Raw genomic sequence first — 576716 nt, 5'->3', positions numbered from 1 at the left:
ACTCGGCCGATGGCGGTAACACAGTGCCCCCAACCTGGATCCGGCGGTTCCCTACTGGGGCATCATGCATCACAAGGAGGCCACAGAGGAGGAGGAGGAGGGGGTGAGGCAGATTCTGGGGCTGCTGGACGCTCCCTTGAAGACTCAGACTTTTCTGGTGGGCAGACGTGTGACGCCGGCTGACATCACCATTGTCAGCAGCCTGTTGGGTCTTTATTCGCAGATTCTGGAGCCTTCTTTCTGCCAGGCCTTCCTTAATACCAACTGCTGGTTCCTCACCCACATGAACCAGCCCCAGTTCTAGATTGTCTTGGGGGAGGTGCAACTCTGTGAGGAAATGGTCCAGTTGGATCCTAAATGGTTTGCAGAGAGCTAGTCTAAAAAGGACACCCCATGGAAAGAGAAAGGTTCTCAAGAAGACAGGCAGAGGCCCCAGGTAAAGCAGAAAGAGGGGAAGAAGGTGGCTGCCCTGCTCTCAAGGAGGATCTGGGTGAACGTGAGCAGGTGCTGGCTGCTGAACTGAAGGCCAAGGACCCGTCTGCTCACCTGCCCAACAGTACCTTCTTGTTGGATGGATTTAAGCGCGAGTACTCCCATGAGGACACGCTGTCTGTGGTATTGCTGTATTGGGGAGCACTTTGATCAGGGTGGGATTCCCTGGTGCTCAGATGGTAAAGCGTCTGCCCGCAATTTGGGAGACCCAGGTTCGATCCCTGGGTCGGGAAGATCCCCTGGAGGAGGAAATGGCAACCCACTCCAGCACTCTTGCCTAGGAAATTCCATGGATGGAGGAGCCTGGTGGGCTACTGTTCGTGGGGTCGCAGAGAGTCAGACACAACTGAGTGACTTCACTTCACTTGATAAGGGGGCTGGTCCCTGTGGTACCCCAAATACCACCTCCCAGACCTCCCTGAGCTGCAGCCTTGTCACTGAACTGTTCCAAGCCATTGGACAAACTGAAGAAGAATGCCTTTGCCAGTGTCTTTCTCTATGGAACCAACCACAGCAGCCCCATTTCTGGAATCTGGGTCTTCCAGGGCTGGAGCTTGCCTTTCTGTGGAGCCCAGATTGGCCTGTGGACCACCAGTATGGTGGAAACTGGATCCCAGCAGTGAGGAGACTCAGATGGTGGTTTGAGAATACTTTTCCTGGGATGGAGCCTTCCAGCATGTGGGCAAAGCCTTCAGTCAAGGCAAGGCCTTCAAGTGAACATCTCTTGCCATTGCCTAGCTGCTGTACCTGCCCTTCAAGGAGAATGGGGTTCATTAAAGGAAACTGAACAATGGAAAAAAATAAAAGCTGTGTCCTGAATCTGATTAATCTTGTGTACACTTGAGTGCTTGGGGACTTGCAATATAGATGGAGTGATTCATTCTACAAGGCCGTCCCCAGCTTTCTGGAGTGTCTCTTTCATGCTGAGCGGGGATGGTGGTCTGACCTCCGCACATTTTCGTGACATCCCCGAGAGGCTATGTGGTTATGACACACTCCTCTGAGAGTCCACTGGGGTTGTTCATCTTAACCAGAATCCTGGGGGGAAAACGGTTTTTGCCTTGGGCACTTTTCCTCATGAAATGTATATCTTCATATATATTTAGTCCAGAGCAAAAATTGTTACCTTCTCTACCTGTGATCACAGCTATTAAATAAATAACTAAAGGGAATCTATCTTCAGAGGAGAAAAATTGGGGAGTTCTTTTCCACCAGTGTGACCTCAATAAAAGATTTCATCTTTGTAGACCCATCTTTACTTACCTGCTGCAGCTTTGTAAAGCGAAACGGTCATTGCTGCTTCTAGGATGGAAAATGTCCATTTTATTAAAATTCAGGTTAAAAAATGCCCAGATCTGCAAACACTGGTTTTAGTGGTTGGTGTTTTGAAACACTCCTTGTTCATCAGCGCAATATAGTGTTGGTGAGGGACAGACAGAGAGCTAAGTGTTGTGACAAGGTCAAGGTGAAAAGAATGGATGTGAGCCTGTCCCCTAGGCCCTGCAACCTGCGAGGAAGATGAAGCAGATACTCAACAGAGCAGTGGGCTGAATGCTCAGAGGAGAAAAGAGAAGCATTACTCTCAGCTTGGGGTCAGGGTGGAATGGCATGGTCTTCCCTTAGCAAGGCTGGATGAGGGGTCAAGGCCACATCAGACCCAGCACCCACCCAATGTTCCTCAGTTCTCTAGGAACTAATGCAATCCACTGTTGGTGCAAGAGAATTACAACTTGGAACCTGACTTTGTGAAGATACAATGTCAAACAGTCTTGATAAGTAGTGGGCACAACCCACAGCTCCATGCATCCAGGAGAAAAGACCTAGAAGGGGTCACCCTGCCAGCCTCACTGACTGACCACTGGAGCCTTCCAGGTGGCTAGCTAGAGTGCCTATGTAAAGTACTTTCACCCTTCTCCCGACACTGTGAAAAACATTTTGCATGTATCCTCTCATGAATATGATGGTTAGATAACATCACTAACTTAATGGACACGAATTTGAGCAAACTATGGGAGACAGTGGAAGACAGAGGAGCCTGGGATGCTGCAGTCCATGGGGTCACAAAGAGTTGGACATGACTTAGCAACTGAACAACAAAGCATCCCCTCATATGATCCTTAATCCTAGGAGGTGAGTTCTATAAGTAGTCCCAAAAAAAGAATGTGAAAACCATACTTAGGAGTAACTTGTCCAGTTCTACAAAGATAAGAAATAACTGAGCTGGGTACCAAAGCTGTGCTCACCCTGTAAGCTAAGACCACCTTTCATAACTGCCCACTGCAAAGGCATTCTGGACACTCTTGAAACTCCCTTCCAACAAAGCCTGTATGCTGGGCAGGTGTATCTTGGGGCCTGGGGGTACAGCAGAGAGGTGGAAGGGCACAGTCTTCTACTGTCCCTAAATGCTGCCAGCATCCAGGTCTGAGAACCTGGCCATGTTCAGCAGAAGGTGTCAGCTTCTGCCCCAGCACTCCGCCTACTTTCTCACATTTTCTCCTATTTTCCTTGCCCACCAGCCAGCGCTCCTTCTTTGAGGGACAAATGAGCTTCGGAGCTGGAGTTCCATTGCATCTCAGACTGGCCCCAGTTTCCAGGGCTCTTTCAACCTCTCTCCTTGGCAATGAATTTCTAGGACACTCAAATATTTACTCCTCAGGTTGGCTCAACTATTTTATAAAGGTGATTTGTTAAATGAATAGCCAAATTAGATCCAGTTGTTTTTTTTGTTTTTTTTGTTTTTTTTTACTGCGGCTGGGCACATCTGGCCCTGCTTTCAAAGCAGGCGCGCACCAGGCCGCTGTCAGCCTCTCCTGGTCTAAAACCCAAGTAAGAGTCAGTCACTGCTACACCTTTGAACATAATGATGCTGCTGCTGCTGCTAAGTCACTTCAGTCGTGTCCGACTCTGTGCGACCCCATAGACGGCAGCCCACCAGGCTCCCCCGTCCCTGGGATTCTCCAGGCAAGAACACTGGAGTGGGTTGCCATTTCCTTCTCCAATGCAGGAAAGTGAAAAGTGAGAGTGAAGTTGCTCGGTCAGGTCCGACTCTTCGAGACCCCATGGACGGCAGCCTACCAGGCTCCTCCATCCATGGGATTTTCCAGGCAAGAGTAAGGAGTGGGGTGCCATTGCCTTCTCCATAGATCCAGTTTTGATATCTTTGTAAAGGATCCAAATATGTTCACAAATATACTTTCCTCAATCCTGTGCTCCAATTCTAAATCTGCTCCATGCGTCGAACCACATTGTACTACTGTGCATGCACACTTGAGCATGCACACACACACACACACACACACACACACACACCCTGCTTCTGTGCATGCTCGGGTGAGTTCCTCTCCTTTCCTCACCTCTTCTGCAGCATCCTCAGTCCCCCTGTAACTTCTCCAAAAGCTCTGGTGTGCTGACAGTGAGTTTCATTGGGTCTCACCAGCAGATCTCAGCCCTGGAATCAGCCAGGGCTGGGTGAATGAACTGATCTGGGTGAGACCCAGACTCTGGCACTGCTGAAGGCTCCCCAGGAGGTGAGATGGACAACCAGCCTCAGGAGCCTTGGCTGGCCTTCTCACGTCTCCGTCTCCTCACTCCTGCCTGCAGGGACAACTTCACTATCATCGATTTCTCCTGTCTCACGCCTGACCTGTTGAACCTGTTAGGAAACCCCAATGTAGGATCACGGATTCTCTGAATCCAGACGATCTCCCAGCTCCAGGGCTTCCTCCAGCTGGGGCCCTGCCCACCTTCCCCAAGGTCCCACATCAGTCATCTGCTAGAGGAAGATCCACCGTCACCTCCCTGTGAGGAAGTGGTCACTCCAGGGGGACCCAAGTTCTCCCTTTCCACCTGAAGATTTCTCTAGTCTCCCCCCACCCCTCATGCAATGTATCCCTCACCCAGAGGCGCATCCCCCTTCCAGGCACACACCCACCAGACAAGCACCAGCCTCTCCTGCTCCTCCTCCATCTTCAGGCATCCTAGTCCGTCTATGGCCATTCTCTCCTCTGCCTTGGTCTACAAGCACTGCTTTTTCCTATGCTAATAAAAATCCTAAAAAAGAAAAAAGTGGGGAGGGGTCAGGGGCTGGAGGGGGCATCTGAAGACCGAACCAGAGAGGTGGCCATGTGGGAGGGACTCAGATCAGCATCACTGGCCTTGAGGATGGAGGCAGGGGCCATACACTAAGGTTCCGGAAACTGGAAACGGAGAAGAAATGGATTTTCCCCTGGGGCTTCCAGAAAGTAGGACAGCCCTGCCCACACCTTGAGTTTTGCCCATTGAGAGCCATTTTGGACTCTGACCTCCAAAACTGTGAAGATAATAAAACTGCATTGTTTTAAATTAATATATATATATGTGTGTGTGTGTGTGTGTGTGTGTATATATATATATATATATATATATATATATATATATATATATATACACATGTATCTCCCCTTTTGCTGACCTTTCCTCCATCAAGCTATCATTTAGCTATCATTTCATCTCTTCCCTGCATATCCAGCCTCACCTTGAGTTGACCCTTTCTGCCCAGCTGTTTGCCGGAGGGCTTCTCCTATCTCCCCCAGGCACCTAGAGTGGAACCCAGCTGCAATCACACTCATCACCTTCTCCCCCAACCCAGAGGCTTTGTTCTATCTTGAATAGCTTGATTTATCTGAACAGGGGCTCAATACTGCCTAACTTTACCCAAGAGCAAACCCTGTAACTTCACGCTCCCAATTATAAGGTGGGAAAACAGCAGACCTAATTCTGTCTGCTGAATAAACCCTCACGATTACTCTATTAATTCTTAATTTCACCTATCATTATGCTTTCAGTAAGTCAATGAATAAAACCAAAATAACTGCTTATATCCATAAGTAATCAAAATGTATTTAGTGCTTTAGCAGTTTGTTTTTCTAATTTTCCTTTAATTAGCTGAGAAAGAATTAAAGTCAATTCCTCATCCCACAGATAAAAAATTACTCGGCTTTTGCCCTTACACATATCCAACTTTTAATGTACACAGGATACACAAATTCATAATTGTTCTATAATGTAATATGTATCCAATATTAAACACATTTCTATGACATTTATCTTATCTCCCTGATCACAGATAATATAATTATAATTATGCCCTTTCAAAATATTATCGTCTGATCCACACTTAATCAGCATTCTTAGCTTGAAATCTTGGCTATTGCATGCAGGGATTGCAGAATGTTTCTGTCCTCTGATAATCTAGATGATGGGCATATTGAGCAAGTATGGGTCTGTTGCTGTTCACCCTTGTAGTCCAATACTCAAAGAAAGGGCTTGAAAAATAGTCATTGAATGATGGATAAACACATAGGATGTTTGGGAATGTAAAAATAGTCATTGAATGATGGATGAACACATAAGATGTTTGGGAATGTCTTATGTATGTTCACATTGGTATCCATGAGAATGTGGCCGGCAGAGAGTGGGGCAATTGAGAGGGGTGGGGACAGGGCCACATTAGAAATGAGCTGGAAATCAGCCCTAATTCTGTCTGCCGACATATCCACCTTAACCATCACTGACTCAATGGACGTGAGTCTGAGCAAACTCCAGGAGACGGTGATGGACAGGGAGGCCTGGTGTGCCACTGTCCACGGGGCCGCAAAGAGTCAGACACGACTGAGCTACAGATCCTAATGGAGGAAGCTGAAGTCTCAGATGGCTGTGTATCAGCAGAGCCAAGTCCTTCCTTTAGAGCTCTAGAATGTCACAGATACTAGGCGTTAGTTTCAATACAAAATATGCTTTGGAGGAACAATGTGATTTCTCCGGCGGGCTTATGGTGAGACTTTCCCATCCTCTTTTGGAACCGCGTGTGATGACATTTGTTGGAGAAGGATTGGATACACCACTCATGGCTGGTAACAGTCAGGGAAGCTTAGAGGAAGGTTGTAACAGCAGGAGAATATTTAAGACAGCTTCAGTGTTTCTCTTTCAGCCTTAAGGAATAGATAGCAATGTGTTCTTGGGCAGAAGAGACTGTGCTCTGCTATGGTCCCGGATAAACCTGTGAACAGCTATATGGCACCCGGGTACTGACCGAGTTGTTCTTTCTTCTGGGAACTAGGGTTGTCTGCTACCGATGATACAGCCTGCCTGGGGCCCAGGCAGAGTGGAAACGACATTCCTTGTATCTGAACGTTCTGCTCCTATTTGGTGGGAGGTGGGAATGCTCCTGAGCCTGTATCCCCCAATTCAGGAACTCGCGGATCTATCTGTTCGATTTCGATGGGGAGAGAGAAGAATGCATCTGAAGTTCTTTTGGTTGCTGTGTGCAGAAATCACACGCTACGCCTCACAAACTCACCGATTTCATAGAGCCGTCATCAAACGAGTGAGTTACGGCTTTCTTCATTCCACCATTCATCCAATGAGTCAGGCTCTGACAGGGGGTTGATTTGTTGTTCAATATTTGGGGGGATTATTTTGGTATAGCCGCAACGTGTTTACTCAAATACTGTGTGTTAAATGAGATGTTTTCATTTGTTTTGATAGGTACTTATAAAGGCAATGTACCGCATTTCACACTTACACACAGCCCTTCCGAGTTCACAACGCGGCACCCAGATTCCCACAAAACCTCCCCTGTGTGTTTGGGACGCGCCAGCCTCGTTTCACCCAGAGGAGAGCAAGGTTTGTGCAGTGCTGTCAAGCCCCAGAGCCCAGAGCCGAGCCTAAGGGGTCTTCCCCAGTCACTGGGACCAGAGATGGTGGGTGGCAGCAAAGAGCTCAGAGGAGGAAATTTATTCTTCTTGCTTGTTTTATGGTTCTTAGGGTGTTACCATAACAGCATGAATTTTTCCCTGAACTCGGCAGAGCATATGGGAAACCTATACTTAGCTTATCATTTCAAACCCTTCCTCCCCCACACCCTCCTTCCCCGCCAGGAGGCCTCAATATGGTACCAATTCTGTAGGTAAAATAAAAAATGTTTAATTGAGTGAAGTGGTCGCTCTTCCAGACTCATGGGCGAGCAGTGATGTGTCCTGAGTTTTGACTGAAGTTATAATTGAGCACTAACCTGCAAAGACAAAATTGTTCTCACAGGGGTTGTTGTATTCCACATGGAAGGGGAAACACAGCCACCGCATCAGACTCAAATGAGGAGCCACCAGAACAGATATGACCGTGGCCAGAAGTGGCCACAAAATATGCAATACAAAGAGAGAGCACAGCGCAATCCTTAAAATTGGTCATAAATGTCAAAACAGACCACGTGAGAATGCGCTTCTCTGCTGAAAAACAGTGTTTATGAGTTGATCTCATAAAGGATCATCACATTGCTCTTTTAAACCAACGAGTCTAGGGTCTGTAGATCAGATTTTTGCAAGTATCAATTAGGATTTCAATAGTTATGCACGTGCCTTCAACACACACAGTAAGTAACTGAAGCTTCCTGGTCTGGGTCTCGAATGGATACAAGGCACCATCACTCCAAACATGATTGAATTCTAAGCCATCAGCTGTTCTTTTAGTGTCTAAGTCATTTCTAGGATGGCACAAGTCCAAGTCTAATTCATTAAAACAGAAGAAATCTATAAACACCTGCATGTCATTGATTAGTAAGTTGGGGTTTCTTTAACTGGTTGTTTATTCCTCTGTTGAAAACAACACACTAAAGAACCAACAATGGCACGTCATTGACATTTTGCCAAGTTATTAGACTTATTTTTGTAAAGTGGGTTATTTTATTTGGGATGTCCCTAAAACATTGGGAGCCCCTAAAACCTACCCCTCTGTTTAAGTGCTGTATTCTTCTGATCTTGATTCCTTGGACTGAGAATTGTGAGGGCCTTGGACAGTGTTACTTTTTACATAGAAATCAACTAAGTAAAAAAGACTGGTTTCAAGGGCAACTTATCTAATTTGTAATTTCTGGAGATGGTAAATATACTCTGCACTCCCAAAGAGGAGAGGCTGATCTTCCCCCATTCCCATGTCTCTGCTTCACGGAATTGCTGATTTGGCTCTATATACTTTTTTGGTAATTTTTAAATTTCATCACCAGTACATTGAATGTGGGGGGGGGTCACATGTAGTTATTTTTAATTGGATGTAATTGCTTTACAGTGTTGCTTTAGTTTCTGCTGTACAACAGAACATCCCTCAAGGGGAGGGATGTGACCCGGTATGGACAGAAACGCAGTCTTTCAGCGTCAGAAGACAACTTTGAGGACATCCGTTTTCAACGCTCTCCTGAAGCATAGAAGATACTATAGGTGGTTGACTGCTGCAGCGTTCAATAATATACTGGGTTACATATTTTAAAAAGTTCTTTCTTTTTCTATTCCATTCTAAACCTTCTATTTAAATTGGGGAGAAAGCCTTGGGTTTGGTGATAGCGTGTCTAAATCTCTAATACTAACATTCCTTTTCAAAAATCCGTGGACAGCCCTCAGACAAGAAGTCTTGAGGAAGCAGTCTTGAGGTGTTTGGGTGGAATTTAATCACTCTGGGTTAGTCTTTTCCCCCCCATTGCATTTACTTTTAGTCACTTTTTATTGATGACAAGTGATACTGATTTTCTAGGAGATAGAAGGGAAGAGTCAGGTGTGCCCATCAGGATGCTCCAAACATGGTAACTATTCCAGGGGGGCCAGCATGAAGGCCGTAGGTTTTGGAAGAAGCAGCACCCAGGACAGGCCTCCCTGGTAGCTCAGCTGGTAAAGAATCCACCTGCAATTCAGGAGACCCCAGTTCGACTCCTGGGTCAGGAAGATCCTCTGGAGAAGGGATAGGCTGCCCACTCCAGTATTCTTGGGCTTCCCTTGTGGCTCAGATGATAAAGAATCTGCCTGCAAGGCAGGAGACCTGGGTTCGATCCCTGTGTTGGGAAGATCCCCTGGAGGAAGGCATGGTAACCCATTCCAGTATTCTTGCCTGGAGAATCCCCGTGGACAGAGGAGCCTGGCGGGCTACAGTCCATGGGGTCTCAAAGAATTGGACACGACTGAGTGACTAAGCACATAGCCCAGCACCCAGGACACTTGAGGGGCTGTTTACAGGGACTATCTGCCAGAGTTGGTCCACGTGACATTCTTTGTACCAAAAAGTGAGTCAGACCCGAGTCTGCACCAAAGCAAAATTATTGAGAGTACGTGGTTACTTGGGCTGAGGGGGCAGGGCACTGCCCCAGGGAAATGGCAAGAGAGGCGCTAAGAACGCTTTCCCCTGGCTACACCCCAGGCAGTACATCCTGTCTCTCAGCCACCCTCACACCAGCAGCGTGAAAACAACATACACACCGCTCACATAAAACTCAAAACCACTAAATGTTTGCACGTGCTGGAAAGGCAAACAGACATTGCAGTACCCAAGGAAACAAAATGGAAAAAAATAATGTATCAGAATAAATAAAATTATTATCAGACAGAATTAAACATCTCCTTGATAAATAAGAGCCAAACAGAGACCCTAAAAATTAAAATGTTGTTTGGTTATAGGACAATCTTGGTACAATGGCTAAATAGCAGAATGGGTTGTGGAAGAGACAATTTGCAACCTAGAAGACAAAGTTTAGAGGCTATTCCAGAATCCAGGGCAAATAGACAAATAGAAAATATAAAGGAATATAGGAAAGTCAAGGGAGACAGGTCCAGATCTTTCAATATCCATCTAAGAAGCATTCTAGAAGAAAAGGCGGGGGCGGGGGGCGGGGGATGAAAGAGAGAAAATAATTGAAGAAAATTTTCTGTAACTAAAAAAAAAACCCCTCAAAATTATAAAATTAAAAATAAAAACCCAAGTGTTCTCAAATTGAAATATCCCACTGAATTTACAAGTATACATATCATGTAAATGTTAGACTTGATTAGCCATTTAGCAAGGTAAGTATAAACTATATATAGTTTTGTAGCCAGCAAAAGAGGCTACACACATAACACACACACACACACACACACACACACACAGAGGTAAAGCTGGTAAAATTTGAATAAGGTCAGTGGGTTGTACCAGCATAAATCACCTGGTTGTGATATTTGTGGTAGGTAGCATTCTAAGGGGATCTTGTTGACCCTCATTCTTGTGTAATCTCATGAGTGTGGCAGAACCTGTGAATATAAAGCAATGTCATTCCCATACTTAAGTTATATAGAAATGGGGATTTTCCACATGTAATTAAGGCCCCAAGTCCATTGATCTTAAGTCATGAAATTTGCATTTTTGCCGCAATAAATTATAGAGAGCACAAGCCTTCATCAAACACAGAACCTGCCCCACCAAGATCTTGGGCTTCCCAACCTCCAGAATTGTGAGAAATCAATGCTTATTTTTAATAAGCAAACAAACAAAAAAGATATGGAGATTAGATCTAGTTATGTGATCCCTTAAAAGGGCACAGGACGCTTCCTGGTGAGAGAGGTTACAAAATGTGAAAGGGATATGAACTTCTTCCCTGGTTTTGGAGAGGAGGAGACCATGAAGCAAGGAAAGCAGTAATTTCTAGGAGCTAATAATGTGAAAACCATGATGTAGCTACACAGTGGTATCTGAAAAAAACAACCTTACCTGCATTGACAAGAAAACAAGAAAGGCTGCAAAGAATTGAGCTATGCTTTCACCTTGAGAAGCTAGGGGAAAAATCAAAATAAGCTCAGGAACAAAATTAGTAAACATGAAAGCACAAATTATCAAGATCAAAAGCAAACAGCAGCAACAAACACGTAGATCTGGTGAAGAGAGCAAAGATGTGTGAGCAACATTCAGCATGTCAAAGACATTACGCAACTTTAAAGCACGAAAGAGAATATATTAAAGCACCACAAAATTTTAAATCCATGTGAAACAGATGACTTCCTCAAAAAACAAAAATGTCCAGAACTAGAGGAAAAAAGAAATAGAAGCACCATACAGACCGATCTCCTTAAAATAAACTGAAGAGATGTTCGAAGATGCACACCTGTAAACTACAACAGGTCCAAGAGATTGCATGGCAAATTCTACAGACATCTGCAATTTATATAAGCAGTGTCAGCACAATAAAAATAGATTTTAGGATCCTAAATAAAATATTGGCATATCAAATCCTGGATTTATCAAAAGAATAATACATCATAACCAGCTTGAGTTGGTCCTCAGAATGCTAAAATGGCTCCATGTCAGAAAATCCATGAATGTACGTTATTATATTAACAGATTAATACAGAAAATTTACATGATCATCTCAATAAATACCAAAGTTTCATTTGCTATAATGTCACCTCATACACAATAAGAACTGCAACAAAACTGTTCAAATCATTCAATAATCTCAAACAAAAGGAGTCCCGAGCAAGGCATCGTTTCGCTCTGTCTCTGTCTCAACACACACTCTTAACAAAAACCAGTGGTTCCAGAAGCCATTACACAAGAGATTCTTACATTTTACTACATTAATATACATGCAAGGCTAAAATATGGTATACACCACACTAGTACAAGATGTTAATAGCAGAGGAAAGTCTCAGAAGTGGGAATATGGGGGAGAGAGGGTATATGCTTTCCTTTGATCTTTGTAAAACTGTTCTGAGAAATGAAGTCTATTAACATAAAAATATATGTGTCTAAGTTTATACATCAACAAAGAGAAACAAAACACAACCAGCTACAGAAAACATTGGCAACGTGTTTTCTATCTGTCCGTCTCATAATCTGTTAGTGAAGTGGTGAGCTGAAGCACGGCCTCTTTGAGAAGCTTTGAATTAAAATTTAAAATCCACATACTCTTCAATTGAACAAGTTTATTTCAATTAGTTTAACATATAGAAATATCACAACTGAATGCAAATGTTTATCTATTAACGTGTTTGTTTCTAATTGTTCATAGTAGGAAAAGACTGAAAACTACCTAAATGATTATCAGAAGATTAAGGGACTATGACATATCCATGTAACGAAATACCAAGCAGCCATGTTTCCAAAAGGGAAGTAGATTTGTAAGTACCAAGAGAGAATGCCGTATTCATAAGTGTGGTTGGTGGTGGTGTGGCAGAAAGCAGCAGTGGCAAGTGGAACCCTTGGTGTTTACTAAGCGTAGATGTGTTTGAGAAACAGAGAGGCAAAAATCCATGCCGTAGTTTACCAAGAGAAGGCTATTAAAAGAAAGTCAACAGGCAGATGAATGGATAAAGATGTGGTACTACTCAGCCATAAAAAGAATAAAATAATGCCATTTGAAGCAACATGGATGGACATAGAGACTACCATACTCAGTGAAGGCAGTCAAACAGACAAGTACTATATGACATCACTAAGAAGCGGAATCTAAAAAAAAGGTGACAAATGAACTTATTTACAAAAAGAAACATACAGATGCAGAAAAAAATTATGGTTATCAAACAAGAAAGTGGGGAAGGGATACATTAGGAGTTTAGGATTAAAGGCTGCAAACTACTGTATATAAAAAGAGAAACAACAAGGTCCTACTCTACGGCACAGGGAACTATATTCAATATCCTGTATAATAATCAACTATAATGGAAAGAATGTGAAAAAGAATACATATATATACATATTATATCTGAATCACTTTGCTATACATCAGAAACTTACACAACACTGTAATAAACTATACTTCAATTTTGAAAAAGTAATAACTTTTTAAAAAGGCCACAGAGCTGGCGCTGGGAGAGAAAATGGAGACTGGGAGTCAGGAATGTGAAAGAAACCACTTTTTACCATTTATTTTTATTTTATTTGAATTTTTTCCCATGTATATATACTTAAAGATATATATCTTAGGGGGGGAAATCCAGGAAAGTAAGAATGCAAAAGAATATTCTTACCTAGGTAAAAGCTGCCTATCTCAAACCCACAACAATAGTCAGATGTCAGAGTGACCCATTAGAATCAGACCCGATAAATTCAGACATTAAGAAAGCATATGCACTATCTGTGCTAATGTTCAAATTGTACCTGATGCAAAAAGATGGGCGGGGGCCATAAATTCTAGAAATTATATAAATTATCACATTCACAAGTGATATAATCATCCACATAGAAAATCCAAAAGAATCAACTGAAAATTAATAAAACTTTATTTTTATTTTATTAGAATATTTTTTATTTATTCTAAGAAGTTTATCCAGGTAGTTAAATATAAGATTCACATATAGAAATCAATAACCTTTTTTATGCATCAGATAAAACTAACCAAAAAGTTTAACTTAAACACACACACACATAAATTCAAAATATAGCCACATTTCAAAATGCACAGGACTAAGCATAGAAAAGAAACATACTGTACTTTTGTGACAAAAAGTATACAACTTTATTAAAGAATATAAAATAATATTTGAACAAATGGGGAGATATACCATTGTATAAGATGTCAATTCTTCCATAAATTAATATCTCAATTAAGGGAAATTCCTATCAAATTGCCAGTGGATTTACTTGAAAGCTTATTCTAAAATTAATCTATAGAAAAAAATAGTTAAATAGAAACCAGATAATTTTGATAAAGAATGAGGGTGACACTATACCATTCAAAGGGCAAAATAGAAATGACCCCTGAGTGGGAAAAGATGGTCGTCTTCACTAATAGAGAAATGCAAAATAAGATAACAAGATAGTTTTTGTCCTTAGATGTCTTTGAATATCTAAAAGATAATTTGGGGGGGAGAGAAACAAAAACTCACAGATACTGTTGGTGGAAGTTTACTTGGTCTAGTCTTTTTTTAAAGGTGATTTGGAAGATTAAAACCTTGTGCAAGGAATTCCCTGGTGGCCCAGAGGTTAAGACTCCATCTTCCAGTGGAGGGGGTGGGGGTTCAATCCCCGGTCAGGGAACTAAGATCCCACCTGCTGCACAGTGCAACCAAAATGTTAAAAAAACAAACAAAAGCCATGCATACGGTCCAATCCAGCAGTAACAAGGTAACTTTCAGACCTGACTCCAGAGCACATGTAAACACCCGCCCAAAGAGCCTGACCAAGCATGTCATGTAGCACCAAGTCTTTCCAGCCCCAAACTAGAAACAATTCAAGTGCTCATTAGGAAGACAGTTTTTGGTTTTTTTTTTTAACATAGCACAGCCATCTTAGGGGATACAGTGCAGTAGTTTAAAAAGCAAACCAACCTATTCCTATTGACATTGCAAGAACTTCAAGATCACTTATGTACTGCAAGAACGCGTGTTCTATGTGACAGTTTATGTTCAAAATCTGTACATAGTTGTGCACATACTTGTGATTGTAAATGCAAAGAACAAAAACAAATGGTGAGCTTTTTACTGGGGACAGGGATTAGAGATGCAGTAAAATCAGCGGGGACTCCAGCTTCCTCTATTTTGCTTGAAATTTCAAGATGAAAATGTAAGCCTATATTAATCACGTAGTTTTAAAACTCTCCCTGAAGTTAATATGGCAATTTTTAAATATGAGCACATTTTCCTTTCAAACATATTCATTTAAAATGTGTATATCATCACATATCTTTATTTTAAAAGGGCCTGAATATTTTTCAACCTTATTAAAACCATAAGAATATTTTCAAGGTGGGGGAGTGGTAAGGTTATCTGTTGCCATTCTGGTTTCTCTATATAAGGACTTTAATCTCTATGTTATCACTGCAAGAAAACATCATCTCAGCATTAATGCACATGCAGTCTACATTCTCTAAATAATTCTAAACAAATCTGATATCAAACATCAGTGCTGCATCAGAAAACACATACTTGTAGAATGTCCAACGACATACCAATATTGCAAAACATCAGGATCTCCTGGAAGGGTTATGGCTCCAGTGGAGAACTGGTCTTTTTGTTAATCAGGAACCTTACTTTTGGATTCTTTTTCCAAAACTCTGTATAGCTTTGCTGGGGCATAAATTTAAAAGTGTTCCATATTTCATGATGATGTCTTGGAAAGCGTCTGAAAATTGGGACCACCACAGCTTCCTTATAGACATATGATATTTGGTTATTTGAAAAGCCATCAAGACAAGATGGAACATAGTCACATGCCCAAAGATTGAAATTTCTTGAAACGTGTTGCCTTTTTTCTGGGGAGATCTTCTTACGTCCCAAGCCCTAGAGAAGGATCACAAGCGGATTAGGAGGAAGATATTCAAGGCCACACAGTTTGGAGGTCTTTAATAAAACCACCTCCACAACATCCTGTGTTTAAATGACCACTCTTATAGAAGGCATCCTTTATCAACTTGTGGAAGGCTGTAAATTGACACAACCTTCTGATTCTCATAGCCTTCCACTCCCACCAAAGGGGCTGGGCTTCTAGAGACATGGACGGCTGAACCACAGAGACCCCAGCCTGGACAGCCAGGGAGCCCGCGTAGGTTCTCTGCACCCAGGTGGCTATATCCACCCCCAGCTGCATCCCCAGCATTCAGTGGGAGGGCTCTTACTCCAAGAGATCCGAGGATTCTCTCCCATCCGAGAGGATTCCCAGCGAAGGAAGCAGCGCCTGGTTCTCCACCCACAGGCTTCCTCCTCAAATCTTACTAATGTGGCCATTAGAAAATTTACAAATTACATATGCAGCTCGCATATCTATTTCCATTGCACAGTGCTGTGTTAACAACCACTAACCAGAAGCCATCAGACTTTTTATCAGTGATGGGGAAACACCATCTCCAGGAACAAGATAACTGTAGTTAGTAGGGGCTCCTTCTTTATATCATGAAAACTCCCCATCCTTTCCTTGGATGCCTCCTTATGGGTCCTGGCTCCACCATCCAGAGACACACATAGGCAATCCCTCCTTCTCATGACAGATCTTCACAAAAAAAAGTTCACAAATTAGACGGTTTATGGGAAAGCACTTGGATAAGCATGAAATTCACAAAAACCTAGGCAAAAGAGAGGATGGTGTGGATTTTGAAAGCCATGTGGGAATTTGAGAATTTACGCTTCCTCCCCCCGCCCCCGCCCCCGGCCCGGTGAACTGTTATGAGGCTTTAATTTTATTCCAATTTTGAGGCCAGTTGTCAATCTTCACCAGCTCTCAGAAAACCAAGAGCCCTGATGTCGCTGTTCATTTTTTTAGCAATGTGGAGAGAAATACTCACCGAGTCAAGGTAGAACCCAGAGTCCTGAAAGCTGTGACGATTGTCGTGATCAGAGAAGGGGAAGTTGTTCTTTACTGCTTGCTGGAAAAGAGCCAGGCGAGAGAGAAAAAGGCACACATCAGAACCACAGCAGGCTTCCAGAACCTGCCTACAGGGGCCTGGAAGGGAGACGGAGGAGGCAAGTTGACCTCTAAGTGAGAACTAAACCCATCCACAGCGATGGAGCAAACAGCGCGGGGGCGAGGGCTTATGTGTGCTCATCAGCTCAAGGCGTTGAAACTCTACTTCATTGCCAGCTTTCTTAAAATTACAACAAATTCTCTTTAAAATACCTTGTTAAGAGACAAAGTCAATAAAATACCTTATCGACTTTCAATACCTATTGAAAGTCAGTAGGCATGGAATTGAAGGCTGGAAAGGAATTTTGAAGCCATGGTCTTCATCTGGCCAGTAAGGGTCCTAGTAGACCAGAGCTCTCTGGTCCAGGGTGGCTAAGTGTGAAGTCAACCCCGCTTCTACCTCCGGCCACTTGCGTCCCCTTAAGCTGCTCATGAACTGGCCAGGGAGGTAGAAATGCGTGTTAAGCGCTCTGTCCATAGAGGAGTAACTGTATCGTCTGGACCCGGAGGTAGTTCCTTCTAGAGAGTATTTGAGGAGCCATAGTGAGCAATTATGAAGTGAGGATGATGCCAGAATGTAGGGATCCAGGGAGAGCTAGTGAGCAGTTCCCTCTGAGCAGTACCACCCCCTTGGAGAACCAGGCCAGCGCCCTGGACTCACCTTCTCCCGCACTTTGTAGATCGGCGGAAGTTTCTCCTCCACTTGTCGAGATAAACGTGGACTGTGGGACTCTTTCAACATCATACTTGTGATGGATTCTGGCGTCTTTTGTGTTAGTCCAATGTGAGGGAACTGGAAAAACAGCACACGCCTTGATTAAAACCAGACACATCTGAATCTCAAAGCCAAGTATCAGGGCTTCCTCTGTAAAAGGATTAAAATGCAATTTGGGTGCTTCTGGCATGCAATGGAAATGGCATAATTTTCGTAATTTTCAAGTATCCTTTCCAAGACAAAAAATATTGTCATGGCCCAAGGCCACCACTGCCGGTTGTTTCAAGTTACAGGGGCCACCCTGCTGCTCCGAGCCTGGAAATGGTTCCATGGCCTGGGGAGGGGGGTGCGGTCCCACGAGAGGGAGCCAATGAGCTCCAAGGAGACAGAGTGTGTTATTTGAGACCTTCCTGGTGGTCAGGGAGTGCCCCATACTCAGGGCCAAGCATTCGGCCCATGTTCCCAGGGTTGAGCCAACCTCCTGCAGGTAGGAGGCAGACCTTCGGGCACGGGAAGGTGAGAAGGGTCGCGTGAGTCTCTACAGAAAATGTAGAATGGTAGAGGCTGGGAAGGTTATTTGGATGCCAGGGGTGAGCTGGGAGTGGGCTTTAGTATCTCTCTGTGAACAGGAGAGAAGGAAACAGGACTGATTCGGGGGGAGGTGGTCCCAAAGAAGGTCCAGACCAACCCCATAGGGAGCTCTAGACAGAGTGGCTTCTCAGAGTCGGCCTGATGGAGTGAGAGGACTCTGGTCCATCAGTCACTGGGTAGAAGGGAAAGGTGGAGGACCCAGGAAGCAACTGACCTTGAGGAAGAAGCTCTTTTCAGCCAAGGAGTATCTAGGGTTGGACCCCGCCCCCCCAACCAAGCCACACTCTCAGCAGCTAGGCCAGGAGTCCATTCCCAAAGAGGGATGTGGGTTCTGCTTGATGGCCACTGTAGCTCACCCCAATTTTACATAAACAGCTCCTCTACAAAGTGGCCTTTGAAGTGGTGATCTATAGGAGAGAAATATGAATGGAAACTAAGATACAAATAAAAGGCAAGACCCCAACTCTCAGTGAAAATTCTCGCAAAAGGAGGTAACATAATGTGAGAGTGGGTCATAGACAATAGATTCAACGTCCCTGGGTCCAATCCCAGCTCTTTCTCCTAGAAGGTCAGCCTTCCGCAAGAGACTTAATTTTTCCAGGTCCCAGTTTCTTTATCTGTAAAATGGGAATAATAGTAACCTATTTGATAGAGTGCATGCGTGCTAAGTTGCTTCGGTCATGTCCAACTCTTCCCGACCCCATGGACTGTAACCCATCAGGCTCCCCGTCCATGGGATTCTCCAGGCAAGAATACTGGAGTGGGTTGTCATGCCCTCCTCCAGGGGATCCTCTCGACCTAGTGATTGAACCTGCGTCTCCTGTGGCTCCTGCATTGCAGGTGGATTGCTCACCATTGAGCTACTGGGGAAGCTCCACCTGATTGAGAAGATGTGATTAAAAGAGAAAAACGCATGCACCCAGAGAGTATCCCCTAGCTGTTGACAGGTTCTCTTCTTGCTCACAGCTGTCCCCTCCCTTATCCCCAAACCCACTGACACACCAAAGGCCAGTCTTTCCTTGTCTTCAGGATTACAATGACATTGGTTAACACTGTTGTTTTCTCCCATTCCTTCTCAAGTCATGATGTAACTGCACATATAACTATGGCCTTTGTTTAATCTCTGCACAAGAGTGCATTTAGTATGCTACTCTTTATGTCAAAAGGTGGAGAGATTATGTCATCTGTATGGAACACTCAGTGGGGCATTGTTGGCAGAGAAAATGAGAAGCAATGGTTTGTACAACACATAGCAATGTGGAAAAGAAGGAACAGAATGAGATCTGTAACCCAACACCATTTACATAAATAATCCATGCACACAATACAACACTACATAATTTACAAGAATACATCTCAGTAACAGAGCTCCCATTAAACACGTGTGAGTGGCTGCCCATGGGGTGAGCAGAGCAGGAACAGGTATTAAGAGCAAGGAAGTGACCACATGAACCAACCAACATTGTACGGACTGGCCCTGCTATGGATGAATGACAGGGTCACTTTGGAGGAGGGCACCAGGGAAAAGGAAGGTTTCCTTGCCATCGTTTAAACATTTCTTAACTAAGTGCATCTATTACATTGTCTCATTTTCCACAAAAAAAAAACAATCGTCTTTGTTTTTGATTAGCATTGTAATACTTACTCATGGTTTTAAAAGTTCAGACAATAAAGAAAAACTTAAGGAAGGAATTGGGCTGTATCAGGCTTCCCAGGTGGTAAAGGACCCACCTGCCTATGCAGGAGATGTAGGAGGCATGGGTTCCTTCCCGGGGCTGGGAAGATCCCCTGGAGGAGGCCATGGCAACCCACTCCAGTATTCTTGCCTGCAGAATCCCATGGACAGAGGAGCCTGGTGGGCTATAGTCCGTGGGGCCGCAAAGAGTCGGACACGACTAAAGCAATTTAGCACGCGCACAGGATTGTATTATGTGATTTCAAAAAATTACAAATACCTTAAAAAATTTAACAGTTAACTTTTGGGAATTCCCTGGCAGCCAGTGGTTAAAAAAAACAAAAACAAACCCAGTAACTTTTGGTTACCCTCTCCTCCCGCTTCTTGTCATCCCAGATAAAAATGATAACAATAGCGCTCATATATTCCTTCACAAACACCTGTACCTACAAAGGGGACTTACACTGCTATACAAAAGCTGGACCATATAACGCACACTATTTTGTACCTCGCTTTTCTTTCTTTCCGTTTTTTATGGGAGTATAATTGTTTTACAGTGTTGTTAGTTCCTGTTGTACAACAAAGTGGATCAGCTCTAAGTATACACATATCCCCTCCCTTTCGAGCTTCCCTCCCACTTCCGCATCCCACCCCTCCAGGTCATCACAGGGCACCAAGCTGAGCACCCTGTGATCTACAGCATAACTTGCTTTTCTTGCTTAACATTGTTGTTCTTGTAGTTCAGTTGTTCAGTCGTGTCCAACTCTCTGTGACCTCATGGACTGCAGCACACCAGGCTTTCCTTCCTTCACTATCTCCTGGAGTTTGCTCAAATTCATCACTTAACAATATACCCTAGAAATTTTTCAAAGTCAGCCTATACATTTCTAATTCATTCTATAGTGTGTGTGTATATATATATATATATATATATATATGTTTTTAAGCAATTTTTAAGTAAGTATAAATAATACAAAGGGCCTCCAGACTCAGAGCCTTTCTCTTTTCTCTTCCTCCAATCTGCTTTTCCAGGTTATGGAGAATCAGGCCATGGGTAGGGAGTTTTTCTACATCTGGAAGCATTCCTCTCACCAGCTGAATGATGACTGACTTGAGTTCATTTGTATTCTGCAAGACTGTGGACTAAATCACTGTAAAAAAAAAACGGCTCTAGCATTTTAATTTCACTCTTTTAAAATATATATTTAATGGCTATAACATGATAGCTATGAAATAAACCCTTCTGTTAGCTATTGTAACCGTGAAATATAGCTTTTTAACTAGTTGGCGGTGAAATTTTTGCTGCATTCAATCACTCAATGACTGAAATATTAAACAGGAAGGCGAAAGTGTGTGCAGAGTGCCTTTTCTACTCGGCAACAGCCAGATCACCACCAGCAAGGTCAACTGTGAAATGACTGTCACCTCCAATGTGGCAATTACTGTCTCCAAAATGGGCTGCTACTGACACAAAACCAACAATTTCCTTAATTTTCCCAACTTGTCTACAAGTTACTTAGGGAAACTTCATGTCAACACTGTTCTTTTTATTCTCTTAGGTGCCAGCAGCAGAAAGGAGACCCACATCGTAGGCTCTGGTTAGACTTTGGGGAGATAAAGTCTTCCTTCCTAAACTGGTTCCTGGTACATTCCTAGGATCCCCACTAGGAGACGCCATACTCTGTCTTGATTTCTCCCTTATTATAGAACACTAACTTTGAAGAAGCAACATGGCTGGTTTAAAAAATACTTCCCGAGGACTTCTTTGGTGGCCCAGTAGTTAAGACTTCACACTTTCAGTGCTTCCGCTGCAGGGGATGTGGGTTCAATCCCTGGTCAGGGAACTAAGATTGCACTAAGATCGAGGCTTGGTCAAAAAAAAAAAACCCTCCTCCAACTCCCTTGCAGTGAAATTGGACATGTAACCCTTGAAATGAAAGCCTAAGTCTGTGGGTGGGACTCCTGGGAAAGCGATTGTTTTCCCCAGGAAAAGGGGCAGATGCAACTGACAGGCGCCTTCTGTCTTTTTGCAATTCGACTTTCTCCTCATTTACCTGCCTGAGCTGACACCGCACTGAGGGTGATACGAGAGGCTGAGAAGAACCTGCGCTTCACAGACATTCCCGGGCATCTGTGCCAGCCCTGAACTGCCTCCTTCTGCGCTGGTTGTGGATTCCAAGCAGGACCCTGGGGGCCTCCAGGCCGTTCTGTGTCCCCCCATTTCTTTGATGACAGGAAATAGGTTTCCTTCAGCCTCCAAGACTTCCCTGAGTTCTAAAGGGCAGATTCAAGCAGTTGTTAATTAGGGAAGGGAGGGGATATGAGACCAGGGAGAAACAGTCAGTCAGAAGGAACAACAATGTGGCCTTGGGCAAGCTCCTGGTTCCCCACTAAGGGATACACGCCACAGTAGCTTTGAGCTCTTCTGCAGATACTGAAGGTCCTCAGGAGGGAGAAGTCAGCTGTTAACCATGGTATGCAGCTCACAGGGGCACCGTCTTAACGATGGTATGCAGCCCACAGGAGCATCATCTTAACGATGGTATGCAGCCCACAGGGGCGTCGACCCCAGACCAGTTGGACCTGAAGGTTGATGATGCTGACTCACACTTACCTCACCGCCAACCCATCAGAAGAATGTCCACAAGCTGATCACGCCCTGTTTGAACCATTACTATAAACCTTCTCACCATCCTCTCCAAGCTGGGACATATATTTCCAAGGCAGGAGTCCACTGTGTCCCCCTTTGCCTGGCAAAGTTATAAAGTTATCCTTTTTCACTTCACCCAAAACCCTGTTTCTGAGATTCGATTCCGCAGCGGTGCACGGAGCAGCCGAGTTTTCGGCATCACTGTTACTCGGGGAACAAACACCCTTCTCTGGTTAAGGCTCTGTAGTCAGCTTTTTATAATAATATTCAGTCAAACATAATCCTGATACTGTAGATGATAAAAAGAGGCCAAGCTCGTTAGCCTGAGAAGCTTGTTTCTTCCTGACCAGTTAGTGCATGTAGTTCACGCTATTCCTCACTCTCTTTAGCTTCCAGGAAACTCAGAGTCAAATTTGTTTGATTCCAAATATCTATTGTTTAAGCCATATGGCCTGCATATCTATGTTACGCATTTTATGTATTTTCTATTTTCTATGTTTCTATGTTATATATTTTCCCAGTCTCAGTCTCCTAAAGTATATTTAAACTGGTTCTGAGGTTTTTTTTTATATATACTTTATACTTTATTTTTAATATTTTCCACTCATTACTTTAAACCTTTGTGGAATGGAGCAGGGTATACAACAGGAAAGAATATCAGTATAAATATATATCCATCCCACCTTGTGGGTACCAAAACCCAGGGATGCTCAAGTTGTTTAGGTTGCCTTTGTATCCATGGGTTTATGTGTGTCCATATATACACATATATATGTGTATATATGATATCACATATATACATATATATTATGTATATAATAGTTAGCAACAGTGTTTCCATGCATTATACTAAGCACCTTTGTACCGATTGTCTCATTAATCCTCACCATGGCCTCTAACCTTGGTATATTATGCTTCCATTTAACAGATAAAGAGACTGAGATTAGCCTTCAGGCCCCAATTTTCCAACATATTTTCCATTTTTTTTTTCCTTTTAAACAAATCTTTAAAAAAATTTTCTGTGTATTACTGCCCTAAAAGAGGTTAGTACCACTGTTTTCTGTGATACAACCAGCGGGGAAAAAAGACAAAGATACCAGGTCCATGGAATTTATATTCTAGGAGGGAGAGAAAAGTCACACATATAATAAATTGTATAGTATGTCAGAAGATGAGTGTGTGCCTGGTAAGTCACTGAAGTCATGAACAGCTCTGTGAGACCCTGTGGACCATAGCCCGCCAGGCTCCTCTGTCCATGGGATTTTCCAGGCACGAATACAGGAGTGGGTTGCCATGCCCTCCTGCAGGGGATCGTCCCGACCCAGGGATCAAACCTGTGTCTCTTATGGCTCCTGTATTGGCAGGTGAGTTCTTTACCGCTAAAGCCACTTGGGAAGCCCATGTCAGAAGATAGATGTTATGAAAAAAAGAAAAAGCAGAGAACACAGCAATTACTACCTCGCGGACATTCACAAGATACCAGTCTGCTGAGTGGTTTATGCACAGACTAATTTCATCTGATCCTCCAAGAATCGGATATGAGATTCCCATTTCACAGGCGAAGGAACTGACACGGGATGAAGGGATCTGTCAGAAGTCACACTATGCTAAGTAGCAGCAGTAAGATCTGAGCTCAGTTCTGTGCCTGACCACACCTGTGGTCTGAGAGAGGTGAGAGAGGGTATCACCCTTCTTACCCATCTTCCGTCCTTGTCTAAGGGTGGGTTGAAGCGTCTCCCTTTGACCATTTTGTGCAGGAAACTGAAGGGGGCTGAGACAGGCACTCTTATCCCTCCATGGCCTCATGAGCTCTACACCTGGGAAGCCACTCCCCCTTGTTCCTGGCCTCTAACTCGCAGGCTCTACCTGGAAGGGAAGTCCGGGAGTGGTCCCTGTTGTCATAGCATCAGAGCCCACCCGTCACAATGGGGCAGGAGCGCGGGTCCTCCAGCCGCCCGAGGGCTCCTGCTGCTTTGCAGTGTGTGAGCCCCTGGGTCCCGGGTGAGGAACCCCACACACAGGCGGGCTCCAGACAGTCCTGAGACAATGGCCCACTCCACACCCTCCAAATCCTCCAACAGACGACTTCTGTGTTGAATGTCTTCACGGTCACCATCTGCCCCAGCCTCTTGGTTTTCAGAGATGTGAGCTGACTCCACCTTGTCTACAGCCCTGGCACGACCCAGGACATGGCATGACCCAGGCCAGGACCCAGGTCTCCCCACGGGCTCCTTTCACGACTGCTTCCCTGCCCAGCTGGGGCTCACTCACTGCGTGTTCACCATGCTGCACGCAGCTGAGACCGTGAGGAAGAGGCAATCATGAGTAATTATTCAGTGCCAGGGGTCGTGCTGAGCACTTTTCACGTGTTTTACAAACCATTGGTGTCTACAAATGAGGAAACAGCACCTTGTACCCAGTGAAGGGGGCACCAGGCCACAGGACAGCTCCAGGGCTCGCGAGCCTTTCCCGGGGCCAACTGGTCTCCCCCAGGCTGTGGAGGCAGCTCCTGAGAACTGGTCTTCCTCCAGGGCCCGGACATGCAAGTGCGGCCTCACTTCTCAATGAGGTGATTTCTGCTTCCCTTCCTCCCTCCCTTCCTTCCTTTCTCTCTTTCTCTTTCTTTCTCATTCTCTCTTCCTTCTTTCTCCATCTCTTTCTTCTTTTTTTTCATTTCTTCCTCTCCCTTCCACTCTCCTTTTTTTAACACCCTGTCTTGACCATTCTATCGGCTACTCCATGTAAAAGTAAGAGTACGCGTCTACAGGAGACTCTGCCCAGCTCTCTTGGTAGGAAATTGTGTCCTCATCCCTCTCTTCTCCTAATCATGGCCAGGGTGACCTCACAAGAGCTGCATGTCAGGGACACGGGACCTCTGCCCTGGCCAGCACTGAGGGCCCAGGGCGGTGGGCTCCTGGGTGAGATGCCTGTGGGGGAACACGGACCGAGACGGAGCAGGTGTTAGCAACCCTTCCACTCACAGAAGAGGGACAGCGAGTCTCAGAGAGGTGAGGGACTCCATCACAGTCACACCGCTGGTCCGTAGAAAAGTCCGCAAGAGAACTCAGATGTGTCAAGGCCAAAGTCAACGACAGCATCAAACAAGATTCGTTTCACTGCACTTCCCTGACCCCGTTTGAATTAATGGGCACTGAATTTACTAGGATTGTTTATCATTCCACTTTTTTCGTCTGCGTGAAAGTGGGTCTGACTACACACTGGCCTGTCAGCCATGATCCCTCCCCATGGCGAGCCTGGCAGGCCGGGGGTCAATGACTGCTGTTGCCTGCTCCTCCACTGGTCCTCCTCCCCACTGGACGCCCTGCCACAGAGCCCAGCACAGATAGGGATGAGGGCCGGACGCGGCTTCCCCCACATCCCAAGACTGAGAGCAAAGCAATGAGGGAGGAGGGAGCCAGAGACAAAAATCTAAAGCCAGCGCCATTTCCAATGCAGTGTTCCACGGGCATTCACTTCGTCTCCACCAACAGAGCAGAAAATCCTCTAGATCTGAAGTCTCATCTCTGAATATATTCTCGTCTCCTCTGTAATTTAGTCTTCTGCTCTATTAAGCAAGGTATATGATCACTGGTTAAGGTGTTCGCCAGTTTCCCCCTTTTGAATGATGGTTTAAAATTCTCAAAAATGTGTCCAAGAAAAATCAAAAGTGAATACAGAAAACCCGGCCAGGAAAAATGAAATACAGTTTTTCTTCAGCTAGGATTTCCGAGCAGCAGATTTGGGTGGGGTGGTTCGTTGTTGAGGTTGTTCTTTTCAGAGTTTTGAATTACTGGGCTGAACTTGGAGGCTACCATGCTGGAAGCAAGTCCTGTAAACACACAGGGCTCTCAGATCCCTGGGGCTGAGAACACCAGAGGGTTGGGCCCCGTCCTGCCTTGGGTCTGCTCAGAATGCAGTGATGCAGAACAAGCTGTCAAGGCGGACGTGGAGGCAATGACGAGCACGTGGCTGTGTTCACTCGCTCAGCAAGCACAGACTGCATACCCACTATGTGCCAGCTCTGCGTTCCAGCAGCACCAAGACGATCACCAACACCAGTTTTTTATCAGTGGCAAATCACGGACGGTTTTTTAAAATGTCAGGAATATATATTAGCATCCACTATTTTTAGGCCAATTGTACGTCAGAAGTGGGGCCTCCCTAGCAGCTCAGAGGTAAAGAATCAGCCTGCCAATTCAGGAGATGCGGGTTTGATCCCTGGGTTGGGAAGATCCCCTGGAGGAGAAAATGGCAACCCACTCCAGTGTTCTTGCCTGGAGAATCTCCTGGACGGAGGAGTCTGGCAGCCTACAGTCCACGGGGGTCACAAAAGAGTCGGACGCGACTGAGTCACTGAACAACAAATTGTGGATATGCCAATACATCAGATGACCAGGACCCCAAATTATTGATTAACCAAAAATTATTTTCCGCGAGCCATCTGCCACATTTATGCCTAATTGTTCCATCCAATGTATTTTTTAACACAGCAGCTGTTTGCATACTTTGACTTTTAGATCTTTACATCCAAAGTGTTAAAGACCTTACGAAAGACAGCTGTCTGTCTCTTCCATGTGCTTCCAGTGTGGTGTGCCATTCCTTGATTTAATTTAATTAAGGACTTGCCGTCTTTTGCAGGAGAGAAAGAGGTGGAACCACCAGTATGTTCTCACACACGCCTCTGCCACGTGCCCACACGCGCTGCCCCCAGAAACCCTCAGACCTGCACGCACAGGCACACTGCAGTTCATCATGCTGCCGAAGGGAAGATTTGGCCTCCTCGTTCGTATCCACACATCCCGGACAATTTAACTAGCAGGTGGGGGGAAATCTGAGGCATCTTCACATTCATAAAATGTTGAGCTCTGAGAAATTCTCCAGCATCTGAATTATAAAACACATTTTCATTTCACTCTGCAAGGTAAACTATCTGGATTCTTTCTGCAAATAGCAACCGAATTGAGGTGACTCCATTGCATTTTTCTATTAGTTCACGATTCACACAGAACTAATGGAAATTACAATGAATGCACAACCTATTTGCACACCACCTTGAAAAGTACCCAGGCACTGGTAACATGAAGCACTTTTTTCCCCTTGTTTTACCCTATCTTGCAAACTATCTGGAAAATTAACTGCATCTCTCTCCCTTCCACTCAACAATTTCTGGATCAAGACAAGTAAGACGAATTGAAAGACAAGAAGGAGAACTTGACCACCTTGGAAGTTTGTTCAGTTGAGAGGTAGAAATAGCAACATTTATAAAAACCCTTGACTCCACCAATACGCACGAGTCAGCGAGGATGTGAGACATTGCCCAGGTAACGACAATTTTTGATAACCTTGCTGAAACATGAACTGCGATAAACTTTTCAAATCGTGTCTAGAGAAGCTTTTGCTTGATTGATAACTTGGAGAATTGGTCACTCAAAAAATTTCTGCAACCTAGCAAATTGTACTGGACACAGTGAAGGTCACGGAAAAACTGTCACCATCCTCACGAACCTGACTCTCTGCTGGGGAGACAGACATTACACACAGAAAACTGGCTATAATTGGGAGAGGTTCCGGGGTGCTCAAGACCATATGACAGAGGGACCTGCATGAATCTGAACGGTGACTAGGCAGGTAATGAAGAAATGAAGCGAAGAATGACTTCCGTGAACCAAAGGGAGAAGGAAGCACGTGCCAGGTGAACGGAGAGCCTGGTAGAGACCCTGATAGTGGGCAGAGCTTGACTCTCTCAGGAACCAGAAAGGAGGCCAGAGGATTGTGCAGGTTGGAGATGATGTTGGAAAAATCAGGAAGCAGGACACTCAGGGCCTCCAGGCTGTCTGAGAGCTGGTGGACAGGCACTTTGCCCTCTGTGACCTTGATCAGCTGGCCAATGTCAGCAGCAGGCAGAAACGCAAGGAACAGGTGACAGCAACATACCAGTTGAGAGCTTTAGCTTTTTTAGAAAAAGCACCTTAGAAATAAGACTCACCATTAAGATTCAGTAGGTGTGCCAAGTTTATGCTGTCTCCAAATTCTGAAAAAGACAGACAGAAATACTTAGTGTGATTCCCGTTTCTCCCAGGTGGGGTTGGTTACTCCTATTTTCTCTGTGTTCAGTGTTTGTTGAGGTTTATGTGAAGATGTGATGCTATTATTTTCAACCCCTGGAAAGTCAGCTGCTTTTGTCCTCTCGCAGCGTGAATGGGACAGTCCTCTGAAGACACAGAATAAAAGACAGCAGTAATTACAAGTGTGGTTCAACACAGAGAGCCCTGGAATGGAAAATGCCAGCCTCCACCATCTTAAAGCCAAACAGCCAAATAAATATATATTTTTCAACTGAAGAGAAAATGAACAGTGACTTGGAAGGTGATGGAAAGTTCACCTCTATCCCACACCGGGAGAGGAGAGGGGAGACAGGTCCCCCAAGGTAAGAAGAGACCTGTAGACCTTTTCAAATCTCCTCTCTCCTCTTATTGTATACCATTAAACATAATGGAGATTTCATCAACTTGGAAGCAAATTGCAAACTAATAAAAGAGCCTTGTTACAAAGATAATAAGAAGGCAAATCATAAATGACAGACGTGGGCTGAGTCCTGGTGTTAGGCACCAGCTCAACGGGAATCCAAGGTTCATCAATTCAGTTAATCGTGTGGATGACCACCAATTTGTCCTTTCTTTCTCTGCTCTTTCTTCACATTCCAGAGTATTTCTGTTTACAGGGAGTCCCTTGAAATGGCAAGTAGGAAACCTACACAGCATCAGGTCTTGCAATATTGCCTTCTACACATCGTCTCTTTTCCATCCCTACTTCCTTCAAAGTTGGCTGTGAGGTAAGGAACCTCCCCACCCCCGCCAAGGCCTCACTGCTCCAGATGTGGTCCTTGGACCAGCAGCCACTTCAAAGTTAATTAGAAATGCAGCGTCTCTGGGCTTCCCTGGTGGTGCAATGGGTAAGAATCCGCCTGCAAGGCAGAGGACACGGGTTTCATCCCTGGACTGGGAAGCTTCCACATGCCACAGAGCAACTAAGCCCATGCATGGCAAGTAGTAAGCCCGAGTTCTAGAGCCCACATGCCCTAACAACTGAAGCCCGCGCGCCCCTAGAACTCCTGCTCCGCAGCAAGAGAAACCACCACGATGAGAAATCCGCACACCGCAGCCAAGAGTAGTCCCCTGCTTGCTGCAGCTAGAGAAAAGTCCATGCAGCAATGAAGAGCCAGTACAGCCAAAAAATTTAAAAATTAAAAAAGAAAAAGAAAGAAATACAGAGTCTCAGGCACCTGCCCAGACCTACCAAATCAGAATCTGCATCTTTAATAAGACTTTGGGTGATCTGTGTTCACATAAAGTTTCAGAAGCACCACTCTAGAACATCACAAGGCCCTTGTCAAGGTTTGAGACTTTCTCAGTTCCTCTGTGAAAGGACAGTGGATTCAGGGCACCCATGACCCTTTTGACCTTGTACCTACAGATAAGCACTTCAGCCTAATCCTTGGACAAGGATCACTGCACTTTTAGACTTTTAAAGATTTGGAAACTGAAGTAGGAGGTTAAAAGGGTCTCTATCCGAGCTCAGCTTGGTGCTCTGTGATGACCTAGAGGGGTGAGATGGGAGCAGGGAGGCCAAGGGAGGCTCGAGAGAGGGGGGATACATGTATACTTAGCGCTGATTCACGTTGTTGTAGAGCAGAGATTAACACAATTGTAAAGCAATTATCCTCCAAATTAAAAAATTTAAAAGTCTGTGCAAAATAGTATACACAGCTTGGGGTTTGTAAAGTATTTTTAATAAACTTTTTTATGGGATATTCCTTCATTGCAAATGAAATGTGAAATGTCACCAAAAAAAATAAAGATAAGTAAGCCAAGGAAATAAAAAGGGATTATATCTTATTTATCCAGGAGGTTTTCTCTCAGGTGCTTACAACCTTTCTAGTGGTACCACTCCACCCTCAGTGTTCCTTCTGATCGGAAGCAGGGAAGTGGGAGGTTCCGCCCACCCAGGACCCCGAGACACATGCTGTTTCTTTGCACAGTTACATAAACAGGCTGCAGTGTAGTCGTCTTTATGTTTCATTTCAATTCCTGCCCCATTGATTCAATGGTGGCTCAGGAAAAGGAGAGTAAACCAGATTCACGGTTCTGCCTTGCCACGGTCCAGTCGTTGCAACGGTGGGAGAATGACCACATCAGGGCTGTGCGCCTAATTAAACACTTAGTCAATAACCCGCTCCCTCTGGACCCAGCCATTTGCTTTCTCCATTGTGGGAACGAGATAACTGGGCAGTGAATGTGGGTGATTCATGCAGGAAGAGCTCATTTTAGGTGAGGGCAGATTGATTGGAATTAGTTATTTCAGCATCGGTGCTGGTGTTTTTCCTCGGGTGATTCCAATATTCCTTCACAAAGGTGAGGCAAGGACCACGTCCAGCTCGCCAGGGGCACACGAGCGTGGACCGTCTGGAACCAGCATCCTAACGCGCAGGTGTGTACCTGTCCGGGGTGGGCTCAGAGATTCGGGGACAGACCGTCATTGCTATGCACGCAGCTCACGGCTGCAGGAGCCCTCTAATTGTTTTGCAGTGAGATGAGAACTCGGTTTTATCTGAAGTCTCAGGACAGCTTATTGACTGCACTGTCTGGCTCTACAGCACATAATAGCATTGTTAGGGGAAATGTCAGCGAAGGCACTGAAGGGTGGAAAAACATGAAATCAAATTTCTCACATGACAATGGCTTGGATAGTTGTTGGGCTTTTGCTCCCACCGAATGGGACCGAAGATTCTTTTCAGGCTGATTCGATCAGACACCACACAGTGTTTGTCCAGCGAACCCACCCTGCGGTTAACACATTTTAACAAGTCATCTCTTCCTCCTCCTCCCAGAAAGAGGACTGGAACGGGCAGACACGTTACCAGTCTCTGCTCAGAGAAATCATTTTCATAACATCCCAAGCCTCCTAAGACATCATGTTGTATTCTTCCATCAGCCATCTGCTAGGGGAGACGCATCCATACGACATCTTCCTCCGCTGGCATAATTAAAAGAGATTCTGTGCGTTCGAACGCTGTGTTACATTTACATTCAAAGTTATTTTGCTCTCTCTTTGCCCTTGCCCTCAAGGAATTGTGGGAATTCAACTTAATAGGCTTTTAATGGTTCTGTGATAACTGTGATTATAAACTGTGAATTGGATCGTGGGAGCATCGAAGTTCAGCTGCATTGCATGCAAAGACATCACCGTTGCTTTTGATCCTTGGTTGATATTTGGTTTCCAGTGTTCAGACACCACCATCTTTAAAAAAAATAACGAAATAAAAGGCACCTCATTTGCTTCACAATTGCTTTGATAAGAATTTTAAAGCCTTTAAGCACACATTTTCCTTTTGATATATTAGAAGTATTTAGAAACACATCCTGTTGCTAAAAATTCAATTTCAAAGTCTACAATTGTATTTCCTGCTTCCTTTTAGAGGGAAGATGATGGGTTTATTTAAAACACATGCAACATGTTGGACACGTGCACACACACACACACACACACACACGCACTCACACGTACTCACACTCTGCCTTCGACCTTTCACTGCCAAATATTTAGAAATAAATTTTTACTGCGTTCTCTGAACATCTAATTACTGCTTTGAGGCGAGTTAATGAAAATATACTTTTCTTTGAAATATGTTGGCTCTACTAAATGAGCCTCTCCTTGTGAGTCCACAGATGAATCGATGGTGAGCCTCCTTGAAAAAAAGAGGCTTTCTGATCATTGTTGCCAGATGTCTCAAGCAAGCCTGCCAAGCTGGGGCCAGAAACACAGCCTTAAAATAGTAGGCACGGAATTGCACCATCAGCCAGTTAGGGCCCTTAGAGCAAATTAGCTCTCTTTTCCCATTGGCCAGAGCAGCTGCAACTTGTGCAGGGACAGCCTAGGGCCAGTCCAGCCAGCATCTCCTACTCTGGCCAGTTGTTGCTGGCATCCAAAAAGGCCACCAGGAACAGTCAGCCCCCAGTTTTAAAAAAAACTGCCTTGCTGAAACACCTCGGCTCAGTTCCCAGGAAGATCCCCAATGGCCATCTCTGGAGAGCAGGGCGTTGTCTAAGGCAGAATAATTCCAGCGGGTGGAATAGTTCTCAATGTCATAACCCTCCCAGAGTTGTCCTCTGGAGAGGAGGTCTCACTCTCAGTAAGGGAGCCCTTAGCTACAGGGCCTCCTCGAGGAGAAATCAATGAGATTGGTTCAGCGGGAAATCCGCCAGAACGAAAGCTGAGTGCTTGGGCAACAGACAGCACAGCACTGCGCTCTCCACTTGGAGGTTGCCTTCACCATCGGTTTTAAAAGAAAGTCACAGGAAGCATCGAACCCTTAAAGACCATTTCATCTGGAAGGAACAAAGGACCACTGGAGCAGAAAGTCTCATCTACAAAGGTCAGCTCTTGGCAACACATGCCCCGCTGGGCAGCCAGGAGCATTTTAGACACTGCCAGCACTGGCATCAGGACCAAGAATTAAGAAATTACTATTGGCAGCAAAGAGTAATTTGGTTGCAATAGCTCCCCAAAAGCTTTAAAAATATCCATATTTATGTTCTAATAATTTTACTCCTGAGAATTTACCCCAAGAAAATACCCACACATTTGCACAAAGATGTGTCCCTAAGTATGTTCATTGCAGGATTTGCTAGAGAAAAAAAAATTGAAACATAAAGTTGAACCCAATGCAGTCATGAAGGACATAGAAGAATGATGCAGAAAAACATTTACACTGCACTGTACAGTCAAAAGGAAAGGTAAACACTCTATAGGATGGTCTTCTATTGTAAAAATATATATACATATTCATGGAAAGTGGAAGGTTACACCAAAATGTTAGGATTAATTGAATTTCCTATTTTCTTCACTGGGCTTTTCCAAATTTCTGTGGTGGTGGTTTTAGTCGCCAAGTTGTGTCCAACTCTTGCGACCCCATAGACTGTAGCCCTCCAGGCTCCTCTGTTCATGGAATTTTCCAGGAGAGAATAGTGGAGTGGGTTGCCATTTCCTTCTTTAGGGGATCTTCCCAATCCAGGGGTTGAACCCACGTCTCCTGCGTTGACAGGTGAATTCTTCACCGACTGAGCTACCATAATGAGCATGTATTGCTGTTGTGGTCAGAAACAAAATCGAAAAAATTATTTATTTATTATTTATTTGAACAAAATTGGCTCTGCTGGATCTTCATTGCTGCAAGGGCTTTTCTCTAGTAGCCACGAGTGCGGGCTACTCTCTAGATGCGGTGTGCAGGCTTCTCACTGCAGTGGTTTCTCTTGTTGTGGAGCACAGGCTCTAGGGCTCGCAGGCTTCCACAGTTGTGACTCCTGGGCTCCAGAGCACAGGCCCAGTAATTGTGGCGCATGGGCTTAGTTGCTCCACAACATACGGGATCTTCCCGGATCAGAGATTGAACCCGCGTCCCCTGCATTGACAGGCAGATTCTTTACCACTGAGCCACCAGGGAAGCCCAAGAATTTTGAAAAAGAAGGTATAGCAAGACAAGTAATGCGTAAATCAATGTCTTCCAAGAGTTCAAGACCCAGACAAGGAGAAGGGCATGTAAATGAAGCTGTAAAACATATGGAATCAGCGATGTCTGCTGAGCGTGGAGAGTGCTAGATGGACTATGTTCAAATCATGAATTTACATGTGTTCCAAGAAAGTGTTTTATAGGCTATCCTCCACATTGCACTAGATGCTGATGGTACCGCAGTCAGTTATCAGTGGTTCACCTACTCTAGAGGGCCCATGGCCTGAACGAGGAATATTTCCATATTGCCAAAGAAGCATTGCATTCCACCCTGGTGGCTGGCAAAGTCCCCTGCCCCCGTTAGCTCCCATGGAATCCACTTTAATAAGCTTTGTGTTATGGAACATAAAACTATAAAGCTTAAAATCTGCATGACATCTGGGCTTAACCCAGACTTTTAAGAGTCAGATCTTGAAATAAAACAATGAGGAATAATGAAGTTCCAAGTTCCAGCCGTAGCCCTGCTGAGATCTTTAAGCAGGAAGGCTAGGATATGCTAAAATGTCTTCAACATCTTCTGAATGCAATCCGAAACTTTCAATGCTTCCAACTTCAGGAATCAGACCTTAAAAATGTAGATCAGGTCAATGTGGGGTAGACCGTCTCTCCACTATTGAAAAGTTTTTGCCATGACTTTTTTGATAGCCAGAGTTAATTTTTATAGTAAATAGACTACCTGACAGACTTCCTCCTGACAGGGGCTTCAAGGCAGGCCCCAAGGGCACTGGCCAAGTGATTAAGATCAAGTCTCAGTTCTCAGGACCAGAGTTGATAAATTCCATAATTAATTTATTCCCTTATTAATCACCTTATCAATATCATTAACATAAAGCTACATATTTTTCTGTTAAAAAAATAGGCATTTTCATCCTGTACCTTTGTTGACCATGTTTTCTGGATTTTAGTGCGGTTGGACTCCTTGGTCTGGAAAAATTGCCAACCTCTATTCTAACTCAATCCAGTTGTAGTCAAGCAGAGTTTTTAAAAAAATTTAAGTGCATCTAGAAGTGCACCACTTCCATCGCAGTCCAGGGGTTAAGACTTCGCTTCCAGTGTAGGGGGTGCTGGTTTGATCCCTGGTCAGGAAGCTAACGTTTCCACATATGTGGCCAAAAAAACAAATATAAAGTAGAAGGAATGTTGTAAGAAATTCAATAAAGACACTTTTTAAAAAAATAGTCCACATTTTAAAATATCTTTTAAAAGAAGTGTATCTAGAATTACTGGTTGTCTGGTCTCTAAGTCAAACTTTAAAGCAAAAGCCACGTGAATGCTAACACCTCAATATTTCCCTGTATTTCTCAATATTCTCAATATTTCTCTGCAGGACAAAAATCCCAACACTTAGAAATATAGTGTTGTTCAGTCACTAGATCATGTCTGACTCTGCGACTCCATGGACTGTAGCCCACCAGGCTTCTCTGTCCTTGGAATTTCCCAGGAATACTGGAGCGGGTGGCCATTTCCTTCTCCAGGGGATCTTCCTGACCCAGGGATCGAACCCACGTCTCCTGCACTAGCAGGTGAATTCTTTATCACTGAGTCCCCAGGGGAGCCTGCCTGCCATGTAGTTAGGTGTAAACAAATGTTAGCTCTTTTGTGACTACATCTTACTGGTCCCCCAAAGTGCGTGAATTTTGTCAAGAGGCCCCTGGGACCTCAGTGGTGATGAGGGCAGAAGGAGGAGGGGCCTAGGAAGTCAGAGGGGGCAGGACCAGAGCTAAGGACCTGCTCTGAGGTTCTGGAAGTCTGTCCAGAGAGTAGGGGCTCTGAATGTGAAGGAGACTGTGGCGGAGGCAGGTGTTCTCCGGGCCAACCTGAAAAGCCCACCCGGAAGACATCCTAATTCCCAGGCTCCTCTGGGACTCCCCCAGGCCCTGACCGTGGCTTCTGCCTCCGTCTCTTCCTTGGCTCAGACATCAGATCGGCGGCTGTGTTGGCATCTGTTCTTCTCGTGACTTGGAGGTGGTGGGTCTGTGAGGGGGCTGAGAAGTACTGCGCAGGAGGCACCCCAAGCACCCCACCCGGAGCCTGGAAGCCTCAAAGGCAAGTACGGACTCTACAGCTTTGCTAATGGAAAGCCTTGCTTCGGTCTGAATTGAGGTCTTCCAAGAAAAATCACCCAGTGATGACAGGCTCTTCAATACGGGATCCAGCCACAGGCCAGAGATCAAGCTTCACTGAACCAGAGTGAGGGGAAAAAATGACAGTCAAACATTTTCTTTTTCCGCACACAGACTGTAATCAGCTCTCCACAAGGTCATCCTGGAACTCCAAGGACGGTCCAGACCCCTCCTGGCTCTCCCCAGTAATGGACAGAGGCAATGGTGCAGATAATCCAGCCAAATGGTGGGTAATCCGAAAGCCATTTCCATTTGGCCTCGGGAGAACTTTCCACGCTCAGGCTGAGTGTGGGTGTACGCGAGGTTCTCTGCCAGACCTGGGGTGCACGTGGGGTCTGGGCGCGTCCTAGGATGAGGCTGCACTCAGGGACAGCATTTCCCAGCAGCAGCAGCGTGGCCGGGGTCCCTGCAGAGTACGGGAGGCAATGCAGGCCCTTCAGTAGGGGTTCTGCACCTGCCCCTCTGCCCCTGGTCCATTCTCCATTCTCGTCTGACCCGTCCAGAAGACTGACCCTGCCAACGGTATCACCTGAGCTCTTTTGCCCTCTGGCTTCCTGGCAGGTTTGAGCACAAGGACTCGGGAGAAGAGAAAGAAGAGAAAACCCGGGATGTCTCTTCCCTGCTTCCTTCTTGCTCGGGCACAATTTCTCGGGCAGCCTCTACTCCCCTCTACCTCCGCCCTGGTTCTGGTTTTCACCATGCTCCAGGACACCACTCCATCCCATGGACCTTCAGTCGCCCGTGGTGGTGATGAAGCCTTGTCCTCCCACGTGGGCTCGCAGCCTGCCCACACCTCCATGAGCGGTGCCATCATAAAGCATTGCTGCTAAATTGTCTGGAGCAAGCTCTGCTTCCCATTGAAGCCTGGCAGATAGAGGGTGGAACAGGATGGGGCTGAATTTGGAGCTGGAGCTGGGGTCCTGGGGGGCTGTTTAAATGGAGAGGCAGCTCAATACCCACTCAGAGCATAGCTCCTCATTAGATCTGATGGAAGCCCACTGCTCCTTTCTGAGTAGAAGCCCCTTGGCTCTGCCTAGCCTGCCTCCAGACCAGTGGCATCAGGTACAACCCACCCGGACAATCCTGTGTTGGAGGCCAACCCATGTCTTCCTTGTGGTCACCTAGGACAACCAACTTCCCTTGGAAATGAAGTAATCACATTTAAAAGAGGCAACTTACCCAACATCCTTGAATTTTCCTTCTCCTGAGACCCCTTGTCTAATCTTGTCCTCTTAAAACTGAGATCAGGAGTGTATCAAGGACCTTTGGTTGATCAGCCGTTCCTTGACCATGACCATGACCCTATTTTCTAAAATCACGACCCATGTTCTTTCTCCTTAGTCTGCTTGACTTTCTGGCTTTCCTGGTTGGTTGAAGTCACAGCTGCTCCAACTCTGCCTCTCTGACAATCCATTCGCTTGTTCTTCTGTTAATGGACAATTCATTTGTTCCTGATAGTTCTAATATCTAGTTATTTTGCAGAGTTTCCAGTCCCTGTGAAAGGACCACCATCCATTCATTTCCACACACTGGAGACTTGTTCCATTCTCTTCTCTGCTCCCCAGATCCAAGCCATCCCTTAGTCCTGGCATATCTCTCTAATCCATCCACTTCTCTCAGTGTGTGCTTCCAACACCCTAATGTAACTGACACTATTTCTCAGCTGAGTGACTTCCTCCTTCCAGGAATCCCAGCATATACCCTGCCCTTCCCACCAAGCCATCGTGCATCCTGTGGGCTTTGAAAACCTGAATCAGACCATGCCAACTCTTAAAATCCCTCAGAGGCCTTCATTGTGCTAACAACAAAGACAGTCTTTACTGAGTCCAAAGCCTCCTATGGCCCCTGCCCTTGCCTCTGGCAGCATCTCTCACCCTCTTTCCCTCCCTTTCTGCATTCCATCCACAAACCTTACTCTCTGTTCTCACTGGCTTTTGTGCAACTGCTCTTCCCCCCATCCACCTTGCCCCATCTTCTCCCTGACTCCAATTCATTTTCAGATCTTAAACATCACATTCTCTAGATCAAGTCAGTTCACCCAGGAAAGTGGAGAAACCTGAACCTTCCTTCAAAGCTCCTATTACAGCTGGTAATGGGTCATGGGTTAACATGTCTCCTCTAGACCATCAGCTCCGTAAACCCAGGAATTATCTCTGGTTTTGCTCTGACCCCCATGTACAGGTGCGTGGCAGGTACTCAATAGTCTTAAACAGTAGGGTTTTTTTTTTTCTATTAAAATTATGCTACAGAGAAATTTCTGGGTCAACGTGGCCAATTGACCACATGCTTCTATTTCCTCTCCTTCTGGAATCCCACCAATAAAGGAACTTTTCAAAGGTGCAGGCCCATAAGAACGAAGAGAACTAAAGAAGAGACAATAAGAAAGAAAAGTTCAGCATATTTTTTGGAACATACAAAACAGATGGGGAAGCAGTAGCCGATGCAACAGGTAGCAGTGGCTATATCGCAGGTGCCAGTAGGAGGTCGACTAGGTGACACGTACAGAACTGGGGACCCCAAGACTCAGAGACACAAATACTCGGGAAAGTGGGGGCAGGGCAAAACAGGGGCTGGAAGCAGAATTGGTTGAAAATCTGTAGATGGAAGGATTAGCCCCTTGCCCCTTTCCCACCCTATTTAGCCAAGCAACTACGCCCGTCTTCACTCTGACATCACCAGCAGGCAAGCAGAGGCTCATCCTTGACATGAGACATGAAGGTGTGGAAGCACAAGACTGAAAATGCAGTTCAGTGGGAGGGGGATAATTCACAGTTAATCCGGAGAGATTAGGGATGCGGGGATCCTGCACAGGGATGCAGTTTCTGGCAGTTGCAAGTTGGCCAGAGCTCACTGAATGGTCTCAAGACATGGGCGGGGCCCCAACAAAGTCTATTACAATGGACACATGTGATGTGCCTGGGTCAGCAAAAGAAGCAAGGCAGCTATAAAGGATGACTTGAGACCATTGGGGAATTCAAATGCAGGCTCTATATTGGATTTTATTTTATCAGGGTTGAATATCTTGCTGTGGTAGTAGTGATTTAGTCACTAAGTCATGTCCTACTCTTGCAATCCCATGGGCCATAGCTCACCAGGCTCCTCTGTCTATGGGACTTCCCAGGTAACAATACTGGTGTGGTTGCCATTTCCTTCTCCAGAAGATCTTCCCAACCCAGGGACTGAAACCAGGTCTCTTGCATTACAGGCAGTCTTCCTGCATTGGAGACAGATTCTTTACCAACTGAGTCACCAGGGAACTCTATGCAAATATAGATGAATGTCCTTGTTCTGAGAAGAGCTATGCTGAAGTATTTAGGATGGCAGCATTGTGATACCTATACCTTTCAGATATTCAACAAAGAAATTATACTCATACAGATATATATGTGAATATACACACAGAAAGATAGATACAAATATAGATGGATGGATGGACTGACTGACCAGGAGAAAGAAAGATAAATTCAGAGGAAATTGATGTGGCAAATTGTAAACAATAATGAGGTTAGATGTGGAGTATTCAGGTGTTTTGTTCTGTTCTTCAGGGTTTTTTTTTTTTTTTTTACAGTGGGCTTGAAATTTTTCAAGATGAAACAAGAATCCAAGTAGCACAATCATTTCTCAGCAGCGGCAGTGAAGCAAAAACCAATAACAAGGGTGCCCTATATGATACTGGGCGATTTTTCAATCCAGCTTTCTATTCCCAGCCAAACTGTCTACCCAAATAGGGAAGGGAAAGCAAATACATTTTTAAATTTATTTATTTTAATTGGAGGCTAATTACTTTACAATATTGTAGTGGTTTTTGCCATACATTGACATGAATCAGCCATGGATTTACATGTGTTCCCCATCCTGAACCCCCCTCCCACCTCCCTCCCATCCCATCCCTCTGGGTCATCCCAGTGCACCAGCCCTGAGCACCCTGTCTCATGCATCCAACCTGGACTGGTGATCTGTTTCACACATGATAATATACATGTTTCAATGCTATTCTCTCATATCATCCCACCTTCGCCTTCTCCCACAGAGTCCAAAAGACTGTTCTATACACCTGTGTCTCTTTTGCTGTGTCACATATAGGGTTATCATTACCATCTTTCTAAATTCCATATACATGTGTTAGTATACTATATTGGTGTTTTTCTTTCTGACTTACTTCACTCTGTATAATAGGCTCCAGGTTCATCCACTTCATTAGAACTGATTCAAATATGTTCTTTTTAATGGCTGAGTAATATTCCACTGTGTATATGTAACCACAGCTTTCTTATCCATTCGTCTGCTGTTATTTTTAACACATGCAAGAACTCAACAGTGTTATAGCCCATGTGCCTTTTCTCGGGAAACCACTGAAAAATGTACTTCGGACAACACAGATGGGATGAGGGAAGCAGCAGAAGAAAGACAGACAGACACAGGATGCCGTGGTGCAAAGGAAAGCCCACTCTAGACAGGAGGATACTAGGCTTCAGCAGAAAGGAGAAAACCAAAACAAAAAGAACTCCTGTGTCTGCCCCAGTGGAGCTTGTTATTGGTAAATGTGTAGCAGAGCGTTAAAGATAATGTAGTGATGACAGTACATAGAAAACTGAGCAAATGTAAAGCTGATGTCACTGTTAACTCCAGAAAAAATAAAAGTGAGTATTCCAGAAAGTAAACCAGGGACTACAGCACGTCTGGTTCAGCAGCTGACAACATGTGTAAAGTTACAATAGAGAAAACACCGGTGTTTTATTTAACCGAAACTGTGTGGGGTAGGGATAGGGAGTATGTAGAAAGAGAGGGAGTGGGTTATAATTAAGTCCCCACCTGTCTGATTTAACATATCTGGAAATTAAAAGATAATGTAAAAAACTGATAAATCAAGAAATAGCTGCCCCGAAGAATTGAAAGCAGAGGCTCTGATGGGTATTTGGATACCCATGTTCATGGCATATTTGCAGCTGCCCACAGGTAGAAAACAACCCAATGTCCACAAGCAGATAAACGGATAAACAAAATGTGGCATAGACACACAGTGGAATATCATTCAGCCTTAAATAGGAAGAAAGTTCTGACACATGCTGTAACATGGTGTGTTTTGAAGAGTTTATGCTCAGTGACATAAGCTGACTACAAAAAGACAAATATGCTTCTACTTACATGAGATACCTAGAACAGGCAAATTCACAGAGACAGAAAAGAGAGATGACAAGGGGCTGGGGGCGGGAGAGTGGAGAGCTATTGCTTAATGAGCACAGAGCTTCCCTCTGTGCTTTTTCCTTCTGTTTGAGAAGGTAAAAAATTCTGGAGCTGGATGGTCCCACAACACCGAGGATGTGCGTAATGCCACTGAATTGCACACGTAAAAATAGGCAAAATGGACAAAAAGAAACACCTGTGTAAGGATAATATCGGGGGACTTCCTTGGTGGTCCAGTGGTTCATGCTGGTTCATGCTCCCAATGCCAGGGACCCAGGTTTGATCCCTGGTCAGGGAACTAGATCCCACACACCCAAATTAAGAGTTCACGTGCTGGAACTAAAGATCCCACATGCCACAGTTAAGACTTGGCGCAGCCAAATAAATAAGTCTATTTTTTTTAAAGAATCCTATTTGAAGTTCTGTCGGCAACCAGCAGGAGAAATAGCTGCTCGCCACTAGGAAGTGATACGAGGGGATGGGAGGGATGTGGCAAGAGACAGTTCCCTTGCATTACAGTTCTCTCTGCACTGTTTTACTGTAAAAAGTCTAGTGTTAACATTCCTGCAGTGCTGACTGTGCTCCAGGCCTGCTTCACATACTTTCTGTATATGCTCATTTAATCCTTGCATCACTATGAGCTGGGAGTCTGTTCCACATTTTAGAGAAAAGAAAACAGATCCAGGGAGGCGGGGAGGGGGCATCCAGCCCAGGCAGGCTGGCTCCAGAATCACTGCTCTTAATCATTTGACTTTGCTGCCTTTCGTGCATGCGTATTACCGTGACATGAGTGAAAAACTAATTTAAAAATATGCTTATATACATATCTTACGTGTGAGAGTATCAGATTCCTGGGAGTGAAACACCCCCAGTTTCTATGAAAGATGAAACAAGGCATTCAGTTCATCGTGTGAGCATAAAACTACTCAAATAACACTGACATTATGCTCATTTCATTACAGAACTGAAGCACAGAAGCAAACAACTTGTCTTTGTGTTATAATTTTTACCAGCTTTCCCTGGTTTTTGCAGCTCCCCCCCAATTTTCTCTCTCAGCTCCCCTGTCCCAGTATGGCCATAACAGTACCTGTGGAATAAAACACAAGAAAAATGAACACTGAAACAGTACATCAAGCTTCCTTTAGAAATAGAGGAAAATAAGTTTACAGTTAGAAAACATGTTGAACTATTACTTTTACAGTGAAAACAGTTACATCACAATTTTAAATTACATTTCCATTTGAAATGGAGTCGATTTGCACCACCTACTGGAATACACAGCTCTCTATAGTCAGAGGTTTCAAAACAATGAACCGCTTTTAAAATTTTAGCGTTAACGTGTCTAGTTATCTTCAAGAGACCAGCCCCTTTGACATGCTGGAAATGCCAAATGCTAATTTGCTTTGGGGACCAGTTTCTAAAACAAACTTTCTTTAAAAGCCAAATTTAATCATCTAGCTAAATTAAAAAATTGTACAACTGCTTATAAAAATAAAATGATTAAGCCAAATACATCAACCAAAGAGATAAAAATGTAAATTAGAAGCAAAGCTGAAATCAATACACATTATCAGTTGCTAACTCACCATTTAAAAAGAAAATTCAAGCAGACAAATGGAAAATGGCAGGAAACATAAGCAAAAAGGATAATAAACAGAACATAACACAACATTAATTAAAAAAGAATTCACCCAATGAAAATTTGAACTGTTTATATCCAAAGTAATAATCATTGTCGTGGCTTAATTACAGCTGAACATCAACATACAAAGTATTTGTATTTAGGGTTTTGGTTTTTTTTTTGACATTTTAAAGGAAACATCAACAAAAATTTTTCATTTTTCATGACAAACTACTCCAAGCAGTAAATTTCTGAATATATAGTGGCAACATTTATTATTGTGTAATTGACAGAGATTCGGGAAAAAATTACATCTACAATATCTACTATTCCAGATGAGATTGCTTTAGAATAGAAGCCTAAATATATTACGTTTTAATTTCTTGAAACCTATTATCGCATTTCACTTATTTTATGGGTATTTTGTCTGAAAATTGATTTTATTTTTATATGTCAACTAAATTAGATGTCAACTAAATTAACTGGAGCATAAAATATGCCAGCAAGATATATTTACAAATACACATGGCAAAATGGTGTGCAAGTAACAAGAATCTGATTTAAAGTCACCAGCACAGAAAGACTCCGTGCGACAATGACCAAGTCATCCATAATCCTCTTTGTGTTGCAGGTGATTTGTGCACAACAAGCCTGTTGACAGTAACAAATGTCACGAGCAGGGTGGCCCGAAGGTTTCTCTTTCTCATTACAGTTCACTGCTGGGCTGATTTCTTCCTTAAGGTTCTCATATGCGTTGGAAAGCTTGGGTTGCTTAATTCCTACCAGATGAGCAGTGTGTCCCCAGATATCACATCCATGGACCCTGACCCTAAGGTTTAGGTTGGCTCACCACCTCCATGGAGAGATGACTCCCACACCGAAGTCTGCAGCCCTGATCCCTTTTAACAGCCAGAGCGGTGTACCCTGCATCCTGCTGAGGGCCCTCCTGAATGTCCCAAGCCTATACGTCCCAGAGACAACTCACGACCTCCTCTCCAGCCTTGTCTTTTCTGTTATTCCAGCTCACCCCTCCCATTTATCCAACAGGTAACCCTGATACCTATTTCCTACTTGCCGCTGATTCAATCCCCTCAAAGTCCTGGCCATTTACTTTCTAAATCTCCCTGGAGCCTGTCTGCCTTTCTCCATCTCCATCACCACCCCACTGGTCCAAAGGACCACCATTTCCAGCCTGGACCAGTTCAAGATGGCGTATCTTCCTTTACCCTCACCAAAGCTCTTCACTGAGGATACTGGGAAATTTCTTAACAAGGTCAGAGCGCCCTCCCCTGGCCAGTGCTCGCCTGCCTCCCCAGCCCCATCACTCATCTGGAGCCCCTGGGGCTCCTGTCCCAGTCTCACCACCACCTTTCTGGGCCTCTCTCCACTGATACCTTTGCCTGGCCTCTTCCCACTGCCTGGAATTCTCTTCTCTCCCCTTGTTGCCAAGTTACCTTCTCTCTGACTTTCCCAACTGGGTCAATTCATAGTTGTGAATTCACATTTAGGGGGGAACATATTTGAAAGTTTCTGCATGCCCCCACCAAACTGTCTTCGCTCACCTCTGTGTTCCCAGCACTCCACCTGTACATAAAACCGTGGAATGATTCACTCAACACCAGGCCAGAGGAGTGCCCGCTCTGGCTTCCCTCTGGCAGGGAGACAGGTCCATCTGGAGCTCCAGGGAGCCTGCCCTAAGGGCTTCAAGCCTGCTTCAGGGCCCACACAGGCTGCTTCCCAGACCTGGCTCCCAGAAGACCTGTAGCTTTCACCCCTGTGCCCAAGGGGTGGCCAGAGGGCCTCTGTGCAAGGGTCAGATGACAGCACATTTTAATAGATTCCAAGGGGTGGCTGCTCCAGAAAAACATCTACTTCTACTTCATTGACCACGCTAAAGCCTTTGACTATGTCAGGATCACAACAAACTGTGGAAAATTCTTAAAGAGATTGGAATACCAGACCAGCTGACCTGTCTCCTGAGAAACCTGTGTGCAGGTTAAGAAGCAACACTTAGAACCAGACATGGAACAACAGACTGGTTCAAAATTGGGAAAGGAATATGTCAAGCCTGTATATTGTCGCCCTGTTTATTTAACTTCCCTGCAGAGTACATCATGAGAAATGTCGGACTGAATGAAGCACAAGCTGGAATCAAGATTGCTGGGAGAAATATCAATAACCTCAGGAATGCAGATGACACCACCTTTATGGCAGAAAGTGAAGAGGAACTAAAAAGCCTCTTGATGAAGATGAAAGAGGAGAGTGAAAAGGCTGGCTTAAAATTCAACATTCAAAAAACTAAGATCCTGGCATCCAGTCCCACCACCTTGAGGCAAATAGATGGGGAAACAATGGAAACAGCAAGAGACTATTTTCTTGGGCTCTAAAATCACTGCAAATGAAATCACTGCAGCCATGAAATTAACAGATGTTTGCTTGCTCCTTGGAAGAAAAGCTATGGCAAACCTAGACAGCATATTAAAAAGCAGAGACATTACTTTGCCAACAAAGGTCCATACAGTCAAAGCTATGGCTTTTTCAGTAGTCATGTATGTATGTAAGAGTTGGACCATAAAGACAGCTGAGCACCGAAGAACTGATGCTTTTGAACCGTGGTGTTGGAGAAGACTCTTAAGAGTCCCTGGACTGCAAGGAGATCAAACCAATCAATCCTAAAGAAATCAGTCCTGAATATTCATTGGAAGGCCTGATGCTGAAGCTGAAGCTTCAATACTCTGGCTACATGCCAAGAGCTGACATTAGAAAAGACCCTGATGTTGGGAAAGATTGAAGACAGGAGGAGAAGGGGACGACAGAGGATGAGACGGTTGGATGGCATCACCAACTCTATGGACATGAGTTTGAGCAAGCTCCAGGAGATGGTGGAGGACAGGAAAGCCTGGCGTGCTGCTGTCCATGGGGTCGCAAAGAGTCAGACACGACTGAGTGAACAATAAAAGGTGGATCAGTCAAGGAAGGAAGACAGAATGGATTTCATTTAATAGTTTGTTGGCTTAATACATACCTTAGATGGACTTACCAGGTGGCCCTAGCGGTAAAGAATCACTTGCTAATGTAAGAGATGTAAGAGAGATGCAGGTTCAATCTCTGGGTTAGGAAGGCCCCCTGGAGGAGGGCACAGCAACCCACTCCTGTTATATGCCTGGAGACTCTATGGATGGAGGAGACTGGTGGGCTACAGTCCATAGGGTCACACAGAGTCGGACATGACTGGAGTGACTTAGCACACATATACCTTAGATATTTAGCCATATGCTATATAGACCTCCATTTACAGCCTTCCCCCAGCCCTGCAAACAAAAGAAACAAAAAACAAAAATCAAAAAGCAAGCCTAGGGCTGGTTTCAAGCGTATCTGAGAATAAACCTTCCTCTCATTTAATATCAAGACGATCTCCTTTCTTATCTGCAGTCAGAGTTCAGAGGTGAACTGACTCTGAAAGTCAACAGAGACAGAAATACTAACCCCAACCCTGAGAGCACAATGAATGGGGGCGGGGGGTGAATGAGTCACGTCATTCAGGATCGAAAACATGTTCCAAAATCATATTACACCAAAATATTAAAAACCATGTTCTTTGGATAGTGGGACAATACATTTTCTTGCCTTTGTGTACTTTGCTATTGTTTGAATTTTGCAACATAAATGGTCCTATGTTTGTAATGAGAATTTTATTCTTTTGAAAAATCAAGTTTCTATTCTGTTTCATTTACAAAACATGAACATTTTTCCAAAGCTCACCATCTCCTTTGCAATCCCTCCCATGGAAGCAATGCTTGGAATTTTCTGTCCATGTATTTATTTCACTGGCAGAGACCAAAAAAAAAAACAACCATATTTTCTCAGAACTCAGCAGAAAAATACTGCAGTTATACTTACAATTTATGTAGTGGGGAATCACTATCAGCCTCATTTATAAGTTTAAAAAATGCATTGCCTGGGTAGTGGAAGCAGGCTCCGCTTTATTTCATGCAGCTCCCGGAGTTTTCTCATACCACTTCTGCTGCCTAAACTTCATGAAGCCCACCTTGATTTCTTTCCATTTCCTAGGTGGCCTGGAGTTTGCTTTTCCTAGCCACGCTCTAAAAATCCAGTTTTGGAACTTCTCTGGTGGTCCAGTGGTTAAGACTCTGCGCTTTCAACACTGGGGGAGTAGGTTCAATTCCTGCTCAGGGAACTAAGATTTCTCATGCTGTGTAGTGTGACCAAAATAAAATAATTTCAAAAAATAAATAAAAATCCAGTATTGGTTTCCCTTATTTAGAAGTGAGTATTGTCTAGTTCCCAGGTAGCTCAGTGGTAAAGAATCCACCTGCCAATGCAGGAGATGTAGGTTAGATCCCTGGGTAGAGAAGATCCCCCGAGAAGGAAATGGCAACCCACTCTGGTATTCTTGCCTGGGAAATCCCACAGACAGAGGGGCCTGGTGGGCTACAGCCCATGGGGTTGCAAAAGAGACGAAAATGACTTAGTCACTAAACAAAAACAGTTATTAACCTAGGAAGAACCAGCTGCTCTCCTCCCCCCCCCCCCAACCCTTTGTTCCTGAATCCCTCCCACCAAGCCCCTTGCCTCTTGGGTTCCACCCAGGCGGAGGACACTCTTATATCCACGTAGCCTTCAGCGATTCCCACCTCCACGTTTTGACAAGTGTTATTCCTTCACTGTCCCACCCCGCAACCCAACCCTCCAAGTCCCTCCTCAACACCTCAGGCTGCGCGGCCCTTCCTGACCTCCCGGAACCCTCACCCATTCCAGCTCAGGGTGTTCATCGCAACCTAGAACGTCCCCCACACCTGGTCTTTTCCCTTCCTCCGTGGTCACACTATCGGTCACACTGTAGATCACCTCCTAAACTGAGTTCTTGCTATAGCCCTTGTTCTCTCCCCAGAACTAGATCAAAGGCCCTTCAGGTAAGGAAACCCATCCTGCTGAGATCCTTAACCCACTGTGGAGTGTAGGACTACACACGTGTCTGTTGGGTGGAACTGAATTAAGCCTACATCTTTTGGTCAATCTCAACATTTCTCCCAGAACAGCTTACGACTCCCTGGAGTCATAGCCAACACAGCAGACTGACTTAAGACAGTGGTTGACAGAAGAAAATGACCAGAAAAATGCAACAGGGAGCATTAAATTAAAAATGATTAAGGATGAGCTAATTTCAGCAATCATCTGAGGAAGAGGAGGGTCCCTGCAAGGAGACAGAATGGTGTTGATACCTTTTCAAGAAGGACAATGGTGATGGGCGCATGGAGGTTTGCTTTGCTGTTCTCTCTGCTTGTGACTCAGCTGGTGAAGCATCCGCCAGGAATGTGGAAGACCTGGGTTTGATCCCTGGGTTGGGAAGATCCCCTGGAGAAGGGAAAGGCTACCCACTCCAGTATCCTAGCCTGGAGAATTCCATGGACTATATAGTCCATGGGTCACAAAGAGTCGGACACGACTGAGTGACTTTCACTTTCACTTTCTGCTTAGGAATGGGCTTTCCAGGTGGCGCTAGTGGTAAACAGGCCATCTGCCAACGCAGGAAACATAAGAGACACAGGTTTGATCCCTGGGTCAGGGAGATCCCCTCGAGAACAAAATGGCAACACACTTCAGTATCTTTCCCTAGGGGATTCCATGGACAGAGGAGCCTATTGGGCTATAGTTCACAGGGTTGCAAAGTCAGACGCGACTGAAGTGACTTAGCACGCCGCATGCGCTGCTTAGGTATGGATTTGAAATGTTTGTGATGAAAATATATGAAGAAGGTGGCAAAGGAGGAGGAGAGGCAGCAGCTGATTTGCAGACTCAGAGGGGACCTGGGCGGAGGTATAAGAGAAGGGTCTGGGATATGGGTGTCTCTCTGTTTCAGAACCATCCCTCCTGGTGGTAGCATTCCTGCCTTCCAAGCACCTTTCCCCCTGTATCTAAACATGGCCCCCACTACTCATTTACATCCCCCCTGCCCCCATACACAGACCTTTGACTCAAGTAACACTAACCCAGGCTCAGTCCCTTGGCTAATGCTCCCTGTTCTAGAACATTCCCAGGTAGGCATGGGAGCCCCTCAGAGCCAGGCTCTACTTCAACTGCTACAGTTGGCAAACCCTCAGGCATGTGTGTGATGTCACACACTGAGATCTTCTGGGGCAGAAAGTTCTTGATGTTTCATGTGTGTGTTAGTCGCTCAGTCGTATCTGACTCTACAATCCCATGGACTGTAGCCCACCAGGCTCCTCTGTCCATGGGATTCTCTAGGTCAGAACACTGGCGTGGGTTGCCATTTCCTCCTCCAGGGGATCTTCCCGATCCAGGGATCTAACGTGGGTCTCCCGCATTGCAGGCAGATTCTTCACCATCTGAGCCACCAGGGAAGCCCTTGATTTTTCTTAAATCACAGCAAACAGAGCCCCTAAAGAAAGGACCTGCCATGGGTCACAAGGGCCATCTTGGTAGTGGAAATTCTCCACTCCAGAAGCCAGTAGAGAACTGACCGCCCTCTGGCCAGAATGGCTCCAGTCTAAATGACCCCTCAGAAGGTCTTCCCTATGGCTGTGATTCTCCTGTGAGTCACTGCAGATAAGATACATTCATTGCAGCCAATATGCACAAAGCACTGTGTTGATCTCATACTTAGGTCTTTCCAAAATAATTCACGACATCCACAGCAATTATGTCCAACCATAATTGGGGAAAAAACAGCCTGAGACCCTCCAACAGGAGAGCTCACTCTTATGCAGTCCCTCTGCTACTTCCAGACCATTAGAGATATTTGTAATGTAGATGAGGCCAGTTCCTTTGCACAAAGTTGACAGACAAGAGGAAGATTCCAGAGAGAAATGCCACAGCAGCAAATGAATATAAATGATACTTTTCCACTCTGGGCTTACAAAATGCCTTTTGTACCCGAATCTCAGAGCGCTCCAGGAAGCAAGGCTTGACGGGCACTCCCACTCAAGGTAACTGTGAATGGTCAAAGCTTCTCAAGTCATTTGTGATAAGAAAGAACAAGAGTCCAGACACTTTTAAAATGCAATATTCTCGCCTTCTGGGTAGTAAACAAAAGTGGGCAGATGGATAATGACATCTGTGGATTCTGGCTTCATTTCCCAGAGAGAAAATGTAAACAAATATGTAAGAAGTTGTCACATGTAGAGAACACCCATGGTCCATCCAGTAGCTACCATTCTGCCCGACATTCTCCTGCAATGGATTCCATTCCTGGGTACAGCCTTGTGGCTGTATTACACTGAGAAGGTAAAATAGATTTCTTCAATATGCCCACAGGCAGACCAATAGAGAAATGTTTAGTAAAAACAACCAGTCAGTGGGTTTGACCCCAGACACTTCTGCACTAAGTAATACCTTCCTTTTGTTCTCTCCACTGGACGCTTGCTTGGAAATGCATAGTGGCTAAATGATTCAGTAGGGTCTGCAAAGGCCAAGCCCTTAACTGGAAAGGCGGGGGCCTGTCTGAGGGATTGACTTGAAGATTCATTTAAGAATTCCCTTCTTACCCTCTATTTAAGGTGCTTCCCAGGTGGCGCTAGTGGCAAAGAACCTGCCTGCCAATGCAGGAGACATATGAGACGCAGGTTTGATTCCCTGAATCAGGAAGATCGCCTGGCGGAGGGCATGGCAACCCACTCCAGTATTCTTGCCTGGAGAATCCCATGGACAGAGGAGCCTGGCAGGCTGCAGTCCACAGGCTCGCAGAGTCGGACACAACTGAAGCGACTTAGCACGCACAAGATGCGCACACAGCATGGATCACCAGCAGTGCTCCGGCCACCACCGAGGGGCCTGGAGAGCAGTTGTTAGTAACTTTGGACCTGTTCCTAGGATTCATTTCAGGTAATATCATCTTCAGAGGATAAAACTCACCAAGACCCTGAGGACATTTCTGCTGGGAAAGTAATACCTTGCAGAGACAACCTGGCCCTCTGATCACTTGCACTGGATTCTGGAAGTCAAGCCTAACAGCTCAGGAATGAATCTGAGTGCATTGAGTATCTGGAAAAGGAACTCCTCCAAATGCAGTTGAAATGATTTCCAAATAGTTTCAAGAACGTTATTAGTCTACAGAACAACCATTAAATAATTATCAAGAATAATGACATAAGGTATCCTGTAGTTGTAACCAAGAGCTAGCCTTGCTATTACACTGATCAGTTGCACAAGGTTTGCATTATCTTATACTCTAAAAATTTTCTACTCTGGTCAAATTAAAGTGTAAAGGAAAATACAGATCACTGCTTGATTGATAACTGTTTCTTGAACTAAAGAGAAGCTAGTATGCAACTTTTGGTTCTAAAAGCAGTGGTCTATAAGCTTTTTTAACTGTAGATTTCTCTCTCTCTCTCACCTTTTTTTTTTTTTTGCCATGCCAGGCAGTATGTGAGATCTTATTTCCCTGACCAGGGGTTGAACCTGCGCCCCCTGTAGTGCAAGTGTGGAGTCCTAAGCACTAGACCGTCAGGGAAGGCTCTAAATTTTCTTATCATACACTATATTAGTTGAAAAAAATTCTGAACATGTAGCCCCCATATAGGCATATAAATTTATTTGTAAATAATATACTAGCAGTAATATATTAGCATAAAACAAAAGTAGAAAATGTTTAAAGTCTAAAAAAAATTTTTAATTTTATTTAGTGACTACAAACTATTTAATAGTTCTGTTCTCCCTAACAATTTTTTAAAGAGAGTGAAGTGGTCAGATAGGTTTATTTTTGTGACTCTTGGCTGAAAACTTTGTGACATAACAATTTGAAGTGTCCTAAAGTTCAGTTTATTTTGAAACTTGGCTTTAATGGCTGTCATCGCTTAAAATATCTCAGGAGGTAAACTAACTAGGAAGAATCACATGGCTTACCAAGTCAAACTGCTCATTTCAGTTGTATCCACAAGTTATGCAAAGGTTTTAACTGAAATCTGGCTAAATTTCCAGCTTCTCTGAAGTCTATCAATCTTCCTTTTAAAAACCAATTATATAATGTCAAGGAATAATTCAGATATACTTAGCTAGTTGTTTCACGTGCACTTCATTTACTTGTGCATAAAAAGAAAGGTCAATTGACTGTTGTCATGGAACACAATTAAAAACAGGATGTATAAAAGAGAGGAGAGAGGGAAAACCCTGCTGGCAGCTGGGAATAGTGAATCTTACAGGCACATTTTGGGGTAAACAGATCAGTTGGAGACTGACAAGGAGATCAGTCTGCGTGTTGTGAGTAGGCCGACAAGCAGTATCAAAGAAAACAATTAAAATGTGGATCCAAAAACTCTCCATCTGGGAGATTTTTTAAAAGATGTGAGAAATTTCAGTTTGTAAGTTTTGTGCAGGTATTAGTTTTTTTAAAAATATGCGATACATGCCATTTTCAGCAACAAAATCACAAACATTGGAAAGATTTGCAAACCTCTCTTTTCAAAAATGCTCTCTCCATGAGATTCAGTTCTTTTGAAAACCAATGACTTTCTCACTCATTGTTAAAACATCACTGTTATCTTGAAGGAACAGGTTGTCTGTTTATTTTTGTGAAGCTCTCCTATAGCACCCTCATGACAGCTACCAGTCATCACGGAAAAGATGAGGAAATGTGAAATAGTTTTTGCCAAAAAAAGCACAAATTCGATTTTTAAGTGTTTTGCCACAATAAATCCTGTGATGTCTGTGTGGTACGTGAGATTTTCAAGGTCACCCCTCACCTTATCACAAAACTCTGAAAAGCCTCTCCTAAAGGCCTCGTTTTGTCACCAAATTTTACCATGTGGATGGCATCAAGTGGCCCGCCCAAGCCACCGTATGCCATGGTAGACTGCACAATGGTCCACAGACACACAATGGCCCTCTTTAGTGGACCATTAGTCTTTACCACCACCCAGATGCTAAGCTTGCCAAAATGTATCATTTTGGCCAAAAAAAGTGAGTGGCGGTGATGTTTGTGACTTCTGAGCAGGTGCTTTAGGAGCTAGTTGATGGTTCACCAATCTCTCTGCCACTCTACCACTCCCACTGGCAGGGTTCCAGGTCCAGGTTGTTTCATCAGCCTGGGTCCTGGAGCAAAAACTACCTGGACTAGAGAAAGTATGTCCCAAATGTCACATAGGATGCCTCTACCAAATATTTGGGCATTCTCACCCCAATTTTTTTTCACTGTTTATCTGAAATTTGTTTTATCTGGCATCCTGGGTTGCAAGTCACTGATGTTTGGATATTGTTTTGGCTGCAGACCCAATTTTACTGGACTGATACAGCAGCTGACCACAGCCCCAGGAAGGCCAACTGTGTCAATTTGTATATTAAATATATTAATAGTAAGGCTTTGTTGTTGTTATCCAGTTACTAAGTCGTGTTTGACTCTTTTGTGACCCCATGGACCGTAGCCTGCCAGGCTCCTCTGTCCATGGGATTTCCCAGGCAAGAATACTGGACTGGGTTGCCATTTCCTTCTTCAGGAGATCTTCCCCACCCAGGGATCAAACTTTCATCTCCTGCATTGGCAAGTGGATTCTTTACCACTGAGCCACCAGGGAAGCCCAAAATAGCAAGGCTTGTGAGTGAGTGATAGCCGCTCAGTCGTGTCTGACTCTTTGCGACCCCATGTACTGTAGCCTGCCAGGCTCCTCTGTTCTTGGAATTAGGTTTGTCCTTACTTTTCAGATTAAAAAAAAACATTGCAGAAGCCATAGTTTTTCCTGCACCCCAGGAAATTATCTTATGAGATCACTGTTCTAAGGTGTGGTCTGCAGGACAAGACAGTCAGACGCCAGTAACTCACTAAAAACACACTGCCTCAGCACTGCCCCAGTGATACCATCTTAGAATCTGGAGACGGTAGAGGATCTGCTCACTTAAATTCCTCAGGTGATTCTAAAGCAAATTAATGTTCCACTGGCTGGTGCTTGCAATTTAACTTTTTAAAGGCTAACAGTACTAACTAGTACTCAGAGACCTGGGTACTAGTCCTGCTTTTGCTATTTACACTAGCTTTGTATGATGTTCAATGGGTCAATTCTATTCTCCTTTCTGGATGGCATTGCTCTCATCTAAAGAGGAGCGAGACTGACTCAGACATCTCAAATCTCTCTTCCAGTTCAAAGTCCAGGAAGTGGAAGTCCGAAAATCAGGGCCTTCCAAGGTCCAGCAGGCAATGGACACCGTGAGAGTGGGGAGGTGTAAGCACTAGGTCATGGCGGGACCTTTGCCAAACAGAAGGGCCCAAGCCCATCTCAGCGCTCCCTGGAAGTCTCCTGTGTAGGCGTGGCTGTTCAGGAATTCCTAGGGCCCTAGGCATACCTGCCTTACATGTAACTGTAAAAACCTGGTGAAAGAGTTCTAATTTTGCTTTGGTAAATACTGTGTCCTACAAGTAACTAAATGAGTTTATGATTGATTGACATATCTCCGAAATCATCATATGGGCCGGGAGGATTTTTGTAAGCAGAGAAAATCTAATGTACCAATTATTCTAGAATGGAACAAACTGTGTGAATACTAACTTTAGTAATTAAGGACATTGACACTGCAATATATTGGAGACACACATTCATTAACATTTTTAGCTTTTTTTCTGCGAGATTATATATATCTTGGAGCCAACAAGGTTTTTATGTCTGAAACATTTCAATAAGCATTTTAAAAGCCTGTTGGCACCAGTCGTTTGATCTGCATTAGCTTAAGGGCTAAAACACTTTCATGGGCTGATGCTACTCTGGTAGTGGTAAAACAGAGATGATCAGACAGGACATTATTGAGGAGCTCAGTCAGCAAGGGAGGCAGATACAAATAAGTAACTTCTATAGGCTTCCCTGGTGGTTCAGAGGTCTAGAATCTGTCTGCCAACGCAGGGTTTGATCCCTGGGTTGGGAAGATCCCCTGGAGGAGAAAATGGCAACCCACTCCAGCATTCTTGCCTGGAGAATTCCATGGACAGAGGAGCCTGGTGGGCTACAGTCCATGGGGTCGCAAAGAGTTGGACACAACTTAGTGACTAAAGAAACGACAAAAATAACAATTTTTGGATAAAGCTGCACACAAGCTTCAGGAACAAACCCCATGAGGTAAGGGGAGGGAGCCAGGTGTCAGGAGAGACTTATTAGGGATGACTCATGCGACAGGTGAGTCTTTAGGAATAAATTAGCCAGGAGAGGAAGGGAAAGGTATTCCAGGCAAAGGAAAATCACCAGCAGACACAGATTCATGGGACAAGTGGCTGAAGCAGCAAGGTCTCTTAAGTGGTGATGGTATCAGGCACTGGTGAGAGCGCTGACTGGGTACAAGGTCCAGGACGCAGCTCCTGCGGGGCAGAGCGGGCCTCAGAGGATGAAGCGTACTTGGAGGAGCTGGCCGCTGGGGGCGGGGAAGGAGGGGAAGGCAGACACTGGGAAAATGAACATACATGTCTCAAAATGTCAAGTTCTGGAAGTAGTGGTCCAGGTTTTCCCACATTATATTTCAATCACACGCATTAAAAATGATAGTAACTTAAACCCAAAGCACATAAACGTTTTTGAAGAGGGAAAAGAAAATAATAAGCACTTAGAACCAGCAGAATGTATAAACTTTATGTAACCTGACACACTCAGTTTCTCCTGCCATCAGGGATCCTCCTCCTTTAGTACCTAAACCTCTCTAGTCCTGCCCTGTTAAGAGACCCCAGAAACCTGGTTCCCTCCTCAGGTTTCCCTCCACAAACAGTTCCTGGGCGTCCTCCGTTCCCCCAGCCCGAAGCCGGCTCTCACGGTCCCCTCTGCTGCTGGCTCTCTCTGTGCTGAGTTCCTGGCTCTCTCTGTTTGATTCTTTGCCTTTTCACAGGCTGTTTCCAGCACATTTTCTCCCTAGGCATCATCAACAAGGGTTCAGGCACTTAGCTCTCAAGTACTTAGTCGCTCAGTCGTGTCCGACTCTTTGAGACCCCATGGACTGAAGTCTGCCAAGCTCCTCTGTCCATGGGGATTCTCCAGCAAGAATACTGGAGTGGGTAGCCTTTCCCTTCTCAAGAGTAGTTCTCAAGAGGCATGCAATATATGTGAGTCTTAAAGAAAGAATTACAGTTACCTCAGGAAATCCCTTCTTACAAACACAGAACTATATAATAAAATAACAGAACTTAAGAATCATTAGAAGATAAATATGTATGTATAAAAGTTTAATGATGTTTTACTATAAAATAATGCATAATAGGAAAGAAAAATAGGAAAATGAAGCTTTAAAGAATATTAAATCATTTCATTTTACTCCTCAGAGATACATTTAAATTGACACTGACACAGAAATAGATGTTTGTAAAATCAAGATCTCATCACAGGTGTGCTTTAAGTCTTTTTCTCACTTAACATCATGCACAATTTTATAGTACAGGCATCTTTAACAGAGCCTGTGGAGTTTACATGTTCTTGAAAAATAAGTGAATTATTGCACAAGTTAATGGTATTATGTACCAAAAGTAGACTTAACCATTTTCCTAATGTTAAACATTTGTATTCAACTTACTACAATGTAAAATAACAATGCATTACCTGCAAAATCACAAAGCAGTGACTGCAAAATCCAAACAGAAAATTGTAAATATCAAAACCAATACTCGTTGATTTAAGGGTCTACAAAATGTACTATAAAATTCAGTTATATTTAATTCATAAAAATGTTTTGTTATAATTGAAAACAATTTGTAAATTGTTTGCTAACAGACACAAGGACTTCTAAATCTGCAGATGATTAGTGCCTTCTTAGCACCTGATGTAAATTACAAATTGAGACAAATAATTGCAAAGGCAAAACTAATTTTTTAAAGCCACTTCCAACATTTTACTGCAAAATACAACAGACATTTTTAAGGAAGACTGTAGCTCCATTTAACTACATTTGATAGGATAGACATTGAGTGTTCCCGCATAGCTGAGTTGGTAAAGAATCTGCCCACAATGCAGGAGACCTGGGTTCAATTCCTGGGTTGGGAAGATCCCCTAGAGGAGGAAACAGCAACCCACTCCAGTGTCCTCGTCTGGAGAATCCCATGGCCACAGGAGACTGGCAGACTACAGTCCATGGGGTCGCAGAGTCAGACACAACTAAAACGACTAAACCATCACCATATTGAGTGTTGGCTCAGAAGCTAAGAGGGCCCGCACCTTCAAACTTGGTTTTGCTGTTTCTCCACCTCTTTGCGGCTCAAGGCACTGGCATTATCTCTGGGGGTCTGGTAGAGATTCAGAATCTCAGGCTCCTTCCAGACCAACTGAATCAGGATCTGCATGCCAACTAAATCCCCAGGTGTTTCCTGGGCCTTTTCAGACTGGAGAAGGCCCTGAACCACAGCAATACCCTTTGCTAGGTCCCTAGATCCTAAAAGAAATCAGTCCTGAATATTTATTGGAAGGACTGACGCTGGAACTCCAACACTTTGGCCACCTGATGAGAAGACCTGACTCATTGGAAAAGATCCTGATGCCGGGAAAGATTGAAGGTGGGAGAAGGGGACGACAGAGGATGAGATGGTTGGATGGCATCACCGACTCGATGGACATGAGTTTGAGTATGCTCTGGGAGTTGGTGATGGACAGGGAGGCCTGGCGTGCTGCAGTCTTCGGGGTGGCAAAGAGTCGGACAGGACTGAGGGACTGAACTGAACTGAGATCCCTGGGGCGCGATAAATAAGGGGGCTCTCCGAAAATGCTCCACTAAGTCACTAAGCAGCAAACTGCACCTTTGGCAGGGGGTGGGATGTGGGGGGTAGGGGGTAGGGGCGGGGGGTGCCACCTCCTCTGAAACCCATCCCCTCCCCTCAGCAAAGGCTGAGGGCCTCCTCTACGCCCTTCTCCCCGCACGCGGGCCCACGAGGCCCATGCACGCATTGTGATGAGCGGACAGGACGCCGAATCCAGGAGGGCCTGACTCTGTGGACGGCCCCTCACCTGGGCACGTCTTTCCCTTCCTGGGCCTGCGAGCCCGCCGGGAAGCCGAGGGGTGGGGCGCCCTGGAAGCTGGGGAGGGAACAGGGCTACCGCTTCGCTGCTTTACGTAACAGGAGCCGCGGGTTACACCTACGGCAGCTTTTCCCCGCCCAAACGCAGAGAGGGACCGGGGAGACCCTGGACTCTATCCCGAGCCCAAGTCCTAAGGACTGTTTGCCAACAAAGAGGACCGGCGTGCAAGGGGTGGAGCCTGGGAGTCAGATTACCGCGAGACGTAGTTTCCGAGAGCCTCTGACAGACGCAGGCGCACTACAGTTCCCGCCCCCATCTCTACCGCCTTCGCGAAGGTGGCCGCCACCGGGGAAGGCGGGGCCGGGCCTCTGGCACAAAGCTCGCGAGATTTGAACGCGTCCGCGCTCGTTCTTCCTGTCAGAGGCCGGAAGTGCGGGGCCTCGCTAGCGCTCGCTCAGCTGTCTCCGGCGGCGCCCCTGGGCCCCGGGCATCCGTCTCGGCTCCTCGGGTCGAGCTTCGCCTGGCCTCCCCTGGAACGAGGTGATGGCGGACTCTAAGGAGGCCGGGGCCGAGGCTCCGCCGGCCGGGGCCGCTGCTCGGGAAGGGCTCAGCCTCCTGTCCCAAGGGGAATCTGAGGAACCTACAGCACAGGTGAGTCCTCCGTGGGGGCGGGACCAGCAGGGCTCCCGCGGGGGGGCGGCGGATCGCCTCGGCCCGGGAGGGATGTCATGGTGCCCGGCGGCTGGTGGAGCCTTCTTCACGGCTCCCCGACGGGTCCCCTGAGGAAAGAAAGTCCGTCTGCCTGTGGACAGGTTCTCAGGTATTTACCATGCAAGTCATCCCGACGGGCCCCCTGAGGAAAGAAAGTCCGTGTGCCTGTGGACAGGTACTCAGGTATTTACCATGCAAGTCATCCCAACGAGCCCCCTGAGGAAACAAAATCCGTGTGCCTGTGGACACACATATTTACCATGCAAGTCGTGCGTGTCAAAAGTGACCCTGGCTTCCCAGTCCATGGTACCCCACAGGTGAGTTTGACACGATACCTTCTCTCGGGGAGCGCTGGTAGGAATCAGTTCAGTGTAGTCGCTCAGTCTTGTCTGACTCTTTGCGACCCCATGGACTGCAGCAGGCCAGGCCTCCCTGTCTAGCACCAACTCCCGAGTTTGCTCAAACACATGTCCATGGAGTTGGTGATGTCATCCAACCATCTCATCCTCAGTTGTCCCCTTCTCCTCCCACCTTCATTCTTTCCCAGCATCAGGGTCTTTTCCAATGAGTCAGTTCTTCTCATCAGGTGGCCAGAGTATTGGAGTTTCAGCTTCAGCATCAGTCCTTTCAATGAATATTCAGAACTGATTTCCAGCCCCAAGGGACTCTTGAGAGTTTCCAACACCACAGGTGGCTCCAAAACTGACCCAGCCTTGCAGAGCTGGAGGGGAACAGAGAGCGTGCTCATTGAGATGGGACTAAGCTAATATTTGAAGGGTGCAAACTGTTTGCCTTGCTGAAAAGGGTCTGTGTGCGAGAAGGTTGGAAGAGTTAACTCAGACCCCGAGCCTTCTTGGGGGTGTGCGGGTGAAATCTGTGCGGATCCCCCAGTGACTTGCCTTGCTGTGAAGTTAGACATTCAGGGTATTTGTGTAATAGACTGACCGATCAACTACTAAACACTTAAAAATGAAGAACGCCCGGATATTACCACAAGCCACTTCCTAAGTGATGCATGCTATTGAAATTAAAATACATGTTTAATATTGAACAGAGGTTTTATTACATTTTGCGTTTAGTTACTGTGGTACTGTTTACTCCCTGGTTTCTGCTTCTGCCCTGATGAATGTTTTAAAAGACAGTTTGATTGGCTTGTTTCCTGGCTAATAACCATAACCATGATACTCCTTGACTTATCTTTTTTCTTTGAAATTATGTGAAAAGGAGCTATGTAAATTGTACAAATTTATGCTCCCATTTATCAACTGCTGCTAGTAACATGTAGCATATTCTTGGAAGCCTGATGTGATAGGGTTTTTTTTATTATTATTATTAAGATGGGATTTTAATTTTTTTATTCCTAGTAATGTACATTAAAGTTTCATTTAACATGTTAATCAGGGATCAGCTTTATTTCTCGGAGGCAATGAAGTGAAAAGCCGAGCTGTGGTGAAATACTCTTCTGCCCCTCCTCGGACAGCATTTGCACGCCTCGAAGAGAAAACAGACTTGAAACTCCCACCTGCCAACTGGTTACGAGAGAGTGCCAAGCTAGGACCGGCAGGAACTACCATTCTTGGCAATAGTAGGAAAAGCAAGCCATTTTCCAGGTAAATATTAATTAATGGCATTTTGACCTGTTCCTCAACCTTCCACCTTAAAACTCTTAAGACTTGCTTTTCAGTATAATTTGTAATGCTCATCAACATGCCAAGACTTTGCTTTAGAAAAAGATTATATTTGACTTTCATTGTGCTTTTTCACAATAATAGGATTCTGTTAAAATATGAAGATATCAATTACATATGCTTCTTTCAACTCTGCATCATGTTATTAACAAAGATGAATTTTGACGACTAAAATTCAATTAGCTATTTTCATTTTAGCCAATTTTCATACCTTTTGATTATGTGAATATCGAGTCTCGGGGGGAAAATCCTTAAAACTGCCTAACCTGTCCTGTGGAATTTTTCATTCAATGGTGGTGGATTGTCTGGTCTGAAACAACAGTGATGTAAAAACACAGCATGTTTAGATATATATCCTTGACTTTGACACTTGCTGGAAATTCTGCTGGTGGTGTTTAAGGTTGAGAGAGAGGCCTGGGTCTTACAGAGAAGAATGTACTGATGTCCATATTCTTGTTGACCTTTTAATGTGGGGGGGTTCCCTTTTTCCCTCTCAGTGATTGAACCTAAAGTATTTCCACATAACATACAGCAGGAGCAATAAATGGATAATGCCTTACGTGCCAGTGATTTGGAAATTACCCTAATGCCTCAGGAGGTAGAAGTTATGTTTGCAAAATGTTGCTTGTATGTAGCATTATTTATACTAGTAGAAAAAAATTGCAAATAGTTCACATGTCTTCTTTTAGAAAAATGGCTTAATAAAGCAGAATTAAATGTTATAAAGTGATTTTGGCTGATGATTATATTGACAGTGTACAGACACTGCTGAGTACTTTATGTGCTTATCTCGTTTCATTCTGTCAACCTTTTGAGTTGGGTGCTGTTAACTTTCCTGCAGAAGAGTGAGGCTTGGAAAGGTTAAGAGCTTGCCTAGCCCACGTGGTAAGTCATCAGCACACTTTGAAGTGAGGCAGTCCTAAATAAGTGCTCTGACTCTGCCACCTCCTCAATGAAAAACGGTGACAGCAGCTGCTTTCCATACTTGCAGATTATAGATGTGCCTCACGTGGTACCTGGCACAAGTTTGGTGGTGCTCAGTGAGCTATTTCTTCTCCTTCTGGTTGAATTGGTGTTGTGTGCATTTTTTTTCTCATACATTTTTTAAAACGGTACAAGTGTATATCACTGGGAACATGATCCCAGAGACTAAAATCCTTACGAATGTTTCTGTTGTTTTTCTTGTCTCCCCATCTAAAAAGAATAACCCAAACTGTTTTCTGTTACATATTTTTTTAGATTGTATGACTACAAAAATACAAATGATTGTAATTGTTTTTATTCTAAATATTTTCTATTATTGCTGCTATTATTATTGTATTTCTGTTTTGTATCAAATTTAAGATGCCATTGATTTTAAGTTGTCCTTATTTTTATTTGTTTTAGCAAAATTTTTACAAGTATGGTTGTCTTATAATGTGTTGGTTTCTGGAGTACAGCAGTGACTCAGTTATATGTATATATACATATATATATTCTTTTTCATATTCTTTTCCATTATGGTTTATCACAGAGTATTGAATATAGTCCCTTGTGCTATACAGTAGGACCTTGTTGTTTATCCATCCTGTATATAATAGTTTGTGTTTGTTAATCCTAAACTTCAATCTGTCCCTCTGCAACTGCACTCCCCCATGGCAACCACAAGTCTTGTTTTCTGTATCTGTTAAGTGACCCCATTATTTTATGTACCACTAAGAAGGAAAAACTAGCCAACTGTAATGGTGATAGGCATACTGTTTTCAGAGATGTTAGAGTGTGGAAAATGTGTATCTAAGAAGTGCTGAAATATAGTATTCTATTGTAACAACACCTGCCCCACCATGAACTTGATTTTTGTGACCTTTGTTTTCTCCGTTAGTTTTGGGATGGCATACGACTTTATTGATTCAGTGGGAAACGATGTGGATGTTGTCTCTGACTCTGAAGTAAGTGTCCTCTTTGCGACTATAATTGGGATGTTCGTGCTGGGGATTTATAGCCTGCTGTATTCTGCAGTCTGGAAAAATTATTGATGAAATAAGCTACAACATTCTGATTATTGAGCACCTTTTTTATTAAAGTAACACTGTTCACTGCATCATTCCTCAAAGAGGAGGGGGCAACTCACAAAATACTGGCAGTGGTATTGATGGCTGTGTTTTAATGATGGCAGTTTTGAGGAAGCAGTTACAGTGTTGGGTTATGTAATGTTGCTGGTTGAGAATTAATTACGATACTTGTAGTAAAATCTATTGATGCTTAGTTGGCCTGTTTTTTCTGAGAAGCTAAAAGCTTGGGTCAGTGCAGCAGTGTGACCTGTATATATTTTATGAAATTCCATCATGTAAAAGTAAATCCTTGTTATTTACATTAACACAGGGAGACTGGTAAAGTGTAGGTGATTCTGGTTTGAAGCTCTGTCTTCCACGTGTTTGTAGGTAGCTCCTTAAGGTACAGTTTGTATGAACGTAAGGAAATAAGGTTTATTATGCTTTATAACTGAGTGGAGTTAAATTTGAAAGATTCCAGATCATACCGCAAAAGTGTTTCTAAACTGTTTTTCCTTTTGTATTTTTTAAGAACATAAAAAAGCTTCTGAAGATTCCCTACAGCAAATCACATGTGAGCATGGCCGTGCACCGCATAGGAAGGACTCTCTTGTTAGATGAGCTAGATATCCAGGAACTCTTTATGAGATCATCTCAGGTAATTCTTGAGAAATAACAAGAAAAGCACTGTTTTAACAACTTATGGGCACTAGAAATGTGATTTTGTTTCAAAGAAAGGACAAAGTGAAAACGTGGTTGAGTGCTTCAACCAAGAAATGAAAAGTTTAACTGAAGATTAAAAAGCTTTAATAAAGAAAAAGGTAGAAAAGAGAACAGTAGAGAAACTTATTTTATTGATACTAGTAGCCAGAATTCTTATAAGGAAAAGGGTGAAGTGAAGAAAGTTATGAAAAATATGAAGTTTAAGGGACTGGTTAAATTTTTGAAAAATCCTTTCATGTCTGTATTAAAGAGATTGTCATGAAACATGGCTGCCAGGAAATGTGAAAAATATTTTAAAAATTATTCCTCTGAATATATAGTTATATTAGAATTAATTGGTTCTCTTTAAGCAGAGCTTCTCAAACTGTGTGTGGTAAATGACTATTCTCCTCCACCAGTTTTTTGTGGTGGTGGTTTAGTCGCTAAGTCGTGTCTGACTCTTGTGACCCCATGGACTGTAACCTGCCAGGTCCTCTGTCCCTGGGATTTCCCAGGCAAGAATACTGGAGTGGGTTGCCATTTCCTTCTCCAGGGGATCTTCCCAACCCAGGAATCGAACCTGGGTCTCCTGCATTGCAGGTGGATTCTTTACTAACTAAACTACAAGGGAAGTCACCATTATTTTGTAAAATATAATAATGCTGCAGCTTCTGAAAGCTGACTCTACATTTCTGTATTTACCTTGTTGTTATAAACAGTCCTTGATTGCAAATAGCTCATGGTCTTGCCACTCACTCCCATAGGCTACTCTTAAAGAATATTCTTGCAATGCTTTGATAAAGGAAAGAATTTACAGTGATTTAAACTGACATTTATAGTAAATGTTTTTCTATTTGTAAAGATCACAGTTCAGTTCAGTCTGGACTGTGTTAGCCACTGGGCAAGGTCCTGAGAATCACAGTCCTGCTTCCTTGCAGCTTATAAACACACAGATAATTTTAATGCTTTCTGCATAGTGGGACTTATCCCAGGCACTAATTATCAATTTCTTATGTTACCAGACTGGTGATTGGACATGGTTAAAAGAGTTTTATCAAAGACTTATTGATCAGAAGTGGCAGAGGAAGAAAAAAAGCAAAGAACACTGGTATCAGAAGGCTATTCTTTCAAAGTTTTTGTATTACAGGTACTTAGCTATTTGTTTATTTTTATCTGAAGAGAAAAAAATGAAATTCTGATATAAAAATTTGAAGCCAGTAAAAGTAATTTAAGTTTGGCTATTGTTATTGTTGACATTTGTCCTATATTCCTTTTTTAAATGAGATTTATGCTTGGTTATAGTATCTAGTTTTTTAAAACTGGTGGGCTGTTACATAAAGTTAACTTAAGTAACAATGTGGGGTTTTTTTGCTTCTGATTTGGCCAGTATCAATGGCGATGGAGCTGCTCAGCCTGTCCCATCTGCCACAGAACAGCAGGAGTCGTCCAGTTCTGATCAGACCAATGATTCAGATGGAGCTTCGTGGCCCGCCCCCTTTGAAATGCCTTCTTCAGTCTCTGAAGACCCCAGTGCTTCCAGTCAGGTTAGACACTGTTTAGATGCTAATTCAGCAAAATCATTTAAGGAGACAAAGCCAATTATCCTAGCAATAAAAAATAGAGACAAATAGGAATAAAAAATATTCTAGTAATTTATGTCTTCACAGGTACAAAAAGTCCTTGTTTTAGTTTTTCAGTATGGAATTTACAAGGGTTATTATGAATGGCTAGATCAGATTTTTTTTCAAGAAATAATTCAAAGATATTTTTTAAAGTTTTATCACATTTAAAATAGCTTATTAATATGTTTATCAATACTGATTTATCTCCTTGTAGTCATAAGGAGATATGGTGTATTTAAACTGTGAAAATATTAAGTGCCTTTCAGATATTGAGACTCACAGGCGTGTTTGTAATTGAAATACTCGCCTTCTACCTTAACTTTCCGTCGGATTTGTTAGGCCTGAAATAGCTCTGCACATTTTCTCAGTGGCGTTGCTAAGACTTAACCTACATTAGTGTTACAAAGCTTTCAGACAGGAAGAGAGGATGGTCTGTGACCCCTTTTACCTCTTACATCCTTGGTTTCTTCTTACCGTTCATTTGTTTTTGTCCTTATTGTGTCTGTCAAGTGACTCCATAGATGTAAGTTGTGCATGTTGGTTTTTAGGAAAATCGACAAGCTTGAGGTAACTTGGTAAATTGCATTTCTCCTCTGACTGTGTGCTCTCACACACTGAACACACTGAACATTCATTATTAGATTGTTTCTATCCTCGCGAATTATAAGGTCATAGGAGACAAAACACCTTTAACCTGATTTTAGTTTAGTAGGTTTTCAGATAGATATGCCTCATTGAACTGTGTAGTGAACTTAATTTTTTTCCAGAGTTGGGAAAACTGTAAGGAAGAGTAAGGGAGTAATTAGCATGCAAGTCCACGTAGTGATAACCCAGGAGGTGGGGAAGTTATTAACATTGAAATGAGAAGGGACATGGGTGCTGGGTGCTGGCAGGGTCCTATGTCATGACTTGGGTGGTGGTTACATGGATAATTTGTTTTCTAATTAGTAATTATACTGTATTCTGTATAGTTTATGTACTTTTCTGTATTTGATTATATGGTTAGACAGCTTCACCGACTCAATGGACATGAATTTGAGCAAACTCTGGGAGACAGTGGAGGACTGAGGAGTCTGGTGAGCTATAGTCCGTGGGCTTGCAAAGAATTAGACATGACTTAGCGACTGGCCAACAGTAACAATATGTGATTATACTTTACTGAAGGAGTTTTTAAAAAATTATTTAGTATTCCTTGACTTCAAAACGCACACATTATAAAAAGACCACATAATGAAAATTCTAGTCTCCTGCTGCCCTTCTCCCCTGTATCAGCCTTATCATTCTGTCCTTTAAAGGTTACTTTGAAAAACTTTGGAGGCTTTTGAGAATCTATAGACTTGCCTGTGGAAGAAGTGACCTGGAATCTATTTAATGCTTCTTATGCCACATACTTTATGCCATGTATGGTGTGTGTATTTTTCATCCTTTTAGCTGCATATGTATTATGTTGATGGTATCGTTTTACATATAAGTAAATAAAGCTCATAAAAAGTAGATGTTTGTCTGTGGTCACACAGCTGGTGAAGTTTAAACCCTGGTCCTTCTGATGAGAGGCCTGTTCTCACAGCAGTACTCCACTGTGTCTGTATATTCCACACACTTAGAAGGGCCTTATGAGCAGTCAGGTTGTCTGGGCAATGGCATATCCCTAAGCAGAGTACCCTGCTTACGGATAATCTTTTACAGAATACTTTCTGTGACATATGTAAATCTCTAAACTTCACTTCATGAATTCTTGCTCCCAAGGCTAAATTGGCAAGTTTGAGGCCCGTGTTAAGCAAAAAAGAGTTTAAATAGTTCTCTGGTCTGGCCTTGGAGCCAAACTTTTATTAAGAACATTATAACCTAGAAACCTATAAATCCCACTAAAGCAATACCTGGCAAATATAATTTTGGGAATTGATCCATAGGTCGATAACTTGTCTGTATCAATAAACAATACAGTAGATGTTTGAAGTTCTTTAAGGACCTTTGCAAAGAAGACATGCAAAAGCACTGGAGATCTCCCACTACTTACTTCATACCTACTTTCTTTGAAAACTGGTGCTAAGCTTATTAGCACACAAATAGGAATAAGCAACACACCTAGGTGCTCACGTGTACACACACATATGCTTTCTCGTCTTGATTTAATGTTTCTTAATGGTTTTTAATGGCAGCTACCCTAATGGTTGGAAAATCAGTGGACTGCATTTACTATGTCAAAGGCTCCTCTTTCTATGTGTTTTCCAAAATATATTCCACAGTTAAGAATAATTAAAAGAATAATAAAAATAATCTGTAATAAGAATAAAAAGTGTTACAAGATAAATAAATTTGGGAGTAATGGATTATATAGAGATCATGTAGGTTTTTCCAGTGTAGGATCTCTCGGGAACATTTTATGGTAATAAACATTGTTACTCTCCAAAAGCAAATCCTTGTAAACAGTGTTTTTCAGATCTGACTCTGGGAATTTTTCACCAAGTACCCCAAAGACTAGACTTCTGTGAAAAACACATTAGAATGTGTGAAACTGAGGACTGCTCCGATGACCAGTGTCACAAAAATATGGCTGAGGTTTCTTAGGAAATTTTTAATCCAGTAGGGATGGAATAGGCTTTGAAAGAGTAGTGCTGTTGCAGTTCACCCCAAAAAAGGAGAGAAGAAGCTTGGAAAGCTTAAAATATATCTTTAGTCTTGATTTGAGTAAGATCTGAATGTGTTTAGCTTATTATAGTGACTGATAATTAGGAACTGAAGTATGCACCCCGTGAGAAGTAATGATTCGTATCAGCTGTAATTTACAAGAGCAGGTTTGAGCGGTATGCCTTGATGTGTAGGTGATACTCTTTAACAGTAGGCCATTTGTAAGAAGTTATGACAGCAGAATCACTCCTGTCCTTGCACTTTTCACAGGGAAGTGAGCCTCTTGAACCCTCATACATAGTGGGGCATGTGGCCTCAGCGCCTAAAGAACAAAACCTGACTCCTTTATTCAATGACGGGGAGAACAGTCAGGTATGCTCTCCGTGGGGTCCAAGTCGAGACACCACATCCCCAGTCTACTTTGTCATCTAAGAGCTAGTCTTAAATTGGAATTCATAGGGAAAAAAATATCCACTTGATCCTAAAAATCTCTTTCTAAACATCTCTCTGATCTTCTAGCTCTGTGGCTTCATTTATCTTTTCTCCTTTGTCTTTTCCTTCTTCTAGTCTTTTGTGGATCATGGGGGGAGATTATAGATCCCCTGTTTATTATATAATCTCTCTATTTTATTTCAAATCAAAGGGTCTTAAAAATGATTTTGTTCGGAATATTTTATGGACGTTTGAAGACATCCACATGTTAGTTGGCTCCAACATGCCTATCTTTGGAGGTGGCCGATATCCAGCAGTCAGCTTACGTCTCAGGTAACTAGACTTATATTCCTTTAGAATCGTGTTCCAGTTTGCTTTCACCTGCTTATTTTGGCATCCTGTCCTTTTTCTAGTTTTTTTTTTTTCACTTCCCTCCTTCCTCCACCAGTTGAAATGGCCGCAGTACAGAGGAGTGTTTCAGCAAGTGCGAAAACCCTATGGCTGGCTTTTCATTCTAGTCCTCAGTAGTGGAGTCAGAGACCTGCTGTACTGAATGAGTCTTAGGTCTGAATCTACAACTTGTGAGAATATAGTATAGTTTATATAACCAGTTGAAAAGGTGGTTTGCCAGCCTCCTGTTAACTACGTGTAAGCATTTTTTAATGTTCCAGCTGTGTGTGTTCACATCATCTATTCTGTGTGAATTCTGACTTGAACACTGTGATGTATGCTGGTCAGTCTTCACCTCAGGTTGTGTGAGGAGCGTGCAGTAGGCTACCGGCCATCTTTGTCATAGTTCCTCCTTTTGCTTCTGAAAGCTCTTATGGACACCCATTAAGAGTCCACGCAAAGCTTATGGGAAGATGTTAAGTACAACATACCCCATGAGCTGCGTATGCATGTCTCATCAGAAGAGAAGCATAAATGGTACTCTCCAACTAGGAAGAACAGATTAAAATATTCTAATGAGGGAAGTAAGTCTCAGATGATTTGTAATGGAACATCTTCATTAATCAATAACACCAGAAATGTGTTTTTAGGGATAACAACAAGCCAATTAATGTGCTAACTGGAATTGACTATTGGTTGGACAACTTGATATGCAACGTGCCAGAGCTTGTCATGTGTTTTCATGTAAATGGAATTGTACAGGTAAGCCTGATACAACGTGACTTTTGAAATAATCTCTCAACTACAGATTGGGGCAGAAAGTACCTCACTAAAGTTTTTAACACCCTTGAGTAAGGTGTATTTTGGCAAGGAAGATAACTATGACTAAACTGAAATTAGAGTGCTATTACATTTGAGCTGGTGCTGTCAGAATTCTAGATGTTACAGGAGTTTAATTTATAGGTAATTTGTGAGCAGGTCATAAATATACTAAAATCTACATTTGTAGCTGGAGAATATAATTTTAAGGCAAGTACCTATAGTAATTACTTCAAAGTGTCTGAACAGTGAAGGTGTTTATTCAGTATTGTATACTGTTATTCAGTAAACAGATATGAATACTTAATGCAGAATGTTGAGGAAAGGCCCCAGCAGTAACTGCATAAAGTAGATAGCTTGTATAGCAAATCATTATAGAGCGTTTTCTATTTATGAGGGACTTTGTCCCCATCAGAAATGTTGGAATTTGGAAAGCAATAAGATTGGTCACTACTCAGAATGATGTAATCTAATGGGAAATAAGAGGAAAAGAGGGAACGGCGGGTGAAGGGTTAGAAGTGTACGCATGAGAGTCTGGATGATCAGAGAAGGGTGTGATCGCTTCTGTTTGCATCTGGTCTGTTTTCCGATTGAATTGCAGTTTCTAGTCTTAGAGTACTTCAGAAAATATGCTCAGAGGCATTTAGGGAAGTGTGAGCAGAAGACAAGCTAGAAAAAAAATGAGGAGCACTTATTGTGATGGTAATAGCCGTGCGGCCTTTACTCTCTCCTGCTTCCTCCACGAACACACACCCCCCACCCCCACCCCCGGCGCTCCATTTCTGTAAAGAAGTAGTCCAGAGCGCCAAGGGAAAGTAGCGTGCTCTGGAGATGCTGCCCAGGTGTCTCTGGTGTCTGGGGAAAGAAAAAGTCAAAAATAACGTATTTTGAGAAAGCTTACTGGGTGAAGTCTGTAAAGAAGTAGTCCAGAGCGCCAAGGGAAAGTAGCGTGCTCTGGAGATGCTGCCCAGGTGTCTCTGGTGTCTGGGGAAAGAAAAAGTCAAAAATAACGTATTTTGAGAAAGCTTACTGGGTGAAGTCTGTAAAGAAGTAGTCCAGAGCGCCAAGGGAAAGTAGCGTGCTCTGGAGATGCTGCCCAGGTGTCTCTGGTGTCTGGGGAAAGAAAAAGTCAAAAATAACGTATTTTGAGAAAGCTTACTGGGTGAAGTCTACCTTGATTTATCTATCACCTTCCCAGTTGAAAACCGTGAGGGTAGAATGGAAGAAAGTGTACAGTGCAACTTATTCTGTTGGGACAGAAATGAGATGTGCCTAAGTCTGTGGTTCAAAGTTTGGTGATGACGCTCCCTTAAGAATTATTCCTGTGGTAAACCACCACATTGCTGGCAAGGAGGGGTCAGATTCCTTCAGAGTATCAGAGCAGAAGAAAGACCGAAAACCAATGCCTTAAACTCTCATGCTGCGTAGGTCTCTAACTGCACGATTTATATATTTGGTCTCTTTAATAAGAGAAGTGTTGCTGTGCAGCTTTTCTCAAACTGTCTTTTCTCTGTTTTATAGAAGTATGAAATGATAAAGACAGAAGAAATTCCCAATTTGGAAAACTCTAATTTTTCTACTAAAGTCATAAAAGACATTGCACAAAATATTTTATCATTTTTGAAATCTAATTGTACCAAGGAAGGACATACCTATTGGCTGTTTAAAGGTAAGCTAATGTTTGACTGAATAATCATTGATTTGAGTGGCAACTGTAAAATGAGGTTTATTTGGTTTTTTGTTTTGTTTTCTTCCCAGCCAGTGGCAGTGATATAGTGAAGCTCTATGATCTCACTACTCTTTGTGAAGAAACTGAAGACAAATACCAAAATCCATTCACAATGCCAGTGGCTATTCTTTTATATAAGTGAGTGCTTTGAGAAGTTAAGATGAAGAAGCAGCCTTATTTAAAGTTTTAAGTGTATGGCCTCACTATCTATGCCAAGGTTTTAAATACCTTTTAGATTTTCATAGTTTAAAAAATGTGTATGTATATACATCTGTATACTGTTGTAAGATAAATAGGGAAAGGGAAAAGAGCAGGGGTGTAAAACGCAATGTTTTGTTGTTTCTTATGGCCCTTATTCTGCTGGAAGGAAAGAAGAGCATGCCTAGACTTGAGTCTTGAGAAAATGATGAATGGGCAGTAAAGCTGATATAAACTCCTTTTAGGGTTGCTTGCAACATGATGATGAAGAAGAATCAAAATAAGAAACACTACGGGACCGTTCGAACCCTGCTTCTGAATTGTGTTAAATTGCTGGACAAAAGCAGACATCCTCAAGTAAGATTAATACACGCCCTCTAAAAGAATTCTGGCATTCTGATAGAGAATGGTTGCCCAGACATTAAAGCCACCTAATGCATAGTCCGTAACTGCCCGATCTGGTTTGCTAACCAGTTACCACACGTTGTGCCTAATCTGAACTGAGATGTGCTTTAAATGGAAAACACACACTGAATTTGAAGAGTCTGTGTGTGCACATGTGTACACGTTACATATTGAAATATTTTGTTTATCGAATCAAATATATTAAAATTGATTTTGCCAGATTTTGTTCTATAAATTTAGAACTTGGATAATTTTAACAAAGTAGTGCCATTTTTCCTTTGTATTTTCATTGTTAGAAGGTGGAAAACCATTTTATAGTCTGTCTTGAAAGACCCATTTACATGAATGTCAGTATAAATAAGGTCCACATTCTGTACCTCAGTATATAAAAGCATCTCTTGAGAAACCTCAGTCTTGCCCCCCGTGGTTTTACATCACCCTTATTACAAACCTCAGTGGTCTGAATTTGATAATTGTATGTCTCAGTGTAAGGCTAGTTGTTGTATCCTGTTTAAGTCAGAAAAGATACATAGCATTATGATTTTTTTAAAGATTGGAGTTAATTTTAATTGTCACCTTATTCAGTTTGGAGAAAAAGATTTTCCTGGAGACCAAACCAAGAGAAACTGCTTTCAAAGAAAAGTGGCAGAACACTTTTTGGCTTAAATATCTAATTGCAGATTAAGGTGGTGATTAGTAAGTTAGAAAATAGTGTTAAGGCCTGTTGCATGTCTGTGATAAAGAATTACTTCATAGAGTAGAATAATGCTGATATGTAAATGCTAATTTTAAGGGTAACCAGAAATTTCTGGACTTTTTGCTCATTAAGCTCATGGAGGTTTTTCCCCCAGAACTGTAATTTACTATTCTAGTTTCTTGGTTGATATGGAGTGATAGCTTGCTAATATTTTAGTTGTGACACTTTACATGTGAAAACTTGTCTCCAGTGAAATACAGTTGTAATTTTTTCTTAAGAGAGAAGGTTGGGAATGGATAGTTTCAGGAAATAAACATATCAGTCCATGAGGATTTTACAGAGTACAGAGCATTGGTACTTAGGAATGTTTCTTGTGTGTATGCCTGTCTGTAGATCTCCTCAGATTTGTTAGTACAGTAGTAAAGTTCATTTCGTTTTAGAATGCTCAGTTTTGGTGAGTTACTAATATATTCTTTTCTATTTGTAAGATTATTGCTTCAGCCAATTACATGCTTTCAGAACTTTTTCAATTGGATGAACCTAAAAAAGAAGAAAGTTCAGAATCTCCATTAAATGAGAATTCTGATGAAAGTTACAGTGAAGAGGAGGAGGAGATGCCAGACAGTGATGAAAACGGATCCTACAGCACCGGTTCTGACCCATCAGATGATAACAAAGCAGTAGCGATAATTAAGTCTGTTGGAGAGTTGTCGGTTCCAGAAAAATACAAATCCATTCATCAAATCAGAGTAAGCATGTTGACATTTGTATTAAAATTTCATCAATGGAAAAACAACCATTAATTGAGTACAGTTAGCCTCTCAAAAGATGGCATTACTTCAACTAATCCTTCATGATATAGGGTCTGATTAGCTCTATGAAATCTGAAAATCAGTTTTATAATTGTCCCAGGATCACTGACCCACATGCAAACTGACGGTGGGCAGATGTGTAAACGACACATTAGCATGTTAATTTTCACGTGGGAGATTTTTCTTTCCAGTGACCAGTGTGCGGCCCTCTCTCCTCACCAGGGTACCCCTTCCCAGTTGCTGTGTTGCTGGGAGACAGTACGTGTTGCTTGGTGAACGTAGACTCAGAGCGGATGGGCGGCTTGTTGATCCACGTGTGGAGAGACCTGCACTTGTCCCTGTGTTATAGGGCGGTGCCTTTCAGTGACTGTGGCCATGTCAGCTGGATTGGACATGTCCCTGACTGGTCACGGCCCAGTCCTGCCCTTTAGGTTTCTGTTGGTGTTGATTGCATTGACTGTCATACCATCCATCTTTTTCTAGACAGTGTTTCATTTTTCTGAATTATTACTACTTTCCAGTCCTATTTATAGATAATCTCTTACTTTAAGCTCTGATGTTAACTTTCAGATGGAAATTTATGTCCAGGGTTTTAGAGGATCTCTCTGTCATTCCGAAACATTGCCTGTCCTTCTGACCTCCTCTTCTTCTCTCCTCTCGTTTACCTCAGCCCCACTCCCTTTTTCTCTGTCTCTCACATTCAGAGTCATGCCCACCCGAGGGCCTGTGCATCGCTGTCGCTTGTGCTCAGAGCTTACCCTTTCCCCAGACCTTTCTGTGACTGGCCTTTTCTAAGTTGATTGAAATGTCCCCTCCTCTAGGAGACCTTCCCTGACTGCTTTAGATGAACCATGCTGTTTTTTTCTCCTTCACGGGGCTGGTAGTCTGTACCGGAAACCCTCGGGTGTCTGTGTCCCATGCCTGAAATGTAGGCTCCCCGGAGGTATGGGCTGTCCCGTGTCTCCATGGCAACAACCCATAATGTGCACGTGTGCCCAGTTGCTCAGTCATGTCTCACTCTTTGCAACCCCATGGACTGCGACCCCTTTGCAACCCCATGGACTGCGACCCCTCTGTCCCTGGGATTTTTCAGGCAAGAATATTGGAGTGGGTTGCCATTTCCTCCTCCAGAGGATCTGCATCTCCTGCATTGGCAGGCGGAGTCACCACCATTGCACCACCTAGGAAGCCCACAACACATAATTGGTGTTCAGTAAATATTTGACTAAATGACCACAGGAAAAAGTCATTAACTGTCCACCTGAATTTTAGTGCACTTGGCAGCTTGAGCAATTCCCAGTACAGTAAAAAAATGTTGCTTACTGTAAACAAAATCATTGGTTGTAAAAGGTACCTTAGTTGGGAAAGTGCTTCGTCAACAGAATGCAGTTAAATTTGGTGAGTGGTGTGTTTACAGATTTTTTTTTTTTAGCAGAGCACTTTCTATCAATATTGAAAGCACTCAGAAATAGCATTCATATAAACATGTCTTTTGTGTTAGCTCTGCTGTATCTCAGTACTTTCTCAAGTACAGACAGTGTGGCTCCAGAGCCCTGGACTCAGCACTCGCTCACTGTGAGCTTGAACACAGCACCTAACATCTGTGTTTACTTCTCTGAATAATGAGAGCGGTAATTCCAGCCTGTAAGATTCACCAAGTAGAATGCCTCGCAGAACTGCTTACACATCATATCACTTAGTAGGCAGAGGTTATTAACTGGCTCTGCTCCTAATTAAGTGTATACATTATACATGAGAACCGTGGGCAATACTGGTTAACTTATTGCTAAACTGATGATATTGTGAACTGTGTGTTAGCAAGTACTAGGGCTCGTTGGGAGTGAGCTGACCCATCAGGTTAGGCATAGATTTATTTAAAACATTTCTTGCTTGCTTTTTTTGTTGTAATAGAATTATTTTTTTAAATTTTAAGTACTTAAAGCGACATATACTGGAAGATCTTTTTAAACAAGATTTTTGTTGATGCTTATATCCATTTACTCTGCAAGTAAAACAAGATTAATGTGTAATTGAAACAATACACTAACCTTGAAACAGATACCTCACTAAGGTGAATACACAGAAAATTTCAAGAATTATTGATTTGCAGAATTTTAGTAATTCCTGAGAGATGGAATTTGTTGTATTGGCAGCATGTTAGTAATTTTTAATGTTTGTTTCTGAAGCCCAGTTGTGCGTTTCCGGTTTGTCATGACACAGAAGAGCGCTGTAGACTTGTGCTGAGCTATGTTCTGGAGGTAAGTCTCCATTTAGACTTCACTGTTTCAGTAAAGCTTGTGCTTGGTGTGCACGTGGCACTTATGTATTGGTGTCTAAATGTCCATCTTTCTTTTAAATAAATCTTTATTGGGAGTGTAGTTGCTGTACAACGTGCTAGTTTCTGCTGCACAGCAAAGCGAATCAGCCAAACATTGTTCTGAGTGACGTTCTCCTGTGATTTCTTTCCCCCTTAAAGCATGAATTGAAAATTAGTTTTTCCTAACTTTCAGGCCAAATGGAGTTTTTAAAGTCTGTTTTCAAAATATAAATTCTCCTAAGTGTATCTGGTTGTCCAGATACTGCGTTATATTTCATTTCCAGTTGATGTTCAGTGACATGTATAGTAAACATTTCTCCTTTTTTTAAAGGGTTTAAAGTCTGTGGACAGCAGCATCAAAAAAGAAAGTGACCTCCCTGCCGCTGACCCCAACACCCCAATCCCATTAAAATATGAGGATGAATCCACAAGAGGGGGTCCTGAGGGCCTAGAGAAGCAGATGGCCTTGTTTTTGGACAAAAGTAAGTTGAATTGAAGTGCAAATAAGGCCATTTCAATGGAATAATGTACTGGGCCTTTATCAGCAGCAGACTTGGGTCAATTAAGGCCTTCACTGAAAGAAATTCAGATAAAGGGTACATATGAATGGAAAGTAGGGGAAGATACTCTTTCATTCAGAGTGTAAAATAAAGCAGGGTGATTTTGATTCTTGGTAGATATTTCTAACAAGAGCGTAAGGAACCTGCCGCCTCCTGTCACCCACTATGAGGAACTAATGCCCTCAGCCCTTAGGCTTCTCCTGAGAAGGCCCTGCTTCAGTAGGAGCAGTCAAGGGCTTAAACACAAGGACTTGGGAGCCAAACCACACAGCTTCAGGTCTCAGCTTCACTGCAGCAGGTTGTTTGACTTTGAGCCTTGTTTTCTCTCCCAAAGTAGAGACAAAAGCGGTGCCTCCTTTAGAGGGGTGCTGTACGGATTGGGTGCGTTAGTGCGGGCAGTGTGCTCAGAGCGGTGCATGTGATGACCAGCGCTGCCGGAGCAGGGGCGGCCTGTCCCTCACAGCGCTTGAATAAGCTGCACGTGTACTTACAAAGCATGGATCTGCTCAAGGATGTCACTTCACGGGGAACATGTGGGCTTCACAGTAAACCTGCTGAGTTTCTCATTTTAATCTTAAATTGTATTTCAAAGCCCGTATGTTTAAAACAGTACCAAGAGCTTTCTGAAGCATTTTCTCTTCATGAGCATAATTGGGGCGTGGCAGGACTCACTTCCCCAGCATTAGTGTTTTGCCTCCTGTGTGCCGGCCTGAGCTTGTACACACCAGCATTGAGACCCCTGTCTCTCTGCTTTTTTCACGGTGTTGTCTTTTCTGAAATGCCTTTTCTGTCTGTTCCTTCCTCCCCCTCTCAACTGTTGAATATCCTGCTCTTGTTCAAGGCTTCTGTGTTCACCACCTCTGTCTGAGTCACAGTTCCTTGGTTCCCTCACCACTTTGTCCTGTAAGCACTTCTTGAAGCCTGCCTTATTCATCCTCAGCTGTGCTTAATGGTTTTATATACACACACAAACACGCTTGTGAGCAAAATTTCATCTTCAACTTTGGTTCTCTGACAATGCCTCACACATCGAAAATGCATACAGTAGCAGAGGAAAAAGAAATACAGGCACAAATAAAACCATGAAAGAGACTTAAATAATTTTCATTTGTAGTTTGAAAGACTCAAACAGAGCTGATCAAAAAACGAGAAATCTTGAACCTGGGAGATGCTGAGCATGACATAATAAGTGGTGAGGAACCATTTTAATGTTTAGAACAGGAGTTCTACTGTGATTAAAGCTGCACTTTAGGAGGGTGAACTTTGGGGCAGGTTGACCCATAGTCTAGAGAAGGGAAGTAGATGTCAGTCATGAACCTAGTGATGTCAGTGACCCCCAAAGAGAGTGACAGAGTTGACAGCTGCATGGAAGCAGGGCTTTGGCGATCTCAAGAGTATTGAAACACTGCTGTTCTATTAATACTTTAAGTAGTATAGTATTTACCAGTTTTGTTGTAGCTGTTAATTGTACTGAAGCCTGGTTATATCAAGAAACAATTTTTTTTGTACAGTGAGACTTATATTCAAATGTGTGTCTTTTCCCCCTCATTTCGTAGTGGGGTCCCTTCAGAAGGGTAATTATTCCAGTCAATCTGGAATGATCCCTGGTTCTTGGCAACATAAAATGAAGCTCCAGCTGATTCTCAAGTCATCAAAGGCCTACTACGTCTTGTCTGATGCTGCCATGAGTCTTCAGAAATACGGAAGGGCATTACGATACATTAAATTAGCTTTGCAGAGCCACGGTAAGTCACTGCAGATGAATATGTTTAATAGCATTGGGAGGAGAGATCAGAGAAGACATCTGAATCACAGTGAAATTTTACTCAGTGACATTTTAATGTAAACATTTTTTTCTAACCTTACGTGTTTCTTAATATTTTCCACTCTGGTGTAACAGCCCTTCATTCTGAAACACATGAAAGACCTTAAGTTTCACTGTGCTCCTTCCTTTTTAATGCGCTGCGTTTTTTCTCCTTCCTGCTCTTCCCACATAGATACTTACTGCTGCCTCTGCACCAATATGCTTTCTGAAGTGCTGCTGTTTCTTTCTCAATATTTGACGCTCTGCGGTGATATCCAGCTAATGCTGGCCCAGAATGCAAACAACAGGGCGGCACACCTTGAAGAGTTTAATTACCAAACGAAAGAGGACCAGGAGATTCTGCACAGCCTCCACAGGGAGTCCAGTTGTCAGGGTATGTGGGGGAGGGGACTTGTACTCTGGTTCTGAGAAGTGCCAGAAATGTCAGTGTTTCATCATTTCTTAATGTTAACATGGAACTCAATCCTGTGTATTTGTGTATAAAATGGTTTGAAGTATTTTGTAATTACTCATTATACAACCGGAACTAACTAAAAATAATCTCTGGAGACGATCATATTGACCATTTACACTTGTCTTTCTGTAATAACCCATTCGTCAACTGACCAACCCATGATTTTCTTTTGAAAAGGAATTAGCTGTGGGTAAAAATGAATGTGTTACCTTCTGAATGGTTTCTGGGGGCTGAGATATAAAGGTCATTATATTTTAAATGTGGTTCACAGCTGTCTGTTTTTGGAGTTGTCAGATTTTAAACCTGGGTGATGGGAGAATTTAGCCCACAGCAGCAGTATTCCTTCTCTTAGCTCTATCCAGTAGATATAAGCACCTGTGATTAGGGCAGTAAATGAGACGTAAGGTGCTTTTGTAACGTATCATGCAATCGTTTATTATGCTCTTGAGCTTATATCACTTGATACCCACATCCCAAAAAGTTCCGGACTGTTAACATCTAGAGAGTACACAGAGGGAGGAAATGTATTATTTCCTTGGGGGTTTCTGGCCCTCTTTTTTCCCTTCCTCCCTGTCTGAATTTCTCAGATGACCGTTTTATTTTAAACGGTGAGAAAGTCTGTAGTTTGTTTTTGCAGCTCCCATCATGTTAGTTTCACTTAAGGTACCTCTTTGTAAGAGTGATGTGCTCCCTCAAAGTTAGCAGCAGGGTACTGCCCTTTTTTCCCTTGAGATTTTGGGCCCAGCCCCTGAGTTTACTCCAGTCTCCACTAGATGGCAGGTTTAAGTCTTTAGAGCTTATCAGTTAGCTTCTTCTGTGGCTTAAACTTACTACTAATATAATGGGGCTTCCCTCATAGCTAAATTGGTAAAGAATCTGCTTGCAATGCAGGAGGCCCAGGTTTGATCCCTGGGGCGGGAAGATCCTCTGGAGAAGGAAATGTACACAACTAGCCTCTGGTAGCAGTCAGAAATTTATTTCAAGAACAGTTTTCAGTAATTAAAAAGAAAAATTTGTTTACTTTGTATCAGTGGACAACTTTAGGGCTGTACCAGTAAGCAGTGCATCCGGTAAAATGTGGATGTTGGGAATTGTTTGATATTTTTAGGCAGGAAAATACTTCTTTTAATCTGATGTTAATGTTTCAAGAAAATACAGTTGTTTAGATAAATTCAGAGACCTTTACTTCTGAAATTTAAAATTTTAGTGATATTAATTGAATTTTAATATGTTTATACTATATGGCATCTATTTGTTCTTTTGTCTTAAAAGTATTAGATTACTTAGATACTAAGGAAGAAGGGTTCATATGACTCGTGGTAATGTTTCCTCTTTTGCTTTCAAGGATTTGCATGGGCCACTGATTTGTCTACAGACTTAGAAAGTCAACTTTCAGTTAGCTGTAAATGTTATGAGGCTGCTAATGAAATCTTGCAGTTTAGTGACTTAAAAAGTCAAAATCCAGAACACTATGTACAAGTATTGAAGAGAATGGGAAACATTAGAAATGAAATCGGTGTCTTTTACATGAATCAGGCTGCTGCATTACAGAGTGAGAGACTAGGTGAGTATCTTTTTGGAGTCCTCTCTTTATCACCTATCCTGTTAGTAAATCATGCTGATTTTTACATAGTTAAAGTGAAGAACTGTGGCATTTGGTTTAATGTCATAAAGGGATGCACTGTTTATCTCTTATTATTAAATCCTCAAGAAATAAAAGTAGGAAGAGACATTATTTTCCCTTGGGAGTTATCATTTCAGTGTCCTCTGTCCTCCACGTGATCATTCCAGAAGTGAGTTGGACTGTCAGCCATGTGGTAGGCTTTGTGCTTGATATAAAATCGGCTAAGACATAGTGCTCCGAGTTGGGAAGCCAGATAGGAATACAAGTCTCTGAAAAATGCTGTAAGTTCCAATGCAGTACAGTAGAGGAGTGAGGAGAGGAGACGTTTCTTCGAGTTGTGTGTTTTTGGAAGGCTTGTGGGAAGAAGGTTTAGTTTGGGCAGATTGCACGTGCCATGTAGGGCGTCAGCAGGCAGATGTGGGAAAGGTGGGATGTCCTGACCGGAGTAGGCAGGAGGAAAGAGCCAGAGATGCGGTGTCAGTGGGTGTTGGGAGTAGCAACGAGTGGTCTTCGGTGATTCAGGCAGAGGGCGTTGGATTCCTCTGGACCCATGTGGAGTGTGAGAGGCCAGTGGACATGTGAGTGGATGGTCTGATTTAGTAGTCAGAAATGTGTGGGTTAGCAAGAGCTCTTTGGGTTAGCTAGGCTTAGGCTGGAAACCATTCACATTGGGGTGGTAGTTGAACCCATGAGAATGGGTGAAATTGTAGAGGCTGTGCACACAGCAAGGGAAACAAAAGGGGCTGAGGAACTGGGGACGGTGCCTAAGCAAGTTACTGTGTGCCTGTGCCCTGAGAGCTGCGCTTGGCACCAGGGCACAAGGGTCCCCGCTGCTGGGAGAGCCTGAGCTGTTCTGTTAGTTATTTATACATACATAGCATATTTTTTTACATTGCGATTTAAGGTACCTCTGGAGGAGGAAGTCAGTAAAGGCATATGAAAAGTGGTAATCAGCAAGGAGAATTAGAGAAGACACAGATTGTGCCTCCTAAAATGCATGGGGCCATGTCTCTAGAATCTTTATAAAAGGGTGCTTTGCTCAGGTGTTCTTACTTGCTTGCTTTAATACCAGCTTATTAATAGAGAAGAGGGTTCAGAGTGTTGTTTTAGCCTGCTTGGCTGCCATAATAAAATAGATAGACTAACCTACTGCATAGCATAGGGATGTGGTAGGGACCCCTGCTCAGTGTTATGTGGCAGCCTGGATGGGAGGGGAGTTTGAGGGAGAATGGATACATGTGCATGTATGACTGAGTCCCTTTGCTGTCAACCTAACAGTATCACAGCATTGTTAATCAGCTGTACTCCAATACAAAATAAAAAGTTAAAAAAAAACAACAACATACAACAGACCAGGTTGTTTCAACAACAGAAGTTTATGTCTCACAGTCTGGAGCTAAAAGTCCGAAGCTGGATTTCTCTGAGACTTCTCCCCTTGGCTTGCAGGGGGCCCCCTTCTTGCTCTCTTCTCACCTGGCCTTCTCTCTGTGCACATTGCTGGCATCTGTCTCTTTTATGAGGACAGTCATTTTTGGATCAGAGTCCCACCTTATGGATCTCCCTGGTGGCTCAGTGCTAAAGAACCTGCCTGCCAATGCAGGAGACACGAGTTCAATCCCTGGGTTGGGAAGATTCCCTGGAGTATGAAATGGCAACCCACTCTAGTATTCTTGCCTGAGAAATCCCATGGACAGAGCAGCCTGGTGGTCTATAGTCCATGGCGTCACAAAAGAGGACACAACTTAGCAACTGAACAACAGCAACAGATGACCTTAAATGAATTGCATTTGTGCTTAGGAACTCAACATAAGTTTCAGTGGTGGGGAACACAGATGTGATGAGAATATAACCGGTGTGAGAGAATATAACAGGTGTGATGAGAACAGTGCGCTGCAGTTGATCCAGGCGGCTGGTGCTACCCTGGACATCCTGTCACTGCCACACTCCTCTCATCGAGACACGCTGGTGGGCTTACAGTGATACCTGCTTACGCAATTGTTTTCTTTCTTTTTTGGTGAAGTGAGCAAAACTGTGTCCACTGCAGAGCAACAGTTGTGGAAAAAAAGCTTTTCTTGTTTTGAAAAGGGAATTCACAACTTTGAGTCAATCGACGATGCCACAAATGCGGCCCTTTTATTGTGCAACACGGGACGACTCATGCGGATTTGTGCACAGGCGCACTGTGGCGCAGGTGATGAATTTAAACGTGAATTTTCACCGGAAGAAGGCTTGTATTACAATAAGGTAACACACTTGCTTACACATTGGCTTCATCTGTTTACACTTGATTGTCATTTACACTTTGCTGTAGCTCCTCTAAAAGGTTATAAAACTAAAATAATTAACTGTGGTGATAGCACAGGATGAGACATCAGCAACAGGCCTAAGAATACTAAGAATTCAGTAGTGCAGAGACAACAGGTTGAATTGATAGGGAAAACACGATCGTTCAGTTAATTGCATTTGGTGTAACCAGATTAAAGCCACCCCAGTCTACGTGGCGCAGTGGTAAAGAATCTGCCTGCCAGTGAGGAGACACAGGACATATGGGTCCGATCCCTGGGTTGGGAAGATCCCCTGGAGAAGGAAAAGGCAACCCACTCCAGTATTCTTGCCTGGAGAATCCCGTGGACAGAGGAGCCTGGCAGGCTATAGTCCATGGGGTCACAAAGAGTCGGACACAACTTAGCAACTGAACAACAGCCACCACCAGAGTAAATGTCAGATGGATGAAAGATCGACGTGGAGAAGTGAAACTGTAGAAATCTCGAAGGAAAATACAGGTAGATGTTTATCTGATGAGATGGGACTGTCCCTTCATAACACAATGAGCAAAAATCGCAAAGTAAAAGATGGATATTCAGATGCATAAAAATTGTTTTTTAAATGCATGATAGAAAACATAGTTGCAAAGTAGTCTAAATCTAGGGAAAATAAAGCACACATGACAGACCAGAGGTTAATAAACCCTTATTATATAAAGAACAACTAAGAATCATTGAAAATAAACTGCCCAAGTAGAAGAAAGAACAAATAATGTGGAATAAAAAAACTGGTTAATATTTAAGAACAATTTCAAATTTTAAAGTTTTATGAAATTTTAAACTGAGTGTCCTTTATCAAATTGTAAAATTTTTTGGCAAATGGTGATAATCTAGTATTGGAGGAGGTATAAGAACTCAAGAACACCCATTTAGTCAAGAACTTTGAATCTGTTTAAATTATATTTAGTGAGTAATGTTCATTGCATATTGAGCTTTAAAACAAAGTGATCTTATTTTTCTTAAGTTTACATATTCATAGAAAAAGTGGATAAATACACACCAGAAATGTAGAAATTATTGGTGGGTGATGGAATTCAGTGAGATTTTATTTGGGTAAATACAATGACCATGCATTTCAGCATTGTGGTCACAGAGGTGGGAAGGATTGCTTCTTTATACAGTCAAACCCAACAAATTGTTCTATCTACAGACTTGTCAAAAAATATTTTATCTAGTTTGCTAATTATACAAGCTATAATTTTCATTTAGAAAGGAGAAAAAAAAACGAAGGAAGATATGCATCCTCATGGTTCACACAAGTCGTAAAACAGCTTGGCTGATGATAAACTCGAGAGGAAAGGTGGGCGGCATGCAGTCCACTTGAAATCACCTCCTTCATTGAAAAGTGTCATTGATTTACTTTTTTCCCTTTCATCATGACACTGCCCTATGTGAAGTTGCTGTTGGGGTGACTGAGGCATGTTTTAGTTTAAGGCGTGTACTTAAGCTGAGTCACAGCGGCCCTCTTTGCTCCCTCACAGGCTGTTGATTACTATCTGAAAGCTCTAAGGTCCTTGGGAACACGGGACATACACCCAGCTGTCTGGGACTCGGTAAATTGGGAGCTGTCCACTACTTATTTTACGATGGCAACTCTACAGCAAGATTATGCTCCATTATCTAGAAAAGCTCAAGAGCAGGTAATAATATTTGCTGGATCATGAAGAAGTATTAATCTTATATATTCCTTTGTTTAACAGATACACAGCATCTGTTACTGCTTGTCAAGGAAAAGCCTGTATTTGTTTTTAAAAATTCTTATGTAAGATTATGAGATGGTCATTTTTTCCCTTTCCCTTAAAAAAAATACATAGATTGAGAAAGAAGTCAGTGAGGCGATGATGAAGTCGCTGAAATACTGCGACGTGGAATCTGTGTCCGCCCGACAGCCCCTCTGTCAGTACCGAGCTGCAACCATCCATCACAGGCTGGCGTCCATGTACCACAGCTGCCTGAGGAACCAGGTATTGCCATTCCGATTCCAGTCCACTTAGAAGTGCTGCTTTTCTTACATTCTGTATAGATGTTAAACGCCATCTGTTCTTGTAGCCATTTCAGAAAAGCTTGGAGGGTAGGTATTTCCCCTCTCCCCATGTTGTGTATTTTTTTCCATTACAATTGATAAGGCCTTAGTTTGCAAAATTTGATATTTGCCTGAGTGTATTATTTAATCTTTTTTTTTTTAATGTAGTTACTCTTTATAGAAATGGTTCTGTGCCAGTTTTGAAGTATCCATCACCCAGTTTTAAAAAATTTTACTGTGAAATAGAGCATGCATATCAGAGGACACAGAAGATACATGTGAAGCACTTGTACAGTTTAAGGAATAACAGAGGAAAGCCCTGTGTACCTCACCTCGAGGTTAAGGAGTGGAAGAGTCCTTCGGGTGCATTCTGTGTGCCCCTTCCCCCTGTTGAGCCTCTCTCAGTACCCACCCAGATTAACTACTGTCCCGGGTTTTCTATTATGTCTGTACTTTTTCTGTGTTTTATCACTTAAGCAGTATGTTTACAATTTATCTGGTTTTGAACTTGATAGAACAAACCATACTGTATATATTCTTCTGTGACTTACTGCTGTTTAGTTAACATCACATTTTGGAGATTCTTCCAGGTGGATGTGTAACTGTTCATTTACTTAGCTCAGTAGGATTCATTAAATGAATATATCAGTTTATTTATCCATCCTATGATAGCGGAACTTTGGGGTAGTTCTCGTTTGAGGCTAATTAGAAACAATACTATGAACAGTCTTGTACATGAATCCTGGTGCTCAAACCCATGTATTTCTGGGAATAATCTGAGGCCTGAGGTTGAGGTGGCTTCCTTCAGAGAGCGTGACTTCTGCCAGGAGTCTTGTGCCTATATAGTTTCTCAGGGATGTTTTTTTAATGGTTTTGTTGTTTTCCCTTCCTTAGCACTAAGACAGCTTACCTTGCAGTCCCTTGGGGGTGGATTTGCTTCTGGGTTACCTTTATCCTGAGAATATTGTCCTTTGAGGCCCAGCTTAACCTGGAGAGGGTTTTTCTCTATACTCTGAGCTGGCCCTAGACTCTTTCACTTGCCACAGGAGGCCCCCAACCTAAACTTAAATTTGTCCAGATGGCCTAATATCCTCACGGCAGATGCCAGCATGAGAGGGTTCCAGGGAAGCTCCCTGGCGCTGGGACAGCTGGACACGTGCACGCAGAAGGATGGAGCTGGGCTTCCTCCCTCACATAACACACAAAAACCAAAGAAAGACCCAGATGTAAGAGCTACAGCTCTGGGACTTAACAAAACGCTGAAAAGCAGTTAGTGATCCAGAGATTTGGTGAAGTGGTTACTGTGAAGCCCAAGCCTTAGGATTTATTTTATTTTTGGTTCTAGGTTGGTGATGAGCAGCTTAGGAAGCAGCACCGGGTGCTGGCAGACCTTCATTACAGCAAAGCTGGAAAGCTTTTTCAGCTTCTGAAAGACGCTCCGTGTGAACTCCTTAGAGTACAGTTAGAAAGAGTAGCCTTTGCAGAATTTCAGATGACCAGTAAGTCTTCTTTATTTCTCAGATTTGTATGCATTGGCTTAGTGTTGGATTGTCTTAGAGTGAGGCAGACCTGTGGATCGCTCTTGGATGTAAGTAATGCTATCTTCTTTTGAATTTGCCCATAGTTAATGTCTTTGGATAGGGACGTTTTTTTTTGAAATGCTTTTTAAAACATAAATGTGTTAGATTATGTTTAATGACTAGAAATACTGGAATACAGCCAGGATGTCTTATTTGAAAAAAAAAATTGTGACAAGTTACTTTAGACAAAGATTTTGACCATCATGAACAAGGTAGGAGTGGAGAAGCAGTGGTGGAGGTGTGGTGGCCTCACTGAGTCCCTCTGCATGGTAACCTCGGAGCCTGAATGAGGGGTAAAGTGAGATGTTTTGTTCTGTCATTTTCCCCAGCTTGGAATGGGCTAGGTCTCCACCACTGAGTGTTTTTTTCTAAACTCACTCCTCTACCTTGTTCAGCCGTTCCCTTTCTGCAGAAGCATCTTGTGAGAAGTATCTTTTGTGTGGTAAAGAAACAAACATTTATTTGAAATACAGCAATTCTATTGGTTTCATTTCATTTATTTTCTTCTATAAAACTAAAATGAATTTAATACATAACGTACATGCACCTGTTTATATGGTATCTCTGGAAGGATGGACACGAAACTGATGGCACTGTCCCTTCTGGGGAGACTGGCGGGGTGGCTTTCCACGTATGCCCACGTGAATGTTACACATTTTGAGAATGTTTTACCTATTCAAAACAGTTTTTAGGAATACTTTTTACTAGGGGGACTTCCCGGGCAGTCCAATGGTTAAGACTTCGCCTTCCAATGCCAGTGCAGAGTGCAGGTTCAATCCTTGGTCAGGGAGCTAAGATTTCACTTGCCTTACAGCTAAAGAAAGCAAAACGTAAAACAGAAGCCATATTGTAACAAATTCAATAAAGACTTTAAAAATGGTCCACATTAAAAAGATCTTAAAAAAGGAAGAAATACCTTTTACTAAAAGCATCTTTTAAAATTTTGGGCAGTATATGCATAGCTGAACAGCAAGTAGTTCTGGGGGTCGTCTGGGGAGGTCTTCTTTTGTAGTTTGTGTCTTTGAATTTCCCACGTTTGAATTCCTTAGAATGAGTAGGATTCATTTTTATTTTTTTTTAAAAGTAGATACTGGGAACAAATTTGCTGTGATGATAAGTATAGTTAATTCCTTTTTAAAAAAATGTTTACTACTCTTGAGTATGAAACCAGATAGATAAGAAAACAATGATTGTTTATTGCTTTCACTAGTTCTACTATTTTTCTCTAGGGATAATTACTAAGCAGAAGTTGGATTTAGATTTCTTGGGATTTTCATGAGCTACCTTCACAGTGTTTGGAAAATCAGAATTTTCATTAATACATTGGATGGGTTTCTCTATTTATATTTAAAGGAATGATCATTTTGTGTTTGCCACTCTAGGTCAGAATAGCAATGTTGGAAAATTAAAAACACTATCTGGGGCACTTGATATAATGGTGAGAACTAAGCATGCATTCCAGCTTATCAGAAAGGAGCTTGCGGAGGAATTTGATCAGGTAAATGGAAAAAAAGATTTATCAGTTTTCTGTGTGTCTTAAAGTAAATGCTACATTGTGAGTGTGTACAGTGGGCATATACATGCACATGTGTGTATAGTGTATATGTATACAAACACATAAATATATATGCTTTGCATGGGGCTTCCCTGGTGGCTCAGATGGGAAAGAATCTGCCTGCAATGCAGGAGACCTGGGTTTGATCCCTGGGTCGGGAGATCCCTTGGGAAAGGGCATGGCGACCCACTCCAGTATTCTTGCCTGGAGAATCCCCATGGGCAGAGGAGCCTGGCAGGATACAGTCCATGGGGTTGCAAAGAGTTGGACACAACTGAGCGACTAACACTTGCATAAAACCACATTAACTGATTTATTTTTTTTTGGTGGAATTATTAAACACTTCTTTAATTTGCAAGTGTATCTTTTATATTTTAAAATTGTTTCTTTAAATAACCACATAGACCTTGGTTAATTAATAAGGCCCTGGGAATAAAGAGAAAAAAAATTCTGTACCTTTTTTTATAATTTCCACTAAACTGCCTGTAGCTGAATGGTGAGTGGGCTTAAGCAGGCTCTCTAGAAAGGCTTTTTCGGTTTGCCCAGCATCCGTGCATTCATGCTACCTTCTCTGTGGCTGAAAGCTTCCATAGGATGACGCCTCCATCCTACAACCTTCCAGGTTCTGGTTCTCAAACCACACGGGATCGGTTTCCATCTGCTCCTTGAGCATGTGGTGTTGGAAAGTCAGGAGGGTTTTGTTCAGGTTTAGTTTCTTCTACATACGTGCCGTTTAGGTTTGAGGCAGTTGTTTCACGTGATTTAGTCTTATTAGAAGGTTCCCGCGGGAGGGAGGCAGAGGAGGCCGAGACAAGGCGGCCAACAGGGCTGTCCTTGGACAAAGTCCTCTCAGGTTTGTCTTTGTTTTTGGTTAACACGTTTGCTGGATTACTCAACTGTGGCCGCCACCACTTCAGTATGAAGCAGTAACTGTGGGGTGGCTGAGCTGAAATCACTTTTTGTTGGTTTTAGCCTAAGAGTGAAGAGACCCCTCCAGCTGCTGATTCTTCTCCTAGTCTTAATCGAGAAGAAGTGACAAAACTGCTCAGTATATTTGAATCGCGCTTGTCGTTCCTTCTCCTTCAGTCCATCAAGCTGCTGTCTTCAACTAAAAAGAAAACGAGGTAAAGTAAATGACGTGGGAGCTCCTCCCCCCACGCCTTACCCAGATACGTGGGTACTAGCCCAGCCTTTCCTCAGTAGAACGCGGATTCCATGAGGGCTGGGAACCCAGGTCTGTTTTGCTCATGACCAGGAGCAGTTCCTGGTACATGGTAGACACCCGAATATTTATGAAAGGAATAATCATTGGCTTTAATTGATGTTTTGAAATAAGTGTTTAAGAACAGGCCCATGAGCAGTCGATTTGGGAAAGTAGGTATGAGGTTGGCATTAACAGGATCCCTGCTTCCATGAAAAGTGACGATAGGGCCGTCAATGTTTAGTTCTTGGGTTTCTTTTACAGCTCCTGGTGGGCGTCACTCTTTCCTCATCTCTTGCTCTCTTTTTTTTTTTAACCCAGTAGTAACCTTGATGAAGACGTAGTCCTCAAAACCAACAAGCAGGTTTACTCCCAGCTCCTGAGAGCCACTGCGAACAAAAACGCCTCTCTCTTGGAAAGAGTCGACCTCCTCATCCATTTGCTGGACCAGCTGGCTCGCGGCGGAGGCAGCAGCGCCGTTGTCCAGTGACTCCCGCCTGGGGCCGCATCCGCAGAGATGCTGTCCGTGCCTTCTGCACTCGGTACTAGCGTTTCCATTCGGTGCTCCGTGTCATTAAATATGAGGGAAATACCCACTTAAAACAGGCACAGCGGTGGAGACACAGAGTTCTCATTTCCCACGACAAACAACCATGGCAGAGTTCTTTGGCTGCTTCTTCAGAGGCACCAGCATCACAGTCAGAGTTCCCGCGTTCGTTTCTTTAAGAAGTACGTGGTACCTCAGTATTAATAGACTTGCTGTGAGGCAGTTAACACTTAACTATTTTTGAAGTATGTTAAGCTACGTGGGTTTAAGAGATAATTATCTTGGATAAATGTTGCTTTGGTCAAGGGAACTTTTATCCAAATGATTTCAGTGGTTCAGGTGGGTTAAAGAAACTTCCGGTGCATCCACAGTGTTTCCTTCTCAGTCACACAGAAAAAGCCTCCCCTTTTTAAGCTTCAGTACAGGATTTTTAGAAGACCAGCCATTGTGCAAGTCTGTCTTTAGTGCATGTTCTGAACAGATCTGCTTTACTTTGACTTTGTATGACAGTTGATCAAGGATAGGTACCTCCCCCTCTCCCCCCACCCCCCCCTTTTTTTTTCACTTTAAACTTGAAACTGTGAATAAGGTTAAGAAAACTATTTTGAATAAATAAATTATTTATTTAAAATGTCTCTGTAGTTTTCCATTTCACATTCTTCACACCGAGTTTTGACTTGAACTGGTTTACTTAATACATTTTACAAAGTGACGATTAAAACATTAATAATAAGTAAAATTTCTGCCACCCCCTGAATTCTCACTAGAATATTATACTCATTATTTGCTGCTATGTGGCTCTTGTCCAGTTGCTTAAAACACACTCTTTTTTTTCCAGTGCCTGGAGCATGCAAGGCTTTCCTTGTCATAGTTAACTGATCTCAGCTTCGAGAAAGATAATGTGATACATAAGTCAGGCATATACTCCTTCCTGTGGGGTTGACGGTCTGGATTTATGTGTGTGATGCCCCTGTAGACAAGCGCTTGCCCGGCCGCCATGTCTCTGCTGGCCTGGCCCGAGGGCGGGAGGAGGTGCTGTTGCCAACTTCCCCGCCGCCCTGCGCAGCATCTGTGTGTGAGTCTCACCATGCTGCCCCTCTGCTCGCCAGCCACACCCCTCTGAGGAATCCGAACTGGGCTAGAAAACTGTCTGGAATAAGCTTGTGTTTAGGGCTTCCCCGATAGCTCAGTTGGTAGAGAATCCACCTGCAGTGCAGCAGACCCCAGTTTGGTTCCTGGGCTGGGAAGATCCCCTAGAGAAGGGAAAGGCTACCCACTCCAGTATTCTGGCCTGGAGAATCCCATGGACTGTATAGGCCATGGGGTTGCAAAGTCAGAAACGACTGAGTGACTTTCAAGCTGAATTTTGTAGACTGCTTTTTCATACACTGAGATTTCCAGGTGTTTTCACTGGTGAGTTGACATCTGTCGTAACTTGGTAGAACTATCACTTGCTGTTTTCCCACTTCCTTGTAATTATTTATTACAATTTATTTATTTTTGGCCGTGCTGGGTCTGTGTTGCTGCACGGCATTTTCTCTAGTTTCTGTACTCAGGCTTCTCACTGCAGTGGCTTCTCTTGTTCCAGAGCGCGGGCTCTAGGGCTCCTGGGCTGTAGAGCACAGGCTCAATAGCTCTAGGGGCTTAGGTGCCCTGTGGCATGTGGAGTCTTCCCGGCAGGGATTGAACCCATGTCTCTTGCATGGGCAGGCAGATTCTTAGCCCCTGGGTTACCAGGGAAGCTCCCTTTGTAGTTATTTAGTTTGCTTTGTCCTTAGGACAGATTTACACATCAGTTTTTCAAAAATGAATTATTGAAGCATTGCAAATTCGGCCTAAATTGTAAAGCAGTTGTACAGAATCTACAATGTTTCATAGCAGGACAGCTGTCACTTTGTCTCCCCTGGTGATAAGCACACATGGAATAAGACTCTTGATTAAACCTGGACACATACATTGATTATACCTAATTTGGGGGCTAATGAGTTCCCAGGTGGCATAGTGGTAAAGAATATACCTGCAGTGCAGGAGACTTAGGTTCAATCCTTGGGTCAAGAAGATCCCCTGGAGAAGAGAATGGCTACCCACTCCAGTATTCTTGGCTGGGAAATCCTATGGACAGAAAAGCCTGTAATGCTTTTCCCATTCAGTTTTAAGGAGCCATATTTGTTTCAGTTATTAAAAATCTGGTTTGTTTTCTTTGTAAAATAAATCAGACTTATTCTCCTAGAAATCCCGTCTCTCCATTTGCCTGTTTTTCTCCTTACGAGTTCAGGTCGGAGGAGCTGACGTCACAAACGTCAAGCCACTGCTCTGAAACAGAAATATGCCATTTGAAGGGAATCAGGAATCTGTTTGTCCTCAACTCTTCAGTTAAGTGTTGCTTTCAAGGAAGAAGACTGAGTGGTGAGTCTTGTAGGAGTAGTCCGCTGAATCTAGATTAATAGCACGGTTTTGTGTCTCTGTTCCTGGGGAAAACCTCAGTAATCTTCACTGGATGAGGATCAAGGACATGATTCCTATTCACATCAATGCAAACACCTGGAAAGAAAGTTAAGGCTGGCTTTTCTGGAAATCATTGGTGTTTAGGTTAATTTATAGCAGTGAGGTAAGCACTGCTGCACCTGTGGCTGCACCAGATTTGGGGGCTTGAAGTTCTTCACAATTTTCCATATGATGGGATCATCTGCCATGGCCGTAGACATATGTGCTCAGTCACCAAGTCATGTCCGACTCGGTGACCCCATGGACTGTAGCCCGCCAGGCTCCTCTGTCCTAGGGATTTCCCAGGCCAGAATACTGGAGTGGGTTGCCATTTCTTTCTGCAGGGAATGTTCTGACCCAGGGATCAAACCCGTGCCTCTAATGTCTCCTTCATGGCACGCAGATTCTTTACCACTGCACCACCTGGGAAGCTGGCCGTATATATAGATCCGTGGTAATTGAGGACAGCTTCTAACTAAGAACGTGGTCATCTGACAAATTCCAGTCAAGGACAACAGAAAACACCAGACTGTAAAGTCTTTTATTATGAAGAACCCTTTGAAGAAGTCAATGAACTGATTTCTTCGGTCATAAAAGGCAACATCCAGGGATTTGGGATGTGAGGGAATCCTTCTGAAATCAATCTGGAGTAGCTTCTCCCTCGTTCATCTTCTGAGTGGACCTGATCCTTACCACTGTCATATCTCCAGTGTTGGTTTTCTGAGAGCCAAACAAGTTTTAATGTGGTTTATTACTGTTAAGTCACAGGAAACAACAGAGACAACTTCAATACGGCTCAGCCAACCATGATGCTCTGCCATGATTCCAAGAGAAAGCAGGCCTTGCAGCACCTGGCTGAGGGAAGCCTCTTGAGTGGTCCCTCAGGTCTTGACTCTCCTCTGGATTTGGCCCCAGGAATCAACTCTATTGTGTGTCCTCGGCGCAGTTAGGGTATGACTGGTTCCAAGCCCATGACGGCTTATCAAAAGCAAAAACAACAAAAAGCATGCAGTCTTTTTCACATAAATATCTTATTTTTCTTCTCCTTCCTTTGTAGTCTAAAGATTTTTCTTCTATATGTTAGGAGCCCATGGGTTGTCATGAATCATTTTCCTATCCTGATCAATATAACCTCTCTTTTTTTTTTTTTTCTGATAGTCCGGGGTCTTCTTTATTTTTTTTTTTTTTTTTATTTATTTTTTTTTCCAGTGGGTTTTGTCATACATTGATATGAATCAGCCATGGATTTACATGTATTCCCAATCCCGATCCCCCCTCCCACCTCCCTCTCCACCCGATTCCTCTGGGTCTTCCCAGTGCACCAGGCCGGAGCACTTGTCTCATGCATCCCACCTGGGCTGGTGATCTGTTTCACCATAGATAGTATACATGCTGTTCTTTTGAAATATCCCACCCTCACCTTCTCCCACAGAGTTCAAAAGTCTGTTCTGTATTTCTGTGTCTTTTTCTGTTTTGCATATAGGGTTATCGTTATCACCTTTCTAAATTCCATATATATGTGTTAGTATGCTGTAATGTTATCTTTCTGGCTTACTTCACTCTGTATAATGGGCTCCAGCTTCATCCATCTCATTAGGACTGGTTCAAATGAATTCTTTTTAATGGCTGAGTAATATTCCATGGTGTATATGTACCACAGCTTCCTTATCCATTCATCTGCTGATGGGCATCTAGGTTGCTTCCATGTCCTGGCTATTATAAACAGTGCTGCGATGAACATTGGGGTGCACGTGTCTCTTTCAGATCTGGTTTCCTCAGTGTGTATGCCCAGAAGTGGGATTGCTGGGTCATATGGCAGTTCTATTTCCAGTTTTTTAAGAAATCTCCACACTGTTTTCCATAGCGGCTGTACTAGTTTGCATTCCCACCAACAGTGTAAGAGGGTTCCCTTTTCTCCACACCCTCTCCAGCATTTATTGCTTGTAGACTTTTGGATAGCAGCCATCCTGACTGGCGTGTAATGGTACCTCATTGTGGTTTGATTTGCATTTCTCTAATAATGAGTGATGTTGAGCATCTTTTCATGTGTTTGTTAGCCATCTGTATGTCTTCTTTGGAGAAATGTCTGTTTAGTTCTTTGGCCCATTTTTTGATTGGGTCATTTATTTTTCTGGAATTGAGCTGCAGGAGTTGCTTGTATATTTTTGAGATTAATCCTTTGTCTGTTTCTTCATTTGCTATTATTTTCTCCCAATCTGAGGGCTGTCTTTTCACCTTGCTTATAGTTTCCTTTGTAGTGCAAAAGCTTTTAAGTTTCATTAGGTCCCATTTGTTTAGTTTTGCTTTTATTTCCAATATTCTGGGAGGTGGGTCATAGAGGATCTTGCTGTGATTTATGTCGGAGAGTGTTTTGCCTATGTTCTCCTCTAGGAGTTTTATAGTTTCTGGTCTTACATTTAGATCTTTAATCCATTTTGAGTTTATTTTTGTGTATGGTGTTAGAAAGTGTTGGAATTCCACCCAAGTGACAGTCCTATGAATTAATATTTTGTAATTTTGCTTCATTTCATTTCAAGATCCAAATGCTAATTTCATGCTCGGAAACAGCACAGGATTGTTTTAAGCTGTGCTTATTAGTTCCTCATCCTGAATATTTGGTATAATGTCAGCATCAATAGAATAAATCCAATTGAGTTTGGGGGCTTTCCTAGTGGCTCAGACGATAAAGAATCTGCCTGCAATGTGGGAGACCTGAGTTCAATTCTTGGATCGGGAAGATCCCCTGGAGAAGGGAATGGCTACCCACTCCAGCTTTCTTGCCTGGAGAATCCCTTGGACAGAGGAACCTAGCAAGCTACAATCCACGGGGTCACAAAGAGTCAGACACAACTGAGAGACTAACACTTTTGAGTTCACAACTCACAAAACATCAAAAGCAGTTACATCCCTCCGCGACGAAATATGCAATATATTTGGAACAGTTTACCACTGAGAAGAGTGTGACACGTGTCTGGCTAAAGGTGTAATTCGCTCCAACTGGGATGACTTTTGAATTTAGAGTATTCACAACAAGTTAAATTTAAGATGTTTCCAAAGCGCCAAGAGTGAAACACAGCTGTGCTACAGAAATCCCCCGTGACGGCCTAATTCTATCTCTGAGGTTCTTTGAGTGCTGCCAATATAAATTCTGGACTTACTAAGGTGCCCAAAGATTTGCTCCCAACTTCGAAAGATCCAAACCATAAAAGTCCACCCTGAGACCATTTCTCTATGTCACTGAACTAATGTAATTCTTCCTTTGTGTGTTGTGAAGGAAAAGGAAGACCAGATTTATACATGTGGCTCTTTGGGCCAACAGCTGCATGCAAGTTCTTCCGGTTTCGGCTCCTGCCTCTAAACTCTTTTGAGCACTTTAAAGCAACGTCGTTCTGGGACTACCCTGGTGGTCCAGGGGTTAAGAATCCACCTTGCAATGCAGGGCTCGAGGGCTCGAGGTTTGGATTCCAGGTCAGGGAACTAAGATCCCATGCCCTGGGGAGAGATTAAGCTCACACACGGCAACTAGAGAGTCTGTGCGCCACAGTGAGAGGCCCCTGGAGCCGCAGCTGAGACCTGATGTAGCAGATAGATAAATATTAAAATAGATATTAAATATTAATATAAATGTTAAGACAATATTATATAATGATATATTATTAAATATAAATAACTAATAATTAAATTTAATATATAATATATAACTATATTTTATATAACATGATACATTATATAATTATATAATATAAATTTATATAATTTATAAATTTGAAATTTATATAGTATATATAAATTTATATATAAATGTATTTAATTTAAACATAAATTTATGTATATAATATATTATGTATAAACATTAGTATTAATATAGTAAATATTAAAAAATATATAGAGAGGCTTCCCTGGTGGTGCAGTGGTAAAGAATCCATCTGCCAATGCAGGAGACATGAGTTTGATCCCTGATCTGAGAAGATCCCACGGGCCAAGGAGCAGCTAAGCCCGTGGGCCACAACTACTGAGCCTGTGCTCTCGAGTCCAGGAGCCTCAGCTGCTGAGCCCCAGCGCCCTAGAGCTGGTGCTCCAGGACGAGAGAAGCCGCTGCAGTGAGAAGCCTGCAGACCGCAGCTAGAGAGTAGGCCCTGCTTGCTGCAGCGAGAGAAAAGTCCACACGGCAACAAACCCCCAGCACACCCGATAAGTAAATAAAGTTACTTAAAAATAAAGCCATGTGGGTCTATTACTAGGCTTCAGACCAAGAATGGGCCCACGACTTATTTCTGGGTGTCCAGGGGGGTAAAAGCGGCGACCACAAAATCGTGGTGGCGATTAGACTTTGGGCCCTCGGTGTGCGCACGTAGCCTGCCTCTGCCCTGAGCACTGGGGCTTAGGAAGGCTCCCGCGGCCTTCTCTCCGTCACTGCGGTCCCCCACCTCCCTCCCTCCTGCCGCCCCGCAAAACAACCCTGCTCCTCCCTGCTTGGCAGCTGCAGCAGATCCTGCTCCATGAAGCCCACCGCCCCCCGACCCTGGAGTTCCACGTGCCCCAGCTGACCTGTATCTCCAACCCGCCTCACCCGGGGTGAGGGCCTTGGCGTCCCTACCCAGGGCTCAGCTTCTGGCAGCCAACCCTGAGGCCTTCCTTCGGATTCCTGAGTCCGCAACCTCAGCCTCCTCCCCACCTCCCTCACAGACCAACTGAAGAAAAAGAAAAGCGTCTGACCCGGCCTGGTGCACTGGGAAGACCCAGAGGAATCGGGTGGAGAGGGAGGTGGGAGCGGGGATCGGGATGGGGAATACGTGTAAATCCATGGCTGATTCATATCAATGTATGACAAAACCCACTGAAATGTTGTGAAGTGATTGGCCTCCAACTAATTAAAAAAAATAAATAAATAAACCAGATAACTGTGCTCCCCTAAAAAAAAAAAAACTTAGCAATAACTATTGTTGCCGCTCGGCTGCTAAGTCGTCTCCGACCCTTTGCAACTCCATGGACTGCAGCATGCCAGGCTTCCCTGTCCTTCACCATCTCCCAGAGCTTGCTCAGACTCATGTCCATTGAGTCGGTGATGCCATCCAACCATCTCATCCTCTGTTGCCCCTCCTCCTCTCGCCCTCAATCTTTCCCAGCATCAGAGACTTCTATGAGTCGGCTCTTTGCATCATGTGGCCAAAGTATGGGAGCTTCAGCATCAGTCCTTCCAATGAATATCAGGGTTTATTTCCTTTAGGATTGACTAGTTTGATTTCCTTGACGTCCAAGGGACTCTCAAGAGTCTTCCCCAGTACCATAATTCAAACCCTTTATCATCATCACATTTACCCAGATGGCATTCATATTTTCAACTGTGGCCTCGTTCTTTATTAAATTTGAAATTAGCTTTTGTCTGGAAGCTAAAAACTTGCAGTAAAACAAAAAGTACGAAGATGAAAGGTGGAATGAGGCTACATAAAGTGTCATGCGTGCAGGCATCTCGTAGTCACATACTTCCCACGTGACTATGACAAGTAACGTTCACACAGAGACAGGCGCCCAGGGAGACGGCCTTGGAGCTGTGCCCGGGAGGCCCACCCCACTCCCTTCCTGTCCCTTGGGCTTCTGCGAGATGCCTCCTGTAGCTAAAGGAACCCTCTCTTCTAGCGGAACTGGCTTGGCAGGCTCTCCCTGCCTTGCGATCAGAGAAATGCGATCAGGACCAGAACCAAACTCTAGTGTCTTCTCACCGCACAGCACGTTGTTAATGTCAGTACACAGTTCTTAACTATACTGTCTGTTGTATGCTCTCTGTACAACATACATAACCATACATAAAACTCTGACATGTATGTCAACTATGTTTTATTTATATACAGCCATTTATAAAACTATGTATATAGTTACATATGTCAAGTATCTATGTCAGTTACATTTATCAACTGATTTAACTAGATCAATATATGTCAGTGAACACAGATCTGAGTTGTCCACCATGTGGCCAGAACTCTTTGGGTCTGAGGACACTGTTGACCTCCGTACATGGTAGGTTTTCTTCCAGCTTTTTATTGAAATCTCAAACTATGTCTTGATTAGAAGAGAAACCCTAAACATTTTCTCTAGGGGAAACAAGAACGTGCAAAGCTTCTGGACTTGGAACAAAATGATGAAAATTGTTATCCAGACAGTCTTTCCTGGGAGGCGAAAATAAACCTAAACCCGGGACAGAACTCAGAACTCTGTGACCAGAAGCTGGTGTTCTGAGGGCTGATGTCACACAGCCCGATGGGTCTCAAAGCCCCAGAACATACCTGTCCCTCCCTTGAGCTCTGGCACAAGACGGTGCGTCTGGAAGTCAGGTATTCCTCATGGTGACAGTAAGCTCCCTCCAAGAATCACAGAAGTGGGTGTGGGGGGATTCATTACTGAAGCATCTTGTTCCCGACGATTCATTTTGCTTTTATTTGGCTTCACACAGCTCAGGACGCCTGGACTCAGGGAGGCGTCGCTACCATTCGAATCATTGGCTTTTCTCCGGGAGTCACTTCTCTTCTCTCCAGGGATTACCAAGCCTTTGAAGGGACCCACTTCTTAAGGCTCAGAGCGTTTGATTAAATTGCTCATTCCAGGTAAACTGGATTTTGAGGAACTCAGTTGTATTTCGGAGGAAAGAGAGCCAAGCGAGGCGTGTAGTCGACAATAAAGACAGAACAAGGGATGGGGGATCCTGGTTCCTGGAGAGGCCGGCTCCTCTGTGCAGGACACTCTCCACCTCTGAGCCTGCAGAAGGTCTGGAGGGGAGTTTCTAGAATCTCCTTAAATACTGAGGTGGCATGACCCATTTGTCAGTGGGGAAAATTGACATTTCCCCCCCTAAAATTCATTTACAAAATGGGTTCACGTATTCTCAGCAGTGTACACATAACATTTGGGGGGAGGGGGAGACATTCCCTTAGTTATTCCCACAGGGGATTTGTAAGCCTGATTCTGAAAGTTCAATGAATTTCAAGGGCTTCCTAGGTAAAGAACCCGCCTGCCAATGCAGGAGACTTAAGAGACTCAGGTTCAATCCCTTGGTTGAAAAGATCCCCCAGAGAAGGGAATGGCAACCCACTCCAGTATTCACGCCTGGAGAATCCCATGGAGAGAGGAGCCTACAGTCCATAGGGTCAGAGAGGGCTGGACACGACTGAAGCGACTTAGGATGCATGCAGGGTTTGGGAGCAAAGCCGTGGGCCAAGGACAGCCTGTTTGTCATGTGGAGCTACACGTTACTGCCCATGAGAGAGAGATTCTTCCCACGGGGGTCCTTCCTTCTGTCTAGAGTAAACCTTCCACCCACCCTGGACCGGCTTAGGGAGATCCAACCACGTTTTGCACGCAGAAGGCTCTGTGGCTTGGGATAACTCTCCCTCCACTGAAGGAAGCCCATGGAGGTTGCTAAGTGGCTGGGGGTGGGGGGCATTCACGCGCTTCCCGGCACTTTCCTGCCCAGGTGTGCGCTTGGCCACAAGATGATACTTGAGAGGCTTGACTTCAAGATTATGATCACTGTTGCGGGGGGCCTCCTGATGGCCGCCAGCCTGCTGATGTGCTTTATCATCTGTCTTAGCTACAAAGTGGCAAAGTCAGTGAAGGAAGAGAAGAAGGTAAGAACGGCTAATACCTCCCCCCCACCCCCAACCCTCAGATGGGATCCTGCAGCTCGTGCTTGAGAGGGGTCATCCCCGGCCCTGTGGCCGCGCCCTGGGTGAGGTCCGGAACGGCAGGAGGGTTTGAGAGGACCAAGGTGGGGAGGGTAGAATCTGGCTTTCTACCCCTTCCCGTCTGGGGCTGTGAGCTCACAAGTGGAATGTTCTCAGCCGCTGGGTCTGCGCTGCTTTGCTGTCACTTGGCCCCATCAGGTTAACGCTCAGCGGGTTGATTCCACACTGGCTGGCTGCCCTCCATCCTGTCTGTCCAGGCCCTGCAGACTAGGGGCTGTCAGGGTGGCTGTGATGAGTTCTCTGCCTCTGCTTACTGGGAGGATGGGCTGAGTTGATCTCCTCCTGCCTGAGTCGGTGAGCCCTGGGGGCGTCTGTGGCCCTGGGGATGGTGAGATGGGCCTACAGGACTCTGGGGGTGTTGAGCTCTGTGGAGATCCCGGCTGATCTGACCATGGGGTGCAAGTCTTTGCAAAACGGTTTTCACTTTATCTGGAGTCAAGGAGCGCTTTTGCAGCAGGTAAAAGGAACGTCTCCAGTGTGGGGAGGTCACCCCTGTGAGGACGGGGGGACCCCAGAGCCCAGGCTGGGTGTCTGCGTGGCGGTCCCCGTGCATCGTGCCTGCGTCTCCTGCCTGGAGCCCATGTAGACACTGTCGGGTCAGACCCGTTAGACCTGTGCCACGCCGCTTCTCATTGGTAAAATGCCGGAGGAGGACAGGGTGGGGTAAGGATTCGGGAGAGGAACAGAGAGGTACGGTGGAGGGCTGGTGTCACAGGTCGCCACTGCCTAGCTGAGGACCTCTGATGATTGCAAGAAATGGATTTTTTTAAGTAATCGAATGTTTCTTATAAAATCTCTGAAGGAAAATGTAACAAGCAATGACGCTGACACAAAAGACAAGAAACCCGGTTTGGAAGCAGGTCAACCTGAGGTTCCGCGAATTCCAGCGTCAAAGCCCCGGTGACAGAGTCTCGGAGAGAGATGCCCTGGGGACCCTCAGTCCAGAGAGGTGTAACCCCGGCATCTCCCGGCCACAGTCCTGCCTCGGGAAGTACAGTCAGCCCGGCTGCCTCCTGGCTTGGTCCCTTCAGTGTCTGCACTTCCTCTGGGTCGGAGCCGCCTCTCACCCCGGGGTCCCAGCACACAGCCCAGACTCCTTAGGTGTCAGGGGTAATAACCCCCTGTCACCTTTGCGCCAGATAAACCTCTCAGACACAGCAGTAAATCATGAATAGCATTAATTTTGCTTACTGGTAACAGTATGTTACGCCTTAGAATGTTTAGTAAAATAATTTCCTGCTAGTTTATTTTCTGAAAACCCATATATATCACAATGTCTTTATTTTACCACCCACTCACATTGAACATAATTGCATCAGCATTTAATGTAATAGCTGGCACGGGGCTATTATTTTAACTCATTAAGTGAGTTATTATATGTAACGAATGAGTTAAAGCCCCTAAAATGTGGAATGGTGCCTGAGAACACATCCCGAAATTAGGAGCTCGGCTAAGAGGTCCAAAGGAAATATCTTCAACTCACTGCTGACCACCGGGGCCGGGGGCCCAGCCCTAGTTCAGCACATAGATTCCTGCCCAATGCTGTATTCTCTTCTCAAAGGTCTTCCTTCACCAACACTCTGGGAGTTGGCTGGGGTGGGCACACGAGAGCCCATGTCCGGGGGGATCACAATACAGCAAACCCTCCACAGCGCCCGTGTTCAACGCCTCTCCCCTGCTCTCTCCTCTCCCACCCCATGTTCTGTCCTTTCTGACCTTTAAGGACATGGGGAGCTTAGAGGCGGGAACTCTATCAGGGTTGTGTGGGACGCAGTCCTCATGCCCGTTCCTGGCTGCCACTTTGGGCCTGGGAGGAGCCCCACACATCCCCAACCTCAATGCTGACCCTTCCTAGATGAGACCTGTGCCTGGCGAGCTCCTGTCCTGAGGCTGCCATTCCCCTCTCCCAGCCACCAGACCACAGATGATGACCCAGCATAACTCTGGGCCTGGGTGCGGTCACTCTCAAGAGGAGCGGTCACCCCCTGGGCAAGGGGCAGTGGGACCGTGTGTGGCCTCTCTGGGTTTCACTGTCCTGAGTTGAAAGTTATTGGGTTTCTACTCCTGCCGCCCCCAATATCTGTGGAATCCGGGTCCTTCCCCCTCATTTACAAATTCACGTTTGCCTACTCCGCCCTCACCTTCTAAACTGTGAACAGGAGACCCACTCCAGCCCAGCAGCCAACACACGGGTTCCCCGCTCACAGCCCCGGCCGGGAACCCGCACCCTCGCTGCCTGGCTCCCATGTGTCTGATGGATCAGGTCGGCTGCAACCCTTCCTAACCCTGAACCCATCTCCATCTTTAACCCAACCTGTCCTGCCTCACCTTAAACCCTGGTCACCTCCTCTCCAAAAGGTCACATCAGGCTGTCATGTGGACAGAAGGCATTTAGCGAATCCTTGTCTTCTGCCCCCACCCCCACTCTCACCCTCCCCAGACCCTCCCCGCTCCGCGGCCCTTCTTTGGCAGAACCCCCACCCCCCGACCCAGAACTTTCTCGCCTTTGTCTCCCCGTCTGCCTTCAGATGCCTGTCTCCTCTCCTCCTCCATCGCTCAGCGCCCGTCTCAGACTCCCCCAGCTTCTAGGTCTGCCAGGGACCGCACCCCGACCAGGTGTGATGGTTTTCAGACGTGCTTGCAGGTGGGACTCACCTGGAGGGCTCTAAACCGCCTGTGACTTGGCCCTTCCCCTAGGAAACAATTAAGTAGAAGTGGGCAGGGGGCAGGGAGCAGCTCCCTTTTCAGAAGCACCATGCGTGGTTCTGACGTGCAGCCACGGTTCTGGATTCAGGGTCTGATCTATTTCACTTTGACATTATAGAGAAAAACGTGTGTATGAGGCAGTGTCCTCTAAATTATTATACTCAGTCCTCAGGGACAAGTGTACAGTCTGTGCGACCAATGCCAGGATCAGTCTTAGGACACGCCCTTCACCCTGCGAGTCCCCCTGGTCTGTGTCAGGGGCACACGGGCACGCCCCCGACCCCAGTGGTTAAGCCAGCCCTCCTGGGGCGCTCTGGTCCCCACGAGGCCCCCATTACATTCTGACGGGTCTGCTGCTCATCCTGGGCTTCCCTCATAGCTCAGTTGGTAAATCATCCGCCTGCAATGCAGGAGACCCAGGCTCGATTCCCAACTGGGACCTAGAGCTCAGACCAGCAAAGCAGCAGTGGGGAAGCCTTTCCCCATTCACTGCCTGCAGGGTTCACTGCCTTCAGCTGAAAAAGCCCTGGATTTCTGCCTGCCACCCCAACCTAGGGCGGCAAGGCTGCTGGTCCCCACAGGGGTGCACGGGGGCAGGGAGCATCTCTAGGCCACTGCCTAAGACCATTCCTGCTGCTCTGACCCAAAAAGCAGGTTTTCAAGCATAAATTGCTTCTTGGGACTTCCCTGGTGGTCCAGTGGTTAAGAACCCATTTTCCAATGCAAGGGATGTGGGCTTGATCCCTGGTGGCAAACTAAAACCCCACATGCTGCAGAGCAATGAAGACCTAGCACGGCCAAAATAACGAAAAAACAAGTATTTTTTTAAAAATTTAAAGAAAGAATAAAGGCTTCTCAATTTGTTGCCTGACTCAGGTCAGTTTCTAGAACCCTGAAGTGACTGTTGGTAACAGTTTTGTCTAATTCTTCCCTGGTTTCTATGGAAAGGCAGCGACCACCACCCTCCACTCCCGCCCCACCTCACTGTCCTGCACAAATTCACTTACAAGTGAGGTGTTTACGGGGTTCCGCCCAGGTCACAACAGACTCCCTTCTGCCTCCTCCACTGTTCGCACCTCTGGTCTCAGAGAGACTCCGAGGGCCACGGCAGTGGCTTCCACCCTCGAGAACATACAAAGAGAAGAGAAAATTAAGACGGGAAGGAAAACTCTGTTCACTGCAATTATTCAGGTACTAAAGCAGACGCCTGTGGTTCAGCAATATTAAAAGGAGTTTTAGGTATAATTTTCAAAATTCCGCTTATAACCCTAAGGGCTTATGCTTGCAACCCTGCCTTAGCTAAAAGTACAGAATTGTTAAGAGACTTCTATAGCAACTGGGCCTTGCTCTGTCCCTCAAGCATGTGATCAGAGGACCGGCTGACCCAGTCCAGGTTCTGTTGAGCCCTCACGACCATCTTTTGTGGCACGGAGGCTGGGGCCTGGGACGCGGGACTCTTTCCTGCAGTGCCTGCACCTGGACAAACGTGTCCTTGGGCAACAAAATACAAAGAAACTCTAAGGCACTAAAAACTCCATGCATGCGCAGCTGGGGCAAATTATGGACGAGATGCAAAAAACCCCCAACTGCCATTTCTGAAGAGCCAGGAACAGAAAACAAGGTGTCAGGAGCAAGAACAGGGTACCGAGCGTGCCCCCTGCCCTGGACACCCCCAAAGGGGTGGGCAGGTCACCTAAGCCACCCCTGCAGCCTGACCCCTGGACGCACCCCTACCCTCATATAAACAACAGCCTGTCCCCACCTCGGGGAGCGAGCAAGTGAAACTGTTGGTTTTTTTTGCTCCCTCCTGTAGCCCCCGGAGCCCCAATAAAGCCTTGCCTGAACGTCTTGACTAGCCCTTGGTGGTCGTGGTTGAGTCGCTAAGTCGTGTCTGACCCTTGCGACCCCATGGACTGTAGCCTGCCAGGCTCCTCTGTCCATGGGGCTCTCCAGGCAAGGATACTGGAGTGGGTTGCCATTCCTACTCCAGGGGATCTTCCCAACGCAGTGATGGAACCCACGTCTCCTGCATCTCCTGCATGGGTACGGGGATTCTTTACCACTAGCGCCACCTGGGTACAAGATGAATAAAACTCCTTCATACACAGCAAACTTTATTCTTCATGCCAGGTTTGTCAGTTCTCAGCACGAAGGCTTATCTGCTTCTTCCCCAAACACAGCCAAGTGACAAGAACACACGGTCCGCCCGAGTGGCCAGCGAGCTTTATTTGGCTTCCTTCCCGCCGCCGGAGGAGCCGTGTGCGCCAGGCGAGGGTCCGCGCTGGCCTCCCTGGGGGGGTCGCCAGGTGCCTGCAGGCCTGATGCTGACCCCATGGCCTGTCTGGTCCCGGGTGCTGGGCAGGGCCGGGGGTGTTCTCCTCAGGCAGGAGGCAGAAGCAGGAGGGCGGCGGCCTCCCGGGAGGCCCTGCCAATGCCTGGCTCTGCCTGGAGGCAGAGCCCAGCCTGGGCAGGGCGCTGGGGCCTTGCACTCAGCTTGCGTGGGGCTGGAGCGCCGTCCTGATGCCAGCAGCCAGGGCTTGTGGCGTGGGGCTCTCGGCGGTGCAGCTCACGGGCAGGCCCTGCGCAGCCAGGGCGTGGGCCGTGGTGGGGCCGATGGCCGCGAACTGCAGGGAGAAGACAGAGGGGTCTCAGCGGAGCCACAGGCCTCGCGGGGGGACGTGGGGGGCGGTGGGTGCAGGGCCCGTCGGACACCCTGTTAGGATGATGTCTGGAATCATTCGGGACCGCCGTGGTGGGAGCACAGAACGAAGCCCGGGAAGGGGCTCTCCGTGCGGCAGGGGCGGCAGCCGGGACCCCCATGGAGGCAGAGCAGTCCAGACCGGGGCCTGGAGCCAGGGGGTCAGGTGCAAGTGGCAGCTCCACAGGACAGGGGCCTCAGGGTGACCCACCCTCTCTGGGTCTCCGCCCCCCTCCATGAAGCAGAAAGGTTAACAGCTTTGCTCGTCTGGCTGCTCCAATGATTAGATGAGCAACACGTGTAACCACCTGGCCCGTGCCTGGCACAGAGCCACGCCGCGTGACCGTCGGTGGTCACAGGACCATCGTTATCCTAGGTGAGAAGCTTCAGTGGCCTGGGCCACGTTTTTGCTGTGACTCTGGCCCCTGCCAGCTGTCATTACAAGTCACTTAGCCTTTTCGATCCTCAGTTTTCTCATCTGTGAAAGGGGCTCAATCACCCTGCCTCTCAGTGCTAGCTCGGGGCGGGGGGCGGGGTGAAATGGGAAGATTGACAACTTCAGGCAGAGAGAAGGTGCTCCTCCCACCCCCCTCTGCGTTCACACGGACAGGGACCTGCCCGGGAGTCGTCTGTGACAGTGAGCCCCCTGATGATGGCAGCCCCTGCCCGGCACCCCCATCCGCCCCTCCCCAGGCAGGCTGGCAGGAGAGAGGACGAGACACCTCCTTCACACAGTCTGAGGACGCGGTGGCCTGACGCTCCTCTCCAGGGGCGTGTGGGGGGCGAGGAAGGAGGCTGCTCGCACAGAAGCTGGGGCTCCTGGAGCCCCCACACTCCCACCCCTCCCACAAAGCAGCTACCCCTTAAGAGACCTCCCTAAGGCAAAAGAATGAAGTTGGACCCCTACCTCACACCATGCACAAACATTAACTCAAATCAAAACGGATCAGAGACCTCAATGTCAGAGCTAAAACTACAACAGAAAACACAGCAGTGAATCTTCATGACCGTGGACGAGGCAACGCAGACACATGATGAAAACCACAAGCAGCAAAATAAAACACTGGTTAAAAAAAACTTCTGTGCCTCAAAGAACACCATCAACACAGTAGAAAGACAACTCATGGAATGGGAAGAAGTTTGTGCAAATCATGTATCTAATAAGGGACTTGCCTCCCAAAAAAAAAAAAGAACTCTTACAATTCAACACCAAAAGGACAAATAACCTAGTTAAAAAGTGGCGAAGGTGTGAACAGATGCTTCCCTTAAGAAGATACCAAAATGGGATGACCCAGGGAACTCAAACTGGTGCTCTGTGATAACCTAGAGGGGTGGGAAGGGGCGGGAGGGGGGAGAGAGATCCAAGAGGGAAGGGACATACGTGTTGGTGGAGACTGCTTCCTTTGTGGCTCAGCTGGGAGAGAATCCGCCTGCAATGTGGGAGACCTGGGTTCAGTCCCTGGGTTGGGAAGGTCCCCTGGAGAGGGGAAAGGCTACCCACTCCAGTATTCTGGCCTGGAGAATTCCACGGACTGTATGATCCATGGGGTCGCAAAGAGTCGGACATGCCTGAGTGACTTTCACTTTCACTAAGGTTAATTCACATTGATGTATGACAGAAATCAAACCAATATTGTAAAGCAAAGATAAATAAATTAAAAAATAATAAATAATAATATTTATTTCTAAAATAAAAAAATAAATAATAATAAAATAAAATAAATTTTAAAAAATAAATTTAAAAAAAATTTTTTTAAAAGGAGGTATCAAAACGGCCATCATGCCCATGAAAAGATGCTCAGTGTCTTTAGTCATTAGGGAAATCCAAACCAATACCACTAAGAAACTACTTCATACCCACTAGAACGGCTGTAATCATAAAGACAAAAAAAATAACAAGGGTTGGCAAGGATATGGAGAAATTAGAATCCTCATACATTGCTGGTGGGACTGCAAAATGGTACAGCCACTCTGGAACACAGTTCGGCAACTGTTCAGAATGTTAAATATAACATCACCATATGAGCTAGCAACTCTCCTCATAGGTACACTCAAGAGAAATGAAGACATGTGTTCACACACGTGTACTTAGGCGTTCAGCTGTTACTCATGATGGCTCAAAAAAGACACAATCCAAATGCCCATCAGCTGATGAACGGATAAATGAAAGGTGGTATATTCACAGAATGGACTGTCGTCTGGTAACACAGAGGAATGAAGAACCGATATATGGCGACACGGGTGAGCCCTGAAACGATCAGGCCAAGTGAAATGAGCCAGTCACCGCAGACTGTACATGGTGTGACTCTGTTTGTACGAGAAGGCCAGAGCACGGGGCGATCCGCCGACAGGGAGAAGACCAGTGGTGGCTGGGGGGCTGCGGAGTGACTCTCACGGGCACGTGGTTCCTTTCATGGTATGAAAGTGCTCCCCAACGAGAGGGTGATGGTGGCACAGCCCCATGAATTTACCAAAACCCACTGAATTGCACACTTTAAAAGGTACATATTTAAGTCATAAAAAGTGAATTTCATGGTGTGTGAATTATATCTCAATAAAGCTGTTTTTTTCTCTAAACGAACATTAAAAAAAGAAAGAAAGAAACACCGTGAAGTTGGGAACCAGCCAATAGCAGGCATAATTTCAGCAGAAGCAATCTGGTCACAAGATGACATTTCCACATGAGCCTTTTTTTCCCCCTGAAATGGCTGGTCACAGGAGCAGGGGAGAGTCTAGAGAGCCCTGCTGTGAGACTCATCACCAGGGGCCTGGCTGGACCCACAGAGTCCACGGAGCTGGACCCACACGGCCCGCGGGGATGGACCCAGGCTGTGGACGGGGCCCCTGGAGCAGGGCAGCCCACTCTCCACCGGGCCCCCAACAGCCCAGCGCTAAGGCCAGTGTTCCGGCTCTGGGCACCTCCCTGGGGGTGGGGTGGGAGTGGGGAACCAGTCTATAAGGCAGAGACAGTCCCGACCCCCAGGAGTGCTGGGGCCTGTGCTGGGGGCTCCCAGTCACACCGGTACCCCTTCCCCAGTCCCCTTCGGGCCCTTTAAGAGCATCCCCGTTACAGTGCTGGGATTACTTGCCAACTCCTAGAGTACAAATGGAAATCCTTTGAGTTAAAAACCATGAAAAGAAGAAAGGATTTTAGAATAGATAATTTCAAGACAAACGGGAAACAAGGGGAAGCATGCTAATAACCGAGCCAGGCCTTGAGCTAAGGGCTTGACTTGAGTTCTTTCAATGAACCTATCAGCGAAGACCATACACGTGTCTGCGAAGACCACAAAGGGATAATTATCCTCATGTTACACAGGCTCAGAGAGGTTAAGTAACTTGTCCAAGAGCACCAGCCAGGAGGTGGCACTGTGAGCTGTGAGCAGGGGCCTGGGAGTCCTAAAGCCCGCACGCACAGCACGAGGCCTTCCTGGATCAGGGATGGAACTCCAGCCCCCTGCAGAGGAAGCGCAGTCCTGAGCGCTGGCCGCAGGGACGTCCAGCCCTGCCTTTTCTCCAGAGCTGCCTTCAGGGACTCTGCGAGGTCAGGGGTGCTTTGACTTCGCATGGGAATTCTAGGATAATTAGTCAAAGTTAAAACAAACAAACAGACAAAAGAACCTGAAAGAAAAAGATCAAAAGCCCACTGAATAGCTCACCTTAATTTGGCCAATGCTGTCACCAGATAACTCTTGAATATGCTTGAGACTGTGTGTCAGGCCAGAGGGACTGAAAAACGTGATGCTGGCGGGAACACCCTGGAGAGGGAGAACAGGGTGAGTCCCTTGCCGGGGGCCGAGGAGAAAGATGGTGCCCAGACGGTGATCATCACCACCAAGCCCAGGGCGCACATGGGCATTCACAGCAGGAGGGTCCCAACTGAGAGATGCTGCCCAGCCAGTCACCGTCACCCCCCAGAGCCCAGGGTGCACGCCGGGGCATTCACAGCAGGAGGGTCCCCACTGAGAGATGCTCCGCAGCCGGTCACCATCACCCCCGGGGCCCAGGTGCATGTCGGGGCAGCCCAGGGGCATTCACAGCAGGAGGGTCCCCACTGAGAGATGCTCTGCAGCTGGTCACCGTCACCCCCGGAGCCCAGGTGCACGCCGGGGCATTCACAGCAGGAGGGCCCCCACTGGTTTGGGTCCTGGGCTCCATCTCCCTGTCGAGAACAGTTTAGAGAGGGGGTGGGGAGGGGCTGGGCGCTGCTCCCTGGATGCTCTGCCGCCCTCGGGTCTGCGCCTGCCCGGCCAGAGGCAACAAGCACTGGGGAGCCAGCACGCAGGTGAGTGGACAGTGGCTTCAGCTCGTGTGGCCGAAGCACACTGACCAAGTCAGATCAGAGCAGCGAGCCTGCTCCCTGGGCCTCTCTGTGCCTTCTGGAAATGGAGCAGGCAGCGGACGGGCCCCTGGGCCTCTCTGCTCTGTTGGTGCTAACAGGGCCTCCCAGGCTGGCAAGGGATTCAGAAGCCTGTCCTGGGAGAGGAAGGGGAGGCGTCTTATTGGGTGCGGATGTGGAACGCTCCCATCAACCCCACAAGAGCCGAGCACTCTTCTGCCTGAAGCCTCCAAAGGTTCCCGTGGCCTCCCCAGGTCGACCCAGACCACGGCCCGCCCTGTCAGCCGCCTGGTGTGGCCCTCAGCCTCTCCAGCCCAGCCCTGCAGCTCCACCACCGCCCCACCCCACAGCGAGGAACAGCGTCAAGGCCACTGCTGACCCCGGGCTTTCTCAGTCTCAAATGTTACACAGAGGGCTTTGTGTAAATTATCTCCTTTAACGCTTGATAAACCTCACCAGATGGATCTGTTCCTACTTCCCAGACACAGAGATGGAACCAAAAGATGGGACACCACCCCCACCGCAAGGCACAAGCTGCGATGGACAGTAGAACCAGCATCGGGAGGCCGGCGCCCCTCACCCCTGCCTGTGCCACCCGGGGGCTCCCAGCCTGAGCTCCCAGGAAGCGGCACGCACCTGCTGGGTATAGTAGCTGCTGAGGTTCCCCTGGATCCCTGGGTGCGGGATAGTCTGGTAGACGGTTACACTCTCCAAGGGGATCCCTGGACACAATGGAGACCAGGAGACAGACTTTACCGCGCCAGGAACGGACCACAGGGCACCGTTAGCTGAGGCCCCCCAGGGCCACATGGCCCTCCCGGAACAAGCAGCCGGGCACCCAGCGGCGTGCGCTGGGCCGGCCCTCCGCACTGCGCCTGACGCTGCTGCGGAGTGGTCACACGGTGCAGGAGGCGGAGGTGACAGGGGAGGACGGGGTCCCGAAGCCTCAGACCCACCCGGGACCACGATTCCCTTTGTCCCCACGTCTGAGTGGACCATCCACAGGCCTGGCCCTGACCACTCCGCCGTGGCTGCTGTCTGCGTGGACTCCCATCCTGTGGGCCGGGGCTGGAGGCAGACTGTGAGGGGGGCTGTAAGCCTGGGGTGTCAGCAGCCACGAGGCTTCGGGGGCCTCGACAGCTTGGTCCCTGGCACCCTGGCCTGGGGCCCAGGGTTGGAGAGGGAGCAGGTCTAGGTCAGCTGAGCTGGAGGCCGCCACGTGCTTGATGAGATCGGAGGGCTAGACTGCACTGATCTGGCTGAGGGGCAGCCAAAGCCCCCCGAAGACTGGCTTCCCTGCGTGCCCACCGGGAGTCCTGGCCACTCCACCACCACTGTGGTCCCAGTGAGGACTCCGGGCTCCCGCGGAGCTGAGTGGGTGGGTCTGAAGCAGGAAGGTGCCTGCACCCCGAACCTAACCTGAGGGGCACGCGCCTCCTGGCCCAGCCTTGCTCTCCCTCGAGGGCTGTGGGATGACGAACTGTCACCACGTGGGCGGGCCCCTGGGACCCTGGAAAGGCCTGGGCAGGCGTGGCCCCGAGGGCCAGCGCATTCGGTCACCTTTATCCGTGAGCATTTTCGGCAGGATCTCTCTTTTGAGGGTTCCGCAGGGAAACAGAAGAGGCAGCGTGGAGGACTCCCCTGTGAATAAACAGGCGGGCGTTGAGGACGTGCCGGAGGTAACGAGTCAGCAGTGCGGGAGGCCGACCCCAGGCCCCGCCCTGGGTCAGGTCGGTTCCAGGCCCGAGTGGAGGAAGCTCTTGGGGTCATGGTTGGGGGGGGACAGCATGTGGAACACTAACACCCACGCATGCTTGGGGCTGCGGTCCCCCCAGCCTCCGAAGCCCCTCCCACCCTGGTGGCCCCAGGCAGCAGTGGGCGTGCAGAGCTGGGTCAGAGGTCAGGCCTGGTTTTGGCCCCAGAGTAACAGTCTCTGCCTCCAGAGGGGACCGGCTGGGAGAGAGGTGGCTGGAACCTGCGCTCCAGGGACAGGCAGGAAATGGGAGCCGAGCGTGGACGGTGGAGGTGCAGCCGCCCCAACAGAGACCAGCTGCGGGGGCACTTCTGTCATGGTGGGGATGGCGGCCGCCAGGCCAGGTGCCCGAGGGTCTGAGAGATGCTGCAGGGGGCCCAGCCTGCTGAGAACGGCCCTGCCTCCTGCTCCCGTGTACCTCTCCTCTCTGGGAGAATCAGCTGGAGGCCTCTCTTTGCAGAATCGTGGAGACACCATGGGAGACACCCGCTCCCAACAGAACTGATGGGCCATTAGGTGTCAGAATCCTTCCCAAGAGTGGAAGCTTGACGGGAAACAGCCTCCGGGGGGAAGGATGCCTACAGCCCATCTCATCACCATGGAAACTGACAGCATCTCCCACCAGGGCACTGCTCGACCACACCACTCTTCCTCTTTGTGGTAAGATCGTTTATGGAAAATGAATGAATGAATGAATGAATGAAAAAAATTCCTTTCTGGGATGAGCTCAGCTAAACAGGCCAGTGTGAAAGCTGGTTGAGTGTTCCGCAGAGGTGAGCGGTGAGGTCCCCCTGGGATGACAGGGAGAGACCAGGGCCGGGCAGGAGTCTGACCCCACACGGGACGCTGAACCTCGGGGCTCAGGTGCTCTGCGCTCCTTTAACAGGAAGGGGGCCCGGCCTGCTGGGCTGAAAGTCCTGAGAGCGCGCTACGTGGCCGGGGCGGGGGCCTCAGTCTCTGCAGGCGATGCGGGTGGCAAGAGGGAGCGGGTCAATGTCATTTCGCTGGAGGAGACACGTGTGTCTGTAAAACTCTAAGGGCCTCCAGGTCTGCAGTCACTGCGCCCTCTCAGGCCTGCTAGCGGTGGGCACTTAGCGGTGGATAATCAGGACAATGAGGCTGGTTGGGGGGCGGGGAGGGGGGGCGGGGCACGAAGGAGAGCCCAGGAAGTGGGCAGGTCCGCAGGAACAAGTTGTTGGTCAGCTCAGCTCCAAGTCCAGGGGGACAGTTCAAATAACCTGAGTAATCCATCAACTATAATCCAGGGAGATTAAAAATCAATAAATAACCCACACAATGCCTGCCTCTGATACCCTCCCCTCCTCTTTCTCTCAGAAAACGCTGTTAAGAGTTATCTTCTACCTCTGACCACTTCACTCGTCCTTTCTTTTCCACCAGCAGAGACACCCTGGGAGGGAAGACCTGTCCATCAGAACAAGAAACTACCAGATTCACTGAGGTGATGGCTTTAAGTGCTTGTAACAGTGCCCGTCACAGAGTAATGAAGTGTTTAAGTCAAACAAATAAGCAGTAACTACAAACTGGCCTTTCTACTCCAAGCACTGGGAGTGCATTCTTGCTTTTTAAGATCAAGCTTCAGAGTTGGCTTGCAAGAAACTCATCAACATCCAGGTGAAACCAGGGGCAAGTCCTTATCGGTCAGGATGGATTCTTACTTGGATGTTATTCTAGTTGGGAACTGAAGCTTCATCAGGACCCACAGGCGAACCCTGGTCGAGCTGTGCGGAGTCCGTCCTCCCGCTTGTCCCCTCGGAGCTCTGGGACCCTGGATGGTCATGAGCTCCCGGAGCTTCGACAAGGCTGCCAAACAGCGCGCCGGGCGACCCTGGGGCAGCCAGGCTGTCCCTGCAGGGCCCTGAGCCGAGAGGGGTGGCTGAGCTGTGGCCTGTGCTCCGTGTGATGGGGGAAACACATTTTGATTTTTGGTTTTTCATTTCGATTAATTTAAATTTAAATAGGCCCATGTGGCTCCCACAGTGGACCACAGTGGATGGTGGTGGAGACCAAATGAGATGACGCAGGAGAGGCACCAGGGCCACGCTGACCGCCCAGCAATGCCCAGCCCTCGATACCAAGTGACAGTGACCCAGGAAAGAGGAAATGAGATTATTCGTAAAAGAAAAGTGGGAAAAGGAGAGTGAATGGGAACCTGCAAAGTCCACTGTCCGCTGCCTGAGTGCCAGGAGGCCTGGCCCACGGGGAAGGGGAGGACCCAGGACTCTTGGACCCAGGACTCTTGCAGGAGCGGCTCCCAGGGGTCAACAGAAACACACGAGCCCACGCCCCTTTACCAACGGCAGTGGCTCCTGATAGGAGGGCCCCCTAAGACTTCAGAAAGATCGAAACAGGCCAGTGCCGCCTTGAGGACAAACGTTCCAACACACCACGCCCCACACAAAATGGCCCAGAAGCTGTAAAAGCTCCCAGTCAAGGTGTTGCCCTCCCTGCCCACCCTGGTGCCAACACCAGGGACAGAGAAGACAACACTCTCTCCTGGACAAACTCACAGCAACACCTTGGGCGTCAGCACCCAACCGGCCCTGTCTCCGAAGGGAAGTTCTAGAAAGGGTCTGTGCACCGCGGCCCCGGGCACGTGGTCTATGGCCACTCTCACGTTTCGATGGACAGAGGACGGGCCCGCAGAGCTGCCTGCATCCGGTCCTCAAGAGACAGTCCCACAGCCCCTGATCTCGAGGGGCGCGGCCCCGATCCCCTCAGGGACAGAAGGCAAGCTGGTTCTCTGTCCTCTTCCACATGGGTGTCTGATGCCATGCATCCGTCAGGGAGGGGTCAACGTGACAAGGACACGTCTGTGTGCAGCGGGAGCAGGCACGGGGCAGGGATCGGGATACACAACTTGAGCAGGGCTCCCCTATAGACCCACTGAGCCTCTCTGTTCTCTCTCTTCCAGAGTTCTGCTCCAAAAAGCTTGGCTCGTGTCAGAAGCTGAGAATGTCATAATTAGTGCAAAGCCTAATCCCTACTGAAATACAAACCTCCCTGGAACCCGTGCTGTTTTATGTCTCAGCCCATGTGCTGCCCAATGATGAGCTTATGAGGGGGTGGGGGTGCTCTTCATGGAGGAGCGGGCCTTGGGGTTGGAGGGAATTCAGAGCAGGAAGCGGCTCCTACAAGGAAGGGCAGGCGGGGGAGCTGGCGGACAGACAGACAGACGGTGCCCAGTAGCTCCTGCTGCCTCCACCCGCCCCTTACAATCCCCAGAAAGTCCTGTTCCTGGTTTTGTCTCCAGCCCTTTCATTCGGTGTCAGGTTAGAGTTGTCTCCAGTCCTTGGGTGGAGGGGGTGGAGGGGAGTGGGCTGAACCTCAGACAAGCAGAGATGGAAGCAGATACTAGGCAGCTGATACAAGACAGAAGCAGATACAAGGCGCCGTGAACCCAGAGGGGTGCACGCACTCAAATCAGCCGTGTCACTACCAAGAAGGCACCAAGGAGACGGCCCTTCCCCGAGGTGCTGGCTGGGAGACCCCCAACAGCAATACCGGGCTTCACCGGGGCCCTATTCTACTTACTGGAACAAATGTATTCTGCCAGCTTTTCTGCGTTTCCACAGGCCTCTCCTTCTGTATGCAGGCCAATTCTATTCACTGGAAAACAACAACAACATCATTTATTACTTTACATGGTTATTAAAGTCCTTCTGTTCCAGGGTGGTATCTTAAAGGTGCAGAAACGAAGGCAGGTACTTTACAATGACACGAGTGTCCCCCCTTGGAAGCTAGTGTGGGAGGTGGGAGGAGGCACTGTGTGCCCGAGAGGGAGCTGGGTCCCAGCCCGTGGCCTCCCCCACCCCCGCGGCCCCCAGACCTGTGGCTCTGGGTGATGTGGGGCCAAGTTAGCAACTTACTCTCAAAAGGTTCAGGAAAAATTAAGTTCTTTGCCTTGTATTTATACCTTTCCTGTAAGTTTCCTTCAAAATAAAGATGTGTATGTAAAAGAAGAAACTACATAATCATCACACAGATCTATTATAACTTAAATTGAACTCTTCCCCTGTTAGTGGACACTTGGGGTTTTTCATTTTTTTACATTGTAAGTAACACTATGATATAGTTGTGTATCCCAACCACCACCACCACCCCAAAGACTCTTTGAGAGTCCCTTAGACAGCAAGGAGATCCAACCAGTCCATCCTAAAGAAAATCAGTCCTGAATATTCATTGGAAGGACTGATACTGAAGCTGAAATTCCAATACTTTGGCCACCTGATGCGAAGAACTGACTCATTGAAAAGACCCTGATGCTGGGAAAGATTGAAGGCGGGAGGAGAAGGGGACGACGGAAGATGAGATGGTTGGATGGCATCACCGACTTGATGAACAAGAGTTTGAGCAAGCTCTGGGAGTTGGTGATGGACAGGGAGGCCTGGTGTTCTGCAGTCCATGGGGTCGCAAAGAGTTGGACATGACTAAGCAACTGAACTGATAAAAACATTTCTCCTATTTGGGATTACTACCTTTGGATAGACTATCAGAGAAGGGATTAGTGGGCCAAAGGGTACAAATAATTTAGCAAAGCCTTTGAATACAGGCTGACCAAGTATTTCTCAAAAGATGGGAACCAATTTTCAACACCATTTAGCCATATCTGAATATATTTATTTCACCACACCCTTATTGGCATCATTATGTGGTTGACTGACTAACTGTTATAAACTGAGTAAGGAAAAGAATCTGTTTTAAGCTGAACCATATGGTTCCATGAACTAAGTCAGGTCAGTGGGGAAGGACATCTCCCGTTTCCCTCTCTCCTCTGCTCTCCACCACTCACACCTCTGCATGCTGGTTGCCCCGGCTGTGGGTTTTCCACACCCAGAAGTTCTCCGGCTCTCAGTTGAGTGTCTGACAATGTTAACTCACATCCCAAGGATCTGGGGCTCAGTCCCCTAGATCACACCACCCCTTCAGACCTAGGTTGTCGCTTATGCTTCTGACACGACCAGCTCTGAGTCAGAGGGTCTCCCGGCCCACTCCTTGAGTTGGATCATTTGCTAGAACAGCTCACAGAACTCAGGGAAAAGGTGTAATTTACTGTTGCTGGCTTCTTACAGAGGATATTTCAAAGGGCGTCAATGAACAGCCAGATGGAGGAGTTGTATCAGGCAGGGATGGTTCAGGGGGCCTGGGCCTCCCAGCTCCTCCGTGAGACTGCCCTTTGGATTTTTATGGTGGCTTCATTACGCGGGCACAACTGACTAACCAATGGTCACTGGTGATTAATTCAACCTCTGGGCAGCCCCCCATTCTTCTCCCTGGAGGTGGGGGGCAGGGAGGTCAGGATCTGAAAGTTCCCCCTGGAATCATGGGATTGGTTCCCATGGCAACTAGCCCCCACTTTAAGGGCTTCCCAAAAGTCACCGCAGTGAAGTCAACTCAGATGGAGTTGAAAGAGGTCTGTTAGTAATAACAAAAGACACCTTTTTTTTTTTTCTTATCACTTAGGAAATTCCAAGGGTTTTAGGAGGCCTGGGCCAGGAATAGGGATAAAGATCAAATATACGTTTTTTATTATAATCACAATATCACAGTCATTCTTTGGTGTTTTATTTGGGCCTTACCTAGAGAAGCAGTAGCATTTCCCACCACATACACCGACTTAGCGTTCCATTTTCCTTTCAGAGACTTTTTCCAGACTGTAAGACATGAAATTCGATGTGAGTTGCAAACACCACGGTGGCCGTTTGGACTGCTGCCTGCGGCTGTTTGTTCATCCTAAAAAACTCGTGAGCAAGGCAAACTATTAATGACCAGATATAAAGAACAGCATCTCAAACTAAAACCCATTTTTATATTCTAGTCATAGTCTACAGGCAAGTTTTTACAAATCACTTTAGCCAGACGTTTCAGTATGCCTTGCTTGAAATATTAAGTCATTTCCTCAGCTGGCACTGGAAGCATTTTTAAGGAATACTAGTAAACAAACATAATGAAGAATTAATTTGTTTGGTGATATTAAAATGTAAAAATCTATCCTTTTTCCTTTGGCCATGCCATGAGACTTGTGGGATCTTGGCTCCCAGACCAGGGATTGAACCCACGGCCACGGGAGTAAGAGCACTGAGTCCTGACCACTGGACCACTAAGGAATTCCCCCCAAGATTAGACTTTTAGAGAAAAAAGTTACTGCTTATGAGAAAGAGGCAATTTAAATCTCTAATAAAGCAACTGCTGTTTACTCGCTAAGCTCTGTCCTACTCTTTGTGACCCCATGGACTGCAGCACGCCAGGCTCCTCTGTCCTTCACTATCTCTTGGAATTTGCTCAAATTCATGTCCACTGAGTTGGGGATGCTATCTAACCACCCCATCTTCTGCCGTCCAACACAACTGATTTTTTTCTGGGCCATAAACCAAAGCAGTCAAAAAACTATTATCTCAGATAGGAAGGCTCATTTATCCATTAGGTCAAAGTAGAGATAATACATTTCAGGTTTACAAACAAACACAATTTTATAGAGGACATTATAATTTTGTGACAAAAGTAAACATTTTAAAATATGGGTTAAAGAAATACTGAAAAAAAGAAAAGTATCATAAGGCCACTTGGCATTCAACACGCTTTTAGGAGATAAGGAAACACTAGCTTTTCCTTCCTAAGATATGACCCCTGCCTGGGCATTTGGGAGGCAGCACGGTCCCGTTTCCTGGGCACTCGGCACCTTGAAGTGCTTGCTCCCATCAGAAGGCTCCCAAGTGATGCTATTCTGGGTGGGACACTAAGAAATAGCCTAGAAGAGGGAATCTTGTCTTCTGCTCCCTCCAAAGGTAACACAGACACAAAGGAAGTCGGTACCTAAATACTTTTTGAACTAAAAGTCACCGCGCTGTTTCAAACCCAGGTCCAGCTCTTTCTAGACTGAGCATCACTGACGGGATAAACCAGAGTGACATCCAGAGGGATTCACAGCAGACCCCGCCCTCACCTTCGGCTTTAGTGTCTTTCTGCAAACACCGCTCCACGGCTTCCACCGCTCTGGGGCTGGTGAAAATGAGTCCCCCGTAACCTTCGGGATGAGACAGCTGCACACCAAACAACGGCAGAGGCATTTCATATGATGGCCAAGTTCAACGCTGCCCAGGATTCCACATCTTCACAAAAGTGGTAGGCAGACAAAATCCATCCATCCATCCACCCATCCATCCATCCACCCATCCATCCATCCTTCCATCCATCCTTCCATCCACTCAAGACATGAGAGCTCCCTAAGTGCCTGGATCTACTCCAGGTCTTTAAGGACACACAGGTAAATTCATAGCATTTCCCTCAAGCACCTCACAGTCTTGGGGAGGGACGGGTCAGTGTGACGCGGGGTGGCAGGCACAAGGGAGAGGGGATGTGACTCAGCCTGGGCATGGCTGGGGTGTAGGCAGGACCGCAGACTTGACCTGCGTCCGTAATAAACTGGAATATTCAAGGAGAGATATCCATGCTGAAGCCCTGGTTTTTGAGGATAAAAATGGGGACAAAATCTATTGACCATGGATTCTGAGCCACACAGTGGCTCTTACACACATTCCTGCACCAAACATGTGACGGTACCCTGTGATGGGTGGAAAGACTCGAACTGCTCGGATTAAGACAAAGAGGCTTGGCGAGGATGAGGAAGCAGCCCAGGTGAGGGGCGGAACTGTGATCTGAGCACGTGTCTCCACAGTGCCCAAACCCGACCACTCGTACTCACCGCAACACCAGACCTCCAGACGGAGCTCAGACACCCCTCAGCAAACAGACTAGCTGGGGGTGACGGAGAAGCCCCTGCTTCGAGCATTTTCCTGACCATCGGGGTTCTAGCAATGAGCTCAGATGATGAGCTCTGCTTCCGTTAAAGCTGCTTATGGTAGAGGTGCCAATGGGGGTCCCTTACATAGTCCTTACAACACACAGTCAGGGCAGATGACAACTGTTGAACGAATAATTCAACATTCAGCTCAAACGGAAGGGAGAAAGCAGAGAGGTGCTCCGTGAGTGACGGGCAGACTCCAATATGCAGAGTATGGGGGTGGGGGTGGGGGGCCTGGAGTTCACAGTGGCCCGGGAGCCCAGTGGGCAGGGGTGGGCACACCCATCCTGTGAAGCCCCCGGCTCTCGGCCCACGAGTCCAGAATCCAGCCCCTGGGGAGGTCTTCTGGTGGCACGTGCAGTGATGGAGGCGGCTGGGCACCTCCATCTTTAGCTGGAACTGTTCCGATGGGGCTTCCCTGGGGCCGTCCCTGCCAGTAATCTATCCCCCCAACCCGGGGGCAGCAGCCCCAACCCTCCCTCTTATCTGCTGGGGGACCCGGCCAAGGTGCCCGGCCTGGGGAGAAACAACAGCTGTTGGGCTCTTTGCTGAGGTCGGGGGGCGCGGCCTGCAGGAGAGGAGGAAGGGGAAGGGTCTGCGGGCTGAGAGCAGGCAGGCGGGGCCTCGCCATGGGCCCGCCTCTGGGTCAGGTGGCTTTCTGGAGGGGCTGCTAGAAGCTCGGGCTGAGGATGCAGGTGAGTTTACGCCGCCAGTGAGACGAGTGCTCATCACTGGGTCCTTCCCACTGGGGTTGGCAAGGATGCGGCAGAAACCAAAGGTGTCTCATTGGAAAACGACAGTGCTCAGAGGCTGACGAACCTTACCTTCTCTGACAGACTGGGGAGAGACAGAAATTCAAACGATAAAACAGGGATCAAAGTGGCTTCGAGCCCATATAATCCCAGCTCCTGCAAATGAAAGGATACAGCTTTGAGCTGGCAGGGTTTTTTGGGGGGAAATAAGGAAAAGGGGGCCTATTTCACAACTTATACTGTGCCCACTCCTCAACTGTTAGCAGATTGCCCCACCCTTGATTGACTTCAACACGAGGCAGGGCCAGGCGTTCTGGGACCGGGTGTGCCAAGCACTTACCCTGACGTAGGGGTCCTGGCCACAGTCGTCCTCCTTGGGGTCTTTCAGCAGAAGAACCTTCATCATGGCCTGGCAGTCCTTACAGGGTGCTGTGAGAGGGTTGGGAGAGGGGATGTTAACTCGATCTCCAAGGCTCTTCCTCAGCAGGGCCAGCAGCCGGGCGGGCGGGCGTGGGGCGCAGGTAATCAGCGGCAGCTTGGCTGGCCTCTCCCTCCCCTACAATGACTTGGCGTTTATGGGCTTGTTCTTCTGAAGACCCTGTCACCGATAAGGCCCGTGGACAGCAGGCTGGCACTTGATATCACTTGAAAAGGCGGATTAAAGCCACTAGGGAGAGGTAGTATCCTAGCTGAATACTGGAAACTCACAGAAGAGAAGTGATGCAAATTCTGGGTTGAATCAGTAACAAATAAGAGAAATGAGTATGTTTTAAGGAAACGAATAATTACTTTCATTTCTAGATAAATCTACTCAGTTGGTTATAAGCTCTTTAGGGAATGATTATATTGACTCTTCTCGTATGTTTTACAATGTGGTCAAGTATCGAGAGATAATCTTTCAAAAATTTTTAAGAAATATGGAAAGGTTTGTTGATATATATCAAAAGACATACATATTCATACCCTTTCTTCCTATAATTTCACTTTTAGAATAAATTCTAAGGTGATACTCATAAATGTGTGCAAAGATTAACATCCTGGCATTCTTTTTTTTAACAGACATGTAACATCGGGCAAGTTTAAGGTGTACAGTGTGATTTAATACATTTATATGTTGCAATACAATTACTGCTGTAACATTAGCTAACACCTCTATCACTTCATAAAATTATCATGTCTCTTCTGTGGTAAAAACAATTAAGATCTAGTCTCTTGGCAGCTTTGAAGTTGATAATACAGCATTGTTGATTATAATCACCACATTATTCATTAGATCCTCAAGACTTAGCTGCAAGTTTGTATCTTGGTATGCTTTATAATTGCAAATAATTAGAAACAATGTAAATGTCCAACAAGGAGAGAATGGCTAAGTAAATCATGGTACAAGTCTACAAAAAAATCACTACAATATCCATAAACAACTTAATTACATGGCTTACTTAATCACAAAATAATGTTAAGTTTAAAAAGGCAGGATAAAGAATTGCATAATGTGTGATCTTACACATTTTATATATACATATATATGAAAGAATATTTTTGCTGCTAGGTTAGGGTGATTATTTTCTTCTCTCTTTCTGTATCATCCAATTTTATTTTTACAATAGACATTAAGTTCCGCTTGTATCAAAGGAGGAAAAAGCACATTATAACCATCCCAAAGGTCTCAAAACAAATGCCGCCAAAGACCTGCAGAACAAACTCTGCTGGAGACGCAGATTACATCCCATAAGTAGCATTAAACTACCAGTTACTTAATTAATATACAGTGGTTGATAATAGTCAAAGAGTATATTGTTTGGAGCAGAAATGTGTTAACTCTGGGAGCCATTACTAATAAATAATCACTGAACGTATTTCTGGAAACTTATAACATCTATGGGACATCTTAGGAAACTTTGGCTCCAAATGAATTGCTTTGTATCTAAGCAACCAATACTGGGTGAACTAACAATAATTATGAAGCCAAGTTCAATTACTGCTGCTTTCCAGCAGTTAGCTGGAGAACCAGGGGACTTGGGCAAACAGCAGCGTCGTGCCTATCATTTCCTGAAGTTACTCACCTTGCGTCCCCCACAGAAATCAGAAATCCCCGTTCCGGGGATGCTCACTCTTAGGTGTCAACTTGGCCGGGCTCGCTTTCCCCATTTATTCAGAAATGCTAACCTCCGTGTTGCTGGGCAGGCACTCTGGAGAGCTGATCCACTCACCATTCGTTGGCTTTTAGTAAAAGAGATGATCCTAGGTCATCAGGGAAGGCCTGTTTCAGGCAATGGAAGCCCTAAAGAGCAGAACTGAGGTTTCCTGAGGAAGAAGGAATTCCACTGTGGCCACAGCTGCAGGTAGTGCCCGAGCCCGGCCTGCCCTTCCCGTCGGCTCGCACCGTGGATTCCAGCCTTTCCTCGCCGGCCGCCACAGCTGCGCAAGGCGATTCCTTGCACCAAGTCTCCTGATTACAACCCCTACTGTTCTGTTGAACCCCGGCTGACATACCTCCCAATCTGGGGGTTCCGAGATGTATGTCACTAAGTGGCAGGAGAAGTGACTGACAGAGGATGAGATGGTCGGATGGCATCGCCGACGCGATGGATACGAGTTTGAGCAAACTCCAGGGGACAGTGAAGCACAGGGAACCTGCTGTGGGGCAGTTCGCGGAGTCGCACACGACTCAGTGACTGAACAACAGAAAGCGGCCTGGGGCTTCCCCAGGGTAGGACAGGCGTGACTCAAGTGCAAGGGCCAGGGAGACTGGTTCATTGAGAAGTGGGGATCCACTGGATTCCCAAGTATCCATTCCTCCCTGCTCCCTCTCAGAAAGGAGCCCTTCATAATGTCGGGCACATGGATGCCCGGGACAAATATGTGCAGATCCATGTGGTCAGGTGAGGTGGTTCTGGTCCAGAGGACGTAAGTGGAAGTGACGCATACACTTCCGGTCCCGCCTGGGCAGGAAGTGCCGTTCATGCCCTCCCCTTCCTGCCTCCCTGCCGGGTGGAGGATGGATGGGGTTGGCCAGTAAGAGCAGCAGGGTCCTGTCCTGGGGGTGATGCAAGGAGCAGGACCCCATTGCATGGCAGAGCCACCAGTCAGCCAGAGTTGTTTACATCAAAGGAAAGAAACGTTCTATCCTGTTTCACCCAATGTTATCGGTTCTGTGTTAAAGCAGTGGGGCCCACATCCTCACCCATGCAGAGCCCAGAATGCTTCCTAGAGGACCCAGTGTTCCTGGGGGATCATGTTCAGACTGGAGGCTGCACAGGTTCAAGCCTGAGGGGTGAGGAGAGGCCTGGGGCGGCTGGAGTGTGCCGGGGAGAGTGGGGAGGTGGCCTTGTCTGGCCCTGTTAGGGAGTCTAGACTTAGTAGCAATGGAGATGTCTTGTTGATGGATGTACTGTTCTGCTTGTGCTTTCTCCTCCCTTTCTCTCCGGGGCAACATTAAGAGGGAAGTGCAGGGTCACCGAACAAGCAGAGGACTAAGGGCCAAGGGAGTCGGGTCCTGGTCCCAGCTTGACTGACCACGACGTGATCTTGTTTTCTCCCCTGTTTAACGGGAATACCCTCTGCCCTCCCAAGGCACGGAGTGGCTCACAGGAGATAATGAGTGACAGCTACCCCCTTGTTGTTATGTAGTCATTAAATCACGCTTGACTCTTCTATGACCCCATGGACTGTAGCCCGCCAGGCTCCTCTGTCCATGGCATTCCCCAAGCAAGAATACTGGAGGGGGCTGTCATTTCCTTCTTCAGGGGATCTTCCCAATCCAGGAATCGAACCTGAGTCTCCTGCATTAGCACGTGGATTCTGTATCACTGGGCCACCTGGGAAGCCTTAGTTGTATAATAAAAACATGTGAGAGCAAACCAAATCTACTCACTGCAAATAAGGAGAATATTTCTTCTGGGTTCTACTCTGTGGTTCTCTTGGGTAATAAAACTGATGCCTTCTGGATAATGACTGCTTAGAAATTCCATGAGATGGGCTGCAGGACTTGAAAAATAAAGATCACATACTGCCCCTGGCCCTTCTCTGCCACCACGCTAAGCATCTCTAAGGCAGAACTGAGAGCAGCCACCGCTGAAGCTTCCTGGCCATACCAGAGCCCGTATCACCAAGTTCACTGAGAAATGGATCAATGGACACGTGCACTCAGACAGTCATGCCAACACACTGATACTTTTCTTAGTAACTGAAGGTTTAAAGCTGAGACTGTGCAGACAATTGATTCTCCTTCGCATCTACCCCCTCACAACTGACAGGTACCAGTCACTGAACTACTGGGCAAATCCAGCCCAGGGCAGAATGACAGGGCTCAGAGAAAGGTCCACAGACCCCTTCTCAACAAGGGAGGGGGTGGGACGTCCCTGCTGGGCCAGTGGTAAAGAATCAATGCGAAGCCCGTGCACCGCAACTAGAGGAAGCCTGTGTGCAGCAATGAAGATCCGGAGCAGTCATCAAGAAATAAAGTTTAAAACAAAATTTTTTTTTCAGTTGACACCTGTTACCTGCATTGTAGCAACAGGAGGAAGCCTGGAACAGGAAGGGGTGAAAGGGGTATTCTCAGGCTTTTATGCAAGGAGGTTTGTACGCGTGTCACTTCGGACTTTGGCAAGAGGCCTGGTGGTGTGGAAGAATCTTGTGCCAGAGGGGCTGAAGCTTGGGTTCTGGTCTACACTGTTCTCTTGGTCTCTGTTCTTGAATCTGTGAAATAGGTTTGGTCCTCTGAACCAGTGGTTTTCCTGGGGCACTTTCTTCCCCATAGTAGATGCTCAGCAAACATCTGTTCGCATTGTGGGAAAACAAATGCTTTAGATTTACTCAGCAATTTTTGGAGCATGGGGAATGGCCACTTTTCCTTAAAGAGACAGGGAACTGACTTGATTAAGGCCTCTTCGCTGGTAAGACAGCGACGTCTCAAATCCATACTTTTAAACCTTGTCCTGCTGCTTTGAGGAGCAGCGATAAAAGCAGCTGCCCTTTCATCTGGCACTTACATGTGTAATTTATGGGGCTAAGCATTTTACAAGCAAGACCTAAATCCTCATTTAAACCAGCAAGGTAGGGAGTATTATTCTTTTTTTTACAGAAGAGGAAACTAAAGCTCTGAAGGTTTGAGTAATGTGCTCAGGCTGCACAACACAGTAGTTGGCAGAGGTAATAAGAAAATGTAACCCAGGTCTGGTCTGAGCATAGGCCTGATCTCCCAAGCATATGCTGCCACCTCTCTGCTCCTTTACGATAAACTCCAGACTCCGTTATACAGAGTGGAACATTAATAAGTCAGAAAGAGAAAAACATCAAATATTAACGCATGTATGTGGAATCTAGAAAAATGGTACAGATGAACCTATTTCCAAGGCGGGAAGAGAGACACAGATGTAGAAAACAGACATGTGGACACAAGGGGGAAGGGAGGGTGGGATGAACTGGGAGATTGGGTTTCACACACACACATTACCACGTGTAAAACACGGAGCTAGTGGGAAGCTGCTGCACACCCCGGGGAGCTCAGCTCGGGGCTCTGCGATGACCCACAGGGGTGGGGTGGTGTGGGGGGCAGGGGGTGCGAGGGAGGGAGGGGACACATGTATGCACATAGCTGACTCATGCTGTTGTAGAGCAGAAACTAACACAATATTGTAAAGCAGTCATATTCCAGTAAGAAAAAAAAAAGATAAATTCTGAGTTGAGCTAAACGTGAGCCAGTGGGTTGGCAACCTAGTCCCTGACTGTGTGAAGTTCCCCGGGGTCAGTACTGGACTTTCTTGAAGGACAAAAACCATGGGTAGTCCATTTATTTACATTCCCTGCTCTAACTCACAATCTGACCATGAGTTCAACACTGGTGACTCAACACCAAGGCACAAAGAAAGGCTTTTCCCCTCTTCTCTTACTGAAGCACCACATGCTTATTGAGGAAAATTTGCAAACTACAAAACAGTATGTTCCTCAAAACATTAAAAATAGAATTCCTATGATCAAACTGTGGTGGAGAAGACGCGAGAGTTCTTGGATTACAAGATTAAACCAGTAAATCCTAAACGAAATCAACCCTGAATATTCATTGGAAGGACTGATGCTGAAGCTGAAGCTCTATTACTTTGGCCACCTGATTCGAAGAGCCAACTCATTGAAAAAGACCCTGTTGCCCGGAAAGATTGAGGAGGGCAAGGGGAGAAGGGGGCAAGAGACTCAGAGACAGCTCATTCCTTTTTTGCAACCACACTTCCCACCTACTCTGCTCATTTTACAGAGTGAAAAAGAAAAGCTATAGGCCTTGCTCTCAAAAAGCTGATGTCTTCTCTAGTGACTTTTTCCCCCCAAATAACATTAACAGGCTGCAAACTGGCAGTCTGTGGGATAAATCTGACTGGTAGATGACTTTTATTTGGCACAAGTTTTACAAATCATGTTTTTTGGTAAAAGTCCAGCACTCTTAAGTTTTCTTACAAAGTGAGACTAAGAACCCTGGGTGACTTTTTCACTTGGCCACAACTTCCAGAGCTGCTGGGTACATGCTCCCTAGTTTACCACAGTCCTCTCCACCGTGTTTTCTCAAAATAGGCTCAGGTCTGTCCTTTAGATATCCCCACAGGCCCCGAAAGTGTTAATTGCTCAGTCATGTCCGGCTTTTTTAGACCCAGTGGATTATGGCCTGCTAGGCTCCTCTGTCCATGGGATTTTTCAGGCAAGAATACTGGAGTGGATTGCTATTTCCTACCTCAGGGGATCTTGCTGACCCCAGGGATCAAATCCAGGTCTCCTGCATTGCAGGGAGATTCTTTACTGTCTGAGCCCCCAGGAAAGCCCTAAGTGAAAGTGTCATTCCCTCAGTCGTGTCTGACTCTTTGAGACCCCATGTGCCAGGATCTTCTGTCCACAGAATTCTCCAGGCAAGAATAACCTAATTCCTTTCCTTCTCCAGAGGGACCTTCCCTACCCAGGGATCCAACCTGAGTCTCCTGCATTGCAAGCCTAGCTTGCTGTAGTCCATGGGGGTCCCCGAGTTGGACACAATTTAACGACTGAACCAACAACAACTTGACCTAAAGCAGATGAGGTTGATGCGTGATTTTAAAGAAACTTTCAGATCGAGAAATACGCTTAAGAACAGTGGGCTAAGGGTAGGTATCAGGATCGCACTCACTGATTACCGACAAGGCTGTGCTGGGCGACGCACGCCGGGTTGGGGCATCTGCTCTGGTCCCGCCAACCTTCCTTCCCTTCGGGGACCGCGCACCCAGCCCACCCGGGGCCAGCAGCGGCCTCAGGGGTTCCGCTGCCAAATCGACACGCACGGGCAGTGCCGCAGGCGGGTGCCCGTGAGTCCGCGGAACTCTTCTGTCTTCGCCGGTACCGTGCACAGGCGACACCTACCTGGCCGGGCTGGCGGGGCGCCACTCCGGGGCGGACTCTCACGGTTTCCGCCAGCAGGCCGCCGGGCGGCTGCGCGCAGCGCAGAGCCGAGCCGGGAGGACGGCCCCCTCACCACGTGGCCGGCGTTGCCACGACGACAGCTCAAACCCCGCCCCCCAGTTACTGGGCACCTGCGCCGGGGGTGGGGGATCCAGGAGCCACCCGAAGCTCGCGCATGCGCACTGACACCCAGGCCCAGCGACCTAGTGAGATAGGTCAAACCACTGCGCAAAGCGGGAGGGGGGGGTGAGGAGAACCTCGGAAAGACGAGTTGCTCCATGGAAGGAGGAAGAAAAGGCCAAGAGAGGACTCCCCCAATTGGACTTGACTGTCGAACTTCACGGTGGTGGGGCTGACGCCGACTCCGCACCGAGGGTCTTCGTGCCCTCCAATCCCCCACCCCGCCCTCGGCTGGATTGGGTGGATCCGGAAGGGCGGGCGCGCGGGGGTTGCGCAGGCGCAGAGGTGCCGGCAACATGGCGTGCCGGCCGAAGCGGCGTGCTTTGAGCCCCGTGCCCGCGGCTCTGGACGATGAGGAAAAGGAGGATGAAGTGGAGGAGGTGGACGAAGACGACAGTGACGAAGAAGAGGATGAAGAGGACGAGGTCATCAATGAGGTGAGGCGCCCGTGCGACCCCGGTTTACCTTCTGACTGGGGGAAAAAACAAACTTTTTGACAACCAAAGCCGTGTGAATGGGTGAACTGCCTGAAGTGGCGGCTTCCCGCTACCTGAGGGTCTTGAAACAGAACCTGGAGGTGAGGAAAGGCCCTCACACAGGCACCATGTCGTCTTTGACGCACCGCAGCCACAAAGGTGTTTTTTAAAAGGCCTACCCAGGCTGGGGCGGCGGGGGGCCCTGGGCTCTCCTATCGCCTCACCACCCTCCTCGGTGACTGTTTAGTTCTCAGGCTGAAGCCACAAATCCTCCTGGGTCGTCAAGGCCCCAAGTCCAGCCACTGCCCTCCCCGCGACTTCCGCGCCGGGGGTCGCGGTGCCCGCCTCCCTCACGGCGGCCCCGCGGCGTTTCTCCGATGCCCGCCTCCTCCTCAGCTCTTCGTGCCGCCTGTATTATTCCTGAAGTGATTTCCCTCCGTTGTTCAGGTCTCAGCGAAGTCGACGTTATCTTCCCTTCAGACCAAGTCCTGGTGACACGTTCTCATAGAACTGGGTTCTACCATAGAGCCTGGCTCTAGGGATACTTAATGTTTGTTATTTGTTAAAAAGCAGAGACGTTACTTTGCCAGCAAAGCTCAGTTGGTAAAGAATCTGCCTGCAGTGCAGGCGACCTGAGTTCAATCCCTGGGTCGGGAAAGATCCCCTGGAGAAGGAAATGGCAACCCACTCCAGTATTCTTGTCTGGGGAATTCCGTGGACAGAGGAGCCTGGTGGGCTGCAGTCCATGGGATGGCAAAGAGTCAGGCACGACTGAACTACTAACACTTTCTTTCAGAGACGTTACTTTGCCAACAAAGCTCCTTCTGGTCAAAGCTATGATTTTTCCAGTAGTCATGTGTGAATGTGAGAGTTGGACCATAAAGAAAGCTGAGCGCGGAAGAATTGATGCTTTTGAACTGTGGTGGTGGAGAAGACTTCAGAGTCCCTTGGACTGCAAGGAGATCCAACCAGTTCATCCTAAAGGAAATCAGCCCTGAATATTCATTGGAAGGACTGATGCTGAAGCTGAAGCTCCTGTAAGTTGGCCACCTCATGTGAAGAACTGACTCATTGGAAAAGACCCTGATGCTGGAAAAGATTGAAGGCAGGAGGAGAAGGGGATGACAGAGGATGAGATGGTTGGATGGCATCACGGACTCAATGGACATGAGTTTGAGTGAGCTCTGGGAGTTGGTGATGGACAGGGAAGTCTGGCATGCTGCAGTCATGGGGTCACAAAGAGACACAACTGAACTGAATGTTTGTTGAATGAGTAATTAAGACTGAATGATCCTTAAGACCCTAGAATGCCTAATAGGTACCCCAAACGTAACACAAAGCCAAAGTGGTAATTTATGCTGCTAGTCTTTGCCATGTCTGTAAATGTTTTCCAAAAACTGGGGTCCCTTCTTGGTGGGTGTGGAGCCTATAGACACAACCAAGTCCAAGATCCGAAGAAGGAAGAATTTATTCTTGCAGCAAATAAGGAGAACACTGAGGATCTTGCCCAAAGCTGTGTCTCTCCAAACAGCAAAACTGGGGTGGTTTTAAGTTGTCGTTCCGTCACTAAGTCATGTCCAACTCTCTGCGACCCCATGGACTGCAGCATGATTCAGTGATGCTACCCAACCATCTTGTCATTGGTTTATTTTTCTCCCTCAATTCTTGTCTCATTGCCAACAAAAATTTGGAATGATGGACTAAAGGGTTTAAAACAACAGACAAGTTACAGCTTAGTTACAGCTCAAGCAGACAGATCTTTTGTTAAATAGATACTCCCAAGACACAGGAGCAGGCCTACCGCAATGGAGTTACGGTAATGATCCCTTTTAGTTTCCCTCTTTTTTTACTTCCCGTCACCTCCTCTTGGTTGTGCAGTGTGCAAAATAGGGCTTGTACCCACCACCAATCAAGAAATGGGATGCAAATGAGCATACTCTCAAGACCAATTGACAGTTGCTTCACAACAGGCTCTGTTGTGCATCTCTTCCCATAATTCAGTCTGTTATAATCAGATATATATGTGTGTAGAATATATATGAACCCTTAATAGGCTCCTAGCTGCCTAAAGTTAGTTGAGGAAGCCCCTGTGGTTGGTTTGTGCCTAGGGTACATGTGCAGGAGTTGGAAAAGTCCCTGTGGTTATTTTGTAGCATATCTGTGAGCTCCTCTAGGCACGTCTAGGATGGGGTTTAGAGATCAGCGTGCATCCTTTTTGGCTTGGCCACCCTTCACTGCTCATGCCTAACTTCCTTCCTAACAATTTCATCCTCATCCTTCCTATCTAACAATTTCAGTCTCCCGCTTCTCCTCTTGCCCTCTGTCTTTCCCAGCATCAGGGTCTTTTCCCGTGAGTTGGCTCTTCACATCAGGTGGCCAAAGTATTGGAGCTTTAATTTTATCATCAGTTATTCAGTGAATATTCAGAGTTGATTTCCTTTAGGATTGACTGGTTTGATCTGCCTACAGTCCAGGGGACTCTCAAGAGTCTTCTCCAATACAGCAATTCAAAAGCATCAATTCTTTGGTGCTCAGCCTTCTTTATGGTTCAACTCTCACATCCATACATAACTGTTGGAAAAACTATAGATAGCTTTGACTGTACAGACCTTTGTCAGCATGTGATGTCTCTGCTTTTTAATATGCTATCTAGGTTTGTCATAGGTTTCCTTCTAAGGAGCAAGCATCTTTCAGTTTCTTGGCTGCAGTCACTGCAGTGATTTGGGGGCCCAAGAAAATAAAAATCTGTCACTGTTTCCATTTTTTCCCCCTCTATTTGCCATGAAGTGATTGGACTGGATGTCATGATCTTAGTTGGTTTTTTTTTTTTAATGTTTAAGTCAGCTTTCTCACTCTCCTCTTTTCATCCTCATCAAGAGGGTCTTAGTTTCTTTTCCCTTTCTGCCATTAGAGTGATATCATCTGCATATCTGAGGTTATTGATGTTTCTTCTGACGGTCTTGATTCTAGCTTGTGAGTCATTCAACCTGGCATTTCTCATGCTGTACTCTTCATAGAAGTTTAACAAGTAAGGTGACAGTATACAGCCTTGACAAACGCTTTTCCAAATTTTGAACCAGCCTGTTGTTCCATGTCTGGTTCTAACTGTTGCTTCTTGACCAGCATACAGGTTTCTCAGAAGACAGGTAAGGTGGTCTAGTATTTCCATCTCTTTAAAAATTTTCTACAATTTGTTGTGTTCCGTACAAAGGCTTTAGCATAGTCAATGAAGCAGAAGTAGATATTTTTTGAGAATTCCCTTGCTTTTTCTATGTCATTGAATGTTGGCAATTTGATCTCTGGTTCCTCTTCTTTTTCTAAACCCAGCCTGTACATCTGGAATTTCTCAGTTCACATACTGCTGAAGCCTCGCTTAAAGGATTTTGAGCATAGTCTTGCTAGCATGTGAAATGAGAGCAATTGTATGATAGTTTGGGCATTCTTTGACATTGCCCTTCTTTGGGATTGGAATGAACACTGACCTTTTCCAGTCCTGTGGCCACAGCTGAGTTTTCCAAATTTGCTGGCATGCTGAGTGCAGCACTCAACAGCATCATCTTTCAGGATTTGAAATAGCTCATCTGGAATTCCATCACCTCCACTAGCTTTGTTCATAGTGATGCTTCCTAAGGCCCACTTGACTTTACACTTTAGGATGTCTATCTGGCTCTAGGTGAGTGAGCACACCATTGTGGTTATCTGGGCCATGAAGGCCTTTTTTGTATAGTTCTGTGTATTCTTGCTACCTCGTCTTAGTCTCTTCTGCTTCTGTTAGGGCCTTACCTTTTCTGTCCTTTTTTGTGCCTGTCCTTGCATGAGACGTTCCCTTGATATCTCCGGTTTTCTTGACAAGATCTCTAGTCTTTCCCATTCTATTGTTTTCATCTGTTTCTTTGTATTTTTAACTTAAGAAGGCTTTCTTATTTGTCCTTACTGTTCTCTGGAACTCTGCATTCAGTTGAGTATATTTCCTTTTCTCCATTTCCTTTCACTTTTCTCAGCTATCTGTAAAGCCTCCTCAGACAAGCACTTTGCCTACTTGAATTTCTTTTTCTTTGGATTGGTTTTGGTCACTGCTTCCTGTACAGTGTTCTGAACCTCCATCCATAGTTCTTCAGGCATTCTGTCTACCAGATCTAATCCCTTGAGTCTATTTGTCACCTCTACTGTATAATCATAAGGGATTTGATTTAAGTCATACCTGAATGGCCTAGTGCTTTTCCCTACTTTGTTCAGTTTAAGCCTGAATTTTGCAATAAAGAACCCGTCATCTGAACCACAGTCAGTTCCAGGTCTTGTTTTTGCTGACTGTATAGAGCGTCTCTATCTTCAGCTGCAAATAATATAATCAGTCTGATTTCGATATTCACCATCTGATGATGTCCATGTATAGAGTCGTCTCTTGGGTTGTTGGAAGAGGGTGTTTGCTATGACCAATGTATTCTCTTGACAGAACTCTGTTAGCCTTTGCTTTACTTCATTTTGTACTCCAAGGCCAAACCTGCTAGTTATTCCTGCTAGTAGGATATCTCTTGATTTCCTACTTTGGCATTCTAGTCCCCTAAAGAACATTGTTTTTTTTTTTTTTTTTAAGTTAAGGGCACATGTATATTCACGAATGGTCTTAAGCAGAGGAGAATTAACCATAAAATTGAGGCAAAGGTTGATCGAGTCCCAGCTTTAGTTAATTAAAGTCGGAAGGGTCACCATCTTTATTCCATCCTCCAACTTGTGGGGACCTTAGTTCCAACAGATCTCATATTATTATGTATATCCTTTGGGGAGGAACTGGGACTCTTATCACTGCATTGTTGTTTAATTACCTTTTCTCTGTTCCTCTGTATCCTTCAAATAATTAATTACTGAGACCTGTTTGAGGGCAAGCACTGTGGCCAAGCTTAGAATCCAAAATGGCTGAGGCCAGAATGGCTTCTCTTATGTCAAGAAAGCCATTCCTGGTTCTTTCTCACCTGGCACCCCCTAACTTACCTGCTTTCATAAATGGTCCCTAAATTCACAAGCTGCTCAAGTTCAAAACCTGAAAGTTAAATTCAGTTCCTCCCTTTTCCTCAAAATCTTGTTGGCTTTACCATCAGTATACAGACATTTCTCATCAGTGATTCTGTGCTGGTCACAGGCCACTCTTCCACTGTCTCTTGCCTGGACTTCTGTAGTACATCTTAACTGGCTTGCCTTTCCCCATTCTTGTTAACTTTCAATCTCTCCTCCACCCACACCAGAGAGATCTTTTAAAAATATAGGTCTGGGGACTTTCCTGGCTGTCTCGGTTAAGACTCCACCCTTCCACTGCATTGGACCTGGGTTTGATCCCTGGTTGCAGAACTAAGATCTCCATGCTGCGTGGTATGGCCAGGGGAAAAAAAAAATGTAGCTCTGTTCTCCCTTCCTGGCTCTGACTGCTCCGCTGGGTTCCCGTTTCATTTGTAAGAAAATCCGAAGTTCTGATGGTTCTTGGCCTGACACACAGCTGGTATGGCAGGGTCAGAATAAGGAAGAGAGTGATGGGGAGATGAACATGAGTGGGGGACGTGTGGGTGCAGGATGGGGACTGTGGTTATGGGGGGCATATAGTAACTTGTTACAGATTGGAGAAGTTTTGCAGAAACTAACACCTGTGGCTGGCAGTTTACATAAGTGAATATTGAAACGTCTTCAGTCAATAATTAATGTTCAGGTAACAAAAGATGTATTAATATGTCTCTGGCCAATAATGTGATAAAGCTCCATGGAACAGAGCTTTCTCCTACAAAACAGCTCTTTACTTCGGCCCCTTCCTTGAATGAGGTATCACCATTTTTTATTTAGAACTTTTAACTGGCTGTAGCTAACTTTGGGTTGTAGAAATCAATATTTCTTGCATTAACATGGATAATCGGACTACCAGTGATTGAAAATTTGTATAGTAACCATCACTGATGATAGTGTAAGAAACTAGGCACTTACATGTAGTGTTGGTGGGATGATAAATTGATGCAACCTTTTGGGGGGGTGGGGTGGGCAGTTTGACAAAATCAAAGCTTAAAATATGTAAATCTCTGATTCAGTGATACTGCTTGTAAGAATTTACCCTCCAGCAATAATAGTAATACTAGTAATGCATGATTTAGGATCCTCAAAGACTGATCTTATTTAGCGCTTAAAAGTCTTTAACGTCTTGTTTTTGGAGTGAAGTAATCTTTTCATTTATTTATGGAGTATTTCAGTGGCGTTGCTTCTTAGAGTCTGTTGTTTCACAGCAAGGGATCTGTTTGCCTAGCCGCGCAGACCTTTTGGCTACTTGTACTCAGCACATTTCCTCCTGCTTCAGGGCCTTAGTATGAGCTGCTCCCTGTGCCTGGAACTCTTTTTATAGTCCTTAGTTCCCAGCTCAAGTGTCACTTCTCTAAGGGAAGCCTTTCCTGAATTTCTGACTCCAATTACTTAAGCTCTTATAGCCCCATTCACCTGTTTTGTAGCCTACAAAGATGTGATCTTCTGTTTATTTCCATGACCATTTCCTTAGTGAAGTTGCTCAGTCGTGTCTGACTCTGCGGCCCCATGGACTGTAGCCTACCAGGTTCCTCCGTCCATGGGGTTTTCCAGGCAAGGGTACTGGAGTGGGCTGCCATTTCCTTCTCCAGGGGATCTTCCTGACTCAGGGATCAAACCCGGGTCTCCCGCCCTGCAGACAGACGCTTTACTGTCTGAGCCAGCAAGGAACCCCATCTAACACAGACTTAATGTCGGCGTTCCCACCTAAACTGTAAGCTCCACGAGGGTGTGACCCTTCATGTCCGCTTTTCATCTTGAGTGCTTGTCACAGTGCTTGGTGCAGAGTGGAACTCAGTAAATATTTGCCCAGAGAATGAAGCCTGGCCTTGTATCCCTGTGCTGAATCAAGCTCCAGGCAATGCCAGGGACTTCTGGAGTGTTTTTTCTTTGCTCACTGCAGTCAGGTAAGAGTTTCTCCTTTGCTTTACTCAAAACAGACTTCCTCTGCATTAAAACCAGGTCACTGAGCACTCTGTTATTCTCAGGCTTTGGTTTCAGATGCGATGTGTGAAGGTGCTTTGTCGTCTGTGCAGATGGCAGTCTTGGCAATGTTTGCTTTTTATTTTGGAGCCTAGGCAGTTATAGTTTTTTTCGTAACATTTTCTTCTTTTCTTCCTTTTGCTGGTGTGTTCTGTAGATGGCGACAGAGCCAGAAAGAATGGGGGAGGGGGGAAGGTGGGTGGAGGGAAAAGAAAAATGGGCAAATGGAAAATAATGCCTGAATTGTCTTAGTGAGTTATGTATGACGACTTATTTTGTGTGTCATTTACAGGAAGTGAATATTGAATTTGAAGCTTATTCTATTTCAGATAACCATTATGATGGAATTAAGAAGTTACTACAGCAGGTATGGTCTTTTATTCCTTGCACATGAGTCTGCTCTTCTAAGAAGTTCTAGGCCATTCAGTATAAGTTCTGTCAGAATTCAGTTTTACTCTTTTAGAATTCCCATTCCTGCCTGCCTTCCTTGCCTGGAGGGAAGAATGCTTTTTTCCTTTTCCAGGGCTTACTCCCCTACTTGAGCCTCTGCTCCCAGACCCCTTCCTTTGATGAACATATTTAAGTATTCTGTGTTCTAAAATGCCCTCCCTGTCATCTTTTAATTACTTGTGCTGTTATTCAGTTTTTCTCTAATTGATTTCTCAACTTTATGGGGTTGGAGGAATTCTCACATAAGCCCCTGTTTCACTGCTCTGCTGTCTGGTGTCACGAGCAGCAGAGGGCTCGGTTCTCTACCCGTTAAATCTTCTAGGGTCTGTGGCCTGATATTCTCCCTCCCCTCTCTTCTCCCTATCGCTGACCCTCCCCAGCACCTTCTGTGTTACCACCGACTGCCTCTTCTCAAATCTCTGTGCCTTGACTTCTTTGATTCTCTTCGGCTTTTTCTTTCCTTTTGGGTTGCTTTTCTGGGTCATCTTCCTGGTCAAATCATTTGAAATTTCACTACTTTTATTTGCATATGGAAATGAGAAGTTTTATTAGAAACCATTCTTCGATTTTAATTTAAAATAATTTATTTTTTTTCTCTCTCAGCTTTTCCTAAAAGCCCCTGTGAACACTGCAGAACTCACAGATCTCTTAATTCAGCAGAACCATATCGGGAGTGTGATTAAGGTGAGCAGCACAGTGGTGTTTATTCTGATTAAATTAGCTCTGCGTCCTGAGCTCCTTCTGATCTACAGCACACAGGCCAGGAAGCTCAGACTGGAAACTCATTACTGGCTAGCAGGCCGTCTCGGCAATCCAGGGTTTTTAAATGCAGTGATCCAGGCAGTGGCAGTGGGTGGTAGGGAGAGAAGTAGGCTGGGTCAGAAGAGATTGGGGAGGTGAAATGCGACCGGGCTTAGTGAGTGACCGAGTCTGAGAGAGGGGAAAGGAGTTGGAGAGGGTTCGCAGGGTCTGTCTGGAGAACCACAGTCCAAGCGTGGAGGAGGATCAGGTCAGGAGGGGAGCATGCCTGGGTTTGTGCATCTTGCGTTTGGTTTGCGTGTGATACATGCAGGTGAGCAGTGGCGTAGCAGCTGGAGACGGGGGTGGTTAAACGGTCACTGAAGCCACGAGAGGGGCTGAGGTTGCCCAGGGAGGGCGGGGACGGACTCTGCCGTACCAGTGGTGGTTGGGTGAGCGAGCTGAGTGGCAGAGCCTGCACGGAGGCTCGGCAGTGACCGGGAAAGGGGGAGAGGCTTTGAGTGGCATCCTGCAAAGCAGGGGGTGGCATTTGGAGGAGGAGGGCTGGCCGGGACGAGTCCTGCCTCTGCGCGCATCCTCTGCGGGCTCTGTCACCTCTGCGGCCTGACAGACTGCCCCACAGCTCCATGTCTGAGGAAGAACCGTTCTCTGCTGGGTTCGTGGAGCTGCACTTGGAACCGAGCTCTGTGAGGGCGGCTCCTGTTTGCTTCAGTCACAGTAGCTGGAGAGGCTCCAGTGGGGCTGGAGCGTTTTCTTGCAAGGTGGCCCCTCCCTTGACTCCACTGGGAGCCCAGAGGGCACTGTGGGCCTCTATCCAAGAGAGCCAGGCAGAAGTGCAGAGCATCATGGAACTGAGTCATCTCCAGCATCTGCTTGAGGAGCAGATGTGAAGGCCTGTGCAAGTTCAAGGGGAGCACGCACAGACCCCCTCAGTGGGAGGAGTGTGTAGGTCGGCGTCAGAAGAGAACGTGGGATCCGAGAAGTGATTGGGACCACCTGAGGAAGGCAGTCTGCCCGGTGGCCTTCGCATGCACCCACGTGGCTCTCTGTCGACGTGGATGGTGCTGGTGTTCCTTCAGAGTGGTGGGTGCACAGGGTGAGGTGTGTACAACCGGGTCTGGTACCGGCACGGGCTGTGTATGTGCAGCCGTCGGCATGAAGCCTTTTTTATATCCCCCACACCTGTCATCTGGCTTATTATGAAAAAGCAAAAGAGTTCCACCGCAGTCTAAGGTTCCACTCTAGCAACATCAGTCTCGGCCATCTCACTTTGTTTTCAAAGCCAAAAGTCTTTTTTTTTTTTTCCCCTTTTTCCTTTTTTTTTAATTCCCCGATTCATTCAAAAGCCAAAATTCTTGAAAAATATCCTACATTCGATTTCCACCTCCTCTCCTGAACACCAAACACCTCAATCTGGCTTTTATTTTTACCCCCGACTCTCTTGATGTCCTGAAACCGATGGGGTCACTAGTATCTTTGCGCAGCAGACACTTTTCAGACCTGCGGCCACCATTCAGAATCTCTGGCACGCAGTGTCAGGAGAACGAAAGGAGTGACACCCCAGACACTTCATCTCATGGGCTCAGTGGGGAGAAGCAGGCCGCCTGCTCTGTCAGTAGGTAGACGTGAGCTCTCACTGATGAGTGTCTGAGACCTGAGGGACACCAGTGAGAAGTGGTCACTTTTATTTTTGAAAAAGCTTATTCTCTGGTGGGGGGATTCATCCTTTAATTGGATAATTACACAAGTAAATCTACAGTATAATCATAGCTTCCTTGGCTTCCACGGAGACACCTGAGGTGTGCCAGGGACCAGATTTCTCCTTCCGAGGACAGGGACTGCCAGAACTTTCTGCACCCTGTGGAAGTGGGGGGATTTGGACTGTTTTAGAGAAGGCATTTTCGAGGGTCGTGGAGGGAAGGGGCGGGCTATGCAGACCACACATTTGCTCAGCTGGAGACTCAGGGCCCAAGAGGCTCGGGAGAGGTAAGGGGTGGGCTGGGAGGAGGCCGGACTCGGGTCAGGCAGGGCGGCTCTTGTGGGGGAGGCAGGTGGTGGTGGACGAGGCTGTGATGTGACCAGCAGACCCCGTGCTGCCGCCTGGATGCCCGATGGCCTGTCGAGGAGGGCTGAGCATGTTCCATGGTGCTTGTTGCTTTTCGAGGAAGCATTTGGGGGCTTCGCCCTGAGGGAGCCTTTTTCACACTCCCTGCTGTTGGCCTGTCGGTACCACACAGGCTTTGTCGCAGTGGCTGGGGGTCCACCGTCTGCTGTTGCTCTCGGGGGGCCCGGGCATGTCGGCACAGCGTGTTTCCCTCTGCTTCCTTCCCCTCTCCTCCAAGAGCAGACATGCCCTTGGTCCTCTGTCCGGGACTGTGGGTCTCTCCTGAACCGCCTTCTCATTTTCTCCTTTGCACCATCTTGTTTTGTTGAGCCCAAGGCTTCCCTCATCTTGGCACATCATTCATTTTGGTGACCTCGGCCGTGGCGGCCTTGCCTGAGCCACCCTACCTTGCCCGTGTTCAGTAGAAGTGTTTTGTTGTGGAGCCTGGTCGCCCCCTTGCCTGAGGTCCCCTCAGTGGCATGGTGAGCTCAGATCCAGGAGCCATGCCCCCTCACCCTCCCCAGGTGCCAGGCCCCCTGCAGGTCTGTCTGCTCTGACTTGGCCCCCACAGGCCCTTCCACTCTGCTTTCTGTTCCTGCCGAGGCCCCGGCCGCTGGAGGCGCCCTGGCACTGCCGACTGCTCCTGTGCCTGGCTGAGTGGCGGTGCTGGGACCCCTTCCTGCAGAACAAGTTCGGGGACACTCGGGGCAAGCCTGGGTCCCTGCTGTCCTTCGCGGGAAGAGCGGCAGTCTCATTTCACTTCATCCATTCAGCACATCTTTCCCAAGGACTTAGTCTGTGCCAGACTCTGCCAGGGACTGGGGAAGCCGCGGGAGGAGTTTACAGCTTGGATGAGTGGATAGGCAGTAGGTGAAGGAATGTGTGGTCGATGCGCTGAGTAGAGCCAAACCGGAAGGTCAAACACGAAAGGGGAGGGAGGCTCAGGAGTCACGTGCTTCACTCGTGGCGCTGCTTTCCCAGTTCCTCGTTTCCCCTCCCGCCCTCCTCTTCTCTCCTGCCCGTGCGCTGAGGCGTTGTTCCTCTTCACCTGTGGTCATGACTGGCCGGGGCTCTGAAAGCATGGGTTTTAGGTGGGACAGTGTTGTGGACCCACAAACAAGGGCGGCCTCCAGCATCACTTAGGAAACAGACTAAAATGTTTCCTTAATGAGAGCTTATCTGTTCTGGACTTATAACACTTGGAGCAAAATGTCTTAAGAGTCAAGAAAGACATTGAGAGCAGAAAGAAATCACCCACCATGTAAAAAGAGGACAGAATCGGGGAGATAAAGTGATGAGAACAAGGCCACACAGTTTTAGTCCATGAGGCTTTGCCAAGGCTATGACAGTAAAACAGAGTTTTCCTTTGAAATGTGAAAAGATAAATGCAGCCTAGATTCCAAGACTTTGTACTGCACTTCTTCTCAACCAAACATAAAATGAGTATTTTTTTCTTTTTGAAACAGCAAACGGATGTTTCAGAAGACAGCGATGACGATGTGGATGAAGACGAGATTTTTGGTTTCATAAGTCTCTTAAATTTAACTGAAAGAAAGGTTGGTTTCATTGGGTGGCCATTGGAGTGGTTATTCCTTAGGCCAGGACCTAAAAAGTTAATTCTATTTAATATTTGATGAAAGTGTGTTTTATATCAGACCAAGATATTAAATATAAGGATATGTGCTCTTGTAAAATCTTGCTGTAATCCTTTTTTCAATATGAAGGTATTTTTGTTTCTCTTTGAATAATCTGTACCCAGTTAAAGTCATTTACTGCCTGTGGTGTAGGGAATTGTCATCTGGGTTTTGAAAAGTGAGTTTTCTGATGTTGGTGTGGACACAAGAGCTGTTTTTGCTGTCTCTGCAGCTGTTTTCTTTGATTCTGAGTCTTCATTGCTTCCTGAAATTGAGGACACTCAACATTTATTTGTATTTTCATTCATTTTTATTGATTCATTGATGGGTTCTAGTTGAAAAAATAAAACCCAGGAAGTTTACCCTCCTTAGAATAAGACGCAGGCTACACTTTAAGTGAACTTTTCAGATACTTTCATCTTATGAGATGGACTAGAGTTTCTATCCCAGTATGTCTGGAGTTAGTATAACCTCCGATCACTGAGTATGGGCTCGTAAATAACCAGGTATATATAGTTACTTTTGAAAAATAGTAAGTAGTCAACACTGAAGACTTGTAAAGTGAAAGTCGCTCAGTCGTGTCCAACTGTTTGGGACCCAATGGACTTATACAGTCCATGGAATTCTCCAGGCCAGAATACTGGAGTGGGTAGCCTTTCCCTTCTCCAGGGAATCTTCCCAACCCAGGGATCGAACCCAGGTCTCCTGCATTGTGGGTAGACTCTTTACCAGCTGAGCCACATGGGAAACCCATGAATACTGGAGTGGGTAGCCTATCCCTTCTCCAGCAGATCTTCCCGACCCAGGAATTGAACTGGGGTGTCTCTTGCATTGTAGGCGGATTCTTTACCAACTGAGCTATCAGAGAAACCCAAAGACTTGTAAGGTTTTTTTTAAAGGTTTTGGCAGGAAACCACACTATATGATACTAAAAAGTGATAGCTCTCACTTTCATGTTTTCTCCTGTGGGTGATGGCCTGTGATAGAGTGAGCCTTCTCTTTGCTTTCTAGGGTACCCCATGCGCTGAGCAAATTAAGGAGTTGATTCTGCGCCTCTGTGAGAAGAATTGTGAGAAGAGCACGGCTGAGCAGCTGGACAGGCTCTTCAGTGACGCCGCCAGGCCTGTGGGCTTTCTGCTGAGCGAGAGGTTCATTAACGTCCCTCCACAGATCGCGCTGCCCATGCACCAGCAGCTCCAGTAAGAGACGGGACACGCCTTTCAGCAGGAGGCTTTTCCCCACGTAGATTCAGACGTGTGACTCCAGTGGGATATGCTGGTTTAAGCACGTGTGGGGAGAGTGCCTGAGAGATGTATGTGTTACTAATAATAGGCTTTGTAATAGTTTTAATTCCTTAAGACTGTTGTGACAATAGTCTTGATAATCTCAAAGATTTAAATGGTATAAAAATAAGAGTTTCATATACACTTTAACGCCCATTTGACGGAAGTTTTTCACCCGCTTCAGAGATAGGATTTCTGTTACACGAATGAAATGTAAATAATTACAACAACAAAACAGTAAAATTCGTAAATTCCATTGGGACATTCTGTGATGAATGCAACCATGGCCCTGATACTGCCTCTTGGGCTCCTCAGGGTTTGTTACTGTTTTGCTTTAATTCAGGAGCTTTAAGTTTACAAGAATAATTTAAATGTAGGGAGAGATAGGAATTGATATTGTCTGTGCTTTGACATAGAGGAGGATGAAATTACAGGCAGAGAGAGTATTATTTCTCAGAGGTCAGGGTACATCTTTGTGATGTCTCTGGAAATAGTTGATGCGAATGTAACTATAGTTTGAAACCTTTTGGTTTCCCATTTTCCTTTATACAGTTGCTTTTTAGTTTTGCTCTTTCTCCCTCGCTGCCACCCCTTAGCTGCTACTCATACTGTACTTGCGGTGCCTGCCTGTTTGTCTTTTTGTCTGATCAGCTAGAGCTTTTACGTTTGTCTGATTTCATAGGAGGAGGATCAGCTTTCTCCTGATGCTGTGAAAGAAAGCTGATGTGGGTTGTTTAAGTTTCTTTGCATTTTTGTTTAGCCTGATATACAGGGTTATGTATGGTTTAAAGGAAGGAAAGAGTTAAGATTTCTTTGCTGTCTCATTGACATGGTAGTTCAGGGAATCTGTCTGGCCCTTTCTGCAGGCCAGAAATGTCTCAGATGCCAGTGAATAGAGATCCTAGAGGTCACCTGCTCTGATGTCGTCTGTCATGGCTGTGTGCCCTTGTGTGTTTCAGTTAAATGTTTTAGAAAATCCAGATTCTTAGGTATTTTTAACAGCAGTGATGTTGTGTGAACTTGAGACTTATCTGTTAAGTTGCTGTGTATCTACAACTCAGAGCGTTAACCTGTGGGTCACCATACCATCATCATAAAAGGCGCTGCCAGTCGCCTGAACACGCACCTGGCTGCTCTAGAAGCGTGCAGATCTGACGTCGGCCTCTTAAGCCTGTGTCACCGCAGCGCTCCGTGGAGGTCTCGGTGGCCTGCTCTGTGCACTGGTTCGTCCGTGGACCTTGTCTGACCCAGGCCAACCTTGTGTCTGTGTGTTTGTACCTTGAAGGAAAGAACTAGCAGAGGCACACAAAACTAACAAGCCATGTGGGAAGTGTCACTTCTACCTTCTGATTAGCAAGACGTTTGTGGAAGCAGGAAAAAGCGGTTCCAAAAAGAGACAGAGCAGCCAAAACAAAGAGGAGTTAATGTTTGCAAATGCGGAAGAAGAATTCTTCTACGAGGTAAGACTGTCCTGTTCCAGCTGTTTGTTTACATGTAAATAAGGACTGCTCTCACTTTATGCTAAAGTTTAAGTGTGGCCATTCTGTGTTTAAACCTCCCTATCTACAGCACCTTGGAGCTAATAACAGTGGGGAGGAGGTGATTATCAAGCCGATCACGCTGACAGTTGGCTGGGCATTTACAGTGTGCTTATTACTATGAGGTCTTTGTTCTCTCACCGCTCTGGGAGGTGGGCGTTAGCCTGGGTGCACAGGTGGGGCTGTTGAGTCTGAGGGGACGTGGAGCCACTGTCTGCTGGGTCTGGAAGGTGGGATGGGCCCCGCGCCCTTGCTGCTGGCTTGCATGCCGCCCCATGCCCTACGACCTAGAGGCCATCCCCCTGGAGGGACTCTCCCTGTAAGCTTGTGCCCGTGACGGACAGCCAGATGCCAGAGTGTATACTTCGTCATGCTGCCTGCCTCTCAAAAATGTTCAGTCTCTGAGGAGGACACATTTTCCTGGATTGGATGATAAGCACTTATTTTAAAAGGCGCCCACTGAAGATAAAAGCACTATAGATTCAGCTCTGTCCTTGTTTTTCAGGAAGTAAATAAGTGAAAATTGTTTAAAATGTGAGCCTCAGCACTTGAGGTAAACCATGTCAGGGACGAATGTGCGGGTGTTTTACGATGGGTTGGTCACGCAGACTTACTGTCCTCACACAAAGCTTTATGCCAGAGAAGCAGCTGGGACAGTGCTAAGACTAGCCTCACGGTTCTTCTCGCTAACTGTCAGATGTTATGAGTCTTAATTTCACTTGTGTATCCCAAGATTATTTTGAGAATCAAATGGGCTTGTCAGTATGAGTGACTTCAGAATTACAAAGGTGAAAGAAGGTCAAAGTGTGAGTCGCTGAGTTGTGTCCGACTCTATGTGACCCCATGGTGTAGCCCTCCAGGCCCCTCTGTCCATGGGGTTTCCCAGGCAAGAATACTGGAGTGGGTTGCCATTCCCTTCTCCAGAGGGTCTTCCCAGCCCAGGGCTCGAACCTGAGTCTCCTACATTGCAGGCAGATTCTTTACCTTCTGAGCCACCGGGGAAGCCAGGGTATTAATATAACTCAGCTGTTTGTTCACCTCTTAGAAGTAGGACGCTTCCACCCACAGTCTTCATGCAGGTTAGAAATCTCCTTGGGGAGTGCTTTGTAATGTCTGCCTGACTGTCCTCTGTGAGCTTCCTTTAGCTGTCAGCCTTATTATATTTGCCAAACACACTATTGTATTTCTTGTTATTGAATACATGAGTGTTGCCTTCAGCTTGCGTGAATTTTAAATTTATGGTTCTTTGGTTTAGAAGGCAATCCTGAAGTTCAGCTACTCGGTGCAGGAGGAGAGCGACACGTGTCTGGGAGGCCGATGGTCCTTTGATGATGTGCCAATGAAGCCCCTGCGAACTGTGATGTTAATTCCAGGCGACAAGATGAATGAAATCATGGAAAAACTGAAAGAACATCTGTCTGTCTAACCCATCTCCCACGGACCGTGGTGGGCTTGCTTCTGCAGAATTACCAGAAGACTTGGTGGAGGCTTACTGAAAAACTCATGACTTTATTCAGATGAAGGTCCTCTACAAATGTAGGGTTCTGTCACCCGTGTCTGCGACACATTTACAAAATATCTTTGCTTTTTTAAAATATTGGTCAAATTAAGAACGGTTGATTAAAAACTTTTCCAGTAAGAAGAAAAACATGGGGTAGTAATTTAAAGAACTCAATAAAAACTTCTGTTTTTAGTTTCTAACTGTCATACAGCGTGCTCTTCCCCTCAGGACTCCGTGGGCTGTGGCACCGCGTCCGTGCTGCCCGGGGGGCCGGCCGCCGCACCGCCCTGGGGACAGTTATTGCACATCAGGCTTTGGGTGGACGCTCTGCAGCGTCACTGCACAGTGCATCTCTGTTCAGTAGCTTCAGGGCACTTGTCACACATTTTCTGCTCCTTTTTCGTTGCTGAAATAGGGGATAGGTGATCCATGACTTGCTGTAGAATATCCTTGCTTTCACTAGGAGGCAGATTACTGAAATAGTATTGTGGTGCCAGTTGCATAAATCTGTTTAAAACAAAAAATTATTAGTGGTGAGAGATCAGCAAACATGCCTGGGCCCTTCCCAGGCCTGGAGAATCTGCCTCCAGAATTTTGATTAGCCTGAACTTCTCAGTGGCTCAGTCTGCCTCTGTAGAATGAGTACTCTGTGGTTCTCATAGGACCAGTCCAGCTGCACTTCTAAAAGAAGCTGGGCTCTGTCACTGTAACCACCGGGGAGACTGGTATTTCCCCCAAGGCCTTCACAGTTCTACAACAGGTCAGATCAGGTGCTTGGGAGAACTCGGTGTGTGAGACAGGGAGTGTTTTTGCTTCTCTTACTAACACCACACTGTATCCAGCTGCTGAAGCTGGACACACCTGTAGTTGCTCCTGGCTCCTGCCTGGAAAGACCAGCTGCCCGAGCAGGAGTGGCGTCTTCCCAGTGGGTCTGCACCTGCAGCGGCTGAGACAGTCCATCCTCACCGCTCTCCCTATGGCCCGTTCACTTCGCAGCCAGCGACCTTCCCAACGGAAGACGTTCCTCTGGCTTAAAACCCTCCGACTGCTTTGTACTGCACTTAGGGTCAACTCCCAACTCTCTGGTCCGTAAGCCCTCCACCGCTCCTGCCTGCCTGCTTTCAGCCTCGCCTCCGTCCTCCCCTTCCCCGCTTGCTGCAGTCTCAGCGGCTCACCTGTCCTGAGAGGCGGCCAGGTCACTGCTCCGCACGGTCCGCGCCTGCAGCTCTGCCTCTCCACCGTGCCACACTCTGCCCTGTTTCTAGGCTGTGTTCTCTGCTGTCACCCGAGGCACGGACCTTTCTCAGTCATCTACAGAGACCTGCCTTTAGGAGCTCTGCCCCACACAAACTTAGATTAGCAGTGGTATGAGCTGCTTATACTGAAAACGTAAGGAAACCCAAGTCTGTCACGTGTTCTTCAGGTAGGAATTTAAAAGAAAGCCCTTCTGCTCCACCACACTCACAGTTGAGGAGCGATCTCGGAGGCGATCCTGATGTAGTTGCTGTGAGCGATGCTGAATTTGTGGAAGAGGACCCACTCGGGCATCTTCCTGGAGACAGAGTAACAGGACAGCGGGTGCAGCTGCGCGACTTGCTTGTGCGTCAGCATCAGGTAGTTGCCCGACCCGTCCACGTCCCGAGCGATCTGAGCGGCGGTGTTGCAGAGGAAGAAAGGTGTGTGATGTGGAGATGGAGGCGCAAAAGCACGCTGTTTTAAAAATTCCAAACTACTTGACAGAGAATAGTTTAAACTACAGATTCACTACATGTTTTCCATTTTCAGATACAGAAAGATGTATACATGTTTTGCTCAAAACTTAAGAGCCAGCGATAAGATGTTGTTGACTAATCTCATCAGTTTCAGGGCAGCACGCCAAAACAGCATGGCTACAAAAGTGAATGTTCTGGTCAAGAAAGAAAGCTGTTCCCTTCACGTCGTGGACTACACACAGACGTCCAGTGCTTCACACTCGACGTTTTGGCTGATTTAATTCCTCACCACAACCCTGTGATGGCCGTTTACATACAGACGAGGAGACCCATGCTCACATGCCACAGTGCTGCTCTCACTATGTGAAGAATGGACGTGTTTCTGTAACAGGCTTTACTAACAGTCAGAGCAGATGCCTTAGGCAACTTTTGCTCCAGGAAAGAAACCAACGGGATGCTGTCTCTACTTGCTGGGTGTCACATCACCAATTCAGTGGGAACAGCCAGGTGCCGTGAGGAACTGCAGCCGACATTCACCCAGGGTGCTGTAACAGCTCCCTCTGTGATGAGGGAGAGCTGTCCTTTAGGGCAAAGTGAACGTTCTAGCTTAGCTCTTCACTCCCTTGAGGGAACGTGTATTTAAATACTAAGCATTCCATAACATATAAGGGTTTTCACATCAATAAAATAATCACCCTAAGTGAGAGACTTCTGACAGGATGTCCTGAATATGTGAGATTTATATAAAGACCACACTGCAGGTGGCCTTATCCATTCTTACCTGCATAAAATAACCAGACAGAAGAGCTTTCTTTATGTTCAGAGTGTTCTCCTCTGAGCCAAAGGCAGGTTCTGTGTAGGGAAGCTCAATCCGCTTGATGATTTCTAAAAGTTCAGCTCGGATAACCTCTGCCGTCCTGAGTGCTGAGCAGTTGAGGAAGTAATCGTGACACCACTTTTCAACACAGTCTAGGAAGGAACCAACAAAAGGCTGCTTAGACGTGACCTGTCACAGCTGAGAGCCCAGGCTGCACATGCTCTTATCTCTGCGTCCTCTGTCTCCTCTCCTAAAAAGGTCGCCCTGTGAAACAGTAGGACCCGCAGCGGCTGCAGGGATTCCAAGATCCCACCAGCTGTGAAAAGCGCAGGCTCCCAGCATTGACCCTTCATCTGGATCACGAGGGGCAGGGAAGACTGTCTCAAGATCAACATTTTGTCCAGCGCGTGTACAGCCAGGATGTACGTGGCCACAACATTTAATCAGGCTAGGAGGGAAGAGCTTACAGTACACATCTCTCTGCTCCATGAAAATATCTCACACGTCTTAATTGTAAGAAAAAGATCACTACTAGGCTGACTTGGGAATTAATGTTCCAGTTAAGCTTGCCTACCCGATTTGCAAGTTTTATTAATACATTGAAAGTCAGTCCCCTGCAGCAGTGTGAAGTTCCTCTTTCTCTCCATCTGTGACGATGGAAGCTGGACCCAGAGTCTTGCCTTGACCTGGGAGCGCATGTGGCCCCTGGCACGGGGACTGCAGACCTTCATTGATGCTGTTCTGTCCACTCCACTCAGGCCTGTCTGGAGCCGCGAAAGCAAGCACTTGGTCACGTGATGACCAAGGCATCCGGCTTGCTCTCCAAAGATGCTGCCAAATTCCTTGTGTACCTCGCTGACAACTTTTTCTTCTTAGCGTTCTGCCATTCTGACTGCTGTCATATTTTTCGCTTCACTTTAAATACTTTTTCACACCCTCTACTGGAGCAGAGGAGGCAAGAGAAGCATCGTGGAGAACAAAGGTGAGCCTGATAATTCCCCTTGTAGCCAGTCCTCTCTGGCCGCCTCCGCATCACTGCTCTGCCCTCTTGGCCTCTGAGACCCCTTCCTGTCTTTAAGTCTGGAACAGGAGCTTCCCGTGGAGGAGTCTGCTGTTCCCTTACCCCTGTAAGTGGGAATATACCCACTGTGGTTCAGACACACCCCGACCTCTGCTGCAGCTTTTCCACGGGCCACTCTACTCCCCTGAACACCCCTTCTCTCTCCTCCCCTCCTCAGCCAAGCTCCAGTCTCCCTCGGCTCACCTGCCTCTTCGTTACTACTACCTGGAGCTGGGGGGGCGGTGTGTGTGTGTGTGTGTTTTGAATGATCCACTCTCCATCAGCAGTGAACCTGCCGTGTCATAAGCACAAGGCGCTGCTCTGACTGCTGGGCACCTGGAGACGGCAGTTCTCTCCTTCCTCCCTGGACCCGAGAGGGCAGGGCCGTGCTGGGCAAGTCTAGGTCTCCCGCCCAGCAGGCTCGCCCTGGAGGCTGCGGGCTGAGTGCCGGGGTGCGTGGACGCAGGGCCCCGTCTGTGGGAGGAGGGTGTCTCTACAGTTAAACCTGTGGGTGCATAAGGCGGGGCCTGGAGCGCCGTGCCGCTCAAGTGACCCAGGGGCTCGGGGGAGAGAGAGTGTCTGCTGAATCACAACTCAGCTTTGTTCTGGGAAGGAAAGGAGGACTAGGAGGTGATTTCTGAGAACGCTGAGCCTTCACTTACGCTCGCTGGTGGCGTTCAGAGTCGTGTCCTGGTAGGCCTTGTAGATGTTGATGAGGGTGAAGTGATCTCCGTCAGGATGTAAGAACATCTTCCAGCAAGATAGGGCGGCCTCCTCCGCTCCGCGGGGCAGGTGCGAAAAGCAATTAGGAGCTTTAAGACACGAAAAGTCAGACGGTTGGCGATAATGAGCCATTCCCTTCAGCACAACAGGCGGAGGGGGGCCCACGGCTGTGTGCAGCCCTGTCCCTGTCTTCTGGGAACGTGTCATCCTTGTTTACTTAGAAATCAGAGCAGCTCAGGGTGAGCTGTCGCCACGCGTGTCTCTGTTAGCTTTACTCAGGGCTGCTCGGCACAGCGGATACCCTGCCTGTGTTACAGCGGGAGCTGGGGGACCTGGGGACTCAGAGGCCCAGGGACTGGACCAGAACCCGGGTTCTGATGCAGCAGAGCCTCTGGTTTGTTCTGCCAGTAAAGGAATCTATCCAAACCTATAAACCAAGGTGAATGAGGTGGGAGGAGACAGAAAACACGCACATGAGGTTGGCGGGGGTGAGAATACTCCCAGTGAGGTGTGTTTCTTGATCGGTGCCCATTACTTCAGCAAAGCAAACTTGCTATGCTCCCACCTGATTTAAGAAATTCACTGGGTTTTGATTCAGGTGTTTTTCATATTAAGATAATTCTTATACTCTTCTACCTTTTCAATCTACTTGAATTGAAGATATTTCATTCCCGTGTCAATAGATCTCATTTAAATCTATACCTGCTGCAGGACAAAAGAACTGTCCTGAAGGAATACCTGTCACCATGGCAGCGATGGTTAGCATTTCATCGACACAGTCAAATTCACAGGATGCTAAGATGGACTTGGAGAGTTGTGGATCAAGAGGGAACTCTGACATGATGATTCCGAATTCAGAAAGATTTCCATCATTGTCCAATGCTGCCAGGTAATCTAAGTCTTCCAAAGCCTGCATCAGACTCTCTGGTGCTGGTGAAGATAAAATGAACAATTAGAAAGTCTCATACCACCAAGATGGGGTAACAGGTACTGGATTTTCCCTCCCACACAGAACCACCAAATGATAAGAAAAATATGTGAAACAACAGTCTGCAAGACAGAACACTGGGCAACGAATGACAGGGACTCCTGAGACGGGTCATCTCTCAAGAAGCTTTACTGCCCTGAGTTTCCAGGCTGTGGTGCTAGGAGGGTACCCGGGGGAGCTGCCAGGCTGCCTGAATCATGGAGATGGTGCTGAGGGTCCCTGGAGACTCGGGTGGTCAGAGCTTGCAGGTCAGACTTCCTGAGAGGACAGAGCTCTGCAGGAGGACTCAGATGGACGAGGGCCCCTGGGAGAAACCACTCCAGACCAGGAGGGACACAGGATTCATGCTGGGTGCACACACGTGGTCCAGGACAGGCCCATTCCCACCAGCCAGGCTGCCAAGCCTCACGGTTCATGGGGCTCTGGGGAGGAGATAATAACTATGCTCCCCCCGCCCCACCCTACCCCATAAGCGCAGTTCCAGTGCCACCCACGTAATCCTGAAATCAACCCCTGAAAGGATCATCCTGCAGCCCAGGGCAGGCTCGAGAATACTTATAGGATATATGAAATGTCCAATATCCAACGCAGTGAGATGGACAATGTCTGGCATCCAATAAAAACCATGTGGTAGGAAAATATAATCCCACAATAAAGAGAAAAATGCGCCAATCGAAGCTGACCCAGAACTCACATTGATGACAGCAACAGGAGACAAGGAAGCTGAAAGAGCTATTTGCCATTTGTGCCTTTAGGGACCCCGAGGCAAGGGTGAGGCCTTGAGAAGTCACAGTCCCCAGGAAGTAAACAGGTGGGCTCCTAGAAAAAGTATTTAGTCCAAAGTGCCATCAGCATTTTTGGAATCAAATGTATCACCTGACCTGCCCAAGAAGGTGCACGAGGCAGCAGCAGAAATAGCATCTCGGATTAAACAGGGCAAGAGGGGCTGGGAGTGCAGACTGAATGACTGACAGCTGTTTAGAAACCAATTTCCATAAGTCAGCAAAGCTGCTTCGTGCTAAGTTACAGGATCTCTGGCAACCGTCCCTGGGAGGGTCTGGCTGCACAGCCAGCCTCTGTCCCCAGGGGGCACTGCTCCTCATTTTTACACCCTGGAGTTGAGTCCACTGCACACACGGTGACGGGTGGAAATAACGTCATGACTCTGCTCCTGGTCCTAACAGCAGAAGGAGACAGGAAGTTCTTGGGGGTTTTATTATGCTAGAAAGAACAAGTTAATGAATGCAGATGATACAGGTGAAGGAGCACTCATAAAAATAACTGCATAAGGTTTGCTAATGTTACATTCTATGTTTTAAGCCAGCTCCCCAGTACGGCCCATAAAATTGTAGGTAAAAGCAAAAGAGTTTAGATGAGGGTTCTTTATGGCAGTGCTGTTTAAGTGTAATCCATGGTAAATAATGCTAACAAATGGAATATAAATGTTTTAGTGCCAGGCCTCTTCTTTACAACACTGCAAAATCACACTGCTTTATTCCACAAGCAATTTCAATATGAACAAAACATCATTTTCATTAAGCTCTACTGCCCACGGCCGCTGTACCCCCTGCGGGACAGCTCACTGCAAGGTCACACGCCTGCCCCACCGCCATCACTCAGAGTCACCCGGAGGGCTACTCACACCCTCTTTCCTGCACCCTTTTCCCACGGAAGCCCAAATGCCAGGCTGCAACATGGAATCTGCGTTTTCCTGCCACAGCACCTGCAGAAAGGCTGCTCACAGGCCGTTCGTCGGGAGTAAGGGTGGAGCCCATAGCCGGATGGAGGGCTCAGCGCTGAGCTGAAGCAGGAGTGCAGGTCTGATGGGTCCAGGGCTCTGTGGTGTCATTTCCAGAACCAACCGCCTCACGTGGCATCTTTCCGATAGCCTTGAAAAGTCTGCCAAGATTTTCGATGTCGAATAGAGGGGTGTTCCCCTCCGTCACGGGGACCTCCATTCAGGTGCTCAGCGGGGGAGAGAAGAGCGCAGAGATGGAGGTGGGACGCTGCCTGCCTGTGCCATTCAGCCTCTGCCCTCGGGGGTCCCTGAGGCATGGCTCGGGGTCACAGGACACCCCACGTCCTTATCCCGACACACTTGGGCTGATGCTAGTCTGCGTGGAATCACTGGCGCCCCCTGCAGCCAGAAGAACTGTAAAGTGTGGACACCACAGCATCAGAAATCCTGTCACAGAGCAAGAGCGTATCGGAGCGCCACTGCCCCGGGGGGGACAGCCGGCTCACCCCGTCCAGGCCCTGTGCCTTGTAGGCCTGTGAATTACACGCACATGTATGCAGAGGGACGTGGAGAGAGAGAGACAGCTGGACAGGGCAGAGGGCCTGGCGGGATTTAGGACTGGGTCATGGGCATCGTGTGCACCCAAGTAGGGCGCCCACGGAGCGGAGAAACGAAGAATCGTGATGGTGGCTGGCTGGGTGGTGTAGACTCTCGGAAGTCCTGCGAATTTCAGGCAACAGGAGTAAGAGTTTGACTCTGGAGAGGAAGGGAGGGCCCGTTTCACTTAACTTCACAAGGACAGGCTCGTAAATCCTGGCATGTGCCGACCCCCTACTGCTACGCAGTACACAGAGCACCTCTGCATAAATGATCTCATTTGCACCTCTTAATAACTCCATGACACAAGAAGGCAGACCCTCCGTCCTCATGTTACAGATGGGGAAACGGTAAGCCACTTGCCAAAGCCACAGGGCTAACCAGCCTCTTTCCCCGGCTGTGGAAGCAGCCTCTGGACCAGCCTTTCTGCTGGCAGCTGTTCGAACCCGTCAGCCGTCAGCGTAGCTGCCTCCAGTCTTGCCTTTTGGCTCCAAAGCCCAGCTCAGCTCCCCCCAGGGAACCCGGTGCGGCCTCCCAAGGCCTGTGGATCAGTACTTGTTTCTCACACCATTAGAACTGCCTCGGGAGGCTCTCCTGCAGCTTGGGGCCGATGAGCCTCCTGTGTCAGAGTTCAGGTGGACACCACGTGGGTGGTGACAGCCGAGCGTTTACTCCCCGCACATCATCGTTCTCGGGGGCCACAGAGGAACGCAGGGACTTGCCTCTGCGAAGGGACTGCTCTGACAATGCTGGTGTTCGGATGAAGACACCGAGGCGCCCAGTGGGCGATACGCTCGCCGAATGTCACGCAGCTGGTAACGAGGGCCAGGGCGCTGGGTGCCTGAAATCCAGGCCGCCTCTGGCCCGGTGTGCCGAGGACGGCCCTGTTTCCATCTCTCCCCCAGCTCGATGAAGGCTGGTGTTCCCGTTCAGCCTCCACCAGCCGGGCCCAAATAACAGATCCCACGGTCTCTGGACCCACAAAGATCTGGAACAGGTTTCAAGGGCTGAAGTGCTTCCCTTCTGTGCCTTCTAAGAGCCTTCTAAGCTCTCCCTCAGATTTTCTTTTCATTCCGAAAGATGACCTCCTCTCTGGCTCCCGAGTGGTTTTGGCACATGTGTGTCTCTTCTCCAACCTCCTCCTCCGCCGTCTAAGAACAGCGGTCGGCTCTGTGTGACCTTGGGCAGATGACGTGTGACCTCTGTGAATTCAAAAACCAAGGTGGGGCCTCCTGCCAGTGCAGGGGTCGAGTACTGGCTGTCTGGGGGCAACCGAGCAGCAGACGCTCCCCGCCAGGGATGGAAGGATCCACGCCAGGCTCCCTCCCGGGGCCCATTTCCCCTCCGATCGCCTCTTCACCTGGACTGTGACATCTTCAGCCCCTTTGTAAACTCCAGAGCAGAATCTCTCGTTTCCCGCGATGAAGGAACCAGCACTTCCAGGGCACACTCACCAACCGGGCTCCTCATGTGGAAGATAAAACTGCAGAGCGTCTTAACTCCCTGATTCACGGGCCGAGAAGTCCCTGCCTCATCCCCACAAGTCACAGGTCTGGACGCTTCTTTGGGGCCCTGACCCAATCCTGCCCTTTCCTCCTTCCCCCATCTCTGAGACGGCCCTGTCTTGTCCCAAATGCCACGTCTGGCAAGTCTGCATTTGGGTCCACTCTTCACAGATCATTCCAACGCCAGTCATCTGGCCGCCCACAAAACGAGGTCTGAGGCCAGATACCAAGGTGATGTTAGGCACGGCCCTGGGCTCGGCGAGGTTGACCTGCCCATGCTGACGGCGCTTCCCTGCCCTCCCAGTGGGAAGATGCCTAGAACCACCCCACGTGGTCGGCTGGCCCTGGACTCCCTGACCCGGATCAACAGGGACTGCGTCCTCCACTCACCATGGAGGTCAGCCCTCAGCACTAGGGAAGAAAATGAGGGATTTTTTTTTAAGCGAGCCTTGCCAAGGGACCCTGGAAGAGGGCATGACAACCCACTCCAGCGTTCGTGCCCGGAGAATCCCCACAGACCGAGGAGCCTGGCAGGCTGTAGTCCATGGAGGTCGCGAAGAGTTGGACACAACTGAGCGACTAAGCACGCACGCACGCACAGGCCAAGGGAGCCGGATGAATAGCCGAGTGACGCCAAATCCGCTCCACACGGCCCGCGAGTCCTGCGGAGGGCGGCCGCTCTGCCTCATCTGCGTATTTCACTTACGAGCGGCGTTCAATGCAGCAGCTGCAACCATCATCTTTTTTTTCTTTTCTCTTTCAAAACGATGAGTCAGAGTTAATCCACAGTTGTATTTTCCCAAAGCACAGCAGAAAACAGTTATGTGCGTACTGCCAGGAGACAGGAATGAATTGTTTCCCTCGCCCTTTTGTTCCCTACTCTCTCGGCTCTAAGCCCCACGCGCGGAGTGAGCAGCAGAGGGTGACCACCGAGAAACCCAGCAGTTCCTCTGTGCTCTGGCTGAGCTGTGCCGTCTGCTTTTTAAAACCTTGGACGTCACAAGGCCTGCTCTCCTTCTCTCGTCATGCTGGCCCGCCGATAACTACCAGCATGAAAACAAGATACCCGGGCAATCAACACGAAAGAAAAGCAAGTGAAGTCGCTCAGTTGTGTCCAGTTCTTTGCGACCCCATGGACGGTAGCCCACCAGTCTCCTCAGTCCATGGAATTTTCCAGGCAGGACTACTGGAGTGGGTTGCCATTTCCTCCTCCAGGGGACCTTCCCGATCCAGGGATCGAACCCGGGTCTGCCCTGCATTGCAGGCAGACGCTTTACCGTCTGAGCCACCAGGGAAGCCTAACAAGAGTTTTCAAAAATAAAACCTGCTTCTTCAGGGGGTGGTGTCTGGAGTGATGACTGGCTGGCTGGCGACATGCTCTGGGGTCTCCGGAGGAAGACCGGAGAGATGGATGTGAGTGACCCACCCCTGCCTTCCAGACTCCCTTTCCCTCAGGGACCAGAGCAAGAGCCAAGGGCAGAGGGGCTTCACCATTTGCGAGGTAAGGGCTCACAGCTAAAGGAATCCTGGTTTCCCAGCCTTTCTGGACCTGATCACCCACCCCCCAGGGCCCCAGCCCATCCTGTCCAACCACTGCTGTAGAAGAAAAACACATTCACAGTTTGCTAACATACATTTTACAACCTTCGTCACTTCCTGTGACTGCTTCTTTCCTCCGAGCTGCCATCTCAAGGTATGTTTATCACTAATGTATCTGTCACTTCGGCTAATAAGGAAGGGCCCGGGCCTAACAACCTCCTCTCAGATGGAGAGGCTCTGTGCCAAGCCAAGCTGGCTGATACCTTCAGAGTCAAGCCTTGGGCTTGGGACAGCATGGCTGCTATCCCGGTGATGGGCCGATTTTCCCAAGAACCTGAATGCCAGGACCTTCTTTACATGCGTTCAATGCAGGCCTCCCTCTCCTGCATGCCTGAGCTTCTGCTGGAGAACAGCGACCCTTTTCCTGCAAGAAGAGATGGCTCCCAGAGAGGAGATGGCTACAGAGGAGGAAGGAGGTCTGTCCTGGATGAGACGAGGAGTTCACCCGGTCCCTCTCCTCCTGGAGATCCCACTGCTCCTCTAGGGAGGAGTCTGTTGAAAACCTTAGGTTCCAAGGGTGCCCAAAATAACTGGTCTTCCAAGTCTTTATTGGCAGAGTTTCAATATTAAACCCCCTACGGTTCTAGGGAAGGTCTCAGCGCCACTGGCCTGGCCACCGTTTCCCTGTGCCCCTGTGTCCGATGGCAGACGACATTCCAGTGTCAGGATGGGTTTTTCCTAGAGGGTGCTTTTTTTTTTTTTAAACAAAATTTTTTAATGACTTCAGAGAAGTCCCATTCAGAGAAGCCTCTAGTAGAGACAATGCTTCAGGACAAAACAAAGCCCCGGGATGCTTGCTCTGCCAGGGGCCACCTGCTCTTAGGACCGGGGGTGGGCAGGAGCTAAGCGGGCAGGGCTGCAGCCGGGCACCCTGCCGGCCCATGCCCGCACCTACCGGGTCTGTTCATGAAGTCGCAGTGGCCCAGGCCCGCGATGTCCACTCTCTTCATGAAGAGCACCGTGCTCGTGAGGTTGGCTTCCTGCATCTCCGCTGGCTTCAGCGGCCGCATGTCTCTGGAGGCATATTCTTCGGAGTACAGACAGAAGAGTTTTCCTGGAAGAGACCGGGGCAAAGCGGGGTTGATGCATCTGGGGGGCCAGCAGACGGGAACCGCCGTGCGTGGCTCCGGGGCCTGCGGGGCTACCTGAGGGAGAAGCGCCGAGGATCTGCTTGCGGGTCTCGGCCTGGCTCTGGCTGATGGGCTGCGTGACCAGCGAGTCTGCTCTGATCCTGGGGTTGTACACCTTTGAACGGAAGGACAGCGGCTTGAGCATCGGCTCACTCAAGACCCCACGGGCTCGCTCGCCCTGTAGTGACTGCTGTTTGCAGCACCTGACTTCATAAAATGTTCTGCTACCAACTCATTCCTTTTGTACGATATTTGTTATTGTTTCACTTGCCCTGAGATGAAAACTTCAAGAGCTTTGATAAAAGGATTTAAGGGCTGTCTGCTTTCACTGTGGCTTCTATAAACACGAGGGCTCTGCACTGTCTGGAACACGGATGCCGCTTCTCAAAGCGCCATGCTGCCCGATGGGGACAGATACTCACGTGCCCGTGGACAAATCAAGATCCTCTGACAGTGCCCCATCTCCTCAAGCTGCTATTCAAACGGACTGTGACCCCCAGGGTCTCACCTCTATAATGCACGCTGGACCTTCCCGGTCCGATCGGCTAACACAGAGCTACAGATGTCACTGACAGTGATCCTTCTCAGGTGTAGGTGTAAGTTTAAAGGTGAGTGATAAACCTGGGTTCTCTGAACGGTGGATTAATTCAGTAAGGTCAAGCCAAACTGCTTCCGAGGGAACCTTCCTAATGGCTGGAATGGCCCCGTCACAGTGATCAAGGGTACTTAGGAGACCCACAGTCTCCTGGGGGGATGGAAGCAACACAGCACCTAGTAACAGCAAATGGATCAGTACTCAGGGTAGGTTCTTCTCAGTTTACATGCTAGGACTTCCAAAACCCCACTGTCTTTGACAGCTTGAGCCATCCTATTTCCATTTTTCCTAATTTTTAAGGACAGTGATTAAAAGTACACATATATTTTTTAATCTAGGATGGAATTTTACCATGTCAACAATAAAGCCAAAATTTGCTAAAGTAAGAGTCAGTGTACTTGAAACTAATCTCTAGTAAATTACCTGGGAGAAGATGCTAATTACTTTGATAGAGAGACCACCAAAAACACCTAAGACATGTATGGAAGAAAAGATTAGTTTAGGAGTCAAGTAATTTGCTTTACTAGTTGTGTTTCCTTAAAACTTTCTCTGTTAGCACCTCAATCAGTTTAATTTTCCAGACTGCCAACCTGATGAAAGGCAGTTACCTATGCTCAAGACTTTGGTTACTGCACGCAACAGTGCTTCTCTGCACACATGGCCAAATACAGAGAAGGCCCAGATCGCAAAACGACAGGAACCCAAGACAACGAGCAGTCTGATAACTGTCTGCCCAATTTAGTTTAGGCAATTTACCTACTCAGTAATAATTACCTTTCTTCTCTCCACACCCACATCAATAACAAACTTGACTGTGTTGCTACAGATCAAAGATTCTCCGGAGCTAGCCGTTAACACCACTCGTCTCTGGTAAACTGGGCATCTTTTTTCTGTTTCGTCGTTTGGCTTGAACAGTGCACACTTCTCTTTTGGATACAAAGGAACGACTACCAGCTCTCCAAGATCTGGGTTTAAGTTAGGTCCTTCTTGACAGACAATCTCATAGGCTTTTTCAATATCCTAAAGTAAAAGAAGAACATCATCCATGAGAATAAAGTACACTACAAACAACTTTGTCCACATTACATAAAACTATAGGCAAAACAAGGACCTACTGAATAGCACAGGGAACTCTGCTCAATGTTATGTGGCAGCCTGGACGGGAGGGGAGTTCAGGGGAGAATGGACACATGGGTTTGTATGGCTAAGTCCCTTTTCTGTCCACCTGAAACTATTGCAATTTTGTTAATCAGCTATACTCCAAAACAAAACAAAAGTTTAAAAAATAAAAAAACATTTTAAAAAATTTGGCAAAAGATGCATAAGGTATTCACGGAAAGAAATACTTGTTGTCTACAGATATTGTTAAACACGAAAAGAAGATATAACTGTGTAAGGACATTTCTTTGGGGAAGTTAAATATAATTTATAAATGACTTCATTGCTTTTAGTCCAGAATGGCTTTCCTCTTATGAAATGTACTGTCTTTGCCTTCACGCATTTCTCTAGCTTGAGGCAACTTCTCACATCTGTTAGCAATGACAGGGAAACAAAAGTTGTTTTCAGATCAGTGAGAAAGCACCACTGTGCTCGGATGGTGGCAGAGCTAAGAATGAAAAGCAATCTCTAGGTTTCCAATAGAAGCACATATACACATACGCTCATTCCATAGTCAGGACTTTAATCTGGGTCATTCTGAAAATTATTACCCACTAGCACTTAGCATTTTAAACACAGCAGAAATGCAATGAAGCAGGCAGGAAATAAGCACTGTTATTTATATATGTGCAAGATTCAGGAATTTAGAAATACTCTTTAAAAATGTTTCATTATCAAATACATTGAAAAAGAGTAAATTATGTGCCCTAAAACTATAAACAAGTATATTCATGCAAAATGCTCAAAAAGCAAGACATTTTACATAGTACTTTTCTATTAAATTTTTCTCAAATCACAACCAGATTTCTACAACCTCATGTAAGACAGATGTCACAATGTAATTCTTACACCTTTTAAATTTGCTTCCAAAATTTGTTGCTTTTTATTTTCAGGGTCTAACTACCAGATGGAGGTAGTCACTCAGTTCAGTCGCTCAGTCGTATCCGACTCTCTTGACCCCATGGACTGCAGCACGCCAGGCCTTCCTGTCCATCACCAACTCCTGGAGTTTACTCAGACTCATGTCCATTGAGTCGGTGATGCCTTCCAACCATCTCATCCTCTCTGTCCCCTTCTCCTCCTGCCTTCAATCTTTCCCAGCATCAGGGTCTTTTCAAATGAGTCAGTTCTACGCATCAGGTGGCCAAAGAATTGGAGTTTCAGTTTTAACAGGAAGCCCCATTTCATTTTATTAGATTAGATTTCATTAAGAGTCTAAGTAAAATGATGCCTTCTGTGACTGTTATAAAGATTTGAGGCCCCTGCCCAGCGCTCTAGCTCATCTTTCCTTCCCTCCACACCACCTGTCGGATGGGACTGAACTAACTCAAGGGCTTCGCAGGCGGACAGATCTGCCTGGGAAGAAGCAAGACCTGAGGTGGCCTATTGCCCCAGAGACCCCAGGGAGGCGGGCAGAGGCTGTGGCCCACACTGCCATCACCTGGGCACCTCCTCCTGCTCACACTTCCCTTTCCTGTGCAGCTGGGCTACTTGGGGCAGGTTTTTTTTTAACCAAAGAGCAGGACTACTGACTGTAAAGAATGAAAGTCTGCCAGCTGGAATAATCAGAATCAAAGCTCTTTATTCCATTTTTTTTTAAATCATTCTAATCATGTCACATTTTCAGCAAGGCAAGCTTAGAGATTTGCAGAGAGGAGAGTAAGTCCTTGATCTGTGTCTCCCTGCACGTGGCTGCTGCCAAGGCCTCACAGGGACCTGGGTACGTTCCTCCTGGTGGGGAGGTGGCAACCTTGGCACACACAGCTACCCGAGCTGGAAGTGGAGGCTTGATTCTAGCAGCCCACTCACAAGTGTCCAATCAAAATAAACCTTCAAACTGCACTGCAGTAGTCCTCTCACTCTCTGAGAATTGAGGCCTGTCATTTTTCATTTGCTTCCAGCTGCTAAAACTTTAGTTATAACAGGAATCTAATGTTGAATTTTGTTCCAAATGGAGAGGAAAAAGAATTTTTAAAAATCTTCAAAAAGAAAAAAAGCAGAGCAAAATAGAAACATTATTGTATCTACTTTGGATTCTTCAAGCTCAGATGACAGAAAGTTTGGAGGTCATATCTTCAGAATTTTTAAAAAGTGCCTAAGATATTCATTTGGTATGTCAAACTATTTACTCATTTCTTTCTGGTTCAAGGTGTTCAGAGCATTTACATCCGCAGGGCTTTCCCATGATACGTGCCACAACTATGGAAGATGCAGCCCCCTGCGCTGAAGGAAGACATCCAGCCCCAGGTGACAGGGCCGTGACCAGATGAAATATTTCCCAGGAAAACCTTCCACCTAAGCGCACCTTCCTGTGACCGCTTCAAGTTGCACGACCATCTGGCTAGACGGTCTCATTTGTCTTTGTTTGCCAGTTAATCTACTTCACTTTTTCTTCAGGTTAAAAGATAGTGAAGTGGTTAGGAACAACACCCTGTAAACACGCAGGCCTCCATGTCTCAACTGAGCCCGAGACGCAGGGAGCGCGGCTCGTGGTGTTGACTCACAACACGCGGGGCTGAGCCAGTGGTCAGGGGAGACGGCAGGCCCCTGACGTTCACCGAGCCAAAAGGTCTGAGGGCGCTTCTGCACCTTAACACGGATTTCTTAAGAGAAAAAACAACAAGTAGCACACTTCTGTTAGACGGCTTGGGTTTGCTTTCATATGACATTTGGTTTGCTGGGGCAGATTCTAAACTTGTATATTGAAATCAAGGAAGATTCAAACAGCAAGGGGCAAGATGGTCAATAGCTGTTAACATGGATTTCAGGGCAAGACAAAATTTTCCAAAAGACAAATTCTGAGACCATAGCAGCGTATCTTATGCCAGTTAATCCTGACATAAGGAGTGAAAAAGAAAAGTCCATCAGGATACTGAGCTGTTTCAGCTTGTTAGGGGATAGATGGAGAAAAGAAAACCAGGTAAAAGCTGTGGAATCTGGGGCTGGGCTGTGAGGAAGAACGCTGGTCCCAGAGAAGGCACGCTCTAGCTGCAGGATGGCTGCCCTGCCCGCCCACCGGGAGCCTGCTGGGAGCCTCTGGACGAGAAGGAGCCCCCCCCCAGAGACCCCAGTGCTAGACTCGGCCACATCAGCAGCCGCTGCCAGGACGAACGAGTCTTCATGCTCAGAGGCTTAGAACTGCAAACTCCGCCCCGAGCTTTCCCTGCACTATCACGCGCATGACTTTAAGACTCTGCAGGACTGATGGTTTCCCAACAGGAGATGTCTTTCTGTTCTGACTTCCAGGAAGATTCTATACCCTTCTAAGCCCTGTGGATTTTACAGCTTCTGCTACTATCCTAGGTAAAAACGCATCTTCTCAAGTCTGACAATTCAAAAGTCACTATGCCATCTCTTACAGCTTCTATTAAAGAATCAAATACTACCCCCAACTCTGTTATGAGCTTTATTTTTCAAAAATCCATTTGAGAATTTTTGGTGACTCTGAAGATGTCTACTCACTCTATCAGTCTTAATTATACTGCCCCCGCCCCCAGCATTGAGATGTATGCCTTCTCTTCACCTGGCAACTCTAACTTCCAAATGCCTTTAGACTCTTTAATTCTGCCCTTCCTCCTTCCTGAGGCTTCACCCAGCTACACCGAAAACCTGTTTTCAGAAATCCTTTCCCTGTCTCCTTAATCATTTTATTTCTTCCCTCAGGACTTTCTTGAATATCTTGAATCACGCAGGATTAGGGAATGATAATAGAATACATCACTAGCAGGCAGATTTACTACTCAAGAAACTGTATAATCTATACATGAAAAACATAAATATGCTGTGGTTTATCATATACTTGAGATTCTGAATTACTTTCTTTACAGAAACAGATAAAATTTATATTGTGAGAAAACTGTCTAAAGGTCTCAAAGCTAAAGGCTTAGTCATCCTTCATGCTGTGACTATAAGCAGAATAAGCCCTCTTGAAGGTGTTTCAGAAAGCGTGTGCATACTTAAGGCTCTGACGGAGAGACGAGGTGCTGGTCTTTGCCCAGCTGGTGGCTCAGCCAGCAGCAAGCAGCTTCCTTTCGGTTTCTGTTTAATCACTGGAAACGCTACGTATTTGGGTCATGGTCTAAAAGGTAGGGCTTTTACTCTTGGAGTGAAATGACGGGTAAGGAGGAAAAGGCCAGGCAGTCAGTCTCGAAGAAGAAAGTCTAACTCTTAAGATTCTGGAGGTTTTTGGATTTGGCCCTCAGAGCAGTGGGAGAGAGAGAAGCAGGGTCAGGGTAACTGCGTGAGACCAATGCCACCCCAAATGGACCCTGACTGTCTGAAAGCAGTAACAGACGCTCAGGTGTACATTGCCAGTTGTTCTTTTGGAAAGACAGCTTCAAGTGAAGAGTTTTCTCATTCATCTTTTTAGAAAAGTGTAGGGAGACAGCCCTCTGGGTGTGCCATAAACTCTAGTGTTCTACCTAATTCTCCACTGACTGCGTAGGAGCACTCCCTGATTCTCTGCCAAGCACTTAGGATATGCTCTGCATCTCCAGCCCTGTTCCTACTGTGAGGGGGGTGCCCGCACCAGTGTGTTCCCTCTGCTGAGAGCGTTCACTGCGAGCCTCTGGGGCAGCCCAGGATCCCGCCTGCCCCGGGGGAAGGAAGTCAGCTCTGGAGATCACCCCCAAGCTCCTCGGACTCCCCCCTCCCCCTCCCCATTCCGTATTTCAGAACAACTCCAGCTTTTAGAATCATTCCCCACTCACCTTTCAAGCACAGGCTTTATTTACTCTTTATTGAAGCTTCTTCCGAAGTATAGAGAAATGAGGTGTGATGGAACCAAACATTTAAACAGCTAATTAGCAAACTGAAAACTGTATGTTATTCAAAGCTTCCCAGCAAGGTTCAAAGGCTCCCAATAAGTAACCTTATTGCTCTGGTAGGTTAGAGTATTACTTACTTACTTGTTCACAGGCCAGAAAGACTACGATGTCACCCTTCTCACCTGAGTGGTGAATTTCAAAGATAAGGCGTAAAATAGACTCAAAAGACTCCTTCTGAGCCCCACTAAGGTACACAACCTCCACGGGATGCTTGTTTTTCACTTGGATGAGAGGCACGTTTCCATAATAAGAACTGAGTTTGTTGATCAGGTGAGGTGAGGAGTTAATTATGAGCTTCAGTTCTGGTCTTGCTAGTAACACATCTTTAAGAAGTCCAAGTAACACGTCAGTTGCAATGCTTCTTTCGTGAATATCATCTAAGATGATGACCCCATAGCTACCCAAAAAAGGATTGGACATCATTTCTCTTTGCAACATATCATCAGTACAATACCTACAAAGAGGAAACATTAAAGTTAGAATGCTCTCATGAAAAAGATCAAACAAGAAACTCCTGACATAAGCCACAAAAATGCCTTTCCTGTATCCTTTTGTCTAAATCAGGAGCTTAAAATCTTTATCGGGGCCAAGATTCCTTTAAGCTGATAAAATCTACAGACCTTCAAAACAGAAAAATACATATAAACAAAAATTTTAAGTGCAGTTTGCATATGTTCACCGACCCTCTAAAGACCATCACTGAACCTTAGGTTAGAGACCTCTGCCTTAAATGTTTATTACAGATATTAACAAGAGCTACACTGAACATTTGCCCTGAGTTTTTTAAACAAAAAAGTAATCTAGCAAAATACTCCTGTTGGGTACGAGTCTTCCCCTCTTTCACCAATGGAAGAAGGTCGAGCGGGAGCACAGACTCTTCAGCGGAGCACACACACGTACAAGGATGACCTTCCTGGCTTAGGTTCCTGGCCCAGTGGGTCCAGCAGAAGGACGCTGTTGGTGGCATTTTTTGGGAGATGACGTCACCAAGGTGTGAGCATCGACATGTTTGAAATGTCACCCAAATAGTACCCACACAAAAGCACCTAAAAAGGAATCACCTATTTGAGGGCAGCATGCAAACTGTGGAGTATTCCTGGAGGAGGAAGGGGGTCAGTAGTGATTTTAATGGAATTTTCCAGTAGTTCTTTTTTTTAAAAATAATCACAAATACCTGTTAATCATCCAGAACCATACAAACATCATCTTTCTGACAGTGTTCACATATCTACCTATATTATTCCTTGAGGAAACCAATCCATAAGCTTTATACCAATTTAAGGTATGATTTTATTTGGCCCTGTGGATGGCAGGTCTGAATGGCTATTCTGAGAAGGGCCTGCCTGCAAGGGTGCCACTGGGCAGGCATTTGGGAACTTAGACTTGGACGCGTTCTCACGTTCCCAGAACTGAGGCTTACTGTCTGTAATATGGTCCAACCTGCTTTCCTTCTGGGAGTCTGGAATTTTAGAAACAGCAGGAGGCAGAGGGTGCCTATGTGACCAGCCCCCAGCACAGACCCCTGGCACAGAGTCTCTGATGAGTTACCCTGACAGACAGGACCGCGTTTCACACCCATCGTCACAACTCACAGCTGGAGGGACAAAGCGTGTGCTGGGTGAGTCCTCGGGGAGAGGCTCCGGGACGCCTGCCTGGTTCCTGTGGGCTGCGCCCTGACACCATCTCCCTCTGCTGACCCTGGAAAAATGTCCAGGCCTCACCTAAAACTACAAGACCGAGCAAGCTAGACCTGGCCTTTCGGATGGCTGCAAGGAGATCCAATCAGCCCATCCTAAAGGAGATCAGTCCTGGGTGCTCATTGGAAGGACTGACGCTGAAGCTGAAACTCCAATATTTTGGCCACCTGATGAGAAGAGCTGACTCATTTGAAAAGACCCTGATGCTGGGAAAGATTGAAGGCAGAAAGAGAAGGGGACGACAGAGGATGAGGTGGTTGGATGGCATCACTGACTCAATGGACATGAATTTGAGTAAACTCCGGGAGGTGGTGATGGACAGGGAGGCCTGGTGTGCTGCGGTCCATGGGGCCGCAAAGAGTCGGACACGACTGAGCGACTGAGCTGAGCTGAACTGAAGGGAATACTAAGGATCAATCCTAAAACTTACCACACAAACCTCCAGCTTTCTACATAAGTCAGAGGCCTACTTCTTACCTTATATTAATAAGATCATGTGTACAATGCCTAAGAAAACGCTGTCCCTGATGACCATGTAAAAAGATGGATACACCTTGGAAATATGATTTATACCTTAAATTCTTAAGATTAAATTTCTGAAAGCTAAGAACATAATATAGGAGAGTATAATTAATATATTTTTTAAATTATATTTATTGAATTTGACCTTAAAAATTTGAGAAATTTTTAAAAAAAAAATCTGTGTTCTAGAGGGTTCTTATTTGAAATTTATGTATCACTTCCACAAGATATTGTGATATCTATTAATAGTTCAAAGACTATTTTAGGCATATGATATTCAAGTATCCACTGGTTAGAAAAAAGCCAGAAAAAAGCTTAAAGAAGAACTACATTGTTCTATATAGAATCCAGAAAAATAGCAGTGGCATAAAGATTATATTTACTAAGTGCCCAACAGATTAGATGCTAAGGAGGTACAAAGAAAATGGAAAAGACAATATCAAATACAGAATACTGCCCTCCATAGTCAACAGTCACCCTTAGAGCCTCTTATTTAAATAGCTTTTCAATCTGAACTTACCAATAGCTATGGCGAGTACGCATCTTCCAGGCAGTGAGCGTGGCTGGAGTTGACCTCTTCACCCACCCAGATCGCTAACACGTGCGCTGTGCTCCCACACACCAGGCACGCACGGCAGCTCCCCGAGTCCTCACAACCACCCCGAGCACCTGTGTCAGCCACTGCGGCTCAGAGATGAGGGCGCGTGAGCAGGCAGGTGGGGGGCTGGCGCGAGGCCACAGGTGGGTGGGTGGCAAAGACTCATTTCACAGCCACACCACCTGCCCTTCGGAGCACAAAGCGCCAGGAAGAAAAGAAAGGACGACTTCCTTCTATCAACACAGGGCTTTTCACTAGCTCTGGCCCCTTTGCCTGCAACTCAAACTCTGTGAGCAACAAATCAGAGTATCTGCTGACTCTGCACTGGCTGAGGAATGTCAGGTGGAAAGTGCACCGTCCCAGCAACAAGCGTTCCCGGGGAAGTAAACAGAAAAGACGAGAGGAGGACCAGGCAGCCGGGCAGATGCGGAAGCCACCAGAACCGGCAGCGGCCACTAGATCCCCTCTGCCTTCTAAGATGCGCCTGCGGTTCAGCTCCTCCACACCTTCTGAAGGCCATTTTCTATGTTAAGAAAGGAAAGCTACATGCAGAGAGAGCTAAAGAAAATAGTCAACAGAAACTGTACTCCTGCCTCTGGCTGTAAGGACTGATGCCTGTAGAACTACAGTGTTTCCCCGTGATGCATGAAAGCCAAGTCCCTACCCAGAGCAGATGTGTGAAAGGTGAGGCGTGCCTCTGACCTGCGCTGACGACACTACTGGCTTACTCCATAAGTGTTTCTCTCCATGACTTTCTAAAAAAAAAATATATATATATATATACACACACACACACACATATATATATGTACACTTGATCTATATTAATAAGATAAAAACACCAAAAGATTTCATATTAAAAGTGACTACATCCAAGAGTCCTTTTCATAAGGTTTGCAAAGTTGAGATGGCAATAAAGATAAAAATACATCTATTAAATGTAAACTAGCTAGTCAGAGCTGTCCTTTAATTAAAAGCATAACCACTTGAAAGGCCACTTTAAAATATAAAGGATGAAAAATGAATCTGCTGAGTGTGGGATCCTTCACCCTTTCAGGGGTGCATGTTCTGCCCAACTCCTCAACTCGTCTGTGAGGTCCCCAAAGCAGGGAGGTTTGTCCGTTTACCATTTGCATAATAAACAGTTTATAAACACACACTAACACAATGACTTGGGGACATCACGGCGCTAATAAAAGCAGGTTACATATCTTCGAGAAGTGCAAGCCCAGTGCTCTTGATGGCAAGATTCCCTATGGTTTAACACCGGCCTGAAGACTGATGTCTTCTACTCTTGAAGGTAAACGTTTGTGGGAAAGCAGCTTCGTGCAAACTGAGTGAGATCTGCAGGCATTCTGGGTGTGAGAAGCACTCTGCCGGGGTCTGCAGCAGCCGGCGGGGACCAGCGCTGGTCTTCCCTTCCATCATTGAGAGTGCTGCATGCCCTCCACGGGACCAGCGCGTCAGACGCTGGGGGTGCCAGTGAGCAGAGACCAGCCCTGCCCACGCTCCTCTGCCGGGCTGTGCAATGCCAGGGATGCCACAGCAGCCTTGCGAGGCCAGCAGGGAGTGTTCCCAGGGGGGTGTGCCCTGGCGCGCTGCTGTGCCCCCAACAGGGTGAGAGATGGGCAGACACACTGCTGCCGAGAACCTCGTCTCAGCCCCGGGGGTCGGGGCGGGCACCGCCCAGGCAGCTGAGGCCCTGGGGACGCCTCATCCTTCCATGAGGGCTGTGATGGGAACCTGCCTGAGAAACTGGCCCAGAGCAGGGGTTTTTTCCACTTTTCTTTTTCCTTCTGCTAAACTCTTGGAACTCGCTGTGTAAAGGAAACCTCACAGTGAAGCTAAAATCAGATAAAAGGACTTTTTCTCCCCCTCACAACTTGTGGGAGCTACTGACAAGGGTCCCTGGAATCCGGAAGCACCGAAAAGTAGAGTTTCAAAAACTCTGCCACCATGAAGGCTGATATGACATTTTACAGAGTCCAGCAGAGAGTTTTCTAATTTACACTAAGGGAGGGTCGAGGAAGTCTATGTGGAGCGGGTGACCTCTGCACAGGGCCGTCATGACGAGGAAATTAGCCGGCCTGGAGGAGCACAGACATCCCGAGCGGACAGAAGAACATATCAAGGCCCATGGACTCAGAGAACCGCGTGCCACCGTGGCTGGCACACAGACAGCTCTCATAGACCCACCAGAGCTGGAGCTCCAGAAGGTCTCTGGGGCCAGCCTAACAAGTCAGAACTTTTCCCTGAGGACTGTGGGGAGATGCGGAAAACGTGTACAGACAGGGGATCTCTGATGGTGTCAGGCTGGTGACAGAGATGAGTTACTGTTACACAAGCTACAGGTGCTTAAAGCAGAGAACGCAAAGAACACGCTCTCCTGGGGCTGCAGAGGACGAGCCGGGAGCCGTGTGGGGCACAGCACGAGAAAGCCCCCCAGACCAACCTCAGGATGGTTTCACTGGTGCAGCAGTTCTCAAAAGGAATCACGTAGCCGACTTCATGACCGATGTTAACATCCATCTCGTCTGCCACGCGGAGGGCGAGCTGGACGGCCGTGGGCTTGTGGACCTGCGTGCACACCACGCCCCCGTGCTGGTAGTGGACGGAAAGGCAGTACTCGGCGCACCACTGCGGAACCTGCGCGGGACGGGCGGGACAGGGTCAGCCCCACGAGCCAGCGACAAAACCCGAGGGTTCGTCTCACACGTGACTGTTCCTCCCACCCGTGCATCACCAGCGGGCCGCACGACGTGAAACTGAGCAACCCATGTTTATGCATCGAGTTATTACTAGAAAATAAAGTTAGGAATAAACAGCAGTTGGCACGGACTGTGAAAGTTAGACCCTCAGATGAAAAAAGGAAGATTAAAAAATAAAAGGCAAAGTAAAAAAAATGTTTTTTAACCTCAGCTGTTATGAAAAGACTAATATATTTAAGATTATTATTTTCCTTCTGGTTAAAAGAAAGCACCATCAAAGATACGGCTTTTGGTACCGACTCTTATGCTTTAAGCAATGTAAATATTAAATATCATTTAGATTAAAAATAGTGGTGCAAAATTACAACATTTACATTTAAATCTAAATGATCATAACAAAATAACCAGATAAGCCTACTTTAACTTTCCCTGGCAATAAAAGCTAAAATACACTGGCATTTATCAACTAAATATAATGAAAAATGAGCTCAGTGAGATAACCAACCAATCTTTTCAGATTTAGAAAGAGTCAATTACAAGATGGCCAAGTTATTTCTTTTCAAATCCTTGTACTGAAAATGTACAATAGTTTAATTAATTCTATCAAGTTTATCTGGGTAAGAATTATTATAGTAGAAAGTACTAATTCATTTGTATTCTGCAATCTTTTTAAAACTTTTCTTCTATGTATTACAAATTTAGAACAGTATACACATATATGAATCTACATCTCACACACATATATGTGTATGCAGCAATCTTAGGGCACTGTCAGTAAGTTTTACTTTGTTACATATATTTTTAAAATAAATCATTCTGAGTGCTTTTTAATAGATTCAAGGTATTTAAGAGTTTTGACATTTTTAATTATCTTCAGATTTGCTATTTACTAGACCCACTGTGAGATTCCTAGATTTTACTACTCATTATAACTTGAAAAATAAACATGACTTACCAGAAATCAAGTAACTGCAAAATGAACACCTGCTGTAACTTGCAGATTCCTGATGACTGGAAGTGTAAATGCAGTTCCTCTATTTGAAGACAGGTGTCAGCCTTGTCAACAGGCTGAAAACTAATCAGCAATCATTTACTCAAGGCCGGCTTTGTCTGACTCTTTGTGACTGTATAGTCCGTGGAATTCTCCAGGCCAGAATACTGCAGTGGGTAGCCTATCCCTTCTCCAGGGGATCTTCCCGACCCAGGAATTGAACTGGGGTCTCCTGCATTGCAGGCAGATTCTTTATCAACTGAGCTACGAGGGAAGCCCTTGTTCCACGAAAGACGAGACATTTAACACACGACCCTCAGCAGAGCTGGAACTGAGGCACAGCACAAGGAAGGACAAGGCGCTCAAGTGGACCGAAGTCAGGAGTTCTAGACCTGACCGGCCACTAGCTTCTGATTTGTAAATCATGATTTCGCCAAGCTTCCACTCCCTTTCCTGTAGAACGGGGTGAATGGATGAGAGCCACCCCTCAAAGTCTGAGCTCCTGTGCCGTTTTCTCCACAGGGCTGGCGCTGATTTCCATTTACTCCTAGACACAAATTCTGCAAGGTCAGACTATGACAGGATGCTTCCAATGTCACAAACATCATACAGGCCTGGCAGTGCAACAAACATAAAGCATCCGATGGTCCTCCCTGTCCTTTAGGCCTCCCCCACAGTAGAGCAAATTTTTTCACCTATGAGGCAGAGTACCATTCAGAAATGGGACAGCTCTTCTAAGCATCAGTGAAAATAACCAGTGGGAAGACTGGACACACGCGTGTTGGGCTTACTGTAGGGCTTACTCTGCTGACACAGCCAAGCTGAGAGTTGGAGGTTACAGCTGACTGCAGAGCGCCTCTCCGGGCAGCTCTGACCGCAGACCACGTACCGCCCGTTTCGGCCACGGTCACACACGGATGGCAGCAGGGATGCGAACACAAACTGAAAGGCTTGTCTCTCAACAAAGAGCAGAGACACCTGAAATCGTCTCTCCTAATTATTACAACTTCCGAGCTTCGGCAGGCCTTCCGAATCACTCTAGGCAAGCAAAGGTGCCCTGTGAAGTGTGGGGACATGGCAGGCTCCAAGTCTCGGCTGAAAGAAATGACGGCTCGCCAAGTGCCGGATATGTGAACATTTCATAACCTCAAGGGTTTCAGGCACTAGGATTTCAGCTTCACTGGGCACTCTTGCATTCTTGGCACTCATAACAAACAGCACACCACGACGTGCCCTGATTCTGACTCTCCCCCGGGAGTGACGGCTTCTTTACCCCAACAGTCCCTTCCTCTCCTCACGGGTAACGTGTGCGCCTGTTCGTGTTGCTCTCCAGTTTCTCTTTGGAAGACATCCCTCCCCTCCCCTCTGGCATCTAGAACATACTTTGGTTCTTATCGAAAGTTGCGCAACTTTACAACCATCTTGGTAAACAAGGTAGGAAACTGTTTTATAACTGGAAAAAAAAAAAAAAGCTCAACCTACTTACAAATTTACCTGGAAGTTTTGGCAATAGACAACACTCACGTTTAGGTATGTGGTCTAGAATTTTTCCCTCCTAGAAACCAGGACTTCAGATATTTCCATTCTGAGCTCACCTAACGATTTCTGCACATTCTCTCGATCCAGTTATTTCATTTTCATCTTAGGGTGTGGCATGCGGGATCTTTGTCTCCCAACCAGGGATTAAACCCATGCCCCCTGCAGTGGAGGCGTGGAGTCTTCACTGGATGGCCAGGGAAGCCCCCTCAACCTCGCTTTAAAGGCCATTTTCTAGACTATGTGATGGGCCTATGTGTTAAAGTCCGCCTCGACCGGGCTCCGGGTGCACAATCAGGGTTGGAGTGGAACCGGCTCTTGGCTCGTATCTCCTCCCTGCAAGCAAGTCACTGGGACCCCGGCCAGTCTGCTGCTACAAGAGCAGGTAAGAGGAGTCCTCCGAGGACCCAGGGTCTAATCTAGATCAAGGCTTCACCGTCTCGGCTTCGTAACTGGAGTTCTACAAGTTGCACCAATTCGGAAAATGATGAAACCAAGACTCTCCATCCCCCACCCCAGGCGACAGGCACGGGGCTGAGCTGCTGGGCTCCGGGAAGCTGGGGCCGGGGTTCTAGCTGGGCCGATCTGGATCCGAACCAGAAGGACAGCCGCCTGTCACGCTGGTGTGGAGCCTCCTGCCCCTCCACCCACGAGGAGAGACTGGGCCCCTCCTCTGGTGGACACTTGAGTAAAGGACAAGAGACAAAAGGGATCTAGGAGACCCAGCACTGCTACAGTTAAACACATTCTAGTCCCAAGGCCCCAAGCCCTCCTTTAGAACCTCTGGTCTGCCCCAGGAAGCCAGTTCCTCTTCTGGGTCACCCAGGGTACAGCTGTGCTGAGGTCCCAGTCACTCCCTCTCATTTAAGCACCAGAGTCAGGGAGCCCAACGTTGAAAGGAACCGCGATATCGTTGCTCAGCCGCTAAGTCGTCTCCCGACTCTCTGTGACCCTGTGGACTGTAGCCCGCCAGATGCCTCTGTCCATGGGATTCTCCAGGCAAGAATACTGCAGTGGGTTGCCATTTCCTCCTCCAGGGGGATACTCCCAACCCAGGGATCAAACCCGTGTCTCCTGCATTGCAGGTACCACTGAGCCACCTGGGAAGCCTGAAAGGAATTTTAAGGACCAGCAATTCACCCTAAGGCATGAATCGCTACAACATTCCTGCAAGCTGCCTAAGCTGCCCACAGGAACCAGGAGGTCAGAGCTCACTCCTGAGAGAGGGTCCCCTTCTAGAATAAATGTCACACATCCCTGCATACCACAATCTGTATACACCTTGAGTGAACACAAGTAGACTCTGCCAGCAGAAAACAGGGGTAAGTTAGAGGTGTTAAAAGGTGAAGGTGTTAAAAGTGAACACGTTCTATAGCATCCAGCTTCTTAATTTAGGCTAAATCTCAGGTATGTCTTGCTTATTCAGCTCACTAACCCATCCATGTCATGGGAAATTTCAGGACAAGTAAAATAAGACAGCTCCAAAAATATTTCATTCTCTTTCAGGCTTTTTCATAAACTTGCTCCAAAAAAAGGTAATAAGAAAAGCTCTCTAAACACATGAAAAGCTGTCCTCTTTTCCAGAGGTCAGTCACTAAATAGCCTTCCATCCCACCTGCACCAAAGAGAGATGGAATTTTTAAGATCCAGCAGAACACCCGTGGTCCTCTTTGAAAGGCTTGAGGCTAAAGTCACACTTCTCTTTGAAAGATTTAAAATGCTGAGGATAAAGAAAATAGTCTTGGAAGCTCTTTTAAAAAAAATAACCAAGTTGTTTCCATAATTAAGGAGACAACCAATGCTTTCATTATTTAAATTGGTTTAGAAGAGGCCCCCAGTCTCATCTGAATACTACTTTGATTTCTCCCACTCTGAAGACACATACTGCCTTCACACTTAACAGAAACAAGCACGATTTATTAAAATGATCAAGAAGTTAAAGATGACAAGAGAAACCACTGCTAGGTATTAACGTATTACAGGGTAACAATTTTTGCCCTTTAAAAGCACACATTCTAAAAGAAAACTCAAGTATAGATAAAATTTTCTTTTAAACGACTGTGTAGGTAGCAGTTCTGAAACTAAATTTTGAGAATTCTAAGACTGACCAAGCAACTGTAAGCAATGAGAGGTCAGTTTCCCACAGAGAAGGAAGTTACAGACATGGAAACGGGGAAGGCGCGGACGAGTGCTGACGGCTGAACTGGAATCAGAAGCATCAGCGGAACCCATGGTTTTTAAGAAGAGAGAGACAGAAATACAGATAAAACAGAAGTATGGATAGGGAAAGAAATACAGAGAAGTGAAGAGAAAGAGAGAAACTGAAAGAGCTAGAGAGACAGAGAAGGAGAAACAGCTTTGGAGCTAGAAAGACAGAGGGGTGTGCACAGACACACGACAAATGTTAATTTCCTCTCTGCTCACTGAGAGGGCCCGAGAGCAATGATAAGCCAGCAGCATCCGACTTCTGACACATCTTGGGCTTCCCTTCTGGCTCAGCTGGTAAAGAATCTGTCTGCAATGCGGGAGACCTGGGTTCGATCCCTGGATTGGGAAGATCCCCTGGAGAAGGGAAAGGCTACCCACTGCAGTATTCTGGCCTGGAGAATTCCCTGGACTGTAGCCCATGGGGTGGCAAAAAGTCAGACTCGACCAAGCAACTTTCACTTCACTTCACTCAGTTTTTAAACATGATTCTCCACTAAAAGGAACCACCAGAGCTCTTTGGGGAAAATGGCTTTTTCTAAGACTGGAACAAGGAGCATACTAGATGAGCCTGTAACACCTTCCTGGGCCGGAAAGCAGAGGCGTGCTCAGAGAATGATGTCAGAAGGACACAGAAGTCATTCCGAAGGGACGCAGGCCACATTAGGAACAGATTGAGCAACAAAATAAATGGGCTTGGTAATGAACTATCACCCACAGGGTAAGAACTCAAGAGCCCACACTGACATAAATAAATGAATAAATAAATAATGAAGGCGAAAAAGCTCAGTTTTACAGAAGAATTCCAAACACTGAATGTAGAAGGAGTCTCAGAATTAGGAAAATCACCATTTGGTTACTACCATGTAATAACGTCAAAGGTGAGAATTATGCCAGGACCCTGAGATCGGCAGGCGGATGCGTGAAGAGGGGCAGCCCGTACACGGTCTCCAAGCATCTCCCCAGATATTTTAAACGATTGGGGGAAGATCGTACCTTTACAAAAGACATCAGGACAGTCGCCACCTCGTCAAGTTCCCAGATTTAACACCACCAGTCACGGGAAAACCCTGCTGTCCCCTGCGGCGAGGTCCTGGGGAGACACACAGCACTCCTGTGCCCTTCCCGCCTCCAGTGCAGACCTGGAGTCTAACGCAAAGGAAGCACCAGACGGATCCAAACTGAGGGAGGTTGTGCAAAACACCTACCACCCTGTCCTTCGCAAAAATGCTGTGGTTGCGAAGGACAGGGAAGGGCTGAGAAGCTGCTTCAGATCAAAGGTGATTAAGGAGAAAGGACAAGGAAAGGCAGTGTAACTGTGGGCTGGAGTCTGAACTAGAATTTTTTTTTTTTTTAAATTACAAAGGTCCCTAGTGGAAAAACTTATGAAATTTGAATATTACAAGTTAGATTTCAGTAATTTTATTGTGGCTAGCCCTGTTTTCAGTAGGTACTGCTGAAGTATTTGCAAGTAAAGGAGATCATATTGTCAACTTACTCTTAAAAGGCTCAGAATAAAAATGTGTGTGTGTGTGGAGAGCGAGAACGATAAAGAAAATCTGGTAAAATGTTAACTTTGGTGGAATCTCAGTCAACTGTATGTGGAAAAATCTTTGTACTACTGTGCAACTTTGCATAAGTCTAAAATTTTTGCAAAATTAAAACTCCAAATCATTTTTTAACTTGCCACTTGTCCACAGAAACCAGGAAAATTACACTCCTTCAGTGTTAATCATTAGCTTCTTAGGACAGACTGAAATCATTCATCGTAGCAACAACTCATCATAACAAAGGGAAAATCATAATACACCCTTGATATTGGCGGTTACAAACTAAATTAAAGGGGGGAAAAAAACACCTGTGATTCATTTCACCTCACTTCAAGTTCCATTTAGAACAAGGCAGGCTCAGAGGCAGTAAAACCTGGAAACAGCAAAGTGTAAAGAGTTCTCAGAATGCCAAGACAGTCACGTGACATTCATTAGACAAATGATCACATCCCTCTGGGCCAGGGTTTCATCATCTGAAAAATGCAGGGGTTCTATCAGATTATTTCTGCAGTCTACTCTGTTCATCATGAAAATCTGTAAATTCATTTCATAATAAAAATACTTATCGCTTGCTTTACAAAATATAGATCTCACTCAAACCTCGAGTTCAAATATAACAACAACAAACTGGTCAATAAGTCATCACTAACTTTCTACGCTAATTGTTTCATCCTTTTTCCTTCCTCCAGGCAAGAATACTGGAGCAGGTTGCCATTCCCTCCTCCAGGAGATCTTCCCGACCCAGGGATCGAATCTCTGTCTCCTGCATTGGCAGGCGGATTCTTTACCACACTGAGCCACCAGGGAAGCCCTCCGATATTTCTCAGAGCTTGGAAAATAAAGACTTCCTTGTGTTTTTAACTTTCCATAGCTTGACCAACGTCACCAACAAGCACATCCATGCATTCTGAGTATCAGACTGCTAGACATGTAAACATGGCAGCTTATTCCAAAACTCACCGTGGGCCAGTAACATCTTTTAAAATACAATATGCACAACAGAATGCTTTTTTTTTTTAACAACAAAATAAGCTGAATAGATTTTTCTACTAACGAAAGTTCAGTGGTACAATAAATACGATTAATATCCACTACGTATTAACTTTTATTCAGCTGGCTTTCATAAAGGAAATCAGCTTAAGTAACTTATCTGATGAACCTGAATTGCTAAGGTTCCTTTCTGCTTTGTTTTTCAGTTTAGACAGTATCATCCTTACAACAGAACACTGCTGTGACGCTGTAATCATCTGTACAACATCCAAAGCCAACGGTGTTTCTGCAGGGGCTACTCACCTGAGAGCTCTTGCCGCACTTCGCGTCTCCCGAAACGATCACAATTTGACTCTGAAGCAGCTTCTCCATAAAGGAGTATTTTTCCTTCCATATTGGAAGGTCTTCTCTTTCTTTCAGAAGTTTATAGTAACGTGATGAATACGGCAAGCCATCGAAAGGGTTAAGTTCCAAGTCCTCACAGGCCAGAACTCCCTCCTCATCCCCATCACTGGAATCCAGGGACTCGGGGAAATAGCGTTTTTCGGACGAAGAGTTGGGACATTCCAGGGCTGCTGCTTCCATCTTGTCCAAGGGAGCTTAAGCCGCCGGCATCCTCCTGCAACAACCCACTGCAAGCAGAGCCGCCTCTGTACACCAACTCAGACGTCCCAGCCTGCGGGACTGCAGGTCAAGGCTCTCGCCCGCTGAACTCCTGTGGGCTGCATCCGCTCTCTGCTGCGCTGGCTCGCTCCAGCACTCTTCTGCGCGTTCACTGATGGTCGATAAACCTAGATGCAAACTAAACCAGAAGCAAAGTCAGGTACGCAGACACACGAGATGCTCAAAAGAAAAAGCAACAGGCATCCCAAAACAAAAGCCTGATTTTTTCCTGTTAATGGGTTACTGTCTGGCATTTCTGCTGTCTGTTTAAAAGGCCAGGAATAACGCAGGCTCGCTCTTCAGGTCTGGCTGGTTGCATTTCTCTCTGGCCGGTTTGGAGCACGAGCCCACCCGGGACCTGGTTCTCTCTGCTGACCCCTGTCCCAGGTCCCCGCACGTTGATTGACAGCAGAATTGGGAGCAACAGGCGGACACTGTGAGTGTGAGGCTCCATCACGTGGTCACTAATCCCACCACAAAGGAGACGCCAGACCCTCTAAAAGGGAAACTGTTGAGGGCCTGGCGCGTGTTCCCCCACATTGGCTTCAGAAGGTCTACTATTTATTTATTTAGTTTAAAAGAGTATTAAATTTTCTTTTTCATTTTACATTTGCCTGTGCTAATTTACAAAGCCAAGTGAGTGAATTTATTATTTTTTCCCATCTGAGGCTATGCTAGCTTTGCTTAATGAGGTCTTTTATTTGTTTAACTACACCAGAAATTTCAAGCATATTTCTTGAGATTCCTGGGTCTTAAGCCCAACATGTTAGATTTAAGAGGCAACAAATTACAACACTTAATTTAAATGAAGAAGAGAAAAACTGCCTAAGAAAGTGTAAAATTTACACTAGGAATAGTCTGGATGTGTCAGGGAAGGGATCCTTTCTTTTCCAATCACCAGTGGTTTTTAAAAAATTCAATCAGTATTGCTGGAAGTAAGCACCTTTTCACATTAACCAAGGGAAAACTAAAAGCAAAGAAAAACTCAAGTTAAAAAAACGCAGAATAAAATACATTTCATGATATCTTGTCACTCAGATCACTCTTTATGGCAGCTCATTTATCAGAACTATTGCTCGAGATTGCCAGAGTTAGTAGTCTCAAACGGCTAGCTTCTAACCATAAGTAATAAAAAGAAAACAAAACAAAACACTTCTCCACTGGTCAAGTCAGGCTCCAAGGAAACAGTCCATCACTTAGGAAACACTCCTGAGTGCCTTTCCAGGGCTTAAACTAACAAAGGAGGCACTGGTCACACACATAAGGATACTCTGGGGGTAGGACGAGGGCTGGGATAGAACTTTTTAAAAGTCACAGGTCACAAGAGGGAGAAACTGATCGCTAGGGAGGGGAAAGAATGTTCTAGCTCTATAAGGGTAAGAAAGTGAAGTCCCTCAGTCGTGTCCGACTCTGTGACCCCGTGGCCTGTAGCCTAAGAGGCTCCTCTGTCCATGGAATTTTCCAGGCAAGAATACTGGAGTGGGTTGCCATTTCCTTCTCCAGGAGATCTTCCTGACCCAGAGATCGAAAACCCTGGTCTCTCACATTGCAGGGAGACACTTTACCATCTGAGCCGCCAGGGAAGCCCAGTATGAGGGTAGAGTTCTTCAAAATTCATTCTGAAAGCCACTGTTTCAAAATTATAATGGAACTGTCAAGGTGTGATAATACAGGTGTAACACGCATTAACTCCACAATTCTGCGTGGAGACCAGACCCACAGAAGAGCTCCAAAAGCACAGGAGCCTGAGATCACAGGACAGGCTGACTGCGAAGGCGCCCGAGGACCACAAAGTCTACCGCTTAAGAGAAGGTAACGCTTAGGTTTAGGTTCAATTTTCGCATTGTTCTGATTAGAATCCCTTCCAAGGGATCTCATCATACATGTAAATTAAATTACTGTTACTATGACTGATGATTGCCTTAGGTACTATTTCTGAATTGTTTTATCTTAAAAAAAAAAAAAAAGAGCAGCAGCGCTATTACTATTACCAAATATGTGTCCTTGAAATGTTTCTCTTGCAGTACTCCCTAAAAGTGTAATCACCTTGTAATTAAAGTAAAATCTTACTTAGACAGTACTGACCATGTTGAATCCTCGGGGAGCAGTCACGTTTTCTGAATGGGCATCTGTCTAAGGCTGACCTAGCCTCTTTTTACACAAACCATGAGTAGAGATACACATCACCCACTTATCTGTTCTGCTGATTCAGAGATGACCCATGGAGCAGTGGACTCTACTTCCTCTCCCTGTGAATCTGAGCTGGCCCCGTGACTTGCTGTGACCGCCAAGAATGCAGTGAAGTGATGCTGGACTACTTCCGAGGCATTCAACTGCTTGAAAACACTCTCCCTTGGAGCCAGCTGTCATTCTGTGAGGTGGAGAAGCCACTAGGAAGAGACCGAAGCTTGGCGTCTGCTGACAGACGGCACAGCCTGCCACCCACGTGGGCGAGCGGTGGAAGGCGCCCCACCCCGGCACGGCCTCTGGATGACCACGGGCCCGGCCGACAGGGCGTCCGGGCGAGGAGCAGCTGCGGGAACCCAGTCACCTGGAGAACCACGGGACGGGCCACCAAGTTCCAGCAGCAGAAAACCAGGCTTCTGCCGGCTAGACAGAGCATACTCGGGATTTAACTTTTTCTTCATGACTCAAGGTCCGTTGGAGAAGACTCAAGAGTCCCTTGGACTGCAAGGAGATGCAACCAGTACATCCTAAAGGAAATCAGTCCTGGGTGTTCACTGGAAGGACTGATGTTGAAGCTGAAACTCCAATACTTTGGCCACATGATGAGAAGAGCCAACTCATTGGAAAAGACCCTGAGGCTGGGAAAGATTGAAGGTGGGAGGAGAAGGGGACGACAGAGGATGAGATGGTTGGATGGCATCACCGACTCGATGGACATGAGTTTGAGCCACCTCAGGAGTTGGTGATGGACAGCGAGGCCTGGCGTGCTGTGGTCCAAGGGGTTGCAGAGTCGGACACGACTGAGCGACTGAACTGAACTAAACAAGGGCACCAATACACTGGTTCCTGTAATAGAATGAGGTTTCTAGGTTTCCCTGCAGTGACGCGGGTCAGAGGCCAGACTGCGGCCACAGAGTCCTCCTTCCCCGGGGATGTGGCCCCCATGTCACACCGTCACTCTCCCCGGTGAGGCCCCCGCCTGCTTCTCTAACCTGCTCTCCTACGCGGCGCTTAGAACCAGTCAGCCTTGTTGGACAGAAACGCCTGTGAAGGCTGAGTCCACACAGGGCTCTACGCTGAACCCGGCGGGTCTGAAGGGTAAAGCTGTGAAGCCCGTGACACCTATTTGCAGTTCTCTTGGGGCCTGTTTTTCTTTCTTTTGGTCTATCTTTATTTATTTGGGCTTCCCTGGTGGCTCAGTTGGTTGGTAAAGAATCCGCCTGCAATGCAGGAGACCCCGGTTGTATCCCTGGGTCAGGAAGATCCCCTGGAGAAGGGAAAGGCGTTATAACCACTCCAGTATTCTGGCCTGGAGAATTCCATGGACTGTACAGTCCATGAGGCCACAAAGTGTCAAACACGACTGAGCAACTTTCACTTTATTTAATTGGAGGATAATGGGCTTCTGCCGCACAACGCCACGAGTCAGCTGTAAGCATGTGTATGTCCCTTCCCTCTCGAGCGCCCCACCCCCTCAGCCCACGCCCCAGGTCATCACAGAGCGCCACGCTGGGCTCCCTGAGCTAGACAGCGGCCTCCCACTGGCTATTTTACACAGGTCGTGTGTAAGTGTCAAGGCCACTCTTCTGATCTGTCCCACTCCGTGTGTGTCCACAGACCCTTTTACTGTCCTATGGACGGAGTTCCCGATTTGGAAGGGCGAGTGGCTGAGTTCTGAGCCCACCAACTCGCACGACAGACACACACACCTCCCCTCTCTGATTCAGCAACTGGCGGGAGCCGTGTCAATCACTTCCTCCTGGTCACTGTTTAATCACTCAGTTCTGTCCGACTCTTCGCGGCCCCATGGGCTGCAGCCTGCCACGCTCCTCTACTCATGGGATTTCCCGAGCAAGAATACTGGAGTGGGTTGCCATTTCCTTCTCCGTGGGATCTTCCTGACCCAGGGATTGAACCTGAGTCTCCAGCATTGGCAGGTGGAGTCTTTACTATTGAGCCCCAGTTTCTCCCAGATATAATTAAATACACACAAGAAATTCATGTCCTGGCCTTTGGCAAATTTAATAGTACCAAAACCTAAATAAGGGAAAACAAGTAATACAGGCTACACGTCACTCAAAATAAAATTTAATAAAATCTATCCTGTTGTCAATATAAACTACATTCTATGACGAGAATTTTAAATCTGAAAGCAAACTGGCATTTACTCATTTTTCAAAGCTATCCCACATGAGGCTGTAGATCACATAATTTGCCTGCCCTCTGAAGTGAAACTATTACAACTCTTAAATGAGCATTTATGAAAATAATACACTATCCAGCATAAAACGAAACCACCTCACCAAGAAAAGAATCAGAAGTTAACACGTGGCTAACGAGCTACACGTAGGCCATTTATATTTTGGTTCTGGGCCAGTAATGCTAGAAACATAAATGGAGTCCATAGACAAGGAAGGAAAAGCTTTCAAGGGACGAAGTCAAATAAGCTGGTGAGATTTGTCCTGAGTGACTGTTTCACTGTCTGATGCTCCCCTTCTGCATTTCCCCCATAGAACATCAGTGGGCTCCTCACGCCTACCAGACCCTCACCTGTACAACCGCGGCAACTGCCCAGGCCTGGCGCCCCCCAACACTCAGTCTCTGGACCTCTTCTCTCTGTAAAAGGGCCGGGGAGGTCTCATCCTGTTTCGCGGCTTTAATGCCACCGCATGTGGAGGTCTCCCTGTTTATACATCCCATCAAGCCTCTCCCCCTGAACTCCAGTATCGTGTATTCAACTACCTACGAGTCATCTCCAACGTGGATACTTGGCAGGCATTTCAAACTTTACGAACCTGAAGCTGAGAGCTGACATCTGCCCCAAAGTCATACACCCGGTCCTCTCATCTTCTTCCTTTTAACTGCTCAGACCCCCAAATCTGAACTTATTCTTCATTTTTCTTTATCTCTGATCCATCAGTGGGTGTGCTAGAGAGAACAGCAGCATCCAAAGATGTGCGTGTCCAAATGCCTGGGATCTTCATTATGTACTTTGCTTGACAAGAGGACTGCAGATGTGATTGAGTTGAGGATCTTGGCTGAGGGAGATCGTACTGGTGGGTCTGAGCTAATCGCAGGGTCTGAAAATCAGAGACCCCTTCTCAGGTTTAGTCAGAGGGGATACGACCATAGAAGAAGGGTTGGGGAGATGCGATGCTGTTGGCTCTGAGGGAGGGCGAGCTTGTGAGCCACGATGTGGTGACCTCTAAAAGCTGGGAAACCAAGGAAAGGAATTCTCTCCTAGAGTGTCTAGAAAGCAGCACAGCCCTGCCTGATTTTAAAGTAGTTGGTGAACATTTAAAAACAAGTATTTTAATTTTTATTTCTTCATTTGGCTGCGCTGGGTCTTAGTCGCAGCACGTGGGATCTCTAGTTGAGACTTGCAGCATAAACTCTTAGTTGGGGCCTGTGGGATCTAGTTCCCTGGCCAGGGGTCCAGCCTGAGCCCCCTGCATCGAGAGTGCAGAGTCTGAGCCACTGGACCGCCAGGGAAGTCCCAAACCACGACGAACTAACTTCTAACCGAAGCAAATTAGGATAATAAATAAATCACCACTAAATTTGCGGTAATGTGTTACAGGAGCAATAGTTAACTTATACATCTGGTCATGCCCGTTCTACCTTCAAAACATATCAAAACCCCCGTAACTTCCACCGTGAACAGCTGGTCTGAGCCACTGTCCTCTCACCTGGATTACTGCAACAGCCTGGTGACTTGTCTTGGTTCCACCTTTAGTCCTTGCAGTAGTCAAAGTGATCCTGGCAAAGTCTACTTAGGGCTCCTCAGCTCAAAGAATTTCTCATGATTTAGAAATTTCACCTTGCTCCAGGGAAAAACCGCAATCCTTAACAGGACCTGCAAGGCCTGTGGGATCTAGAGGCATCACCTCCCTGCCCCAGTTTCCCCGGCTCCCTCTCTCTCACACTTCTCTGCTCACGCGGCCCCCTCACTGTTCCCCAAACACACGGCACACGCCTGCCTCGCGGACTTCATACCCGCTCTGCTCTCCGCCTGAAACGCTCCTTTCCTCAGATACCGAAATGGCCAGCTTCCTTATTTTCCTAAAGACCTACATCAAATGTCAACTCTGCCAGTGGGGGCTTCCCTGCCACGGGTCTGCCGTGTCTGAACTTTCACCCACGCCCCTGTGCCCCAAACCCACTCCCCTAGCTCCTTAACCTGCACTGTTTTCCTCTTTACATTTGTTTACTGTTGGAGCCCTCCACCGGAATACAAGCACCTCAAGGCGGGGAGGTGTCTATTTTTCTCCCGGCCTTCACGGCAGAGTTGGCACATGGAAAGCATTCAATAAATATTTGCTGAATGAATGAGCAAATGATGTTGCTAGCCCCTCAGGGTACTGCTGTTCAACTATCCAGGTTGCCCTCTATTCAGTCAGTGACCAAGTCCTTCAAAACTTTGCCGTGTTCTGTTCCGTCCATCGCGTCTTTCATCTGATGCCGGTGAACACCTGCCTTTCTCCCCAGGCTCTCCACTGCAATTTCTCGTGTACAGATCTGCACTTTCATTATATTACTCTACTTAAAGTTCCAGTTAGCTTGCTACTGCTGCATCAATAGAGCGGAAACACTTCCATCGGGAACTCACTATGTTTCTGGATTTCAGTGACTTTTTTGCCCCCGAATATGACCCAGGGTCACCTGGTATTTTTAAAGGGTATGGCCTGAGAGTCTGGTGAATTAGCATATCCATCAACTGAAATATCTGTGAGCTCTTAAGTTTTCCCATGCACCATACACCTAAATAACAAACCAGCTCCTTTTTTCCACATTTCTTAAAGCTGCTTTTTTCTTGATGACTTGAGAAGAGTAATTGTGTAGAAAATCACAGTTATACTGAGATTCACACAACAGCATGCCTCAATCTTGCTCCAGCGGACCCCCGATCTTTCGGGTCACTTGTAAATAACCAGTGTGAAATGACAACATCCCTAAGGATCAGGGAGCTACTGAACCATCTGTACTACAAACTATCTTTCCTTTCAGTCTCAAGACTCGAACCATTACTGAGCTATATCCTCTCTGGCAATTTCCATAGTCTGAACCCGGATACAGGGGGTACTCGATTAGCAATTAGAGGTTGAATCACCTTCTGTCCTTTGGGGATTTCATGATTTTTAAGAGTAACATCTGATTGTGTTTTATTACAGGTGTTATTCTCAATCTAATAGGTTTTCTCTAATCTCAAGTCTTCTCATCTTCAATGCCTGTATTTTCATGTCTTCCATTTTCTTATTCAACCAGTATTTGGGTGTCTACTAAGTATCTGGCCTGTGAACACACAAGTGACACGTGAACAGACAGGGACTCTTAATCTTGTAGTCAAGTAAGTAAGACTTCCTGGTGGCTCAGACGATAAAGAATCTGCTTGCAATGTGGGAGAGCCGGGTTCAATCTCTGGGTTGGGAAGATCCCCTGGAGAAGGGAATGGGTACCCCCTCCAGTATTCTTGCCTGGAGAATCCCATGGACAGAGGAGCCCGGTGGGCCACAGTCCACTGGGTTGGAAAAAGTCAGACACGTCTAAGTGACTAACACTTTCACTTTCGTTCAAGTAAGTAAAAGAAGGAAGAATAACAGGTATGTAATAGAAAAAAGAAAAGATCCGGGGACAGGTAAGTTCATAGATGATACAAGGGCCAAATCAGAAAAGACTGGATAAGCTATGGGAAGGAGACTGTTTTATTTTAAATGCCATGGGTCTAACTCAGTCATTTCTTGATTAAAATTTCTATTTTTTAAACATTTTGCTTTTCTTTACAATTGTGCTAAATCTGTTACTCAATTTTCTAAATATTATCTATGTTTTTTTAATATCTACCTTCAATTTTCTTAATTACTACTGCATGACAGGTTCTAGGAGAGCTGGTGCCCACTGAATGTAATGGCAGAATGGAATGGATAGTGCAGTTATGAGCTAGCTTACCAAATAGGGCAGGAAGAGAAACCAGTGAACCACATTCAATGAAACATTATCAGAAATATTAAAAACTAAGCACCACTGCTTGACTATTTAAAATTATTTTCACAAAGGTCTGTGAAAATAGGTCTTTTCTATGATCTAATTCACAGCCTATCCTTTTTCATCTCCACTGCTTAGGAAAAGTGTTCTGGGGAAAACACACATATACAAACACCTTGCCTTTTAAAAAATTATTCTTTTAATGTGACTTCCAAATTTGTTTTGACACTATTTATGTGACCAATGCGTTTTTCTTGATGAATTTGTGCTAATTTTTATTGAAAGTTTTAAAATAATTTAATCACTATTTAAAGTCTCTTCATAGTCTGCAGAAAAGGAAATTTACTTATTATTCACATGTTTGCAAACAGGATTAAATGCAGACTCAGTAATTTCTTAAAGATCCCAGAGGACGTCCGTGGTGGTTCAGTGGTTAAGAGTACACCTTGCAATGCACAGGACATGGGTTCGATTCCTGGTCCAGGAAGATCCCGCATGTCGCAGAGCAACTGAGTCCAAGTACCACAATCACTGGGCCTGTGCTCTGGGGCCCTTGAGCCACTAGTGAAGCCCAAGCGACCAGACCCCAAGTTCTGCAGCAAGAGGAGCCGCCACAGTGAGAAGCCTGTGCCCACAGCAAAGAGCAGACCCTGCTCGCGCATCCCGAGCAAAGGCTCCCCGCACAGCTACAAAGACCCAGCACGGCCAAACATAAACAAGCAAATCTTTCTCATAGATGTGAATCTGAGCAAACTCCAGGGGACAGTGAAGGACAGGGAGGCTTGGCGTGCTGCAGTCCACGGGGTCGCAAAGAGTCGGACATGACTTAGCGGCTGAACACCAAACAAGGGGAGCAGCTTAGTAAAAGCAAGCACGTGTCCATGTGGAAACTCTGAACAATGCTGGAACACTAACGCAAACTCAGCACATGTACTCAACACATTCACTCAGGTTTTCACGTGGTGTCCTCTAGCTCTAGGTTTACGATAGATTTCCTAAGGTCAAGATCCACTTCTGAGTCATCTCTGCAGAGTCTACACAGTAACATAGGCCTTTGCAAAAATTATGTGACCAATACATATTAGCTGAAATAATAAACAATATACTTGTGAACCATGATGATAAGGTTTAGAACAAAGGAAGGTTAATGAGGCATTACAAGTGAATAATGACTGTCCTCAGGATAGAGGGCTGTTATTTCTTTGGAGAACAGGATCATTAGTTCCATATTCCACACCAACTCTATTCAAAGTGCTCATTTGTGACAAGGTAAGGCGCCTGCACCGCAGTGTAAATTAACCAGCTGCTTCCTTCCCTGAAGAAGTCTTGCTATTACCCTGAACTAAACAGTATGATTAGGGCCACAATCTATTTACACTCTGGCACCAGCTCCTAATCTCACTGCAAACCAGTAAGAGTCTGTGGACTGACACTGGTCTGCACACCGCACTTTGAAAACAATGGTTCCATCCAACCACTGAAGCTGGACTAGTACTAAAGATAACAATAACGATAATGAGGATGATTCTACCAATTAGCCTTTACGGAGTGCTTACTGGGCGCCAGATGCTATAAGTACTTAAGCACTTTATATGGATTATTTCATTTAAACTCTTAAGGACCCCATGAGGGTTTACTTTATTATTTCCATTTTTTTAATGAGGAAATTTAAGCCTTTAGAAGCTTAGTTAATTCACTCAGCTTCGAGCCGCTCCGCTGGGGTAGAGCAGGTGCTGAAGTCCAGCAGTCTGCCCTCAGCTTCGCCCCACGTATCTGTCCCAGGTACGGGTCCAGTGTGTGCTCAACCACGTCGCACCACACTGCTCCCGGACTGCGGGAAGATCGACAGCAGGCTCCCGCGGCAACACTCTGGGGTAGAGGACCACTCGATATTACAGGAGGTATCAGGCAGGGTGGCCGGGAAAACATACCATATGACGACCGTTCTTTCATGGAAAGGAAAACATAGTTGTAATCACCCATATTGAGAGTTACAGTCAAACACCCAATATGGAAACTTTACTTTCCATTTACTTTTCCATTCTATTTTAATCAAAAACAATGGACTTAACATAACTGGGCTTTTAAGAAGATTACTCCTTTGCTTTCCTTTGTTTTAACTGGCTCAGTGCTCCCAAAAAGCACATCCTATTGTTTACTGTCATCCTGCTTATTTAACTTCTATGCAGAGTACATCATGAGAAATGCTGGGCTGGAGGAAGCACAAGTTGGAATCAAGATTGCCGGGAGAAACATCAATAACCTCAGATATGTAGATGACATCAGCATTACGGCAGAAAGTGAAGAAGAATTCAAGAGCCTCTTGATGAAAGTGAAAGAGGAGAGTGAAAAAGCTGTCTTAAAACTCAACACTGAAAAAACAAAGAGCGTGGCATCAGGTCCAATCACTTTATGGCAAACAGACGGGGAAACAATGGAAACAGTGACAGACTTTTATTTTCTTGGGCTCCAATGTGGATGGTGACCGCAGCCATGAAATCAAAAGACTCCTTCAAGAAAAGCTATGACAAACCTAGACAGCATATTAAAAAGCAGAGAGATTACTTTGCTGACAAAGGTCTGTCTAGTCAAAGCTACGGTTTTTCCAGTAGTCATGTATGGATGTGAGAGCTGAACAATAAAAAAGGCTGAGCACCAAAGAACTGATGCTTTTGAGCTGTGGTGCTGGAGAAGACTCTTGCGAGTCCCTTGGACTGCAGGGAGAGCAAACCCATAAACCCTAAAGGAACTCAACCCTGAGTATTCACTGGGAGGACTGAAGCTGCAGCTCCAATACTTCGGCCACCTGATGCGAAGCGCTGACTCATCAGGAAAGACCCTGATGCTGGGAAAGACTGAAGGCAGGAGAAGGGGACGAGAGAGGATGAGATGGTTGGACGGCATCATCAACTCAATAGATATGAATCTGAGCAAGCTCTGGGAGTTGGTGATGGACAGGGAAGCCTGGCGTGCTGCAGTCCATGGGGCTGCAAAAAGTTGGACATGACTGAGCGACTGAATAACCTTGGTTTCTAGCAGAAGAGCTTGGCGGGTTGAGAAGAGTCAGACACAACTAAGCATTATCACAATAATAACAATAGTATACCAAACACAGCTTGAATAATCAATCCTGCACAATTTCTTTCAAGAATCCTACATTCTCCTGGTAATTTGCACATACAGAAAGACTTTCCAAGCTCAATCAATGTTTGTGCATCATAATAACATATTACTCCCTACATGTAAGTCTATAAGTCAAGGGTTTTGTTAGAATTTCAAATAGCTGGGCCACTCAGTGCTTTTCAACACTATTTTGATGACTATTTTTACCAGATAATATTCTAAAAACTAACAGTTGAGTAAAAGCAAAGTTAATAATGTACGCTAAAACATTAATTTGACTTATTTGTGCAGTCTAGTTAGATATCTGAACAAATGCGTGAGCCAATCAAAGCTGAAAACTAAAAATAGGCTATTGCCAGTCTCCCTAAGGAATTCACCATATTTATTTTACCTACAACATACACAAAATGAACTTTTATACAACTTCTTTATCAAAGATAGTATTGCCTGGGGCATTATCATACCTCCTGAAGTTACATTTTACTTGAATTGTTGCTCTAAATGGAGACTGTGAAACACAAAAAATATGAGGAGCGTTTTGCACAAAGTGTGTGTATGTGTGTGTGTGTGTGTTCAGTCAGTCGTGTCCGACTCTTTGTGACCCCATGGACTGCAGCCTGCCAGGCTCCTCTGTCCGTGGAATTCTCCAGGCAAGAATACTGGAGGGGGCTGCCATTTCCTCCTTCACGCTAACAAAGTAATGGGTAGCCATTCTGCACCAACTTTATTAAAATAAGAATCAGTTGATAAACTATGTTGTGCACTCTAAGGCAGGTGGAGGAAAATAGAATCATTTCAGGGAGTGCCAACACACGAGCCTGGAAGAGCAGGGGTTCTATTCTGTTAATCTCTCCAGATTTTCTGGTTCCTCCTCTCTAGTCTCTGTACCCCAGAGTTTTATCCCCAACCCTCTTCTCACTGCACATAACCTCCCCGGAGAACCTCACTCACATTTTAACTTCAATCACTGAGTGCTTCACCCAAGTTTCTATCTTCATCTCAGACTTCTTTCTACAGTTCCAGACCCACACGTCCAAGTACTACTTACGGGACATCCCAACTTAGATAACAGGCAATTTCAGGGTTAATGTTCAAAACTGAATTTGTCATCTACCCCACTTCTCACACTTCTGAGAAAGAAAAGGGCTTCTTTCCTCCTTTCACGTTCCAGATCAGGCAACTGACAGAACAGTGCCCGTCAGCAGGACGTCATCCCTGGCTTCTCCCCCACCTCCACCTCCGGCATCTCCAAGGCTGCTGATTTCACCTCCCTCAGGGGCCCCTCCTCCTGATTCCCGACACCATCACCACCAGAGCCTTAGTTATCTTATCATTTCTCCACAGAATTACTGCAAAGTCTCCAGTTTTGCTTTTCTGCCTCCATCTGTGGCTCTCCGTCAACACATCATTCGCAGGCTGCCAGCCATCTCTGTCAAATGCAAAACTGGTCACATCACTGACTCAAGTGCTTTTTATAATCTTCAGGATAAAAGCCTCACTCCTGGATTCTTTCTGACTTAGTCTGTATTTGCCTCTCCAGCCTTCTAGCATGTTCTCTCTGCTCCTGCCACAGTGGACTTGTGCCCAGAGCTGGTCCCCTATCCCCTGTACCTCTACCTGGGAGGTCCCCCTGCCCTCACAGACAACCCATCGAGTCATTTCCTAGTCCCTCCTGGAGAAGAAAGCCAGGTCCCAGGAAGTACCTAATACATTACAGGTGCTCACCGAATATTTGCTGCATGTATGCCGGAGTTAATGACAACTCTTTACATTTAATAAATTATTTGGAATATACAAGGAATTTTCATTTATATCTATAATCATATTTGACAACCACTGCAGGTTTTATCATCCCGAGTTATCAATGAGGAAATAATGGCCCCTGACTTTCCCAAGATGGAAGAGCAGGAATTAATGCAATCATCCCTAACTAAAGGCTTGTCCTCTATTATTATCCTACTTAATTATCAGGTACACCCTGAAAACCCACTATGAGCTAAAAGGAATACAGAAGCAGCCTAGGTCATGGACTCAGCTCTAAAATGTTTCATCTCATCAGAGGCACAACACCCATACACAAAAAAACTGAGAGAAAATTCTACAAGATAGTATAGTATATATATAAAATAGATTACCAACAGGACCTACCGTATACACAGAGAACTATATTCAATATCTTATAATATTGGAAAGAATCTTGAAGGTAAAAGAATCTGAGAAGGAACATATATATATGTATATATAATGTATATGGCTAAATTACTGCACTATACACCTGAAACTAACATAAAACTAACACGATATTGTAAATTAACTATACCTCAATAAAAAAAAAATTCTAAGATGAAAAAAGAAAGTATAGTGTAGTATAGGGCTAAGTGCCAAAGTGCGTAGTGACCCCAGGAGGAACAGAATGCACTCAGTGGGAACCCACCTATCCTGGGGGCTTCCTGGGGCTCAGAGGGGAAAACATCCCTCTGCCGATGCAGGAGATGCAGAAGCAGCGCGTTTGACCCCTGGGTAGGGAAGATCCCTGGAGAAAGGAATGGCAAGCCACTCCAGTACTCTCACCTGGAAAATCCCACAGACAGAGGAGCCTGGCGGGCTCCAGTCCAGGGGTTCGCGGAGTCGGACACGACCGAGTCACTGAGCATGGACACATGCACCCCTGTGCTGGAGAGGCTTTCCAAACAGGAGATGGGGGTGCGCAGCATGGCTCTGCAGCCCAATTACACTAGGAATGATTAAACGGGCTAAGACAGGGGCATTTCTTAAGTCCAACATGGTCATGCGGACCATGACAGGTCTGGAGGACAGAAAGGAAACAGCAAAAATGGAAATATAATTGTTTTCTGCCTTTGACCAAATTCCTTCTGAGTTTCAGAAAGTAACAAGAGTAAGAATTCTCTCACTATGGAAAAACAGAAATCCAAAAACAAAAATGAAAACTTCCTCTGACTTAGGAGAGTAAGCTTATGAAACAGAAGTACATTAATCTGCTTTACTTTCTTTCTTTCCTTTTGAAATCATCCTACTTGCATTAAACCATGTTAACTTCCTAAAGGAATTACTTTTACTTTAAATTCTGATGTGGACAAGAGATTTAAATAAGAAAAAGAAAGGCCACCTCTGTCTCTTAATTGCTACCTTGTTATTTCCTGGGACAATGCTTTGGCTTGCTACATGTAGTTGAGCATCAGCAAAGTAAACAATAATGTAATTATTCCCTTCAGTGAAGAGCTGGGAAACTTTTCTGAACATGACAGTGAAAACAAATAGAAAAAGTAGTACAAAATCCGCAAAGGGACAACCAGTACCTTTACCATTCATTTCAACCCCCAGCCACTATCGACTGACCTCAGGCCATTCCCTCCAGTAATAAAGCACATCCCTTCATCTGGAGCAATTTCTTTAAAGCTCTTCTCAATCATTCAACAGGCATTTAACAAGTACATTGTTACTGGAGAAAAAGAAACTGAATACCAACCCTTGCCTTAGACATTTTTGTACCTACCCCTTCCTCATTTTCACCCCCCTCTTCAGTCATTTGTTCCATAGGTACATGATCCCCTAAAACAAATGCTGTTTTTCAGTTGCTCAAGTCACCTCTTACCTAAAATATGTCAATGCAAGATTGCCTCAATATCAAGCTCATAGCTATCGATAAAATCATTCATCTATACTACAAAGTATTTACCAAATCATATCTCCATTTTATAAAGCAATTATCCTCTGGTGAAAAAAGAAACAAATCTGCATACAATTGTTAAATTCTCGAATCCTTGTTACATGAAGATCTACAATTTTGGTTCTTTCTTCTTTTTAAGTACAAGTGCCTAATCCTTTGCTATATAAGAAAATTTAACCCTACCTCCTCTTTTCTTTCCGTTAGTAAAAGCCAAGCTTTAATCATTATCTTGTCACTTTGACTATGACATTATTAATGAACATCATTATGTATGTTTCTCCAGTGAAAAGACCAATTCATAACTTTGCTAATGATGTGAAAACTATAATTTGAAAAGACTGTACTACAGAAGAACTGTTGATCTTAGAATCTTTCTATCTAAAAATCCACCATGAAGTGTTTACTTTCCAACTTGAATTTATTACTTTAATATTGTAGCTGTTGAATTACAGGTTCTGTATTTATCACACTGCTTGTCAATAAAACTTGTGGCTTTGACAACGAATCTGAAAAAGTCCCCATACAGTCTGAGAGGAGATAGCCCAATTTGGTGGAATATAATGAATGTCCCTTTCCATCACTGAATATCTGCTTCTTAGGTTCAATTAACCTCTGAATGATTCTCTTTATGCGAGGAAAGTAATTCTCCTAATGTCCTTGTCATCTACAGGGTGGAAAAGAATTCTTTGCCATCTACTAGTGGCAAAGAATGAGCAGTCACTACCGTGACCCCAAAACACTCTCTTCTTTTCATTCCCCTCAAGTTCTGTCTAGGGCAGCAGGAAGAAGTGATAGAGGGGCCAAAATATTCAGACCGGAGCACTGCATCGATCACAACGTTTCCTCCTACTGGCACGTGCATTCCCCTTGTTTTCCTTCTCCCCTCTCCTCAGGGTTGTTCTTCTTGACCTATACAGCACTCTCCCAGTGGTCTGAATTTTTACAGCCTACCAGATAAAATGCCCGGTGATCCCTAACACTTCCTGAAAGCACTACCTGCATCGATGTTTTCAAAACCATTCTTAGGAGAAAAAAATACTATGGTGTGGGATCTTGCTACAAAAAAAGAGTATGGTGTGTTTCACTGACCTACCAAGTTTTGGTACAGAACGTGTGGGCCTGGTGCCTGCAACTTGGAGCGAAAACCAGGAGGAGCCCTGAAACAAATACACACACACACACACACACACACACCACTAAAAACCGGAAAGATCCGACTGGGGCCCAGGGCCTGAAAGGTGACACTTGGATGACAGTGCAATGTGCGCAGCGGAGGCGCCTTCTCCCCGCTTTTCGGGACCCGGGCGACGCGCTCGGCCCACTGCCGACCGCTTGCTCCCATCTGCTAAGAAGCGCTGCCCGCCAAAGGGACACGAGTGGCCGAGGTCCGGCCCCAGGCCGACCGGGCGCACCCCACACCACCCGTGGCCGCCCCCCAGCCTCGAGGCCTCGGGGCCCGCAGGGAGGGCGGGTCCGCTCCGCGCGCCCAGACGCGGCTCCGCGAGGCTGGAGGGCGGCCAGAGGTGGGGGGCGTCTCCTCCCGGGCGGTTCACCAGTCGGGGCGGGGTGCTCCGGGGCCACCCGGCGGGCCCGCCACAGGTGCGCCGGGCCGCCCCCACCCCAGCCTCCCGCCGCCGCGGCCCGGCCTTTACCTGCGGTCCGCGGACGGAGGCCCGGGCGCGGCCGCCCTTCCCCGCCGAGCTCGCCGGGCGCACGGACCGACGAACGGACGCCTCGGGTCGGCGACGGAGGGCTCACGGGGCCCCACCCGAAGGCCCCGCCGGGGACGCGAGGGCCGCCGCGGGGAGGGCGCGACCGCCTAACCAGGCCACCCTGGGGCAGCGCGTCTTCCGTCCGCGGGCCCCCTCCGCCCGCCGCGCTCGCTGCCCCGCTGGAGACGCGGGGGCCCTCGCGCTCGCTCGCGTTTCCTAGCGTCTTTTGGTCCCTCCCACTCGCCGTCCTTCCTGCTCCTCCTCCTCCCCACCCCGCTCTCCGGGTTGTCAGGGCAACCGAAGCGACGCCGGCCCCCGGGAGGAGAGGCGTTAGAAGGGGCCTGCAGCACCGGGGGCTCGGCCCGTAGGGGCCCGGGAGCAGCTTCCTCTATGGAGCTCCAGAGTAAGGGGGCCGGGGTCGGGGCCGGGGCGGGCCTTCCCTGGAACGGGTGTGGGCGCCCTGCGCGCAGCTCCACAGGCTTTTTTTTTTTTTTTTTTTTAACGCTTTTGACCTGGATATACAGCCTCCCTCTCGCGCTTTCTTCTCCGGGAGAGTCGAGAAAGGGGCTAAATCCCGCGGAGTGTGATTGTCGGGAGCCCGAGGGCTGCGTGAGCTCGGGAATGTGGGCTGGAGGAGGCAGCGCCCCCAGGGTGTTGCTTCCTGAAATGACCTCCCAAGCAAATCCGTTTCTTGTTAGTATTGCTGTCTTTATTATTGGAGCTTCCCTGTTGGCTCCGATGGTAAAGAATCCTCCTGCAATGCGGGAGACACAGGTTCGATCCCTGGGTCGGGAAGATCTCTTGAAGGAGGGCATGGCAACCCACTCCAGTATTCTTGCCTGGAGAATCCCATGACAGAGGAGCCTGGCGGGAATACAGTCCACAGGGTCGCAGAGTCAGACACGACTGAAGCGACTTGGCATAACACGGTCGTCACTGCTTTGTTTGGTACTTTGATTCATTGACCATAAGTAGCCATTCTGCTTCTAAAATGTCAGCAATTGAACCTGCAAGGAGGCCAGCTCTTGTACTTATTAGAAGATATGGCATCCTCTTCCCAGTAGTCGGAGATTTGAAAGAGAGAAAAATTTTGAACTTTGTGCAAGAGTGTTTAATTCGTTGCTAGAGGTTCTCCGAGGTAGGCTTGGACACGCAAAAAGGAAAAAAAGTTACGATTTCTTTTACTGTTTCCCACTTTGTTTGACAAAAGGTGAGCCGTCTGGAATGATCAGATCTAACACCAGCTTTAACTTACTGTGTTTCTGATTGTTGTTCAGTGTGCTGTGCTTAGTCGTTCAGTGGTGTCCGACTCTTTCTACCCCATGGACTGTAGCCCACCAGGCTCCTCTGTCCATGGGATTCTCTAGGCAAGAATACTGGAGTGGGTTGCCATGCCCTCCTCCAGGGTATCTTTCCAACCCAGGGATTAACCCAGGTCTCCCACATCGCAGGCGGACTCTTTACCATCTGAGCCCCAGGGAAGCCCATTGATTGTTGTTTTTATATTATTAGTAAGGCTACTACTACTGTTCAAACCTCTCTAGGGACACAGAGCTCCATCCTTCTTTCCCAAGCTGCTTTATTGCTCCTTTTGTTCTTAAAATAAGAACAGTGTTTCGTAGGGAAACTAGAAAGACCTGCAACTGTTATAGGAGGATGCAGTGTGACTCTGAAAACCAAGTTGTCTTTTCTTGCACAATTTCAGAAATGAAAGTGCTCAGACCATGTCCATTCTCTGGGGTATATGCTGATGTTGTTACAGGTCGTTAGTTTCCAAGGAGGTTTCTAAAGAGTTTCTCCCTTCTTTTAACTCTCTTGCTGAGCTGAAAGCTTGTAAGTTGAGAATTATAGTTTGAGTGGACTTTATACACTATTCTATCACTCACACTTGTAACTCTCTGGATTCTGTGTGTTATCTAACCTGTTGAAAGAAATTTAACTTACAACAATGTTAGAATTTTTGTATCATTTCAAACTAATGCCAGGGTGTGCATGTTCTCTCTTTAGAGAAGAAGTAAAGTGAAGTGAAATATCTGTCTTAAAAATACCAACTTTATTTCTTCAAATTTATGTTACTGTTTAACTGTGTAAACCAAAAATTTCAAGTATGGTATTGAATTTGGTATTTCCAATTTCAATACCAATACCAATTTCAAATTCCAATACCAATTTCTATGGTATTTCCACGGTATTCTCTATGTTCTAAGTACTCTCCTCGGGTGGAGGATTGAACAGTGAATAAAACCGTGTTCGCTTTGGTTATTCCTGGGAAACTGAGCAGACACTTGCCCAAGAACTTCTGAAAACCTCCCTGGGGTCTGAGATTAGGAGAAAGCAAATGGACAGAAGGCTTCCGGCAGAATAACCCAACAAAGAATGAGGGAAAGGGGTTCCAGCCAGGTCCCTGAGACCAGAGAGAGCAGTGTGCGTTTAAGGTTCAGAGTTCGAAGATCAGCAGAGCTGTAACTGAGAAGACTGAGGGGTGGAGCAGAGGAGGAAGAAAAGAGACAAGGCTGGAAGAGTGAGTAGGAACCAGATCCTGGAGACTTTGTAAAACTGTGAGAAATTTATTACCTCTTTGAATGACACATCTCGTTTATATCTGATCACAGATATGTCTGATCACACTGGGTCTTAATGTGGAAAATATTTGCTAAATAATCTTTTATGCCTGGGACACAACTGTAAACTTATTCTTTTTTACATACTCTCAAATGCTGTCACTAGTTTAATTTTAGATAATTCAAACAATGACCATTTACCTTAGAGAATTCTTTAGCAGCCTAATAAACATCATTTTGGGTGAATATTAATTTATTTGCTGTTAATAAATATTTTAAAGGACAAGATTAGATGGTCTTTAAGGTCCTTTTTAACTTCAAGAAATGTACCCTACCAGATTCCACCTGAGACTCAAGTTACTATTTTATCCTCTCAAAGATATTGGAAAATACTATGGCTGTGATATTAACAAATATGACAATTATACTGTCATCAGTGTTATATTAACAATATGTTGTTATGCCAATATTATCTGGCATATTTTAAGCCTGGTGTGTTCATGATACCATTTGTTATTGGGGGGTTTCAAGTAGCATTTTACTGGTGTAGTTGGATATAGCACCAGTAAATTGATTTAAAAGGAGGCACCTTCTTCATTGCCTTTAAGGATTAAATATGTATCTAAGGACAACACCAAAGAACTGCTAGAAAAAAACCCCAAGTCAGTCTTACCCATTCTGTTTCCACACACTTAGGTTTCTATTACTTTTAGGAGTGACCTTTATTAACTGAGTCATTAAAATCCCATAAACATAAGCACTTCAAATCCCACAGCTGGATCACACTCTGGCAATAAGCAGAGGGTGACTGGCTACCACTGTTTTGCAGAATGATAGTAAGCCAATGATCCAAGAAATGACTCCTGGGGGAAAGGGGCAAATTAAATCAGCTTACAACCCTGGGCTGTTTGGAATGGTTTTGGCTCTTGGCTTACATATTTACATCTTTAATTATTTTCTTCCTAAACTAACAACGCGGTTGGAAAGATAACCCATGTATGAAATAACATGAAAAATGCACATCAAATTCCTATTTTTAAAAAATTATTTGTTTTTGGCTATGCTGGGTCTTCACTGCTATGCACAGTCTTTTGCCAGTTGCAGCTAGTGTGGGCTACTCTCCAGCTGCAGTCCAAGTGCTTCTCACTGTGGTGGGTTCTCTTGTTGCGGAGCACAGGCTCTAGGCGTGCCGGCTGGGTAGTTGTGGTGCATGGGCTTAGCTACCCCGCGGCATGTGGCATCTTCCCCAGCCAGGGCCTGAACCTGTGCCCCCTGCCTTGGAAGGTGGATTCTTATCCACTGTGCCACCAGTGAAAGTCGTTCAGTCGTGCCCGACTCTTTGCAACCCCATGGACTATACAGTCCATGAAAGTCTCCAGGCCAGAATACTGGAGTGGGTAGCCTTTCCCTTCTCCAGGGGATCTTTTCCCACCCAGGGATGGAACCCAGGTTTCCCACCTGGCAGGTGGATTCTTTACCAGCTGAGCCATAAGGGAAGCCTGAGAATACTGGAGTGGGTAGCCTATCCCTTCTCCAGTGGATTTTCCTGACCCAGGAATCAAGCTGGAGTCTCCTGCATTGCAGTCAGATTCTTTGCCAACTGAACTCGCCACCAGGGAAGTTCTAAATTCCTTTTTTTCTATTTTTTTTTTTTAAGAGAAGATTTAAGTTAAACAGTACTATCTCTTCCCTGATATTTTATAAGTGGCAATGCCAAGGAGTAGCTTTGCAGGTCTTTAAACTTTCCTCTCATGATCTTCCCTAGCCCACCAATCACCCTAAACAAGTACATAATCTGAATTTTAAAATGTGTATATTTATCAAGTGCAACATCAAGATACACCCTTAGCTCCCACTTACAACCTTATTGCCACCTGCCCTCTAAACTCGCCTTAAATTAAAAATGCTGGGCCTATTTCAGGCCAGGCAGCAGTTTCTTGATAGATACCTCCCTTTTCAAAGAAATCCTAAATGGGATTCTAGGTTACTCCAGTGACTAAGAGACTGAGACATAGCCTTAAAGGGTTGAAGACTTGTTTCTCCAAACCTGTTTTCCCACTGGTCTGCCCCATCTATGGGTAGGATTTCACCATCTTCCCAGCTCCTCCAGCTGGAAATCCGAGTGTCACCCTGAGCTCCTCTCTTTTACTCAGCACCCCTCCCACTCACCCCACCCACCAGCGTGCCTGTTTATTCCACCTCACACACACCCTCACTCTGTGTCTTTCTCCCTGCGGTCATCACCCATACTCCAAGCCACCATCTTGCCTAGCCCGTGATGGGAGTCTCTGCTGATTTCTGCGTTTCCTCTCCCCACCTGTGCTCACCTGGGGACCAGAGTAAGCTTTTCAAAATGCACAGGTCATGTCACTCCCCTGCCAAAAGCACCCCACCCCCCCCGCAAGAGTTCTTATCCAGCTGCCTCTGCAGCCCACCTCGTATAGGATCTGGGGTACATGATGCTTCAGCCAACGGTCTTTTCGTCCCTTCAATGTACCAAGCTCCCTCGGGACTGCGGGTCTTGGCACAGGCTCTTCCCGGGGCTGGGGGGGAGGTTCTCCCTCCTGCTCGGGGTCCCACCCAGTGTCTTCTGGTCTCAGCTGAAATGCCACTCCTTTGTGCTTCGTGTTCAGTCGTGTCCAACTCTTTGCGACTCCATGGACGGTAACCCGCCAGGCTCCTCTGTCCATGGGATTTCCCAGGCAAGAATATTGGAGTGGGTGGCCATTCCCCTCTCCAGGGGATCTTCCCGACCCAGGGATCGACCCCCTGACTCCTGGGTCTCCTGCATTGTAGGCAAATTCTTCACCGCGGAGCAGTCAGCGATGCCCCATGTCACTCCTTGTTGAGTGCATTTCTCTGATTCTCCAAAGAGGGTCAGGCCCCCTCCCTGTGTTACTCCTGTCTCTGCAGTGATCACAATCTATGGTTCTCTTGTTAATTTTCACAATCTGTGTTCTCCACCGGGCTGTAGGGTGGCTAAAGAGGGCCCAGTCTACCGTTCTGCTTCCAACACTTAACATGGAATAGGCCCCAAACAAGCATTTATTGAATGGATGGCACTGCTGTGAACACCTGGGTGCCTTATTTAATTTTATTTCCTTAAGAGTGTTGCGATGTGCTTCAAAAGAAAGCCATTTTAGTTTGTAACAGAAAGGGCTGTGCACCAGTGAGATTTGACTTGCCCCTTATGTTGTATGCTTTGGGTAAAGTTCATTTAAATCAGGAGCTTGTAAATGTCAGGTGAATTACAAGTATGGCATTTCTTTTTCTTCACTATTTTAAAAGGGGGTCTTTTAAGTATCTCATTCTATCCAGTAAAATTAAGGAAATAAGAATGGAATCTTATCTGGGGGTACTGAAAGACTGCCAGCTCATAGACTCAACAAAATCTTTGCACCGCCATGGAGTACTTATTCATTAATTATCTGAGAGACTGCTGAGTATTTAAGAGCAATAAATTAGTGAAACCCAGGAGTGATTTTTAAAAGTCTGTGTAACAATTTTTTGTCAAGTAGTCTTAGTCTCTTACAGAGTGAAGCAAGTCAGAAAGAAAAACACCAATACAGTATATTAATGCATATACATGGAATTTAGAAAGATGGTAACGATGACCCTATATGCGAGACAGCCAAAGAGACACAGATGTAAAGAACAGTATTTTCGACTCTGGGAAAAGTTGAGGGTGGATGAAATGAGAGAATAGCATTGAAACATGTATATTACTATGTGTGAAATAGATCACCAGTCCAGGTTCGATGCATGAGACAGGGTGCTCAGGGCTGGTGCACTGGGATGACCCTGAGGGATGAGATGGGGAGGAAGGTGGGAGGGGGGCTCAGGATGGGGGACACATGTACACCCGTGGCTGATTCATGTCAATGTATGGCAAAAACCACTACAGTATTGTAAAGTAACTAGCCTCCAATTAAAATAAAAGATTAATTTTTTTAAAGAAGAATATTCTATCAGATTGCAATTCAAAAGTTACCATTAAGAAATAAAGGCTTATTTGAATCAAGTTTAAAACTTAAAAAAATTCAAAGCAGCAGGCTTTAAATAGCTATAAAATCCCCGTCAAAATACTGACGCTCACTGCCACCCTGACCTCAGGATGCTCCGCCCGCCGCAGGGAGGAGCAGAACGACTGGGTGGGTGCAGCTGTGTCTCAGCAGAAGCTCAGCGCTATCCTCCAGCCAAGTCTTACCCGATAACTTGGATTCCACCTCCTCTTGCTGGGGAGAGAAAGCCTGTTACCACCTGCTTGGTCTGGGGAATCTGCCCAAACAGGCCCAGGAACTGAACTAAGCCGACCAGTCTACTGGAGGGGCTTGTGCCTGAGCATCACCCAAGAGTGGCCTGGATGAGTCATCAAGTACAGAAGGTGGTGCCAACTCATTCACAATAAACAATTCACACCAGTGTTCTGGGCATTCCCCTGCTCACCGGGCTGGGGCAAAACTGGAGATGCTTATCCTGGGACCCTGCCCGAGTCTGGGGACATTTGTGTCCTGAGCAGCAGAAAGAAAGGAGGAGGCATCCCTTGTTTTTAAATTCCTTTAGTTGAAACACCAATACGTTGGCCTCCTGATGCGAAGAACTGACTCATTTGAAAAGACCCTGATGCTGGGAAAGATTGAAGGCAGGAGGAGAAGGGGATGACAGAGGATGAGATGGTTGGATGGCATCACCGACGCAATGGACATGAGTTTGGGTAGACTCTGGGAGTTGGTGATGGACAGGGAGGCCTGGCAGGCTGCGGTCCATGGGGTCGCAAAGAGTCGGACACGACTGAGCGACTGAACTGAACTGAGCTGAGCTGTAACCCGCCCCCTTCCAGGCTGTCAGGGACCCCTTCCTGGCCTCACCTTCCTGGGACAGTTGTCTCATTCTCACTCTCCTGCCTCCTTGTTTCTGCCCACTTACTGCCCATCCGTGTATCTGTCCTTAGAAACATCTCGCCAACGTTACCATCTCTTAAAAAAACGTTGCCTCTCTGTTTACCCTCCTCCAACCAAAATCAGAGTTGATTTCTCCCTCATAGATACTGTCTGCATTTTATTGCTACTTTTATTATTCTAATGTGTTGTGATTGATACATATTTATTTGTTCAGCTCTCCCATTAGAAGTTACCTTGAAATGGGGACTTCCCTGGTGGCCCAGGGTTTAAGAATCTGCCTTCCAATGCAAGAGATGTGGGTTTAATCCTTGGTCAAAAAACTAAGATCCCAGATGCCTTGAAGCAACTAAACCCTCACACTGCAGCTAGAGAAGTGCCCTCAATGCAGACCTGGCACAGACAAAAAAAAGAAAGTTAACTTGAAATGGATTAAGGGCTTAAATGTCAGACCTGAAATTCTAAAGCTCTTACCAGAAAACACAGGGAAAGAGCTCCTCAGTATAGATCTTGGCAATGGTTTTTTGGATATGACACTAAAAACACAAGCAACAAAAGCAAAAAAATCAACACGTGGGAGAACATCAAATGAATAATCTTCTATACAGCAGAAGAAACAATCATCAAAACGGAAAGGCAGCCTATAGAATGGGAGAGAATATTTGCAAACCATCTCTCGGTAAGGGACTGATCGTCTCAAACGTATTAGGAACTCATACAGCTCAACAGCAGGAAAACAATCCATTTTAAAACTGGACAGGAGACCCGAATAGACATTTTTCCAAAGAAGATATATGCCAGTGGTCAACAGATACGTGAAAAAGTGTTCAGCATCACTGATCATCAGGAAATGTGTATTGAAACCACAATGAGCTGCCACCTTACACCTGTCAGAATGGCTGTTATCAAAAAGATAGAAGTGCTTATTCATGGTCAGCAACTTCCTCAAGGAGGGGTTTCTGGGCTAATTTCTCGTGTCCCCTTTTCACTGGAATCTTGGCCCATTAAGCCTTGGTCGTTTTGGCAGTCTTCAACTCCAGTGTTTTTGTGTGACTGTTGCAAGTTTTACTTTCTATTTGTCTTGCCCCAGCTATGAATCAACCACGGGGACTGTAGGGGGAATGTAGGGCCAGTTTCAATGTTCTTTTCTTCTCTTGGGGAACTTGGTCCCTAATCTTATCTACGTTCTTGGACCTTATTGCCTTCATATAGCTGTTTTTAAATATACTATCCAGTTTTTGTTCTTTGTGGAAGTATTACTGCAATACCTGCTAGAAGATTAAATTGATAATTAAAACTTAACAGAAGATCCTCAAAGACATTTAATTCAAAAGACTTAACCAGGGCTTTCAATAAATTTTTCATAGCCTTCTATTTCTTTTAAGATCTGAAAGCATATGTAAAATTTAATTTATTATATCCAGCAGTATTTCCTGCCTTTTAATCATTCAATACGTAGTTCGCAATTTATACATAATATCCGTGTCTTCTAGTTTGTGATCAAATTGTGTAAATCCTAGTTAATAAAGATAACTTTAAACATCAGTAGATTATATTTTTGGGCTAAGTTCTTGAAGATTAAAAGAAACTTTTATGACTATTTTATGTCCATTGCAGAGGAAACACTTTTGATGGTTAAAAACTATATATACCAAAAAAAAATTATATATACCAAAAATAAGGTGAGGCCAAAGATAACTAATGGAATAGTTTCTCCAGGGGAAAGCAGTGTCTGCTGTCTATTAACATCTTATCTGTTAATTTGGTTGAAAATGTGCTCAGGTAATTCCTGGAGTTGGTTAAGGGTGTTACTTAGGCCTTCTTGGATCTACTTAGATGGTGGTGATCTTGGGTTGGCTGGCTTCCTCTCTATTCTGTGCATATTTTGGGATAAGGACACCTGTGGCACCCCACTATATATTATTAGTTTCAAGTGCCCAAGGAGAGACAGAAATTTCTTTCTTAATTTGAATTATAAGGGCAGGATCCTTGTTAGACCAGCTGTATCGAATGCCTACTCCATCGCGAAGGATGGAGGGGAGGGATGTCGGTGACAACTCATAAGCCAGGGAAGCTGTAAGGATCTGGGTGCATGTCACGGCATCATCAGCCAAGGTGACTGTGCAAAACCATCGTGGTTCTATACTGTGTTCAGTGGGTCTTTGACTTGTTGCTGCTCTTCATTAGGAGGGAGGCCTGATCCTCACTGATCATCTCCTCCAAAACTGTTACCGTGGAAGCAGTGACTGACTCTTGACTGAGTTACTTCTAAGATCCATTCAAAGAAGCGGGGACCATTTTTTTTTTAAATGACTCAACTGTTTCACCTTGCTTAAGGTGGACAAACATGAGTGGTGCTGTAAACCAAAGCAGCATTGCAGCCAAGTCTCTCTGACCAGTATAAAATTACCTCTTATTCATAGCGTTTCAAACATTAAGGTATTCAATATCCAAACCAAATTTCTCAGCAAGTCTCCTTTCTTCCCATTTCTCAGAGTGAAAATCCTCATGACGTTGCTGTTTAGAAAGTTCTCTGCCCTCATACCAGCTTTCTTGTCTTCCAAAGTGAGAGAGTCAAACTTAACTTTAAGGAATCTTTTATGCAGACTAACATGATGAACTTAGGCCCGGTGAAATCTAAGACACGGAGTAGCCACAGTATTCTCACTTCTTGGTGTATAAAGTGAAAATAACTCGTATTCCAGTTTGCCATTTAATCCTAAGGCTGGAGCTGGTCTGGGAGTCAGAGCTGTGCCGTCACAGGCTGTGGCTGTGAGCAGGCATCCCTGACGAAGCGTCCTGAAAGCCGGCTTTGTCTGTTTCACCGTTGAAAACCAAGGATGACAGAAGCGTTAGTCACTCATCGTGCCCGACTCTCTGAGGCCCCCGTGGACTGCAGCCCACCAGGCTCCTCTGTCCATGGGGTTTTCCAGGCAAAGATGCCGGAGTGGGTTGCCATTTCCTTCTGCGGGGGATCTTCCTGACCCAGGGATCAAATCCGGGTCTGCTGCACTGCAGGCGGATTCTTTCCTAACTGAGCTGTGAGGGAAGAGCCCTAAATAATGACACAGTTCAGGACCAAACTCCCTGATTCGAATGAGCTCTGGACCTTGAGTGCTTGAAACATGCCAACCACACAGAAGGTCGTGTATCGCCTGTCCTGATGGGGTATGTCATTAGGTCAGTGTCCTGCCTTCCGTGGTTCGGTACTTGCAGTGGCCGTGTGTCTTGGGTCTGGTAACACCATGAATTACATGGTAGACTTTTCAGATCTGTAAAGGAATAACAATTGCTGTTCAAGCCTGGCATTATCCCCTTTGTGCTATATCTGCATGAATATGGAGCCTGTCCTTTTTTTTTAAACTTTATTTTGTACTGGAGTATAGCCAATTAACAATGCTGTGATAGTTTCAGGTGAACACCAAAGGGACTCAGCCATACAGACACATGTATCCACTCTCCCCCAGACTCCCCTCCCATCCAGGCTGCCACATAACATTGAGCAGAGCTCCCTGTGCTATATACAGTTGGTCAACATGCAGCTTGTCTTAATTTATGCTTCCTGTTATTACAAATGTGTATTTCATATCACACACATACATATGTACTTCTTACTTTGGAAATTTTCAGTCATAGTGTAGTTCAAAGTCTTAGAATGAACACTTTTATTCCTTTCATGGAGATATGATTGTTTACATTTTGCCACACTGGACCTCTCTTGCCATCTCTCTCTCTTCCCCTCCCCTCTGTCACTTCTTGGACACACACACACACACACACACACACATCCTTTTGCTGAACCATCTGAAAGTGTTTACACATAGCATGGCACTTCAGTCCTGAATACAGCAATAGGACATTCTCCTACATAGTCACAGTACAATGAATAACAGCCTCCAAACTCAGCCGTAATGTGGTAATAATACCGCATGTGGACTCCCTATTCATAGTTTCTCAATTGCCTTCATAATATCCTTTATGGCTGTCTTTATTTCTTTCCAAGTGACCAGGATCTGATCCAGGATTGTACAGTGTTTAATTGTCAGAGTCTTTTAGTCTTCTTTAATCTAGAACAGTCTCTCATATTTTTTTTTTTTTCTTTCATGACACTGACAGTTTTGAAGTGGCCAGCTGTCTTTACGGAATGTCCCAGGCTAGATTTGTCTGATTGTTGCCTGAAGATGTGTTCAGTGAGGTATTTTCACAAGGGATGTAACCTTACACTGAGCCTGTGGATTCCAGCTCTGTATCCTATAATGATACAAAGTTGCGGCCGCAGTGGAAAAGGAAGAGATTAATTTTCTGGAAGGCAAGGGAAATCCCAGTTGAAGAATCTCTGTTGAGAGGAGAAAAACTAGTTTCTCCGGGCTGTCAAGTCTGGCTACAAGAGCCTGTCAATTCATAGTGCTAAAGGCACTCCTTGGTTCTTGCCCTCTGTAGGTGTGGGGCGGCGGGGCGGCAGGCAGCCTGGAAAGGAAAGGCATGCCCTTCTTTTCTAAGAAATCTGCTCTGAGCAGAGGAGAGAACCTGACATGCGTGAAGTAATTTTCCAGTGGAATAAGACAGTGTGTCTCAGCTTAGGGCCAGGGCGCAGCTTTGGGCATGGCCAAGAATGAGTGAATCAGTGGCTTGTAATTGGGCCTGCTCTCCGTATCTTTATTTTTACTGCTTCCCAGTATCCACTTACGACTCTAATTAGACCTGTGTCTTTGCAGCCTTCCACACGCAATACCCCTGGAGAAGGGAAAGGCTACCCACTCTGGTATTCTGGCCTGGAGAATTCCTTGGACTGTATAGTCCTTGGGGGGTCGCAGAAAGTTGGACACGACTCAGTGACTTTCACAAACACGCACCGCAGTGCTTTTATTCCTTCACCCTGTGCCCTGCCCTCCTCTGCCATCTACTGTCTGCGCTGGTGGCCGGCCCCTGAGATGTCCCCAGGCCCCCTCCTGCCCCTAGCGTCCTCCGCCTGGTCCCCTGCCCCGTTGAGCCAGTTGACCTGTATGGCTGGTGGCATGGGGCACAGTGTTGAGGTCCCTCCCTCGATTAGGTTGTAGATGACCAGAAAGTCTGCCTCGGGCCGATGTTCAGCCTTTTTCTTTCTTTCAGCCTCTTTCTTTCTCTCTTTTCCCAACCACCTGGCAGTTGCCAAGACATGAACACACTCAAGTGTCCCTCTGACTGAGAACCAGCGAGGACTGGCTCCTGCCAACAACTCAGGGAGCTCGCTCGTAGCCAGATTCTCCAGGCACAGCTGAGCCTCGAGATGCAGCCGACCTTGGCTGGCAACTTGACGGCCACCTCAAAGGGAGGCTCTGAGCCCTGTTTGCCCAGCCAAGCCATCCCCAGACTCCTGACCCTCCAAAACCGCAAGATAATAGGTTCTTGCTGTTTTAAGCCACGAAGTTTGGGGGTAATTTGTTATGCAACCTTTGGATATCAGACACCATCTTGTGCCAGACACCCTGGCCTTCCTGATTCCAGGCAGCACTGATCTCGTCCAGCCAGAACTCCTTTTACACTTTGCCCTCCTTTTCACTCTTTCTAGAATTTCTCATTTTACTTTTGAGATAAGTACTATAGTCTGTTGCTATTGTTTAATCGCTAAGTTGTGTCCAGCTCTTTGCAACCCCAGGGACTGTAGCCCTCCAGGCTTCTCTGTCCATGGGATTCCCAGACAAAATTACTGGAGTGGGTTGCCATTTCCTTCTCCAGGAGGTCTTCCTGACCCAGGGATCGAACCCGTGTCTCCTGCACTGGCAGGTGGCTTCTTTACCACTGAGCTACCAGGAAAGCCCCAATAAGACAGTGACAAGTTTCAAAAATCCAAAGTTACCGAAGAGTACACAGTGAAAGGCCATCTCTTCCTCTGACACTGTCCGCCAGGTCCCACCCTGCAGGCAACCACCTTGTTAGTTTTTGATGTATCATTCCAGAGATAGTTTAAACATTGTGTATATATGTCAATACAGGTAAATTATATAAGCTACATTCTTTTTCTCTATTCTATACCTTTTTTTTTTTTTTGTCACCTGTTTTGGAGAGCTTTCTGTTTATTCCATCATGAGGTTTTTCATTTTTTTAAACAACTGTGCAGTATTCTACAGAATGAATTTATCTAATTTATTTAACCAGTCCACTGCCACTGATCATTCAGTTTGATTCCAGTCTTTGCTACCAGGATAGGGTGAGCAAAAGATGTCTATTTCCTAATCCCCCAAACCTGTGACTGTGTTACCTCCTATGGCAAAAGGGGGTTTGCTGCTGTATTGAGGTAAGGATGGCGAAATGGGGAGAGTGGTTGTATTACTCAGGTGGGCCCAAAGGAATCAACCACAAGCGTCTTCATAAGAGGGAAGGAGGCGAGTCAAACGCTGGAAGCGGGTGTGAGGGTGGAAGGGGAGGCTGGAGCGATGCGAGGTCAGGCACTGTGGAATGTGGGAAACCTCTAGAAGCTGGAGAAGCCTTGGGAATGGACTCTCCCCCAGAGCCTCCAAAAGAAGAGGCCTTCAGTTTCTGTTTTCGCTGGATAAGACTCATCCTGGACTTCCATGTCCAGAGCTGTAAAAGAATACATGTGTCTTGTTTTAAGCTACTTTGTGGCTTAAAGCTCAAGGCTCAAATTGGTTACAGCAGCATAGGAAACTTGTCCAGCTATTCTTACAACCACCGTGGACAAAGTTGCATTAAATAACACGTCCTGTGCCTGACATTCTGCGTTTGTGCTCGTATATTTGTAGAATAAATGTCTAGGTATGGGATTGCCTAGAGTCAAAGGCAGTGAGAGTTTGGTAATTGCTAACATCCTCCACGGGGCTTACACTAATTTCCTTTCCAACAGCAATGTATATCTCTCTCTTTCCACAACCTCCCCAGCATCTGCATTTTCAGACTTCTGGATTTTTACCATTCTGTGACTGATAAATCCTAATTTCCTAGTGTGACTGAAAGGGGGGTCTGGCTGCTTACCTCTCAAAAGCCAATAAAGAGGCCAAGTTTATCGGTGGAAAGTTTGCTTTATTTTGGATGCCGGGAATGGGGGTGGGGGGGCGGGGCAGACACCTGTCCGAGGGCTGACTGCCCCCCCCACCCCGACAGTCAGGGGCAAGAGCTTTTATAGACAGAGGGAGGGGCTCCATGCAGACACAGCACAGTCAGCTCTGTCATCTTGAAATTGGTCATCAGTGGTCTGAGCAGCTCCGTCTTGTTTTAGGTACAGTTACTCTTCAGTTCCAGAGTCTGTTTCCATTTCTTGAGGCCAGTTCTTGGAATCGTGGCCGCCTATGGCATGGCTAGAGTCAGGTCATAGTTAACCTCTCCACGTGGTGGGGTTTCAGTATCTATAAGACAGCTCCCGGGATAGGGCTCAGAATATCATCTACAGTCTTTGAGGAAGAACTAAAGGTCCTTGACTTTGCTTCATGACTCCATTATTTGGTCTCCTTTGACTGTTCTCCGTTGTTTCTGCATGTCCTCACTTCTCTGATTAAACTTATTCTTTGGATAAAGTTTTGCCACAGAGCAAAGTCAGGCGGAGGACACGGGGGAAGGACCATAGGGTCCCGCTTCGTTTCCCTAGAACAACCTGATCATTGACTTGTCCTCATCTGCACCGCATGGTTGGGGTGTGACCTTCAGGGTCAGGATTCGGTGTTTATTTCTGCCTTATCTTCCACCGTTTGCCTTTGTGCTCCTCCCACTACCTGACGTAAAATGGGTTCTCCCCGGAGAAATGAGACAAGGAAACATCCAGAGGCAGCGATAAGAAATGTCCATTTTATCCATCTCTGTATCCCTCAAGTTCCGTTGAGGGATAATGTCTATTTTGGACTTAAATATCCTAATCGCAGTCGCTGACGAGTGAAGAGTTAAGAAACAGTTGCCTGGCAACGTGGGGTCATTCTCACTGTTGGGTGGATGTGGGCAGGATCAGCAAACACAGCTAGCGTACAGCCCCACCTCCGACCCCAGACCTTCCTTTGGAGGTCAACACAGTCCAGGCTCCTCGCCAGTCCTCGGATATTGTTTGCTCACGAAATAAAACCTGCTTGCGGTGCCCAGTTCAAGGATCAGCAGCTGCATCAGGAGCTGTAACTCAAGTTGCAGTTTTCCTGCGAAGGAGACAAATGGAAACTTGCGCCACCTTCCAACTCTCTCCTTACCTTGGGGTCGAGCTACACCCCCGTTCCTCACGTTTTCTTCTTCTTTTGTACGGCTGACATCTTTTTAAAAATATTTCTTTTCCGAGTTTCCAGCATCCTTATTTACTTTTTTTCAGCTCTTGAAACTTCAGGGAAAGGAAATGCTATCACCCTCTTAAAAACACTGGAGAGTGAAGTTTGTTGCTTTTGTTTATACTTTAGACTGGTTGGTTTGACATTTTAAAACATTTAAAAGTTTTGAGAAATCTCCTGGTTAATAACTTGAACTCAGCTGATTAAAAAAAAAAAATCTGTTTAAGGTGTAGCTTAAGTTTAGCTTCAGTGTGAACCAATGTGAGACTATGGGTTTAGGATTTTCAAAACTTCCAAGGAACAGCAAAACTTAATGAAACAAACGTAATAAATCATGGATGTACAGAGGAGCCCAATTACCAATTTTTCTCCCTGCTGTTTCTTGAAGAGGAAAAAGGATACAAAACAATGAAGCCTTTTAAGAGAAACATGTACCTTCTTCCTCTTTGTATTCTGAATCGTTAATGACAAAAATGCCCAACAAATGATTTTAAAGGTAGAACAGTGATTCTCTGTTTTCTTTCTGCTTATGTGTGCACGTCTTTGTTGGCGCTCACTCTGCATGGCACCTAAACTTGAGTCCTTTAGTGTCTACCAGAAGGAAGGCATGCTAGTAAACAGACTCGGTCCAGAGGCCTGGCTTTCCAGGTGCTTCCAGTTGTAACTTGATTACAGATAACTTGGCGTGAGTCTGGCCAGTTTGCCACACCTGTGTCTACTGAGGCTTTCCGTATGAGTCATCGCCATCCCTGCTTCCAAGTGCTTCTACATCTGAGTTTATTTTGTTGTTTAGTCGCTCAGTCATGTCCGACTCTTTTCTGACCCCATGGACTGCAGCCTGCCAGGCTCCTTTGTCCATGAGTTAATCTTAGATAAAAAAAACTGTGGTCCTGCCAGCAGCTCAGTGAGACAAGGTAGCGTGGATGGGCACGGGGGTCCGTGCAGCCTGCGTTCCTGTTGGCTAGCTCCGGGATGTTTCTCACTTCCCGTGGCTCAAGGAGATAGTGAGCCTGACCTTGCAAGGTTCCCGTGGAGGTTAAGTGAGACAGTGTGTGAACCATGTCCACCACCGTGGGGCCTGGCTTGTTAATGACCATGTAGGTCACACGGTAACACTTGACATAAACTGAAACAAGACCTGGAAGAAGATGAGTGACATCAACCTGGACTGATCGGCCAAATGAAAGGCTGTCCAAGAAGAACCACTGAGAGAGGGAGTGTGTTTTCTATCACTTAAGTAACCATTAGAGTGGTCACTTATGAACTCACTAGTGTCCCATGACAGTGTGGGACACTTCTGTTTTTCCCTGAGGAAAGCAACTTCCTATGGACAGTTCCCCACCCCCAAAAGGCTCTGTAACAGTCTTCATTTTTTGAGATGTCACATTCTAAATTTGGCATTACTTTCTCCTCATTTTCTAACCCCCCTTGTGCATCACATTTGATATTTTAGAAAAAATCTGAGTAGTCTCTTTATTGGGTAAGTTCCACTAGACTTGCAGCTAGACTGCAAGCCCCGTGAGGGCAGGACCCAGCCCTGCCCGCACACGTGTGTCGTCTGCAGGTTCACGGGGAAGACAGCGGGTGGGCACTCAGTATTGATCGAGTAAGAACGTGGAAGAAAACGTAGGCAGCATTGAAACCCAAAGGCAGAGAAACCTTATAGAGAGATGGGGGAAGAAAGGCTGCCGGAAGGCATGTATCCTAACCATTTTCAACCATATTTCCTCCCCTAAGGAGAAAAACTAAGTTCTCCCTAACAAGAGAAATTAAATACTAAGGGACAGGATATGTGTCATGTATGGCTGAGTTTTGACAGACCACAAGCATGGTAATATCCAAGACTGTCCTCCTCCCTGATAACGTATTGTTGTACGTTAAAGGGCTTCCCTGATAGCTCAGTTGGTAAAGAATCTGCCTGCAATGCAGGAGACCCCAGTTCGATTCCTGGGTCGGGAAGATCCTCTGGAGAAGGGATAGGCTATCCACTCCAGTATTCTTGGGCTTCCCTGGTGGCTCAGCTGGTAAAGAATCTGCCTGCAATGTGGGAGACCTGGGTTTGATCCCTGGTTTGGGAAGATCCCCTGGAGAAGGGAGAGGCTACCCACTCCAGTATTCTGGCCTGGAGAATTCCATGGACTGTATAGTCCATGGGGTTGCAAAGAGTCAGACACGACTGAGCGACTTTCACTTTCCTTCTCCCTCCTCCTGGCCAAGAGCACATTTGGGAGGACAAGTGGAAAGTGCATGACCAGAGGCCTGGGTCTCCAAGCTCACGTCCACCTCCTGAGCAGTTGATTCACTGCAGAAGGCAGGGAGGTGGCTATGTGATGAGAAGTGTGGTCTCTGAGCTCCTGGGTCAGGCTGGGCATGGAGGTGTAGGTAGCAGGAGAGTTTCTGGCAATGAACTTGCCCCCACACAGGGGGAAGTTTGATGAGAGGGAGCCGGGAAGGCAGGGAGCAGGTGGAAAACCCCTGGAATGGAATGACTGAGGATGGCAGCGCCAGTTGCCCCAGGCTGGAAGATCAGTGAGTGATGAGTGTTAACCCACTGTGACTTAAACTTCAATGTGTCCTTGAAAGGGGTCCGGTTAAAATTCAATGCTTCCGATAAGGGGCCCAACTTTCTGTTTTTCTAACAAAACCATCCCAGGTGATGCCTTCTACAAGCCATATTTGACTAGTATGAAATTAGCACACCTGTGGATGCTACTCATATTTAAGAGTAATTTTGTAATCAAATGTAAAATTATGACTCTCATATATAGCAAATACATATTAAACATTTACTAATGAAATAACCAGTAAGACGTTACCACCAGTTCCAAGGCGGATCCAAAGGACAGACACATGTGTAGATCACGAATACTGAAATAAACTTAAATGAGGCCAAAGTGGCTTTGCCCTGTGGAGGGAGGGCTGTTCTTCCATGGGAGAAGTCATCTGCATATCCAGGGACCAGAATAATTTGCATAGCCATCTGTTCTTTTCAATTTAGTGTGTAAAATAGGTGAAGGGCAATGCAACACTAAATTGGAAATCACACCTGATCACACCTGAAAAGGTTTGATCTGAAGAGTGTGTAGTTTTCCCATTGAAGCACAGATTTCCCGCCCCCCCCCCAACCCCCGTAATTTGTATTTGAGTGGCATTTTCAAAATTTGGACTGCTCTATGTACTAACTTGACAGCTTGTATTGAACTGTTTGTGATTAGCAATTTCTTTTTTTTCCTCATAATTTAATTATTTTGCTCCTCTGGGTAATGTGAAAAAATAGAGAGAGCCTTTAAATAGGATTTCCATCAAGAGGCAGTAGGAGCTATCAGCTTTCCCCGAAGGTAGGTTTATGAAGGAGATACTGTTTAAAGAGGACCTTTGTGAGACAGGGACGAACTGTTCTGATTGCTCAATCTGGATTTTTGGTATATAAAAAGAAAATCTGTGGTTAAAACACTTGCCATTTGCATTATTCATAAGAGCTAAAAGATGGAAGCAACCTAAGTGTCTATTGATAGATGAGCAGATAAAATGCCACTTAATTTTTTAAAGGCAAGGAATTCTGACATATGCTACAACATTTTGTATTTTTAAAAATATTTTTATAGAACAGTTGATCTACAATGTTGTGTTAATCTCTGCCGTACAGTGAAGTGACCCAGTTATACGTATACATGCATTCTTTTTATGTTGTTTCCGATTATGGTTTATCACAGGATGTTGATATCCCCTGTACTATGCAGCAGGACCTTGCTGTTCATCCAGACGCACATTACAACTTGGCAACAATATAAGTGAAGTAGTGAAGTGAAGTCGTTCAGTCGTGTCTGAATCTTTGCGACCCCGTGGACTGTAGCCTACAGGCTCCTCCATCTGTGGGGTTCTCCAGGCAAGAGTACTGGAGTGGGTTGCCATTAGTCCCCAAAGGACAAGTACTGTAGGATTCCAGTGTCTAATGACAAAAGATAAGCCCGCTTGGCAGTGGGTCCATCCTGTATTTAAGAGAAAGCAACCCATGCACTGGATGGGGAGCCCCCATCCCCAGGGTGTCTGGGCAAGAGCGAGGTTTGCGGGGTTGGAAGCAGTAACAGGGAGACACGCCGTGGTTGGCTAGGGGTACATATCGGACCTTATTTAGAAACATCAAGGAGTGAAGAAATCAGGTGCAGAGTCCAGAGCTGGATTGGCTGGCTGGATACACTGTTTCTGGGGAAGCAGAGCATTTATAGGAACAGGGAAGTTTGTTTTGCTGGTGTGGAACCCTGGCAGGAGTGGCTGCGTGCGGGGCCTAGAGATTTCGTGTCCGCACCTCTCACCTGGAGCGGTCAGGTTCACGGAGACAAGTCAGAGAAGCCGTGCGCGGCTCAGGCAGGGTGACAGACGGGTGCAGGGTTTAGTTTGCGATGACCAAGTTCTGGAGATGGGCAGTGCCCATGGTGTACCACAGTGCGAATGTCCTTAGTGCTACTAAGCTGTCCACAGAGAAATGGGTTAAGTGGTAAACTTTGTCACATGTGGTGTTTTCTTGTTTTTCTACCAGAATAAAAAGGTTTTGAAACACTTGGCATTTAAACACCTACTATGTGACCTAACAGTCGCACTCCTGGGCATGTACCCAGAGAAAACCATAATTCAAAGTGACACCTGCAGCCTGATGTTCATTGCATCTATTATAGCCAGGGCATGAACACGACATAATTATCCAGCAGCAGAGGGGCGGATAAGGATGTGGTACATGTAGCCAGTGGAATATTAATCATGGAGAGGAATGAAATCGCATCATCTGTAGACCTGGATGGACTTAGAGACTGTCATACAGAGTGGAGTAAGTCAGAGTAAGTCAGAAAGAGAAAAGCAAATGTCATATAGTGACACATAAACGTGGAATCTAGAAAAATGGTACAGTTCAGTGCAGTCGCTCAGTCATGTCTGACTCTTTGCAACCCCATGGACTGCAGCATGCTGGGCTTCCCTGTCCTTCACCAACTCCCGGAGCTTGCTCAAATTTATGTCTATCGAGTCGGTGATGCCATCCAACCATCTCATCCTCTGTCATCCCCTTCTTCTCCCTCCTTCTATCTTTCCCAGCATCAGGGTCTTTTCCAATGAGTCAGCTCTTCACATCAGGTGGCCAAAGTATTGGTGCTTCAGCTTCAGCATCAGTCCTTCCAATGAATATTCAGGACTGATTTCCTTTAGGATTGACTGATTTGATCTCCTTGCAGTCCAAGGGACTCTCAAGAGTCTTCTCCAGCAGCACAGTTCAAAAGCATCAATTCTTCAGCACTCAGATTTCTTTATGGTCCAACTCTCACATGACTACTGGAAAAACTGTAGCTTTGACTAGACGGACCTTTGTTGGCAAAGTACAGATGAACAGAAAAATGGTACCGATGAACCTATTTGCAAAACAAATAGACACAGATGTAGAGAACAAACGTGGGTACCCAGGCGGGAACTGGGGGAGTGGGATGAATTGGGAGACTGGGACTGACATGTACACACTGTTGACACTTTGTATAAAACAGATAATGAATATGAACCTACTGTATGGCTCAGAGAACCCTACTCAGTGCTCTGTGGTAACCTAAGTGGGAAGGAAATCCAAAAAAGAGGGGATGTATGTATACTTAGAGCTGATTCACTTTACTGTACAGCAGAAACTAACAGCAATGTAACTATACTCCAGTAAAAGTTAATTAAAAATAAATACCTACTAAATGCTGAGGGCTTCATACACATTTCCACTGCTTCTAAAAACTACCTTGCATAGTAAGTATCATTTCCATGTCGAAGATGATTAAACTGAACCTCAGAGAGACTACCTACACATTCCAGGTCTCATAATTAGCATGACTTAGGCCTCGATGATGTTAAATCATGCACTCTTCTGCTGTACCATGCTCATCTCCATATAGCTGGAGAAATTTCAGTGGGTAATCCCCAGAATAACTAATAGCATTGAAAAACGTTATCAGTAAAGAAACAAAAGTAAGTTGTTTGAATTGTTGTAGTTCAGTCGCTAAGTCGTCTCTGACTCTTCGTGACCCCATGAACTATGTAGCCTGCTAGGCTTCTCTGTCCATGGGATTTCCTAGATGACAATACTGGAGTAGGCTACCATTTCCTTTTCCAGGGGATCTTCCTGACCCAGGGATCAAACTCACGTCTCCTTCACTAGCAGTTGGATTCTTTGCCACTGCACCACCAGGGAAGCCCATATTGTTTGAATAGAGACCAGCCAAAGACGGCTGGGGCTGCTTTAAGTCTACGTAGCATTGAAAAGTAAATCAGTAGGCAAGGGAAGGAATTTTCAGGTTTCAAGAAGAAATAGAAGTCATGAGAGTCACAAAAATTTAAATCCTAGTTTGCTGATGAGAATACGGAGTTAGCTACAGTTTGTAACATAATATTTAGTAAGGAGCTAACGTCTTTGTTGTTCAGTCGCTCAGTTGTGTCTGACTCTCTGTGACCCCGTGGACTGCAGCACGCCAGGCTTCCCTGTCCTTCACCAACACCCGGAGCTTGCTCAGACGCATATCCATTGAGTCAGTGATGCCATCTAACCATCTCATTCTCTGTCGACCCCTTCTCCCACCTTCTATCTTTCCCAGCATCAGGGTCTTTTCAAATGAGTCAGCTCTTCCCATCAGGTGGCCAAAGTACTGGAGCTTCAGCTTCAGCATCAGTCCTTCCAATGAATATTCAGGGTTGATTTCCTGTAGGGTTGACTGGTTTGATCTCCTTGCAGCCCAAGCACCACAGTTCGAAAGCTAACTTCTTGACGGAGGGAGTTGCTTAGTATCAAGTAGAAACAAATGCTCAAAAACCCTGGAAGTAAGACTGCTCCTTTGTTTTTCCAGTGACCTGGGAGACCTTGAGGAATGAGGGGAGGAATCAGGCCTTGTCTTGCAATTCACATGAAAGAGTTAAAATGAGCCAGCCCCTCAAGCTGTGGACTTGTGAACCATGACATCTAGAGAGGTCAATTCCCTGTGAGATACAAGGGATTTGAAGCTGGTCAAAGGTGTGCAGACTCAGCTGACTCTCTCTGGCCTTAGCTGTTGGAGGTTCTGTTTTTCTGGCTGGGGTTCTGCTAGGCCCTTTCTTCCTCGTCCTGTGACCCTGGGTCCACCTTCTGCCCATTGCCTCTGAAGGCTCCTTAGTCTGCATGGGTGATGAAATGCTCGGAGGTTGGCCATAAACCTCCAAGTGAGCTCTCTCACTGAATTTGATTATATTCCAATCTTTTCTTTCTGACCTGACTTTGTAACCAACACCAAAGCTGTGTGATTTTGCTTTAGTAATTTTATGATTTCTCTTGGGGCCTGTCATTCTTGATTCCTCACTTCACCACTCAGTAAGTGTGTGACTGTTTTTTTCTGCCTATACTGCTTCGGGGATTTTTGTAAGTATTGTGACTTTTCACAATGAGAAGAATATAGACTTTGCTGATTCGAGCTTTCCTGATGGCTCTGTGGGTAAAGAATCTGCCTGCAATACAGGAAGCACAGGACATGCAAGTTGGATCCCTGGGTAGGGAAGATCCCCTGGAGGAGGAAAATGGCAACCCACTCCAACACTCCTGCTAGAAAAACCCAATGGACAGAATAGCCTGGTGGGCTGTGATCCAAAGGGCTGCAAAGAGTCAGACACGCCTGAGCGACTAAGCACAGGCAATCAGGATTCATTCCTTTCAGTTCAGATGACGCTGAGATCATGCCAAATAACGGAGGGCAGGAGCATGGGCTTAGGAGATAACTACTGCCCCTTGCCCTGTCTGTGACTGGGCTTTTAAACACTTTATCATATTTGACCTCATTTGTTTTTCTCATTGCTTAAGCGTATTGCCAAACATAAAGTGGAATTTCAGACTAAAGTGGAGAAACATGATACAGAATACAGAATAAATCAGCAATCATTTGGCCTATACTTTTTTTTTTTCCTGGATTTAAGATGAAGACCAAACCTTAATATCTGGTTTGAGTCTTTAAGTACTGTGATGGTTCATTTAGCTCAGTTTTAGATGTCACAGTATTTCCTTACAGCCATCTTTATAAGGTGTCCAAATGAATTGACCCTGTTGATCACAATTCATTGATTTATTAAGCAGAAAACTTAAGGAACTCTTTTCTTTTTTTCTGAAAACTTTCTTTAAAAATTTTTTCTAATAAAAAGATTTTCTGTCTCTCGGAGTAGTCCTAGTAATAAGTGCAAACACTGGAATGATCGTTGTTTTGGCAGAAGGCCATGGAAACGTTGCTGTTGCTCTATGTGGTTTATGGGAGGGGCTGACAAACATCATTAGAGCAATGATCATAAATAGAGACTGTGTCAGAGTTTGGGCTCAGCCGCTGATGGTTGCTGTTGACCCAGAGCAAGCACTGGGAAACTTGCACGCCAGTGGCGGGGCACAGAATTTATAGCAATGGTTTTGCAGCTTGCTTGCCAGAACTCAAATCTATCAGTAGACCAATACTTTATGTTAGGTGAGGCTTCTTGGTTAGGGTCCCTGTTTTGAAAAAGAGGCTTAGTATGGGTTTATATATGTTTATAAAACAAATTTGGGGGAATATTTACACCTACTATTCTTTTGTGGAGACACATGCTGACTTTGCTGGCCACCTAATTATTTCCTTCATTAATCTGAAAACATTTGTGTCTACCTTTACTTCCTCTCCCTTGAACTTGGCTACTCTTGCCTTTGGCACTTACATAGAAATTTTAATGAGACTTAGTATTTCCAATGGGACTAAATCAATAGGTCATTCTGGTGAGAACTTTACAGTACTGAATCTTCCAATCCATGAATTTATCGCACCATTTATTGTGTCTTTCCATTCTAAAAAAATGTGATTCTTTTCTTTGAAAGGCAATACATCTTGTAGATTTATTGTTAAGTTCCTTGCATTTTTGGTGCTTTGTAAATAATTAAAATTTAATTCCAAATTGTTAGGTGTCTGTATAGCTAACTTGCTGTATTTACCTATAAATTTTTTGGATTTTTTTTTTGGATTATCAATGTACATAATTACATTATGTATAAATGGATTTTTTTCCTTCATCAGCAGTTCTTTTGCTTTTTATTTTCATTATCACATTGGCTAGGACCCACAGTAAAGTGTTGGCCAGCAGTGCTGACACTGGTCATCTTTGTCTTCCCAGTTTCAGAGAATACTTTGTGCTTCATATCAAGAATGATATCTATTGTTGTGATAGATCCCCTTTATCAGAATAAGGGAGTTCCTTTTTATTCCTAACTTGCTTACTATTTTTTAAAATCATGGAATGGGTTTTGAATTTTAACAAGTACTTTTTATGCATCTGAGATGATCGTATTCCTTTTTCTTTAATTGCCGGATGTGTTGATTATCTTAATTGTTTTTCCATGTTAAAATCAATCAAGCATTCTAGTATAAACAAATTTGGATTACACTTCTTACATTATCCTCTTTATATATTGTTGGCTTTAGTTTACAAAGACATCTTTAAACTTTGTTTTCAAATGTACATACACTACGTGTTATCTTTTCTGATGTGTAGTTCTATGAAGTTGCTCTGTGTGAACATAAGTTTTCATTTCACGTGGGTAAGTCCCTAGGAGGAGGATTTCTGGATCACATTATTGGTACATGTTTGACTCTGTAAGGTACTGCCAAATCATTTCCGGAAGTGGCCGTACCATTTCAGTTTCTTTAATGATACAGGGGGTTTCACGCAACTTATTCTTGAGTTTGGTAGTGTAGGGGAGGTACCACTTCATCTGACCCCTCTTCAGTTTTCAGCTCTTTAGCAGGTAGGCTAGCAAAAGAAAAACAGTGTATTCACTTGCACAGAGTACATCACACAGGAGAAGCTTCAGTGAGAAGTAACTCCTAAGTGGTGGCTTTGAGTTCTGGCTTCTATAGCATCTTCAACAAAGAGCAGCACCTTTGTAGAGAAATAACAGGGAAAAGGAATGCAGCTTTCATCTTTTAAGGGCGGCAAACTATAATAAGGTAAATACATGAAAGAAAAACTTAAGAGTCAGGTTTGTCCTCGTGTTGTCTGTGGGCTGATGAGTCTCTAGTAAGAAAAGCAACAACAAAAAAACCCAAATAAGTTATTCTGTCTTTAGGCAGAAATGGAAGAGGATGCTGTGTATACTGCTGCTCAGTTCCCTTCAGCTCAAAAATAGTTTTTATGTCAGAAGGTGACATCAAAAATTTAATAATTTTTAAATCAGACATTCTGATTTCCTTCGGTATTTTGCATATGTAATCTGATCTGTAAAGTGTATGTGCATAATGTTGTATGTGCTTTCTTGTTTTAGATTTTTTTAGTATCCCTTACTAACTTTCTTATGTCTGTGGGGTCTGTAATGATCGTCTCTTTTTCATTTCTGGTGTTGATTATTTGTCCCTTTTTTCTTGCTGTCTGACTAGAAGTTTATCGTTTTTTAAAAAATATCCACCCCCTCCCCAAAGTTCAAGCTTTGGCTTTCATTGATTTTTCTGTTTTAAATTTTCTTGGTTTAGTCTCTTTAACCTTCCTACTGCTTGGTTTAAATTTATTCTGCCTTTCTTCATCTATTTTCTTAATGTAGATGCTCAGATAATTGACCTAATATTTTTCTTTTCTGATGTAATAATTTAGTGCTATAAATTTTCCTCTAAGGAGGAATTTAGACAAGTTGTTTATTCAGTTAAATATTTCTTAATTTTCCTTGAGACTTCCTCTTTGACCCATGGATCATTTAAAGTATACTATTTAATTTCCACATATTTTAAGGTGTTCTAGTAATGAGAACATACTTTATTTGATTTCTATTCTCTAACTTTGTAGGAATTTGTTTTATGACCCAGAATATAGCCTATTGTACCCGGCCATACTGACCATTCTTTAAGTTCTGAACTTCTTTTCTTGATCTGCCTATTATTTACCTTTCAGAATCCTCAGGTCATTGGTTATATTTTGTCCAGCATTTTTCTTTGAATCAGTGGGAATGGCAGGCTATCACACCCATCCTACATGGAGGGTAGACCACAAATTGTCAGTACATTAACATTTTTTTTGATTCACACTGAACAACATTGGCCTATAAATCTCTTTTCTTGCACTTGCCTTGGGTTTTGATTTAAAGGTTATTTTTATTTTAATCTCATAAAACAAATTGCAGAGTGTTTCTTTTTCTATTCTTGGAAAGAGTTTGTGTTAGATTTTTTTTTTTAGCTTCTGTGTTTTGTAGGAAATTTTGGTGAAACCACCTGAGCCTGTAAATTTCTTTAAAGGAAGATTTTTTTGACTACTGAATTAACATATTTAATACGATAAGACTGCTCATTCTACTTTGAGTCCATTTGATGTTGCTTTTTACTGGATATTTATTTTTCATATGTACTTTAAAATCTGGCTTAAAGTTATTCATAGGGAAGGAGGTTCAAGAGGGAGGGGTCATATATACACCTGTGGCTAATTCATGTTGATATATGACAGAAATCAAACCAATATTGTAAAGCAATTATCCTTCAATTAAAATTAAATAAATTTTTTAACAAGTTATTCATAATTGCAACTTACCTTTCAAAGTCTTCAGATCTATAGTTCAGGCCTTTTTAAAAGCTGTATATTGTTTATTTTTCTACTGCTTTTTTCCTGAATAACTCTCACTAAAGATTTGTCCATTTTATTATGCGTTTTAAAGAGTTGAGTTTTAGTTTGGTTGATTCTACTGTGTGGGTGTGTGTGGGGGTGGGAAGTTGTGTTTGCATTTTATTTATTTCTATTATGTCTTCCCTGTTTGAGTTTCTTGTTCTGTTTCTAATTTATTGACCAATGTGTAGTTTATAGATTTTTTTGCAAAGTTCATTTTCTAATGCTCATGTTTAAATGTATAAGTTTCTGTTTAAGAATGGATTCAACTGTATCCTGTAGTTTTTGAAATTCATAAAAGATAATTTTTCTTATAATTTTATCTTTGATCTATGGGTTATTTAGAAGTGTGTGCCTCGGTGTCTAAAAGTTGGATTTTCTAGTAAGCCTTTTGTTTCCCATTGTTAACTTATATTATTGTCAAGAGATTTTGATCTGTATTATTCCACTAATTTGAAGTTTATTTGCTTTACCACACAAGTATATGGTTAATGTTTTGAAATTGTTTCACATTTGCTCAAAAGGAAGTATATTTCCAGAACTGTTAGAGCTGTGTTCTAATACGTATGTTCACTGAGTGTATTTTTTTCATAATCTGTGAAAATCTTTGACATCCTAATTTTTATGTTTTTTTTCTGTTTGCTGAGAGATACATTAAATATCTCTCATGATTATGGCTCTGCCTCTCTTTATGTTCTGTCAGCTAATACGTGAGGCTCTATTTGGACACATAGGGTTTAAGTGTATGTGTGTGTGTCTGTGGTGTTTTGCTGTTGTTTTTTCCACCATGTCGCTTGTGAGATCTTAGTTCCCTGAATTGGATCGATCAAAGCTGCACCTCTGACAGAAGCACAGAGCAAAAACGACTGCTAGAGAATTCCCAAAATACATATATCTTGGTAATTTGAATGTTTATCATTTATATCATTTATATACATATGTGCTAAGCCTTATGACTGGTATAGCTACAGTAACTTTGGTTAAACTGTGCTGTGTGTATGGGTATTGCATGTGTATTTATTTATTTTTCTTTACTTTCAACCATTTTGTATCTCTGTATTTTAGATATAGTTTTGTAAATAGCATGACATTGGATTTAGCCGTTTAACAATTTTTAACTAGGTCATTTAGTCAATTTGCATATATTATGTACCCTGATATGGATTCTATACTTATGGTTGAGTATTTGATATATATATATATATATATATGTATATTTATATGTTTGTATCATCTTATTTTATACCATCTGTTGGTCCTACTTTTCTGTTCTCTCACCCTCACTTTTTTGCCTTTTGTTGGATTACTGTGAAACTTTTAGTCATTTGGGAGTTTTTGTATTTTTTTCAGTGGTTGTCATATTCATCTAAACATGTATATGTAAGTTGAAAGTGTCTAAGGTTGATTTATCCTTCTGAATGATACAAGAGCTTTAGAGTACTTTAATTGCCTTAACTCTTCTTGAGTTACACAATTATATTTACATTTATTTTCAACTTAGCATTGAAATAATTGTAGAATTACTTGTGATTGTAAGAAGTGGAGGTCCCGGATAACCCTCACTCAGTTTCTCTCAATGATGGCTGGTTGTTCAGTTGCTAAGTTGTGTCCGACTCTTTGAGACCCCATGGACTGCAGTATGCTAGGCTTCCCTGTCCTTCACTGTCTCCCAGATCTTGTTCAAACTTATGTCCATTGAGTCAGTGATGCCATTCCAACCATCTCACGCTCTGCCTTCCCCTTCTTCTCCTGCCTTCAGTCTTTCCAAGCATCAGGGTCTTTCCCAATAAGTGGGCTCTTCACATCAGGTGGTCAAAGTATTGGAGCTTCAGTATCAGTCCTTCCAATGACTATTCTGGATTGATATCCTTTAAGTTTGACTGGTTTGATCTTCTTGCTGTCCAGGGGACTCTTAAGAGCCTTCTGCAGCACCACAGTTCAAAAGCATCAGTTCTTCAGCACCCAGCCTTCTTTATAGTCTTACTTTCACACCCATACATGACTACTAGAAAAAAACCCATAGTTTTGACTATATGGACCTTTGTCAGCAATGTGAGGTATCACAACCAGGAAGTTGATGTTAATGCAGTCTTCTGATCTTACACAGATTTAAGCAGCTTCACATGTACTCATCTGTGGGTATTTAGTTCTATGTATGTTTATGACGTCAGTGACCACTACTGTTGCCCACACACAGAACAGTCCAGCAGAAGGGTCCCTTGGACTGTTTTTTTTTTTTTAGCCACAGACACTGCTCTCCCCCCTTCACCCCTGGAAACCTCTATTCTCTTCATCTATGTAATTTTGTCAAGGAAACAATTTTATAGATGTATAAGGCATCTATGGATAAGTACACACAGGTATAAGAAATATACAGGTAAGATTATACATGTACAACCCAATGGATTTTTACATAGTTAGCATATAAGACTTGGAATATTACCAACACGCCCATAAGCTTCTCTCTTGGATTTCCTTCCAGTGGCTACTCTTACCTTCTCCCCAAAGAGATCTCCGTCTCTGACTTTTTACACTAGTTTTGTCAACTCTTCATTTTGTAAATAGAAACTTATTTTTCCTGTGTCTGGCTTCTTTTCCTCAATGTTGGTCTTCTGAGATACATCTGTGGTGATGCCCCTGAGTAGTAAGTTCATGTTAATTGTTGTATGTGTTTCATAGTCATGGACGGATGAGAGAGTTGAACTGTAAAAATGGTTGAGCACCAAAGAATTGATGCTTTTGAACAGTGGTGCTGGAGAAGACTCTTGAGAGTCAGTTAGACAGCAGGGATATCAAACCAGTCAAATCTAATGGAAATCAACCCTGAATATTCATTCATTGGAAGAATTGAAGCTGAAGCCCCAATCCTTTGGCCACCTGATGGGAAGAGCTGACTCACTGGAAAAGACCGTGATGCTGGGAAAGACTGAGGGCAAGGGGAGAAGGGGGAAACAGAGAATGAGATGGTTGGATGGCATCACTGACTCAATGGACATGAGTCTGAGCAAACTCTGAGAGATAGTGAAGGACAGGGAAGCTGGGCGTGCTGTGGCTCATCGGGTCGCAAAGAGTCGGACGCAACTTAGCAACTGAACAGCAGCAACATTCCCCAAGGTCTTCATCTCTCCTGCTGGCGGTTGTTTTCAGTTGGGTCTGTTACAGGAAAGGTGCATCTTCTGGTGCACATGTATATATGTCTGCTGGATATGAATCAAGAGAGGCAGTGGTGTTTTATAAAGTATATGTGTGTTCAGCTTTAGGAGATAACTGCTAAACACTCACACTGGCCATGGCAATTTATACTCTCTGCCTGTGTTTGAATGTTCCTGTTTTTCTTTTCCCCCCATTCTTCACAATTCTTACTATTGTGTCAGCTTTAAAATTTTTTAGATTTTGATTTAGTCATTCTGAGGGGTGTGTAGTATCTCACTGTGTTTGTAATTTGATTTTCCCTGATGCCTAAATAGACTGAGCATCTTTTCATGTGTGTTAGTTTTGGCCACTTGAATATTCTCTTTGGGGGAGAGGCTGCTTGAGTCTCTTGCCTAACTTTCTATTGAGTTGCTTGTCACTTTTATTATTGATTTGTAGGAATTCTTAAGTGTATTCTAGATCAAAGTACCCTGGTTATATTTTCTCCCACTTAGTAGCTTGCTTTTCCATTCTCTTCATGATTTCTTTTGATGAGTAGAAATAATTTTCATATAATCATCAATATTTTCCTTTATGGATAATGCTTTTGATGTTTTTCATAGAATTATTTTTTGTCTAATCACAGTTCTTGACAGTATTCTGTTATCTTTTAGAAGCCTTTTCACATTTTTATTTGTCATCTGTCTGGAACTGATTTTTATTTATGGTGTATATTTTTAAAAAATATGGCTGTGCTGTATCATCATTTATTAAAATGACCATTTTTTTCTTCACCATTCTTCAGTATACATTTTATTATAAATTAAGCACTGTATATATATATATATATGTATATGTGTGTATATATATATGGACTCTTTTCAGGTCTCTAACCTCATTCATTGGTTAAGTTTGTTTTGTTCTGGGAATGAGAAGCCTAATAAAACAGTCTCTCTCTTAAAGTGCTTACAACTGAATGTAGGAATTAGTTAAGTAAACTGCTAATTTCAGTGTGATGGGTTGTAGAAGGAAAAAGTATTAAAATTGTGCTTACATCTAAGTTTAGGATTAAACTGTTAAGATTCACTTTAGTACAGAAACTATAATGCAGTAGTAAGAAGATTCTCATAACTGAAAGAAATTTTGCATTTCATTTCCTAGATTTTCTTTATAGTTCACCATGTACAAATATATCCCTAAACATACATTGTTTAGTTTTGCCTGTTTGGCTTTAATATCAAATGGCATCAAACCACATGTATTCTGTACTGTTGTGCTTTAGGTTCAGTAAGCTTTTTAAGACTAATTACATTTTAGTGATGGAATTTTTCAGGCAGTGGGGAAACCTTTGTGCCAACTGCCTCCATTAAATCAGTAGTTCCTAAAATATGGTACGAAGTGTGACTTTAGGCATTAACATTTTAGCGTGTTGTTCATTTTATATTTATTTTTATAGCTGCTTTCTGAAGTTGATTTAAAAAGATGCCAGGTTTTTCATTTGCTTACGGCATAAAATTTCAAGTTAACTTAAGAACACTGAAGTCGACAGTTTTGCAGATGGTAGACGCTTGGTGCATCTATGGAACACGGCCGACATTTGAGGTAGCATGTCTTGTTATCCAAGACATACTTGGATAACACTGCCTCATTTAGCCAAGTAGTGCCTTTTTCTGGCCCACGGAATGGGCGGGCAGGCGGGGGCTTTTGTCATCACTTCCTTTTGACTGAAGCCACTACCTGGCAAGGTGAAGTTGCTCCTTAGGAAAGTTACCATAGGCTGAGACAGCAACAGTGCCTGAGGCAGGATTGTGAAAAAGGTGGAAGGGAGCTTAGGTCTGCCATTCTTCTTCCATGGCTCCCTGTTAAGGATGTACATGATTGAATGTCAACAAATCTGTAGTTTCTTTGGTTATAAGATTAAATACCCACTTGTTGTCTGGTCTTCTTCCCTGGCACTTGGGGAGGTAAAGGGTGGTATAAGTGTACTTGCATTTTGAATTGAGGAATGGGTGTGCAAAAACCGAGCTCTGTCTTGAGCAGGCGGAGCCTCAGTTTCAGAAAGAGTGATGCTTGGAGGGTGGATGTCAGAGGATGGCAGAAGCTAAAGGCAAGACACAGAGCCGGAGCAGGAGGATGGGGATAGAAGGGGAGAGGGTGCGTGGGGAAAACCTCCATCCAAAGTGAATGCATGAGGCCACAGTGCCTTTCACTGCTAACCTAGAGCGGATTTTATAATGCGCTCAAGGTGCTTGGCGATCTGCCTGCAGAAAGGAAGTGAGAAGCAGCGAGGCCTGTGACTGTGGACGTGGGAGAGAGGTTCAGTTAGTTTGGGAGGGATTGTCAGAGCTCAGTGTCGGACAGTGGAAGCATGATGACCTATTCATGACAGCAAAGAGCCAGTTGGAGGTGAGTTGAGGTGGGCAGAAAGGTAGGTTCAATTGGCCTAGGAAATCTGAGGTTACCGGGGCCAGTGCAGGAGGCTAAAGTGGTCACCACAAAGCTGAGCAAAAGTGCCAGGGGTGGGATCTTAGCCGGCTGGAGGCAGTCAGTTAGAGCTATGGGAGTGGCATGAGGAGACAGACAGACTGACGGCGCAGAGCCCAGGGGAGAGAGCAAAAGGCCACAGCCGGTGGTGGTGTCCAGCACAGAGCCTCCTTGCCCTGTTCTTACTCACTATGTTGTGTCCCATTCTCTGCGACTCCATGGGCTGTAGCCCGCCAGGCTATTTGAAATGTTTGTTAAATACCTGTGTAGGTATTGGAGGTCGGAAATTTAAGAGATGTAGTAAGAATTCAACTTTTGGAGGTAGAGTTTGTGGCAAGCTTAACCTTGGAATGGGGTCTTATACGTGGTGGTGAAATAAAAGAAAAAAAGAAAGAAATGACCTGCGAGTTCTTGTAGTAGTCAGCTCACCTGAAATAGAGCCTAGAGCTTGGCTTCCAGCCTCCCACTCAGAGCCCAGTATGGCTCTTATTTGACATGTGCTTTTAAATCAACATGACTCTCTTTGATCCTTTTCCACAGTAAGTTGGAACTCAGGCAGTTGGCAACCTGGTCTGGAGGGAGGAGACAGGAAGCAGGATCAGATTGTGCTTGATGACTGGACACTCCTAAGGATGCGGGGCTCTCCTAGAGCTGGGGCAGGTTACATGCTAAACAGGTGAACAGCGGGCCGGGTCAGGCGTGCAGGTCAGCCAGGCGGGCAGGCAGCCTCTGACAGTGCCGGGTGAGGCCTGGGAGGAACCTGGTCCCGAGGGAATCTAGCTTAGGCAGTAGGTGGCGATGTCGGCAAGCCGATGAAAGCTATATTAACACATGAGAAAATATCATTTGATCATTTTAATAAAAGCAGAAAAATCATTTGAAAGTCAACCCTCAAATATGGCTGAAAATGCTTAGCAAATAAGGAATTGGGAGTAGGAATGTTCTTAACCCGATAAATGATTTGCACAGATTTTTTTTTTTTTTTTTATATTGTGTTCCCTTTAAAATCAGGATCAAACAAATATAATGTTTGAGCATTGCTGGACAAAGAGAACAAAGGCTAAAGACTGGAAAGGATGAAACCACCAAATAGTTCTTTTATTTTTTGCCGATGTTATGAGTATCTACCAAAATGGTAGAGTTTATATCATATACAATAAAAATGAAAGGCAAATGATTATCCCAGAGTCTCACAAGGTGACCAGCAGATCAACAGACAAACATCAATTGGTACATTTCTATGATATTAGTTAAAAATTGTTAGCACATTTTAAAATATCATTATGCCAAATTAAAAGAACCTAGGAATACCCATTTTGCTAGATGTGAGTCCTGTAATGAAGAAATTTATACACCTTCACTGAAAAATAGTAAAAGAGACTCAATAATAAATTTCACAGGTAGGGAGACTGGGAATTGAAAAGTTATTTCTAATCAAAATTATGCTGGGACAGCTATCATTATGAGGGAAACCTATGAAATTGGATCACTATCTCCCTTTATATATAAAATCAGTACCAAATGAATCAAGAATTAAATATGAAAGGTAAAATTTAAAATGTTTGGAAGGATATATAGGAAAATGCATTTCTAATTTTGGGATGGGCGGTAACCGTTTTCACAGAAAGACCATAGAGCAAGGAAACAAATCAGTCCTGCAGAAATTCTGTGTCTGCAGCCAGTCTGACAAGGTAGAGAGCATATGGCAGTTCTCTGTACTGCTCAATTTTGCAGTGAACCTAAAACAGCTCTTTTAAAAAGCATATTAAAGTAATGTCAAGGAGATACCATTTAAAAGTGATCTGAAAATTTGACAGCATGCTGTATTCCTGGGGGTATGGAAGTAGGTATAGAATTGTGCTGGGGTGTGTGTGGGGGGGTGGGTGTGGGTGCTTCCCAGGTGGCGCTCGTGGTAAAGAGCTCACCTGCCAGTGCAGGAGATGCAAATTCGATCCCTGTGGTCGGGAAGGTCCCCTGGAGGAAGGCATGGCGACCCACTCCAGTACTCTTGCCTAGGAAATCCCAAGCACAGAGGAGCATGGTGGGCTACAGCTCCCGGGGTCACAAAGAGTTGGACACGACTGAAGTGACTTAGCATGCACACACAGAGAGGGAAGTCACATTAATCCAGTTTAAACATGTACCTTCTCTGATTTTATCCTCTAGACACTTTCCTACATGGATGAAAAGGTAAGTAGACACATTGTTTGTAGTAGGAAAAGATTGGAAACATTCTCAAAGCCCTATAAAAGGGGATAGGTTAAATATGTGCATTCATATAATGGCATACTTCCTAGGTATCAAAAGAAAAAGGATAATTCAGTCTTTTTTTTTTTTTTTAATGTTTTAGAAGAGTTTCAGCTTTGCATCTTTTTATTGGTAATTCCATGTACATTTTTAGGATTTTACTGACAAATTTGCTGAAACTTCTATCAGGTTTTGCTTTTTTGTTTGTTTCCTGTGTGACCATTTCACATTTCCTTGGGCCAGGGTTATCACACATATCAGTAAATTGAGAATACTTGTTCTTAAACAGTTTTTAAATTGTAAAGATTGAGGGCAGGAGGAGAAGGGGGCAGCAGAGGATGAGATGGTCAGATAGCATCACTGACTCAATGGACATGAGTTTGAGCAAACTGGGAGACAGTGAAGGTCAGGGAAGCCTGGTGTGCTGCAGTTCATGGGGTCACAAAGAGGTCAGACATGACCTAACTTCATAATAGTGGCAATTATGAGTTATATTTTATCACTAATTTGCCTTTTTAAGGAAAATTCAGGAAAAATTTTCACTATTTTCCCCATTATTTTGTCTGATTTACTTATCTCTTAGCTGGATTATCAAAACAAACAAAACAAAAAATTCCAGGGGCCTGTTCATTGTGCTTGAAATTTTATCCCTTCCCTTTAATTACTGCTTTTATTGAGAACTGAAAAATTTTCTCTGACAACTTACTTCTAGATGTCAGAATGATTTTTACCTTATTGTTCATTTTTAATCACCTTCATTTCACACTTCAACAGTTTTCTGCATTTTCTTCTGTGCTTAACAGATAAATTGAAACCCTTCATATGTCTGAATATGAAATTTAAGATATTTTTACTGCCCTCATCTAAAATAGTGTCTCAAAATTGTAGTTAAAATGACAGTCAACCTTTGTTAGTTTTTAAAATATTAAAAAAATTTTGTATATAAGATACACACCTTTTACAAGTGTACAATCCAGTGGGTTTTTTAGTATATTCACAAAGATGTGTAACTATCACTACAATCTAAATTCATTTCATGACCCCCAGAGGAGATCCCAAACCCATTAGCACTCATTCCCCTTTCCCCTGTCCTCCCTGCTCCCTGCACCCATTCATTCACTTTTTGTCTGTGGATTTACCTAGTCTGAACTCTTCATATAAACAGAATTCCATGATATGTGGCCCTTTGTGCCACTATCATTAACTATTTTTTTCCTTTTTTATCACTGACTTTTGAATAAACATTTTTGTGCCTAGTTTACATTCAAATTTTCCTTCTCACTCACAGAAAAATGTTTTAGAGTAGTTAAAATGTCATTGTACTTTACAGTATTGTTGTGCTACAAGATTTCATTAATTTAGAATGGACAAGCGATCTAACTACCCTTTTCAGTTCAGTTCAGTTCAGTTGCTCAGTCGTGTCCAACTCTTTGCGACCCCATGGACTGCAGCACGCCAGGCCTCCCTGTCCATCACCAACTCCCAGAGTTTACTCAAACTCATGTCCATTGAATTGGTGGTGCCAACCAACCATCTCTGTCGTCCCCTTCTCCTCCCACCTTCAATCTTTCCCAGCATCAGGGTCTTTTCAAATGACTCAGCTCTTCGCATGAGGTGGCCAAAGTACTGGAGTTTCAGCTTCAGCATCAGTCCTTCCAGTGAACACCCAGGACTGATCTCCTTTAGGATGGACTGGTTGGATCTCCTTGCTGTCCAAGGGACTCTCAAGAGTCTTCTCCAACACCACAGTTCAAAAGCATCAATTCTTCGGTGCTCCGCTTTCTTCACAGTCCAACTCTCACATCCATACATGACCACTGGAAAAACCATAGCCTTGACTAGACGGACTTTTGTTGGCAAAGTAATATCTCTGCTTTCTAATATGCTATTTAGGTTGGTCATAACTTTTCTTTCAAGGAGCAAGCGTCTTTTAATTTCATGGCTGTAGTCACCATCTACAGTGATTTTGGAGTCCCCAAAATAAAGTCAGTCACTGTTTCCACTGTTTCCCATCTATTTGCCATGAAGTGATGGGACCGAATGCCATGATCTTAGTTTTCTGAATGTTGAGCTTTAAGTCAACTTTTTCAAACTACCCTTTAGACTCTTTAAAGGAAAAATCCAGTTTGGCATGGATGTTAAAATACTCCATCTAATATATGAGAAATACCCAAGAAAAGAGCATAACTGTTAAAAGACCCTGAAGTAGTCATTGCTTCCGATATTGGGAGGCAGATTTCCTGATGTGATTTGAGGATGAGCAGCACCTGAAATATATTTTAAAGATCTAGATTTTCAGAGTGCTTGACGCTAGCCCCTCTCCTAGTGGTCATATTGTCGTTGATGAGTCGCAGGTGTGGAACGTGGGTTCCAGTAGTCCAGGACTGCATTCATCCTGTCGAAAAGCTAAAGCTGCGTTTGAATGACTCTTGTATGTGCCTTAATTTCAGATGAGTTTCACCAAACACTTAAGAACGGGCTTTTTGCACAGCAAATTGGTCTCCTGTCTTCAAGCAGCACATGTAGTGACATACCCAAAGCAGTTCACTATTGTAGATTCTGAAGCAATTGAGTATAATTTGATGTCTGGTTTGTTTATTTGATTTCTCACTTCATTTAGTTCAAGTTTTCCCCTATTCTGATGAATTCTTTATGAGCTGTTTTGGATAAATAAGTCACATCAGTCCTTTCATTTTGACAGTTTGCCAAGCACGCATGTAAAACTTGATCAAACCCAGCGGTTAGTCTGATTCTCTGAAATTTCTGCTGTTTGAAAGCATCACTTTTCACTGTGCTATCTGATGGGTAAACCTTCTTGATTTAACCGTTTAATACCTTCAACTACTCTTTGTAGTACTTCACAATAATGCTGAATGTTCCTTCTTGTCTGTTCTTCAAAGTGATGGTAAAGCACACTTTAATTCAATTTATGTGTAGTCCAAGTAGAACAGTTACCTCATGATCTGTGACCTCTGATTTCTGAGAGTTCTCATTACATTTAATTCCATCTGAAAGCATATCTATGTAAGTAGTGTATATCTTGTAAAAATACTCAACAGTATCAACAAAACCCCTGGTATATACATTCATCAGAAAACCCAGTATATACATTCATCAGTTGAGAAATAGACCAAAGAAAATCTGGTAACAAGCTGTTCATCTGTGTGTTTGTTTTACAGTATCTGTTGAAGAAGCGTTTTAATAAATTCTTTATATGTTGCATTTGATTCTCTGTAAATTGGGATCGCGACTTTGGAGGAAAAAATTTGCATTCACAAGTGTGTGACAGTCCAGGATGAAAGTTCAGGGTACTCATGGAAGTCAATAAATTAATTAAAATGAGGCTGTGCAGACAGCAAAAATAGTTTTCTGTTTGGAAATTCTGTTTCATATTTAGGAATCCTCCGTTTCTCATAATGTTATCACTTCTGTTGTCATTTTCGTGACCAGTACTTTCTTGGCTATGATGATTCTTTTCAAAATAATTCTGCATACCATTTTAGCCTTTAGGTTTTAAAATTTTACTATTGTATTGGTGAGTTTTTAACTTTTCAAAGGTTCTGCCAATCTTCATTCTCCACCCCCGCCAATTTCCTCCTTTAAATTCTGCTAGAATCCTTACTTTCCATTGCATTTGAATTTGGGAATGATCTGTAATTGTAGAAAACAGTGGAAAATTTATCTGAAATTAAGGCAGACAAGAGAGTAATTCAAATGCACTTAAAATTTGCCACTGTGTTCAACTGAACCTCATAATTGTATAATCAAATTATTCTTATACTATAAATATTGAATTATTGGTGGGATATGTGTCGGAGTTTTTCACTGGAACATTTGTTTCTTCAGGCTACTCTGCTGTATTGGTGGCGATTTCGCATGCTGTTTTATCTGGAACTGTCAGACTTTGTAAGGGCGAGATGCATCAGATAAGTTAAGGTGTGCATAAAGAATGCATAAATCATGCTGCCCTGTCTTTAGTTACACTTGCTCTTTGCCATAATGCTTCGTGTCCTACAAACCAAGACTTATGACAAACTTTATTTCCTGTGATTTGCTGCAAAAAGGAAAGTGTGGTGTGTTTATGATGGCATATGCTGCTCATTGTGTGTGTTTCTGACAGGTGAAAAATTGTGTTTTAACTGTATATTAATGAGATCCAAATCCTCTGCTTGAGACTTTAAATATTTGTTTGAAAGAATTTTCTAGAGACTGGCGCTAGTAGACTTCAGTCTCCTCTACTGTTCAAATGGCAGTAGGACCTTTCACCTCAAACCTGTTTGATGGGGTGTGAGCCCAGGGCATGGTGGGAATATCCCTGGAAGTGATTGCCACAGAGGGTGGGGGGCGGATAGGACCTCAGTTATAACAGGAGTGACTGCAGACTGCACAGCTGTACTTTGTCAAATGGAACCAAATGCATCTCCAGCTCCACGTCCCGTTAGTCCAGCAGCCCCCAGCCTTTTAGGCACCAGGGATGGGTTTCGTGGAAGAAAATTTTTCCACAGACTGGGGAGCGGGAGGTGGTTTCGGGATGATTCAATCGCGTTACATTTATTGTGTAGTTTTTTCCTATTATTATTATATTAGCCCTACCTCAGATCATCTGGCAGGAGGTACTGGAGGTTGGGGACCCCTGCCTTAGTGCTATCTCAAGAGTCCCAGTTCCTGCTATACACCAGACTTGGGGAGGTGGCCGGAGGGGATGTTGGGGTGGGGAGGGGGCACTCTGCTAACAACCTGGAGTTCAAACATAGCACGATTTACAAGAAAATGTTTTACCGCGTGAACACACTGCCAGGATTCCTCATTGAGTCTTGCAAGGGCCTTGTGCAGATGAGAAATCCCCCTCCCAAAGATTCAGGCTTCATTAGCTTTATACTGAATCCCTCTGTGGGTCTGATTATTTCATAGCTTAGGGACCCCCTTGGCCCACCAAAATCCTTAGTAAATATGGGTTCAGCTGGGCAGGATTCATCCACCGGACCCACACCGCGTCCGGATGCCTGCGTGCTCCCCTCTGTGCCAGAAGCGCTTTCTGTCACGTGGCCTCTGCTTCCGGCAGGATTTGGCCCCCATCCACTTAAATGTCTGTGGACAGAGGGCGGTAGCCCAGTCGTGGGACCTGGGATCAGAGCAGCTTCTCTGTCTGTAACAGGAGGAGCCCCTCTCTTAACTCGGTCTGGTGCGGAACCAGGAACTGCGCTTGGAGAACCCTTCGGCCCGTGGCCAGGCCAGGGCTCCCTGTTCCGGGAAGGCTGCTGGGCCGGGCCTCTCTGGCTGAGGTGGAGTCTCTGGGGGCTGCCTCGTGATCTTGAAGCTTCTCTCTACACCCCTGAGGTAGAGAGGAGCTGCCCCAGGGCGACCTCTGAGTGGGATGAGGGGTGTCTTCAGACACCTCCTGCCCCCTCTCCAACTGCCTTCTCCTCCATTCCTTCAGTTCTGGTTCTATGTCTTGTGTCTTGGAATCTTTAAAGGTGAATTTATCTGCAGGATGACTTCCATTGTAGGGGGGTGGGAAATGACTGCAACAACCTGGGTTCTGGGCTCTAGAGAATGGGAAGCCTGTGAAAGTTCTCTGAGATCCAGGTCCCAGGGAGCCAGCAGGGCCAGCGTGCCTCTTGGCTGCTAACTTGCCTTTTTTCTGTTTCATGGGGAGCCACGGCCCCAGACCCAGCAGAGCTTGGCGGTGTCTGGAGCTGGATAGACCAGGGAAGGCTCTGCGTCCCAGCCTGAAATGTGGGTAAGGGGTCAGCCTTGCTCCAGGTGCCTGAGATAAGACAGTGGCTTCAAAGCAGTCAGCATAGCATCTGGCCCAGTGTGAATGCTCATATAAATGCTAATATTACCACAGCAGTTTTGTTTCTATGGTGAAAAGCATAAAATTATCCTAATAGAATAAAAAAAAAATTTTAATGAAATGGATATAAATTTGATATTCCAGAAGAATTTTAATAATTAATGGATTCTTTTTTTACCCCCTGTTCTGGGCAAAATGGATTTTTACTTTAAAAAGACATGGAGAGGAACAATAATTAATAGTGCCGTTATATAACTCAGAATGAACTATAGTTTAAAAAGAACAATTGCCTAAAATGATAGCTTTGCCGAAGTGACTGGAATTTTTTTGTCAGTTCCTTTGCTTGCTGAAGAATTTCTGTGAAACACTTGTAATACTCGTATTTGATACACTTATCTTATTTTTAATGACATTTTAATAAAAACCCAGTTACATGCTTCATATCAAGTGATTATTTAGCTCCCAAACAAAATCAAGTTTGTTCTAAGTAAGAAAAAATACACTTTCTACAGAAGTGGAATGTCAAGGAGGCAAAGGCGGAGCAGGGGAAGTATATCATACTCAAGGAAAATTCAAAGAATTTTAGGTTTTGGAAGTTTTCTATTTGAATGAACTATGATCGCTCATCCCAGATATGGCAGGATGCCATCTAAAGCCACATTCTTATTTATTCACATTTTAAGACAAAGGATTATTTTATAGTTTTAAAGTCATTATTGAATTTGTTACAACACTGCTTCTGTTTTTTTGTTTTGTTTTGTTTTTTGGCCCTGAGGCATATGGGATCTTAGCTTCTGACCAGGGATTAAACCCACACCCCCCCTGCATTGGAAGGCGAAGTCTTTACCACTAGACCATCAGGGAAGTCCCATGTATTCATCTTAAACTTAGAATCAGGAGGAAAATGGAGATTGCTATAAATATTGAATCACTTGGCTGTGTAGCAGTTTGGCTACAAAGTATTTATTCTTACCAAGAACCCAAACATTTCACAGAGAATGCATAATGGCTCTTAAAGCTTAAGCCAGTACTTAGTTTAAAATTGAAATATAGTTGATTTACAGTGTTATGTTAGTTTCTGCTGTCCAGCAGAGTGATTCAGTTATATAATATGTATGCTTTTTTAAAATAATTTTCATTATGGTTTATCACAAGACATTGAATATAGTTCCCTGTGCTATACAGTAGGGCCTTGTTGTTTATCCAGTCTGTTTATCATGGTTTGCATCTGCTAATCCCAAACTCCCAATCCATCCCGCCCCACCCACACTCTGCCTTGGCAACCACAAGTCCCTTCTGTAGTTACACCAGTACTCATACCGTGGAAAGGAACAACAGCCAAGATGGGGATTGAATACATCTGAAGGGGGATTCAAAGTGATATTTATTGAGGATTCCACTGTAAGAACAGCAAAAAAAAAAAAAAAAAGAAAATCATAGGCTTTCTTGAAGATCGTAGAGAAAATATGATTTATTGCAGATATCCCTTGCTTCCATGCTCTAATATCAAGCCTCCATATATAATGCAAGTTATACTAGCATAAAAAATGGAAGGGAGCAGTCAGATTTATTGTTATGTATGAGCATGAATAATTTTTGTTTTTATTGCTTTCCCACTTCAGATCAAGTTGGAATTTTTCACTTTTGACCAAAGGCTCTTCTTGGGTTTGCAGAGAATATAGCAGAGGTACATGAAATGTAATATATTTATTGTGTATGTTTGTGATGGGATGTAACATAATTGAAGTAGTAATGCAAAAGTTTTGGTTAGGAATTTTAAATAAATTTAAAGTCAGAGTTTAGTAATTAACTTCTAAGTGTTAAGTAATTGTGTGATAATCTGTGGGTATATTCATTTAGGGATTTCAGTGACCAAGAAGGGACTCACTCAGGCCCTTTAAGAAAGTCTCTGACAAACCAAAGGGAAGATAATTTTAGTAAACAAATCAGAAGGAGAAATGTGAACTCATTATGAACTTGTAAGGGTGGGTCCTGGGTGGTGTAGAACCTGTCATGATCTTTCTCTAAATAGTGCTATACAATTTTACATTATGCATAAGAATCTTACAATAGCCTGTTTCTGTCCTCCACATCCTTTGTGTTACTATAGTTTTCTTCTATATATCCCATTAACCTCCCAGTGCATTTCTATAATTTTTACTTTTGGAAGATGATGTATTTTATACTTCCCCATACATTTGCTGTTTTTCGTGTCCATTATTCCTTTGTGTAAATGCAGATTTTCATCTTGTATGATTTCTCTTCTGCCTGAGGAATTTTCTTTAACATTTTTTATAATTCAGCATTGCTGGTGATGAATTCTCTTGGCTTTTTTTCCTTAAATCTAAAAAAAGCCTTTATTTTGATTTTATTGCTTAAAGAGATCGTCCCTGGGTAAAGAAATCCAGCACTCAGAACTTGAAAGACATCTCTGCACTGTGATAGATTGCCTGGTGGTTCAGATGGTAAAAGTGTCTGCCTGCAATGCAGGAGACTGCAGTTTGATCCCTGGGTCGGGAAGATCCCCTGGAGAAGGAAATGGCAACCCACTCCAGTATTCTTGCCTGGAAAATCCCATGGATGGAGGAGCCTGGCGGGCTACAGTCCTTGGGGTCGCAAAGAGTTGGACACGACTGAGCGACTTCAATGCACTGTGATAGGCTTGCATGTCTCTGAGGAGAGGTCTGCTGTCAGTCTTATCTTTGTTCTTCTGTGATTAATTTTTTTCAGCCTATGGCTGCTTTTAAGATTATTTGCTGAATTTCAACAATTAGATTAAAACCAATGCTATCAATATTTGGCATGGTTTTCTTGAGTTTATTCTGCTTGAGGTTCTTGAAGTTCTAGGTCTGTGGGTTTATACTTCCCATCAAATTTGGGAAATTTTGGCTTTTTTGTTTGTTTGTTTTTGCTTAAAACAACATGAGTTTATTGTCTTACACTTATTGAGGCTCAGTTCCCCCTGAAGCCTGTAGGGGAGGAGTCTTCCTTGTCTCTTCCAGTTTCTGGTGTTCTCCTGGCAGTCCTTGATGCTCCTTGATTTGGAGATACATCACTTTGATCTCTGCCTCTGTTGGACAGAGGACAGACATAGCATTGTCCTTGTGTCTGTCTAGGTCTCTTTTCTTCTTATTAGGACATGAGTCATGTTAGACTTTCGTCCCCCTCTACTTCATTAAGACCTCATCCTAACTAATTACATATGCAGCTATCCTATGTGCAAAGATCGCATTTCCAGGTGCTGGGGACTAAGGACTTCTACATACATTTTTCGAGTGTGAATTCAACTCATAACAGGGAGAGAATTGAAGATGTAAGTGAAAGAGTCCTGAGTTTAGTTTTCTGTAAGAAAAATAGAAAATGTAAAACCCATAAGCAAAATTAAGTGGCATATGATGGTCAGTTTTTAGCCCTTTACATTGTATTTCCAGCTTACTTTCTGAAATCTAGGAAATGTTTCCATATATTCTTTCTTTTCACCAGCTGCTATGGTAATGATATTCTTCCTCTGTATACATATTTCTATTGCATTTCTCTGGATTTAATAATAATAAGCATTACCAATAAAGAGATAAGAGTGATAAGGGGTTTCCTACACAAAATTTTTATGGTTATTTCACTTGGGAAAAGGAGAAATAAAAGATTAGAGGAATATGTTTTGTTTCAGAACATTATGTTTAATACGTCAGTTTAAATCAATGTGCGGCTACTGAACAGCATGATATGGCCATGAAGATACGCAAGCAAGATTAAACATTTGAACCAATAATGACCCTCAGATCTCTGAGTAGTTCTCAGATGTATTGCTATTATTCCTTTAAGTTTCTGTCTCCTTTTTCTCCTCCTTTGAAGTACAGTCACATGTATGTTGACTTGCTTGATGTTCTTTTGAGTCAGTGACTGTGTTCTCATCTCTTCTCTCACTGTGGTTCAGTTTACCAGTTCTGTATTGTGTCTTCTAGTTTATCGGTGTGTTTTCTGCCATGTATAATCTGCTTTTGATTCCATTCAGTTTTTCACTTCAGATTGTATCTTTCATTTCAAGAAGTTTCAGTTTGGTATTTTTATGTCTTCTGGCCTTTTTGTTTATCTTCTTAAACACACAGAGCGTAGTTCCGTTAGGTAATGTACTTGTTTATAAGTTCTGTCACCTGTTATTTCTAGGCTCATTCCTATTGATTGTTTTCATTACGGGTCATATTTTCTGCCTTTTGCATATTGGTGATGTTGTTCCTAAAATAAAGTTTATTTTTTTTTATCATAGTTTAGAGTTATAAAACAATTATAAAAATGAAATAGTACGTAGTTCTCACATAATCCACAGTCAGTTTCCTCTATGGGCATCTTACATGAATATGGCACCTTTGTTACAAGTAATGAACCAATGTTGATAAATCATTATTGACTAATTCAGATTTCTTTAGTTTTTACCAAATACTCTTCTTCTGTTCCATGATCCCATCCAGAATACCACATTGCATTTCGTCTTCTTGTCTCCTTAAGTTCCTCTTGGCTGTGACAGTCTCTCAGACTGCCTTTGTTTTTGGTGACCTTGGCAGTCTTGAGGAGTGCTGGTCAGGTGTTTTGTAGAACATCTTTCAGTTGGGATTTACCTGCAGTTTTTCTCCTGATTAGATTGCATTTATGGCTTTTGGGGGCAGAAAACCAGAGGTGAAAATGCCATTTTCATTACACTGAACTAAGGATACACACTGTCAGCATGACTTAACACTATTCATGCATACATTTTCATCTCCTGGCTGACATCCTGCTTGTCAGGCTTCTTGGTAAAGTTACCCTCCTTTTCCCCCCTCCTTTGCCTACTGAACTCTCTGTGTAGCCCACACTGACAGAGAAACGAGTTATGTTCTATTTCCTCGAGTGCAGAGTGTCTCTATCAATTACTTGGATTCTTCCGCACAGGAGATTTGCCTCTTCTCCCACATTTGTTTTGTTCACTCCTTTATTTATATTAGTGTGAAGTCAAGGATATATATTTTATACTTAGAGTTATAGTCCAATGCTCAATTTATTTTGCTACTCAAATGTGGCAGCTTTGGCCATTGGGAGTTTTTTTTTTTTTTCTGGTTGGCTCTTACTTTCTTTTGGTGTACCCACTGTGGTGGACTTTCTTTTTTTTTTTTTTTTTTTAGCATTAACTTACTTTCTGGCACACTAAGATACTTCAGGCTTATTCATCTTCCATGTTTCCTGCCCCATTTCTAGAATCAGCCCTTTCTCCAAGGAGTTCTTCTTTCTTTAACTGAAGCATTAGGAACCAAGATCTCTGTGCTAGGTGAGCTTATTGCTATTGGCATATCTGCTTTTAGACTTTCTCCTCTGACAGAACAAGGAAATATGAGCATATATGCGTGCACGCATGCTGAGTTGCCTCAGTAGTGTCCGACTTTCTGCGACCCTATGGACCGCAGCCTGCCAGGCTCCTCAGTCCATGGGATTCTCCAGGCAAGGTTACTGGAGTGCCCTCATCATGGGGCTCTTCCTGACTCAGGGGTTGAATCCATGTCTCTTGCATCTCCTGCATTGGCAGGTGAGTTCTTTACCACTAGCACCACCTGGGAAGCATACATACACCTAATAAATATTTGTGTGTGTAAGTGAAGTGAGATATGCAGTCACACTGTCTCAAACTGTAGTTCACTAGCATGTGGATCATTCTAACCTCCTCTCCTTGCTCATCTGTAAACACCCACTCCAGCAGAGAAATCTGACTCCCACTATCTGCCATCCATTTAGCTAATTGTCTAACCTTTGTATGCATGCACATTGATATCAGAATGCTTAACCTGTACCCTGTGGGAAATGATGCTATCAACTAGTGTATAGTGCTTGGGTACAGTTTCTTTAGCCCTTAGTTTTAGAGATTCTGCTTATTTCCAAAGTGACTTAGGGCAGAAAGAGCCCTTTCCCTTGCCTCAATAAGGCAAACTCTTCCGGAGTTTGCTCAAAGTCATGTCCATCGAGTCAGTGATGCCATCCAGCCATCGCATCCTCTGTCGCCCCCTTCTCCCCCTGCCCTCAATCTTTCCCAGCACCAGGGTCTTTCCCGTTGAGTCGGTCTTCGAAAGCCTCTGTGGTTTTTGACCAATGCGGTGTCATGTGTCCACGTTCACAGTATCAGGATCGTTTCACTGCCCTGAAAAATGCCTTTACATCTCACCTCTTCATCCCGCCTTCCCTCTCTTGAGACCTCAGGCAGCTCTCTTTCTCCTGTCTCCACAGTTTTGCCTTTTTGAGAACATTACAAGTAGAATCATACAGATGTATCTCTTTCATACTGGTTTCTTTCATTTAGCAATATGCATTTAAGAGTCTAACATTTTTTTTCATAGCTTGATAGCTCATTTCTTTTCATTGCTGAATATCATTCTGTGGTAGGGAGGTACCGCAGTTTCTTTATCCATCAAAGGACCTATTGTTTCTGCTTTTTTTGGTGGTTATGAATAAAGCTGTTGTAAACATTATCAAGCAAGCTTTTTGGGTAAACTTAAGTTTTCAAGTCAACTGGGTAACTGGGTGCATGATTGCTGAGTCATATGTTTAGCTTTGTGGAACATAAGACTGTTTAAATTTGTGGGAAAAAAAAACAAAAAAACAAAAAAACCCTGCCAAACTGTCTTCCAAACTGGCCATACCATTTTGCATTTTTACCAGCAGTGAATGAGTTCCTACCGCGCTGCATCTTTGCTAGCATTTGGTATTGTCAGGCTTTTGGATTTCAGCCATTCCAACATACCGTGTAAGTGGTGTCACGTTGTTTTAATTCTCAGTTTCCTAATGATGTATGATCTTGAGCATCTTTTCACATGTTATTTACCATCTGTGTGTCTTCTTTGGTGAGGTATCTGTTCAGCTCTTTTGCCAATTTCTTAATTGTGTTGTTTTCTTATTGTTGAGTTTTAAGAATTCTTTTTATAATTTGGATACAAGTTCTTTATCCAGCTTATGTTTTTACAAATATTTGCAAAATGGTTTCATGTTTTGTTGGTAAATATGTTTGTTTCATTCTTGCTCCTGAAGGGAATTTTTTTACTGAGTATGCAGTTCTAGACTGATGGCAACCTTTCCTTTCCCCTCCGAAGATACTTCTGTATTGTTTTATGGCTTCCCTTGTTGTCATCTTGTCATCGAGAATTCTGCTGTGACCCTAATGTTCCTTTGTAAGGGGATGTGTATTTTTTCTCTGGTTGCTTTTGGGGTCTCATCATTGTCTTTGTCCTCTTGTTCCATTTTTGTGTCTAGGTATGTTTTCCCTCCTGATCCTATTAGGAAAGTATTTTCCTTCCTAAAGTTGTGATTTCATATTTTTAATTAGTTATGTCACATTTTCAGTGATTATCCTTTAAATGTTGCCTCTCCTCTATTTTCTTCACTCTTCCTTTGAATAAATATGTTAGATCTTCTCATTCTGTTTTCTTAGTCTCTGTGTTATACGTCCATTCTTTGCTTTATTCTGGGAAAGCTGGGTAAATTCTGCAGATATATAATTATCTTTTCATTTTTTGCTTACTTTACCATTCAACCCACCTACTTAGTTTTATGTTTCAGCAATTATATTTTGACTTCTAGAATTTCCAGTTGCTTTTCTTCTCAGATATTTTTGGTCATTTCTAACAATTTTTTTGTTGTTGTTACATGCTCAACTTTGGAAAGAATTGGTTAATTTCTTTAAAACTTCCGTACCTGGCTCTTGGATATTCTGAATCTGACAATTTCAATCTCTTCTGTTCTCGGAGGGTGTTTTAAGTGTGGGTTTTGTTGTGATTTAGGGGTAGTGAGTCTGAGAGAGCAGGAGATGACTACAGCAGTGGAGAAGGTGACTTGTTACAGTTCCTGAGGGGCAGGGAAACGCCATGTGGGGGTTGCCCAGGGAGGTGCCCGGAGATGCCAGGATACAGCATGAGCAAGCTTTGCTGCTGCGGTTTTTGTGCAAAAAGCTTACAGGGCAGAGTAAGCAGGCAGCAGGCTTCAGGTTGGCTAGTTTGAATAATTTCCACAGGCTCTGGGGTGGAGGGCCTGTCCCTGTTTGGTTGGTACCATCCTGGGGTGATGAGGGCTGCAGATGCTGGCCTGGAGTTTGCCATCAGAAGAGGTGGGGAGTGTGTGGACTCTGGCCTGGTAATTTTTTTTCATGTGAAAGGCACACTGGAGGGCAAATTTACCATCTCCAGGAATCGGCTAGCCCTGGGAGGGACCGTCTCCCCAGGGTCAGTAAGGCCCCAGATGTCTAAACAGCAGAGGAAAAAGACATGTTTTCTACCGGAAGACATGTCTCTGACTCTGTGACTTGTCTTCCTTGTGTTTGGCGGTCTTTGATCTTAAGTTATGGCTGAACTGGGGACTCTTTCCTTCAGAGAGCATTTGCTTCTGCCCCGGGGGTAGCTGAGGGGCTCGTGGGAATGGTGACCGCTTTGGAGCCCCTGGAGACGCTCAGAGCAGCGGCTCTGACTCAGCTGCTGTCCTCCAAGTTCAACGTCCCGGTAGCATCATTGCTGTGTTGCCCTGGCCCCGTGATAACTTTATGCCCTGCTGTTTACAGGTCAGGCCTGGTCTGAATCTCCACCCCTCTGACTCCTGGCTTCTCTGGTCCTGGTTCTCTGCTTCTGTAGGTTCCTTTGTTCCTGTTTTCTGGGAGTTGCTACACAAGCAGACCTTGAAGGTATTGTGGGTTCAGTTCCAAACTGCCGTGATAAGGCGAATCTCACAAAAAAGTGTGTTACTCAAATGTTTTGGTTTCCCTGTGCATATAAAAGTTATGTTTAGACTGTACCATTGTCTATTAAGTATGCAGTAGCCTTATGTCTGAAAAAACAACATGCATCCCTTAAGTAAAAAATACTTTAGTGCTAAAAATGCTGTCATCTGAGCCTTCAGTGAATTGTAACATCAAAGATCACAGGTCACCGTAACAAATATAATAGTAATAATAAACATGTTTGGAATACAAGAAAATGACCAAAACATGACACAGACACATGAATGAACAAATGCCACTGAAAGAGCAGCACCGTGAGACTTGCACAACGCGGGCTTGCCGCAAACCTTCACAATTTTTTTAAAGCAAAATCTATGAAACATCATATGAACTGTAGACCTCCAGGCTCCTCTGTCCATGGGATTCTCCAGGCAAGAATACTGGAGTGGGCTACCATGCCTTCCTCTCGGGGATCTTTCCAGCCCAGGGATCAAACCCGCATCTCTTGCATCTCCTGCATTGGTAGGCAGTTTCTTCACCACTAACGCCACCTGGGGAGCCCAGAAATTATAATAAAGCCAAGTGCAGTAGAAAGCTGAAGCAGGTATGCCTGTCCTGCCCTCAGGACCCTGAGGCACCGATTTCTCTTCCCTCTGGTTCCTGATTGATCTAAACCCTGCTTATATTTTAAAACTTTCCATAAAGTGGGGAGGCAGTGAAGAAGCAGGCTGTCTCTAGGTCATTCTACCTTTGATGAGACCAATGGTGTCTCAAAGGACGCGTCCCATCCCAGGTCTAATTGTGGTGTGGAGGGACTTTTAGAAGACAGTCTTTGATGTCTGAATCTGATCCCATTCCATGACTGATCTCACTACCTCCCTGGCCCTAACTGAGCACCCTGACCTTTCCACCTGAGTTACCGCAGTGGCCTCCTGGCTGATCTCCTTGCTCCCTTCCTTACCCGCTTCGGTCTGTTTCCAATATGGTAGCTGGAGGGATCCTGTTAAAACCTAAATCAGATCACTCTTGTACCCACAACCTTTGAATTGCTTTCTGTCTCACGTAGAAGAAAGTGAAGTCACTCAGTCGTGTCTGACTGTTTGTGACCCCATGGACTGTAGCCTACCAGGATTCTCCGTCCATGGGATTTTCCAGGCAAGAATACTGGAGTGGGTTGCCATTTCCTTCTCCAGGGTATCTTCCCAACCTGGGGATCAAACCCGGGTCTTCCTCATTGTAGGCAGACTCTTCACTGTCTGAGCCACCAGGGAAGTTAAACATTTTTACCGAGACCCAAAGGCCCCAGATAATACCCTCCCCTGCCTCTTCTCTCGACTTCTCTCACTCACCCCCTCCTGCGGATGCTCATGGTCCTGTGCTGTCCTGGCCTCCGTGCAGTGCAGGGGCCATGCTGGGCTTGTTCTTGCCGCAAAGCCTTTGAACTGGCCGTGCTGGCTGCCTGGGGTGCCCTCCTCCAGACTTCGGCATGACTTGTGCGCTGTTCTATCAGCTGTTTACTCACAAGTGTCACATCCTCAGAGGAACCTTCCTCTGCCACCCCGGTGTAAAACTGCAACCGACCCCATGCTCCCTCGTCCCATTCTGCTTTGTTATATTTTTTTTCTTAGCACTTAGTGTCATCTTACGTACTATGTATTTTCTCTTGTAAAAAATCAACTTTATTGAGATATGATTCACATATGATATTAAGAAAATGTAACCCTGTTTAAGTATGCAGTCAAATGACTTTTGCCAAATGGATGCATTGGTGTAACCAACACTGAGGTCGAGAGAGGGCATGTCTATCACCAAAAACTCCCCGTAGGTAACTGTGCCACTTTCAGTTACAGCTTGAGGATCTGATGACTGTCAGTGTCAATGCCTGCCTTTTCTAGAACGTCATGTAAATGGGGTCAGTCTGTATGAACTCGGTTGTCTGGCTTCTTTTATTCAGCATCACGTTTTTGAGCTCCATCTAGGTTATAGTGGGGCTTCCATGGTGGCTCAGATGGTAAAGCGTCTGCCTGCAATGCAGGAGACCCAGGTTCAATCCCTGGGTCGGGAAGATCCCCTGGGGAAGGAAATGGCAACCCACTCCAGTACTCTCGCCTGAAAAATTCCATGGACAGAGGAGCCTGGTGGGCTACAGTCCATGGGGTTGCAAAGAGTCGGACACGACTGAGTGACTTCACATACTAGGTTACAGTACATATCAACAGTAGTAACTAGTCACTGGTTATTAAGAATTAGCTAATCCATCTTTTTTTATCGCTGAGTGGTATCTCCTTGTATGGATATTCTATAGTTTGTTCATTTACATGCTGATTGGCATTTGGGATTTTCAGGTTTTATTGATTATGAATAAAGCTACTCTGAATATTCATGTGTGGCCATATGTTTCATTCACTGTGGGTAAATACCTAGGGGTGGAATTGCTTGCTCATTGCACAAGTCTATATTTAACTTTTTGAGAAGCTGCCAAACAGTTATTAAAAGGGATGGCACTGTTTTGGGTTTCCCCCAGGACTGTGTGGATTATAGTTGTTCTGCATCCTTTTGACACTGGATGTCCTTGGTCTCTTTCATTTCAGGTGTTCTCCGTATTTTCTTCTCATTTTAATTTCCATTTCTGATGACTAGTAATATTGAATATCTTTTCATATTCTTTCTAGCCATTTGTAAATCTTCTTTTGTGAACTATTATTTCACGTTTTCTCCTTGTTTTTAAATTGTGTCTTCCTATGATTGAGTTGTAATATATTAGCATGTCAATAATTATAGTCTGGACACACATCTTTTTAGATATATGTATTGCTAATATTTTCTCCCACTGCATGTATTACCTTTTAACTTTACTAGTGTTATTTTACGAAGAGCAGAACTTTTCATTTTATTGAAACTCCCCTTATCAAATTGCTGTCTTTGGTGGTTAATGTATTTTGTGTCCTGTGTAGGAAATTTTTTGTGTAATCTATGGTTGGAAAGATTTTCTCCTAACACTCAGTGTACTTTGTGTATCTTTTCCCTCCACCCATTAAAACACAAACTCCTTGAGGTAGAGATTTTTTAAAAAATTTGTTTATCATTCAATCCCCAGTATTACATCAGTTCATCATTCATAATAGGCTCTCTGTAAATATTTGTTGTTGTTGATCAGTCTCTCAGTCACATCCGACTCTGTGACCCCCAGCATGCTAAGCCTCCCTGTCCATCACCATCTCCCGGAGCTGGCTCAAACTCATGTCCATTGAGTCGCTGATGCCATCCAACCATCTCATCCTCTGTCGTTCCCCTTCTCCCCCTGCCCTCAATCTTTCCCAGACTCAGGGTCTTTTCTAATGAGTCAGCTCTTCACATCAGGTAGCCAAAGTATTGGAGCTTCAGCTTCAGCATCAGTCCTTCCAATGAATATTCAGGACTGATCTCCTTTAGGATGGACTGGTTTGATCTCCTTGCAGTCCAAGGGACTCTCAAGATTTTCTCCAACACCACAGTTCAAAATAATCAATTCTTCAGTGTTCAGCTTTCTTTATGGTCCAGCTCTCACATCCCTACGTGCCTACTGGAGAAACCATAGCTTTGACTAGACAGACTTTTGTCGGCAAAGTAATGTCTCTGCTTGTTAGTATGCTGTCTAGGTTTGTCATAGCTTTTCTTCCAAGGGGCAAGCATCCTTTAATTTCATGGCTGCAGTCACCATCTGCTGTGATTTTTGAGCTCAAGAAAATAAAGTCTGTCACTGCTTCCATTGTTTCCCCATCTATTTGCCATGAAGTGATGGGACCAGATGCCATGATCTTTGATTTTGAATGTTGAGTTTTAAGCTGGCTTTTTTACTCTCCTCTTTCACCTCCATCAAGAAACTCTTTAGTTCATCTTCACTTTCTGCTATAAGGCTGCTGTCATCTCAACATCTGAAGTTACTGATATTTCTCCCGGCAATCATGATTCCAGCTTGTGCTTCATCCAGTCCAGTGTTTCTCATGATGTGCTCTGCATATAAGTTAAATGAGCAGGGTGACAATATACAGCCTTGACATATTCCTTTCCCAGTTTGGACCCATCTGTTTTTCCATGTCCGGTTCTAACTGTTGCTTCTTGACCTGAATACAGATTTTGCAGGAGGCAGGTAAGGTTGTCTGGTATTCCCATCGCTTGAAGAATTTTCCATAGTCTGCTTGATCCACACAGTCAAAGGCTTTAGTGTAGTCAATGAAGTAGAAGTAGATGTTTTTCTGGAATTTTCTTGCTTTTTCTACAATCCAGTGGATATTGGTAATTTGATCTCTGGTTCCTCTGCCTTTTCTATATCCATCTTGAACATCTGGAAGTCCATGGTTCATATACTTTTGAAGCCTATAATGGAGAATTTTGAGCATTATTTTGCTAGCATGTGAAATGAGTGCAATTGTGCAATTGTAGTTTGAACATTCTGTGGCATTGCCCTTCTTTGGGATTGGAACAAAAGCTGACCTTCTCCAGTCCTGTGGCCACTGCTGAGTTTTCCAAATTTGCTGGCATATTGAGTGCAGCACTTTCAAAGAACCATCTTTTAGGATTTGAACTCGCTCAGTTGGAATTCCATCACCTCCACTAGCTTTGTTTGTAGTGATGCTTCCTAAGGCCCACTTGACTTCAAACTCCAGGATGTCTGGCTCTAGGTGAGTGATCACACTATTGTGGTTATCTGGGTCATGACAATCTTTTTTGTATAGTTCTTCTGTGTATTCTTGCCACCTCTTCTTAATATCTTCTGCTTCTGTTAGGTCCGTACCGTTTCTGTCCTTTATTGTGCCCATCTTTGCATGAAATGTTCCCTTGGTATCTCTAATTTTCTTGGAGAGATCTCTAGTCTTTCCCATTCTATTGTTTTCCTCTGTTTCTTTGCATTGATCACTTAGGAAGTCTTCTTACCTCTCCTTGCTATTCTTTGGTACTCTGCCTTCAAATGGGTGTACCTTTCCTTTTCTCCTTTGCCTTTTGCTTCTCTTCTTTTCTCAGCTATTTGTAAGGCCTCCTCTAGCAACCATTTTTCCTTTTTGCATTTCTTTTTCTTTGGGATGGTTTTGATCACTGCTTCTCCTATACAGTGCCACAAACCTCCATCCATAGTTCTTTAGGCACTCTGTCTATCAGATCTAATCCCTTAAATCTACTTGTCACTTCTCCTGTATAATCTTAAGGGATTTTATTTAGGTCATACCTGAATGGCCTAGTGGTTTTCCCTACTTTCTTCAGTTTAAGTCTGAATTTGGCAATAAGGAGTTCATATGATCTGAGCCATAGTCAGCCCCCAGTCTTGTCTTTGCTGACTGTATAGAGCCTCTTCATCTTCGGCTGCAAAGAATATAATTAATCTGATTTCAGTATTGACCATCTGGTGATGTCCGTGTGTAGAGTCTTCTCTGTGTTGTTGGAAGAGGAGATTTGCTGTGACTAGTGTGTTCTCTTGGCAAAACTCTGTTAGTCTTTGCCCTGCTTCATTCTGTACTCCAAGGCCAAATTTGCCTGTTACTCCAGGTGTTTCTTGACTTCCTACTTTTGCATTCCAGTCCCCTATAATGAAAAGGACATCTTTTTTTATTTTTGGTGTTAGTTCTAGAAGGTCTTGTAGGCCTTCATAGAACTGTTCAACTTCAGCTTCTTTGGCATTAGTAGTTTGGGCATAGATCTGGATTACTGTGATATTGAATGGTTTGCCTTGGGAACAAACAGATCATTCTGTTGTTTTTGAGATTGCATTCAAGTACTGCATTTTGGACTCTTTTGTTGACTATGATGGCTACTCCGTTTCTTGTAAGGGATTCTTGCCCACAGTAGTAGATATAATGATCATCTGAATTAAATTTGCCCATTCCGGTCCATTTTAGTTCATTGATTCCTAAAATGTTGAAGTTCACTCTTGTCATCTCCTGTTTGACCACTTCCAATTTACCTTGATTCATGGACCTAACATTCCAGGTTCCTATGCAATAGTGTTCTTTACAGCATTGAATTTTACTGGATGAATGAATGTTTTTAGACTTTTCTTACACATGTGTATATAAACAACACATTGGATTGTTTTGCATATTTTATAAGGAATATAGTGAATATGAGCTGAAGTAAGAAGCACAGTGGTTCCAGGTATAAATAGAAGATATTTATTTTTATATATAATATTCTATCATATAAATGAAGCTCAGTCTATTTATTTGCTCTCTTGTTGAGATGGCTATTTCCAAATTTCATTAATATGTTATTAATAATGTGATAGTGATTTTACCTGTGTGTGGATATGTTTCATATGACACCTGCTTTGAGGGGTTGATAATCTTGCTTGCCTGATGTGAGAAAATCAGTCTCCCCCATAGTGTTAGTACATTGAAATAGGCTCCTTTTAAAGGCAATTTTGAAATATGTACCAAAATTAAACATATATACATCTAAAGACTCAACAGTTTTACTTCCAGCAATTTGTCTTATAAAAATACTTGCATCACTATATAAAGTTAAATGCACAGTTTTTTAAATTGAAGTATCATCTGTGATAAATGATTGAATACAAAGAGAAGTTTGTCTTTAAAAATTGCATTAGTTACATGTTTTAAGATGCAAGAATCTCAATCTGTTAAATGAAAAAGGCAAACTTCAAAACAGTACCTGGAGTATAATCCATCTTTGTAAAATTTTGCATGTTTGTTAAAGAAATCTTTGAGTTTTCATCAAGTTATTGCTGGTGATCATCTCTGGGGAGGAAATTATGAGAGAATTTTATTTCCTGTTTCAGTATTTTTGTGTTGCTTGATCTTTATTTTTTAAGGAAAAATGACTAGGTATTTTATATTATTAATAGAAAACATAATGCTATCACTATTTTGGGGGAAAATGTACTTCATTGAGAGAATTATTTTTCAAAGTTTCCAATGAATGGGCTTCCCTGGTGGCTCAGACAATAAAGAATCTGCCTGCAGTGTGGGAGACCTGGGTTCGGAAGATCCCCTGGAGGAGGGCATGGCAACCCACTCCAGTGTTCTTGCCTGGAGAATCCCAGGGACAGGGGAGCCTGGTGGGCTGCGGTTTATGGGGTCACACAGAGTCGGACACGACTGAAGTGACTTAGCAGCAGCAGCATGCTTTTTAGAGCTCATCCTATGAGACGGTGTTTATCACCTTCATTGTTGAAGTTAATACTTGAATGTCTTCCGTGGCCTAATTTTCATTTGTTGAGTTATCTTGTAATTTTGATTTTGAAACGGATATACCTTTATATGTTGGGTTGGCCAAAAATTTCACTCAGGTTTTTCTATAAGATGTTACTTACAAAAGTTTATGGTTTAAAGATAATTTCAAGTAGAAATCTCCTAAACATTTTTAGGAAGTTTAGGAAAGGAGATGAAGGGTAGGGGCCAGTAGGTAGGTGTGAGAAGAGGGGGAGGAGATTGAGGGAGGAAGTTGGAAAAGGTTGAAGAGTGAAGCAATACCTGATGGGAAGATTAAAAAGATTTATTTGTGTTCAAGCTGAGATCAAAGCGGTGTATTTGTAACTGGAGCAGAGAGGGGAAGTAAATCTATTTTCATACTGTTTCTTAGACATTGGAGGAGAGACTTTTTGGAAGGAGAACTATAACATACTAACTGCCTTTGAATTTTATTCGCTGAACAGATTTACTTACTATTTACAGTGAAGGACCTGACAATGAATCTTGGCCGTTAAGACATGGTTAGAGGCAAGAAACAAATGCATATGAAAGCAATCCTATAGCAGAAGCAGGGGATTTCTGATTCAGGACATTATTCTGATAAATGCCAAGAACAGTGACCATTATTTATAATTAGTACTTGATTTATGACCCTGTTTCTTTCTATACTGGCTGCAAAAGTACAATTTATTTTTCTGCGTGCACCCTGGTAACCTATTTAGAATAAGTCAATCTCTGGTAAAAAAAAATTTTGTTTTTATAAGTTAAGTTCATCCAACATTTCTGTTTATCCTTGTTATTGCAAACCATTGCTGTTGGAGAACCAGTGACATAGTTATAAGTTATAAAAGAGCCTCATTTGGAAGCGCACAGTATGTGGCAAATATTATGTATTGATGTATAATGAAAATTGCAGTGATTTCATTAATAAATTACAGCTCCTAAAGATTCCTATTTATCAGCTGTGTTGATAACGAGGGTTGAATTTTTCCCTGAAGGCCTTAATATCAGTTGGACCACTCTGTTCCTTTTAAAATTATCTCATTCATTTTTTGGTTTGCATTGGCATTCCAAGAAGGTTGTACTGCGTGTTTCTGTCAACAGAGGTGGAATGATAAGCCCTTTTTCTTACTGTAATCTCCTTCATGGCCCTATCTGGCTGCATCATTGAGGCATGAGCTCAAGTCTCTTGGCACCTTGGTCCTTTTCCTTTAGAACGAGGATCACAATTGCAGGAATTGCTTTGGGGTCTCTTTGTCATACGTTTGAATCTGCTGCAGGACCAGACTCTGAGAACTGGATCCACCTGTCTTGTGCCCCCATACTCTTAATACTGAGCAGGGTGACGACCTTACGGTAACATTCAACAGAAGATACAAGCAGAGAACAGAGAGTGGTTAGAAAGAGGGAGATTGGCAGGAAAGGGAACAGAGAAAGTGGCAGTTGAGGGAGATCTAAGACCATAGCTCCTGATGTTATCACTGTTCAAACTGCACCATGTGCTACAAAGCCATAGGATTGCAAAGATTTTCACGTCAATATTCTTTATTCCATTTTATTTGTGTGAATAAGGGGCTCATGACGGTATGGTTGATTTATGTTAGGAGCTGGATTGAGTTAGTTTTTATAGGGCTGCATGGAAGGCAACTGACAAACATTGGAGTCAAGAGCCAGGTGTTCCATCCTACGGGATGACCCACGTGAACTAGAAGATGGGTAACGTAATGACTTGACCTCACTAAACTGAAGCACTGGAGGCTTCTCGTTCCTTATGGGAAGTTTCTATCTATTTTTCACACTTACTGGTAAATAATGTACAGTCGAAGTATGGCTAAGCGTTGACAGCTGTAGCATAAAATATGGTAAATTGTATATTGTGAGTTAAGACATTATCTTTAATGGTTTAATTATTCTCAGCGTATTAAGGATCAATACGAAATCCCTTGAATATTTGGATAATGTCATATTAGCTTGAATCAGATGTTAATTGAGTAGAGTTGGGGCCGGAAAGTGAAGGGAACCTTAGTTTATCGCCTCAAGAAGCTTAGTCTGTAATTGGATTGAAGCTGTCATTGGAATGTAGAAAATATCAAAGACGTATAACTCCCAAGGATTTCTGAATTTGAAACTGGACCACTGTTATATAACATTTTAAGGTAATTTTGAAGTGTAGGTTACCTGGATACCCAGTTACTTGGGAGATGAATAAGACAATAAGGATGGAAATATTGAGACAAGGATATATACAGACACAAAACATTTTTGGCCAACCCAATGCAACCCACGCATGGTACATCCATGCAGCAGCACCTTGTTCTGTTATTCTTTTATTAAATAATTCAGACATAACATGTCTGAAATAATCAGATGCCACCACTCAGCTTAAGAAACAGTGTTACCAACAAAATTATTTTTCTGCCATTCCATTACTTTTATCTCCCTCCTCCTTTTGATATAGTTTTGCCTTCTCAAGCTTTATGTAAACTATATCATTCTGTACATATCATTTTACAGTTTGCTTTTGTGATTCAACCCCTCCCCACTCTGATTTATTAAGGTAGATATGCTTGTTGTAGTGGTAAAGAATCTGCCAGCCAGTGCAGGAGATGTGGGTTGGATCCCTGGGTCAAGAAGATCCCCTGGAGAAAGAAATGGCAACCCACTCCGGTATTCTTGCCTGGAGAATCTCGTGGACAGAGGAGCCTGGCAGGCTACAGACCATGGGTCACAAAAAGTCAGGCATGACTGAATGACTGAACACACACGCATGCATTTAATTGTAACTTTAGTCTTAACTGCTGTACAGTATTCCAATTCATGATTGTTCATAATTCGTCCAACCCTCTTATGCCAGCCATTTAGGTGGTTTCCAATTTTTCCCAACTGCAAAGTTGCTGTGGACACTTGCACATCAGGGACTGTGGCTGGGAGTGAAGTTCCCATTTCCTGGACTTGACTTCACTTTGCCAAGTTGTTCTCCAAATAGAGGTCTCAGCTGTGCTTCCACTGGCAGTTTAGGAGTGTTGCCCTCATTTCTCTTTTCTGCCACTGGCAGATTTCAGTTTTTGTGAGTTTGATTGTGCAGTCTGTTTGAATTGCCAAGTTCTGATCATTGAGGTGGTGTGTGTTGCATTGGCCTTCCGCTTGGGCTGAGTGGCTTGGTCAGATCCGTTCGTGGTGGTCTTTTCTTAAGAACGTGTATAATCTGCAAAAATAAACAACTCAAATAAAAAAATGGATAGAGGACCTAAATAGAAGATGTACAGATGGCCAAGAGATACATGAAAAGATGTTCCACACAGTTCATTGTTAGAAATGCAAGTCAAAATTACAATGAGATATCATCTCACACCAGTCAGAATGCCCATCATCAAAAAGTCTAGAAGTAATAATTGCTGGAGAGGGTGTGGAGAAAGGGGAACACTTCTCCTCTATTGGTGGAAGTGTAAATTAGTGCAGCCACTGTGGAAAACAGTGTGAACGTTCCCTAAACTAATAATAGCTACCATATGATCCAGCAATCCCACTCCTATGCATCTATCTGGAGAAAATGAATTTGAAAAGATACATGACCACCTATGTTCGTAAAAGCATAATTTACAATAGCTAAGACATAGAAGCAACCTATATATCCACTAACAGATGAATGGATAAAGAAGATGTGGTATATGTACACAATGGAATATTACTCAGTCATCAAAAGAATGAAATAACGCCATTTGCAGCAACATGGATGGACCTAGAAATTGTCATACTAAGTGAAGTAAGCCAGAATGAGAAAGACAAATACTGTATATTATTTAAATGTTGAATCTAAAATATGACACAGATGAGCTTATTTATGAAATAGAAACACATATAGAAAACAAGTTTTGGTTACCAAAGGGGATGGTAGGGGTTGTGGCGGAGCTACATTAGTAGTTTGAGATCAGCAGATACAAACTAGTATATATAAAGTAGATGAACATTAAGGTCCTACTGGATAGCACTTGTTCAATTGCCAAGTTGTGTCCAACTCTTTTAGACCCCATGGACTGCAGTGTGCCAGACTCCTCTGTCCTCCACTATCTCCTGGGGTTTGCTCAGATTCATGTCCATTGAGTCAGTGATGCTATCTAACCATCCCATCCTCTGCCGACCCCTTCTCCTCTCGCCTTCAATCTTTCCCTGCGTCAACACAGGCAACGATTATTCGATACCTTGTAATAAACTATAATGGAAAAGAATGTGAAAAAGAGAATTATACATATGTAAAACGGAATCGCTTTGTACACCAGAAACTAACACAGCATTGTAAATCAACTGTATTTCATTTAAAGAATATAAGCTAAGCAGACGCACTATGAATACTGTCCCATCCGCACTGTCCCATCCCAACGTCCTGCTGGCCCCTTAGGGCCGCCCCCCAACCCCCGCCCTGACGGTACTGGTGCCCTTGGGACACAGGGCCAGTGTCCCACCAATGTGCTGAGTGGACAGATGTAAACTTATTCCTTGGAAATGAATGTGATGTGGAATATCTGCTTGACACCAAAATGGTCAATAAATTGAACCAGAGAGTAATTGCTCTGTCTCATGCTATGAAACACCCACATTGACTTATTCTTGGTTCATTTTTATCAGACTTGTTTCTATTATAGACAAGCTCAGGGAGGTAGAATTAAGACTGGTAGTTTTATCTTAGCTGAATTTTGTTTTCATAAAGATAAGTGAAAGTGTGCTATTCCATTTTTCTTGTTCAATGCTATTACAACATTAAAATATACCTAAAAAATCAGTCGTAATTCTACCACTGTAATTGCCTTTCATTTTTCTAAGTTCTTTTTCAGTTCTTCTGTTCTTGTGAATCTGTAAATTTTGTCATTATAATCAGAGTCTGTGCAGATTTGTATTCCTCCCCCAGCATATCAAACACACATTAGTATTTATTTTTCCATGTGTCTTTTTAGTGGCTAGGTACTCTTGCATTTAAATGATGTACTACAGTATATGTAACAAATTCTATACTCTTGGACATTTATATTCAGTTTTTGTTATCAGTGATGCTAAAGTGATTCTCTTGGTTTTTATGTAATTTATGCATCTATGTAGTTAAACATAGGCAGGTAGTAGATTGCATACAGAGGGTCTGAGGGCCTGGTTCTGGAGTCACATTTCCTGGATTCAAATTTTTGTTCTGTTGCATACTGTATGCCCTCCCTGGAAAGTTATATGACCATTGAGTGTCTATGGTGTATCTCTAAAATGGGGAAATTCAAGTAGTTCCTAAGGTTGCTTTGAAGATTAAATGATAAAATATAGGCAAGTTGCTTAGAACAGTCTGATACAAAGTGAAAGCTCATTAAAATTTAGCGATTCAACAGCAATATTCACAATAGCCAAGGCATGAAAGCAACCTAAATGTCCATCACCAGAGAAATGGATAAGGAAGATGTGTTCCATACACACAATGGAATGTTACTCAGCCAGGAAAAAGAATGAAATAATGCCATTTGTAGCAACATGGATGGACCTAGAGATGATCATACTAAGTAAGTCAGAAAGAGAATGACTGATACTGTATGATATCACTTATATGTGTAATCTAAAAAAAAGGATACAAATGAGCTTATTTATAAAACAGACTTACAGTTACCAAATGGGAAAGGAAGGAGGATAAATTAGAATATTTTGTTGCTGTCGTTCAGTCGCTCAGTTGTATCTGACTCTCTGTGACCCCATGGACTGCAGCACGCCAGTCTTCCCTGTCCTTCACCATCTCCCGGAGTTTGCTCAAACTCATGTCCATTGAGTCGGTGATGCCACCCAACCATCTTGTCCTCTATCATCCCCTTCTCCTCTTGACTTCAATCTTTCCTGGCATCAGGGTCTTTTCTAATGAGTTGGCTCTTTGCATCAGGTGGCCAAAGTACTGAAGCATCAGCTTCAGCATCCGTCCTTCCAATGAATATTCAGGGTTGGTTTCCTTTGCAATTGACTGGTTTGATTTCCTTACTGTCCAAGGGACTCTCAAGAGTCTTTTCCAGCACCACAGTTGGAAAGCATCAGTTCTTCAGCACTCAGCCTTCTTTACATGACTCTCATATCTGTACATGACTACTGGAAAAACCATAGCTTTGACTATACAGACCTTTGTTAGCAAAGTAATGTCTCTGCTTTTTAATATGCTGTTTACATTTCTCATAACTTTTCTTCCAAGGAGCAAGCATCTTTAAATTTCATAACTACAGTCACTGTGTGAAGTGATTTTGGAGCCCCCAAAATAGTCTGTTGCTGTTTCCATTGTTTCCCCATCTATTTGCCACAAAGTGATGAGACCAGATGCCATTACCTTAGTTTTTTGAATGTTGAGTTTTAAGTCAGCTTTTCACTCTCCTCTTTACCTTCATCAGGCTCTTTAGTTCTTCTTCACTTTCTGCCATTAGGGTGGTGTCATCTGCATATCTGAGGTTATTGATATTTCTCCCGGCAATCTTGATTCCAGCTTGTGATTCATCCAGGCTGACATTTCTCATGATGTACTCTGCATATAAGTTAAATAAGCAGGGTGACAATATACAGGCTTGACATACTCCTTTCCCAATTTGGAACCAGTCCATTGTTCCCTGTCCTGTTCTAACTGTTGCTTCTTGACCTGCATACAGGTTTTGCAGGAGGCAGGTAGATATTCCCATTTCTTGAAGAATTATCCAGAGTTTGTTGTGATCCACACAGTCAAAGGCTTTAGCATAGTCAATGAAACAGAAGTAGATGTTTTTCTGAAATTCTCTTGCTTTTTCTATGATCCAATGGATGCTGGCAGTTTGATCTCTGGTTCCTCTGCCTTTTCTAAATCCAGCTTGTACATCTGGAAGTTCTCGATTCACATGTTGTGGAAGCCTAGCTTGAAAGATTTTGAGCATTACCTTGCTAGCATATGAAATGAGTGCAATTGTGCGGTAGTTTGAACATTCTTTGGCATTGCCTTTCTTTGGGACTGTAGTGAAAACTGATATTTATTTCTTCTTTATTTAATTTGGAAATAACTGATACACACTACTATATATAAAAATAGATAAACAACAAGGTCCTACTGTATAGTTTGGGGAACTATATTCAGGATTTTATAATCTATAATGGAAAAGAATCTGGAGAAGATACGTAGATAAACGTGTATATATATGTATATGTGCATGCATGCTCAATTGCTTCAGTCATGTCTGATTCTTTTTGACCCTATGGACCCTAGCCTGCCTAGCTTCTCTGTTCACGGGAATCTCTAGGCAAGAATACTGAGGTGGGTTGTCATTCCCTCCTCCAGGGGATATTCCTGATCTAGGGATCGAACCCGCATCTCTTATGTCTCCTGCATCGGCAGGTGGATTCATTATCACATGTGCCACCTGGGATGTATTATAATAACTCCATCACTTGGCTGCGTACCTGAAACCAATGCAGCATTGTAAATTAAGTATACTTCAATAAAAAAAAATTTAGTTATTAAATAGTCCAGATCTTAGGGGGAGGGATGGAGGTATTGATAGGTGGAAACCTAGATGAAATAAGATTGGCCATAATCATGCTGATAATTGATGAGGCTAGGTGTCAGGTACAAGGGGTTCACTATACTATTCTTTCAATTCTTATATGTGTTTGAAATATTTTAATAATAGAAAGTGGAAGTACACATAATAAAAACATTTTCACTTTTAAATTTATTTATTTTTTTGCTTTTAATTATTTTCTTTGGACATGTTTCTAGGAGTGGGGTCACCCTAGATATCACCAGGTGGGATATTTTTATAATCATTGTTTTGAATATGGCCAAATTGCTTTAGTAAAAGATTGTATGGTGCTATCCACAAGTAAGCCAATTTTATCACAATCTTAGCATAAGATATGATCATTAAGTGTTTGTCACCCAATTTTATCAATAAAATTGCCTCTCACAGTTATTCCCCCCACCCCCTTTTAAAGTTAAGCAGACACTGCAAGCATATTGTTCTTAATTTTATTTGTTTCTGGCTGCACTGGGTCTTCGTTGCTGTGTGCGGGCTTCCTCCAGTTGGTGAGCAGGGGCTACCGTAGTTGTGCCCAGGCTTCTCATTGCAGGGCCTTCTCTTCCTCTGGAGCACGGGCTCCAGGGTGCGCGGGCCTCATTAATCGCGGTGTGGGCTCAATAGCTGTGGCACGTGGGCCTACTTGCCTCACAGCATGTGGGATCTTCCTGGACCAGGGATCAAACCTGTGTCTCCTATATTGGAAGGTGGATTCTTTACGACTGAGCCCCCAGGGAAGCCCAAGCATCCTCTTAATTGTGGTTACTGCTGGTTATCATTTGCAAAAAAATTATCTGCCTCTGTCCTTGGTCTTTTTATCTGTGAGGATTTGATAAGATTCATTGTATGAAAGCCATATAGTGGTTTGGTGTTAAACTCACTGAAACTATCATATTTCACTTAAAAAATTATTTATTTACTTTAATTGGAGGCTAATTACTTTACAATATTGTGGTGGTTTTTGCCACACATTGACATAAATCAGCCATGGGCATGCATGTGTCCCCCATCCTGAACCCCCCTCCCGCCTCCCTCCCCATTGAACGGAGGAACTGTCATCACTGTTTGGTACCGTGATATTTGACTGAAAAATCCCTTCTTTCATATGTATTCACGGCAGACATGCTTTTTGACACTTTCACAATCCGAGGTGTAGGAATGATTATGACCTCTGTGTCTTACTGATTTGGAGTATGTTCCTGATTTATGCTTGCTGTAAACGCATGGTCAAGCCGTGATGAATCGCTCCGAGGTGGCAGCTACCATTGTTCTTTAATAGCAACCCCTCCACCTGCTGTCACCTTCACTGTGGGCCACCGGCCCCCCGAGGCCAGGCTGCAGATGTCCCTTGCCAATGAAACTTGACCTCAGTAAATTTGCAGGTGTCTCCAGAAGGACAGAGAAACTGCCACCCTGTTTTTACGGCATTCCATATTTGTGATGAATGGACTCAGATTGGCTTTCTCTCTTTTTCAGTCCCTGCTTTTCATGATACTGACCACAACTGCTAATTCTAGTACAGGTCATGATTGCAAATTCTCTCCATAAAGTTTTAAAATATGGTCAGCTGCTTATCATTAAGATACTGAGCAATGTTTTTATTCACTCATCTTTTGAGACTCCTCCTGTGGGGGCTGGCACGTTTCTGTTATATTATTACAGCCCGTGTATGTAAACTTTTTAGGATGTCAAGGCCTAATATTATAGAGTGGTTTATTTAAACTTTATATTTGTCTGTATTTAAATATATGATTTGTAAATGATAGTTTTTTAAAATGGATTTCTGGTGTATACTAGAGAGCAACATTTTATTCCATCTTCATAACCATAGGGACAGAACAGTGACAGTGTATGAAACCCTCTGTATTTCAATTTCATGTTATTTATTACTTGACAAATGGCAAGAGGGGCATAAAATTGTTTTATTTGTCAGATTTGCATAAGAAGTTTCTTACAAAAAGCTTTTATAGTACACAACATACATAAATTCTTACATAATCATCCTTTTGAGATTAGCCTTATAGTTTTTTTTTTTTTTGCTGTTTTTCCTTTATCATTTGTTTGGGAAAATTTTTTTGGGTATATATCTCTATTTTTATACTGTTAAAGTATGAATGAAAAAATGAAGTTGCTCAGTCGTGTCCAACTCTTTGCAACCCCATGGACTGTAGCCTATCAGGGTCCTCCTATTCATGGGATTTTCCAGGCAAGAATACTGGAGTGGGTTGCCATTTCCTTCTCCAACTGTTAACGTATAATTGACATCTAATGTTATGTTTCAGGTGTACGACCTAATGATCTGACATTTGTGTACATAGCAAAATGATCACCAGGTTAAGTCTAGTTAACATGAATCGTTATATAGAGTTATAAGCATTCCCCTTCCCCCCTTTTTTCGTGTGATTTTTAAGATCTACTCTTGAAAGTGAAAGTGTTAGTTGCTCAGTCATGTCTGACAGTGGCCAGGCTCCTCTGTCCGTGGGATTCTCTAGGCAAGAACACTGGAGTGGGTTGCTATTTCCTCCTCCAGGGGATCTTCCCGACCCAGGGGTCCAACCCCGGTCTGCTGTGTCTCCTGCATTGGCGGGCGGGGTCTTGACCACCAGCGCCACTTCTACTCCTCAGTCCAGTTCAGCTCAGTCGCTCAGTCGTGTCCGACTCTTTGCGACCCCGTGGACCGCAGCACACCAGGCCTCCCTGTCCATCACCAGCTCCCGGAGTTTACTCACACTCATGTCCATTGAGTTGGTGATGCCATCCAACCATCTCATCCTCTGTCGTTCCCCTCTCCTCCCACCCTCAATCTTTCCCAGCATCAGGGTCTTTTCCACCGAGTCAGCTCTTTGCATCAGGTGGCCGAAGTATTGGAGCTTCAGCTTCAGTATCAGTCCTTCCAATGAACACCCAGGACTGATCTCCTTTAGGATGGACTTGTTGGCTCTCCAGCTTTCAAATATGCAATATTAACTACAGTCACCATGCTATATGCTACATCCCCGTGGCTTAATTGTTTTGTGGATGGAAGTTGGTAACTTCTGACCCCCTTGGTCCGTTTTTCATCCCTCCCACCCCACCTGGCCTCTTGCACCCACCAGTTTGTTTTCTGGCGGAAAACTTTTAAGGTAAGAAAAATTTGCCATGATGGAAAGAAATTACCAGTTGTTTTAAAGGAAAGATGCAAAATTGAAAGTTTTTTTTTCTTTCCCTTTTTGTTAGTAATCTTTAGAAAAGCTAAACTTTAAGCCCAAGTTTGTGACATAAGATTATGAGATAGGCTAAATTTGGATACTGGTTTTCAGACTTAAATAAACAAAAGCACCTTTAAAAATATCTGATACTTATAATGAGGAAAAATAGAGTTCTAAAACTCCTGTATAAAAAGCATCTAAATTGTGTCTATGCCTATGTGTTTGTATGTGTGTTGTATATGTATTTTATAAAATTATGAAAACAATTCCCAAAATAGTGTTTCTACTTAGATAAATATAAATGCAAATGTGGACACAAACATCTTGTCTAAATAAATAAATAGCTAAAAGGTGGGCTTTTGAGTTTTCCAAAATGTTGACTGTAGTCAGTTTGGGAAAGATATATTATGACTTACGACAGCTGGTAGGTTCATCTCAGGGTACGGCAAGTCAGGGCTGTTGACCTAGATGCACTGACCTCCCCTTGCAATTCCAGCTTCATTGTGAATCCTGAGGATGACAAAATTTAAGAATAAAGGAATTTGTTCATGTACTGGGAGTAAACTCAATTTAGCATACTTTCCCAACAGGGTGCCTATTCCTTGTTGGTACAAAAAAACCTTCTCAGATGTTTATAAGTTGGCTCACTGATTATTTTACCCACCTCTGAGAGCCTTTCCTTTGCGTCCCATGCTGAACATAAAGAGGCACCTGGCTGGTTTCCTACCCGCTTCACAGGGTCGAGGTGACCATCACCAAACCTCTCTGCCTGTGGTCCTCATAGACCATCTAACCCTCCTCTTTATGGACCAAGTCCCTGCCAGCGAGCAGCCTTCCTGACCCGGGGCTGCAGGGGGCCCGTCTCCCTCCCTTCACAGTGTCACACCCCCGGCCTCACTCATTCAAACAATGACCTGGCTCATCATCTCCCTTTCCCTTGTTATTTCCTCTTGCTCATTTAAAAGTGTCCTTGGAGTTCAAATGAGCTCCCAATTTAACCCTGATGTAAAATGAGTGGTTGGAACGTTTTGAGAGAACAGCATCGAAACATGTGTATTATCAAGGGTGAAACAGATCACCAGCCCAGGCTGGATGCATGAGACAAGTGCTCAGGGCTGGTGCACTGGGAAGACCCAGAGGGATCGGGTGGAGAGGGAGGTGGGATGGGGAATACGTGTAAATCCACGGCTTATTCATGTCAGTGTATGGCAAAAACCACTACAATATTGTAAAGTAATTAGCCTCCAACTAATAAAAATAAATGGAAAAAAAAATGAGTGACTGGAGGAAACTTGGAGATCTAACCAACAGTACAATTTTTTTTACCCCAGGGTCTGCATATCATATCTCTGTTCCTAAAGTTAAAAAGTGCAAGTCACTCAGTCGTGTCTGACTCTTTGTGACCCCATAGACTATATAGTCCATGGAATTCTCCAGGCCAGAATACTGGAGTGGGTAGCCTTTCCCTTCTCCAGGGGATCTTCCTAGCGATTGAACCCAGGTCTCCCACATTGCAGGCAGATTCTTTACCAGCTGAGTCACAAGGGAGGCCCAAAAATACTGGAGTGGGTAGCCCATCCCTTCTCCAGGGGATCTTCCCGACCCGGGAATCAAACTGGGGTCTCCTGCATTACAGGCGGATTCTTTACCCACTGAGCTATCAGGGAAGCCCCTCTGTTCCTAAGGGACAATTTAATACAAATTTGAAAAGCCAGGTAGCCTGTGTTTTCATCGTGACTCTGCCAGTTAGCACTTCATGACCTTGGGCAAGTTACCCTCTCTGCGTCTGAGATTTTTTTTTCATTGTTGTTTAGTCTCTCAGTCGTGTCCCTGACCAGGGATCAAACCTGAGTCTCCAGCATTGGTAGGCAGATTCTTTACCACTGAGCCACCTGGGAAGCCCATCTGGGTCCTGTCTGGCATTAATCGTTTTCTGCCAAAAGCAGCTCTTGGGTGGCTGGAGACTTGGATCTTGTTAAGTTGTGCTTCCAAGTAAAGAAGATGGAGAACATCACTACGGGCTAGTGCACTAACCTTTGGGGTTCTGGGCGAGTCAAGTCTTGTCTTGGGATCGGTCAAGTGGGCTGCTATAGTGGTCATGCCTTCACTCAGTCTTCATTCATGAGTGCTGAACCTGGGAGAGGTTGTGGAGTTGAGAAACTTGAATCACTTCTTTAAAAAGTAACACTAAACCAACCTTCTATACACCTTGCCTTTTCCAGGGTACCAGGGCTGGAGGGGGTGATGATGAGCAGGGAGGGTTCTGACCCCGTCTTGTCCCTGCAGCTGGCAGTGGGCACATTGCTGGGTCGGGAGGCAGTGTAGCATCCATGGTCATGCCAAGTTGACGGATGGGGGCTCTGGTTATTTGCCCGTGTCAGTGATAAAGAACAAGGCATGAGAAACACATGCAAAACTGGGCATGTTATCTTTTTGTTTCTCATATAAATCTCTGAACCATTTGATTTGTCCCTTTTGAAACTGGGCATTCATTTAGATTTTCTTACCTTCTTTTTTTTAAATTAAAAAAATTTTTTTAAAAGTTTGTCTGCACTCATTCTTTGTTGCAGCGTGCAGGCTTCTCTAGTTGTTCTGTGAGGGCTGAGTTGATCCACGACGTGTGGGATCTTAGTTCCCTGACCCGGGGTAGAACCTGCACCCCCTGCTTGGGAACGTGGATTCTTAACCACAGGACCACCGGAGAAGTCCTGAGAATTTCTTACCTTTCTTGATTTCCAATGGGATCATTAATTTTTTTTTTGTCTTTTTAAAAAAATTGAAATTAGTTGATTTGCAATATTGTGCTCATTTCAGGTGTAAAGCACCGTGATTGTTACACACACACACACACACACATACATATTCTGCAGACAGTCTTCCCTTAGCAGTTACTACAGAATGTGGAGCTGAGTTTCCTGTGGTATGCAGTAGGTCCTTCTTGGTTATCTATTTTATATATATAGCATGTATATGTTAATCCCACTTTTTTAAGCTGGATGTCTCTGGAACTGAAACTTTACTCAGCTTCTACTTATCGTGAGGGTAATTCCTAACAGTCTGCCCATCCTGGTCTCTGAAAGGTTTAAGGAGGCTCTGAATAGTTTTAGGAGGCTCTGACAAAGAACAGACTTGTTCAGCAACAGGGTCCCAATGGAAGTCACCATGCTGTTCCCCAGTCAGAGTTGCAGAAACGGAATGAAATGACTCATGTTGAAAGGCCTGTGTCCGACATGTGGTATGTGATCATTAGCTCCTCTCCCCATGTGCGTTAATTAGTATTTAAAACACTGAAATACGTTTTGCTAAGAAAACCAACAGCTCCACAAAAGTAACATATTTCATTTACTTTTATAGTAATTTCTTAAAAATAGATATTTCAGATACACCAAAATTATTGAAAATCATAATATGCCCCAATGTGCCACCTAGGCTTCAAAGGTTAACATTTTGCCACATGTGCCTTAAATTCTTAATGACACGAAACCCTCCCAACTCGGTGGTGAGTCACCCTCCCTGCCCCAGCATCCCTCATCCTTTCCCTGACTCTTTTTAAGAGCACTCTCTCCTGGGGGAGTACATTCTTCAGCGTTTTCTAACTTTTACTGTATCTCTATATTTGTAAACTATGTTTATAGTTACATGGTTTATATATAGTGTGTTGTGTGTTTTAAAAAGATACACTCACACAGTGCAGTGTGTTTTTTACACACACATTTGAGATTTGAGTTGCATGCAAAACTACTTCCTTTTAGCTGCTGTGTGCTTCCCCTGTAGCTCAGTGAGTAGAGTCTGCCCGCGATACAGGAGACCCGGGTTCGATCCCTGGGTCGGGAAGATCCCCCGGAGAAGGAAATGGCAACCCACTCCAGTATTCTTGCCTGGAGAATCCCATGGACAGAGGAGCCTGGCAGGCTACAGCCCATGGGGTCACGAGAGTTGGACACGACTTAGGATACCATTGGTCTGAAATATCCCATAGTTTATTTAGATACTTCATATGTATTATTTGTCACCAAGCACTGTTTTCATCTCTGATTCAGAGCAGGTATTCAAGCCCAGCTTTCTCTAATTCCATCAAGCAATGCATTCAATAAATACTAGGAAGATAAAATTTTAAAGAATGAGCTTGCAGACTGCCTGCTATATCTCTGGGATCTAAATGTAAAAGAAATTGGCTGTCCATCCTCCTGGCAAAGCAGGATCAGGGCAGCCTTGTCTTGCTGGGAGAAGGGGGTTGGTACGGGGCTACACTGCAGGAGGCCCCAGGACCCCAGGGGTGGTGGGTTAGCTACCTGAGATATTGGCTGAAGGGGGAAGCAAAAGATCCTCTCTTTATGGATAATAAATATTGGGGAATCAATGACATTAAAAAAATTAAAGTGTAGTTAATTTATAATGTGGCCTCAGTTGCAAGTGTACAGCAAGGTGATTCAGTTATATATTTGTTGTTCAGCCGTTCAGTCGTGTCCAAGTCTTTGAGACCCCGTGGACTGCAGCACGCCAGGCTTCCCTGTCCTTCACCATCTCCTAGAGTTTGCCCAAACTCATGTCCATTGAGTCTGTGATGCCATCCCACCATCTCATCCTCTGTTGCCCGCTTCTCCTCCTGCCTTCAATCTTTCCCAGCATCACGGTCTTTTCCAATGAGTCGGCTCTTCACATCAGGTGGCCAAATTAGTGGAGCTTCAGCTTCAGCATCAGTCCTTCCAATGAATATTCAGGGTTGATTTCCTTTGGGATTGACTGGGTTGCTCTCTTTGCTGTCCAAGGGACTCTCAAGAGTCTTCTCTAACACCACAGTTTGAAAACATCAATTCTTTGGCGCTCAGCACTGTTTATTGTCTAACCCTCACATCTGTACATGACTACTGGAAAAATCATAGCTTGGCCATACAGACCTTTTTAATACGCTGTCTAGGTTTGTCATAGCTTTTCTTCCAAGGGGCAAGTGTCTTTTAGTTTCATGGTGCAGTCACCATCTACAGTGATTTTGGAGCCCAAGAAAATAAAAGTCTGTCACTATTTCCACTGTTTCCCCATCTATTTGCTATGAAGTGGTGGAACCTGATGCCTTGATCTTAGTTTTTTGAATGTTGAGTTTTAGGCCAGGTTTTTCACTCTCTTTCACTTTCATCAGGAGGCTGTTTAATTCCTCTTTGCTTTCTGCCATAAGGCTGGTGTCATTTGCACATCTGAGGTCATTGATATTTCTTCTGGCAATCTTGATTCCAGCTTGTGCTTCTTCCAGCCCAGCGTTTCTCATGATGTACTCTGCATGTAAGTTAAATAAGCAGGGTGACAGTATACAGGCTTGATGTACTCCTTTTCTGATTTGGAACCAGTCTGTTGTTCCATGTCCAGTTCTAACTGTTGTTTCTTGATCTGCATACAGGTTCCGCAGGAGGCAGGTAAGGTTGTCTGGTATTCCCACCTCTTGAAGAATTTTCCACAGTTTGTTGTGATCTACACAGTCAAAGGCTTTAGCACAGTCAGTGAAGCAGTAGTAGATATTTTTCTGGAATTCTTTTTTTCTATGATCCAATGGATGTTGGCAATTTGATCTCTGGTTCCTCTGCCTTTTCTAAATCCAGCTTGTATATCTGAAAGTTCTCAGTTCACATGCTGTTGAAGCCTAGCTTGAAGGATTTTGAGCATTACTTTGTTAGCACGTGGGATGAGTGTAATTGTGCAGTAGTTTTACATTCTTTTGCGTTGCCCTTCTTTGGGATTGGAATGAAAGCTGAGCCTTTCCAGTCCTGTTTTTTCCAGTCACTGCTGAGTTTTCCAAATCTGCTGGCGTGTTGAGTGCAGCACTTTCACAGCATCATCTTTCAGGATTGAAATAGCTCAGCTGGAATCCCATCACCTCCACTAGCTTTGTTCATAGTGATGGCTTCCTAAGGCCCTCTTGACTTCACACTCCACGATGTTTGGCTCTAGGTGAGTGATCACACGATCATGGTTATCTGGGTCATGAAGCTCTTTTTTGTATAATTCTTCTGTGTATTCTTCTTAATATCTTCTGCTTCTGTTAGATCCATACCATTTCTGTCCTTTTTCCTGCCCATCTTTGCATGAAATGTTCCCTTGGTAGCTCTAATTTTCTTGAAGAGATCTCTAGTCTTTTCCATTCTATTCTTTTTTCTGTTTCTTTGCATTGTTCACTTAAGAAGGGACTCCTCTATAGCCCAGATGGTAAAGAATCTGCCTGCAGTGCAGGAGACCTGGGTTCAGTCCCTGGGTTGGGAAGATCCCTTGGAGAAGGAAATGGCAACCCACTCCAGTATTCTTGCCTGGAGAATCCCACGGACAGAGGAGCCTGGCGGGCTGCAGTCCATGGGGCCACAAAGAATTGGACATGACTACGTGACTAACACACACACTTAAGAAGGCTTTCTTACCTCCCCTTGCTCTTCTTTGGAACTCTGCATTCAGATGGATATAGCTTTCCTTTTCTCCTTTGCCTTTTGCTTCTCTTCTTTTCTCAGCTATTTGCAAGGCCTCCTCAGACAACCATTTTTCCTTTTTGCATTTCTTTTTCTTGGGGATGGTTTTGATAACCAGCTCCTATACAATGTTGTGAACCACCATCCACATTTCTTCAGGCACTGTGTCTATCAGATCTAATCCCTTAAATCTATTTGTCACTTCCATTGTATAATCCTAAGAGTGTGTATATAGTAGTGTGTATATGTTAATTCCCAAAGTCCCAATTCATCTCTTCTCTCCCTTGCTATCACGTTGGGTAACTATAGGTTTGCTTTCTGTTTCTGTGGGTCTATTTCTGTATTGTAAACAAGTTTACTTGTATCATATATTAGATTCCACTTAGAAGTGATATCACATGATATTTGTCTTTGTCTGGTTTGCTTTGCTTAATATGATAATGTCTAGGTCCCTCCACTTTGCTGTAAATGGCACTGTTTCATTCTTTTTTATGACTTGGTAATATTCCATTGTGCATATGTACCATGTCTTCTTTATCCATTCCTCGTTGATGGGCACTTAGATTCCTTCCATGTCTTGGCTATTGTAAATAATGAGGCTGTGAACATTGAGGTACATGTATCTTTTCGAGTTAGAGTTTTCTCTATTGTTAGCATCTCACATGCTAACAAATAACAGTAGTATTTTTTGAGGCCTGAAAGACTCTGAGGGACAGGGAAAGGTTTTAAAGGAAGTGTGAGTCAAGGGCCCAGCGCTAAGGACCTAAAAATCCAGCAGGGGAGACGAAACTAACATGAAACAGAGCAACTGGGTGTGGAACAGCTTGCCGTGTGCTGTGCCCCTTTGTCATCTTTTACAGAAATGAAATATCCTCTTTTTTTCTGCATCTTGACTTCTGCTTCAACAGTACCTTCTGGAAATACTTTCAAGGCATCTAGTGCAGAACAAATTTATTTTAAAAGGCCATGTAATAGTCCATGTTATGGACATACCATCATTTACTTGACTATTCTTTTATTAATGGATCATCTCCTTTTTTGCTGTAATTGGCTAAACGCTGTAGCAGTTAATGTCCTCATACCATGTATATGTCCCTATGTGCTCAGATTTCTGCAGGAGGGTCTACCAAGACTGGCATGGTTGCAGACAAGGGGGTATGTATTTCTAATTTTAGTAGATGCTGCCTTATTGCTTTCTAAAAAGGCTGGAATTTATACTCCACACCCCGCCCCCCACCAACCAATGTATAAGTGTCCCTTCCCCACATGGTCACTTCTAATGGTTATAAAACTCCTTTTAAGTGTCTGACATCGTTATCCATTTCTGTGGCTACTAGGCAATATAAATGTCTTTTTGGAAATTGTTGGTTATTTTTACTGTTTCATCTACTGCTCATCTTTTGCCTGGTTGTTATTATTACCCTTTGGGTTTTTCCCTTGGTTAGTTTGCGAGAGCGGTTTATATAGAATCGATATCAACCCTTTGTCATCTTGTGTTACGAATATCTGGACCGGTGATTTCATTTGTCTACTGACTTTGCTTACCAGCCAATTCACTGAAGGATGATAGCGGCAAACTGTGTTTCATCAGCTCAGAGAAACCCTAATTTGTTCCATAAGTTAACCAACCTTTCGGAACGGTCCATGGATGAAGTGTGCGGTCGATGGGTAAGATGCAGTCTCCTCGTTGATGAACGTGGTAGCTCATTCATCAGCTGATTTTCTATCACTTAACACTTTTCCAAGGTTCTTCAAACCACAGGGAGATGTACCTGTTTATATGCCTGATGTAGAGGAAAACACAGCTGATCTTTGAGCCACACTCAGCCAGTCTCTCTTGTCCTTATGGGAAAAGAGCCCTGAAATACTGTATCGTTTTTTCTTTTCTAGAAATCACATCATCCTCAAAGCCTCATCCGCCTGTTGTGGGCAAAGTGACTCATCACAGCATTGAATTATACTGGGATCTGGAGAAGAAAGCAAAGCGGCAGGGGCCCCAGGACCAATGGTTCAGGTTTTCTATCGAAGAAGAGGACCCCAAACTGCACACTTATGGTATCATTTATACGTAGGTGCAATGTTGAATTGCTTAATATTTTGCTTTGGTTTCTCGATTAGCTGGATTGGTTTCTGTTGTCTCCAAGAAGACTCGTTTTTTGAAATTAAAAGGATGAGAGAGCATCATTTGCATTCATTCTTTCTGTGAAGGATGAATTTTGGAAAAGAAGGGTGAGCAGTCACTTTGAAATTAAACCGCCTAGACCTCTGAGAGCTCTGTAGGCTTCTGAAATATTCTAATGGAGTATATTTCAAATCCAAAATGAGACAGAATCAGAGGAGAGTTGGATGAAATTGCATGAGGTTCCCATCAGGCTGCCCTGAGCACAGGTGTGACAACTCCCTGACACTTCTGTTGCATCACTGGTCCCTCACTGGCTCTTCCAACCCACCTGCTACCTCCCTCTCGCCTCCATCAGGGCCTGGCTTTTCGCCTTCCCCTTGAATGTGTTCCCTTCTGTTTTTATTTATTTCTTTTATTTTTTTTGTGGCTGCATTGGATCTTCACGGCTTTGCACCGGCTCTCACTCGTTGTGGCGAGTGGGGGGCTACTCGTCTTTGCAGTACGCTGGCTTCTCATTGAGATGACTTTTCTAGTCGCAGAGCACAGGCTCTAGGCATGCAGGCTCAGTAGTTGTGGAGCATGGGTTCAGTACTTGCAGCACACAGGCTTGGTTGCTCAGGAGCATGTGGGATCTTCTGGGACCAGGGATTGAACCCATGTCCCTTGCTTTGGCAGGCGAACTCTTATCCACTCCGCCACCGGCGAAATGCTCCTTCTGTTTTTAACACAGCTGGTTCCTCCACACCACGCATGTGTCATGTCAAATACTGGCCCCTCCTCAAAAGGTTCCCCGAGGTAGCCGTCCTTCCAGCCCGCTCTCCTCTCTGCGGTGACCTGGTTTCATTTTCTCATGACGTCTGGCTCTGCTGGAGTCACTTTGCTGTTGGTCTCTTCATTTCCTGTCTCCCCCCACCCCAGCATCTGAACTCCACGAGAGGCAGGTAAGATTCCTGCTTTGCTTCAGACTCTCTCCCCGTGTCGGCACATAGGAGGCGCTCACAATACCTGTATCAAGAAGTCATTTTTCACCCCCTCCCTTAGCTTTTACTTCAATCCTTATTTCTTCCTTTGCCAGCTCTACTGCTTGTAAAATGACTTTGTGTTTCAGGAAGAAGACTGAAAATGAGGAACCAGTATGGTTTTATATGAAACTTTTAATTTTGACATAATCGCAGCTTCACATCTGGCTGTGAGGAATCCTACGGAGCGATCCTGCGAACCTCTTACACTTTCCCCAGTGGGGGCGTCAGGGGGAACCATAGGGCGGAGTCACAGCCAGGATCCTGGCGATGATGCAGTTGCGATGCAGAACAGTTGCAGCGCTTGGCTGGACTTTGCTCAAGGTGGCATTGTGGTGCGGGAGCATACCCAAACCGCGGTATCCTTGCGGTTTGATGATTGACTCTTTGTGCCTAGAAAAAAAAAAAATATATATATATATATATACACACACACACTCACACTTACCTGAGAAAAACAAACCCACCCCAAAGCATGAATGATGATGTAACAAGTATCCCCATATAGAGAGAAAAGGTCCACTTTCTTTCCTCCTGTCTCTCCTGGTGCCATGAGCCGAGCTTGGAGACGTCAGGCGGGACCCTCCTAGGGGCTCCTTTACTTCCCGCCTCCATATCTCCTTTGCTGGGTGATCGGTCATGTCCACTGGCCTCCAGCCTGGGTTTCTCAGAGACCTGAGTGCGTCTGGCCTGGAAGCTCGCCTGGCGTTGCAGGACCTGTCCCGAGGCCTTCAGACCCCCAGCCCCGAGCCACGGCTGTGACGCTCAGGCTGTCTCAGAGGATTAGCACAAGCCTTGACGCTAGGTGGCAGGGTGAGACCGTGCTAATCTGGACCTCTTTCCTCGGGTCCGTCCCTTTGCCCCCAGGTGTATCGTTAAAACTAGGACGTGCCTTCCTTTAAAAAAGCGGTGATCTAGACTCCCTGACCCCGGGCGTGTGGACTTCAGAACTTCGTTTCGGCACGTCAGTGTCTGTCCTTCTGCCCCGCCAGCCAGTCCAGGGTCGGGGCTGTGGTCTTTGACGCGGGCGCTCCTTCTCGCAGCCCGTGACCGGGCTTCTGAGTTCTCCCTCTGCACGTCCATAAAGTGCTTTCTCTCGCTCGACTCCGGCTCGTCCCTTGCTAGGTTGCACGGAGGATGTTTTCTGAGCTGTCACTGCTGAGTGCCCAGGTCCTCCCGCTGGCCGCAGTCGCTGGTATAATTGTCCACATCCCTCTATTCTTTCCTTCAGCCTTGCTAGGTTCATTCTGTTCTTTAACCTTTCTTCCGTCATGTTGTCTGCAATGGCGTTTCCATTGCTTGCTTTCTTCTTGTCTCTTATTTCTTTTTTTTTTTTTTTGTCTCTTATTTCTGAGCACAAACCTTCCAGTGAAATCTGCTTCACTTCCTTGGACGATGCCTTTTCTTGCACGTGTGTTCAGCTGTTTTCCCTGTTCAGACCAATCTCCCCCAGCTCCATCCTTCCCTCCATCCAAGTCAGGTTCTGTCTTGACTGAGACATTCCCCTTGCTCTCCTATTATCTACCCCTCTAAATTCCTCCAAGAGTCATTTCCCCATCATGCATTTCATTCATTCATTCAGTCAGCACCTGCTATGCACCAGGCATTGTTCTGGTTGCTGGGGATACGACACTGGACAAACAGACCCTAATTCCTCCCTTGTGATGAGGAATAGGAATGATAAGGAAGGGACAGAAGTGAAAACACAAGTGTGTGTCGGATGGTGGTGAGTACCAAGGAGGAAAAGCCGGGGGCTTGGCGTGGAGGTGAAGAAGGCTTCACTGAGCGTGACATCTGTGTGAAGGAGCAAGGGAGGGGGATCTGTGAGTGTCTGGAAGAACGTCCAGGGCAGAAGACACAGCTGGTGAAAATGCCTGGAGTTCCAGAAATGCTGAGCAGTGGAGTGAATGAGAGGGGTGTCAGGGGCTGGGCCAGAGGGGAGACCCCCGGAGTCCCGGGGGCTGCCCCTCTGCCAGGGGAGAAGCCGCCGGGCCCCGTTAAACCGTGGAGGGGCGTGGTGGTCTCGCTCCGGGAGGGTCACTCTGGCTGCTGAGGGAGGAGCCGAGGCCGCCACAGGAGGGAGGACTAACTGGGGATCGTCTGTAATAATTTCAGTGGGAGATGATGCTGGTGAATTCAGGGTTTTTAAAGACTGTTTTGAAAACTTTTGCTGGTGGACCAGGCACGGAATGTGAGAGAAAGAGGCTAGCAGGGGGCATCCGTGGACAACTCGAGGTTGGGGGCACCGCTGGGATGACATACAAATCCGTGGGCTTTTGGAGACCTGGCGTCCTAGAAAGTGTGGCGAGCTGGACACAGGCCCCTGGCCCTGCCTCCCGGCACCTTCTGAGCCGGCAGCACGGCCTGCCTGCCTTTCCCAGGGCTCCTTTTGCGGCTCCAAGTGCTCTGATCCCCACCCTTGCCTCCAGAGGCCTGCAGGTTTCCGTCGCAGCCTCTAGCCAGCTTTCTGTCGTCCAAGCGTTCAGCCTCCACTTCCCGCAAACGATTCCCCACTGAGACGGACCGCGGGGCGCGACGAGAACACCCTTCCGGCACCGCCCGTCTCCCCAAGGCTGCCTCCTCAAGTCCCTTCCTTCCTCACACCCTCTTCTTCCTCACGTCCCCTCCCTGCCCAGGGCATTTTGCCCGCAGTGGGGCCACAGCAGCCACGGACAGCCTCGTCCGCCTGCTCGAGACCCCTCCCCGCCCGCCCCAGGCAGCTCGCGTGTGCGCTCGGACTGCCGAGCTTGGCTTCCAGTTGTGAGACTTTGCCATCTGAGGACAGATATCATGGGTCAAGGTGATCGTCTGTCCACAGTACAGTAAGTCCCTTACGTACGAGTGAGGTCCGTTCCCAGGGCGAGTTGGTAAGTCCACTTTGTGAGTCCAGCAAAGGAAGCCTCGGTTCTCAACCAACACAGCCGGCTCTGGAGGACTGTAGCAGGCTTGTCACGCTTTTCCTGTGAATGATACATAACTAAGCAAACAAAAGCACACAGGAGCACGGCCTCCTGTAGAGAGAGGGTGCACACACGTGACAATGTACGCCAGACACGGGAACTAACAACCGGCGTGATTGGACACGTGAACACACGCTCACGTCTCTGCAAGTCCACAGCTTGGAGGTTCTCGTGTGGGGGCTTAATGTACACAGTCACGGGCCAGCTGCGCGGCCGCCCTGCGGGAGGGAGACTGGGCTGGAGGGCACCTGGGGGCAGGAGCGGACGCCTGGTTTGTCCCTTGTGCCCAGGAGTTCAGCCCAAGGTGAGCGACGGCCGGCCATCCAGGTGAGCTCCGTACTGGGGGAGTCAGTGCTCAGAAATCCTTCCACCCGCCCTTCTAGTAGCTCGAGAGGACGCTGCCTCCATGACCTGCCGTCTTCACCGCGGTCTCCCTCCCGCCTAGGGGCTACGCGACCCAGCATGTGGTGGAAGGCCTGGAGCCGCGGACCCCGTACCGATTCCGGCTCAAGGTCACCAGCCCCTCCGGAGAGTGTGCCTACAGCCCGGCGGTCTCCGTGTCAACGACCCGTGAGTATCAGAGCTCGGAGCTCCTTTGTCTGACGGTGGCCGGCCAGCGTGAAGGGGAAGACGCCCTGCTTTCTGCTCGGCCTGACCGGACGCAGAAACCGCTCTGGTTTTGAACGCCGCTATACCATTGTTCGCGGGCCGGGCCTGGCCATCCCACAAGGGAAGTCGCGTTATGCTCGAACAAACGTGAGACCTGTTTTTGTGCCGGCGCTGCCCTGGGAGGGCACATTCAGGAAGAAAGGGATGGAGTCACCTTTCTTAGGAAACAGGCTGGGGGGCATGTGGGCCGCCCCAAGGGTTCCCAGGCCGAGAAGCAGGCTGCCCACCTGGGTGACCTCAGGGGAGAGGTCCGCTTGGCATTTTGTCCCTTTGAGACAACGTCAGTGTATCGTCATGATTGGACGCATAAACCTGGTTCCTGGGGATGCTGTGGGTGAGGACACACGGAGGGGGGGCGGGACACACGTGGGTGGGGACACATGTGGGCGGGGACGCACGTGGACAGGGACATATGGTGGGGGGGACACGTGGGTGGGGACACACGGTGGGCGGGGACACACGTGGATGGGGACACACGTGGGTGGGGACACACGGGGGGGGGGGGGGGGAGGGGCGAGAGGCTGCGTCTTCGCCCAGGGCGGATTTAGGAGTGCAAGTATTTTCTGTGATCATACTTTCTCTTTTGAAGGTTTATGTATTTTGGGCCGTGCTGGGTCCTCGTGGGTGTGCGTGGGCTTTCTCAGGCTGCACTGTGTAGGGGTGACTCTTTATCACCGTGGCGGGCTTCTCCGTGCGGTGGCCTCCCTTGCCGCAGAGCACAGGTTCCAGAGCGCCCAGGCCTCTGTAGATGTGGCTCCCGGGTTCTAGAGCACAGGCTCAGTAGTTGTGCAGCACGGGCCTCGCTGCCCTGAGGCCTGTGGGATCTTCCCAGACCCGCGATTGAACCTGTGCCCCCCGGCTGGGCTTCCCTGGTGGCTCAGCTGGTAAAGAATCCTCCTGCAATGTGGGGGACCTGGGTTCGATCCCTGGGTTGGGAAGATCCCCTGAAGAAGGGAAATGCCACCCACTCCAGTGTTCTGGCCTGAGAATTCCATGGACTGTATAGTTCATGGGGTCGCAAAGAGTCGGCCACGACTGAGCGACTTTCACTTTCCCCTACACTGGCAGGCTGACTCTTCACTACAGGGCCGCCAGGGAAGCCCCGTGATTGGTATTTTAAAGCATTTTGAAGGTGTGTGTGTGTAATGCAGTGACCTCTTTGAACTAGAATTCTGTGAAGATTAAAATGGTCAAAAGTGTTCCTCCCAGCCCACTCATTAAAACCTTTTCTCGGTTGCATAAAGGGAATCCATCTCTTGTGAGTTAAATATTATTTTCAAGTTTCACTCAGTGTAGCATTTGGCTTGAATACGGGTGTATAAGTTTTCAGTGAGTTTCAGTTGTGTCTGTAAGGCCTTTACTCGTGGAAGTTTTCGTGTGCAGGAAAGATCATTCAGATTTTGAGTTGGTTTATTAACAACTTCCATTACATGGGGGCCATTAGGGGGTTAGGTTTCGGTTTAGCAAGCTGAGAATTTAGTTAAAGCTAAGAGTGGCGACATCGTGTACACTCCCTAAATGGTGCTCAGCTGATCGTGAAGAAATATAGTTTCAGAGAAGGTTTTTGACATGAAATGGTCAATTCTGAAGATTCTGGTCAGAAAAGACGGCTTGGCCCTAAAGCTGGAGAGGATGAACGCCCTTGCTTTTCTATGGAAACTGTTGAGTTCCTGGAGTGTTTTAGGGGAAAGAAAAGGCAGACCCTGTGTTAGTTCTTCGTGCACTGGGGGAAGGCACAGAGAAGGGAGGAGAGCAGAGAGGAGAAGCATGGGCAAAGGGAGCCCATCGCGTGAAGCGGGGCTCCGGAGGCCAGGTTTGGGGCAGGCGGCTCCCCCAGGCCAGTGTTCAGCTCCCGGCCACCCTCCGCTGGCTCCACCCCTGCGTTCTGGGGTTCCCTCCTCTCCACTCCTGGGCCTGTCAAGTCCACTCTGGGGGCAGAGCCCTGCTCCGGGCGGGTCCTCGTGGGGCTGCCCCTGGCCTGCCGGGCGCTCGGGTCCTTCCCCCAGCACAGAGCCGTGTCTCAGGGTCTCCCCACCTCTCACAACACTCCATCGCCTCATTTTACAAAGCCATTCATCTTCCCTGGCTCCCACCTCCTGTGTGCTGAAGGCCGAGGGTGATGGGTTAGTCATGTCTAATTATAGAAGATCCTTAAGACACGCATGGGCGGATAGTGAACAAAATGCCCCGAGACAGAACCAGGAGGAGGAGGAGATGCTCTGATTGGTTTGACTTGCTTTCCTGTGTCTCAGGAGATGGGTCTGGTTCCTGCTGGCTGGGGAGACGCCCCTGAACCTGCCAGATGAGCAGAACTGGGCGCAGAGAGGCCGCTGGTGGCCACTGGCATCTTTGGTATCCCACCGAAGTCAGGGCAGGGGCTCCTGGGCCTTGTGGCCGGAGGTTACGGGGAGTCACTGTCTGGAGTTCTTCTAGGAAGACAGAGACCCCCCGTCCAGGCACCGTCTGGAGTTCTTCTAGGAAGGCAGAGGACCCCCGCACCCGCCATAGCTCTTGGTCTATCAGCTGACAATGGTGGTGCCTGCAAGCCAGGTGTGCCTTCTCCTTGCCGAGTGGACTTTGGAGAGGCAGCCGTAGATAACTGGTCCGCTGGTCACAGCCTTTGTCACTGCAGTCCACGGCTTCTGTGGGTCAAGAGACAAGGCCTCCTGCAGGGACGAGGGTGGGCTGGAGACGAGGCTCCCGGTGAAGACGCCCCGGGAGCCGGGCTCCAGGTCACAATGCACGCGCCTGCACCCAGGACACGCGCCGGGCCTCAGGGCCCCCTCCTGGGTGGGAAGGATCGGGCACCTCTTCCTTCTGGCTGGCAGCTGCTCGCTTAGGCTGTTACTGTAATATACAAAGCAGACTCTCTTAAGGAGGCAGATCATGCTAAACAAAGAATTAAAAATGTGCACGTTATATAAAACAAGTGAAAATGCTTCTGTGGGTTGATAATTTGCATTCGGTTTGAAAGTGTTTTAATGAATCACAAAAGCATGTACTTTGTTTGAATAAAGGATGCTCAGCCTTTTTTTTTTTTCTTCCTTCCCTTTCCCAGGTAAAGTACACGGACTCTTGCTTAAATGAGGCATGCAATTTTAATCAGTTGGGCCCTTAAAAAGAAAGAAAAACAGCTGCTGCTTGTTAATTGGCAAATATTTTCCCCAATGAACTCATCATTTATTCACTGTTTTTAATAGAGACTTAAATTCCACCAGGAAAGGTGTTATCATGCTGCTTCAATATCTGCCGGGACATCTGCAGCTAAATGACCCTCCTAGAGAACGTGAGCTGAGGCTTCCCAAATGCTTCTCTGTCCCCTCCTCCTCCTGGCCAGGTGTCCTCTCCCGAGGTCCCGCCTGACCAGTGCCACCAGTCTAACACACCTGGATGCCCACGGGTGCCTTCACCACCGGCGGCATCAGTTCAGTATTTGGAATTGCGACACCCGGGGTCAACATCAGAGAAACAGACCCACAGATGCAAAGCCTGCCTTTGTCATATTCCATTGCACATACTGATTGCAGTCCCTTGGACCAGGCCCACGGTGTCTTGAAGGGCTTGGGGGCGGTGAACTGAAACATTCTGCTCACCCTGGAATTTCCTCTCTGTTCTTCCTGACTCCTGCCTAGAGTGGGAGTGGGAGGAGCTGCTGTGCCCTACAAATAGGAATGTTTGAATTTCTTTTCTGTTTCTCTGCCAATTCCTGTGACCAGTGAGACCTTTCAAGCCTTGGTGGTCCCTGTCGGGGCTGGTGGTCACACTTGGTACCTCTCTGCCTTCCCGGCAGGGCTCTGAGAGGGTCAGTGAGTTAATGCTGAGACAGAACTTCCATCCCTGATGACAGTTACTGCTTCCTTCTGCTGGAGCTCAGAGACCAGGGCGTGGTGAGCAACTGTGTTGTTTTCCTTCTCTTCCATGAGGTGTCCTGTTGTTCTCAGAATGAGTGCAGAGGGCGCTGATGACCCCTTCCAGAAGCTGGGACAGGCAGTGTGTTGTGTTAGCGGCTGAGTCCTGTCTGACTCTTTGTGACCCCGTGGGCTGCAGCCCACCAGGCTCCTCCGTCCATGGGATTCTCCAGGCAGGAATACTGGAGTGGGTTGCCGTTTTCTTCTCCAGGGGATCTTCCCGACCCAGGGATCAAACCTGCGTCTCCCACATTGCAGGCAGATTCTTTACCATTTGAGCCTCCGGGGTACATTTATTTAAATTACATCCTCATATCGTGATACCCTGGTCTCTGCTATGCATGGTCGTCAAGTGTCTAAGTGTGAAATGAACTTCCTTCATTTTCTGATATTTGCCTGCCGCAGAGCTCCTTGGCTGGGACGGGGAGTGCCCGCACCAGGAGAGGTGTGCTGGGGCAGAGAAGAGGGATGACGTGGACTGGAGGTGGTCAGGGGGTACTGTGCTGGGAGCTGTGTGTGCTTTTTGGACTTTCCTTCAAATCCCAAGAAGTCAACCTGTTTCTGAAGGCTACTAGGCTTTAGGCCTTCTGTTCCTCTTCACACTTGTTCATAGGTGTGTATTTAAGATGTCTGCTTGCACCCAGCATTTAGTAAGAGTGGAAGCCTAGAGTGGACTGGTCAGCTACGTCAGCATCTATTAAAGCCCCACACTCCTTCCTTGAATGACTCCCTCAGCCTTTCTTGTCCTGGTTTGTGGTCTGAAGGAGAATCTAAAAGCTTTGTGTAAAGTCCTAGACTCAGTTAATAGGATCGAGTTAGGATACCATACTTTAAAATTCAGTAGAAATAGGATGAGCTTCCTATGTTCTTTTAGACAATTCTGGAGAAGGCAATGGCAACCCGCTCCAGCACTCTTGCCTGGAGAATTCCATGGACCGAGGAGCCTGGCGGGCTACAGTCCATGGGGTTGCAAAGAGTTGGGCACAACGGAGTGACTAACGCACTTCCTATGTTCCTCTAAACGATTCCATGCAAATCATGTATTTTTGTGTTTTTAATGGCAATTGAAGTTTGCGATTCACAGGGGTGGGGTTGTTCTGGTGCAATAACAGACTTACCCACCACACCATCCTTCTCCTTTCCAGGAAGGGAGAGGGAAAGGGAACTTTGGGTTTCGTTTGCTCACTAAAGGATAGACCATTTTAAATCCATCCAACTCTAGTGTTCAACTCAGCCTCTGCACTGTCGGCGTCTGGGGCTGGATAATTCACGCTGTGGGGCTACCCTGGTCTGCAGAGTGTTTAGAGGCATCCCTGACCTCCAGCCCCTAGATGCCAGTAGTACCAACCCTTAAGTTGTGACAACCAGAAATATCACCAGACTTCACCACAAAGTCTGGTGCAAACCTCTGTGCCCTCCCACTGCCCCTCATGAAACCAAGGGTCTTGAGATGACCTCTCTCCAAAGGCCAGGGCCAGCTGTGGGCTTTGCCCTCCGATGGCTTATCATGCTGCTTTTATTTAAGGCTCTGGGTCTAAAGCTATGTGTGGGATGATGAAAAGGATGTATAACGTAGCTGAGACACCTTGAGGAGATTGGCAAGCTCAAGCAGACAACATGGCTGTTTCAAGAACAGTTTTCACTTAGCTTAAATTTATTTTACCGGAACAGAAGCAAGGGTTTCAGCTGAAGGTCACTCTGATAGCGATCCATTCATTCCTCTGCCCCACTGTTTCCCAGCCTGTACTCTGTCCAGGAGAGTCGTCCAGGGAAATCAGCAGGAAAGCGGCTCCAGTGCTGGGAGCTGGCACCCCAGACCGTTTCTCCACCGGCACAGGTGACCAGGGACTTCTGCAGGCTGAGCGTAAGAGGGAGGGTAAGGTGTGGGGTGAGCCCCAGGAGGCAGCGTGAGGTGCAACGCGAGAAGAGGGTTGCTGGGGATATTTTCTTTCAGAGTTGAGAATATAACAGCTGAAAGAGCTGAGAATATAACAGCCCCACAGCGTGAAAGACAGGAGAGGAGCCTCTGTGTGTCTCTTTCTCTCTGGTGCCCCCTAGACTGAAGACCGGGCATGGACGTTACTTAATTCAGTTCAGTTGCTCAGTCGTCTCTGACTCTTTGCCACCCCATGGACTGCAGCACGCCAGGCCTCCCTGTCCATCACCAGCTCCCCGAGCTTGCTCAAATTCACGTCCATCGAGTCGGTGATGCTATCCAATCATCTCATCCTCTGTCATCCCCTTCTCTTTCCGCCTTCAATCTTTCCCAGCATCAGGGTCTTTTCAAATGAATCAGCTCTTTGCATCAGGTGGCCAAAGTATTGGAGTTTCAGCTTCAGCATCAGTCCTTCCAATGAATATTCAGGACTGATTTCCTTTAGGATTGATTGGTTTGATCTCCTTGCTGTCCAAGGGACTCTCAAGAGTCTTCTCCAACACCACAGTTCAAAAGCATCAATTCTTCGGCACTCAGCTTTCTTTATGGTCCAACTCTCCCATCCATACCCGACTAAGTTCCTTAGACGTTTGTTAGATGAACGAGCCCTTTGAGATGACTGAAGCCAGGGATCATCAGCTCGATGCCTGTGGGGGCAGGCAGGATGCTACCTGTGTGTGGGAGGTTGGACATCAGGCAGAGGAGAAAGGTAGGCTGCTCGGGACCAGGGCACCTGTCACTCCGTCACTGTTACCTGCATGTGTGTGTGTGCTCGGTCGTATCTGACTCTTTGCGATCCCGTGGACTGTAGCCCGCCAGCCTCCTCTGCCCATGGAATTCTCCCGGCAAGAATACTGGAGTGGGTTGCCATTCCCTTCTCCTGGGGACCTTCCCAACCAGGGACTGAACCCACGTCTCCTGTATTGCACGTGGATTTTTTTTTTCTTACCACTAAAGACATTTAAATAACATGCAGGTGCTGGTCTAGTGCTTTGTATTATTTCATTTAAACTGAATCATGGACAAAGGCAGAAAGTCATGGAAGCTGAAACACGTGAAGCCGTGAAATAAACGTCCTGCTGGACGTTCTGCACTCTCACACGGCTCCTTTTTGAACTTCGGCCCCATTCTCTTCCACGAGGAGTCACTGCACAAAGGGCCTCTCTTCTCCCTACTGTTGCTCCTCTACTGTTTCTCGGAATCCTTCCCTGGCTCTCCCCCACTTGGCAGGCTTGCCCCCACTGTGGGGCTTTCTCACCGTGTTGGTCCACCTCTCTGGGTACGAGCCCTTCTGCCCCCACAGGGCCGAAGTGGATGTTATGTTCCCAGGGAAGGACTGACGTGGTGGGCTCCCAGTGTTAAAACCATCTGTCTTTTCTTGTTTGTTGTTCACATGGCTTAGTGACTCCCTGGCAAACAAAACCAGCCCATCGTGATGATGGTGGAGCTTTCCCTTGCTCGTAGGAGACGTTTATGAAGTCTTAAGAAATCTGAAAGGTTTATTTTTCGAATATCAAAATAACATCCACACAGCAGTACTTTTATAACTTGAAAACGTCCCAAGCCTTTAGGACAGTCTAAATGTTCTTCTCTTAATATGTGAAAACAAGGTCTTTTTTCAGTAGAGGAGGAGTGGAGTGTGTCATGTAAGAGACACTCAGCGAAGTTGCCAAGTGCCTCCTTAGAGGTGAACATGAACTTCCACTCGAGGCCGCAGGAGGAATAGAGCTGGAATGAATCTCCTTTCATTATGTTTTGGATGACTGCTTTCCATCTACTTTCTTCAGGAGAACCCATAAGTAGCGAACACTTGCACAGAGCTGTCAACGTGAACGATGAAGATCTGTTGGTGCACATACTGCAAGGAGGGTGAGAACTTTGCCTTTTAAATACTTAGGTCTGTTTAAATTCACAGCAGTGCTTAGAAGCTGGCTCCAAAATTGGTCTCAGGTGACTGGTGTGAGTTCCGCCTGGTTCATAAGGACGGGTGTAGAAAGCCCCGCATAAATGCCATTATTTAATGAACATTGAAGACAGAAATGCCAAGTCTGGGTGCCTCATTTTCTTCCCAGAAATAACTTATGATTCTTGCTTATATGCCATAGCATTTGGGCAAATTTCACCCCTAACTGCCCATGTCTAATTCCTGATGAAATTAAGGAATCACTCAATCAGCTGTCTCTAATTCAAGTGACTGATAAAACCCTAGAGGGGAAATGGTGACCGTGAATGCCACAGATGGGCTACCCACAGCTGCTTCCCAAATGAAAAGGGGGCGATGTTACCCAGACCCTTTTTGAATTGATAGTTTTGAGTGTCTTAGAAGATGGGGCTTCCCTTGTGGCTCAGCTGGTAAAGAATGCCTGCAATGTGGGAGGCCTGGGTTTGATCCCTGTTGGGAAGATCACCTGGAGAAGGGAGCTGCTACCCACTCCAGTATTCTGGCCTGGAGAACTCCATGGACTGTACAGTCCCTGGGGTCGCAAAGAGTCGGACACGACCGAGCAACTTTCACTTAGAAGACAGGTCATCTCTGAATTGAGGCTCTGTAAACTGGAGAAGAGAAGGTTCCTGCAAAAAGCCACAGCTTCCAAAGCTGCTATTTAAGAGCTTGGCTTTTTTCTCTGAGCAGCAGAGCTTCATGCCCAGTAGGTGAGACAGAATCAAGGGAGAACTGTGGCTCTCCCTCATTCCAGGCTCGTGTGGCGGGAGGAGCTGAGAGCCCGCAGTGCAGACACTGTGTCCTCTCCGTAGTTTAGGGGGGCCTGCTTTTGGTGGAGGATTTTATCGAATTGCATAATGGTTCTGCATTGGAGAAAATGCCTATTTCAAGTGAAATTACAGCAATTTCCTCCTCTTTCCTTGTGAATTTGGATCCTTTAACGTATTAGGCAGGGCAGTCTAAGACAACAACAACTTAATGGCCCAGGAGGAGTTGGAATTTTCAGGAAAATGAACCATTCTAACCACCTGTGCTCTGCAAGAGAGGACAGCTGTGAATCCACGGAAGTGACGCAGGCGCGTTTATCTCTCTTTCTCTGTGTTTTCCCCAAGCAACGTGAAGGTTGATGTTCCCAATAAATTTGGCTTTACTGCCCTGATGGTCGCTGCCCAGAGAGGATATACCAGGTATGGTCCTTCCCTGCTCACCCCTTAGCGAAGGGCTGAGCCCCTTGTTTGGGAGGGGAAAGGCCATGGGGGTTCTCTTTCCGAAACTGTGCCACATGGGGGCTGAACACCAACTCAGTGGCTCTTATCATAACATCAAACAACATGCAGGGGAGGGTATAATGTATAATCTCATGGTAAAGAAGAGAGGTGGCCATTTCAATGATATTTTGCAAGGTATTTTATATGGCCTGGGGAAACTGGTTATTGGAATATTAATTTCTTCATAAAGAAAAGGGGAGGGCTATTCATTCTGGAAAACAAACTTCTCTGATAGGTTGCTCAGATAAAGTTTCCGCGGACACAGTCCATTTTGTCTACTCCACACAGAGATAAGCATAAATACTAATATTTTTTCCATCATATTTATATTTTAACTACTAAAATGCCATTTTGAAAGAAATAGAAAATGGATTTCCATTAAATGCTACCATTTGAAAACATTTCAAATGGCTGTTAAAGTGACGACGAGTTGGTTTGATATTCTGGTTTGTTTCGTGTGGTAAAATTTTTTGTTTTCAATGAATAATTCACATAAAGGGCAAAAACTTTTTTTTTTTTGGTGTGTAGAGGCGGTTTCCCGGCTTAATAATACCTGGTCTTTAAAGCCAGCTGCCTCTGAAGACGGATGAGAGTGTGTTGCCATGATAGATCTTAAATAGAGAGTTGTTCGTTTTTCCTGGGTTATCATGGGTTCTTACTCATTACAGCTGCTTATCCAGCGGTACTGAAATTTGTTTTGTTTAGGCTTGTGAAAATCCTCATTTCTCATGGCACAGATGTGAATTTGCAAAATGGAAGTGGCAAGGACAGGTAGGTGTGGAACCTGCCCTAAGTGGTCCCCATGTTTGTGTTATTGGGCTTACTCCCAGAGGGTTTTTCACTGAACCCCAATATTTTCTTGTTTCTTTTGACAGTACTGAGATGTGATAGGTTCCCAAAGGAAGGATGGTGACTCAAAAGCTGGCTTGTTCATTTGTTACTTATTGTTACATTCAACAGGGTAATTCCAGGGGTATCTATTACAATGGGTCTTCCCTCCTTCGCTCAGAGCCCAGCACGCTCTCCACGCTCAGTAAGTGTTGGATGTTGAAATGGTTATCTCCAGCTGTGTGCTGGGCATTTGGCTGTGAGTGCCTGTGACACTTCGCATCTCCCTAAGGCTTCTCACTGCATTTCGCCGGACTCTGTTAACTGCAAGTCTTAGGTGCTTCCAGAGAAACGAACAATCATGACAGTACAACTGGAGAACCTCCCTGAGGTGGAAGGACCGAGTGCATCACAGGAGAAGTTTATGAAAAGAACATGATACTCACAAACTTGTTCCTATAGTGATGAGAGAATTTTTTAGAAAGACTTAAAATTAATCATCCAGCTAGTCCCTGGAGAAGGAAATGGCAACCCACTCCAGTACTCTTGGCTGGAAAATCTCATGGATGGAGGATCTTGGTAGGCTACAGTCCATGGGGTCGCAAAGAGTCGGACACGACTGAGTGATATAACTAACTGAACTCTAGTGATTGTTTAGTTAATTAATTCAAATCAACCAATAGTTACTGAATGACTACCACATGCCAGGCTCCACCTCGCTTGGCACTTGGGTAGAACAGTGAACAAGATGCAAAGCCTTTGCTCGAGGAGCTTGCAGTCATGTGATAGATGCAGAGTAAGGGATCTGCACCGCAGACTGGCTGGTGACGAGCAGCCAGGAGACCCTGATCATGCCTGGTTGGCTATGAAGAGAACATCAACTTCCAAGTCAGAAAGCCTGCCTCCTGCACTCTCTGGACATAGTACAGCAACAGAATTTAGTAACACTGAAACAATCACTTATACGTGTAAACAGTAGTGTTTCAAGTAACTCTTAGGTCATTTTGGAACTAAACCACAATGGTGTGTGGTCACCCACCTAGAGTCAGACATCCTGGAGTGTGAAGAAGAATAATAGTGCCATAAAAAGGAAAAAGAAAAAGCTGAGAGGTACCCCCCAAAATGAATTTTTTAAAAATAGAAATTGATTAAAAGTAAAAATTGTTGAGAAATAAAATGGACCAATTTCTTATAAATCTCAGAAGAAAAAATTAGAAATCTGAAATGACTCATAACAGAATAGAGAAAATTTAAACATGAAAAGAAAGTGGTACATTTGTGTTTAAAATAGATTTGATCAAATCATTGAAATGGGTACTTATTTTTTTTTTAGAGAAAATTTAAACCATTAAAATCAACCCAATAAGCAGAACATCTGAAATAACCCATATCCATACAATAAACTGGAAAATATATTAAAAAGATTACCTCCAAAATAGGTTCTGTGGTTTGTCTGTTCTACTAATGAGCTTGTTCAGATTTTCTAGGTACTGATAGTAACCTTGAACTTTTCTAGAGCGGAGAGAAGTTGGAAAGCTACAGAGGATAGCCTTATTGCTAAAATCTGGTAGAAAGAAAGCAATTTGCATGTCTTTATGTGAAGACATTTATGTGTCTTTTCCATTCCAACTAAGGGGATCATGTAGGAAGGTAAAGGTGTCTTGATTAGGAAACTTCTTAATATAATACTTCTCATAAGTAGGCTAAAGGTAAAAACCTGTGTGTGTGTGTGTGTAGACTGATCCTCTCTTTTTGTACTTAAATTTTTTTTCTTTTTTGTAGCAATGACTTTTTGAGGAGATGGGATCAACTATCTTAGAGGATGCCCTATGTTTGTGATCTGCTCAAGTGTCTCCTCGGTGTGAAGGAGGCATTTAACTTGTTTGTTATTCCTAATAAAGTTAAAATTAGGTTGAACAGATTGATTTGATTCAGGGTAACAGCTTTAGCAAGAGCGTCTAGGGGCCAATGTTGTGACCTCAGTTTTCAGGGCTGTGATGCAGGTTGTCCCACAGGTGGATATTCTAGTTCAGATCCTTTGGTTAGGGTATAACAGCCAAATCCTTCTTTTGTAAAGATAATAGTTTCCCATCACAATTAGAAAATAATCTATGTCCTAGGAATTCAGTACCATGTGAATATCCTATTCTCCATTAACCTTTCATACAAAAGTTTTAGCATCCACCATGATCCTTCCCCGAATCAATTGTTTAATTGGGACTTGCCAAAAAGTGATTTTCTGATTCCATGATTCCTCCTGTATTTATTCGCTGGTAGTCTTCTTTTAACAAGAGCTTTCCCCCACCAACTGAGGATGGACTCATTTTATTCTATAAACAAGACACAAATGTTTATTTAAGCACAATAAAATGTTTATTTTCTTTCAAGTACCAATATTTAGAGTAAGGATTCCATTTAATGGTTATCTCTAATAGTGTCTAGTGAGATTTTTTTCTTTTCCTCTTTTAAATATCATCATGGACTGGTAGGTGTTTTTAAATCTGACATTTTACGCAATTACAGTGATTATTCATTTTTTGGAGGTTTAATTCACATGCCATAAAATTAATTTTGCCAAAATGTACAATTCAGCCTTTAAAAATATATTAACAAAGTTGTGCAACCACCATTACTCTATAATTCCAGAGGATTTTCATCAATCCAGAAGGAAGCTCTGAATTAATTAGCAGTCACACTCCATTTCCTCTCCCTCCAGCCCTGAAAACCACTAATCTGTCTCTATGGATTTGTCTATTCTGGACATTTAATATAAATGAACTAATACACCACATGACCTTTTGTGTCTGGCTGCTTCTATTTAGCATAATGTTTTAAGGTGCATCTACGTTGTAGCCTATTTCAGTACTTAATTTCCTTTTTATGGCTGAATTATATACTATTGAATGGATATACCACAGTCAATTTATTAGTTGATAGACACATACATGTTATGTGAATAATTTTCTTGACTTTTCCACCAAATTAGGATTTCTCTCTTAGGTTTAAACCAGGGAGGATAAATATGGACCTGAGTGTGGTGACTGCACTCAATAGCCAAATTTTCTTCTGCCTTGTATTGCAGTCTGATGCTCGCATGCTATGCGGGACACCTGGATGTTGTGAAGTATCTCCGAAGACACGGTGCTTCCTGGGACACCAGGGACCTGGGAGGCTGCACAGCTCTGCACTGGGCTGCAGACGGAGGCCACTGCGACGTGATCGAGTGGATGATAGGCGACGGCTGTGAGGTATGGGGCCCTCCTCGTCAGCGGCACATGTGGAGTTAGGAACCTAGATGCTGTCCCACAGGGTTCAGGGGAAGCAGGACCTTATGTGGGCGCCTTTGATTGGTTGAACCTAGCAATGCTGGAGGAAGTTCTCTGACTTATGAGCTAGAAGGTTCCCGAAGCCTTGGGACCAAAAAAGATCATTATAGGATTTTTATGATAGGCTTCAGGTCGTCATGGAGGTTCAACTTGTATGGGGGGAAAAGGAAACCGTGCTGAATGAATGCAAAGCTGGACCTGATGTTGCTTCTGCTTTGTTTATTCTTTTGTTCATTTCCTCATTTATCTCTTTCTTTCCATCTGCCAACAGAGCTTGATTGTGTCTTGACCACATACCAGATACTGTCCCAGGGGCTGGACACGCCGAGATGTTCAGAACTCTTAGAGTCACAGTGCAGCTTATTGCTTTTAGAATTAGATTATTTTTTATTCTTTTCTTTAAAGATGAATCATTACAAAAAATTTCCAAAGAGCAAACGCTATATCAAAAAGAGAGTGTTCCAGCTCTTGTGTCTTTGCTTCAAAGCAGGTGTTGCTTCTGGTTTCAAGTCATCAGAAAGTACAAATCCTACTTGTCAAATAGAATTAGAGTTGTTTGGACGTCTATAGATATTTGAAGTTGGGCAAATAGAATTAGGTCAATTATGGTAACTGCTGATAACTTTGAAAACTTCAGTTCAAGACGTCAAAGAAGTTAAATAAAAATTGTAAGGCATGGAAATTAGGAAAGATGGACAACATGCTGTCCTAATGGTGAGTGCCAGGTGGTGCAGGGTTTTGAGAAGTTAAACTGATGACCTGGAAAATAAACTTGGAAGCAGGAGAGTTATGTCTCCTGGAAGATGTCTGTAGATTTGCTCAGTTTGTCTCTCAAGTGTGACCGAGGGCAAGCAAGACTTAAGCTGTGGGATCTCACTGGTTATAGAGTGCTGAGGAGAGGGCTCCTTGAAGGAAAAATACCTCAATCATTAAGATAAATCCCTTTTATTACATTTCTTGTTTTCTTTGTTATAGAAATACGCACAAAAGGTCAAAAGGATTAGCCTGTGTGCCTTGGTGGTTAGGGCCGGCCCATACTTGCTGTGGGTGGGAGTGACAGTCACCTTCCTCTTCTTTGGTTTATGATGAGTTCTGCTCATGTTTCGGACCCAGTAAGAGTCTGTGGTTGAAAATGATGGTTGACCTTTGCTGAAAGAAGGGCAGGTCTCTGCTGTCGACATTTAAATACTGGGATTTTGGAAGTGTAGGGCTTCGGTTATGGACACACTCATTTGGGGTGAGTACCATCTTTTTCTGTAGAACTGCAGCTCCATAAATGTGTCCACTGAAGGTTTCTGTGTGACCGGCAAGTGGCAGGTAGATGATCTCAGCACGATGGTGGGATGGGCCTGGGAGCAAATCCATCATCACCCTCTGCTTGAATCGAATGATCTGTACTGAGTGTGACTTATTTCCATGGGGAGCCATTTCTACATTTAATGAGCCATGTGACCTCAGGAAGGCCATTTGACTTTTCTGAGGTTTGGTTTAAACACGTGTAAACCAGGAATAAAAATAGCAACCCCTGTTTCACCTTCAGGACCCAAAGAGAAAATGTGCAGCAGAGTGCACTGAAAATGTATACAGCACCCTATAATTTCAGGCAATTATTTCATTACTATTTAACTGTAACCAAGCTTGCTGCTCAGAAAGGTTATTTGTTATTTGCAGGAGGAAGAGCTGCAAATCTTAACAGTGTTGCAGAGGGTAATCTCAAACATACAAATCACCTGCAAGGTCTTAAAGCTCTTCTGGCAGTTCCTTGTTTGTTATTCTGGTCTGATGTTTTACTAAAGCTATAGGTTTCTTTGAGTAATTCTTCTGTAACAGAATTATAGGTGTGTGTGTGTGTGTGTGTGTGTGTGCGCGCACGCGCGTGTGCACGCATGCATCCAGGCATCCATCTGTGTGCACATGTGTATGTTTACTTCAGTACCATGCCTCATGGATTAATGAGGTCTTCATGGAATTGGAGGGGACATTTACATTCTCTTATTTTAAAATGTCTTTTAAAGCACAAAGTTGCGAGATGTTGGTGTAGGGTAGGTTATTGGGAAATGGCCCATCTTGTTAGCAGGCAAGCTCTTGTTTTGGAAGGCATTAGGTTGGCTAATTTTTCAGGCTGGACTTCATGTCAGAGATCTGGTTGCTTTGTATTTACTTGTGATTCTTCTGCTTAAAATTAATACCTATCGGTAAATATCAGGGTGGGTGTTTATATTCCTGTCTTGTTCCAGAAGGGACTTAAAGTTGCTTACAAAGATACTTAAAATAAGAAGCAGAAACTATAAAAACAGGAGAGGAAAGTTAGGCAGGAGAAAATAAGGCAGCTCACGTAGGGCCAAGGAGAAGGGGATTATGTTCATTTTTCTGTTTCATCTTCTTTCCATTTGAACACAGTGTAGATGAAGATGCCGATGGGTGGGGAGAGGCATCTTGGGGCCTCTCTGCACTCTTTAAAGCGGTCCAAACACAGATGGTCGCTGTGTAAATGTGAACAAAGTCAGCACAGTCCAGCTGATCATCACTAGGTCCCTAAAGACTGCTATCTAAGTCGGGGGAATTTGGGCAAGTAGACATTTATAAGCGTCCCACGAGGGACGTGCAGGACAGGAAAGCGGGCTGAGAGCCACTCGCCCTGGGGCTCCTCAGGTGGACGTCGTGGACGCTGGCTCCAGGTGGACCCCACTCATGAGAGTCTCTGCAGTCTCGGGGAACCGGGAGGTTGCCTCTCTGCTGATCGACGCAGGTGCAGACGTGAATGTGAAGGACAAAGACGGGAAGACCCCTCTCATGGTACGACTTATTCCACGCAGCAGCCTGGCTTGACGTGTGGGATTAAGGTCACAGCTGCCCCATAAGAGCCCTTCTTTTGAGCTCAGCTGCATAAAAGCACCAGGTTTGGGTGGCATATGTATTCCCCACTGGCCTGTGAATTAAGACATGGTGATGTCGTCATGGCATTTTTTTTTGGGGGGGTGGTGCGGAGCCCAGTCTAGTATCTTTGTAGTCTTTTTACAACTATTTCTTGAAGCATTGCCAACCCCAGTCTCTGGGGCCATTTTGGGATCGGAACAAAGCAGTGCTGTTCTCTGTCCGGGGTTGGCCTCGGATGTGTCGTCATACATGGAGGGAAGCAGATTTCCTCTCCCTTTCCCTTGCATTTGCCGGCGCTGTGCAGTGGGGTCCACATGCCCATCCTGCAAAGCCCCGGTGGCCCCTGTCGGCTCTGCCTCTGAGGGTGTTGCTGGTGGATGTGCCGGACCTGCCTGTACTGAGATCCCCTTCCTGCTCACACCCCACTGTTGACCTGTTTTCTAGGTGGCTGTGCTGAATAACCACGAAGAATTAGTCCAGTTACTTCTTGACAGAGGGGCAGATGCAAGTGTGAAAAATGAGGTATGTGACTCCATCTCCATCTCAAGATTTTCCCTGGAAGGGAGGAGGGAACAGAGGCCCAAAAGAATTTTTTTTTTTTCTGGTTTTGTCTTTCAGTTTGGCAAAGGCGTCCTCGAGATGGCCAGAGTTTTCGACAGACAGGTTGGGATGTTGTTGCTGCCCGTTGAGGCTAACTTTGTAGCATTTAAAAAAAAAATTAAAAAACCCCAATCCTTGGATTACATGCACCTGTTTTTGTTTATCTAGAATGTCCTCTCCCTGTTAGAAGAAAGGAAAAGAAAGCAAATGCCAAAGAAGTCATCTATTCGCTGACCAGGGCACCTCTTACTTCCCTCTCAAAGCCGAGTGAAACAAAGCAAAGCGGGACTTGAACTGGAGAGAAGGAATTCTGCGTCTCTGAGGGCTATACATTTGATTACTTATTTAATTGAAGATTCACAGTGACTTTTGTAACATACAACTGTTCCCACTTTGAAATACACCTTTTTACCTAAACATGCGTGGCGGTGGTGTTTTCACTGGGCGTCTGCAGGATGAGGATGTTCTCCTGAACTTGAAGTTACACGTGAAACAAAATATTTAGGTCCTGGAGATGGAGATGCACAACCGCACACCGGTCTCCCTCTTCCCGCCCCCGCCCTCCAAGCTGTCTGTCCTCCGAGCCACCCCGGGAGCCGGTGGAAATTCCCACCCCTGTGTGTTTTCAGTTCTGTCCTTCCCTCCCCACCTAAGGCCTTGCAGCCGTGTTGCCAGGTGGTGCTCCCTCCTGGAGGGACGCTCCTCCAGAAAGCCCAGGAGGCCACGAGCAGAGTTTTCTGCTCAGCTGTTGGCCTCACATCAAAGCACGAGATACATATTTCAAGACTCCGCTTCTGCTGTTAGAGGAGGCTTTTTCAAACAGCCTGGTCTGAGGACGTGTTTGCATAGACTCAGGCCCTGACAATGAAAGACCTGGCCTGCCGGCCTGCTGACAGCTTTGCCAAAGAGGAGTTTTATTTCATTGAGTCCTCAGAGCAGAAGGGGTTTTGATGGTGATCGCTCAGATCCGAGACAACAGGAATGGACAGGTCTGCTGCTTGGGGGCTCAGACACAAACGTGTTGGTGCTTGAACTCAGCGGATACACTTAAAACCAGCAAAGAAGGGAGCTAGCTGACCACATGCCTTTTGTGTCTCCAGAAAGACCAGCTGGTTAACTTGGCCCCGAGAGAAGATGGGCTACAGAGGTCTGCCCAGGACAGGAATCTTCTCTGCAGGGAAAGACCAACTCACAGGTAATAAAAGTGCCGAAACTTTGGGGGAAGGGCATGGGGCAAAAACACACAATCAATTTTATTGATGTTGGCAGTTCTCCGCTTTGTTCCATACTATTCATAGAATGGGCTTCCCTGGTGGCTCAGTGGTAAAGAATCTGCCCGCAGTGTAGGAGAGGCAGGTCCAATCCCTGGGTTGGGAAGATCCCCTGGAGGAGGGCATGGCAACGCACTCCAGTGTTCTTGTCTGAAGAATCCCATGAACCATGGGTCTCATGCAGTCCTCCTCTTAGCTGTTTCACTAGTGTTCTACCTTTCGTATAAATGCTTATTCCTCTAGATTTGCTAGATTTTAAAAAATCCCTCTATAAATCAGAGCATTATCACAGCTCTCCAAGGCTCCTTTCCCCCCGTCGTAATCAGTGTTGACATTCACCTCACCTTCATTTCTCCATCTGTCGTAGATGATAGTCACGAGCTCTGGAAAGAGGGAATGGCCCTTCTTGTGGGCCTCAAGCTTGGCCACGTAATGGGGCTGACTTTGGTCAATGCAATGTGCGTGGAAATAACTCCTGCCCATCCAAGCGGGAGCTTTAAGGACCCCCAGGTCCCTCTTCCTTCTGTCACAAGACCAGCCGTGACTCTGATAGAGGCTGCTTCACAGCCCAGGGTCCCGACACCAGAGCCTAAGCTCACCCAGAACGGACATGACGTGAGTGAGAAATAGTCCTTTCAAGTTGCGAGTCACTGAAATTGAAGAGTGGCTTGTCATTGCAGTGTAACCTAGCCAAAAACGAGTGCTTGGAAGGTCCTAACATAGATCTGTGAATCACATTTTCCACTGAAGTACCTCTCAAGTCCTGTGGTTTCCGGTTTTACTTGATTCACACTTTCTCTTCCTTCCTTCCTTTCTTTCTCTTGCCTTTCCTTTAAATTCAGACTTTTTAAAACTCAGGAATGGGTGTTGAATTTTATCAGTTTTTTTTTTTTTTTTAAGCATCTCTGCTAATCATATTCCCCAACATGCTATCAGTTCGCTGTCTTGGATTACTAGATTTTAAAATGCTGACCCATCCTCATATTCCCGAGATGCTCTCGTTGGGTTACCGTGGGCTTCTGGGTTCCGTGTGCTCATGCGCTGCGTGTGTTTGCTTTTTAATCTTCTTCCTTAGTAAGACTGGATGGTGCTTTATCTTCTGTTCTTAATTTTCCCGAGGAAGAACCCATGCTGTTATTAGTTTTATTTTTCCCAACTAATGTATACTTTTCATTTCTGAACTGTATTCCCTCTGGACTGAATATCCCAGGAAAGGCCATGAGCGGTAGATCATCAAAAGCATTGCAGGTGGGTGCCTACAATTCAAGGAGTCTGAGACACACGGCTGTAGGGTGCGCCGCACAACTGGTCTCATTTGCTGCTTGTTACATAATCTGCTGTTCACCTTTGACTCAAGAATCACCGCATTTCTAGGACATAGTTCTTCTACCTTCTACCATTATAATCTTCAGAATTTGAACCATTCAGATCTGAGTTTTACTTCATGCATTAATAAACAAAATTATGTAATTTTTCCAGAGGCATTTTGAAAGGTGCATGCATATTCTGTATGTTTGAAGTATCCTATTTGACATAAATAGATATGTGTATATATATATATTAATTGATCTACACTATTAGCTATGTCTGAGGCCTTCTATGTATGCACTTTCTGTTACTTGCTTTGACATGGGTGGGAGGTGGGAAGAATAAGGACCCTTGTTATCATCCTGGAAATTTGTTTTCTTTGTATTTAATGAAGTTCTTTATGAAATCGGAGGCTATTTTAACAAATTGTAATGGATTCCCATTGCACTTAGATTTTTACTCTTCTGTGTAAATATTTCTAGTCCTGCTTGCTTTCTTTCTTAATTTATCTCTTCTATAAGGTGAGTTTTAAAACTTTTTTTGGTAATATCACATTGTTCAGAAAAACTATTAGGTCTCCCCCCACCTCTAGTATGGGCTTCCCTGGTAGTTCAGCTGGTAACTGGACTACCCTGGAGAAGGGATAGGCTACCCACTCCCCCTATTCTTGGGCTTCCCTGGTAGCTCAGATGGTAAAGAATCCGCCTGCAATCCAGGAGGCCTGGGTTCGATCCCTGGGTCGGGAAGATCCCCTGGAGATCGGGCATGGCAACCCACTCCAGTATTCTGGCCTGGAGAATCCCCATGGACAGAGGAGCCTGGTGGGCCACAGTCCATGGGGTCGCAGAGAGTCAGACACGACTGAGTGACTACGCACAGCACAGCACACCTCTAGTGACACACACATCTTCCCCCCTCATCCCACCCCCGACAGGTGCGTGGGGATTGCAGCATCCTCTCCTGACCCTCCCGCTCACCACCCTTCCTAAGGTTCTTGCTGTTCAGTTGCTAAGTTGAGTCTGACTCGCTTTTGATCCCAGACTGTAATCCACCAGGCTCCTCTGTGTGTGGGATTTCCCAGCAAGAATACTGGTCGGGTTGCCATATCCTTCTCCAAGGGGTCTTCCCAGCCCTGGGGTTGACCCGGGTCCCCTGCACTGACAGGCGGACTCTATTGCTGAGCCACCAAGGACGCCCCTGTTAGATTCTTACGCATCTCATGCATCTATAAATGAATAAGAATACAGATACATTTTCCGGCTTGAGAGTCCCCCGCCCCTACTTTGGTAAAAATCTCAGTAATGAATGGGACACCTCTTTATATTGACCTGTATACCATTTATTGGATATAATATTCGTAACAATGACTTTTTTTTTTCCTATGGAAATAGCAAGTTGTGTTACCTGTAGACCCCCCGATATGAGAAACGTGTACAAAGGTAACAGACTGTAACATAAAAAGGTAAGTGAAAAAAAAAATTAGCAAACCAAAGCATGATACATGGACGAAGCACTATAAAATGAACGCACTGGTTTAGTAGCTGTAACTTTGTACTGTGCTGAATGGCCTGTAGCCAGGTTTTAGAGAGTCTACTTCCGTGCCACACACATTCAAACAGTGCACTTTCCTTTGAGCTTCCCCACTTGACCTGACGGAGCAGCGAGCTCTGATGTGGCTCGCCCTCCATGGACTCTTAAGGGATTTTCTCTTTCTAGTTTGATGTGTTTTTTTTTTTTTTTTCTCTATCACTGTCCTTCCCACTTAAGTACTTGCTTATAGGCCATAAACATAGGTATCACTCCACTTCTTTGCAAAACTAAAATGATCACATGAGATTTTTTCTTTTTGTCTGCATTTAAAATGTGCTAAATTGAGGACTAACAAAACTATCTCATGGAAGGAGTATCACAGGTAATGACTTCTGAAGAGGATGTGGAAAAATCAGGGTTGGTTACAGAGTACTGAACCTGGAAGAGCCGAATGGTACTGAAAATTCGTGTATTAAATCTTCCGGCTATCACTATCGATTGTTGGCTTTTATGACAATTTTATATGCAGGGTTTCTTCCCCTGCTGTCTCATATGGATCAGGCTCTTATTGGCTGGGCTCTAAGCTGCCACTGGTGTCCCAAAAGAAAAGAGGGGGTTTCCTTTATGGAATGCAGAGAAATGGTCCATTCCTGTGCAGGTCAATGGCTTCTGGAAGCATCGCTGCACAGAAACGGTTCTCAGCCTTCTCTTTAGCTCGTTGTTACTCATATGAGTGTCAAAGGTTTCAAACAGGTTTAAAAGAGATGGAGAGTGAGTCGAGAGACTTTCGGTCATCACAGGCAAACTGAGTTCCTCTGGGCAACTCGCCCTTTTAATTAGAGTAAGTCTTTAGGCTGGAGGTGCCTGGGGGGTGGGGGATGCTTTTGGATTCCCCACTGGGGGGGCGGAGCGGGGAGTGGGCAGGGTTGCTCCCAGCTGTGGCCCTGGAGAAGGCTGCGCTCTGGGTGGACTTGGGGGACAACCAGCAAACTGCAGAGATGTGTGGGAGACTGGGTTAGGGCAGGGGGAGGAGCTGGGTCTGGTGGTAGGGAGAGGTGCTAGACGAGGCTGCCTGCGTCCAGATGTATCCATGGCCCTCTCTCTCGAGTCCTGGGGAGATGAGATGGCACGTCTCAGGCTCCTGTCAGCCAGCTGTCATGGGGACGGAGCCACAGCCCGAGTCCCCCTTGGGGGCGAGCACTGGCGTTGCGAGACTTCTGGGTGTGACCTTTATCGGGTTGACTTGTGTTTGCTTGGGGTCTTAACAGTGAAGAAGGATCTCCAGGCTGAGTCTGCCCACCAGGGGAGCCCTCCAGGGCAAGAGTCTTACAAGAAAGAAGCCTCCCGCCGAGAGCCTGGCAGGGGGGTCAGGCTGTCGCCCAGGTATGGCGCCCTCCCGGTTGTTGGGGTCTCAGTGGCTCAGAGTGCTTGTAAACAGCAGGTGAGAGATGGCGGGAAGATGCTCGAGTATTGAAGTTGGCCCAGTACCAGGCCCTGTTTAGCACCATGGGAGATTAGGGTCTCCTAGGAGCAGTCTGCCACAGAGCAGGGTCTGAGCTGTTTTTCTTTGGGAGGAGATATGGATACGTTGTATTGATTTGTCAGGGAACAATGGCCTCTGGTTTCAGCCTGAGAATTCCTAATAAAGTTAAGAAGGCATAAAAATGTCCCCTTTGAGACTAGTTGGGAGTACTTATCCTCGTGTAGTTTAATCTGTGGCTCTGTGGTCTCTGTGATGTCATCCCACATGTGTACGCTGGAACGATCACGCGGGGAAGGGCAGTCTCTGGATGCACAGTCTGACAATGGAAAATGTTATGCACTGTTTCTCTCGGTTGCTACACATCTGAGTCCATGTGTCAGGAAAAGCACACTGTTACACAAAATTTCAGGGAATCAACTTTTCAGTAGAATGCCTGGAAGGCTAGCCATATACTTCCCAGTCAAGTGGGGTCATATGACCTGCAACTGTAGTAAGATGGAAGGAGAGTGACTACCCTTAGGGGCCGACTCTGCGTCAAGGCGTGCGGACTCTCAGCCAAAGCCATCTAAACCCATATCAACTCTATTATTCATGCCCATACAATCTTAAAAAAATATTAAAAATAGACAGTCACTGAAATATAAGTATTCATTTTCGTTTCTATCATCTAGGAGGATATAAAAAGGGGGAGAAATACCTCTTCCCCTCCCCCAAGCAAACTGGCTCTTGGTTCCTAAGTTACATTAAAATGAAAGTTATTGCTGAATATGCTTCATTTGACAAATACTGCATTTGGAAGTATCATTCCTTGAATAACATTACCTTGAATAACATTGTACTGTAAGGGGATATTAGGTTTAAATATGTTCTTTTCCAGAAATGAATTGCACGGCTCTATAAAGCACCTAGTATGTAGAGAGAAGAATGTGTCATCAGCCTGGACAAGTGGCCACTGATGATGACATGTAAGATCACAGCATTAATCTCTTTTAATATCAAACTATTCCCGGTTCTCTGAAATAGAAACACAGGAATTCTAGTTAAGGACAGATGAGAAAAGTTCACACCCTCTTCCCTACACTGGCAGAAGGGGCTACAATGCCAGATCCAGGGATTTGGGTGTCTATAAAAATAATACCCACTTAATGCACCATAGAAATGCTGTAAACTTTCCCATAGAATATGTTTTTGGCCTTAATACAATTACCAAATATAATGCTAGTTACAGTAATTCTGTAAATACTCATCAGCAGTAATATTTTCTAACATGGCTTTATAGTTTTAAGAAACTAATAATTGCATAATGAACAAATTGCATGCTCTAAGAGCTGGAATGCATTAGAGTCGCGTTCCCTTTGTGTGTGTGTGTGACATGGGTTTATTGAGTTTATCCACAATCCTGAATGCTATGTTGCCTAGATACGGTGGGAACTCGGAGAGAGTTAAATGCACTCTTGTTTTCCTGAAGGCAAACCAAGATTCTTGGTACATTTTGTCTTTCTGCTTCAAGGCATAGAAAAACCATGGAAATGACCCCAGATGAAGTCTCTCTCATAAAGCAGAGTGGATCATGGAACCGTTGTCAATTGCCTTCTAATGTGAAAACTAGCCGCATAGGACCCCACTAGAAGACAGGCATAATGGCATTTGACCTTGCCTGAGTAATTTTGTAATTTTCATGCCATTAGGTACAGGCATCTTTGAGATCTGCTTGTGAAAATGGTTCCCCAGCCTGACATCCGAAGAGTGAAAGGTTGATGAGTCCGCTGCTCAAGACTGCATTTCATGAATATTGAGCGTGAACGTGAGGACTTTGACGCTCAACAGGTAAGTTGTAAAAGCTTAAGAAACAGATCCAGACTTTATGCTAAAAAACATCTCTGAAAGATTCCTGCTGCCAAGGTGGGAAAACAAGATGCCCCAAAGAGAACGTACTAGTAACTTAGGGTTCTTTGTCCAACTTATCCTAACAAAGACAGTAGCCCGTAACCTGTCCCAGTGAACGCAACTTTCCATTTGGCTGCAGTTTTTGCAAGCACAGGGATTCTGCCTAATTTTTAATAAGCTGAACCTTGCAATAAAAGGAGATTTTTATCTCCAGAATTGATTCACTAGATCTGGTTACGGGTTCACATCTGAAAAGAGTTATGCTCCCATGGAAAGCCTCATCTGTCTGTCAGAACACAGTATCATTGTGTTACAGTCAAGAACACAAGGTGGTAATTTGTTCAGCTCCAAACAGCACAGGGAGACGGAGGTTTGCAGGGCTCGGGCAGTAGCTGTCTTGTAGAAACACCACCTTTCCCAATTTAAATAAGGCACTGATGCCAGCACTCTGCAAAGGGCAGCCAGGAAAAGAAGTTCTTGGTGTTTCTATAAAGCAAACTTCTCGGCCTGCTCTCCAAATGTGCTCATGGCTGGTGAGCTCAAGGTCAAATGTCTGCCTGGCCTCGGGTTCCAAGTCTGTCTCCTACAGTGGCCACACCTTAAAATTCCTCTCCAGGATCCAGGTTCTCTCCTGAGCTCCCTGGCCAGAAGCCAGGTCCTTCCCTGCTATCCCTGGAGCTTCCAGGGGTAACCCTGGTGGGCCAGCCCCTCAGCTGTGACAGTGTCCAGGAGATCTCTGGAGGCCCAGGACAGCCTGGACCTGAAGCCAGGCTGTGGCCTCAGAGCATGCCTTCTACCTGGGGTCTCTTGTTTTGTGTCTGGTACCAGAACCACAGCCATGGGTAAGCTGGGCAACTGCCCTCCTCATGAAGCCTCCATCAGAAATAACATCCTATCCAGAATCCCCAAAAGCACGATATTTCAAGTTCACTAAACTATGAAAAGCACAACAAGCCTTCCTTCCATGGAAAACTCAGTGATGGGTTTTTTTTTTTTTTTTTTTAAAAAGCCCACTACAGCGCACTGCACTGTAGCAGGCATTCTGCATAAATTAATAATTTACAAGTACCTGAGCGAGTAAAGTATACAGAGCACCACAGCACAGCACAGCACCAACGGCAGTAGCTCAAAGTTCTTTCAAATCATGGTGTTTGAAAAATTAAAAAATTCTAAAAGTTGGTACAAGGAAAAAAAAAACCCCAACTGGAGTTGAGAGATAGTGCAAACTTGTGTCTTCACTGTTGAACAAAGGTGTCGGCTTGCTTCTCACTTAGCGTAGGTGATGGGGGCGGGTCTGGGCACCGGATGGGGCTGTTTCGGAGCAGGTCTGTAGGAAGAGAGAGCGGACAACAAAACGGCGGTCAGAGGCCCTGCCAGCGATTTCTGCCAACCCCCGATGCCCGGGTTGGAGATACCGTTTCCCGTGCTGTGATGGGCTTCCAGGGTCAGATCTCGCCTCTGCCCCCGCCCCCACCCCACCACAGGTGCTGGAGACCCACGCCTCTTGCCAGCAGCAGGGGTGGCAGGTTCAGAAAGGGCCTGGCTGAGGGCTGTAGCGTCTTCAGCCGTTTATGACCCTTTTCAAAGCTGCCCCTCCTGTCCATCCACAAGGTGATTCGAGAAGAATGCCATGAAACAGAAGTGCAAGCCACAAAGGTGGATCTCACATGCAGCTTTAAATTTTCTAGCAGTTGTATGAAAAAAAAATAGATTAAACTAATTTTAGTCATAGTTCACTTCACCCACCATGTCCAGAGTAGCAGTGTTTCAGTAAGTCAACATAGAGAATGACTGAGACAGCTGACATGTTGGGGGTACTGACTGCAAAACCCAGGGCCCATCTGCACTGCCCGCGTATCCTGTCTTCCACCAGCCACAGCGCGCCCAGCAGCGGCCGTACTGAGGCGGCTCCGGACGATGGGGAGAGAAGCTGGGCACGTGGGATCCCTCGGAGACGAACAGACAGGTGGAGACAGAACCAGCTCACACTGGAGTCATCAACTGGCAGAGGTAAGACAGGCCGCTGCTTGAGATCATTTAAGAGGGGGCCTTCCCCAGAGGATCTAAATACATATTTCTCCAAAGAAGTCGCTCAGTCGTGTCCGACTCTTTGCGACCCCATGGACTGTAGCCCACCAGGCTCCTCCGTCCATGGGATTTTCCAGGCAAGAGTACTGGAGTGGGTTGCCATTTCCTTCTCCAGGGGATTTTCCCAACCCAGGGATTGGACCCAGGTCTCCTGCATTGCAGGCAGATGCTTTACCTTCTGAGCCTCCAGGGAAGCTCACAGAAGACACACAGATGGCCAGAAAGCACATGAAAGATGCTCGACATCACTAATTATCAGAGAAACGCAAATCAAAAGGGTCATGAGGTACCCCACCTCACCCCTGTCAGGATGGCTGTCATCAAAAAGTCTAAACCATCTAGAAGCGGGGGAGGTGGGATGGGGTGGGACATGAGAGAGAGGTTTAAGAGGAATGGGACATATGTATACCCATCAGGGCTGATTCATGCTGAGGTATGGCAGAAACCAACACAGCATTGTAAAGCAATTATCCTCCAGTTAAAAATCCGTAAGTCTGTAAACAATAAATGCTGGAGAAGGTGTGCAGAAAAGGGAATGCTCCTACACTGTGAGTGGGAATGTGAACCAGGGCAGCCCCTGTACAGTACAGTATGACGGTCCCTCAGAAAACGGAAGGTAGGATTTACCACGTGACCCAGAAATCCCACATCTGGAGATAAGATACACACACCGCAGTGTTTACTGCGGCGCTATTTACAATAGCCAAGAAGCAACCTAAATGTCCATCAACATAGGAGCAGATAAAGATGTGGTACATATATACAGTGGAACAGTACCCAAACATAAAGTAAGACAGACAAATATCACTCAAATGTGGAATCTAATTTAAAAAATGATATAAATGAACTTATTTACAAAACAGAAGCACACTCACAGATTTTGGAAACGAACTTAGGGTTTTACTCAAGGGATGTGTGTGTGCAGGGGATAAATTAGGAGCCTGGTATTAACACATCACTACATATAAAACAAGACAACCAGCAAGGACCAACTGTACATAGCACAGGGAACCTGCCTGAATATTCTGTAATAGGCTATATGGGGAAAGAATCTGAAAAATAACGAATATATATACGTATAACTGAATCACCATGCTGTGTACCTGAAACTTAACACCACATTGTACGTCAAGTAGACTCTAATGAGAGAAGCCTGCATGCAGGTCAGGAAGCAACAGTTAGAACCGGACATGGACCAACAGACTGGTTCCAAATAGGAAAAGGAGTACGTCAAGCCTGTATATTGTCACCCTGCTTATTTAACTTATATGCAGAGTACATCATGAGAAATGCTGGGCTGGAAGAAGCACAAGCTGGAATCAAGATTGCCGGGAGAAATATCAATAACCTCAGATATGCAGATGACACCACCCTTATGGCAGAAAGTGAAGAAGAACTGAAGAGCCTCTTGATGAAAGTGAAGGAGGAGAGTGAAAAAGTTGGCTTAAAGCTCAACATTCAGAAAACTAAGATCATGGCATCTGGTCCCATCACTTTATGGCAAATAGATGGGGAAACAGTGGCTGACTTTATTTTTCTGGGCTCCAAAATCACTGCAGATGGTGATTGCAGCCATGAAATTAAAAGATGCTTACTCCTTGGAAGGAAAGTTATGACCAACCTAGACAGCATATTAAAAAGCAGAGACATTACTTTGCCAACAAAGGTCCATCTAGTCAAGGCTATGGTTTTTCCAGTAGTCATGTATGGATGTGAGAGCTGGACTATAAATAAGGCTGAGCGCTGAAGAATTGATGCTTTTGAGCTGTGGTGTTGGAGAAGACTCTTGAGAATCCCTTGGACTACAAGGAGATCCAACCAGTCCATCCTAAAGGAGATCAGTCCTGGGTGTTCATTGGAAGGACTGATGTTGAAGCTGAAACTCCAATACTTTGGCCACCTGATGCGAAGAACTGACTCATTTGAAAAGACCCTGATGCTGGGAAAGATTGAGGGCAGGAGGAGAAGGGGATGACAGAGGATGGTTGGATGGCATCACCGACTCAATGGACATGCGTTTGGGTGGACTCTGGGAGTTGGTGATGGACAGGGAGGCCTTGCGTGCTACAGTTCATGGGGTCGCAAGGAGTCAGACATGACTGAGCAACTGAACTGAACGAATACTCTAATAATTTTTTTTTTTTAAATCACTGCCTCAGAAGAGAAAAAAAAAAGAAAAGGCCTTTCTATGTGGTATATATAATTTATATATAATGGAGTATTTCTCAGCTATTAAAAAAAAGAATGAAATAGTCTTTGCAGCCACATGGATGGACCCAGAGACTATCATGTTAAATGAAGGAAGTAAGACAGAGAAAGGTGAATATCATAGGATATCCATCCCTTCTGTGTGGCATCTAAGATATGATACAAATGAACTTATCTACGGAACAGAGACAGCGACACAGAGAACAGACTTGTGGCTTCCAAAGGGGAGGGAGGTGGGGAAGGGACAGATCGGGAGTTTGGGATTAGCAGATGCCAACTACCCTGTACAGACTGGATAAACAACGAGGTCCTACCGTACAGCACAGGGAACTGCATTCAGCATCCTGTGATAAACACTAATGGAAAAGAGTAAGAAAAAGAATGTACACGTATAACTGAATCACTTTGCGGTGCAGCAGAAACGAACACACCATCGAAAATCAACTAAACTTCAGTAAGATAAAAGAGGGCCTTCCCCACCTTCCTGCCCCTGTTTTTTTTCCCTTTGAAAACTAGAAAAGTAACTTCAAGATCAGTGTACAAACCGCAGTGAAGTAATTAGGATGCTCTGCAGTGTTCCTGTATTTCTACAGCTGGGAATCAAACCACTGTCCCGACCCCCTGACCAGCTTTATCTCTGAGATTTATTACACAGATCTTTCACGGGCCAAACATTTTTCCCCGAGAGCTGGAATGAACTCACAGACGCGTGCCTTCCCCTCGGAGATGCTGAATTACTGAACCCAGGGCCCGGCCAGCACCCTACCTTGCTCACAAAGCGGGCTGCCAAGGGGGCGTGTGTTTTGGCTGAGGGTTTAACCCATCTGTGAGCTGGTAAATGTTTAACTACCCGCCATGGCGGGGGAAGTCAGAGGCCCCGGATCTGTGGTGCTTGTCGATTTCCACGGTATAAACACTCACGCGCCCAAGAGGACGTGGCTGAGCATGGAAGAGCTGTGGAGTGGTCACCATGGCGTGGTATTCCCATCACCCAGAAATGACAGATGTAGGTAACCTCAAGAGAGTGGATGGCAGTAAAATGTAGTTAAAAAAAAAAAAGGAAATCTGGGGCTCTGAGCATTTATTTCTTTTGTTTTTAATATAACTGGCATCATTTCCAGTTTACGTAATTTTAAAGAAGGGCCAGGCTTAACACCTAGCTGGCTAAATTCTTGGAAATTTAATAGTTCTTACAAACCAACGGGAGCTGGCTCCAGCACACCTTTGGGTTAACCCTCCCTGATCAAGTCAGAATTCGGGCCTAGTCCCCTGGGGGAGGGCAGAGTGGATGACCCACAGCGGCCGCTCAGTCTGCAAAGGCGATTCCTTTAGCCGGTTGAGTGGGAAGCTCCCTGTTACCCTTGCCCAGCAGTTTCTTCAGCCTAACTTCTTCCATTCCCCTTCTTTTATCCCTGGGCCTCCAACCTCACCTCATTTCTCGGGATCCCCGGGACCGAGGAGAAGCCATCACAGCCCCAGTCATATTGTTGGAGGCAGGTGTCCTGCTGTCCCAATATTGCACCGTGGCGGCTGGCTGTGCCCTGGCCCAGATCATCAGCCACTGCTCTGAGGGATCTGTTCTACTTGATCTTGAGCTGATCCCACCGGTAGGCCGGGATCACTGCTAAGAGAGACCAATTCTATAGCTCCCGGCTGCTTCCTTTCAAGATCTGCCCTTGCGTCTGTCTTACCCTGCCCCCAGGGGTGGGGAGTGCGGGACCACAGCCGGTACCACACTCCTGTGTCCTCCGGTGGCTTGAGAAGCATGGCCCGTGCAGCTGGCCCACATGCTTTCGGGGAGGAAGAGAGGGAAGAGGGTGCATCACCAACCTGATGGGCGCCAGGCGGAGCGTGGACTCCTGCCGTCCTGGGGACCTGGCGGAGGCACCGGCCAGGCGAGCTGTCTTGCTCAAAGGGTCTGCAGGCAGCGGCTTCTGAGGGGGGCTTGGCTTATGCGTTCCCTGCAATAAACCACAAGGTAAGGCATGATCACCATCTCCGTGCACTTGGACGAGACACTGGCTTCAGAAGCCACTGGAGTCCCCTGGAGAGTGGGCTAGGGAGAGGAGGGTGGTTATGTTGCTATGCAGCACGAGCTTCACTTCCTATAAACTTTCTGAGTACAGTCCCCTCACTGTAGAGATGTGGTGGTGTGTGTGCGTGTGTGCATGAGCGTGTTGTGTTAAAGATTTAACCACAGCATCATAGCTCAGTCGGTAAAGAATCTGCCTGCAATGCAGGAGACCCGGGTTTGATTCCTGGGTTGGGAAGATCCCCTGGAGAAGGAAATGGCAGCCCACTCCAGTATTCTTGCCTGAAAAATCCCATGGACAGAGGAGCCTGGCGGGCTACAGTCCATTGGGGTCACAAGAGTCGGACATGACTTAGCGAATAAACCACCAAACCACCATCATTTAGTTACAGACACTCAAAGACGAGTCTTCAGATGCCATGTTGCTGACTGGCCTTGGATGTAGAGTTGCTGGCATCTCTGGCTCACTGTTACCCAGACGATGTCTACTTTCCCCTGTGCTTTTCAGGTTTCTTTTCACGTTATAAAGGCCCAACATGAGAAGCGGGTGGAAATCTTTTCAAGGAATGCACTTGTTTCTTCAAATTTGCTGGAACCCTCTAATAGAACTGGTTCAGCTGCGGGTGACCCAGACAGGGAGGGGGCCACCCTCTCCCACCAACATGGGCTCAGTCAAGCTGCTCCCCATGAAATGCACTACTGTTCCTCTACTGAAATACTTGCTAAGGATTCATTCAAAGAGTCACCAACACACCTGGAAAATGACACCCAGGAGGAAAATCCACGTCCAGCAGAGGCCAGTGAGGGAGCTGGCACTACAGGGTGGGCAAAGCACGAAGTTGGAGTTTCTGCTCTGGGTTTTATGCAAAGACCAGCACTCTGGGACTCGTGCACGTCTCTAGACTTCTCTGAACCTCAATTTCTCTGGGTGTAAAGTGGGAAAGAACAAAGACCCATCTCATAGCGTTGTTAGGAGGACTACATCATGCATGGGAAACGCCCAGAACATGGATAACAATGATTAAGAGGCAGCCGTACTCTTGGGGTTCCTTCCTTGGTTACTGTGAGACGGGGGTTCACTGGAGCCACGCTGGGAAGCCGGTGAGCATTGACTACGCTGTTTGGAGCCCAGGGTGAACCTAGGCATCAAGACACCACCTGCTCTGGGCCTTGGAGCCTAGAAACACTTGTGTGTGCACAGAATGTGTGCAGGTAAGGGCGCCAGGAACTCAAGGAAGACAGGACATCCTAATAACAGGTGGCCTCACCCCCTGGGATCACACTCAGTATTCCATACATCCAGGACGACCCAAGATGATTTAAGAACATTTGAGTTGACTTTCTCATGGTACTCACCCCACTGATTACATCTCCATGGCAGTCAGAGCTCAGTTAAAAGAATGTGACAGTATAGTACCCCCCCCCCCCCACATTTAATGTTATCCCCTTGTGGGTCAGCTGGTAAAGAATCCGCCTGCAAGGCAGGAGACCTGGGTTCGATCCCTGGGTTGGGAAGATCCCCTGGAGAAGGGCATGGCAACCCACTCCAGTATTCTGGCCTTGAGAATTCCATGGACTGTATAGTCCATGGGGTGGCAAAGAGCTGGACACGACTGAGCAGCTTTCACTTTCACTTTGTAAAGCAGAGGAAGCCATAATACCACAGATGTTTGTCAACCACAGCTGCATGGAAAATACGCCAAGTTGAGACAAGGGGCAAATGGGGAGAGGAGAGAGCCACTGAACTAGGGACAGACTTACAAGGGACATCTGCACACGAGTGCTCATTTAAGGAAACACTAACAGCCCGCAGGATGTAAGAGAGAACACACCTTTCACTAGGGACACAGACCCACAATGAACACAGGCACCGAGGCCAGGCTGTCTGCCTACCCGACCAGGCTCCGCGCTGATGCACTCCGAGAGAACACTCAAGTTACGCAACTTCTCCACGTTGTCGAGAGAAGGTGATACACGGGTTAAGTGAGAGATGGTCTACTAACCTCTCAGCACGGAGCCTGGCACACAGCGACCAATAAGCTACTATTATCGAAGGAGTGAACGGAACCACCTAGAAGCACCCTAATCGTACTGGGATTGCCACACACACACAACTATACAGGAAATAAATAACCGATAAACTACTGTACAGCACAGGGAATCCAGTGCTCCGTGGTGACCTAAATGGAAAGGAAACTGAAAACAGACTGGATACATGTATATGTGCAGCTGATTCCCTTTGCTGAACAGAAGAAACGAACAACATTGTAAAGCAACTATACTCCAATAAAAAAAGATTAATAAAAGCGCCATAATCCTCCCAACAGACCCACGCTGGGTGATAAACCGTGGCACTAAATCAAGATCCATTTCCTGTAAGATGGCAGAAAACTATGAGCAAGATATTAGTGTGCGCTGCAAAAAAGGAATGCATGCCCCCGTAAACTTGAAAGACTTTGAAGATTAAATAATTCATGACTAAATGATGACTAGTTTTGCCACTAAGGATGAATAAGTATCTAGTCTTGCTAGTAAAGATAATGTCAGGTTTTTACTGCAAGGCTGGAGAGAATGTGAGATGTATGTTAAAACATATCACAATATATTTGGATTTATCACTGAAAGCTTAGGAGGTAATTAGGTGGGCCATTCATTCTGGTTTGCCTGGGACATTCTCAATTTATGGTAGCGTTGAATTTATTAATCACAGTCTCTCTAATGTGTCCCGGTTTAGAGGACAAATTATACAGTCACCGTAGTGATAAAAGCCCAAAGAGTTGAGATGTTGACTGAAAGTTCTGATTCAAACCTGGGCTCAGCAGAGACACCAATCTGGACAGGACAGGTGTCTACGGAAACATGAAACAGGTAGCTGCCTAGGTAAGATGCCAGCTTCCCACCAGGCCCAACCGGGACAAAGTGGCTTCATAGAACAGTAGAGTTAGTCAAAGATGAAGGGTCCCCCCTTTTCAGGGATCAGACCTGGAGCCCCAAAATCATCTGGGCAGAAGCCCCTGCAGCACATGCTCTGACCTTGGAGAGAGGGGCGGAGCTTCCGCACTCCCTTTGAGGTATCATTTTTCAAGCTGCCTTTGCAAAACCTGGACCTGGGCTTTCCCGAAGAAGTTCAATCCAGCCTGGCCACAAAGAGTCTTCAGGATGGAGCAGAGGAATGATTCCAGGCCTCAATGAACATAAACTCCACACTCAACAAACATTTCTTCAGACTGACTTTCATTTTTAAAAAGGAAACGAGTTCAGATGCTCTTCAACTTTCTAGGTACCGGAGAAAAATCAAGGTCTGTTACTAAATAGGGTGGTCTTGGGCTTCCCTGGTGGCTCAGTGGTAAAGAGTCTGCCTGCCAAGGCAGGAGACTTGGGTTTGATCCCTGGTCTGGGAAGATCCCACATGCCACGGAGCAGCTGGGCCCATGCACCAAAAACTACTGTCTGCTCTACAGCCCGGAAGCCACAACCACTGAGCCCTAGTGCGCAACTACTGAATTCCACTCACTCTACAGCCCGTGCTTCACGGGAGAGGTCACGACGATGAGAAGCCCACGCCCCACAACTGGAGAGGAGTCCCCCTCACTCACTGCAACTAGAGAAAAGCCCACGCACAACAAAGACCCAAAGCAACCACAAATAAATAAATAATGTTATAAAAAATATGGAGTGTTCTCGTTTCTCCATTTTCCACTCATGTTTTAGCAATAGTCACATATTCCAAATATTTTTTAGAGGGATGAGAATAAATTTTTGGACCCAAATATAGTAGCCCTTTGGCTTGATCGTTGTAGAGAATTCTCAACTGTTATCTCCGTCTGCATGATCAGCAAGAGGAAGTACATCCTGCTTCTCCAGAGGGAATCCCCCCGGGGGACCGGATGTTATCACAGGAAAATGCCAGGGATGCCAGAGAGGTCCCAGTGAGCTTGTGCAGGGCTGAGCTGGGGGTAGGGCAGCATAGATCCTGCTCACCATCTGGCCCATCCCTGGCCCTGCAGGAACCAAAGCTTCGTGATAACAACAGGGATAACTGGTTCCCAGGGAAATGCCTCGACTTCTTTTTCCTCTTTATTCAGAAGCGGCAGGCGTCCTTGTAAGAACATGTTTGCATTTAGCTGGAAGAGGTCCTTACTTCTTTCCTTCTAAAACCACCTGAAGACAGTAAAGAAAATGCAGAAGGAGGAGCAAAACTCCACTTCTGGGAAAGCTGAATATATGAGAAAAGGATGCAAAGTGTGCTGCAGGCCTGGCTGAGAAGAGCCCATGAAAGGGACAACCTGGAAGAACACCCACCCCGCCTGCCAAGGACGAGACAGGGGAGCGAGCCGTTGACACGCGGGTCAGGGCTGAAGGCAGAGCAGACGTGCTCAGCCACCTGCGCACGCCTGGAGCGGCGAGGGGAGCTGGCAGGGTCTCTGCTGACAGCAGAGGAGGCCCAACCACCACCGTCCCTCAAAGCCCGCGGTCCCCGCGGTGCCCCAGGAGGCGGGCAGTTTAAGAGCTGGTCCTGAGCTCTGACCTGGCCCTTCCCCCAACTGACCTGCAACTGGTTCTTCCTCCCAGGAGACCTCCCTTCCTTTAAAGAGGAATCCAGACACACTAATCAAAACTATTGAAAGAAGGAAGGAAAGAACCACAATAAACAAAGGGCCAACCAAGAACCCGCTGGCAAAATGTGTATGTATGTAAGGAAGCAAAGAGGAGGAGCTGGCAAAAGTCAAGAGAAACAGGGAAGGAAAAACTGAAGCAACAATGAAAACCAAGCGCCTGCATGCACTGAACACAGGGCTACGGGGGCCCAGCCGAGGGGAAGCAGGAAAAGGTCAAGGGTAAAGTACAACACCAGCAAAGGTGATGGTGCCACTTAGGGATCTGAGCAAATAGTGCAGAGAGAAAAGATACTCAGCATTAATGCGCAAAACCTTTCCTGAGAGAGTCAAGTCCTGGAAAGTGTACACTGTTTCCCTGGGGAAGTGCATGAGAGCCATCACAGTGGCAGACTTTATTCTGCTGGGCTCCAAAATCACTGCAGATGGTGACTGCAGCCATGAAATTAAAAGAAAAATTCCTTGGGAGAAAAGCTATGACAAACCTAGACAGCACATTAAAAAGCAGAGACATCACTTTGCTGACAAAGGTCCATATAGTCAAAGCTATGGTTTTTCTAGCAGTCATCCATGGATGTGAGAATTGGACCATCAAGAAGGCTGAGCACTGAAGAATTGATGCTTTCGAACTGTAGTGCTGGAGAAGACTCTTGAGAGACCCTTGGACAGCAAGGAGATCAAATCAGTCCATCCTAGAGGAGATCAACCCTGAATATTCATTGGAAGGACTGGTGCTGAAGCTGAAGCTCCAATACTTTGGCCATCTGATGTGAAAAGCTGACTCGTTGCAAAAGACTGATGCTGGGAAAGCTTGAGGGCAGGAGGAGAAGAGGGTGACAGAAGATGAGATGGTTGGATGGCATCACTGACTCAGTGGACATGAGTTTGAACAAACTCCAGGAGACAGTGAAGGACAAGGAAGCCTGGAATGCTGCAGTCCATAGGGTAACAAAGAGTCAGGCATGACTGAGCAACTGAACAGCAACATCAGAAATAATATACAACTGTTTAAAGCTGCTGGACTTTCAAGGATACAGAATCATGTTACTTACAAGGAAAAAAAAGATAAGCCAGCTTCTGATTTCTTCAGAGCAGATAGAGGAAGCATGCATAGAAGAGTTTCAAGGAAGGAAAAGTGTGATCCATTAATTTTATGCCTAAAACATCATTGAAAAAGTAAAGCCTGTCTTTTGCATGTCTTTGAACATGCAAAAATTCAGAGAAAATGTGTCCCAAGAGTTCTTCTAGAAGAAATTCTGAAAGTCCAACAGAATGGACTCCAGCCAGACAGGAAAAGGATGGCTCAGTGGCAAAAAGATGGAGTACTAAATCACTTCAATGTAGACCACAGGCTAACAAAATTGTGGGAATTATGGCTACAGAACAGAAAGTAGGTGTTACAAGCTGTAATACAGACAGTTCTGTAAGTTAGACATTACAGAACTAACCGAAGTTAGAAGGTGGATCATCCATTTCTAGATGCATCATGGGCTGGGTTATTTTGACCTACCTTCTCTCTAAAATTGCTGGGTAGAATGTATTTAAATTTTTTTCTTAAAAGTATCAAGAGCTACAAGATAGTAAGATGTTATCAGGCCAGCATCTAAGAGAAAGCAGAAGCCCAGGGGGGGTAACTAGTATACTGAAGCTATAGGCATTTGCCCAACTAGGGAAACCTGGGTTTTGGTTCTGATACCCCTTTAGGGTGAGGGATGCAGGGGTTAAAGATTGGCACCAGTCCCAGTTCTCTTTCTGACCTCTCCTTGATCAAGCTGGGCTCTGCAGAAGACTATACCTCAGGATAAGAATCTTCCAGAAATCAACACTTATCATTGTCCATTCCCAGCAGACTGGCAGGATAGTTCCCTTATCCCTAGCGAGACTGCAGGGAGAGTGCCCTTGGTGCTGGGCAGACCGACCTGTAACCACAAATTGCCCTTTGGAACCAGAAGCTGACGTCACATCACCCATCACCTGGGTGGCTCAGTAAGCCCTGAGTCAGGTCACTGGGCCTCAAGCTGGTGCTGCCCTGGCCACCTGACAGACGCAAATGCACCCTCTCCGGGGGGAACAGCCTTCGTCCTAGACCTGCAGGAGCTCCCAGGGAACTTTGCAGTGAAGTAAGCTCACAGGAAATGACCAGGAAGCAGGGAGTCATGAGAGAGAGAGAGAGAGGGAGGAGGGATAAAACCTCAGCAGTAACACACACAAAGATTTTGGATTTGGAAATTATTGGAGCAAACATTCTTATTATAAAAAATAAAAGACAAGCCTCGTATCTGAGTAAGAACCAAAGAGAACATCCAGAAACAAAAAGCAAAACACAGATGAGTACATATTTTGTTATGCTTTAGTTTGATACCATTTATATAAACTGAAAAACAAAATACTAGTCATATATATCATTCATGGATACCTACTTTCGTAAAAATATATGAAGATACTGGAGGAGGGCGTGGCAACCCACTCCAGTAGTCTTGCCTGGGGAATCCCATGGACAGAAGAGCCTGGTGGGCTGCAGTCCATGGGGTCCCAAAGAGTCAGACATGACTGAAGTGACTTAGCATGCACGCGCGTGTGCGCGCGCGCGCACACACACACACACACACACACACACACAGAAAATCAACACCAAACTTAGGACAGAGCTTGTATCTGGAGTGGGCTGAAGCAGTCTATACTATTTAACTTTTCCTTTTCTAAAAGAAATATATGCATATATCTGAAAGTTAAATAGCTGTATACCTAGAGAAACAGGTGACAATGGTTATTTCTATGCAGTATAAATATGGGTGAATTTTGGATCATTTTTACATTTATATATTTTTAAATACAGGTATTCCCCAATTTTCAAAAGTTTGCTTGACCCTCGCTTTTATGAAAGACCTACATTAGTACCTGTTTTCACCAACCGACAGAAATCTGAAGAGGATCTTTGCTTTCACACACAAAAAGGCAAAAAGCCAGCTTTCAGCATTTTGGGGGGCAATAGCCATTGAGCAGAGGGAGTGGCACCACCAAGCCCCTGCCCCAGGAACTACTCAGCATGCCCGCCAGAGCTCTGAGCCCTGTCGGTGAGCATCTGTGCTTTATCTCGATGTGCACCCCTTAACAAGATGTGTCCTAAGGTAATCGCTTCTTTACTTTATGCCATTTTGGCTTATGAAAGGTTTCATAGAAACGCTCTGCTTTAGACAGTAGGGAAATCTATTTAAAATATTAATAACAACAGAATAAATTTCAATATTTGGGCCAAAGGAGAAAACAAAAGAGAAAACAGACTATTTTAAAATTATAAACATAGAAAACACAAAGATGAGAACAGGCACAGATAAAGCAGTATTTGGGAAACTTCTAGATTTATATGCTATGTAATCAAATATGAATATAAATGAAATAATGATCTAAGAGTTTAGAGAAAAATTAAGCTAAGTACAAAAGAAAAATGGAAGTGATAAAGATAAGAGCAGAATAAAAAGTAAAAAGTTACTATCATTTAGCAAAGACATTACAGACATCCTAATAAAGTTATATGTTTTCATTTAATTATCACAAAGTCCAATGAGAGAGATATTATCTCAAATTTGTAGAGGGGAGATGAAAGTAATGTTTCTGTGATCTAATGGCAGTAAAAGGAAAATTATATGTAAAATCTAGGGCTGGTTCTCTGGGGGTGGTGGAGTGGAGGAGAATGTGAGAGTTGGACCATAAAGAAGGATGAGCGCCAAAGAATTGATGCTTTCAACTTGTTCTGTTGGAGAAGACTCTTGAGAGTCCCCCGGACAGCAGGGAGATCAAAGCAGTTAATCCTAAAGGAAATCAACCCTGAACGTTCCTTGGAAGAACTGATGCTGAAGCTCCAATACTTTGGCTACCTGATGTGAAGAACTGACTCATTGGAAGAAGACCCTGATGCTGGGAAAGACTGAGGCAGGAGGAGAAGGAGGTGACAGAGGATGAGATGGTTGGATGGCATCACCGACTCGATGGACATGAGTTTGAGCAAACTCTGGGAGGTAGTGAAGGACAGGAAAGCCTGGTTTGCTGCAGTCCATGGGGTTGCAAAGAGTCGGACATGATTTAGAGACTGAACAACAACGAAGAATGGAGGAGGAACCAGATAAATCTAGTCTAGAAAAGATAAGCCAATAAAGGACAAATAAATACACAACCACAGTGAACAGTGCTAAGGATTAGTCAGGAGGTTATCTAGAAAAAGTTGGATTACTACTTCATTTCATACACTAAATAGCAGATGGATCAAATACTTAAATGTGAAAAAAAGATCATGAAGCTATTTGAAATGGAAAAACACGTTTGTAATCTTTGGGTAGACAAATCCTTTTAACAACAAAAAGCGACAAAAGAGGTGACAAACCAGTTTACGAAAAAGGGAAAAAACAAATGGATTTTAAACCTGTGAAAAGATCCCCCATCTCATATATAAGAAGAAAAACATGTAGATTTTTTTTTTCAACCTATCATATTGGCAAAGATAAGAAAAACCTCTGCATACACTGCATTGATGAAGACTTGGGGAACAGAAATAGGGATGTGTCCTTTAGAGGCATTTCTGCCTCATTTATCAAGTTTCTAAATGCATATGGCCTTTGATCAGCAATTGTGCTCCCAGAAATTTGTCTCGCACCCATTGTCATGCATGGGCTCAAGCTGCCTGGGCAAGAATATGCCTGTTTGAAGTGTCAAATGATGAAACCACCCATGTGGCCATCAGTATAGGACAGGTTAAAGAATTTACAGTGCGGTCCTGCCAGGAAATACTACACAGTCAGTGGAAAGGATGAGGTCGACCTGGAATAACCAAAGTGGAAAGCAGTACCAGATGTGCTGCCATTTGATCTCAAAATTAGGATCCAAGGTTTGAAATAAGAGTGATAGCAAAGTGATGGTGCTTCCAATGTATGAAATAGCAATAGCAAGGGGATGGCTGCTGAAGATGGGGGATGGGTAGACAGGTTTCACTGCACCTTTATAATGTCATTTGAAAATTTCCAACTTTTTCATAACCTCTCACTCTGCAGAGACACAGGTGGAAGAGAGTTTTCACTGTATTCTAAATGACACTTTACAAAAACCTAGCGTCAATGACTGCTTTTGGGAAGTGAGTCTGGTGATAGAGGTGGGAGGGAGATTCCTTCCCAAATAACCCTTTACACTGTTGGAAGTTTTACTTATAGGCATCCATTGCCATTACAATATAAAGGTAAAGTGTCAGGCATCCATTTTTTTCATGTACAATTTGGGTGTTTACAGTAATAGAAGTGAGTGGAAAACAAACACTCCTTTGAATACTGTAATCACTTGAATGGCTTCCCTCTGAAGTTATTTCTCTCCAGGGAGATAAAGGTACTTCCGCATCGGATGAGTTTGTCATGTGAATATTAGTGCATGATGTGCTGTCCTCAGTCGCTCAGTCGTGTCTGACTCTTTGCAGCCCCAGGGACTGTAGCCCGCCAGGCTCCTCTGTCCATGGGATTCTCCAGGCAAGAATACTGGACTGGGTTGCCATTTCCTCCTCCAGGGGATCTTTCCACTCCAAGGCTCAAACCCGTGTCTCTTGCATCTCCTGCACTGATCAGCAGATTCTTTTCCACTAGTGCCACCTGGGAAGCCTCAGTATATGATACGAAACTCCAAATATTTTAGCTGAAATTTCTGGAAGTACTGGGTAGGCAAAAGTGAGCAGGAGTCCCAAACCTTGGTAGCTACAATTTAAGAGTCTTATGCCCTACCGACTGAATTAGCTGGGCAGTAGCTACAGTTCAGATTTACAGGATGAAGTGACTAAGATCTTCACTCACCTATAGCTCACTGGTCGTGTGGGCCCCGAGGGAGGATGCGATCCCTTGACAAGGCTGACTATTTACTACTGAGAATTCACATCAATTCAGTGTACTTCCTACATGTCTACTGTGTTCAAGGGGCTGGGCTTAGGTGTGCCTGGAAAGGACTAACAGTCTCATGCCTTCTCAAATGGAGCAGACCAGGTGTCCAGGTAACTCTGGACCGAGGCGGCAGGTGAGTGAGGAGACCCCGGTAGGACTGCAGGAAGGCTTGGGAGGAGGGGGTCTTGGGGGACATCTGGGTAAAAGGATGAAATCTGAGAAGCACAGAGAAGACACGGAGGACGCTCCCCAGTTTTAGGTTTGCCTTCAGTAATACAGGTTTTTTTTTCTTTTTGTACTGGTTTTGTCATACTATTGACTTGAACCCACCATGGGTATACATGTGTCCCCATCCTGAACCCCGCCCCCCACCTCCTTCCCCATCCCATCCCTCTGGGTCATCCCAGTGCACCAGCCCCGAGAACCCTGTATCATGTAATACAGGTTTTTATAACGATCAGTTTTCTCGTATTTCACCTCCCTTCCTTGGGAGTATATCCTGACGAATAGATCTCCTTTTCTCAGTATGTACTGGCATTTCTGATAAGCAAGGGTCTAGATCATCAGGCTTGCAAACGCTGTGAGTGCTGGTTTAAGTATCAGATGCCCACACAGATCAGAAGGGTGCAAGTCCTCATTCAAATTCATTCAGATGCAAATTCGTTCTGTGGCAGACAACTCTGCAAGTTTGGGCTCAATCTCAGAGGGACTGGCCAGGACCTGATGGCTCTGAAATCATGGTCTAAATTTGCTTTGCTCCTATTTGTATCCTTACCAAGCATTTATGAGCAAATAGTTATTGCTTATAAGTAACAGCCCGTGTTAATTGTTCATCACTCTTTGTGTGGGTTGGGGGAGGGAGGGCTCTTTGAAATAGCTCTCCCCACTTCCCTCTGACACTACTTACATCAAGTCTGATTGCTCTACCATCTTAGAAGAGATGTACAATATTGGCCAGCCTTGTTTTACAAAGTATACTGAGCTGTATGTTCTACAGACACAGATAAGGTGTGGAGGAGGAGAAATGTCATGTCAGAGACACTGAACCGAAAATCTCACCTCTACAAGTAACGCATGGAGGATTTTTCACATGGACTCTAGAAAGACGGTACTGATGAACCTATTTGCAGGGCCGGAATGGAGGGCAGACATAGAGAACAGACTTATGGAAACAGGCGGTGGTGGGGAGGAAGGAGAGGGTGAGACAAATGGAGTAGCATGGAGTACCATATGCAAAGTAGACGGCCAGTCGGAATTCGCTACATGACTTCAAGAGCTCAAACTGGGGCTCTGTGACCACCTAGAGGGGTGGGAGGGAGGTTCAAGAGAGAGGGGACATATGTACACCTCTGGCTGATTCACATTGATGTTTGGCAGAAATGAAACCAATACTGTAAAGCAATTATCCTTCAATTAAAAATACATTAAAAAAAAACACGCCAGGAGTATCTGGAATGCAACACAACCACTGCTATGTTTCTGAACAAGGGCTGGTTCTAAGAAAGACCGATGAAGACAAATGTCTGGAGCATGATACTATTATAAGCAAAAGTGGAGAGAAATGCAAGTCTCTCTTGTTACTGTATGAGGCTTTGCAAGATGTGAGAGGGCTCCCCTGTTCTACCCCATCACCTTCATCTGTGGCAAAAATGGGGAAAATGAATTAAAGGTCGCCGAGGCAGCCAGTGATCTAAGACTTGCTCGCCATCACTGTCTTCCTGCAGTTTCTTTCTTCTGCCCCCTCTGTATCCACCTGTTTGTGCAGCCGTTTTAAGACTGCAGCCCTGATCTCCACCTCTGGGGGTCTTGCTATTTGGCCTTACGTTGCCTTGATTCCTCCTCCGCGAAATGGGGCTATTGGTGGTATCTGCCTCCGAGGCTCCTCCACGTGGTTAGAAATGCCTGCAAAGCACTCAGCCCGGGAGCACTAGCCACATAACTGGCTCAACACATGCTGTTTTATAACAACTCAAAACACAACTGAGACGCTCCTTATCCTGAAACACTTAGGATAATAACTCAAACAGGCATACACACACATACAATGATAGACCATTCGGTTCTAAGAATAAAAATAGGAATTAATCCTGCCTTTGCTGGAATTTCTGCAGCACAGAGACATGCCAGAAACTGGGTTGGTAGATATTCTCATAAGCCCATCTGCTGTCTCAAGAAAGGACTTGAATTCAGCAAAAATCAATCTAAGAGATAGGTTCAGTTGCTTTTCTTCTTTTTTTCCTATTGTTCTAGTAAAGAAGCTAATCTAACTGGAAACACAACTTTAGCCAGTCAGGTCAGTAGCATTACTCACTGATAAGATTCTACAGAGGAAACCCACTTCCTAACTTTTCCCAGGAAATGAAGGGCTTAAAAAAATAAAGCAATCCCAGTAGGGTCACACATCAGCCATCAGCATGTACAGTTCAAATGCCGTTTTATGGAGCAAACCTTAAAAAAATTACAGCTAAGTGCTAAGTGATGCTTTCATGAGGTTTTTACTCGTTTGAAGGATGGCCCATCTATGGATTGAAGGTGCCACTTATACTCCCATTAGAATCATGGCACATTGCAATCTGACAGCAGAAAATTGCATTTCGATCTACTTCTCAGCACAGACTTCTCTAGATATAATTCTGTGAGCGGAGAAATCTATTTCTTAGATGTGACATTGAACAGGCTCTTTATTTAAACTCTAGACGAGTGAATTAAGCCTATTAGTCATAATAAAGTGCATAAAGGATCTCAGTTTGCTACAGCCTAGAAATCTAATGAAACTCCAGAGTTTGCCCCCCAGCCTGTCCCTCGTCTCAGCGGGGAACACATTTAGGCGCCCTGGGGGTTAGCAGGTAAGACAATCACCCAAGTGTCCTCACAGGTCCTCATCTCTCGAACCACACCTGTTTTTTAAATTCATCTTCAGTGACTTGAGACCCTCTCCTGGGTGATGGTATGACACTCCACCCACGCCCAGGTGCTGTCTGTGTCCGGGCGCTGTGCCCACTGCCTCCCACCCTGGGCTCCCCCAGGCTGGATCCTCTCCCGGGAGCTCAGGACTGAGCCTGCGGGGAGTGTCCTCTCCCCTGAACACGTGCCCCTGGTGTAACCACAGCCTCTCCTTCATCTGCCGACCACCCTGAGGCCCACACCCGGCTGCAGTGGTCCGCGCCCCGCGCTGAGGTTCCAGAGTGGCAGGGAGTCGGCAGGCAGAAAAGGAAAACATAAAACTCCGGGTCAGATGTTACTTCTCCTGGAGTCTCTGGCTCACCTGGGGCCTCTCGGGGCCCTTCCCTCGTGGAAGTCAAGTCAGTTGACTTTACAGATGATGTCTGGGGTCAGGGCAAGGAATCCTTTCACGCTACAAAGCACAGCTCATGAGCTCATGGACGCAGTCTCTCCCCCTGCCTGGCTGGGAGTCAGAGCTCAAGCCTGCCACCCGAAGACACACTTCCAGAATTCTGCTCAAGACATATGCTCCTCTTTAATATATATTACTTTAACACGATCGTACAGTAAAGGATTTTTCTGGGGTGCAAGGTTGTATGTTTTGAACACTTTTGTAATCCAGGGTAAAAAACCACCTAAAATATCTTAAGATTAACCACAAATAGGAGGAAACAGAACAGGCTCCATTTGAAAGCAGGACTCCGTCTTGGGCCAGACTGTGGACTTTGAGCTCTATGCCCAGTATCTATGGAAACACCATGCCAACTGGAAAACCAGGCCCCCTGGAGGAAAGAGCCCCAGGGCTCGTACCTAGACTCTCCGTGCCTAAAAGAATACCCTAATTATCTGTGTAACCAGATAGAATCATAAATTCTATTATGGAGTATGACCACAGGCCTGTGGCTAATTGTCCACTGTTAACTACCTAGGCTTAAGGCATATGAATCATGGGTTAACTTTGACTGCATCTTTCTTTTCCTTTGTTCAGACTCGTTTCAGGGAATTTGGGGAGGTGGGTTTGGGCACGTACATTTAGGGTATATAAGGTTTTCACAAAAACTGGTCGGGGTCCTTGGCTAAGAGGAGACTCTGCCTTGGGCCTGCCGGTGTTATAAACTGCACTCCACTATCTGCACTGTCCTTCTGAGTGAGTTTGTTCCCGGAACGCGGGGCTACAACATCATCAGAAAGCCGCCCCAAGCCCTCTGGGATCCTTTGGTAGCCACTCCTGGAACTTGCCCTGTTTTTCTTTCCTCCTTTTTCTCTTCCAGAATCTGAGATGAACTCGATGCAGTGCTGTCCCTGGGGCCTCTGAAGTGGCCTGTGAGCTGGCAGGGGCGCTGGTTTGTCTGATCTCCTCACTGACGAGGCTGTTCCTGGTGACTTGTGAACATAACATGCCAGGCAGAGCAGGGCCAGGACTGTGCCAGGCAGAACAACGCTATTCTATCAGGCTCCCTGCCCGCGCACAGTTATACGTGACCACACACCCCTGTGTGTGACTTCTTATTTTTTTTTCCATCATTTTTAGAGCCTTTTTGCAAGCCCACACTTTGCCTTTCATGCTCAGGCTGCGTTTCGGGAGAACTTGGCAGCAGTCAGCTAAAAGCCAGATGAATATACTGAATGCTTTTCCTCTCAAAGAGCTGACAGGATGAAAAGGAAATGAAAGTCCGCTTCCTCGATCAAGGCCGAGGAGTTAGTTTGAGAAGCTTGAGCTGCAAGGCTCATTTCCCTGAGAAGGAAATGGTAGCCCAGAAAGGCCCATCTGTGGACAAGAGAGTTGATTCAACTGTCCTTGAGTTTTAAAGATCACACAGAACACTTGATGGCAAGATGGAGCATTTTCTGTGAAGAATGAACTCACCCTTCAGACGTGAGGTCAACCACTATTGTGGTGTTTACGAAAGCGTTTTCCTTCTGCGAAGTGTGGGTGGTAAGCCTGGATGGATGAGGCAGGGTTAGCCACTGAGCGTGTGTCTGTCGCGTCCTGGGGGACAGGGCATGGGTAACGCTAGAGTACCAAGGGTCAGTGGATTCGATCTGTGCCGCCAAACAAGAACCACCTCCAAGAGGCACCGCACCTGCATGGGATTAATGCCGGTCCCCTCGGTGTGATGAGAAAGCGCGAGCCTAATCCAGATCATATGTCTCGGAAAAGCTCCAGACAGACCCCAGCCTGGAGAAATGTGGATTTTTTCAGCTACTAATGTTTAAAGGGTAACATTTCCTTAGTTTCATAAAACAGAATGAAGGCCTTTTTTGAGGCCTGCTTTAAAGGAAATCTTGACGGCATCATCACTTCTGTAGGCACTCACTGCTGGTAGGAAAAAAAGACACCAGCAAGTAAAAATATCTTTTCTTGTTAGTGAGAGTCCCAGTGTCACATGGTACACAGGTGAGCTACTTAAAGGGAGGCAGGGAAAGCCTCAGGACAAGAGAATCCTTGGAGAAGAGGCTGATGGGTTCTGTGAATTTCTGAAATTTGCGTATGAAGTATTGCGTCTGGGTGCATTTTCGAGGGTTCATAGACTTGATCAGATTCTCGAAAAAAAATCCATATGCCCAGAGAAGTTTAGAAAGTACCCATCCCTTCCACTAATGTAAATCTAAGACAGGTTAAAAAAATGAATGTAAAGTACCATCAACGGGCAACAAAATGAACAAGAAGTTACAGGTGGATCTCGATTGATTGAAATGCGAGAGAACTTTGTAAGCACAAAAGGAATAGGAGGATTCATCAAGGATTAATAAATACTCAAAACTGGAATTTTTATACCAAAAAAAAAAAACCCAGCATAAATAAAACCGAAAGGCAAACTAGGGAGATGTTTACAGTAAATTACTGGAAATAGGTAAGTATTCTCAGCCTATTAAGAAAATGAACTCGAACAAATAAGGAAGAAAAATTCTCAAATAGAGAAAAACAGGCAAAGCATGGGAACAGACAACTCACAGAACAAATATAGTTAATAGCAGCTGTGTGCTGGAGCCGGCCACTACCAGCGCATACCGGCTGATTCTCTGCTCCTGATTCAGAGACATCACCTCAATAACCTGAAATTGATCATGGTGGAGTTTTTACAGCAGAGAAATCACCTACAAATCAAGGCTTTTTTTTTTTTTCCTTTGGACAGTCAATTTACCAGCACACTTTGTTAATAGATATACAAAAAGCAGTTCAAATGTACCGGCAGTCAAAGAAATGCAGAGAGAAATGAGGTCTGGATGAGATGAAATAAGCACATTTCACCCTATTCCTCCTGCAAATTACAACATAAAAGTCTGGAGAGAGTCCATAAAGCAACCGACAGACATTCTGAAAGATCGAGAGAAGCAAATGGACTGGCTAGGGATCTCAGAGGGCTTCCCAAGTGGCTCAGTGGTAAAGAACCTGCCTGCCAAGGCAGGAGACACAGGAGACGCAGTTTCGATCCCTGGGTCTGGAAGATCCCCTGGAGGAGGAGCATGGCAACCCACTCTAGTATTCTTGCCTGGAGAATCCCATGGACAGAGCAGCCTGGTGGGTTACAGTCCATGGGGTAACAGTCAGACACGACTTAGTGACCAAACAACAAGAGGGACCTCCGAACTCAAGGAGCTGCCCAGAAGTGAGTCCTTGTTTTGTCCGTTTCCCCCTTCTTTATATCTTGGCCTGGGCCCTGGAGAGGTGCTCCCCCAATCTGAAAATGCCAATAGCATCAGACTGAGAAAACCAAAAAAGGCCCCAGGAGAGCCTATCTTTAGCTAAAAGAACAGGAGACGCATGAGCCAGTAAGAGATACATTGTGGCCATACCTGACCTAACTCTACCTCCCTGTGAAACTAGAAAGAAGCCATGCCCTGCTCTCCCCACTGGGTACCACATCCTGGACATGGCCCAGCCCTGTTATCCATCCCTCCCTACAGTAACAGGCCTCATCTCTTCCCTGGAACAAAGCCTGTGGATGGAACTTTCCAGTGGATTTCTTATCACCACGAAGATCAGAAGGAAGCAACCCAGAATTCTATATCTATGGAAAATACTTTTCAGTAATGAGAGTGAAACAGACATGTTCAGAGGAAGGAAAACTAAGAGAATTTTGCACCAGCAGACCTGTTCTAATGGAATAAAAGAAATGTTTTCAGATAGGAAGGAAACGATAACAGAAAGAATCCTGGAACATCAGAAGTGAAGAAAGAACAGGAGGAGGAACGATATGAGTAGGTACTGCAAACCATTCTTCTTAAGTTTAAAAAATGATGCTTGGTGGTTAAAAGCAAAAATGACAACATCTAAAGTGGTCTCACTACATAAAGGTAACGCTGAAGGCATCCATATCACCAAGGGGGAGGAATAAAGGGAAGGAAAAGATGGTAAAGCTTTACCTTCCACTTGAAGTGATAAAATATTGATCCTAGTAGACTGTGATACATTATGTACATACAATGTAATCTTTAGAGCAGCGGTTTTCAATTAGGGGTGATTTTGTCTCCTAGGAGACATCTGGCAATGTTTAGAGGTATGATTACACATGCTACTGCCATCTACAGCTGGTAGAAAGCAAGATGCTGCTAAACAGTCTATGATACACTGGACAGTCTGATACAACAGTCTTCCAGCCCAAAATGTCAACGATGCTGAGGCTGAGAAGCTCTGCCCTTAGGCAGTCAGACAAAAAAGTACAGACTTCTCTCATAAACACTACAGATGAATCAACATGGAAGAGTGAAAAATGTTTAACAAACCTCCAGGAAGTCAGGAAAGAGGAGCATGATAAAAACATTAAAATGGTAGACTTCAATTCTGTCAATAATTATATTAAAAGTAAATGGTCTATACACACCAGTTAAAAGCCAGTGACTGACAGAACGGATGAAAAATACATGACTATACGCTGTTTCTCAGAAACTCATTTCAAGTAAAATGACATAAGTAAAAGTAAAGAGATGGAAAAACACATTCCTTGCAAACCCCAGTCAAAAGAAAACTGAGCAAATGTATTAATGTGAGATAAAATAGATCTCAGAACAAAGTCACCAGAGCCAGAGAAGGACATTTGTTGTTGTTTAGTTGCTAGGCCACATCCAACTCTTTTGCGACCCCATGGACTTCAGCTGGCCAGGCTCCTCTGTCCATGGGATTCTCCAGGCAAGAATACTGGGGTGAGTTGCCAGTTCCTTCTCTAGGGGGTCTTCCTAATCCAGGGATTGAACCCACGTCTACTGCATCTCCTGCACTGGCAGATGGATTCTTTACCACTGAGCTACCAGGGAAGCCCAAAGTGAAGGACGTTACATCATGATAAAAGGGTCGGTTCACCAAGAAGACACAACAATCCAGATTGTTTTGTACCACAAACAACAGAGCTTCAAAACACAGGAAGTAAAAACTGATGGCTGAAAAGAGACACATTTATAGTTGGAAACATCAACATCCCTTTCAGTAATTTATAGAACTACTAGATGGAAAAAGCTATTTTATGTATCAAATGGGCAAAGCTTTGAAATAGTAATACTTAATACCTAGCAAAGTAATGGTGAGACAGATGCTCTGTACTAGTATGGGAACATAAGAGCATGTCAGTCTTGAAAAATATTTATATACATTAAGAGGCTTAAAATGGTTATACCATTTTTCTTACCAGTTATACATTTTCTTACAATGTATATCTTTGTGCTTTGCGTTTGGTTTTTACTTTTGGGCCCACCTCAAGTTTCCTGTCACACAAACAGAAACCGTTACTTCCAACAGTATAAAAATGAGATCGTACACATAAAGTATGTTATATACTCTTACAACTGGTGTGCAGAAACTAAATCAGTGGTAAAGATTTCTGTAAATAATTTTTGAAGGTGAAAAATGGTAAGAAAGTAGGCCCATTACCATTCCTATCTCCCAATGAGTTGGATCTTTGCATCAGGTGGCCAAAGTATCAGGAATCTTATTGCATTTATTGTAAATATCTGTTTTATTGGTCAAGCTGAATTATTCACAGTGCCACCTGTCGTTCTCCAAAATGTCATAGTATATAGGTCCCCAACCTCTGGGATCTAATGCCTGATGATCTGAGGTGAAGGTGATATGACAATAATAGAAATCAAGTGCACAACAAATGTAATGCACTTGAATCATTCAGAAACCATCCTCTCTACCCCTCATCCATGGAAAAACTGCCTTCCATGAAACCAGACCCTGGAGACTGTTGGTATAGATGACAAGTTGAATGGGCACCCTCACTATTCTGAATAGAAGAGATAAAAATATTCCTAAGAGGACTTCCTTGGCAGTCCAGTGGTTAAGAATCTGCCTGCCAACTCAGGGCACAAAGGTGTGATCCCTGGTCCAAGAAGATTCCACATGCCTCAGAGCAACTCCGCCTGTGCGTCACACCTACTGAGCCCACGCCCTAGACCCTATGCTCTGCAACAAGAGAAGCCATCACAGCCATCACAGTGAGAAGTCCGCACGCTGCAACTAGAGAAAGCCCACGCGTAGCAACGAAGACCTAGAGCAACCAAAAATACATTAAAAAATCCCTCAGAATAACTAAACTATACTGCACCACAACTATGCCCCAGACACTGTACTAAATGCTTCCCATGGATGATCTCCTTTACCCATGTCAGGAGCTGAGTTAACTCTGTTTTATACAGGCGCCGAGAACTTAAGCAACTTGTCCAAGTTCAGACACTAGCAAGTAGCAGAGTCCGGATTCCAAGCACCTCCATCAGGTTAAGCGCTGACGGCGTACCTGGGCCTGTCTGAGTGCAGGGTTGGCCGGCAGGGGTCTGGCAGGGACGCAGGGCACACGAGGAGCCTGGTGCAGGGGTGGGAGCCCTCGCTGCGGGGAACTCGGCCGAGGGGCGTCGAGGGCTTTGAGGGGTCTGCTGACGTCCACGTGCAGACACGGCGGCACTCTCCGGGGGTGGTCCTGCGGGGTCAGAGAAAAGAGCCACGACGGGATGGTTACTGGGTGACCCCTGGAGGGATAGCGCTAACTCCTCTGCTAAAGCTGCGGGGGGAAGGGGCTGGAGCAAGGGCGAGAAATCAAGGGGTTACAGGAAAGGGAATGTATTATTATTTACGTAAACAATTCTAACGGAAGCACCCTTCTCCACCCCCAACTCTGAACCCCTGGGGACTGACTTTTTCCTTAAGCTTTAATTTCTTTATTGAGATAGTTGCTTTTCAATGTTGTGCTAGTTTTCACTGTACAGCAAGGTGAACCAGCTATACGCATACCTATATCCCCTCTTTTTTAAAAAAAAATTATTTCCTTCTCATTTAGCTCTGGGATTGATTTCTACTTGAATTTTTAAAAACTGGATTAATTAATTAGGTAGGTGCAAGGCAACTCAGGAAGTGCCAGCACGTATAAAGACACAGACCAGCAATTCAGGAAATTCAAAGGACTTTGTGAAAATGAGATGCAGTTCAATGTTCACAAGGAATGAGGACAGAGGAAGGAGGAGCATCGGAGATCCTGGAAGCCAGGGGCGGAGCTGGGGGCTGGGCCTGGAGGAACACTGCCCATTCGGTGGCCTTGTTTTTAGTGACAGATGAGAATGGATACAGCGTGAGCCTCACACACCTGCCCCTCCCTGCCTCCCGCTTTTATTCCTTTCTCTCTAAAAACAGCTTTACTGAGGTTTAATTGAATGTTAGTTGCAGTCAATATTTAAAATGTACATTTGGTAAATTTCACACCCATGAAACCATCACAATAGGCGAAACAATGAACCTACCCATTGCCATCATGAGCTATGTCTAATTTTCACTAGTTCTTTGACTTGTGAAGTCCTTCCCTCCCCTTTTCCCAGTAATTATTGACACAATTTCAGTCATTATAAATTGGTTTTCATTTTCTAGAATTTTATATAAATGGAATCATTGTTTTTGGTCTGGCTTCTTTCACTCGGCATGATTATTTTGAGATGTATCCAAGATGTGTGTATCAATAGTTCATTTTGTCTTATTCTGAATAGCATCCCACTGTGTAAATATAATAAAATGTGTTTACCCTCCTGCCTGTTGATTGGTGTTTGGGTCATTTCTGGTTTTTGGTCCTTCAAAATAAAGCTGCATCTTTGTCTCTTACAACTAAAGCTGCTTTTCCCTCATGTCCCATGGTTGGGGGTAGAAAGTGGCAATACTTATTAGGGATGGCTTCTCTTTAGAACCCAACTCTCTACACTTTTTGGATTGAGGGAGATAAAAGAGATTTTTCTTTCTTTTTATTTTTTTGCTTACTGAATACCTGATAATAATTTTAAAAATCATTTGTCTTTTATTGACACTAACATTGTTCCCTGCTACATTCTGGACTTTTGTTGAATGAGTTCAATATTCAGGAATTCTTGTAGATATATCAGAAACACTTGGTGGGGGAAACTAAATATCAGAGTGAATGCTAGTCAACATTCACCAGGGCAGCAGGAAAGTTAAGAGACAGCAGGCAGTGGGAGGCCCTTTAAGGATCCAGCTCTTTGAAGCTGTGGGTTGGACAGAGCTTCCACAGTCCATGCATGTTTTGCTTGGTTGGAGCAAAACGGGCCCAATCAAGGGCTCAGAGTAATGCTTAGAAATAGTCTGGGAATAACTTTTGAAATACTCTGGGACTAACTTAGAAAAGTCCTAACTCTTAGAAATACCCTCAGTGTGACCCTTAGAAGTACCCTGGGAGTAGCAGGGAGCCACAGAAGCCCCCCAAGCCCAGCCCATGGCACCCTCGCATCACAGCAGGGGTCCAGCGTCAGGACCCGGCCTGAGGTCCCCCATGGAGTCCGGCCGCCTGAGTGAATGCGGGGTGATGACCAAGACCAGGACCCTCCCGGGATGTGGGCCCAGTGGAATCCGGCAGCCTGAGCCTCTCCCAGCCCCAACCGTCCCCTCGGGGAGCCTCTGTTGTCCCGAGGGGGCTGACCCAGTGCTTTTCAGGAAGAGTCTCGGGGTCGAGTCCTGCTCAATTTCTTGTTGAAAAACCCGCGTCCTCACGCACGCACACACTCACCTCTCGCGTCTGTGGGAAACTCACCTTAGGTGTGCTGGACGGTGGCGGCTTCCTCATCGGGCCTTTGCTGAGATGGGTGAGGTGGGTCTGGCCGGGCTGGGAGCCCCTGGGTGGCCGGGAAGGGCGCACGCACCTGCAAGGCAACCCCAGACACGCCACTGAGGGGCGCCGCAACCTTTGCCTGACTCGACTTTCCCTGTTCCGTTCACAGTAACGCTCAAAACACACTCACTTCTTTTAACTCAGTGTGGTAACCATGCAAGAGAAAAGAATTAATCTCTTACAGGACTAAAATATAAATACTGAGTTCTTTCCCTCAGAGCCATTATTCTGTTACACTAGTTCTTGCAATGCATAGAAAAACAGCTCTGTGACACCTGGGAAACGTTTGCAACGTTTCCCAGCTAAAATGCTGGCATTTTAGCAACATCTTGGAATATACTCGGATCAAAAGCTACTCCAGCTGATAAAAGTTTTAATATTCCCTGTCTTATAAAAACTACCAAGGTTAGGGTGGGGAAAAACACACCAGTGGAAGTCATCAACACCCTGCTTACTTATGTAATAAACAGCCAATAGTTTGAGGGGAAAGTGAAGGGAGCAGCTGGTCTGGAAGAAATGTTAAAACAACCAAACCAACAGAAAATCTGACCCCTTCTTTGCTAAGGAAACACAGTGATAAGCAGTTCTTTCCAATGCCATTTCTTGAAAAGATGACCCCGACCCAGGGTACCTTAGCTTTTCAATGGTGTTTTTTTTATCTGTAAACAGCAGTCGTATCAACGTCTTCCTTTTGAGGTAAACCACACATCCAGCAGCAAGAAGACAGAGGATGGTGACCAGAATTCCTATCGTTAAACCCTGGTTATCTGAAACAAAGCACATTCGACTCAGAGGAGGAGGCAGTTATAGTGAAATATGGGGAGTACGAAATTGTGACATTTATGGCAAAATGAACTTGGAAGAAAAGAACAGAAATGCAGTGAGTGAATCCTTGAATGGTGTACGGATAAATTAGCCTTACTTTAAAGGTCGTGTTTGAGGTGCAGTCTGCCTTGCTATCATTCATTTCTGACAAGTCTGGGACTTGCTAAAGGGGAATATAATCTGGCAGGTGGGACCACAGCTCTGGCCACATGGGCCCCCGAGCATGCCAACGGCAGGGGAACGGTGGTCAGAGAAAATAACAGGGAGCTGTCACTAGAATCCCATCAGAACCAAACTGGAGTGAAGTCAAAGTGTTAGTCGCTCAGTCGTGTCTGACTCTGCAATCCCATGGACTGTAGCCCGCCAGGCTCCTCTGTCCGTGGAATTCTCCAGGCAAGAATACTGGAGTGGGTAGCCATTTCCTTCTCTGGGGATGTTACCAACCTAGGGATCGAATCTGGGTCTCTTGCATTGCAGGCAGATTTTTTTTTTTCAACCATTAGAACCACCAAGTGGTCCTCAAATTGAAGTCTTCCCAGCCCCAATGACACTCCTTCAGTCTCTTTCCTTCTCTCATTCTTGAGGGTTGGAATCTGTTTTACTTTTTTTTTTTGAAGTTTTTTAGACCAAGATCTTACTTCTGGCTATCATCAAATTGGATAGTGAAAAAGAAAACTCTGTTTAAATGAAACGCCCTTGGATTTTGTTTTGTTGTGTTAGGGACTTAAAACACAGCCTGTGGGGGGCAAACTGCTGTCTCTGGGAGGATGCTGTTTACTTTCTCGAAGGAAAGATCCCCTTTTCTGTGACTTGATCCCATTTTGTTTAGTACAGAGACTCTAAGATTCCTCAAGGACGCAGAAAGGAAGGGAAAATCAAGCCGTCGAGTTGGTTTGACTGCAGCTGTGGCCAAGGGCTGTCTGTGGAGGGCTCTGGGCACCAGGAGTTGGGGGTTCACCAGGGCTGTGGGCTCCTTGAGAGCGCAGGTCTCAACTCACCGGCCTGTTCTCCCACCAGCGGCCAGAGTCTGTGTCGCTCGCTAGGTGCCCCGCAGTCTTTCTGGGCTGCAGCTGACGGCCGTGGTGGTGGCTTCCGTCACCCGGGCTCTCCCACCTCCGACCAGAGAAGCCGCTCCCACCCCGGGGGAGAAAGACTTCACACCCTGTTTCTGGACTTTGTCCTCAACTGACAAGTCCTACCAAGGCTGTGCCTTTAGGGAGACAATCAACAGAAGACTGTCTCGATTCTCTTGTTCAGTGTTACTGGAAAAGCCTTGCTCTGGTTTCCTGGCCAACACGGGCCTCTTTTGAGACTGAGCTGGCAGTCAAGGGGTCTCTGGTTAGGGTCCTATTGTGCTTTAACACAGCTTATTAAAAAGGCTTCCTTGTCCTTCACCATCTCCCGGAGGTGACTCAAACTCATGTGCCTTGAGTCGGCGATGCCATCCAAGCATCTCATCCTCTGTCATCCCCTTCTCCTCCTGCCTTCAATCCTTCCCAGCATCAGGGTCTTTTTCAATGAGTTGGCTCTTCTCATCAGGTGGCAAAGGATTGGAGTATAGTTTCTAGTTTCTTCAAATCAAATCCCTAAGTCTTCAACTGATCAGTTATTAAACACTGACAGAAGCAGCTGGCTCCTGGCAGATGCTGGGGAGATACTGGCTTCAGGAACTTCTGAGCCCTGGTCTCGTGGGTGGCTGCATTGAAGAGTAAGACCCATGGTGTGGCCTTCCCTGTATAACCCTTGGCCGGCTTCTCAAGGCCCCTCTTTTGCAGGTGTTTTGGGGGTAAGAGATTAAACCTATTTTCTTCTATGAAATGATGGCAACAGTGGATGGGTTTGGCTCTTCAGTTGTTTTCATTTAAAAAATATTCTTACCTGGTACAATGAAGAGCTAGTGACTCAGTGGGTTCCCCATGTTTTGGCAACTCCCAACCCTGAGACTCCCCGGTGTCCACACCAAAAAGACACTCAGGTCATGTGGCCTGTCTCCCACCATCTTCTGCAATTCCTTGAACATCTGGCTCACTTGAATGTGGATGGAACAGGTGGCAGGGTTTCTGATGCATTAAAAACCAAAACCCCACTGTTTTTGAACAATAAACTCTTAATGGCCAATTAGAAAACTAAGTTGCAGCTGAGAGGCCAGCCATCAAGGCATGGGCGGCAGTGAGGAACAGGGAGGCTGGGCCAGACCCAGCTCATTATCCCCTGGGATGGACATGCACTGAGAGAAGAGACCTGGAGGCCCTCTGACCTCCTGCTGTGGGGCCAGGCTCAGAGCGCGGGCCCCTGGGCACCCTTGGAAGCGGCGCGGAGACTTGTCCACCTTTTAGTACGGGGATGACCAGAAGTTCCCTTCCCTTCCTCATGACACGACACTGCTTCTCCAGATGTGCCTGCTTGGAGGGTCTCTCCTACCTGGCCCTGCAGAGCAGTGTTATGTCTGTTGTCATGGAAACGCTGGCCAAGCCACAGATTCAACCCCGCCCATCACTGCAAGACGCATGACTTCTTCCATCAGCCACTGATGGGGTGCCCTGGGGGCGCAGGTGGGTGCCAAGGTGGCAACACAAGTGTGTTTGGGCAATTCCTGCCCACCCCCCCCCCACCCCCGACTTCCCAGCGGGGCTCATGGTGGGCTCTCTGCACCACTGGACTTGCTGCTTCCACTTCAAAGGGGGCGTCACCCTGACGTGCCCCTTCACTGGCTGCCTATCTCTCAGAGAAGACGGTCCTGCACTAGGAGACCACTTATCATCTCTGGGGAGAAAGAACTGACGATCCCAGCGCAGCCGCCCTTGGGGGCCTCTACATGGGTAGACCTCTGTCTCAGTCTTAGCTGTGTGACTTTGTGAAAGTTACTTAACTTCTCTGAGCTTCAGGTCCTTTGTATGCAAAGAAAGAAGAAGAAGAAGAATGCCGACTTTTGTAAGGATTCAATTAATGCCTGCAAAACGTGAAGCCTGGTGCCCGCAGGGAACAGCAGCTCAGCAAAGGTGACTGCTGGGCTGGGACCAGTCCCTTTGTGAAGAGGATGGCATCTTTCTAGTAAGAGCTTTAAAAGGCACTTGACTTCACAGCTCTCGGCCTCAGTAAACAAGGCTGGCCTTGACCAAGCATTTGATCCTCTGACCATGAGGTGCACACCCTCTTGGCAGTCTGTGGTAGGATGACCTTAACTGAGAAATGTCACAGGCTTTGTATGTGCTCAGTCACTCAGTCATGTCCGACTCTTTGTGATCCCGTGGACTGTAGCCCGCCAGGCTCCACTGTCCATGGGATTCTCCAGGTGAGAATACTGGAGTGGGTGGCCATTTCCTTCTCCAGGGGATCTTCCCGACCCAGGGATCAAACCTGTATCTCCTGCATTGGCAGGCGGATTCTTGACCACTAGCGCCAGCTGGGAAGCCCAGCAACCTCAGCCTCTGAGCAAAGCCGAGCAAGGAGTCTCTGCAAAGATCAGGGAAGGACGAGAGAGGGTCTGGAAACAGGGGCCTCAGCCTGTGGGGTCCCCAGGTCCCCACTGGGTTTCCAGCCGTGCACCCACCCGAGGGCTGGCGGGTCCTCTGTGCTGCCTGCAATGGTCCCCCAGGGGCCTGGCTTCCCGCTGCCCCTCGGGAGCGCGGCCCACTCCCCGGGACGCGCTGTCACCACTAACCTGCTTGCCGGACGGGGCCGCTGTCTGTGCTCCCTCCGAAGCCAAACCTGTCACAGAAGGGAGGCGCCCAGTGGGGCTCGCAGTGGCAGTTCTTCCTGTTGTTGCACACCTTTTGGGCAGCGGGGGACAAAGACACCAAGAGGGAGGCAGGTTAGGACGTGCCTCCAATCTGGGGTGGCGCCAAGCCTCTGAGCCCTAACTGAGCCCCATAGTGAAGCAAAGGCCCTGTGGTCAGCGCCCCCACCACACGGATGCAGCCAGACTCTGGACACACCACTGCGAAGATCCACCCTGCACCCAGCACCACACCAGCGAGTCAAGAGCCTGAGGCTGCAAATGTAACAGAATGTGCTGTTGTTACATCAGCAGCTATTGAGAGAAAGATGGAGACCATCCAGGCTCACCGGCTCCCTCCCACCTCTTTTTCTTCTCAATTTCCTGGTCCCTCTTTTTAGATCCAGGAAACCCTCCCAATCTGGCTGAGATGAGAAGATCTCTCAGTAGTGAGGAAGGGACCCTGCTGCTGGGACATGGAATCCATGCCCTTGGGCATCAAGGGTCTGACAACCCTGGGCACCTTCAGACAGGGTACTTGGGGAGGCTGGTGACTCGGGTCCCCCAGCAGTCTGACGGCCAGGCCTCCTGCTCCCTGATGTCCACAAGGTACCGCCTCCCCAAGTTTGCTCCGATTCCCTCAGCAGTGGAGGTCTGGTCCCAGCTCCTACCCCTGAGTGGTGGACACAGCCAGCAGTGAACTGTGCCCTGGTGAAATAAGAGGATGATGCCTCTGATCCCATGGGAAAGGGCTGCCCAAGAAGGTGGGACGGGTGGCTTTGCTCTTGGTGGGTCCTGAGGATCCACAGAGGGGTCCACACTTGCTCATCCTGTGGCCCAGGGTGACTGACGGTGGCTGTTGCCACCTGTGATGACGTTCTACTTGTTACTGGTATGTATTGTTGTACATGGAACTGACTAGACTACTACAGGAACCAGTGGAAAATCATCATGAAAACAAGAGGGAATCCTTTCTAGAAAGACAATGAGACTGAATGCTTTGGGAATGCGGGATGATGGGTAAGGCCCGAGAAACAACTTTGGACAAATTTGGAATGGGAAGGACAACTGAAAAATGATCGGGAAAAGCTGCAAAAGAAAGGACTCCTCATTCAGGTTGCTCGTGAGTGTCTCAGTTTCCCTTGCACTTAGAGAAGCAGACGACACATTGTGGATGGTCTGCTTTGGGTGGTTCTGTGTAAGAAGTCAGGGCTGAGCTCCCATCCTGCAGGCTTCAGCCCCACGTCAAAATACTGCTGGATGGGGCCAAACACACACTTCTATGTTTTTAAGGCGCAAGAAATGTTTGGGGTGTATATCTCGTTTGTGATGTTTCCCAGGTTGTGATGAATCAACCATAGTCAACATCAACAAACCCAGATGCTTCCAACAAGAAGGCCTACAGTCAGGAAAGCCTGCGATAAGTGAGAAAGTACGTTTCTGTGAAGCTCACATGAAGCTGAGTTAACTGTCATTAGCACCGCCCAGGCTGCCTGGAGTCTGAGTGTCCTGCCGTTTCCCCAGAGACCCTGCGGCTGGGGCGCCACCCCTGGGATTCAGGCACCATCTCCTGCTGTGAACCACAGTCAGGGGCCTCTTGACAGCTTGTGGCAGAGAGATCATTGCCCCCCCACCCCCAGAGGGGCTGCTGGTGAGCCTGGCCTCACTAAGGAAAGGGTTGGGGTCTAGCTGTTACTTGTTCCCAAGTCACAGCAGCTGCTCAACCCCCAGGGGATGTGGGCCTTTCCTCTCCAGCGGGTAGATGGGACGCCAGGGATGTTGGAGGGTCAGGAGTCCAGGGTCCCTGATCCAGCATTGCTACTAACTGGGCACCTAAGCTTGGACGTGTCACTACCCCACGTGGGTCTGGACTCCATCATCAGTCAGATAATGAGGTTGCACTAGATCATTCCTTCCAGTCATTAGGAAGAAGTCTATGATCCAATGAAGACATGAAAAGACTGTGTTTTATACTGACAGTTCGCTACGCTCACCACCAACAAACCCATCTGAGGTGACCCTGCAATCCCTCACGGTTACAGCACAAAAGCAATCTTACGCAAACCTCCATAATTCTATGTTAGAATCATCAGCAAGTGTCTGCAAGTTTTAAAAATAGAATTTGGAGCACCATTTCTGCAGAAAAGGCTTTAGAAAAACAAATGAACCATTGGCATAGCTAATCAAGATTAATATGATTCCATTGGAAATAATTAAGCCCATCAGGAAAAATAAATTAGGTTTTGAACAATTAGAATCCTCCCCTCCCCCAAATCCTCTGAACTAAAACAACAAGCCTTCTTTAGTTGAAACCCACTGCATGTGATTTCAAGAACATGTGGTCAATATGTGCTGTCTTGTTTATTTTAATTGCTTTTGGAAATATTTCAGTTCAGACACATATTCTGAATCTTGGTTGTAAGAGAGACAGCTCCATTTGAAACGCTAATGAAAAACTCTTCATGAAGGAAGGTTAGTGTTAAAATTACTTTGAAGATGACAAAGTCCTTTCAAAAAAATCCAGAATGTTAGAAGATAATTAGCACTCAATCTGATTTTCTTTGTTAAATAAAAATCCCATTTCTTACACCATGTAAAGGTCAAAGAAAATGAATGTCTTCAGAAGAAAATATTGAGGAGACACTGCTATATTCTTACAAAGTGATGGATGGTGAAAATGCTTTACAAAGGAATGATTTAGTGCTGAACTTAACTGTGGGCTGGCTGCAGGAAGGAGGTTCACCGACTTACCCCTCTGCCGCGACACTGCGCCGCACACTCGTGCACCCCGAAGACACTGACGTTCTCACACCGACGGTTCAGGCAGATCTGGGGAAGGGGGGAAGCACAGCAGGTATCTATGTCCGTCTACAAACACACACGCGCATCTGCGTATTAAAGAATAGAGGGATGGATGAAGAAGGTGTGGCACACACACACAGTGGACTACTACTCAGCCACGAAAAAGAATGAAACAATGCCACTTGCAGCAGCAAGGATACACCTAGAAACTGTCATACTGAGTGAGGTCAGACAGAGAAAGACAGATAACATGTGATATCACTTACATGTGGAAACTGAAAAAAAAAGGTACAAATGAATTTACCTATCAAACAGAAATAAGAGTCACAAATAGAGAAGACAAACTATGGTTACCAGTGGGTAAGGGTGGGGGGAGCAATAATTGGGAGACTGGGATTGACATTACACACTACTATATATAGAACAGATAACAGTAAGGACCTACTATATATATATATAGAGAGAGAGAGAGAGAGAGAGAACAGGGAACTCTACCCAATACTCTGTCATGGCCTATATGGAAAAAGAATCTAAAAAAGAGTGGATATAATGTATATGTATGACTGATTCACTTTGCTATACATCTGAAACTAACACAACATTGTAAATCAACTACACTCCAATCAAAATTAAAAAACAAAAAGAGAAAGCAAAGGAAAACTGCAGGAAGACCATCTCCCAGTTAACATGCACATGGCATAATGATGCTCTCTGCCTTGGACATAGATTCTGACGGCTGCCTCCAAATGCAGCCCATTCCAAGACTCACATCAATGTGGACACTATGGAAGTCTTCTATCTTCATGACATTTTATATGGTTTTGGTCAACTCTGAAATTATGGTAACTGATTTCCTCATGACTTTTGTTTGGAGCTTACAACAAAATCTACATATTGCAGCATTTTTGTCCCCATTTTTTCTCTCCTATTAAAAGATCCAGAAGAGAACAAAACAGCCTAATCCTTCACCTGGACCAATAGAGACTCAAAGACTCCAGGAACCCAGGGTCTGATAATCTTGCAAGGGAGATAGTAAAATACGAGAACTTTCCCAAAATACTGACTGACAAGCATTATTGTTGATGACATAAACCATCAACAGAAGTGCTCAGCAGAGGAGAACAGATGCTTCCCTTGTATTTATCAAGCCTCTGCAGAGGCAGTGATTTGCTAAACGATACTGGGCTGGTTGAAAGAATTTAGTCTCATTTCAAAGGTGCACAATATAGTCCAGACTCATGGGATCAGGCTCTTAATCTCCCATAAGATGTTACAAATTGGTGGAGTCAAAGGAAGAAAAGTCGAATTTTTAGATTACAGAAGCATTTTTAATCAAGTAGGACCTTCCTATGGGACATTCACCATCCGACCCCAGCAGCTTATCTAAGGCAAGATGAACGCCCTGCGAAAGAAGTGCTGGTCTGAGCGGCTCTCAGGGCTGGCTGGGTCTTGGGCAAGGGGACTGGCACATTCCTGTTGATAAAAGAAACCGTCTGGGGTTGCAACGAGCACAGCAGGATCCCAGGCAGAATCACAGCGGATGGGTGCTGCCCTCCCCCAACCCACGGCCAGGCTAAAAGATGGCTTTCAAAGAACCAGGGCTCTGCAGGAAGGAGATCAAAGCACATTTAATTTTGCACATGAAGTGAAAAGCTCACTGATAAATTGAGTCCTTGGAATTTCAGTGTTCAGATGCACCTGGCCTTGGTTGTTCAAATCACCGTTTAAACGGTGTCATTCTAATGTCAAGACTTGAATATAAACGAATGTGTGTGATTAAGGAGATACCCAGAATGTATAATGTGTTTCGCATATCATCCTGTTTCCTTAAGGATAATGCATTTATAAAGGCGTATGAGGGAAGCGGGCGGGGTGGGGAGGAGGGAACCCCTGCCCTGGGGACCCAGCTGCAGGAGCTGGCTCAGCACCTTTCCTTTCTGCTCTGTGACCTCTGGTTAGTAATGGTTTCATATTCATTTTGAAAATGGGGCCCTAATCAAAGCATCTTCCTTCCTAAAAATGCTAATTATTAACTTGTGATCATTCATTCTGATGAGAAAGTTTAGTGGGAAAAAAAATCAATGTGGCAGGATGTGAAAATCTCAATTGTTTTTTTTAATTATTGTGGACTTTATCCCTAACTTCCCTCCCCAAATATCTCAGTCTACCTTTCCCCCTTGTCTCCAAAGAACCCCCTTTGGCTTTAAGCTTAACCCATCTCCTCCCCTCTCCTGTCCCTCTGTGGGGGTCTCTGAAACTACATCTGACTTCCCATTCTGTCCAGGTGAGAACAAGTCCCCACTGTGCCAAAAACCCAGACCACATTTCCAAGAACAATATAATACGCCGCTGTGTTTCCTTCCAGAGTCATTTCCTGGCTGGAAACTCGCATAACACCCAGAGTGTAGAAAAGACTTCTTAACGCTGAAGGGCTGAGAAAACAGGCTCGATTTCCCCAAATCTGCATCTCAATGGTCGGACGTGGAGCTAGGATTTGTTTGTTTATTTTTTTCCTTCTAGGTGCAAAGAACTGGATTTCAGAGGCAGCATTCTGAGAAGTGGATTTTGAAAAACCAACCATCCCCGTAACTCAGGTCTTGAACAGGACGTTTCTCAGTGGGTCCTTCCAGACTCACGTTTGTGACCCAAGAGAGCATGTGGGGCTTACTTTTCCGTCTGCGCACTTTGTGCCAGCAAGCACGAGCCCCGGGTCCGGCAGGTCATCACCCAAGTACACGTGGGTCCCACGGCACAGAATCCGGCCTCCTTCCTGCAGGGGGATATTCGTTTCTATGGAAACGGCATTGGTACCAATGACAGGTCGGCTGGCACCTCCTTGACACTGGATTTTTCCACACTTAGCATCTCTGGAAAGGCAAGAACAGACAGTCCTCAAAGAGGGAAAGTGCGGAAGCAGCCCTAAGGGATCTGGCATGGTCAGGACACGGACCCTCCGTACCTCATCTCGCACTTGGCAAAGGAGCTCTTGGAATCCTTGCCGCAGTTGCCGTAAGGGTCGCCTGCGGAGTTGACTCTCTCAAAGCAGATCCCGGGGGCGGGTTTAGCACCTGAAACAGAAGCAAAGCAGCACTCTCACCTCTGGCAAGCGTCTGGGATGGTTTTCTTTGAACAGCACTTGTGGCTCTGTCGGTAAAGAATCTGCCTGCAGAGCAGGAGACTCGGGGTTTGATCCCTGGGTTAGGAAGATCCCCTGAAGGAGGAAATGGCAACCCACTCCAGTATTCTTGCCTGGGACATCCCATGGCCAGAGGAGCCTGGCAGGTTACAGTCCATGGGTCGCAAGAGTCGCACATGACTTAGTAGACAAAACCACCACCTGGCTTTCTAAAGGGAGATGTGTTCCAGCGTCCAGAGAAATCTCACCTGGCATCTTGGCTGATGCCTGAGCCCACTCAGCTCACAGCAGAGCTTGCATTCCATCACTCCCTCTTCTGGAGGGCTGCTCTGCGGGCCCACGACATGTGCAACCTCTCAGGAGGTGAGGTCCAGCTCTGGGACCAGACCCGACCCCACACCAAGGCGCTGACTGGCTGGCTGCGGTCAAGCAGGGAGGCTTGCTGTCTTGAACAACTCCCACACAATTCTGGCGAAAAAATGCAAGCTAAAGCAGGCTCCAAGGAATGATGACTAATGAGAAGAAGCAATGAGAGGGGCAGACAGAAAGAGAGAGAATGTGCAAGGCAGAGATTGCATGCCTCGTTTGCAGCCCCACAAAGCTCCCTATTGGAGCAAGCACCGGCTTTGACGAATGCCTGTGTCTGTCAGGCAGAGACTGCCCTCAGAGGGCATGAGATGTAAACCTCACAGTCCTTTAACACAGCAGGACAGAGCCCAGCAGAGCAGGAGGAGGGAGCCAGAGAGCTCAGGAAATGGACATTTTTAGCACATCTTCCGGCCAAGGAAAGCAAGAACATGTACCTTGGGTTTGCGTTGCTAAAGCTTTGCAGGGCTCTCGAGTGCTAGGCATAGTGGTATCTGTTGAGGACTACGTGGGAAATTCAGGCAAATGTTCCCTGTTCTTCAGAATAAGCTGTGCCCTGTGCTGGGTCCAGGGCCCGCCTTCCCTCCCACACGGGTGTCCTGTCTGGGACACATCCTCTCACGTCTGCCAGGATGCCAACTTCCCAGAGCCCAGCTAGGCCTCCTGCCCTTCTCTCTACCCTGCTCTGGGGAGGCTCCATCGCCTTCCAAGACGACCATGTCGTGATGGGCAACGCGCCCCTTCTCCCAGGGATCAGATGGTGTTCTTATTACTAAAAAGTCCATCTCTCTTCAGCCTGATTCCTCATCAGACACATTCAGCATCCCATCGGAACAAACAACAAACAGGCAGACAAATGAAAGAAAGCCCTTGTAGCAGTTGAGACCAGTCACGGGTTCAGCAACTGATCTCTGCACTAAGCCACCCCATCCTGGACCTCTCATTTTCCCATTCTCTGTTTTTTTTTTTTTTTTTACACAACTAAAGGCTTTTATTGGGAAAAGGAAGTTGACTGAAAAGTGGCCCCCAACATCTTCACTGCCTGAGGCAGCTGGGGCCTCCTCCACAGAGTCCAGGCAAGAAGGGACCACCAAACTGGGCCCTCAGGAGGCTCAGGTGTAGAGATCAAAGTCAATCCGTTTGGAGTTGTAGAACTGGCCACCCGGGGGGTCCAGCTTCCGGCAATAAACGCCATCTGGGAAGTAGCCTTCGTTCACCCAGGTCTGCATCTGGGTGCTGGTGAAGGGCCCGTACAGCTCAGCATCCCCTGTGTTCTCCCACTTATATTCCCACATCACGTCCGCCAGACCATCTCCAGGCGACTCTGTTTCTTCCCTCTGGGCAGGGGTTGGGGTCTCCAGCTCCCCTTCTGCCACTTCCTCAGCAAACATGTCCAGGGAGGGGGGCGGTGTGGGATCACGGGGTCCCTGGGTTTGGCACCCCAACCCCTTCAGTCGCATGGCCAACCGTTCCCTTGTCTCCTGATACACTCCCAGGTTGCCCTGGGCCACCATCTGGTCAGCCAACCCGGAGAGCCGGTCGAGGCGCTGGGGGGAACTGGGCCGTCCGGGCCCCTTGCTGTCCTCTTTGCCTCCCCCTCGGGCTCCCAGACGCCTCAGTGCCCCAGCCACTGTCTCTCTTGGCAACATCAGTTCCAGAAGGCCCTCCAGGAGGGCTTGGGTGCTCACTGGTGTCTGGCCCAGGCTGTCCTCCTCCTCTGAGTCTGACGGCAGCCGCTGATCAGGTGGCCGCTCCCTGATCTTTACCCAGTCAATGTTATCCAGCCAGCTGTCTCGGGTTTGAGCATCCCGGTTCAGGAAATAGTTGCCGTCTGCATCAAAGTGGCCTTCCTCCATCTCTTCCTGCAAGTTGAAGGGTGTGATCCGCACTCCTCCCTCACTGGGGAGCGTAGCTGCTTCCTGACCTTCCACATCCTCTGAGGCCAAGATGTCATATTTGCTGGACCCTTCATCCTCCTCCTCCTCCTCATCGCTGTCCAAAGAGTGTTTGCCTTTGAAGCGGCTCCCGGGACCCCCTACCCCAGCTATAGGGTCCACCAACTTTTTCTTGGGGGCACCGATTTCATCCTCGTCATCATCTCCCATGCCTTGGAAGGTCACTTTCCTCTTTGGCATGACTGGACAGAAGGGCTTTTCCCAAACTAAGGATCCAGGAAAAGTGGGGGAAGAAAGAGAGAGAGGTTTTCACCAGGGCTACATCCGGGCCACCCGCCCGCCACCACCCGGAAGAGAACTCTGTTTTCTAAAATAAAAACAAAAACAAAAACAACACACATTTAAGAGAGGTCTCCCAAAGTCCTTCCAAAAGGCATTTACCTAAACTGGACACAAATGAGTCAGTCATGTCTGACTCTTTGCGACCCCATAGACTGTAGACCGCCAGACTCCTCTCTCCATGGAATTTTCCAGGCAAGAATATTGGATGGAGTGGGTAACCATTCCCTTCTCCAAGGGATCTTCCTGACCCAGGGATTGAACCTGGGTCTCCTGCATTGTGGGCAGATTCTTTACCATCTGAGCCACTAGGGACACAATCTCTGTGATAACCAGACTAAAAAATGGGCAGTAACTGTTACAACATTTCTTCAAACTGGACGTTCAAATGGACAACAGGTATATCTCAACATCACCGCACATTAGGGAAATACAAATCAAAATAATAAGCTATCACCTCAGGCCAAATATGGTGGCTATCATTAAAGAATAAGATAACAAGTGTTAGTGAGGATGTGGAGAAACGGGAACCCTCATATTGTTAGTGAGAATATAAACTGTCACTGCAAAAGACAGTATGGCGTTTCCTCAAAAAATTAAAAATAGAACTATCACATGACCATCAGTCCAACCTCTAGGTAAATATCCAAAGGAACTGCAATCAGGATCGCAAAGAGATACCTGAACTCGCATGTTCCCTGCAGCACTATTCACAGGAGCCAAGACATAGAAACAACTCAAGTGTCCACTGACGGATGAATGGATAAAGAAAATGTGGTAAGCATGTCTGCGTGCCTGCTCAGTCGCTTCAGCTGTGTCTGACTCTTTGCAACCCCGCGGACTGTAGCCCTCCAGGCTCCTCTGTCCATGGGGATCCTCCAGGCAAGAATACTGGAGTGGGTTGCCATGCCCTCCTCCAGGGGATCTTCCCCACCCACAGATCGAACATGTGTCTCCTGCCTTGCAGTCAGGAGAGCCACCGAGGAAACCTCAGATATGTATACGTGAACACCCCTCAGTCTTTAAAAAGAAGGAAACTGCCATTTGTGACAATATGGACGAACCTGGAGGACAGTATGCTGAGGGAAAGAAGTCAGACACAGGAAGACAGATACTGCATGATCACAGAATCTAAGAGTTGAACCCACAGACACACAGGGTAAGAAGGTCATTTCCAGGGGCTGCAGGGAGCAGGCAAGAGGGAGGTACCTTAGTCCAAGGGTACAAAGCTTCAGTTACGCAAAATGAATTCATTCTAGAGACTGACTGTACGGCACAGTGCCTATAGTTACTAACACTATATTGTATATTTAAAAATTTTCTAAGAGGGTAAATCTTATCTGTGCAGTGTTCTCATCACATACACATAAAAGTAAATTAAGAGGGTGGGAGGAATAGTTCAGAGGTGGTGGACATGTTTACAGCACGGATTGTGGGCGTGATTTCAAAAGTGTACGCTTATCTCCGAACCCATCAAGGTGTTCACATTAAATAGGCACAGCTTTTTGCATGTCAATCATGGCTCCATAAAATGGTTTAAAAAGTCTTTGCTTCCCATGGCACATCCCTTTCATTCGCCGGTTATTTTGATGCTGATCCGTTCTATTCTGTCGTGTTGCTGTCACGGGAAATCTTTTTAGGCACAAGTGACCACTCACCCAAGAATGAGTCTTCTGATTTTACTTTTTCCATTTGTTCAGTGGGTATATATTTAGGCTGTCCACAACCTAATTACCCATTCTGTTGCTTTTAAAAGTTGCTTTACCAGAATAAAAAAAGTAGAAGCAGGAAGTCACATCTTAGGACTAGTAATTAAACACGTGATAAGTGTGGGCTTGTCTTTTCTTAAACCTGTGTTGTCAGTTGACCTCAATGAACCTCCTAAAACCAGCAATGATTCATGAGACCCAACGTGGATGCCCAGCTGAACTGTGAGATTCAAGATACGACCAAGAGATTAAGAGGTCAGGAGTACTCAGCCAGAAGAATGAATGAGGTCATGCCCCTTGCAGCGACGTGGGTGGGCCTAGAGATGCTCATACTAAAGGAAGTCAGAAAAAGAAAGGCAAATACCGTATGATACCACTTATGCGTGACATCTAAAATATGCCACAAATGAAATTACCTGTGAAAGAGGAACAGACTCATAGGCATAGAGAACAGACTTGTGATGGCCCAGAGGGAGAGGAGTGGCGCGGCGGGGGGAGAGAGGGATCGGGAGTTTAGGGTGAGCTGATGCCGATTACCTATAGAACGGATAAAAAATAGCTCCTACTGTATGGCACAGGAAACTGTGTTTGATATCTTGTCATAAATCATGATGGAGAAGATGAAAAGAATGTCAATATGCGTATAACTGCGTCACTTCACTGTACAGCAGAAATTAACACAACACTGTAAATCAACTGTACTTCAATACGATAAATATTTAAAAAAAGAGGTCAGTAAGTAAACCATTTTTTCTGATGACTGATCTTTTGGGGAAACTGTTTTATATTCGTGCATTCACGAGATCTAAGAAAAACAAAAACAAATGTTCATCAAGTCTTGATTTCTTTGGGAAGGCCTCTTCATGTCTGATTTCTCAGTCAGTGGTTGTGCTGCAGGGCTGGAAGATCCAGGGCTTATCTGGTGTCAGCCCTGCAAGCCAGGAGACCCCGGTCACGTTATGGGGAACTCCTGAGACACCGTTCCATTTGTACAATGAGGACAAGGACATCACCTGTCCTGAGGTTTCAGTGAGGCCCCTAGGCTCTCAGTAAGCCTGTTTCTACTGAGGACAGCCACCAGACATGGCGAAGGAGACGGCTCGACCGCGGACGTTAAGGATGGCAGACACGTGAGGGGAGGAGAGCTCTTTGGAGCTGACCTCGTTTGCAACCCTTGCCACATTTGCAATGTTCCAAAAAATAGTTCCGGATGGTGTCGGTGGGGGCTTCACGCCTGTTTCCTTCACAGAGGGTCATCCCTAGGGCCTAGCACATCACAGGAAGCCAGTGCAGACTGTCGAATGATCGGGTGAGCAACTCCTGGCCGCACCTTGGGAAATGAGGGGGAAGAAAGAGAATCTCCTCGATGGAAAATTTGGGAGATTTTGTACATACTTTGCATGTTAAATAAAAATATAGTCATAGCTCAGTGAGAAATGGAATATTTCTTACCACATCAGTAAACAAAGGATGTCACAGTCATCAGTAATTGCAGCCCCCATTGATGGTGAGCTGGTGAGCCCTAAGGGCACTCAGGATGTGAAAATACAGGATGCTGGCCCCAGATAGTTCAGTTCAGTTGCTCAGTCCTGTCTGACTCTTTGTGACCCCATGGACTGCAGCACACCAGGCTTCCCTGTCCATCACGAACTCCTGGAGCTTACTCAAACTCATGTCCATTGGTCAGTGATGCCATCCAACCATCTCATCCTCCCCAGACAACTGAGGTGCATATCCGAGGAATCATTACAGTGAGCCCATTCTCTTACATCCTCCCATACATAGAAAAGCACGAAATCCCTCCACTCGAGATATCTGGCTTTCCTTTAATTAGCAATGATCTTCTGATGCTCACACTACCTGCCCTTGGTTGAAAAACTTCTGTATAACCTGGATGCCCCTCCTCACCGCCTCAGAGCAGTTTTCTCAGGGTTACTTGAGATGCTGCCTCCCAGGCTTGAAAGTCCTAAAAATTCCCAGTGAATAAAGCATAATTCTCAACTCTCAGGTTGGGAGCATTTTTTAAGTCGATATCAGGATGGCTCAGTGGTCAAGAATCCACCTGCAATGCAAGGGATGCAGGAGATGCAGACTGGATCACTGGGTCAGGAAGATCTCCCTGGAGAAGGAAATGGAAACCCACTCCAGTATTCTTGCCTGGGAAATCCTATGGACAGAAGAGCCTGGTGGGCTACAGCCCGTGGAGTCGCAGAGTCAGACATGGCTGAGCACAGAACAGGGATCTCAGCTTCCCTCGACCCAACTCTTCTTCTCTTGTTTCAGCGCGTGGGGTTCCTGCTGCCCCGAGTCTGTGCCCCTTCTGGGCACTCCCCCAGCCAGCCTGGGCTGCTCCTCCAGAAGCGCATATCAGCGCACAGACTGCGGCCTCATTTTGAATGAGGCTGCAGGAGACCTCAAGCAAAGACACTGGAGTTTGATTTCCTTTCATTCCACTGAACCCTGGGAACACAGGGCGTCTTCCCTTGGAATTCCTTTCCTCGCCCTTAAACCAACAGACGCAGTTTAAATGAATGGGGACACTTCGGATCCCCGACATGCAATCTGTTGGACACCCCACTGCCAGGTATTGTGCTGGAGATGGCAGGCAGTAGAAGCCATTCCTGGTCCGGGAGGATCCCGCATGCCACGGAACAGCGAAGCCCCTGCACCACAGCTGCTGAGCTTCTGCCCTAGAGCCCGGGGACCACAGTTACTGAGCCCACGTGCCACAGTACTGAAGCCCGTGTGCCCTGGAGCCCACGCTCTGCAACGAGAGAAGCCACAGTAAGAAGCCCGAGCACCGCAACCAGAGAGCAGCCCCGCCAGCAGCAACTAAAGAAGAGCCGGCACAACCACCAAGATCCAGCACAGCCACAAACAAAGGAACAAAGCCGGTGGGGTTTGACCTGTAACGTGGATTCCGCTCCGGGATGAATTTGCCCAGTGGCTCCAACAATGCAGTGTTCTAGAGGTTAACTTTCTGGCTCTTGCAAGAAACCAGTCACTGTCCGTTTCCAAGAGGTTTACTCATTTCAGCTCTTCTCCGGAACTCAAGGGAACAGGAGATGACAGGACACACCTCGCTGTTGATGCATCAGCGGGGCATGTCATCAACGGGGCACAGCCCCGACACTGTGGGCCACAACGTGCCAAAGGAAACTCAGTCCGCATGCGCAGCGGGTCATGATTTCATTGGCTACATACAACACGGGGATAGAGCGATCTCTCTGTGAAGTCAGAGATCAGAATGCACACCAGACCCTTTGTCATATACTCCAGCTTTTCATCTAGAGGATTAAGGGTAAGGACACTCTGATGGGTGATTCGTGGTCAAACTCAATGGACAAGATCTTTCGCATCTCCATCCTCAAGCACCTCGGGATTGAAAACGTTCATCAACTTTCATCTCATCAATACTCTGAAACTGCTGTTGTTTCAGTGGAGCGGGGAAGGTGAGTGACAGAGGTCAGAGGAGGGTGGGGCAGAACCCTATTTATCATGCTGGTTCCCATCCAGTTGACTAACACTTCTTACCCTGAAGTCTCCACGTTGGGATGAGAAGCCTTGCCTGAGAAACATGGATGTTTAAAGACAAGGGGTTTACAGAGAAGGAGAAATATCATGTGACATCCCTTCTATGTGGAATCTAACAAGAAATGATACAAATGAACTTACTTACAAACCAGAGAGAGACTCACAAACTTAAGAGAACGAAATGATGGTTGTCAAGGCGAAGGATAGTTAGGGAGTTTGGGATGGACATGTACATACTGCTGTATTTAAAATGGATAACCGACAAGGACCTACTGAAAAGCACAGGAAACTCTAACTCAACGTTACGAGGCAGCCCTAGAAGGGAGGGGGATCTGGGGGAGAAAGGATCCATGTGTATGTGTGTCTGAATCCCCTAGCCATTCACATGAAATGATCACAACATTGTTCATCGGCTGCACCCCAACACAAAATAAAAAGCTCAATAAAAAACCAAAAAAAGACCAAAGAGTTTAATAAATGAAACTTAAAATAAATGAAAAAGTATATAAGCAGCTGAAACTTGATCCAGATCACAGCATACTCCATTGCTGTCTCACCTCCGATCTCAGGCTGTAGGACAGTGTCCCAGGGTTTGGGGCCACCTCCTGAGGCCAGCACGCCCCCAGCTAGAGGTGGGGACTGCTCGGTCCCCACTGAGCAGTTTCCTCCACTGGTTTGGAGCAACCATAGAGATTTGTGAAAACAAATTGCAGAAAAGGAGACTTGTGAAATTGTTTGTTTGGTCTAACATCTCTCTCATATCCCTTTTTCTAGGAACGGAAACCCCTTGTCTTACAGAAAAATCCACTTTTTACGGTTCAAGTGGGGCTAACTTTCCCAACCAACGTCAAAAGGATGGGCATGAAATTCAAGTCTGGCCCCTGAGACTGCTCCATGTCACCAGTAATAAGTTTAGGTCACTGCTGGATATAGGAGCAAAGCCAGGACATCAGCATCTTCCTTGGAAGCTGACTGCTGGAGTCGGCGGACGAGGGGCCTGGGCTGCTCTGCTCCTGGGACCGCTGGCTGTGCCCTTCGGGGTCTCCCCCATTACCACTCTCCCCTGAGCCTGGGGACCCTCCGCTCTCACTCACCCTGGAGGGCTGTCCCCACCTCCCATCCATCACATTTGCCTCTTGCAATGGTTGGAGGCTCTGGTCTCACTGTAAAACCCCCTGTGGACTGAGAAGGTGCCTCTGGCCTGCACAGAGCAAGTGTGTCCCAAGAATGAATGAGTGAAAACCAGAGGGAACCCAATTTAGGGAAAGCACATCCTGTCTCTACCCCCCTCCCTATAGGAAGTCAGTTGTGGTCCCCACAGAACAAAGCATCTTGGTAAATAAACACAGTTTCCTGGCCTGCCTTGTCTGGGTCTTCACTTATTCATTTACATCGAATGACGTATTACCATGCTGCCTTCCCTGATAGCTCAGTTGGTAAAGAAGCTGCCTGCAATGCGGGAGACCCCGGTTCAATTCCTGGGTCAGGAAGATTCACTGGAGAAGGGACAGGCTACCCACTCCAGTATTCTTGGGCTTCCCCGGTGGTTCAGCTGGCAAAGAATCTGCCCGCAATACAGCAGACCTAGGTTCGATCCCTAGTCCAGTATTCTTGGGCTTCCCTGGTAGCTCAGCTGGTAAAGAATCTGCCTGCAGTGTGGGAGACCTGGGTTTAATCCCTGGGTTGGGAAGATCCCCTGGAGAAGGGAAAGGCTCCCCACTTCACTATTCTTGCCTGGAGAATTCCATAGACATTCATGGGGGTCTCAAACAGTCGGACACAACTGAGTGACTTCCACTTTCATCACTTTCACTTAAGAGGAAAGAAGATATAAAGTCCCAAGACATTTTACTTTCTGGAAAGGAAAATTGTCATTCCTTCAACATTTAGACACAGTTAAAAAAAAATCCTATAAGCAAGGAAACCAGAAAGGGGGCTCCATGCTGACCTTGGGAGCAGAGACAACGCTTATAATTAAAGAAAGCATCATTATAGGAAACAGACCAGAAGATGCAAACCAAGAGAAACTCCCTGAGCACCCTGGCCGTCAGGACCTACAGACCCCAGGAAGGACAGTCAAGAGAGTGGAACCAGCCAGCCGGCGTTTATCTTAGAGACAGAAGGGTCAATAATTTAAAATGTGTAAATGACTTCTATCTGCTGGTAAGATGTTATAAACGTACAGATCTGACTTCAAAGTTGCTGCACCTAAAGATGTCTGTCTTCATGAAGACGAGAGACTTCATATCTGTCTCATGAAAAAAAGTGGCAGGTTTTCTTATCACTGCTATATTACATCAATTTACAGCCTTTGAATTTTTAATAATGGAACACTTAGATGTTCTGCTATTATCCAAAGATGAAATTTACCCTTTCAGAAGAAATTTTGACATCGTCCTGTATTTTATCATTCTACAAGAAGTGATGGAGTTTAATTACCAGGTTTATCTTCAGAGTGATATAACCTGTGATTTGGAAGTTTCTGATGTCATTATGTCTTTTGAAAGAGAGATGATGACATCTTGTATTAAACCCACAATTTATGTGATCTAACCTTTCCTTAGGCTTTTCCTTTGTGGCTCAGGGGTAAAGAATCTGCCTGCCAATGCAGGTTTGATCCCTGGATTGGGAAGATCCCTTGCAGAAGGAAATGGCAACCCACTCCAGTATTCTTGCCTGGGAAATCCCATGGACAGCGGAGCCTGGTGGACCATAGTCCATAGGGTCGCCAAAGAGTCAGACACGACTTAGCGACTAAACAACAACATTTCCTTAAAATGTCTCCGTTATGCAAATGCAGGTCCCCAATTCAGTTGCGCCGGCTCCTCCTCCCGTCACTAACATCCCAGCCCCTGTTGCTAATGTCCACAAAGGCATCTTCACAAGTGACCGCAGCCTGCTTGTCCTTCTCACAGTCCTCCCTGTGTTTCTCTTCTCCACACTGACCTTTACGTCCCTGGAAAAACAGAGCCCCAGCAAATACATTGTGTCATTTCCTTCTTGTGCAAGGGAACAAAAAAAAAAAGAGACTTTCCTGCCTCCTAAACACTATGACTCTTGGCAAAGATCACTCTTCTTCCCATCTATAGCCACTTGACCTGTGGATGTTCGTAAACGTACTGTCCCAGGTGTGTGGTCATAAAGAAACTCATCTAAACCAGCCTTGCTGGGCTTCCCTGGTGGCGCAGTGCTAAAGAATTCACCGGCTGATGCGGGAGACATGGGTTCCATTCCTGGTCCGGGAAGATCCCACATGCCACGGAACAACGAAGCCCCTGCACCACAACTGCCGAGCTTGTGCCCTAGAGCCCAGGGCCACAATTACTGAACATACGTGCCACAGTACTGAAGGCCGTGTGCCCTGGAGCCCACGCTCTGCAGCAAGAGAAGCCACCATAGTAAGAAGCCCGAGCACCACAACCAGAGAGCAGCCCCGCCCTCAGCAACCAGAGCAGAGCCGGCACCACCACCAAGATCCAGCACAGCCACAAATAAAATAAATTAAAAAAGTAAAAATAAACCAGCCTTGCAGATAAACACTGCAAAGGCACCGGGCCCGTAAAAATCGTCTGACCAGCTCACACCACATCAATCAGGTGACGCTATTTTCTGGTGAGTGATAAGATAGATAAAACTAAGATAATTTCAGAATTTCCTTGATGCAGATTGTTTGTGGCTCTAGACACACAGTTATCTGCAAGATTAATTTCCAAGTAACGTTTTCAGTTATCATGCTAGTGGTTCAGATAAACAACATTGGCAAAAGTAAATTTTCTGCCTGAAGAAACATATCCAGCTGTATTTCAGAAGGAAATGTTTAAGGTCATGTCGCATTGACAGAAAATCTTTGTGGCTATTAAGCCTTAAGCGGACAGAGGGCTAAATACAAGGTCCGGTTTGAGCTGCAGGTAACATTTACGATAAAGTCTTGAGATGCAAGATTTGTGGGAGAAACATCAGTGGGGGAAAAAATGTCAATTCCAAGCCGACAAGAATACCATCAACAATAATCATCAGAAGAGCAAGCAGATGAACAACCCTTACAAAAAGTATTCTAAAACTATACTACTTTGCTAGCTAGGAGTTGCAGGCATATGTTTTGAATTTTCTATCATTTTATTTGTAGAAAGATTTGGAAGCAGGATTATTTTATTGAAATCTAAGGCTGGATTGAGAAACATCCCTCTCAAAAGGGAATTAGTTTAGCTGGGAGGAAGGGCTTCCTTCGGTCAGTGTTTGGGCAGCCAGATCTGGGGAGTGAGTAACTGATGATTTCCTGAATGTAACAGATGATGCTGGCCAGGTTACTTGGATGCCAGCGGCAGGGGCCAGCCGAGCAAGTGCCCTAGATTTCTGAGTCACTGGGCTCCCTAGGGACCTGAAAGTGACCCCAAAGCACACATGGTCCCGATCCCAGAGCATTTGATAAAGGCTGGGAAATGAAAGAATATATCCTGAACTCACTGCATCCTTGACAATAAGTTTTCCTCTTCTGAATTATGAAAAGTTAATGCAAACCGACCACAGTAACACAGCAACATGCTGCTCTCTGCCTGCTGCAGCTAGCCGGCCGGGACCTGGCAGAGGAAGTGACCCCTGACCCCCGGAACTGTGACGGTCACATCCTGACTCTACTGCAGGTCCCAGGCGGGAGTGCACTGGGGCTGTGGGAAGTGTGATCCTCTGGCAGGACCAGGGCTCTTGGTCAGCAACTCACAAGAGCAGGACATGGTTGAATAGTTATCGAATGAGAGTACGGGGTGGGAGACAGGGCTCTCTGTTCTCCAAGTCACAGCCCAAGCTCTGGACAAGCACAAGAGCCTGTGGGTCCCCTGGGATGGGCCCCTGCTCCTGTGCACCTCGGCCCCTGATGTTCTGGAGACAGGAATTCCCTTCCTCTCCTACCCTGGCGGTGACTACTCCAGGGCAACCTTGTTTAGGATCCTTCCTGCTCTTACCACCACCCCCGCCAACCCTGCCCCAGGCTGAGCCCAAGTCCCTCCCCTTTTCCCACCAGATCACGGCCTTCCCCACAGCCCCAGGCACTGTGCAAGCTGCAAGCTACTGCACGCTACTATATACGTGTAATATATTCATAGACATGAAATAGACAAGTTACAGTAGAGGACAACAAAATACCTACGCAGTAGGCGTATTACTCTCCCCATTTTACACACGAGGCACAAGAAGGCTGGGTAACTTGCTGAAGGTCACCCTTTTAGAAAGTGGTCCATTCAATGCCTCCGGACCCCCAAGAGGGCCTTACATCCTAATCCTTGAACCCTGTGACTATGCGACCTAACTCGGCAGAAGGGACTTTGAGGATGTGATTAAGAAATTGAGATGGGAAATGATGCTGGGCAACCTGGATGGTCCAATATAATCCCAAGGGTCATTGTAAGAGGGAGGCAGAGGATCAAAGTCAGAGACAAAGATCTGACCACAGAAGCGAAAGTCACAGAGACAGAGATTTGAAGATTCTGTACTGCTGGTTTTGAAGGCAGATAAAGGGGCCACGAGCCAAGAATTGCAGGCAGCCCCTCAAAGCTGGAAAAGGCCAACCAACAGATGCTCCCCCAGAGCCTCTGAAGGTAACACTTCCCTGCCAGCATCTTGATTTTAGGACTTCTGACTCCAGGAACTAGAAGATGATAAACGCGTGGTGTCATCAGCCGCTGTGACAGCAGACACAGGAAGCTCACCCAGAGCCCTTGAACTGGAGAGCGAGGCTGTCACACTGATAATAAGGAAAGGAACACCCCACATTAGCAAAGCGGTGGTTGAAGGTGCTTTTAAGAAACCCCCTGGTTCAGACAGCCCCTGCTGCTTCTGGAACCAAGTTCTCTATGCTCCTGAGGATGTCAGTGCGATGACTGGAAGTACTAAGAAGGTCAAGAGAGATGGATCCCAAGAAGCCACCAGCCTGGAGGACTCCCCCAACCTAGTCCCTACGCCGGTCGTTTCCAGGAACTGGGCGCTTCTGACATACGCCCCTCAGAACAAGCCCCCTGTTGCTGGGCAAGGAAGGGCCTCCTCCGTCACCAGGGTGAGTGGGAGGGGAGAGAAAGGGCCAGCCCGGACCCTGGGGCGCCAGGCCCCACCTTCGCTCGCAAGGACGTGGTGGGTCCAAGCAGGTAACTCCCTACTGTTTCTGCTCTTGAAAAGCTCAGTCTGTGAGTCACGCCGTCAGGTCTGTCCGCCTGTCTGCCTCTCTCTCTCTGGTCAGGCAGCTCAAGAAGGACTAACCAGATGAGATAATGAACACCAGCCTCGGTCACCATGAATCACAGGCCCGCCGCCAGCTGAGTCACTCGGTGGCAGGGCTCAGAGAGCCTCGGGGCTCCGTCTGAGCTCACCCTGGAGCCGGGGCCAGACGCTCTAAGTCAGCAGGGCACCGAAGGCCACGCTTCGCTCCAACAGCTCCGAGTGCTGTGTGTGCTCTGGCCACGGAACGCTCCTTGGAAGGGAGCATTGCAACTAAGTCCCCTGTAACTCAAGATGGGGAGATTACCGACTCTGGGGAGAGGCTGGGCAGGGACGGCCACTAGGGATGCTTCGGGCCACAAAGGTTTGGCCTGGGCCAGCAGCGCTGACGCAAAGTGACCCCACTCGGCTAAAAGGTGTCTGGTCACTCAGCCGTTCAGAGCCCGAACAACCGCATGACGTGTAGACAGTGAGTGCCTCCTTGGCGCTTGTCACGGGGAAGCGTTTGAAGCTGTGAGTCCTACCTTGCCTGGAGGCCCTCTTGCCCAGCTGGGGAGGAGGTCTGGGTGCTGGTCAGGTTCCAGAGCCCAAGCACTAAGGCTCCGGGCACCACCACTTCCTCTTTCTACCCGCCCGAGTTCATCAGCTGACTCACTGGAAAAGCCCCTGATGCTGGGAAAGATTGAGGGCAGGAAGAGAAGGGGGCAACAGAGGATGAGATGGTTGGATGGCATCACTGACTCGATGGACATGAGTTTGAGCAAACTCGAGGAGACCGTGAAGGACAGGGAAGCCTGGCGGGCTACAGTCCACTGGGTCGCAAAGAGTCAGATGCGACTTAGTGACTGAACAAGAGGCTCATCAGTGAAGCCCAAGGCCTCGGAAGCACTCTCCAGAGAACGAGATAAATGGAGGCACAGTGAACCCCTTGTTGCAGCGTCCGGGCTGTGCTCTCTTCTCCGTCAGAAGGTCCCCCTGTGCACGGGGGCACTGGCTTGGTTGCAGGGTGGTGGCAGTGGGCTCCACGAGAGCCCCCCAGTCCTAAGCAACGTCTGCTCTGTCTTCCACGCTCGGGCCACTGCTTCTACATCATGCTTCAAACCCAGGCTCCGAGGTTCAGTCACTGTTGTTTGCCCTCATCACTCCTAAACCCCAAACCCACCACCAAAGTCGGACAGAGGCCCGCATCGGCTCTCTCCCCGCTACAGAGCCCAAGCTGGCCTGGCCCCCTGCCTGGGCCTGACTGACCACAGTGGCCTTGCCACAGCTGGGGCCTCCGGCCAGAACCGAGGCCGCCCTGCAGCCAGCAGGAAGGGGCAGAAGACAGACAAGATCGCTGGGACACGGTCTTGGAAAATACCCGCTGTGGGACTGTCAGAATCCTGGACGCAGGAACAAGGGGCCAATGCCGGGGTGACGGACCCCTGCTCTGGGCCGCCCTGCCCGAGGCCCTCCCGAGGCCTCAGAAGATGGCACAATGGAGGAGAGAGACACACAGGGGATGCACCCTGCCCCCTTTCACTTCCGAGCATCCGTTTGATATTAGAGCTTCTATGGAACTTGGGCTCGAGGCCTGGCTCTTCGGGGTGATGGCCCAGCGTGGGAACTCTGGGCTGGGCTCTGGGTCACAATCCCAGCCTTGCGACCTTGGGAAATGACTTCCAGCCTCTGAGTCTGAGCTTCTGCCTTCCGTAAAGCTGCGGTCATTGTCTCCACCTCAGGCGTCCTGTCCTGGGAGGGTTATGCAAACCAGGCTGAGCCCGGGTCCAGCAGCCCACGGGCAGGAAGTGATGAACCCTCTCTCAGGGACCCGACCACACAGAGGCCGCTTCCTGGCCACCTTCCCACCTGGGTGCTTTTTTCTGGGACACAAGCCTCTGTCACTCTGCTTTCAGAACAAAAAGGCATTCAAGGCCCTTGAACACCTGTCTCCACGCTCTTCCTCTGGCGCCCAGGCCTCCCACGCTGGGCCCTCCCTCTGAACATCCTTCCCCGTCACAGACTCATGCATCAGCTCGGCTCTGGCCACCCCCTCTCCCCTCGCCCCCTGGCTGCACCGACGTCCTCTCCGGCGCCCTCTGCCCGCGGCTGGGGCTGTCACTCAAGCGCCAAGAAGGACTTGCACACAATCAGGGGTGCGGGCGGGGATGTTCTCCCGTCTGCCTGCCCGGCTTCCTGTTAAGCCATCTGAGGGCAGTGGTCCCGGCTGATTCGGCCCTGTCTCCCCAAGGGCACCCGGCAGGTGCTCATGTGTCTCTGGCCAGACCATTCTGCTGTGCCTCGGGGCGGGCTCCAGACAGCACCCGCTTTTATGTGCCCTGTGCCCGGCAGGACCCAGTCCCACCACAAAGCCCGTCGCTTCAGCCCAACAGAAGGAAGGTTCTGGACAGCGCGCTCTGGGAGGAATGCTCACGGAAACAGAGGGCGGGCTTCACAGCCTCAGCCCCCAGGTTGGTGGGGGCCACGTACCTGGTCCCCAGAGGGTGACGCACTGCTGCTCGTGGGTCTGGCAGATGCCGTTGTAGCAGTAGCCGTCCACCCCTTGGCACGGGTGCCCGTCGTGCAGGTACACGTTGGCCGGGCAGTGAGGACTGGCCCCCGTGCAGAACTCAGGGAGGTCGCAGGCGTTGCTGGGGTCCCTACACGCGGTTCCCGCCGGCTTCAGCTGCAAGGACAGGGCGGGTTATAAGCAAGTGACTGTAGGAAAGGGGGAAGCGCGGTCTCAGTAACACTCCGGGTAGATGGGAGCAGGGCCACCCTCGTGAAGCCTCACGTAGATGGGTGCAGACTTCAAAGGAAGTTCCCTTCACTGAAGGGAGAGCTCATTAAGTAACGAGTCTCCCTCTGGGCTCTGGGGTTCACCTTTCCACTGTGGGGTGGTGGGGGAAACTAAGGTGCAGCTCTTTTTAATTTCCTGCAACATCAGGGTTTCCTGGTGAGCAGATAAGCTGGTTGCTGGCCGCTGGACCTCGGAGGAGGCGGGGAGTGGGGTGCTGCCTGACGGACCCATTGATTCTTAAGAACAAGATCTCTGGTCACCAACACCATCACTTGTTTTAAGATGACATTTGCACCTAAAGTGTTCACTTTTGAGGGCAAGATGACAAAAATCATTCCAAGGGCATACTTGCAACAGTAATTTTACTTTGCTATCAAATCACAGAGCTGGAAGCTTGTCTGTAGGACTTTACAGGGGCAGGGAGAGAAGCAGTAAACCAAGGAGCCACACAGGATGTTAGGAACCATCCAAACGATGCCTCCTCTTTTTGAGGTTGAGGAGCTTATGGCTCAGGGTGGCTTGTCTGGCATTATACAGCCAGTGACCAGCCCCGCCTCAAAGCCCCCTCTCCAGGGACTTCCACCACCAGCAGCTGCAAGCCAGGGGTGCCAGCTTCTTTAACATCCCCATAAGCTAATCACAGGAAAGGGGTGAAGGATACTTTAAGCTGAATGTAAAATGTCACAATGCACTTTGGAAACACTGCGCTCTGCCTGGGTGGCTAAGAGGGAGTTTCCTGCAAGCAGAAGGTCAAGATCAATTGCTTAATTAAAAGGAAATAAAACTCTACCCTTGGAACATCTGAATCAAAAGCTCAGACTCCGACTCTGCCAGATCTCAGCTCTGAACAGTGAGACAAACGATGGAACTGCCAACACGATTGCAGTCAGGATGGCAGAAAACAGCAGAGTCTAAAGCTGCCAACTTGGCTGGGCTGGGTCAGCCAGCACCTTCTGTCGGGGGTCGTCAAGAGCAAGATGTTGAGGTTGTGGAGAACCCAAGTCCCTGGAGAACAACCCACCCAGCGCCTCAGTCAGCAGGCAGACATTCTTGGGATGGAGCAGAGGGACCTGATGTGAGTCCTCCCTGAGAGAGGGGGATCTGGTTCTCGAAGACTTCCTCCAACAGCATGACCAGAACAGTTAATGGGCAGCCTGAGTTTTTTGGTCCAATTCCTTTCCAGCTCATAAATAATTTTTTTGCAGATGACTTAGCATTAAAATGTGCATTTCACACAAAGATTAGAAGATAATAAAAGTAGGAGGTAGAGTACCAACTTGCATGATAAGGGCCACAGTTTCCCCAGCAGTGAGCGCTGGGAAATCACCCTGCCCTGTAGCTTGCCCTGCAACGGTGATGAACCCGCAGAACCCCTTGGGGACCTTGGGAGCAGGAGGACTCACCCGGCAGTTTTCACAGCACAGTCCGTGCGCGCAGACAGCGTCTGGCTTCAGGGTACAGGTGGTGGCATTGCAGCAGAGATTCTGACATTCCTGGAGATGGGAACAGGTTTGACAGGGTCACAGGGGGCCACTGCTCACCAAAAGCAAAGGTCGCACCGTCAGTGACTGGAAAGGGAAGAAAGGACCCGAGGGCCTGGCTCCTGAGCTGAAGACCAGCCTGACCGAGGACTAGCTTCCTTTGGAAGAAAGCAGAGCTTCTGGTAAGTGTTTATGAAGTGCCTGGGAGTGCGTGTCCCTGGGAAAAGTCAGCAGCACTCAAGCATCTTTCACGATGGGGTGAGGGACTGGGACAGAAGGCTGGCTGGCTCCAGAGGCCATTTGCATCGGCAGCGGGTGGGGCCATGTGTATGTCTGTAATGACCGCGGGCCTCAATGCAGTGACCGGGATAAGGATCACTGGAGCCCTTTGAACGTGTTTGAAAATCTCCATAGATGCATACAAACTTAACTCTTCAAAGACTGATCCAGAGTTTAACCTAGAGCACAGTGGCAGGAAATAAAGTCAAAATAGTTGTGTTTGAACCATAGCAGTCTAGCCTGAAGCCGCAGCTGGACTTTTGGTCAGCAGAAGGAGGGTGTCTCACCCACCATGACACTCCCCAGGTCAAAGAACACCTTAGAATGAGCAAGAGACCGGAAGGAGGTCTGTGGGCTGTGCCCATAGATTTGCAAGGGATTTAAACAGATCAAATAGTAGATGGATGGTCCTCTCTGAAATAAACACGAGAGAGGAAGTGAGCTCCTGTGTTATGCTGCATTTCACAGGTACTCAATGTTTTCTAGCATAAAGAAACAAGAGGCTATAGTTTTGCTTAGTTCTCGACAGAAGGCCTGCACATATCTATTCAGTGTATTTACGACATCGTGTGCTTTAGGACATTCTGGTAACTTGGAGTTGACACATTTTAGAAGAAATTGAATTGCCATTAGAAAGAGGAGTTCCACAGAGTCTTCAGAATTGAATTGACCAATGTCCTTTTATTTTCTCTAATATAGGGTGTGTGCTGAAGAATTTATATATTATTGGCTACAGGCCCATCACATACTATTTTCATAGTGTAACAGTTTACTCCCCAAAGCATTTCCCATGAATGAATTTATCATCAGTATCATAAATGCAATGAATAAAACGTTGATAATCCAGAAGAATTATGGCTCAACCAGGATATCTCAACTGTATCCAGTGTAAAACTCTATGAATGATGTTCCCAGTGACTGCTCACTCCTATTACACATACACCCACATATTCAATTTTAAATTTGCTCAAGGACTTTATAAACATCCAGAGTGTGTAATATATACAGGAAGAGAAAACTGCCAACCAGAAGCCAACACTGTAACTTTCAGGACAGTAAGGATTTCTAACTCATGGATTTACAATCCTAAAACATTCAGGAACTTGTTGTGTTTTTATAAACGGAGTCCATCAGTGGTACTCCTGACCAGTGCCACCAGACGTATAGTGACGCTGTCTGTACGTATAGTCTAAATGGCTCTTCTGATGACACATGGGCCAATGACACATTACAGACTTCCTTGCATTTCTAAGGTATATCAGCCATCCTAAAACTGGTTTGTAAGATCCTTTAAGAACCAGGTCCCAAGCCTCCCCCCGCCATGAAACTACTAAATAATATACACAGATGTTCAAATGGAAATGAAGCCAAGTAGCATGGTTTTGACTTCAAAAGGGATTGATAATGTGAGCAAGATAACTAAGTTTAAAAGATATTTGCAAGCTACTGGCATGCAATTGACTTTAAACAAGGAGATAAGGCTGCGTTTTCAACCCTATTAGCTTGGAAGAATGAGCGAGTTGTCAGAATACCCTTATGGTGGATATAAATCTAACGTCCTGGACTCAAGGCTTCAGCACTCACTTGCCTTTTAACTACCCAGAATCTATTTCTTCTGCAGAACTCTGTTTATCAGAAGGGACAAATGCTTCATCCGTTGATGCAGCTATTATTTTAGTATTCAATAGAGAAGTTCAACAGAGTCGACAAACTCAGCCTCCCAACGACTGAAGAGTAATGAAGCCGTGAGAGGATTTTCAGCAAATGCCCTAATTGTCATTCTTGGGTTGTAGGTAGTAGAGAGAGGTTCTCAGTCACCATGAACTGGGCTGAGACAACAGTGCATCTTCTTGAAAAGAGTGGCCATTATTTCTGGGAGCACCAGCTGGTTCCCGTTGTGAGCTGGGGCAGTGGTTCTGACCCATTTACTCACCAAGGTGGCGATGCTAGAGTGCTTTACGGTCCAGGGGATACATGGGCCGATAGGAAACAAAGGTGTGATGGTTATTTACAGTGCTTGAGCGCTGAGTAGGGGAATAAAGAACCCAGGTTCACTAAAGTAATAGTCAGTTTGGAAACTGGAAATGGGCTTTCATACCATCGGAGCACAGTGTGACCTTAAATCTTAAGAAGTAAACAAATAAAAAAAATTAAACATTAGAAAACTAAAAATTGAGGCAAAAAGCTTGCCCGTGACTTTCAAAGATTTCTTGGGAGAAAGAACTCTGGATGAATAGAATGAGAGTTCTCTTCAGATATCAAGGACTTATTAAATGAGGGCCCTACACATAGAATAACATGCAGGGAGAGTATAGCTCTGCCTAAGGAAGGAGTTTGATTTCATCAAAATCTGTCCTGCAAGGCACTAAGTTGTCTGGAGAGATAGTAACCCCCCTGTCAAAGCTGAACGACTCTTTGATGGGGGTAAAAGAGAAGATCACAACACCAGTGGCAAATTTCAGGCACTCAAGGATTTGCTGATGCTGTGCTGGTGATGGTAGTGGAGATGAAGACACGGCGGTGGTGGAAATGATGACAATGATGGTGGTGGAAATGGTAACCGTGGTGATGCTAACCCTGCTGATGTGGAGGGAGGCAGGGATGCTGGCAGCCAGGCTGGTCTATGGAATAAATGACTGTTAACAGAGGCATCCCAAACCTGAGAGTTTGTGGCTTCAGGGAGAGCTGCCAAATTTATTTAAATTAATCAACAATTACAAGGAGTTCAAACAAAAGATAAACCATTTCAAGTCAACCTGACCTCTCTTGAGAAACAGGAGTAATTTAAACTGTTTTCTTCCTTTAAGCAATGAGAAAAAAAATCTCTGAACAATTTCCCCTTTGTATAACCTATCCCAAAATGGTTTCAAGTTTTCCTCCACTCATCAAAAAGAGTTCCTGCAAGGCCATAATTAGGATTTTATTCCTGCATGGTAACCATGCTTTGTGTGCTGTGAGCAAAATTAAACACCCTCATGGACAGCGCCGTGACCCTGGGCGAATCCTGTGTTTGGGAAGGGCACAGAAACACTTGATCGAGCCGCCTCTTCAACCCCCGTCCCCGAGCACTTACATTCCCTCTCAGTGTTCTTATAGGAATGGTCGGATGGAGGCCTAGACTATTCCTGCTGCCATGGAAAGGTCAGAAACTTGGAGAGGGTGGATACGATGAAGAGTCCACAACCAGCTGTTTGTCTGATGAACGGAGCGACGCGAGGGAAGTCTCAAATCTAGCAGAAGTCTCCTTCCATCCTAGAATCCCCCTTTCAGAGCAGCCCTCCAAGACGTGCTCTTCCTCAGCCCTCACCAGGCCCATCTGTGAATTTAGCCATACCCGCCTTGAACTTGTCTGCAGCCCGCATAAGCTCCCAGAGAGGGACTCCCACGTGTAGACAGCCTGCTATGCAAACGGGTGACTTTGATTTATTCTAAACACAACCTCCTCCAAGCTTTGAGGGGGCTCTTGTTTTACCAGGCAGTCTCACTGTGTCCTTTCTCTCTCCTTCCCAAGAGTATTCAGAGATTTAAAAAAAAAATGGCTGCTACAATTTTGATGTTGATTAACTTTACACTGGGCCCTATGAAAGCAAGAAAACGTCCTGACAGTAGCTGGAAAGCAGGGTGAAATAAGCCTTTTCCTGGATTAAAAATGTTCTCCACTCTCGCTTATTGCTTCTGAAAGCTGACGAGCTGAGAGGACGGAGACTGGGAGCCTCAGGTCACACACACAGAGGAGGCTGCGGAGACACGGGCAGAATTTCAACTCGGGAAGCATCTCTTGGTTAAACATGAATGCTGCTTATTCAAATTCCCCTCGGGCTGCACACCTTGCCGAGAGAAAGACTTGGGGCTTATTAGCCATTTGAAGCCAGCATTCCAAGGCTTTCTTCTCTGTCAAACTCAAAGCTAAATGCTTTTTCATTGTTCTTGTCCTCATCTTCCTGAGACTGCCGCGTCCTTCAACAGAGAAGACTCTTTATCTCTTTAAACCAGTGATACAACTTAATTCTCACAATACTTAGCATTCAAGAAGGCGATCCTGGCTTATGAAGCTGGCTGAAGGTGGCCCGAGGACTTGCCCATCCCAATTCTCCAGCACTATTCGTTCTGCTGCACAATTCCTTCAAATTCTTGCTGGTTGGCCCAGCTGTAAACGGGAGACAAATGTCCTGTAAATGCTTCTCTTACCTCCGGTTCCCCACAGTCACACTCCTCTCCTTCTTCAACGTATCCATTCCCGCACTTCTGGCCCCCGAAGGACTGCTTCACTTCCGGCAGGTTGAACAGACACATGCCCATGCCCTTCTCCAGGCTGGCCTCCAGGTCCTTCCTGCTGCAGCTGCTGAACATCATGGGGAACGGGAACCTGCGGGAAGGAGGCAGGACGTCAGTTGCCAGGGAACAGAATGGCCTGTGCATCCTTCTTGTGCCAGGGTGCATGGTAGCTACGGTCATCATCTGGGCGGGTGGTCACTCTCTCAGTGAACAAAAGCTTGGCCGCTGTAAAATGAGGCACCTTCAGCTACACCCTGCACTCCAATCCTGCACAGTTCCGGCACCACTGAATGAGGAAGTGTTACCAGCTCATTCATATCTTGACTCTTTGTGACCCCATGAACTGTAGCCTGACAGGCTCCTCTCTGTCCATGGAATTCTCCAGGTGAGAATACCAGAGTGGGTTGCCATTCCCTTCTCCAGGGGATCTTCCTGACCCAGAGATGGAACCTGGGTCTCCTACATTGCAGGCAGATTCTTTACTGTCTAAGCCACAAGTGCTTTATCCCAAAAGAAAAGATCTTTGGATGGTTTTCAAATTGACAACTTTAGACAGTGTCTCATTACAGACATCATTAATAGTTCTGTGTGAAATGATACAATGGAAAGTGAAGACTTAGGACCTATAGCTTGTAATATAACTATGTGAGGAAGTTTTCTAACATCATTGATCAGAATAGCCATCATCAGAAAGTCTACACGTAATAAAGGCTGCAGAGGGTATGGAGAAGAGGGAGCCTTCCTACACTGTGGGTGGGAATGTAAATTGGTGCAGCTACTAGGGAGAACAGCATGGAGGGTCCTTAAAAATACTGAAAATAGAGTCACCATATGATTCTGCAATCCCACTCCTGGACATATATCCAGAAATGAAGACTAATTTAAAAAAGACACATGCACCCTATGTTTATAGCAGCATTATTTACAACAGCCAAGACATGGAAACAATCTAAATGTTCATCAACAGATGAATGGATAAAGAAGGTATGGTACATATATGTACAAGGGAATATTACTCAGCCATAAAAAGGATGAACAATGCCATCTGCAGCAACATGGATGGACGTAGAGATTACCACACTAAGAGAAGACAAAGACAAATCATCTGATATCACTTACATGTAGGATATAAAAACTGATACAAATAAACTTATTTACAGAAACAGACTCTCAGACATAGAAAACAGACTTATGGTTACCAAAGCAGAAGGGAGAGAGGGATAAATTAGGAGGTTGGGATTAGCAGATAACAAACTACTATATATAAAACAGATAACCAGCAAAGGAGCAAATTCTTGAGAGTCCCTTGGGCTGCAAGGAGATCAACCCTGAATGCTAAAGCTGAAGCTGTAATACTTTGGCCACTTGATGTAAAGAGCCGATTCAGTGAAAAAGACCCTGGTGCTGGGAAAGATTGAAGGCAGAAGAAGAAGGGGACAACAGAAGATGAGATGGTTGGATGGCATCACTGACTTGATGGACATGAGTTTGAGCAAGCTCTGCAAGCTGGTGATGGACAGGGAAGCCTGGGGTGCTATAGCCCATGGGGTCGCAAAGAGTTGGATGCGACTGAACAACAAAACCAACGAGACCTAATATATAGCATGGGGATGATATATTAATACAGTATCTTTTAATAACCCATAATGAAAAGAATCAAAAACTATATATAACTGAATTACTTTTCTGTACACTAGAAACTGACACAACATTGTAAATCAACTATACTTCAATTAAAAACAGTAATAAAGGCAATTGCTACCCTGAGGCAGGAGGAAGGTACAAATGACTGAGCTCATCAGCTCCCTGGCTTCACAGACGTCATCTCCACAGGGAGACACAACCCCTTGTGGCGGGAAGGGGGGGCAGTGGTCAGAGCATGGCTGATGCTGGTTTGGACCCAAGAAGGGCAAATTGCTGTCTCCTCAGGCACAGCCTTAAAAGCACAGAAGTAGTCAGAAGTGTGGGTCCTGTTCTTGTCTCTAAAAACCAGGCCTGCAGAGGGGTGTGCCGAGCTGGCCGATTTCCTCGCAAAGCTCACGCTCCCCCTTCCCCGGCCGTGAGGGGCCGTGCCAGCCCCCTTGCACCTGGACGGGCTGTGTGACAATCCTTGGTGACGGAATTAGCAGGGGTGAAATGACGTGCAATTAAGTGGCTATTCCTTCCTCTTCCCTGCGGCCAGCTGAGCTCAGAGCATTCCAGCATCCTAGCAGGGACGAGGCAGAACATTACCTGGTCCTGACTACACGGTGCAGAGCTCCACGGCGGCACGTGGAAAGGGACCCCCCGTCTTAGGATGGTAAACCACTGGAAACTGGGGGTTTGTTGCCTACACCTGCTAGTGTTCCCTAACATATACAGAACATCTGACTCTTTTATGAATGCATTTCCCCATGTCTTAGGCAGCAATTATAAGGGCTAAACCCACCAGAAAGCCAAGTTTTATTACTCAGTGAGGAAGCAGAGCCTGCCCACCAGCAAGCCCGAGCATCCTCCCATGCTGACGTTTAGAGGATGACACTATAATTGGATCCCAGTTAACTGGCCAAGCCAATGAGTGCTGCTCTGTCTCCCTGAGGATGACAGACTAGCTACCACTCAATGACTGAATCTGGAAATATTTCAAGACTGTGATGAGTTCCAGGGCCAAACGGGCAACACTGCTACCTCCCCAAGTGTTTTCTATCCATCTCAGGTTATTAACTCTGAAGTATAATTCTAACCTACAGGCAAATTAATACATGCAAAGTCTTGCTCTCAGATACAATGGCCATAAACCAAGACTTATCTGGAGTGCTGTAACAAAGTTCCTTTTGAACTCTCTGTAACTTTCCTGGGCAGATTGATTATTCCTGGTATCAAAGTGATGCTGAATAGCTTCAGATGAGGAGCCACAAGAAAGAGTATAATTCTGTCCATTGAGAAGGACTTTGTGTGGAAAATACAATGTATTTATTACACAGGGGATAGAAAACAGTCCTTTGCAGTAGAAGAGATCAAACCTTCTCCTGTGTGAGTTTTTCCCAGAATGCCCTATCTCAGGCCTGAGCCCAGAGGTTAAATATCATTCTCACACCAACGATGCCAAACCAGGTGTTGTGATGAGAGCTCACCAGTTCATTCTGGGAGGGAACTGATCTCTAGAAAATGTTAACAGGTAATTCGGAGAGACACTCAGATAGACTGTAAGCCTCGGGAAGGGTTTATAGCAAGATTAACAGCAGCTGAGAAAAGCCCGGTGAAGGAGGGGTTATCAACCACCCAGTTCCCAAGGGAGCAAGACGTGTGTGGGGCTGAGACCAGCTCCAGGCATGGCTCAGACAAGCCCTCCCATCTCACTGTCTTTCAAAACAAATACATTTTGATTTTTTTTAAAGCGGGGTTTGACATTAAAAAAGGAACAGAAACAAGATGAATGAGATCAGTGTAAGTTCAGCATTTAAAATTCAGAGCATCTGGGAGAGGAGAACAAATCACTAGTAGCAAAAAACAACTCTTTCTGGGTCTGTGCTGGGTATGGTGAGATAAGAGTCGCGTTATCTGTGTAACAGTACATTTCTTGTTCTTAGGTTTTTTTTTTCTTTCTTTCCCCTATTCTGTTGAAAGAGAAAGCCCAGATGCTTTTAAAAGTTATTTCTCATTTAGAGTCATGGATAACATCCATCCAATTCACAACTTCCCAACCTTGCTCTGAGGAACAGCGTCCAGGCACTAATTCCTCGAGGTGTCTCCGTCTGGTTGTTTTTTAAATTTATTTTTAACTGGAGGATAATTGCTTTACAACGTTGCATTGGTTTCTGCCATACATCAGCATGAATCAGCCATAGGTATCCGCACATCTGCTCGCTCTTGAACTCCCACCGCCCACCCCAGCCCGCCCCTCTAGGCCGTCACAGAGGTGCCTGTTTCAGCAACAGAGCAGCACCGCCAACTCAGGTGTGGAAGAGTTCCCCGACACTGGTCCATTGTTCATCACTCCCAGCACAGAGCGGGGCCTCGCACCACGCAGCCCGATTTCACCAGCGCGACACCTGCCTTCAAAGTCAGTACAAGGACAACCTCCAGCAGCTGCCGGCTCACAGCTCCTGCCCCGAGCACCTGTGAGTGGGGCATCTTTCCCTCCAATCTGGACCTTCCTGACTCGCTCTGAATGACCCCAGGGAGGCCCCGTGGGAAGGCTGCAACCCTTCCCCACACTTTCCTGTCCTCTCCGTGGGCTGGACCGGTCAACATTTCACCTCCAGGGGAGAATGGAAAAAGGCCACTTGCGTCCTCTGAGAACTCTCATTTGATGACAAATGGCAATGTGACCAGGGAGTGTTCTTGCACCTGCCTTCATCCTTTCATGATTTCTCATCATGGGGAACAAGTGACTATTTCTGATAGAATATTCCTGAGCCCTATTTGGGGGTATTTAGAGAAAGTCAGGCTTTGGCGGAAGAAGAGCAGAGTAACCTGTCACTCATTATTCAATTATTCTGCAAGTATTTATTCAACACCTGGGTGCCAAGCATTGTACCAGGTCCTGGAGAGACAGGAGTGAATAAAACATGCACCCAAATCTTGGCCATGGTGGAGCTTGCATCTGCTGGAGCAGACAGATAACACAGAAGATGAGGGAGTAAATTATGTGTTAGAAAGGAATGAACATTAAGGAGAAAAGTAAGACAGGTCAGGGGCAAAGGATATAGGAGGTCTTGACCTCTTAAGGGAAGATGATCAGGGAAGGCTGCACAGGAAGGCAGGCATTTGGGATGTGAGGGAAGAAGCTGGGAGCACCTGGAAGAAGAATGTTCTAGGCAGAGGGAGGAGCCGGTGCAAAGGGGCATGGGCAGGTGTGACGGTCCTAGAGGACTTTGTTCAGCCGGCAGCAGCAGGTTCCTCTTTCAGTAACACACACCCAGAGGAGTGACCCCCTCTCCAGAGAAGGCTCCTAGGCTCTCTGAGGTCAGGTGGATGGCCAAAGATGACCATGGAACATCATCAAAGGGGGAGAGGAGCATCACCCTGCATGGACCAGGCACTGATAACTGCTTAAGGTAATTTTCATAAGAATTTCAAACTAGTATTCTGGCCCCCCCCCGACCCTTTATTTTTTAAAGCAAACTAGTTTTGACTGACAAGCAAGGGTCTGCCCATCAACTCCCTCTATCTGCTGGAATTCTCTTGGTTGACCAGTGTGTGGCAAGGAAGAAGAGAGTACCAAAAAACTATATCTAACCCAATGTGCCCTGAAAAGAGACAGAATTCAGTCATCTAAAATGATTTCATGCAAATCAAAACTACAATGAAGTACCACCTCACACCGGTCAGAACAGCCACCATTACAAAACCTACAGCTAACAAATACCGGACGAGGTGTGGAGAGATGGGAACCCTCCTACACTGTTGGTAGGAATATAAATTGGTGTAGCCCTTATGGAAAACAGTATGGAGGTTTCTCAAAAAAACTAGAGTTGCCCTAAGATCAAGCAATCCACACATGGGCATATATCCAAACAAAACTGTATTCAAAAAGATACATGCACTCCTATGTTCATAGCATCACTATTCACAATAGCCAAGGCTTGGAAGCAACCTAAATGTCCGTCGACAGAGGAACGGATAAAGAAGATATGCTCATCATACCATGGCGTATTACTCAGCCATAAAAAAGAACAGAATAATGCCATTTGCAGCAACACAGATGCAACTAGAGATGATCGTACTACGTGAAGTCAATCAGAAAGAAAGACAAATGCCATATGATATCACTTACATGTGGCATCTAAAATATGACACTAATGAACTTCTCTATGAAACAAACGCACAGACACAGAATGGACTTGTGGTCGCCACGGTGGGGGTGAGGGACGGGTGGAAAGGGAGTGTGGGGTTAACAAATGTAAACTAGTATATACAGGGAATGGATAAACAACAAGGCCCTACTGTTAACATAGAGAACTATATTCAACATCTTGTGATAAACCAGTAACAGGAAAGGATAAGAATGTATAACCGACTCATTTTGCTGTCCAGCAGAAATTGACACATTATAAATCAACTATGCTTCAGCAAAAAGTAAAATGATTTCAGGTCAAGAGATAAGGGAATTTGATGATACCGAATATTAGATCTCTCTAACTATAATAGAATCTTGATTTACACACATAGCCACACGACAGAATGACTCCAGGAAAAGGCGTGGCATGGCCAAGCTCATCACCCTGCTTCCCAGATGCCAACCCTGCTTCTGAACTTCTGATGGCACCAAAATGAAACCTTTTGCGTAGTATGTTTACTACCCCTTCATTCATCTACTCACTCATGGGAGAAGTAGCTATTTTAAAGCTCTGAGGAGGATCCTGTGATGAATAAAATGTGGCTCCAGGCTTCCCTCTCCTCGCTGGACCTCTGTCAAGGGAGCTACTTGACACGCCCACTCCCCACACTGCCTCTCCACCCATATAACTAAAATACTAGAAATATTCACATATATAAAGACATTGTGCATATTTATCCACATGTATAAATTATATAAATATCTAAGCATATTACATTGAATTGATAAATATATATATTTGGAATAACTATTGAGAACCTGCTTTAAGCTAGATGATATGGTGGGTACTTTCTCATAGTAATATTTTCTTCTTCTTTATGCTGTTTTAAATTTACACTTTAAAACAACCCCAGGAGAGGTTTGTTATCCCTATTTTGCAAATGAGGTGAAGGCATTTAAGAGTTCTCACTCCAGTATTCTTGCTGGGATAATCCCACGGACAGAGAAGCCTGGTAGGCTACAGTCCATGGGGTTGCAAAGAGTTGTACATGACTGAACATATGAGCAAAATAAAAAGGCAAAGCAAAGTTGGGAGATGGCAGAGACTAGATCTGATTCCAAGTGTAGTTATTTTAGAAACTCATTTTCCTCACTGAGGACATCAGTTCAGCCCTGGATGCTCCACAGTAAACTGCTGAGACATGGACAGTGATCAGTACGGCCTTGATGCTCGGACTTACCTACTGAGGAGGAACCATTTCCTCAACTCAACAACTGCCTAAATAAGAGCCCCTCAAGTGGTCCCAGCATCAGTATCACCTGGCAACTCAGCAGAAATGGAGATGCTCAGACCCCACCTGGATCTGCTGCCCTGGAAGAACTCAGGGATGAGGGCCCCGAGACTGTGTTTTAACAAGCTCTCCAGGTGACTTCATTTTAAACCGAAGTAAAATTCACATGACAAAATCACCACTTAGAAATATACAATCCTGCAGGTTTTATACATTCACAGTGCTACACAAACACCACCACTTATTCAAGAACATTTTCCTGAGCGCCGCCCCCACCCGAAAAAAAGTCAGCCCATGAAGCAGACACTCCTCACCCCACTCCTCCAGTTCCTGTCGACCACAAATCTGCTTTCTCTCTCTCTGGATTTGCCTGGTCTGGACATTTTGTGTAAATGGAACCTTCCAACGTGTGACTTTCATGTCTGGTTTCTTTCAACACGTTTTCAAGGGTCATCTATGCTGTAGCACCCTGAGTACTTCATTTATTTCAATGACTGAATAATATTCCATTGGAAGTAAGATTATTTAACAATCTGTGTATCTATTCATCAGTTGATGGTGCGGGTGACTTACCAAATGATCAAAATTACAGATTGGGAGCAAGTGACCTAGGTTTAAAATTCAAATGCTATAAAGATAATACATGGGCAAACCCACACTTATTGGTGTAAATGATAAGAAATACAAACCAGGTGCCTTGCAGGTCACTTTTCTTGCACTTAAATTAGAAATAGTTCTGTTTTCCCCTGTGGTTCCATTTTTCTAAGAAACGCTTGATGTATAGCATTTTGAACCTTACATGACCGCAGGCATGTGCTAGAAATTCCATGAGAATCTTAAAGTCAAATTCAAATCACAAATGAATTTTCAAATATCATTACATATTAGAGCAGGTTAATTGATTAATCTTTGTACTTTAAGGTGCCAGAAGATACTGACTGAACAGAAGATGTTTCTGTTCTGTAGCAAATTCCTTCTACTTGCTTCGAACTCCAAAGTACGGCAGGTCTGCCTTCTTTTAGCTCATTTTGTTCCCTTATTTTATAGCCTTACTCCTTGGACTGTTAATGAAAAGAACATTGAATTAGGCCATGTAGTTGCTCATGACATTGAGGATCCCGTGCAGCCCATGGTGGGTAGTTTAAAAAAGACAAGCCTCAGTTTCTTCTAGAGCTTTTGGCAAACTCATCATAATGTGCTTTTTAATACTTTTCATAAATCATCCCAAATACGTCAGGACAGCAGCTAATTGAATTGACATACAGCAGTGACAGGCTGGTGCAAAGCAATAAAATTGGAGAGTTATTCAGAAAAGAAGCCCTTTTGCATGGTACTTTCCCTTGGCACAAGAATGCTTTAAAATGATTACACCTAGGACCCAGAAAAAAGTGCTGCTTTCAGCTCACAGGCAGAGAATTTCTTGCAGACATCAGGCCAGGGTGACCAGCTCCTGCTCAGATGTGACCTTTTTAGTTAAGACACATCTGCCTTTTTCCTAATATTTAACTACCAAGGACACTTGGGGGTAAATTTACCATGCTGAATGCAAGATGAGAAATAAAAAGCTGATGAAACAGACAGCTGCGTGATTCTGGAGAAAACACACAGAACCTACTTTCCAAAAGAGGAATGCCACTTATGGCTTCCCACCATAAATGGAGTCACAGCTTAATATTTCAGCCGTCACCAACCTGCCAAGTAAAACATTATTAGGGGTTACTTTTACTTTGACAAATGTGCATTCAGAAAACTCTTTTCTTGTAGGAGCCTATTGTGTGTCTCACGGCTGTATTCCTGGGGGTGAATCATACTAAGACCATTTATCAAGGCTGACAGTGGAAGTCGGGCGTTATCTGCCTTGCAAAAGCTCTCTGGGAATTATCTTCTTTTCTTGGCAATTAGGCAGCCCGGGCAAGCAGCAGCAATCAGGCCGGATTCACCGGGGCTGCAGGTCACTATTCTCCATCTCCTTCGACTTCCCTGCCTCATTAATCAGTGTGTGCTGGGTCCCAAAGAACCCGGGGCTCCCCAGCTCCAAGCTCTGGGGGGGTGACAACACCCCGCATGCTGACTGCAGGAAAGAAAGGCAGGTGAGCACAGGAAGAAGGATGGAATAACGTGGGCAGCTGCTGAGAACAGCTTGAAGCTGACACAACCGTGTGACAGCAGAAGCCAGCATCGCAGGAAACCAGGGGTGGGAAGTCATCCAGATTTCTGTTTAAATCGATTGGAAACAAAGAAAGAAAACCTCACATCTTTTACAGCTGATAAATGACTGCATGGTAAAGGGATACTGGTTTTGGGGAAAGAAGTTGCTGACTTTCTGCTTCCCACTGATTTCTTCCTGCGCCTGGAATGGAGTTTTATTTTCTCCTGACAGTGAAAGTGACAGATGCAACAGGCCTGGGAGGCTCTTCTTTACAAGAGGAGACGGAGGAGAATCGAAATTGGAAGACTAAGTCTGAGCACTCATCTGTTAAAGCGAAAGTTCAGTCTTACACCCAAGTCTCAGTCTTCACATCTATGCTGGGAATAACAACAACTACCTTGGGTGTTGAGGGAGAGGGCAAGTGAGTCTCACACAAAAGTGGGAAAGTCTTTGGTTAATTTCAGTGTTCGCCTAAAAGGATGTGTACCTCTTCTTCATTTAGAGGTGCTGCTTTGGCTGTTTCAAGCTACGGATCGCCAGTGCCCTGTGCTTAGAAACATTTTCCAAGAGGCTGCAGACTTTATGACAACTGTAGCCCCAACGTAGCCATCTTTAAACAGCGAAACCGCAAGTACAAGTCAACTCGAGAGAAAGATGATTCAGGAGGCAAAGGCAAGATCAAGCAGTTAAACAGGATCCCTCAATTTAATACACATGTGGTGTCAAAGATGGTGCTCACTCTCGAAGGGCCGGGCTGTCTCGAGCTAAACCAGAACATGGGCTTAGGAGCGTAACCAACCAACTGACCCACCAATCAACACTCACAAAGCCACTGTTTAGATGACTGTTACCTGCTGCGTGGTTGCGGTGGTTCTCAGTTTCTGGAACTTTGTTCAAAACGTATTTCCCCAAACTCCTGCAACCTCTTCCTCCATAGCCAAGGCCTAGGAGGGAGTTGGGAGGGGAATGTGACCACAGACAGACCGACTTGACCCTCCCCACGACCCGTTCTCTGACAACACGACCTCCTGACTGACTGTCACTAAATCCGAAACCAGCTTGGAGAGCTTTTCCAAAAACAAACAATAACTCACAGTTCAGGGCCAGTTCAACGCATTCCTAGCTCCTCCAGGAGCACCAGCCTCACGCTGTTGCCGTCTTCTCTTCCTGGCGGGGGGGGACTGCAGGGCCCACTTACAGCCGTGGGTGCAAGAGGTCTTGGTTGGGACAGGTTTGCTCAGCCAAGTTTCAACCCCAAAGTTCTGAGGCCGTCTTGAGAAAAATCTTCAGATTTTTCACAATTATGCCCTGGAATAAAATCTTGCAATCAGCACGCAAAGAATTTAGGAGTGCCCAAGAGGCATGTCCTGTCGGGGCGGGTGGTGGTGTCTGCACCCGTGGCGACTGGCCTTTGTCAGCAGCAGCCTGGCAGGACTGGGGTGCCGCTCAAGGTCACTTGGTTTCAGGGGCTACTGACTTCCTCTCGCTCTGCATGTCTGCGTTAATAAGCATGAAAAGCAGTGACCACTCTTGAGCCAGGCCCTGCTGTGGGCCAGGAGCTTGGTGGGCATCCTGGCTCACGGACCACCTGGTGAGTCAGATTATATCATTTCCTATTTTACAGGTGAGGAAACCGAGACGCAGAGAGGTTAGGCACCTTGCCACAGTCCTCTGGTTCCACCGCCAAAGACTGAAACCCCAGCTTGCTGCCCTGAAGCCCCTGTGTGGCTTCTCTGCAGCCACGCTGCCTCGAGGGCAGTCAGGACGCCTCCGGGAGCCGCTTCCAGGCGTCACCCCCAGGGCAGGGGCCTCGGGGCAGCCTCGGATGTGACCTGGCATAAATGGTGGGGAGCCGTGAGGGCATCTAGGAGGAGGTGGCGGGGCGCAGGTAACGGCGAAGGCCACCGCCCTGCCTGTGGCTCCAAGCGTACCTCCGAGCATCTCTCTGAGCCTCCTTGGGGCGGATACTGGGGTTTCCGGGGCACACCTGCGCTCTCACACACCTGAGGGCAGTTGTGAGCCCGGGGTCCCAACAAGCTGCCAGCAGAGGACAGCGTTGTCCACCTGGAACGTTCGGGACTCTGCTGGGGGCTTTTCCGGGGGCTAGTGGAGGGGTTGTGTGGATCCAAGCCCCACTCTGCCGGGTCAGGGGTACAGGTGTGACCCTGAACACACCGGCTCACACGACAGAACAGAACTCCCGCGGCTTCAACCTCGTGCCAAGCCCAGGAGTGGAAAGTGACCACACGAGGACCAAACGCTTAACCCCGTGGGCCGCCAGATGGGCCGCAGACGGCGAAGAAAACCACCGGGCTGGGAGCGAATGATCAAAAACGTCCTTAGTAGGACATGTCCATTGTTAATAACAAACACCTGGGGCCCAGAATGGAGCCATCTGCCGGCACGTTATAATTCATGGTTTTAACATGTGACCTTTGACCTCTGCGTCTCCTCTCCGCCTCCCCCCCGGAAATTAATTAAAGTGTAAATGTAATTGGCCAGAATTTTTAATAAAGAAGACCAGCTGAGCTCTGGTCACTTGAGAGGTGCGCCGGCGGCTGCTGGGCATTCCTAGAAAGTAGCCCTTTTACTTCTGTGCCCTGATGGCTCTTTCCCGAATCCAGTCCCGAAAGGCCGGGGAATCAGGCCAGGGGACCGGGGCCGCGCGAAAGGGGCCCAGCCCCTCAGAGGCGGCGTCTCGGCTTCGTTACAAGACGAGGCCACTGTCCCTGCGTGGGGCTCGTCAGGGCTGGGGCTCAGGCAGACCTTAACAGATCCAGGGCTTAACAGAGGGCAGTTTACACATCGAGGTAACTGCGCCCTTGCCTCCCGCCCCAGGAGACAGACCTGTATAGACCCTGCCGGTGGTCACATCTGCTCAGCCTGCAAGTTTCTGACAGCGCTTTTAGCCAAACATGATCGCAAAGGTGGTCACGGCAGATACTTCCAAGCTATCCAACAAAGGCTGAAGTCTACTCAGCCCTGTTCTTACGTCCCAGAGCTCCCGACGCTGGGGTAACTATCAGGGCAGCCTGCAACTCGAGGGTGCTGGGGATGACTCTCTAGGTCTCCCTCCCCTTCCACTGCCCCTGGGGCTTGGAAATGGAAGGTTCCTTTGCTCAAGGACACCTGGTGAGGGGCCAGGGAATAGGCGAGAGGCAGGAGCCAGAGGCTGCGGGCGGATGTGTTGAGTCTGATCCTGATCAACCGTGAGGGCCTTTCTGAACCTCAGTTTTCTCATCTGTAAAGTGGACGTGATTGTTTCTGCCTTTCCTTGTAGAACTGTGACGATTAAATGAGAAAGGTCTTTGTAAGCTGGGGATAATCTGTGAGATCTCCAGGGCCTTATTCTTACAACTACTTTTAGGTTTTCTATTTTCAGCCTCCTACTTTAGCTAAATTAAACACAGGCTTTCAGGAGAAGCCATTTCTGGAAGGACTCCTCCTTTTAAAAGCAAATTGCTCCCTGGTCTCCATGGAGTTTAAAACAGGAAACAGTAGACTCAGCCTCCTATTTACCTGGGGTTTCTCAGTCCTTATTCTTTTTTATTTTGTTTTTATTGTTTCTGTTCTTGTGAGTTATCATAAGTCCATTGTAGCTGATGTGGAATATACAATAAAAGAAAATGGTGGTGCTGCAGCAAATACTATAGTATAAAAGCCGATGGTCTCAGAATCTTCTCCCTGGAAGTTTAGCCATTACATGCAGGGCATTACATGCAAAAAAAAAAAAGTTTAGCTATTAACTCTGCACACATCTGATTGTGCTGGAATCACCATCCATCTATCCATCTACTATCAGCCCACTCAAACATCAGCCTATCTACCCCTCCATCAACCATCCATTCAACCACTCATCCATCCTTCCATCCATATATCCATCCTTCCATCCTTTCAGTCCAGAAGTATTTATTGAAATTTACTATATACCAGACACCTCTATATTCTAGGTGCTGGGGATTTAGCAGTGAATAAAACAGACAAAACTGATGACCCACTAGAGCTTAAAGTGGGTCCCTCTGAATACTGTTGGTCACAGAGAGGCCCAGAATTTACCCTTGATGTTACACTGCAGCGTCTGTGCCACATGTTCTGGGGAAAGGAGGAAGCTGTGTGTGTGTGTTTGTGTGTGTGATGGGTGTGTGTGTGTTGTTTGTATGTAAGGGTGGGGGAAGCACTGGCAAAATTTCAGCAGCAATGTCCTGGGGAAAGGAGGAAGCTGTGTGTGCGTGTGCGTGTGTGTGTGTGTGTGTGTGTAGGTATTGGCTGAATTTCAGCGGCAATGTTTTCACACATGTTCTACCACAAATAAAATGCTGGATTAACGAGCAATGACAGGAAATAATTCTCTGCTGTTGTAACATAAGTTGAAGGAGATTTGCAGAACTAAATGCTTAAAAATGGGCCAGCCCTCCTTCTTCGAGAAGTCACACAGGGACAAGGCTCTGGACTGAGGAGGCTTCAGTCCCCACACGACGCCTGAATGCAGCAAAACAGCCACAGAGGCAAGTGCTGGCGAGGAGCCGGGAGGCAGGGGGGCATGGCCGCCCCAGTCGCCATCTAGTCTGGACCATGGAGCTCCTTGGGAGCCTGAGGTGGGAAGCAGGAGCATCTTCCTCTGACCAGAACCTCCAAGTAGACACCCTTCTCCTCTTCCTGAGGTTCACCGCTGCCGCACGTGTTTACTGGACCTAAGTCACAGCAAGGTGGAGAGTCAGGGGCGTGGCTCCTGGGGACTCAGCCTTACATCCTGGGGCTTCCACTTGGGTAGTTTTGAAAACATAAGCGATTCATTTAACTCTCTGAGCTCCATCAAATGGCTATAAGCACACCCACCTCACACCTTTGACGGATGACAGAGGACACCCCAGTGCCGTCCAGGGTCCAAGTCAACTTTGCCTCTGTTCATTTCCTCCAAGCTGGATATTCAAGGAGGAGAGGCCATGTGGAATGGTCTTCCCAGCTTGACCTCTGGTTTGTAGCCAGCTTAAGAGGAGCAGACATTCTACATGCCCTTGGGCAGTGACTATTACTATCCCAAGTCTGCACGGGTCGCAGACAAATTCTTTCATTTTTTTAGTGAGCAAAATCTAATCCTGTGGAGAGGAAATAAGTATACAGTCTGTACTGAGGGACTCTCCTGCCAGTTGATTTCCCCTTTACGGTTACGTCGGGAAGTAGCCAACTCAATTACTCTGGTTGGATAATTAAATCGATTCTAACCTATAGTGTTTTAACGTTACTAGACTTCCTCATTTTGTTGCTGTTTGTATTTCTTTTTTAATTCCTTGGGGAAAGATTTCCATTCCCTCCACTGTACTTGGAAGAAGTGAAGACTTTCTTAAACTTTTCATTGAGAAAAAAAAAAAAAAAACTCACCTTCAAATGAAGGGCTGATAAGGGGAAATAATCTTCTCCAATCCCATGCTCATAAAATCTCTTTATAATAAGCATATTTCAAGACCTTAGACAGATCCTCAAACTTCAAAAGTTTGAAGGGTGAGTTTTAATTATGTATGTTTTGCACTGATTTTTCAAGAAAGCAAGTTTTTCGAAAGGTATAGACTTTCCAGATACATTGGATTTCTGTCAATTCCTACCACATCTGAAACTTGGGAAGTTTTCACTGAAAAGTAGTCAATTTTAGTTTCTTGAATCACAGTTTCAGATAGAAAAGTGAAAGTGATAATTGCTCAGTTGTGTCTAACTAACTCCTTGCGACCCCATAGATTGTAGCCCGCCAGGCTCCTCTGTCCATGGAGTTCTCCAGGCAAGAACACTGGAGTGGGTAGCCATTCCCTTCTCCAGGGCATCTTCCTGACCCAGGGATTATACCTGAGTCTCCTGCTTTGCAGGCAGATTCTCTACCATCTGAGCCATCGGGATACAAGCTGCCTCAAATATAAATTCAAATTTCCTGTAACACGAGCTAGGAATTCTCAAGGAAAGTCAGCCGAACCCTATTCAATTCTTCTGGGATTGGTTCAGACTGGACTTCACTCTGGAATATTCCCAGTGCACACCCCTTCCAACCTTGCTTCTTGTTCACAATAAATTATTGGTAATTTTTTTTAAAGGTGTTAAATGTGATTATGGTAATGTTTAAAATTTTCTCCTTATCTTTAAGAGGCACAATTCAAATATTTATAGATGAAGTTATGATACCCAGTATTGTATAAATAGATTAGGCACCCTGACTGCAAACCCCATGGCACCCAAAATGTCCTGGAGGAGAGCCCTGAGCTTTGGGTCTGCAATCACCAGTTTGCTTGTCTGTCTTCCTCGTCATGGTAGAAGGGTCTAGAAGTCAGGATTCATGCCATTTGGGTCTGCTGGCCCACTCTGCTCCTTGGGATCAGACACACAGGTACCCCAAAATACTAGTTGAGTCAATGAGAGGTTTTGCTGTAATTAGTTGCCCAGCCCTGTTTCACGCAGCTGGCTTGTCCGAGGTTGAGGGTGGAGCCCACATCCTCTCGGTTTTCAAGAGAGGAGGGTGAACTTGGGTGGAGCCATCCAGCTGTGCTCCACGTCTGGACAGCTGTGTAGCAAGGAAGCATGCAATGAATGTTTCCTGAATTGAATTAAACGGAATCGAATGAGCCAATTATCCACACTTCTGCGGAAGTGGACTGGCGATGCTTCCACCTTAAACGTGGTTATTTGATCTAGCTGTAGATGGTATTCGTGAACGCCCAACCTCAGCGGAATGTAATTGATCTACACCCCTCATGAGCAAGCGGTGACCCTCGCTCCTTTATTTCCTCAGCCCACATTATACTGGGTGCCAAATGCACTGCCCACCACTGCCTGTTGGCAATGGGGCAGCACATTCTCTGCTTGAGAGTTGTTTGTCAGATTAAACAAAACTCAACAGCCCCAAACTCCCAATCTTAGGATCAGCATGAAAACTATGGCAGTAATTCCTTTCAGAGACACACATGTACAATGTGGAAGTGCTCTTTTGTGGTCTTTGGACGTAGAGTCCTTAAAGAATCTTACTGGAGAAACAACAAAGTGAAATCCCAAACAGAAAAGACTCAGTCCAGGTAAGAATACTGGAGTGGGTTGCCATGCCCTCCTCCAGGGGATCTTCCCGACCCAGGGATCAAACCTGCATCTCTTGCATCTCCTGCATTGGCAGGCAAATGCTTTATCGCTGAGCTACTTGGGACATCTTCTGGTCTTGGCTTAAACGTCATCTCCACAGAGTTCTTCCCCAAACCACTAATTAACGTCTGGCCCCCCAGCCAACACGTCTGCTTTCCACCCTCTTCCTTTGCTTTCGTCACAGATTTCCTTTTAACCTGCAGTTTTTAATTTACTGCTTTCCAAGGCTGTCTTCCTCACAAGAATTCAAGTTCCATGAGGTCAAGAAAAGGACCTCTCCTGTTCATGGTTGAAATAACTCCACCATCTATCCAAGTGCATAACCCACTGCAGGAACTGAGTCACTGTGTGTTTTAGTCCAGCTGTATCCCGTCATGAGATGGCTCTATGACTCCAACTCTCATCTTAACAGGAAATTTTCCTCAAAAAATAAGAGGAGGTTCTGACAGTAATTTCTGAACACTAACCCTGCCTTTTTTCCTACTCTCGGAAGTGACATTTACTATTATACTAAATATTCTTTCCCCAAAGTGCTCACATTATTCAAATTATTTTTCTTACTCCCATAAATGTGGCATACTTAGCCCTCAACCCCTTAAGGCCAAATGCTCCAAGAAGCTCATTAATGGATGGACTCAACTGAGTTCAAACTCCTACTCCAATCCCCAGATTTTGCTTTTGCCAAAGGGTGATTTCCAAGACAGGTCTTAATGTTAACTATCCAAAGACATAAAACACACACTCTCACACACACTCAAAGACCTGTAGTAATTAATGATATGACCCCATAAGGACACCCCCTCCAACTATTTCTGTAACATGCAACTGAAGTCATGACACCCATGTTTAAAAGAGCTCTCCTCCACCCTCCATTTCCAGGCCTTTGGGTCCCATTCGTCAATGACGGCAGTTGGTGAAATTTCAGAGTTAGAATTCTGGAATGTTTTGATAAGGAATAAACAAGGGGTATTAAGGAATGCATTTCTTTTCTTTAAACCATCTGCAACACTTGTTTCTTTTTGATTCTGGGAGAGTTTCGTATCATGAAAGCTGTCCCTGATTCATCTCTTTGCAAGTCATCTTTGGGGCTGAGACTTAAATCACATTTTTAACATTTGCCACTCATGTCTGAATCAGCAGTGGGGAGGAAGTCGGGAGGAAGGTTTGGACGTGGGCCAGTTGAAAATGAGCCATTCTCGCAGAAACCATGGGTGCTCACATGGCACTAGAAGCGCTTTCCAGCAACTATGAGCAGGAACTCTGGAAAAAAAAGAGAGCCTTTAACGCTTCAATGGCTCCAAGGTTCCTGTGAGCTAAACAATAATAATAACACCACTGTCTATTTGTGGAGTGATTTGTAATTTACAAGGACATATGATCTCATTTAATCCACTCTCTGACTCTCATGGGGACCCTATGAGGTAAGAGAATGACCACGTTGAGATAATGCTGGAGATTAAAAGCAGCCTGGAAATTCTACAATGGGTGATGGATGACTGAGGTGGCCGGAACAGCTCGACCTCCCCCTTACTGTGGGCTTTTGTGATTAATTCACCCACTTGCTTAGGAAGTTTCTCTCCATCTGAGAAAATTAAAAACACCACTCTCTGGACAGGAATGTGGGATCACAAATGAGAACCAAATAGAAAAGATTTACACAAAAGCACAAACTCAGCAAAAGAGGAAACTTAGAAATCGCTAATAAGGTATAAATCAAGGAAAGGCTATTAACAAACCCCTGGTAAGAAAAGAAAAAAAAAAGCTTTTAAAGTGATTTGCTGAGCTCTTAACAATACCATTTCTACCTATGATTTTCAAATATCTCCAGGGTAATTTGGCTCGAATCCTTAAACACTGTCATGAAGACGTTCCAAGTTGAAGGGCTTTACACAAAATTAGAGGGTACCAGAAAGCAGTGCCTTGCTATTATACCTCCAGAATTCTGTGAATTTTAGAACTGGAGGGTCTTGCTCATTTGTGTGTTCCCCACAACAAAATACATGGGTCAGAGTATTTGTTTAATGTGTGAACAAGCAAGCAAAAGAATGGGTGGATGGATGGATGGAATGATGTACACAATGAACACATAGATGGATGGATGCAGGACCAGATGGATGTATAGGCAGATGAAACAAACAATGAATAGATTGATGGAAGTAAGGAATGGAAGAAGGATAAAGACTAACTCACGTATTTTACTGATAAAAACGTAAGAGCCAGTGGGGTTACTAATTTGTCTATTTGCCAAAAACAGCTGGTGTCAGAATTGAGGCTCTCAGGTCTCTTAAAATCCCAGTGTAGTGTTCCCAGTCTAGACTCTCTTCTCTTCCATTTGCCTTTTTTCATCAAGAGTTCTGAATCATTAACAGTATTAACAACACAATCTTCTTAGTCTTTGAGAGCCATTTTTGGAGGCAATATAGGCTGGTATATTTGTGCCTACTTGATAATCAGGGATATTAAGCACAGAGTGAATTTCCTGTGACCACTTTGAGCTCATCAAGAATGAGAAAGCATGAAAACCACTCAATTTCACATCAACTTTCTGCCAATCTCACCCTCAGAGATTCACACAGCGAGCTGCCCGTGACGCTGGACCCTACCTGGGCCGGTGGAATACTGGAAACAGAGGGGAGCCATGGGCCCTGGCCCAATCTCACCCCCAAGGAGAAATTATTTGCCCCAAATACCCAACAAACAGTTATTCTGCCCCTGCCCAGGGAGTTTAAATGACATGGGGCACATTATTTCTTGGAGCAAACTGCCCCGCTTTGGGGATGTTCCCCTGGTTGAAATCTAGAGTTTTGCAGCATTTCACTTCCTGTTGGTACTGGGCCTAAGATATTGGGTTGGTCAAAAATTTCATTTGGGTTTTTCTGTAAGATGTTATGGAAAAATCCAGATGAAATTTTTGGCTAACCCAGTACTTTCACTTCTGGCTCAGGTTCTTGGCTTCTGCCATCACAGGCTCAGAGAGCAAGTTCTTCTACGAGGTCTTGGTGAGTCCCTTGAATTGTGCTTAAGACAGAACCTCGAGCAAAAACGATGCATATCTGTGCTGATGGTGGCGATGGCCGATGGACTGGAGATGCAGGGCCTTGCTGGGGTGAGACGGCTCAGGGACCAGCTCCGTTGAAATGACAACGCCCACCATGTGAGCCTGCAGTCCAGCCCCACAAGCCATTCGGGAGGAGGCCCACGAGGCTGTCAGTTGCAGAAGCATTACCGCATTCTGTAACGGTCCATCCCTCCACTGGGACTTCTAATCCTCTTTAAGTAGGTGCCCCTTGAACATCATGCCCTCACGGAGGCCGGCCCTCAGGATGCCCATTGGCACCTGCTTCTTGCCGCCAGGGCTTCCTTTGGCAAACCCAGGGAGCAGGCTTGGCCTAGGAAGTCCCATGAAGATAAGCACTGGGGAGGTCTCAGGATATAAAAAAGAAGCTGGCATCATCACAAGGGCATGTTTTCCTTCACTAATGAAAATCTTCCTACTTTAGCACAACATCTAGTTTGGGAGGGACCCTTAGAGGCGTAGGAACGCATTGGAATCTGGAATCATTCCAAGCTGCATCTATTTCCACCTCCTCTGAATGCTCCAATAATTAAACTGTCTTCCTTTTTTTTTCTGGGTGGACCAAGTATAGAATTTCAGAAAACCATGAAGCAAGGAAGAATGATGTAACTTACGGAGGAGGGAAAGTCACTGAAGATTGAGAAGGGGATGTGGTATCAGCAGTAGGGACCCTACAAGTTCCCAAGCTACTGACACTTAGATCCTTCGCCCCAGGGCCAACCCAGAGAGAAGACGCGTCTCCCCACCTGGGACCCATCTCATTGTGCCCCCTTTGCCCGGTGGCTTTACCAGGCCCAGATGGAGCTGTAGGCGCAAATCAAAACCACATGTGGGGAATTCCAGGGTTATTTGCGATCTCTAAACAAAGGCCATATCCGGGCCCACCACTTCTAGGTGAAGAGCTCAGGCCACACGCCCTATGCTCTGCAATCCGGGTGCTTCTCTCTGAGGAGCCCGGTCCATGGACTTTCTTTCTGGAAGCTTCCACGGGTGCTCTGGCCAGAAAACCAGGGAGCTCTTTGCCCAGCTGTTTCCTGATACGCGTCCCCGGCCACAGCCCGGCTCCAGGAGCAGCCGAAGCAAGGGTACTTGCCCGGTTGAAGGGTTCATGATGCAGCCTCCTTTGTCGGCGGCCGTCTTGCAGCTGCAGCCTCTCTCCAGGGTGTCATGGTTCATCCCAAAATTGTGGCCCAGCTCGTGTGCCAGGGTCACGGCCGCGCCCAGGGGGCTGTCTGAATGGTCCTCAAAGAAAACACAAGGGCACAATGTATAGGTCACAGCCTTTTGACCTCTTTCCCAGCACCCCCTTCCCTCCCAGCTCTGCCCCCCAGACATTTATCTTTCGTGAACATTTGATGGAATCCAATCTCCTATAAGGAACCAAGATGTGCTGTGCTATGCTCAGATGTGTCCTGACTCTTTGTGACCCCATGGACTGTAGCCTGCCAGGCTCCTCTGTCCATGGGATTCTCCAGGCAAGAATACTGGAGTGGGTGGCCAGGCCCTCCTCCAGGGGATCTTCCCAACCCAGGGATCAAACCCACATCTCTTGGGTCTCCTGCACTGGCAGGCGGGTTCTTTACCACTAGTGCCCCTTGGGAAGCCCAAGGATAGAGCCCCATTATTTAGTTTAGACTTAAAGATTTGACCTATTTTATTAAACTAGTGTGGGGCCCCCTCTGCTGAAGAATGCATTCCTTATGAATACATATAGGATTCCTCGTGTCTTTACATGAAATAATCGAGACAATCATTTCCCTCTGGCATCCTACAAGCTCTCACAAGACACAATCCTACTGAATGAGGCAAAACGCTGTCCCGCCTCAAAGGAAGAGGCGATCCTTCCTAGGTGGTTCAAGTGGTAAAGAATCCGCCTGCTGATCCAGGAGATGCAGGAGACACAGGTTTGATCCCTGAGTCGGCAAGATCTCCTGGAGGAAATGGCAACCCACTCTGGTATTCTAGCCTGGGAAATCCCATGGACAGAGGATCTGGTGGGCTACAGTCCATGGGGTCGCAAGGGTCGGACACGACTTAGTAACTGTACAACAATAGGAAGAGGCAGCTCATTTCTTCATGGGAAATATAAGTACCATTTTATCCTTGATTGAGAAGATGCTGATAGAAAGTCAGGAGAGGAAGCATACTTAGTACAGTCTAAATAAGATCTGAGCAATCTTTGTTTTTTTTGACAGTTGAACCATGCTTGCTAATATTGTTTTATGCAGTATACATAGCTTGTTCTCAGTATACATCTTTCTTGCTTACTGTCTCTCATCGACTCCTTTTCCCTTTCATTTGAGTTGGCAGCCATGATACCCATGGAGTCTTCATCCTGTTAGCAGATGCATTATCTTGTTGGACATCAAAAGATTCGAGCAGGGGAACAGTTGGAATCCAGCAGGGCTGCTAGTGTTGGAGGGGCTCCTGGGAGGAGTGAGTCGGCCGCGGCTCACTGCGGGGATGGGGGCACTGGCAGGACTGTTAGTCCTGGAAGGTGCCCCTTGGCCCCATTTCTCCGGGATCTGAGAAATTCTTACTGGGTATGCCTCTTGCTGTCTACTTGGTAAAGAAGGATACTTGGAAATTTTATAATAGTTCACCATAAAAGCAAACTGCATTGAATAAAGTGTCTGAAGACTCACTGAATTAGTTTGGAAGTTTACCTTCATCTGCAATTTTCTGGAAGAGTTTGAGTAAGATAGGTGTTAGCTCTTCTCTAAATTTTTGGTAGAATTCAGCTGTGAAGCCATCTGGTCCTGGGCTTTTGTTTGCTGGAAGATTTTTGATTACAGTTTCGATTTCCTTGCTTGTGATGGGTCTGTTAAGATCTTCTATTTCTTCCTGGTTCAGTTTTGGAAAGTTATACTTTTCTAAGAATTTGTCCATTTCATCCAAGTTGTCCATTTTATTGGCATACAGCTGCTGGTAGTAGTCTCTTATGATCCTTTGTATTTCAGTGTTCTCTGTTGTGATCTCTCCATTTTCATTTCTAATTTTGTTAATTTGGTTCTTCTCTCTTTGTTTCTTCATGAGTCTTAAGATCGCGACTTGCCTGCTCTCATTTTGTCAGGAGGCATCCTGATTCTCTGACTCTTGCTGCTGGGAGTTCACTCAACCTTTTGCTTGGTTTTGGAAGGTGGGTTTTCCATCTAGCAAGAGCTGCTTGGCCACCCCCAACTTAGTGGAGTGCATGCATGGCTTGGCTAAAGAGATATTAGAAATTAATTTTTAAAATATCACTAACTCAGCCTTTAATCAGTGACTATGATCTGCAGAAAGGGTGCCCATGACTGGTGTTTCTGCAAACGCCTGTGCATCACCGGGTGTTGAAGGCGACTTTCTGAAGCCTGCTTTGTGCTGCAAGAGGTAACGTGGGGGTTCTCAGGAAACAGTGATACTGTGCTTTACAAGCTTCTTGGCACCAGAAACCAGTTCTGTGGAAGACGATTTTTCCACAAACGGGGGAGAGGGTGGGGATGGTTTTGAGATGTTTCAAGTGTTTTACATTTATTGTGTAGCTTATTTCTATTAGTATTATATCAGCTTCACCTCAGATCATCAGGCATTAGATCCCAGAGGTTCGGGACCCCTGCTTTATTTTTTATTTATTTATTTTTCTTTTCTTTTTTTTGGGGGGGGACCCCTGCTTTAGAGAAAATGCTGTTCCTGATACAGATAATCTTTGTGGGGTCTCTTGATAGAGGTGTGCTCATGTAAGATTTTGTAGGTTTGCTGGCAGTTAAAGCTGTAGCTGCCTTTCTCAGTAGCCCTCAGTCTAAGAAAAGAGTGGCATGTCAAACCAAGTTATTCTTAGAATAAATGAAATTCCTAACAAATTATTTGTTTAGATTTTATAGTTTCCTGTTGTAGGAAGCTTCACAAATGTTTCAGGAAATCAATTTTCTTCAATCTGAAAATGCTGAATTTAGCGTGCTTTGGTACAAAATTCTAGGAATTCACCTTTTTTTTTTTTTTAAAAAAGACTCTTCATTAAATTCTTTTATATCACTGAATATCGCGGTTTTGTTTTGAACTGCCTAATTGTTTCACATTCTTCCACATATAGGTGATTATAAACAGAATGTCTCTTAAGAGACCCTGATAAAGGGTTTACATTTCTAATAAAACAAAACCTATTTCTTTATTACTGGCATTATCTCCAAACCAAGACTATTTTAGTCCAGTTAGATACAAAGGCGTGGCTTGAGGTAACTGAAATGAAAGATTTGCTCAATCTCAGAAAAATGGAGAAACGGTACAGAACTCAGATCTCCAATGCAATCAGGATTCCTGCTTCCTTGTGACAGGATTTCCTTCCTCTTAGATTTGTGGGTCCTTGAAAGAGGCACGGTTACATGTAACACTCACGAATTTAACTTCAGACACAGTGGGAGAAAGTCTGGATGTTTTAGATCTGGTCAAGATATTGATTTTGTTGACCTCAAGAATTTGATAGAAACTAAAGGAGCTGTGCGCTTTCAGCCAACATGGTGTTTCTCTTCAGTTCAGTTCAGTTCAGTCACTCAGTCGTGTCTGACTCTTTGCAACCCCATGAATCACAGCACGCCAGGCCTCCCTATCCATTACCAACCCCCGTAGTTTACTCAAACTCATGTCCATTGAGTTGATAATGCCATCCAGCCATCTCATCCTCTGTCGTCCCCTTCTCCTCCTGCCCTCAATCCTTCCTGGCATCAGGGTCTTTTCCAATGAGTCAGCTCTTCGTATCAGGTGGCCAAAGTACTGGAGTTTCAGCTTCAGCATCAGTCCTTCCAATGAACACCCAGGACTGATCTCCTTCAGGATGGACTGGTTGGATCTCCTTGCAGTCCAAGGGTCCGTCAAGAGTCTTCTCCAACACCACAGTTCAAAAGCATCAATTCTTCGGCACTCAGCTTTCTTCACAGTCTAACTCTCACATCCATACATGACCACTGGAAAAACCATAGCCTTGACTAGACCGACCTTTGTTGGCAAAGTAATGTCTCTGCTTTTTCATATGCTATCTACGTTGGTCATAACTTTCCTTCCAAGGAGTAAGCATCTTTTAATTTCATGGCTGCAGTCACCATCTGCAATGATTTTGGAGCCCCCCCAAAATAATGTCTGACACTGTTTCCACTGTCTTCCCATCTATTTCCCATGAGGTGATGGGACCAGATGCCATGATCTTAGTTTTCTGAATGTTAAGCTTTAAGCCAACTTTTTCACTCTCCTCTTTCACTTTCATCAAGAGGCTCTTTAGTTCTTCACTTTCTGCCATAAGGGTGGTGTCATCTGCATATCCGAGGTTATTGATATTTCTCCCGGCGATCTTGATTCCAGCTTGTGCTTCCTCCAGCCCAGCGTTTCTCATGATGTGCTCTGCATAGAAGTTAAATAAGCAGGGTGACGATATACAGGCTTGACGTACTACTCCTTTTCCTATTTGGAACCAGTCTGTTGTTCCATGTCCAGTTCTCTTCATGTGAAGCAAATAAAGAATGTGCCTAAGGATGGACTTCACTGTTGGCTGGCTTGTCAAACACACTACTTGTTAATTAATTCTGGCCTGGACTTGACTTCTGATGCAGTGTATTTACCTGCGTCTCTTTCCCACATCCATTTTCATCTTTTGAAAATAGTCTTCCCTGTCTGCTTTCAAAGACGGAATCTTGATCAAATGTGTGCATGTAAACAGAATAAAGGATGTGAACTTTGAAAAGCCTCTTTATGTAATCAGATCGGTCATAAGAACGTTTAACAGGCCACAGCTGCAGACCTGCCATGCTTATAAGGAATTCAGTTTCAGCCCTAAAAAATATTTATGCCAAGTTTTAAGTGGCAAAGTCAGTAGCAACTGACCATGGAACCATGAAAGAGAAAATGATTCCCTCTTAAAACTTTACAGGCTACTCTGTTAAAAATACAGTTGGGATCTGACTTGAAATGAACCTGGCACCAACAGAAAACAAACTTTCCAGTGACTTCCAGGTTCAAAGAAAACCAGAGGGCGGACTGTTTAAGCCAGAAGTCCACTGGGTGGGGGCAACCCCTCCGTAGAGCCTCCTCAGTCTACACATTTAGTGCGTGTTTATGTTAATTACCCACGCCACCCAGAGGAGAGGAAAATATTCCATGCAGATATTCACTAAGAAGATTAGGGTGGGCAGTACGTGAAGAGCAAATAGAAGTCAGCAAAATATTCCTCCTTCAGCCCTTTAATACAATCAAATATTCACAAATGTTCTGTTTGAAAAATGTGGAAGAATTCACGATTTCTTGGAAGGGCAAGGCTCTGTTTGTTTAACAGAGGGGGTGGGATGGTCTCTGAGGACACTCCCTGTCTGAGGGCTGGTACGAAGGGGATACTACATTGTTCCATCAGGGTCTGAAACCACATGGGATGAGAGTCTTCCCTTTAGTTACCCGACGAAGGGGAGCCCATCAAAGTTACCTCCCTGTTACTTTCAGAAGGAACAAGTCCCAAATAGTCTCCCCGTTTTATTTCCTTTTATAAACATATATAGCTCTTATATGAAAAAGTGATCCTTGTAAAGCAATAAACCCAGGTCTCTGCCTTCCAAGAATAAGGTTAGTATAAAGACAAATTGGACCCTGGCAAGGAGGTATGTCAAGCATTCGCAGTGGTAAACAGTTAAAAACCTCAGACTTTTGGCTATTGGGCCTAGAGGCAGAACCATCAGAAAGCCATTCTAACGGTAATATCTGGTGAGACCACAGTCCATCCCAGAAGCTGAGTGATGAGGGCAACCCCAGTGCCCTGGCTCATCCCAGCGCTGGGAGGATTTCCTGGTTGGAGGTTCTCACTTGAAACTTTTCCTCCATAAAAGATGTAGATTGGCTTCCACTGAACTAGTTTTACACCCTCACCTTTCCTATGTGCAGCTCGGTGTGTTGTTTTAAACAGTCCCTAGAATACAGTTTGGAGAAGGCAATAGCACCCCACTCCAGTACTCTTGCCTGGAAAAGCCCATGGACGGAGGAGCCTGGTAGGCTACGGTCCATGGGGTCGCTAAGAGTCGGACACGACTGAGCAGCTTCACTTTCATTTTTCACTTTCATGCATTGGAGAAGGAAATGGCAACCCACTCCAGTGTTCTTGCCTGGAGAATCCCAGAGACGGCGGAGCCTGGTGGGCTGCCATTTATGGGGTCGCACAGAGTCGGACACGACTGAAGCGACTTAGCAGCAGCAGAATACGGTTGGGTAGGGAAGACCATAAGCAGAAATAGGGTAGAAATATATCTAAGCTGACGCCTTAGAAAAGACCCTGATGCTGTGAAGGAATGAAAGCAAAAGGAGAAGAGGGCGGCAGAGGATGAGATGATTAGATAGCATCATCGACTCAGCGGACAGGAACTTGAGCAAACTCCAGGAGACAGTGAGGGACAGGGAAGCCTGGCATGCTGTAGTCCACGGGGTCACAAAGAATCAGACATGACTTAGCGACTGAACAACAATGATATCCAAGGAGCATTAAAGAAAAAGGACCTAATTTTACAAAGTCTGATAAGTTTCCTGAAAAATCATCAAGAGAATTAGGTCTGGACATTGCTGTCGACTTCTCCATGCCCCTGGCTTACCATGACGATTCCCCCGGACTGTTCAGCCGTACACATACTCATGATGGGTGCCATGCCGATGGTGGTCCCTTGGAAATAAACTCCACTAGGAATAAAAGAAAGGACTCTCTTAAACAGTATAGAGGAGCTTTCTAACATTTGAAATTCTGTTGGACATTCCTGCATTCCAAGAGCAGAAAAACTGCAAAAGCATATATAAAGATGAAAATTAGCACAACATTTTAAATCAACTACATTCCAATTTTAAAAAGATGGAAATAGTTGCATGAGAATATGTTTGCAGGTGCTTTTTATCTTTGGTTCTTCTAAAAATGTGTGTTCCAATTGCCTCATCATCCCGTAATCCTTAAAGATTTCTGTTTTCAAGATGCGGGGCAACAACCAGTCATGACTTGTATATTTATAATTTGTAACCTGTCTGTCTCCTAGTGAACAGGGGTGGGGGTGTTCCTTTTAAACAATATCTGCTGTTGCTAGGGCTGAAAAGAGTAACGGGGAGAGAGAGAGAGAGAGAGAGAGAGAATCACTATTAACAAATGAAATGCATTAGATGCTTTACTCAATTCTCTGCTGCTGTTGAATTTTGCTTTCCTGGGTAATGTTACTGGGTTACAATTAGGCCAGAAACCCAAACTTTTCCAAAATGTCCTGCTAATATGGCTTGCAAAAATAAAAACAGCAGAAAGATGATTGACCCTTGGGAGTGAGTGCAGAGGCACCCACAAAGTCTAAGCACCTAGGAGGAAGCTTCCAGAAGGAGACTTCGTGGCTTTGGAGAAGGTTTTCCCCACATGGAATCTTAGTGAATAAGTGATGACATCAAGGCCTGTTTAATGCAATGCTATGAATTCTAACTTAGTGAATTAAAAATTAAAAATTGAATAGTTGGTGTTTGGAAGCAACCTAAACATCCATAGACAGAGGAATGGATAAAGAAGATGTGGTACATGTATACAATGGAATATTACTCAGCCATTAAAAAGAATGAAATAACGCCATCTGCAGCAACATGATGGGCCTAGAGAGTGTCATACTGAGTGAAGTGAGTCAGAAGAGAAATATGGTATGATATCCCTTATATGTGGAATCTAATAACAAATGATACAAATGAATTTGCTTACAAACCAGAAAGAGACCCACAGACTTAGAGAAAAAACTTATGGTTGTTGGAGGGAAGGAAAGGGTCTCGGGATAGTTAGGGAGTTTGGGATGGATGCATACCCACTGCTGTATTTAAAATGGGTCACCAACAAGGAATTACTGTACAGCATATGGAACTCTGCTCAAAGCCATGTGGCAGCCTGGATGGGAGCAGAGTCTGGGGGCGAGTGGATACATGTGTATGTATGGCTGAGTCCCTTTGCCGTTCACCTGAAGTATCACACCATTGTTAACTGGCTATCCCCAAATACAAAATAAAAAGTTAAAAAATAAGATTATTCCTTGTTTATCTGAAATTCAAATTCAGTAGAATATCCTGTAATTTTATCTGGGAACCCTAACATAACAATGTTGCCTGTTTAATAAAGATATGCCCCACCACAATCCTTCTTTCTATCTCCTGCCCCATTTTCTGCTCCATTCTGCCCCATTCCAGAAAAAAAAAATATCAAACATTGTATTTGCTGAATCTCCTTTAAGCGAAACAAATAAATGGCCATGTTTTCTTGGCCATGTACACATACAGATACCACACATTATTTGAAAAGTTATACATTTTGGCAGTGCTCAATTGGACTAAAAGGATAAGTATAGGCAAAATAAAACTTCATCTCTGTATGTATGTATCCAATCATTCATCTATCCATCCATCCAGCCAGCCATCCTATTACACTCATGTGTAATAGCCGTAGGGACCACAGCTTTATATTTACATCTGTATAGACCCTTTTAACAGATACAATTAAACATATATATAAATAGTAAAGTTATATAAGAGGCTAATTTATTTCCAGATGTTCAAATTGGACAGGCTCCATTTGGGGGAAGAAATCAAAACAAAACACTCTGACTCTACTTTTAGTAGTTCGGGATTAATCAATGCATAAAATATGAGGCAACCGCAAATATCCAGGGGTGGGGGAAAAAAAAGAAACAACCCTGAGAAGTGGCCAAAGTCAATTATCGGAGAATGCCAACAACCTCAGTTCAGACGAAGGCCTTTTCTAAAGTGAGCATAGGGTAGGGTTGCTTTTCAACTTCCTATAAATGTTCAGTACACTAGATCCAATGTGTCACAGGAAAGTGTCTCTGACCCCAAAGCTTTCAATTCAGTGATATGAGCTACATGAGAACAGAGTCATGGCATAAATTGGGACTTCCCTGGTGGTCCAGTGGCTAAGACTCCGTGGTCCCAAGGCAGAGGGCTCAGGTTTGGTCCCTGGTTAGGGAACTAGATCCTGCATGCCTAAGACCTGGTACCAGCAAACAAATAAGTACATACTTAAAAAAATAATGGTATAAGTTGTTTAAAAGTTTTAATAAAAAGTTCTTCAGTTTAGGAAAAAATCTACTCCACACAATCTTAGATTATGATGTTTTTTACTTGATATAAAGGAGTCTGTAATATGTTACCAATGTACTATGTTATAGGCATGCTTTTCCTTAGTTTCTCTTCTTCATGGTACTTATCATGCTCTGAAATATTCTTGTTTATTATTATCTCCTCCCAGTAGGGGCTTCCCTGGTGGCTCAGATGATAAAGAATCCGTCTGCAATGCAGAAGACCTGGGTTCGATCCCTGGGTCAGGGAAATCCCCTGGAGAAGGGAATGGAAATCCACTACAGAATTCTTGCCAGGAGAATTGCGTGGACAGAGGAGCCTAGTGGGCTACAGCCTATGGTGTCACAAAGAGTTGGACACTACTGAGTGACTAACACTTTCACTTTCCCTGTAGACTGGAGATTCCCAAGAACAGGGAGGTTTACTGTGTGGATCTGTTATGTTTGAAGCCCCCAAAAGACACACATTGATTAAATAATAGAACACAAGGTTTATCTTGGACACTGCTGGTATTCTCTGATCTAGATAACCAAGAGAAACAACAAAACAGGAGGAATAAGTTTTTTTTCTCCAGGCAGTCGACAGGATCACTCTACTGTACTATCTTCAGATCTTGCATAAATATTTTTCACTAATAATGGCAGAAAATGAGCTTTTTAAAAAATATACTACTCAGGACAATTTTATATCAAGACTAAGCCTAGCGGGAGGGATAAATTGGGAGTTCGGGTTTGACATATACACACCACTGGATTTATTATAAAATAGATAACAAGGACTCTGCTCTATACTCTGTAATAACCTAAATGGGAAAAGACAAAGCCTAGAAGGAAATAAGACATCTGCTTGAGGGATACGTTTCCCAGGGTATGCAAAGAAAGACTTTTTCAGCAGCCCCCAATTTCAGCTGAGATGGCCTTCCTGCAGTCAGTGTGGGAAGAGAAGCCCCCTTTGGCCCTGGTCCAGAGAGTGTGTTCTGAAGAACAGGTGCAGCTTCACTGCCTGTCAGGGGAGGCTAAGAGGAGGGCGGGTGTGCTGGGGGTACTCTTTGATCTGAAGCAAAGGAGAGACAGCAGACACCTTACCTGATGAGCTGGGCGTTGTCATGGGATTTGCGAGGCAGAAGCTTCATCTTTCTCCAGTCCAGAAATTCATGCAGGCTGGTGAATGGGTCCTGACTTATGGAGCATTTGTCAATGTCATTCCACACCTCCACGCCCACCAACACGATCCGAATGTTCAGTGGTCGGTAAAACTGAGGGCGACAGAAGACAGGTATCCCTGGGGATCACTTTAATGAAAACTTGCAATGCCCAGTAGAACAGACGTGCAATTTCTGAACCTCGTTGATGTGATATGAGAAATCTCTCTGTGCTCCCTTGTTCCCATGGCATTAGAGTTGAAGAAATATTTTCAGTGACTGATTCAAAGTGATGTTCTAACTGGGTTCTCAAATAGGGTTGACTAATTAGATAGAGTTAATTAATTCGTTAGAGTTAACCAGCCTTTTTTATGTCTCCGAGGTGGTCCAGTAGTAAAGAACCAGCCTGCCCCTGCAGGAGACACAAGAGACTTGATTTTGATCTCTGGGTTGGGAAGATCCCCTGGAGAAGGAAATGGCAACCCACTCTAGTATTCTTGCCTGGGAAATCCCATGGACAGAGGAGTCTGGTGGGCTATAGTCCATGGGGTCGCAAATAGTCAGACACAACTGAGCATGCACACCTTAATTGTAGGGAAGCATACATTTCAACTGATTCATTGGTGATTAGAAATGGGCGTATAGATGTGTGTTATCGCTAATGTAATATAGTTACATTACAGCTGAAGATTGCTAGCTCATATCTACTGCAAGAAAAACAACAAGTGGGTTAGGATCGTTCAGACATTCTGCCAAGCACAGTAATTTGTTCCTTTTAAGCAAAATGTTCTACCTATGAGTTACGGAAAATGAATCTGTATTGTTCTCAGCAAAGACTCAGACTTGGCCGATGCTATCATATTCTGTCACCTGTAAATGACCTAGTAGGTTTTAATTAAATGGACAGATCAATATCTTTCAGGATGATAAAGGCAGACACAGAACTCTTCTTCAGGAACTTTGAGGACCATTTTTTCCCACAGGTCAGACTTTAGTTCACCAATATCATGATGGGAAAGATCTGGTAAAGGAAACCCCTCATTCCTTCTGGCACACAAATCACAGCTTCTTGCGTTTCCATCCCCCATCTTTCTGTGTCCTGATTCAACCTACAGCACGTTCTCCACAAACAGGTCTTCTTGGGTCAGAAGCAGGCACAACAACTGATCCAATGGCTAAGGGAGAGTTTTGAGCCAGATGAGCTTATTGGGGCAGGATGAGCGGTCAGAGTGGAGCCTTCCCAGGTGCCGCAGGGATAAAGAATCCACCTGCTAACCAGGAGAGACAAGAGATGCAGGTTCAATCCCTGGGCTGGGAAGATCACTTGGAGGAGGAAATGTCAACCCACTCTGGTATTCTTTTTTTTTTTTTTTAATGAAAACACTGTAACTTTAATTGGATTAGAACCATACCTGTCAAGAACGTGGGCAGTATACTCTTCTTTATAGCACCAGTTCCTTCTGAGGGGGTATTTTCCAAGCCATCTAAGTGTCCCAGCTATCCCCGACTGGCTACAGAGATGTTCCAAGCATGGTCACACCAGTGTCAGTATCCGCGCACACTCAGATTTCTGGTTTCCTGCCACTTTTCCTACCAGTCCCTTATATCCCAGGAGGTTTCACAGCCAGAAGGTAACTTACCCCTCCCCACCTCACCATACCCTGGAAAAGCCTGGAGTACCTTCTCAAGCTCCTCCTTCTCCTGCCTTCTTCTGGAAGGCAGTCAAAATGTTGAAGCTCTTCTGGAGTTCTTCCTTCTTCCCATTGCTTGTCTTGTTCTTCTCAACCAGCTTGGTGATCCGGGTCATCTCTGATGCTGGGAAATCTCCTTGGGTCACGATCTTTCCCATGATCTTAAGGTACCGCTTGGCCCACTTCCTGTCGGTCTCCTTCACACTGACCGGTTCTCCTGCCCCTGCTTCGAGAGGGACTGGCGGGCTCCGATGAACTCCCCAGCAAAGGTGTCCTATGCAGGCAGGCAAGCAGGCATTCCTTGGTGGAGCCCATGTCCCTTCAGCCAGCACTGGATGGCTCCAACCTTTACTGCCCCACCATACAGGACTGGGTTCTCAATGTCCCCATCCCGGCAGAGGTAAGAGGTAGAAGGCTGGCTAGTTCCCTTTGTCCAGTGTGTATCGCTCACTCAGATCATATTCAGCCCTTGTCACCATAATCTGAGATCCCCACCTCTGCCACCAGAAGAACATCACCAGAAGCTGAGTTTTCAGCCAGACACTTAAACTCACCCTGCCTCTCACCCTAGGGGGACTGGGCGTCAAACTTAACCAAGACGAACTTGCTTTTAGGAATGACCTTGTAGAAAGCGGGCTTCCCTGATAGCTGACTTGGTAAAGAATCTGCCTGCAATGCAGGAGATCCTGGTTCTATTCCTGGGTCAGGAAGATCTGCTGGAGAAAGGATAGGCTACCTACTCCAGTATTCTTTGGCTTCCCTTGCAGCTCAGCTGGTAAAGAATCTGCCTGCAATGCAGGAGACCTGGGTTCGATCCCTGGGTTGGGGAGATCCCCTGGAGAAGGGAAAGGCAACCCACTCCAGTATTCTGGCCTGGAGAATTCCATGGACAGAGAAGCCTGGTGGGCTATAGTCCCTGGGGTCTCAAAGAGTAAGCACACACAGCAGTCACGGAAGTGGTAAGAACTCCCTGTGGTCCACAACTGCCTTGCTACTCCTCTGAGCATCACACAGACGCAGAGGTGGCTCTGTGCTCGGGGGTCCAGGGGGTAAGGACGTGGGAATCACCTGGCTGGCGTACTCCAGGTAGCCAAGGAGAAAGAGGTGGCTGGTGATGGCAGTGGAAGTTAAGCTCCAGATAGGAGCAGGTCCTATTCTTAGTTGCTAGAAGCCTCTGAGCCAACAAGGAACAAAAATCACAGAAGCACCACATCTGATAGTTAAGCCCCATTCCAACGTGCTGAGCTCAAGGGCCATAAACTCCATGAGGCTGAGCGCTGACCCCGGGTTCTGACCCACGAGAGGCAGGCTCATCTTTTCCCTTGCTGATCTGCATTCCCCCCACCCTCCCCACCAGTCATCTGGTGAGCATTAGCTTAGTAGAAGAATGTGGCTGAAGCACAAACTACATCACAGAGTATAAACGGATCGCAGCGGTCCAACTTGGTTTCAAGCAGATAACAATTATGGGCATTACATTAATAAGTTAATGAGACAATTATACGACCCAAATGTTGCCCAACAGCTTGTTTTTAATCAAGAGTTGCTTGGCCTGTGGTATCCACTTGCAAGCTCCCAGCCCAGGCTTCCCAGGAAAAATTAAGTTCCTGGCCTCCTTGGGAACTCGGCACACATGTGCCTGGCTGCTGCACTTTGCTGGAGAGCTTACACTTTCAGCTACGCTACAGAAAAACGGAACAGAGATGCGAAGGCAGAAACAGGCCATCCAGTCACCTGTGTCTACCCCAGCCCGCTACGAGACAGCCTCAGGGCCCCGTGCCAGTGTGGACTGCGGGGCTGTCATCCGTGCAGGGGACACTTCGCTCGCCTCTGGAGACTGTCGTATGGAAGTGGTCACTAAGCTCTGTCAAGGTCCAACTAGCACTGTTTCTCAGAGTTAGCTTTGGGGCTGACTAATCGGGATCTTTGCACCGTAATGATGGGTTGTAGTTTTCATCTACTATTGCTGCTGTTCAGTCACTTGTCTCATGCTTTGTGACCCCATGGACCGCAGCATGCCAGGTCTCCCTGTCTTCCACGGTTTCCCACAGCTTGCTCAAATTCATGTCCACTGAGTCAGTGATGCTGCCTGATCATCTCATCCTCTGCCACCCCCTTCTCCTTTTGCCCTCAATCTTTCCCAGCATCAGGGTCTCTTCCAATGAGTTGGCCCTTCATATCAGGTGGCCAAAGCATTGGAGCTTCAGCATCAGTCCTTCTAATGAATATTCCAGTTTGATTTCCTTTAGGATTGACTAGTTTGATCTTGCTGTCCAAGGGAGTCTCAAGAATCTTCTCCAGCACCAACAATTCAAAAGCATCAATTTAAATTCTAAAAAGATGATGCTGTTAAAGTGCCGCACTCAATATACCAGCAAATTTGGAAAGCTCAGCAGTGGCCACAGGACTAGAAAAGGTCCGTTTTCATTCCAATCCCAAAGAAGGGCAATGCCAAAAAATGTTCCAGCTATTCAGTTCAGTTCAGTCGCTCAGTTGTGTTCGACTCTTTGTGACCCCATGAATCACAGCACGCCAGGCCTCCCTGTCCATCACCAACTCCCAGAGTTTACTCAAACTCACATCCATCGAGTCGGTGATGCCATCCAGCCATCTCATCCTCTGTCGTCCCCTTCTCCTCCTGCCCCCAATCCCTCCTAGCATCAGGGTCTTTTCCAATGAGTCAACTCTTCGCATGAGGTGGTCAAAGTACTGGAGCTTGAGCTTCAGCATCAGTCCTTCCAATGAACACCCAGGACTGATCTCCTTTAGGATAGACTGGTTGGATCTCCTTGCAGTCCAAGGGGACTCTCAAGAGTCTTCTCCAACACCACAGTTCAAAAGCATCAATTCTTCGGTGCTCAGCTTTCTTCACAGTCCAACTCTCACATCCATACATGACCAGCTATTAGTCCTCTCAAGTTATATCCTTTGAACAAATTCCCTATCTAGAAGCATATAACAGAGCCCCTCCTCTCTAAAACTGGTGCTACTGGTGAACCGTTACATATGCTGAACGTACATCATGTCTTCACACAGAATCCCTTAGCTGCCTGTTGGGATGCTCTCCCCAGACTGCGGGTGGCTTCCCACTGGTTCTTCCTAATAACAATGGTCACAGCTAACACATATAAGCATGCCCTACGCCCTAGGCACGGTACCAAAAACTTTCCATGTGCTCTCTTAGACCTCACAGCACTCTGTGAGTTAAGCACTGTTGTTTCCATGTTACTGTCAAGGATGTTGAGACATGGAGGTGAACCACTCCAGCCATGACTGGCATAGCTGGCATTTTAACACAGGCAGGCTGGTGCCCAGGTTTTAAAAACTGCTCAGTAACCCAGCTAGGTAAAGGGGAGTGCTCAGATTCCCTTCCAAGATGATCCACTGTGACCCCAGGCCCAGCAAGAAGCACACATAGAGTATAGCAGCTGCCTGTCTGGCCCGTGAATCCCAGGATGTACGTGGCCATGGCCCAAGACCTGCTAAATCGATTCACCCATTAGCTCAGCAGCGACAAGCATCTGCTTGCATGCTCAGCTTGGCATTGGCACCAAGAACAAGATTTAGGATACCCTTGACCTTGGCTCCCAAATGCTCAGGGGTCAGCCAGATGCTCGAGGCAGAGGACTCCTAGCCATTATTACAGGAAAATCCAATCCACCGAACTGCCAAGAAGGGTGCAGACAGGAAGTTCAGGGGATGCTGGACCTGAGGGCTCCAGGAAGACTTTCGAGAAGTGGATCTGAGAACACACGGGTAGGATTACAGGGAGGTGTGCCGGGCTCCACCACGGGGACGTGCATCCTGCAGGCAGCTGGCCTGGGAGGGCCGGGGACGAGGACCCACACAAGGGAGAAAACACCTGGAGTTAAATGCATGCAAGATGAGCCAGTCCTTCAGAAGTAGGGCACAGAGGTGCAGCCGGCACGGACCGGCAGTTGGTGCTAACGTCATCACAAGTAAGAAGTAGGACAGACAGAAGGGAAAGGCGAAGGGGGCGATGACATCATCTGGCAGCCACACAGCCCACTGGTCCCGCCCTGCGGTGTAACTGGGGCCTGGGGAACGTCTTCCTTCCCAGGTAAGCGGTGGGTCTGCCAGTTCGAGCACCAGACACGTTTTCCCTGTTCCAACTCAGGGGAACTGCCTGAGTTGTTCTGAATGTCACCTCTGTCCCTAAATCACTTCTCGGACTCTTGGTCTGGGACATCCCTCCCCTCTTCCTTTGGAGCCAACACAGCCAGCCAAGTAGTTATTACTTAAGAATAGCTAAGAAGAGCCAAGATTTCTGCAAATGAGGAAGTTGCCACTGGAACAGTCATTGTTTTTTTAAGCCAAGATGCTCCCACTTGTAGTTGCAAAACTACATCTGGAACGCTCGCAACAGCCCAGAGCCCATCAGTTAGCAGACATGGGTGCCCAGAGCATCCGACTGAGCCTGGGTTACCCCTGTGGGTCTTCAGGGTCTGCTGTGGACAGACACATATGCGTGCTCAGTCATTCAGCTCTGTGCTTGCTAGAAACACAAGGACAGGCGTGCTGGTTAACGCCCCTGAGTCTGTCAGGACTTTTCTCAGATATGTGGTTTTCTAAATACCAGGGCAGGTTATTAACAACCCCCCAGTTGCTCATTCCTGCTTCTGCAAACTGAAGCAAGAAATAATACAGAATAATATGAAAAGAAATACAAATATGGAAGACCAAGCATATCACTTTAAAACAGGATTTCAGCAATTACCAGCTCAAGTTTAATGTTGTTCATGGTTTCTGTTTACTTCCAAGGCTTAAGAAGTTCTTGAATTCTTTGTTTCTTGGTCCTGCCTCACTGGAGGCATCTGGAATGTACTCACCCGAGGCCCCACCCAGGTCAATCAAACCAGAGTCCCTGGACTGAGACTTGGAATCAGCATTTTGAAAGCAAAGATACAGACACACATTCACATAAACAAACAAACCTTGCAAGGGGACTCTAATGCCCAACCTGGGCCAGGACCAGGTCTGACTCCTACTGTTGTTCAGTCTCTAAGCTGTGGCCAACTCTTTGCACACTGGCTTCCCTGTCCTTCACTATCTCCTGGAGTTTGCTCAAACTCATGTCCATTGAGTCAGTGACGTTATCTAACCATCTCATCTTCTGCCACCCTCTTCTCCTCATTCACTCCCAGCAGCAGGGTCTTTTCCAATGAGTTTGTTCTTCACATCAGGTGGCCAAAGTGTGAAGCTCTGAGTCATGCCATGCAGGGCCACCCAAGGCGGATGGGTCATGGTGGAGAGTTCTGACTCGTGTGGTCTCTGGCATAACCTCTGGGATCCATCCTTCACCCTCCCTGCCAGAAGGACTGGCCAGTTACAAAAATTCTCCTACATCCACGTTACTTGGGGATCAAGTTGAATTTTCAAAAACAAGTTACTCAAAATATATCCGCAAGCATGCGCTGCCTGGGAGTCTGACCAACCTAAAAGTTCTTGTGGATGCGGATGGTATTATCCTGTGATCCCAGGATGCCAACAGTCATCTGTGTTCTTCCTGGTTTCAGAAAGTTCCTTCCAGCCACAGCCACTCTCAGCCCCAAGCCCTTATCTCCGACTGCTCAGGGTACCCCAGGAGACCCCTGTTCTTGCTTCTTTGGGCACAAAGTCTCATCCACCTCTCATCCCAAACTTGTGCTCATTTGGACCCCAGCTCTTCTCAGCCTCTGCGTCTGCTTGGTCAGGGCAGGCTGAGATCCATAGAAAGTGGGTAGAGACAAGGCCAAAAACTCCTGCAGAGGCGGGGGGTCACAGAGACCAGGGCTCACCCCTGGTCCTGCCTTTTAATGCTGCTCGAACTTGTGCTGACTGCTTAACCAGCCTCTGCAAACCTCAGCTTCCTCTGCTATAAAAACGGAATACTGGTGTCTACCTGGTGGTGTCTGCAAAGCACTGAGACCCTGGCATGTAGAAACGTCTCAGTACACTTATCAGGCACCCCTCCTTCAAGTGTCTCCGAATCCCCACTTCCCCAGACCCAGGTCAGATCTTCACGATTTCTATACAACAGAAGCCCACCAGCCCTCTTTGACTCTGGTGATGCCATCCTCCACTCTAACTGCAGGCACCACTGTGTGTGACCCTGTGCATCTCCTCTGCTTAAAAACATTCTCCTGGCTTTCCACTGAGAGCAGAATAAAATCCCAGTGGAGTCTAGATGGCTTTGCTGAGCACCCAGGACTCTGACCAGTGAACCCCCTGCAGCTTCATCTCCTCCTGCCCTAACTGTGCACGCACATATATCCATCTTCCACATGCACACACACCCACTCATGTATGTGCTTGTATGCACACACACCCACTACCACTTAGGTAGACAGAGTTACTCGCATGTCCAGACACATGGGGAGCAAGCCAGCTGAGTGCTCCTGGTGAAATGGTACTCACTTCTCAAGATCGCCTTGCTGCGAAGCCTCCCTGACCTCCAGGAAGATGTAAGCGGTTCTCTTCTACACCCCCACAGCACTTGATTGACAGCATCCACCCAGTTCCCAACACGCTGGACCACACCAAGTGGCTTATGGGTCTGCTGCTGCTGCTAAGTCGCTTCAGTCGTGTCGGACTCTGTGCGACCCCATAGATGGCAGCCACCAGGCTCCCCCGTCCCTGGGATTCTCCAGGCAAGAACACTGGAGTGGGCTGCCATTTCCTTCTCCAATGCATGAAAGTGAAAAGTGAAAGTGAAGTCGCTCAGTCATGTCTGACTCAGCGACCCCATGGACTGCAGCCCACCAGGTTCCTCCGTCCATGGGATTTTCCAGGCAAGAGTACTGGAGTGGGGTGCCATTGCCTTCTCTGGCTTATGGGTCTGCTTCCCTACAAAGCTGTGCCCTCCCTGAGCAGATGGACCCCATCTGATGCATTCTGAATTCCTGGTGCATGGTGCTCGGTTCTGCCCATAAGGCCTTGTAGAATGGCGATGGATTTCTAGAAGGGCTTTTGCTTTCATGTTTTCTGAAAACTTTGAAAAGTCAATTTAAATATAATAGGATTGCTTGGAAACATAGCTACTGTGAAGCATCTTCAAACTGCTACGTGTAAATTGTAAGCATTTCAGAGAATCCCCGCCAGGAGAGCTTCAGCGATGAGCCAGGGCCGCTTTCCGGTTCCCACTGTGCTCAGAGGTGGGAGACAGACTTACTGCTGAGAATAATGGTCGTGTTCAGACAGGGGCTGCCAGCCACGTAGCACATGAGAACCACCTGGGAGCCTACAAAGCCCGATGTCCAGCCCCCACCCCTCCTTTGAAAGCTTCTGGGCAACTTCAGCAGGCTGGGCTGAACGCCCTCAGCGCCAGTGAGCTGACTCTCAGGGTGTGTTGCTGAAGGCAGGGGGCACACGTGGTTTCACGCTGTGAACAGGTCATGGAAGGAGTGTTGGTGAGATAATACCCCCGGGCCAGAACAGACTTTTACCATCTCATCCAACTCTGAAGTCACCTTTGCAAAGGTGAGCTCCCTCCCAAGTTCACGGTGAAGAATTTTCCAGCCGCAGATTGAGCCGAAAGCCAACTGCTGCATCCCAGGACTGTGAAGCCCGTGGGTTTCTTATCGATGAGAGCCGACCCTCAGGAGGCCTGTGGGACTCGCCCAGGGAGACCTGGAGGAGGCCCACTTGGTGCTTTCAAGAGGGTCACATGTGCCATCTGGTTCAGGATCCAGCTGGGGAGACCAGGATGGAAGGAGGTGGATCCCAAGGCCACGTGGTCCAGACAGCGTGGGGGCATCTCCTGCAGCTACTCCAAGCCCTGGGGGTCTTCAGAGGAAGGGGAAGTTGGGTACCAGAGGCAGAAGCTGGCCTTCCGAAGTCAGATGGGGTGTGTTTCATTCCCTCCACCTCATTCCCAAACGTTTACACGATGTGAGTGATTTAATTACCCCCAAAGAACTTACCTTGTCAACGTGATTAGCGATCTCTATTAATCGCTGCTTGACTTTTTCCAGATCTTTTCCTTGCCTCTGAAACTTAATAATTTTAAATGTCAGCATTAATAACGGTAAGACCATCAATCAAATCTCATCTTCTCCGCTCCTGGAAATGTGAAGTCTTGGGCTTTGCAACCCCCTAGGGCCCTCCCTGGTTTATGGTGAAGTGAGCTCCCATTCTGCCGAGTAATTTCCCTGTCCAGGGACTTTCTGAAACTCCCTGAAATTCACCCAAGCCAAGTGCTCATAAGACAGTAACTTTTGTGATTTTTTCCAGCCTCATAAATGATGGAGGCAGTGACATGTTTTGGCAAAGAGAAAACAGACAACCAGAAAGCAGCCCAAAGCCATTCTTCATATCATCGACTTGATTTGAACTTCCTCTGAAATTTCTTTTATATTTGTTTTTAAAAATTAAAGAGTGAAAGTAATAGAAGCTCATGGCAGCAAGTCAAACAATACAGAGAATGGATAAAAGTTAATAAATTCCCCCTTCTCCTCTCTAATCTGACCTTCCAGACTGGGAACAGTTTCCTGAGAAATTGTCAAATCTGTTTCATTCATATGTGTTGAGCCAGCTTGGGAGAAAATGTCACTTAATTCATGACAGGTAGGAGAGGCAAGAAATGAACACAGAGAAGATAATCTAAAAAAAAAAAAAAAGAGCTAATTAAAAATTAATTTAAAGAAAAAAACTAGCCACGGGATAAAGCCTTACTTCAGAAGGTAGGATTTTTCTGCTGTTTCTATAGCCTTCATTCATTCATTCATTCATTTTGGTTTAGAACATATTGGAAATTTTTTAAACTAAACTTTTCCCCAAAGTGTTTCAGAATACATTCTAAAACCATCTGCTATTTTCCACAAATAATTCTCTCTGTTTGGAGAGCTTAGCTACATGGTAGCTGATATTTTTTTCTGCAGTCCTTGCTAATATTTTGTAATAGCAGATACATTTTTAATGTTTTATACCTTATAAGATATTTTTTTCTTGCTGATATTTTTTTCTGCAGTCCTTGCTAATATTTTGTAATAGCAGATACATTTTTAATGTTTTATACCTTATAAGATCAGGGAGCCACTTTTTCCCATGGGTTGTTCACAATGCTCTTAAGGCCTCATAGAAAATGAGGTTAATGAAAGCACGTAATAATTCGCTAAACATTTTCTTTTCCCTGTAGTGGTTGTTTTTTTTTTGTTTTTTTTTTTTAATCAACCAAGAAATTTCAAAAAGTTCTTACCTCTCGGTTATCCGCCACGATAACGAGCTCTACGTACTTGGTCATCTTGAGGGTCTCTCTTTTTTGCTGCCAAAAGTAAACATGGATTTAATTTTCCTGACGGTCTCTCTGGGGCTTTCAGAATACTGTCAATATCTCTTGAAGGAAGCATTGGAACTAAAGGGACACCCCACCCCCACCAACAACACTGGCTCCCACACCTCTGTTCCACTTAGGAGTTCACCTCTGACCCCAGCGACCTCTGTAAAACCATCTCAACATGAGCCATCAGTTTCCATTCCCATCTGGGAAGTCCCTAAAAAGGAATCTAACCTTTGCGCTGGATCACTGATTTTAGGATCCAAACGAGTTGAAATCACCATTAAACAAAACACATCAACAAGTAACTCTGGGACAGAAGCCAATGGCCGTTCATTTCAGGCTGGATGTAGCGCATGTCAAGATCACTATAGAAATCGATGGAATTCAGGGTTTCACGGGTGTTCCCTTTGCTTTTGTGGCCTGGCTTTGTGACGTGAGAAAAGCAGAGGAGAAAAGCTTTGCTCATGTCACAAAATCGGAGGAGAATGTATTTTAAGCAGGAACTGCCCTTCTGGGGAAAAACTGAGTAGTCTGGTCCAGAAGGCTGATTTCTCGTGGCTGATCATTGAAAAATCTGGTTAGACGCAAAGGAAAATTGGAGAAGAACAGAGCCAGGCAAGAAGGAGGTATTAGGAGGAAAACCAGAAAGGAACAAAAGAAATAGAACAGAAAGAAACATTTTTAATTAAAAAAAAGACTGAAATATGCCACCAGAGAAAAGCGATTTGGTAAGAGTGCAATAGTTGAGAAGAATAAGGACCTTGTTTATCAAGGGGTAGGGCTGAAGAGGAGGTGGACGGCCCAAGCACGAACTCCCTCCCCATTAAAGGCAGCCTCTGAAGTGGGTGACATGTTAATCACGTTTCCTCAAAAAACACTCACACTCTTCCATGAATTACTAGGAGAATCCCAAAGGCATTTTTCAGAGGAAAAAAAAAAAAAAGAGCAATTCATGGAGGGTGGTCTTAAAAAGCCAACTTTGAAAGCAAAAAATAAAGCCTTCTGTTTTTGCAATAAAACGGAGTCAGAGGAAATGGGGGTTGAACAGGTCTGGCTCCCCATAACTGATATCGCTGCTTTATGAGTTAACTACACTCGGCTTAACCTTGAAAACTTGCATGTTACAACCAGGCTTTCAGACAAAAGCAAAAATGACCAAGGCCTGCTCTGAATCAGCTTTCCAGTCACATAATCCTGAGGGAAACATCTTTTATAAAACAAATCCCCATCAGTGCAGGATCTTCCAAACAGATTTTTACAAGAAAAATGTGTTTGTATCATAGCAGTGTTCCTCCTTGCTGCCCAGCTGTGCCGACTCATGAATTTTGATATCTCTAAAGAAATCTGAGGGCTTCCCTGGTGACTCAGATGGTAAAGAATCTGCCTGCCAATGCAGGAGACCCAGGTTTGATCCCTGGGTCGGGAAGATCCCCTGGAGGAGGGCATGGCAACCCACTCCAGTATTCTGGCCTGAAGAATCCCATGGACAGAGGCGCCTAGAGGGCTACAGTCCATGGGGTCACAAAGAGTCAGACACGACTGAGTGACTGACACTTTTACTTTCACTTCAAAGAAATCTGGAAACCTTATGGAGGGAGGGAAAGTAAAGCACCATGAAAGGTATAATTTCTCATACTTTAACAACATTACAGGGAAAAAGTTCAGTTTAGTAACTCTATGTGGTAGGCATGTTTCATGGTGACCATTACGTACTCACATAGGGAAAATGACTAGACCCCATGGTGCCCACTAGTCTACACAAAATGAGACTCCATTTTAAAGTGGTTCCTCCTTCCTGAGGGGTGGAAAGCAGAAGCCTCTTCCCCCCCCTAATTCCCTGATTTACCATTCACAGACTCATCTTACAGAAGAAAATATAGCTCTATTTAAGAAAACATAAATTAACCTCCCATTGAAAAACTCATGGAGAGAGCCCTGGTTGCTTAGATGTTTACACCTTTCAGACTGCAAAGGGGTGAAATGAATGGCCAGGGGACAGTTCCAAATGGCCTTGGATCATCATTTAGAAAACACACAATTCCAGATAATGAAAACAAACACATGAGCCCAATTTTCCTGTCTCTGCAGTTTTCAGAGAAGTCCACATTTTCTCATGAATGCAGAGAACTGCAAGCTCAGAGAGACGCCTAACCACATAATAATAAAAAGCCACAGGGGAGTGGCCGGCTCATGGCCGCAGAGGTTCCTTTTCCACCAGCTGCACACACAGAGAGGCTTAAATTACCTCCACATGATTCCCACCTATCTGGACTATCCAGTTAAAAAATCATATTCAAAATGTTTGATATGCAGAGCAACATTTGAAACTGGTTGCTTGATGGAATTTTCATTTGAGTTGGGGGGAGATTGAGGAAACAAACACCCTTTCCCAAACAGGTAAGAACAGGAGCCTCTGAGAATGGCCCAGCCATTTCTGCTCCAAGGTTGGAGGCATTCTTGGAGGCTTGCTCAAGTGGGAAGCTGTTCCCTGGCCTCTCAAAGTTGTCACAGTTAAGATCTCGGGAAGAATGGCCCCCACACATTTTCACAACAAGAACTCTGGCTCTGGGAACTCAACTTGAGTCCGAAAAAACAAGCTGAGATTAGAGGGGCAATAAATTCTCAATGCAGCTCTCTCTTCCTACGGGCCAGACCCCTGAAATAACCTATCTGGGAGGAGGGATGAGAAGAGCACAAGTCCTGAGGCTGGGAGAGCTTGGGTTGTAGCAGCAGGCAGGATGGCTATTGCCTAGTGAGCGAGGGCAGGGCATGGATGAGATGTGGCCAAGGATGGGGACAGAGGACAGGGCCCATAGTGAGGAGGCTGACCGGTAACCTAATTGTCAGAGAGCAGTGGGGCTCCCTTGGAGGTGAGGTTCTTTACATATCACCCTGGCTGATGGGAGGAGAATGGATTATAGGGGGACAACGGTGGAAGTGGGGGAGCAGATGGCCACTGGTGACAGTCTGAGGCAGTAAAAAGATGGAGCCAGGCAAACAGACTCAAGTTGGATGTTTTAACCAAACAACAGCAATAAAATAACAATGGATCTAGGACCGTCTGCAAAGACAGCAAGATTAGCAAATTCGGTGACTCAGAAGTTTGATTTATCTCCTTCTTAGTAAAGAGAGATCATTGTTGACTCAAGCCAGACTCTATGCCTTGGCTCTAAGGCCACTTAATGAGTATTTATGAGCTGAGCCCTGGTCTTGGCTGTGAAAGGTCATCTCTACCATCCTTACCAATGACCTGCATGGGGATGAAGCACAGGGATCATATCTGCATGGAACACAGCCTTGGAGGACTGGCTGATACACAGGCTGCAGAACCAACAAGCAAATGAGACAAACGCTGGAAGGAGGAACTGAGTCTGATGTACTGAATGTTAATGGGCACCAACACAAAGTATTGAAATTGAGTCCAAAACGCCCGTGGCAGAAGTGAGAGCTAGTATTTATTTTTCTAGAGTTTTAATCGATTCAAGACTCAATAGGAATCCACATCTGGAGATTTTGGAACCTTGGTTCTCACTGAGAGATGCTCAGAGCTCAGGGCTAAGGAAGCAATAGCAGGGCTGGCTGTGTTATCCACCAAGATTTAACAATGACTAAGTCAGTAAGGGCACTTGGTATGCCTCTTAGAGGAGGTACTGAGGTGGGGGTGGTTATAGTGAAAAGAAAGTGAAAGTGAAAGTCGCTCAGTTGTGTCCAATAGTCCATGGAATTCTTTAGGCCAGAATACTGGAGTGGGCAGCCTTTCCCTTCTCCAGGGGATCTTCCCAACCCAGGAATCGAACCGGGGTCTCCTGTACTGCAGGCGGATTCTTTACCAGCTGAGCTACCAAAGAAGTGGTTATAACAGAGAGAAATTAAATACGCTTGCTCTAATTAATGTTTTCCAACAATTCTGGCTCCTTCCTGATATTCAGCTATTACCAGACTTTACAGATAATCCATTCTACTGTTAATACCACCCCCACGACCACCACTACCATGGCTTCTATTAAACCAATATGGCAGCCTGTCTAGAAGCCCCAGAGCAACAGCTCTGGTCCATTTCAGATTGGCAGTGTTTGAGGAAACCCCACAGGGTCTCCCTGACAGGCTGTGCTATTTGTACTCAATAGACCAAGTGCACATTGCTTTTTTAGAGAAGGCAATGACTTCTACATGTGACTCACAATTATCCATACTAGTGGAGGGGAACAATAGCACAGATAATCCCCAGGGAGGATAATTCAACAATAATTTACATCTGCCTTTGGGATGTATTCTGTGATTTGCTCCAGTAGCAGATTTACAGCTTTCACCTTCCTTAGAGACTGCTCAGGCTTGTATTAAAATTCGTTTGCATTTTTGAATGACCAGCTGGTGGAGGGGGAGGGGAAGTCCCAGGAGGGCTGAGTGGCCGGGGCTCTGTGGGTTGGGCGTAAAAACCTGCAGAGGATGGAACTGGTGAGGAAGGCCCCTGACTGCAGGCACCCTTCCGGGAGCAACTTGGGCTCTCACTAAAATCTAACAGAGAGCCTTGTAAAAATGACAAACAATAGCTCAAGCTGATATTATAGCCGGTGTATACCCCAAGTGCAGATTTATTCCCGCTGCTCCTGGAAGAAAAACGCACACATCTGCAGAAAAATCTCAGCCTGCAAGCCAGTCTTTGCAATAGTTAACATTTAATAGGGGCAGAAAAGCGCTAGGAAAACGCAAATGCATTTGCTGCAGTGCATAAACCAGAGGAGTAAGCCAAAGTTACATTGATTTTTGAGTATAAGATAAAGGCAGTGTTAAGTCTGGCAGGCAAGCGGCACAGAACTCGAGTACTTTCTTTTCATGTTTACCAAACGGTCTTGTATACAATGCCAATGCTCACATATTCCACTTATGTGAAAATTATTTTTGGTATTGTTTTCATGATACAGATGTGCTTCCTGTCAAAGACACATTCCCGTCCATAAAAACAATCACAACATTTTCTAGACAGAAATACTGAGTGTGGCGTCTAAGTGCATATGATAGTTCCCCCTTTCGATTTAAAGGTTCACTTATGCTTCCATACACGTTATTAACAAAACATCATTGTTATTCAGGTTTTCTCCATCTCTCTACAAGTCAAAATGACTGGAAATTACTGTGCCAATCACAGGTCTAGGGAGCTGTAAGCTTAGTTAAAGAATTAAAATATGGCTGGCCAGGACCGACCAGGCGTGCACTTCTAAATGAAATGGCAAACATATCTGAGTGCCATTTAAACTGTCAAGTTATAAATCTCACAAGGTGGATAATGTGTGTTCAATGAGGTACTCAAAGCAAGGCGCCTCGAAAACAAAATGCAAATATTCTACTTGTTTATGACTGTGAAGGCTAGGTCTCATCCCATCTTATCTGAGGTCTGGAATCAAAGGCGAGAGCCTTTGAAACGTAAAGTAAACATGCCCAGGGTGCAGAGAGGCTGTTCTCTGTGACTCCATCTCTTAACTCTGTCCCTCCAAAAGGGGTTGGGGGAGGAGAAGGAGGATTCTCTGAGCTGCTGCTGCTGGTGATGGGGGTACTTGTCAAGCCCTATTCCTGGAGGTTGAGATCTTAGCTTCCCTGCTGAGTGTCAATGTCAAGGTCGGCCATAGTGCCTGACACAGGGTGATGGGGAAGAACAAGGACAGAAGACTGCAAGCACCTGCAGTAGAAACCCTTGGGAGTATATTAACAAAGAGAGGAAGTTAGGGTCACACGGGCAGAATCAGGACGAAAAGAATGAATGCAAAATTAAATTGAAAAGTCCTGAAGTGGTTCAGTTAAGAGCAGGTTAGTGGGACATCACCTAGCCACAGGTAAAAGGAATTTTTAAGAAGAAGAAATCATTTAGGATAATGTGTACTATTTGGAGAAAAATGATTAGGAATACAAAGAGGCACAATTTTCATGAAGTTTTTAATGGTAAGCAGTATAACACTCAAAGTCAGGTAAGATGAAGAGTGTTAAGTGGAACCTTGAAAACCTGTCAAAGTCAGGGGAGACAAAGAGTGTTAATTTTAAGTGATAAGTTGCGCTTATCAAATGTAAGCACAAGTGACATCATATGTATGAATTCTGGATTTCTTGTCAACATAGGAAGGGGAAAGACAGAGATGAGAAATCAGTAAATCGCTGATAACTTCCGTTGGGTTGTGCTCCTTTGAATTCGGGGCCTCCAGTCAGATGGGGCTACCCTTGCTCCTTTTTGTGAGTTGGGTTGTGGTCTGTGGAGCCCCTGTGTCACTGATGTAAAAGGGTCAGGCAGCCATTCAGGGTGGAGGTTCCCTGGTGCTGCACCAGCAGTGACCTCTTAGGCAGGAGGCAGACTGTGCTCCTAACTCCATTGGGCAACCTCTGTCTCTAGCCCTGCCGCAGAAGGGAAGACCTGTGATGAGCAGACCCAGGGCCGGGAGGCCAGAAAGCAGACACCTAGGGGGAGAAGTGGGACGCCCAGACTCCCCCCTAGCATGGACTAGGGGTAAACATCACACATTTTCAGCCACACTTCTGGATCAAGACTGAGTTCACCCAGGGCAGGCGAGTGGGCAATGGCAGGGAATTCTTCCCAAATTCTAAAGAAGACCCTAATATAAAACAGACTGGCCATGGAGAAACCTCCTTATTGTCTTTCTCCTCCCGCAGAAGGAGGGGCTGCCCAAGGGTGTGGAGGATCTGGTCCAGTCCTGTGTACCACGGAGGAGTGTAATGGTGGGGCAGACTTCTGGGCCAAGCCCAGAAGGTTATCACCAGAGACAATGAATGGTGATTTTGTGTCCTCTGAGCCCAACGCTACCCAGCACAGGTCAATGAGTCTGACCCTGACGTTTGCAATACAATGATGGAGCTTTCAGTATCTGATTATGTTCTGCCCACCTCATATCAACCGCCTCCAGATAAAGTGGGTGACTCCATCCCTCTGACACAAATGGCAGAATTTCTCCAGATGGCCTTGCGGTGGGTGTCCTTAGTTGGAGCCCCCTCCCCACTCCCCAGGGATGTAATGTGGTGTTTTCTCCTACCCTTCTTGTTTGGGTCTGGGAGGCCGGCGGGAGTCTGTCGCGCAGAGTGAGGCCCGACGTATTTGATCCACATGATCCCCAGGTGCCCGGCAAGTTTTCCACTGGGAAGAGTTTGTATCTGTTGGTTGCATTTTTCATCGGCTCCAAAATATAGGTGTTATTTTCAAATGTAATGAGTCCCCTGTTGAAAAAGAAAGAAGAAAGATTACATAACTTTTAAGGGCAGCTTCTTGTTTATGGCTAAAACCCAGTTCTTAATGACAGAGAGAATAAAAAAAGCAATACCAATTTATTTATATTCCTGGGTCTGAATTGGAAAGGGCATTTCTGTGCCATATGCTTGCATTGCCTTATTTTTGCAAATATTTTGGAAGACAAGTCTGAGAAGTTTTTCGTTTCAAATATTTTATGGTAAAGAATAGACTGTGTTTAGTCTTTATGCCTTTTGTCTGTTTTTTACTTCTCGAGGATATATTGCTAGGAAGAAGAGTTGAGACAAAAGATGTTTCATCTGCTTAGAGAGTAAATAGATCTGAATTAGCAGACATGATTCAGAAGGGAAATCTTTATTTTTTTTTTAAGGAAAATGCCTATATCTGAATTATTCATTCTGATCAACAAAATTTCCTAAATAGTTTAAAGGATTCTAATATAAGGTTGCATATAAACTTATGCTTTTTTTTAAAAAACTTATTATTGGGCTTCCCCGGTAGCTCAGATGGTAAGGAATTTGTCTGCAATGTAGGAGACCTGGGTTCAATTCCTTGGTTGGGAAGATCCCTTGGAGAAGGGAATGGCTGCCGACTCCAGTATTCTTGCTTGGAGAATTTCATAGACAGAGGAGCCTGGTGGGCTACAGTTCATGGGATCGTAGAGTTGGACATGACTTGAATAACTAACACACATGGTCACCAAAGGAGGGGGAGGGATAAATTAGCGGTTTGAGATGAACAGATACAAACTACTATATATAGCATCGATAGCAACTAGGTCCTACTGTATAGCAGAGGGAACTATGTTCATTCTTTTGTAATAACCTCTAATGGAAAATGTCTGTTATACAAATAAGACAGAATCACTTCGCTGGACACAAGAAACTAATGCAACATTGTAAGCCAACTATACTTCAGTGGGGAAAAAAAGCATTTTAAAAAGGATGCTTTTGGGGGTATTTTACTTATTTAATTTGTGGGCAATGTGTGAATAAAGGAACCAATGTAATGTAAGTGCACAAAGCATCAGAACTGTTCCTCGAAGAGCTGAGGCCTGCATCTGGGTCTGTTTGGGCTAAAGGTATACAGCTCTTCAGAGGCCTGAAGAAAGTCCCAGCACCGAGACCAGCAAGGAGGCCTTCGAATCCAACGATCTGGTTTGAGTTCCAGCTCTGCCATTTCCTGGCTGTGCGGCAGGGCTTGAATGGCAGCAGCTCTTTGTTATTGACAAGGGCGGACCCAAGGGTGAGGCTTCTGTTAATGTACCCATCCAAAGGCTGACCGTTTCAGGAAGGCCCTTTGTTCACATGTCTATCCCCATCCTGGCCATCTGTGGCTCCGTGATACCAAACGTAGCATTAAGAAGATAGCTATGCTTCTTTTGGAGTGACAATAATGAAGAAAGAACCCTTTGTGCTAACATTTACATTCGGGAATAAAAGTATAAATTCTTTTTAAAAAATTATTTTACTTTATTTATTTATTTATTTGGGCTGTGCAATATCTTAGTTCTCCGACCAGGGATTGAACCTGAGCCCCCTGCAGTGACAGCACAGAGTCTTAACCACAGGACCACCAAGGAGGTCCCTAAAAGTATAAATTCTTTTTAAAAATAGACACATATGCTAAATATTTTAACTTGCAGAGACAGAAGGTGGCATGAGCTCACGGACCCCGGGGCATGTCTGACCTCCTGGAGAAGGACAGAGCCAAGGCTGTGTCCTGCTGTTGTTCAGTCACCAAGTTGTGTCTTTGCGACCCCACGGACTGCAGCACACCAGGCCTCCCTGCCCCTCACTATCTCCTGGAGTTAGCTCAAGTTCATGTCCATTGAATTGGTGATGCCATCCAACCATCTCATCCTCTGCCGCCCTCTTCTCCTTTTGCTTTCAATCTTCAATCTTTCCCAGCATCAGGGTCTTTTCCAATGAGTCAGCTGTTCACATCAAGTGGCAAATTATTGGAGCTTCAGCTTCAGTGTCAGTCCTTCTAATGAATATTTAGGGTTGCTTTCCTTTAGGATTGACTGGTTTGAGCTCCTTGTTGTCCAAGGCACTCTCAAGAGCCTTCACCAGTACCACAGTTTGAAAGATCACATCTGTACATGACTACTGGCCTATAGGAACCTTTGTAGAGAAAGTGATGTCTCTGCTTTTTAATACACTGTCTAGGTTTTTCATAGCTTTTCATCCAAGGAGCAAACATCTTCTAATTTCATGGTTGCAGTCACCATCTGCAGTGATTTTGGAGCCCAAGAAGAGAAAATCTGTCACTGAAGCTGTGTCCTACTTCCTGGAAATGAGCCATGTCAGCTTCCTTCAAGTGATGGGGGAACATCAGCCTACAGGTTGGTTTTTGTCTTTCTCTTTTCCAATGTGGAACAGGAAATTCTTTAAACAGGCTCTTCCTGATGTTGAAATTAGTTTTTCTTTAGAGAAATGGAAATTTGGGTAACAGCAAACTGGCAGCTCCAAGAGTTCCCACACATCTAGCAACTTCTGTTACCAATCAAGTTGACCACAATCATAAATGAACACAATTTTCATGCAAAATTCATCTGATTGTAAATAGACACTTAAAACACAGTGACTCTTAACCTTTTTTGAGACATGAAACTCCTTATACTCTTCCCAGGAGAATTCACACATACATAGATCCATAATATTTTGCAGAAAATTTAAGTAGATTCAAAACCATGGATGAGGTCCATGGACTCCAGGTGTAGGGAGTCAGTTCTCACACATGATTTATATAGCCTCAACCCAAGGATTTGAGAAATAGCTTAGTCTTTAAGTAACAGCTGAAAAAGTCAGGTGCTCCATCAGTTTCTTTCAGATAATCTGAGCTTGTTTCCAAAGGAAAGAGATTGGAAAATGTCTTCCACTATTGCTCCTTTATTTGTTCAGCCATTCACTCATCCTGCACTTAGTGATAATCTACTTACAAGTGACCATTTAATCGTTCTTATATTTTAATGGAATGACTGTATTCCAATACTCAAATGGCATAACAGGAGAAGATATGAATTAGGCAAATATTTATTTTGAACACAACTGGTAAACCCACATACACTAATCAGTTCATTATTATTCAGCTGGCTTACTCCACTGGTCCTGTTTCGTGAAGTCTCAAAAGCGGTGGAAGAAACAGCACAGTCACATACAGGCTGATCACAGCCTGACTGAGCTGATCACTGAGACACACGAGGCACTTGGAAAACACTGGTGAGTGAAGCTGTGTGTTACCAACACCGACGGCATAGCTGTGCAGAGACGGGGCAACAGTGTGGGCTGGAGTAACTGAAGACGTTTTGGCTTATTTCAAATCCCACAGATTGATATAAAGTCATTACTTAGAGCTGTTCTCTTGTACTCCTTGGCCCCCTACCACTCCCCCACCCCCTCCAAAGAGTGTCTTCAGGAATCTCAAAGTAGACCATACAGACACACAGACACGACTCTGGTCATCAACTCTGGGGAGGCTTCCAATGCTTTTTTTTTTCTTTGAAAAGTTCTTTATGAACTAAAACTTAGATTCCTAAGTTAAGAATGGGTAGTAGGGGATTTCTGTTTATTAAAGTTGATTTTGTAAAAGCCTCAATTAAGAAAAAGCTCTTTTAAAAAAGAGGCCAGGGCAAAGTGGAAGATGAATAATACACTTGGAGGGGAAAGAGAGATTGGCTAGAAAACTGACTTTCCAGCCTCAAAAAGAAAATGACACCAACATCTCTTGTATGTATTGCAACACTTTCTATTTTGCATTAGATTTCAATAAGCTGAACATTTACAGTAAAACATGTCACCAAGTTCTAATCACGAGAAGCATATGACTGAAGAAGTTTTTCTACTTAATGGAAAATTTCTAGAAATTGTTATTCAGTCATAAAATTGTTCTGGTATCTCCTTTTATCTTTTAAGTCATCCAAGGGCCAGATGTTGAGAAACTGGGGTGAAGTCTTTCCCTTTGCTACAAACCATTGGCAGCCTAGAATACATCTTAATTAAATAATTGCTTTGGACTGTCTTGTGTATAATTAATCACTTAGCTCTAGAGATTGCTGGAAACCACAGTGGACACAAAATTCAAGGATTCAGGGTTTCCGAGATTTAAAATTTGATGTTCTCACAGCCCTTTCTGGCTCCAAGCTAGATAAGCAGATGTGATTTAAGTTGCATGTCATAGGTAGTTTGTTGTAAACTTGGAGTTGGAAGAATCTCAGAGTGAGGGATTTAAATCCAGCAGACTTCGAAAGTGGGGCTCTTTTCCCACTGGTAGAGGAGGGAGAAAGCTTAGAAGTCAGTTTCCAGTGTCTGGGAGAGATGAAGAGTGTGGGTATCTTCTCCCTGGGGCATTAGGAGACAGAGGGGAACACTGGACCAGCCCTTATGGGGAGGGTAAGGCCACCTCCCAGGGCAGTCAGAGGTGGTGAATGGGGGGAGCGGAGGAGAGGGGGTGGTGGAGGGTAAGGACGGCCACCCCCATGGCACCCTGCCTAGGATACATCTGGTCATTTTCCCCACTGTCAAGGCCACACAGGTAGCTGGAGGTACAGGTGGGACCCAATCTTGACCCATGTATCTGAAGCTTGAGGTGGTCAACTCCCACACGCTCCTGCCTGCCTCCTTCTGGTGCTGTTTCAGGAGGGATGTGGAGCCCAGAACAGGGCTGACCTTGATGGAGGGCAGAGGTCAAAAGGAAAAGGGCCAGAGAAATGGAGCTACTGCTCTGAAAATAGCCAGCCTTATTTTAAATGTTAGAATCCTGCTGTTTTTCTTTCAGTGGAAACAAAGAGAAATCTATTAAAATTTTCAGTTGATTCTGTTAGCTTTCAAAGTGATAACTCAGGGGACCTATGCTTCCTCAAGATGAGTTTGTTCTTCTTAAAATTCAGTTTTTAATCTCCAAAGTAATGGTGCCCCAGGCAAGTAACACAGCTTAAAGGTGCTGTTCTTACTATGATCTTTCTTACCACTCCCAGGCAAACAGGGTGGGGCACATGGATTTTGATGACCTGTAATAAGACGATGATTCAAAAATATGAATTAACCTGGCTACTTCCATGTTCAACAGCTAACTGAATTTCCTTGGAAAAAGACTTTTAGGCCCAACACTGTGCCGCCAGGACTTCCCAGGGGGCTCAGTGGTAAAGAATCCGCCTGCCGATGTAGGAGACACAAGGGACGCAGGTTCGATCTCTAGGTCGGGAAGTCCTCTGGAGTAGGACATGGAAAGCCACTCCAGTATTCTTGCCTGGGAAACCCCCTGGACAGAGGAGCCTGGTGGGCTACAGTGCATGGGGTAGCAAAGAGTCAGAAAGAACTAAGCACGCACTTGTGCGCACACATAATGTGCTGTCAATCATGAGTTGGCATGAAATTCAATTTCAGTTTCTTTATGGGAGGAGCTCATGGGTAAAAATAATATCCCACCCCATTTGTGTTTGAAACATAGGGATAGCAGCAGTGATATTAGCAAACCCATTAGTATCATCAAGCATTTAAAAAAAAACTTTTTTGGTTGTGCCACAAGGCATGTGGGAATCTTTGTTCCCCGACCCGGGATTGAACCGTGCCCCCTGCATGGGAAGTACAGAGTCTTAACCACTGGACTCCCAGGGAAGTCCCTGGGCTTAATTTCAATAAATAATTTCCACATGAAATACTCATGTGCAATCAAAACAAATACTCATTATCCCCTACTGTGTGCAAAATGCTGGGCTGTCTCCCGTGGTACCCATAAAGATGTCTCACCTGTGGTTCTTGTTTCAAATGTAATTCATAACCAGGTTTGGGAGACACGACCAAAGAGGTAAAACAAACTGTCATAAAAGATTTTAAGAATAGCTCTTGCTGGCACATCGATAATAAAAATAGCAGCTATGATTGATGGCTACCCCGGGCCAGGCTCCTTTTAAAAATAACAGCTATATTGTGAACGAATTCACCAACCATTTAGCTTCCTATTATAAAGCATGCAATTCCATGGGTTTTAGTATATTCACTGAGTCATACATAGAGCATCCCCATCTACCTCTGAACACTCTCATCACCCTCAAAGCAAACCCTGTACCATTAGCAGTCATTGCTCATTACCCGCCGCCTCCATGCACCAGGCTCTTGAATTTTGCAAATGTGATTAATTTCAGGATCTCAAGATGAGATTATTCTGGACTCTTCCCTGGTGGCTCAGAAGGTAAAGTGTCTGCCTGCAATGCGGGAGACCTGGGTTCAATCCCTGGATTGGAAAATACCCTAGAGAAGGAAATGGCAACCCACTCCAGTACTCTGGCCTGGAAAATCCCATGGACGGAGGAGCCTGGTAGGCTATAGTCCATGGGGTCGCAAAGAGTTGGACGCGACTGAGTGACTTCACTTTCACTTTCAAGATGAGATTATTCTGGACTTAGGGTAGAACCTAAATTCAGTGATGTGTGTCCTCATAAGAGATGGAAAAAGGAGAAGCAAAGGGACACAGGGATGAAGGTCATGTGGACAGAGGCAGAGATGGCAGAGATGTGGCCACAAGCCCAGGAATGCTGAGGACGGCCAGGAGCCAGGCATGGATAGATTCTCCCACAGAACCTGCAGAAGGAGCTAACCCTGCCAGCACCTTGATTCAGACTTCTGGCTTCTGGAGCCATGAGAGGAGACCCTGCTGGTGCTTTAAGCCCCCCAATATGTGGTCCTGTGTTAAGGCAGGCCTAGGAAACCAACACAACCCACGGCCAGACCTGGCTCCCCAGCCTGCTGCCCTGTTCTCAGCCACTCTGGATGGTCAGCCCCTCTCCTGGGTCACTGAGGGCTTGTGCCAGGGTGGGCACCACTGACTTCCAAGTGCAAAATGCCAGAGCAACTCAGAGCTGCCCACAGGCTGGCAGTCAGCCCAGCACGGTTGATAAACGGCCCGTGGGAAACAGGGGGCCTTGAAGGGAGTTCTGGGGGCACCTGGAGATGTGGGGAAGTTGGGGAAACCGGTGAGGGGTTTAAGGAGCAGGACTGGAGGTGAAACAAAGGTCCAAGCACACTCAGAATGCGGTGGCTGCAAGAGAGACACATGTGGATAGACAGCAGGGGCCGCAGAAGGGGGGCGGGCACAGGACCCAGACAGCGGTCAGCCACCAGCAAGGCACTGACCTTGGCTGTAACCCGTGGGCTGCCTCTGTGGCCACATCACTTCCTGTGCCACACACGCTTCGTGCAGATGACGATGCCAACTCTTCCAGGCACCTGCAACCCCCAGCCCCTGGGACCTGGCTCCTGCTGGCCCCTCTTCCTCTGCCTTCCCCACCTCCATCCCAGCCTCGATCAAATCCCCTGGCTCCTTGTCTTGTAACTGCTGGTGACCCTCAAGCTCTGGCCTGCAGGATGCCAGAGGCTTGCACCATCCCGGGCAGCCCTCGGGCAGAGGCTTCCAGGCTGACCCATAGCCTGTGAGGTCCACGCCTGCCATCCCTTCCTGCATGGTTCCCTGGGTCCCTCTGCTGAGTATCTCGTGTGGTTCTGTGTAACCTACTTCGTGGCCCTTGCTTTGTTACATTAAAATGTGTTTGGCTGGGCAGGATGGCATGTGAGGAGGTGATGGATAAACGCCCGTGGAAACACTGTTGAACAAGCATGGGAGTGAGTAAGAGGTGCTGATGGGTAGAGCTTATGGAGCTGTGTGGTTTGGAGTGCAGAGGGTGGCGGAACTTCGATGATCAAGCAGTGTTTTTGAAACATGACCTTCTGGAATGTGCAAGATGGTCGCGAAGGGAAGGGTGGAGGCAGGAAGTGTGGGTGGGAGGCAATTTAAAAACCTGGGCGGGAGGGCTGCTCGGGGTTGGCGATGGGGAAATGGGGATGGGGAGATGCTGTAATCGGGGTGCGGGGGAGGCAGAAAGGGGCTGGGGGCCTGCGGGAGGTATTCAGAGACCCCTAGGCACCACGCTTAGGAGCCTGGGATGGGCTGGACCTGTAATGGAAAACAGTTCAGGAGGGGAGCCCATCTGGGGATGGAGGAATTGGGATTTGGACCTTCTGCGCTTTGAATGAGAGCAGGGCCTGGGAGAACTGAGACTTGACCTTGGTGGTCCTGCAGGGTGGGGACCGGAGCAGCCTTGGAGATGGTGTGGACAGGCTCCGAGCCCAGCTGTGGCCCCCCACGGATGTTTACAAAGGATGACGGAATGAGTGTCTCCATGGGAAGAAGGTGAAGGGAGCGGAAGAGCCCTGGGCAGAGATGATGTAGCCTGTGGGGTGGAGGAGGGTCAGTGTAGCTCAGACAGACAGAAGCTACAGGAGCAGAAGGTCACAGAACAGAGGTCAAGGTCAAATTCACTTCCACTCGAAGCTAATTTCTTTCTTAATATGATCTACTACACTTTAAAGATTTTTTTTAAACCTTGGACTGGCTAGGATTAAATTTCACTGCCTACCTGATGGCCTGGAGACAGCATATTGATTCCACCAGCATTTACTGAGCAATGTGTCAGATTCTAGGCAGTACCAGGGTAGGCCCAGGGCCCTGCCTTTCTAGCAGACAGGACAGCACAGGCAAGGCCATCTCCAGGTGCCTGACTTTTCAGCCCCTTAGACCACTGTGCCCTGGGTCATCTAGGTTGAACTGTGAGACCTGGAGAACCCACATCCACCTGTTTCGGCAACACTCAAGTCCAGCTGCGAGGTGCCAGGGAGGCCAGTGATACCATAGCATCTTTACCCCACAGCGACCCTTCACCCCTTGGCGAAGGCTGGTCCTGCAGGAGGGCTGAGCCTCATTTCCCAGCTCTAGTCTTTCTCCCTCCATCTTGTTTTCCTCCTAAGATCCTTTGTCCACCTTCTCAACTGAGATTTCTGGTCGACTTCTTCAAAGGGATCAATTCAACTGTTTGTTAAATTATAAATAATAACACTGCATTGAAGCAGAACTTCTTTCTTTCTTTTGAAAAAAGTGATGGTTCTGTTTGCCCTGATCACTAAATTACATATGATTACTTTCATTATAATGGTTATTTCTGATTCCATGGACCATAGCACTAGTCAATTCTATCCTTTGAAAAATAAGTTGATTGGCTATTTTTCAATAGTGTTGGGAGGCAAGAAGTACTCCTGCATTTTGTGTTACAGTCAATTTCATTATATAAAATTTAGTGCAGTAAACTTTATATTACATAATTAAAATACATACAAAACATTAAAGGAACACAGCAATGTGTATACTTATTCAATTACCAAATAAGCTCACATCTGAGTATTTTCATTTAATTGAATTTTTGAAAGCATCTCATGCTGCCTCCCACATCTAAGACGTGTTGAGAGCCTATTGTATAGTCAAAGCTATAGTTTTTCCACTAGTCATGTATGGACGTGAGAGTTGGACCATAAGAGAAGTCTGAGTGCCAAAAAATTGATGCCTTTGAACTGTGGTGCTGGAGAAGACTCTTGAGAGTCCCTTGGACAGCAAGGAGATCCAACCAGTCAGTGCTAAAGGAAATCAGTCCTGAATATTCACTGGAAGGACTGATGCTGAAGCTAAAGCTCCAATACTCTGGCCACCTGATGTGAAGAGCCCACTCATTAGAAAAGACCCTGATGTTGGGGAAGATTGAGGGCTGGAGGAGAAGGGGACGACACGGGGTGAGATGGTTGGATGGCATCACTGACTCAATGGACATGAGTTTGAGCAAACTCCAGGAGATAGTGAAGGACAGGGTACTGTGGCGTGCTGCAGTCCATGGGGTTGCAGAGTCGGACACGACTGAGTGACTGAACAACAGCTAAGAAGAGCTTGTCAGACAGTTCCTGAAGGTCTTGCAACAGAAGAGTGAAAGCACAGGCTTTGGTGATGGACGGTAAGTGAGCCAAGGCAGGATGAGTACGGATATAAACAAATATCCGTGAAGTGCCGACTATGCAACAGGAAGTGTCCTATGCAAGCAAGGGCTGCCTATGATAGCACAGGCTAGATGGGGTTGAGTTGCATGGCAGGAGATGTCTAGGAAGTCCAGGTGGGCTTCCTGGAGAAGGCATCGTTTGTTTTGGGCCCTGGTGGGAGAGTGAACCTCCCAAAGCCACTGAGAGATGGGGAGAGGAGTGCGTCCCAGGCTGAGGCACAGCTGGGGTAAAGTCAGTGAGACACGTGTGAACATGTTCTGGGAACAGCTAGAAATCAGTGCAGCTGGAATAGGGGGGCTTCCTTGGGGTAGAGGACGATGGGGCTGAAGAAGGTTGGATCCAAATTGTGCAAAATGGCTAAGTGGCGAAAACAGTCTAAGAGGAGTCGGAGTCAGCCAGATTGGGGTCTGAGATGGAGCTTGGTCTGTGACTGCGGAGGGACTCTGGGTAAACTGCTTTCCCAGGCTTTGCTCTCTCATCCGTAATGTGAGGCGTGTGTTACCTGCCCACGGCTTAGTGAGCATCACACGAGAATGTGCTGAGGCTCTGTCGGTGCACGAGACGCCTCTCTCCCAAGGCAGCAGTGACCGGGAAGGGAGCGACAGCATCCTTCGACGTGAGCGTCTGCAGCCCCGAGCTGCAGCATCGGGACCGAACTCCTGGTGACCCAGCCTCAGCTGCTCTGGAAAGCAGAGACACTACCGCCCGCGCCACCCTCCTGAAAGCAGGAATCGTGATGATGGCCAAGGGTGAAGTCTGACATAGCCTTAGCCTGCCTGGGAGTATCTGTGTGTGTCTGTGTGCAAGAGCATATGTGGAAGCCTGAGTGTGCAGGTGTTAGCGTGTGCATACCTGTGCTCAGGTATTGTAAACCCCCCTTAAAAATGCAACTGTCATTACAATGAATGCCTAGTCTACAGCTGTACCAGCTTCCTCATCTATCTTGTGAATGCTTTCCTTACGTCTGTTCAAGCAAAAAGGTGGTTCCTTACGAAATGAAGCCTACTTCTAACCATCATGCCTGCAGGGGATGGGAAGACTCTTGGCTTAATCCAAAAATGTGAGCCCCCGAGACTCCTTGTGCCAGATTTCTCAGCAGGAACTGAGAGGTGGGGAGTGACAGTACAGGAGACATGGGAGAGACAGTTGCCTTCCTCCAGGATCTCATGCTCTCTCTGGCCAGGGGGGTGTTTGTGAATCAATCAGGACACGGGGACAAGGCTGTCTGGATGCTCCAGTGGGAGCTAGCCAGGGCTGGACATCCGTACCATCACAAAACACAGCCGCTGAGCTTCTCTCGGGGGGTGAGGGCAGCATCCTCTCCCCATCATTGGCACAGTTTGGTACCCGTGCCCGACGGTGCTGTGGAGCATCCGTGGGTCACGGGGACACTCCTGGGCTAGGGACTCGGGAGCCGGGGATGAGGCACGCAGCAGCGTGAGCAAACACGAGAGAGACCAGGAGAAGCAGGAACGCTGCGCTGAAACCGCGCAACGGAGGGCAGGGCATCTCAGGGAGACACACCGTACGGTACAAAATTAACTTACGGCCTGAACTTCCCGTTTGACTTGGAGTGCTTTCAAAGGAAGGGTAAGCTCCATGGCTGCCTTCATTGTTATGACCTATTTTCCACGTTGCACTTCGTTCCCTCCATTAAAGAGCTGTTTCCTCTTTAATCCCCCTGTCTACTGGGATCTCCAGGCCTTTCTCTCTCCTTATCTGTCCCCCTTCGAGACTCAAATGAAGAAGGATGACTTGTTTGCTTCCTCCCTCTTTTCTCTCTTCCAGGACGGAGCTCTCCCTGCCTGCCCATCTTTGATCAGCCCTTTTTGAAGCAAAGCAGGATGTTCCTTCTCTGCTTTTCCTCTGCATGACTGTAATCTGCTGGGCTCTAATTAATGTGTCCCCCAGGACGCTCGACTTTTCCTCCACATTCCTAGCTCTGAATGTATTCTGGGGTCACACCATATTTCACTTGATTTTTAATCCCTATTTTCTTTCTCAAACTCTCCCGGGCTGGTGTTACTCCAGTTGCGTCTGTATCCCCCCTCGCAACCGATTCTTCCGCCAGGGAGCAGTTGATCGAATACAGATTTGTCTCCGGTCTGATTCTCCCCTCGCAAGATCACAGAGTTGACTGCATAACTCCGGAATTTCTCTGTTGACGCACGGTCTGCTGCTTTTGCAGCACCAGCACGAAGATCTGGGAAGCTGACATTCTCCGCAGGGCCGTCCCCACGCAGGGGGCTCAGTCAGGCTTCCCACCCGGCCATGGTGCTCGACCCCAGACCACGCAACCCTTGCTCCCAACTTTCCCCAAAACCCTGGCCACAAGTATTTCACAGGATCCCTCTGCCAAACTGTGGTCTGTGCCAGGTACCCGAGAGGGAACGATCTCCAGGTGCCAGAGACAGGAGGTGGGCCACCGAGACTCAGACCCTCTGGGGAAGCTGGTCGGAGAGATGGACCCCTCTGTGTGGGGCCCTGATAGTTACCTGCACCCTTGCAGGGGGGCCCAGGATGAAGGATGCAGAATAGAGAGGCAGCAGCAAGGCCAAGCGCAGAGGGTGGACCTGTCCTACTTAAATATTACTCAGGATGCGCTATCTACCCAGTCCTTCATCTTCATGATTCAAAGCCAGTTAGTTAATATCACTGGTTTGGCCACATCTGTACTCAGCTCACCTGCATCTGCGCTCAGTCAGTCGCTCGTTTTGTCTCCTAGTGAGAAGAGGCCCTTTTCATTTTTATGAAGCAAGCAGTTGAAATGCAGATACCTAATGTCCTATTTTTTTTTAACACCAGGAATTGATTAGCATGGAGCCACATGGACAAAAGATAGTCCCCAAATCCCTGGATGCTGAAACACAGCCAATGTACAGGCCTGAGGATGACCTTGAAAGAGAGACAGCCAAGGAAGGCACGCTGCTGGGGGCGCGGGGTGGGGGCAGACAGGGGTGGTCCTGAGGGGGTGGGGGGCACAGGGCTCTCAAGTCACGTGAGGACTCCTGGGTTCTGCGGAGGCGAGGCCCACCTGCCGCGTTAGTGCTTTAGCGTGAGTCGAGAAGCGGGGTGGTCTTAGCTGTGCTTAAGAGCAGAGTTGTCACCATCAAGGTCACTTACCTGAGACCAGAACAAGTGCTGAGACTGACCGTCGAACCGGAAGAGCCTTGCACGCGCCCATGGTAGTAACAGTGACCCTGAAAGGACGAGACAGCCGTTCAGTCACGATGCCGTCCTGCCCACTCACAATAAACCCACCGTCTCCAAACACCTTGCTTTCAGCAACGGAATTCCCTCTGGCATAAGATATTGAACCAGCAGTCTTAATGTTTCATGCCAGCCCCATGTGACCCAGCCAGGATCCATGGCAGGAATATCTGATTTGCTTAAGAGATTATCAGTAGGGTCTTTAATCGCATTCTGGTTTCATTTTCATCTCTCTGAAACCCTTCGGGAAAGCCCTGATGCAGAAGGTTTGACAGAGTCCAGCAGCTGAACAAATCTCATGGCCATTGCCATTTTCCACTCACGTAAATTGTCTCTTGTAATGAGACGAGGAACCGTATGGGGTATTTAAGCACACTGTGAAATGCAATAAAGTGAGGCCTAAATCTATGCTTAGGAAAACAGAAAAGGAGATGGGACGAAGGAGGGGTGAGGAGAGAGAGAGGGTCCTGGACGAATTGCCCAGTTGGGAGCAGAAAAGCTCTCTTATCAGGAGAGAAAAATAGGAAGGTCTTCTAAGGCAAAAAATCCCTAGGTGATGTGCCTGCAAGATTCCATTTCTTTAATCATGTCACTTGCAAAAAGAAATCACAGCATGGACACCTCCTTAGTGAAGACAGATACCTGTCCGGAATCAAGGTTATTTTATCGTTGAACAAAGCTTACGTTGCAGCCCCAATTAAGTGGCTGGCTGGCTAAGTGCACTCAGCGCTCCTCATTGAAGGCATCCAAAAGCCAGAGGCGTGTGGTCCCCAGCAGTGGGCTGTGTCTTCCAAGGGGTAGGGGAAGTGGGCACTGGAGTTTCACCCTCAGCACACAGCTCCTTCGGTCAGGACTCGCTTTTCCAGGGCAGGGCTGGGTGTCCTGCTGTCCTGCCTGATAGAGACAACGTTCCAAAGACCACCTTGACTGTGCTAAGAAAGGGACTGGAGGAGACTGAGTGGCCAGAGAAATCCGATGATGCCGTGAGAAAAGGGCCACGATGAGCTCTTTGTCGATGAAGCGAGGACAGAATTTGGGGATCATCTGAAAGGCAGCTGGAGGAAGGGGATGGGAGTGCTGCAGAGCCTTTGTTCTTTGGATTTTCTCTCGTTGATTCTGGAAGTCCTGTACGTATTCAGGATACTAACACTTTGCCTGTTACTATGTGAGAAACGTCTCTTTACCTGGCTTACGGTATCTTTTGTTGTACAGACTTTCCAGTTCTCCTAAAGTCAAATTGATACACCTTGGGCATTACTTTAGATGGCTTTCTTCAAGGTTATACAGATGTCCTCTCTTGTTCTCTTCTATTTCTATAGTCTGAGGATTAGCTCTTTAAATTGGAATTCATTCTTGCGTAGGTAAGAGGTTGCAATCTAACCTGCCCCATGAACCAAGAGCCAGCTGTCCTGCACCACCACGCTCCTTTCCTTAGTCCCCTCGTGTATTGAATAACCACACGTGTATCTGGCTCCACCTCTGTTCCGTGCGCTAGTCCACTGAGGCAGACCCCTCTCAGTCCATTCCTGAGCCAACACCACATTGCTTTAATTCCTATTTTTCTATAGGAACACCTTGATGTGAGAGCAAGTTCTCTTGATTGTGATTCCTTTCATGCACCATGAAACCCCCCTTTTAAAAGCATGCTATTACGGGCATCAGGACCTTCTCAGTCTTGTGCCACCATCACATCTAATTCCAAAACATTTTCATCATCCACAGAAACCTCACACCCATCAGCAGTCACTTTCCATTACACCCCACCCCCAGCAACCACTAAACTACTTCCTGTCTCTATGAATTTGCCTCTTGGGTTCATTTCATGTAAGTGGAATTGTACATACTGCGGCCTTTTGTGTTTGACTTCCTTCACTTAGCATAATGTTATCAAGGTCTATTCATGCTGTAGCGTTGAGGTGAGTATTGGTACTTCATCCCTTTTCATTGCTGAATAAAATGACATTTTATACTTAGTCCTGTCCGACTCTTTGTGACCCCATGGACTGTAGCCCGCCAGGCTTCTCTGTCCATGGGATTTCCCAGGCAAGAATACTAGGGTGCGTTGCCATTTTCTTCTCCAGGGAATCTTCCTGACCCAGGGACTGAACTCAAGTCTTCAGCATTGGTAGGCGCATTTTTTTTTCACTGAGCCACCTGGGAAGCCCAAAATGACATTGTAGGGATATACCAAATTTTGTTTTCCCATTCAACACTTGATGAGAATTTGGGGTGTTTCCACTTTCTGGCTATTTTGAATAGTGCTGCCATGAACATGTGCCTACAAGTTTTTGTGTGGACATGTTTTTTGGTTCTCTTGGGTATATACTGTGGTAGGTATATGGTTATAAATGGGTAGGTGGGATTGCTAGATTTTATGGTGACTCTCAACATTTTGAAGCACTGCTAAATTTTTTTCCAAGCAGCTGAACCATTTTACATTCTCAGTGTGTGGGAGGAATGTGCAAACTTCACATCCTTGCCCACACGTGTTATTGTCTATGCTGTTGATTATACCCGTCCTAGTGTATGTGAAGTAGTATCTCTCTGTGGTTTTGGTTTTCATAATGACTTGAGATGTTGATCATCCTTTTTTGGCTGTGCTGCATGGCATGCGGGATCCCGGTTCCCCAACCAGGGATAGAACCCGCACGCCCTGTACTGGGAGCTCAGAGTCCTAACCCCTGGACTGCCAGGGAGGTCCCCGAACATCCTTTCCTATGCTTATTGGCCATTGGTGATTCTTCTCTGGAGAAATGTCTACTCAAATACTTTCCCTGCGTTTTAACTGCGTTTCTGTCTCTTCATTGTTGAGCTGAAAGAGTTCTTTCTATAACCTGGACACGAGACCTTATATGATTTGAAAATATTGTCTCCCACTTTGTGTGTTGCTTTCTCACTTTCTTGATGTATTTTGAAGCACAAAAGCCGATCACTTTGATGAGGTCCAAACTCTCTACTTTTTAATTTATTTGCTTATGCTTTAGGTCTCATTTCTGAGAGACCCTTACCCAACCTAAGGTAACGAAGACTTACACCTATTTTTAAGACTTCTGCAGGTTTAGCTCTTACATTTAGATCTTTGATTCACTTTGAATTAATTTTCATAAATGCTTGAAGTAGGGGTCCATTTTCATTCTTCTGCATGTGGGTATCCAGGTGCCCTGACCATTTGTTAGAAATCTATTACTTCCCTAATTTGTCTTGGCAATCTTGCTGAGAGTGAGTTTTCTTTTGATCCTATTTTTCTTCAAAAGTTTCTACACTATTATAGCCTATTTTCTCTCTCAGGTGAATTTTAGAATCAAATTTTAAGCTCTGCAATAATCCTTTGAGTTTTCAGCTTGGCTACTTAGAATGTATAGGTCGGTTAGTCAGGATTTGTAGTTTTCAAATAATGAGATTTTCTATTCACATACATGGTATTTCTCTTCATACAATAAAGCCATTTTTGCACCCTTTGGTCTAGTTTTAGATTTTTTGGGGGATGGCTTTGGGAAGTTTTCATTAGGTTTATGTCTAGGTATTGTATAGATTTGTTGATATCACGACTAGGATCTTTTTTCTGTTTCATCTTATGCGTGGTTATTTTTAGTGTAAAGGAAAGCTTTTTTATTTTTTAAAGTTGACCTTGTAGCAGACATTGCTGTTGGGCCATCTTATCAGCTTAACAGTTTGTGGCATATTTTGGATTTTTTATATTGTTGATTAAACCTACTGCAAACAATGAAAGCTTTGGGGGGCTCCTTTTTGACCCCCATACAATGTAGAGGAGTGGGGTGCCTAGTGTCCAGGGACAGAGGTGGGAGGGGGAACCACCCAGAGGGAAAGCGTATGTACAAAGATGGGTGATGGGGGAGGAGGACGGTTCAGGGAGGGGCCGCATCTGCTTGGCTAGAGGATTCAGGCACAGACGTAGACTCACTGCCCTTCTCCTCCCCCTGGCAAGAGCATCCTTTTCAACCAGCACGTGGCTCAGGAAAGGGTGCGCAAAGGCCAGTGATGGGGCACCCTGCGTCCAGCCAGGCCACAGGCATCCAGACAGCCCACGGGGGACCCCTGCTGCCAGTCTGCTTCTTTAGTTTCCATGGCAAGTACGTTTTAAAAGGCTCCATGGACCCTTGCCCCTCCAGGTAACTCTAGCTTTGGGTAGAGTTGGGAGTCATAACAATTCTATAAACATGGGGAGGTTGTGCAACTGGATTGCAGTGCCCCAGGGCATCAGGGAGGAGTGGTCTCCTCTGCACAGGGTTGCGGGGTTCAGTCCTGGAACCCAGCAGGCAGGTGGGAGCTGAGACGACTCAGAAGGTGAAGTGACCCAGCTGGTGTTACAGTTTAGGCTGTCTGGGGAAGCAGCATCACTCAGTTTTCACCTACTCTTGTTGAGGGTCCTGTGCTTGAAATCATTTGCTCCCTTTTAGAGGACTGTGAAATACTGCGATCAGAAATCAAGTATTAGTTAAAAAATTAAAACCCAATTGGTGACAATAGTCTATAATGACTGACCTCTGAAATCTCAAACTCATTTATCCTCAGTCTCAATTTACTTTTTAATAGATTACTTATCAAATGTACTTTCAAATTAAATACCCAGAAATATAAGCTCATTAAAGCATGAGCTGAGAACAAATTAGTATAAAATTAATTTCCAGTTCAACAACGAGGATGAAGCACTGCTTATCAAAGAGGGAGTGTATCCCCGCTCTTCTACACTGGCCCTTAACAACTCCAACTCTTGGTCAGCGCCAGAGTTAACACCTCATTTCTAGCTCTAACATGACTTTCTGTTCACCTTCAGACAGTCATCTAGCAAGTCCGTCTCTCACTGTTGACTTTTACTAGAACTCCAAATTCCAGATCCTCTGTGACAGTTACAATCTTATGAATTTCTTTTTTTAAAACATGATTAACTAAATGTTTAAGCAAATGTGATTACATATTTATAAGGTAGCAAGTCATCATACGGGGCTTCCCTGGCGGCATGTTGGTAAAGAACCTGCCTGTCAATGCAGGAGACCTGGGTTCGATCCCTGGGTCGGGAAGATTCTCCTGGAGAAGGAAACACCCAGTCCAGTATCCTTGCCTGGGAAATCCCATGGACAGAGGAGCCTGGTGGGCTATGGCCCATGGGTTCCCAAGAGTCAGACATGGCTTAGCAACTAAACAACAGTAAGTCATCATAGAGATAAATTGACCAACCAGAAAAACAGACTCATCACACTAGGTGACACATAATTGGTTGGGGAATTCGGCTCTGGGGAGTGGAGGAGATGTCCGTTCCTCTCCCTTTGGAGGGCTTTATGCCCTTTGGCATTTCCCAGGTGGAGGGGAAAGTTCAGGCAGCATCACACGGGGGCCAGTAGTGTCCACTCAGCAAGGCCTCCAGGTGAGTGTGCATCCCCATATCCGAGCACCAGGTTGCCTCCCTTGGACTGATGCCAAGAGGCAGGAACCAGCCAGGTCTTGTAGATTTGCAAACACATGACCTGTTGGACCTGGATGTGGACACACCCGTGAGGGACACAGGCATCCGTCATGCTTTGTAGGTGCCCCCGGGCCTGCTGGTTCAGTCGATCACAATTACCCCTGCAAACTTGCCATTCAGTTGCCTCCAGAGAGTCAAACTGTGTGTCTCTTTCTTTCTATCACACTCATGTCTCTAAGAACAAGACATCATCCTGTTTGCATAGTCGTCTTGGCCTAGTTCTGCTGATCCCATACATTCTCTTTCTACCAACAAAACATAACACAGAAAATAGTCCCAAACATGCATAACCACAAAATTACATCTTTTCCTCTATAAAACCTCTAACCATGTATTTTATATACTTATTACTTAACCTAATGCATTTCCCCCCTCCAGTAAAATAAATTCTCCTTCTGTTTAATACTATCAATCAAATAAAATAGCGGGGAGGAGGAATATGGAATAAGAACCCCTGAGCTTGAAAATAGTAGCCCTCAACTCTATGTCGTATGGGAAGTAAAATAAAAATTCTGTTACCCAACTCTCAGCGGACTAGCGAGAAAGGAATTTTATCTGCTAAATTGCTAACAAAAGTGGGCTGACGTTGTGATTAAAAAGGACCTGTGAGCAAACAAATGCCATTAAGCAGTAAGCTGAGCAAAAATTATTTGCAACGTTCTTTTCCTTGGGAACAGGGTAGGGCCTCCCCCGCGGCATGCAATGTGACAAACTGTCTCGATTTAGCATTTGGATCACACCATATTCTAGCTGGGAGGGAACTTCTGGCTCTTAAAGGTCAACCTTCCCTGAACAGATGTGGAAACCGAGGCCCTTACAGGTTAAATAACTGTCTCATGTCACAGAGCTGGTTCACGGCAGAAGAGGGACAAAAAAACCAAGCCTCTCAACCCCAGGCCAGACAGCTTCCCTCCATGTCTTGCTGCTATGAACATGTGCCCTCATGAAGAAAACCGATCCCCTAAAATCCCCTAAAACCTGGATGGAATGCTTTCTCAAGCACAGCAGAGTCTCATCCCCACATCACTTAGGGAATCTGAGGAAAGTCAAGTCATTTCCAAACTCAGAAAGATCTGCAGATGGGAGGGCCGTGACAGTGAGTGAGTGTGTATGCACACGGGCGTGTCTGTGTGTGCACAGGTTGCTCCACTGTGGTCCAGTCTTTCCTCCCTTGTACAGACCTTCAGGCCTCCACAAACCAAGTGTTTGCTTGAGACTAAAACAAGGTGATAGTGCATTCGAGCAAAGAAAAAGTGACCTTGCAGCCCTGTGTGTTTCTGACGTGGCGAATGCTTTCCCCTGGAAGCTTCCCTTGGAGATTCCCAGGTGTCGCTAGTGGTAAAGAACCCGCCTGTTGATGCAGGAGACGTAAGACATGCAGGTTTGATCCCTGGGTAGGGAAGTCCCTGGAGGAGGACATGCCAACTTGCTCCAGTGTTCTTGCCTGGAGAATCCCTTGGACAGAGGAGCCTGGCAGGCTACAGTCCATGATGTCCCAAGAGTTGGACACGACTGAAGTGACTTAGCATGCGTGCCTTCCCCTGAGAGTGTGTTGGACAGATTGTTGAGAAGTCAGCACACCCATGCTCTCTGGACCATGTCTGCCCCATCTTAAACCATCTCTGCCCTCAGATATAATAATCGTTGCTCCCAGCTGTAAACCATCTCTGCCCCCAACTCTAGCAAGTACCATGACCATTTAAAAGACTAGGAAGGACAAACCTCAGGGGCCATCACATTACTGTGTGGTGCTGGAATTCAGCACTAGAGAATGCAGCTTACAAAATTGTGTTCACAATCTTTGAGACCACCCTGCAAACTCAGCCTGGAAACAGTGAGTCGGCAATAGTGAGAACGCTGAATCGACCTGGAGTCGGAAGTCTTATGGTTTGAGACGCCGCCTCCATTTCTAATTTGTGAAATGGGATTGACACTTGCTGTCCAGGGTCTTAGGGATCAAATCAATCTGTGAAATGTGTGTCACCGTCACCGATCTGGGATATGACAACATGTACTTAAACCCATTATGCTTTAAGCGCTGGGCTCTGCCGGTCTAGTTCCCTCTGTGCTGGACCCCAGGGGCTCAGCGTCATTTTGCTGAATGAATGAATGAACACGTGCAGGAGAAGCTGACCCCTGAGAAAGCAGAGGGCGCGATTTTCTCACACTCCCGCACTAGCTCCTAACTCCCAGCTCCCAACCTTCTTGGCAGTCATGCAGAACTTTGTGTGGATGGATGAACAGGAGTCGGAGGGGCGTGGCAGGAGACGGCGCAGAGGAGCTGAGGCCAGGGGCCCCCTCATGCAGACACACTACTGCAGAGGCACAGTGTGCCTCCAGCTCCAGGCACAGCTCATGGGCCCCTTTCTTGCCCACAGCTCCCTCTCTCCTTCCATCATCCTGACACCTGAAGGACCTCAGAAGAACAGATGGTCCGGGGGGGTTAAGAGAGGTTGTGAGTCCATCATCAAAGCGGAGCAGTGGCTACCATGGGCTCGCTCCTCTGGAAGCCTGGCTTGTATCTGGTTCATGCTCACATTCCTGGCTGGTTCAAAGCTCGGGCTGAGATTTCAGCCAGGCAGCCTGCCTCCCTGCCTGCAATCCCAACCTCTATACCCACTGCTTGCAGACTGAAGGCTGTCCCAAATCCCCCTCTCCTGATACCTTTAGAGAAGGAGAGTCAGCACACCTGGGGTGCTGGTGGGGATGCACTGCACATTCCACACAGATTTGGTCTGCCACTGCCTGGCTCCTAAAGCATCTTTGTCACGGATTCATCGTGTCACCTGTGGTCAGATGGCATGTTCCTCGAGGATGGGGACCATGTTCCCTCCCTCCTGCACAGTGCTGTGGGGCACTGGGCCTTCTTCAGTTCCCGTGGGCTTCAGAGCAAGGCGCTCAGCAAATTCCCACAGGGCTCCTGGCCCCTCCCCGTATCCCAGGACAGCAGGCGAGCAGAGCATCCTCTCCCCTCCCTCAGATCCATGTGCCAGGTCTCTCTCTTCACAGCAAACACCAGCCCGCTCCTGAAGCTGCCTCACTAGTTTTATAGACTGAAGTCCATGACAGAAGCACCACGGCCAGGGAGATACAACAGACCCCTGTGTTTGCATCATAGTAGTTAGGAGCTCAGATTCTAGACTCAGGCTGTGTGAATTTGAATCCTTACTAGCTAGGGGCTTGGTCTGCCTACTGAAGCCCTCTGTGTCTCAGATTATTCAGCTGGGTATAAAAATAACATATTGGGAGTGTCAAACAACCAAGGACATATAAAGCCCTTGGCACAATGCCTGGCATAGTGTTGGTGCTTAGTCCATGGCACTGTGGGCATTCAAGAACACTTGTTGTTGAGTGAGTGTGTGTGTGAATGAATGAGCAAATTCATGTATGAAAAGGTAGGGCATGTCACCATCATGGGATTCCCATGGGAAGACTGGTCTCAGAACTTTGGACTTGAGGACCGGGGAGGCATCGAGGAAGCTATCGATGATCTGGGAGGATCAAAATACGAGTGAAACAGGGGATGGCATAAATAGAAGGATGTTCTAGAGGGCTCACGTAGGCAGCAGTGGTGGCTGGAATACATGTAGGAGAGATGAAAAGCAGGGAGAAATTTCAGGTGGCCAGGACATCTTCCAGTTGAGAAGTGAGGAGCTGGGCTGTAGCTGCTGCAGTGTCAGTGGATCAGGGAGGGGGGATAAGACGGCTGAGAAGGTGGAGACCACCATGGGACATGGTGATGACCTGAGGGGAGGGGGGGCACCTGGGGCCTCAGTCAGCGAGAAGACAGGCAAGCCTGGAAGAGCTGATGAATTAGATGTGTGGAGAGTACACTCCTGGTGGGGAAACTCATTCCATTTTAAAGCATTTTTAAAAGAATTTGATAATGAGCCTAGCTCATTTCCTTATGAGATGGAAATGGTCTCTGCCTTTCCTCCTACCCCCAGAATCATCTTTCACCCTCTTCAGATGGTCTCTAGCTGAGATGAAAAGTGGCTGACTCCCTCATACCCACTTCCAAGCCAATGGTGGAAGATTCTACTCCTTTTGATGGGAAACATTTGCCATGGAAGTGAATGGATGTCCCTCAAACAATACTTTGGATCAAAATACGGGATTTCATGCCTGTCTGATGGTTCCACCTCAGTTAACACTGATGGTCTCCTTTGGACGTCTTGTATAGCAAGTGGTTTCATAGATTTTTCCCATGAGAAACGTATACAACAAATGGAGCCCTTCTGAGTATTGCTCAGGTGCAGAAGCTCAGATCTTTTTCCTTCTCCCCATCTTCATGCCCCTGACCTCAGCAGCCATCTCCTCCTACCCTGGCTCTGGGCTCATCCATGAGAGCCAGCTGCCTGACCTTGCCAAATCTCTGCTCCTGCCCTTCTGATGACCTTCACACTGCAGCCACTGCGGTCTTCCAAAACCTATCCCTGGTTATGACAACCCCTGGGTTGACACCTTTCAATAGCTTCCCCATCTTCCTCTATGACAACTAGACTGTCCCCTCGGCCTTGAAGTCCTACCTATCATGGCCCCTGTCAAAATACAGGCAATTCCCCATCTCCAGGTAAAACTTGGTATCAGCCAGGAATGTCCTTCCCTTCCCTATCCCCTGGATCATGCTTCCTCAACCTTCAGATCTTGGTTGACATGTTCCTTCTTCCACGAAGCCTTTCATGATTCCTTAGACTAGATTAAGCCCCTTAGCCTGACCTTCAGTGCACTCGGCACAGATTTTATTAATTCAGCCCATGATTCTTGGAATTATGTCAGTCTCCACCCTCTAACCCCGTGTGGGTCTTCTTGTCTGTTTTTATTCTCTGTGGCAGTCATGGGGCCTGGCACTGGGAAGGTGCTTTGTTAACACACACAGAACAGAAGGATGTGTTTGGACCAAAGTGCTGACAACATGTAGGAGACTTTCTGGAGGCCCATTCTGGCCTTCCCCAGCGCTGACTTTTGGGGTGTAAACAGCATAAATGTCACGTGCATTGTCTCCCACTGGCTTTATTAAAAGAGATAATGTAGGACACAATCTTTCCTTAGATGTGGGCAGCAAAGGCTTGAGCCACAGATATTCTGTCTTGTCTGAACAACAGAGACAGAAAAGACAAGGGACCAATTCCAAAATTAAAATCAGCCACTAGTCTGCCTGTCAACCAGCTTATACTGATTGTTGAGAGATTAAATTTAAGAAAGAAAGCTGCTAGCCAAAAAGTGGTTCTTATTTTATATGTAATTTTAAATTTAGTGAACTTCGCTGTGTGCTGACTTGGGGGGAAAGTGGGGTGAGTCAGCATATTTCTTCTTGTTTTCCAGCCTGATTCAATAGAAACAAAATCCCCAAAACTGCATCCCTCTCTTTCCCCCTCCCCACGAAAGACAATAGGAAGCTATGAGCTCCCTGAAAGTGTTTCTGCTGGAAGGACAGGCTGTCGAGGGCTGAGGGTTTTCTTTAGGTAAATGAAACAGTTCACTCATCTTTACAGCAACGTGGCTGACAGCTCAGAACAGTACTCCAAGAAGTGGGGGAAGCCGGCTGTTGGACAAAGGGAAAAGTCATTGTTTTTGTAATTATAAAAGCAACATATGCTTATTGTTTCTGGAGGTTCGGATGTGCCATTTCACCCAGCCTCCAGCTGCTTCTCCTATTGTATACAGATTCAAAGAGTCCACTGCAGATCAAAATACACTATGAATTTGTGTGTGTGTGCACGTGTGTGTGCAAGTATATGTGTGTGAGTGTGTGTGTGTGCATGCTCAGCTGTGTCCGACTCTTTGCGACCCCATGGACTGTAGCTCATCAGGCACCTCTGTCCATGGGATTCTCCAGGCAAGAATACTGGAGTGGGTCGCCATTTCCTTCTCCAGGGGATCTTCCTGACCCAGGGATTGAACCCGCATCTCTTGCGTCTCTTGCATTGGAAGGCAGATTCTTTACCACTTGTGTACCACATTATGAGGCTGCCTACCTCTGAAAGGGTGGTTTCTACTGCATTCCATCAAAGGACACAACTTAGGTCAGGGCAGAAGTGAGCCTTCCTTCTATCTCTAAAGCCTCATCTCCCCTCATCTCCCTACCTGTTCTTGCTAGCCAAGACTGGGGGGACCCATCTTGGGGAGGCTGGGGCTGCAGAAGACCATTGCTTGGAATATTCCTTAGAGAGATGGGCCAGGCTTACCCACCCTTAGCTGAGGGAAGACAGTAGGGCTGGCCTCCTGGCCATTCCAAGGCAGGGACCCTACCCTCGCCCCAGTCAGCAGGGACCAGAGTTTGCCAGGGCCTGCCCGCTCCTGCCCTCCTTGCCCTGAGAAGATGCTTCCATGGGGAAAAGTGAGGGGTTAAATGCAGGGGGGAGGTGTTTGCCTGTCTGCACAGTTACCTTGTGAAAAGACGAGGAGGAGGAGAAAGGAACTCCCTTTCCCCACCCACTATACACAACAGTCACAGCAAATAGAAAACAACAGAGTGTCCACCAGACAGAGACAACCGCTATCTACATTCCAGCACCTTCGGTCCAGGGTGCTTTCTGAGATGCCTGGATTTACAGTCATCAGCAAGCCAAGTTTCATACACCCCGGCAGTGGCTGGACCCTTGTTTATCAAGTCCCCTATTTGTTCTTCTCTCCTAGCACATTTTTCCCCAAAAGAGATAAAAAGGCCAAAAAATGCCTGAGAATAGGGAATGAGTCAGGAGCTGGAGATACAAAACAAGAAACTATGAAAATTACCTTGGAAGCATATCTTACAGCCGGAGGATGGTCTGTATTCGACCAGCACTTTCACCATCATCTACCAGTGAGATTTGGAGCACTCTAGCCTATTGTCCGGAGAAGGCAATAGCACCCCACTCCAGTACTCTTGCCTGGAAAATCCCATGGACGGAGGAGCCTGGTGGGCTGCAGTCCATGGGGTCGCTAAGAGTCGGACACGACTGAGCGACTTCACTTTCACTTTTCACTTTCACGCATTGGAGAAGGAAATGGCAACCCACTCCAGTGTTCTTGCCTGGAGAACCCCAGGGATGGAGGAGCCTGGTGGGCTGCCGTCTATGGGGTCGCACAGAGTTGGACACGACTGAAGTGACTTAGCAGCAGCAGCAGCCTATTGTCAAGTATTTCTAGAATCTCTTTTTTTCTGCTTCTATTTGGAACAACAATTTACTCTGTAAGGAAAGCCTTCATGTTAACTCTAAAAGCATATTTTAAATGACATCGTCTTAGGTGACAAAAAGAGAGAAAGAGAGACAAAGAAAGGTGAATGCATGCTTGTGCATGCTCCATTGCTCAGCTGCGTCCGACTCTCTGTGACTCCATGGACCGTAGCCACCAGGCTCCTCTGTCCTGGGATTTTCCAGGCAAGAATACCGGAGTGGGTTGCCATTTGCCCCCCCACGTGAAGCCAGTGCACCAGAAATTACTTATTTCCGAGATGGGCCCTCTTCTGCGGTCCCCATTCTTATCTTGGATTCCAGGCTCATACACCTATCTCCCCACTGAACACTTTCACTTGACCATCCCACCACAAACTCAGCAGGGACAAACCTGTGTTCACTGTGCCCTCTGCCTTCTAAAGCCAACAACTTCTCCTTCAGGATGCCACTGAGAAACCAATTACCCATCTTAAGCAGGGGGGAGCGCATTGCTGGTGCATCTTTAGTTTTCTTCCCCCTCCCCCATGTTTTCACTCTGGAATTTTTACTGGACCTGTTCTGTTCTCTTTAAAATATTTCAGACTTTTCTCCAACTTTTCTATTATCTCGCATTCCTGAAGGTGCTAATTCTCTCCTTTCCCTTGTCACTTATGCTGGATTTTGCTAATTGTGTGTGCCGTCGTTTTGACTTTGGGTTATCTTTAATAATATTCTTCTTCCTTTTTGTTTTTGACATGGGAACCTTACGTAATCTGACTGGAGAAATATCCCTTGGTTCAGTTCAGTCGCTCAGTCATGTTCAACTCTTTACGACCCCATGGACTGCAGCACGCCAGGCCTCCCTGTCCATCACCAACTCTCAGAGCTTGCTCAAACTCATGTCCATTGAGTCGGTGATGCCATCCAACCGTCCCATCCTCTGTCATCCCCTTCTCCTCCCGCCTTCAATCTTTCCCAGCATCAGGGTCTTTTCCAATGAGTCAGTTCTTTGCATCAGGTGGCCAAAGTATTGGAACTTCAACTTTAGTATCAGTCCTTCTAATGAATATTCAGGACTGATTTCCTTGAGGATTTGACTTGTTGGATCTCCTTGCAGTCCAAGGGACTCTCAAGAGTCTTCTCCAACGCCACAGTTCAAAAGCATCAGTTCTTCAGTGCTCAGCTTTCTTCATCGTCCAACTCTCACATCCATACATGACTACTGGAAAAACCTATAGCTTTGACTAGACAGACCTTTGTCGGCAAAGTAATGTCTTTGCTTTTTAATACTCTGTCTAGGTTGGTCACAGAAATGTCCCTAGAGAACTATTGTCAGTTGGCTTCAGCTTGGCCCCAGGGGATCCCACACAGCTGACCTGGGACCACCTTTGAGGTCAGTACACTGAACAGGAGCCCCGCCCCTATGCTGGTTTTAGAAATTTGGGCACCAGTCCACCCTCTTTCAAATGTACACTTTATGAGGCCAGCTGGGCTTTCACTTTCTCTATTTTTTATGAAATCGTTGTTCACTCCAGGACACCTGGAGACAATTCTCTCTGTTTCCCCTTCTCTGGACTGGGGTTTTCCTAGTCCTTTTTTTTTTCACAGAGGAAGCACTTCTCTGGGGGCCTAGCTTTTGTGGGATTCTCCACGGCTTCTCTGATGGCTCAGTGGCTAAAGAATCCACTTGCAATGCAGGCGACAGAGGAGATGTGAGTTCGATCCCTGGGTCGGGAAGATTCCCTGGGGGAGGAAATGGCAACTCCCTCCAGTTTTCTTGCCTGGAAAAAAGCCATGGCAGGCTACAGTCCATGGGGTTGCAAAGAGTCCGACACGACTGAGGGACTGACACTTTGACTTTCAATTGCAGACGCCCACTTCTCTTATTCCAATCCCCAAGCACTGAAGCATCGGGTCTTCTCTCTAGGTCTTCTCTCTTCTGAATGGCCTGTTGGGGTATTGACCTCAGTTTACCAGCCCAGTGCTCTGAGCTTACATCCCTGCTTTGTTTCGTTTTTATTTCTTTTATTTTTTAAAAACTTTTTATTTTCCACTCGAGTACAGCTGATTAATAATGTTGTGATAGTTTCAGATGGACAGCAAAGAGATTTAACCACACATACACCTGTATCCAATTTCCCCCAAACTCCCCTCATTCCCAGAGATTTATCTGGCTCTCTCAAGCTTGCTCAGGCATTAATAAAAATTCTTAAATGCTTATTTTTTACCCAAGATTTTCAGGTGCTTTCTTTGGGCATCAGTTCACTCCTGGAAATCTGAAGGTAACAGTTTGGAAGTGCCAAACACATGATAAAGGAAAGTGTTGGCATAATGCAGAGAAGGGAGAGTTTTCTGCCTATGATGGAAAGCCTTTCAGTTTGTGTGAGTGTGTGTGTGTGTGTGAATCACTCAGTCGTGTCTGACTCTGTGACCCTAGGGACGGCAGCTCACCAGGTTCCTCTGTCCATGGAATTCTCCAGGCAAGAATACTGGAGCGGGTTGCCATTTCCTCCTCCAGGGGATCGTCTCGATCCAGGGATGGAACCCAGGTCTCCTGCATTGCAGGCAGACTCTTTACCATCTGAGCCACCAAGGGAGCCCTAAAATTATTCTTTTTAAAACAAACACCCACAGCTCTTTAAAAACAAGTAACCATCAGCCTTCAGAGGGCAACAACTCTCTTTAATGCCCACATTCACATCTGGGGCTGAGCACAATGGATGTTTGTTACAGGAATAAACAAAATTAACACCCTAAGTTACACAGAAAACTTCAGATATTAGGAAAGCCAAGAGCCGATAAATGTCACATTCCACGAATAACCAAGATACAGCATCATAGCGATATGGTGGCTACATTTATGACAGGTTAAGCAGAGTCAGTTTTCCTTTGAAATTTTTTAAGGGTCTTGCAAGTTTAACGCTGCCAAGTTCAGCTTGGGGATGACAGCTTTCTGAATAAACTCTCATTTGGGCTCAGTTTCCAGGAAGGCTTTGCCTGGCTTAGCATCCCATCGTTATTAGCAGATGGATTCAATGTCAGCCTGCAATAAAGCCGTACCTTCAAGGACTGCCCTGGCACATACCTGGCCAAAGTCAAGTTTTTCTGGAGTTACAATGGAATGGCCAAACAGTAAGCGATGCCCAAGTTCTTCTGGGGTCTAATGGAAGGATCTGGGCATGTGACTTTGGTCAGGATAAAACAGCTACAGAGCTTAAGCACAGATCTGATTGCATAATATCATGGCGGTCCAAGCAGGACTTACTGTGTAATTTCGGATGAGAGAGATGTCCGTGCCATCTTGCAGATAGTGGGTTTCCGTGAAACTGCTGGCGATGAGACCTCTGTGGAAAAATAAAAACCACATAAATGTGGGTGTAGATTCACATTGACACGTTGCTCGTGAATATCTAGGCTGGATGGCAGCAAGGGTCCAACTCCCTCCTCATTGTACAGATGAACCCATGAGGCTCTCTTGGGCTTTCAACCTATTCAGGTTATCCAGAGGAGAGCCAGAAGCAGACTCAGCATGCGCTCTGAACAGCAGCCCCTGTCTTGCCCGTGGTGCCCTCCTCACCCCTCCCATCTCAGGCCTCCAACATAGGCAGGTGTGTGTGCACACGTGCACACGCACACAAGTGCACACACACAGGAAACACTCTTTTATGAACAGCACATGTGGATTTTGTGTGTGTGATGAAAATTCTTAGGATTTACTCTCTTAATAACTTACATATATAACATACAGCAGTAGTCATTATAGTTGACAGAAATTCAGAAGAGGCCCATCCTTCTGGAAGTCATATGGCCCTGCTATCTAGAATCAGCAGCTAAGCTCCCCGTAGGAAACATAATTTTGGATCCACAATATTGGCCCCCTAATTCTCCCACAGGTGAGGGAGCCAGCTATCAATATTAAAATGTCAAAGAAGTGTTTCAAACAATGATGAAATGTTGGAAAGAGTTCTGTAGGTGGGTGGGTGGGGGGCAGGGAAATGACCTTGGTCATACTGAAATACTGAATTTCTAGGATGAGTTGGTAGAGGAGCAAAACCCTCTAACTAAAATGGCCTGTGATCTACTAGACCTCCACTGACGGCAGCAAAGCCTGAGTTTGCTTAGGTTTTAAACTATTCTGTGCTTTCTTCTGTCATATGCTCATTCTGTCCTTCTCGACATCACCACAACGAGTATTTCCTGGGCACCTACTATGTGCTGGGTACACTGCCCGGGGAGGCGACAGACAGAACACAGTGCAGGGAGGGGAGGGCTGTCACAGAGGCAGGAACAGTCTTCCTGGCTCAACAGACGCACAGTAGGTGGGGCACAGGGAAAAGGGAAGGCTTTACAGAGAGCGGAGGAGGAGTCTGCCCGGCAAAACTGGGCTGGGGGGAGAAGGGGGTTCCAGGCAGAGGTCGGCAAGGCCAGGAGCCCCAAGGGTCTGGAATCCGGGTAGTCAGGTTGGTGGGAGGCAGGCAAAAGCTCTAAACACCTCTGCATTTTATCAGTCTGGGCAGTAATGAGTGTTGTGCGGTTGTTATGTCATGTCCAACTCCAACTGCAGCTGGTGATGGACAGGGAAGCCTAGTGTGCTACAGTCCCTGGGGTCGCAAAGAGTCGGACACGACTGAGCGACTGAACTGAACTGAGTCTTCCCTGTCCTTCACTGCCTCCCAGAGTCTGCTCAAACTCATGTCCAATGAGTCAGTGACGCCAACCAACCATCTCATCCTCTGCCGCCCCCTTCTCCTTCTGCCTTCTCATGAGTGGAGAGTGTTTGAAACACTGGACTCTGAGGAGGTGAGGACATGGTGACGATGCTGTCCAGCCTCCCATCCAGGGAATGCATGTCACACCGCTCAGCTCTTCAGGGGTCACTCCACCCGCAGCCCTGTGATGAACCTGGGACCCAAGCGAACACATCTGTAGTCTTCCCTGCAGCCTGCCTGGAGCTGGGGACTCTGGAGAAGCAGACTTTCCTCTTTGCTCTCAGAGCTTCACACAGATGCACTCAAGGCTTCTTCCAGCCTGGACCCTGGGTGCAGGCGGACACGGCCCCGGGAACACCCAGCCGTCATCAGCTGTGACACGGGACAAAAAGTGGTCTTCCAGGTGCCTCGGGTGTCCACCTGGCCTCCCCTTCTCCTCAATCAACCCCTGTCTTTTGCTTCAGCTGGTTCCAGTTGGGCTTTACAACCAAAGTCCTGATTGTCATTGCTGTTGTTTAGTAGCTAACTCATATCCGACTCTTTTGTGACCCCATGGACTGTAGCCCACGAGGCTCCTCTGTCCACAGGATTCTCTAGGCAAGAATACGGAGTGGGTTGCCATTTCCTTCTCCAGGGGATCTTCCCAACCTAGACACTGAACCCGTGTCTCCTGCATTGGCAGACAGATTCTTTCCACTGAGCCACCAGGGAAGCCTGCCCTGATCAATATGGGAGAAATCAAAGCTGCAGTGCTGCAAATGTAACAGATGAGAGACAGAGTTTCCTTGCAAAGTCAGATCTCTTCAGACTCTCTCCAGCCAAGTCCAGAATTGAGAATCCTCTCCCACTTTTACGCGGGTTTCGATCTCTTTAGGACATGCCTGGTTTAAATCAGCTGGACCATCACAGTGGGTCAGAGTTGTGCTCTACTTAACAGTGAGCCTTCGAGAAGAACGTGCTAGGAATAGAAAACGCCGACCGTTGCTCACACTCACTGACAAAGCTCGTGCACGCTCCGCACCCTAACTCTTCCCTCTGCTCAGGAGGAGATCAGCCCTGGTGGAGGAGCCTAACCTCCCTTCTGGCCTCTGGTCTCAAATCTGCGTCTTCTCAGCATCCTCCTCTGAGCTGTCACAGGACCCCCGGGGTGGGATCGCTGCCTGCAGCCCCGCCTGGAGGGTCAGGGGCAGAGGAAGGAGAGGGACGGGGAGGCGATGGGAGTCTGGAGAAGGAGCTGGTGGTCTTCCTTCATGTGGTCAGAGTTCCAGGGATGGGTGGGAGGTTGGTGACCTTGATGGGGCAGCTGGGGGTTGGGGGGGGCGTGGGCCCAGGGCGTGGGGGCTGGGGAGGTCACAGAAACTTTCCTGAAGGTAGTTCTAAAGGGAAGCAGAGAGAGGAGGGACCATCTAAAGGGACAGAGCAGAGGGGCGGGTGGCCGGTGCCTAGAGCACAGGTGTCAGCAAGGACAGAGCTTTCGCCCATCTGAGATGGGACCTGTAACAGCCTAGAGGTCTTGGTGATGGAGGGGGCTTGGTCAGCTTCACGACAGCAGAAAAAGGAGAAAAAGAAAAATTTAATATAATAGAAGCATGTTATTATGACTTATATGCTTTACCGTTCAATAATCATTTTGCGGTATGCACCTGTCATTCATAATTGGGTAATTCTGTTTCCAACAAGGCTGGATGGCCTCTTTTTGGACAAGGGCTTCCCAGGTGGCTCAGTGGTAAAGAATCCACCTGAGACATAGGAGATGCAGGTTCGATCCCTGGGTCTGGAAGATCCCCTGGAGAAGGAAATGGCAACCCACTCCAGTATTCTTGCCTAGGAAAGCCCATGGACAGAGGGGCCTGGAGTTGCAAAGGGTCGGATACGACTCTGCAACTAAACCACCACCATCACCTTTTGGACAAATCAAGGTATATGAATACCTAATGCTAAGAAGAGTAACACAGAGAGGAAGAATTTGTAGAGCAAAGAGAGAATTTCAAGGCTTTCTAACTGAAAGATGGATGTCCAAGGAGATCATTCCCTTCATGGATGAAAAATACAGAAAATCCGTCTGGAAAGCTGGGGATTGGCGAAAATGAGTTTTGTGTCAACTACAGTCAGCAAACTGGTGGATAAGAAGAATGCAGGGGTTTAACAACAGTAAAGTGAATGATGAGGTTTTAAAATGTGACTTAGTCTAGTAATACAAAGACGCGTGATTCACTATTTTTCATTGGGTCCAAATGCCACTTAAACAGAAACACATCACATTTTGAGTGTAGCAGGTTCCTAAGTCCTCTCCTGTGCCTCCTTGTATTGACAGAGGGGGAAATGGGGATGGTCTGAGCATGTCCGCCTATAGCTAAGACACTGAGAGACATACCTCTTTTTGAGTAGTCTGAAAGGGGAACATGGGCTTGCAGCTTGGACACACCGACACCACTGTGAATATCGCGTCTTCCCAGGCGAAGCCCAGGGAGAATAGAGCCTCGGACTCTCCTGCAACAGCCTGGGCACGGAGAGCTCAGAAAACCCAGCGCTTTCTCCAGCCTCAGTTTCCCATAAGGGACAAGGACATGAGACGGGAGAGAAGCCAGACGGCCTGGCCGCCGAGGCTGAGGCTCATCCTCTGGGCCTGGGAACTGGTGGCCCACACACCGTGTATCAGAACCCACCCCTCTCTGCTCTGACATTGCCTCAGGGCCAGACGGTCCAGCCCCCAGCCCCCAGGTTGTGAAGCGCCCAGGGCAGTGACAGGGTCCTGGTCCCACTTTGCGGGGGAGGTCACGGCACTGCCCTGAGGGGAACCCTTGAGTGGCTCCCCACCCACCTGGGGTGCAATCCCAAAGCTTTCCATGACCTGCCAGCCACTCAAATCCTCCCCTTCCCAGTGCATCACGCCTGTCTTCCCTACGGCTCACTCTCCCCCAGCCAGCATGCCTTCTGCCTCCTTCTAGAACACTCCGTACCCTCTTCCACTTAGGGCCCTCGCGTTTCCTCTGCCATGCACCTGGAACACTCTCCACCTGGCTCTTTGTGGGGCCGGCTGCTTTCCATCCTACAGGCATGAGCTTAACCATCTTCACAGATGGCCTTTCCCAGGTCACCTTACCTAGAGTAGGCTCCACCACCCACATTCCCCACGTCACAGAACTCCTTCACTTTCCTATCTTGTTGATTCATCTGTTCATTTATTTTCCTATATTCCCTCAAGAATTTAAGCCACCAGAAGGCTCTTTGCTCTCTGTGGCCCCACCTCCAGCCCAGGCACTGTGCTAAGCCCTTTACGTGAACCAGTGAACCAGTGAAGTTGCTCAGTCGTGTCCGACTCTTTGCGACCCCATGGACTATAGCCCACCAGGCTCCCCCAGCCATGGAATTTTCCAGGCAACAGTACTGGAGTGGGTTGCCATTTCCTTCTCCAGGGGATCTTCCCGACCCAGGGATCGAACCCAGGTCTCCCGCATTGCGGGCAGACGCTTTACAGTCTGAGCCACCAGGGAAGCCCTTAGGTGCTATTTTTATCCCAATTTAAACAAGGAGGCCACGAGACAGGGAGCTTAGCTGACCTGCCCAAGGTCACACTGCACAGGGCAGCATCCAGGCGCTTCTGCTTCGGAACCTGCCCTCTTAACCACCGTGTGGCACTGCTTTTCCTAGCTGGTCAAGAGAGAATTGCCCAGCACCTGCCGCACACGCTGTGCCAAGTGCTGGCTGAACACACGCTGAGCAGAATAACGGATGGGTGGAAGCGGGGACGGACGTGTGGATGACTGGATCTGAGGGCAACGCTGAAGGCACGTTCTCTTTCTGTCTGAGGTCGTCCCCTCCCAGGTGGCCCTAGTGGTAAACAATCTGCCTACTAATGCAGGAGACATAAGAGATGAGGGTTCGATTCCTGGTTTGTGAAGATCCCCTGGAGGAGGGCATGGCAACCCACTCCAGTATTCTTGCCTGGAAAATTCCCTGGAGAGGAGCCTGGCGGGCTATAGTCCATGGGGTCATCAAGAGCCGGACATGACTGAAGCGACTCAGAACACACACACCCACCCCCCCCAACCCCAGTAACACCTGACTCTCATCCCTCTTAGGTACCATGACCCACCAAGGGGCCATGGAAGAAACCCGGAAGTCACTCAGGTGAAGCTTTCTGAGAGGTATGTTTAATTTAAAAGGGGCTGGAAGTCAAACGTCCCTGGAGAAAGCCGAGGGAAGTGGATGGACAACGGCCATATTGGAAATGTGATAGCAATGCACCCGTGTCCCTTAGATTTCCCCGAGGAGAAAATCCAATTAAATAGATTCTGTATGTCAGCAAATGGAGAGAGAAGGTGAATGCATAATTTCATGAGAACGTTCTTTTTCTCTGCTTATTAGATTAGCTGATCTAACGAGGCATTCTGTTCCTCTCTACACCAGAAAATAAAATGCCAGGAATTGATTTTGCCGTTTTCCATTTGTTTTGTTGTTACAAGTGGTACCTCAATATTTGCTCACTTAACCAACATTTATTGTGCTGGACATTGGGTCTAAGACCCCAAGAGCTCACCATTGGGTGGAGGACAGACCCAAAGAGTGGTCAGAGCCCCGTGATAGAGATACACCCAAAGCACTGTGGGAGTTCAAGGAAAGGCTTCTAACCTAGGGGGAGGTGGTACCCAAGTAAGTCGCGGAAGATGGGGGAGTCACGTTGAGAGGGGTTAGTGAGGTGGGAAGTAAGGAAGGATGTAAAGAGAATATTCCAGATAAAGTTACTGCATCCTCAAAGGCAGGGAGGCCTGGAGGGTAAGTAAACAGCATGGTAGTGGGGGATGGGTACAGGAGGGTAAGACTCCATGGGATCCCAAGTTGTTGAGGTGCAGTTTGGGGTAAGGAGATGTGCTGTTGTTCAGATCAGCAGGTTGGGAACAAGTGTCACTGACTTCATGCCATGCAACGCATGCATGCGTGCTAAGTCACTTCAGTCCTGTCTGACTCTTTGCGACCCCGTGTACTATAGCCCACCAGGCTCCTCTGTCCATGGGGATTCTCTAGGCAAGAATACTGGAGTGAGTTGCCATGCTCTCCTCCAGGGGATCTTCCCCACCCAGGGATTGAACCTGCATCTCTTATGTCTCCTGCATTGGTAGGCGGGTTCTTTACCGCTAATGCCCCCTGGGAAGCCCCCCGCCATGCACTAAGGAACCATTAAATGTGGCAGAGATCTGAGCAGATACAAGCTTTGGAGCTAAAGGCCACTCTGACTGTCGTTTAAGTAAGACTCTGAGGGGGAAGAGACCAACAGGCAGAGGAAGGTTAATTAAGAGACTGGTGGGAGTCTCTGAACAAAGAGGGGCCAGACCAGGACAGGAGACTTAGGGGTGGGAAATCCAGGAGACAGGCAGAATTAGGAACCTCAGTTGTCAGCTGAGATGGGTGAATCCCAAGGGAGGAAAACAAGAGGATGAACTCAGCCTTGAGGCTCGTGGTGAGTGCAAGGGGCCTGAGGTCTGTCTCCTGTATCTTCCAGCTAGCAGCTGACTCTGAGACCCTAAGGTGTAGGAAGTGGCTTGGAGTGAAGACGGAGATGCAGACCCTCAGTCAGCACACGCTTGCTTTATAAGAGAACAAGTAAAATCTCACCCTTTCCAGCTGAGTATTTTCTGATGTCAGAGTCTTTGGTGGCGGATAGGGCTGAAAAATGATCATTTAGAATTTATAGTAAAATGTGATATTGTAGCTACATAATGATTTTATACATACCTCCTTTTAAAATTTGTTGCATTTCTGAAATGATTTCTGTATTGAAATAAAAACCATTACTCCCAAATTGCTTTCTTGGGAATCAATATTGAAATGCCCCTACTCTAAAATTGACCATTATATAATTTAGTTTTATCGTTTAAATGAGATGGATTTCACCAAAATGACACAGTTTATTCCCCAAAGCATAGGAAAACAGGAAGAAACACCTGCTCACTTTTCCCTCTGCGAGGGGTGCTCTTTCTGTAGCCCCCACCTTTGGAGTGAGGACTGCATTCTGTTGCAGGATTTTCCCTGTTCTATTCTGTTTCCTATTGACTTGTCCTCTCGCATATTGTGCTAAGGGACAAAAACTACATTCCGAAGCCTAGCATAATGCCTTGTAGTTTTTGTTCAGTTGTTTAAGTCATGTCCAATTCTTTTGCGACCCCATGGATTGTAACCCACCAGGCTCCTCTGTCCATGGGATTTGCCAGAATCCCATGAATGCCAAGAATACTCGAGTGGGTTGCCATTTCTTCCTCTAGGGGATCTACCCAACCCAGGGATTGAACCCAGGTCTCCTGCATTTGCAGGTGGGTTCTTTACCACTGAACCACCAGGGAAGTCCAATATAATGCAGAAGCGTAATCAATAAATAGAGGGCACAAACAGAATCACTATCACAGAAAATATGCAAAGAACTGACCCATTGGAAAAGACACTGATGCTGGGAAAGAGTGAAGGCAGGAGAAGGGGAAGACAGAGGATGAGATGGTTGGATGGCATCACTGACTCAATGGACATGAGTTTGGGCAAGCTCTGGGAGTTGGTGATGGACAGGGAAGCCTGGCGTGCTGCAGTCCATGGGGTTGCAAAGAGTCAGACACGACTGAGTGACTAAACTGAACTGATCACAGAAAAGCAGCCCAGTTTGGATAGAATGTAGTCAAACTAATTGGATCAGTAAAAGAAACGTCTTTTTTTTTTTTTTGGTTCGAAATTGTTATCACTGATAATGGAGGTGGCATGCGGGGTGGGAATGATCACATTCCCTTTCTTGTTATTTCAAGAGTTCCAAACGCTGTCAGGTGATCAAGACCCATCCTGACAACTTGACATCAACGTTAGAACTGCTTAAATGACAGAAACAGGGAAATGAAAGCTTAGAGATTGGCATCAATTACTCTGAATATGAAAATCTCATTGATGACATGTCATCTTTTTCCTGTTATTTCTTTGAAGACGATGAGAATGTTTTGTGGGTTTAATTATTCTATGCAGCATATTCAAGCCAAAGCATCATAAGACAGCGCTTGTTTGTCAATGAACACCAGAAGGCACTTCAGTCACTTTCTGCAAGGAAGTGAGGCTTCAGTGATCTTCCTAGTGAAACCCATTTGGTATTCAAAAGATTCATCCCAGTTTTCTCCTAAAGATTTACTCCACGGCAAGTTATTATTCCACAAATTACAAAATCATTCATATATAAATTCGGGTAATGGTTTTCTTTTATGAGAATTTGGAAATACAGCTCCAAAGACTTTCACATGGCTTGGAGCGTTAACAAAACACATCGTACAATAAAAATCATAATTAAAACTCATGATCGGGGTTTTCCGAGTTACTAAAAAGAATATCTTTTATTGAAAAATTACCTATTCCTCAACCAGAGCTGAAGTAAATACAGAGAAGAGATTGCGGAAAAAAGCCAGTGTGTACCCTGATAGGATTCTGGATTCTTCTATACCCTGGAAGAACTTGCTCTGGTTTTTAGTGAACAGTCTATCTAGATGGACTGGAATCATGGGGCTCCAGGCTGGTGTCATTAGATCTTATGGATGATTTTTAAAAAAACTTTTAAAAAAATCCTTTGGCATATGGGATCTTAGTTCCCCGAGTAGGGACTGAACCTGTGCCCCTTCACTGGCAGCCTGGAGCCGTAACCACTGGACCACCAGGGAAGTTCCCTCTGGATGATTTTATGGCAAAATCAGACCACTGAACCAATGCACTTCAAGACAGTGCATTGAAGTAAGAAGTAATAGGAGGAAACGGAAAGTAAAAGAAAGAATCAGAGACCTGGTATTTACCACACCTGAGCTTTGCCTGAATTTCTTTCAGAATGTAAGCTTTGTACATATTTATGATTTTTGCTTTCCTTATGGAAAGAGTTACCATAAGCCGTTAAATAACATGTGCTCTGGCTCCTTGACTTGGGGCTGCAGCAAGGTACCACCACCACCATCATCCATGCCCTGTTATCTCCATCAGCTTGTACGTCTCCCCCCAACTCTGCTGTTGGTTGGCTCACCGCGCATCGGGTACCAGGCCACCTGCTTGTCAAGTGCACATTCTTCCTTTCCTTGGTAGAGAGTTGGTGGTATAGGGACCACTATCAACTGCCTAACAAGGAAGAGGAAAACACTCACAGAGCGTAAACGACTTGTCCAAAGCCACACAGCCTTGCCTGTAGAGTCTGAACTTGACTCTGTGTGGCTCCAAAGCCACCCTCATCCTACCCACTGGCCAACACTGCCTTGCCAGGAAGACATGATTCTGAAAGCCCGAAAAACAAGCAGCAGCAAATTATATTCTCTCTTTTTCTGAAATCATGTTTTCCACAGTGCTAAATGGGGCTTATCCTGTTTCATTTAGCACTCAATTCAATTTAGCTATAAACGTCAAATTATTTTTGGTTACAATTTTGGCATTTGGGATCCTAACGATTTAGAACTGTACATCTGTATGAACAATGAAGCATTTATATTAGGTTTTCTTTTGTTATTTTTCATTTGCTAAGAGACTCAAAATGATCAAAACAATTTTTTTTCCCTGGAATTAAAAAAGAAAAGTTTCCTCTCTCCAGCTCTCTCATTTAGTTTCACAAATGATAATAAATAAAACTGTTGATACAGCATTTTAGAAACTGTAGGGGACAATTAGACTTTCTGCAAAATAATTTCATAATATACTGCTTCTCATTTTAAGTCACAAGTACACAGAATTTTGGATCCAATCCTGTGGCACTGATGCTGTATTCACGTTGCTGTCCATGATATTTACGACTACTCAGATGACCCTCTCCATTTATGAAGTGAACAAATCACATGTGCCACAGTGGACAGTTGTGGACTCAGTAGAAATCTCTTTAAGAACAGCAGGACTGATTTGCCAACTGTGTTTTCCAGCTGGAACATGAAAGCAGGTGAAAAATGGTGGGTTCTTGTCGTTACAGCTCCACAGCTGGCATTTACGTGGGCCTAAAGCTTTGGGCTGCTTTTCCCCCTTTTAAATGACCACCTGCAGTTCAGAAGCCTTTGGACTGTGGGCTTACAACTGTTTTTTTTTTTTTTTGCTACACCATCTAGCTTGCGAGATATTAGTTCCCTGACCAGGGATTGAACCTGGGGCCATGGCAAGTGAAAGTGCTGTGCCTTAACCACTGGACCACCATGGAATTCCCTGTTTTAGGCTGCTCTTGATGTGATAAGACGGTCTGCATAGTATGAGATTTAACACGCTTTTTAGAAATATAGGACTGTAAAACAGGAAAAGTTGAAAATTAAGTAAACGATTATTTTCACAGGTAAATAAAGCCCCACATCCACTTCTCTCAGAAAGGACTGTGAGAATAGATTCTATAGATTAGCTTCCATTTCACTCTTCAACATCACTGCCAACATAGGTAAAACAGCCGTTCTTTTTAAGCTTAAGAATTTGCTTCTTCCTTTTGAAAAATACCAGTTGGCTGTAACGGCAGCCGCAGAAGCTTGTATTTGATTGAATGCTTACGAAGCAAAAGCCCTTTATAGGCATTGTTTTATTTAACTTTGACAACAGCTGTAGTTGGTAGGTGCCTGCTTTGAGATGAGGAACCTGGGCTCAGAGAGGTTAAGTGACTTATCTATGGTGGCTCAGTTACTACCACGAAGGTAGTCCAACTTCACCATCCAAGCTCTTCCCTACACTTAACACAATTTCTCCTTTTCCTTCATCTTACATTTGCCCTTTCTGCTCATCTCCTCTTAAATGGACACTATATTTAATATGCCAATACTTGACTTTGAAAGCAATTAGAGAGAAATTATAGCTTGGATCAGGTGGGTCTTTCCATTTCCCATTTATTGCCATGGGGTTGGAATGGGAAGAAGCAGTTAGCAATGATCTGAATCAGGGTTCTGTTCACCTCTAGTTTGAGGAAAAATCGTTGCCTAAGTGTGGTGACTTATGTGTACTGGTGTGGTGAAGGTTGATACTAGTCCATAGAGAGGTGGATGGAGATTTCAGTAGCGCAGGTGAATGGAGAATCGAGCCCATTTATGTTGATTACTGGCGCTATCACTTGAAAAATAATCAAGTAGATTTGACATCAGAAGCCAAGCCAACTTTACTCATTTCCTAACTGCCCCTCTTTCCCTAAACGACGGTGGCATTTATGAGCTGCTACTCGCCAACTCCCATATGGTCTACAATGTGCAGAGACACTGTCACAACCAGTGCTTCAGCAACGTTTACAAGAACAGTGTGAGGTTGACATCCTGGCTACTTCACGGATGTAGAAACTGAGGCTCGGAGGTGTTAAGACATTTGTCCAGGGTCACGGAGCTACTAGTGGCAAGAGACTGAGGTTGTTAGATGCTGACATACCTTACACCCAGCCCGGAGCCATCGCTTGTATGTAGACATAAAGGCTGCCCTTTCCTCCAGGAAAATTCTTGGTTGGCCATTTGAAGGAAAGCTTTCACCCAACTGAATAACTGAATGGAGGGCACCAGGCGGCTGAAGCTGAGAAGAGTCCCCCGCGGGGCTCAGGACTAAAGGGCTGGTGTGGGGTCTTCCTTAATCAGTTTTGAGGCTCCAGACTCTGGGCCAGTTCCTGCTCCCAAAAGGCTTTCAGCCAATATCTTAGGACAAACTTCGGCTGATATATTTCCAAGTAATAAAAAAATTGACAGCAGACAAATCTACCTTCAAAATACATCTCTGACAGCAGGATGACCATAGTGGTTGAGAGCAAATCTTGCGCCACCATTTTCTTCTCTGGTGACCTTGGGCATAAAGTTTGACTTGGTTGTACTGCCGTTTCCTCATCTAAAAAGGGAAGAGGGACTGCCCTGGTGCTCCAGTGGTTAAGACTCCGTGCTTCCACTGGAGGAGGGACAGGTTTGACCCCTGGTTAGGGAACTAAGGTCTTGCATGCTGTGCAGTGTGGCCAAAAAAATAAATAAAATAAAACAGGGATAATAGGATCTTCTCATAGGGTTTCTGTGAAGATAGTATATTTTAAACACGTATAAACATGTTCTCAAAGAACATGAGCGATTGTTTTTACTAAACCTGTCAGCTTCCATCCACCGTACCTCCCATCTCCCTGGTCCGTCACCGTCTCCCTCATCTGCCCTTCTGGGAGGGCCTGTATGCCAGCCTCCTGCTTTCACTCCTACCCCGCTCCCATCCAGTATTGGCCAAAGTGAGCCAGAGTGTCAGGTTTTTGAAAACAAAAAAATCAGACCACATCACTCCGTCACTTAAAACCACAGACGCCACTTCTTCCAGAACCCAGAGTCAATTTCAACTTCCATAGCGTGGACTGGCCCCCGCACCCCCTCACCCCTCCAGGTCCAGCTCACTTCACTTCTTTCCTTCTTACCTTGGTCTGGAACATTCTTCCCTCTTTCTCTGCCTGGCCAGCAACTAGTAGCCCTCATCCTAAGCGGCACTTTCTGGAGCAGGGTTCCTGGCCTGACCCTTCCTATATCTGGACTCCTCTGTACTCCCCACCCCCAACCCCAGGCAGGATCTTGCTCTCATTCTCTGCTCATCACATTTACTGCTTATTTTCTCTGTGACCTGTTTGAGGCATGCATCCCCCATTAGGGAAGGGGCCTCATCCATCCTGGCTCAGATGGTAAAGAATCCGCCTGCAATGCAGGAGACCTGGGTTCGATCCTGGGGTCAGGAAGATTCCCTGGAGAAGGAAATGGCAACACAATCCAGTATTCTTGGCTGGAAAATTCCACGGAAAGAGGAGTCTGGGAAGAGGAGTCCATGGGGTCACAAAGAGTCGGACACGACTGGGCGACTTAGGCAACAACACTCATCTGTCTGATCCCCTCTGTACCCTTAGCCCTGGATCTGGGCTCGGAACCAGCTGTCGCTGTTCAGTTGCTCAGTCGTGTCCGACTCTTTGTGACCCTGTGGCGTGCAGCACGCTAGGCTTCCCAGCAGGTTCTCAATAAAACACTTTTGGAAGGAATGTAAGTATCAAGAATGAGAAAAATACATCGGAGGCACTCAGAAAAAATATTGAGTCATTACTGAACTGTTGCTCTTTTGGGGTATAAGAAAGCATTTCTTCCTGCTTCAAAAACCAAGAACCAAAGACCACCACCACCACCACCACCCAACACACACACACAAAACAAAACGGATAGAAGATACTTTGACCCTTAAAAGTTCTGCCACCTAGCACAGATCTGGCCTTTGCTTCACACTGTGGAACAAAGAAAATACTTAATTTCTTTTTTTCCAAAGAGCATTTTCTCAATTTCTAACTTAAAAAAAAGTCTAGTCAGATTATTCAGGACCACCAAAGAAAACTCCCTTAAATCGATGGGCACACAACTTTAAACCTGAGAAGCAAGATGACCAGTCTGCCTGGACCCACAGGGCAGCCAATACTTGAGGGGCTGTGGGAGTTACCTGGCTGGAAGTCCAGCCAGGCTGCAGGTCTGATGACCTGGGAAGCTGCTCTACAGAAAGCTGGATGCCGTTCAGCCTGTTTTCCTCACCCACATCGCTCAACAAGGAACTTTATTAATTGGTGCTCTGGGGCAAAAGAGGGGATGTTCTTGGCTTTGGGATGTTCTGGCGGAAGCCAGCCCGCCAGCTCCCAGGCAGACCTGCCGAGCAGCCAGCTGGGCCCGCTTCAACACTGACCTGCACTGAACCAAACTTACAGTGTGTGTTCGATCCAATGTGCTCCCTCCTGCTTGCCCAAAGAGAGCTCTGTTCTGCAGATTTCCATACCATCAGCGCCGAGGGAGGGCGGCCAGGAGTGACCCAGGGCAGGAAAAGGACCCTCACTTTCTGAGCTCCCTGAAGCCGCCACAGAACTGTTCAGACCCTCTTGCTGATGCTTGTAACAAGTGACATGGTGGGGTTTGGAAATGGGCATCTTTCTCCTTTCTTAAAAAGGGCCTCAGAGAGCGAACCTGGGTGTGTGGAGCCCTAGTCACCAAGAGCACCCTCTTTCCTGCCCTGGGCTGGAAGAGTCCCAGGTTTCTGCCAGCACAGAGTGGGCACCAACGGCCACGAAAGAGCTGTTTAAGAGACACAAATCCTTAGGACGACGAAGGGCCATAAAACGCAAAATGGTAAAATAAAATCATAAACCCCATCTGAATTCTAGTTGCTCCATTCTTTACAGGAAGTATTCTTCTGTCTCCGTTTTAAAAAAGAAAAAAAAAAAAAGAAGAAGAAGAAAGAAAAAGAAGCCACAACAAAAGTATTGTAATACCCAATGTAAATATTTCTGTTTCCCAGTAACTATTCTCTAAATGATTGGATGATTTACTACCTGATCAGCAGCTGGGCTTCTTTCTCTTTTTGTGTGTGTGTCTGGAAGGATTTTGCATTTAGGCCTGATGCCGTGGAACTTTCAGAGAAGAAGGACCAAAGAACAGACACCAGTGACGACGGCCACTGATGGATTTCTCTCCAGGGGAAAGACATTTCATTATTCTCAAGATAGAGTGATGTGAACGACCTTGCTGATCTAGTTAAATAATGAAATACATGACGAGATATCACCCTGGGTCAGGAAAAACAGAGATCTTTAGCAGGTAAACTGTTAGTAGCTCAGTCATGTCTGACTCTTTTCAACCCCAAGGACTGTAGCATGCCAGGCTCCTCTGTCCATGGGATTCTGCAGGCAAGAATATTGGAGTGGGTTGCCATTCCCTTCTCCAGGAATTTTCCCAACCCAGGGATCGAACCTGGGTCTCCTGCATTGCAGGCAAATTCTTTACCATCTGAGCCACCATGGAACTAGTCTCAAATTGTGAAACTGGTTAAAAACCATGATCTGGGTGATGAATTGGGTTGTATTTAAAGCAGTAATTCATTACACTTGTGAAATCTGCGAGCTCACCAGCTATCTGGGAATGTAATCCTTACTTGGAGTGCATTAAAGAAAAAAAAATTCTGCTAGCATTGCAGCAATGACCAATCTTACAGCACTCAACAACGAGTGAGAGCTTTTTCCTTCTAGACGTAAGTTCTCCGTTGTGAAGTCTCCCAGATGTCCTGGGTACAGGGCAAAAACGGACACCTCCTCCATGTGCCCAGCCCAGAACACCAGAACATTACTTCATTCCTCTGGACAAACTTTGGCCAGAAAAAAAATAAAAAGACAAACATGCTTCCAATATTTCTGGCTTCTCAGCCATGGATCTGTTTCTCAGATGACAAAGAACTGTGGTTTCTTAAAAAAAAAAAAAAAAAAAAGGAAAACAGAAGAATACTTCCTCTAAAGAACCCAGCAACTAGAATTCAGATGGGATTTATGGTTTCATTTTCACAGAACCATCTTGCACGCAAAGATGGGAATTGGGATTACATCATGTGTGCTACTAAACTCATATTCTAAAAACATGCTCCAGAAAGGAGTTCTTCATTAAAAGCTGAAAGCTTTCCATGTGTCTGGGGGAAGAAAATAGCCAAACATGTTGAGGAGGAGGAAGGCACAACTTAATGATCAAAAAAATGTCATCTACAATGATCTGCCTCAGTAATCTCTCCTGAGAGTTTCATGAAAGGGGGAAAAAAAAAGAATATAATCACCTACAAGCTTACTGAATGAATCAACATTTTTCGGGGGTCAGAAAACAATTATGCACCCTATGGCTCAGAAGATGAGGAAATGGCTCAAATAAGAACATGGATAAAATGTCAAGTCAGTGATCTTCATTTTTCCCACAAGCCTGGACACTTTCAAAATTCAGTATCACATTTCAGCTCTCTGGAGGTCTGAGCATCGCTTCTCCCAGGACACGTACATCTGGACAGCTAACTATCTTGGGCTGGTTCTGGGGAAAGATTACTCATTTTCCTGGGTGTGACAACGGTGCTGTGGCCACAAAAAGAAAATTCCATTTTATTATAGAAGCGCATATTAACATGTGGAGGGGTGAAATGACATGATGTCTGATGTCTGTTTGAAATGACCTCAGGCTGAAAACTTGCTGAAGCTGGGTGGTGGGTGTCTGGGCAGGTCCCTGAATCCTGGGCACTGCTGTTGCTTGGCACTGATAATCCTGAGCTAGGGGCTGTCCTGTGCAATATAGGATGTTTAACAACAACCCCGGCCTTTACCTACAGGTAATAATCCCCATTTGCGATAACACAAACTGTCTCCTGAAGGAGGAAATGGCAACCCACTATGGTACTCTTGCCTGGAGAACCCCACAGACAGGGGAGCCTGTCTCCTGTCTAAGTTACAGTCCGTCGGCTCGCTAAGAGTCAGACACGACTGAGCAACTAAACGAGTGAAAAAACTACCTCTAGACATGCCCAAACTTCCCCTGGGAGGCAAAACCGCCCATAGTTGAAGAGCCTTTGATATTTGGGAGGATGAATATACTATTTTCTCTGATCTTGTACATAGTGAAAAGATTTCTGAAAAAAAAAAGTTTGAAAGTTAATGGAGGGGGAAAAAAGTGTTTTAAAAAAGTCACAGTGCTGATTCAATCTCTTGGCCTGTCTGCACAATATTCCTGAGGGGTGTGTCAGCATAGGCCTGGGGCTCAGACACCAGAGAATTTCTGACTCTGGTCCTGGGCTTCAGCCTCAGATCTCAGAGCAGCCCGGACCCTCCCCAGGCCAGGGAGTCAGCATCTTGGAGGCCCTGGGCCCAGGAATGTGCATGCAAACAAATAGCATTCAGTCTGTTGTTACCTTTCATCCACTTGCTTTATCCTTTGGGCTAGTGTGTGCTCCGACTCGCTCACTATCTCTGTATCTCTGTCTCTCCTTAAACCACCCCTACCTCACTGCACGCACCACACATACACACACATATTTTTTCCTAAATGATTTTAGAGTGATTACACACTGTTGGGCTTCCCAGGTGGTGCTAGGGGTAAAGAAACTGCTTCCCAATGCAGGAGATGCAAGAGATGCAGGTACGATCCCTGAGTTGGGAAGATCCCCTGGAGGAGGGCATGGCAACCCACTCCAGCATTCTTGCCTGGAGAATCCCATGGACAGAGGACCTGGTGGGCTACAGCCCATGGGGTCGCAAAGATTCAGACACGACTGAAGTGACGGAACACACACGTACACATCTTGTGGCCCTTTGCCCCTCAATACTTAGTGGTGTATTTCCTATGAATAGGCCTGCTCTCTCTTCTAATCTCACTGCAGTTGTTAATGTCAGTAAATGTCACAGTGACACAATACTTTTCTTTGCTCTTCATTCATATTCAGAAGTTGATAGCTGACTCAGTGAGGCTCTCAGGAGAATTTTTTCTCTTCCAGAACAGAATGCAGTTCAGCCTCAGATATTGCACTAGGTGGTCATGTCCCCTTGTCTCTCTCTCGTAAAGAAAATCAGCAACTTTGTGAAATAATCCACACACCATACAATTCACCCATCCAAAAGGCACAGCCTCGTGATAGTCGTATCTGCAGAGTCTTGCAGCCATCCTCACTATCTGATCTCGGATCAGCACCCTCCCTATGCCTTGACGTGGCACCATAAACCTTCACCTTCCTTCCTGCATTTGAAACATCTCTGCTGCATGCCAATGTTGACATTTTGGAAGAATATAGGCCCCCTTCCTTTTTAAACAAAATGTTCCTCATCCAGGTGTGTGTGTTACATCCTTGGGAAACAATGAGGCTACACATTCTCAACAAAACTGCTTCCCAGGTGAGGTGTCCCACTCCAGGTACCCCACGTGGAGACACATGGTGTCCACCTGTCACTCCCGCTGATGCTAACTTTGATTACCTGGTCCAGGTGCAGCTTGACCCCCCACCCCCACCCCCAGAGACCCACTGCATCACTGGGAGCTGATGGGAATCCGGGCGAGGAGCCAGAAGACCGCATGGTCTTCAACCGTCTCCTCGCAGACGGCTTGTGGTTTGGAAGGGAAACTGAGCGGTTATCATGACGCTGCCCAGTCCCCGATCCCGGGCGTGGCTCCTGGCAGATGAAGGTGCCCTTTCAGTGCCCATCGGGGTGGAGGTGGGGTAGGCTGGCTCCAGTCTGCGCAGCAACCCTGCCCGGCAGGAGCCTGAGCGCTGACTGCCTGATTGCAACTAACTCAAGCTCTCTGGGACACGCCTCGTCCCGCGTGTGGAGGCTTTCACGGTCCCTCCAGGGTCCAGTGGAGGAGGAGAGCACACCCTGGAAGTGAGGGGCCCATCCTTCTTCCCCTTGGGCGTGGCAATGAGCAACGGAGGCCCCCAGCCCCCTCCAGTTCAGGGGGCCCCACCATCAGCTTCCCCAGGATGCCCAGCGCCCCTGGGATGAGCCTGAGGCCCTCTTCCCAGTAGCTCCCCTTCTCTTTTGCTCTGTATCAGGCCCTTTATCAGTCCCTCGAATATCCACAACGTGAAAGCCACGTCGGGAGACCTGCCTTGTCTTAAGAGATGGAGAGAGGCGGCCGTGGGGAAGGAGAAACTGAACCGGCCATGATGGACTTGGGGAGAGCCAGCAGCTGGTTGTGGGTGAAGGACCACAGATGCTTCATGGGGATGCGCTGGCTCTTTGGGCCGGAGAAATCCCTGTCCTCTCTGCTCGCTACACAGCTCGGAGCCGCCGAAGTAAGGGCCTGCCCCCGGCAAGTGGGGCGTTTCGCTCGAGAACCGTGGGGGCCAGGGGTGGGGGGGACGAGACACAGCGACCACTTGCAGAGCTAGGGTCCCGCGAGAATGGTCAGAGACGCAGCGACGGCCCGGGACATCACTCCACAGGGACCCACACCACGACATCACTCCACAGGGACCCGCACCAAGTAAACACATGAGGAGACGGTGTGCGTACAGAGACAGGGAAGAACAACCACGGAGCGTCACAAACACGACCTTCCGGAGAGCGGGCTACACGGCGGCCAGCAGGCCACACAACTGGGCGCTGACACTGTCAACTCTCCCCAGCCGTGGCCTTGGCTGCTCGTGGGGCAATCAATGTTAAAGGATATTATTATTATTTAATGTTAACAATAGCAATCGCTCAGAGAATACAAACCAAACCCGCCGAACCACGGGAACACCAAGAAGAGATTTCTAAAGGTTTTTATTTTAAACATATGTCTCTAAAACAGTCGGTGAAGAGTGCCAAAAACACAGCATTGAGTCTATTTGTCTTTTTCTGTGTACATGATTTGCTTTGGAAACTGCCTATAAATGCCCTAGAATTCTTGTCTCTCATCAAAAACAATTGAGGAATGGTACAAGGCGTTCTGAAGCATACATAACCCGGTTATTTCACTCGGTGGAGTAAGAGTGAAGGAATGGGATGATGGGAAGACATGAGTGTGAATTGATGGAGGTAGGGGTCAAGAAAAAGGTTGAGTCATCCCATCGAATCACACGGAAGAGGCGCCCCCTTGTATGGCCTTTGGAAAACCAGCCCAGCCTCTGGCGGCCCTGCAAGTTGGTTGTGGAGGGAGGAGAAGGTTCCATTCTGGAATGCCACGGGGGCCGTAGTATTATGCAAGGAGCCCCGTTGGCATTCAATCCCCAAGGGTGGCTGGGATATTCTATTTCCTTCTTTTGGCATGGGGGCCCTGGAAGATGTCTCAGAAAAGCCATGGGATGGAAATCCACACTCGCTGTGTGTGAGCTTAGCCTCAAGAAACGGCTGTCCTCACCCTGACCTGCACAATGCAAAGAGCTCCCCCAAGGGAGTGAGTTCACCGTGGCCCCCAGGCCGAGGGTCAGGAAACCGCGTGGCTAGTGAAATAAAACAGACCATGCCCTGGATGAGCTCAGTGATGCCAGTGAGTACATGCCACCCCCAATAAAGTGAAGAACATTCCTGGGGACTCCCTCTGAAAGAGCATCACGAATTCATACGCATTCAAGACCTTCTCAGGCTCCACCACCCTTTGCTTCAAAGGTTCACAACTCAAGTGAGAGGGGTAAACAGTGCTCTCTGCCCAAAGCCATGATTCAAAATTCTGGCTTTCTTATTCCTCAGCATGGGATTAATTATCACAAAGTCTCTTAGGGGATTCATTTATATATAATATAAAATAGAGTTTACTGTCATTTTAAATAAAGATACAAGATGAAATTTAAGACATGTGAAAGGTAGAGAGAATGGAAAACCAGGCAAGGCAAGACATTGCTATTCCCAGGAGAACTCGGAATCACTGATCTAGGGCATATCCTGTCTTGTGTTCAGAATAAGTAAATAGCTGAATTAAGCACATTCTCTATCATTTTATTTCAGAGTCATACAATTTTTTTCTTTCAACTGTATAGGAAGCAACAGTGTAACTAAAATACAATAATCTCTTTTTAGCCTAAAGATAGTAAACTTACAGAAAATGAATTGGACTAAAACATTCAGAAGGGTTTCTAACAAAATCTCTCATGGTTTCCTGAAGTAAAGAGATGTACATGGTTAAAGAGAAGGTAATTCTTTAATGTGATGTCAGTGGACCACAGACTGTTTTCATCTAAAAGTTTAGAAAGAAATCTCAAGTCACGGCTCCTAACCTTTCAGAAAAGAGCACCCTTTATTTAAATAAGAGCCACCCCATTTGTAGAGAGCTCTAGTGAATCTGTCACTGTATCATTTTTTAAAGGAGGAGTGTGCCAAGCAGAGAGTGAGAGGGACAAGAGGAGGTCAAATGCACACTGGTATCTGTCCATTGCTGCAGCTGCATTGTAAGAAATATCTATGATGGCGTTTCATGAAAGGAGAGACCAGGTTGTCAAGAAATACTAGGAATGTAGTGAGTGAAAACTGCTCAGTCGTGTCCGACTCTTTGTGACCCCATGGACTATACAGTCCATGGAGTTCTCCAGGCATATTGGAGCGGGTAGCCTTTCCCTTGGAGAAGGAAATGGCAACCCACTCCAGTATTCTTGCCTGGAGAAACCCAGGGACAGAGGAACCTGGTGGGCTGCCGTCCATGGGGTCACACAGAGTCGGACACGACTGAAGCGACCTAACAGCAGCAGCAGCCTTTCCCTTCTCCAGGGGATCTTCCCAACCCAGGGATCGAACCCAGGTCTCCCACACTGCAGGCAGATTCTTTACCAGCTGAGTCACAAGGGAAGCCCAGGAAATGCAGAATAAGGGAAAAATAGAAAATAGTGTCAAACTGTAAATTTTTTAAAAAAGCAACAGATCAGAAGACAGGAGATTTAATGTTGGTGAGGTGTGGAATGCTGATTATTATTATTACAGAATAATGATGGTGGCCTGGGCTTCCCTGGGGCGTTAGTGGTAAAGAACCTGCCTGCCACTGCCGGAGATGTAAGAGATGTCGGTTCGATCCCTGGGTCGGGACGATCCCCTGGAGGAGGGCATGGCAACCCACTCCGGTATTCTTGCCTGGAGAATCCCATGCACAGAGCCTGGCAGGCCACAGTCCATGGGGTAGCAAAGAGTTGGACACGACTGAAGTGACTTAGCATGCAATGATAGTGGCCACCACTATCATTTGAGCTCCTACTGTGTGTCAAGAAGGGTGCTAAGCACACTCTCAATGAGTACTTACAAAGACTCACAAAGTCCTACAATTGTGCGCAATTTTGCAGAAGATACAAAGGCCCTAAGAGAGGACGCATTTGATAGTCAAGATGTAGGATTGGGATCTGAATTAATCTGACTCCAACCTTCTGACTCCAGATCTGTTTCAAAGCTTTTTATTAAAGATTTGAGACTCTGATAGGAATGGTTTTTTTTTTTTCCCATTGATTATTTAAAAGATAAAAGTAAACAACATTTTGGTTTAAGAATGTGGAAAGTAAGCCTGGGGAGAACCTAGATATGGATCTGCAAAACTAAAACTAAATATAATATAATGAATGAAATAAAATGACATATCAAAATCAAGAATGACCTCATGCTCGATTATACAGTAACAGGGGATGAGCTGCAGACACTCTTCTTCATGACCTGGCTTTTGGCCAACAGGACTTGGTTGGAGGGACTTGGATGCAAGCAGTCTGCCACTCAAGTCTTTGGTATCTTACTTCAGGTTCATTAAATAAGAATCTCTCTATGTTCATTCAATTTAACTTGTTAACCTCAGTTTGAATAAAATTTTAGCCTATAATTTAATTTTGGAATTTTTTAGCTAACAACTGGGTAAGCTTTTGTGTCTCACTGAGGGCCATCACTGACATGAGAAATGGCTTTGTCAATATCTCAACATCTGTGCTAGACAAACATAATAACCATTTCAAAAATCTTTCCTGTACAAATGGGGTCTATTCTCTTGTGTAGAGAATAAACATAGTCTCAAACAATCAAGAAAAAAAATGACAGTTATGAAGCACCATATCAGAGAATTTTTGTTTATGATAACATGTGTTATCATAACTCAGATTATCAACTCAGATTATAGAAGTAAGAGAATTTTACACCTTAAATTCAAATCAAACTTTTTTAAAAAATTGAGAAATACTCCTTATTTTTCCCTTTAGGCTTTCACTAGTCCTTGTTGAAGGACATCACTTTTTTTTAATCCTATAAACATCTTTAAGATATCTCTGTAATAATGTACACAAATATCAGAGTCTCTTTTATGTAAAAGAGCAATATAAAAAAGGGCAACACATTTCTTTGTTTTCTTATAAAAATAATTGTTATTGGTGTAGTATTGCTTGTTACGTTATGATATCAAAAGTACTAGAACACAACAAAACCAGGCTGCATACAGAAAAAAGAAATCAAAGGAGATAAAAAGGTGAAATCAGAATACTTCAGAAATAATATTCCTTGAGTAAAAGAGAGAAAATGTCTTCACTGCATGTTAATTGAAAAGCGTGACATGCACCTGTCAATATCCACTCAGGCAGCCTCCATCAACATGATTATATCATTTATTTCATGAATATAAGTGCAATGTGTGAGATTCCTCCTTCCTGTCAAAAGTTGTCACAAGTGTCTATTAAAAATGCAGCAGTTCCAAGAAGGAAGTTTATAGTGATAAATGCATATATTAAGAAAATAGAAAAGATCTCAAACAACCTAACTTTACAACTCAAGGAACTAGAAAAAGAATAACAAACTAAGTCCAAAGTTTGCAGAAGGAAGGAAATAACAAAAATCAGAATGGAAATAAAATAGAGACTTCAAAAACAGGAAAGATCAACAAAACCTGGGCTGTTTTTTGAATAAACAAACAAAACTGACAAGCAAAGAAGAAAAGACCCAGAGTCATAAATGAAAAAGGAGACAATACAACTGATACTACAAAAATATACAGAGCATAAAAATATACAGAGCATAAGAGACCACTACCACTACAATCATATGCTAACAAAGTGGGTGACCTGGAAGAAATGGATAAATCCCTAGAAGCATAAAACCTACTAGGACTGAATCAGGATGAAAGAGAAATTCTAAACAAGACTGAAGAGTAAAAAGATTGACTCCATAGAAACAAAAACAAAAAACCAACACAATCTGCTTTAAGCACTTCCAAAAAATTTAAGGAAGGAATATGTCCAAACTCATTTTATAAATCTAGCATTACCCTTTCGTAAGACAATTACCAGATAAGGAAACTACAAGAAAAGAAAACTATATCTAAATATTTTAAATGAACATAGGTGCAATACTTTTCAACTAAAAATCAAACTCAGCAATATATAGAAGGATAATACACAAAGTGAGATTTATCCCTGGGACACAAGGATGGTTCAATACATGCAAATCAAAAAATGTGATATACCACATTAATAGAATGAAATGTAAAAATTATATGATCATCTCAATAGATATAGCAGAGAAGGCAATGGCAACCCACTCCAGTACTCTTGCCTGGAAAATCCCATGGATGGAGGAGCCTGGTGGGCTGCAGTCCATGGGGTCGCTAAGAGTTGGACACGACTGAGCGACTTCACTTTCACTTTTCACTTTTCACTTTCATGCATTGGAGAAGGAAATGGCAGCCCACTCCAGTGTTCTTGCCTTGAGAATCCCAGGGACGGGGGAGCCTGGTGGGCTGCCGTCTATGGGGTCACACAGAGCTGGACACGACTGAAGCGACTTAGCAGCAGCAGCAGCAATAGATATAGAAAAATCTTTGGCAAAATTCAGTACTTTTTCATGATAAAACCTTCTACAGATTGGGTATAGAAGAACCATACCTCAACATAATAAAAGTCACACATGACAAGCCCACAGCTAACTTCACAGTCAACAGAGAAAGACTGAAAGCTTTCCCTATAACATCAGGAATGCCCACTGATTACCACTCTTATTCAGCATTGTACCTGACTAAAGCAATCAGGCAAGACAAAGAAATAAAAGGCATCCAAATCTTAAAGTAAGAAGTAAGATGTCATTTTCTGTATACAATATAATCTTACATGCAGAAAAAAGGATTCGATCAAAAACAATGTTGGAACTAGTTAACAAATCCAGTAAAGCTGTAGAATATAAAATGAACATCAGAAATCAGTGGTGTTTCCATATGCTGATAATGAAACATCTGAAAAATAAATTGAAAAACATATCCCACTCACAATAGCATCAAAAACAATAAAATACTTAGGAATAAACTTAACTAAGAAAGTGAAAGATCTGTATAATAAAAGTGAAGAAGTCACAAACATATGGAATGATATCACATTTTGTGTTCACGGACTGGAAGAATTAATATTGTTAAAATATACATACTACCCAGAGCCATCTATTGATTCAATGCAATCCTTACCGCAATTCCAATGGCATTTTTCATAGGAATACTAAAAAAATTCTAAAATTTGTATGGAACCACAAAAGATTCCAATGAGCTAAAGCAGTACTGAAAAAGAGCAAAGCCAGAGACATCACACTTTCTGATTTCAAACTATACTACAAAACTATAGTAGTTAAAATGTATGTGTTAGTCACTCAGTCATGTCCGACTCTGATACATCATGGACTGTAACCGCCAGGCTCCTCTGTCTATGGGATTTTCCAGGCAAGAATACTGGAGTGGTTGCCATATCCTTCTCCAGGGGATCTTCCCCACCCAGGGATCAGACCCAGGTCTCCAACATCGCAGGTTGAGCCTTTGCGTCTGAGCCACCAGAAAGCATATTAAAACATATGGTACTAGCCTAAAAACAGACACATAGGCCAATGGAACGGAGAGTCCAGAAATAAACCCCCGCATATGTGGGCAACTAATATTTGACATAGGAGCAAAGAACAGTTAATGAGGAAAGAATAGTTTCTTCAATAAATGACGGTAGGAAAACTAGATAACCACATGCAGAAAAATGAAATTGGACCCCTATCACACCACCCACAAAAATTAATCTGGAATGGACTAAAGACTTAAACAGGAGGGATGATACTATAAAACTGCCAGAAGAAAACACAGGAAAAAAGCTTCTTAACATGGTGGACTTGGCAATGAATTTTTGGATATGACACCAAAAGCAGAAGTTACAAAAGCAAAACTAAACAAGTTAGACCATATCAAACTACAAAGCTTCTGCACAGAAAAATAAACAATCAACAAAATGAATAGGCAATCAACAGAATGTGTAAAAATATTTGCAAATCATCTATCAGACAAGGGGCTAATACCCCCAATATGTAAAGAACTCATGTAACTTAGTAACATTGACAGTGACAAAAACAATCCAATTAAATCCCATTAAGAATGGACAGAAGAACAAAGTTGACATTTTTCCCAAAAAAGATATCCGAATAGTCAATGGGTATATGGAAAGGTGCTCAAGATCACTAACCATGAGGGAAATGTAAATCAAAATTACAAGGAGATCTCACTTCACACCTATTGGAATGCCTAAATCAAGAAGACAAGAGATAACAAGTGTTGGCAATGATGTGGAGAAAATGAAATGTGGCATTGTTGGTGGGAATGCAAATTGGTTTAGCCATTGTGGAAAACATGGAGGTTTCTCAAAAAGTGAAAATTGATCTAGCAATCCTATTTCTGGGTATATCTCCAAAAGTATATGTATAATGCTGCAATGAACATTGCAATGCAGATATCTCGACCATATCCTTTCGTGCTCACTGAAGCATTACCCACAGTAGCCAAGATATGGAAACAACCTGTATCCGTCCTAAGATGAATGGATAAGGTAGACGTAGTGTGTACATACAATGGAATATATTCAACCATGAGAAAGAAGGAAATCCTGCTACTTGTGAAAACATAGATATCTTGAGGGCATTATGCTAAGTAAAATAAGTCAGAGAAAGACAAATACTGCCTGACCTCTCTTATGTGAGGCATCTAAAAGAGCTGAACTCATAGAAACAGAGTAAAATGGTGGTTCCCAGGGGCTGGGAGATGAGGGGATTGATACAAACTTGGAGCTAGTAGATAAAGCAGTCCTGGAGAGCTGATGTACCGCATGGCGATTATAGTCCACAATACTGCATAATAAACTTCGAAGTTGCTAAGAGACTAGACCTTAATTGTTCTCACTGCAGAATGAAATGATAATTATGTAACGCGTTAGAGGAGTTAGTTCACACTAGAGTGGTAATCATACTGCAATATAAAAACGTGTCAAATCAACACCATTGTACACATTAAACTTCCACCATGTCATATGTCAATTAAATTCTGTTAAAAGAAAGTGTGGGTTTAGCGGCTCTCCTTTCCCCTTTCTGCTATCTTTGGCACGCTATGGTTATTGCAAGGGTCATGGCAAGTCACCGCGATTTCAGTCTAAGTCATTTCCCAAATTGTTTCTATTCTGGCTTCTTTTCTGTAATCAATTCATTCCACAAGATACAATCAATCAGCACGGCTTTCTTTATCCATTGGACTCAAAATGAGCCGGTTGGATTGGTCAGAATCAAATTAAATTTCTAACTCTTTTAATCTATCAAGAGTGGCAATGACTCTGTAATAGAAAAAACAAGAACTAAAGAGAAAGTTGAAGTAATTTAGAAACATTTTGACCTTGTAGGGGGGAAAATGGGTCATGTTTTCTGAATGCTAAATAAAAAATCAAGTCACACCTACTCTCTCTGTATTTTTGACTGTGTTCAGCATCATGAATTAATTCATTCCATAGGCACTGCATGCCTACAGATGCCAAGCTTGGAGCTGGGGATACAAAGATTAATTAGACAAAGTCATATATTCTAGGGTGCTTCTAGTCTAGTGAGGGCAATCAAGATGTGAATAAGTAGAAATAAAGTGTTTTAGGTGCTAGAACAGCAGTTTCTGTGCAGCCCAGCATGGCTGGAGAGAGAGAGAGAGTAGTCAGCAGTCAGTGGGTAGGCTCGGGAGAGGATGAGAACTGAAGAGAAGCTTCCTGAATGTGATGACTGGACACTGATGCTTCTCTTGTCTTGTTGGTCTTCAGAGAAGTTCTTTTACAATATTTTGAAACCCATGCAAAAAAATAAGTTATTCTTCAAAGAGGAACATTCTTTAGGCTACAACATCCATATAATGGGGCTTCCCTGGTGGCTCAGTGGTAAAGAACCTGTCTGCTAATGCAGGAGATGTGGGTCTGATCCCTAGATTGGGAAGATCCCCTGGAGAAGGAAATGGCAACCCACTCCAGTATTCTTGCCTGGGAAATCCCATGGACAGAGGAAACTGGTGGGCTACCGTCCATGGGATCATGAAGATTTGGACACGACTTAGTTACTTAACAACAACAACATCCATCTGAATAATACAGATGTGTTGTTGTTCAGTGGCTCAGTCGTGTCTGACTCTTTGCAACCTCATGGACTGAAGCACGCTAGGCTTCCCTGTCCTTCACCATCTCCTGGAGCCCACTCAAACTAATGTTCATTAAGTTGGTGATGCCATCCAATCATCTCATCCTCTGTCATCCCTTCATCTTTCCTTCGATCTTTCCCAGCATCAGGGTCTTTTCCAATGTGTCGACTCTCTGCATCAGGTGGCCAAAGTATTGGAGCTTCAGCTTCAGATTAGCCCTTCCAATGAATATTCAAGGGTGATTTCCTTTAGGATTAACTGGTTTGATTTCCTTGCAGTCCAAGGGACTCTCAAGAATCTTCTCCAACACCACAGTTCAAAAGCATCAATTCTTCAGTGCTGAGCTGTCACACCCATACATGACTACTGGAAAAACCATAGCTTTGATTAGATGGACTTTTGTTGGCAAAGTAATATCTCTGTTTTTTAATATGCTGTCTAAATTTGTCATTGTTTTTCTTCCAAGGAGCAAGTGTCTTTTAATTTTATGGCTACAGTCACCATCCACAGTGATGTTGGAGCCCAAGAAAGTTAAAGTCTCTCACTCTATTGTTTCCCCATCTATTTGCCATGAAGTGATGGGACTGGATGCCATGATCTTAGTTTTTTGAATGTTGAGTTTTAAGACAGCTTTTTCACTCTCCTCTTTGACCTTCATCAAGAGGCTCTTTAGTTCTTCACTTTCTGCCATAAGGGTGGTGTCATCTGCATATTGGAGGTTATTGATATTTCTCCTGGCAATCTTAATTCTAACTTGTGCTCATTCAGCCCAGCATTTCACATGATGTACTCTGCATATAAGTTAAATAAGCAGGGTGACAATATACAGCCTTGATGTACTCCTTTCCCAATTTTCACCAGTCCATTTTTCCATGTCTGGTTCTAACTGTTGTTTCTTGACCTGCATACAGGTTTCTCAGGAGGTAGGTAAGGTGGTTGATATTCCCACCTCTTGAAGAGTTTTCCACAGTTTGTTGTGATCTACACAGTCAAAGGCTTTGGCGTAGTCAATGAAGCAGAAGTAGATGCTTTTCTGGAATTTTCTAGCTTTTTCTACAATCCAATGGATGTTGGCAATTTGATCTCTGGTTCCTCTGCATTTTTTTAAATCCAGGTGGTACATCTGCAAGTTCTTGGTTCATGTTACTGTTGAAGTCTAGCTCGGAGGATTTTGAGCATCACTTTGTTACAGTCCATGGGGTCACAAAGATTTGGACATGACTTAGTGACTTAACAATAACAACATTTATCTGAATAATACAGATATGATATAGACAATATTATTACAAAGAACAGAAATTATTTGGGATGGTTCCCATATCCCAGGTGCTCTATTAAGTATTATCAAATCCTTATAATAATCCATAGCACTACTATTATCTTAATTTATGCATAAAGATTGATGCTTGGAAAGATGAAGAATGTGTTAAAGGATATTATCTAGTAAGCAGCTGAAGTAAGATTAGAATCGGAGCTTTCTGACCCCAGGGTTCAAGATGTGCCACAGCAAGGGTTGTGGCAAGGGAAACCTTTCTGAGTGTCCTGTGTTCAAGGACCAGGCTCTGTGATTCCAGAGGGACACAGCGGCAACTGACCACAGGCATCATGACACTGGCTTGTCACTTGCAGGTCTTTGTGGACTGTACACAGTGACGTGTAAGACTGATGACTATAATCAGGAAAAAGTAAGGATGAAGCCTTGAAATGCTAAACAGAAACAAATACAAGAAATCTGAACATAAAATGTAAGCTTGGTAATTTCCAGAATATGTGGCTTAGTCTGTTTGGGAGGCAATAACAAGGTACCACAGACTGGGGGCCTAAAAACCGCAGAAATTTATTGCTGATCGTCCTGGAAGCCTGAAGTCCAAGATTAGCGAGCCAGCTGGGTTGAGCAAGGGCCCTCGTCCCAGCTTATAGCTGTGCGTTTTCACTGTGTTCTCACATGGTGAAAGGGGTTAGGGAACTCTGCGGGGTCTTCTACAAGAGCACCGATCCAATTAACGAGGGCTGTACCCTCACGACCTTATCACCTCTCAAAGGCCCCACATCCTACCATCACTTTTGGAGGTTAGTGTTTAAACACACAACTTTGGGAAATGACACAAACATTCAGACCACAGCAATATGTACCATTCTTTTTTTTCAAAACAGGATAAGCCCTAGAGTCTATCTGTTTAGCACATGGTCCAAAAAGACTTAAAACTAAGAGGCAAAGTGCTTTATTTTCCTTATATAAATATTTATGAAGTTTTAATTTGCCTTTGCACTGGAAATTATTGATTTTTTCCCTTATTCAATTATAAAACCTTATCACATGCAAAGAACCTTCTTAGAAAGAAGGTTAATGAAGAGTAAGTTTGTTATTTTGTTGGTTTTCATGTCCCAGTGTGGCACTGCATTTGGAGAGAGAGACATCATGATTGCAATTATACTGAATAGACTTACATTATTGAACAATCAGCCAAGAACATCCTGGAAGAGGAAAAAAGTACAACTACCGTTTCGGTGAAGAAAGTTTAGATGCTACTTTTGGCCTGATAATTTAAATAATGAATACTATTTCATGGACAAACTATACCAGCTTATTAACATAAGAATTGATAAGGATCTAATGAATATAAAAGCTGATTGTACTACACTGGGATTTGGTCGTGGTTTTATTAATTTTTCAAAATATTTTCAAGAATGAGAGAGTTATACTGATTTACATTACATGGCATCTATGCCACTGTTTAATCAGTAAGAATGGGATTTGTGTATCCATCCATCCATCTATCGATCCATCCATCTATTCATTAATCCATTCAAGAAATTCTAAATAAGTGCTTGCTAAGTAGCAGGCACTGTGGTAGGGTGTATGTGCATGCTAAGTCGCTTCAGTTGCGTCCTACTCTTTGTGACCCTATGGATTATAGCCCACCAGGCTCCTCTGACCATGAGATTTTTCAGGCAAGAATACTGAAGTGGATTGCTATCTTCCTCCAGGGGATCTTTCCAACCCAGGGATCGAACCCACGTCTCCTGTCTCCTGCATTGGCAGATGGGTTCTTTACCACTAGCGCCACTGGGAAGCTCACTGTGGTAAGGACTGAAAGATAAATATGACACATGAATCAAAGAAGAAACAGAAGGAAAACCTGGAGAGAGATGTTTTTCAGGATTTCATTTCCATTGCTTATGTGGTTAAAACTGCAGTTTTATGTTTGCCTTGACTGCTATTACACTAATTGACCAGGAAATGAGCCAGAAGCTTTTGATAGTCAAAAAAGGGGCCCTGAGTGGCAGCCCTTCTGGTTTCATGAGTTTTTGTAGGAACCTCTTTGGCTTGCAAGGAGCTGAGATGCACTGAGGTGCTTTGGAAATTTCAACTGCCTTTAACTGCTTCGCCTGGTCAGTGACCATCAATCTGCTGTGAACAGAATGACTTTTCTCTGGGAGCAGCAGCAAAGCAAAATCCTTCTGAAGGCACTGAAAGTACTTAGTTGTGGAAATAAATCAAGACTGAAAATCAGCCTCACATGGTGCCTGCAATGCAATTCATCCCATGAAGTGATGGCTGGCTGGCTGGCCTGTGGAGGAAATGGTGACCACGGTAGGAGGACTATGCTGTCTGGTGGCTGGTGAGTGTCCTTTGACATTGCTCGTCAGGAACATTTGTTTCAAAGCCACAAAAATGTAAAGGGAAAGTGCTAGGACATTCAGAAACCTGATATTTAGGTTCGGATTCGTATGAAAGCAGAGAGTACTTATCTGCAGTGTCTAGAATATAGTAGACATCTAATAAAAAATTTCAGAGACTGGAGCTTCCCTGGTGGCTCAGAGGTAAAGAATCCACCTGCGAAAGCAGGAGACACGGGTTCCATCCCTGATCTGGGAAGATCCCACACGCCGAGGAACAGCTAAGCCCGTGGGCCACAGCTGCTTATCCTGAGCCCCAGAGCCTGGGAACTCAGACCGCTGAGCACATGTGCTCCAAGTACTAAAGCCCACATGCCTAGAGCCCATGCTCTGCACCAGGAGAAGCTACTGCAGTGAGAAGCCTGCACATTACCGCTGGAGAGTAGCCCCTGTTCACGGCAACTAGAGAAAAAACCTGCACAGTGATGAAGACTTAGCGCAGCCAAAAATTAATAAATAAAATTTTTAAAAAGTCAGAGGCTGAACACATTTCATAGACTCTGGTACAGATGGAATTTCTTTAAAGGGACCTAGATTTGTAAGATATTTTAAGAGTATGATGTAACAGTTTCATGTACATATACATTGTCAAAGGATTGCCTCCATCAAATTAACATATCCATCACCTCATCTCTTTTGTCCTTTCTGGGTAGAGAACACTAATGTCCTCAGTTCTGTTCAGTTCAGTCGCTCAGTCGTGTCCGACTCTTTGCGACCCCATGAATCACAGCACGCCAGGCCTCCCTGTCCATCACAAACTCCCGGAGTTTACTCAAACTCATGCCCATCCAGTCGGTAATGCCATCCAGCCATCTCATCCTCTGTCGTCCCTTTCTCCTCCTGCCCCCAATCCCTTTTTTTTTAAGCAAATTTCAATGATACAATACAGTGTTATCAACTTGTCTCAATGTTATACATTCGATACTCAAACTTTATTCATCTTAGACCTGAAAGTTTATACCCTTTTACCAGCCTCTCCCCACTTCCCCCACCCTCCAGCCCCCGGAAACCACTTTCCTACTTTCTGTTTCTATGAGTTCAACATTGCACTTGTTTTTTCCTTTGTTTGTTTTTAGGTGTATATAAGTGAAACCATGTAGATTTTGACTCTTTCTGTCTGGCTTAATTCACTCAGAAAAATTCTCTCCCAGGTGCATCCATGTTGTCACAAATGACAGCAATTCCTTCTTTTTTTTTTTAAGGCTGAATAATCATAATCATACATTTTCAACTTTTAGCTTAAAGTTAAATATTAAAAAACTAAGATCATGGCATTCAGCCCCATTACTTCATGGCAAATAGAAGGCGAAAAGGTGGAAGTAGTGATAGATTTCCTCTCCTCACTGCTGATGGTGACTGCAGCCATGAATTCAGAAGCCTACTGCTTCTTGGTAAGAAAGTTATGACAAACCTAGACAGCCTATTGAAAAGCAGAGATATTACTCTGTCGACAAAGGTCCATATAGTCAAGGCTATGGTCTTCCTAGTGGTCACATACGGTTGTGAGAGCTGGACCTTAAAAAAGGCAGAATGCCAAAGAATTGATGCTTTCAGACTGTGGTGCTGGAGAAGATTCCTGAAAGTCCCTTGGACATCAAGGAGATCAAATCAGTCAATCTTAAAGGAAATTAACACTGAATACTTGTTGGAAGGACTGATGCTGAAGCTGAAGCTCCAGTATTTTGGTCATTTAATGTGAATAGCTGACTCATTGGAAAAGTCCCCGATGCTGGGAAAGAGTGAGGGCAGAAGAAGAGGGTGACAGAGGATAAGATGGCTGGATGGCATCTCCAATGCAATGGACATGAACTTTGACAAACTTCAGGAGATGGTGAGGGGCAGGGAGGCCTGGCGTGCTGCAGTCCATGGGGTCACAAAGAGCTGAACAGGACTAAGCAACTGAACAACAACAACGATCATACATACACACATTTTCTGGATCCATCCATTCATTGACAGACACTTCTGTTGTTTCCATACCCTGGTTATTGTGAACGAGGCAGCAATGAGCATGGGAAGACAGATGCCTCTTCCATAACCTGTTTTCATTTCCTTTGGATACATACCCAGAAGTGGGGTTTCTGGGTCATACGGTAGTTCTATTTTTAATTTCTTGAGAAACTTCTCTGCTGTTTTCCATAGTGGTTGCACCAGTTTACATCTCCAGCAATAACTGCCCTAGTTATCGCTTGCTTTTTGATAACACTCATCCTAACAGGTGTGAAGTGACATGTCACTGTGGCTTTGATCTGGCTTTATATTTTAAAACACTGCATCCCCGTCCCAGGACGAAGATTCCAAACAGGTAAGTTTGGCTTCTTGCCCTGGTGTTTGCACCCCCTTCTAACACAGCCACAAAGAGTCAGACATGAGTCAGTTAAAAAACAACAACACAGACACACAGGTGAATAAAGCATTTGGGAGCAAACACTAAAGCACAGGCTTTCTGAAGATATATCTGGCAAGCACATGATATTGGATTTATACATTCATTTCATACTTTTGGGCTTCCCTTGTGGCTCAGCTGGTAAAGAATCTTCTTGCAATGCGGGAGACCTGGGTTTGATCCCTGGGTTGGGAATATCCCCTGGAGAAGGGAAAGGCTGCTTACTCCAGTTTTCTGGCCCGGAGAATTCCATGGACTGCATAGTTCATGGGGTTGTAAAGAGTAGGACACGACTGAGCAACTTTTATCTATCTTTATCCCCATGCTTTCATGACACCTACTTTTATGAATTCACTCAAACGTTTCTGAGATGTCTCCTCTGTCTGTCTCCATCATCCTGAGTGTGGAGGGCATGACAGAGAACGAGAAGTGATTTCATCCTTCATCGAAGCACCTTGAAGGCAGAAGAAACAACAGCTGTTCTCCCAGAGTCCATAAAACAGGCATCCAATAAAAACTCCAGTGAGTGGATGGACAAACAGAAAAATGAATAGGACGCACTGCAATCCAAACAGAGATGTTATGGCAATTTATATGTAACTATAGAAGAACCTCTTACTGAAGTCTATGACTAGCACTCAAAAACTTGGCATCACAGTGTGTTTCCAAAATACACATTAAAAAATGACTGTATAACACAATGAGTTATCTAATATTCTTTCCTGACATTATTACTCTCCTTATATTCTCTGCTTGCTTTGTCCAAAAAGAGCACGGAATCTCTGTTTAACACCATAACTCATGAGCCAAGGAATCTGGACTTAGTCCTACTAAATCTGTACCAGAATCAGAGCTTTGTCCCACTGACAGGATGTATTTCAGCCCTTTCCAAGATCCACTCTGCCCAAACCCCTTCTCCCCAGTGCTTTCTCCATTCAGAGAACATCCGAATTGAACTACCAGATAAAAGTGAAACTGCTATTATATTTCAGTATCATTAAACTTTGTTTTTTTCCATCAACAACTTTTAGATAATACTAACAAATGAATCTACACAGGTTTTACATTTTTTTTTCAATAATGAAGGGACTTTCTATAGAATCCCCATGACTCATAAGTGTTACATAAAAAGAGTCTCAAATGTTTAACAAGGCACGAAGCTTATTAATCCCGCTCAGCTTTCATGCTTCAACATCCGCGATTACATTAATCTTCCCAAATATGACTGATTTAGACTTAAGTACTCCAATTTTTGTGAAGAAATGGCAAATGTGATATCATATTTCACAAACTCCAAGTGACATTTTCTAGACTGGAATGAAGGGATTCAGCACTCAAGCTCAGTTTTGGAGTGTGCGATTTTGTCAGAAATGTAGTATGGGGGCAGCTTCAAAAACTCAGTGACCTTCCTACTGGCCACCATCACTGTCACCTCTCAAATATTCGTGCCTTGCCAGTTGACAACCGTGCTGCAGGAAACACAATCCCTGGATCAGAACAGGGCAGCAGAAAGTACAAAGCCTGAGTTCAGGTGCTGACCACCTACCCACCCTTCCCGCTGCTCCTCGCCCTACAACAGGGCCGGCGAGACAGCAGCATCCTGCCATCCCCCCAGCTCCACGGGGGAATCAAAGACTAAAGGTCAGTGACCAACACCTTCCCATGGAGCAGCAGCTGGCCAAGAAGAGTGAGAGAAAAAGCCAACTCTGCAGCCTGACCACAATCTTCTATGGGATATAGGGTTAAATTCAGCTAACCAAGCCCGACAGGGAAGCCTGGTGTGCTGCAGTCCGTGGGATCCAAAGAGTCGGACACAAGTGAACAACAACAAGGAAGCCTGAGCTGGATTCCGAAATCCATGCGTTTTCTGGGCCTCTCATCTTACCCAGGACCGCCTTCCACAATGGTTTGGATTGTACAATGCAAAGCTGAGCTCTAGCTCACATAACGTGATGATGTTAGGTGATTATTGTGGGGCTGTTGGCTCTTCTGTCCTCCAAGTCATAAAACGCCCTTTACTCTGATGTGCATAGAGAAAGGTATTGCGACCGTGTTGCATTTTGTGAACGTGTTCTCATTTCCTAACAATGGTGCAACCTGAAAAGTGTCAGAAGTTACTCGTGGGCTTTCATGATCGGAACTGCTGCTTGAGAGTCAGGGCTTTGCCCTGTGGTCGAAGTGAAACACCTTTGAGAGTTTTAGGAAATCAGACTTAGAGACCCTTTTCCAAAGACAATGCCCCATTTGGCAAGAGTCAATGGTTGTTGAATATCCAGGGTCTACTCACATCTGTTTTCTAGAACAGAGGGAAAGTCATTTTTAGAAAATATATAATGGGGCCAGCTGTAATCTGTTATATGCTTAAATGAGCCCTGCAAAGGGAAATTATCGTGAAAGCCTTTCCAAAAGACAGGATGGACAAACAGGAGCAATTTGGGGGACAGCATGTCGGATGGCAGAGGAACCAGACGCATCATCCGTGGGGAGAAAAATGAGGGAAACAGACAGGATGTGAGTGACAAAGAGCAGACGGAAGGCGGGAACAACACCAGCCCAGGCAATTCATCTCAAGCGATAAATTTATCAGCATTGTTACTGTCTGGTGAGTCAGGCCATCTCAGATGACAGCGAGTTCCCTGGCTCTGGGATGAGTGAACCCCCGGAGTGAATGTTTTCAGAGGTATCCAAGCTCCGCCAGAGTGAACTAGGTGACTGTCAACGTCCCCTGTAATCCTGAAGTTCGTGATGTTTTGTTTAAATGTTCTGTCTAGATTTGCAGTGTAATTGCGACTCAGTGACCTCTATCTGGAATGCTCAGGCCCCAGCAGAGCGAAGGAGCTGAGGGAGGGGCTGCCTCTTCCCTCCATTCCCATGGATTCCGGCAAGAATGATAGTCTGTCCCCCAACACCGGCTAGGTCTGCGTCAGGAAACATCCCTACCCTTCCTGACTTCCAACTGTGAACATGTACAGCTCCCAGGCCTGCGTGCTGTCAATCTGTTAAGTGTACTTAGCAACCATTACCTTTGAGAGAATCATTCAGCCAACAGCGAGGAAGCAAGCATCTGTTACTGGAGGACATGGTGCTCTCTGGACAGCAAAGTTCAAGCACCATGTCTGGCTGGGCCGATATCTCAATGGAGAAGAGTTTACGCTCCTTGGAACCATCCCTCTAGCTCTTTAAACAAGGGAGCACCGTCTGAGTCTTGTCAGATGAACTGACATTTTGACGGAGCGAACAGGACACAGGCCCTTCCAACCAGGCACGGTTTTCTCTCCAGCTCATAAACAGCCCTGAGATACAGGAAGCAGCATCTTTGTTTTCTTGATGGGGAAGCGGAGACTCTGTGAGCACAGATGTTTCTCAAGACCACACGGTCCCCAGGGATGGGCAGATCCATCCCATCTTTGGGTTCCAAACTGTGTGATCTCTGCGTGGTATGGCCACCACCTTCCCTAGTCATGGTGCCTTCTCTCCATGCTATTTTAGGGTAATTACGTGAATGCTAGAATAACAAATGTACTCTATGCTGTTTAGTTGCCGCTTACCTTTAAGAATCCTTTTATGTTAAATTAATTAATTAATTTGGCTACATGGAGTCTTAGTTACCGCACATGGGATCTTCCTTACGGTAAGCAGGCTCCGGGGCACGCAGGCTCTCTAGTTGCAATGCATGGGCTTAGCTGCTGTGGCATGTGGGGTCTTAATTCCCTGATCAGGGATCGAACCCATGCCTCCCTGCATTGCAAGGTAGATTCTCAACCACTGGACCACTAGGGAAGTCCCAAGAATCATTTGCATTGTGGGAATTACCACATAGGTAAACTCTGAATACTTTGTCTTAAAGTACAAATACAAAAAGGATGGGCTTCTCAGGTGATGCTAGTGGTAAAGAACCCGCCTGCCAATGCAAGAGACCTAAGAGACCAGGGTTCAACCCCTGGGTCAGGAAGATGCCCTTGAGGAGGGCATGGCAACCCACTCCAGGATTCTTGCCTGGAGAATCCCATGGACAGAGGAGCCTGGTGGGCTACAGTTCATAGGGTGGCAAAGAATCAGACACGTCTGAAGCAACTTAGCACACACACACAATAAAGGACAGGCATCCTCTGGGAAATGATCCTCTTTGGTGTGACCATCTCCACATGATTTTTATTGCTCTCATTCCTTTTCTTTTTAAGCTCTTCCCAACTGTGAAGGAAATGAAATTAAAAAAAAAAAAGGAAACAAATGTAACATTGCAAATGAAATAACAAGTGCCTTTTTGTTGCTGGGGGTATTTTAGTAAATGATTTTGACCTTCCTGCTGAGTGCCAAGGAAACCAAGATGCTGGCATGCAGATGCCTGGGGGCTGGGCAGAGGATGGTGCCCCCATCTGAACACAGAAGGTTCGGGTCTGGAGGCACCAATAGGCAAGAGCCTGGGGCCGGTGCCCTGGCGAGAAACCAGCCCTGAGGACTTCAACGTGACTCCAAAGAGGTCACCTACAGGAAGAACAGGAACTAGGCTGGAAGCAGCCAGATATCACATACCCGCCAGTGTCCTGGGCTCTCAGTTCTTGCTGGAACTGTGTTCCTCCAGGCCCAGAGCTGGTGGGCACACAGCATCGCGCCCTGCCAGGGGGTACCAGCTGACCCCACCTGAGCCCATCACCCCCACCGACTGGCAGCCCGTAGCTGAGGAAAGGCTCCCCCTGATTTGATTCTGAGATGCTCAGTTCTCACCAGACACCTGGGGAAGACGGTTTGGGGTCCTGAAGAGGGGATTTAAGGCTCTGAGACAAATGTCACTTAAGGGGGCTAGATGCAGCAAGGAGCTACACTGTGACCTGTGACCTGTTCTCCGTCTCTGCCATCCTCTTCTTTCCTCTCAACTCGAGTCCCCACCTCACTCTAAAAATCTGCAAATCTGGCTCAAGTGGGAAAAACACTCGAGAGCAGGTTCCAAGGACTGAAAGTGGAATTCTAAGTTTACAACCCAACCCAAATCAACCCCCTTCTGTGGGTCTTCATTAGATGCTGTATGTACCCCTGGGCATGTCCTAGTTTTCTTGGCCACATCACTGCTGAGAAAGGCCTTTAGGATTGAGCATGGTCTCACAGAGCAGCCCTCCACAAAACATACATCGAAATTTCTTCTCATCCAAACTCACCGAGCAGAGCATCTCAGATCAGTCTGTCTGCCCGTCTATCATCTGGGGTTAGTTTAATCCTATTATGTGTCAGGTCAGGCATCCTGCTGGTCATAAAAAGCACACAAGCCTTGTCTGCATGTGACCTGCATGTCAGTGCTCCAGAACATTCTTACGTCCCAAGTTCTATTTCAGGGACCTTCGTCCATCATAGGCATCTCTGTATATGGAAGCATTTCTCTTATATTTGATGTCTTTTTGTGGTCCTTATGGAAACTGCACAACTTAATAAACATACAAGGTGTTTAGAACACAGGTGTCTGGTCCATAATAAGAACTGCAACCCAACAAATGAAAGCCTTTACTATGATTAACAAACAAGGAAGCTTGCCTCTGCTTGAGGCCCCATACCTCTGGATGGACATCAGCTCTACCTTCTAGGGGTTCATGTTCTATTGGCGTAACACCCACACCCTTGAACATGCGATACACCTTCAATGATCATTTTATAGCCAATGGCCACTTACTACAGACAAAGAAGAATAACAGGATTCTAACAGAAACATGCCAAGAGAATTGACTCTATGAAGATGTCTGTCCACCCATCTCTCTCACTTGTTAATTTACTGTTTGAAACCTCTACTTTGCACTTCAGTGGATGTGATCCTCTTTGCAGGCACTCTTAAAATGCCACCCACCCCCCTACCAGCTGTTGATCATGTGACTTCAGAAGTAATTATGAAATACTGTAAAATTTAAGCAGAGTCCAGTGGCATTTTGTACAAAGGACTGTTTCATCTACCGGGTCCTCCTCCAACAGCTGGCCTAGAGCTGTGGGCTTGCACCATGGAATCCCGCAAGAGGCAAAAACACCCAACCTCCTTCTAAAGGGAGACAGCAGGCAGACTTGGCCACAAGATTTATTGTCATGATCTGTTGCAAAAAAAAGGAGGCAAAATGTAGGCGATGAGCTTGACTAAGCAAATGACTCCAGGAGACGATGAACTCAGGTAACCAATGTGATAAAACGTTTTGCTTAATTTGCAAAGTCGCTGTAATCTGATGGCATGGAAGGAGAAAAAAAAATCTATCGATTCTGCCACAGGTTAAATCCATTAGAGAAATGTACTGACTGTGCATAATAAAATTAGGAGCTCCGAGTAAAACCCAGTCATGACACCCAGAAACAGAATGGATTTTTTTTTCAAAAGATAAAGGCAATAACAATGGCTTTAACATCTCTAAGGTAAGTGAGAGAGGTCAGGAATGAGAAACCAGTGTTGAGAAGTTGATTTGGCAATTGTTGGGGGAGGGGTGGATGGGGTGGAGACTGCTCTTGAACAGTCTGAAATACTTTGCAATCAGTGCTTGTCTTCCTGGAGAATTTACATTTGTGAAATGAGGAGAATGCTATTAATAAACACGCTAGGTGCTTATCAAGAGAAGATTAAAAAAAAAAAAGAAAGAAGACTCTAAATACAGAGTGTGACGTGAGGAATTGCTGACTCAAACTTCGGAGGGACCCAGTTTCAAACAAGGCAGTATCCTGGGTGCCTCTGTCTTTTGCCAGCAGTCACTGACACCTAATAAGAAGCTCCCAGGCTTGAAAAAAAAAAAGCTTTCTGGAAGCTGTCAGCCCATCTGCGTAAAGACCAGAGAGGAATGCTTTCAGCTGTTGGAGACAAATCAAAGGCAGAGGAGAAAAAAGGAAACAGACACCTCCCCATTTATAGGGGAGCAGACACAGGTTTTTTTGCTGAGCCAGATACAACGCGCAGTCTCATGGCAGCCTTTCTCACACACGGAGAAAGTCTCCAATTTTAAGAGATCTCTGGTGTTGACTTAAATGATATTTATTCTAATATTATTCAAATGTGTACAAGGACAAAACACGATATTAAAGTTTGCTTATAGCACTCAACCCAGCCAAGACAGATGTATATGCAGAATACTAACCAAATTACTCAACTGAGAACACTCAAGTGAACGATATTAATCCAAAACCTAGAATAATGTGGTTTCATTGAAATAAAATTTCTCCCATTGAATTAAGAAAAAAGTAACCCCTTTTCTGGTCCTACATTGAATATTTCTACATTTGATTTTTTTATATTAAACTTTTTATTTTGTATTGGGGTATAGCTGTGATAGTTTCAGGTGACCAGCAAAGGGACTCAGCCACACACATACACATGTATCCATTCTCCCCCAAACTCCCCTCCCATCCAGGCTGCCACGTGACATTGAGCAGAGTTCCCTGTGCTATTCAGCAGGTCTTTGTTGGTTATCCCTTTTAAACATAGCATTCTATTTGATTCTAATAATATTCTTCCACATTAACGGCTGTTCACATGCTTACGGAATACAGAATGGTACACAAATCTTTAGAGCTTCATCTGTCTGACTAGGGTAATCAGACCTCCTGTGACTTTGAAATTCTGCCAGTAAGTAGTCCTTGCATGTGTCTGTCAGTGAGGTAGTCTGATCACCTTGCTCTTTGAAGCCAAGGCAATGTGATTACAGTATAAAAAAAATCTGCATTAATTCTGTACCTGTCTTAAATATCTTTGGACTCCTGGGAAACATGTTTCATTTTATTTTTACTATTATCCTATTTATAAGTAATAAACCCTTGGGAATTGGAATCTAAAAGATGAGGGTCCATGAAATTGTTAAGAAAATGGTCTAAAACGAGAGAAAGGCAGAGAGCTACCTATGTGGACTGTGGCCTGCAAAACCTAAGATATTTACTTTCTGGCCCATTGCAGAAAAAGCTTGCTGACTCTTAATCTTGTTGTTCAGTCGCTAAGTCATGTCCAACTCTTTGTGACCCGATGGACTGTAGCACATGGTGCCTCCCTGCCCTTCACTATCTCCCAGGGTTTGCTCAAATTCATGTCCATTGAGTGGGTGATGCTATCTAACCATCTCATGCTCTGTCACCCCTTTCTCCTTCTGCCTTCAATCTTTCCCAGCATCTGGGTCTTTTCCCATGAGTCGGCTTTTCGAATCACGTGGCCAAAGAATTGGAGCTTCAGCTTCAGTATCAGTCCTTCCAATGAATATTCAGGGTTGATTTCCTCTAGGACTGACTGGTTTGATCTTCCTGCAGTCCAAGGGACTCTCAAGAGTCTTCTTGAATTGAGGTGCTGGAGAAGACCCTTAATCTAGAGGAGGCTATTTGGATTGATTCACTATTTGCTACTGGTTAGGAGCCAGATTCTGTAAAGTTAGATGCTAACTTGTAGAAGATTGATAAATTGCAAGGGATTTCTGCTGGGTAGAAAAGATAACTGCTAAGTTATGATTTTAGTGCCCTGAATGACATTAACCAGTTTAATAGCTAAGCTCACACTCTTACCTCAATTTCCTTTTATTCCCCTTTGAGCCGCTTTGTCATCCTGTTGGTCCCCTCCTTAATGGAGGAGGGAATAAAGTCAAGGAGGGGAATGACTTTGACACAAGGTGCTCAGAACATATTTGTACTTGAGTCATGCTGTTACCTTTTCTGAAATGTGTACTTCAACATACCTTATTTGTTTGGGCTTCCCTGGGAGCTCAGTGGTAAAGAATCCACCTGCCAATGCAGGAGACATGGGTTTGATCTCTGGTCTGGGAAGATCCCCAACACCAAGGATCAGCTAAGCCCGTGAGCCACAACTATTGAGCCTGCGCTCTAGAGACAGGGAGTCACAATTACTGAGCCCATGTGCCCTAGAGCCCACGCTCCACAACAAGAGAAGCCACTGCATGAGAAGCCCATGCACCACAACTTGAGAGTAGACCCCACTTGCCTCAATAGAGAAAAGCCCGAATAGTGACGAAGACCCAGCACAGGCAAGATAAATAAACAAACAAACAAACAAAAAATAAATGCCTGGTCTGCTGAATCTCCCAGGACACAGAAAGGGCTGGCATGAAGGGAGCCACGGCATTCATTCATCACTGGTGCCCGACAAATGCTCCATCAATGAACATGGATATTTGCTCATTTATTTAAAAGACAGCTATTGAGCATCTCCTATGTCCTGGGTGTGGTTCTGGGCCAGGGGATGCAGCAGAGGACACAAGAGTGAGGTCATCATGATCACAGAGCGTCCACTGTGACTGGAGAGATAGACAATAATATAACGAGTCTGCAGTAAATCAAAGGCAGTCAGCGTCAGGGAGGAAAAGAAAGCCGCGGGGTAAGGGGAGCCCTGGCCTCAGTGTCTGAGATGCTCTTTTAACCAGTGGGATTAGGGATGGTCTTTCCATCACAGTGACTCTGGCCAAGGACAAAGGGATAAACTATGTGGATCTCATTAAAACTAGGGGTTTGCACTGAATGACGTGGGGGGTCATGGCAGAGCTGAGAGCGGAGGCCAGAAGGGTTGACTTTCATTTCTCAGGGTCATGCTGGCTGCAGTGCTCGGCAGAGTCTGGGGGGCCTGGCTGGAGAACATTCCTGATCCAGCTGAGAGAGGATGGTAGCTTGGCCCGGGAAGGGTGTGGGACCACTGGGGAGATGGCTTTAGGTCCTAGATATAGACATTTAAGATCAGACAGATGCAATTCACTGCTGGACCATCCATGGGGTGTGACAGGAACACACGTAAGTCAAGAATGTTTCCAAAATGTTGGCCTTGGTCACTAGATAAAGAGAATTGCTTTTTATTGAGATGGAAAAGAAGTGAGAAAAGAAGAATTCCATCTTGGACATACAGAGTTAGAGATGCATTTTACTGGTACAAGTGGGAATGCTCAGTGGGCCAGTGGACTTCTCAGCCTGAGAGTCAGGTTTATAGCTGAAGGTACGGGCTGTGACTGAATGAGGAGGGAGCATGTGAACCAAGGAGAACAGGCCTGGGGACTGAGCTCTGGGGTGCCCCGACACGGGGTGGGGTCTAGGAGAACAGGAAGAATGAATGGGGGTCTGAGAAGGAGTGGCCAGCGAGGCAGGCAGTGAAGCAAGAGGCCAAGTGGATCAAGTTTCTGAAACATGGTTATTACGGTCAGGACTGAGCTTTGGATTTAGGAACTCAGAGGTCATTGGTGACCTAGTAAGAGTTTTGGTCATCTTACTGACCCTCTTACAAGGTCATCTTACTGACCTAGTAAGGTGGGCGCAAAAAGAGAACAGGAAGAAAGGAACTGACAATGTCAAGTGAAAGTTAGTGTTAGTTTCTCAGTCGTCTCTGACTGTTTGCGACCCCACGGACTGTAGCCCACCAGGCTCCTGTGTCCATGGGATTCTCCAGCCAAGAATACTGGAGTGGGTAGCCATTCCCTTCTCCAGTGGATCTTCTGAACCTGGGTTTCCCACATGGTAAGCAGAGTTTTTACCATCTGAGCCTTTGAAATAGACTTGATTTACAGTGTTTCAGGTATATCTACTCTTTTTCAGATCCTTGTCCATTATAGGTTATTGGCCATAGGTCCTCTATGCCATAGGTCCTTGTTGCAGGAATATATCCCCCCTCTCTCTCTCTTTTTTTAATTTAGCTGAGCTGGGTCTTAGTTGTGGCACTCACGATCCTTAATTGCAACATGTGAACTCTTAGTTGCAGCATGTGGGATCTAGTTCCCTGACCAGGGATTGAATCCAGGCCCCCTGCATTGGGAGCATGGAGTCTTAGTCACTAAACCACCAAGGAAGTCCCGAGGTTTCATCTCTTAAGATGAGGGATTTCAGAGCCTTATTGACTCAGAGTTTCCCAGGACAGAAAGCTGATACTGGGGAGGGTGGAGAAACTGGAGGATCCACGTCCTAGCTCAGGTGAGAGAGGATGGGGTCAGTGCCATAAACTGAGGTGGCAGAGCTCCTGGACACCGACACGGGCAGGGCTTCCCAGGTGGCTGAGTGGTGAAGAACCCGCCTGCCGATGCGGGAGATGCTGGCTCGATCCCTGGGTCGGGAAGATCCCCTGGAGAAGGAAATGGCAACCAAGCTCCAGTCTTCTTGCCTTGGACATGCCATGGACAGAGGAGCCTGGCGGGTTACAGTCTGTGGGGACATGGATTGAACATGACCCAGTGATGGAGCACGCTGAGGACGGGGGAAACCAGGAGCCAGACGTGCGCAAGTTCGAGCCAAGAGATGTGAAAAGACCTGGAGGCACAGCACAGGTGCCAGGGGCCTCTGGGCTCACTTGAGATGGGTGGTCAGGGCACTGTGGGCGATGAGCAGCCTAAAGGTGGGCAGCTTCCAGAAAGGGGACAGGTTCCAGGGGTGGGGGTGGCATAAGGGAAGGGATGACACCCACACATTTGGAGGCAGATGGGGGAGAGGCTTCAGGCGGCAGACATGACAGACAGAGGCCACATGGTGGGAACATCTGCCGAGGTAGGAAGGAGGCAAGCAGAGGAGAACCTTCCTGAGCCTGAGCAGGGTGGGCACCTGGACGGCCCCCAAGTTCTCTGTCATGCATCAGGTGATGTCACCTTCCATGAGGGGATGCAGGAGGGGCCGGGGGTTCGACATGGAGTTCATGACAGTCTCAGCATGCCACAGGTTCACATCTGATATCACTGATTCACAAGAAATGTGAAGATGCCAACAGAGCATCTCCACACAAAATGGATGGCCAGACAGCCGTGACAGGGAATGGGTCTCTGCAGCCTGCTGGGCAAGTTCCCTGCTCATAGAAGGTGCAAAGTGGGTTGGGAGAGGGTTGTATCACTGCCAAGAATGCCACATCATGTCCAGTGACAAGAGACACGTCTCAAAGATTTAATCGCCACCCCCCCCCCCAACCCCGCGCCGTCACAGCAGAGGAGAAGTCACACTTTCTGGAGGGAGGTCTAATGACGTGTCAGATGACAGAACTTATCTGAACAGGAGAAGGACCAGAAGGGTCCCAGTGAGTTCTGTGTCCCATAGGCTGGTCTGTTTTCAGTCCCTGAAAGGGGGCCATCATGAGAGGCCTGATGTTCTGGGTTTCACTGGTTCCTACAAGGAAATATCTGCCATCTGGACAAACCTAGACAGCATACTGAAAAGCAGAGACATCACTTTGCCAATAAAGGTCCATATACTCAAAGCTATGGTTTTTCCAGTAGTCATGTACGGATGTGAAGGTTGGACCATACAGATGGCTGGGCATCGAAAAACTGATGCTTTCAAATTGTGGTGTTGGAGAAGACTCTTGAGAGTCCTTTGGACAGTAAGGAGATCAAACCAGTCAATCTTAAAGGAAATCAACCCAGAATATACACTGGATGGATTGATGCTGAACCTGAAGCTCCAGTAATTTGGCCACCTGATGCAAAAAGCCAACTCACTGGAAAAGACCCTGATGCTGGGAAAGATTGAAGGCAGGAAGAGAAGAGGGTGACAGAGGATGAGATCATTAGATGGCATCACCAGCTCAATGGACATGAGTCTGAGCAAACTCTGGGAGACAGTGAAGGACAGAGGAGCCTGGCATGCTGGAGTCGCAAAGAGTTGGACATGACTTAGCGACTGAACAAAAACAACCGTGAACATGAACTGTGCAACCAGGGCCCAGCTTCCTTGCTGAATGTTAGCCCTGTGGCTTCTCTTTTGGGGCCTGAGGCCACAAACACGCTGCTCCGAGGTTGTGAGTACCCGTGTCTCTTAGGGCTGAGCGTCTGGCATCCATCCTTGCAAAGCAAATGAACAACCCTAAGAAACAAACTCATCTTTTGTCTCAAGGTACGTCTGGGCTTAAACCTGACAATGTGCTCTTTCAATTCTATTTTTCTCCAAACCCCACCAAATTTCATGTGTATTTATGAATATCCTGTTACTGCCAAATTCCTGGTGATTTATTCACATTTGAAACTCCCAGCTGTGGTGAGAAAAGAGGAGCATATTTTTCAAGAGGGGAAGAAATGACTTTTCTCAATCTTTCAAAAAGGTGTACCATTTTATGACCACATATCTGATATCAAAGAGCCAAGGGGGAGGCTTGGGGAGAAGGTCTCTAGACTTTTCCTGAAGGGGAGCCTGTCCCTCTTCACAGTGAGCTCTTGAAACTTCCTGCTCCAGGGAGATAGGGTGTTATGCAGTCTCACTTGTAAAACCCCTTCCCGAGTTGAGGGCCCTCAGGGACTCAGACTAACCTCATGGGGGCTTGGTTTGGGGTAATTATCTGGATGATTCATTAATGAAAGAAAAAGTGATTTCAGGGTCCTGGATGATGTTGAGGGAGGTGAGGCAGGGAATCCAGTGACACTGGTAAAGGCAAGTTCTCACCACGGTCATTGAGAAAAGGAGAGGAAACGAGCTGCTGAAATGACCCAGGTCAGAGTCACTCCAGCATCAGATGTGCTGTGTCTGAATTGTTGTAGGTGTGAGGTTGACCAGTCAGCCCTTAATGGCCATCCAGGGCATGATGAACTGTCTGGTTAACAGCCCTCTCCAGCTTCCAGTGAATAAGGTAGTACACTGCCAACATTCCTCTGGTGCCCACCAGATGTCAGGGAGGGTCCACTTAAGTCCTGCCCACACCCCATTCCCACCACCCACCACAGAAAATCTCTTTTCTGGGGGAAGGGGGTAGGGATAAATTGTGAGTTTGGGATTAACATATATGGGCTTCCCCAGTGGCTCAGCAGTAAAGAACCCACCTTCCAAAGCTGGAGTCGTGGGTTTGATCCCTGGGTTGGGAAGATCCCCTGGAGTAGGAAATGGCAACCTATTACAGTATTCTTGCCTGGGAAGTCCCACGGACAGAGGAGTCTGGTGTGGCTACAGTCCATGAGATCACAAAGAGTCAGCTACAACTTAGAGACTGAAAAACAACAACATACATAAAATAGTCAACTAGGACCTACTTACTGTACTGCACAAGGAACTATACTCAATGTTTTGTAATAACCTGCTGGGGAAAAGAATTTGAAAAGAATATATATATTCCATAGTTCAGTTCATTCGCTCAGTCGTGTCCGACTCTTTGCAACCCCATGGACTGCAACGCGACAGGCCTCCCTGTCCATCGCCAACTCCTGGAGCTTCCTCAAACTCATGTCCATCAAGTCAGTGATGCCATCCAACCATCTCATCCTCTGTCATCCCCTACTCCTCCTGCCTGCAGTCTTTCCCAGCATCAGGGTCTTTTCCAATGAGTCAGTTTTCTGCATCAGGTGGCCAAAGTATTGGAGTTTCAGCTTCAGCATCAGTCCTTCCAATGAATATTCAGGACTGATTTCCTTTAGGATGGACTGATTGGATCTCCTTGCAGCCCAAGGGACTTTCAAAAGTCTTCACCAACACCACAGTTCAAAGGCATCAATTCTTCTGTGCGCAGCTTTCTTTATGGTCCAACTCTCACATCTATATGTGACTACTGGAAAAACCATAGCTTTGACTAGATGGACCTTTGTCGGCAAAGTAATGTCTCTGTTTTTTAATATGCTGTCTAGGTTGGCCATAGCTTTTCTTTCAAGGAGCAAGCATCTTTTATTTTAATGGCTGCAATCACCATCTGCAGTGATTTTGGAGTCCCCCAAAATAAAGTCTCTCACTGTTTCCATTGTTTCCCCATCTATTGGCCATGAAGTGATGGGACCAGAAGCCATGATCTTAGTTTTCTGAATGCTGAGTTTTTATCCAATTTTTTCACCCTCTTCTTTCACTTTCATCAAGAGGCTCTTTAGTTCTTCTTCACTTTCTGCCACAATGGTGGTGCCATCTGCATATCTGAGGTTATTGATATTTCTCCCGGCAATCTTGATTCCAGCTTGTGCTTCATCCAGCCCAGCAAACAAGATGTTATGAGAAAACCCAAACAAACATTTTGTCCAACCCAATACATATATAACTGAATCACTTTGCTATGCACCTGAAACTAACACAACATTGTAAAGCAACTATACTTTAATTTTAAAAAGAAAAAAAGAGAACCTCTGTTCAAGGCTGTTACCAGCAAAACATGTCTTAAGTATCATCTACCCTTTGCTGATATGCAGCTTCACAAGTGTACTAGGAGCTTTTCAAGTGGTCAATGCATCTAAACAAAACCAAGTGCTTATTTTCAGACTTCAGAGAGGTATTTTTTCATTAAAAATGATTATTTTAAATTATAAATAAAATACAAAAAAAGCACATTAAGTTTCCCTACATGTCAGTAATATTTTATGATAACAGAACCCAATAAGAATGCATTCTTGGGACTCCTCTGGTGGTCCAGTGGCTAAGAATCTGCCTTCCAATGCAGGGGACTTGGGTTTGTTCTAAGTCTGGGAACTAAGATCCCACATGCCACAGGGCAACTAATCCCATGTGTTCCAGAGCCCATGCACTTCAAGGAAAGATCTTGAGTGCCACAACTAAGATCTTGCAGTCAAAAATTTAAAAAAAAAAAAGAATGCATTCTTTTACAAGAAGTCATATCCCTCTTGCTGTAGCTAATTGAGATTGTACATGATCATGAAATAAGAACCAAGGTTTGTTCTGTTAACAAACATAGGCAGTGACTGATCAAATAACACTTTTTGGTCCAATAACTGGCTAATAAACACAGAAGTTTCACTGGCCCATCCTAGCAGTAAATGCAGGCACTAGATGTGGCTGGGCACTTCCACACATGTCACGACCTACACAGTCCATCTACAGCAGGAAGGATAGTGGTAGCAGTTAACTCAAGGCACAAGGGATGCTGTGAGCAGAAACACAGCTACTGCAAACGCACATGGAATGTTCTGGAGACAATAAGTAGATGGATCTGGGCAGGGCACAGGGCTCTGAAATGTGGGTTGATGGGAAGGCAAGACTAGAAAGGTAGGCGTGGCCAGCCTGGGAAAGAACATGAGCATCCAACCAGAGTGGTCAGAATTTCTCCCACAGAAGAGAAGGTTTCTGAGCAACGGGATGATGGAAAACAGGAATGTTGAGAAAGAGCCACACTGGAATTCCATTCCATAGGTGGAATTGTGTCCCACCTCACCCCCCCCAAAAAAAAGATGTATTCAAGTCCTAACTGTCAGTACTGGGGCTGTGATATCGTTTGGAACAGGGTCTTTGCAGTCCTGTTTGAGAGTCCCTTGGAGAGCAAGGAGATCAAACCAGTCAATCTTAAAGGAAATCAACAGTGAATACTCTTTGGAAGGACTGATGCTAAAGCTGAAGCTCCAATATTTGGCTACCTGATTTGAGCAGCTGACTCACTAGAAAAGACCCTGAAGTTGAGAAAGATTGAAGGCAGAAGGAGAAGAGGGGTGACAGAGGATGAGATGACTGGATGGCTTCACTGATGCAATGGACATGAACTTGGCAAACTCTGGGAGATGGTGAAGGACAGGGAAGCCTGGCGTGCTGCAGCGCAGGGCGTCCTGAAGAGTCAGACATGACTTGGTGACTGAACAACAACTTTGCAGATGTAATCAAGTTAGAATGAGGTCACATGGAGGAGGGTTGCCCAATCCAGTGACTGGCATCTTCACACGGAGAGGGAGATTTGGGTGCAGCAGACACACAGAGGAGAATCATGTGAAGAAACACAGACACAGGGAACAAAGCTGTGGGCTGATGGAGCAGACAGGAGGGCTATGTCTACAAGCCAAGGAATACAAAGGGTTACCAGCAGAAAAGGAAGAGGCTGGCAAGGATTCTTCCTCGCAGCCTTCAGAGGAGCAAGGCCTCCCGGAAATCAGAAGACCTTGATTGTAGACTGCTGGCCTTCTGAACGTTGAGAGAATAAATTTCTGTTATTTTTAGCAAAGTACCAATTTTGTGGTACTTTGTCATGCCAGCCCTGGGAAAGGAATAATTGTGGGGCTGTGCATGGTGGAGCAGAACAGGGAACTGGACATAATAACCCGAGATGATGGTGGCGGTGACAGAGGGCAGAGCTGAAAAACCCTGCTCACAGCACATCAACCAGGAGGCTTAGCAGCTGGTGTGGAGAAAATGAGAGGGAAACAGAGAAGACACAGGGGGCCCAGGGCTTCCACTGATGTGAAGACAGGAGGGAGGATATGTCTGGGAACCGGGCCGGGGCCCTGGAGAGATGAGGTGCAGGAGCCGTGTGTCGGTTTAGCGATTACGTAATTAACACACAGGCTGACCGGGAGGAGAAGGGTGACCGTCTGTGTTGTAAGGACAGAACCGGTCCAGTGGAGAAGTGGACGAGTCGCCAGGCCTCTTGGACTCCTCAGTCTCCTTGCCTTCTTGTGAAACACGCCACTGTAAACCCCAACTTCCAAACGGCGTGGCTGAACCCGTCTTTCCCTGTGGCTAGAGACCTACCCCAAGGGGAGAAGTTAGGCTCCAAAACGCATTCACATGGGTTTACAGCTATTAGTACCTGTGGAGAACTTGTGCTTTGTTTCAAGATCTTTAGAAAAATAAACAAGGCGAGCCATAATTGTTGGTTAATTTGTTTTCAGTTGACTGATTCCAGATTTTGGACTTTCTGATTATTTCCACTTTTGCCTCTTTGGGTCCACCCTTAAGCTCACCGAACTGTTCAGTTCAGTTCCGTTCGGTCGCTCAGTCGTGTCCGGCTCTTTGCGACCCCATGAACTGCAGCATGCCAGGCCTCCCTGTCCATCACCAGTGTAATTTGGTATAAATTTAATGACTATCTAATGTCATTACGAAGTCTGAAAAATCTTTCTTTTTCATTTTGAGGTGTCCCACCCCATAATCCGAGGGCCTAAAAAACCCCAAAGTCGTCTATTTCTTCTTTTCTCTTTCTCTGTCTTTTTTAACCAGAAGGGAATAAAGGTCACTCTCCTGTCAGAATAATTGCCGGAGAGGAGAGAAGATATTTTTTAAAACTTTCTCACAAAATTACAGATTTAAGATGACAATGAAAGTAAAATTGCAGTTGAACTCCAAGGCAAAACCTTCGACTAAAAATACAAGCTGCTCACAACGTGTAATTTGGCTGCGGCCAAGGGGCAGGAAGCACTTCGCTTCAGCTGAATTCTCATCAACTCTGAGCGTCCATAGAATTCAAGTGGCTTCGTAAGATTCCCAAATTACTGGAGGCTGGCATACCTAGATGTCTCTGAAACACTGTTCTGACATTCTTCTCGAGGGTCAAATTGAGACTCAATCCTCAAACCACTGAAAGGAAAAACATGTCTCCGTTCAAGACATTGTTCTTTGATCTCACGTGGTTGCAGATGACAGAATATAGGGGAATTGTGTATAAACTTTTGTACAGGTTCCTTTAAAACGTGCCACAGAAAATTACAACTTCCAAACATCTTAGTTGAACTGTTTTTTTTTTAACTGTGACATCTTCAAATAGACATTTTCTGTGACAGTTTTGGTGTTCAACAGCACATCATTTCAATCAAGGGAGGCGTTCACAGGGAAAGCAGAAGTATGTAGATATTTACAAGTGGGATGTTATTCTGGTAAAAAAAATCATGTAGAACATCCACTTCTAAATTGAAAGTTTCTTATCTTAATACCTGATAAGAACATGAATTTTATTTAATCTGGAGGAATCGCAATAGTGATTATCTATAAGGAATTAGAAAGTATTCTTTCTTTGATAAGTATGTTAATGTTGTATGTCATCTTACCAACCTCTATTTGAAGGAATTACAAGTTGAGGGGGGGAAAAAAACTCAGTTCAATTGTAACTAAAATCATACTTAAGGTAAATACCGCAACAGACGTTTTAACTTTATTTTATAAAAAGCAAGTATAGTGGAATTCCTGTATGGAATGTAGGTGATTCAGCCAAGAAAAATTATGTTTTACAGATTTCAGACGTTCTTTTTTGAACAAATATAGAAACATAAACATGCGGAAACACGGAAGTCAGTGAGAAAAATGATTTGGGCATAAACTCTATCAACGTATCAAATACCATTTCACTGAAGAGCCATTCAGTCTTTAGACAAGAAATCATGTCTCACAAATGTACCCCGAAGACTGATCTGGCAGGACTGGACCAAGCATCTTTCTAGGTTTCCCCACCTACTCACATAGATTCCGCAGAAATTGCTCAGCAGCCCTGGAAAAAAGGAGTTGCATAACTCTGGGCAACAGAAGGGTGGGGTCTACTGAGCCCTACCCTGCCGCTCTCCTGGGAGCCTCAGCTACTCCTGACAGGCCTTCCTTTCTATGGTAGATGTGTTCTTAGAAAAACTGAGTAAGCCAGTTCTCTTAATGAAACAAATTATCTTTTCAACGCCCCCAGGAGTTTACCCAGGAGGTGAAGAAATTCTCCAAAGAGACTTATTTTTTTGCAAGAGAAGTAACCACTGTCAGATAGCGGGTGATGGACAGCTTGATTGCCCAGCCTGTAGTTGTCTCAGCCCGTCCGGCGACTTCCGGTCACTGAGGCTGGATATGGGCAGTCCTTCTGCCCCTGTGACCCAAGCCTGGTCAGCGGGTGTTCTGGGGAGCTTTCTGGAAATGTTTTCATCCCTAATGGAAAGAACAACGCAGGGAAGAAAACACACCCCCGTCCCCTTTTAAAAATTATTTTTGGCTGTGCTGGGTCTTCATTGCTGCATGGGCTTTTCTCTAGTCGTGATGAGCAGGGCCATACTCCAGTTGCAGTGAGTGGGCTTCTCACGTCTGGCTTTTCTTGTTGTAGAGCGCAGGCTCTAAGGTCTACAGGTTTCATTAGCTGCAGTTCCTGGGCTCTCCCTGGCACGTGGGATCCTCCCAGAGCAGGGATCGAACGTGTGTCTCCTGCCTTGGCAGGCAGACTCTTCACCAGTGAGCCCCCAGGGAAGCCCCAAACTGGTTTTTTAAGACATTTTTGGGTGAAGATGTGGTCACAGATGTGTGCAGTATCACCTGTGACCACTAGGGGCGCCCCAGAGCACTGGCGGTGTTCAGGTGCTGGGCCAACAAAGCCTGGAAGAGCCATCTCTGCGTGAGTGTTCACCTGATCCTCACTGTCAAGGCCACGTCGGGTTGGGCATTTCATTACTCACACTGGACAGCACATAACTGCTTCCTGTTCTGTCCTCACAGGCCAGGGCTCTCTGGAAAACTCCTCTCACCCCTCAAGGCTGAGGAGGGAGGCTCCTCCGACCCCCAGCCCAGGCGTCACTCCTTCGCTGAAATCCTGTGCCAACATGAATTCCGCTTCCTGGCAGGACCAGCTATGTGTGGTTCCCAGGGCAAAGCAAAAGGCAGGTGGTGTCCTGTGTTCACAAACTATTAACAATTTCTAGACAGTGACATCAGAGCATTAAACCAGGGTTGGGCCTATGTTGGCACACCCAGAATTTAGCCCTGCTGACAAGTTTATCTTATCTATGAGAACAGATCTCAGTCAACCTGTTCTGTAAATGGCCAGATAGCCAACATGTGAGGCTTTGCAGAGTCTTTGTCACGACTGTTCCACTTGCCCTGAGTAGTGTCAGAGCAGTCACAGTCAGTATATGAGCGAACGGACACGGCTGGATTTCAGTAAAACAGTAAGGATTCCTTAAAGAACTAAAAACAGAGTTACCACATGATATATGATATATGCTCCAGTCCTGGGCATATATCAGGATAAACTCTAATTGGAAAAGACTCATACACCTCAGTGTTCATAGCAGCACTAGTTGCAAGAGCAAAGATATGGAAGCAACCAAATGTCCACCACCAGACAAACAGATAAAGAAGACACGGTATATATATACAATGGAATATTACTCATCCATAAAAAATGAAATAATGCCAACTGCAGCAACATGGATGGGCCTAGAGATGATCATGTTAAGTGAGGTAAGTCAGAGAAAGACAAATATCATATAATACACTTACGTATGGAATCTAAAAAAAAATGATGCAAATAAACCCTATTTTCAAAACAGAAACAGACTCACAGACATAGAAAACAAACTTATGATTACCAAAGGGGAGGGGGAGGGGAATTAGGATTTTCAGACTAACATGTAAACACTACTATATAAAAAATAGGTAAACAACAAGGACCTAATGTATAGCATGGGGAACTATACTGATTACTTTATAATAGCTGATAATGGAAAAGAATCTGAAAATTAATATATTTATATATATATATATAAATATATATGTAACCTAGATAGCAAATTAAAAAGCAGAGACATTACTTTGCCAACAAAGGTCCATCTAGTCAAGGCTATGGTTTTTCCAGTGGTTATGTATGCATGTGAGAGTTGGACTGTGAAGAAAGCTGAGCACCGAAGAATTGATGCTTTTGAACTGTGGTGTTGGAGAAGGCTCTTGAGAGTCCCTTGGACTGCAAGGAGATCCAACCAGTCCATCCTAAAGGAGATCAGTCCTGGGTGTTCATTGGAAGGACTGATGCTGAAGCTGAAACTCCAATAATTTGGCCACCCCATGCAAACAGTTGACTCATTGGAAAAGATCCTGATGCTGGGAAGGATTGGGGGCAGAAGGACTAGGGGATGACAGAGGATGAGATGGCTGGATGGTATCACCAACTCAATGGGCATGAGTTTGAGTCAACTCCGGGAGTTGGTGATGGACACGGAGGCCTGGCGTGCTGCGATTCATGGGATCACAAAGGGTCGGACACGACTGAGCAACTGAGCTGAACTGAACTGAACTGAATACTGAATCACTTTACTGTACACTGGGAACTAAGACAACATGGTAAATTAACAACAAAAAAACTTTTAACAAGTGAATTTGGGCATGGGGTCCTTGTTGGCCAACCACTGATCTAGGGCTGAGCCTCCTCATCTTTAATGTGCATGGGGATCACTGAGCATCTTGTGAAAATGGACACAGTGGTATGGAGTGTCACCTTCAACCAATATGCCTGGACAAGCCCCTTGGAAGGAGTCCAAATTCCATGAAGACAGAAGATGGATGACATGTTTCACTCACCACCACTGGATAACCAGCACCTACCACGGTACCTCCTATGGTTAAATATATGTTCAGAAATATAAATGAATCACAGTGACTCCACAAACATTTGCTAAATGAATTCACTAGGATGCAAGCTCACAAGAGATAGGAGCTGTTTCTTATACCTCTGGTATCTTCCAGACTTCCTAGGAAAGAGCCTCTGTATTACTTTAAATAAACGCTTGTTGAATATTTTTTAGATGTATCTGACCCAGATTCTGTGTTAACATTTCCACCACCTTTGCTCTAGTCATCCTTTTTTCCCTCTCAAGCCATCAATCTTTCCCCCTTCTGCTGGTAACATAACCCGCACTCCTATGTACACTCTGGACCAAGTGGATTAGGTAGGTCTGACCCCACGCATCGTTAAAAGAATTGGCATGAAAACCAAGTTGGTCCAGAGTAGCCCAGGCTTCCTGGTTCAGAGACAAGCACAGGATAAGAGCCAGGCCAAGTGAACCCCCACTGCAAGCCTTTGCTGTTGGCTTCTAGGGAAGATGGTGTCTTTCATTTGCACTTGCAAGGCTGAGACCTTGAGTCTAAGAATACCAATGGGCTTCATGACCATCATGGCAAGAAAGCCTGTCCAAGAGGCAGCCGGAGAAACAAGAATACTCTGGTGATCCTCTGAGCCCTTGGTTCCTGGAGCAAGTCGTACCTTGCTTCCCAGCTACGTGGTGCAAAAACTTTTCTTTCTTTCTTTCTTTTTTTTTGAGAGGGTTGAGATAGTTTTCTGTTACTTACAACCAGAAAACTTCTGACTCTATAGGAAAAAAACCTCTATGTACTTTGAGCCAATTTTCTTCCTCTTAAATTTAATCAGTTTAGTGACAAGAACCCAGTTTATATAGGATGGAAAAAGATTTAACTTAATGTTAGTAAAAGCTATAAAACCTGTAGTGAATGAGACTGCCCACATCCATTGACATGATTACCATTTCTTGAAGCTAGATGCAATCCATACATTCAGGATCAGTACATTTGCTCAACCTGTCTTTCACACAGAAAGTCCTTTTGCAAGAGACAGGCGTCCATAGATCAAGTGAATACCTGGTATCAGGTAGGTGAGATGCAAACTCATGCTGTATTTTCCAGAAATGAAGACAAAACCCAGGTTAGGATAGCCTTTCTCAGATTTTGTAAACTCCTTGCCTCTGCCCTCCCATCACTTTACGAGTCTCCGTGGCAGTCCTGGAGAATGCACAACATATTACTGCTGGGATATGCTGATTATTACTGGGAAATGCTGATCAGTGTATTATGGTAATATTCTTTTTTATTGTGGTTGATGCTTTTAAAAAAATTGAGAGTCTGGTCACCAGATGATCGGTTTAATGAACAAAAAATTCTCTGGGATCTGGGTAAATTCCAATAATGTACACTAATACATAAACTCATCCACATTGAAAAAAAATAATAACACATCATAGTCTAAAAATCTTTTGGGGAATGCTATAATCCAGCCTTCCCAGCAAGGCTTCATGAGTCTGGAGAAATGCCTTTTTTTTTTTTTTTTTCCCCAGCAGCACTGGAACACGTTACCTTGAATACAGCAAAGCTGGATCTAAACTGATCTCAAATAACTGGAACTCAGAAATCTCTGACAGCGTGTTGTTGTTAAATTTTTATCAGGGAAAACAGACTGTAAGAAAACAAGGTCACCCTGCAAGTTAAGACCACTGGTCTCTGGAACTAGTCCATGGACACTGAATTTCTTTCTTACCACTTTCAAAGCATACTTGCCATAAACACTAGAGATGCTGACCCTAACAGATTCCGAGACCCTAAATTCCAAACTGCAACATGTCATTAGATTATACTCAGTTGGGACATTCTCCTACCTAGTCTCGGAATAAGGACTAATTCAACTTTGAAAAGATTTTCAAATACAAACATTAAAGGAAGAGTTGACTCCTTAACATTCAGCCAGGGAATTAAGTTAATCACAACATCACACACGAATAAAGAGAAACATTCTTGTGCTTCCAGAACACGTGTATTCATACCAAATATTGACAAAGACACTAATTGTCTCCTGTCAGAAAATACTATTTTCTATTACAGAATGTTTGTCTGTATCTGCTAAGACCAAATACTAGATAATGACAAGATTATCTGGCTAATACCACCATTTAAAGAAAATTAAAAAAGCAAGAATCACGTTCAATTCTAAGTGTGTTACAGATGGGGGTTCTCTTTCTACTGAAGGCTTTACAAGTCTCTGTAGATAGGGAAAGAAGGGAAACAAGATTAAGAACATGAGCTGGGAGCCACTTGAGAAGGCCTTTTTGTGACCTTGAATTAGACAGCTTGGAGAAAGAGAGGCTTGGGGAGAAAGGATGCAGCAAAAGGACAGGGGGTTAGTAAGCCTCTTTCCCTGCAGAAGGGAATACTGCATGACTTCAAGAATATTAGCAGAGTTGACACACTTTAGATTTCCAAAGTAAGAAACAATGACACATTATGTCTTCTAATCCAAACCATGTTACAGCACAGATTATGCCAATTATCATAACTCAGTTTGAGGTCAGATATTTTATTGTGAAACAGTATTACCATGATCACTTAAGAGACAACTCTCAAAAAAGAGATCAATGCACAGCTGTGCACTTGAGATACAATTTTCTCAGATTTGAGATGCTATTGATATTGAGAATTTTTTCCAGGCTCCTGTCCACCACTAATAAACTCAACATAAAATATGATTGCTTCCACACTAATAATACTGACTCACATAGCAACTGGTTACTAAAATATAATTTTTTTTATGGCTTGCTAACATTTTTGTAAAACTTTCAAAGTTTACATTACTCTAAATTATTTATTGATAAGAAGATTAAAACTGCTATTATTTAAATGGTTACTCGAACACCCATATTTTTCCAGATTCTTGGTTCACTCATCTCCTTATCATCATCCCTCAGGAATTAAAGATTAAATTTCAGAATATCTTGTTAGATAAGAATACAAAAACATACAGAAACCTTTACATGTTTTAACATGAATAACACTAAAAAGAAAAATCATGGACAGCTGGTCTTCCAAGTAACTAACATATTTCAATTTCTCTGTAAATTTTTCCTGATAGTGTATTTTTAAATAAAGATAGCTGTTATTCACATAATTGCATCTTGTGGATGAGATTATGTAGGTCTGCAAACTTTGTGCTTCTTGGTATGTCGCTCTAATGAAGAAATACTTCTAGTGACAAAGATAAGGGAAGGAAATCCTTGGAGAATTTGAAGAAGCTGCCATAAAACTTCTCTCACTTTATTTAAATTTTTATTTTTTGAAAGTTTTTTTTTTTTTTTTTTATGTGGACCATTTTTAAAGTCTCTATTGAATTTGTTACAATGCTGCTTCTGGGATTTTTTAGAAATATTTTTTGGTTATTTTGGCATGAGGCATGTGGGATCTTCGCTCCCTGACCAGGGATTGAACCCTCACCCCCTGCATAGAAGGCAAAGTTTTAACCACTAGACCACCAGGAAAGTTCCTTAGTTTAAGCCACCAGTGCTCAACTGGGAGTGATTTTGCCCCACAGACAGTAATGGAAATACAGCTGACCCTTAAATAATGTGAGTTTGAACTGTGGGTCCACTTACACGTGGATTCTTTTTCAATAAATATGGACCACGGTACTGTAAGATCCACAGGTAGTTAAATCTGAAGATGCGTAATCATGGATTTTGTTGTTGTTCAGTGCCTAAGTTGTGACTGACTCTTTGCAACCCCGTGGACTGCAGAACGCCGGGCTTCCCTGCCCCTCACTATCGTCCAGAGTTTGCTCAAACTCATGTCCGTTGAGTAGATGATGCCATCCGACCATCTCAAGCTTTATCACCCCCCACCCTTCTCCTCCTGCCCTCAATCTTTCCCAGCATCAGCGTCTTTTCCAATGAGTCAGCTCTTCGCATCAGGTAACCAAAGTATTGGAGTTTCAGCTTCAGCATCAGTCCTTCCAATGAATATTCAGGGTTGATTTCCTTTGGGATGGACTGATTGGATCTCCCTGCAGTTCAAGGGACTCTCAAGAGTCTTCTCCAGCACCACCATTCAACAGCATCAACCATGGATACAGAGGCTGGCTGTAAAGTTATACTTGAATATTCAACTGCATGGGGGTCAGTGCCCCTAAGCCCCATCTTGTTCAAGGGTCAACTGCATTTGGAGACATTTCTGGTTGTCACAAATTCCAGGGCAGACTATGGCTAGAGGCTCGGAGTGCTGCTAAACAACCCACAGGGCACAGGACAGTCCAACTCAGCAAAGAATTGTCTCCTTTCTGCAAAAATCAATAGTGCTGAGGTTCAGAAACCTGTTCTAGCCTTGTCAGCCTCTAATTCTTGGTTGGCTGGATGGTTCTTGGAGCTCCTGAAGATTCACCTGCAATTGTGTCCAAACACATGGGAGTGGGAGACAGGGGAAAGCCACACCATGCAGAGGGTTCTTAATGAAGATGAGGAAAAAACAAGGAAATCAAATAGGATTTAATTTTGCTTTTCAATGATGGGCAAATGCGTGCGTGTCATGCGAAGTCACTTTAGTCATGCCTGACTCTTTGTGACCCCATGGGCTACAGACTGCCAGGCTCCTCCGTCCATGGGATTCTCCAGGCAAGAGTACTGGAGTGGGCTGCCCCGCCCTAGCCATAAGGAAATAGATCACATATTTATTACAGGACAAAACCAACACCTCAAGATATAGTTGGAAGGAAACAGCAGCTCACAACCTAAGAAGACTGGGCAGATAAAGGTAACAGTCTAAGCGTCCTGGTTAAAACAGTCTTTTGACCATAGCAAGAAAAGACTACGAAACCCGATGGGTAAGTAAAGTTTGAATCATATCCATCAGAAACTCTTGTGATGCAACTTAGAGAGGGGAAGAAAAAGAAGAGATATTTTCCGTGTTACTTCCCTTGACTTTTTGGCGATCACGTCCCCTAGCTGACACCAAGTGAGCTTTTTCTCAATTATGTGACACTTTTTATCATAAGAATATTCTCTGAGAATTGTCAAATGACAGACGTTTCTTTTCAATAATTAATGAGGCTTTTCTATTACTCATTAAATTCTATCAAAAATGAGAGGAGTGAAAGTCAGAATTCCGAAGCAGGACATTGTCAGTTCACAGTCGAGAATTCTGGCAAAGAACCCAAATCCTATCAACACAGGAGGTACATTTTTCATGCTTTAATTGCTTTTCGTGGTTACTTCCAGAAAGTGTAGACCATTCACACCTTGATGAAGAGGGTGAAAAGATAATGCCACTTCTAAAATCTTTATTCTGGTAACCTCTCAGGGTGTAAATTTCTTTAGACACCTCTATAAAATTCTGTTGGACATGTAAATGGTTCCAAACTGATAAAAATGAATAAAAATTACCTGATTGACAGTGCTATTCCCACTCTTGTCTTGGCACAAAAGACAAAAACTGTCCTGAGCGGTGACTGTTCTTTAGAATTCTTAAGCGTGATTGATGGTAATAAAATAAATGACTGGGGTCTCCAATTGTCATGTACAATTTATTAGGATTTGTCATCATGATATGATGATGCTGTCATGCTTTGATGGTGACAAATGCAATGGTCAGATTTTATTAACTGTAGAGTTTGAAACAGTGCTTACGTGATTATCAAACTAATCCAGATATCTCAGCTGCATTCTGTCAAGAGCTATTCAAGAAGTTTGCGGGAAGAGGATGACAAAGCAAAGACTTTATATTGTTACACTGGATAAAGGCTTTAAGCCATAGAGGATCCCAGAAAGAGATTTAATACAACACGAAGCTTTCTATCTTCTTTACTATGGCTCACAGTCCAATTAGCATTGAGCTCAATAGGAGAACATGTGATTCAACAGATTTAAGGGTCTGGACCCATGGAAATTCAAAATGTAGTTGATTATCCTAGTGAGCATTCAGCTTCACTGAGGGATATTCTACTAAAAATAGCGCATGTATAATTTATATTCCTTAATGCTTTTATTAATGCAGAATCACATAACATATGCACAGACTAAATTACCTTCCAACATAACACTGAATATTTATTCTTAATATTGAATCTCCATGTAGCTAAAACTAATTATTGCTGTGCTTGATAATCCATATTTTGAGAAGCTTCCCTTTCCATGACCACTGCATGGCTGAGGCACTGCTCTGGCTCTGGCCGCCTGGCCCTCCACTTCTTACCCTTCCTTCATCTTCATAACTCTCATCTGTGTGTGCAGAGACGTCTGGAAGTCACAGGGCCATTTTCCTGCTCAAAACTCTTCTCTGCACCTTCTATCCCACGGCGCCTGCTCCAAACTCGCAGACCTGGCCTTGGAGGTCCTCCAGCTGGTCTGACCACACCCCACCCCTCCAGCTTGATGGGCCCTGATCTTTGGAAGGAGAAGGCACTGGCACCCCACTCCAGCATTCTTGCCTGGAAAATCCCATGGACGGAGGAGCCTGGTGGGCTGCAGTCCATGGGGTCTCGAAGAGTCGGACACGACTGAGCGACTTCACTTTCACTTTTCACTTTCATGCATTAGAGAAGGAAATGGCAACCCACTCCAGTGTTCTTGCCTGGAGAATCCCAGGGATGGAGGAGCCTGGTGGGCTGCCGTCTATGGGGTTGCACAGAGTCGGACACGACTCAAGCGACTTAGCCGCCACCGCCAATCTTGGGAAACAGGCCGGCTCAGGCCAGACTCGGGGATACTGGGCTCCCAGCTCCCGCTGCGTGGCACTCAGCTATGCGTCCACGCCACCAGCATCCAAACATCACTCTACCACTCACTGGCAGTGGCGGTGTCCGACCAGGACAAGGCCCTCCCCTTTTCTGGTCCTCAGGCTTCCCAGGGGGACACAGGGGTGACGCCCCCACAGGGACCGCTGGCAGGAACGGGAAGGGGCCTGGAGCATCCTAGATCCGGGACAACCAGGCACTGGGTTCCTCTTTCTTCTTGCCCCTTCCCTCCTTCTTCCGACGACTCTGGGTTTAAGTCTCTCTTAGCTCCGTGAGGAGGTCACAGGACAGGGCCCTTATCCCAGGAGTGTGCAGTTCAGTTCAGGGCCACCTGAAATCACAGCACAGGATGCTGTCATCGGCGTCAGGGCTCAGATTCTGGGATCTGCAGGGAATTAGTGGGGAGAGGAGGTCGATGAAAGACCTGGGGCCCTGGGGGAGGCTAGAGGTGCAGCAGACACACGGTAAATAAGCGAGGGCAGGAGCCACGTGGACAGGTGTGAGAGGAGAGGGGAGGACACCGTCAGAAGCGCCGAGCTGCCCGAAGTGGGCAGGACTCAACGGGGAAGCGGGCAGGGACTCGGCACCAAGTGAAACTCCAGCTCACAGTGAAAAGCAGCCTATTCCTCAAAGGCAGAGTGTGTGCTAGCGACAGGCTAGCACACTATCTACCAGGCATCTTGGCACAACCGCAGCTCAAAGTCTTGTGCAAACTGTACAGAAACGCGGGTGTGTTGACCGGGGTCACTGGATCCATGAACACATCGCTGTTTTAACTCGGGAACGCTCAAGAACTGCCCTGGTTCTCTGGCTACAGGCCTCCTGCTGCCGTGCCTTCTGGATGTGTGCATTACTGCCTTCAACGTGACCCCTGGATCCTTAGGCACAGCAAGCGCATTGCCCAAGTCAAAGGATTTCATCCTTTCCTGTTCCCTTTTGCATTCTTGCTTTCCCACTTGGTGTGAAGGAAGTCTGCTCACAGCTTGCTTCTTTGAAAATGGCCTGAATGATTAGAGAGACGATGATGAAAGCCCCCAGATGATATCCTGATGTGTCCTGGCCAGATGTGTCTTCATTTGTCCTGCCAAGGAGTTCAATCTTCACTTGGGGTTTGAAGTGAAGATTTGAAGTTCAATCTTCACTTGGGGCCCCCAGCATTCAACAGAACTGGGGAGATGAAGCTTGGCTCTACTCAATGAGGACCAGTGATGGCCTTTTCTGTAACTGTAAAGCTCACTTGAAAGTTAAAAGAATTCCCATAAAGATTAAAAAAAACAACAACAACAAAACTCCATGCACACAGCAATCAGCTTGCAGAGGCCGAGCCGTTTGTTTCGTAACTAGACCAAACTTGAAAGCTCTCAATTTCACCTCTAACAAGATGTATTCCATCAGAGCTTTCTACATAAATCACGGCTTCTGATGGACCTTTTGTTTCAGCCTCCAGAAACTGTTAGGCCTGAGTAACTCCAGGAAAAGGGCTTATCCTCCAAGATGATAAATCTTGTCTTTCTAACGTAATGTGAAATGTATCACACCACTTCAAATATCACTTCAGACTCATCCTTTATTAACGATGCCTTTGGTTTTGACCATTTGGAATGGTGAACATACATCAAAACACCAAAGGGCTCCGTAGGACAGGGAGGCAGCCTCCTGCCTGGCTGGAGCCCAGCCAGACTGCCAGAGGACACTGCCTGGGGCCAAAGAGAGGATTCCAGATTTTGAAAGATGATCCAAGAGAAGCTCCCAAAGAAAGTTCCAGATCTGCATCCATATCCATGCCTTGAACTTTTAGTCCTTGGTGACTTGCCCATGGAACTTCCCACAGACTGCAGTTTTGCCTGAAATCCCAGGTGACAATTGAGACTTTTCTGTTCTCTCAATGCTCAACTTTCACTCTGAGCTCAAGAATCGGGGATAGTAGCAAGCAAACCCTTATATGTTAGAGAAGCGTAATTAATAACACAATGAGAGTAAATCAAAATATCTTTTACAATGGAGAAGGCTGAGTAAGATGAATGTACTTTTATAAGGCCCGTGTGCATGCTAAGTCACTTCAGTCCTGTCTGACTCATTGCAACCCTATGGACTGTAGTCCACCTGGATCCTCTGTCCACAGGATTCTCAGGCAAGATTACCAGAGTGGATTGCCAGTCCTTTCTCCAGGGGATCTTCCAGACCCAGGGATCGAACCCAAGTCTCTTTTATCTCCTGCACTGGCAGGCAGGGTCTTCATTATTAGCATTATCTGAGAAGTCCACTTTTACAATAATGACTATTAAAAAGCTAAACTTTAGTTAACTAATGAACATCTTAAATTCATGTGATCTTTGAAAAGAAGAAATAAAATTTATCCAGCAGAGGGTAAAGATTACTGAGAAAAAATAATTGATCCCATAGGTTTCTACAGGAAGAAAAACACCCCACATCTATAAAGCCAATGGAGGGAAAGAGGAAAAGCTCAGGTCTTTGGCACATTTTTTGATGCATATAAATTATGATATTTTCTAATAAGAAAAATGAAAAGTTTTTAATTGCATGGAAACATGAGGTAAGAATTTATTTTATTTTTTTTTTTGGCTTTATGTAATGTAATCCCACTGAACTACCAGCAGTCACAGTGACCCTATTATGATATCATCATCAGTCATTAACAACCAAAGCAAACACAACTGCTGGGTGTCTGGATATTCAGGGTGGCCGTCACCCACACTGGGACACCTTGGGCGCTGAAAAGGGACACTGTTAGTAAATGTAACCTGACAATAGACACAGCCCAGGCTGCACCAGGCAAACCTGTGCATATAGTCCCCGTAACGATGTCAGCCACCTAACGCCACATCTGCCGGCAGAGGCAGGTATCCTCAACCCCACCTCACACACAGGAAACCAGAAGCTCCTTCAAGGTCACCTGGTCAGTCAACAGAAGAGCTGGGCTTAGAACTGATCCTGAAGCATGGGCTCTTCTGGGCAGGCTCCTGGCCAAATAAGAGGCTCACAGTGGTGTCTTGGTGCTCTGGGTCTATTAGATGGGCCAAGGCGGAACAGATGAGAACACGCTCAGGCTCCGTGACAGGGTCCAGGAGTGAGTGCTATAGGCAGTGGGGCATGAAGGCCATAGGGCAGTCGGGCTGCCTCGCTGGAGCCCTCGCCCGTTCACCCCACTGCCCTGGCTCTGCCTTGCTCTCTTCTGTTCAAACAATACCCTTATCCAAGGTGTGACTGAACGCAAAAGCCAGCCTCAGGAACAAACTCTTTAAAGCGATCCCATTTCTCACGTGTCATTAAGACACGCATGGCAACTGCCGGATGAGGATCTGTAGGGCTTTGGGGGTTATGAACAACAGGGAGTAGTTTGGATATTTGCAATAAAAAGAAATCAACCCCGAATATTCATTAGAAGGACTGATGCTGAAGCTCTGATACTTTGGCCACCTGATGTGAAGAGCCGACTCATTTGAAAAGACCCTGATGCTGGGAAAGATTGAAGGCAGGAGGAGAAGGGGGCGACAGAGGATGAGATGGTTGGATGGCATCAGGGACTCAGTGGACATGAATCTGCGCAAACTCTGGAACATGGTGGAGGACAGAGGAGCCTGGCGTGCTGTCACAAACCAGACATGACTTAGCCACTGAACAACAACAACAATGAATATGGACCAATGCCTCCCATCAGTGCACACTCGTTCCACGCCTGCCCTGTGCTGGACGCTGTACAGACATCACGTGCATTCCTCCCAACCCTGCAGGAAATGCTACCCCGAAATATACAAGGGAGGAAAACAAGTGGCAGAGGATGGAGGTGGTCAGCAACGGGGCCCAGACGTGGTAGCCAGTATGGAAACCCCAGAACCCCAGCACTTTCCTCCACAGCTGAGCCACCCACATGGCTTAAACTACTGGGGGTCACCCTTCAGTGAAGAAGTACAAAGCCAAAAGCCAAGCCACGGCCTCGAGCCTCCAGAGGATTTTTTAATTCAAATGCCACTCTGTGACGACCTTGTACCTTTGAGCTCAGGCCTGTGTCTCGTCTGCAGGCCCTGCATGGCCATTCCACTGACTCCTTTGGGAAGCTGCTCAGATGGGAAGTGTCACCATGGCAACCACTGAACAGGCACCCACACGCGTCCCCCCTGCCCCCGGGGGCAGGCTGGGGCCCTCACTAATCTGGATGGACAATCATCTCTTTAGCTCCATGAGGCAAAGATGACAATGATCTTTCCCTTTGTCTTTCTGTTTCTTAAGATTGACAGAGCTGGAAAATGTCCACACTTTATAGAGAAAAGGGCTGTCCATAAATCCAATGGAAGTGTTACTACGATACTATATTTTAACAACTCAGAGGAGTCTGGTGGAAATCCTTAGGGCTGCATGGCCTTCATCTAATAGAGTTGCTTGTGACAGAAATAGACACACTGCTGTTGTCTAGAAATATCTTTTCTCGTGTAGCTTTGGGTTCTGTGAGATGATCGGTAAATTTTGGTCATGTCCGTTTAACCCTCAATTTAACAAGTTTGATACACTAATTCCACCTATTAAAAAACATTATCTGATAGACTCTTTTTTTCTTTGCTATTACCAGACAACTCTGCGTAATTGAAAAATTTTTGTCACTTTGTAGGGAAAGTAGGTAATAGGGGTTTTTCACTGAATTGGATCATCAGTGGGCATTGACCTGGATCATGTTTGTAAAAACTAGGCCACTGGGAATTGGAAATAAGGTGAACAATGGAGAGACAGGCACTGGATAAATCTGGAATTCTCCACAGTCATAAAGAACATGTTACTATACCGAGTGGGCTAATTCCAAACCTTGAAAGAGGCTACACCTGTGCTCAGGGCGCTAATGGGTCTCCTTTGGGGATGTTCACAGAGTCAGTCAACTACAAGGGATCGTCCATCCTTCAGAGAAAACAGACTCTCTCTAAACAGCTTTTCAGACTGTAACAGCATTGTATGGGTGCAAGCTAAATCACTTCAGTCGTGTCTGACTCTTTGTGTCCCCATGGACCAGGCTTTCTCTGTCCATGAGATTCTCCAGGCAAGAATACTGGAGTGGGTTGCCATGCCCTCCTCCAGGGGATCTTCCTGACCCAGGGATCAAACCCAGGTCTCTTATGTCTCCTGCATTGGCAGCAGGTTTCTTTACCACTAGCGCCACCTGGAAAGCCCATAACAACAGAAGTAAATATTTACTGAGTATTTGCTAGCATGGAGCACTTTACAACACTCTATGAAGGTAAGTGGAATGCTAATGTCCTTGTCCAGCTCAGGAAACAGTGGTTGGGATTATAAATAACCCATCCAAGATCTTACCCTGAATGAGGGCACCATGCCACGTTCATTATGCCTGTATAGGATTGCCAATAAAATGCAGGATGCCCAGTTAAGCTTGAGTTTGAGATAAACAATGTATACTTTTTTTTTAAAAGCATAAGCTTGTCTCATACAATACTGATATCAGACTAGGGCCTCCCAGGTGGCACTAGTGGTAAAGAATCCACCTGCCAATGCCAGAGACGTAAGGGACAAGATGAGGGTTTGACTTCTGGGTTGAGAAGAGTCCCCTGGGGGGAGGAAATGGCACCTTACTCCAGTATTCTTGCTGGGAGAATCCCATGGACTGGTGGGCTACCATCCATGGGGTTGCAAAGAGTCGGACACAACCCCGAGTGTCTGAGCACACATATATCAGATTGTTCTTGAAGTTCAAGTGTGTGTCCATATTCCTACTCGCTGAACCCAGCAGCCCTTAGTGTCTGCCCTTCCTCGGTGATGCTCAGGACCGTTCCAAAGTTATGAATGTTTCAACTGGCTTTGAAAGCCTTACGCAACCTAAGCGGTCATGAAGGAGACGGATAACTGTCACGTGTTAAGGGAGCCGCTCCTTCCCACAGGCAAGTCTGGCAGCTTCCGCCTTGACAGCACCCCGAGGCCCTTGCCCGCAGGCACCTGCTGGTTCCTGGGTGAGACTTCCTGTGATCAGTGCCTCGGGGCAGGGAAAGCAGCAGCTCTGATCACGCTTCTCCAGCAGGTCTCTGAGGCCCAGAGGCTTCGGGGAGACATTCCAATCCTACTCCTTCACACAATGACATACAAGCCATCCACATCAGCAGAGTATAGATCACACAGCCCCATGGAGAGCAACCTGACAAAACACATCCAGAACCCTTCTTGTCCTAACGTCCGACCTGTGACTCTGTCTCGGGATAACTCTGAGCTGTCCTTCAGGGCGTGTGTCACAGCAGTGTTCATCCCAGTATGTAGTTGTTTAGTCAGTCGGTCATGTCCAGAGCTTTTGTGATCTCATGGACTGTAGCCCTGCCAGGTTCCTCTGTCCGTGGGATTTCCCAGGCAAGAATACTGGGGTGGGTTGCCATCTCCTTCTCCCGGGGATCCTTCTGACTCAAGGATCAAACCCGAGTCTCCTGCTTTGGCAGGCGGGTTCTTTACCGCTGAGCTGCCAGGGAAGCCCTCATCCCAGTAGAGTTTATATTAACAAAAGTCAGACACAAGAGATGCCCAGTAATAGAAGAATGGCTCAGAGAGATGGCAAATGAGCTCAATGAACTAGTTCTCAGGCATTAAAGACTGTGGTTTGGAGGATTAAGCAGCAACCTACATATGGTATGTTTAAAAAAAAAGAAGGATGCAAGTCATGTTAACATTCTGATGTAATGTATATGCATACAAGCGTTCTGAAGGGAACGTATAAAATAACAATAGCTATGCTTAAGTTATTGGATTATGGGTGATTTTTAATATGTGCCAATTTCCACTCTTTTTTTATAATGCTAAAACATGTGGACAAGGTTAAAATACCTAAAATAAACTCTTTTCCATCTGTCTTTTCTCTCTCACTCAAGGAAAAGGAACTTGGCCGGCGAGTTGCTGCTCATCCTTCACGTGCAGCAGAGTGGGGAGGGGGCGGCCACCTGTCCTGGGGGAGGGGGAGGCAGGTGTGAAAGGCGAAGGCCTGGACTCTCATCTCCTCTTGACCCGGGGATTAGATCGTCCTCACTCTTCCCAAAGGGCAAGTAGGCTGGGCTGGGTGCTATGAAACTATCATGCTAAAAAGAGTTAACTATCAGTGTAAAGAGAGCCGATCACCCAAGTGGTCCCAAATCCAAAGTGGCAAGTGGGAGCACCTCCACTCTTCTTGATGCCAGTGTTGATCTCTGAGTCAGTGAACACAGGCAGAGCCTCAGAACCAGAAACCCAGACTGGGCCTCAAGAAGCCACCCGGGGGGCAGCCACCAGCAGTCCATCAGAGGCCCCCTCTCCAGAGGGCTGTCTCCTGAGGCCCTCAGAGGTTGAGTTTAGCCTCTTGAGCCGCCATGCTTGCTGCCTGGCACTTGCCAATGCATGTATTACATGAAATCATGGTCACTGTCATTCTTGAAACAAGGAGGACACATTCAATCAGAGGGACAGCTTATCGGCGCCTCGCCTCTGGGATCATTGAAGTTATATTCTGGGCTTCTGCATAAACTGTTTGCAGAGAGGTGCCAGGCAGCACAGCGTTATCCTTGCTAAAAAAGCATCATCGTGTCCAGGGCAATTTGCCTCTGAGTTCTTACATGAACTTGAATGGACAGGCTTCTAACTCAGGGCTCTGCTTCCAGCTGTGTGTCCTTGGGCAAACCCCTTAGCATCACTTTCCTCATTTAAAATGAGGTACTTCTCCCATTGGGTTGTCAGAGAAAGAGCTGAGCACAGTCCTGACTCACAGTAAGTGCTCAGCACACAAGCTCACAATGTCTCTTTCTGCAGAGAGCTGTTCCCACGGCTCCATAGCCACAGAGCAGGCTGGACTCCTTCTGTCCATGGGATTTCCCAGGCAAGAGTACTGGACTGGGTTGCCATTTCCTTCTCCAGGGGAATCTTCCAGACCCAGGGGTGGAACCTAAGTCCCCTGCATTGGCAGACAGGTAGACAGGTTCTTTACCACTGAGCCACCAGGGAAGCCCATGATATAAACATATCACGAGTTTACAAACAGTTTGTCATTGTTTAGTTGCTAAATCATGTCCGACTCTTTTGCGACCCCGTGGACCGTGGCCCACCAGGCTTCTCTGTCCATGGGATTTCCCAGGTGAGAATACGGGAGTGGGTTGCCACGACCTCCTCCAGGGGATGGATGGAGGCTTCTGTGGGTCTGACCACCATGCTGACCCAGACACTCGCCTACCGCTTCTACTCTAGGGCTCTCATCCTACATTTCTGGGTTGTTTTCTAACCATAAAGGGGATAGACATCACAGTAGGGACTGCAATTTTCAGGAACGGTCAATGATAGCAGAGCTCGCTGAGCATCTGTGATTTCACACTTTTCATAGTGTGAGAGGCGGTTGATAAAAGCAGGCCGGCTTCCTGTCTGCGTGTACTCACTCTCCTATTCCGAGCTGCTTTGTGACTCTCCTTAGAGACCTCAGCCTTTATTCAATACACACTCTGATTTCTTGGGAAATTAGACTTGCAATAAGAAATTTTCCATCATTTCACACAGAGCCAAGGAAAAAAAGCCTTTGTCAGCTGATCCATCATACTTACTAATTGTTCCTCCATTCCCCAGAGATGCAGAAAGCACAGCTCTGGCAAATCTACTGCAAATGCTTTACTCAAAAAAAAAAAAAAAATTCTTCATTTTCCCTCTGCCAGTTTTCCAATCAATTTATGGTTCAGACATTTTCACAAGTCCTTCCATTTAGATCGGATACAATCGGGGGGGAGGTCGTTTGCCTATCAGGCATGCAAATTCAAATAACCTTGTATGATGCAATCTAGTAATTCTTGCTTCCTTACTAAGTTTAAAGTAGAACGCTCTGACGTAGATTTAAAACTCGATTGCAAGGAAGATTTTCTCACATTTCAGCTTCTGCTGGTCACATTCTTCTGTTCTTGCAAATCAGCTGAGGTTATCAGTACTGCGAAAACGAATGCTAATTGGGAATGGGTTTTATTTCTCCATGGAAATCCCACTGCAGTCTGTCTTTGGCAAACAGACTATCTGCGGTAAAGTGGAGAACAACTTGCCATTTTAAACGTCCTTGACTGTCTGAGTTGAGAACCTATAGGGTGTGTATATACAATTTTTAAAAGGACACGACTCAAATTTGAGAGAGAACGGTAAGAGCAGGGCACGCTAGGAACACGCCCTCAGCTGCACCTCAAGCATGCACCCAACATGGCAAGAGAAGAGGTCCACAGGCTCCTTTGCACATCATCCTACGATGTCAGAGTGTGGCAATGGCAGACGCAGCACACGCGTGTGCCAGGGCCTATGGTCAAAGTAACTAAGGCTGGGTGTGACCTCCAGAGATGGGAGAGAGAGGAGAGCTGAAAGTGGGGTGAATGTGGCTCCTTTGGGTGCGATGATAACCACTGGGGTGCCTGGGCCTCTGGTCCACAGGAGGCCAGAGCTGACAGTGGTACCTCAGAGAGCCCTCAGAGCATCCCATGGGGAGATGCTCAGTTCTATCTATGAGAAATGCTCCACGGGGAGGCTGGCTGGCAGCCTGGAGCCTGGATGTGAACCCAGTTCAGTGACCTCAGAGCAAATCTCGTGACCCCACCCCAGCTCAGGCCCTGGACATCCCGACTCCTGGCGGGTGGGAAAGCAGCTTCCTGGTGGGCCTCTGGGTGATCGCAGGGTCACTGTCCACAGCTGCTGCCGCACAGAGAGGTCTGATAGGAGAAGGATGAGGGCAGCCCTCTGATTCCACTGTCCCCACTGCTCTCAGGAGATGCTATCCTGGCAGCAGAGACGAGGATGCTCCTCTGGGGATGAGGGAAGTGCCTAGTTGTTCAGATCTCACTCTATTGACCCAAGCCCCCTGGAGAGGGAGGATGAGAGCTGGTTGCCTGTGTTAAAGCACCACGTACAGATTATATGCTGTTGCATCCTGAGATTTCAAAGCCAGAAGGTGGAGGTGAAATAACGAGAAAAGAATTATTTAAAAATATGTCACACACTCAGTGAGCATGACCTGGCAGTCACAGAGTTGCAAAGCTGACTGATCTCTGCAATCTTCTAGCTAAGGTCCTCATTTTATATGTGAGGAAACAAGCCCAGAGAGGTAAAGAAACCTGTTCAAGATCACACAGCAAAGGGGTGTAAGGTCAGGACAAGAATGTGCCTGATCCTTGTTTTATTTGCCTGATTATTAATATTTGGGGAATCAGTTGGCTCTGACTTTCCAGCGGAAGCCAGGCTTCTCTGAGTAAGTGGGTGGAGGCCTGTGCATCTCACACATGGAGTGGAAGCGAGCCCACATTCAGGGTGCAAAATGACGGTGGGGGAGCCCCCTTCACAAAGCAGGCTGGTCTCATCCGCCAGCCCAGTAACAGCTGGGGCTTTTGTACATTTTCAGCTTTTGCCACCAAAATCAGCAAAAGACTTCCTATGAACCACAGCTCATGGAAATGAGGCTGGAAGCCCTACTCCTCTCTGAGCTCTCTGGAATCACAACGAGGAATTCCCGGGGTCCCAAAGCGACCGTTCCAACAACCTAACAACAGGATGTAAGCGTCCACTGCGCAGTAACTCTAGCCTACCTCCCACATGGAATGAAGTGGAAGCTTTTCATAACTTTAACAGAAACAAGGGTGTGGAGTGTAGTTCCCCGTGAAACCTGAACTCGGCAGTGAGGGTTCAGTGTGAGCACCCTTAGAGGGCAGTGGGAATGGGCATCTCCTGGGGACCAGCTGCAGACCTGGGAGCCTGGCACGGATAGTGCCTGCAAGCCAGGATCAGGGTCTGTGTACATGTGGCAGAGATTGGTTAGAGATGGAGGCTGGACGTCGGAGCAATGAGCTCTGTGTGACTCCCACGGGTCCAGCGCTGTTATTCAGCCCCTGGACGTTTGCCTGACCACATCTCTGCAGGACAGAATCAGAGCCATGTGGGAAGGACAGATGAGTCCAGGAACAGGAGTGGGAGCGAGAGGACAGAGGTGCATGTGGACGCGGCTGGCGAGTGCTTTGCTTGCCTGGTGGGAGCTTCCGTGTGGAGAGGAAGACACCGCCCGGCAGCTGTCCTGTCCACTGACACATGGATGGAGCATCTGAGGGCCTCTCGAGCAGACTGCCACACACTGCATGGTGGAATCTCGTGGACCTGAGGATGAATTCCACTGTCCCCTCTCACTGAGTGACCTTGGGCAAGACACTTTCTGCATCTGTAAAATGGGACTAATAACCACTTCCCCCAAGACTGTTGTGAAGATTAAATGAGAAAAAGCATATAGGGTGCTTGGCATATAGTAAGTGCTCAGCAAATGGAAACAGTAGCCAATGTGGACTGAAGGATTACTCTTTGATGATATTTTTATAGGGATAAATGTTTCCCACTATTATCTGTTATCACCATCACCACCTCCACTACCCTTACTACCATCCTCATCATCACCATCACCTTCACCATCATCACCACCATCACCACCATCATCTTCACCATCATTACCATCATCTTCACCATCACCATCACCACCATCACCACCATCATCATTATCACCATCTTTACCATCATCACCATCATCATCACCACCATCACCAATCATCACCATCATCACCACCACCACATTACCATCATCGTCACCATCACCACCTCCACTACCCTTACTACCATCCTCATCATCACCATCACCTTCACCATCATCACCACCATCACCACCACACCACCATCATCTTCACCATCATTACCATCATCTTCAACAACAGCACCATCATCACCATCATCACCATCATCACCACCACCACATTACCATCATCTTCACCATCATCATCACCACCAATCACCATCACTATCATCACCACCATCACCACCATCACCACCATCATCATCACCACCATCACTATCATCACCACCATCATCATTATCACCATCTTCACCATCATCACCATCATCACTTTCACCACCACCATCACCATCATCACCATCATCACCATCACCATCATCACCACCATCATAATCACCATCACCATCATCATCACCACCACCATCACCACCATCACCATCATCATCACCACCATCACCATCATCACCACCATCATCATTATCACCATCTTCACCATCATCACTGTCATCACCTTCACCACCATCATCACCACCATCATAATCACCACCATTACCATCATCACCACCATCACCACCATCACCATCATCACCACCACCACATTACCATCATCTTCACCATCATCATCACCACCATCACCATCATCACCACCATCATAATCACCACTATCACCATCATCACCACCATCACCATCATCACCACCATCATCACCACCATCACCATCATCACCACCATCACCATCACCACCACCATCATCATTATCACCATCTTCACCATCATCACTGTCATCACCTTCACCACCATCATCACCACCATCATAATCACCACCATCACCATCATCACCACCATCACCATCATCACCACCACCACATTACCATCATCTTCACCATCATCATCACCACCATCACCATCATCACCACCATCATAATCACCACCATCACCATCATCACCACCATCACCATCATCACCACCATCACCATCACCACCATCACCATCATCATCACCTTCACCACCATCATCACCACCATCATAATCACCACCATCACCATCATCACCACCACCACATTACCATCATCTTCACCATCATCATCACCACCATCACCATCATCACCACCATCATAATCACCACTATCACCATCATCACCACCATCACCATCATCACCACCATCACCATCACCACCACCATCATCATTATCACCATCTTCACCATCATCACTGTCATCACCTTCACCACCATCATCACCACCATCATAATCACCACCATCACCATCATCACCACCACCACCATCATCACCACCACCACATTACCATCATCTTCACCATCATCATCACCACCATCACCATCATCACCACCATCATAATCACCACCATCACCATCATCACCACCATCACCATCATCACCACCATCACCATCATCACCATCACCACCATCACCATCATCATCACCTTCACCACCATCATCACCACCATCATAATCACCACCATCACCATCATCACCACCATCATCATCATCACCACCACCACATTACCATCATCTTCACCATCATCATCACCACCATCACCATCATCACCACCATCATCACCACCATCACCATCATCACCACCATCATCACCACCATCACCACCATCACCATCATCATCACCACCATCACCACCATCACCACCATCACCATCATCATCACCACCATCATCACCACCACCATCATCATTATCATCATCTTCACCATCATCACTATCATCACCTTCACCACCATCATCACCACCATCATCTTCACCAATACCATCACCACCATTACGATAATCTCCATGACCATCTTCAAGTACATTATTATGTACACAGTACATACCAGGACCTCAGCTGAATGCTTCTCAGAGATCATCTCATTGACTTTCAAGCAGAGCACCCTTTGTAAGCAGCACCCTTCCTATTCAAAGCATGGGCCGGCAGCCTGTGTACCAACTGGGAGCTTGTCAGAAACACAGATTCTCAGGTCTCACTCCAGCCCTACTGACTCAGAATCTACATTTTAACAATACCCCCAGTAATATGCAGGCAAGTTCAAGTTTGAGAAGCAACGGCTTACAGTAGCAGCTGTCTCTTGGTACAAAGTGACTTGTTTGGAGAGAGTCGCCCATCACCCTCCAGTCCCTTTCACTCTTCCTTCCCAGGGACCCACTGACTAACCCTCCTGGCAACCTCATGACACTTGGAAGGAAAGAGGCAAAAAACCAACGATCGTGACACTTTTGTGAGGATGAAAGAGAGCTGGAAGCAGGGAGGAAGAAAGAAGGAAGACAGTTCAGTCCTGGACAGAGGGCTGGCAGCTCTGCAGTGACCCACCCTTCACATTTCTCTGAGTCCTGAGGTCCCTGGGGGAGGTGTGGGCAGATGCCTTCCTGTGATGACACCCCTGACTCAGGGCCTGTGGTCTGGGAAGGGAGGAGCTGCCACAAGCCAAGGGAGGAAGAGGGGGCTGACAACATCCCCAGATTCCCCCAGCACCCCTTGAAAGGCAGAGAGGAGATGGTTAATAGGGGCAGCCAGCCCACAGACCATTTGAGACCCCTGCTTGCCCCATCCTGGCCCAGGTCCTGTTTGCAAAGGCAAGGTATCATTGACTGAAAGTTTCCAAAGTCTTAAGAATGCCCCAATTTATGGCAATTAGCATCCATGAAGACTTGACACTTGGAACATGAGAGTTTTTGCTCCATTAAATGCAACCTAAGATTTTTCCTCCATTCAACTTCCATTAAATGCAAGAGTCTGAGAGATCATGTCATTCAAACCCAAGAACAGGCAGCTGAAGGAACAGAAGCAAAACAGATTTCTGAAAAGTAACTTCAAATGGATGATGTGGGGCTCGGATTTAATTTTTAAAAAGCCCTAAGAAGGTTTAGTCATATTTTTTAAACACATGTTTTTTAGAAATACTTAAATGGAAAACACCCTCCTCTTGACTGTATTTCGTACAAGAATGAAACCAGATAATTAGACATCATGTTTCTAGTAGGGTATTTTTCCACTCTAGAAATGTGGGACAATTTCATACTAAATGAAATACTTAGTTACATATATTTGTCCTTCCTCCTGGTGTTTTCAAGTTGGGATTATCAGGAGGAAGGTTGGGCTTCAAGTTCATTTTTCTGCCCATAAATTGCGATCCACAGTCAAGAGAGGCCAGCCACCCACTTGTACATGGCTCTTCTCCTGCGCCCAAGCCGCTTCTGTTCTTTAAATGAAAAAGGCTGTCTTCCTTGCAAGTACATAATAAATCTCTTTGTAAGTCCAGTGATGATGCAGAGTGGGACTTTATAGAATAATCTTAAGACCAAAAATCTTATCGGCAGTGAATACAGGGGTTGTTAGAGGCCATTCAAAGTCAATGCACGAAGAAGGAAAAATCCAGTACCTTTCTGCGATTCCCCTGTTTGCCCAGGGAAAAATAACCCCCTGGGATAACCATATTCATGAAACATGGAGCCCGGGGGTTTCCTTATTCAGGGGACCACCAAACGTGGATGCTTTCTGAGCATCCTCAGCCCTGGTGGCAGGCAGGGACTGGGGACAGACAGAGAAGGATGGTGAGGGGCAAACCCTCTTAATGGACCTCTAGGCTCTTAATTTTCCTTTGGAGAAAACGTGTGTAGAAACCAAATCCATGTCTCATTTGGTTCCTGTGGCTACTCGGCTCAGTTTTGGGTTTGACAGGTTCTGTTCCTTCTCAACAAGCTGAAGGGTATGGTTTGTTAGTTGCATTAAGACTTTTTATTCATTGTAATGACTTCATACATAATAGTTTTTCAGTGCTTTTTAGAATTGCAAAAGTAATATATATTAAATAGAGAAAAGTTATAGAGCAGACATTTCAAGTCCCCAATAATACACTTGGGAGAAGATTAATCAGCATCTTAGAGATGTTTTCAACTTTCCCCCACGTGTGCATTCTCTTTCTCTACCCCATCCCCGCTTCCCCTCACCCTCTCTTCTTCTAGTTGCAACACTCACATTTTCTTTAGCAACCTTGCCCCTTCTCATGCTCATGCCTGAGGTGCAGGTGAAATCTGCTTTCTAGTTTAGGAAACGCTCTGAGATGAGATTTTTATCTCTTATTGATTTCACTCATTGGTTCTCACTGTTGAAGAGTGAAAGCAGGCCTTCGAGAATGTTCCTGACCTGCTGCTGGCTCACACCCCAAGGTCCATGTGCACGGGGCCCCAGGGACGGTGCTTCTCAAGCATCGTATTCATGCCCAACGTGCCAGTCGGCATCCCTGAGCCTGGCCAATTCCAGCTCTCCTTTGTGTGTGTGTGTGTGTGTGTGCGTGCGTGTGTGCGTGCGTGCGCGCGCGCATGCGCGCGCACAGTCACTTCACTTGTGTCTGACTCTGTGTGACCCCACGGACTCTGGCCTGCCAGGCTCCTCTGTCCATGGGACTTTCCAGGCAAGGATACTGGAGTGGGTTGCCATGCCCTCCTCCAGGGGATCTTCCCGACCCAGGGATCGAACCTATGTTCCTGTGTCTTCTGTAATGCGGGTGGACTGGGGAAGCCCCAACTCTCCTTTACACGTGGCCAGCTCTCACTGATCCTCTCCATCTTGGCTGAGATATAACTTCTAGGAAGCCTTCACTGGGCACTGTGTGGTCCTGTCCCTCCAAGCCCCGGGCAGGTGTCAGGGACCTCTCTGTGATCATCTAGCATTAGCACTGTGTTGTTATGGCCCCTTCACATGTCTGTACCTCATATGCAGGGTGCAGAGGACAGGAATTCAGGGCAGGTAAGTTTCCACTCTCCCCTCACCCATCACCTCCCCTGTACCCAACACTGCTCTTGACTCTTCGCTGATAGTCAGCAGATATATCTTTAGAAAATATCACAACCACACTGCAATGTGGTTGCAGTCTGAATATCCTTTTGCATGCATCTTGAAATACATTAGCTACTTTCCTTAAAAATAAGTCCCTGGTATATAATTGCTGAGTCAATAGGTGCAGATACGCTTAATAGTGCCGATATTCATTACTGAACTGCTCTACCAAAGGGTACCTAATTTCCATTCTTCCAATTTATGCTGGAGTCCACCTAATTTCCTGAAACCTCATCAACACTGAATTAGGAGTCTTTTTCATCTTTGCCTGTGTGATAAATCAAACAAGCCCCTCATTTGAATATGCATTCAAGCAGAAATAAATTTCAACAGTTCCCCACATATTCATTAATCATTTGTGCTTTTTGTGATTGTCTTAAGCCAATTTTTATTTCAGTGTGACTAGACTCTTGATTTTCAAAGTTCTGTATAGATTGACTATATTTATGCTGATAATACTTTTTCCATTGTACCATTTGCTCTTTGCCCTTGATTTTTATATATTATACAAGAATGTACAAAAATTTTATATTATAAATTATTATAATTTATTTATAACATGTAAAATTACTTATAATTTTATATATTTCATATATATTAATGTCTATAAGCTTTAAATTGCTATTTAATTCAATATTTCACTCATATCCTTTAGAGCTGTCTTTTTTTTTCTTTAACTTTATGTTGAGGAAGGACATACATAATATCTAAAAGGCTTGGGTCCTATGTAAATTGCAAAGGATTGGACTTTAAAAGGTTGTTAGTTGACTTTCAACAACCAAAACCATTATATTAAGATACTGCTTATATGTGGAGTCTTAAAAAAATGACTCAAATGAATTTATATAAAAATCAGAAACAGACCTACAGACACAGGAAACACCGATGATCAGCAAGGGGAAAGTGGGAAGGGAGGAGATGAAATAGGAGTCTGCGATTAACAGATACACATTACTCTATACAAAACTGACAACTGATCAGGATCTACTGTATAGCATAAGGAACTCGACTCAGTACTTTGTGATAATCTATAAGGGAAAAGAATCTGAAAAAGAATAAATATACGTGCATAACTGAATTTGCGGTACACCTGAAACTAACAAAGCATAAATCAATGATGCTTCAATAATTAAAAAAAAAAAACAAATAAAAAGAAAGAAAACTAAAAAAAAGGAACCATCCTAAAAAGAATAGAATGTACAATATAATTCAAAAAGAATTCTTTGGTGCATTCCTCTGTTAATGGAAGAATCCTCCACGAGTCCTCTTCTGACTTTCGCCTGCCATATACAATCTGTCTGCATATTCTTGTGCCTTAGTAGCTTAAGTTCAAAAAATGGTATTACTTCAACCTCCTAGAGGTTGGGGTTTGTTAGAATAGGGCATTCTACTCCGCTAAGCCAAGGTTACTGAAAGTTTGCTAGGGTTACTTTCTCTGCGTTGGAACATTGGACCTTCTCTCAGCATTTCCATAACAGTGATGCTTTTCTAGAAATGTAGAAATCTTAGGAGGGAGGAAATAAAGGGGACAGAAATAAGATATCAGTAGAAACGAACAACTACAGCTAAGGGGTCCTTCTCATCATATAAATATGCCTCAATAACATCCCTCCTCTAAACAGACCCGTCTCTGTCTCCAGGGCTGGCTCCCACCCCACTATCGGCATCTCTCCTCTCAGAGGTGTCTCTCAGGTTCACTTCCTTGTCCTTCTCCCCTCCTCACCTGCTGCAAGGAGACATCTGGCTCCACTCCCAGGGTATCAAGGTGACTGGTTATCCCCAGGAGCCGAGGACACCTCCTTCCTCTTCTTGCAACAGGCACTGCCAGGGTCCAGGTTTGATTCCCACCTCCCAGCATCTCCTTTTCCTCCTCCTTTGTGGGATCCTCCTCTTTTCCATCTCAACATGTTAGGGAAACAGAGGGACAAAAGGGCTTGGTCCTTGACCCGCTTCTATTTCATATCTTGAGCCAATCTATGAGCCAAATTATGTTCTTTTGATTCCCAATTTTTTTCTCAGCTTGAATTTCAAACTTACATCTAGGTGCCTTTTAACTTGTCTAGCAGATATTGCAGAATTCATACAGTTCTTGATATTAGTATCCCCTTACCTTGTTACCCCATCACAGGCTAAATAAAGCTTCCCCCTGCCCCCAGATGTCCATGTCCTAGTTACTGCAACCTATATGCTGTTTGATGGGGATTCCCAGGTGGCTCAATGGTAAAGAATCTGCCTGCCAATGGAGGAGATGCCCTGCATGAGTTTGATGCCTGGGTTGGGAAGATCTCCTGGAGGAGGAGATGGTAACCCACACCAGTATTCTTGGCAGGGAAATCTCATGAACAGAGGAGCCTGGTGGGCTACAGTCCATGGGGTCACAAAGAGTCAGACAGGACTGAGTGGCTGAGCACGATGTGCTGTTTTACCTGACAAAGGGACTTTGCTAATGGGATTAAATTCAGGATCTCAAGGCAAGAAGTTATCCTGGATTATCTGGATGGTCCCATGTAATCACAAAGGGTCTTTACAAGAGACAGGTAGGAGGGTCAGAGTCAGAGAGATCAGATGAGCCTCTGCTGGCTTTGAAGAGGGAGGACAGGGCCAAGAGTTAAGGAATATGGGCAACCTCTAAAGCTGGAAAAGGCAAGGATTCTCTCATACAGCCTCCAGGAGCTTCTATGTTTATGGTAATTTATTCAAGCTGCCAACAGGAAACAAATTCATCCATACCACTGCAACCAAACCAGACCGAACACTGCCCCCTCCTTGTCTCCTTCACTAGCAGCTCCAGATTCCAAAAACAGGTTCAGTCGCTAAGTTGTGTCCAGCTCTTTGCAACCCAAGGACTACAGCATGCTAGGCTTCCCTGTCCTTCACTGTCTCCTGGAGTTTGCTCAAATTCATGTCCATTGAATGGGTGATGCCATCTAACCATCTCATCCTCTGTCACCCTCTTCTCCTTTTGCCTTCAATCTTTCCCAGCATCAGGGTCATTTCCAATGAGTCAGCTCTTCACATCAGGTGGCCAAAGTATTGGAACTTCAGCATCAGCATCAGTCCTTCCAGGGAATATTCAGGGTTGATTTCCTTTAGGATTGACTATTTTGATCAGTCATAAACATAGGTGTCAGCCTTTAATTTTCTTAGCCTTACATTAATTTTGTCTCCCAAGTCACACATCTAATAGGTCATCAGTGGACACACTTAGTGAAACAGGTCAATCATGTTAGAACTGCTCCTAGAGTCAGACAGCTACTCCTGAAGCCCAGATGAAAAATGGCCAAGGTTGGAATTAGGTAACAGTACTAAGACAGAGGGAAAAGAACATAAGAATTACTTATGACGTAAAATCCACAGGACTTTGAGAAATGGTGGGGTCAGAAGGCCAAGTGTGTTGGGGTAGGTGCTGGGATGACCCGCAGAGTCAGTGAAACAGGTGAGGAAGCCTGTAGGGCAAGGACTGGGAATCCAGGTGCCTTCCTGCTGCATCTGAGGTGTGTGTGGACATCACCTGGGCAGAGACCTCCAACATCCCATTCAAGGAGCCTGGGTTTGAACTTCTGGGACAGATGTGAGGCAGAGTTGTGATCTGGGCTTCACCAGCGAAGAGGTAGGTGTTCACATCATGACAGAGAAGGGGTCCCCAGGGGCAGGGCAGGGGAGTGAGACGCACATAGCCCAGGCAGATGCCAGGGATCCCTCATTTCAGACCTGGGAGAGGGAGAATCAGATGAGGCGCAGGCAGAAAAAGGCCCTGAGGGTGCCCCGAGGGCAGGGGGAATGCCCTAGGTCATAGGATGAGGTGAGGGGAGGCAGTAACGAGGGGAAAGAGGGACTGCTGCAGAGGCAGAGGCTGCAGAGAAGGTCACGGTGTGCGTGCAGGGGGATCGTGTGAACAGGAGACGAGACCGAGGCTGATGGCAGATGCAGAGGAGAAGGGATGCAGAGAGATACAGGAGACCAGTGAAGAGGCTCTGGGGACCCACGTGGTTCGTGTGGGCGGGGTGACAGGAGGCATATTTTCAAGGCATGTTTCACATGCTACCTGGGAGCTGGGAAGGAGGGAGAGGGTGGAGACCAAGGGGTCAGACCCATTTCGAAGGAGACTCAAGAACATTCGAAGGAGACTCGACAACAATGAAGCCTGGCCCTCCAGGAAGCCCAAAAGTCCAGTAGAAAGGAGAATAGTCTGTAAGTATTAAACACCTGGGAGTCAAATGTTTCCAACTAGGGGCTCCCCTCCCTAGCATAGCTTAAGGTGAACCCTGCCTGCATTAGAATTGCATTTATTCTGCAGTGAAACAGTATTTGATTTATAACCACAGATAAAGAGGTAAGTGGCAACTGTATTTATGCATCATGCTTGGTATTTTATGACCGTTTGTATACATAATTTTGTATCCCCAAAGGTTCCATAAAAGAAACGAGGAGAGATTAAGCAAGGAGTGATATATCACTGTTCTCTTTGTAGGTGCAAGATGAGAAAATAAATACACACCTATTTTACTGTACAGAAAGTATAAGCCAGGGGTGGCAAGCTCTCCCGAGAAAATTGATGAAGGAGGTGATGACACAGAGCAAGCGGAATACAGAAATTCCCCAGCTAGTCAGCACTTACCCTTCCTACGCACAGCAAACCACAGTCACAAACTGAAGCAAGTCGTAGAAAAAAGACTGGAAGGAAATGCGCTGATATGTGATGAGATTTCGTGCCATTTCTCTTTCTTTTTCTTTTCACTGTTTCATGTTTTCTATATTATATATCACTATCACGAGACGTATTTGCAGCAAGAGAAAATAACAGCAATTACAATAAAATGCATATCAACGGAAACTTAAAACTCGTCCTTAATCACACATTAAGAGGTTGTGTGATTTTGTTTGAAGTTCAACTGCTGCTGCCAATTCTCAAATATACAAAGGCAGACATCACTTTAGGGTGGGGATACTGTATAAAAACACCTCTCCGTACAAGGGAAGAACACACTTGTTTCTCCTGACTCCCACACGACTGGACACGTAGCACTTCTGACATCAGGTGTGGAGGGCTTTTCCCCAACCGGGTGATTCTCTGTGATACCAGCTGGCTGTCCGATGATTCAATTAGACTCCGACAGTAACAGAGTTACCTCAGACCCCTCAGATGAAGGGCTCAGTGTCCCAAGACCCACCCCCGACAAAATGCCAATCATAGGCTCCAGGTGCTCACGTTACCCAAAACTTCTGTCCAACTCGGCTACAGATCAGAGGTGCCCACAATCTCCCATCTTTGGGTTTATTTGCTAGAAGATCTCACAGGACTCAGAGAAACACATCTATGAGTTTAATTTATAATAAAGGGTATGATCAAGGATGCAGACAGCCAGCCAGATGAAGAGACACACAAGGTCAGGTCCATAGGTCCCTGAGTGTAGGAAGTTCTATCCTTGGGGAGTTGAGATGTAACCTCTCAGTACACAGATGGGTTCACCAACCTGGTAGCTCTCTGAACCTCCCTCTATTAGCATTTTTATGGAGACTTCATCACATTTTTTGTTGTTCAGTTGCTAAGTTGTGTCTGATTCTCTGTAACCCTATGGGCCATAATACACCAGGCTTCTCTGTCCTTCACTATCTCCCAGAACTTGCTCAAACTCATTTCCATTGAGTCGGTGATGCCATCCAACCATCTCATCCTCTGTTGTCCCCTTCTCCTCCTGCCTTCAATCTTTCCAGCATCAGGGTCTTTTCCAATGAGTTGGTTCTTCACAACAGGTGGCCAAAATATTGGATTTTCAGCATCAGTCCTTCCAATGAATATTCAGGGTTGATTTCCTTTAGGATTAACTGGTTTGATCTCCCTGCTGTCCAAGGGAGTCCCAAGAGTCTTCTCCAGCCCCACAGTTTGAAAGTATTTCATCACATAGGCCCGATCAATCATTAACTCCATTTCTAGCCCCTCTTCCCTCCACATGAGCAAGGGACTGAAAGTTCCAAGCTTCTAATCACAGCCTGGACCGTCCAGTGACTAGACCCCCCCTCCAGAAGCACACTCAGAATGGCCTCATTCAAAACAAAAGATATTGCTAACACCCTGGAAATCCCAAGGGATTTAGGAGCTCTGCTTGAGGAACTGGAGTCAAAGACCAAACATCAGAACAAAAGATGCTGCCAGGGCCTTTTCACTTTGGAAATTACAGAAGATTTAGGAGACCCATGTCAGGAACCACGGGGCACAGATCAACATGGATCTTTTTAGTTATTTCACAGCATATAATCATAGGATCCAACACATAAAGGCTTAGAAACCATATTGAATTATACTATTTATAGTTCAACAATATGACTTTTATAACCTAAGTAGCCAGTGGGTATCAAATAAAGGCTGAGTGCTGTGAAGGGTATGAAGGAGGATACTGCATATGGGCACTCAGTCACTTCAGTCATGTCCAACTCTTTGCGACGCCATGGACTGTAGCCCACCACACTCCTCTGTCCATGGGATTCTCCAGGCAGGAATACTGGAGTGGGTTGCCATTTCCTTCTCCAGGGGATCTTCCCGACTCAGGGGTTGAACCAGCTTCTCCTGCATTGCAGACAGATTCTTTACTGCTGAGTCACTGGGGAAGCTCTAAAATACGGTGCAGACAGTATCAAAATTCAAGATATGCCCACCCTGGGGGAGCAGAGACATGCTCGGTTGCTCACGCACCTGTTGGCCCATTGGGAGGCTGAGCATTTAAACACAGATTTGCGTTTTTCTCCACCTCTGAAAGTAAGGAGGAGGGAGACCCAAGTATGGTGACAGGTCAGCTAGCTCTGGCAAACAGGAATAACTCCCCAAAGCAGGAGGGGTGATGACACCAATGTTCACTCCAGGAAATAACCAGGGGTAGTGTGTCCACAGGTCACCAGATGATGGTTTCAGTGCCAAGAGGAAGTCCCTCCACTCAGAGCTGCAGAAGCATGGGGACCGGTCCACTAATTACAACATGACCTTGAGAAGGCATCAGGCTATGGGTGGGAAGTTGAGGCAGGGCAGCTGGTGATCAGGACCGGATGGACGTGGGAGGAGGCAGGAAGCGTCTGCAAGGTGCTGGAGGCAGAGATGGGAAGGATCAGAGACCCTGTCCCTCCCCAGGGTCACAGAGCGCCGGCCCAGCCACTGTGGGTCCATGGGTCACAGCTCAGGGTGAGCCTGAGGAAGTCGTCGCCTCCAGGGAACGACACAAGAGCAGCACAAACATGGTCAATCCAAGGCGAGAGAAAAGCCACCAGGAGGGAAACAGGACTACCTCGAGATGCAAGAAGCATCCGGCAAGGGCTTGTTGACCTAGCACAGGAGAGGGGTGAGCCTGGGAGCTCGGGGTCGGCCCATATGGCTGTGAGCCCAGGCCCTGCCCACACTGGTTTCTCGACCTTCCTCGTGTTATTTAAACTTACCGAAGGAGTGTGTCCTGATCCGTGAGACAAGCTTCGATGACCTCTCAGGGCTGTGGGACATCAGAGGGGGGAGGCCCAGTGGACAGCGCAGAGCCAGGTCCAGCCTAGCTCACGCTCCATACATACGGTAACGATTCACCCACCTCCTTGTCCAGCCTCACGGTCCATTACTGCTCGCCGCCCTCTTTCTGCCCTGGGTTTCATCTGTAGGAAGTCTCTATTGTTTTAAGAAATGTTTATTTATTTATTTTTAAAAATTAATTTATTTATTTTAATTGGAGGCTAGTTACTTTACAATATTGTAGTGGTTTTTGCCATACACTGACGTGAATCAGCCATGGGTGTACATATGTTCCCCATCCTGAACCCCCCCACCTACTTCCCTACCCAGATTGTTTTAAGAAATGTTTCAAGTCAACTGGTAGACCTGAAAAATGATGGACATGTTCAATAACGGCAGTGGCACAGGGAATCTGAGGGTCGGATGCCAGGACCTGGCAACCTGTGGGATAAGGATCAGGCAGGGATGCCGGCGAGGGGCACAGGATGGGCAATGGCCGACCTGCCTGCTGGCAGGACGTGGGCAGACCCAGGGGGCAGCGGAGAGCCGCGTGTGCAAGGGCAGCCCAGGGTCAGGCGGGCAGGGAGACGGGAGCTGGGCTGGCGGGCGAGAGGCTGAGGCAGGCTGAGCGCAGGCCTGGGGTTTAGGGAGGAGGCACCCCTGAGGGAAGTGAAGGACACACCTGTGATCCCAAAGCAGACAATGCCTGCAGGCTGCGGCCGAGCTCCCTGGCGGAGATGAGGGGGCTGGACCGGGTGAGTGGGGGTGGAGACAGGAGGGAATCAAGAGATGCGCCCGTGGTTCATCCGCTGGACCGGGTGCGTGGGGGCGAGGCAGGGGCCGATTAGCCTGACTCTGGAACATCCGGCTTGGACCACAGGTGGATGGAGACACTGGAGCCTGAGGTGGGGTGCCCCAGGGGTAAAGGTGGGGTGCCCAGGGGGTGAAGGTGGGGTGCCCCGGGGGTGAAGGTGGGGTGCCCCAGGGATGAAGGTGGGGTGCCCCAGGGTAAAGGTGGGGTGCCCCTTTGCATTTCCAGAGTTAGAGGGCCTGTGGGAGAGCTGAGTACGGACAATCTGGTTTCTAGACATTCCTGGATGGATGTGAAACTCCACAGAAATGGGAGCTGGAGACGCAGGTCTGTGCGTCACGTGGAAAAGCATAGACAGGGAGGCACGCCAGCTGAGAGGAGCCGTGGGAGGGTCTAGGGAGACGTCATCACAGCGGAGGGAGCCAACTATGGGGGGAGGCACCGTCCAGGCTCAGGGAAGGGGCCCCTCCACGGCTGGATGCTGTGGGAGCACCAGCCTCGGGGCAGGCGATAGCGGGCATTGCCTGCAGAGAACTGAAAGCAATTCAAACTGACCAGAACCGCGCCGCTTCTCACTACAGCCGTGCCTTGGACATTCTAGCAGTGTCAGGGTCAGCCGCGGTGAACATCAGCCACTGCCCTTACTAACACATTTCCCAGCACTCCTTTTTTTTTTTTTTTTTTTTAAGATTTTTAAGGAGGAGAATATATTTTTATTTGTTTTTTATTTTTTGGCTGCACCACACAGTATGTGGGATCTTAGTTTCCGACCAGGGATCGAACCCGTGAGCCCTGCTCTGGAAGCTAGAGCCTTAAGCAGTGGACCATCAGGGAGGTCTCTCCCACCACACTTCAGACAAATACCCTCTTGGTGTATTTAATCTGACGATTTTCTTTAAAAGCACCTTTATTGCTTTTCTGGACTATGAGAAATGGGGAAGCTACTGTTTTCTTCTTTGCCTTGGCTATTAGAAGGCTATGGGTACTTTTTTTGGTCCGCTAGTCTGCAAGGACCAAGTCAGCTACACAAAAGAACCCTCCGAAGTATTTCTGTTAAAAAGTTATTAGGATGGTTGTATTTGTATGAAATTCAACTTTCATTCTTTTTCAGGAGTCCACATCGTCTGTGAAAGATCCTTCAAAGTTCTTGCTACCACCAGTATTTTAAGCCATATTCTAAAAGTTGAAGATATAAATCCAAAAAAATACATCAAACATTCTAGAAATGAACTTGAGAATGTGGAATTTATAGAACAGGAATTTGTGTGGCATTATGCTTAAATATTGATGTCATTACTTCTACTAGTCAATGGCTCATTAAAAAAAAAGTCTGTCTTATCTTCTTGGTAGCAAGTCACAAAATATAGAAACTCCCTAAAAATATTAACCTGGTTTCTGAGGGCACTCTTAAAATTTCACTGGCATTCATTCTGCCCTCCATGTCTCTCCCTTTTCTTTCATGAAGAGGATCTGCTTCAGAGGCCATACAGACAAATGAATTATTCATAGACAAAGAGATAAAATAGAAGGTTTCCAGGACTAAAATATCAAGGCCTCAGGTTTTATGAATTTGATCACACGGACTAAGTGGGCACCTTGGGAGCTGACATAAACCAAAATTAAGAAGTAAAATCTGTGCCAACATTTTTTAAAATTATTTTTTGGTGGGAGTAGGGGAGAACCACTCCCAGCAACAATGTCAGTTGAAAGACTTAACTTGATGCTGGGTTCTTTCAAGTAGCATTACTTGCACACATAATTTAATATTGTTTTCTAGCTAGAGGTACAATAGGAAAGCTACAGAAGTAGAAGTTGCATAGGAAAAATATCATTTTCCATGAATCTGTGATATAATATTCCATAGACGAGGCAGGTGTAGATACAGCCTTTCCTATAAGACATAGTGGAACACTGAAAATGTCATCAATGGGGTCAGTAACCCACCTCTCACCACACCGGCAAAATCTGTCTTTGGATTTCTAACCATCCATCTTCTGGAGTAATTGGGATGTTCAGCTCAATGGGGAACTAGAAGTTTCTGTTCACAGGGACCGAATCCCATAGATAATGGCTGTGGGGTGTGACATGTGCTTTTCAGAAGTTAGCTTAAAGCATACAGTATCTATTTAGTTCTGTATTTTCTCTATGAGGAAACAAAGGTCATTTTAAAAGGAAGACATATAATAGAATTCTTCCCTGTGGATCCAAAGAAAATGAAGTTCATGGTTGCAACTTTTGATCTGCGTATCAGGCTCTTGAAACATTGTGAGGCTGAAGAAAACATTCACTTCACTGGAGACTGATTATATATTAGTGATTTTCTTTTTAAAAAATTATAATTGATTTACAATGCTGTGTTATTTCTGTTGTACAGCAAAGTGACTCAGTTATACATGCATATATTAATATATATTCTTTTTTATATTCTTTTCCATTACGGTTTATCCCAGGAGACTGGATATAGTTCCCTGAGCTACACAGCAGGACCTTGTTGTTTATCCATTCTATGTATGATAGTTTGCATCTACCAACCCCAAACTCCTAGTCCATCTCTTCCCCCTGATTTTTTAATGGGAATAAGAATCGGGTCCCTTTCTAAAGAAAGGCTGGCACCCCCACTCCAGATGGGCAGGTGGAGACTGTGGGTGGAGCCAGGTGAGTTCTACATGGGGTGGATTCCAGGTCAAGATTTTACACTCAGTTGCTGGTGTTCCCTGTTCTGCTTGATGCTTCCCACTCTGTCCTTTCAAACTGATGTCCTTTTGAATTGACGCTTTCAAAGTGTGGTGCCGGAGAAGACTCCAAGATCTCCTTGGACAGCAAGGAGATCAAACCAGTCAATCCTAAAGGAAATCAACCCTGAATGTTCATTGGAAGGACTGATGCTGAAGCTGAAGCTCCAATACTTCTGATGCAAAGGGCTGATTCACTGGAAAAGACCTTGATGTTGGGAAAGACTGAAGGCAGGAGGAGAAGGGGATGACAGAGGATGAGATGGTTGGATCACATCATTGACTCAAAGGACATGAGTTTGAGCAAACTCCGGAAGATGGTGAAGGACAGGGAAGCCTGGCGCACTGCAGTCCACGGGGTCGCAAAGGGTCAGACACGACTGAGGGACTGAACAACAGCCCTGTCCTCCTCCTCCACCCTCCTAAGCCCACGTGGCACGCCGCCACCACACCTGCCCTGGCTTCTGCCCTGAGCGGGCTCACGGCCCAGGCCAGGCCTGCTCTAGCATGTGACCACCCTGTTCTGTACTGACCACCCCGGGGGCAGAGTCCTGGCTCAGCACTTCCTTCACCTCCTGATCAGACAGAGCCCGGGCTTCCCAGGTGGCGCAGTGGGTAAAGAATCTGTCTCCCACTTCAGGAGACTCAAGAGACTCGGATTCAATCCCTGGGTCGGGAAGATTCCCTGGAGAAGGGAATGGCAACCCACTCCAGTACTCTTGCCTGGATTGGAAGTCTCTGGAGGGAGTGTCAGAGACCCCACTGGGCTCTGTTCAGAGCTGTGACACGGAGACAGCCCATTACAGCAGGCTGTGGCGGGGCGGGGGGGTATGTCCTTGCTTGAGACCTCAGAGTGACCCCATGGGAGGTAGTGCCCTCTCCTGGGGGCTGGGCTGACTCAGGTCCAAGACCGACATCAGCCACACCTGGAAGGAACTTTGGGAAGGACTTGACCTCTTGGAGCTAAGTGAGCTTTGGTTTCCTCTCTATATTTGACATAGGGTCACTTTGCTTTTGAAGGGCAGGTGTACACAGTGAAGGGACCACAGTTAGCATCCCCATTGCCTGCCTCTCCACCCACTCTTTAAGCCTTTCGAGATAACAGCTAACATCCAACAGTTGCCCTCAAGATGCTGTCCCAGGTGAAGGGCCAGAACCTCCCAGCCTCGGGGGTGACCGATAGAAAAAGTCTACAGCTGAACTGATTTCCTAGGAACGGCGGGCCCGCTTTGGGCCCTAGAGGAAGCTCCACACTCTGTGGGAGGCATGGGCGGCATATTTGTTTCCACCTTCTCGGTATGTCTTTGGAATCTCTCCTGCTTCTCTGGGACACATATGAAGCCCTAAAGACTGGACCTGGAGAGGGAAGTTCTAACACCATGGGCAGTAACAAGAGTGAATTTGGGGCTATTTCTTACATCGGTGCTTTTCAAATTTGAGTGTGCATCAGAATGACCTGACAGGCTTGTTACATCTCAGATTTTCTCCCCCGCCCATCCTCAGACTTTCTGATTCAGGAGGTTGGAGGTGAGGCCCGAGAACTGGCATTTCCAATGAGATCCCAGGTGACGCTGATGCTGCTAGTCTGGGTAACACACTCTGGGGACAAGTGTCCTAGATACAGGTGCCCGTGTGGATATCAAATGAGCCCACATATTCATCCCACTGGGCCCGAGCAATAAAATAACAGCAGAAGAGATTGTGCTGTCAATGGCGATTATAGGCAGTGGAGGAGACAGACATGAAATGAAGAGACACACAATTATAAATGACGAGATCTGCTGTGGAGGGCAAGAAGGGGGAGCAGGAGCAAAGAATAAGGCGGGAGGTGGCCTGTTTTAGATACGGCAGGCAACTGTCTTCTCTAGACATTCAGGCTGAGGGCTGAAGGCCAAGGAAGGAGAAGGCAGTATTGGAGGCAGAACTTCCTGGTCAGGGGACAGACCCTGAGACAGAAAGGATGCATATTTGAGAATAGAGAGAGGAGCAGCTGGACCCCAGTGAGCGAGCCGCCGAGAGCAGGACTCCAGGCTGGAAGGTCACGGGCAGGATCTTCAGTGCTGCTTCACCAACAAGAAGCAGCTGCTGCTTTACTTGCTGTGGCTGCCGCTAGGTCATGGCTATGCCTCTCTGTCAGAGCAAAAAAACCTCACTTTGCTGGTTTGCTCAGGCTTATGTCAAACTCCTTGGCACAAAATTCAGAGTGGCCTCCCAACGTCCTTCAGTCATTGATGGATGCATGAACAGAATGTGCTATCTCCATGCAGAGGAATATTATTCAGCTTTAAAAAGGAATGGCATTCTGACACATGCTGCAACAAGGTTGAACCTTGAAAACAGGTGGAGTGAAAAAAGCCAGACGCAAAAGGCCACACAGCGTGTGGTTTCGTTTAGAGGAAATGTCCAGGAGAGGCATATTCAGGGACAGAAAGATGAGCGCTTGCCAACATGTGGGGGGGATGGGAGGAGGGGAAACAGGACGTGACTCTAACAGGTATGGTTTTCTTTAGGGGGATGGAAATGTCCTGGCAGTAATCGTAGTAATGGGCATGCCGCACTATAAATGTAGTAAAAACTGCTGACAGTGTACACCATGGCAACTCTTATGTGAATTATGCCTCAATTAGAAAAATCATAACTAGGAAGTAAAACTGTCATTGAAAAAAATGCTGTTCAGGAAATGGTGTCCTCCCATATCTTAGAAACATGACTCTGCTGAAACTTGCAGCATGTCTATCTGGGGCCACATCTCTTCCTCCCGACAAGCGTGCGTCTCTCGGGTCAAGGTTAGGTCTACTCGTTGGAAGACACACATCAGTCACAATGGGAAGTGGCTCCATCCTGTCCCACGCTGGTCTGGGAGGGCCTGGCAAGTCCATGGAGAAGCAGCTATGTTTAAATACAGGGTAAACTGCATCTGAAGCCTGACTTACTCATTGGCTGTGCAGCCTGGGGCAAGCTGTGAACATTATGAAGAGTCTCATCTATAAAATGGAGCAAGAAAGCTGACAAGATTCCTACACAGCTTAGTGATAAACATATGCACAGAATAGGGGCTTCCCAGGCGGCTCAGGGGTAAAGAATCCGCCTGCTAATGCAGGAGGGACGGGTGTGATCCCTGGGTCAGGACGATCCCCTGGAGAAGGAAATGGCAACCCACTCCAGCGTTCTTGCCTGGGAAATCCCACGGACAGAGGCGCCCAGCAGGCTACAGCTCATGGGGTTGCAAAGAGTCGGACGAAACTGAGCGACTGAGCACGCATGCATGCATTTGCAGAATAAAAATAAGCAACAGATACGGAGTAGTAAGTCGTTATTAATCATCTTATTGATACACTCCATAGTGTCTTGGCAGCTAGCACACTTTATAAGCACTCTTTGAAATCCCTCATGGCAAAGACAGAGTTGGTGGGGTATACTCCGTAAAACCCAGCATAGTTTTTTTCAAATCCAATAATCGTCTCTTGACATACACGTTTGGAATCTTAGACTGATTTTTTTTCCCTATTACGTGAGTCTGTCTGCTTGCTTCAATTCGTGCTTGTAAAGCTGTTTCTGAAAAGTTGCATGCAAATCAAATTTTTACAATTCTGATAATATTTTCCCATTGTTCCACATTATATGCTCAGGGGTGATTTATCTTCATTTGTGATTCATTTTCAATTGGCAGCAGCTCCAAACACTTCACTTTTAAGCCTCTTTTCTCCCCAGACGCTGTCAAGTTGTAAAAACATACTTTAAAATACCCTTGACATTTGAAGGAACCCCCCACTCACCTATTCCATAAGATCCAACTTTTACTTCGAAGGCTCTTTCTACAAGCAGGGGATTGAGCTGGATTTCTCGTTCGGCCGTCAACACTGAACAGGCTTGCTTATTTTCCATTGAAATCCCCCAGAGACTTTCAAAATCAAGGCAAAATAATGCAAAATTAAGTACGATGTAAGCAGTTCTGGCATAGGACGGGGAGGGGGAGGGCCTTCCCCCTCGTGAGATGGTGTGAACACAGCGGTCTGTAAATCACAGGGCTCCCCCTCACCGTCCACAGGGGGTCCTCCACAAACCCTCTGACCACACACTGAGCAAACCTCTTTAATGAAGACACTTTCAGCTTTATTGGAAATAGGTACAGAGGCTCCCTCTATTTTCTACATAAACAACAAAGCCTCGGCTGGGGTCCCAGGTTCCCCAGGATCCCACGATGCCTACATTTGGGCAGAAAGGAGCCCCCCGGCTCTGGGCTTAGAAAGCAATAGTCACTCAGTTGTGTCTGACTCTTTGTGACCCCATGGACTACAGGCGCCAGGCTCCTCTGTCCATGGGATTCTCCAGGCAAGAATACTGGAGTGGGTTGCCATGCCCCTCTCCAGGGGATCTTCCAACCCAGGGATTGAACCCCGGTCGCCTGCACTGTGGGCAGATTCTTCACCATTTGAACCACCAGGGATGCCCCTTAGACGTGGGCTTAGACATGGTGAGATACAGCGCTTGTCGGCTCCCTCTAATGCCTTGTTTCGACATCACAAAGCGTGGTGGGTTTTGAGGATCTCGGGGAAGGGCACGTTCCTCTATCCTCCACATTAAATCTGTCCTCTGAAAGGGCTGTGACCCAGCCAAGGCCGTGACACCAAGCAAGGACTAGCAAGCCCAGGCGGTGGTTCCCGGTCCACCCACGTGGGACCTGAGTGACGTCACCCTTTTGTTTTTTCCTCATTCATCCCATCTGCAAGCTCAGAGCAGCTGCAGTGGCTACATCATGACTGCAGGGAGGCGGCCGGCTCGGCCATGTCGCTGGACCCCCAGCTGCTGAGCCTCCAGAACTGAGGCTGCCCTCCGTGCGGGAGACCCCGGCATGAGGGGCCCACCCCGAGTTGCTGATGCCACCCTTCATCAAACCCTTATCAGAGGTCTCGGACCAACTCTTAGATGTTTGAGCAGCATGAGTAAAATTGATAACATTAATAATTACGGATTGCCATCCTGAGCATGCAATTTTAAGCCGAGAGAACCGTTATTGATTTCTTACTCTGCGTCCAGCACTGTGCTGAGCTCCCTTCATACATCAACTCATTTAATTCTCTCGCCTCCCTGTGAGAATATTATTCTCCGTGTGGACCAGTGGGGAGCAACTCTCTGTGTGTACATGTATTGGGGGAGGTCACTGAGGCAAAATTAAAACATTTATGGGATGCATTTTTTCACTTTCCAAGTAAATATATTTTTATTGACTTCTTTTAGGGTGCAAGAGTGGGATTTTTACAAGTGGCACTAGTGGTAAAGAACATGCCTGCCAATGAGGAGACATAAGAGATGTGGCTTCAATCCCTGGGTCGGGAAGATCTTCTGGAGGAGGGCACGGCAACCCACTCCAGTATTCTTGCCTGGAGACTCCCATGGACAGAGGAGTCTGGTAGGCTACAGTCCCTAGGGTCGCTAAGAGTCAGACACTACTGAAGCGACTTAACACTCACATGCACACATGCTTTATGAACAGAATATTAAAGAGAAAACATACTCTGCTTTTTAGACACTTAGGTGCTACTATCTAGGCATTCTGGATAAATAGCCAAGTGGAAGCAGCCTCTAAGATCTTTTGCTCTAAAATCAGACCACGGGCTATTGTGCAGAGCTGGGAGGGCTTCTGACTGCCTTGAGATGGTAGACATCGATACTGGGTTATTTAAGACTCAGCCTGAGTGACTGTCTTCTACAAATAAGCTCTTTTAAATTCTAGAGTAAACTAGCTGAGAAGAGATTTGTAGCTTTATGAAAATCTGGTGAAAGGCACAGTACCAACTGAATCAGGCTGGGGGCAGAAGGTTTCTGTTGTTCAAATTCTAGTCATTTCCAGACTCCTACTCATGTTTTGGCAACTCTGTGATTAGAGCCCAAGGGTTCAGCCTTAAAACTGTGGCTCTGATGGTCTTGAGTTCTTGGAAATGAAGTATGAGATATCTAAACAACTCATCAAGAATGCGATACACAACTATGCGCATACCATGGATCCACTGATAGAATTCAAAACTGTCCAGCATGGCCTTAGTCTTCCTTCAGCTCATACAAAATCCTGGGAGATGAGACAAATTGGGAGAAACAGCTGGACAGCATGGGCATGGTCCTAACCAGGTCACATACTGACTGTAATTGAACGGTAACTGCAGACAGCATAGAAGAGGGAGAGGCTGCAGATGGTTAAGGAGGACAACTCTAGAGTCACAGAGGCCAGGAGGAACCCACACGTGTGGGAACGGGTCCAGGGTTTTCTGGGAAACTTGGGCTGACTATGTTCTGTAGAATTACAGTAAACACGGTACAAAGTTGGGACTGGACAAGCCAGTTCCTAGGGACCCAACCCTGTTCCTTCAGCAGGACAGTGTCACTGAACATTTAATTCAGTCAGTGTTCATTGGCATCTGTTAATTTACAGGTCTCATGCTGAGGATTCAAAGGGAAGGCATTATACGTCAGATCCCATGTAGCTCATATTCCATGAGTATAAGCGGATCTATTAATAGTTTAATAAAATCCACATGCTATGATGAAGATGTGTGGATAAAAAGGAGAGGAAAAGCTCTATCTGAGTCGGGGCAGGGGTGGCGAGACTGCTGATTGGGAAAGCATGCTGTTTCCTTTTTTTAAATTAATTTATTTACTTTTAATTGGAGGATAACTGCTTTACAACACTGTGTTGGTTTCTGCCATACATCGACATGAATCAGCCATAAGCATACGTACGTCCCCTCCCTTTTGAATCTGCCTCCCACCTCTAGGTTGTCACAGAGCTCCCTGTGTCTTACAGAAAATCCCCACTGGCGATCTATTTTGTACATGCTAATGTGTATGTTTCAATGCTATTCTCTCAAATTGTCCCACCCTCTCCTTCCCCTCCTGTGTCAAATCTGTACTCTGTCTGGGTCTCTAATTGTGTGAAAGCGTGTGAAAGTGTTAGTCACTCAGTTGTGTTGGACTCTTTGCAACCCCATGGACTGTAGCCTGCCAGGTTCCTCTGTCCATGGAATTCTCCAGGCAAGAATATTGGAGGGGGTTGCCAGAGGATCTTCCCGATCTAGGGATTGAACCGAGGTCTCCAACATGCAGATTCTTTACTGTCTGGTCTGAGCCACCAGCGTCTCCATTGCTGCCTTCCAAATAGGTTCATCTTTCTAGATTCTATATATATGTGTTAATATATGATATTTGTTTTTCTCACTTACTTCACTCTATATAATAGGCTCTAGGTTCATCAACTTCACTAGAACTGACTCAAATGTGTTCCTTTTCATGGCTGAGTAATATTCCATTGCATATATGTACCACAGGTTCTTCATCCATCCCTCTGTAGTTGGACATCGAGGTAGCTTCCATGTCCTAGCTATTGTAAATAGCACTGCAGTGAACACTGAGGTACATGTGTCTTTTTCAATTACTGTTTCTTCAGGGTATATGCCTGGTAGTGGGATTGTTGGGGCATATGGTAGTTTTATTCCTAGTTTTTAAAGGAATCTCCATACTGTTCTCCACTGTGGCTGTATCGAGTTACATTCCCACCAATAGTGCAGGAGGGTTCCCTTTTCTCCACACCCTCTCTAGCATTTATTGTTCGTAGATTGTTTTGATGATGGCTATTCTGACTATTCAGTGTGAGACGGTGTCTCATTGTAGTTTTGATTTGCATTTCCTAATAATGAGCGACTGAACTGGGAAAGGTTTTAAAGGTTACATTGAAGATGTACCTTAAAAAAACGAGTGGACACTTAACTCTTCAGGCAAAGTTGGTGAGAGCTGCATTCTAGAGAGAGCTGGATGAGCAGAGATACAGAGGTGTCAACATCCAGGCACATCTGAAAATGAGGGATAATTCCAACTGGGTAAAACTGAGGGTATGTGATGCGAGCAGGGGTTGCCCCGACAAGGAAGAGTTTGGGAAGCAGCAAGACATACGGCCAGGGAGCCTGGAGTCTCTTGTGAAACTAAGGGACTTAGGGGCTGTCCTAGGGAACCAGGATCCCCTTCCCAGAAGAGGGGGGCCATCAAAGCCGAGTGGGCCTAACAGTGATGCTTGGTGCCTGGAGAAAACACTCGGCTGGCTGGGAGAAGACAGACCAAGGAACACGACAAGTCTAGGATTCTAGTCTGACATCTTTATAAGAGAAATCAGTGGCAGGAAATTTCTCTTTTTGGCACCAGGAACTGATTTCGTGGAAGACAATTTTTCCACAGACCGGGGTGGGAGGAGGATGGTTTGGTGATTATGCAAGTGCATTACATTTATTAAGCACTTTACTTCTAATCTAATGCCACCGCCGATGTGACAGGAGGTACTGGTTCATGGCCCAGAGGTGGGGACCCGTGCAAGGAGCCTGTTGAAAGGCAAGTGTGCAGGGTGCAAACGTGGAGCAGGGCAAGGATGAGGAAGGATACACTCCAGAGAGGCTCTGAAGGAAGAAATGTGAGCACGGAGACCAGATCTAGAGGCTGGAAGAAAAGTTCCCGGCAGCCTGTGGAGAAGGGAGTACAGCTGGGAAAGAAAGTCCACTAAGGGGAGCTGGGGGGTGACTCAGAGACCATGTTTGCAGGGGATGCCTTTGAGAGATGGCTGGGATATCCCTGAATGACTGGAAGGTGAATGGCAGGCCAGGGCTGGGCATTTGCTCTGAAATCTATGGCATGGGGAACCAGGTCCCAGAGGAAGCCTACGCATTAAGACCCCCAGGGCTGAGAACTGGGTGCCTTGACCTCTGTCCACACTTAGAGGCCCAAAGAGAAAGAGAAACTGGTGAAGAGAACTAGTAATGGGACACGCAGGGGAAAAAGATGGTCTTGGAAGTCAGAGTAGGGGTACCTGTAAGGAGAGGATGACAGTGAGAACAGGAAACAAGAAGAGTGGACTGTGAGAAAAAGGTACTGGATTTCAAGGGAATGGTCCCTCCTTTGGGAACTCTGAAGGTGGGGAGAAAGGAAATGGATGGAGAAGAGGGAGGGTAGAAGATCCCAGAGTTACACAGAGTTTGGCTACAAGATAAAGGAGAAAAATCTCGCCAGGGATGGATGGATGGATATGGATTTTTCTTTAACAATGGCACCATCAGAACATATGTAGAAGTAGAATGGAAGGAGTAAATGGAGAAGGGCTTAGGAAAGATAGTCAAAACAAAGAAAATAAATAGGGACACAAAATCCTGGAGCTCTGGAGGAGGACGAGGCCAAAAAAAAAAAAAAAAATGGCCCAAGGGACAAAATGATAGCCTTCTTTCTCTGAAATGGAGAAGAGGATGAAAAGACATCCATAGGGATGGTGATACATTTGTATAAAGTTGAGAGTAGTTACTTAACTCCCCACTTTATATTGAACCTGTTATAAAACATCTCAGATTTAATAGATCTAGCTTCAAGGAAATACCCATTGTTGACCCAAGTACACTCTGCTAATAGCCAGCCATCCATGCAGATACATATTTAAGCTCTTATTTTCATAAAGTAAAGAAGAACTGTCACTCGATATTTAAAAGAAAATCATTTCAAAATTGTAAAAACTCATTTCTCTCTGGAAAATGATGCCAGTTATCCTTTAAAAGATCTGAAAGTGGTTCCTCAGAAAACCCTTTCTGGGTCAAACCTCAGACTGTTGATCTCAACTCAACTTCACTGTATCTAGAGCTGGAATGCCAGGAAGTTTGAAAGGAATCAAGTGCCTGCTTTATTTAAGCATCACTGACTTTGGAGATGGTTTTAAAATATCACTCTATAAAATATTCGTGTATAATATTAACTCTTCTTACACTTTTCCCTAGACAAAATAGCTTGGATTCCACTCAAGTACAATGTCAACCAAACCAGCAGTGAGAAAAATTTCACAGCCACTGAGACACTAACCAAATTTCCCTCACATATCATAGCAGTAGCAGGAACTTGGAAGCCCTCATTGACTCGACGATCACCATCAGATACTAAGGAGAGAGCTTGCCATCAATGACGCACGGGTAACCCCAACGTCCGAGCTGGTCCTGAGAAACACATATACTCTCTGGCCCCAGCCATCAGGAACTGATGGCATTCCAGGGCCAAAGAGGAAAGTGAATTATTTACGACAAGTCAGAGTGCCAACCTTGAGAATAAGTCACCAACCAGGAATTCTTTGCTCTTATCTAGTTTTTGGTTAGATAGTAAAACATTTAATACTAGTAAAAACGTCAAACATGAATAACGAGACTGTGATGCTAAAAATACTTCTCCAATGAGCCTGGTGGCAACAAACAGATCATACAGTCAGCTCACCAGGCCAAAACTTCACTTCCCTCTCTGTCTAGTCATTCACAAAAACTCCAAGAAATAGAAACAAAGCCTGCTTCCTGGACCTGCACGTGACCCAGCAACTCAGGGGCAGGCTCTTCGAGCTCTGTAATTTCTTCAATCCAAAGACTTGAGAAAAGGGAGGGTCTCTGAGGGCTATGAAGGCAGCAGGCCCTGGTGTGGGATTGCAGGAGAAAGCATCAGACGTGGGTTCAAGTCCCAGGCCCTCCCTACCCACTGCTGCTCTGAGAGCTCGTCACTGAAGCTACTCTGTATTTCATTCTCGGTGGTGGCTCCTACACATCACTGCATTATGGAAAGGCTCAAACGTCACCACTCACATGTCATTTTACCTTTATTCTTATACACTGTTTAAAGGCTGCACTCCATTTACAGTCATCACAAAATATTGGCTATACTCCCCGTGTTGTACAACAAATCCTTGTAGCCTATCTTACACCCAATAGTTTCCACCTCCCGCTCTCCCACCCCTATTCTGCCTCCCTCCCTGGTAACCGCCAGCTTGTTCTCTGTGAGTCTGCTTCTTTTAGGCTACAGTTCATTGCATTTTTTAGATTTCACTTGTAAATGATATCATACAGTAGTTTTCTTCCTCTGATCGATTTACTTCACTTTACATGAGATCCTTCAAGCCCATCCATGTTGTGGCAAGTGGCAAAATTCTGTTCCTCTTTATGCTTAAGCAGTATTCCCTTATGTGTATGTGTATATTCTACAAAACTCTAACTTTTTGTAGCTAAAAGCAAACTACAATGTTGTTGAGTGTGGGTACCAGCTCTAGATGAGGGATCACACCGTCATGGTAATCTGGTGTGGCATAAGCCCTCTTAAAGGAGGTCACCATTAACCAACCCCACCATAGAGTCACCAGAACTTACACAGGCCGGGAAACAGACTCTTCTTGGGCACAGACAAAACCCTGTGCACGCCAGGACCCAGGAGAAAGGAGCAGTGGCCCCACAAGAGACTCACCCAGACCTGCCCCTGAGTGTCCAGGACTCTCCAGCGGAAGCGTGGATGGGTGGTGACTTGTGCAGGGTCGGGGGCACCGAGTGTGGCAGTGTGTGCACACGACCTTTTGAAGGAGGTCGCCGTTATCTTCATCACCTCCACCATGGTTTGGTCTCAGGCTCCCCTGCTCATGGAATTCTCCAGGCAAGAATACTGGAACGGGTAGCCATTCCCTTCTTCAGGGAATTTCCCGACCAGGGATCAAACCTGAGTCTCCTGCATTGCAGGCAGATTCTTTACCATCTGAGCCACCAGGGCAGCCCAATATAGGTTATTACAAAGAATATTGAGTATAGTTCCCCGTGCTATACAGTTGGTCCTTATTGGGACTTTATTTAATATTTAAACAGCATTTTTCTGATGACATTTTTGAAGGGGTGGTGAACTGAAACAATGAACTCCAAAAGGGACAAAAAAAGATTCTTGGGATTTTGGAGTCATCATTAGCTTTTTTTTTTTTAAACCAAACTGAAATTTTTATTGTGTGTGATCACATACAACTGTCAAGCAATAATACAGAGAGAGCCTCTGTATATCTGTATATTTTGCCCAGTTTACCCTACTGGCAACATCTTTGCAAAACTCTAATATTACATCAAAATCAGGACATTATAGACTCCACTGATGTACAGATTTCCAACTTTAATTGTACTCATCTGTGTGTGTGCATCATTAGTTATTTAGCGTAGCCTATATTGTTGTTGTTTAGTCGTTAAGTTGTGTCTGACTCCTTCCATCCCCATGGACTGTAGCCCACCAGGGTCCCCTGTCCATGGGGTTTCCAGGCAAGCACACGAGAGTTGGTTGCCATTTCCTGCTCCAGGGAATCTTCCCAACCCAGGGATCATATCCATGTCTCCTACACTGCAGGCGGATTCCCTTTACCAGGGAAGCCCAGCTTATATGACTGATCTGCTACCAGTCATTCCAACTTAAAATTGTTCACGCACAACTGTTGATTTTTCGGCTCTTTACAATGTGGCAGGCAAGGTGCCAAACACCTCATGGGCACCATGTAAGCAAATCGCCTCCTTCTTCTGGTAACAGAAGCTCTGCCTCCTCCACTGGTCAACCCAAGTGCCTTCTTCTCCTCTGGCCAAGAGGCAGGGAAGTGACTGAATGGGCCTGGAAGATACAGTTTCTGGAATACGACCCTGACACAAGAGCCAGACTTAACCACATCCTGACAAGCCTGCCCACAGGTCCTCCCAACAGGATCCAAGGGCCCTGGGCTTTGTCCTGTCTGAGATGGGCTTCTCTGTACTTCTCTCTGGTTCTGCCAGCTACTCCATGTGCTTCCTATAGACCCCCTTTCTGCTGAAGTCAACAGAGTCTGTGTCTTTTGCTTGCAATCAAAGAAACCCATCAAGGTAGTGGGTGCTGTGATTAAGATGCTGTCTTGAGATGAGGAAGCAGGTCTGTGGAAGTCAGGGAGCTGCCCCAGGTCATGCTGAGAAGGGGCAAGGATGCGGAAGAGCTGGCCTGTTTCCAGAGCTGATGCTCGATGCTCCAAGGACCAGAGACACAACACAGCGGGCATCTGCGACTCAGGCTTCCTTCCCTGGCACGTCTCTGAATGCTAAGTTCAGCCACAGTCTGATACGTGCATTAAGTCTCCAAGCAGACATTCTGTTACGGCTACTTTCTCATGGCCAGACGTGACTGCGTAGGACTGTGATTCACAGTCCTGCTGCCATGACAGAGTGACTGCCGCCAACTGCACTTAGCATTCGCTGATTAAAAGGATCCTCTCCAATCCGCCCTTCCCTGAACCTCTCCCCCCCAGGGTCCCACACAGGAAATGTTGCTTCACCATTCTTGACATTAACTGCGAATGTTTTTAAAAAATGAAAGAGGAGAGAGGGAAGCAGGGAAATGCATACATTACACCCTTGAGTCATCGCGATGCATTTCTTGGGCATTAGCTTGTGCTTTTACAACTGGTCTTCATCAAAGGGTTTTCATCTGCTCGCCAATGTGTCATCTGTCCTAACGACTCCCGACGAAGACTCGTTCCCCTCGGCGTGATTTATGTTGGCTTATCGTTTCCTCCTCCTCCAGGGGGAAGCTGCTCTGCGAGGCAGTTCAGTCCACGGAGGAATCACCACTACCCAGCAGACTTTTCGTGTTCAGCAAACCAGCTAATGGCTCTGTCCACAAATGACCCCAGCAGGAGGCCTCGGGCATCTACTCACTGACCGTGGAGAACTGGATGAGCTGGGGGAGCTCCCGCTCCCAAGAGAAAACTCTGGGTCCTCTGACAGCTCGTGAACTCACTTGCCGTTAAGAGTATCTTGGGGAGAAGGATGGTGGGGGTCTTCATGCACCACCCAACGCATGACTTTGGAGGGGCTCCTGGGGCCCAGGGCACTGTGTGAAGGTGGGGCTGGGATAAGCCGTGAACAAACCGCGGTTCCCATGTGGCCTCAGCTTGCATGGGGTGGGTGAGGGGAGCCTCACACACAAACAGTGAGGTGGGTCCCCGGCCTTGCCCGTCTTTCTCCCCAGCAGGTCCACCAGCCCCATCCTGTGCGTGGAGCTGCGTGATGACAAGGCGTACCTAGATGCGGAGGGCCAGAGCGCCAGAAAGGGAAGTCATCGCCTCTCTGTTGGCCCTGCTCTCTCTCTCAGGTGGAACCATCTGGTTGCTTCTCCAAGGCTCCCCAGGTCCCTCCCAGCAGGACTGTTTATTCCCCGGCCTGTCCCTTCCCTTGGGGACCCAGAAGATGCGGGGTCATGAGAGCACAGACCAGTCTGGACCCCGCAGGCTGCCCGCCAGGGTCTGCATTCCGGCCCCCTCCCCGGTCAGGTGCTGCACCTCCCTTTCCACACCTGTAAAACAGGGACAGATGACCGCACACAGCTCACGGGGGCGCTGTCAGGAGAAACACAGCCACGTGGATGAAAACGCCTAGCACGGATTCATGCTCCAACCGCATCAGCTGCTCCCATAACCCTTCAGCGCCAGGGCCAAACTGCAGCGCAGACAGTCACTTGACCTGGCAACGGTCCCCACTCCTGAGAGCGGCGACAAGCTCCTCCTCCATCTGGGGGCTCAGCCCTCCCTAGGGGGCCGCTTTCTTGCCTTGTGCCCTCCCCTTCTCACCCTGCTCACCGGGTCCACCCCGTGCAGTCCTGTTACTCAGCGTGGATCTCCGACTCTCTGAGATCCTAGACCATCACTCCGACCCTGGGATTCCAACGAGGGGTACACAGGAGCGGCCAGCTCCCAGGGGACAGGACCACTGGCTGGTCTGCTGTCACATCCCCAGGCTCCCCCGAGCTGCCGGGCCTGTTGACATCTCCAGGAGCCACTCTTTCCTGGTGGGCACTTTCTCACATGAGCAGAAATGAGATCAAGCCAATGGGCCTCAAAACCGCACCTCTGGGATAACACTGTAATAGAGGTAACCCCCTCCCTGACCCTGGCCCCCTCTCTGGGGGCTCAGAGCACGTGTATTCTGGGCATGGCAGCATTTGGGGGCTGGCGCCTTCCTAGCAATGCTCTCCTGCCATCAAAAATGGGGATCACCTTGGACAGCTTTGGGGTGCTTCTTTTTGAGCTCATCTGCTGACTTCTCCGCAATGCTTTACTCCCTGGGGTTCCTAACCCGAAGCCCAGCTCAGGGCAGCCTCACCACTGACTGCTGCATGCTTGGTGGGGTTCCTTAGTCTCCCCTAGTTACTCGATGAGGGCTTGTGAGGCTTGATAACTGAAATGGTCCTTAGGGAAGCAGAGAGGGCTTACTGCTACCCCAGGAAATAACCTCAGGTGCAGCAGAACCCCAGACTGCGTCCTGAGTCAAGTTCATGACTGCATTCAGCCCCAGCTTCCCTCCGACTCCACCCCCTCAGATCACTCATGGTCCCTTTATAAACATTCATAAGGTGCCGATGGCCATGCTACTTGAGTTTAAGGAAACAAACAGCACAGGTTCCCAGAAAAAAAACTGACCTGGAAACCCCAGCAGAAAACAAAGGTGTCTGTGGGGCCCCAATCGGTATAAAGAACACCCAGACATGGCCTCCCTTGGCCGGGGAGAGCCCCTCAAGACCACAGGCTGCACCGTGCCCTTCTCCCCAGCCAAGCTGCCGGCTCCGTGCAGGCTTTGTCCAGAACAGCAGAGTGACTGTGCAGGGGGTGTGGCTCAGGGGTCAGACCAGAGGGTCTGCACAGAGCATCGGAGGTCTCGGGGAGGGGGCGTGTGTCAGAGGATGGCATCACCTCTGCACCGCCACCGGCCGTCACATCCAGGCGGTGTGGACTGTCCGAGGGCGTCCTGGGTCAGGAGCGGTGCAGAGGAGAAGGTGGGCTCTGGAGGCATCTGGGGGCCCTTACCACTCAGTCCAGGGCAGCCCCCTCGTGTCAGTCCTCCCCAGAGACAGTCGACTTACCCAGCCTGGTCCTCCCTGCACCGGGGCCCTCAGCCCTGCCTCCTGGTCAACTCACCACCGACACTTCAGAACACTGATGTTCAGATCAAAGTAAACCTAATCAGCCTCCCCACTTGGGGACTCTTTTTCTTTTTTTCAAGCTCTCAATGATTCCAATGTGCAAGCAGGATGCAGAACCATGGGTTGAACACACAGCAATCATATTTTCTGAATGAATGAACAGACATACCTCAAAGCCAGAGAGCCAAGACCCTGCAACTGTGGAATAAGAACTCCAGTGTACCAGGAACACCCCCAACCCGGGCCCACCACCCGGAGCTCCTGGTTTAGGTTCCAACTCCACCTCTATCTCAACCACGTGCAGTTGGGCAAGTGTTCACACCTCCCTGCTCTTGGGGGTCTCCATCTGCAAAATGGACACGATGACCCTGGAGGTCCCTTGCGTTCATTGTGCCCTCAAGCGCCCAGCACCCCAAGTGTGTGAGGCTCGGGTCTGGGTGCTGGGAATTCAGCCGGGCCCCAGACCAGACCTGTTCTCCTAAAACCTGCTGTCCAGAAGACAATCTCACTTCCCTCTCCCCCCACGCTGGAAGGTCTACGAGTCTAGGATTCTACTTCGTTTACCTAGGCCATCACCCAGTTAGAGACACAGAGATGGTACCAGATAAAACAAGAGGAACTGGAAGACAAGTTGCCCTGCATCAAGGCAGGGCCTGAAAGAGAGCGAGATGAGTTAAGTAGGAACCAGAGAGGATGGGGAGATGGCGGATGTATCCAGAATCTCTTTCATGCTGTTATCAAGATTGCAGAGCCCGGTTCTTTAAGTACCATTTCAGCATATTTATTCCTAACAAGTACTGTTCCCGCAGCTTGGAAAGGGGAGTAATAGTAATGATGATGATAATGAAGGGACTTCCGTGGCTTTCAGCTCTCCACTCGTCCACTCTCAGCAGCTGTCCACGCCCTGCCCCCGCCCCCAGTGCTCCTCGACCTGCTTCTGCCTGAAGCCTTCTCCCCCAGCTCCACACGTATGGCTCTGTGTATGTGCTGCCAGACGGGACTGCCTTTCACCGGACAGCGACCATCTAACCCCGATGCGTCTGCAAGATAATCTGACGCACAACAGCCACACTCCAAGGACAGACCAGCAGGAATGACGCGAGACAATGATGTCCTAAGGCCAAGATGTCAGCTACCCTCACCCCAGTTTTCCCAAACACACACACGCACAAAATGCTTGAATAAGTAACCTTGGAGCATCCTGATCGAGTGCAGCTCTGGGATCAAATGCTCTAATTGGACCAAGATGGTTTGTCCACTGCTTAGGGGAAGCAGAAGCTGCTCTAAGAAGCTAACTCCTTCTGATCCAGATAAAACTCAGAACACAGAAGAGCTTCTCCATGCACATAAGGATCTATTATTTTCCCCGACTTTCTCAGCTTCACGGGAGTGGTAATGTACTTCTATGCTGTATTTGAAAAAAAAAAAAAAAAAACACACATTTTATTGCCTCTTTAAATAAAACTCTATGCACAATAACAAAAGTAAAATGGGGAAATATGACCTGTCACGGCAATCACGTAAGAATTATATTACATATAAAATACTACAACTGCTTTGTAAAATAACTTTCATCTATAAACCATGGAGATGGCAGGGAAATATAACTGTCCTCATTTTATAGAGGTAAGAATAAAGATCAAGATAAAAATATATAAATGCATAGGTTATAGTTTTAAAAAATCAGTCCCTTCCAAGACTCAACTGAGCAAATGATGACCAGCATTTTTAAGCAGGTGACTTTTTAACCAGAGGTCGTGGATTTCTGGACAAAGGGAGGTGCCCTTAGGAGCAAAGAGCCTGGGGACAGCTAGGAAGCCCAACGCCTGACATATCTGCAAAGGTTAAGGGCGGTCCCAAAGAGAAGATGATTTCTCAGTTTTCACAATGAAAAGATATCAAAAGGATCTTTGACCATCATAGAGTTCATATTTATATTTATATACATTATATATATATATACATACATATATATATCTCCACACATTGGGCTCCAAAATCACTGCAGACGGTGACTGCAACCATGAAATTAAAAGATGTTTGTTCCTTGGAAGGAAAGCTGTGGCAAACGCAGACAGCATATTAAAAAGCAGAGACATCACTTTGCCGGCAAAGCTCCGTCTAGTCAAAGCTATGGTTTTTCCAGTATCCAGTAAGGATGTGAGAGTTGGACCATACAGAAGGCTGAGCAGTGAAATTTGCTTTCAAATTGCTTTCAAATTGTGGTGCTGGAAAAGACTCTTGAGAGTCCCTTGGACAGCAAGGAGATCAAACCAGTTAATTCTAAAGGAAATCAACCCTGAATGTTCATTAGAAGGACTGATACTGAAGCTGAAGCTCCAATACTTTGAACACCTGATGCAAAGAGTCAACTCACTGGAAAAGACCCTAATGCTAGAAAAGATTGAGGGCAGGAGGAGAAGAGGGCGGCAGGGGATGAGATGCTTGGATGGTATCATTGACTCAATGGATATGAGTTTGAGCAACTCTGGGAGGTAGTGAAGGACAGGCAAACCTGGTGTGCTGCAGTCCATGAGGTCGCAAATAGCAGGACACGATTTACTGACAGAACAACACATATCCACACACCATGGAAACAGTCAGCTGTCTACTTACAATATTTAATTTGCTGGTTCAGCTACATATTTAAAATGCATTGCATACGTTAACCATTAGTATTGTTTTTTCCATCCTCATATCTCACAAAACAATTTTACTTGAAATTTTTGTCATCCTCAGGGTCTTTCTGAGTCATTGGACAGTTTTGTAGAGGTAGCATCTTCACCTACATCTAAATAGCCTGGGAGTCACTCATGTTCCCTGAGGCATTTCTTAAACTCCTCCACTTCATTCAAGCTCCACGGCCCCCAGGCTTGACGAATCCTATCAATGCTTATGTCACATTGCCCTGGGCCTCTGATGCCCATGCAGGACATTCTCCATTTCATTCTCAGCCTAGCAGTCAGGGTACCATTTTTTTAAAGGACAAACTGCATTCTATTGCTACTGTGCTTACGCCCTTCAGTGGCTTCCCTCAGCGCACAGGACACAGTCCTGTCGGGGGGCTCGGATGGGGTCTGTGCTTCATCAGTCCTTGGTGGGCTGCCAGGTCATTCTCCAAGCCTCCACCATTGGGCCTTCAGCCAGCGTCTCCACTTGGGCCTGGGTGCCTCCTTTGGCTCAGCCTGAAACTCACCTGGCCACTCCCACAGTTGATGGTGCCTTCAGCTGGGGGCCGTGCCTGGCTTGTCAAGACCAAGCCATCTTTCCTGCTCTCGTGTACACAGAAGAAATAATGGCTCAGTTTATCATTCGTGGACTTACCTATCCAATATCTCACTGCCTCACGAACCTGTAAGCGTTCAGGGCACGAGGCTGCTTCTCCTGCGTTCCCCACTGCACCCCAGCGTTTGCCATACAGGGGGAGGTAAAAAATCCTGGTTGGATTAATAGCAGCAGCACCAACTGACACTGAAGGGATACTAATTATGTCTCAGGATCTCTGCTAAGTCCCCACACAGACTGTTGCTTTAATTCTTTAAACAAAAGGATAAACTTGGTGATCCCCATTTTATAGACATCAAACTGAGGCTTAGCGAGGTCAATTCCTAAACTCACAACAGCACAGCCCGGGTTTCATCAAGATGATCAGATTCCTGGCCGAGTGCTTCCAATTTGTCTAGTAAAATAAATAAGCTTCTTGGATATCCAAGCAAATTTGACACAGAAGAAAAATACTTTAAAAAAAAAAACCCAAAAAACCTCAGAAGGTCTAACAGGACATTTCAGACTCACTAAAGCTGAACTGTAATTTCACAAAATGAGCTGTAGCCCGTGGGACTCCAAAAATCCTCTTGTCAAGATTTTTGCAGTTTGTTTACTAAAAAAGCGGCATCACGTTTTCCATAATAACAAAAACAGTAAAGTCACTCATTTTTGTGTGTTGGTTGGTTCATATAAAAGTTCTCAGGCCTGGGATCTGACCTGAGAAAGTAAATGTTGTACGTGGGAAAATGCAACGTTAACCCTCGATACTCAGAGGTGAGCCTGACACCCCCGTTTCTCTGGTCCTCCGTCACACTGGTCTCGAGTGATCCTGTATCACTGTTTACACACGGGCTGGCAGGCAGCACCCGTTCTCCAACCTCTGAGAATTACACCAACCTCTTCCAGAAAAAGTTTCAAAACCTTCATAGTATGGTTTGAGGCGCCAGACACTTAATACCAAAAAAAAAAAAAAAACTTTTTAAACTAAACTGAAGCAAATAGAGAGTTGGCCACATTAGTGGTCGTAGCAGCAGTGGGCATGCTACAGTGAAGGGTTCCTTTAAGAACTTAGAGATAAAGGAAAGAAAGGTTTACTCTTCAGGTTAAACTAGCAAATCAATGAAAACAGAAGGAGGGATTCTGTCTACTGTACTTCAAAAACAGACTCAAAGAAAAAGAAAGCAGAGTTGTGGTTACTAGAGACAGAGTGTAAGGGGTTGGGGAGTAGATGAAGGTGGTCAAAAGATACAAACCTGTTATAAAAGAAACAAGTACTACGGATGTGATTATACAATATGATAAAGATGATGAACACTGCTGTACATTATAAATGAAAGGTGTTAAGAGAGTAAAACTTAAGAGTTCTCATCACAAGGACAAATTTTTTTGTTTCTTTAATGCTATATCTAAACGAGATGATAGATGTTCATGACTTATCACGATAATGATGTATGTAAGTCAAATTAAAATTAAAATCAAAATTAAAAGACACTTGCTCCTTGGAAGGAAAGCTATGACAAACCTAGACAGCATATTAAAAAGCAGAGACATTACTTTGCTGACAAAGGTCCGTCTAGTCAAAGCTACAGTTTTTCCAGTGGTCATGTATGGATGTGAGAGTTGGACTGTAAAGAAAGTTGAGCACTGAAGAATTGATGCTTTTGAACTGTGGTGTTGGAGGAGACTCTTGAGAGTCCCTTGGACTGCAAGGAGATCCAACCAGTCTATCCTAAAGGAAATCAACCATGAATATTCATTGAAAGGACTGATACTGAAGCGAGAGCTCCAATAGTTTGGCTACCTGATATGAAGAGACAACTCACTGGAAAAGACCCTGATGCTGGACAAGTTTGAAGGCAAAAGGAAAAGGGGGCAACAGAGGATGAGATAGTTGGATGGCATCACCAACTCAATGGACATGAGTTTGGGCAAACTCCAGGAGATAGAAAAGGACAGAGGAGCCTGGCATGCTGTAGTCTATGGGGTTGCAAAGAGTCAGCCACAACTTAGCGACTGAAAAACAGTGATAAGAACACCATCGTGGAGAGAAAGACACTGAACATGGAGGCTGCCAAGGTTCTGTTCCCCAGAATAGGGGCCTGCTGTGGGGCAGGAATAGCTTGCTCTGATTTAATAATCTGGAAAGATACATTCAGCCGCACTGTTCACAACAGCACTATCTACAATTGCCAAGACATAGAAACAACTCCAGTGCTCTTGCCTGGAAAATCCCATGGACAGAGGAGCCTGGTGGGCTGCAGTCCACGGGGTCGCTAGCAATCAGACATGACTGAGTGGCTTCACTTTCACTTTTCACTTTCGTGCACTGGAGGAGGAAACGGCAACCCACTCCAGTGTTCTTGCCTGGAGAATCCCAGGGACGGGGGAGCCTGGTGGGCTGCCGTCTATGGGGTCGCACAGAGTCGGACACGACTGAAGCGACTTAGCAGAAGCGAAAGCAGCAGCAGCAGCAGCAGCAGAAACCGCCTCAGAGTGTAGCAACAGAGGAATGAAAGAGCAAACGTGTTACGTACATACAACGGAACATAACTCAGTCATAAAAGGGAACGAAGTGTGGCCATTTGCAGGAGCCCATCCATATGAGCTTGAAGGACATTATGCTCAGTGACATAACTCCAACAAAGAATGATATACACTGTATGGTGTCACTCATATGCAGAATCTAAAAAAACACGACAAAGTAGTGAATATGATGAAAAACAAACTGACTCACAGATATAGACAGCTAGTGGTCAACAATGGCGGGGGAACGAAAGGGGTGGGAGAGCGGGAGGTATAAACTACTGGGGATGAGACAGGCTCAAGGAAACACTGGACAACATAGGGAATATAGACAACATTCTGTAATAACTGTAAATTAAGCAAACTTTCAAACTGTACAAATTTGTAAAAATTTTTTAATTAAAAAAATTTAAAAAGCCAACTTGTTGAGCACGTTATATGCCAGGCACTGGGCAAAATGACCCATGAGAATCACACAGTTTAATCCACCCTGATTCTAGCAGGTATTATCCCCATTTTACAGGTGAGGAAACTGAGGTTCAGAGACGTTATCTGTTTGATCAGTGTCTCACAAAGAGTACATAGTGTGGAACCTTTGAGTCCCACCTGTCCCTTGAGGGCTGTGGCTTAATTTAACCTGACCGCCCTCTCCCCACTTCCCACCATGCTCCTCTGGATGGCTTATCCTCGCCCCTTCTCCTGTCCTGATCATAGTCCTGACTTCCCAGGGCTTCTGAGAATGAATTCCAATTTAGATGTCTGTCACACATGGGTTGGATCACTGTGACTCAGACCTCATAAGCTATGTCAGGAATAATTTTTGGACGTGCCAAGTCAAGATGACCTCCCTGGAGTCATGGTCCAGCCTCTGAGGTTAGCTGCCATCCCAGGAGACCAGGGGACACCGTCGATAAAAGTGATAAAGGCGTCAACACTTCTGCCATCCATGTGGCTTAACTACTGAGTCTTCAATGCTCTGCTGTCCAGGTCTGTCCTGGGAAAGTAGACTAGGTGACCAGGAGCCAGCTTTTCAAGCTGCCTGCTGAATTATCTGTGTTCACAGGCAAACCTGGATGTAAATTGTGTTTGAAAAGTTGATCTCCATTCCTGCCTGGGAGTCTCATAAATCAAAAATGGTCAGTGTTTACAGCAGGGTCCAAAGGGAGAGCTGCTGGGACAGCCCCAAACACTTAAAAATTCTATATGGGAACCAAGAAAACTTCATGTGAGGACAGGAGATTGGAGGAACTAATCGTTGATTTTCATCTGGTTCTCATTCAGAAAAATTGGACTACTGGGGAAAAGGGTAAAAATAAAAACTGGAAGAAAAAAAATGTTTAAAGGCAAGTAGATCCCTCATTCTGAACATGTACAGGTTTATGCTCACACGCCTGCTCTTTCCTTAAGGCCAGTTCATTGCCCCGATAGCTGGTCAGGCTGTGAAGGAGGCACCATGAAAAACAGACAGACAATGGGGGATTATGGCTACAGTACCAGAGAGAAGGACTTCCCTGATAGCTTAGCTGAAAAAGAATCTGCCTGCAATGCAAGAGACCCGGTTTGATTCCTGGTTCAGGAAGATCCCCCGGAGAAGGGATCAGTTCAGTTCAGTCACTCAGTCGTGTCCGACTCTCTGCAATCCTATGGACTGCAGCACGCCAGGCTTCCCTGTCCATCACCAACTCACGAAGTTTGCTCAAGAATAGGGCTAGGCTACCCACTCCAGTATTCTTGGGCTTCCCTGGTGGCTCAGAAGGTGAAGAATCCACCTGCAATGTGAAAGACCTGGGTTTGATCCCTGGGTTGGAAGCTTTCCTGGAGGAGGGCATGGCAAACCACTCCAGTATTCTTGCCTCAAGAATCCCTATGGACAGAGGAGCCTGGTGGGCTGCAGTCCACGTGGTTGCAAAGAGTCGGGCACGACTGAACAACTAATAGGCACAGCACAGAATACACCAGACAGAAGGACTGTCACTCAAACCCAGAGATCATCAGTCCCAAGACGGACGGGTTTGCTCTGGTGGTGCTGCCGTAATGACATCTGCCTTGTCATGACACCCCAAAGGCACCATGGCAAAACCGGAGCATCCACAAATCACACCAAAATACACAACTGTGCTGCGTGTCGTAACCTTTATACCCATGAAGACGTGTGCACCGTTTATATACACACATATATACACGCATGGAACACATATTAGTAAATTTAAAGCAACTGAGATTATGTGCGCTGCTGCTGCTGCTGCTGAGTCGCTTCAGTAGTGTCCGACTCCATGCGACCCCACAGACGGCAGCCCACCAGGCTCCTCTGTTGCTGGGATTCTCCAGGCAAGAATACTGGAGTGGGTTGCCATTTCCTTCTCCAATGCATGCATGCATGCAAAGTTGCTTCAGCCATGTCCGACTCTGTGTGACCCCATGGACAGCAGCCCACCAGGCTCCTCCATCCACAGGATTCTCCAGGCAAGGATACTGGAGTGGGTTGCCATTTCCTTCTCCGAGATTATATGTAGAAAAAAGGCAAATGTTATGTAATTCTTTGGAGAAGAAGGCAGGGCAAGGATTAGAAGAGGAAGAGCAGTATATTATCTATCTAATTTCTCTATTAATCAGAAATCCTAATTTATCAATACCCCATAGGGAATATTTGTTTTAAGTCACTTCAGACCAGCCTATCCTCTGCTGGTTTATTAAATGCAGGTGCATGAAAGATTGAGAAGGACAGGAATTCTGTGTTTCATCTTTGTATCTCAGCCCCCAAAACAGTGTCTGAAACATTGTTCATTGAATGGGTGAACGAATTAACAAACAAAAATGAATAAATAGTATGTATGTGCTATAGACAGCTTCAAGTACTTTAAAATGTAAAAAATAAAAACAGCAGAACATACTTCTGATCAAAAGTCTTTCTCTCCATTATTAAAAAAGGATTGATAAAATTTTTAACACTCAACATGTTGGAAGGAAATGACATTCAAATCTTACCTTCCAAGGAGCCCTAACTTCTATTTCTAAATCAAAATACACAGACTGCTTTCAGGTCACAAGTCACATTTACACTGTTGTAGAATTTTTTTTTGAAAAGTCACTGAAAATATAGCCTGAATGAAGAGATTTTTCTAAACATGGCACACTGTCGCTGGTTCAACCTAACAAAGTGAACCACTGATATTTATGCAACATATTATATAGTGTGTTTGTATGCATAAGTGTACATATGTATGCTCTGTCAGTATAGAAATTTAATTACAAATACATTCTGAAATATCTCACCCTTTATATAATATCTGTGCTTGCTTTCACTAATTCCACTTACTGGAATCCCATGCCAACGACTAAAGAAAAAAGATGTTAATTCCACAAAATATTTAGCCAGTTCTTGTCCTTGGAAACAGTTTTCCTGGTAGCTCAGCTGATAAAGAATACACCTGCAATGCAGAAGACCCTGGTTTGATCCCTGGGTTGGGAAGATTCTCTGGAGAAGGGAACAGCTACCCACTCCAGTATTCTGGCCTGGAGAATTCCATGGACTGTATAGTCCATGACGTTGCAAAGAGTTGGACGTGACTGAGCAACTTTCACTTTCATTTTTCTTTCCCATGACAGAGCCCTCTGCAAAGCAATTAGGATTTCTAACCAATGTGGTCAGAAAGGAAGAAGACAAACATGATCAGAAGAAAGCCGTGCAACAGCTCTCTGTGGACAAAAAAATGGGTAGGTTTTGCCTCAAAAAAAAACAAAAAAACTGTTTAATTTTCAGTATTATATAGAAGAATATAAGGAGTAAAGCAATCAAGTCATAAGCATCACTTTATTTGGTAAAACAATTTATTTGACTCATAATTTAAATACATTTATTAAATTGTAGGAATAGTACTTGTAGTACTTTCAACGTCATTATAAATTTTTTTTCATTTAACCAGCCTAACATTCTATATATTGTGTCCACGCTAATGGTACAATAGTATCAGGACTTTACTAAAAATATTAGTAGTTCTTTATTTCGTGAAAAATGCAAATAAAAACCATATCCCAGAGCTCCCAGGGGAAACTTTGTGGCATTGGGATTTGTCACATGGGTGCTTCTTGGCCGCCAACAGAGCACAGAGGGAATCTCCACTGGAGCCTGTCAGATTTTTCAAATGAAACCAAGAAACTGACCAACAAAATCCTCGAGGCCAGGGGAGACTGAAGAGGCGGCCTTAGAAGGCCTGTGAAAATAACTCTCTGTTTAAATAAATCATCTCCCCAAATAATCTCCCTGCTGCGTAAGCTGGCTTTATATCATCTTCTATCTGCCACATGTTTTTCATAAGGAAGAAAGGCATAAAAAAATAAAAAAACTCTTGTTCTCCACTTATGTTAAATCCACTTCAGGCCACAGTGAAATCCACCAGCACACTGGGAGGAGAGAAGTGACTGTTTCATAACATCTTTAGATAAAGGTCCTCTTTCTACTCTTCTCGGCATACCTGTACAAGTGTGGCTAGCTGCCGCGTCTTTTAAGACCTTGGGTTTTTAAGGAATTTGCTGCTATTTTCCTTCAGTTAGTCGGTTCAGTTGCTCAGTCGTGTCTGACTTTTTGCGACCCCATGAACTGCAGCACACCAGGCTTCCCTGTCCATCACCAATTCCTGGAGCTTGCACAAACTTATGTCCTTCGAATCGGTGATGCCATCCAACCATCTCATCCTCTGTCGTCCCCTTCTCCTCCCGCCTTCAATCTTTCCCAGCATCAGGGTCATTTCCAAAGAGTCAGTTCTTCACATCAAGTTGCCAAAGTATTGGAATTTCAGCTTCAGCATCAGTCATTCCAGTGAATACTCAGGACTGATTTCCTTTAGGATAGACTGGTTTGATCTCCTTGAAGGGACTCCCAAGAGTCTTCTCCAACACCACAGTTCAAAAGCATCAATTCTCTGGCATTCAGCTTTCTTTATAGTCCAACTCTTACATCCGTTGAACAATCATAGCCTTGACTAGATGGACCTTTGTTGGCAAAGTAATGTCTCTGCTTTTTAATATGCTGTCTAAGTTGGTCATAGCTTTTCTTCCAAGGAGCAAGTGTCTTTTAATTTCAAGGCTGCAGTCACCATCTGCAGTGATTTTGGAGCCCAAAAAAACAAAGTCTCTCACTGTTTCCATTGTTTCTCGATCCATTCACCATGAAGTGATGCAACTGGATACCATGATCTTAGTTTTCGGAATGTTGAGCTTTAAGCCAACTTGTTCACTCTTCTCTTTCACTTTCAACAAGAGGCTCTTTAGTTCCTCCTTGCTTCCTGCCATAAGGGTGGTGTCATCTGAGTATCTGAGGTCATTGATATTTCTTCTGGCAATCCTGATTCCAGCTTGTGCTTCATCCATCCTGACATTTCCCATGATGTACTCTGCATATACGTTAAATAAGCAGGGTGACAATACATAGCCTTGATGTACTCCTTTCCCGATTTGAAACCAGTATGTTGTTCCATGTCCAGTTCTAACTATTGCTTCTTGACCAGCATACAGGTTTCTCAGGAAGCAAGTCAGGTGGTCTGGTATTCCCATCTCTTTCAGAATTTTCCACAGTTTGTTGTGTTCCACACAGTCAAAGCTTTGGCATAGTCAATAAAGCAGAAGCAGATGTTTTTCTGGAACTGTCTTGCTTTCTTGATGATTCAACAGATGTTGGCAATTTGATCTCTGGTTCCTCTGCTTTTCTAAATCCAGCTGGAACATCTGGAAGTTCACATTTCACATACTGTTGAAGCCTGGCTTAGAGAATTTTGAGCATTACTTTGCTAGTGTGTAAGATGAGTACAATTGTTCAGTAGTTTGAACATTATTTGGCATTGCCTGTCTTTGGGATTGGAATGAAAACTGACCTTTTCCAGTCCTGTGGCCACTTCTGAGTTTTCCAAATTTGCTGGCATGTTGAGTACAGCACTTTCACATTATCATCTTTTAGGATTTGAAACAGCTCAGCTGGAATTCCATCCATTCCACCAGCTATGTTCATAGTGATGCGCGCTAAGGCCCACTTCACTTCACATTCCAGGATGTCTGGCTCTAGGTGAGTGATCACACCATCGTGGTTGTCTGTGTCATGAAGATCTTGCACAGTTCTTCTGTGTATTCTTGCCACCTCTTCTTAATATCTCCTGTTTCTGTTAGTTCCTACCATTCTGTCCTTTATTGTGTCCATCTTTGCATGAAATGTTCCCTTGGTATGTCTAATTTGCTTGAAGAGATCTCTAGTCTTTCCCATTTATATTGTTCTATTGTTTCCATTCTATTTTCCTTCACTGGGACTAAATCTGCTTGCCAATGAAACAGTTGCTTTAACCTGACATTGTGGTTGGCATGGAAACAGCCCTAAAAGAGACAGGTGTTGTCTGGACTCCAATGCAGACTTCTGGTTTTCCCGCCAGTCATGCTGGGACCATTTCCTGCTTTCCTACTCTCCTGGGCATCTGCTTCCACACAGTCCACTGGGATGAATTTGATTTTGAAAGGAGAACAAAATCGTGGTCTCGATAGAGTGGTTTCAGAGACAGGCTTGTATCCTGCCCTCCAGCGGCTGCTCAGGGACAGGCTTCGAGACTCTTCTGCACCCCTGTGGAGTCTGCCACACATGTGGGTGCTCACACGGGGCCATGGAGTGAGGTGCTAAATTTGGGGAACACAGTGGCTACCAACAGGCAAAGCAGAACAGTGATCAGCAGTGTTCCAGAAACAGTGATTCCTGCTTTTCATCTTGGTGCATGTAAGCGTGCCTGCTAGGTCGCTTCAGTCATGTCCAACTCTTTGTGACCCAATGGACTGTAGCCCATCAGGCTCCTCTGTCCATGGGATTCCCCAGGCCAGAGTACTGGAGTGGGTTGCCATGCCCTCCTCCAGGGGATCTTCCCGACCCAGGGATCAAACCCATATTTTATGTCTCCTGCACTGGCAGGCAGGTTCTTTACCACTAGCGCCAGCTGGGAAGCCCCTTTTACCTCGGACCTGGGGGTAAACCAATAGTTGATGGAGGAAAGCTCTTCTGTAGAAGGATTCCAGCTAACAAAGAAAGGAACAACACAATTAGAACATCACCCTTTAGTTAGACCTAAAGAGAAAACTAGGCATTTATTGTTAATGCTCACTGATTCTGGCATTTAAAGTTTGTGTACCTTTATAATGGAAGCGTCAGAATAATCCCTGAAGCCAGTGCTCTATCCAACATCGCAAACAAGAGACAAGCAGAGCTCATGGAACTCCTGACGTGAAGCAAGAAAGGGATGCAACACCCCAGGATGTAGTCCTGCTGAAAAATCAGAACCTGAATCTGCTCAAGGCTGTGGCTCTAACTTCTGATTGACAGAAAACACAGGGAACAGAGGAACGGCAACATGACGACATGGGGATGAAACCAGCAAAATAAAAAATGTGGAAAATTCTACCTGGGTTCACGCACAAGGATTACAAGATTTCAACTGCAAGAATTAAAAAATGGAACCAGGAACCTATGTATTAAAAAAAAAAAGATTTAGATGTAGCAACCAAGCGCAACATGGGAACTGTGTGTATATCCTGCCTGAAATTATCTAGTGGCCGAAAAATGCTTCAAGCTCTCTGGAGAGTTAATTTTATTTACGGTCTCGTATGATTAATGAAGAGTCATGATGTCACACAAAGAGAAGCATCGTGACCTTTCTGTTGCGGTCATGACAACTAGTAAAGGACAGGACCGTTGCCGCAGATACACCTGCACCTGCACAGAGCATCCCTGGCCACGCAGCGGGGAAGGGGACAGTGAAAACACAACCACAAAGCCAGCAGCAGCTCTCCTCTCCGTCACCAGAGACCATCGGGAAGTGGCCAGTATGACCATCATCATCCATTTGGGATATAGTTCTGGAGAGGAACGCCAAGCAGGGTTTTCATCGGAAAATCATAAACCCACAGCACAAGAACTGAAAGACCGCAAGTGACGTAATTAAATGTGGGGACCCACTTCCACATCAAATGCCCTTTTCAAGTCCTTCTAACTTCACAGGCGGCCCTCAAGGCTGCCACACTCACAAATTGGCACCCTGAGGGGCACTGTTTTGAAAAGGTTGATCTTAACAGGTTTGGGCACTTTTAAGTTAAGTCAGGTTGGAGAAACAAAATCTCTAAAAATGGTGTTCTGACCTTTTCCAGTGTCTGCAAAACTTGAAAGACTGACATGAGGAGGGAAGCTCAAAGGAATTTAGTTCTTATTCAGGGAACAAAATTTAGCCCAATTAAAAAGATCTTAAATGTTAACGCTGAAGATTTTATCTGAAATTGTAACGAGTCTGGTCTAGTTAGAAGACCGCTGACATCCATGTGCATGTGTGCTAAGTCGCTTCAGTCATGTCTGACTCTTTATGACCCTATGGAATGTAGCCCGACAGGCTCCTCTTCCATAGGATTCTCCAGGCAAGAATACTGCAGTGGGTTGCCATGTCCTCTTCCAGGGGACCTTCCCAACCTAGGGATCAAACCTGAGTCTCTTGCATTGGCAGGCAAGTTCTTTGCCACTAGTGCCACCTAGAAAGCCCCGTAGTGGAGTGTAGCTGGCGTCAATTCCACAAGTCTACAGTCACACTTAAAGGATTTTCTCTCTTTCTTTTCCCCCTTCATCAAAGTGTAGAGGTGACTCCTATGGTGCAGCCCAGCTCCCTAAACTGAGGGATGAAGCTGCTGAAGGGGTGTGTGATTCCCCGCAGGAAAGAACATTGCCAAGCGCCGTGCATCAGCCAAGATAGAAACCCTAGACTGGGAGGAGTTGGCCAGCCGGTGTTTCCTGCCAATCCCAGCAATGTCCAACAGACCTTCCCACTGTGACGGAACCGTTCCTACAGCCACAGGTGACTACAGAGCACTTGAACTGTGGCTCATGTGACCGAAGAAATACAGCTTTAATCTTTTAAGATTGATTTAAATCGCTTCACGTGGCCAAAGGCTAGTCAATGAAAGTATGGCTATAACTCCTTGCAGAATACATTAAAAATACTGATCCCCAAGCCTGATCACTGGCAATTGTGATTCAAGAGAAGTAGGGCCAAGCATCTGCCTTTGGAATGAGCTCTCCAGGTGGTCCTGATGCTGGTGGTCCCCCAAAATGCTCCAGACTCGAAGGAGGGCAAGAGCCTGTGTGTGGGCTCCAGGTGGAGGGCCCGCCCACTGCATGGAATTGGGCTTGGGAGTAAGCCTGGGGGCCACAGGCTTCCCCACTTGGCTCCCGTCTGGATATTACATGAAGCACTGACACTGCCTTGGGCTGGGACAGGTAGCGAGATACCCTCACGGCCATGGCCAATGTCTCGTGATGTTCCACCTACTGCAGGCTTATGCTCTCCAGCTCACAGCCCCCAACCACTGCTGCAAACACTCACGGATCCCAAAGAAATGCCAGGTCCAGCTCCATAAGAGCACCCTCTCAGGTCACCTCCAGACTGGATTCTGAGGCCCAAATGTCTACCCTCCTCCAAGACTCAGAGGACCATGCCAGCCAAGACTTGTATCCTTGTGTCCCTGACTCCAGCTCAAAGGGCAAGCTCTTGGGCCTTTCCTAGGGTTCTCTATCCCAATCAAGATAATTACTGTTCTTCTGGCATATCATATATGAGAATTATCCTTGACATCTTCCCTTTATTTAACTTCACATTTAATGGCCCATCAGTTTCTGTCCATTCTCCCTCCAGAACAGTTCTGATTTACTCCCTTCTATGAAAGTCGTTGCTCTGCTTACAGGCCTTGCTTCCACGAGGCACCGTGGCCCTTAGGAGAAAATACAAGGTCTTACCTCGGAGCCCAAGGTCCCACCTGTACTGGTCTCCACTCCTCTCTCCGCATCTCCCTCCTGCTCACTAACACACTGATCTTCATTTCTGAAACACTTCAGTATTCCTTTCCTTGCCCTCGGGACACTCAGTATGCTCATCTTTATCTTCAGAACCCTCTACGGTCTGCTCTCCTAGACCTGGCTCGCCTCTCTTCACGTGGCTTCCTTCCCTAGGCCAGGATGGGCCTCCTGCTTGTCTTTGTAACTGTCAGCATCACTGTCATTAAGTATTGTCTTGTGATGACCTGTTTAGCACTGGGCTCCTTGACTGACCTCCAAGAGGACAAGGACTTGACCTTGTTGACGACTCTATTGCCAGTGCCACCAATAGAGTCTGGTACAAAATAAATGTTTGTGCTAAAAATAAAGCTGCCATATGATCCTGCAACCTCACTCCTGGGCATATATCTGGACAAAACTATAATTCAAAAGGATACATGCAGTACCATTTACAATAGCCAAGATAAGGAAACAACCTACATGTCCATCGGCAGATGAAAGGATAAAGGAAATGTGGTACATATACACAATGGAATATTACTCATCCGTAACAAGAAAGAAATAATGCCATTTGCAGCAACATGGATGCAACTCGAGATGATGATACTAAGTGAAGCAAGTCAGAAAGAGAAAGATAAATACCATATGACATCACTTATATGTGGAATCGAAAATATGGCACAGATGAACTTATCTATGAAACAGACTCACAGACAAAGAGATCAAACTTGTGGTTGCCAAGTGGGGGCACTGGGGAGGGACAGATTGGGAGTTTGAGATCAGCAGATGCAAACTATTATATAGAGAGTGGATAAACAACAAGGTCCAACTGTATACCACAAAGAACTATGTTCAATACCCCGGGATAAGCTACAAGGGAAAACAATACAAAAAAGAGTGTATATACATGTACAATTGAATCACTTTGCTATACAGCAGAAGTTAACACCCCATGGTAAATCAACTATATTTCAATAAAATAAATTAGAAAAATAAAAACAAATGTGAGAAAAATGTAAAAAAAATAAAGGGTTTCATTTGATTTCTTTTTGATTACCACTAGGAACCATTTGAATTAATAAAGACCCTGATAAAGATTTATGAATAGCCTGAGGGAAGCTGAGGGATAAAAACATAAGATGAGGTAGTAAAGTTTCTGTAACACAGTTTTGCCCTCGTTAGTTTAGTCAGTAATTACAACCACCAGGCAAATTAAGCTTAAAGGTTCTGACAGGCAGGTGAGGCTTCTTCTGCCAGAGTAGCAATGGAAAGAAATAGCACTCTGCATGCAGACAAAGATGTGAAAGTTCTAATTCCTGAGGATGTCAAGATTGTGAAATTAAGACCACGACAGCAACAGGAAGCCAAAGGAGCAGCACATGAATCCCCTCCAGCTCTTGTTGGAACTGAGATGTTCAGCCGGCCTCAAGACGCATGGGTAAAGATGAGGCACAACCGAATCTCCATTAATTGAGGACATTTGAAACAGGATATAGTGCTGGTGAAGCCAAGGGTATAATTGGGTGAAATAAGTAATCTCACCGGATCCACAAGAGTATGTCACTGAACCACTCAAATCTGATCATCAAAAGAACTTGAGCTCTAACCTCTCTGTACTGACTGTACACAGACTTTTATTCCATTCTGCAGATGAGGAAATGGAGAGGGTATTTGTATTAATAGATTGTTGCTGGAAGCAAAACTGGTTTTTAGAACCTGGCTACCTGACTCCCAACCCAGCATCCTTTCCAGAACTTTCTCCTTGAGAAGGTCGTCTCTCGAGAAACCTATATGCAGGTCAGGAAGCAACAGTTAGAACTGGACATGGAACAATAGACTGGTTCCAAAGAGGAAAAGGAGTACGGTCAAGGCTGTATATTGTCACCCTGCTTACTTAACTTATATGCAGAGTACATCATGAGAAACGCTGGGTTGGAAGAAGCACAAGCTGGAATCAAGATTGCCGGGAGAAATATCAATAATCTCAGATATGCAGATGACACCACCCTTATGGCAGAAAGTGAAGAGGAACTAAAAACCCTCTTGATGAAAGTGAAAGAGGAGAGTGAAAAAGTTGGCTTAAAGCTCAACATTCAGAAAACTAAGATCATGGCATCTGGTCCCATCACTTCATGGGAAATAGATGGGGAAACAGTGGAAACAGGGTCAGACTTTATTTTTTTGGACTCCAATATCACTGAAGATGGTGATTGCAGCCATGAAATTAAAAGACGCTTACTCCTTGGAAGGAAAGTTATGATCAACCTAGACAGCACATTAAAAAGTAGAGACATTACTTTGCCAACAAAAGTCCGTCTAGTCAAGGCTATGGTTTTTTCAGTAGTCATGTATGTATGTGAGAGTCGGACTGTGAAGAAAGCTGAGCGCCAAAGAATTGATGCTTTTGAACTGTGGTGTTGGAGAAGACTCTTGAGAGTCCCTTGGACTGCAAGGAGATCCAACCAGTCCATCCTAAAGGAGATCAGTCCTGGGTGTTCATTGGAAGGACTGATGCTGAAGCTGAAACTCCAGTACTTTGGCGAAGAGTTGACTCATTGGAAAAGACCGTGATGCTGGGAGGGATTGGGGGCAGGAGGAAAAGGGAACGACAGAGGATAAGATGTCTGGATGGCATCACCGACTCGATGGACATGAGTTTCAGTAAACTCCGGGAGTTGGTGATGGATAGGGAGGCCTGGTGTGCTTCGATTCATGGGGTCGCAAAGAGCTGGACATGACTGAGCGACTGAACTGGACTGAACTGAACTGATGGCTGATTCATGTTGAGGTTTGACAGAAAACAACAAAATTCTGTAAAGCAATTATCCTACAAAAAAAAATTTTTTTTAAAGTCTCATCTTGTTAGTTTTTGGCCCATTGATTCAAACTGCTGAAACCTCCATAATCTAGATTCTGCCATGAGGAATGCAGTGACCTTGCACCAGCTTTGCATTGCTAAGAAATGTGCCCAGCACACCTATCATGTCTTCATAGCGATGGGCTGACAATTGTTGGGCCAGGATGAGGCCGTGTACACAGTCCGAAGGCCACTGACAGCCATCTCGGTCTAGCTGTCCAGCACGATCTGGTTCAACCTGAAGAATGGATTGATATCCTCTGGTGGTTATTCAGCCAACCGCTAGTCCTCTTAGTCCTACCACGGCACTATCTGCCTTTTTCTACCCTACATTGTGATATTCTGAGATTCTCTCCAAAAAAATGCCTTCTCAAATATTTATGCCCAGGTCTGACAAATTGAAAGCACTCCTTTTCGCAACTGTTTTTCAGAATGAATGTTAATTAGAGCTGCCCCTTAAGAGATATCTGGAACTATTCCAGACAGAAGAAAAGTCAGTGCCGAGGTTCTAGTTCAGGGACACCCCACGTATAGATCAAGTGGCCGTGGACTTCCCCCGGCAACTGCCTTCACTTAGCGGCGGACGGGGCTTGAAAACAGAAAGCTCGGTGGGTCTGAGATACGCAGGGGGTGTGATCTACTGCCATCAGTTTTCATTATCCTAAACTGTAAAGTTACATGTCTAAGCTGGCCCGCCTGTCCAATAAAGCATTTTGATCAAAGATGTAGATGCACAGAGCACCTGTTTGAGGAATGGCCTGGGTGTCCATGGGGATCCAGCAGAGTTATGGAACTTCACAAAGTGGGTCCCTGCCGTTCCAGAGGCAGACAGCAACACTGTGAAAAATGCTTCTCCGGGGAAGCTTTGAGTTTCTTTAAACATTCAATTATGGCTCTACAAACACAGATTTGAAATGAACAGCATCTGATCTTTGCACAAATTAGAGATGCTAGAAGGCAAATAAAATAGATTCCCCTAAACAATCAGGTAATACAAATCCAGCCCTGCTTCATGAAAAATCGGTTTATACCAAGTTTGGGAGTGGGGTGACTTAGGTGACTCCTTTCTCGCATTTGTTTTAGATGTTGACTTTTATGATTGCAGGCACTGAGGATGCTTTATTTTGGTTCTGACTTTTAAGCAGCTTTTTAATTAAAATAGATTTCTGGATATAGTCCATTGGTACAGCTTTTTAGCCCTGGCAAAGTTGCTGGAGGCCTTGCTAACAACCACTATTTCCTTTTCCTGAATAGGAAACACTTCAACATTCCTCATTACAACCATTTTCAAGTTTTTACAGAAGCTTTTTTCCTTCAAACTAAACAGTTTTCCTAATTTTAAGCACAATTTCTTGTAAAATATTGAGAAAGTAAATATCCAAATCTTTCTGGCATTCATGGACACAAGTGTAACCTTAAGATAAAAACTGAATGTCAGGTAAAGTAACAGGTTGTTCACACTGATTACATTATCAACGGTTTTTACATTAATAAAAGTCTCCATTATCATCTTTAGCTGTACTACTGCATATTGCTCTGTTTCATAGCTGAGTCATGACTTATTTAATCAGTCTCCTACTGACGTACTTTTAGGCAGAACATTCTGCAGTGACCTTCCTTAAACCCGGGCTGATTCCCCCCTGTGGGCTCTGAAGCAAGGTACTGACCAAGCTACCTTCTGATTGCTCAGGTTCTATGTTCTGTTGGTTGTGAAAATTTATATTTATTTTGCTTTTTGCATATTTATCTCTGCTTCATTTGGATAAATTCTCCATTTGGATAAATTCATTTGGATCTTTTGGGCCAAAGCCTATGTAAATTAAAAGTCCTATTTTACACTGGATGGTTGATTATCTTCTGGGCCTGACAAACAGCCAGTAGCATACATGCATTTCATTCTATCTATAACACTGCAGAATATTTTTGGTATTCCTCATTTCAACAGTGAAGTTCTTATGGGACAGACACGCCACCTTTTTTCAAAAAATTTGTTATACTGAAATATTTGGAGGGAAATGGATCATTAATAAAATATTCACATTCCCGTGCTCTAGTTTTGAAAAGGCTATTCTTAACAAAATGAAATCTCCACAGTTAGTACAAGTTGTGTAATTAAAATCAAGCTATACAATGTCATGCTGCTAAGTTGCTTCAGTTGTTCTGACTCTGTGTGACCCTATGGACTGTAGCCTACCAGGCTCCTCTGAACACAGGATTTTCCAGGCAAGAATACTGGAGTGGGTTGCCATGGCCTCCTCCAGGGGATCTTCCTGACCCAGAGACTGAACCTGCATCTCTTACATCTCCTGCATTAGCAGGAGGTTCTTTGCCACTAGAGCCCCTGGGAAGCCCTATACAATGTCATAGGAGCACAAAAGCTATCTCCATATACTCTTCTAAACATACTTTGACAGTGAAGTTGGGAAAAGAAATAAATCAAGAAGAGAAAGTTTTATGTTTACAGCTTTTCTAATTTTGAGATTATCTTGTGATAGGCCCAGAATGGGCAGTAAGCAGATTAAGGCACCTTTAAAATGTTCTTTTACAAAAATTAGCCACTCTGTCGTCATAAGCATGGACCATGGTACCCGCCTTAATGGAAGGTAAATCATTTTCAAAGGGAACCATGAAGAAGGCTATCAACCCATAGACAAATTTCCAGATGAAACCCCCACATTATTGAAAAATAGATATTTAGCTTTCAGTATCGAAAAAGCCTCAGATGTGTAAATTTTTTATTTTTTTCATTCCTCCCTACCCCATCCCCCCACCATTGGAGACACAGCTCCAGGCTCTTAGAGAGTAGATATATTTACCACTGCCTGGCCTATGAAATTCTTGTAAATATTTCAATACTTCCCTGTTCCCAAGCAGAAAAATGGAAACACTGAAATAACTCAGAGAAAGCATGGTCCACGGGCTGGCACGGCATTGTAATTCCACGAACTTTTCCAGTGTGTCCTAAAGATTACTTTTCACGAGAAGGGCTGGGGCGGGGAGCAAAGAAATTGTCACATCGATTTTCTGGGGAAATAATACAATTTATAGTTTGTAATTTGACAGTATCAGCATAAATCACAGCCATATGGAGAGAAACTCTCCTCCTGAAATTACACACACAGATTTACACACACACACACAGTCAGTAGGCAGAAGCCTGTAGTGTAATCGTTGAGAAAAGGATGGGGAGGGGACGGAGGCATGTAGGCCTGGAACGATGACCGCGTCCTTTACTGTCACCAGCATTCAAGGAAATGCCTGCCTAGAGCTGGACTCTGCTCACCTCTTGGAAGATGCTCTATGGAGACTTGTGTGTGTGAGCACGTGTGGTTCACACATGACCGTCCTGCGCCAGCCACCTCCCACTTTAGTTTACAACGTGCTTTCCCTACGCGCGATCTCACTCCACTCCAAACTGCTGCAGGTGGCTGTAAGGGCCCCGTTTGACCCAGGCGGGTGGGCGTGGGGAGGGGGTGGGTGGGCGTGAGCCTTGAAGGAGTCAAACGCCTCATCAGAGCTCACACCCTTGGCAGCTGGCAGAGGGTCAGCTCACACGCGGGGCTTCACCTTGACGTGGTCACCTGAGGCCCAGACTCACTGTGGTCTGGGGTGTCGGCCATCCCCCAAGCCATCCCCCAAGCCCTCCCCACTTTCACCTTCCAGGCTTTCATGTTCATGCTGGCCTTCCATTTGATGGCGACGCTACACCGCCACCTCCTCCCCAATGGGTCCCAATCAGATGCTTAAGTCAGAGAGAACGGGGCGTGGTGATGCCCAGGCTTTCAAGAGACACCAGGGTGAGGCGAAGAGGCACCCGAGACTGTTGCCCCGGGCCTAGGTGCCAAGCTCCCCTCTCCTGGCGTGAAGCTGGCACCCAGCAACCAAGGTCCGTTGACTTTTCACTTTTGTCCCTTGACTTCCCCCTCCAGCTTCAGATTTCCTGGGGCCACCTGGACCTCCCAGATGTGGTCCGGTGGGACTGGTGCCCCAGCAGAGCGGCGCTCTGCTGGCCCCGCCCAAAGAGGCGGGGTCTCCAGTTGGACGGGCAGGTCAGTTCTCCGCCTCAATGACGTCACCTTGCCTGCCTGAAGGACGGCAGGCTCTTAGCCACCGGGTGGTGATGATCTACTAGATAAGTCGTGTCAGACTATTTGCGACCCCATGGACTATAGGCTGCTAGGCTCCTCTGTCCATGGCATTTCTCAGGCAAGAATACTGGAATGGGTTGCCATTTCCTTCTCCACGGGATCTTCCAGATCAAGGGGTTGAACCTGCGACTCCTGCATTTCAGATGGTCTCCTGCATCGCAGGCAGATTCTTCACCGCTGAGCCACCAGGGAACCGCCCAAATGATTCTGCAAGGAGCAACTCCATCCTGCCCTGGGCCCTCTGAGTGCTGTGTCTCATTTTCCCGACATGAGCCTGTGCCAGGGAAGGTGATCATCACCTGGCTGCCTAGGAGCTGGCCCCTTGAGGGAGTGTGGGTGTCTTACTCTCCTCTGCGACCACAGCACCTCGGTCCTTACCAAATGCTAAACGCATGTGCTAAACGCATGTGCTGAACGAACGTACTAGAGACAGAGAGGCGTTCCAGACGGCATCAGCTGACGGGCACGAACACACGGCCTGGCTGATGGTCTAGGTCCAGGGTCCAGGAAGAAACCGCCAAGCCCCCCACGGATGAGACAAAGCCCCGATCCGTGCGCGGCGTGCCCAGCCAGGCCCCAGTTGGCCTCAGGTGGTGTCTACACACCCCTGATCCCAGCCTGTAGCCTCCACCTGCCTTGGGACTCACACCCAGGGCTGGCCCACCGGCAGCCCTGGAGGGTCACAGGGGGGTTCTGGACCCTTCCTTCCACCCCTGTAACTTGGCCTCCTCCCCTCTACCCAGTTGTGTTAGGATTGCCACTGAAGGAACTCAAGAGTTCCAATCTCAGGACGCAGCACACATCAGGGCCCCTGGAAGGGTCAGACCCACCAGCAGGCTGTGCGCCAGACGTAGGCATAGTGTTAGGTCAACGGGGAGACAAGTCATTCCCTTCTCCGTTCCCACTTAAGTCTTCTACTGGGGACAAAGGCTGGTGGGTACAATGTGCCTCCCACCTCCCTCGCCCCTGCTAACCACACTTCTCATAGAGGGAGCGGGTCTCCAGCTCAGGGACAGCAATTGGCACCATTGCCTGGAATTTAAAAGCAGTGTTTTGTTTTCCTTTGATTGATTTTTTTTACACTTACGACAAGTGAAACTAGTCTTCTATTTATAATATGGAAGTACAATTTTCTTCTTGAATAAATTTAAGTAAAATATGTATATCGACTTAAAGGAAAATTTAGGACAAATAAAGAAAAACAGCATGTAAGTAAACAATAGCACAGGTGACATTCAAGAATAAAACAGTGATGGACCTGTGGTTGCCAGTGGGGTGGGGGAGTGGGAGAGATGGGTCGGAAGTTTGGGATTTGGTGATTAGCAGATGCAAACTATTATATTGAGAACGGAAAACAAACAACGTCCTACCATACAGCACGTGTGTGAGTGTGCGCTTAGTCGCTTCAATCATGTCTGACTCTTTGCCACCCCACGGACTGCAGCCTGCCAGGCTCCTCTGTCCATGAGATTCTCCAGGCAAGAACACTGGAGTGGGTTGCCATGCCCTCCTCCAGGGGACCTTCCCCACCCAGGGATCGAGCCCAAGTCTTCTGAGTCTCCTGCATTGCAGGTGGATTCTTTACCCTCTGAGCCACCTGGGAAGCCATTTAGCACAGGGAACCATATTCAATATCCTATAATAAATAATGGCAAACAATATGAAAAAGTATATATATATGTAAAAATGAATCACTTTGCTGTATAGCAGAAATTAACACATTATAAATCAGCTATATTTCAATAAAATAAAATTTTAAAATAAATAAAAAGTTATGTAGGTAGACAGGTATAAATAAATAGATAGATAGTCACAGAGAACTTAACACCAAATTGGGAAACTTGGCAGTGGATGGACCCTTAGACCACAGCTGGACGGCATGGCTCTGTGTTGAATTACTTAAGGGGCTTGATAAACAAGCAGCCCTTCCCCCAAAACAGCAGAGTTGAGATCCTTACTCAGGGTGGGGTACCAGGTGAGGTGATTGCAATGTAGGCCATCCATCTGGTGGACTAACGGTCCCAGAGACTCTGGCCTTTGAACCAATACTACTGGCCACCAGCCTAAATAGAAGCACAGAGGCTGCTTCTGCTAGGCACAGGTCCCTGTTTGGTGATTCCCACCATAATCAAAGCAGGCTTCTCTTTACTGCTCCAGAATATCCATCTTTCATCCATGACACATATGAGCATCTCCTACATACTATATGGGGCTTCCCTGGTGGCTCAGATGGTAAAGAGTCTGCCTGCAATGCAGGAGACCTGGGTTTGATCTCTGGGGTGGGAAGATCCACTGGAGAAGGGAATGGCAACCCACTTCAGTATTCTTGCCTGGAGAATCCCATGGACAAAGGAGCCTGGAGGGCTACAGTGCACGGGATCACAAAGAGTCAAACACAGCTGAGTGACTAAGCATGCGCGCACATACAAACCATATACAGCTTGTGGGTTCAGAGGGAATCACTGCACACTCCCATTCTCAAATGGAGGCAACACCTTAGAACAGGCGATGTCCAAGACTCTGGTACCAAGGAGCTCACAGCATCATGAGGTCATTATTTAACTTGCCAGCCTTTATCAAGCACCTGCCCAGGTCACTTGCCCAGTTCTGAAAGGTTTCACTGTGTACATAGGGAAGACAATGGTGTCGGATCAAGGCAGTAGCGCCCCCAAGGAGAATGCCCACTCCAACCTGGGCAAAGGAGCCAGGGGTGGAGGTGAGAGGGCAGGACTGTGGGCAGGAGGCTCCCGAGGGACAGAGGGTAACCGGCAGCAAGGGGGTGCTGCAGGACAACAGTCAGGACCGAGAAAGCCTCGTGGTAAACAGATACATGGTGAGACACTGTGGTCACATGAGTTTGTCATTTTTTCCATTTGATTTGCAGAGAATCTCAACCTGTTTATTAAAGAGCTGAGTTACATGAGGGGCTCTGGTTACAGAAAAGCAAACAAGAGATTTATGACTCTTCTAATGCTGCCCACTGTTTGTGAGTTGACAAAGCTAATGCAATCCAGGTCTAGCCTGGCCCTGCTCATGTATGTTTGGGAAGATTTCAGAAGGAAACTGCCCGAGTCCCTGAGAAGAAGGGGAAACTGCCTTCTGTAACCAATTGACGGCTCTGGCCCAAACAGCAAACCATAGGCTTCCAGTTGCCCTGACTTGTGGAAACCCATTCCCCGGGGATAATACCCCTTCCCAGGTCTACAAGATCATGTCTTAAGCCTGGTCAGGGAATCGTGTTTATGGCAACCTCCACAGGCCCAAAGGTAACACCAAAGGAAGGCAGCCATTTGAATTACAGGATAGGGTTTATAGATATTTCTCCAAAGAAAACATACAGGTGGCCAGTAGCACAGGAAAAGACGCTCAACGTGGCTAATTATTAGAAACGCAAATGAAAACTACAACAACATGTCACTTCACAGCAGTCAGAATAGCCGTCATCAAAAAATCTACAAACAATAAATGCTGGCGAGGATGTGGAGAAACAGGAACCGTCCTACACTGTTGATGGGGATGTGAATTGGTGCATCCACTGTGGAAGACGGTATGGAGGATCCACAGAAAACTAAAACTAGATTTACCATATGATCCTGCAGTCCCACTCCTAGGCGTATATCTGGAAAAACCATAATTCAAAAAGACACATGCACCCCGCCTCCATGTTCATAGTTGCACTATTTACAATAGTCTAGACATGAAAGAGACCTCAGTGTCCATCAACAGATGAATGAGAAGATGTGGTACATATATGTGATGGAATACTACTTAGCCATGAAAAAGGATGAATAATGCCATTTATAGCAACATGATGCAACTAGAGACTATCAAACCAAGTGAAGTAAGAAAGAGAGACAGACACCATATGATATCGATTTTATGTAGAATCTGAAATATGGCACAAATGAACCTATCTGTGAAACAGAATCACAGACACAGAGAGCAGCCTTGTGGTTGCCAAGGGGGAGGGGCCTGGGGGAAGGATGGAGAGGGAGGCTGGACTCAGCAAGTGTAAGCTTTTGTGTATAGGATGGATAAACAACAAGATCCTACTACATAGCACAGAGAACTATATTTAATATTCTAAGATAAACCATAATGGTAAAGAATATAAATATAACTGAATTACTTTGCTATGCTGCAGTAATTAACACAACATTCTAAATCAACTATACTTAATTAAATTTCATGACAGATTTTAAATGACTTTTATACTGAAAATGAAACTTTTTTAAAAGGGAAAGGTATCTGCATGTATTCACTTAGCTGACTTTCCCATTGATACTCCCCATCGATGCCTCCATAAAAGGCTGCTCCTCCATTCCTTTGGCATCTATCTTTGGATAGTGCTTTGACCTTCTGAGCCTTACTGTCCTTATCTGAAAAATGACAGACTTATGGCTTGTTACTCTGGCTTCTTGGAGTTCCGAGGATGCAGTACTGGGGTGCTGGGAGTCACTTCTATTACAGCAAAAGCCCCAGAAAGTATCCCACAATAATGTTGTTTATCTATTGCAGTTGGATCCTGGCAAGCCTTGACTTTCACATAACTAAATAACTTCCTCCTCTGTTCTGAAGGCAGGAAGAGCAAGGACTCAGAAGTAACTACTCATGGTATCGGGAGGCAGTAGATGCTTGATGAACTTTTACGGAGGGAAGGATGAAAAAGGCTGGCAACCAGAGGACTGGGTGAGTTTCTTCTACTTTCTGAATTCCTATAATGCTTTACCTTCTGTATACCTTACTGGCAATTATACTTGCAAATGACATTTAAATGCGACTAAAATTTTCATCATTAATTTTTTGAAGAGCAGGGTTTAAATGGAAAAAAATCATGTCTAATGCTGAGAACAAAAACGGGTTGGCTATTTGAAACGAAAGCTCTGTGGACATACTCTTTGGAGAGAAAGAAGTATTCATGAACATCTAACTCTTCCAATGTATCCATTTGCAAAGTGAATCCCATGGAATTTACCAGGACAGGATTTCAGATAAACACTACCAAGAAGATTTTTAAAAAAAAAAAAAAAAAAAAGGAATACTCAAAAGAGATGATCAATGGAATTCTAAATCTAGACTCACTTTTTTCTAGAGTGATGGCAAAATAAGGAGATGGAGGTTTTTCACATATTTATGTTAAAATTTGCATCGGGCTTGGGATTTAGTCTGTCCTGCAAGAGATTTATGCCAATCTTCAAAACAGCAATTCTCCACAGAAAAAGGAAACAAAATGTAAAGGTAGAAAAATGTCTAAAATTCCGTCTAAAGAATGGTGGTGATGGTGGTTTAGTCACTACACTGTCCGACTCTTGGGACCGCATGGACTGTAGCCTGCAAGTCTCCTCTGTTCATGGGATTTCCTAGGCAAGAATACTGGAGTGGGTTGCCATTTCCTTCTCCAGGGAATCTTCCCAGCCCAGGGATGGAACCCTGGTCTCCTGCATTGCAGGCAGATTCTTTACTGACTGAACCACCAGGGAAGCCCATCTAAAGAACGCTACACATCAAAATACATGACAGAAGAACCAAAAAGTTACTACCAGGAAAAGGTACAATCTTAAATGCTTTTATGACCAAGAGATATGAATGTAAATGAACTAAACATTAAACTATGAAAAAACAATGAAAATTATGAGGAAGCAGTTAAAAATAAAAGCAGATATTATTAAAGCCATAAATAAAAGCAACAGATTTGATTAATAAATCTAAGACATAATTCTTCTGATAGACCAAATATCTATCAAAAACTCCAAGTCCAAACAAGGAGAAAGATAAAATGTAAGTGAGTATAATTATAGGTGTGTGTGCATGTGCGCTAAGTCACTTCAGTCATGTCCCTCTCTTTACAACCCCATGGACTATAGCCTGCCAGGCTCCTCTGTCCATGGGATTCAAGCAGGAATCCTGGAATGGGCTGCCATGCCCTCCTCCAGGATAAGTATATGTACAAAATTTAAATTACAATCAAGTATTGCTTACTATTTATACTAATAAACTGAAAAAACATGGATAAAATTAAGATTTTCCAGGAAAAGTTAAGTTAAAAAAACTGGCTCAATAAGAAATGGCAACACCAACAACCCATGTAAAATGTTAAAGAATATTTAAGAGATGTATGTTTCCATACAGATGCTGGACCCAAGGGAGAGCTTTTAAAGCCCCCAAAGACAGATTATTCTGATGCTATTCTGATGCAACTCCCCAAGAAACACACATGTGCATACATAGACAGGACAGAGAAAACTTTAGGATCGGGGCTGGTTCCTAGAATGGCCCAATTACTTCACTAATCCTCTGTGCCCCAAGGACCTCGAAGCTTTGGGGCTGGGATACAGCTTTGCCCATTTCCCTATCCCTTGATTCTGGGTTTGACTACTTGACACAAAAGAAATGTTGGCAGGTGGGACCCCAGCAGAGGCCTGAAATGAGCCTTCACATTAAGGCTCGTTCCATCTTGTTCCTCCACCTTCCAGTGAGAAGGAATCTGGGTTCGCCTGCTGGAGGGAAGGGACTGACGTGTGGAATGAAGCCCCATCACCCTGTGGACAGAGGACCCACAAACATCAGAGAGCCTTGAAGAGACCAGAACTGCTCAATGTCTACTCCTGACTTGCAGATTCAAGAGCCAAAGAAATCTTTCATTGTTTGAAGCCACTGACTTTGGGGCAGTTTATTAAGCAGTAAGTGCCAATATACAACTGATAAAAAACCACTTTGGCTACTTAATAGAGATGTGAAAAATCTTAATTAGAACATTAGGAAATCAAATTCAGCAGCATGTTAAAAATATGATGCACCTTGACAGAGTTGGATACGTCCCCCAAATGTAAGGATATTGGAAAACCCTTTAACAAATAATTATAGCAATAAGTCAATAAGTATTTATATCAATAAATCAAAGGGTAAAAAGGAGGGATGGAGGAAGATGTGGTGCCTCATTAAGTGTCTAAAAGGCAGTTAATAAATGCAATATCCAATGCTGATTTAAAAAAAAATTCCTCCTTGAAAACCAGAAATAAGAGTTTTCCTTAAAATAATGAGCTTGTCTCTTAAATCTACAGTCAATATCATAATGGTAAAACATGAGGGACCTTCACATTAAAGACTAAAACATAAGAGGTATTCCTGCTATTTGCACAAGTTTTTAAAACTCTATTTTTTGAGACTGCAATAAAGCAATAAAAAAGAATTCAGAGAAATAAATGTTAGAAAAGAGAAACCATTTATAGATGATATGATTGGTTACCTAAGAAACACGAGAAAATCAATTGAACATCTACTAAAACCAGCCAGACACTTTAATAAACACATTAATCTCCAAATAAATATATATATATATATATATATCAATATAAGACAATGGCATTACTAAAATAAAATTGAAAACTAGATCCCATTTACAGCGACAAGAGAAGAAAAAAAACTAAGGAGAAGAACATCTAAAAATGCTAAGTAAGAAATGGATGATAATGCTGTTCATCCAAAATGTTGGCTCATAACAGAGCAGCACCATAATATGTAAAAGCTCTTAACAAGTCAGTAAGAGATGATAAATAGCTCAACCACAAAGTGGTCAAAAGGTATGAACTGACAATTCAAGAAAAATCACAAATAGTTGGGGGAATATATGGGGGAAAAATTCAACTGCATTATTAAGTATTGAAACACAATTTCCTGTCCCCAGCTTCCCCACTGACCCATCCTTGTTTCCATGTGCATGAACTTCTATCAGACAAGCATGCCTCACCTTCACTCCCAGCTCCTCCAGAGAAGGAAAAGTGAATATGATGGAAGAGACTGGGAAGAGAAACTGGTTTTCATGGCTCCATTTATGGGTCCTCCCTCCCTTCTTGAATCTGTCTACAGCACATTCATCCTGGTCCACTCTCTGCCACACGTTAAGGGGAGCAATGCTGTAAGGGAAGATCTGACCCTGGCCAGCGAGGCAGATGCCTCTCAGATCTGAAGTGGCAGCAGGTCCACTCGGCCACAGACCAAAACCAAGTCCTCCTAACAGCAATGATGGACAGTTTGATCTTTAACATGCAGGTTCGTGAATAATCAGGGAGCTCTGAATCTAAGCGAGGAAGAGTGGCATTGCTTATTAGACGCCCAGTTGCTCTGTGTTGCTTTGGAGTCCCTCTTTGTGACCCCACGGCCTGCAGCACGCCAGGTTTCCCGTCCTTCACCATCTCCTGGAGCTTGCTCAAACTCATGTCCATTGAGTCGATGAGGCCATCCAACCATCTCATCCTCTGTCTTCCCCTTCTCCTCCTGCCCTCAATCTTTCCCAGCATCAGGGTCTTTTCCAATGAGTCGGCTCTTTGCATCAGGTGGCCAAAGTACTGGAGCTTCAGCTCCCAACAATAAACTTAAAATGTGAATTAAACTATTTTAACTTAGAGAATTGGCGAAGAAAATGTGATGATAACTGACAACCATAATCCACTAGCTGGTGATGAAGAGACTTCAGAAAGGAAGCTCATAAATGAGGATCGCCTTCTGGAAGGCAAAGTAACACCCATCACGTATTTTAGAAGGGGCTTACTCCTCTCTGTTTATCTGCAACTGTAATGCACTCTTGTTCGCATTTATTGTGATTTCTTTCTGGACTCTAACATTTATATGGAAAATAAGTGAGGCAGATAGAAAAATGCTAAAATAATTGTATAAGGGTTTCGATCTGCCAGATACTAGCAATATCAAGCAGCGTACTTAAGTGTGCAGCACTGGTATATGATAGACAAATCAATAGAAATAAATGGAAATGAGGAAACTGAAAACTTAGTGTATGATCGAGTAGCACTTCAAATCAATTGAAGTAAAATAGTGGTCACAAGTGGGCAGCTATCTGAACAGAAAATGGATTCCCGGTCTCACTCTGTATACCAAAATAAATGCTAGGTGGGTCAGTGATTTAGTGTAAAAAAAGCAGAACTCTAAAACTACTGGATGAAAATGTTGGAACCATGGTAACTTCATGCAGCCTTTCTGGGTTTCACAGCAGGAAAGGGTAGCAACCCCATGAGACAAGATCTGATATTGTCCAGTAGGACGATAGGCTAAAGATACACATTCTAATGGGGCTTCCCAGGTGGCTCAGCAGTAAAGAAATGCCTGCCAATGCAGGAGACTCGGCAGCAGTTTGATCCCTGGGTCAGAAGGACATCCTAGAGAAGGAAAAGCAACCCACTCCAGCGGGAAATCTCATGGACATAGGAGCCTGGTGGGTTACAGCCCATGGGGTCACAAAGAGCCAGACACTACTGAGCACGCAAACACATACATTCTAATCCCTACAGCAGCCACTAAAAAGTGACCATAATCAAATTAGGAAATAAAGCAAAAAATAATTGAATACTAAAATGACTCCATCAAAAAGAAAACAGGAAAAGAAGAAAAAGAAAAACATACTGGGCAAATATGAAAGAGCAAGATAATGAACTTAACTCCCCATATGAATAATTAGATTAAATGTAATTGAATTAACTTCCATTTTAGAGAAAGAGACCCTCAAATGGATTAAAATGCAAGGCCAACTATTTACTATCTATAGGAAATGCACTTGAAGCATAAATACAAAAAAAGGTTGAAAGTAAAAAAATAAATAAAAATAGAAAAAGACACTTTATGCATACAAATGCCTGCACTAAGAATAAGAAAGCAAAGGTGGCGGTATTAATATGAGTCAAAGCAGACTGAAAGAGAAGAATTAGCACCTGCGATCAAGAGGGAATTTCATAGTTAGAAACAAGGTCAATTCAAGAAACAGATGTGACAATCCTAGATATGTATAAACCTCGTAAGAGTTCAAAATACATGAAGAAAACTGACAGAATTGAGGGGAGAATTAGATCAATTGCCAACTCTGGTTAAAGGGTATACTCTTTCCTTGTAATTAATAGAAATGGCAAACAAAAAAATCGGTAAGTTTACAGAAGATCTGACAATACCACCCACCAATTTTGCTATTTATAGAATACTATCCCAACCAACAGGCTTCCCTGTTAGCTCAGCTGGTAAAGAATCTGCCTGCAATGCAGGAGACCCTGTTTGATTCCTGGGTCGGGAAGATGCCCTGAAGGAGGGCATGGCAATCCACCCCAGTATTCTTGCCTGGAGAATCCCATGGACAGAGGAGCCTGGCGGGCTACAGTCCATGGGGTCGCACAGAGTTGGACACGACTGAGTGACTAAGCACAGCAATAGTGCCTCAACCAGCAGCTACAGAACATGTTCCTTTCAACTGAAAAGTTGAAAGTGAAGTAGCTCAGTCGTGCCGACCTTTCAACTTGCTCATGGACTATTCATCAATATAGACTATAGAGTATAAAACAAGTCTCAAGTGTAAAGATCAAAAGCCTAAGGACTATATTCTCTGATTACAAGAAAGTAAGATTGAAAAATAAAAATAGAAAGATATCTTTTAAAATTCTCAAATATGTGGATATTAAATAATGCATTTCTAAATAAGCTAGTGAAGTCTCTCAGTCGTGTCCGACTCTTTGCGACCCCATGGACTGTAGCTTGCCAGGCTCCTCCGTCCATGGGCTTTTCCAGGCAAGAGTACTGAAGTGGGTTGCCACTTCCTTCTCCAGAGACCAGGGACTGAACCTGGGTCTCCCGCATTGTAGGCAGATGCTTTACCGTCTGAGCCACCAGGGAAGTCCAGGGAAATAGGCTATGGGTCACACAATTAAGTTACAAGAGAAACTTATAAATTTATTTAGTTGAATGATAATGAAAATACAACCTGTAAAAATTAGGACATGCAACTAAAGATCTGAAGCTAAGCAACTAAAGATGTGTTTACAGGGATGTTTATATTTTCAAATACTTATGTAGGAAAAGGAAGAAAGGCTTTATGTCAATAATCTAAGGATCCACCATAGAAGAGCAAATCAGAGACAGAGTAGAATAAAAGTAGTAAAGCACAGAAATAACTGAACTAGAAAACAAAGAGAATGTCTTTGAAACCAAAAGCAAGTTGTTCAAACACATTGATAAAAGTGCTATATTCCTAGCAAGATGAAAGAAAAGGTGAGAGACATCACAATTCACCAGTTTCAGGAATTAAATCCTCCGTCCATGGGATTTCCCAGGCAAAAGTACTGGAGTGGGTTGCCATTGCCTTCTCCATCAGGAATTAAATAGAGACCATCATTACAGATGTGTGCGTGCGTATGTGCTCAGTCGTGTC

At 45.7% G+C, this 576716-nt stretch overlaps 7 protein-coding genes and 2 pseudogenes across 44 annotated transcripts; 3 read left to right on the top strand and 6 right to left on the bottom strand.

Annotated features, from left to right (window-relative positions):
* LOC122446761 overlaps positions 1–1209 on the top strand; it is a 12686-nt pseudogene extending 11477 nt beyond the window's left edge.
* A 12523-nt stretch (positions 1210–13732) lies between these two features.
* Positions 13733–24032, bottom strand: TEX36 (testis expressed 36). The gene is made up of 4 exons (XM_043476205.1): positions 23982–24032; positions 17315–17446; positions 16535–16615; positions 13733–15536 (listed from the first exon to the last, which is right to left on the bottom strand). The coding sequence occupies exons 1-4, from the start codon at positions 24030–24032 to the stop codon at positions 15240–15242; spliced, it is 561 nt and encodes a 186-aa protein (XP_043332140.1). The 3' UTR covers positions 13733–15239.
* Positions 24033–58130: 34098 nt separating this feature from the next.
* EDRF1 (erythroid differentiation regulatory factor 1) lies at positions 58131–89216 on the top strand. 4 transcript variants are annotated; one of them, XM_043476037.1, is made up of 25 exons: positions 58132–58368; positions 59830–60038; positions 61978–62044; positions 62679–62804; positions 63871–63995; positions 64236–64392; positions 67369–67470; positions 67742–67863; positions 68571–68682; positions 70261–70408; positions 70498–70606; positions 70912–71023; positions 72257–72517; positions 74767–74838; positions 75229–75379; positions 77014–77202; positions 77455–77655; positions 79082–79300; positions 81381–81604; positions 83166–83324; positions 83499–83648; positions 85053–85206; positions 86670–86785; positions 87815–87966; positions 88368–89216. In XM_043476037.1, the coding sequence occupies exons 1-25, from the start codon at positions 58261–58263 to the stop codon at positions 88531–88533; spliced, it is 3711 nt and encodes a 1236-aa protein (XP_043331972.1). In that variant the 5' UTR covers positions 58132–58260; the 3' UTR covers positions 88534–89216. The 4 variants fall into 4 exon arrangements, 3 of the variants coding, with proteins under 3 accessions (XP_043331972.1, XP_043331971.1, XP_043331973.1); XM_043476036.1 differs by having other exon boundaries at positions 88365–89216; XR_006270800.1 differs by lacking the exons at positions 85053–85206; positions 88368–89216 and adding an exon at positions 85229–85295 and having other exon boundaries at positions 58131–58368; positions 87815–87838.
* A 14397-nt stretch (positions 89217–103613) lies between these two features.
* UROS (uroporphyrinogen III synthase) lies at positions 103614–126907 on the bottom strand. 31 transcript variants are annotated; one of them, XM_043475126.1, is made up of 11 exons: positions 126252–126373; positions 120941–121158; positions 119218–119606; positions 118950–119033; positions 117268–117364; positions 115904–115978; positions 113859–113933; positions 110114–110194; positions 109190–109275; positions 107874–107972; positions 104148–105644 (listed from the first exon to the last, which is right to left on the bottom strand). In XM_043475126.1, the coding sequence occupies exons 3-11, from the start codon at positions 119281–119283 to the stop codon at positions 105480–105482; spliced, it is 828 nt and encodes a 275-aa protein (XP_043331061.1). In that variant the 5' UTR covers positions 119284–119606; positions 120941–121158; positions 126252–126373; the 3' UTR covers positions 104148–105479. The 31 variants fall into 31 exon arrangements, 30 of the variants coding, with proteins under 30 accessions (XP_043331049.1, XP_043331052.1, XP_043331053.1 ...); XM_043475140.1 differs by having other exon boundaries at positions 119218–119306; positions 121044–121158; XM_043475135.1 differs by having other exon boundaries at positions 121088–121158.
* Positions 126908–143228: 16321 nt separating this feature from the next.
* Positions 143229–192030, bottom strand: DHX32 (DEAH-box helicase 32 (putative)). 3 transcript variants are annotated; one of them, XM_043475109.1, is made up of 12 exons: positions 191788–192030; positions 174796–175294; positions 166965–167158; positions 161777–162149; positions 156486–156731; positions 155132–155231; positions 154882–155040; positions 148298–148489; positions 147499–147648; positions 145741–145928; positions 144713–144957; positions 143229–143754 (listed from the first exon to the last, which is right to left on the bottom strand). In XM_043475109.1, the coding sequence occupies exons 2-12, from the start codon at positions 175075–175077 to the stop codon at positions 143583–143585; spliced, it is 2301 nt and encodes a 766-aa protein (XP_043331044.1). In that variant the 5' UTR covers positions 175078–175294; positions 191788–192030; the 3' UTR covers positions 143229–143582. The 3 variants fall into 3 exon arrangements, with proteins under 3 accessions (XP_043331044.1, XP_043331045.1, XP_043331046.1); XM_043475110.1 differs by having other exon boundaries at positions 144713–144894; positions 191788–192027; XM_043475111.1 differs by lacking the exons at positions 166965–167158; positions 191788–192030 and having other exon boundaries at positions 174796–174930.
* Positions 192031–192131: 101 nt separating this feature from the next.
* Positions 192132–289769, top strand: FANK1 (fibronectin type III and ankyrin repeat domains 1). 3 transcript variants are annotated; one of them, XM_043475145.1, is made up of 11 exons: positions 192132–192250; positions 267788–267965; positions 272444–272568; positions 280299–280380; positions 281566–281640; positions 282427–282492; positions 285632–285797; positions 288528–288671; positions 289197–289274; positions 289371–289415; positions 289521–289769. In XM_043475145.1, the coding sequence occupies exons 1-11, from the start codon at positions 192238–192240 to the stop codon at positions 289584–289586; spliced, it is 1038 nt and encodes a 345-aa protein (XP_043331080.1). In that variant the 5' UTR covers positions 192132–192237; the 3' UTR covers positions 289587–289769. The 3 variants fall into 3 exon arrangements, with proteins under 3 accessions (XP_043331080.1, XP_043331081.1, XP_043331082.1); XM_043475146.1 differs by lacking the exons at positions 192132–192250; positions 267788–267965 and adding an exon at positions 270376–270764; XM_043475147.1 differs by lacking the exons at positions 192132–192250; positions 267788–267965 and adding an exon at positions 270781–272325.
* Positions 289770–293248: 3479 nt separating this feature from the next.
* ADAM12 (ADAM metallopeptidase domain 12) lies at positions 293249–436975 on the bottom strand. Its single transcript, XM_043475108.1, has 20 exons — positions 436859–436975; positions 420886–420962; positions 407679–407859; positions 400567–400632; positions 399293–399364; positions 389624–389793; positions 386036–386120; positions 379540–379688; positions 358972–359149; positions 354427–354516; positions 352714–352909; positions 336021–336129; positions 335730–335928; positions 333011–333088; positions 330206–330314; positions 326351–326486; positions 325642–325750; positions 323359–323538; positions 302958–303088; positions 293249–298158 (listed from the first exon to the last, which is right to left on the bottom strand). The coding sequence occupies exons 1-20, from the start codon at positions 436958–436960 to the stop codon at positions 298098–298100; spliced, it is 2478 nt and encodes an 825-aa protein (XP_043331043.1). The 5' UTR covers positions 436961–436975; the 3' UTR covers positions 293249–298097.
* LOC122445830 (CD2 antigen cytoplasmic tail-binding protein 2-like) lies at positions 337511–338819 on the bottom strand. Its single transcript, XM_043475148.1, has one exon. The coding sequence runs from the start codon at positions 338696–338698 to the stop codon at positions 337676–337678; it is 1023 nt and encodes a 340-aa protein (XP_043331083.1). The 5' UTR covers positions 338699–338819; the 3' UTR covers positions 337511–337675.
* On the bottom strand, positions 389800–399126 carry LOC122445791 (annotated as a pseudogene).
* Positions 436976–576716: the final 139741 nt, after the last annotated feature.

This window comes from Cervus canadensis, chromosome 8 (assembly GCF_019320065.1).
Source record: "Cervus canadensis isolate Bull #8, Minnesota chromosome 8, ASM1932006v1, whole genome shotgun sequence".
In the NCBI taxonomy this organism is placed as follows: Eukaryota; Metazoa; Chordata; class Mammalia; order Artiodactyla; family Cervidae; genus Cervus; species Cervus canadensis.
This window is presented reverse-complemented; position numbering and strand designations above follow the sequence as displayed.

Bases quoted from the DNA above. Each gene is read 5' to 3' on its own strand.
- TEX36 (XM_043476205.1), bottom strand. From the start codon at position 24,032: ATGGTCAAAGGGAGACGCTTCAACCCACCCTTAGACAAGGACGGAAGA. The intron at 17,447-23,981 runs GTAAGAAGGGTG...CTGTTTTTCCAG, and splicing joins TAGACAAGGACGGAAGATGG to TTCCCTCACATTGGACTAAC. The intron at 15,537-16,534 runs GTGAGTATTTCT...ATCCTTCTCTAG, and splicing joins CTGGGTTCTACCTTGACTCG to GGCTTGGGACGTAAGAAGAT.
- EDRF1 (XM_043476036.1), top strand. From the start codon at position 58,261: ATGGCGGACTCTAAGGAGGCCGGGGCCGAGGCTCCGCCGGCCGGGGCC. The intron at 77,203-77,454 runs GTAAGTCACTGC...CTTCCCACATAG, and splicing joins ATTAGCTTTGCAGAGCCACG to ATACTTACTGCTGCCTCTGC. The intron at 83,325-83,498 runs GTAATAATATTT...AAAAATACATAG, and splicing joins CTAGAAAAGCTCAAGAGCAG to ATTGAGAAAGAAGTCAGTGA.
- UROS (XM_043475113.1), bottom strand. From the start codon at position 126,900: ATGACCTCGTCCTCTTCATCCTCTTCTTCGTCACTGTCGTCTTCGTCC. The intron at 119,034-119,217 runs GTAAGTGCTTGG...TTTCATTTGCAG, and splicing joins GCCAGGACCCCTACGTCAGG to GAGCTGGGATTATATGGGCT. The intron at 115,979-117,267 runs GTGAGGGCGGGG...CATGTCTTACAG, and splicing joins GAAAGACACTAAAGCCGAAG to TCTGGAAAAAGTCTCTGAAA.
- DHX32 (XM_043475109.1), bottom strand. From the start codon at position 175,077: ATGGAAGCAGCAGCCCTGGAATGTCCCAACTCTTCGTCCGAAAAACGC. The intron at 155,041-155,131 runs GTAGCCCCGCAG...GGTCTCTTCCAG, and splicing joins CCTCGGCGCTTCTCCCTCAG to GAAAACTCTTCTGTCTGTAC. The intron at 147,649-148,297 runs GTATTCCTTCAG...CGTGTCTTAAAG, and splicing joins CATCGCTGCCATGGTGACAG to CTCCTAATTGCTTTTCGCAC.
- FANK1 (XM_043475145.1), top strand. The intron at 280,381-281,565 runs GTGAGAACTTTG...GTTTTCCCCAAG, and splicing joins GTGCACATACTGCAAGGAGG to CAACGTGAAGGTTGATGTTC. The intron at 282,493-285,631 runs GTAGGTGTGGAA...CTTGTATTGCAG, and splicing joins AATGGAAGTGGCAAGGACAG to TCTGATGCTCGCATGCTATG.
- LOC122445830 (XM_043475148.1), bottom strand. From the start codon at position 338,698: ATGCCAAAGAGGAAAGTGACCTTCCAAGGCATGGGAGATGATGACGAG.
- ADAM12 (XM_043475108.1), bottom strand. From the start codon at position 436,960: ATGTGGTTTTTATTTTTCCACAGAGGTCTCATCGCCAGCAGTTTCACG. The intron at 399,365-400,566 runs GTAAGAACTTTT...AAAATTATTAAG, and splicing joins TCGTGGCGGATAACCGAGAG to TTTCAGAGGCAAGGAAAAGA. The intron at 326,487-330,205 runs GTTAGTGGTGAC...GCTTTGTTTCAG, and splicing joins CGGCCCCGTCCGGCAAGCAG to ATAACCAGGGTTTAACGATA.